Source organism: Onychomys torridus, chromosome 18, assembly GCF_903995425.1.
Source record: "Onychomys torridus chromosome 18, mOncTor1.1, whole genome shotgun sequence".
NCBI lineage: Eukaryota > Metazoa > Chordata > Mammalia > Rodentia > Cricetidae > Onychomys > Onychomys torridus.
In genome coordinates, this window is record NC_050460.1 from 61388945 (window position 1) to 61869770 (window position 480826).

General features: G+C 43.9%; 3 protein-coding genes and 1 non-coding gene across 5 annotated transcripts in view; 2 read left to right on the top strand and 2 right to left on the bottom strand.

Moving 5' to 3' along the window:
• The window catches only part of Dnah8 (dynein axonemal heavy chain 8), a 234034-nt gene extending 182643 nt beyond the window's left edge, over positions 1–51391 (bottom strand). The window contains exons 1-21 of one of the 2 annotated variants that reach the window (XM_036167928.1): positions 50933–51391; positions 50439–50573; positions 46015–46099; positions 44699–44850; positions 41278–41467; positions 40363–40526; positions 36956–37132; positions 33473–33586; positions 33181–33288; positions 30542–30643; positions 26628–26774; positions 23924–24121; positions 20185–20261; positions 17695–17794; positions 16568–16687; positions 15034–15169; positions 12007–12194; positions 5572–5652; positions 5002–5118; positions 4081–4200; positions 680–815 (exon numbers count right to left, since the gene is read on the bottom strand). In XM_036167928.1, the coding sequence (XP_036023821.1) occupies positions 680–815; positions 4081–4200; positions 5002–5118; positions 5572–5652; positions 12007–12194; positions 15034–15169; positions 16568–16687; positions 17695–17794; positions 20185–20261; positions 23924–24121; positions 26628–26774; positions 30542–30643; positions 33181–33288; positions 33473–33586; positions 36956–37132; positions 40363–40526; positions 41278–41467; positions 44699–44850; positions 46015–46099; positions 50439–50573; positions 50933–51391 (3106 nt within the window). Of the gene's footprint in view, positions 1–679; positions 816–4080; positions 4201–5001; positions 5119–5571; positions 5653–12006; positions 12195–15033; positions 15170–16567; positions 16688–17694; positions 17795–20184; positions 20262–23923; positions 24122–26627; positions 26775–30541; positions 30644–33180; positions 33289–33472; positions 33587–36955; positions 37133–40362; positions 40527–41277; positions 41468–44698; positions 44851–46014; positions 46100–50438; positions 50574–50932 lie in introns of those variants that run through there. The other variant, XM_036167929.1, reaches the window with a different exon arrangement.
• Positions 51392–73711: 22320 nt separating this feature from the next.
• Positions 73712–96265, top strand: Glo1 (glyoxalase I). The gene is made up of 6 exons (XM_036168505.1): positions 73712–73901; positions 84156–84238; positions 88635–88775; positions 90044–90111; positions 91995–92084; positions 94918–96265. The coding sequence occupies exons 1-6, from the start codon at positions 73818–73820 to the stop codon at positions 95004–95006; spliced, it is 555 nt and encodes a 184-aa protein (XP_036024398.1). The 5' UTR covers positions 73712–73817; the 3' UTR covers positions 95007–96265.
• Positions 96266–113880: 17615 nt separating this feature from the next.
• Positions 113881–476749, top strand: Btbd9 (BTB domain containing 9). Its single transcript, XM_036167576.1, has 11 exons — positions 113881–114010; positions 151423–151634; positions 153956–154319; positions 156950–157214; positions 163155–163374; positions 166852–166971; positions 351276–351385; positions 384083–384272; positions 408412–408519; positions 461520–461598; positions 471764–476749. Exons 2-11 carry the CDS (start codon positions 151450–151452, stop codon positions 471959–471961), a joined length of 1839 nt encoding a protein of 612 aa, XP_036023469.1. The 5' UTR covers positions 113881–114010; positions 151423–151449; the 3' UTR covers positions 471962–476749.
• LOC118570139 lies at positions 370443–370548 on the bottom strand. The gene has a single exon (XR_004943137.1). It is a non-coding gene; the product is annotated as a U6 spliceosomal RNA (small nuclear RNA).
• Positions 476750–480826: the final 4077 nt, after the last annotated feature.

Genomic DNA, 480826 nt, shown 5'->3' on the forward strand with positions numbered 1-480826 from the left:
GGCAGGATGCATACCATGGTGTGATCTTTGCTGCCACTGCTCTGAAATGAGATCATTCAGCTCTGCCCTGAACCCCGAGCCATTCCTAAGTGGGAGCTCGTAGCTAATTCTACAGAAAGGGCTGGAGTAGGTGGAGATATCGTAAGACGTGGTCTTGCCCAAATTAGAATTTTCAGAGCCATGGAAATTATAGATTTTGCTCTTGGGTGTTTAAAAAAAAAAAGGCAAAATGAGTCAAAAAACCGAAGTGACATTAGAAACACACAGACAGACAGACAGACAGAAAGACAGAGAGAGAGAGAGAGACACACACACAGAGAGAGAGACACACACAGAGACAGAGAGAGAGAGACAGAGAGACAGAGAGACAGAGAGAGAGAGAACAATGTAACAGGTCTGAGAGGGCTCTCTATAGCAAGGCTAGCTTGTAGAGTTGACTGATGGCTGACATCGGAAAACTAGGATTTCAAGGACCCCACTGTTCCCTAACAGCCACCAGAAGCTCATAGGGTCTAAGCTGTTTGTGCCTGCACCGTGGATGACCCTGGACACCTGCTTTCCCTTTGGGAAGCTGAAACCTTGCTATCTGTGAAGGAGGAGGTACCCACGGCGGTGCGGGGGAAGGGAGACGGGACGGGGACCTATCCACAGCTCTTGGGACTCACACACATCTCCTTACCTGGCACCTGTTTGGCTGGTTTCCCGGTGTCTTTAACTTCGTAGATCTGCTCGAATATGGATATGAGCTCCTTCACAGCCTCTTCCACATGCCTGCTCTTGTGGTTCAGAATGTCAGCCCATTCCTTTGTGTACATCTATTAAACAGGCAAATCACCATTCATTTCAGACACCTTAAACACACCATGGAATTATTACGACTTTACTTTCTACGGCCATGGTTAATTCCACATGAAAGTCACTAGAGGGGCTGGATATGCAGCTTAGTGGTGCAGCACTTGCCTAGCACGGTCCTAGGTTCTATGCCCAGTACTGCGAGAAGAGATTGACAGATAACATCTTATGGCTGTGATAAAACACTGACCAAAACCAACTTGGGGGCATGTATTTGGCTTACATTACCTATCACAGTCCACCACTGAGGGAAGTCAGCGCAGGAACTGAAGGCAGGAACCTGGAGGCAGGAACTGAAGCTAAGATCATGGAGGGTGCTGCTTGTTGGCTTGGTTCCCATGGCTTGTTCAGCCCGCTTTCTTAAAGAACCCAGGACCATCAGCTCCAGTGTGGCATCACCCACAGCGTGCCAGGCCCTTCCACATCAATCATTAATCAAGAAAATGCCCCTACAGACACGCACATAGGACAATCCGATGGAGGCAGTTCCTCAGTTCAGATTCCCCCCTTCCCAGATACAGCTAAACTTGTGTCAAGTTAACAAAAAAAAACAAAAAAAAACTAACTGGCATAATATACCCCTTGCCAACCTGACACACAAGCACATCATTACCAAAACATAACCTTTCCTTTCTTGTTTGTTCTCAAGATGTCATGTTATCACAATATAAAGCATAGTCCAACTTTCAGAAGTCCCACATTCTTTTTAAAATCCAACAACTTAAAAGTTCACCTTCACTTTAAAGATCCAAAGTCTCTTAACAATGGGCTCCTGTAAAAACCAAAATTAACTTACATCCTTTATACCGACATGTTAGGGCCAGGAAACAGTAAGAGTTGGATCAAAGCAAAACCAAACTCCTACAGCGTTGTCACAAGCTCAGCATCTAACATCTGGGGCCCATTCATGAAATTCAGTGGGATCTGGCCTAGAGGTGCAGGCCCATGTCATACCAGTCATCAAAGACCCAAAGTCTCATCATCCTGAATTTGGTTGAGTTTTGGATACGAAACCAAAAACAGCATCTAAGGCCAACGAGACTGTCTCTGTTCAGAGCATTTTCTCTGGTACTCTGAGCTTCTTTACTCTTTCTCTAGACAACCCCCAATCCCCCCCCCCCCCCCCGTGGCGTCTTGTCTGCTGTGTGGCTGTCTGAGCTCAACCCTGACGTCACCACCACGGCTTTGTTCTCCTTCCCTCTTACACTGGGAAACACCTGAATTTTTTAAATAAGTCTTTTGGGTTTTTTTTTTTTTTACTTTATTTTTATTTTACGTGCATTGGTGTTTTGCCTGCATGTATATCTGTGTGAGGGTGTCAGATCCCCTGAAACTGGAGTTAGAGACAGTTGTAAGCTGCCGTGTGGGTGCTGGGAATTGAACCTGGGTCCTCCGGAAGAGAAGCCAGTGCTCTTAACCACTGAACCAGCTCTCTCGCCACCCCCCACCCCACCCCAAGCAGCTGAAATTTACAGCATACCTGCTCTGGGCTTTTTTCTTTTAAACGCTAGTAAAATGGCCCTTGAGCTTCTCTTTGAGTCCTTTCTCAATTTTATTTTTTATTTACATGACTAAGAATCCCAGGAGAGGATCCCAATCTCCCCAGTATCATCCAGCAGCCAAGAAGGGACATGCCAAATTTTCCAGTAACGCTACCACATCTTATATATACCATATATACCATATATATATATATATATGATGATGACCCAACAATTTACTTTTGGATGTATACCTACCCAAATCAGTTCCAACATCCACAAAAAACACACATAAATGTTCAGTGTATAATTGAATGTTATAAGCTACCCAAATGTCCTCAACAGCCTGGGTAAATTGCAACAAACTTATACGATAGATAATACACTGTCAAGAGATGGAAAGAATAAGATGATTCACATCTACGTAAATACAGAGATCACGCTCTGCACTACACCATTGGTATGAAGTAGGGATCAAAAAACAAGTAAGTCCAATGATGGTTCCTGGGGAGAGGAAAGGAGACTGCCTGGAACGGAGCACAGGGGAGCCATTTGGCATAAAGAAAGGTCTACACCATAGAGGCAGTTACAAGGTGTGGCATGTGTAGACATTCACGGAATACTAGACTTAAGATCTGTGTTCTAGAGGGCTAGAGAGACGGCTCTGTGATTAAAAGCACTGACCTCTCTTGCAGAGGACCCAGGTTCGATTCCCAGCACCTACATGGCAACTCATAACCATCTATAACCCCAATCCCAGGTGAGCCAACACCCTCTTCTGGCTTCCTCGGGCACCAGGAATGCATGTGGTACACAGACATGCATGTAAGCAAAACACCTACACACATGAAAATTTTTAACTAAAGGAAAGATTTGTGCACCTTTTAGGTATGTGTCCATAAATACAAATCAATAAAATAGGAAAATAACACAGACTGAAATATCAATGGAGGAGGATGCTAAGTCTTATGCTGCAATGACTGGATGCCACTGTTATTGAAGGAAAGTTACATGGTCAGTTATGGTGGCAATATGCCTGCATACAATGGCCAAATACAGAAGCAGGGAAAGAGTCAGGCCATGGTATTAAGCTGAGCTTAAAGGCCTGACCTAAGAAACGGGTAGTGGGTACAGGAAAGACTAAATGGACTTTGGAAATGGAAGGTGGTATGGTGATGAGTCCCAGGTTTCTCAATGACTTAACAAGAACATGTGTAATTAAACCATAAGAAGAATGACAACTGAGTAATGATGTCCCAGGCCCTTAATCCCAGTCAGTCAAGAGGCAGAGGCAGATGAATCTCTGTGAGTTCAAAGCCAGCCTGGTCTAAATAGGGAGTTCCAGGCCAGCCAGGGATACATAGCAAAACCCAGTTGGAAGGAAGAGAAGGGGAGGGGAAGGTGGAGAGGGGAGGGCAGAGGAGGAAGAAGCAAAGGAAGGTAGATAGATGACTGAGAGAGAGGAGCCATGGAACACTAACAAGGTCCCAAGGAATCCCGCATTAGTTTAAGGGTATTAGTAAATCATATACCCAGGTGTGGCCCTGGATTGAGCCCCTGGAGCCACAGAAGTCTTTGATGCGTAGGCTAGTTCCCACAAAAGCTAGGAGGAAGGAGGAAGAAGAGGAAAAAGAGGAAGGAGGGAGAGGAGGAAAAGAAAAAAATGGCTTAGGTGTCCACGTCTAGACTGAGAGTTTACACGTCAGGCCAGTGACTCGAGGCTCCTGCTGTCATAATGAACCTGTACCTCGTTGAGGGTCAGCATGTCTTCTACTCGGGTAGCGCCACTGTCTGACAAGGAAATTAGCAACGTCTTGGCTATCTCCTTCAGAACTGTGTCGATATGCATTTCACACAGGTCATTGACCTACCGGCAAGAAAAGGACACGCAAAAAGTAAAAAGTGAGGAACAGTTCTCTTTCCCTTTCACACTACTAACATTTTGACCCAAAATGCACTGGAGTTATACATCCATTTACAGAACTGAATCTAGAAATGTTCAACCTGGGCCAAGCGTAAGTTGGTGAACAACAGTTCGGGAAAATGTGTACAAAGAAACCGTGACATGGGTCTAAAGCGGCATGGGCCAGAGCACCACCAATAGGCACGACTTTCTTTGATCCTCATCTTGCCCACATGAGCCTTTCATGTCCCTGCTTTACAGCTAAAGACCCGAGGCTCAGAAAAAGAAAGAAAAGGCAGGAAAGGGCACACAGCTAGGGAAAAGCAGAGGACCTTGGCCATGTGTGGCTGACTCCAAAGCCTCTGAGTTTGTGACACCATGACACCACACAGAGATGTTCATGTTTTATAAACAACAGACACATGAGAAATCAACAGGCCATCACCCATTTGACTACTGTGTCATTTGGCCAATGTCAGACACATGTTAACGTATGTGTTTCAGTAAGGGAAAGTGCATGCTAATGCAGGTGCCCACAGAGGTCAGAGGTGGCAGGTCTCTGTGGAGCTGGCAGTTACCAGCAGGCCTGAGCAGCCAGACATGTATCCCGGGAACCGAACGCAGGTCCTCTGCACAGGTGGTTCTGTTAGAGTCCTCCCTCTCCAGCCCAAACTATACCCTTTAAAGGGGCCTCTGGGTGTGAGTCAACTGCTGCCTGTACCTTGAGTGCTTGTGTGCGTGGCTCTGAAAGATTATTGTTTTTACCTTCTTTAGAAGCTGGTTGAACATATCCAGAACAGACTCAACCTCGTGGAAGAAGCTCTCCAGCATTAACGATGACCACGTCAGTATTGTGAGCCCTTGCCTCAGCACAGATTCCACCTGGGAAGAGCAAAAGGGTTTCCCATTGCTCACAGGAGTCCTCCACAAGAGCCTCTCTTGTTACTTGAAAATGCTGTGTGATGTATTTCCTTAATCCCGTTCCCCCACCATTACACCTAATAGAGATTCCTTTTGTTTTAAATCATCTTCGGGTGTCCTGAAAGGAGCCATACATTTTTACAAAGTGCTCACAACTCATGTTTACTTGTTTTACAAAGGTAACAAAACCTAGACAAGGAATCATTCCGTGGTAAGAGAGGGAGGGAGGGAGAGGGGAGGCAGAGAGAGGCAGAGAGGGTGGGAGGGGAGAGAGGGAGAGGGAGAGAGCTGTAAAGTTGAAATGAGAAAGACAGATGGTCTAGGCAAGGAGATGTGTTCTGAGATCCATAATCTATAGAGCAGGAATCTAATTTTAAATCGGAGAAATCAATATGAACCACCGGCGTCACCAACCTTTTTCATTTTAGGGGTCATGAGATTGACAAACACAGAAGGCACTTCCTGGCATAAATCGTCGTAATACTGCAGAAGGCCCTGTACAAAGTCAAAACGGCAGAGCTTACTTTAATTCACGGTGAAGCAATGACCACAGTTTGGCTCGGACCAGAAGGGCTTCATTGCCCCTGATTTTCCCACTTGAGTCTGCCAGGATGGGAACTGCTCATTCTAATTTATACTGACTGACCATACTCTTTCATGAGCCGTCAATCACCAGGACATTCCCTTTCAATTCAATCAAACGTGTTCGTGTCACTTCTTAATTTCTCATTTTTTCACATACGTTGCTTTTCTCTCTTCATTTTGTAAAACTGGATAATTATCATTTCATGGTATCTGTTATTACACGTTTTTATCTTTTGGGTCTTTTTTTTTTTTTTCATTAATTTGTTTGTTTAAGATAGGGAGGGTCCCAAGTAGCCTAGGCTGGCCTTGAACTCCTGATCTTCTGGCTTCCACCTCCCAGGTGCTGGATTACAGGCTGGGCTCCTAATCTTTTTACCCATTAAAACATACTCACCACTGGGCTGGAGAGATGGCTTGTAGTTAGAAGTGCTTGTTCCTCAAGCCAAGAGCCAGAGATCACATTCCAGTGGCCAAGTTGGCTGGCTTACAAACACCTGTAACTCCAGGTCCAAGGCCTCCAATGCCCTCTTCTGACCTCTTTGAGCACCCATGTTCACAAGTGGCATATACTACACACACACACACACACACACACACACACATCTTTAAAAAACACTCATCACTGAAGTCATAGTTGATTCTTAATTTTTTTCTTTTTTAAAGATTTAATTTGTATTTTATGTGTATTGTTGTTTTGCTTACATTGTGACTGCAAACCATGTGCATGCAGTACCCAGAGAGGCCAGAAGAGGGTGCCAGGTCCCAAGAACTAGATACAAATGGTTGCTGCTTCAAGAGCAAGCCCTCTTAACCAATTAGTCATAGCTCCAGGCCCGGCTTCTTAAATCTAAATAAATTCAACTACTCCACACAACCAGCATGGATGAGCCTTTATTTTTCTTCTAGAGATGATCCACGATGACCAGTTTGGGTTGCTTTGTTGTAACTTATTGCAGGGTGTGGTGGGAGATGTGGAATAAAGTTGCTTAACTGGTTTTTAAGTAACTTCAGTTTTAATTAACAGTTTCAGAGTTCTTGATTTCTTCAGCCGGGACACTCAGCAAGCAACTTTGACTTTCATGATGTCACCCAATATGAATGAGATCCCATGGGATAAAAATGGTGGCAGCCTCCGGGACTTGCCGTGCAGAAATCCAAAGCATTTGATACCAAGTGCACCTCTGGGGTGGAGGGTTCTGTAACAATCATACCCTGTGTTGCTAAGAGCAGAAACTCTTTGAAGAAGAGACATAACTGGCTGTGGCATTGGATTAGGCAAAGATTTCTCAAACAGTACAACAAAAACACAAGAAACAAAATAAAACATTAGATGTATTGAACTTCATCAAAATACAAAATGCTTTTATCTCAAAGTGCATCACTGGTCAGGCACAGTGACCCACACCTTCAATCCCAGCACTTGAGTGGCAAAGGCGGGCAGATATCTGTGAGTTCAAGACCAGCCTGGTCTACATAGAGAGTTTTAGGTAAACTAGAGCTATACAGTGAAACCTATCTTAAAAAAAAAAAAAAAAAAAAAAAAAAAATCATTAACAAAAGAAAACAACCCACAGAATGGGAGAAAATCAAATCAAATCTAATATCTGATAACATAGTAGTATCTACAAAGACCTATTATCATTCAAAAATTAAAAAGACAAACAACCCAATTTTAAAATAAGCAAAGGGTCTGATGAGGCAGCATAACTTTATGACAAAACTCTACACCTCCAAAAACCTACAAACAGCCAATAAGCTCATGAAAAGATGCATAGTATCACTAATCACCAGGGAAACGTGAATCCAAACCATATGCAAATACTGAACCAGAATACCACAAATGCAAAGGACAGGCACTAATGAGTAAAAGAAGGGTATAGCAAACCCAGACTCACACTCGCACACTGAAAGGGAAATACAGTGATGGTGTCACTTTGTCACTTCTGAGAACAGCCTAGCTCTTTAAAAGGTTTCATGTGGGATTAGCAAATCAATGAAACCTAGTGATTTCACTTGTGTAGACAAAAGTCCAAGAGAGTAAAGACATTCCTCCATCAAAAACTTGTGTGCCAACATTCACAGCCACATTTATTCATAAAAGCCACAAACCAGAAGCAGACCAAATGTTCATCTATTGAATGGCAATCTTCCGAGAATAAATCCTTTCATCTTGGAGGGAAGCCTGTTAAGACCAGGTGGTTAGAAAGGAGGTAAATCATTCCACCCTGCAGGGAAACTTGTTCAGCACAGGAAGTCAATGACTCAAAGGCTTCAGGAAGTCCCTGAAACTAGCCAGATTCACTAGGTCCCTCCCCCTCCAAGTATAACATAAACTATAAGGACTGCTGAGAGGCACTTTCAGACAAGACAAGTCACCTGAAAGAATCAGAGACAGGTCAAACTGCCCAGAAGCCTCTCAGACCAGGCCAACCCTGAACCCAGAAGTAGTTGAACTGCCTGAACACAGGCCAGACAAGCTGCCTGAAAGACACTGAGACCAACAGAGCTACTCAGAAAAGACACTCTCCAACCTGTTGATCTGCCTGCAGGGTGTGCAGTGCACTCCAGGTTTCCAGCTTTCAAGATCCAGGGGTGGGCTTTGTTGATGCATCTGTAACTGAGCCTTTCTTTTAAGTAACCCCTCAGCCATATTCCTGTACTATCCCCAGGAAAACTCACTGGTTCACCAAGTTAGAGTTTGGTGATATCCTTATTTCAGTCTGGGGTTGGTGGTGAGTAAGCATTTGTTCTCATCTCCCCAGGAATAGTGTCCCACAACACCAAGTGACAAGCAGATAAGCCAAGTGTGATAGAATCGTAGAATGCAATGAATGTGAAGCCCTGATGCACAAAACAATGTGAACTAGCTGTTTCGTGAAGGAAGCTACATAGAAAAGGCCACATGTTCTATGATTCCATTTGTAGGAAAAGCCCAGTGCAGGCAGGTCCCCAGAGACAAGGTCAATGGTAGTTTTCAGCTGCAGGGTAGGAGGAAGTCTGAAGGGAAAGTGGGGGATGAATGCTATTGGACGCAGGGGCTCTCTTTTGGGGACGACAAAAACATTCTAGAACTGATTGTAATAATAGTTGTACAGCTCTGTGGCAACACGAAAACCATCTGACTGTTTATCTGAAATGAATTTACTGTATGGTATAGGAATCATACTTCAATAATGTTGTTACTTGAAAACAAAACTGTTTGGCCAGGCACGGTGGGACAGGCCCTAACCTCATCGCTTGAAAAGAAGAAGCAGGGAGGGCAGGAGCTCAAGGTTATTCTCCACTACATAGCAAGTCTGAGGTCAGCGGAGCTGTGAGACTCTGTCTCAAAGCAAAACAACGAGATGAAAATAACGGTAACAAAATAAAAGTGTTTAGGAAAACTTTTCCCTGTGCCGTTTCTCTATGTGTTTTTCAGGTTATTTATTTTATATATGCCTGTGTGTGCCTTCCTATCTACATATGCACCAAAAGCATGTAGGTACCCGGGAGTCCGGAAGGGGGTGTTGAATCCCCGGGAACTGAAGTTCCAGGTGACAGGGAGCCCCCCCTGTGGGTGCTGGGGACTGAACCTGTCCTCTGCAAGAACAGCCAGTGCTTTTACCCTCTGAGTCGTCTCCAGGACTCTTCTGAAACATAACATGTTGATGGTTTTTTTTTGTTTGTTTTGTTTTGGTTTGGTTTGGTTTGGTTTTTTGTTTGTTTGTTTGGTTGGTTGGTTTGGTTTTTTGTTTGTTTGGTTTTTCAAGACAAGGTTTCTCTGTGTAGCTTTGTGCCTTTCCTGGAACTCACTCTGTAGACCAGGCTGGCCTCTAACTCACAGAGATCTGCCTGCCTCTGCCTCCCGAGTGCTGGGATTAAAGGCATGTGCCACCACTGCCTGGCCAACTAATTCTTTGAGAATTTCATAGATGCATACAGTGTATTTTGATCATATTTGCTGTTACTCTTAAAGCTACACATCATAACCAACATTTAATTTGTTATAATCTATAGTGGAATAAGAGTTTGAAATAGTCTCTGATACTCTTTTTATTTCCTTCCAAAAGAGCCAACCAACCAGCTTGCCCTTATGCCCAAACATGGACTTTAATTAAACCAAGGGATTTCAATGTAATGACATATTGAAAAGGGCAGATTCACTGTCATCTTCCCAACAAGATCCAGGAAGGGTCCTATATTGACTTATTGTGTTATTGATGAAAGGAAGTTAATCCTCTCTGTGCCCAAGCAAATAGAATCCTTTTTCTCACTGAATCATCAGCAGTTCCATTAATTTCTATGTATTCATCTTATAATCCATATTTAATCAGTTCTTTATTCTTGGATTTGTATTCTGGTCTTTTGCTATGACTATGCTGCTGGAAAGAATTATCTTTACATTTATATATCTTCCCGCCACCCCAAAATATATGCCCACAGACTTCCTAGCTTGCTGTTTTAACTGGCTTTTAAAGGAAATCTGATGTGACCTACTCTGTTTCACATGTCTTTGAAGCCATGCACTACTTTTTTAATACTGTTTTACTTACTTTTTAGTTATGTGTACTGATGTGTCTGTGTATGAGCATGTGTAAACAAGTGCAGGTGCTAGCAGCCACCAGCAGAGGGCATCTAATGACCTGGAGTTGGAGTTGCAGGCAGTTTTGAGCCACCCAATGTGGTCCTCTGCAAGAGTAGGGTACACTTTAACACATGGGCCACTTCCCCTGCCCAACGGTTCTCAACCTTCCTGATACTGTGACCCTTTGACCCTTTAATACAGCTCCTCATGTTGTGGTGACCCCCCCAACCATAAAATTATTTCATTGCTGCTTCATAACTGTAGTTTTATTACTGTTATAAATCGTAATGTAAATATCTGATATGTGGCCCACAAAAGGGTCATGACCCACAGGTTGAGAACCACTGCCAGCCTCCGGAATATACTTAATAAACCCTCTTTTATGCTGCTTTTGAATGTTACTTTGATTTTGTTTTTGTTTTTGTTGTTGTTGTTTTTGAGATAGTGTCTTACTATTTGCTCTGGCTGTCCTGAACTCATTATGTAGACCTGGCCTCAAACTCAGAGATCCTCCTGCCTCCACCTCCCAAATGCCGGGACTAAAGGCATGTGCCACCACACCTGGCTCATATTTTTAAATTTTACATTACTCATAAGTGAACTTAAATTAGAATGCTTCATTTTATCCTAAAACGTTGGAGAATCCTCTCCATCTGTGTTATTTTATAGCCACCCCTCTCTCATAATTTATATTTTATTAGTACCCAGTATTAAATATATTAAATTTAATGTTCTGGCTCCATAAAATTATAATTAAAGCGTTGTTAAACCTGACACTTTATCACTTAGGACCCAAAGGTCCAAGTGATCTCTGGAAATCTTTCTCCTTTCCATCTCCCATCTTTCTGTTGTCTGCAAGTTGGTATTTTAATCCTGTTGAGGTGGGGCTGCAGAGATGGCTCAGTGGTTAAGAGCATTCACTGCTCCTGCAGAGGACCCACATTCTGATTCATTATCCCTCAGAAGCAACTCACAAATGTAACTCCAGCTCCAAGGAATCTGACACCTCCTTCTGGCCTCTGTGGGTACTTTTGTGCACAAGTGCTGACTTGCACACGCACACGCACACGCACACACACACACACACACACACACACACTTAATTAATTTATTAATTAATATTTTTGGTTGTCTGGTTAGTTTTGGTTATTTTGAGACAGGGTCTCATACTATGTACCTCTGGCTGTTCTGGAACTCACTCTGTAGACCATACTGGCCTTGAATTCAACAAAGATCCACCTGCCTCTGCCTCCCAAGTGCTGGGATTAAAGGCATGCACCACTGCCACCTGGCTCAGTAAATCTTTTTGAAATGAAAATAACAGCCTGCTGGGATACATTTTTCTTGCACCAAAAAACTCCTTCAAAAGGAATCAGAAGTGGGCTGGACAGAACACATCTGCCACACAGGCATGAGTTTGGATCCCCAGCATGCACATTAAAAAAAAAAAAGCCGATGTGTCCATGTTCATCTGTAACCCCATGCTGGGGGACCAGGGACAGGTATATCCCCAGAGCTCACTGGCCAACCAGTCTAGCCAGTTAGTGAATGTTAAGTTCAAAGATAAAGTGAAAAGCAATAGAGAACAGTGTCAATCTCTGGCCTCTGCACCTGGACCCACACGCACATGTACACACACACACAAACATGCACATACAAAAAAGGAAAAAGAAATCATCAGAAGATGCTCTTTGTCTTACCTGCAGATACAGTTTGTCTGCCTTCAATTTGCTTTCCAGTTTCAGCAGCTTCTTGGCTTGTTCTGGGACATCCAGCTTCATCTTTATCATGCACTTGGTTTCCCGCACAACTTCCAAAATCTTAGGATCAAAATTAACCATCAACTTCCCCGTTTCCGGATGTCGCACAAACAGCGTGGCTTGCAAAGCTGCAAATGAACCCATACCGGTGTCGATGTGTCCTCATTCCCCTTCCGCTCCCCACTCAACAGCTTGCTATGTAAAGGCAGAGCAATAGTCCTGGATCCTACAGTGCCAAGGCACAGTCTCTCACACAGTCAGCCATCAAGACTCAGAGAAATGAAGACTCAGGATCTATAAAGCCATCAACTCAGATCCAGAGAGAGAAAACCTGATGGGTAAGTGACAGGCGTTATGCCATGAACTGCCACACGTCCTCAAGTGGGTTATAGACGTCTATCTGCGGCTTATTTTTATAGATTCTAACTTTATCCTTTTTCTGGCTCCCTTTCTGTTGCTGTGATAAAATACACTGACCAAAAAGAGCTTTAAGGAAGACAGGATGTATTTGCCTTTCAACTCCAGATCACAATCCATCATTGAGGGAACTCAAAGGCCTCAAGGCAGACCTATTTGCTTTTCCACAAAGCACTACCTGCTGCCCAGGAACTCACTTCATAGCCACAAAACACAGAAGGAACAAGGGAGGATGCTGCTTACTAGCTGACACTCAGGCCTGCTAATACTCAGCTAGGTTTGTTACACAGTCCAAGACCACCTGCCTAGGGATAGTACCGCCCACAATGGGCTAAGCCCTCTTACATCAGTTAGCAATCAAGACAACCCCCCCACACACACACACACACACAGACCTGTGACCAATCTGATTTAGTCAATCCCTCTGAGGCTGTCCACTTAGACACCTCTAGGCTGTGTCACGCTGACAGGTAAAGCTAACCAGGCAGTCCCTGAAAAAGGATCAGAATGACAGAGATGGCCAACTGCCTACATGTCAAACTCTTCCCATCCGATCCCAATCTGACTTCTTTGGGGAGGTTTGATTCCTGAGACCCACATGACAGAAGTGATCCAAATTTGTCCCTATTTCCACAGGCATGCTGTGCCAAGTGTGAACGCAGAAACACGCACACAAGTAAGCATAACGTTTTAAAAAGTAAACAATGTAAGTAGATGCTTTTATCATGAAGTGAAATGCACAACCTCAAAAGATTCTTGCTGGGGCCGGGTGATGGTGGCGCACGCCTTTAATCCCAGCACTCAGGAAGCAGAGGCAGGCGGATCTCTGTGAGTTTAAGCCTGGTCTACAGAGTGAGATCCAGGATAGGCACCAAAACTACACAGCGAAACCCTGTCTGAAAAAAAAAAAAAAAAAAAAAAATTCTTGTTGGGGCTTTTGGACTACTTATTTATTTTTATGTGTGTGAGTATTTTGCCCACATGTTATGTCTGTGCAACATATGTGTGCAGTGCTCAGGAATACTAGAAGAGGGTGTTGGATGTTGGAACTGAAGTTAGAGATGGTTGTGAGCTATGGGTGCCGGAACCTGAACTTGGGTCCTCTGTAAGAGCAGCCAGTGCTCTTAACCATTGTACCATCTCTCCTGCCCCTGAGGTTATCTGTTAATGTAACATGAATTACCTCTAGAGGCATAATAATAAAAAATAATTACTTCTACAGGCTTATATGTATTCACTCAAATTACATCTTATTTCAACAAACTTTATTAACACAAGAGTTTCATTATAATTGCAGACTCTGCCAAGTCTCATGTGACCTGATAGAATGTCACACCATCAAATTTCTAGGAAAATCAAGTGTTCCCTAAATCCCTTTGAAGTTGGCTTTTACTCACTAGGTAAAATTAGTGTTAGAGAGGTTCCCTTTAAAAGATGGTTTTAATTTATTTATTTTTAAATCTATTATTGGATGGATGTGCCACAGCATACCCAGAGGACAATGTGTGGAGTCAGTTTTCTCCTTCTACATTTGAGTGAGAGCCAGGGACTGTCTAAGGTCTCCAGGCTTGTGTAGCAAGCCCCTTTACACTAACTGAGCCATCTTGCCAGCCCTTGGCAAGGTTCTCAATGGGGTCAATTTTCCTGAGGCTCTCAGCAAAGAATATTATCCAACATATTTGTTTTGTTTTGTTTTGTTTTTCCGAGACAGGGTTTCTCTGTGTAGCTTTGTGCCTTTCCTGGATCTCACTCTGTAGACCAGGCTGGCCTCGAACTCACAGAGATCCACCTGCCTCTGCCTCCTGAGTGCTGGGATTAAAGGCATGCGCCACCACCGCCTGGCTATCCAACATATTTGGAATCCTCTCAGAACTGGGTTAGAAATCACATGGCCATTCAGATAAATCCCAGAATAATTCTAAATACCATATGAGAACTGGCGCCTCTCCACCTGAGAAGCTCTGTGCAGGTCCATCAAAAGGATGCCAAGTCACCCACCCCAAGCCCAGGCAAGTACAGCCAATCCATACAACAGGCAACCACCCAGAGCCATTCATTTCCCATAGCCTGGGCTAGCATGAAAAGCTCCCAAAATTCAAACTGCTGGCTTTGCTTGGGAGCACTTCTCCTGGATCATCTGATCCATTGCAATGAGTCTGTGGTATCTTCTAGTGTCAAATGGCGTCCTCGAGAGCAAAGAACATTCCAGAAAACTTGATATAAACTTCATCTATCAAGACTGCCTGATCTCTGCCTATTGAGCCAGGGTCTCTCAATACTACAGAGTGCACCCATTAGACTGTACTCCCTGCAGGGAGCCCCAGGGATCTGCCTGATCTCACCTCCCTAGTGCTGGTATTGCAAATGTATGCCGCCACCCCTGGCTCTTTCACTTGAGTTCTGAAGACTAAGCTTGGGCATCTGCCAACCGCACCATCTTCCCAGCCCCAAATCTAAACTTTAGCCTAACTGTTTGGAAAGGGAATGTCAAAGGTCACCAGAACCATGAATCCATCTGCAATAAAAGCTCCACTTGAGTCTTACACATACCATACTGCAGCTGTGAAATCTCTTTGACCCAGGCTGTGTGGTAGACCACCTCAAATTCTACCAGCACGTAGGAGATCTTGTTATACTGACGGATGACAGCTTTACCTTCCGAGCTTGACAAAATTTCTGAGTTTTTCTGGGTTTGGGGGGGGGGGGGGGGGGGAGAGAAAGTTATATTCTAAGAGATGGCAGACTTTGTTCCACAAACTACTTATATGGACATCAAATAGTCACAGTGGCCTTTTAGATTCTGCCTTCGAGTGAAACAGGGATGGGAAAGGCCATGGAAGCTGGGGACGGAAGTACGGGGATATTAACACTGGGAAGAAAAAGGACCCTGTTAGCCCACAGCCAGCTACAGGCAGCAGAGCTTGCCATCTCCAGGGTCTCCTCCCTCCTCCAATTCCCTGGACAAGGTACAACTGGCTGATTTTACTTGAACTATGATCAGGACAAATTCCTTAGCTGTGGGGGGGGAGGGGCAGCAGGGAAAAGGGGATCACTCAGGAAGTGTTCCCTTCTGTTAACCTTGAAAAAATTCCTAAATGTCCTACTGCACCCTGCTGCTACAGCAATTCAGCCTCTTGTCTAAAGCTGGAGTTTAAATGTCTTTTAAGATCTTTTTTCTTTTTTACTATTTATTATGTGTCTGTGTAAGGGCATGTGCACATGAGTGTAGGTACACACACAGACCAGAAGAGGGCGTCAGACCCCTTGGAGCTGGGATTATAGGTGATTATGAGCCACCAGACATGGGTGCTGGGAACTGAACTTGGGTCTTTTGCAAAAGCACTATGGACTCTTAGCTGCTGAGCCATCTCTCCGCTCCCAGTTCAAATATTTGCAAATATGCAGAATAATGAAGCAGGCAACAGCAGATACTTCATTCAGTAATGCCCCAGTAACAAAACTACTCAAAGGCTGTGGTCCCGGGGATATTTTGTTCTCTGTTCAGACATGAAATACAACATCAAACAAACCAGACTCCATTCTGGTACTCTGTCTCTTAAACAAATAAAAACAAAAACCAAGAAAAGAAAAAATGACATTCCCAGGATGCTGGCAGGATCGACAAGGACCCTGCTCTTCACAATCAAATAATCATATACTGCACATACTGCTATGGCCTGCCTGGGGCTCAGTTCTTCAAGAAGGAACGCACTCAGTATCCCATCTTGGCTTTCATTAAATATACATCAGTACCTATCCACCCACACATGCAAATCAGAGTCAGGACATAGCTTACACTCTGCGTTTTTAAAAACAATTATTCTTAAGAGCCTTTATAAAGTGTCTTCTGTTATTAAAAGACGTAAGATTTGCCAACTATAATTGAACTGGTTGGTCCACTGAACGTGAAAAGATTGACTTCGTCCCTCTCTGGCATGTTTATAAGCTAATTTTTTTTTTTCTCGGTAAAAGCATTGGTTCTGACTACTTCATTGGCATCAATATTTTAGGACAGGATGCATTTGTAATGTAATTTCATTTCCACACCACCATGATTCACATATAAACTGTACAACTGGCTTACATAGAAATAGGTGATGGGCTCATTTATCCGGCGGTAGAGCTGTCTCACCCAGAGAATTTTTCCTGCTATGGGGGGCATGTTGCGAGCAAGAGGGGGATCATCTTTCTGAGAATGATAGAGCTGTAATTAAAAAATATGATGTTAATGTAGAGAAGGCAAAGGAATTTACAGCTACATTTGAATAGGTGGTTTCACCATGGCTCACAGGTTGAGTGCACAAGAGTTAGTCGATACATATGTAAATGAGCTTCAGAGCCAATAATCTGAGGCTCAGATGTAATCATGTCTCACTGACTGGCCTAGGCTGGCTGCCAGCAAGCCCCAGGAGCCACCTGCCCCCTCCAACACAGCATGGAGATGACAGGCACATGCCACTTCGGCAGCCAATTTTTGGCGGGCTGGGGATCAGAATCCAGGTCTTCATGCTTGTACAGCAAGCTCTGTACTTACACAGGGATATCACCCCAGCCCCTAGTCTCTTGTTTTGAATGTCTGCCCACCCCATGAGGGTTGTGCTGTTTGGGAAAGTTGTGGAATCTTTAGGAGGTGGAAATCAATTGAAAGAGGGTGGACCTCTGGAAGTTATACCCACTGCTCCGGTCTGGCTGGCAGCCATGTGAATTGCTTCAGGTTTATACCCCTGTTGCCACACACTGAGCACTCCACTATGACAGGCTGAAACACAATCGGACATAAATCCCCCCACACCCCGAAATTTCTTCCCACCAGGTGTTTTAGTGGCAGGCATGCAGACGTAACTAACAAGCATGCATTCTCTTCTATCCTTACCTGGCATTTCAAGGAGGTGTTCCAAAGAGAATACAAGTAGCTACATTGTAGCTGGTACCCTCCAGCCCCTGCGTTTCTGGAGCAAAAATCCTAACCTAACTGGCTCGGCTATACAAACGCGAAGACTGGATAGAAGCACAATCCACAACAGCAAACAGGTGTGGAATCTGGGAGTCTGAGGACTAACCACAGGGACCCTCACACTCAGAGGGGAGCCTCCAAGAGCCTTCACTATGGGAGGAATGCTCTGTAGACCCAGGCCTCGAATAGCAATGGCGAAGACTTTCAGACCCTCCCTCTTCATACTGAGACATTATGTGCATATGCAGGATTGTTACCTTCTTGGTAGCTTCCAGTTCAGCCACATAGCACTGAAGAATCTGCTCAATTGTGTGACTGATTTCCATTTGAAGGCAGGGAATGTTCAGCTTCTGAAACCTAGAAGTAATTGAAACTGGGTAATTAAAAGGGAAATGAGAAATGGATTGCAGAATGGCTGGGGTGCTAAATATCCTTTCATGCATTTGATCAACGTTTATTCCAGGCCTCATGCATTGTCCTAGGTATGTAACAACACACAAGGCAGAAGCACTCTTAGCTTTCCTGGACCTGCAGTTACCACACTGAAAGGCAGGTATTGTAATAATGGCCTGTCAGCCAATCTCACATCAACTAAATGATGCCTAGGGGGTACCAGGACCACACTGTTCTGATAATAAAATGAACAGCTGACCAATAGCATATTACAGGCAGAGAGGGCAATGGGAGTCAAACAGGGCGGGGAGGTCCCCATTAAAAGGCTGCCTGCACTGTCATTTATCAAAATCATTTCCTGCCTGCTTTGAATCTCATGGTAGTCTCTTGGAGATGGCCACTATCACAGAGATGTGGAGCTACGGCAAAGTCACCAGAAAGCCAGATGCTCTGACTCATAGGGAAGAATTCCTAAACGGGCCTCTGACATGGTCTTGTGTGTGTGTGTGTTTGTGTGTGTGTGTCTGTCTGTCTGTTTCTATATATATATTTGCCTCTGTGTGTGTTTTGTGTGTGTATGCCTCTCTCTGTCTCTGTCTCCCATATACACATACACACAAGTGTGCACGCACACACAGCCTCTAGTCCAACTTCCCTCTAGTCTAAACTTCTGCCCTTTGTGGGGGTTACTACTAATAAGAATAGAGGAGAAAGGAGACTGGAGGAGAATACATTTTAAGTGCCCTTGCCATAACCTGCTTGTGAATGAGGATAACTATCTGCAATGAAGGACATTATTTTCTTGACCACGTTGACCATTTTTCTGTGTATACCAATAAGTCAAATATATTTGTTCTAGTTTGCTTCTCTTGCTGTGGTAAACGCCAAAAGAAACTTGGGGAGGAAGGGGTTTATTTCGGCTTACAGCCCCGGGTCACAATCCATCATGGAGGAAAGCAGGGGGAGGAACTCAAGGAGGGAACAAGGAGGCAGGAAGTGGAGGGAAATGTATGGAACGCTGCTCATTGGCTGGCTTCCAGCTCACAATCAACTGCCTTTCTTACACAGCCCAGACCCAGCTGCCTAGGAACGGTGCCACCCACAGCAGGCTAAGCCTGCCCACATCAATTAGCCATCAAGAAAAATGTCCACACACATGACCACAGGTCAGTCTTGCAGGTGCAGTTCCTCAGCTGAGGCTCCTTCTTCCCAGGGGACTCTGGGTTTGTTTGATGTTGACATCTAAAGTTAACTATGACGATATGTGATCATGTTCTTTGGAAATTCTTTCCTCAAGTAAAATTAAACATTCGTTATTCCCTCTCCAATAATAACTATGAAATTAAAATGAAGTATATTACATGGCTGGGGATAGGAAGCCTTGTGAGACTTTCTTATGAAAGACTTTCTGTTATTATTTTTTAATTCAGTGGAACATCTAGTACATACCTGTCATTCCAGCCTTTGGGAGATAGGGACAGAAAGAGCAGGACATTAAAGGTCTTCCTTGACCGCAGAACAAATTTGAGACCAGCCTAGAGGAGTTTGTCTCAAAAAAAAAAAAAAAAAGTCTAAAATGGTATATAAAAAATAATGTTCTGTATTTCAAAAATCTACTTAGTGGTAAATGAAAAGTTACTATTTATAACTTTTAAGGCTTATAAAGGAGAGGTTTCTAGAACATCTAATTTGAAATTGTGGGCAGAGGTTTCGTGTATTTATGTTCATATGTGTGCAGGTACATGTATGTGTGTGCAGGTACATGCATGTGTGTGTGTGGATGTATGTGTGCAGGGACATGTGTACAGAGGTGTGTGTGCACAGGGGACATGTGTGTGTGCAGGGGATGTGTGTGTACAGGGGCATGTGTACAGAGGTGTGTGTGTGCACAGGGGCATGTGTACAGAGGTGTGGGTGTAGGTGCATGTGTGTGTGCAGGGGCATGTGTGTGTGCAGGGGCATGCATACAGAGGCTTGTGTGTGCAGGGACATGTGTGTGTGCAGGGGCAAATGCATGTGTATATGTGTAGAGCCCAGAGTACAACCTCAGGGGTCAATTCCTCAGGTGCCAGCCACCCTTTTCTTTTCTTTGAGACAGGGCCACTTACTGGCTTTGAACTCACTGATTCAGCTGACCTGCATGGCCACTGAGACCCTCTCCAGGAACTACAAACATGGTGGGCTACCAACATGCCCCACCACACCCTCTTCTTTCTTCTCTTTCTCCTCTTTTCACGTGGGTTCTGGGGTTTGAACTCGGGTCCTCCCCGTTGCAAAGCAAGCACTTTGCCCTCTGAGCTGTCTGAAATTGTGCCTTCAGAGAAACCGCCCTCCTTCAGCCCCGTAATAAATACCTCTGAAGCAGCTGCAGAGCCTGCTGGGAAGACAAGATCTTTCCGAAGATGCTGTTCATAAAGCCCTGTATCTGTATCTAAAATAAAATGTTGACGTTCAAGTTACGTTTACAACATGAAGGTGATCAGTTTTGTTTGAAAATTAGTGACATTCCTAAAGACTCAAACACATCAGTAGATGTGATTGATGAGTGATACACGGATCCACTGTGGTGGCCACATGCCACATGGCTACTGAATGTCACCCCTTAGAAGTGAGATGTAAACCGGGTGGTGGTGGTGCACACCTTTAATCCCAGCACTCAGGAGGCAGAGGCAGGCGGATCTCTGTGAGTTCGAGGCCAGCCTGGTCTACAGAGCGAGGTCCAGGAAAGGCGCAAAGCTACACAGAGAAACCCTGTCTTGGAAAAAAAAAAAAAAAAAAGTGAGATGTAGGTAAATATAAAATACATACCACATTTTAAGACTTAGTACCCCCCTACACACACATACACACAAAGATTGTGCAAAATACTTCCTCATGAATTAGAAATCAATGGAATGTAAAACTATAATATTCTGAATAGATTGGACGAAACACATTATATTATTCAAGTTAAACTCACCTTCTTTTCAGTCTAGTCATGTGGCCCCTGGAAAGATGGAAGCCCCTTGTGTGGTTTGCATTTGCAGGTCATGGCTGGCTATTCTGGCTGAGGCGGATGTGTAATGGTATGAGGGCCCCATGCTAAGTACTTTTCTTTGAAAAGTCTGTCATTTGTAAGCACGGGTCAGAAGATGTAAAGCAGCTGCACTAGTGCCCTGAGAAACCCTGTTGCTGCGGCTCCGTAGGAACAAGAGACAGAAAACATCCATCCCTCCAAGACTCCCACCATCCCTAACTTCACGCTCTGGGCCCTGAAATATGGAACGAAAATGGCTCCCTGTAGATTCATTTTTCACATGGAATGTATTGGTATCAGTAGTCAAAGAAATTGTACCCACAAGTCAGTCAGACGCTGGCAAAGGAAAGTTAAAATACTGACACTACAATCAAATTATCGATTAATAACTACCAAAGGGCTTATGTGAGCTGGGTTTGATGGCACATACCTATAATCCCAGCACTCAGGAGAAGCAGGAAAACTGCACAATCTGAGGCCAGCCTGTGCTATGTACAGAGACCCCCATCTCAAATAAACTGAAGGGCTGGGATGTAGCTCAGTGGTACAGTGCCTATCTAGCTGGAACAAATCACCAGTCCTCAAAAAAAAAAAAAAATCATATAGGCACTAACTTTATTGAAAGCTAAAATTTACATCTTTCATAATATATAATCTTCATTAATAAATCATAAAATTCTCAGAGAACAAAATTTTTAATTCCCGTTGGCATGAATATTTAACTCACAATGTATTTTGTAAGTAAATTCCATGCAGCTCAACTAGCCAAGAATGAAAAATAATAACAGGAATATATCTTGATATCAGAATCTAATTTTCAAAAATAGAAAGGGAATAAAAAAATAAGTTAACTTTTCAGGCCTGATGATATGGGCCTATAATCTTAGCTACTCAGTAGGCTAATAGAGAAAGATCACAAGTTCAAGGCCAATCTTGACTATCGGGGAGTTCAAGGCCAGCCTAGGCAACTTAATGAAGATCCTACGTCAAAATGAAAGGTAACAAAAGGATTGGGGATAGTTCAGTGGTAAAAGTACTTGCCTAGCACACATGGGACCTAAGGTTCATCTCTAGTAACACACACACACACACACACACACACACACACACACACACAAACAACAACAACAACGATTAAAAAAAAAAAAGGATGAAACTTGAGAGATGATCCAAGAGTCAAGAACACTGGCTGCTCTTCCAGAGGACCTGGGTTCAATTGCCAGCACCTACATGGCAGCTCACAACCTTCTGTTAATTTCAGTTCCAGGGGATCCAGCGCCCTCTCTGGCCCCTGCTGGTACTGCAGGTATGAGCTGCACATACATATATGCAAGCAAACACATAAAACAAAAAAAAATTGAATGGAAACCTGTTCCAAAACTAGAAGGCATAATTGTAGGAGTGATAACAATTTAGAAACTGTCTTATTAATATTAAAAAAAAATGAGACAAAAATCTTATTTTTCTCTCACCTTTATGTCAAGAAACTGAGTTTCAAAAATTGGAGAAAGCTCACCAGGTAAAGACATTTACACCAATGCATAAAATACCCTTTGGATGTTTGATTATTCACATATGTCTTTTGCTGGGTATACTCATTTTTTCCATAAGGAAAAAAAGCCGAAAAGGCTGGAAAAATGATATGAGCAGTGAAGTACATGGGTTGCAAGCAGGAAGCCATAAATTCAGACTCTGTGGTGGTTTGCAGGAAAATGTCCCTTATCGACTCATAGGGAGTGGCACTATTGGAGGTGTGGCCTTTTTGGAGGACAGATGTCACTGGGTGGGCACTCAAGCCAGCCCATGTCACACTCTCTTCCTGCTGCCTATGAATCCAGATATAGAACTCCAGGCCTCTTCTCCAGCACCATGTCTGCCCGCACACATCATGCTTCCTGCCATGATGATAATGAACTAAACTTTTGAACCTGTAAGCTAGCCCTGGTTAAATATTTCCTTTATGAGACTAGTCATGGTCATGGTGTCTCTTCACAGCAATAGAAACCCTAAGTAAGACAGGTCCCCAGAGCCTGCATAAAAAGCAAGGAATGATAGTGTGTATACCTGTAATCCCACTAATAACACAAGATCACAGAGACAGATGGGCCAGCTAGACCCTGGCCGATGGCAGACCCTCTCTCAAATAAAAGGTCAAAGACACCTGGGGTTGTGCCCTGGCCTCCAAACCTTGTACATTAAATACATACATACACATGACTGCACAAACCCGTGTGCATGTGCGCTTACATACACATAAAAGTGAAAAATGTTTTATAGGTTGTTTTAAAACATTATTCACCCTGCACATTTTTAAAGCAACTTAGAACAGGAATCAAATAAATAGTAAGTGCATGTGGCTGGAGAGAGAGCTCAGTAGTTAAGAGCACTGGCTGCTCTATCGGGGGACTCCACTAGGTCCGGCAGCTCTCTGACCTTAGCACAATATGGAGGACTTCCTTTCTCAGGGGGGCTTCCTCTTCTCTGCCTAAACCTTCATTGGAGAGTGTCTCTAAGCTTGGATGACTGACCCTATGTGGAGGATGACCCTGCACAGAGCTCCCTGCAAATGCTGTATGACTCAGCACATACGTCTCACTCTTTCCTCTGTCCATATGATAATTAGGTACTACGTTACAACCAATCAGCCCTTCCCACTGATAACCCCAAGGAACAATAAAATGAGCTGTCTCTCTGAAGCTGATGTCCCAAAGTTCTTCCTGTCGTACTCACAGCCATCCAAAACCTGCTCGCCGCTTCTGCATCCTTTGCCCTCATGGACCAGTGGCCAAAACCCCCAAGGAAAAGGAGACCCTCCCATACACATGGCGGCTCACAATCAACTATAACTCTAGTTCCAGGGAATCTGATCCCTTCTTCTGGCCTCTGAGGGCACCAGGCACACTTGTGATACACAGACAAGCATGCAAACAAAACCACCATATCAATAAAATGAATTAAAAATTTTAAAGAGTAAATACATGAGCATTGCTCTAAATGGATATTTGCACTAGCAATACAAAGCAGTACTATCAACTATGTTTCCGTTTTTCCAAATATAAGTTTGTGTAACTATTTACCTCTAAAGTATTGATTTTTGACATAAAATCTGAGAAATCCGTGTCAAATTCTGTTCTTCGTGGATCCAGGATGTCATACTGGTTCTTCTTAATCCCCTGATAGATGTTTTTGAATTTTATAGCCATAATATCTATTCCTTCAATTGTAGAATTACTCAAGGCTGAGTATGTTTGCACAATGGTTATCATTTCTGTAATCTTCAAACAGAAATGGTAGATGGTTAGAAATGAGCTTTCAGGTCCCTTTCTCTGGAACAGGCTTTTTAATGAATCATGGATACAAACAAACAAAAAGGCCAGCTAGCACGTACCTAAATCCCAGCACAAGGCAAGAGGACGGGGATTTAGGCCCATCCTCAGCAAACAGTGAATCTGAGCAAGCCTGGGCTATGTAAGGCCCAGCCTCGATACTATGAAGCAGTGGGCTAGTGAGATGGCTTAGCAGGAAAAAATGATGGTCAAGTCCAGACAATCTGCATTCAATCCTCAGGATCCGTATGGTGGAAGGAGAGACCTGACTTCTGCAAGTGGTCCTCTGATCCCCCGACACACATGGGCTATGGCACACACACACACACACACACACACACACACACACACACACACACACACAAGCTTAGAGGGCTGGAAATCCACAGCACTCTAGTTCAGTTTGTAGAACCCACAAGGTGGTTCACAACCATTTATAATTCCAGTTCTTGGAGAATCCGACAGCCTCTTCTGACCTCTGAGGGCACCAGGCAAGCACATAGTACACACACATGGTATAAAAACATGTGTGCAGGCAAAATACTCATTCATAGAAATAAATCTAAGACAACAAAACCCTCATATCCACAAGTGATGCAGTTGTTTTGTTGTTGTTGTTGTTGTTGTTTTGAGACAGGGTTTCTCTGTGTAGCTTTGCGCCTTTCCTGGATCTCGCTCAGTAGACCAGGCTGGCCTCGAATTCACAAAGATCCGACTGCCTCTGCCTCCCGAGTGCTGGGATTAAAGGCATGCACCACCACCACCTGGTGAAATTTTCAACCACTTTTTTTTTTTTGAACCCAGGGCCTTGCACTTGCTAGGCAAGCATTCTACCACTGAGCTAAATCCCCAACCCCGTGATGCAGTTCTTAACCTTCAGGGATTTCCACTCTGAGTCCTGCTTTCAATAACACAGCTCAGAACTCTCCAGGGAGAGATTATCTTTGCCCAATAATGGGAAAGGAAATGTGCCTCTCCTCAGCACGTCCTCCAAATACCACATCCCAAGATAACAATATAACTGGTCCTTCGACATGACCATCAGAAGCCCCACACATCCTTGTGCAGTCTTGTCAGGGTGATTCCTATTCTAACTGTACAATATCCAGACATCTCCAGAAACCATTGTCTCGGAAATGCAAGCCATCTGAAATTTACAGTGTATTACATTACGAGTTGTATAAACACAAGAACTGACTAGACCATCTCCTAATACAGACATCCCACATATCTACTGTGTAAAGCAAAAGGCAAGACAGGAAGTCAACATGACTAGCCTGATGTTATTCTAACCTCTAAGATTCTGACTCTATCACCCAGCTATTATAGCCAAAAAGTAGGACATGATTTTATGTGCCCACATAAAATCCATGAACCATCATAAGAGAAAACATACTATATTTGTCTTCCTGTGGTTAGCTTAATTCATTTCATATGGTTATCTTCAGTTACATCTATTTCCCTATATAATCTTAAGATTTATTTTTTAATTATATATATGTGGGGGTGGATATGTACATGTGACTGCAGTTTCCCCCGGAGGCCATAAAGAGGGCATGAGATTCCCCCAGAGCTGGAGTTAAAAGTAGTTAGGGATGCTGGTAACCGAACTCAAGGCTTCTGCAAGAGCAGTATATATGTTCTTAACTGCTGAGCTATCCCTCCAGCCCCTCCAACTTACTTTCTGAGACGGGGTTTCTCATTGAACCACTGACAGGCTAGGCTGGCTGGCCAGAGAGTCCTAGGAATCCACCTCTCTCTGCCCCACCAGCACTGGAATTAATGCAAGCACCACCATGCCCAACATTTACAGGGCAGTTAGCTCTCCTCACTCAGGTCCTTACACTTGCTCAGTAAGCACTTTACCAAAACCATCTCTCCAGCCCCAGGATATCTTTGTAGATTCCCCCAAAGACTGACACCAAGGAGCCTTTAGTGTGGATTCCCTATAGCCTTCTGAGGAATACCATTCCTCCTCAGTCAGTCCTAATATCTGAAGTCAGAGGTGAGGAGTTTCTGGCAGCTGTCTGTCCAGCATAGGCTTCCCATACACACTGTTCAGAAATACATCTCACATATTGGTCCTGAAATACCGGCGTCTACACCTTCAGATACTGCTCATTTACGGGGCTCACCAGCTGCAGACATTTTCTCAAGCTTAATATTGTGGTCAAAAGCACAGGCCTTCAAGTTCAAGAGCTATCTGTGTAAGAAGAATTGAGGTCTTGGGAGAGGTGAAAGTTTACAACAGCCTTTGTGCAGGTACAAGTCACTAGCCCAGGATTGGGGAAAAAAAAAAAAAGATCAGTTCAAACAAATGCAGTGATATATGAGTAACCTAATTGGATGAATTGGATCAACCCAGGAAGAGACCTGAGACAATGATCTTCACTCACACCCAAAACATCAGCACTGTGTGGGTTAGGGTGGGGTCCCGTGACTGCAGAATGCTTACCTTCTCCAGTCTCTTACAGAAGGCTTCAAATTTTCCAAATATATACATTTCTGAAACCTCAAAAGACTTCTCCCCTGAGGATTCTAAAATCTGCTTCCTTGTTTTATGAAAGGATGCCTGATATTCCTTGAAGAGAAAAATGCAATCCTACAAGAGAATGGAAAGAAAAAAGCAGGAGGGTGATGGGTGACAGGTTCGTGATTGGCTGATCATACCAGCCCCATCAGCCCCTCAAACAAAGGCTAGCGCTGATAACAGATGATCTAGTTCTCTGCCTGTGTATTAAAGCCTATGAACAACCACACTGCATTTTAAATGCTTTTTTTTTAATTTTAAACTTTGTTATTAACTTAAAAACAAGACAAAACCCACACACCAAAATTATCCCGACTCGCAGACGACACAACTCAATGAACTTCTAACCAATTAAGAGTAGCCGCCATTCAAAAAAAAAAAAAAAATACAGCTTTTTGAATACACATTCTATCTTCATCTCTCCTTTCTCACTAATTCCCCCAACTCACCCCACACTAAAGTATGGCATTAGCTTTTGGTTTTATACTTCCACGGCTAAGTAAGAGCCGTTGTCATGCTGGGCAAGTCGCCTTCTACTTATTCGTGTTTCCACTCAGAGACACATGGGCCAGAGGAGCCTCTGTGCAGTGGGCAGCCGCCAGTGGAGAGCTGCAGAATGGTCAGATGCTGAGATAAGAGGCTGGGCGCTCAGCCCTAAAGGGGGCACCTGAATCAACACCCCCTCCCCCAGCCAAGGCTCAGGGAACATTGAGGAAGAGGAGGTAAAGGAACCCAAGAGCAGGAAGACAGGAGGGATGCTGTAAAGGGCTGTTTTCCGGACAAGGCGGGGCTACGGCATTCCTCGGCTATCGGCAGCTGTGGTTCCCTGCCCAAGATCAAGTCAGCTAGAATGCAGGCATCCATGGGGCAGGTGAGCTCCAGCCTCCACCCCTCAGAAGAGCTATTGCAGTGGGGGCGGAGATTCAGCGTTTTAGAAGGATGTGGTCACTGGTAGAGATCTCAGGCTGCTGGAGACTGGCCTCACACCCACGCACTTAGGGGCAGTACTATCCGGACATAGTGGGTCAGAAACAAACCAAAACAAAACCGAAACACCAGAAGCTGGGAGAAGACATGTTGGAGGGGAAGTGAGCGGGTGAGCAGATGCCATCCTATTTCATTGTATTCATGCATACAATTCTCAGGGAAAGAAAAAAAAATCATAAAATCTCCAAGAAGCCAGGAAACTGTCTATGAAGATCTCTGTACTCAGCTGGCATCTGTATTTGCCCCAGCATGCTATTTTGTTGTTGGTGGTGGTTGTTGTTGTTGTTTGTGACGATCTCTCACTCCATAGCCTGTCCTGGCTTCAAATCTGTGGTCTGCCTGACTCAGCCTCTTGGGTGGTGCAGGCATGCATCCCCATGTGGTCTGCACCGGCATTTGTTCTGTCCATGAATACACAACATAAAGATTTTGCATTGACAGTTTGTTTTGTTAAGACAGAGTCTCCAAAAAAAAGTTTTTTAAAAAAAGATACAAACAGATTGATAATTTTTTTTAAAAAGCGATTCATGGCTTATAAACAAACAAACAAAAAAAGACAGAGTCTCACTGCATAGCCCTGGTTGACCTATAACTTGCTATGTAGATCAGGCTGGCCTCCATCTGCCTCTGCCTCCTGGATGCACCACATCTGCCTATGAGCCACCATGCTCCCCACCATTCCAATAATAGACTAAACCTCTGCACCTATAAGCCAGCCCCAATTAAATGTTTTCTTTTACAGAGTTACCATGGTCATGGTGTCTCTTCACAGCAATAGAAACCCTAACTAGCTCTTCCTCTTTCTCTTCCTTCTCATCCCCAAGGACCGTTCTCTGCCTTCTTCTCTGCCCTCAATAAACCTCCCATGTGGGCCCTGTTGTACAGTGTGACTCCTTCCTGCCATTTTCAAACTACAATATTTGGTGCTGTGACTCAGATAGGCTCTCCCGGCAGTCTGAGAGGTGCCTGCCACAGCCCGACTTTCCCACCTAATGGAGCCTTGGGACTCTCCATCCAAAGCTGACAATTGCAATCACATGGCTCTCCTTCGTCTTGGCTGGTGACCTCATCATGATTTCTTGCGAGCTCCAGGGTGTCCACTGGGATCTGCCTCGGACAGCAACTTGCCAGGTCCAAGAAGTACCAGACAGTTGCACAGAGTCTGGACAGCAAAGTGAAACAGCCAGATACCCCAGGACGTGGCAAGCACCCTAGTTTTCTCAGGGCTCCCAAAGATGATTGATGCCCCCCAGGCCAGCAGGAAGCAGTCTCAAGAACATGGCACCTTCATCCTACCTCACCTGCTACCCCGCTCTAACTCCTCATCTTCTTATAATAAACAAAAGGGAGGAATGTTAGCATTCAGGCTTCTGTACTGGCCTGCCCTTAGGGCCTGACAGGATAGACCTCAGCTGCAGCCACTAAAAGCACCCCGTGTGTTTGGCTACGTTTCCTTGCCCACCTCCCATCCCTTCTCTTCCTTCGCTTTCATCCCCAGGGACCTGTCTCTGCCTCTTCACTCCCCTCCCCTTAATAAACCTCCCCCCCCAAAAAAAAAGAAAAGAAAGAAAGAAACCTAACTAAGACAGTCATTCAGCTATTTCTTGGCTGTCCTTGCCCTCAGCACTGGCTCTGGAGCATTTCCATTTTTCTGAGAATTGTTTTTCTTGCTCACTGACACTCCGTGTCTTAACTGGCTCGGCACATAACTTCTGATAAATGGTCTTGTCCTCGAAGGTGCGACTTTTATTTTTTATTTTTTTATTCTTCACCACCTTTTAAGCGTATTCTCTGAACACATTTCAAAGCTTCTTCCAAAAGCTTGTGTTCCGCTGTCAAAAGGTAAAAGCTGTGTGTGGACTTCCAAGTCGTCCTGAAGGCGTCTTCCTGTCACCTTAGGCCACGTTCTTTTGTAAGTTACTGTAAGTTGTTTTTCTTCTGGCTTTCTTCTGAAGGCTCAGTGTTTTGACGATTCCTGGTCAATTAGTGCTCTTGACACCAGGAAAAGAATCTCTGTCCATATGATTGGTAATAACTCCGTCCTGACCACATGCAGAGAGCAGAGATGCTTACAACCTCACCAGTAACTGCAGAAGAGTCCTCTGAACACGTCCCGCCTCTGGCCATCGATTTCTCCACCTTTTATTGATGTTGTTTGAGACAGGATCTCATGCAACCCAGGCTAGCCTCAAACTCCATGTGTAGCCAAGGTTGACCTGGAATTCCCGATCCTTCCATCTCTACCGTCCCAGTGCTGGGGGTACAGGTATGTGCCTCTGTGCTCCCTTTGATGTGGTGCCTGAGATGGGACCCAGAGATTCATTCACACATGCTTAGGTAGCTGCATCCTTAGCCCAATTTCTCCACACTTCTAAGCTACAAGGCTCAGTTTCCTGTTTCTCTTTTCAATTTGATCACAGACACTTGTCTTTATTTTGAGGGGGAATGGGAGAGGGGTCTGAGGTGGGGCATCCATCCCTGCCTCTGTAGGATAGCTGAGCGTTGGCAGTCCAGCGCTACAACCCTGAAGAAGCCTGTCTGTCTCCCCAGCTCTCCCTCAGCTTTAACCTTCACCTCTCGCTGCCACAGTGACATGCAAAAGACTTATTTTTATTTTTAATTGTGGGGAGGGGGTCCCCACAGGGGTGAAGCCTTCAGGCCCTCTGAAATGAGTTACAGCACTCGGCAGGGCCAAGCCGTCCAGCCCCATCAGAGTGATGTATCTCATATTCTCATACCACTCCGCTCATGACTGCTTCAAAGTGAACCACGTTTCATGAATGAACAAAGTAAATGCCACTGAACTGGCCGGCGAGGACTCTGCTTTCTGAAAAGGAAATGTGTTTGCGAACCTGGATCTTTTTTAGGACGGCTGGTGTTTCCTGGTCCCACACGTGGTTTGTTCCCCCGTCGGTAATATATGCTTTACACGCCGTCACCATTTGATTTGTTACCTAAGATAAAGGAAGGTGCAAAGTAGCTGGAGGTAAATGACTTTTAAAATATAATATACACATGAAAAGTAATGTGACAAGGATAATGATAAATAATAATATATATGATAAATAATGTGACAAGTATATGATAAATAATAAGCTTATAGAGTAAATAAATCACAAAATTTAAAAAAACAAAACAAAACAAAACCACAAATCCAAAAAAATAAAGAAAACCCAAAGTCACGTTTACCTACTGCAATTAGGTCTCTGTCACTGGGGCCATGAGTCCCAAAGCCAACCACATTTTCCATCTGTCTAATAAACATCTCTTTAGGTCCTGATCTAGTCCAAAGTAATGAAGGGTACCCTTCATAAAATGGTTAGGAGAAGGGATGTAGACCAATGGTAGAACACTTGCCTAGCATGCTCAAGGCCTTGGGTTCCATCCTGAGCATCACTCAAAACCTGTGATCCCAGCACTCAGGAGGCAAAGGCAGGGGAATCGGAGGTTAAAGGTCATCCATGTCCTCTACTACATAAGAGAATTTGAGGTCAGCTTGGGAAACCTGGGACCTTAGCAGAGAGACAGAGAGACAGAGAGAGAGAGAGAGAGAGAGAGAGAGAGAGAGAATGAGAAAGGCAGAGAAAGAGGAAAGGGGGGGGAGAGAGGAGGAAGAAATGGTGTCCAGTATACACAGTGAACTCAGGGGAATTTTCAAATGTGCAATGCATGCAAGATCACATACACCAGCATGCAGGAAGTGTCTAAAGGGAACCCAAACCCAGACTTGTAAAGGATGATTATTCTGGAAATTTTACAGATCGGTAACAATGTGAGTTCACAGCTTCAGTCGTGGCGCCACACAATGAACTCAGAGCAGCTTGAACTTGGCTCTGTGGCAAATGTCTTTACCTGCTGAACCATCTCTCCAGCCCCAAGGCTATTTTTTTTTTTTTGCAGCAAAGAAATAGTAAAGCCCCAAATGAGGCTACGTGCAAATCACAAACCATTAGTGATCAAAGAAACATGTAATATTTAATTGTTAGTCTGAATAGTCTCCTTGGCTAGCGTTTCTGCTGCTGTGAGAAAACACTATGGCCAAAAGCAACTTGGGGAGGAAAGGGTTTATTTCAGCTTACACGTCCGCATCACAGTCCATCAGTGAGGGGAGTCAGGGTACCAGCTTGCTCCTCATGGCTTGCTCAGCCTGCTTTCTTAGAGAACCACCAGTCCAGGGGTGGCCCCACCCCCCCCCCCCCCTGGGCTGTGCCCTCCCACATCAACCAATAATCAAGAAAATACTCTACAGTCTTGCCAGAGGCCAATCCTATAGAGATATTTCTCCATTAAGACTCCAGACAACCCTAGCTTGTGTCAAGTTGACATTACAAACCAGCCATAATGTTCCGGTTCACAATGTTGAAAATATGTTAATAATCCTGAACCAAGAATGATCTCAACCTCGAACATCATTAGCAAGAAGGAAGAAAAAGGGCAGAGATTCAAGGGATTCCCATGATCACCTGGGGTGCAGTGTGTAGCTAGATCCCTTTTTCCTTGTATAAAACTGACATGTGCTTTTACACATCTAATTCGATTCTCTTCTAATGTTTCCTGAATTCTTTTTTTTTTTCTGGAGCTGAGGACCGAACCCAGGGCCTTGTGCTTGCTAGGCAAGCGCTCTACCACTGAGCTAAATCCCCAAGCCCCTGGATTATTTATTTATTTATTTATTCATTCATTCATTTATATTTTAATTGATTGATTGATTGATTAATTAATTTTTTGTTTTTTGAGACAGGGTTTCTCTGTGTAGCTTTGTGCCTTTCCTGGATCTCTCTCTGTAGCCCAGGCTGGCCTCGAACTCACAGAGATCCGCCTGACTCTGCCTCCCAAGTGCTAGGATTAAAGGCATGTGCACAACCACTGCCCGGCGGATAATTTTTTTAAAAAGTCTTTAAAATAATTACCCACATGATGCAACATGAGCATTTAAAACAAACTGAAGCCTCATCTACTGGGTAGACTCGAAAGTACTTGGAACGACTACATTGAAGAGGACAGCTACCTTTAAGTAAAAAGCCTGGGGCTGACCCCTGACAGGAGAAAGGCACTCATTAATACTATTAAGTACAACTGACTCCAACTGACACCCCCACCCCACCCCACCCTACTCCCCACATGATTTCTGAGAGTACCCAAACCTCCCAACTCCCTCCTGTGGCTCAAAGGGAAGGAATTATGAACTGTTTCACAGGACCATGTGTGTGAGTTCCATTAGAAACTCACCTTGATGGGCTGGCGAGATGGCTCGGCAAGTCAAGGCCCTTGCCTCGTGAGCCAGGTAACCTGCGTTCTATCCAAGGGACACAGGGAAAGGTAGAAGTGGGGAGAACCAGACCCTACAAAGCTGTCCTCTGACCTCCACAAGGTGCCGTAGCACAGTGGCACCCTGCTATACACACATATCACACACACACACACACACACACACACACACACACACACACACACCCCAATCACAACAATCATAATCATAAAAGAAGCTCACCTTGATGAATAAAGAGGTCATCCTTTCTGATGTATTATAATACCTCGACACGCTGTGAATCATCCTGATGGCATTAATCAAGTTTTGTATTCCATGTGCCATGGAGACCTAAGATTGAGACACAGGAAGGCAATTCTAGTATATATGCTATTCTGCTTTGCTTCCTCTTGCAGTGGTAAAATGCCATGACCAAATGTTTTAAATATACAAGTTAATTTTAGAAAAGACACTTTTTTAGATTCCGAGCCATTCCCCCGGGCCCTAGAAACTGTGCCATCAGGGGCATACTCACCAGGTCGTAGTTATAGAGGGGCTGGCATACTTTTTCCAGGGTGTATAAATAGCGAACGTTATCTTTTGATTCATTTGCTGTGTCAGTGATTCTCGCATCCAAATCACGCCAATTCTAAGGAATCAAAATCGTGTGAGAACTCAAGTATCAATCCTAACATCTGGGTAGGCTTCATTTTAATCACGAAAGTCAAGCTGATTTCCCTGAGCAAACATACACTGAAAAAATACTGACATGTGATGGGTATATATTTTTTTTCTTTTTGTAGAGGATTTGCTTGGGCTGGAGAGATGGCTCAGTGGTTAAGAGCACTGGCTGCTCTTCCAGAGGTGCTGAATTCAGTTCCCAGCATCCACATGGTGGCTCACAACTGTCTATAACTGTAGTCCCACAGGATCCTAAACCCTCTTCTGATGTGCAAATGTACATGCAGACAATATGTCAATAAACATAAATAAATAATTCTTTAAAAAAAGAAAATGATTTACTTTTATTTTTATTTATTTATTTATTTTTTAGCTGAGGATTGAACCCAGGGCCTTGTGCTTGCTAGGCAAGCACTCTACCACTGAGCTAAATCCCCAACCCTACTTTTATTTTTAAATTATGTGTATATGGGGTGGTGCATGATTGCAGGTACCTGAGGAGCCCAGAAGAGAGTGGCAGGTTCCCTTGAGCTGGAGTTACAGGTACTTGTGAGCCACCTGATAGGGATGAGGGGAACCAAACTAGGGTCCTCTGGAAGAGCAGTTAAGTGCACTTAACCACTGAGCCATCTCTCCAGCCCCTGATAGCCTTTTCTTGTAGAACTTAAGGCTTGATGTCATGAACATGTTAAATGATTGCCTAAAGATAAAGCTATTCCTTTGTAATTAATGCCCTGTCTACACGATTGGATTGGACCTGCTTCTACCTAAAATGATATTTTCCAAGATGGGTACTTATGACATTATATAAATAGTTCAGGGTCTTCAACAGCGAGCCACGTTATTAGAACATGACTCAAAGAAAATATACTTATCAGGAAAATGGACTCAGTTGGAAATCAACATTTTCTTTCTGGTTGTTATACTTTGAATCTGAAATGTGGCCCAAAGGCTCATGTTTCCATGCTTGGCTCTCAGCTTGTAGCATTATTTTGAAGACTGTAGAGAGGCTTTGGGACAGTGGTTCTCAACCTTCCTAATACTGTGACCCTTTAACACAGTTCCTCATGTTGTGCTGACCCCAGCCACAAAATTATTTTCATTGCTACTTCATCACTGTAATTTTGCTGCTGTTACGAATTGTAATGCAGATATCTGTGATTTCCGATGGTCTTAGGCAACTCCTGTGAAAAGGTCATTCAATGCCCAGGGGTCACAACCCACAGGTTGAGAACCGCCGCTTTAGGCACTGTGGCCTCCCTGGCTGGTAGAGAAAGGTCTCCACAGATGCCAGCATATTTTCTCTATCTCTTGGTCTCCACCATATTAAAACCCTCTGTCACACCCTCCCGCTACTGTGAGCTCCACCAGGCCTGCCCTGCAATGATGGGCTAATACTCTGAAAACCATGAGCCAAGATAAAGCCTTCCTCCGTTGGTCATTCTAGAGTTTCTTCACAGTGATGAGAGGCAGAAGCTAGTGTCAGAGACATGAGGTCATGACTGCAGTGCCCCTGATCATGTGGTTCTGAGACCTGACACACTGGTGTGCAGAAAGTATGTGGGAGAGCATGGAGCTGTGGGCTAGAGAAACCTTCTGCTACTGTAAGCAGAGCTCAGCAGCAGGTCATCCTGGTGGGTATTTGGAAGACCAGCACACTGGGGTTATCTTTCATATTCAAGAATGGGAAGTAGAGCTAGGAAGAGGATTAAAAGACATTTGTTTTATACCTACTGTCTAAACATATTACCCCCCCAAAAAAGCATTATTGCATTTTCATACAGAGAAATATAAACTTTAAGAACACAAAGAATAAGGAAAGAACCTGGAAAGAAAGCATCAAGCTAAACTGTAAATCAGAATGACCTCTAGGGGAGAGGCTAGAGAGATGGTTCAGTGGTTAGAGCACTGGTTGCTGTAGTAAAAGACCTAGGTTCGATTCCCAGCACCCACATGACAGCTCACAACTGCTTCTAACTACAGTTCCAAGGAACCCAATGCCTTCTTCTGACTTCTGCAGACACCAGACATTCACATGGTACACGCACATACATGTAGGCCAAACATGCCTTTGCATAAATTAAAAATAAATAAATCTTTAAAAAAAATAATAAAATGATCCCTATTTGGAAAAGAAGTGGGAAGGAGGTGTGGGGAAATGCATGCTGAGCAGAACCTTTGCTTTTGTCTTTCTGTGTAGTTGTTATTATTATTATATTATTATTATTATTATTATTACTATCAGAAGGTTCATTCTTTTCTTATTTTACGTGTGGAGTGTTTGTCTGCAGGTATGTCTATGCAAGCACATGTGTGCTGCTCCCAAGGAGGCTAGAAGAGAATGTTAGAAACCCTGGAACTAGGATTAGAGATGGCTGGTAGGCCCCATGTGCAGCCGGGTCCTCTACAGGAGCCATGAGTGCTCTTAACTGCTGAGCCATCTCCCCAGTGCTGGTCTTTACCACAGCAAGTCTGCATTGATTTACAATTCCCAAAACCCCTTCAAAATAAAAGTGATCATTTCTCTGGATGGCACTCCATAGATGAACTGTCAAAGCTGAGAAATAAATCTTTGTTTCATCAGCTAGAAATTATGGTGGTGTACAAGAAAGCCCAATTCAGAGCTTGACATTTCTAAACACATGACTGCTGTGTACAGAGAAACCATCTAATGCCACAGAACACAATGGAATGGTGGTCGCTAAAGACTGGGAAGGGCCCCACAATAGAGCTAGACAGGAGGAATTTGTTCTGGTTTTTCTGTAGCACAGCAAGGATAATTACTGATTAAAACTACCTCTGGTATACTTCATAATGTCTAGGAAAAGTATGAAATGACAAACATGCAAAAATGATGCATTTCTGTGGGACTTGGGCAAGAGCTTAGTGTCTCTACAAAAGCAAGAAGACCTGAATTTGACACACACACACACACACACACACACACACACACACACACACACACCCCAGAATCCATGTCAAAAAAGCTGGGTATGGTGGATCAAGTGTCATCCCAGAGCTGGGGAGGCAGAGCCAGGCAAATATCTGGAGCCAGCTGGCCAGTCAGCCAGCTACCTTATTTAGTGAGTGAGGTGGGGGCTGGAGAGGTGGCTCAGCAGTGAACTGTGCTTGCTGCTCTGAGTTTGGTTGTGTGGCTCCCAACTGCCTGTCACTCCAGCTCCTGGGGACCCAATATTCTGGCCTCTACAGGGCATATATATATATGGTGTCTACTCAAAATATGTCTCAGAACTTTTTTAGGAGGCAGATTGATAAGGGTCATTTTCTGGTAAGCTGTTCTGAAGTACCCTGAGTCTTACGGCAAAAGGCCTCTCACCTTTAACAGCTTGGAGTGTGCAACGTTGAGCACATTTATGACGGCCTTACAGCTGGACCCCTTAATCTGCTCGATGATGTAGTTGAACTTGGCTGACATTCGTTTCCAATGCTCCAGCTCAGTGAGTGGACCCGAGTCATCAGCTTCTTTTCTCATCTGCTCACTCTCAATAAGGACCTGCAAATGAGTATCACACAACCATCTGTTCTAACACGAATCTTAAAAGGCCTTCTTAATAAAAACAAACCCGGAGCCAGGGACTGGGATGAACGCTGGAGTGATCAGAGAAACAGAACAGGCCACAGCTAACCTCACCTTGCCAATTCCTCAGCTGATCTCGTTTCCTCATCTGAATGGATCTCAGCTGAACTGCTGCTAAAAGCTAAAAACTTTTTAAAAGGCTCTAGTTCCTGATCCTCACACCTTATATAGCTTTCTGCTTCCTGCCATCACTTCCTGGGATTAAAGGCATGTGTCGCCATGCCTGGAGGTTTCCAGTGTGGCCTTGAACTCACAGAGATCCAGATGGATCTCTGCCTCCCAAGTGATAGGATTAAAGGCATGTGTACCACCATTTTCTGGCCTCTATGTGTATCTAGTGGCTGTTCTTTCCTCTGACCCCAGATAAGTTTATTAGGGCTCACAATATACTGGGGGACACAGTGTCACCACATTTCAGCACAAATAAAATATCACCACAATCTGTAGCCCCCCCCCCACACTTCTGGCTGCCATGGGTCCTGCAGACCTGTGGTGCACATACATACATGCAAGCAGGCAAAACACTCACACACACAAAATAAAACAAAATAAAAATCATTAAAATTTCAAACTTCAATATCATTAAACACACTCTGCCAAATAAAAAGACATGGGGGAGGGGAGACAACAAAGAATTAAGACCTGGGAAACATTAGGTAAGGTCCAGCAGTTCAATGAGATAACACCAAGCAATCCAAAAGAAAACTACGTTAACGATTTGAACAGACACAAAGAAGAAGCCTAAGCAAGCAACCATTAAATACGCTCAACTTCAGTGGTCAGGATAGTGCAAAGTCCATCAAGATAGCATTGCGCACTCGCTATGAGGGCAACCTGACAATCCCAGCTGTAACCAGTGGCTCGAGAACTTCCATGTGCTTCCGTGAAGTACATAAATCAGTTTAACCGTGGTGCCAGTCATCTTTGTCACTTAAGACTCAAGGAGGAATCGCCTAGATCAGGTTGGCCTATGGTCGAGTCTGTGGGTGATTGTCTGGATTCCTTAACGGATGTGGGAAGACCCACCCAGCCCACTGTGGTGGCACCATTCCCCAGGCAGGGGATCCTGGACTACATGAGGGTCGAGGGGGAACTGAGCACAAACAAGCTTGTATTTCTTCCTTTCTGCTCTTAACTATGGATGCAACATGACAAGATGTTTCAGATTCCCTACCTTGACTTCCCTACAATGGTGGGCAGTTGCCTGGAATTGTGAGCTACAGTGAACCCTTTCCTCCCTGATTTGCTTGTGCACGTGTGTGTGTGTGTGTGTGTGTGTGTGTGTGTGTGTGTGTGTGTGTATGTGTATGTGTTTTGCTGGGAATTAAACTTAGGGTTTGTTTTGTTTTGTTTTTTCGAGACAGGGTTTCTCTGTGTAGTTTTGGTGTCTGTCCTGGATCTCCCTCTGTAGACCATGCTGGCCTCAAACTCACAAAGATCTGCCTGGCTCTGCCTCCTGAGTGCTGGGATTAAAGGTGTGCGAGATCACCGCCCAGCTAAACTTAGGGTTTTATATCTGTTAGACAAGCACTCTACCATGAGATATATTCCCAGTCCTGCTTTTTTGGTCAGGGTGTTTTATTACGGTACTGGAAGCAAAACTACAATAATCAGTATTTGGAGGGCATAATAATATCCAATGAGAGACCTGTACTCAAACACTCTGAGGGACTCCACTGAGAGACTCCTGAGCACAAGGAAGCCTGAGCAAAGACAGCTATTACATATGCATTACTGTCCTTTGGAACAGCAGAAGTAGAAATTACTTACTGAGGGGATGGAGGAATAAACCTCTCTGCTTCCGTAAATAATGGAAGTCCGATATCATTTAAATATTGAAAAGTCTATCTAACAATACAATTTCTTTTCTAAATAGCTCCTTGTGCCATCCGAGGTCACTTCCTTTTTTAAAGATTAGTTTTATTTTATGTATGAGTGTTTGCTTGCGTGTATGTATGTGAATCATGTGCATGTAGTGCCCACGGAAGCCAAAGAAGGGTCTCAGATCCCCTGAAACTGGAGTTACAGATGACTGTGAGCCGCTATGTGGGTGCTAAGAACTAAACTCACGTCCTCGGCAAGAGCAGTGAGTGTCCCTAACTGCTGAGTCATTTTTTTCCAGTCCCAAAATATGATTTCTTTGTAGAGGATTACCAGACATCAGCTAAGAGAATGAATTGCATGTACGTGAGCCAACAGGAAATGGATGAAAGAAAATGTTAAATGATGGTGTGGGGCTTGAAAAATGATACCCATGGCATAGCAGTCGGCTGAATGCTGATGCTCCCCCCACCAAACTTATATGCTGAGACCTAATCCAGTGTGGTAGTAGTTGGAGGTAAGAACTGCGGAAAGTTATTAAATCATGAGGAGTATTATATTATTATAAAGAACTGCATCTCTATGAGTTTGTGGCTGTGTGTGCCCTTGTGCACACATATTGAGTGGAGGCTAGAAGTCAACCTCAGGTGTCATTCCACTGGCACCATATCCTTGGTTTGGAGACTGAGTCTCTCACTGGGTCCCAGGGATTACCAATTAGGCTAGACCATCTAGCCAGGAAGTGTCAGGGACCCACCCTTCTCTGTTCTCCCAGGTGCAAGGCAACAAACACATCTGCCTTTTTTGTTGTTGTTTGTTTTTGGAGACAGGATTTCTCTGTGTAGCCCTGACTGTCCTGGATCTCGCTCTGTAGACCAGGCTTGGCCTCAAACTCACAGAGATCTGCCTGCCTCTGCCTCCCGAGTGCTGGGATCAAAGGCCTGTGCCACCAGCTTTTTATGTGAGTGCTGGAGATTGAACTCAAGTACTCACATTTACATGGGAAGTGCTTTAACAAATAAGCTACCTCCACTGCCCCAACAACTTTGACATATACTATTGTTTTAACTGTTTTAACTGGACTTGGCATTGAAATGCTGATATGAAAAAGCCTAGGCCGAACCTATCTGACAGCAAAAACACTTCCACTGGTCACCCAGGATGTACTTCCGTAGGGCTTGTCTCTGTGGCTCTTCACTGGGTCATCCCCACTCCCACCCTCTGTCTTTCATGAGGAGTATTAACAAAACCGACGTTATCAGGGACAAAAAGTCGTACCTAGGACCTACAAGCCTACAACTCGAGGGGCAGTGGAGTGGCCTCACCTGCTCGATCTGCTTGTACCACATCATCAGCACCTCCTCCAGCTGATGCACCATCTCCGAATTGCTCGCTGCAGCTGTGACTTCTTCAAAGGTATGCAGTCTGGAGAAATCGATACTGTCTACCTTCTTTAACATCACTGTCCCTTCAACGCTTATTCTAGCACCTTAAAGGAAAAACAAACATCAAAAAAAAAGATACACTATCAAGAAGAGCCCATACATTACATATCAAGACGTGCTTTCGAGCGGCAATATTTACAGAAAAGAATAAGCTCTGGTGCTTTATAAAGACAGAATTCTACGAGTAGGGATGTAGCTTAGTTGGTGGAGTGCTCACCTAGCATGAACAAAACCCTCAGTTTGATCCCCAGCACCACATAAACCAGACACAGAGGTTTCCCCCTAGTATTTGTAAAGGTGGAGGCATGAAGATCAGGAGTTTAAGGCCATCCTGGGATACAAAGGGACTTCCAAAAAAGGCTACATGAGACCCTGTCTCAAAAAGAAAAGGAAAAAAAAAAAAAAGGTTGGGAGTTGACTTATGAATCTGGAACTGGTGGAACTGGAGTTACAGGAGGTTGTGAACCGCCATGTGGGTGCGGGAAACCAAGCTGGGTCTTGCACAAGAGCAGCAAATGCTTTTAGCTGCTGAGCCATCTCTCCAGTATAAGCACATATATTTTAGAGGCAAATCTTTGACTAAGAACAGGAAGGGATTCCCCTAACCCTTTTACCTGCAGAGCCCCTGGTAAGGAGGGGTTCTCATGTTTTCCCATCTTACCTCCAGGTCTCCTGGTGACTTTCATTACCATCTCCTTTTGGAGACCGCTGCTGTAAACCCTGTTTTCAGTAACGTACCTTGCAGCTAGCGGTCTCATTTTGAGTTGTTTACCAAATATTAAATTTTACACTTACCATCTAAAAATGAAAGATATCTGTTGATGGTTTCTGTGAAAATATGTCTCTCAGATTCACCCTGCTTGGACTGGTTTAAAGCGCCCCAGTTGTTCGTTGCAAGAATAGCTGGCAGAAATATGTATTGCAACATATTCTTGATCCCTTTTAAGAGTCCTTTTGATGCATCCAAGACGGTAAATAGCGCATCCTGAAAGGATGGTATTCAACTGTTATATGTTAAGTCCATTAAGGAACTTGGAAAAAATCATAAGCCATTTTTCACCTGCAGTGAACAGTTGATATATTTTGTAAACTACTGGGAATATGTTAAATGCTTATGAACATTAGAAGACTAAAACCAACAATCTTACATCTGGCCCTATTCTGCCCATTCCCACCAGGTCTCCCTGGACATGTTTTCCTCTGTACTTTAATCTCTGCCAAGGTAGGGGAGCTGGGCTCTGCAGCCTAGCTGAGGCCTGGAAAAGGCAACTGAGTCTGTCACCCAAAGACGCCCTCGAGCATAATAAGGTGACCTGTTCATGAAAACTATCTTGTGACGCATGATGGGTAATCTTTGTGGTCAACTTGAAAGGTGCCCACAGGTTAGGGAAGCATGCCTCTGAGTATGTATGTGATGTGTTTCTATAGAGGGTTATCTCATGAAGACTCTGAACTAATCCATAGACAAATTCCTTCATAATAAGATGGTTATATGGAGAAGTGGTACAGAGTAGGAGATTCAGGAAACGGGCCACTGAGGACCTATCTTTGGGCTGTATTCTATCCTGCCTCCTTCCTAGATGCCCATTTTATCTTCTTTCTGATTGCCATGACTTTGAAAATCACTGGTCCACTATATGCCTCTGCTGTGATTACATTTACATAGTGATGATATGAACCAATACTTATCTAAACAGTATGTGATCATGTTGGAAGAAAGGAGGGCTGAGGGAAAAGGGAAGGGCCATAGAGTTCTTAAATTCCAATTTGCCAGACATGGTGGCTCGTGCCTTAAATCCCAACATTCAGGAGGCAGAGGCAGGTGGACTGCTGTGAGTATGAGACTAGCCCGATCTACATAGTGCCAGAGTTACACATTGAGACCCTGCTTTCTGTCTTTTTTTTTTTTTTTTAAAACAACTAAATTCTCATCTATGGAGGAAAGTCCACATATAATGCCTAAAATGGTTAAAAAGAGACCTGTAGGGCTAGCTAAATTTAGTGATGTGGAGGTAAATTAAAGAATATTCCCAAAGAGATTTTTAAAATTTGTGTAATGTTTTTAAGTACATGCACTGTACATTAGGTTTGTGCACATGAGTGCATCGACTGTAAAGGCCAGAAAAGAAGGTGTTGGGTCCCCGGCACCTGGAGTTACAGGTAGTTCTGAGCCACCCAACGTGGGTGCTGAGAATTGAACTTGGGTCCTCTCTAAGAGCAGTATCTTCTGAGCCAACTCTCCAACCTCATCTAACAGGCTTAAGGGCTCCTTCTGGGGAGTGGGAGCAGGGTACAGGTCAGCCCTGCATCACAAGGCTCAAAGAACTTACTCTTCTTTAAACTACATGCACACATAACTCAACTTTAAAAAAAAAAAAAAGTATAAGTAGGCTATGGCTGCAGACATCTGCAGTCCCAGGTGCTCAAGAGGCTGAGGCAGGTTCACTTGAAGTCGGGTGTTCAAGGCCAGCCTGGGCAACATAGTGAGACCCTCTCTCCAAAAACAAAGGAGGCTAGAGATGTAACTGAATAGGAGAGCACTTGGCCAGAGGATGCAAAGTGCCAGATTTGATCCCCAGAAGGAAAAGAAAGGAAGAGAAGCAATGGGAGGAGAGGGCTGTGGGAAGAGGAAAGGCGGGGAAGAGGGAGGAGAGGATAGGAGGGGTGAGCGGGGAGGGGGAAGGAGCAGACAAGGGAATGGAAGGACAGACTGAACTGCAGATAAATGGAAGAGAGCGTGACTGAAATTGATGACAGATGGAACATTTGTCCACACACACACACACACACACACACACACACACACACACACACACACACACGGAGATGGCCTGGTAAGACGATCAGAGTTCAGAAGGAAAGAGAAAAGCAAGCAGAGGGGATAGGGCAGGTTCCTCACGAAGGGCACCAACTGGCAGTGGGGGTCTCACCCACAAAAGACACAGGGAAGCACCCACAAGGGCCCAGAGGAGATCGCTGCCCACCTCAACCACCTCTCTCCGGGCCGTCTATCGTCACAACCAGGAAAGAAGCCAAAGCACATTGGCTTTGTTACATGGCCCACTCCAGAAGGCAGTAAGACCCCGCTAAGGACAAGAAAGAGAATGGATGGAAGCCTTTTGAGAATCGACAGTAAATCAGGCAGCAGAGCAGCAGTTTGTCTTTCAGGGGTCTCACCATACTCAAGCCAAGTGGGTGTCCTTTAGTCCCCATTCAGGCACGCCCATGTCTCACAAAGGATTTGCCACTTGACCAAGGAACAGCCTGGAGGCAAATTCTGGTCTATGTGACTCTACTTGCTGTTTCTATCCTGCCGCCCAGCCCCTGACTAGGGTAGCAATGTCAAGATGTAAGTCAGCTCCCTCTTCTCCTAAAATGACTAAAAATGTCAAATACTAAGCAAGGAGTCGGTGTAGTAACTAGCACTTAAGACTGTAAGAGCAGAGTGGAATGCATCCCTAAAGAATGGGCATATGGTAATTCTGGGCACACCATACAGAAGACATTGAGTTTTCATAAACTTTAGGGCTGGAGACTTTTTATCAAGTCGACATAAGCCAGAGTCAACTGGGAAGAAGTGAGCTCAGCTGAGGAACTACCTCAGGTAGATTGGCCCGTGGGCATGTCTGAGAGTGGTTTTCCTGGTTAATTGATGTGGGAGGGCCCAATCCACTGTGCCACCCTGGGCAGATGGTCCTGCCTTATATAAGAAAGCAGGCTGAGCAAGCCAGCGGGGAGCAAGCCAATAAGCAGCACTCCTACATGGTCTCTGTTTCAGGTCCTGCTTCAACTCTCCTCGGTTGCTATGCGGTGATATGGAAGTGGAAGGGAAATAAACCCTTTCTTCCCCAAGTTGTTTTTGGCCAGTATTTTATGCAAATTAAAACAGTGAGGCATGCCTGCAATCCCAGCCCTTGAGAAGTGGAGGTGGGAGAGTTAGGGGTTCAAGAACATTGGAGATATATATATCAAAGCCAACCTGGGCTGTACGAGACCTTGTCTCAAACACATAAGCTTTTGAATCTTTCCAAAACGTAAACTTTTTAAAGGCTGTATCTACAGGATGACAATCACTCCACTCTATTCTAGCCAATACCTTAGTTTCTTTGGGTGTACGAATACATCATTATCTTGGAACTCAGTTCAGTCTTACACATAGAAAAGGAGATAAAGGGACCGGAGAAACATGACAAGTTACCAGTGTCTTACAGCATACCTCATAAATGGTTTTAGAATTAATGGCCACCTCATTACGACAGCGAACAAAGAAGATGCACAGCCCTTTCAGCTTTTCTGGAGCTGCGTTGTCTACATACAGTCTCATCATTTTTGCCCCTTTGGGTACTCCGGTGATAGTCCGACCACATTCTGAAAACAAACGCCAAGAGATGAGCACACAGTCACAGAACTGACCCAGCCTGGCACGTGACTGCTCAGTGGCTGCGCAGGTAGTCTATCCTACAGCGATAAGCTGTAGGCCAATGCCAGGACCTGTCTCAGAGCAGGCAGATGGCATTCCCGAGGATGCCACCAGAGGCTGTCCTCTGACCCCTATACCCCAGACACACACGCATGCAGGTGCACCTGAATACACAGCAACACACACGGACATACACACAGCGTTTTTTAAAAAGAGGTCTGGGAGTAAAAGAAGAACCAGAGTCATTGAAACCAAGGTATAGTAACCTGGTTGCATGTTAATTATCTTAGGAGTAATATAGGAAAGGCAGACGTCGCAGCTAACAGCTGCGGCAGCCACAGACATTGAGCCAGAACCACGAGGGGCAGACGCTGGGCTCCAAAGAGGCATCGTGACTGCTTCTAGCCATCTGAAAACATATGGACAAAATGGTCCACCTGTTCCAGGGAAGCGCAATTAAATTCTAATGGAGAAGCGCATTTCCCAGCAGAGGCCGGAATGTCTTTGCTATCTCTTCCTAAACCATGACAGCAATGTCTCAAATGGCTGGTTCTGAAAATGAAACTTTTTTTTATTACATTTCTTTTGTGTCTACCCACATCTGTGTCGAAGCACGCATGTGGGGGTCAGAAGACAACCTGTAGGAGTTGCTTCTCTCCTTCCACCATGTGAGTCCTACAGACTAAACTCCAGTCACCAGACTTAGTGGCTGGTGCCTTTACCTGATGAGCCATCCTGATGACCCTGGAGTGTTCTTAAGATCATGTTTTTAAAGATTTATTTTACTTCACATATGCAAGTGCCTTTGCCAGCATACATGCCGAAGAACCACCTGCAATGCCAGTGGAAGCCAGAAGAGGGAGTCAGGTCCCCTGGAACGGGAGGTACAGATGGTTGTGAGCCACCATATGGTGCTTGGAAATGAACCCGAGTTCATTTAATAGCTTTTAATAGCTGAGACACATCTCCAAGCTCTCAAACACGATTCTTTTCACACATGGGTTTCTGGTCAAGTTTTCGCTGTAAGAGTGGAAACCTTCTACAAGCAAGAGGAAACACTTCAACATTCATCAGCTCCCTTCGAGCCCAGGGCCCTCAGGAAACATCCTTACCAAGCCCTGGTGCTTCTCCTTCCTGATACAAGAACTTCAGCGTCTTACAACCGCCTTTCTCAAAAAAATTGCTGAATGGGTCCAGCTGTTAAAGAGAAAAATGGGGATCAATAAAATGATGCTGGCTTTCCTTCCGCTGAGGTGAAATAACGTCTGTACTCATGCTTCACCTCCCTTAGTTAATCACTGTCTCTTTCCAGAGAAAGAAAATAAGAGAGACCTTCCTGAAGGGCCTGGTGGCATAGGTCTGTGATCCCAGCTACTCAGAAAGCTGAGGCGGGAGGACCACAGGTCAAGGTCTGACTGGGATACTAAGTGAATCTGTGGCCAGCCCAGTCAACTGAGCGAGATCTTCTCTCAAATATAAAAACGTCTAAAGAGAGCTGGTGGGGGCAGGGTTGGAAATAGACCAAAAAGCAGGAACGTGGGAGAAAGGGGTAGACAGCTAAACTAACTTAACTCCAATACAGACAACAGGGAAGACAGGTGAAATTCATTTCTTGGTGTCCTAGGTGGCTTTCTGTTGCTGTGAGAAACACCATGACCAAGCTGGACAGTGGGAGTGTGCGCCTTTAATCCCAGCACTCGGGAGGCAGAGGCAGGCAGATCTCTGTGAGTTCGAGGCCAGCCTGGTCTACAGAGCGAGTTCCAGGACAGCCAGGGCTACACAGTGAAACCCTGTCTCAAGAAAGGCTGGAAGGCAGGCAGAAAGACAGACAGACAGACAGACCATGACTGAAAGCAATTTGGGGAGAAAGGTGTTATTTCACCTTACCGGTTACAGCCCATCACTGAGGGAAGCAAGGAACCGAGGCAGAGACCATAAGGAACTCTGCTTGCTGGCTTGCCTATTCTGTTTTGCTCAGCTACCTCTCTTGTTCCGTCTGCACCCACCTGCCCAGGGATGGCACTGCCCACAGTGGGCTGGGCGCTCCGACACTAGTTAGCCATCAAGAAAATTCCTATCCCCAGTGTGCTCACAGGCCAATCTGATGGAGGCTATTTCTCAACTGAGCTTTCTCTCCCCAGGTATGCCTCGGTTTGTATCAAGTGGACAAGAACCAAACAGCACACTCGGTTTGTTGGTTGATTGGTTGGTTGGCTGGGAGGCTGGTTTGGGGAAATGCATGTACATGCACATGGGAAGTTATGTGTGCATGCATGCCTCTGTGTGTATGTGTGTGTGTGTATGCATGTGTGCATGCAGGCAGACCAAAGGTAAACCTGGGATATCATTCCTCTGGGTCCACCTCATTTTTGGTTTTGTTTTTTCTTGAGACAGGCTGACTTGGATCTCACTACATAAGGCTCCAGTGGCTGCCCAGCTAGCCACAGGGATCTGCCTGTTTCCACTTCACTAGGCCTGGCTTTACATGAGTTCTGAAGAGTAAACTCAAGCATTTTTATTAGCACAGCAAGTGCTTTCCTGTACCAACTGAACTGTCTCCCCAGCCACCACCAGCCCTCTTTTTAAAGAGGTAATACCTCACAGTCCGGCATGATGGCACACACCTATCATCATCTATAATCATCCTCAGGAGGCTGAGGATAGAAATCAAGTTTTGAAGCTGGACTAGGCTATGGATGGAGTTCTTGGCCAGTCTGGAATATGTAGGAAAAGCTGTCAGGTGAGAGCCATGAGGAAGAGAGAGAGAAAGGAAAGAAAGAAGGAGGGCAAGGATGAACAGTCCCTCCATACTGCCCAGGCTGGGTGCTAACTCCAGGGCTTAAGTGATTCCCCCAAGATGGACTGCTCCTACGTGAATGATCTGCACATATCACTTTTCATATCCACTTCCTTGACCCAGCCTTAAAGAATGTCATAAGAGAGGTAAGGCCAAGTCTCCCCCATGTCCATTCCTGAGGATGGGATTTTTCTGTCTCCTGGACTGGGACTCCTCCCCTTCCTCAATTACTCAGATTATGGGTCTGAAAGTTCCCAATAAGTTCATAAATTTTAACTCCTATTTCTAGCTTATATCCATCTCAACAGGTTTCCACTTGGTGACAGACATATCCAAGCATCATTTGTTGATGACAACCAACTCCAAATGACTGCGAGCCCTGCATTTGCTGAAAGCTAATAGGGAACAATCCAGCCTATATAAATATAAATGCTGCCTCTTCAGATGCTTCTAAATTTTCTCTGTGCCTTTGACTAACATTGTGGCTTTTCCAGGACCCTGACAACAACATCCCAATGTCAGCAGGAAGTAATTACAGAAGTGAAAACGTCACTCTTGTTCCCCACTCCCCACCCCCAGAATGTTAGATCAAAGGGGAATTTCTTGTCATAGGGAACCTGAGAGAAAATAATAACTGGTCCCCATTCTTGTTTCCTCCAAGTTCCTTCAGGATAAGGAACTCTGTCAGCCATCACGGGGATTTTGGCCCTTCTGCTTCCGCTAATTGCTGTTGGCTCTTATGTCATTGATGTCTAAACTAAATGCTGATTCCTGTCTGGGTACCACTAAACTGAGGATGCCAGAATCCCAATATCGGCCACTGGACCAAACCCATGGCACACTTGCAGATGGCAACAACCGGGTAAGGGGAGGCTCACTTGGCCGTTGGTAACAGAAATGGTCTCTGTGTGGAACACCTCTGTAATCTCACTCAGAATCCAATGGGAGCCAGCTTCCTGATCCGACTGGAGGGTACCCGATGGACATATACTTCTGACTTGATTATGTTATGTTAATGTTCAACTTTTAGATCAAAACTCTTACATCCTGGTCCAAGTAGTCTTCAAAATAACCTACTACCCTGATGATAAAGTCTTTTACCAAAAAGAAACGTCTCCAAGATTGGAGATGATATACTATTCAAAGAGGGAATGAAAGGACCAAGCAGATGCCATAACAGGCTGTTCAGTCTTCTCTCAAGCGATTAGGCCTCAATTTCAGTTTCCTGAGCTGAGCAAGCAGTTTCTGGGAGGGCCAGGAACAAAAGACAATCACTGATTCCCCTGCCAGCAGGGACAGGGAGATAGCATGCACCAAGCCTGGGCCACTGAGCCAGCCCCCACAGTCAGTACGTGGTAGGCAGGCCAGCCAGCCTCCATGGTAGCTCAAGGACAAAGCCTGGGACTTGTCCAGGCTTGCCCAAAAAACAGGTAACTGTAACCCCCCCCAACTAAAACCCCCCTAGCCAATTAAAAGTTACTAACATGATTGCCACTTGAAGAAACCAATCCTGAGTCTATATGTTCCTTTGTAGTCTGTAGACCCCAAGCCCCCCACACACACTTTCCCCCATTAAAAACTCTGCCCCATTGCTACTGGGGTCTCTCCTGCTCTGCTGCTTAGTCAGATAGACGGAGAGGCCCGAGTTAACTCATAACAATAAAAAGACTCCTTGCTTTTGCATCCAATTTGGTCTCTTGATGGTCTTTGGGGGACTCTGGGTACAACAAAGGCAATGCACAGGCCCCAATGTCTGTGACTATACCTCCTGCAGAGGATTCCAGTTTGGATGAGCCAATGTGGCCTAGCAATTTTCAGGAGAAAAACAAGGTTGATCACCTATCTGGTTTCCTCCCTAAATAAGTTCAGGAATGGTGGCTGGGACATGAGACCTACAGAGCCATCCTATTTCTGAAACTAGCCCTCCCTTAGCTGATGGTCATTGCACAACTGACTTCTATACAGCGTGTAGGAAGACATGTTGCTCGGTTTACCACAGGAGCCCCAACAGTTATTAGGAAGGCAGGGCACTAAAACACAGCTTGCAAATGTCAGAGAGAATCCTCTTACTGTTAAGGTGATATTGCTGATAGTCCAGACAACCTGCACAATCTATGTGCACAGCTCAGGGAAACATGAAAAGGAAGAGACAGTAAGAACTTCAAGATGAAGGGTGGGGGCAATGGCTCAGTTATAAGGTAGCTGTCTAACGTGTGTATATATGGAGTCCTGGGTTAGATCCCTCCTACCACAAGAAGGAGGAGGGGGGAGCAAGAAGAGGAAGAAGGGGGAAAGAGGAAGCAGAAGAGGAGAGAGAGGAAGAACAAGAGGAGGAAGAAAAAAAGGAGAGGAGAGGAGAAAAAAAGGAGGAAGAAGATGGGGAAGAAGAGGAGGAAGAAAGGGGGATTATTTCAAGACCGTGTATTATATTAGATCATTAAATCCTGACCAGGAACCTGTGTGATTCCACAGCTCACAAGTCCACACATGAAACCAGCCTTGACCATAAGGTCCATTCTAGTTGGGAACTTTGGTGACCTAGAAAGTCACACCCTAGTTCCATCCAGTTGTTCTCCATGACACCTCCTGTTGGATACACACACATCTCCTGGGTAGAGAGTGACAGAGGAACACACCCGAGGTCCGTGTACATCCATGCTCCTACACACCCCCACACAGGTGCACACCCCATAAATAAAGGCATAAACAAAACAAACGTTGGTTAAGACTTCAGCTTACCGATGGGCAATCCAAAATTAGTTCTTCCACGGTGACTATGTCCAGCCCAAGCATTTCTGACAGAATTTCAAATATGTATTTGTATAAGGGGTCAATTCTCATTTTCCGTGTTTCCCTTGCTTCTCGGAATCTTGCCTGAAAAGAGGTGAAAACATGTTATAAAAACGTTAAGTATGAGACAGGTGGATCTCTGTGAGTATAAGGCCAGCCTGGTCCACAAGAGGGAGTTCCAGGACAGCCAGGACTGTTTCACGGAGAAACCCTGTCTTGAAAAATAAAATAATAGAATAAAATTGTTAAGTATGAAGAAAACGTGGCCCTCGGGAAGCAGAGGCAGGTGGATTTCTATGAGTTCGAAGCCAGCCTGCTCTACGAACAACCAGGGCTGTTACACTGAGAAACCCTGTCTTGAACAACCAGAGAGAGAAAAATGTGTTCTCAAAACAGCGGGAAGTCTCAGGACTTTCCCACAGCAAGCCCTGTCAGCTGCAAACCTGTCTCTCTTTGAGGGTCTCCTGCAGGTTTGGAATGCCACTCATACTTCGGCGGTACTTGGAGGCCCGCCGGGAAGACTGAGAAAGCCCATCGGACAGCACTGACTGCACAGGCCTTGGGGCTATCCTGGGTCGGACCCTGCTCTGGCCTGACTCCTCATCTTCCGGCAGCGATATCTCCTCATCTGAGGGAATCAGACTCCTGTAATCAGTCACAGAAGGACCAGTGGCCGGTGTAGTGGTGGGCGTGGCATCCGTGCCAGGGGTGGGCTCTCCTTCGGCAGGGGGCTGAGCGGCATCTTCTGCAGGGGGCGAGGCCCTGCCCTCCTCGGGGGGCGGGGCCTGCTCCTCGGGAGGGGGCGGGGCCGCGCCTTCCGGAGGGGGCGGGGCTTCCTCCATCGGAGGAGGAGCTTCTTCGCTCTGAGGAGGTGGTCCTGAGCTGTCTTCCTCAGACTCCATCTTTCAACGCCGTTTCCTCCTGTAGATCCTCAACGTCAAAACCTAGAATTACAAAGTACTTTCACTGAGATCTGGGCCGATAACTTGACCATTAGGTGCTTTTGTTTCTCCCAGGGAGGGCTAATCTTGGTTGTCAATTTGACACACTTTGGGTGGGAAGATGGAACCACAATTGAGGAATTGGAGGCAACGTCTGATTGGCCTGTGGGCATGTCTGTAGATGGTGAATTGATAGTGGAGGGCCTAACCTACTGTAGGTGCTACCATCCCGAGGCTGGTGGCCCTGGGCAATGTAAGAAAGGTAGTTCATCAGAGGGCTGGGAGCAAGCAAGAGAGCCCGTCGGTAAGCAGCTTTCCTTCACGGTCCATACTATGGTTTTGCTTGAACTCCTACCTTGACTTCCCTCAGCGGTGAACTGGGACCTGAAAACGTAAAATAAACCCTTTCTTCCCCAAGTTCCTTTTGATCATGGTGTTTATCAAACAGAGTAAACTAGGACATTTCCCTTAAAACGAGACAGATGGAAAATAAAATAAAATAAATAAAATCCACTCCTTTACCATGTTATCTGAACAAACTACGGTTACAGTTCTAGAGAGGAGATTTTGTTTTGGTTGTTTCTCTGTGTAGCTTTGGAGCCTTTTCTAGAACTCACTCTTTAGCCCAGGCCGGCCTTGAATTCACAGAGATCCGCCTGCTTCTGCCTCCCAAGTGCTAGGACTAAAGGTGTGTGCCACCACCGCTCAGCTTTCTTCTTTTTCTTTAAGGTGACAGCATTCACATACATATGTTGTTTTTTCAAGGCTAAGTAAGTGCTCACTTGATTTCGCTATGGGATTAGGAAACTGTGCCATCTTCGGCATAGTATTTAAAAAATGCCATTATGAATTCTGTTGCTTTGTATAGTGATTTTAAAAAATAACCAAGGGGCTGGAGAGATGGCCCAGAGATTAGGAGCATTGGCTGCTCTTCCAGAGGTCCTGAGTTCAATTCTCGGCACCCACATAGTGGCTCACAACCATCTGTAGTGAGAACTGATGCTCTCTTCTGGCATAATGGTGTGCATGCAGATAGAGCACTGGCATACATAAAATAAATCTTATTTTAAATATAACCAAATAAAATAAATAAATTATAAGCCAGTGGTGGTGGTACAAGGCTGTAATCCCATGACTTGAAGTAGAGGCAGGTGGATTAAGAGTTCAGGGTAACTCTTAGCTACATAATGAGTATGAGACCAGCATGAACTATATGAGACCCCATTTCAAATATAAATCAATAGGGGTTGGGGGTACAGCTCAATGGTTAAAGTGCTTTCTGTGAAAAACAGGAGAGCTAGAGTGTGGGTCCCCAGAGAGTTACTATTACTGGACTGGATCTCTGGCTCAGTGATTATCTGTGCATACAGCTCTTGCAGAGGACCTGAGTTCAGCTTCTATCATCCACATTGAGTGGCTTACAACTGCCTGTCATCCAGGGGATTCAATGCTCTCTTCTGGCCACCTTGAGCACCCACACTCACATGATTGTACACACAGTCACATAATTCAACACAAAATAATTTAAAATCAAATAACCAGGGGCTGGAGATATGGCTCAGTGTTTAAAAGCACTGGCTGCTCTCCCAGAGGATAAGGGTTCAATTCCTAGCACCCACATGGTGGCACACACTATCTGTAATTCCAGTCTCAAGGGATCTGACACCCTTTTCTAACCTCCACAGGCACCAAACATTCACATGGTATACAGACATACATACAGGCAAAATATTCACACACAAAAATAAAATAAAATCTTAAAATAAACCAAACAAAAGTTGCAATGACTGTTTAGGCATTTGGTCTAGGATGCTGGCACACACCTATAATCCTAGCATTCAACAGGTTAAGGCAGAAAGATCAAAAGTTCAAAGCCAAACCAGGCGGTGGTGGCACATGCCTTTAATCCCAGCACTCGAGAGGCAGAGCCGGCGGATCTTTGTGAGTTCGAGGCCAGCCTGGTCTCCAAAGCGAGTTCCAGGAAAGGCGCAAAGCTACACAGAGAAACCCTGTCTCAGGAAAAAAAAAAAAAAAAAGGTTCAAAGCCAGGCTGGGCTTCACAGAGAGACTCTTTTTCAGAATTCCCCGCAAGAAAAACAAAAAAGCACAAACAAGAACTCAGGGACCAGGAATGATGGCACACACCTGTAATCCCAGCACTCAGGAGGCAGATGCAGGTGGATCTCTGTGAGTTTGAGGCCAGCCTGGACTAAAGAGTGAGTTCCAGGATCACCAGGGCTGTACAGAGACCCTGTTCAAAAAAACAAACAAACAAACAAAACTCTCAGGCTGTGGATGTATCTTGATGGTAGGCCATTTGCCTAGCATTCATGAGGCCCTCGGATCAACCACCTATTCCACAAAAGAAGAATAGGGGACAAGAGGAAAACCGTTATTGTCCAGGCCAGGCACAGTGACTCACACTCATAATCCCAGTGCTCACAGGCTGAGACAAATGGGTTGCTGCAAGTTTGAGGCCAGCTTGCTCTACACAGTGTGTTCCAGGGCTATATAGCAAAATTTTATCAGAGAGAAAGAGGAAGTAGGAGAAAGAGGAGGAGGAGAAGGAGGAGAAGGAGGAGGAGGAAGAGGAGGAGGGAGGAGGAGGAGGGAGGAAAGGACTATTATTCTCAAATTGTCTGGTTTCTTTTAATTAGCTTCTATTATTTACACTATCAAAGAAAAGCTAAAATTGAATCATCAAATGTTAAGAAATCAATATGCAATAAATCTCAATGAGTTTTCCATCTCAAAATGGATAGATACTATTTTTTTAAAGTGGAAGCACACAATAAATTCTCAGAAAACATTATTACCCTACATAGTTTACTCCCTGGTGATTTTAGATAATTGAATTGAGATCTGTGTGCTTTCAGAACTGGGTGAGCAGAAACTTGCAAATACACTAGTTTCAACTGCCTGTTGAACATTCAGAGGTGTTATAGGTCTTTCTAATTAAGTAGACAGTAGTGATCTCTTGTTTTTAATTAACTAATTAATTAATTTTATTCTAGATTTATTTCTTTTCTGGCTTTTTCAAGACAGGGTTTCTCTGTGTTGCCTTGGCTGTCCTGGAACTCATTTTATAGACCAGGCTAACCTCAAACTCAAGAGTTGCAAAAGCCTCTGCCTCCCAAGTGCTGGGATTAAAGGCGTGAGTCACCACCACCCAGCTTTATTTTCTTATTTTTATGTGTATGAGTGTTGTGCTCTGCCTATATGCTGGTTCACCATGTGAGTCCCTGGTGCCCACAGACATCAGAAGAGAGCTTCAGAGCCCCAGGACTGGAGTTACAGGTGGTTGTGAGCAGCCACATGAGGGCCGGGAATCAAATCCCAGTCCTCTGCAAGAGGAGTCAGTGCCCCTAACCACTGAACCATCACTCCAAGCCATGTAGGGATCTTTCTAAACTTAGACCAATCATTCTACTTTCCCACTTCAAATTCTTTTCTGGAGGTGTTAGATACTGTGCTTAGAGAACTGAGGTTTGGCTCTCAGTACCCACAGGGTGGCTCATAGCCACTTATAACTGGAGTTCCAGGGGATCCAAAGCCTTCTTCTGGACCCCACAAGCACCTGGAGCATCACGCGCGCACGCGCACACACACACACACACACACACACACACACACACACACACGATAAATATTTTCTAAACTGTCCTGAAACTTTTAGTAGGTTGCATAATTGAAAAGGAAAAAACAAAAAACAACAATCTCAGCAAATAGAAACTAATTTTCTATCCATTTGCATTATAGGTATGTGTTAATGTATATATAATAGCAAAAACAAGGAAAAGAAAAACACCTTGGAAACAATTGCAATGCCCCTTAATAAAGGACTCATTCCATAATTATGTTCTCTTTCTTCACTCAATAAAATTTTAATACAGACATTAGTGACAAGGAGAATAAAACAGAGATATACACAAAGCTATGGAGAGGTCTTTAAGACACATTGTTATGGGCTGAAGAAATGGCTCAGAGGTCAAGAACGCTGTTGCTTGTACAGAGGACCCAAGTACAATTCCAAGGACCCATACCAGGTGGCTCACAACTGCCTGTAACTCCAGTTCCAAAGATATCTGATGCCTTTGGGCTCCATAGGCACCTATACTCAGGTGCACAAAGACACACACACACACACACACACACACACACACACACACACACACACACAGAGCTATCAGTATAGTAAACCTTAAAAGCAAAAGATATATGGTTACATTTTTAAAAAGAACAAGAATCTGGTGAATACCTGTAATCCCAGTAATTGGAAAGGAGGGTTGTGGATAGAAGCCTGGGCCACACAGGGAAATCCCATCCCAAGCAAACAAATAAATAGATATTAAATAAACACACATGAAAGTCAAGATATAGCACATTGCACAATGGTACCAACTGTACAAAAATCTGTATTTTTAACTGTATAATACCAACTATATAAAAAAGAAGTATGCACGTGTGGGTACAACATTTTATTGATTCTAAGATGCATACTTTAAGAAGGGTTAACTGACCCAGGCATGTTGTGTTTAACTAAATCTCAGTCATTCAATTTTACCAATAAAGACTCAGAAGCCAGATGCTGGGGTGAAAGCCTGCTAGCTCAGACAGGCAGAGACAGCACCAAGCTTACCTCCCTTCTCAGCTGACATCCCCAAAACCTTTTTACTCCTATACTGTTTCAAACACAACTTCCAACTGCATGTCACTTCCTTCTACTTCCTCTGTGTCTCTCTATCCGCCCTCCTGATTTCATCTTGCTCTCTATGGTTTTTTCTTGTTCCCTTTATACCAACTGGTTGCTTGAGCCACATCTTGACCTATGGTTGACTTTATTTAATCCAGTTTACAATATTCAAGCAGAAAGCTCTTGGATTAAGGTGTGTGTTAGGGCTGAGCCACACCACAACTAGAAACAGGTTTTTCCAGTAAATAACACAATCTCAGTATTCACAGTGTAATCAATTATCCTGCAACACAGGTGTAAGTAGCTTAAATTTGTAATCTCAGCATTCAGGAGGCCGAAGGATGAATATTGTCACAAGTTTGAGGCCAGCCATAGTGAACTCCAAGATATCCTGTGAGTGAGATCCTATCTCATAAATAAGTAAGTATATAAATAAATAAGTAAGAAATGCTTTATTAAGCAATAGGCAGTAGAAAGGGCCCACAAGTTGGAGGAGCTAACTGTACATTTGTGTGCTGCATGTATAGTCAATTGCATCCCAACATTTCTCTGGTACCCATTCCTATAGCCCCAACTACAAATGCATTAGTTCTTTCCTGATTTTTGTGAGTCCTCTGCATGTTTGGATGCTGCGGCTACTGTACAAAGTGAGGATGTGGCTGCTCCAAGGTATGGTTGAGAGGAAAGTTTTTATTGTAGATATGAAGAAGAGTACAGTCAGAGGCATCTAGAAGAGTCCAGAACAGGGAAAGAAAGCCGTAGACTGCACATGGCCAGTAGATTGAACTGGGCCAGGAGTGGAAGAGGAGGGGAGAGTGAGAGAGGAAGACTGGAAGACCGAGAGGAAGATGAGAGTGAAGGACCCAGACAGAGGGGGCCAAAGGATGCTAAGAGGACACAGAGCTAAAATGGCAAGGTTATATAGGGATGAGAAGCTGAGGGAAGGAAAGCCCATGAGCTGGAGACGTTTAGGGTAGAGGAGCTAGAATGCCAGCATGGACTCTGTAACAGGTATATTTCGAGAGAACCTGGAGCCAGCATGCACTTTAGTATGCTAATAGGTTCCACAGTTAGCCATTTGTTCCCAGTTTCTTTTGGACCTGGCAGCTACATCTAAAATCAAGAAGCTCCTCTAAAGGAAAATGCACAAATTGGCAAGACAGACCGCTAAATACAGCCAAGGTTGGTGAATGTTAATAGAAAGTGGTTTGCGGGGTGTGGGAGCCCACAACTGACTCAGTTTCCCAGTTTGAATCTGAAGTCTATTCTGAGTCAATAGAGTTCAAGCTTGCTTGTTCCAGGGCTGGGAGAAAGTCCTGATCAGCCCACAGGAAGGAACACAATTTCTAGCTAGACATGGGCTGCTGATGCCAGGCGGAAGTACATAGAGATAGAAAATGAAACTGCCCGCTCCTTAACGCAACGCAGGATAGATAGTGGCTGAATGCCTGTGCTGTGCCCTGTTCTCTGTCCTTCACGGCTGTATATAAGCTTGCTGTGAAATAAACTCAGGACTGTCCAGCACTGACTGGCAGTCTTCTTGACTCTGTTCTGTCTTCTTCATTGTCTCTACAATCCACACGTCGTCTCCACCCAGATACCCAGTTGACTGGTCGGCAGAGATGGCTCAGCAGTTAAGCACACTCCATCCTCTTCCAGAGGACGTGGATCAATTCCCAGCACCCACATGGTGGGCAACAACCATCTGTAACCATCAGGGGATCTGATGCCCTCTTCTAGCCTCTGTGGGTACCAGGCATGCATGGTAACCAGGCACAGACAAACATGTAAGACAAAACACGCACACTCATAAAATAAATTAACAACAACAACAACAACAAAAAGAATGAGAGAAAGGGGGGAGGGAGGGACGGAGGAAGGGAGGGAGAGAGGGAGGGAGGGAAGGAATCTGAGAGAGACTGGCAAGCAGAGAAACTTCTGGGTGAAAATATTTTCCAATGAAGATGAGATGTAGGGCTGCAGGTGGAGGGGGGGAGAGGGTTGAGGATGAAAGAGGGTGTGTTTTATACAGAAGGTGAATCCTATTGTGGACACATGCAGGGAAGCCAGAAAAGCCACAGTTAGTTCAGCAACCTTGGTGAATTCTGTGATGAGAAATTAGGGCTGCGGGAAAATGGTGATTAAGTTCAGAAATAGAAAACAAGCCTGGAAGGGGAGACCTTTTGTTGTTGTTGTTGTTGTTTTGCTCTTTTTTTTAAGATTTACTTTATATATATACATGTATGTATATATATATGTATGTATGTGTGTATGTGTGTATATATATATATATATACACACATACACACATACATACACACAGTGTAATGTCTGCATGTATCCCTGCAGGCCAGAAGAGGGCACCAAATCTTATTACAGATGGTTGTGAGCCACCATGTGGGTGCTGGGAATTGAACTCAGGACCTCTAGAAGAGCAGCCAGTGCTCTTAACCGCTGAGCCAGCCCATGTTGTCTTGCTTTTTAAGTGTGAATGCCTGTAGAAGCCAGAAGAGTGTCCTGAACCATCTCCATATGCTGGGAACAGAACTCAGGTCCTAAGCAAAAGCAACAAATACTCTTTTTTTTTTTTTTTTTTTTTTTTTTTCCTAAGACAAGGTTTCTCTGTGTAGTTTTGGTGCCTGTCCTGGATCTCGCCCTGTAGACCAGGCTGGCCTCGAACTCACAGAGATCCACCTGCCTCTGCCTCCTGAGTGCTGGCATTAAAGGTATGTACCATTACCGCTCGGCTTCAGGGAATCTTTAACTACTGAGCCATCATGCCAGCCTCTGGTTTTTGTCCTCCGAGTCCTTCCTTCCCTCCATCCCTCCCTCCGTCCCTCCCACCCTTCCTTCCTTCTGTCTGTCTTTTCCTGCTTCTCTTCTTTCTCCTTCCCAATCCCTCCTTGCTTCTTTGCTCCGTCTTCTCCGCCCAACCGTGCATACTAAGCCATTACTGCCAGGTGCTTCACTCCTAACCCCTAACTTCCATTTTCAAAAAGGAACAGGCCAGGATGTGGAGTCAGATGCCCATCGATGACAGGGATTGACAGGTAGCAGCGATTCTGCTGGGAGTAGGCTGGAGCCCCACCCCTCCCAGGTGGCAGCTGCTACACCCGCCCAAGCTTGGCGTCTACCACTCACTCGCCTTCCTGTCAACGGGTGGATGGCTGTCTCGAACCTTAGACCTCCAAAGCGGGTCCCCAACGTGGCTGCTCCTGGTAGAGCTGCCCTCAGCCTCCGCTGCCACCCAGGCTCAGCCGTTGAGAGTACAGGGGAGGTTAGGTGAAAGCCCCTCGCGCTGGCTCACGCAAGATGCGGCTCCCCGCGGGGTGCCTCGCTGTCAGGGTGCGGCAAGGCAAGGGCATGCCTATCAGATAACTCACCCATGCAGTCTGAGGAGGCTCTGAGCTTAGGGGGCTCTGAGCACAGAGGGGAATGTACCTGGAGACGGTAATGGGGGGTGGGAGTGGCGCGGGGAGCTGGGTCCTTTACACTCATGTAAAACACGGTGAGAATTCAAAGTCCGTGTGCCAGTAACTTGAGCGCATTCTAAGGAAACCTTTGAGGGGAGCAGCATAGAACCGTGTTCATTGCTAACAACGTTTTCTATGAATTATACATGTCCTAAAATTGCTTAGTGTTACATTTGAGGGACGTAGTGACTTAGCGGCGTCAGTTTGCTGTGAGCGATGGGCGACAGCCTGGGAAGACAGAAGAAAAGGGATGTAATAGTGGGTTGGAGCTTGAGACCTCTGGGATAAAGACCACAGACTCAATGCGATTTTAATTAAGATTTATTGTTTGTCGCTAGTAGGACAATGTCCTTAAAGTCCCGTCTCAGGTGTGTCGTGCAGGAATGGTAGGGGAAGGGTTTTTGTTTGTTTTGTTTTTCAAGACAGGAGGGTTTCTCTGTGTAGCCTTGGCCCATCCTGAAACTCATTCTGTAGACCCGGTTGACCTCGAACTCAGAGATCTGCCTGCCTCTGCTGGGATCAAAGGCATGCGCCTCCATGCTGGGCTGAGGGGAAGGGTTTTTAAAGGCGAAAACTGCAAGAGGACCTTCAATGTCTGTGCAAGCAAGCAAAAAAACTGGTCTGTTCTGCCAAGGAAAGTGGTCAAGGCAACCCAAAAGAATCTTTGGGTGTCTTCATAAGCAAGTTACAGAAACCCCCCCCAAAAAACTAAACAAACCCTAAAATTCAGCAGTTAGTCATATCCTTATCCTAACAAAGTAGATGATTATAACTGTACAATTTGATGCGAGGGTCCCTAGGTCAGGGTTGTTTTCTGAGAACTCATCTTCCAGGAACTTGAGTTTAGTGCAGTCATTAAGTACTAAGATGGAGGTCTAGCCCAAAAAGGAGTCAACTCGATGGGATTTACAATCACTTAACACACAAGCTTCCAGGCAGGTCTGTGAGGGACTGTCGAGACAAGTAGGTCAATTGAGGCGGGAGACTCACGCCACATCACTCACGTAGCAGACACCCATGGGCTGAGGTCCTAGAATGAGTACCACAAGACCTGAGCTGAGCGTGAGCATCCATCACTTTCTGCTTCCCAATCTGACTCATGTGACTGAAGTGAACCCTAGGATTGCTTGTGGGCCAAAATAAACCCTTCCTGCCTTAAGTTGCTTTTGTCAGACAATTTGCTCGGTAACTAGACAAGAATCTAAGACAGCCTCATCAGAATATCATTTACATCATGGTTCTGGCCCCTCCCCTTTGTAGGTTTTTCTAGAGCATCCTGGGAAGAATCATCTTGGAGAGATCCAGTCCGCTATCATTTGGGAAGGAAAAAGTCACCTAACCTGTGAATATGCCGTAGCCATCCACCTCATAAATATTGATGAAAAACTTCAATGTACAAAAGAGGACTCACTGTTCTGCCATCCTCCTTTGGGACAATTCATTTCAATCTGTTTGGGATGCTCGCTTTGCTCAATAAACTGCTTCCATGATGTCTCTTGACTGAATTCTTTCCTCTGAGATAACAAGAGCCAAGAGAACCCTCGTAGCAGATGCCATTTAAGTAAGCCAGAGTGAACAGGCAGGAAGAGCTGCCAGGCGGCATGGTAGAATATGAGGCTTAGGGTGAGGCTGTCTCTCTGTGAGACACAGAGTACATCCATCTGCAAGACCTGACTTTGGGAGCCTGAGCTGCTCCCTTAGCTACGTCAGCAACAAAAATAAGGTCCCAGCAAGCACCACATGATGAAAGCTGTGCTCACTTCCCAGGAGACAGAGATCAACTGTTTACTGTTCTTTATACGAGATGCCGAGCAGGTCATCTAGATTCCTAAGCTGCCCACAACCGCCACCTGCTTCTGGTTCACAGTGTCCACAGAGGCCATTGGTAGCAGAGATGCTGGTGAACTCAAGTGTTCATTCTGTCATTTGCGGGGCTCATAAGCACCTCTCTCTCCTGTTGGAGTTTCCTTATCCTCTTTTGGCACGGATTAGGCATCTGAGGTTTGGCTCCTTGCCATCTCTCAATGTCATGCCTACATCTATATGTTCTGACCTAGTTAAGAAACAAATTACTGAGTAGAATATCCTATAGAATTTTAAATATGTTCATATACCTTAACTAGTAGCTATTCCTTTGACAATACATCAGAAAGAATTAATATTAGGGGCTGGATGGGTAGCTCAGCTGTTAAGAGAGAAAGGGCAGAAGATTGGAGTTCAGATCCCATCCTCAGATTAGGAGTTTCTCAGTCACTTACAAACTCCAGCTTTAGGGAATCCATTGCCTTTTTCTGGCCTCTACAGGCATCTGCTCATACCCACATATAGACAGACAGACATATAATTAATAAAAATAAGGCTTTAAAAATATAATATTAGGGGTCGGGGATTTAGCTCAGTGGTAGAGCGTTTGCCTAGCAAGCGCAAGGCCCTGAGTTCGATCCTCAGCTCAAAAAAAAACAAAAAACAAAAAAAAAGATAAAAAAAATAATACTAAATAGAGGCAGAGCTTTTGTTTGAAAGATACATGTTGCTATATTGTGTTTGTGGGCACCAGGATTCATACAATGGCTTCATTAGGTTTGGCAGGAAACGAGGTTCATGGAACACTGCCAAAAGACAGCCCTCTTAAGACACAGGAAAACTATGAGTAAAACAGAGCTCTCCTGAGGCATAAGATAGTAAACACCATGCAGCATGTGACAGTATACCACCCCCTTCCCCCACCCTCCGCCCACTGAGGCAGGAAGACCCACTCAGCATGTATGAGACACCACTGATGTGGGCTGAGGTCCCGGACTGAATACAAAGGGGCAAGTGAGCTGAGCACCAACATTTCTCTCTCTTTCTCTCTCTCTCTCTCTCTCTCTCTCTCTCTCTCTCTCTACTTCATACACAATGTGACCAGCTGCCTCAAGCTTCCACCACTGTGACACATATTATATATATATAAAACGTTAAATGCCCTAGACCTTGAGAATTAAATGTCCTAGAAAGTGCAAGGGAAACGTTTAGCACAGTAGTACCCAGAAACAGCCTAACCAACGTTCGCTGTTATTAGGAGTAGTTTAGTAGAGTACACTAATGTAGTACAAAGTTACTGAACTGGTGATCAGAAAACCTGAAATTCAGCACTGGAATTGTCCTACTTGGCTGCAATTAATTAGTCGACTAACCCCAATTGTGAAATCACTCTACTCCTGTGTATCCTCATTTAAAAACAAAATATTCTAACTTTCTTTGAGTTTCAAAACTCTAGAACTTCAGGAGGAGTTTGGCTTTAGGCTTCATCAAGTAGGCTAAATATTACATTGCTGACAAAAAAAAAAGTCCCAACAAATTACTCAAAATGCTTAGATGTCACAGGGTAAATGCAATAAAATTGCACAGGTTATCAGTATCTGTTCTGCTGCCATTGTCCTAAGGTAATCACATAGACTTACTGTGGGAACTAATTTAAGTAACCAAACATTTTAGTAGAATATATGTAATTATTTTTTAAAGATTTATTTTTGCCAGGTGGTGGTGGCATGCAGTGGCTAGTGGCTGGCTGTTCTGCTTCTCTGATCTTTCAGCTTTCACCCTGATATCTGGCTCTGGGTTTTTTTTTATTAAAAGACCATCTAAGATTCGAACAACATCTGGCATCCAACTTGTGGTGCACAAATTCATGAATAAGCCACTTGCCTGTGGCCTTGCACACAGCCAGAATGGGCTGAAATCCCTAACCCACTGGCTAAGTTTTTTTGCAGCCTCTTTGCAGCAAACTCCATTAGTTTTGGGGCTCCAAAAACCATGAGAGTTAGCCACTTTCTCATGGTTTCTTATGCAGACAGCTGGTGGCTCTTTGGCTTCTTCTCTCCTGGTGGGTTGTAGGATCTCCTTGGATTCCCATCTCAGGCTGCTACCACAGTAGGTATCTACCTTGAGTAGCACAAATCTTAAAAGGTCTTATTAACAAAAACAAACCTGGAGCCAGGTATTGGGGTGAATGCTGAAAGATCAGAGAAACAGAACAAGCCACATCCAAACTCATCTCGCCAGTTCCTCAGCTGATCCTGTTTCCTCAAACTGGAAGCCTCTGTGTCCTTATCCAAATGGATCTCAGCTGAACTGCTGCTAAAAGCCTAAAAGCTTAACAGAAGTTAGTTCCTGGTCCTCATGCCTTATATACCTTTCTGCTTCCTGCCATCACTTTCTGAGATTAAAGGTACATGTCACCATGCCTGGTGGTTTCCAGTGTGGACTTGAACACACAGAGATCTCTGCCTCCCAAGTGATAGGATTAAAGGTGTGTGTGCCACCATTTTTCTGGCCTCTATGTCTGTCTAGTGGCTGTTCTGTTCTCTGACCCCAGATAAGTTTATTAGGGCACACAATATATTGGGGGACACAATATTACCACACTTGAAACCCACTTGGACTTCTACTGTTCTACAAAGAAGCAGTCAGCCTCACATCTGCATTGTCATTGTCGGCAGATTTGGTGAGACAATTGGTTTTTTGTTTTGTTTTGTTTTTTTCAGACAGGGTTTCTCTGTGTAGTTTTGGTGCCTGTCCTGGATCTCACTCTGTAGACCAGGCTGGGCTCTGCCTCCCAAGTGCTGGGATTAAAGGTGTGCACCACCACCTGGCCAATTGGGATTTCTTAAAGGGATTAGTTAAAAGATAATTTTTCCCCCACATTAAAAATGGGAAACATTTTTACAATGGAAGACATTTGGTCTCTGTTTGACTATACATTAAGTGGTCTCAAAATGGAACAATTAAATGAGAGGATAATTATTGTAGATGGGATTTATATAATGTCAATTATAAATAGTATTTGTTTGATAATTTTTGTTTTATCATTAAAAAGATTAATATGAGGGCTAAGATAAAAATTTCAGAAAAAAAATTGTTAAAACAGATCATAGAGAAATTCAGACCCAGACAGAGGAATTTAAAGGTGAATCAATCTCAGTATTGCATTATATGATTAGAGAGAAATGGCCTAAGGCTTTCAAACAGCCAACCTTAATCTATCTAGTAACCTACAGGAAATGCCAAATGCTTAAGGCTGTGTAAGAGCTAACTGGACTCCTGTGCAAATGTTAGACTTGAGGAGATTTAAAGCAGCTATAGTGTCATATGGTATGCATCCCCATTTGTGAAGCAGATGTTAAACTCGTGGTCAAGTTGTAATAGAATTATCCCTCAAAATTGGAGAGATTTGGTTATAGCTGTCTTAGAAGTTGGTCCCCAATTACAATGGAGGACCTGGTGGAAAAATGAGGCTAAGACCATTGAACAATAAAGTAGGTCTAGAGATATGGAAATCTCCCAAAATTAACTTCTTGGAGAAGGAGATTATGCTAATATAGAAAGGCAAACTCTATATGATGACCACACCCTGCCTTTATGCCAAATGGTAGCCTTGAAGGCTTGGGACAGAATTGAAGCTAATGCACAATGCAAAAGGATAATTAGGCCATTAAAGGCGAGATCAGCATCCTTGGAGGAGGAATGGATCCGAGATACAATGAATATTAAATTTCATGACCATGATGATGCTTAGATAGGAGAAGTGATTTCCAGAGAGTTGACGAAAAATAGTAATGTCAGATGTGTCAATTGTGGAAAACAAGGTCATATAAAAAGGGAGTCTAAACAGGCTATTCCTAGAAACAATGTTTTTTCAAGGAACAAAGGCAACAGAACTCCCCTCCCTTCTGGATTATGCAGAAGGTGTGGCAAAGGCAGATACTGGACTAATAAATGTAGATCAACAAGGGACAGACAAGGTAATCCTTTGCCTTTGCCATCAGGAAACTCCCTGGGGAGCCTCTCGCAGACCCCCACGGCCAATTTGGTTTAAATTTCCTTTCCTGTCACCATGGAAAAAACTCCTTCCCAGGGCAGTTAAAGAACCTAATGCCTATTGTAAAAACCATACTGCTTTGAGTGACAGAACAGCCATAGGAGAGAGAACAAAAAATTAAGGAGAAACCATAAACCAAAACTGATAAAGATTAGATTTGGACACTCCACAAAGTTAGGGTTGGGGAAGGGTTTTGTTTTTGCCTTTCAGGAAAATGAAGGCTACAGAATTTGAAGAACACTGGATAAATGAGACCTCTGAAGATAAAGGACAAATCATCCAGAAAAATAGGTTCCACAAAAAAGATTTTCTGCAGTGAACCATGACCATGCCTAATAGTGACCTTTGAAGTCTTTGAAAAGATGATGCCATCCCACAGTGGCAACTCCACATGGACTATGATAACACCACCAAGCCGACAAACAGCACACCATGATCAGTTTGGACTACAAACTGCTCAGGACAAGCTCAAGGTTGCTAGCTGATATGATCCAGCCTCTCAGACTACTCTATCCAGGACTTGGAACAAGCCCTATATTTTCCCATTACACAGAGACTGGACAATGAATGACACAGCTGCCTCTCCTACAACTTGACAATTAACACAACAATTTTCTTTTCAGGATCCCCTAAAGATGCCTTTGCCCCCAGAAAGCAGGAAGTAATTTTAAGAATGTGACATTCCCAAGAGGTAGGATGGGTGATTTTTTTTTTTTTTGTCATTCAGTGGATTATGGATAATTGTCATTGTTTAGGATGGTTGGTTACAAGTTGGTAATTGATAACAGTCATAGAAAATAAAAGCTAAACATGGAGATTACATTCAAGGTTCTTGTTTGAAAAAAAAGGAAAAGAAAAAATAGGATATAGTTAAGAGGTAGATTGTTGAATCTACTCTGAAAAAAAGAGATATATAAATGATGGATAAAGAGTAGATTATTGAATCTATTCTGAAAAGAAAAAAGGGAGATTTTGATATAAGATAAAAAGGTAGATTATTGAATCTACTTTTAGAAAACAACAACTAGTTTTAAATATTTTACATTGAATTGGATTTTTGTATATTGTGTACAAATTGTGTATATTTATACAAATTTGAGATTAATTTTGTTAGAAAATACTGTACATATATTTCTAATCTTATTCAAAGTATTGTGCCTATACAACTTATTTAACAATGTAATGCAAATTGCTAGTCTTTGAAAATTATTACCAACTAATTAAGATATAAAGAAATGCAAGTTAGTATTTAGTCACCTATTACAATTGAACACGTAGTCAGGTTAAGTATGTTTTTAAGGTCAAACAAAGATATATTTTAAATAAGCAGGTCATCTTCAAACACTTAAGATGTGTTTTAATAACATAGATTTTTAAAAAAGATTTATTTATTTACTATGTATACAATATTCTGTCTGCACATATCTCTGCAGGCCAGAAGAAGGCACCAGATCTCATTACAGATGGTTGTAGGGCACCATGTAGTTGCTGGGAATTGAACTCAGGACCTTTGGAAGAGCAAGCAGTGTTCTTAACCTCTGAGCCATCTCTCCAGCCCAGACTTTTTTTTAAATTACAATGATACAATGAGGCATGTTTGCTCCTGGTAGCACCAGTCTACTTCAGAGAAGATGATGGGCATCGGAAAAAACTCCAAATGGTGTAACTGACTGATCATGTCACTGGTGTGTGGGTTCACGCAGGTCCATGGAATGAAGACTTAGAGATATCTTAAGAACGGTGGTGGCTCATGCCTTTAATCCCAGCACTCAGGAGGCAGAGCCAGGTGGATCTCAGTGAGTTCAAGGCCAGCCTGGTCTACAGAGTGAGTTCCAGGAAAGGTGCAAAGCTACACAGAGAGACCCTGTCTCAAAAAAAACCAAAAAAAAAAACCAAAAAAAAAAAAAAAAAACCAAAAAAAAAAAAAAAAAAAAAAAAGGATGTATCTAGTCTTTCATGGCTGCAGGGGGTCCAGCCTCAAAGGACTTCGCCTAGGGCAGTTTTACTTCTCTCCATTACAGTTTAGCCAGTTAATTTCCATATGCTCCAAACAACCTGAAAGGGGCTCCCAACAATACAATGTCAAGTGCAAATTCCTTGATTGGTCAGGTACCATGGTTTTCCAGGTTTCCTGAATCTAGTTTTGCATAGGCCTTTGTACCCTTGGGAGACTCTGAGACAGGATTCACCTAGAGAGCAACAAGAGAAACAAAAGGTGTCTGTTAAACAAAAGGTGGATTAGGGCTAGGTGCTGCTCTCAGGACCCAGGCCAGGTGCAGCTCAGCAGGAATGCCGCCACAAAATGGAGTTTACTTTCCTTGTGGCAAGTTAGCCACTGGGCAAGAAAATACCCTTGCCTGGACTGCTGACAGTGTGCTGTCCAAAATGGACAAGCAGGACACAAAAGAAAGTACTGCTGAACCTTGCGAAGACAAGGTAGGAAGGCCCTTTAGAAAATACTCCTTCACAGATGAGTCTGTCAGATATGCTAGGCCTGTAAGCCAAAGATAGTAGGCCCAATGTTGCAGAGAAATCTTGGGTAACTGTCCAGGCAGCCAGCTGTTTCTGTCATTTCTCATATTTTTTGGAAGCCGCTTGTTTGCACTTCCTGTTTACTTAGGTAATATTATTTCCTTCTCGAGTCTCTTAGGGAGTTGAAGACTAGATAGTTATAGTTTTTCTTGTTAACAAATTCAGAAAATAAACTTATTACAGAGGTGTAAAGTGTATAAGTTTGAAAGACATCAAAAGATAGTTTTCGGTTAATAATACTGAAAGACCCCAGACCCCCGAGATACTTTCATCTGCAAGAGGGCTCCCCCAGAAACCAAGATTCCAAACCAGCAGATGCAACACGCAAGAGGAATGTATTCAGCACTGGCGCAAGTGGACTCTCTGTCCTGGTCAGTCAGAGAGCCCTGAGCAGCGGTTACAAGCATTTTTAAAGGCAGAAACTACAAAATTAGCATAAGATACCAGGTGCCCCGGGTTTGGCCCAATTTAAAAATCATCATATATTTCAGTAATCATTTTGTTACGCGGGAAATTTTGTAACATTAGTCGTAAACTGGTTGGCTCAGGGGAGGTCTAGAGGGAGCGGTTACTTTGGAGGGGACTCTGGAGGGGAGTTCAAATAGTTATAATCTTATGATTGGCTGACATTTGACCTAGTTTGCTGGACTCGCCAGATGGTCCTTATCTTGGGTCCCCTTTGAGGAATTTTTAAACAGGGACTTATTATTTTAATCCATAATTGCAGAACTTGTCCCAAGGCCGACGGCTGGGCTCTGAAACTTTTTACTTATTTCCAGGGAGAGGATGGGTCAGTGTCTAACGCAAGCAAGTTTACAGAAGCAAAGTCAGCAATTTGCAATTGTAAAATGTATCTCTAATTTTTTTTCCTCAATACAAGTTAGGATAGAAAGTGAATTAGGTACAACATTTTGGACTCACCAAAATAGGATAAATAATAGAGTATTTTCTCTGAATCTGTCTAATGTTAATGTACTGGACATTGTTAATGTAATTCTTGACTGTATATACTGTATGTACTTATTGTATATAGTTTTTCTTATATTAGTTATAACCTCTTATTATTTTAAACAAAAAAAAAGGGAAATACAGTGATATATTGTGTAGCCTTATAAACTTGCCTAAGGATCAGAGCCAGCCACTAGATTAGTCATAAAACTCAGGCAGTGGTGGCACACAGCTTTAATCCCAGCACTTGAAATATCATGCTTTTGCTTGGGAAGCACACATGCCTTTAATCCCAGGAAGTTATATGGCAGGGCAGAGAAAGGTACATAAGGTATGAGGAAAGAGGAACTCACTTTCTTTAGATTGAGGATTTCATAGAGGTAAGAACTAGTGGCTGGCCATTCTGCTTCTCTGATCTTTCAGCTTTCACCCTGGTATCTGGCTCTGGGTTTTTTAAAAAGACCATCTAAGATTCAAATGGCACACATCTTTAATCCTAGCACTTGGGAGTAGAGGCAGGTGGATATTTGTGAGTTCGAAGCCAGCCTGGTCTACAAAGTGAGAGCCAGGACAGCCAGGGCTGCAGACAGAAACCTTGTCTTGGGGAAAAAGAAAAGTAAAGTAATAGATACATGTCCCTGAGAATGAATTAAATTGTGTCCCCTGAAGAATGTGACATTATTTGGCAATAGAGTCTTGAAGGATGCGGTTAAGTATTGTGGGATAATATATATATTTTATACATTGTGAAGATGTGTCTTTGCCTGGGCACCTTCTGATTTGGTTTAATAAAGAGCAAGGGGATCAGGTGTCCAAAGTCTTCCTCAGCTATAACAAGTTCCAGACCAGCCTGTAATACATGACACCTTGTCTCAAAAACAAGGTGTTTGGGGAGCTCTTTGGAAGTTGTTGGAATTTGTAGTTTCTTAAATAAGGACAATTTCTAAATTGCTCTTGCCCTATAATCCCTCTATGTCCTTCTGCTTGAATATGTAGTACTTATATTTTTAGGCTTTTTTAAAGGTATTATAAATCATTTACACTATATATTGAGAAATAATGAATAATACAATAACTATTCATTTGCCTAATATGTACCTTAAACTGAAGCACAGTCAACTCTTAAATTCTCTGGAGATCTCCCACTCTTCTCTTTCTCTTCCTCCACTTAGGCTGAAGGGAGCAAGCAAAAGCACCTTGTCCTAAGTACTGCCATTTTAACCTCAGACTCCATTTTAATTGTAAGGTGAAACAAAGTTCAGGTTCCCAAGTCTTAGGGGATCTGGGAACTTACCAATAACTGACCAACCTCCTCCTTAAACAACAGAAGTAGTCTGTTCTGCTCCTTAGTTCTCTAGAACTTTATGGCTGTTCCTAACAACAGAAAGAACAAATGAATCTGATTGGTTGGACTGAAAGGCTTCCATTCTATGCTGGTTGACAATGATGGAACACTTAAAGAATGCCCCTAATCCTTGAATCCTGATTGGTTAAAAAAATGTAACTGTAACTTGGCAGAGTGTGTTTATGGTTTTGTGCTTATAAACCCTGATTTTGCACCTTCTTGTGGCTGTCAGGATCAGCAAGGCTCCCAAGTCCCTGTCCTGCAGCCCTGATCAATCAGCAACCCTGCTTATGTGGTGATTTATTAAGGACTTTAGAACCCATAAGTGTTGTCTCTCTCCTTTCTTGTGGCACACAATGGACATAGGTATGCCAAGTTAACTCTTTTTGTAGACCAGGCTGGCCCCAAACTCACAGAGATTTGCTTGCCTCTACCTCTGCTGCCTGAGAGCTGGGTTTAAAGATGTGTATCACTTAGAAATCTTGATCTTGAACTTGAACTTGCTTATTCCCAGGAGCTTCCAGATACCATGACTAGATTATATTTCATTATAAATAATACACTGTATTGTTTAGCATATTTTAAATCTTTTGAAAAATGATACTATATTATGTGTATTATTCTACCAATTACAGTAGTGTTGTGGAATATTATTTTAAGATGTGTTACATTTGTTTATGCTGTAGAACATTTATTTTAATGATGCAAAGGTGTGTTGCATTCTTTTATGTTGCATTTGTTTCACTCTGTGAAGCTGTGTTACTTTGCCTGTCTAAAACATCCAGTTGGTCTAATAAAGAGCTGAACAGCCAGTAGCTAAGCAGGAGAAAGGATAGGCAGGGCTGGTAGTCAGAGAGAATAAAAAGGAGGAGAAATCTGGGAAGAAAGATGGAGGCATGAGAAAAGAAGGGACCACCCACACAGCCCACACAGCCACACAGCCACACAGCCACATAGCCACACAGCCAGACACACAATAAGAAGGAAAGAAAAGATATACCGAAATAGAGAAAGTAAAAGCCCAGAGGCAAAGGTAGATGAGATATTTTAAGAAAAGCTGGCTAGAAATAGGCCAAGCTAAGGCTGGGCATTTATAAGTAATAATAAGCCTCCATGTGATTTATTTGGGAGCTGTGTGGCAGGGTCCCCTGAAAGAGCAAAGAGCAAAGAGACAAAAGAGTAAGACAACCAACAACACACTAATATTCCTTCTTGTGAGTGTGTGTGTGTGTGTGTGTGTGTGTGTGTGTGTGTGTGTGTGGTGTTTTGTATGTGTGTGGTGCTTGTGAATGTGTGTGGTGTTTTGTATGTGTGTGGTGCTTGTGAGTGTGTGTGGTGTTGTGTATGTGTGTGGTGCTTGTGAGTGTGTGTGGTGTTGTGTATGTGTGTGGTGCTTGTGAGTGTGTGTGGTGTTGTGTATGTGTGTGGTGCTTGTTACTGTGGGTGCCAGCACATTTGTCTACAAATGGAGAAGGGAAGTGATGGATGTCATGTGTCTCTCCTCGATACTCTCCACCTTTTCTATTGTTGAGAAGGAATCTCTCACTGGTTAGGCTGGCTAACCAACAACTCCAGGAATCTGCCTGTCTCTCTGGGATTAGAGGCACATACCTCGGGGAGCCCAGCTTTTTTGCATAGATTCTGGGGATCCCCAAACCTCATGTTTGTACAGTGGGCACTTTCCTCACTGAGACCACCTTGGCTCATTCATTTCATTTCTATTAATGGGGCTTATCCACTTTGGAATATGTATTTCTGGCTGTTTTTTCCACTTATGTATCATAATCCAGTCTATGAAAATGATAACCTATCTAGTTTCCTATTGTTGAACAAGTAACTCTTGCCTTTTCCCCCGATTCCAACCATGCTTCTTCTACTTATCACACAGAGTATAAGTATAATAATCTTGTCGAGGATTAACACTTAATAATAGTGAATTCTGGGATGTGCTACCTTCAGCTTCACTAAATGCTGTCAAATAGTCTTCTCACAAGTTTCTAATCATCTAGGTTTCTACCAGAAAATGCCTGTTAATTCCAGTGTTCTACCTTTCACAGTAACACAACACTGAGGGTTTTTAACTTTAAAAAGTTAGCCTGAGGGCATGGGAAGGTTTGGAGTCGATTTTCACACACTGTGTTCTCTATTTTACACTCTGTCTATATCTTCTCTTTGCGGCTTTTTATTGTTCTATATTTTCTCACTGTTTTGTAAGAATTTTTGCACATTCTGCATACAGAACGTCTGCTGGCTCACACCGTCTTCACCCCACCTCAGGGTGTCTTTGTCCCTTCAGTGGTGTTTCTTCTTTTACATTTTGTAATGTTAGAGATATCACTTTCTGTCACGTTTCTGTCCATAATATTGTTCATGTGGTGGTAGAGATGAAGGAGGGGGAGAGAGAACGAGAGAGAGAGAGAGAGAGAGAGAGAGAGAGAGAGAGAGAGAGAGACTAAGACAAGAACTTCACCAAGAACTAAAGCTGCGTTATTTATTTATTTATTTATTTATTTTTAAGTTTTGTTTTTTTTTTAAGGGTCTCATGAAGCCCAGGTTGGCCTTGAACTCACGATGTAGCCCTATTGGCCTTGAACTCATGATTCTTCTACCTCTACCTCCCAGTTACTAGGGTTACAGATGTGAGTCACCACACTTTGCCAATCACAGCATTTTAGAAGCTACTTTGAGATGTGACATCCCCTCAGGTCCGTATACACACATACTCTGTGTGCAGAAGTGAGTCATTAAAACTCAGGTGCTTTGTCTGTATTGTGTAGTCAACCTATGGCTTACCCCTCATTCGAGTCTCAACAAATTCCCAATTCTGTAAGGAGGCTCTGTGAAGATCAGTAACTATCCCAAGCTCCCGTGGCCAATATGTAGTGTAAGCAATACTTAAACTTAGTTTTTTGTTGTTGTTGTTGTTGCTTTTCTGGAGCTGAGGATCGAACCCAGGGCCTTACGCTTAGCTAGTCAAGCGCTCTACCACTGAGCTAAATCCCCAACCCCTTTTCTTCTTTAAACTGAACTCAAATTGTTTTCAATTAGCCTGGCCAATTCAAGTGAGAGACTAAACTTCCGGTTCTTACACAATTTAAATAAAAAGACTAACCCCCAGTTCAAACTTTCACTGTTCTAAAAAGAGTAAACTTCCACCATGCTGCAGTTTTCTACGAAGTTGCCGCCCTGAGGGATGGGTGGTTATTCAACGCAATTAAATATAAACAAAATCAGGTCACTGAGTAACACCAAAACTGCAGATTCAGCGCCACATTGGGTTTTTTTTTTTTTAAAGAGTTTCCGCCTTTGTGCGCAATGGCATCCTGGGAATTGTAGTTTCGCCATTGGCAACCTGGTTCACTGAGATCCAATCAACAGGAAGCCAACAACCATATGCACCACGATTGGCTGGGAGTCGCGGCCGCCCGCTCCTGGGCGGGTCACTCCGCCTAGTGCAAAGGCAGCGCACGGTCTTTGCGGAGCTTGTGGCCCGCTGGTTTGTTGGCAGAACTGGTCGGCGATCCTCCAGGGCGGCCATGGCAGAGCCACAGCCCGCGCCCAGCGGCCTCACGGATGAGGTCGCCCTCAGCTGCTGCTCCGACCCGGACCCCAGCACCAAGGTGGGCGACAGGGCCTGCCTCCCTGGCGGCCGGAGCGGACCTAGGACTCTGGCCCGGCAAGGCTGAGCCAAATCCTAACCTTATCTAGTTGCAGGTCCGCCGACTTAAGGCGTGGGAGAGACAGAGCAGGGCCGGGGTGGGGTGGGTTATCCCTTTCTTTAGAAAGTTATTTCAAAACATCTGACCCCATGTTCATTAATTTTTTTTTTCACGATGTCTTGAAGCCAGCCCAAATCTGGGTCAGAGTCCATGTATGTGGGTGTAGCTGCCCCTCGGTCAGACGCCGTGGCCCTTTAGGGGGGCAGTTTTAGAACTCCCATAGCTAAAGGACCCTGTCTATAACTGGTCCCTCCAGACGCACTCATTTTCTGTAGTTGCCTCGCCTCCAGCTTTCACTCCTTCAAACTGCCGCGGTTGCTCCAATTTAAAGCCTTTCTTGGCTTTTGCTGTTGCCCAAGACCACACTTCTGTCCATCCTGCCCACCGTGAGTCTGGGGGAGAAATTGCTGGTAATAGGACTTCGATCTGAAGAGACTCTCGGACCCTCTTCTTCTGGCCCTTTGGTTTTGCAGTTACAGCCTAGTAAGCGGCATATAGGCGATGGCATGGGGAAGCTGTCACGTGACATGACTGTACTTCCAGTCGCGAAAACTCATTCAGGTGTGGTGCCTCACTGTCTGTACACGGCCAAAAGTTCGACGTTGTGGCTGATGGAGAAATTTAGTCCTTTGAAGTCATCTGTGTCAGTAAACACCTTTGCATCTATTCATTTTGGTGTATCATTTGTAAATCCCTTGAAGACTGAATGTGAGCTTTATGCAGACCGCTAGGAGGGGCAGATAGATGGTGAAGGACTTTGGTCCCTGCTTGTTCTTTGCCTTAAGGGCAACGAGAGTCAGACATACTGTAATTGCCAAAGCCTTTGACTAGCACAAGGTGTGTACTTAAAAAAGATCTTAGTCACTAAAAAATTAAGGCAGGAAAGAATGAGTACACACACACATCTTCCCACACCTTTCACTTACACATACCTTAGTTTGCATTTATTTTTTAACACTTATTTTTTTGTGTGTGTGCATGCATATGTGTGGCATACGTGTGGAGGTCAGTGGACAGCTTTCCATCCACATATGTGTGGGTCCTGGGAATCAAATTCAGGTCTTTAGGCTTGGCAGCAAGTGACTTTACCGCTGAGCCATCTCATTCCCTAGTTATTTTATACATAAATATACATAAATTGGTTCATTCCATGTGAATTAGTTTTACACATTACTCAAAATTTTACCTACCTAGCCATTTAATTTTCTTCCTTTTCTTTCATTCTTCTTTGTTTGTTTAGACAGAGTCTCGATTTTCCTGGTCCAGAACTTGCTATGTAGACCAGGCTGGCCTCAAACTTATGGAGATCCAACTGTCTGTTTCCCAAGTGCTGGCATTTTAAAGGAGTGCACCATCCCAACCAGCTCTTGCTGGGCTATTTCTTACAAAGCAAAAGCAGATTCTAGGCACTGTTCTGTGTCAGCTGACTTCCTCGGTCACTGGGGGTTTTAGGTAGCAGGCTGTTTCAAACAATATGAGTCCAGGAACATGTTTGGCCTTGAATTCAATCCTTACTATCCAAAAAAAAAAAAAAAAGAAAGAACAAAATGAATGAATATATTAAAATTCCAGGAAGATCTTTAAAAATAATATGAAGTGTACTTTTTTGTATCTTGATGTACATTCCACATTCTCCAGATTTCTCTTGATTTGGAATTATCTTTTGAGATTAGGCATCTTTTGGTCATGGGCATACCATGTGCAGATGTAAAGTGAGTTACATAATGTCTGGTGTGTGTGGAGTGTGCTAGAAAAGTCATATTCTCACAACATGACTTTTACCTTTAATACTTCTAGTCAGCCAAAACCACATTAAAAAGGAAACAGAACTAAATAAGGACACTTCCATTTCAATGCTAGTGTCCCTATAGGTTTTACTAATCATAACATTCTCTGCAGCTGAATTAATTATATTTTATATTCTATATGAAGCTACCCTAGTTCCAACACTTATTATTATTACGCGATGAGGCAACCAAACAGAATGATTCATTCATAACCGCCCTGTGAGGAAGGGAGGATTGTCTCCATTTTACAAATAAGGAGACTTAGACACAGGTACGGAGTGACTTGCCTAGTGTCCCATCCTCTACCCTCTCTGCTTCTAAGATAACTCAAACTGTGGTTGGAGAACTTGCCATGGAGGGAAAGGCGAGGGGAAGCCTTCAATGCATGAAATTTAGCTTGATTGTATACTGACTGCAGAGAACATGGTAGGCACTTTTGAGTGGGCGTGGATTCTGGCATAAACAAGATGAGGACTTCACCTAACATACACCAACTCTGACAGACTTGGGATGGATGGGCTCTTGGCATCACAAAGCATCCCGAGTGTATTGGTTGCTTTTCTCACCGCAGTGACCACATTTTGAAGGTGCATTCCATGGTGGTGGGAAGACATGGGGCAAGAGAGGCTCTGGCCTGTGGCATCAGGAGTGTGAGGTTGCTGATCATGTTGTATTTGCAGTCTGGACGCAGAGTGAGATGATTCTGTGCGTGTAGCTGACTGGCTTCCTACTTCTTATTCAGTCTGAAAGCCTACTCCACGATGGTGCCACTCACATTCAGGGTGCATCTTCCCGAATTAGTGAAGCTGCTCTCAAACTTTGGGTGATTGTAAGTCCAGTTTCAAGTTCTCATTGGAGATGAACTATCCAGAGTTTTCAAAGGCACACCAGTGGTATATTGTAGGCACAGGGTGTTGGGGAGCTGGAGCCCTGCATTGGAATCCTCATGTCCTTAATTACTCCCATCTTGGCAGGGCTCCTGTGGCCCGTAAAAGGAACGTTAAGATGACTCAGCTTTTGTGGGGGTACGATAAGCTGAAATGGGTTATGTTAGCCTATGAAGATAGGGCTCAGGGTAGTGTTTCAGCTGTGAGGGTCAAGGAAAGCATTAAGCAGAGCGTAGAGAAGGCTAGCCTGGCAGATTGGAGACCCGTCATGAGGAGAGAAGCCTGAATGAATGTCATGTCTAAGAAGGTTAGGTTAGGATTGTGTATGTGTGTGTATAAAACCTACATTATATATATAGTAGGTAATTACATACAATGTATATACAATATATATATATACATATACTATATATTTGATGTAGGTAGAGGGGGAGGGGAGGGAACACAGCAATCATTGGGGTACTCAAAAAACTGAAAACTCTTGTAATATTTGTTTTTCTCATCATACAAAGATTTCTACTTGGCGAGTTTGGAATATGTGTGTATGTTGAATCCAGAACTTTGGACTTGCTAAGCACAGATGTGCTCTGATGCTGAGAGACACATCCTTAGGCTGGAGTTATACGAGTGTATTTTGCATGCATGTAATGGAAATACATATTTATTTGTTGGGAGAACGCTCTTTCCAGTGATAGGCGTTGGGCATAGAAAAGGATCGGCATAACCAGTGTAAGGGTGCAGTGATAAAGATGATGCTGAACAAGGGTACAGCAAACAAACTGGGCCTTGTGGACGTTGATCCCCAAAGCGTTGAGAAGCTTTTTTTTTCTTCTGTAACCTAGGATTTTGATTCTAGAACTATCCCTCCAAATTGCCTTTTTTTTTTTTTTTTTCTTTTCTTTCTGGAGCTGAGGACTGAACCCAGGGCCTTGCACTTGTTAGGCAAGTGCTCTACCACTGAGCTAAATTCCCGACTCCTCCAAATTGCTTTTGAGTAAGCCTATAAGAAGCGGAGAGCAGTCCGGGTGGAACTGGGGAGGACTTGAGCTATGCAGCGGTTATTAGGAAGGCTAGAAGGAGAATTCCCAGGGGGTTAAGCAGGCAAGGAAGTGGAAAGCTTAGCTTAGAATCTGTTGAATACACTTCAGGTTGTTAGGACTGAACTGGGGAGACTCTTCAGAGGAGAACCAAGGAAGACTTCCCACGGGTCTCCCTTGGGCTAAGGCAGAGTGGCTGGGGCATCCTCTCTTGTATCTGGGCTGCGGCGCTTTTGATATTCTGGCACAAGTAGATGTGGTGACTAGGCCGCAGGTGGGAGTCCAGAGTTGAGGTTAGAGGGTTGGGCTGGGGAATGGAGATTTGGTAACGAAAACCAATCGTGTAATGGAACCCCTGTGTTTGTTTTATAACAGCAGCAGCAAGACAAATAAAGTGGTTTGCCCTGGGCCAGGCATTCTGCTAAGTACTTTAATACGTTACTGAATTTATGCATCAGCTCAGCATATTATGACTTATGATGGTCATCTCAGAGGTGTGGAAACAGGCTTGAGGAAAGTAACGACTCTCAGTGTCACAAGTATAGAGCCATGTTAATGCAGAAAAAAGAAAAAATGTGAGGCATGGTGGTGTGTGTTTGTAAGCTCAGCAGTAAGGAGGCAGAGGTAGGTAGATCCCTGGAGCTCTCTGGCTAGCCAGCCAGGCCTGCTCTGGGAGCCCCAGGCCAAACAAGGGACTCTGCCTTCCAGAACAAGGTTGACGGATTCTAACAGCATCTGGAGTTGTCCCCTGGCCTCCGCATGCATGGACACACATGTGCCCCTGTATACACAAGGACACAAAGAAGTGTATGACCTCACAGCTGTGTAGAAGTCTGACAAGTGCTGCTGGTTTACAACCAGGGTCTGGGCAGGGCTTCCTTCCCTACTGGAGGGATCCAGAGAAGCCTTCCAGCTCCGGCTGTTGCCTGATCTCCTTTCCTTTCAGAGGTTGGCCAACCACTCCAGTTTCCTTGCTTGTTGTTAGTGGCCAAAATGGTGGTGGTGATCTGTTTCTCAGCCAGCCTCCACAGTGTACTCTTCCTGATGTCCCTTCAACCACACCTCTCCTCATCATGTCTGCCATGTGCTGACTCTCCTCTGTCTTCTGAGGCTTTTAAGGTCCCTTGTGATTGCACTGGCCCGCCTACTTAACCGAGGCCGGTCCCTACCCCTCTCTCCCCTTTAAGTATGTGTCGGTATGTTGGTGTGTGGGCAGGTGCATGTGAGTGTAGGTGCTTGTGGAGCCCAGAAGGGGTGTCAGATCCCTTGGAGCCGGAGTTATAGTTGTGAGCTACCCAATGTGGGGTGCTGGGAACTGAACGGTCCTCTGCAAGAGCAGTTCATGTTCTTAACTGCTGAGCTGTCTCTCCAACCCCAGTCTCTGTATTTTAAGGCCATTGGGTCAGTTAATTCCATCTTCAGAGTCTCTTATAATAGAACCTAAGTTAGTGTCTGATAAAATAATCTGGACCTTGTTCAGAGCTGATTCTGTGTCTGTAGCTCTTCCCTCCCCCCCAGGGCTATAGTGCAGGGGCAAATCACCAAGCCTAGTGTGAGAAACTCTCTGATGAGGCCTGCCAAGGGACAGCCTTTGAAATTACCTCTGCGTGGCCTGAAAGAGCATCTCAGTGGACTTGGCCATCATCAGCGTCTCAGTGGACTTGGGCTCCCCACGCAAGCGCAGTAATTGATAGGGAAGCAGCAGGCGCTCACATTCGCTGGGAGAGGGAGATGCTTGCTGTAGCTTTAGCATCTTGTTTTAATCTCTGCTTAGACCAGCATCTGACATGAGAGTGTGGTCTTGCTGCTTTGTAAAAAGTCTGAGACTGTTTTGTCTCATTTCACTGGGGTCCCAGAGTGACTTTGTAGGTGTTTCTATGGCCGTGTTCAGAAGACAGAACCAGGGAGGGGGTCAGTGCCTGGCCAGTGAGCTGCTCTATCTTTCTTACCTGACTGTCAAAGGGGAGGGCAGCTCTGGATGTGAAAAGGCAACATAGGTCCGGGAAAATGGAGCCTCGAGCCAGCTGCCTCGTACCTGGGTGCTCTGTGGTGTAATGAGAGGAACACACCAGGAGAGCCTCACTGAGGCTCAAAGTTCAGGGTACGGACTGCCCAGCTGTCCCCAGGAAAAGGGAGTGCAGTACCGCCAAAGGAGTTTGGGGTTTTATAGGGTGCTTTTAGTGGGGTGGGGGTGGGGGAGGAATTCTCACAGGCAAAAGGGGCTGCCGTAAGTAAAGTTTTATGGGGAGGGGGAGGGCCCTCTGGCTGTTAGAAGAGCAGGAGGCTGTGGGCAAGTCTTCTGCTCAGAGGAGGGGTCAGCAGAAGTGGAGAACGTTCAGTTTCCATTTCCCTTAAGAGACTCCGTTCCACAGGGGTCCTCCGTCTTGGTGTCTTGGGTGACACCAAAGATCTGGGCCAGCCCAGCAGTTGCTGTTATTTATTAAGTGGCACTGTTTACCATATGAGAGAAGCCACGAGGCACAACGAAACCCACTATAAGAGTTTATTACCAGGTGGCGGTGGCAGTGGCGCACGCCTTTAAGCCCAGCACTTGGGAGGAAGAGCCAGGCGGATCTCTGTGAGTTCGAGGCCAGCCTGGTCTACAGAGCAAGATCCAGGATAGACACCAACACTACACAGAGAAACCCTATCTTGAAAAAAAAAGTTTATTAAGGGAAGGGAATAGAAAGGGTATGCATAGGCCTATGGAATGACCGTGCAGGAAGAAAGGGAAGGAATAGGTAGAACCCACTTTTATAGCCACCGCCGCACTCCTCCCCCACCTCCCCACCCCCTCCCCTTGCATGCACGTATGGGCTAAGATAGCTATGCCACACATGTGCATAGATTATATGATCATGCTTTGCACAGATTATGTAGGACTTATATAGTATGTAAGGTGCTGGGATGACTAAGCATCTTGCCTGGCTACTGGACAGCACATGTTTGGTCATGTAGCTGGGGGAGTGGCTAGGAATTCTAACAGTTACCACTTCTGAACAGTGAATTTACGTGCTCTTTAAGATCACTTCGTTATGATAGACAATGAATAGTGTATTTGTATTTACATGGTTTAAGTTAGGGGGAGGAGGCTGTTTGGCCAAAGCGTTACTTGTAGGCACCATTTTCCTGTCCCACAGCTGCTCTCAAATAATCACTCAGAGGCTTAATATAAATTATAAATGCTCAGGAAATAGCTCAGGCTTGTTACTAGCTAGTTCTTACATTTTATGTTAACCCATATTCCTTATTTACCCTCTGCCACATGATGGTACCTTTTTAGTGTGGTATGTTCATCTCCTGCTTTCTCTGCATCTGGCTGGCAACTCCTGGCTCCTTCCTTCTTCCTCCCAGCATTCTCCTAGTCTGGCTCTTCTAGCTAACCTTCTGTTCAGCTATTGGCCAGTCAGCTTTTTTTTGGTTTGTTTTTGGAGACGGTTTCTCTGTAGCTTTGGAGCCTGTTCTGGACTAGCTTTGTAGACCAGGCTGGCCTTGAACTCACAGAGATCCACCTGCCTCTGCCTCCCGAGTGCTGGGATTACAGGCGTGCACCACCACCGCCTGGCTGGCTTTCTTTATTAAAGCAATCACAGCAACAAATCTTCACAGTGTATAAAGGGATTATTACACAGTCATTACTTTTCTCATTGCTGTGATAAAATACCCTGACCAAGGCAACTTGGGGGACAGGGCTTATTTCAGCTTGCAGTTCAAGTTACACTTCCTAAAGGTGGGGAGATCATGATGGCAGGAGCTGGAGGTGGCTGGTCACATGACAGCCACAGACAGGAATCAGAGAATGAGGGATGTTTGTGCTTAGGTAGCTTTCTTTTTTGTGCACTTCGGGACCCAAGCCCATGGAGTGGTCCCACCTATGTTTATGGTGTGAGGTCCCACTTTGATTAATCTACTCAAGATTTAGCTCCATGTAAGAGCACTTAAGGCCCTGAGTTTGATCTTCAGCTCTAGGGGAAAAAAAAACTGAACCAAAACAAGACCAAAAAAAGCTGGGCAAGTGGTGGGGCACTCTTTTAATCCTAGCATTTTGGAGGCAGGGGCAGGTAGATCTCCAAGTTCGAAGCTAGCCTGGTCTACAAGTTCCAGGACAGCCAACGAAACCCTGTCTCAAAAAAAACCAAGAAAAAAAAAAAAAAAAAAAGGAAAGAAAGAAAAAGAAAATCCCCAAATCCCTCCTACATGCCTGGAGGCTAACCTAATCTAAATAATCCCTTACAGATGTGCCCAGAGGCTTGCCTCGTGGTGATTCTGTGGTGATGCTGTTCTTGTTTTTCACAGCATTAACTATGAAAGCTGCAGAAAGTGATCAGAGTTTTCAGGCCTGTTGTGTTAAGTCCACAAGTGCAGCCGAGTAGCACTGATTAGGGTAAGAGGTGGCTGTGGTAAAAAGAAAACCTGAATTTACGAGAATTAGATAATTAATGTCATTGCTCAGTGTTGGCTTCTCATTTTTAAAATGGAGATTATGTTTGCACATATAAATACCTCATACTATTATTATCAGGCGGGGGGGGGGGGGGGGGGGAAGCGGGGGGGGGCGTAGCTCAAAGGAGGCCTGGGGTTTGACTCATAGAACTGGGCAAGGTGGTGGACACTTGTAATCCCAGCACTCGGGAGGTGGAGTCAGGAGCCTTAAAAGGCCTAGCCAGTCCCCCAGCTACGTGACCGCGCTGTTCAGTAGCCAGGCAAGATGCTTAGTCATCCTAGGGCCTTCTGCCTTTCGTGATCCGTGCACTGCGTGATCACAGTGTGGTCATGTAACCTAAGCATTTGCATGGCATTGCCACTTAATAAATAACAAGGGGTATCAGCAGATCAAGGTCAGTCACCCTTGGCTACATAGTGAATTCAAGGCCAGCCTGGACTACAGACAACCTTGACTCAAAATATAAGATAGTTACTGTGCCTAAAGAAATCAACTCCTAACTGAAGTGTTACTAGTAACTTTAACCCTATGAATTTATGCGTTGTCTACCCTTTTTTCAGTTAACCCTTTTGTTTTCCGTGGAAATCAAAGGGTTTCACAAAGGTGTTAAGACACTACCTTTTTCGCTTCTCGGTTCTCTAGGAGCCTTTGTAAGAGCTTGATGGTTAACATGGTTACAAAGAACCTCAGGGTGGCACAAAGGGTTAAAGTGAGAGGAGCGTCTCAAGGCAATTTCTTTCTGCGAGAAGTGTGTGCCAGAGCCCTAGGACCAGCAAGCACCCTGGGGCAGGACATGCACTTGGTTTTTATACAAAGTCAGTTGGTGACTGTCTTCCCCATCGCCTGGGGGCTGACCTCACAGTCTTTCCCCATTGACTAGTTTTAAAAGAGTTCTTGAAAAGCATAGTGGGGAGGGGCCAGCTGATTCAGGCCATCAAGTTCTGGGATGGGGTCTTTTCTTACTAAATAGTTCAGCCAGGGTATTTATACATTCATCAAAAAATATTATGGAGGCAGGTGGATCTCTGAGTTCAAGGCCAGCCTGGTCTACATACTGAGTTTCAGGACAACCAGGTCTACACAGAGAGACCCTGTCTTGAAGAAAACAAAAATGTGTGTGTGTGTGTGTGTGTGTGTCTGTGTGTGTCTGTGTGTCTGTGTGTCTGTGTGTGTCTAATTTTAGAGCCAGACATGGTAGCTCACACATTTAATCTTGGCACTTGGGGAGAAGAGTCAGGCTGATCTCTGTGAGTGTAAGGCTATCTCAGATTTGCTTAGTGAGTTCCAGGCTACATGAGACCTGGGGAGGGGAGGCGGGGGTAGATTATAGAGGATGGGTGCTTTGTTTTGCCAAATAAAATTGTAGTTTTGGTTGCACAAAATCAAGCTACAGAAGGGATGCACTTGTTAGTAGTTTGTTTGGAAGGTAGTCACCGGAAGTCCCATGGAGTGGCGAAGTGCCAGCAAAAAACATTGTTTTCTGCCCCTGGGGGTGAGGGGGCAGGTGGGAGCCAGTCACTTTATAATTGTCTCACTAAAGCGAGTGCTGGTGGCTCTCGTCCGTCACCTCAGGACTTGTGTGTGACAGCTGGAAGGCCAGTCTAGGGCCAGTTGGTGACGCAGCAAGTTTGAGGGCAGTGTGGGCCATATGAGCTACTGTCTCAGGAACCCAGAACCTGACCCAACAACCACAGAGGTCCCGACCAGCCTAGTGACTAAGAAAGCCAGGTTTTCAAGTCACTCTAGTCGAAGGGCATTCCTGGAACCGAAAATCACTGGTTCTCAGCTGCCCCACCCAGAAGCCTGCAACTGGACAACGCTGGGCAGAGAGCTTGGGAGTGGAGCCATAGGTGTGGGAACTGTCTGAGGAAGCTACTGTTGAGGCTGCAGATGGGGTTTCCTTTCTTGTTTTCTGTTTGCTGGGCTGTTACCGGAAGCATAGTGAAAGTTGCTGTGTTGAAAGGTAAAGATACTTAACACACACTGTTGTTTCTCCTTAGGACTTCCTGTTGCAGCAGACGATGCTGAGGATTAAGGATCCTAAGAAGTCCTTGGATTTTTATACTAGGGTTCTTGGAATGACGTAAGTATTTCTTCCTGCCTTAATGTTGAAAACCACAGCATTAGAGAAGATGGCTCAGTGGTCGGAGAGAACTGGCGCCCCCAAAGTGGTCCCTAACCTCCATACCAGTGCCAGGGCATATGTCCCTCCCTCTCAGGAATAAATACACGTTAAAAATTAGCAGAAGGTCTTCGGTTGTGGAGCCTGCGAGGAGGCCTGAGCAGACAGCACTCTGGTTAGGCTCTGTTTGTACCAGGCACAAGGCTTTCATTTTCTTCATAGTCCCTTCTGCCTAGAACTGGCCAGCTAAGCCAGCATGTGTTCAGGCCCTTGATGCTCAGACTGCTTTTACCCCGTTTGCTTCTGAAGTCTTGAATGTCAGGACACAGGATTTAGAAAATGAATGGATTTACTTAAAATCGGCCTCCATTCCTTTTTTTTTTTTTTTTTTCTGGAGCCGAGGACCGAACCCAGGGCCTTGCGCTTGCTAGGCAAGCGCTCTACCACTGAGCTAAATCCCCAACTCCCCATTTTTTTTTTTAAGATTTATTTATTTATTATGCATACAGTGTTCTGCTTGTATGTATGCCTGCAGACCAGAAGAGGGTGCCGGATTTCACTATGGATGGTTGTGAGCCACCATGTGGTTGCTGGGAATTGAACTCAGGACCTCTGGAAGAGCAGTCAGGGCTCTTAATTGCTGAGCTATCTCTCCAGCCCCCTATTCCATTTTTATAGGCTGCATTCTCTCTTGATAAAGGGGTAGTAGCCACGGGGGTTTGTAACCCTTTGAATATTTGGTGTGCTGACTTATCTTTTCCATCGGCTTTACTGGGGTATAACTGATGATTTGACTTTCCTTGGTTCGTTTCCTCATAGCATGAGGTTTTTGATGACATACATAATTAAATGAAGTGATCTTTAATTTAATGCCTTTCATTTACTTCCACAAATTTTGAGAGAACAGCCCAAGTAATAGCTCTCTATTATGTATGCTTAGAAAATGCGGCCAGTTCTGAAAAAAATATAGAACAAAGAGGAATAGCTCCTTCCCTGGGTCCCTCTCTCTAAACTGCTCTTAAATTGTTGTGATCCAAGGGGTTGGGGATTTAGCTCAGTGGTAGAGCACTTACCTAGCAAGCGTCAGGCCCTGGGTTTGGTCCTCAGCTCCAGAAAAAGAAAAAACAGGAAAAAAAAAAAATGTTGTGATCCTTTCCAGAAAAGGTGGCTTTCCATGTGTGTGTAGCATATTTTAGGACAGAGTAAAAGCAAATCCGCCGGACACATGCCATCGCCAGGCACCAACCTTGCTATCCTTGTGCCTTTCCACAGACCTTTCAGATAGCTTATGGCCTCCTTTTTTTTTTTTTTTTTTTTGGTGGAGCTGAGGATTGAACTCAGGGCCTTGTGCTTGCTAGGCAAGCACTCTACCACTGAGCTAAATCCCCAACCCCTTATGTCCTCCTTTTACACTTGAAGATAGAAGTTTCTGGGCTCAGACCTCACACTTGGCAGAGTTGAGTCCATATGCAGTTGACTCCACTGCTGACCTTTGTTTTCAAAGAGCTCTCAGACTGAGTGCAACTTGACCCTAACCTGATTCACTCATTCTGCAGAAAGCAAGTGGCTTCCTTTGCTTTGGTTTCCATCTGATTGGCCATTAAGGCCAGTACAGTCTGCAGTAGCTACTGCGGTTTTTTAATGAATTCTTGCCACGTTGGGCGCCAAATGTAGACGTAACCGTCTTGTTAAATAAGAAACACAGAGCCAATTACAGAGTTAAAAGCCAAGAGGTCAGAGCAATAGCTGAGAGCTGAAAACCTTACCCTTCACTGCTGCTCTGTCTTTCCCCTCCTCAAGCGAGCTACTTCCTGTGTCCTGTCTTTTATATAGACTTTCTGTTTTGCCTTCTCATTGGTTGTAAACCCAGCCACATGACCTCCTCATCACTGCCTGTCTGTACAGACCTCCAGGTCTTCTATGGTTGGTATTGAGATTAATGGCGTGTGTCGCCATGCTGGCTGTATCCTTGAACACACAGAGATCCTGCCTAGCTCTGCCAAGTGCTGGGATTAAAGGCGTGCACTGCCTCCACCCAGCTTCTGCTATGGCTTGCCCTGACATCAAGGCAACTTTATTAATATACAAATAAAATCACATATCAGTATAAATAAAATATCACTATAACAGTCATGTTAGTAGGGGCAGAGATAGTTTTCCAGATGGTTCTATTTGAGCTGTTTGATCCCTTTGTGCAGTAAATTTATTTGTGGTTAATCAGTGCCTAAATGTAGTGATCCAGACATATTGATAACAGGGATAAATAGGTAAAATATTGGAGCAGACTCTGGAAACTTGGCTTTGGGTGCAGGGGAATGGCTCAGCTGATAAAGCGCTTGCCATGACAGCATGGGGATTTCAATCTGCCAGAACCCATGTAAAGGTGCTGGGTGTGGTGATATGCACCTGTAGTCCTGTTGCTGGAGAGACAAAGATTCTAAGACTGTCCTTGCACTCAGGAGGCAGAGGCAGGTGAATCTCTGAGTTGAGGCTAGCTTAGCCTACTTAGCAATTCCAGACCAGCTAGGGTCACTTACTGATACTGTCTCTGGGGTCGAGGGTGAGTGAAAGACAGTGGAGAGCAGTTGAGGATACCCTGTGTCAACCTCTTAACCTCTACATGTACACGCACACTCCCTATACATGTACCCATGTACACACACACACACACACACACACACACACACACACACACACACAAAGACATTTTGCTAGGCTTCAAGCACTTGCTATTGATTATGAACAGGGTCATCTTTGAGCATAATCAATCCTCAGTGATCTGAAAAGGTGGTATTATGTGTATTGCTCTGCTTGCCTGTGATCTTCCGTTTGGTAAACTGTAACTTAACTTTCTTAGAACCTCGGGACTCCTTCGCCCTTCCTATCAAGTCTCTCCTTGTCCCTCGACTCTCCCTTCCACCTACAGTCATCAAACTTAATGAAGTCTCTGGAGACTGGCTCTTGCCCTCCGCTCCCTTGTTTGCCACGTGGAAGCTGCTCCTGCACGACCTTTCCATGTCCCGTGACCTTTCTGCAGTCCTAATCCTGGTTCCCCTTTCTGCAGTCTTTGAGACTTTAACCCTCCTGTTGTTGACATTCACATCTGTAATATTGATCTGCCCTCTCTCCTGACACCTATGCTCAATTTCCTTTCCTGGCACTTTCCGAAGAACTCAGTAGATGCGTTTAACTGACAGAATGATAGGGAAAAGGATTGTTCACTGAAAACAAAAGCCCGAAATATCTTTCCCTGTTTCTAAACAAGCACTGTCATCCTAGCTAAATCTCACTAAATTGGAATACTTGAGAGATGATTGTGCTAAGTCATCCTTGGAAGCTGAGCACTTGGGAAGCTGAAGCAGGGGGTGGACGAATTGGTGCTATCTAATGAGTTCAGGCTATCCTTGGCTACACAGTAAGAGCATATCTCACAAAACAATGAAAAGAGAGAGAGAAAGACTTGAGGAATTACAGAACCTTGCCCCTCACGGCTTGGCATTAGAACCCTGCCTGGGGTACTGAAGGAGTGAAGGGAAAACAGACATTAAAGAGACAGCTATGTGGGCGCAGGGAAGCGGGGATCAGATGGTCTGAGCACTCTGATGGAGTGGTACCAGCCACGGCAAGAACCTGGAACCGCAGTGTGCTTCTTCTGTCACTACAAGGGAGGGCTAGTCTAGTCTCGGTAGGAGGTGTCTGTAGGCAGCAGTCTCGGCCAGTAATCATCCCGAAGAGCAAGCTGCAGATGCCAGCTGTTGCACATACTTGGCCTACAGGAAGGCTTTGCCATCCTTCTGAGCCTAGGGGTGTGCTGGGGAGCTCTTCTCTTCCCATGGGTCTGAGCATTGGTCCTTAACATGGCCATGCTCATGTCAACAATACCCATTCATTCAAGACTTGATCCACGTGACACTTTAACTCAATGCCTCCTTGGCTCTCAGAACGGTGTGTGTGTGTGTGTGTGTGTGTGTGTGTGTACTCAAGGGGACATACCATGTATAAAGCCAGAGGTCAACTTTGGGTGCTGTTTCTCCAGAACTGACTAGTTTTTGGGACAGGGTACCTACTGAGCTTGCTGATCAGCAGGCCCCTGGGGTGTGCCTGTCTCTGATTTCCCAGGGCGGCTATTGCCAGCACACACCATCATGCCTGGCTTTTTACATAGGTGTGCTGGGGACCAGACGCAGGTCTTTATGCTCCTATGGCAAGCACTTTATAGATGGAACTATAAATGACATCTTTTTTCCCCACTTATTTTTGACAATTATATATAGTTCATATTCCAAGTGGACCATAAGAATTATGTTGTGTTTATTATCAACTTTTGCTATTGTAAATGATTATCTTTTAATTTCAGGCTACTCCAGAAGTTTGATTTTCCTTCCATGAAATTTTCCCTCTACTTCTTGGCTTACGAGGATAAGAATGATATCCCTAAAGATAAGGATGAAAGAACAGCATGGATGTTTTCCAGAAAAGCTACACTTGAGTTGACACAGTGAGTATGCTTTCTTGTCTCTTTATAGATCCTCATTTTTCATAAGGTAGTTAAAGAATCCTTTTTTGTGCTTATGAACCTAAATCAATTTTTTTTAAAATTTATTTATTTTTTCCAGAGTTGAGGACCGAACCCAGGGCCTTGTGCTTGCTAGGCAAGAGCTCTACCACTGAGCTAAATCCCCAAACCCATAAATCAATTTTTAATATTTTTTGAAGTGTGGCTATTTGGGTCTCGATGTTATTCTTATGAGCACAGAGGGAACATTTTTGTTTCAGAGAATATAAGATCCTGAAGTGGCAAGATATTTACCAAACTATAGATTATTAATTTTATTACTTAGATTCTTCTCAAATCTTCTAATATTCATATTTTTGTCCTTTTATTATTTTGATATTCTTTTGATCCAGACATTTTATAGCATATGCTCCTTTTAAAGATCTAGCACGTCATTTTGTAATAATTAACATTCAAATTTTAGCACATGTTTTATAGCCTCAGCATTTAAAAGTACAGAATTAAAGAATTCTCCATCCCTTTCTGTGTTAGCATGTATCCCTTGATTCAGAAAGACTTGCTTAAGTGGCCATCTCTGCTCTAAAATGGAAATGTTCGAATCTAGTCCACGGAGCTGTTTGGATGCTTGCTCGATAATGTGTCTAGTACTTAGTGCAGATAGTTGCTGCCATTTTTATTCTTGCTCTTATTGGGGTACCTGGGTTTGACTGTCTTCTTAACCTAGTTAGGATCTTCTTTGCCAGCTTGCCCTTTCTACAGGTGGAAATTCAATAGTTATAGTAAAGCCACATGCATACAGAGTAGGCCTTCAGAGAGATTCCCTTTCATAGGCTCCTCTAAGGTCAGAACTGTAAGTTATTATCTTAGGCAAGGCTCTTTCTCTAGAAGAACAGAACCAATAGAAGGTAGAGAGCAAAGGAGAGTTATTAGATTGGCTTACACGGTAGGGGTTGGGTAGTCCCAACAATGGCTGTCTGAACACCAGAGAAGCAGAGAGCCCACGGCTGCTCCATCCACAAAGCTGGAGGCCTCAGCAGTCCTAAGCTGCTGTGGAAGGCCTTGGAGGTCCCTAGGCGGCCAGCGAGCTGGAGACTGTCATCAGCAGAGATAGATGCAGGACAGATGGAAGGTGTTACCCATGTTGACAATGGGTCTTCTCTCTGGAAATTCACTCAAGGACACACCCTGAGATGTGTCTACTAGGTTGGTTCTAAGACCCACCATCACAGGGGTTTTCCTTTCTTCTGTAGCAACTGGGGCACCGAGGATGATGAGACCCAGAGTTATCACAACAGCAACTCAGATCCTCGGGGATTCGGTATGTTTGCCACACTGTATGATGTTTGTGGATGTGTGTGATTTTACATGCTATGCATATTTATGGTACAGTAAACCTAAGTCATGAATCACCTAATTTTCAAGTATAACTAATTTATTAGGGATATGGCTATTTTGATTTCCTGCAAATCTTATTTAGCGGCTATCTAATTTCAGTATTAGTCCAAACATTGTGTTTGCTTTTTCATAATATTATACTGTAAAGTCACGTAATATTGTAGAGCTAGGGATAGAGTCCACAGCCTTGCACACACAAGCATTCTACCACTAAGCTGTCCCTCCATCCCTCTAGGAGAGTGTTCAATTAAAAACAGTGATAACTGTGGTTAGTAATTGTGGTGATATTGTGTTCCCCAATATATCATGCACCCTAATAAATTTATCTGGGGTCAGAGGCCAGAACAGCCACTATATTAAACATAGAGGTTAGGCAGTGGTAGTACATGCCTTTAATCCTAGCATTCCAAAGGCAGAGATCTGTCTGGATCTCTGTGAGTTCAAAGCCACACTGGAAACAGCCAGGCATGGTGACATACACCTTTAATCCCAGGAAGTGATGGCAGAAAACCAGGAACTAGCCTGGTTAGGCTTTTAGGCTTTTGAATAGCAGTTCAGTTGAGACCCATTTGGATGAGGACACAGAGGCTTCCAGTTTGAGGAAACAGGATCAACTGAGGAATTGGTAAGGTGAGGTAGCTGTGGCCTGTTTGCTTTTCTGATCTTTCAGTGTTCACCCCAATACCTGGCTCTGGGTTTTATTTTATTAATAAGACCTTTTAAGATTTGTACTACAGCTAATAATAATCCCATTTTCTGGTAATGTCTTGTCAAGTGGCTGAAGAGATGGTACAGTGGTTAAGAACACATGTTTTGTGTTTTTTTTTTCATTTTTCTTTATTAAGAAATTTTTTACTCCACATGCTATCCACAGATCCTCCCTCCTCCTTCTTCCCATCCCCCATCCCTCCTTCCCAAGCCACCCTGCATCCCCACATCCCCCAAATCGAGGTCTCCATAGGGAGTCAGCAGAGCCCAGTACACTGAGCCTAGGCAGGTCCAAGCCCCTTCCCACTGCACCAAGGCTGTGCAAGGTGTCACACCACAGGCACCGGGTTCCAGAAGCCTGCCTATAGACCAGGGACAGATCCCGATCTCCCTGCTTGGGTGCCCCGCAAATGGTTCAAGCCAAATAGCCGTCTTCCATATCCAGAGGGCCTAGTCCAGTCCCATGGGGGCTCCACAGCCACCAGTCCACAGTTCATGGGCTTCCACTAGAAGAACACTTGTTCTTGTAGAGGACCTGGACTTGGTTCCCAGCACCCATATTGTGGTTTACAGCCGTCAGTAATTTCAGTTCCAGGAGATCTGATGCCTTCTTTTGACCTCACTGGGTATCAGATACACACATAGTGCATATACATACATGTAGGTAAACTACTTATTACTCATACAGTAAAATAAATAAATATAGAAATAATGTGTCTTGTCAGGATGGCAGAGTAAAAGCTTCAGTTGGGTAATGAGGTGAATGTCAGCAACCTGTTAAATGATAACCCTTGGGTTTAGATTATTCTAAACAGACTGAGCTATGCATTAGTCAGTATTGGTTTCTTTAAAACAACAATTCAGAGCAACTTTGACTATAACTATAGCAATTTGACTATAACTAGCTCGTCAGACAGCTCCTGGTCCTTTAATACATAGATTTTGAACCTATTTAACTGTCTTCATGGGCCTGTGTTTTGAAGTAAGTTTTGGAAGCCATTTGTGGCACTTGGGTGTACTCTTGTAATAATTTCTTCCTGTGCTTTGTTTTTGTTTTGTTTTTTGGTTGTTTTTTTTGGTGGGATGGTATCACCAAAGGTCACATTGGGATTGCCGTTCCTGATGTCTACAGTGCCTGCAAAAGATTTGAAGAACTGGGAGTCAAGTTTGTGAAGAAACCCGACGATGGTGAGTCAGCCTGATGTTCACCATGTGCCTAGCTGTGATTGGTTAATGTGTCTGAGTGGCTGTTGGGTCATGCTGATTGGATGCAAGTAACAGGAAGCTCCTTTCAGCAGCCCTAGCTGAGAGAATACCTGGCTCTCTTAAGAGACCTGGAAGAGTGGATAGATAGTGTGGCTTCACAGGGACTGGCACAGGCTCTGGGGAGCACGGAAAACTCGCCTCCCCTTTCCTAGCCCTGCCACTTGCTTCGTTGGCTTCCAGCTGTCAGGATTTCAGGCTGTGGGTAGTTGCTGCTAAGTGAATTCTCTGAAATGTATTTTGTTGTTAATATAACTTTGCCTGCTTACTTTAGTGAATAACTGATATTTTTCATTCTTTTATACAATTGTATATGCTTATGCTTGGGTATTTGTCTTGAGATAGCATATATCTGAATTCTGCTGGATTTATATGTATAATTTTTATTGCACTTAGATCTTTTCTTACCTCCTTAATTTTTTTAAAATTAAGTTTTAACTTTGGAAATAGGTTCTTGCCATGTAGCCCAGGCTGCTCATGAACTTGTGGTCCTCTTGCTTCAGCCTCCCTAGTACAGACATTACAGTGTGCCACCACAGTTAAGACATTTCATGAGCTTAAGCACTTAAGAGTTCATTGGTAGAGTCCTTGCCTAGCATGCACTGGGTCCTGGGTTCAATTCCTAGCACCAAAAACCAACCAACCAACCAAACAAACAAAAAATAAAACCAACCAAACAACACATAACAAAAACCCAGAGAAAAATAAATGAAACATTTCAATAAAATTGTTCCAAGTAAAACATTTACTACAGGCTCTCCTCAACAAGTAAACAGCTTTCCTCTCTGCTCACATCCGCCACTGCCGGCACCTGGACCGGGTTATGGATTTGTCGTTTCTTTTTCTTTGGCCTTCACATTGTTTCAAAGATACTATAGTCCAGTATTCTGAGCATCTTCACTCCATTTCTCTCTTGAAGCATCTTTTGGATTTTCCGTCTTAGCACCTCAACTAGGACTATGTCCTGAGGTTTTGTGAGGTTAGACCTCTGACGGCTACATGAGAACTAGGCACAAATGGATGAGTTCTGCTGAGAATCATTTTCATTTTCCTTCGCTCTTGAAAACACTACTTAATTGTCATTCTGCATACACTTGAAATACCTGCTCAGTGTCTTTGTACTTTATATTGCTGTTTTGTTTTGTTTTTTTCTGGGAGCTTTTTGGTTTACCGATTACTTTTCCCCTCACATGTATCTATTCTGATTTTTCCATTTCTTTTTTCTTTGTATTTTCTGTGTGTGGTGTGTATGCGTGTTTGTAGGCCTCAGTTGACAGTGGGCATCTTCCTTGAGTACTCTCCACTTTATTTAATAAGGCAGGGCCTCTTACTGAAGCCTGAGCTCCCTGGAGATCCCAGTCTCACCTCCCTCACACTGGGATAACAAGTAGCCACCAGGCTCGCCCACCTGCCACCTTCTTGGGAGGGTTCTGGGAATCCAGACTCCAGTCCTCATGCTTGCACAGCAAATGCTTTAGCTACTTCCTGTCAGCCCCGCCCTCTGTGGGAGTCTTTGTGCTTTCGTTCCTGGGCTCCCTAACATTTCCTGTCTTAATTCACATTGGCAATACTTCATAGTGTTCATCACTTTTACACGCTTTAATAGCCCTTTGTCCATTGTTCTAATATTTCATGTTGAATTCAAATCTATAATCCATAGAATTAAGTTCCTGGATTATGGTAGTTTGGCCTCTGAGCTATTTTTTCCAACAACCATAAGCTGTTGTAATCCACCAGGCCACATGACTGGCAGAAGAGAATCATCCCTAAGGATCCCTGTGATCTCAGGAAGACAGCTGGATGAGCCCTGGGCTGAGTTCAGCTCTGAGGCTTTCCCCCCTCAGGGCAAAGCAGTGTGAGTAGGAAGACACACCTGAGGTCGCTGTACTTGGGCCTGGACGTGGTAGGGGCAGTAAGGAAGGCCAGCTGGCTTATTCTTCCTAGCTCCCTCATTAAACAAGCTCTCTGTCGCCCTTCACTCTTGAGGACATCTGGGAATCAGTGGTGGAGCCCCTCCCAAGTGCAAGGGGGGCTGTTGTTTGCCACGGGGAGGCAGGAGAAACATCCTGTTAATTCTCCCACAGCCACACGTTCAGAACTTGTGTTCTGACTCCAAGCTACCTTTGTGTGGATCAGGTTCCAACAGTCACCTCCGTCCTCACCCATCCCTCCCAGCCACCACCCTGGAGACTGCTTAGCTGTGTTTCGCCTCCTCTTTCTCACCCTTATTTGTATTCCTTGACCTTGGGGTCAGGAAGCAGACACAAGAATCTGATATCAGAGTTCAGCATCTTAGTCCCCAAATAAATCAATCTCTCAGGCCACATTTCTACAGCTAAGTCAACCGCTCCATCCTGGTTACAATCCCAGGAGTCACAGCCTGACTGACAGGGCTTGGGTTGCCTAGTGTAGTGTTTAATAGGGTTTACATGACCCAAGCCTCTGGTGTCTTGGTTGTGTGAAGAGGCCACATCACCTGTTCCCTTGAGCATACCTCTATCTTCTTTTCCTTCTTAAATAATTTCTGTGATGGTGATAGGGTAACCTCAAAGAGAGGCAAGGACCTGAGGCTTAGCAGGGCTGTGATCGGCTCCTTCTGAAAGGTCATATTAGGATCACCATGCTACCATTGTAACACAAACTTTGTTAGAATGAAATCTGTCAACCATGTGCCTCATTCAAATGCAAATTAAAATTGTAATGGAAATGTGTTTGATTTTTAATGTTCCTTTCTAGTAATGAAGTTTTCATTATACAGGTAAAATGAAAGGTCTGGCATTCATTCAAGATCCTGACGGCTACTGGATTGAAATTCTGAATCCTAACAAAATAGCAAAGATTATTTAGTTCTGTGAGAATGCTCCTTTGAGGTGTCGGTGACGGTGGGGACAAGAAACAGCGTGATACAAGATGCTAAGGCACCAGAAGCATCGAGAGCCGATGGATCTTCGCTCCAGTTCAAGTCGTTCTGAAATCCTTTTCATTGTCCTGTTTCAGTGGCTTTTTAAAAACCCTCCCTCCTCTGTTTAGTCAACCTAATTTTCAAGTGCCAGTTTGTCTTATGACTTTGACAAAGTTATGTGACTTTGCTTTTTAGATAATAATTAGAACGATTCCCTTCAGAGACTACATTTGCTATCCTGTCTCTCTTAAGTATTACTCAAGTCTGGTTTTGATTCATCATTAAAATTTTTGTTTTAAATGTTTCTTTTTCTTACCTTCTGGGGTTTCAGTTCCTCAGAAATAACTTTTCATAATGGAAAGTAAAGAACACTGAACAGAAATGAAACTTCATATGTACTTCAAACAGCATAGTGTTTATTTTACAAAAGAGAAGGCACTCTTGAGAGCAATTCTGAATCACGCTGGCTAGGAAACTGACAGAAATACTAATTTTTATATATATATAGTACTTTGAAAGTTCAAGGACTAACTTTCCTCTGTGGGAGTGTGGAGAAGGAGGAGTAATATTACTAGGTACTTAGACAGTGGGCTAGGCTGCAGCACACTTTATGAGAATGAATACTACAACCACCATGTGAGAAAGCAAGCGGCTGGTCATAGAGACTAACCTGATTGGGTCATCCTTTTAGTATCTGCCTGATGCCTCGCTGGACCTCCTGTGTTAGTCTTCTGCTCTGAGGCCTGCGGTGAGCTTGGCTTTGTGCCCTTTGCTCTCAGGCCTGACTACCACAGTGAAAGAAGCATAGAAGTCTATAGCACAAGGCTGTTCCAGGGGACATTCTGGGTGAGGGAGGCTCCCATGAGTCTTCCCCACTCCAGGGGCCTATGAATTCACTTAGGATAAATTATTTCCAGTGGGAACTCAGATATCAGGAATTAGCTCAGTGGTCTACCCTGCTGAGTGACTGGTGGTGGATTTCTAAGGCAATTTTGAAAACTTTTGGTCTGGAGGATAAAACCCAATTTGAGGTCAAACTACATTGAAGTTTTCTGCAGACTGTAGTAGAAGCCGTCTGGATGGGTGATGTCAAGGGTTACATCTCTAGAAGCTTTGTTTCTTTTTGGGATGAAATGGATTAATGTGGACAGTTTCAACAAATCATAGACTGAAATAAAACTTTAACGCTGTTTAATATGTAAAATTCTGTGTAGCAAATTCTTTCTTATAAAAGGCTAGCTTTGAAGAGAAAGTCTCATAAATGCATGCTGAACCTGCATGCTGACCCAAGGATATGCATGATTCTGTGTAGACTGTAAGCCAGGTAGTTCCTATGGCTGATGAAGTGTAGGAAAGAAAATACAGAACTAGCCACAGAGTGGCTACTCACACCTTTAATCCCAGCACTCGAGAGGCAGAAGCAGATGAATCTCTGTGAGTTCTAGGCCAGCCTGGTCTACAGAGAGTTCTAGTACAGCCAGGGCTACACAAAGAAACTCTGTCTAAGACAAAACAGACAAACAAACAAACAGAACTAAAGGATTTGGGGCACTGTAAGTACATTCAGGAGAAAGACCAGATATCAAAAGGTTGAGTCACAGGAATTTAGGAGGACCAGCTTCTAATGTCCTGTACTACAGTAACCAAATAGGAGGCCTGAACAATTCATCTAACAATTTGAACCTTATTTCCAGGGAGAAAAAAGACTTTGGTACTTGCTAAGTGAATCTTTCCAAAAGATAATCCTTATCCCTTAAGTTCATTACTAATGCATTGAAAAATGGATGTGGCCAGGCCTTGGCAGGAATGCAGAAGTGGAGATGGGAAGAATGGGCTGTAGCTCAGGAAGCTTGCTGCTGCTCTGAGTTAGGACAGCGGGACTCCAGCACACAGTCATGGAGAGTGCTGGTCTTCTGCAGACCTGCACATGTGCTGGGGCTCTTGCGGCTCTTGCTGCAAGGGGCTTAAATGAAGAGCCAGTGGCTAAAGGCTCACCTGTGGCTTCCCCGTGGAGCATTTTGAGCAAACTGTGTAATTGCAGCTCATAATGGCCTGCTATATATAACAAAAATACCATAGACTAGGTAGTGTACACATTTTATACACTTCAGGAGGCTGAAACATCCAAGATAGAGGCAGGAGCAGATGCAGTGGCTGGCAAGGGTCCTGTTCCTGACTCATTGTGGACAGATACTATCTGTGTCTTCACATGGTAGAAGTTATTGCATGTCTGTCTTTACCAGACACTCAGCCCATTGTGGAGGGCTCCACCATAACTGAATTGCCATGCAAAGAACTCATCTGTGATAGTTTGAATAGGTATGGACCCCATAAACTTATATGTTTGAATGCTTGGCCATAGGAAATGGCACTATTAGGAGGTGTGGCCTTGTTGAGGAAGTGTGTCACTGTGGGGGTAGGCTTTGAGGTCTCATATGTTCAATATGCCTAGTGTCACACAGTTCAATTCCTGCTGCCTGCAGATCAAGATACAGAACTCTCAGCTCCTCTGGCATCACATCTGCCTACAAGCTGCCATGATGATAATGGGACTAAACCTCTGAAACCATAAGCTAGCCTCGATTAAATGTTTTCATTTATAAGAGTTGCCATGGTCATGGTGTCTCCTACAGTCATAGAAACCCTAACTAAGACATCTCCAAATATCATTTTGGGGAGTGGGCTTAGACATAGGAATTTAGAAGGGACCCAGAGTTGAACATGACTGGGGAGAGAGAGGGCTGTGTTCCAACTTTGCTGTTGGAAACATGGAAAGGCCCAGGTAGCAAGCAAGCAAGCACTGTGGAGAGTTGACAAAGGGTTGATGGAATCTGTATAGCAAGAACTCCAGATGTCTCCAGCTTTCTTATTCTGTCACTTATCTTTTTTCTCTTTGGGTCAATACTATTGATGATCAAAGATGCCTAACACCAGTCTGAGTGCTGGGTATCTATAGATCAACGTCTAAGGGAAGAAAGTATCCTGGGATAAGAACTGAAAATGTTTCCCAAGGCTCCTTAGCCAAACTCTCATCTCCTTAGGTTTGGCAAGACCAACAATGTTATGGAGTATTAGTTACTTTACAGACTGTTTCACAGTTGGAGTTTTCTGATTTGGGTAATGACGCTGATGAAGGTGGGGTTATGCATCTTTAAGTGGAAGGACCACAGGTGAAGTGCCCTCTCCTATTGCGGGCACGTGCATTCAGCATGCATCACTAACTTAACCTTGTGGCCTGCTGAGGTTATGTTTGTTAAATTTCTCTGATAGAAACTTCTCCTCTGCCCACCTCCTTTTCTGCACTGTATTCTTCAGAAGAAAAGGAGCTATATGAAGCCCCAAACGGGAGTTATGCTTTACTTCTTTGAGAGGGAAAACCAAAACAGGCTTTTGCCTATGTGAATGCTCTGGGGTTAAATATTGTGTAGACCATTTTGGGATGTCGAATGTCCTTGCACCTCATCCACTAAATACCACCAGTAAAACCAACTGAAAATGCCCCCGCCCTCCACGTCTCCAGAATAACCCCTAGGGGTCAGTACTGCCCTGCTGGAACCACTGGTCTCAAGATTCTGATTCTAGTTTCTTCAAAGTGAGTGTGACCTGGCAGTGTTTACAAAGGGATGAGTAGTCTACACTTCCATGCTTTCCTGCTTATGGACAAAGAGTATTTTTCACCTCTGATCAGCAGCTACTTGTCTGAGCTGTTTACCTTTGGGAACAGTGTTTTACATAGTATTTTGTTAAGATGCATGCTTAGAATTATGGGGCAAACTAATGGAACATGTTAGTAACAGGCAGGACGGCGCAATAACACCAAGGAAGTAATAACACCTGGATGACCCAGAAAATGGCCAGTGACAGTTAACTGAGCTTAACCAGACAGCACTCTTTGATGGAGGAAATAACTCGGCTCAATCTAATCACTAGTTGAGAGAAACTGTATAGCAAACACATAAATTTGGTATTAGCATATTAGCATAAAATTATGTTAGCATGTTATAAAGTATTTTTTAAATAATTTATTTAAATTTATTTTATGTGCATTGGTGTGAAGGGGCCAGATTCCCTGGAACTGGAGTTACAGACAATTGTGAGCTGCCGTGTGGGTGTTGGGAATTGAACCTGGGTCCTCTGGAAGAAGCAGCCAGTGCTCTTAACCATTGAGCCATCTGTCCAGCCCCCTATAAAGTATTTTTAAAATGCTAGTATCCAGGACTTTTAGAGCTGTAATTAAGTAGGTACTTCATAGATGTCATCAAACTACACATTAGGGCTGGAGACGCGGCTAAGAACAGTTGCTGCTCTTGCAGAGGGTCCGAGTTCAGTTTTTGGCACCCATGACACACATCCGCCTTTAACTCTAGCTCCAGGGCATCTGGCACCCTTTTCTGGCCTCTACATTCAAGAGTACACACACACACACACACACACACACACACACACACACACGCCCCATAACTTAAAATTAATATTTAAAAAAAAAACTACAGATGATACAATAGGCTTTGAGACTTCAAAGGCCTTAAAATGGTCAGCTCCTTCTATTTGGTTAATGCTGTGGTATTCTGTATCCTAGAAAATAATCAGGGATTTTAATTTTTAAACTAAATGCAACTTGTTTCTTGTATTACTTGTTTACAGTATCGAAAAAGCCCCCAAATGAGGAAATTGTTAATATATACCCATAATGATTGAGTGTTCTCTTTTCTAATGTCATTTAAGCATTCAAACATTATTTTAGACCTTAAAAAGAACAATGGGACAATGCCATGAGGTAGTAAGTGAAGAGACAGAATGCAATCCATGTATATCATGCTCTTGATGTTAGTAAGCAAAAATAAAACAAAACAGAAAGAAAAAGGGAAAATACCAAGCTATGATCATCACTGGCTGCATACTTAACTTCCTGCTATTTTTTGTGAATTTTCCAAATTATTTGAAGTGAGCAACTATAACTTTTTAAAAAATTATTTTTAGTTTATGTGCATTGGTGTTTTGCCTGCTTGTATGTCTGTGTGAGGGTGTCTGATTCCTGGGAACTGAAGTTATGGACAGCTATGAGCTGCCATGTGGGTGCTGGGAATTGAACCCTGGTCCTCTGGAAGAGCAGCCAGTGCTCTCAACCAGTGAGCTATCTCTCCAGCCCAGCAAGTATTATTTTCCAAATAATGAGAACTATTTCCTAATTTATTAACATTTAGGGTTTTTGTTTGTTTGTTTGTTTGTTTTTGCCCTTTGGGAAATTTTTGTCTAATCTAGGTCTAGTGGTGCATGCCTTTAATCCCAGCACTTGGGAGGCAGAGGCAGTGGTTCTCTGTGAGCCTCAAGTCCAGACAGCCAGTGCTATATAGTGAGACTCTGTTTTGAAATAAACAAACCTTTTGTATGATGCTCAAACTTCTTTCTCTTTTTTGGTTTTTTGAGACAGGGTTTCTCTGTATAACAGCTCTGGCTATCCTGGAACTTGCTCTGTAGACCAGGCTGGTCTCAAACTCACAGAGATCCACCTGCCTCTGCCTCCCAGAGTGCTGGGATTAAAGGCATGGACCACCATGCCCAGCCCAAATTTCTATTCAAGATGACAACATATTAAAGATTAGAAAATACACTTAAGTTGTTTGAAACTCTTTGCATAGTTAAAAATTGTATTTTAAATGCTCAAATTCGGGCCTGGAGAGGTGGCTCAGTGGTTAAGAGCACCGACTGCTCTTCCAGAGGTCCTGAGTTCAATTCCCAGCAACCACATGGTGGCTCAAAAAAACCACCTGTAATGAGATCTGGTGCCCTCTTCTGGCCTGCAGGGACACATGCAGACAGAGCACTGTATACATAATAAATAAATCTTAAATGATCAAATTCAATTAAGTGACCTTCAAATTTTCCTAGGTATACTTACTTTTTAAAAAGTTGAAATAGGTGAAAGAAAAAACCGCTCAGGAAAGAAGTCAGCACATTCTCACCCACTCTGCACACTCTCAGCTGATTCCGGGGAAGCCTTCTATTTTGCAGTGTTCACTTTGAATTTGAAAACTGTAGTCTCATAGGCACAGCCCTCACTGCCAATACTCCCCATAGCCAATACTCCTCACCGCCAATACTCCTCAAACATACTGCTGACGTCCAGAAGCTGTACTCAGAAACCAAAGACAGCTTTGCTGCCCTTACAGATACCCAGACAACCTACATCTCAGGATGGTGATTTCTCCTTTTTCCTAGTTACAGGAAGGTATGGTCACTACATAGGGACTCATTGATCTTCAGGGCTGTCCTTCCTGACTCCCCTCCCGGGAGAAAGCTTCAGAGTTCAGAACGTTCAAAGTCAAGAGTCCTTGTCCTGCATGGCCCTGCAGGAGCCTGTGGTCCAGCTGCTTGAATGGAGATGGGCCATGAGTTACCAAGACAGGCAGGGAGGTGAGTTAGTAATTTCAACATCGTGTCATGTAATGATATAAAGATTTAATGGAGTGTGCATAGCATGATTGGGGGCACAAAATCATATTAAATGTCCTTGTAGAACAAGGCTGAGGATACAAGATAGTTGCTGTATTGAGGAAAATTATGAGCTGTGGAGGCAAAATGGACAAACCAGAACAGCAGCAGGCAAAGTATCACCAGGAACAGACTAGGTTTGAAATCAATACTAACCCCCCTGTATGCATCCTTCAGTGGCAATTTCTAGCATCTGATGGCCATGTGTGGATCTCAAAATTGGACACATTAGCGGAATTGCTTGGGGTTTGTTTAAACACAGGTGTCAGGTGTCTGGGTCCCACTGATAGATAGATAGTTCTGCAGAGGGCTCTACAGTAAGCATTTATTTGCTGTGTGTGTGTTAGAGAGAAAGAGGGGGGCAGAGAGGGAAAAAGTAGAATATAGGAGTCCAGGAATTGACATCAAGATATCTTATTGCTACACCTTAGTTTTTAAAAAAACATGGACTATCACTGAACCTGGATTTCACCATTTAAGCAAGACTGCTGGTCACTGAGTGGGATTCACTTGTCTCCAGGCATGCTCAGTATTGGGATTAGAGGTAACATGGGTTACTCCACCAAGTTTTTTCATGTAGGTTCTGGGGATCCCAAGGTAGATTCCCATGCTTGTCCAACAGACACCTTGACCACTGAGCTGTCTCCACAGCCTTACTGTGAACATTTCTATCAAGTTCCCAGGTGATGCTAACAAGGCTAGTCAGTCATGGACCACACTTTGAAGATGGTAGGTACCCTAGTCATCGATGTTCTCCAGGAATCTGTGGGTGAGCAGCACCTAGAGCTGTTGTGACAAGAACTCAAACTACAGGGAGGAAACAGAGAGCACTGTATGGACCCCGGTAAACGAGCACTGTCCTTCTCGGGAACTGTGGGAAATCATCACTTCCTGTGATGTCACAGGCTCAGTCTTCCTGGCAACCACTCAGTGGATTCTGATTCTGAAAACAAGTTCAAGAGTAGAAATTGGTAAGCATTTTTTGTTTGTTTGTTTGTTTTTGTTTTTGATTTTTCCAGACAGGGTTTCTCTGTGTAGTCCTGTCTGTCCTGGAACTCACTCTGTAGATCAGGCTGGCCTCAAACTCACAGAGATCTGCCTGCCTCTGCCTCCTGAGTGCTGGGAGTAAAGGCATTCTCCATTACCACCCAGCTTGGGGAAGCATTTTCAAATTCTGGATGAGGGGCCTTGGTCTTTCCCTCACCCATCTTTGATTTCTTTGGAGAGTATAGAGTGAGCAAGACATTGGCTGGCTGCCCATTGGCTTTCCCTTTACAGCCCATGTTCTCATAACTCTCTCCGGGACCATTCATTAACTGCCCCTATGACTTTGCTAATCATCTATTACAGTGGGACCTTTCTTCCTATTGAATTAAGCCATTTAGTTAGGTCATGGTACTTGCTGCTTTCAGCTCTTCACCTGGTAGGTTTTCTGCCGAGACATAAGCTATCCCCCCACCTCCATCCCCCACCCCATGTTCACTTCTCAGAAGAACCAATATTACAAGTCAGGAGAAACAGTTACCTCTGGGGAGGAGGAGTGATAGATAACGGGGAGCACAGGCACTTGGGGGGTGCACACAATGTTCCGATGTTTTCTTCTTCTTCTTTTTACTATGGTGGGTACGCTGTGAAAGTCCAAGAAGCTGTATCTGTGTGCCTTGCTGTTCCTGTTAGACTTCAGTTAAAAACAATGCTCCTCCCGCAAAGGGAAGGACCTTAACTGGGAGATTGACAGGAGCACTCTGCAGGTTAGAACAAAGCAGTCCCCTGGATCAGTTGTGCTGATATCTCCTTACCATGGTGTACAGTTAGTCACTGGAGAACACACTCTGCTTATTGAAAGAGTGGTGTTTTTAGGGACTGGGGAGACAGCTAAGAGACTAAAAGCACTAGCCATGCAAGCTGGAAGCCACATTTTTTTAAAAAAATGGCGGCGGGGGGACTGGATGTGGTGGCATGCATCTGTAATCCCAACACTCCTGTGGTAAAATGGAGGGTGGAGACGACGGGGGAATGTCCCAGAAGCTGGCAGGCCAGATGGCCTGGAGTACACAATGCTCACAGTTGCCCTCGGAATGCCCCGTGTGCACCCTGGCACGTGCACCCTGGCACGTGCACACCCAGGCTTTCCTTGTATTCGCCCCCTCTGCCTCCGTGAATGAACCTGTGACCGTTAGTTTTCATCTGACTTTCCTGACTGGTCTGTCTCCAGTTTCTCTTTTAATACAGATGAGATTAAAAAAGAGCTGATTCCAGGCAGAGGACCTTGACTCCATCGCTAAACGTGGGTCTCCGGGGATTCTTCCTCACAGGGTGACTGACTGCCAGGTTCCAGACAGGAGTGGGGGATGGAGTGAATGTGAACTCTTCTGTCCCTGTGTCTGGAATGGAAACTAGTCCTTTAATAGTCCGTCCTCAGCACTGCCCTTTCTGTACAGTCTCTGCTGTCTCTGGTGATGCCTCCCACTTTCAGGGCCTTACCTATCATCTCTTTGATAAAATCATTTGAGGAGATAAAAAGATGAAGGCTGTATCACAGGCAGAGCAAACACTAAAATCTAATTAATGCACAGTACTATTTGGCCTCTGCGTCGGTCTTCCTCAACTCTGGGAACAAGACAGATAAGCTTATTTCCCCACATGGAGGAACGCCTTTCACTTTTGCCATTTCTGTGCCCCTTCTGGTCTCGTGCCTCTCTTCTATCTCCTGATCAGGGTATTCTTCTTTTTATGTCCTTGGTCTGTCACATTCTGACTGACTGATGCCTTTTTATTTCTACCCTAAAGCAGCCCCTTTCAGATGCTGGCATATCACAACCCTCAGAGAAAACGGTACACTGTATGAAAGAAGACAGCCACAAAGGACCACAGACTGGATGATTCGTTCCTATGAAATGTCTGGAGCTGCCAAATCTGCAGGGACAGGAAGCAGATTACTTGTTGCCTGGGGCTGGAATGAGGGGTGGGGAATAAGGAGTAACTGACAAAGAGGTTGACATTTCTTTTCTTTGCACTGAAAAGGTTTGAAGTTGGAACAGACATTTGCAAAGCTTTGTGGACATACTAAAATCCACTCAACTGTGCTCTTTAAACAGACTCATATTCTAGTAATGCTATTAGAAAAAAAAACTAACAAACAAAAAACCACAATGCAGCCGGGTGGTGGTGGCACATGCCTTTAATCCCAGTACTCCGGAGGCAGAGCCAGGCGATCTCTGTGAGTTGGAGGCCAGCCTGGGCTACCGAGTGAGTTCCAGGAAAGGTGCAAAGCTACACAGAGAAACCCTGTCTCGAAAAACAACAACAACAACAACAACAAACAAACAAACAAACAAAAAACCCACAATGCTGTAGTTACTGATCAGCTTTCTGTCACTAAAAAATACAATACCAAGAAGACATAATTAATGAAGAAAGATTAATTTTATTTAGTATATGTGTGTGTGTATGTGTGTGCGTGCGCATGTGTGTGTGTGCATGTGTGTGGGTACGTGTGGAGGCCAGAAGAGGTTGCTAGATTGTCTGGAGCTGCAGTTACAGGGGGTTTTGAGTTGCCCAATGTGGGTGCTGGGAGCTCAACTCTGGTCCTTTGCAAGAGCAGCAAGTAATCTAACTGCTGAGCCAAACTCTCCATCCCCAGAGATGGTTTCAGACTGTTGTCACTTGGCCTGGTCATTCTGGGCCTGTGGTGAGACAGGGATAGTGTGGTGACGAGAGCTTCTTGCTTTATGGTAGCTGAGAAGCAAAGACAGACTTTATAATAAAACCTAGTCTCCAAATCCAGTAAGCTATGAGTCTATAAGCAGACCCATCCATTAGTAGGTCAGAGGTCTTAGGATCTATTCCCAGGCCACAGGCTTCCCTCTTTATACGTCTGCAGTGGATCCAGCTTTCAATGTGTGGGGTTTTGTAGGGCAGTCTAGATCTAAACCGTGACATTTGGTTGAAAGACTTTGGGCCTTCACCCTAGCTAAGGCTGCTTTCTTCCCTCGGCTTCAGAGGGTCTGATTTAGTTGCAACATACATTTATGAAGAATTCCTATGTGCTGCTGCTCCTGAACCACACCCTGAGAGCCACTGCACTGCAGAAGCCCGTGCCCTGCATCAGCACTGAGTCAAGCATGGTGACATGCCTGTGACCCTAGCTGCTCTAGAGACCGAGGAGGGGGATCACCTTTCCCTTCCTTTACTAATGTGCAAGTTACGCCTTTACAGTTCAGTATACATATGTCTTTCTTTTTATTAACTGAAAAATGCTCCATAGTATATTTCAGAACTTGCCCAGCTTACTTCCCTACTGAAGAACACTCTAGGTAGGTGCTTCTATTTTCTTTATTTTTTAAAAAATGCAGCTAGTCGCCGGGCAGTGGTGGTGCACGCCTTTAATCTCAGCACCTGGAAGGCAGAGGCAAGAGGGTCTCTATGAGTTCGAGGCCAGCCTGGTCTACAAAGCGAGTTCCAGGACAGCCAGGGCTACACAGAGAAAGCCTGTCTTGAAAAACAAAACAAAACAAAAATCAGAGTAAATATCCTCAGTGTGTGTGTGTGTGTGTGTGTTGGGGGGGGGGGGGAGTTACATTGGCAGTTTTCAGGGAGAATGGGCTCCCTGAAAGATCTACATCAGGTAAATTTCATTTGTAGTAGATATTGACACATTTCCTTTCCAAGGAAGCTGTAGACATTCACAGTCTCCTTTGATCCAATATCCCTGAGGACAAGTGAAATGGAATGTTTTTTCATACTTTTTTGGCAAACTGCATTTTCTATTTTATGCAAAGCAGACTTGGTTCCTCTGCCCATTTTCTTCTTTTAGAACATTTGCCTTAGCGCTTTTATGTCAAACGTTTTAGAAACTTCCCTGTTTTTTTCATTTTACTATATTAAATGAGGACAAAACTGAGAATCTAAAATATCTTTCCCTTTACCCTACATTGATTTTCTTTCTTTCTTTCTCTCTCCCTCTCTCTCTCTCTCTCTCTCTCTCTCTCTCTCTCTCTCCCTCTCTCTCTCTCTTTTTTTTTTCTGGTTTTCCGTGACAGGGTTTCTCTGTGTAGCTTTTTGCGCCTTTCCTGGGACTCACTTGGTAGCCCAGGCTGGCCACGAACTCACAGAGATCCGCCTGGCTCTGCCTCCCGAGTGCTGGGATTAAAGGCGTGTGCCACCAACGCCCGGCTACATTGATTTTCTTTAAGGTAGCATTTGCATGTCCTGTATCAGCTAACTGTGGGTATTTGTCAAACAACAATAAAAGGAGACTTCCTGATAACTCTCCAAAGAGGGTGATAGGTATCAACAGATCCAAGCCATTCTTACATCACTCTACCTTATCTGCATGAGTCTCAGAGGATTTCTAGACCGGCACAATTCAACAGAACTTTCTATAATAACCCAAACATTCTATATGGGAACTCTCCAACACAGTAGCTACTGAGTTCTTGAATGTAACCAGAGACTGAGAAATGAATGCTTAAACTGAAGACGGCTTGCTGAGCCTGCAGCTCTTGACTGTTAGGTCCTTGAATCCTGATTCCCCCCCTTCATCTTTGCACACATTCTGTGTCTAGCTAACAGTAACCTGCAAATGAAAAATGGCAATAAGAAAGCCTAGGCAATCACTAATTTTTTAAGGTACTTGGTATATCAAGAAATGAAGAAATGCCAAAATATAAGTATAAAAATTGTGGTATGCTATAATATTTGCCTTGCACTTAAGTGCTGCGTTTGTATCCTACAATAAAGATAATTTCAGGATTAAAATACCCAACCGATGAGGTAACCCGTAGTGGATATTCAACCACTCTCTACCATAACTATTAAAGATCAATTAAGACAACAATGAGTCTTTTTTGATCTTTCATGTACTTTCTGTTAAAATTTGCATGTGGAAACATATGTACTACAGAACATGATCAGATTATTAATCTGTGAGGTAGAATGGAGTTGTAAGCAAAGACGATAGTATATAGAGAATTATTCTTTGAAATTCAAGCCTCCTGGAAGACAGCATTGAGAGAGGAGAGAAACTGAGTGGATTGGAGAACTCGGGACTTGCTCACTATGATTTCATTTCTCCACCTCCTCAGAAGGCAAAGTGAAAGGAAAGTCATCCTGCAGAGTTGCAATAGTGTCGAAACTTCTCTGGGGATAACTCATTCTTCCTGCTCCTACTAAACCGGGGAGACTCATTAGACACAGTTCCCAGCCTAAAGGTGAGGGCAGAAGGCTGCACTTCATGCATCAGACAGCTATCATAAGCACATTCATCATTCACTTTCCCCAAACAACTGAGGACAGCTACAACTACAATACACAGAGACTGCAAACATTTATACATGACTCCGAGCAAGCAAACCGAAGCATGCTTGGATCAGGGAACAAACTAGAAGGCAGACATGCAGACCATGACTTCATACCAGGACACTCAATCATGGTCACATTTTTTTTCCCTTATCTTTATTTTGTGGTTCTGGGGATTGAATCCAGGGCCTTGCATGTGTTAAAGCAAATCTGAGCTTCATTCTAGCCCAGAGCCACAAATCAGAGCTTCAGGGCAGCCAAGATGAAGAGGAACCAATTTCCTCATGCACAAAAAAATGATCCCAGTCACTTGAGGTAAAGTCACTTCATGATGCTTGGCTTAGAAAGAAAATGTCCTGTGGGAGAGTTCCTGTAGGGAATGCAAAGCCATCAACTGCACAGCAAGTCTTACAGGACAGACATTCATAGGTTCTGAGGGGCTGTTCCTTCTGGGGAGGCGTGATACTTGACAAGTTGGTATCACACTCATGGCAGGGGGCAGGGTTTTATGAGTGTGGGCTCAGGACAATATGGACAAGCATGCTTTCTGTAGGACCAGCTAGCATTGTGTGCTTGGCTAAAGACAGATACACACTGTTCAGAATTCAGTAATGTCATCAGCAGATGGGAAGGGGGTTGGCAACTTTTTGTGAAGAGTGAGCCACACCATGTGGTAATTGTCAACCTTATATGACTATTCCTGTGTCTATGGTAGTATCTGGGGGGCACAGCCAATCTAGGAATTTTCGTTAAACCATGTGTCCAAAAATAAGGAGGAAAAGTATTCAAGATCAAGTTCTATCATAAGGTCTGTAAACTCACGGGTTATTTTCTCTTTCTTTCTTTTTTAAAAGTTCATATTGGTCGCCAATATTTAGAAATGAATAGCTTTCAAGTCTGACAATGCTGGTTGCCTCTGTTACACCACATGGCAAAATCTGCTAAGGGGATATAGAACATGACCCATCTGCTTGAGCTATTTAAATACTGAAATGCTCTGCTGGAGAATGGTAGAAGATTTGGATTATTTTTTTTCAAGAAAGCATAAGTATAAGCATTAGTATATTAGTCTTAGTATACACATGTGTGTATCTCTGTGCAGGTATGTGCATGAGTACAGAAGTTTGGTGTGCAGGAGAGGGTGTTGAAGCCCCTGGAATGGGTGTTACAGGCAGTGAGCTGCTCCATATGAGTGCTGGGACTCAAACTCAGATCGTCTCTAAAAGCAGGACATACTCTTAACCACTGAGCCATCTCTCCAGCCTCATTGCTCATTCTTGACTGTAAGAAAATCTGAGTGGGCTCTTATGAAATCTATGGCTACCAACAAAGTCACTGGTTAATAAATGTACCTGGAAGGATAACATACAAAACATCCCCCTTGGTAAAGTGTGGGAGCCCATTTTTGGGTTCCTCGTGGCTTTACCCAGCAGGTCTGCATGGAGGATGATTAGGCCACGGGCCTGAGTGCAGGTGTCTGAGATGGTCTGCACTTGGCTGTGCTGGGGGGGAGGTCTTTTGTTCCACCACTTGGCGTCTCTATAAATACCCTGGGGCAGAGACAGCCAGGGCCTGTTGGAAAAGGTTCCAGGCCCTCTGGAGGCTATCGTGTATTTTCTATCTGTTTATCTTCACACTATAAATCCTTCTATCTAATATTCCCTGCTGCTCACATTGAAGAAAACTCTGGGGAGCTGTGGGGTTGGTGGGTAAATGCCCCACAGTAAAGAAATGAACCTTAGGTGTGGCATGGTGGCTCATTCCTTTAATCCCAGCACCAGAAGGCAGGCAGATCTCTGAGAGTTCAAGGACAGCCAGGGCTACATAGCAGGACCCTGTCTCACAAACAAAACTAAACAAAAAGAGACTAACCTAGTATTACTGGACTTAGGCCAATTAACTGAGGACTTTTTGGAACGACATTCATTCTCAATGACAAATGGTAACAAGGCCAACTACATACATTAAACTCCATAACAAAATATTATCAACATATACAAAACAGACTTTGTTTCTAAGGCATGGAGATTATGTGTCCAAAGAACCCACATCTCTAGACTTTATATCTATAAATAAAAACCCAAGAAAGGCCACAACTTGGCTAATTTATGCTACTTGAAATACTTTCTCGTCTAGACACTGATTCTTTCAATCTGGACTTTCAAAGTCATGAAACTAGTTCTTACCCAGAATTGCAATATAAGAAATTAAAACAAAAAAAGAAATTAAAGCTACAAACATTTAAAAAGTGTGTGTGTGTGTGTGTGTGTGTGTGTGTGTGTGTGTGTGTGTGGTGTCTGGCTACATGCATACCAGAGCTCATATGTGAAGGTCAAAGGGTAACTTTTTTTTTCTTTCTTTTTTTTTTTTTCCGAGACAGGGTTTCTGTGTAGCTTTGGCGTCTTTCCTGGAACTCACTTGGCAGCCCAGGCTGGCCTTGAACTAACAGAGATCCGCCTAGCTCTGCCTCCCAAGTGCTGGGATTGAAGGCATATGCCACCACTGCCCGGCTTCAAACCAACTTCTGTAGTTTGGATCTAGAATATTTTTTCGAAGGTCCCCAGGGAAGCACCATTAGGAGGGGATGGGGCCTTTAAGATGTGAGGCTTGTGGTGGGTCCTTAAATCACTACAAAGTGAGACCTTGAAAGGAATTGTGGGATCCTGGCCTGCTTGTTTGCTTTTTGCTTCCTGGTCATGAGGTGAGTGGTTTTGCTCTGACGAGCACTCTGTCACTCCACAGGCCTAAAACAATGGAGCCAGCAGATACCAGACTGCAACCACTAGAACTGTGAGCTGGAACATGGTTATCTCAGATAGTCTGTTAAGGTGATGATGGCACACTACCACACCAATGGAAAGAGATATGCACACCAATCCACTCAGTTACAAATGCCAAGTGAGCACATTTACTCAGGGCTTTGGGGCAGGGACATGAATGGGAAACATGGTTGCACAATTCAGTTATACAACTGGTATAGCCAATGAAGAGAGATGCATCAGCTATCCAGAGTGCCCAAGGATTTGTGACTTCCAACTCAGAAAGAAGAGTCTCTGGTGTTCATGGAAGGGACAGAGTAGGATCACACACAGCAGCCCTGCAACAAACACGGCTGAGTTGTGTAAGCCATGTTTGCTAGCACCCCTCCATGTGAACAGGGAGGAGGACTTGGTATGAATGGTTACAGCACATGGATTCTAGCATCAGGAATCCTGGCTTTATCACTTAATAATTTTGTGAACTTGAGTAATTACTGAAACTCTCTGTGATGTAGCTTTCTGATCTGTAAGTATTGTAATTAATACTATCACCTACTCAAGGGCTGTTACAAGACTTGTAATGTCTGTAACACTGAAACAGAAGGAGCGCAGGTGCAGGAATGTGTATCTGCCATGCCATGTAGTAAGCACATTATTATTATTATTATTATTATTATTATTATTATTATTATTTTGGTTTTCCGAGACAGGGTTTCTCTGTGTAGCTTTGCGCCTTTCCTGGAACTCGATTTGGAGACCAGGCTGGCCTTGAACTCACAGAGATCCGCCTGGCTCTGCCTCCCGAGTGCTGGGATTAAAGGCATGTACCACCACCACCCGGCTCGTAAGCACCATTATCACAGTAAATGCTACACTGCACGGGCAGTATATTAACAGTACGGAGGGAGAGCATTTTAACCAATTCAGGACTCCGACAGGCGGTTTCCTAGAAGAGGACTGCATGTCATGGGTCTAGACCTTGGCCTATTAGCTGTTTCCCCTCATAGTCTGCCTACACCTTAACAAAAACACCAAAACCAACCAAAGAGCAAACCCCCTTTATGGCAACCAGCTATCTCCCCGTGTGTTGACCGGGCCTCCAAGCGGCATAGCTGCATAACTGAGCGCTAGCCATAGCTGTGGGAGAGCAGCAGCACAGCTTACACTAACTCGGAAGTGTTCGGTGAAATGGCCTGGGTTGGGTTATAAGGATGCTGCTGTTATAAGCAACTGGGTCTAACATAAAAGTTGAGGTTGTATTTTTGCCTTGATTGATCTCATCCATGTCTGAGGGCTTAACTTCCTCCAAACCTCACCTTCTCTCATCAGCCACAGACCTGTGTAATTTGGCTGTTCGAGGTTTTCCTCTAAATGTGGAGGGCCCCTCCATGAGACCAGTCACAGTGAAGCAGCCTGATATATGTATTTTTCCTACATGAAGGAGAATGCACAAGGAAACTGTCGTCTTTGGTGTTGACTGCACTGGTTTCTTATGGCTGTTGTAACAAGTTAGTACAAACTGAGTGGCTTAACAACAATTCATGTTAGTGATCTAGAAGTCCAAAGTCTTAAATTCAAGAATCCAGTTGCTTGCCCTTCCCAGCTTCTATAGGCTGCCTGCACTCCTTTGGATCCATTTTTAAGGCCAACTGGGTGATCGCTTCAAATCTCTGTGACCTCTGCTTCTCTCATATGCCCTTTTCTGACTCTGATGCTCTTGTCCCCAGCCCAGCAGGCCAATTCAGGGTATGTTATGTCCTTTTTTAAAAAAAGATTTATTTATTTATTATGTATACAGTGTTGTCTGCACATATCCCTACACACCAGAAGAGGGCACCAGATCTCATTACAGGTGGTTGTGAGCCACCATGTGGTTGCTGGGGATTGAACTCAGGAACTTTGGAAGAGCAAGCAGTGCTCTTAACCTTTGAGCCATCTCTCCAGCCTCTAACTGACCCATATCTGCAAACTCCCTTCTGCGATGTTACAGAACACATTAGCAGATTATGGGGATGGGGGGGCGGTCTGTCAGTGTGGGGAACATTATTATGTAAAACACAATTAACAGAGTTGGAATTGGGTATTACCTGTGGGCAGTTTCCTAATGTTAAACTCTAGGATTTGCTTTGTACCCCTGTATTCCTAACCGTTTCTTCAAAAGCTTCCCATGTCCAGTTTGTTCTTTTAAGGAAAAGTAAACTGGGGACATATGTAGCAGAAGCTAGAAGTATTAAATTAATGGATATCATTCTACATGAAAGACTTGAGGCAGTGTGCTTCTCCAAACAACATCTTCATTCACATTCAAAGGCTGCTCTACCATAGTCATCTGCCAGGAATGCCATTACCATCTAGTAACCTGCGGACACAAAGGCATCTTCTTTCCATCTTCCCTGGCCCAGCCCTTGCTGTTTCTGTTCATTTCCACTTCCTATTTAAGATGTCTTTGCTTGGAATTGTCTTCCGTCTTCAAATCCTTGCACCCAGTTAAGTACCAAACTTTCAAGGGAGACGACTCTCTAGCTTCAGCCAGGCTCAGACTTGCAACCCGATTTCTACGGCTTGGAAGCCCACAGTCCCTGCTTTCCTTGCTCTACGGTTTCTTCTTATGGGAAAGGTGAAGTCCAGTGGGTTTTATATTTTACATTTGGTAGTCCTGGAAGGTGGAACGGTGAGTAGTTACAGTCGGGCTTCTGCCACGGTCTTGAAATTACAAGGTCGAAGAAGACCAGGTATCCCAGCAGCCTCGCACGCAGTAGTTCGTCTTAAATCCACAGCTGTCTAGTGCAGGCGGTCGGGTATTACTTTTCATACGGACCGACAGCTCGAGGAAACTGAGTCAAGGGATTCCAGGCCTGGCCTTCATCGCACCTTAATGTTGTTAATGACTCACTCGGCTCACTCTTCTCCGTGTAGAACTTCCTCGCACCTAGATGACTGTCCATCAGGTAGGCGCCCCAACAGGCGCTCCGGCTCTTCCCCATACGCAGTGACGCGACCGATGACGCTATTCAGTGACGTGTGTGATGACGCGACTTACCCTGAGCCAGGTGCCGGCAGGGCGGCCACACCCGGAGGGCTTCAGTTCCGGAGGGGCCGTGCCTCCGACGGGCGGAGACGCGCCACAGAACCCCGCCGGAAGCGACCTGGAGCCCTGAAATCCTGGGTCCTCCCGGCCCACGGTGGATCCGTTGCTAAGTGACGCCAGCGCGCAAAGCGCGTGCGCGGCCACGGCGGTGTGCGTGAGGGCGGGCGCGCGCCGCGACGGCGGCGGCGGGGAAGGCGGCGACGGCGGCGGCGGCGGCGGCGGTCGAGGGGGCGGTGGCCACGAGGCAGGGTCGTTGCGGGCGGAAGAGACGTGTGTGGCGGCGGTTAGGTCGCTGAGGAACATCGTCGGGGTGAGTCGCCGGGACCACTCGGGGGAGGTGGGGCCTGGCCGCACCTGCTGCGCGGGCCCGGGGCGCGGAGACGCGCGCTCCCCCCTCCGCCCCCCGTCCTCCCTCGCCGTGCCGGCGCGCGCCCGCTCCACGCCCCTCGGCCGCTGGTTCCGGGGGGCGGGGACGGGGGCTGACGAGGGTCAGTTCCCGGGCCTGGCGCTCTGGGGGGAGTGGGGACCAGTGACTGGATTCCCGCATGACGCTGCCAGTTTCCCTTCCACGGAGGAATTCGGAGCGGCAGAAGCCCGCGCGTTCCTCGGCAGCCTGGCGCCAGGACAAGAGAGGCGACTTTGCAAGCCTGACAAACGCGGAAACGGGGACCCTCGGGGTTTAGGGGTTCGCGAAGTTTTAGCTTAAACCCGGAAGGCTTCGTCGGTTCTAACCCTGGTGGGTCCCGGAGTAGGAGCGGATAGTTAGGGAGAGAGTTATGAGTGTCTGCGCTAGATTCGGGCACACCCACCACCTGGCGAAGGCAGGGACCTGTCAGTGTCGTCGCCGGGGCGGCCAACCAGTTGCCTGGACCTTCCAGCCTCACGTGTGTGCCCACGTGCTTCTGATTTTTTTTTTTAAATCCAGTTGGTACACATTTTGAAGTCTAGAGGACCATACCTATCCAGTAGTGTTACTTCCTCATAGACTCGAAACTGCTCTTGTATTTATTTCCAAGAACTTGCTGTGCGTTGGGCCACTGCCAGGGCCTCGAGGGTAGGGCAGCCCTGCCTCTTGTGTTTGTTTTCTCTACAAGCAGGCAGGTGGGTATTTGTCAAATGAAAATATAGATTGCATTCCACGTGTGGGCTAGGGTGGTGCAGCTGGAGTGAAAAGATGCAGCAGCTAGCCATCAGTCTCAGTGCTGGGCGCGGGACTCCAGCGGGTTGAACGTGTGGTGGTTGTCCTAACCATCCTCGGGGAAGGAGGAGTAATGGAGACAAACGGAAGAAGTCGTTTTCCCCCCCATTATCTGTTAAAGGTAGTGCCTAGAACCAATGACAAGGGAGCACTGACATTTAGTCATGGTTTATGCATAAGAATAGAGTGACATACCTTTAGTTTCCACCCAGTTCTACCATCCAGAGGTTCAGTTTTAGAGCCTAGGCTGTCAAGTATGGCGTCTGAAGTTCTCACATCTTGGAATCAGTAAAGCGCCGTGTAAAGCTGAATACTCAGGAGCTACTGTCCATTTATGAACTTTGGGGACCAGAGTCATCGTTTTCCTCTTCTGCCTGTATCTCCTTGAAAACTGCATGCTACAGAGTGGACACACAGTAGGTAGAGCATCACACTGCATAAATGGTTTTCGGAGAAGCATTTAGTCTCAGCCTTGACAGAGTTAATACAACTGTTCCTCTCTTTCCAGAGTTGTGCTAAATTAATGAGAGGATTGTGGGATCCTTTAACAAGGAACACTCCAGTCAGGAAAAGAAAGCGTGCATATTTAAAAGAATCATGGAACTAAATGAGGTAGTAGTATTAGATGGGACTATAGCATTAGAGAAATGTAGACAAGAGGAGGTCAGAGACGGGACTGTGGAAGGTAAGACTATGGCTGGCCTTTGAAGGAAGTGTAAAATTGGAATTAGGAAAGAATTGAGAAGTCCTATTGTGAAAAGTTAATGTGAATTTGTTCGTTGGATGGCGGAGGGATATTTTGAGGAGACTTGTGTTGACTGGAGCAGAGAAAGTTTTCTTACACAGAAATAGAAAAGTTAAGGGGAGGCAGAGTGTTAAGCTGGCCTTCTAATAGGGTGGAGCCCGTGCTGGTTAGTTTTTGTCAACTTGGCACAAACTAGAATCCCTGGGTAGAAGGAACTGCTATTGAGGAATTGCTTCCATCAGATTGGCCTGTGTACAGTCTGTGGGGGCATTTCCTTAAGTGATAATTGATGTAGGAGTACCTCCTTAATTACCCCTCCACTCCCCCCAGAGCCACCCCCCCAGAGCCACCCTGCAGATGGTCCTGGGTTGTCAGAGAAGGCAAGCCAGTAAACAGCACCTGGCTCCTGCCTCCAGGTTCTAGCCTTTGCTGTCCTGGATGATGGACAATTAGCCTGTAAACAAAATAAACCCTCCCCCAAGTTTCTGATTAATTTTTTATCACAGCAACAGAAAAACTAGAAGAGAGTCTGTTTGCATGGGGGATGAGGTGGTGTGTTGATCAGAATAAAGTCTCAGACAGGAATAAGTTACAAGTGTTATTCTTTTAAAACATCTATTTGTTTCTTGAAAGGGTCTTACCATATATCCCTGGCTGGCTTAGAACTTGTGTAGATCATGTTGGCCTCAGACTTAGTATGATCTTTCTGACTCTGCTTTCTGATTACTGGGAATACAGATATGAGCCACCATGCAATGCCAAAAAAAAAAAAGGTTATTTCTCCTAAAAGGATATCCAGTTGACCCAGGACCAGAGGACCAGAATTCTGTGTCCTTCAATTTCATTTAGTAATTGGAATAAATGCTTCATTCCTGTGCTTTTTTTCCCTAGATTGTCAGTACTACATGGCTCAGCCCCCCCAATCTACTTAATGGGTTTAGGCTGCTGTTCTGGACAATTACAGAAGTGATGTAACCAAAGTCGTCATCTAACCGTACTCAGTGACACAGTTTCCATTGGGATTATCTCTCACAGTGCCCTGCTAAGCAATTACTGCTGATCCTGTGACAAAAATACAAATAATGTTAGCTAGAAAGGAAGCCTGTCTGAAGGGAGATACGAAGAAACATTGACAAAAAGACCTGACAGTAATTACACACTGCTGGAGAATATGAAATTATCTATAACTTTGTTTGTTATTACAAAGTTCTTGAGCTGTTTGTAGTGACACATACTTGACATCTCAACACTTGGAAAGTGAAGGCAAGAGGCTCAGTGACTCAACAGTATCCCCTGCAACAGTGGTTTTGAGGTTAGCCAGGGCTACAAGAGTCTGTCTCACTGTCATCCCCCTCTACAAAGAAACAGAATTCTTTAGAAAGGTTCGGAACTGCTAAGTGGGATGTGTAAGGTTACTCTGCAGATGTTGCATTATTTAACAGCTCAGCAAACATTGATGAGGTGCTAGCTACAACTAGTTCTGTTGGGTGCTGAGAGAAGGGCATAGATGAATGAGATGCTGTAATACACTTGGCATACAAGTGTTCATCAGAGATGATAAACTACTGGCTGTTGTATGTTGTGAAGTTAATCACTGAGAATTAACAAAGTACTAGAGAAATTGACAGCATTTGGGAAAACACTGATGTTGAAAGATTAGGAGAGAAGAAGATAGACCTTAGCCTCAAACGTTAAGTAGGTTTTTGCTGTGTATGAGGAGGAAGGAGCTTTCTAGGTAGACGTCTAAGGAGTGTTGCTGACTGTTAAAATTGAATGGTACTTTTGGAAACATCTTGAGTTGTTTCTTACCAGATTAACGTGTAGCTGTAGAGATAGGATAGATATATTAAAGACAAGTTATGAAGGCATCTTCCATTCTATTTTTTCTTTTTCTTTTTTTTTTTTTTTTTTTTTTGTGAGACAGGGCCTCTATAGCCCTGGTTGTCCTAGAACTCATTATGTGTATTAGTCTGGCCTTGAATTCATAGAGATCCACCTGCCTGTGCCTCTCGAGTGCTGGGAGCAAAGGGGTGTGCCGCCACACCTGGCCCACTCTATTCTAAAGGTTCACTGCTCATTTACTTGGCAATGGAAAGCAAAGAAAGTAGATCAAGCACGTCCTCATGAGTAATCGGAGTCCCTCATAGGTTGCTTTAGAGTGGAGAGGCAGGGGTGTGCTGCTATCTCAGGAAAGGAAAGGGGTGGTTAGAGTTCAGAAACATTTGAGTTGTTAGAAGTTTAAAACTTTCAGAACACATAGATGGGGAGGGAGAAGAAGTTCAAGAGGACACGATCCTGTGACCAAGTAGGTGATTATGATGCCATTAACTTGGAGAATGACGGAGGGATGGTTCAAGTGCAGAGAAACAGTGGTACTGTGTTAATTTAAGGAGCTCAGGGGGGCTCCAGTAGACAGAGCCACTGTGTAGGTAGTTCAGAGTTCTCCTTCAGAGTTGGAGAGGACCAGGAGCAGTGTAGGGTACATGACAGCTGAGACCACAGGAATAGCAACTTTCTAAGGAGCATGTAGAATAGTCATTAACTTTGGGAACTTTGGCGGTAGGAAGATACCAGCCCAAATCCCTGTTGTGAGTGACCTTGCACAAAGTAATGTCTTTTATTCTCCGCTTTTTGTTGGAATTAAAGAATTATTGTTAAGACTGCATAATACAGTGTGTATTTGGTGATATCAGCACATGCCGTATGTAAAATGTTAAACAAAAGTTAGCTGTTGCTACAATAATAGTAATAGATGTAGAAGTAGACAGTTTGATTACAGAAAAACAAAAATAAAAAAACAGATAATGGGAATTATAAAGGACAAAAAATGGAACTTGGAAAACCAACAGGTGAATCAGCATTTAAACTCAGGTGATTTCTAGGCTAGACCAGCTCCAGTCTGTTTTCTGTTTCTGTGAGGAAATACTGAAGACTAAAGAGTTTATAAACAATTTGTTTCCTCAGCATTCTAGAAGTTGAGATGTCCAAAGTCACTTGGTAGATCCTGTGGAGAGGGGTGGTATCTGTCTGTCCCTTTCTCCTTTTTAGGAACTCCACCCCTGGAGAAACAACAGAAGCCTCCTGTCTTACCACCTCACAAATGCTCTGCCTCTACACAGTAGCACTGAGGATTAAGTTTCCAACCCATGAGCTCTGGAAAACCTTAAAACCATGAAGGTTCCCAAACTTGAGCATGCATCAGGAGTACATGGAGGCTTGATAAAACCAGAAATCCAGGCCCGTTCTCTGTAAGTTTCAGGTCGAGTGTGTTTAGACCAAACTTGAAAGCAACCGAAGTACCCTGTGAATGGAAGAGGGATGAGCATGGACATTAAGGAGATGGTGACATTTTTGGAGAAGCAGGGAGGAGTTCAGAGAAGAATCAGGAATGTAATAGTTTCGACTATAGGTTCATCACCTAGTAGTTCCAAAGAGCTCATTCCGTCTTCTCAAAATCTACCAAATGCCTGCTGTGTGACAGTGTTTGGGGGACTATGTCCTTCACAGGATTTCATTCCTGCTCTCCATACACTAAATGAGGACACTATTTCTAATTTTACACATATGAAATAGCTACAGATTTTTTTTTAAGTTTTTCAAAACAGTTTGTCTGTTTAACAGCCCTGGCTGTCCTAGAACTCACTCTGTAGACTAGGCTGGACTAGAAGATCCTCCTGCCTCTGCCTCCTGAGTGCTGGGATTAAAGGCGTGTGCCACCACTGCCCAGCCAGACACATTTTTAATAAGCTGATGTATAACTTGTGCATTTGGCTTTGTGTTAAATACTTTCTCTTCACCCCATTTTTCATTTTAGAAGAATGATAGTTCAGGTTGTAAAATGTGCATATGTGTGTGTGTGTGTGTGTGTGTGTGTGTGTGTGTGTGTGTGTGAATTTGGGAAGTATGGAGGACTTGTCTCCATCAGCCTGTGGGCATGTCCATGGGGCATTTTCTTGACCAGTACTTGATGTAGAGGGTCCAGTCCACGTGCTGGTTCCTACCCCTGGGCAGGTGGGCCTGGGTGCTATAAGAAACTTGCAGAAGCTGTGGAAAAGCCAGGAAGCAGTGTTCCTTCGGGGTTTCTGCTTCACTTCCTGCCTCCAGTTCCTGCTTGAGCTCCTGCCCTGAATTCCTCAGTGATGGACTGTAAACTGTAAACCGAAATAAACCCTTTCCTCCCCAAGCTGGTTTTAGTCAGTGTGTTATCACAGCATCAGAAAGCAAGCTAGATCACAAAGTCAGTGTGAATAATGTGTGCCAGGATCTGATGTGCATTCATCTTAGGGAAGCAAATGATAGACTCTTTGTTTCTAGAGCATTTACAGAAAATTTGATAAGATGTGCAGAGCTAAAGGAAGGAAACAGGAAGTCTAATCATGGAAACCCGGACGTACAGGACTCTGAGTCTTGGGACTGTTTGTGGAGGTACCTTAGGTCCTCTGTGCACATGTACTGAGGACTTCTAGCATGTAGCACAGATATTAGTATTATTTCTTTTTTTTCTAATAGGAAGTTGAAAAGGAGTTGTTTATTCTCTCTTATTTCTTTTCTCTGTCAAGTTATTAAGTAGTTACTGTTTTTCCAGATTTTGTGTGAGGTGTTAGGTAGGAAGAAATAAATGGTCATTGTTCTGGGCACCTGAGCTGACTGTATACACATGTATGTTGTCGGGATGGGGGAGGAGGCCTGATTTTTTAAAATGTTCAGATTATACTTATAAGCACAGTGTCTTGAGAACTTGAAGTTAAATTTATCAGCTTTTTGTATGCAAGGGGCCATGAAGAGTATAGACATGTTTAGCTTTTTTTCTTTGCAATCCAATTTGTAATTTGGTAGAAGAGAGAGTGCAATTAGAGAAAGAAAATAGACTGCTACAAGGAATATGTTAAGCTTTATAAATATTGATTGCAGGCTAGGGACTTGTGCTTGTTGAGTGGGTAAGTGTTCAGTTTTGATTTCAATTCATAAGCCATTGTAATCTTTCAGAATTATAACAAGTCTGGGACTGAGGATGTAGCTTACTTGATAGAGGCCTTTGGAAGACATTTAAGATCTAGTCCATGCTTGCCTAGCAAGCATGAAAACCTAAGTTTGATCTCTAATACTGAATAACTGGGCGTGATGGCACATAAGCTGCCCATACCTGTACTCCCAGCACTTGGGAGGTGGCAGCCAGAGGCTCAGAAGTTCATGGTCATCTTCAGCTACATAATGAATGAGAAGCAAGCTTGGGATATGTGAGACCCTACCAAAAAAAAAAAAAAGCCATAAATCTGGACATATTAATCCTCTTGGGCTACTTTTTGCATTTGAATATGAGACACAAAAATATTCCAATGGTCTGTGTCCTTGCAGTTCATGATTTGGGAGGTATACATAGTGTGTTAGCCAGCTTTCCTGTAGTATGATAAATACTTGATATAAACCAGCTTAATAAGAAAAAGGTTTATTTGGTCTTATAGTTTAGGAGTTTTATGTCCATAATTGGGCAAACTCATTACTTTTAGGCCTGTGGTGTGTATTTGTGTTGGGGAAGCACATCATGGCTAAAGAATCCAGGTTCCACAGACACCTTTGAGCGTAGGGTCCTAATGACAGAAAAGCTCCCACTAGGCTTCACCTCCTGAAGGAAGACTCCTGTCCTCTGCTAATCAGAGTGGACACCAAGCCTTAATGCATGAGCCTTTGGAGGCTATTCCAAATCCAAGACGTAGCATGCATGTAAGGAGAGCGCTTGTTTCAGTTGGTATTGCAAATGTTCCCCAGAGTCCTGTTAATGCTAATGGCATTTTTGGAAAATGGCAGAACTTTTAGGAAGTAGGGACTACTGGAAGGAATTTAGGTTATTGAGGCATGCCATTGTAGAAGATATTTGGGACCCCATCCCTGTCCTGTTTGTCGCTTTGCTTCCTCGCCCCTGTGAGGTTGTATATCATGTGCTTTCTGCCATAATGTAGTGCTTCAGCACAGGTCAGGAAGGCAGTGGACTAGCCACTCGTTAACTGAAGCCTCTGTGAGTGCAAACGACTCTCCTTTCAACTTCTCAGGCATGTGTCACAGTGATAGAAAGCTGACTAATCCAAGAGGCATTAACAGCTGGGAGCCATGTATTGAGTTTCAGTAGTATGTGAGGTGAGGCCCTCTCTATGTATTCTTTAATTCTAATAATGGTCTTGAAAACCCGACAACTATCCCCATTGTACTAATGAGCCAAGTGAGTTCCAGAATGGGGAGCAATTTGTCTGTAGTCTGTAGCCAGTGAGGGATGGCAGTGAGCTTCAGCCATAGGCTTAGACTCTTAATACCAATGCTTTTTCTAGTTAGTGTCAACTCCTGGTTTCAACATGTGGTCCTGGCGTGTGAATGTCCTGATGGACACACATACACAGACACACAGTCTGCAGATTATGCAAAAATTGCTAGAACAGGTCAGAATCTTAGTAAATTCTTAAATACTTGAAGATAATTTGATGACATATCTAAGGTTAGATAGGAGAGGAGCCTGACAGGTCACAATGTTGATTATCCTATGAACAAGTGCTATTTTTTTTTTTTTTTTTTTTTTTTTTTTTTGTTGAATGATACATTTTACATAAGCATTTGGTTTTCTTTATATACAAGTACAACAGGTTCTAGAGAACTATAATTTTTGTTTTGTTTTGTTTTTCAAGGCAGGGCTTCTCTGTGTAACTTTGTGCCTTTCCTGGAACTCACTTTGGATACCAGGCTGGCCTCAGACTCAGAGATCTGCCTGGCTCTGCCTCCCGAGTGCTGGGATTAAAGGTGTGCGCCACCACCGCCCAGCGAGAACTATAATTTTTCATGCTAATCAATAGCATTTAAAGTAAATTTAGAACTTAAAACAAATCCCTTTGTGGTGGTTTGAATGAGAATAGCCCGATAGGCTCTTATATTTAAATGCTTGGTCCTCAGTTGGTGGAACTGTTTGGGAATGACTAGGAGGTGTGGCCTTGTTGGAGGAAGCTTGTCACTGGGTCTGGGCTTGGGGCTTTACCATTATCAGTTAGTACTGCTGCCTCCTGCCTGTAGATTAGATGCAAGCTCTCAGCTACTGCTCAGTGCCATGCCTGCCTGTCTCCTGCCATGCTCCCTCTGTGATGGTTATGAACTCACCCTCTGAAACTGTAAGCCCCCAATAAACTGTTTGTTTTATATGTTGACCTAGTCATGGTGTCTCTTCACAGCAATAGAAAAGTAATCAAGACACCCTTGAGATCTTATCCCAAACAGTGTAATCCTTGAATTCAGTAGCTAGTCTCTCTTCTGTCTGCCTCACTTATTCCTTCCACTGAAGTGGAAGTCTTCACAAAGTCAATGCATTCTATTTGTGGTATAATGCAGTTATTTTGATTTGGTTCCTAGCATTTTGACTGAGTTACTCTTATTCATTCTATTTTCTACATTCCTAGAAATATATACTGTAATTATTTTTGTAAAAGTCAGTTTCATCTAACTTCACAGTAAATATTTGTACAGTAATTATAATTCTGCAAATGGATTAGCTACTAAATACCCTACTAGTCATCTATTGCAGTCTAAGAAGTCAACCCAAGATTTAGTTGTTTCAAACACCAACTTTTTTTTTCTACCACAATTACTGTGGGTCAGGAACTCAAGTAGCCTAGCTGGGTGGTTCTGGCTCATAGTGCCTGATGAGTTTCAGTGTGACTTTTGAAGTACTGTAGAGGCTCAGATAGGCTGGGAGAGTCTGCTTGCAAGATGGCGCACTCAGATGACTATTGGCCCTACACTTTCATGGGGGCTGCTTGAGGTTCCTCAGTTGTCACTGGGCCTTATCCAGAGCCAGTCAGGAAAGAGTGAGGAAGAACCCATACATTTGCATGCCGTTTTGAATATCAGTGTTACTTTCTGTTTTATTTCAACTGTTAGAGCACCTGTAATAGAGCTGAATCTGTAAGTCCAGCCCATGCTTAAGAGAGCAGGTAGGCTCCATCTGTTTTGGAAGGAGGAATCAAAGAATTTGTGAACATTTTTTGAAAGTGGACAAATTTTAAGCAATCGCAGGACCTTTTCCCAGAGAAAGCCATTCCATCAGCTGCAATTGTCTGTTAGACACATGCATCATTTTTCTGACTTGTATGTTCACAGTATAGGAAAAAGGATTATCAAAGCATTTTTAAATTAAAGCAAGTTCTCTAGCTGGCATATTTGTGGATTCTTTGAAGTTTTCTTATCTGTCACATTAGTGTTAACACAAATGGACCCAGAATGCTTTCATTTTATGCATTCTTTTTATGGGAGGAGGAAGAGGCAAGGGAGACAGGGTCTTACTGTATAGTCCAGGGAGGTCTTGAACTTACACATCTATACTTCTGTACTTTTATTCATCCTTAAAAGTTTTGATCTTTTAAGATGCAGCCACACAGTTTGTCCTGGTTAGTTTTGCTGTCAACTTGACACAGCTGGGAAGAGCAAACCTCAACTGAAGAGTTGGCTCAATTGGGTTGGCCTGTGGGTATGTCTGTTGGGCTAAGTAATGCGTGAGGACCCAGCGCACTGTGGTCAGTGCCATTCCTTCCTGTCATGGCTTCCTTAATGGGAGACTATTATGTGTAAGGTTGCTTTTGGTCAGTGTTTTATCACAGCAACAAAGAAGTAGACTAGAAAATTCTAGGTGATGTCATTGACCTTACAAGCTTGCAGAAGCAATGTTCTTCCTTAGCCTCTCAGAAGGCGGCATGCCTTACCTGTGTGTCTTCAGTTATCCCACTTGGCTTATCCATGGATGGATACTACTTAGAGAAACAAAATATACTCAGTTGATTTCCTTTGGACTGTTGGGCCACTTCCTCAGCCTTTGTCTTCACATTCCTTCTTGGCCCTGGGCAGGGTTGGTCAAGGTGAGCCACCTCTGCCAAGTTCACCAGGGATGGAAAGATGCAGGGTAGACTCTAAGGAAGGGAGTGGAAGTGGACTGGCTTGGGGAGAATGACTGTGGAGAACTAAGTGCTTTCTGTTCATGGTACTGTACCAAACATGGATCTGTGGAAGAGACAGTTGATGCTAGTGGATGGAATCTTCTCATGCTCTGTTAGATCTTACTTAGGTTTGGCTTGAGTAGCTCTTTCATTGTGGACTTTTTCTTTCATCACCCAGCACTTACTGGAAACATGACAGTGGACTTTGAAAGCCCCTCACCAAGGCTCTCTCCACAGTCCCACCAGGCATTAGGTGAAGGTGCCTCATTTAAGAGTGCACCTGAAGAAGCAAGCATGGGGAATTAGTTTCCAAAGGGCACAAAGCCCAAGTGTTGCTGTGGCATTCTTGGGAGATTTAGTTGGGGAAGGCACAAGTGATAGTCACCAAGGTGACTGGAAAAGTTTGCAATAGTCTGTGCCTGTAATGTTAGTGAGCACACGAAAGGTAAAAGCAGATGCTGAAGGAAGCCATAGGTGGTTAATGGGAACCCCAAGAGTGGGTTACCTCCCTGGGAATTGTTGGCCCCAGAGGCCCCTAAAACAATATGCCTATTGCCACCGTTGTTGGATGCATCCTGGAACGGAATGGTAGACTCTGTTCCTGAAGAGGTTGTGTGCTTTGGTTGCAGGGCTTGAAGAAGCTAAGGTAGGAGTGGGCCAGAAGTGTCTCTTCCCTGAGAGCTAGCTCCCTAGTGAATTAAGTCCCCAAGTCCCTCTCAGCTGTGGATCCTGCATGCTTGTGTTGGAAATGCTAGCAAGATGTGCCAGCCTGTGCACTGGTGGTGTGAGTGTCAGTGTTTTGTTGACTTAAGGCCTGGTCCACAGGAGGGAATTCACATATGATACTGGGACTTTAGAAAAGAACCTGTGACCAGAAAGTCATAGGCTCCAGTTGAGAAGCAGCTTCTATTACTTGGCAAACTGATATGCTTGTTAAGACGCTTCTCCACACTTGTGTTTACAATTATAGGTTATTACTGTAGGCTGCACCTGTTTTGGTATTCCCCCCCCCTTTTTTTCCCTTTTTCTCCCTTGGGTTTTGTAGTAGAAGACATACCCCCATAGTTTGCCAACATCCACTTTCTTGAGACAGGAATGACGAAAGGGCATGAAGGTTTGGAACCTTATTGGCGTCCATGTCACCTCTTACCAGTCTCAGAGACTCTTGTAGAAAATATAAGCCAGCGGAAGGGGTAGAGGGTGTTCTGCTGTGCCAGCTTAAAAGAACCATCCCAGCTGGGCTTGCTGACTGTGTACATCTCCTCGTGGAGGGGTGGGAGGATCAGGAGACCTTCACCTGAGCTGCTCCCTACCATCTGTTATGCAACTGTGTCTTAATTAACATGCGGCCTCCCGAGGGTTAGAGTGTATAGGCTGGGAAGACTAGGGCAGGCGTTTCCATCTCTGCAGCTATGGCCAAACTCTCTTCCTTGCTGTGCTAAGACACCGTGAGCATGAACTTACAGAAGAAAGGTTATTGGTATTGGGCTTACAGTTTCAGAGGCTGAGTCCATGATCATCATGGTGGGGAGCAGTAGCTGAGAAACCTTAAATCTGATCCACAAGCAAGAGAGAGGGAGAGATGAGGTGAAGGAGTAGGCACATGTAGGAAACCACAAAGCCTTGCTCCCAGTGGCATACCTCCTCCAACAAGGCCAATCCTAATCTCCCAAACAAGTTCACCGGCTCTGGACCAAGCATTCAAACCTATGAACCTGTGAGGGAGGCCATTCTTATTCAAACCGCCACACTGGGTAAAGGCTTTCTCAGAGCAGCCTTGTGGGGAAGGAGCACCCGCACTCTGAGGAACCCAGTACCCTCATGGTTTCCCAGAGTGAACTTTGGTGGGATCCTGCAGTGTGTCTTGGGACCTTGAGAGGAGAGTAGACATTGTTCTTCTCCCTCTGGGAAGGAATTTTAGTAACAAGAGGTAAGTGGGGCAACATATTATGACCCTTATGCAGTTAACAGGTGTTAAGTACGTCAAGGTGTGTACCAGGCACTGTTAAGTTTGATTTAGGCATTGTTATCCCGTGGGGTAATCACAGGAAAGTGGGTAAGTGCAGAGCTACTTATTTATTTATTCATTTATTTATCCATCCATCCATTTATTTATTTATTTATTGTTATTATTTAGGTTTTTCGAGACAGGGTTTCTCTGTAGCTTTGCGCCTGTCCTAGATCTCTCTTTGTAGACCAGGCTGGCCTCGAACTCACAGAGATCCACCTGGTTCTGCCTTCCTAGTGCTGGGATTACAGGCATGCGCCACCACTGCCCGGCTATGCAGAGCTTTTTGTCTGGAGACTTGTTAAAGAGGCGTCAAGCAGAGGAATAACCGACACTCTTCACTTGCTGTTGATTATCCCCAAAGTAGAAATGGGCTTGTGAGCAAAGCAGGCTGCAGAAGGCTGGTTGGGAAGCCCTTGAAACAGTCTAGACGAGAGCTGTCTGAAACCTGACTTAGAAAAGAGCTGTGCATTACTTGTGTTATTGCTGTGACTAGTACTGGACAAGAAGCCATTTAAGGAGAGATGTTTTCAGTTAGGCTCACAGTGTGAGAGAGGGGACTGTCATGGTTGGAAGGTGTGGTGGCAGAGAGGGAGCCTGTGCATTCTTTTCTGGTAGATGAGGAAGCAGAACCCCAGAGTTCAACTGTCTTGCTCCTTTTCTCATTTTCTGTTCATTCCCAGACACCTAAACCTAGTGCTTTCCCCTCCAAGCCATCCTGCCAGCTCAATTTCATTTCTTTTTATATCATGTTGGGAAGCATATCTTTGAAGGTGCATATTAGCATTATATTTTTATTATATTCTTTTTACAAAATGGACTTAAGGAGGTTGGAAACCTTACAACTTCCATTTTTTCAATGTTCTCCTCAATTATTAGGAAAGTACTTGCAGGACACATGACATTATTCCTTGAAATTAATTTTCACAATTACATAGACCTTTATAGCTGCTAATTCATTTCCCAGCTCGAATTCTTCAGATGGAGCTGAGAGTCACCATCATCTAGTGGCTCATTACACATGCTATAAAATATTTCAGCCCAGCTGTGAAGTTGACCATAGTAAATATGTTTTGTTGTCTTAATTGAGATTTATGATAATATAATAATGTGATTTTAGAGGCTACATGCCAAGGTACTTCCTAAATTAATAAAAATACTAAGCACTTAACCTGTAACATACTAACATCATCACAGTCCTGCAGGTGGCTCTCTGCCCATGTGCCCATGTCCAGTGACAACTGATGGAAGGCCTCTTATCAGATCTATTTACTTGATTTCTTTTACAGTAGCCTTCTAAAGCCGCATACATAATGGAAACTCACTCTGTGATGGGGAAATAAAGTATTTAGTCTGTGCAACCTGACAATGTTACTGTTAAGTTATTAATTCACTGACAAAGGAAAAAAATCCCTTATTAGCCTTTTTTTGTGCCCAAATAAGATAAATACTCACTGATATCTGGGAAAGAGACATGAGAGGAATAATCATAACTGTAGATGTAACCATCTTGTTAAATAAGAAACACAGAGCCAATGCAGAAATGAAAGAGGTCAGAGTACTAGCTAAGAGCTAAAAACCTTACCCTTCTCTGCTGCTCCTGTTCTTCCCTCACAAGAGACTTACTTCCTGTGTGTCTGTCCATTTTTATTGACTTTCTGTTCTGCTTTCCCATTGGTTGTAAACCCAACCACATGACCTCCTCGTCACTGCCTGTCTGTACAGACCTCCAGGACTTCTATGGTTGGTATTGAGATTAAAGGCGTGTGTCTCCATGTGTGTCTCAAGGCTGTATCCTTGAACGCACAGAGATCTGTCTGGCTCTGCCTTCCAAGTGCTGGGATTAAAGGTGTGCACCACCACCTCCCAGCTTCTGCTATGGCTTGCTATTAGTTCTGACCCCCAGGCAACTTTATTTATTAACAAATAAAATCACATTTCAGTACAAATAAAATATCACCATACATAACTAGGGTGTTAGGGAGATGGTTCAGTGGGAAAGTGTTTGATCCTGTCAATATACCCACATAGAAGCAGGCTTGGCAGTGCACACCTATAACCCCAGCACTGGGGTGTGGGGTAGAGAGACAGGTAGGTCCCTGGGGCTTATTAGCCAGCCAGTCTAGTATAAACAGTGAGCTCTAGATTCATTGACACACTGTCTAAAACAGTGGTTCTCAACCTGTTGGTCATGACCCCTTTGGGTCACATATTAGATATTTACATTGATTCATAACAGTAGCAAAATTATGAGATAATTTTATGGTTGGGGGGTCACCACAATTTGAGGAATTGTATTAAAGGGTCGCAGCATTATGGAGGTTGAAAACCACTGGTCTAAAAGAATAAGGCAAAAAGCAATAGACTAAGATATATGAAATCAACCTCTGGCCTCCACACTGACATACACAGACACATGTACCTACAAGTATGTGTATGTACATGCATACTCCACAAGCACACACACACCTACAGTTTTTTTTTTTTAATTTAGTTTTTTTATTTTTTGGTTTTTTGAGACAGGGTTCTGTGTGTAGCTTTGGAGCCTGTCCTGTAACTCACTCTGTAGCCCAGGCTGGCCTCAAACTCACAGAGATCCGCCTGCCTCTGCCTCCCAAGTGCTGGGATTAAAGGCGTGCGCCACCACTACCCGGCTACAGTTTTTTTTAAAAAACAGCTTTAAAAAAAATGGAGAGATTTGTCAAAGTCCACAGCTGCTCTGTGACTGACCCTGGAATAAGCAAAGGAGAAAATAAGTTCTAGAATCTCATTTCCTTGCCTGTCTGAATTTTTCTACCGCACTGACTCTAGAGCATGCCTTGTTTGTTTGGTTGGCTGGTTTGGTTTTTGGAGACAGGGTTTCTCTGTGTGTAGCCCTGGCTGGCTTGGAACTCTCTCTGTAGCCCAGGCTAGCCTCAAACTCACAGAAATCAGCCTGCCTCTGTGTTCCAAGTGCTGGGATTAAAGGCGTGAGCAGCTGCCGCCTACTTTAAATGCTCAATTTCCCTCGACTTGTGACACTCCCCTCTTGGTTCTTTTGCCCTTTGTCTTCTGTCACTAGCTCCTCTTCAAGAGTTCTCTTCTGCATAGTGGGCTGCCCTGCAGATTTCATTCCGTAACTTACAAATCTCTCTCTCTAGCCCAGAACTCTCTACCTCTCTTCCAAATCCCAGGTCCCTCTGTACAGACTGGTAAGCCTGCAGTATGGTCCCAACACATGTCCCTCCAGGTCCCCAAATCAACTACTGACCTCTGAACTAATCTCTTAATAATGGATATTTGCTCCAGTGATCTTCACCTTAACACACAGTGCAACCACAAAACAAGCCCTGCTACAGACCCTTTTAGGGACCCTTGACAACTCCTCCCTGGCCCCGCAATACCTAATTAATCCTCACTTAATTGCCTAGGAATGTGTGTCCTCCTCACTCCTGTGCCACTGTGATGGAGACTCACTCTAACTACATTCGATTCAGAAGTGCGGAGAAGGAGACAGTGGATGGCATCTTAGAAAACCCAGCAGTGCCCATGCTGGCTTCCACTGTTGGCTTGGACAAGTGAGAAGGCTGGAATAGGGCCAGCAAAATTGGTGCTGCAGTTTGATATTCTCAGCATGATGGCTAGCCGTTGCTTGGCATCCTGTTTGGAAGGAGCTGAGAGCATCCATAGGTAGAATGGGTTTCAGAAAACTTTAAGCCCAATTATTTGTAAGTGAGGTTACTGAAGACTGCAGGTTGCCCAGAGCCCAGGCAAAGGCCCATTATACTACTTTAGGACAGCACAGTTGGTTCCTCTGCCTCTGGTTATTCATAAATTTTGAGTTATGTGGAAAGAGAATGCCCTGGAATACTCAGTGCTGCCATTGAACACATCAGTGTCCAGAGAGCTCAGATTTAGTTCCTTATGTGTATGTTAAAGGGGATCTGCTCTCTAGTGTGTCTCCTTGGCATTAATCAGAGCATCAACTCTGAGTTGCCAGTATTGGTACCCACTGTCCATCTCTGCATCGTCATTTGTCCCTTTCTTCACCATGTACTAATGGTGGTGGTGGTGGTCATTACAGTAGTAAGTGTTTGAGGTTTTGTTGTATGCTGGGAAGGTAGTGTTTTTTCTATTACATTGTATAGAAAACAAAAGGGAGGTTTAGGCCAGGGAGATGGTTCAGCAGGTCAAGTGCTTGTCACCCAGGCTTGACACCCTTTGTTCAGTCCCTGGAGCCCAAGGCAAGGTGGAAGGAGAGCTGACTCCACAGAGTTGTAGTTTCACTTCTACCTGTGTGCCGTGGCACACGTGCCCCACCCCCTACACAGACAAAACAACTGTTTTTATAAAGAATATTTTAAAAGGGAGGTTTAGGAGGAGGTTAAGTATGTCCAAGGCTACCTTGTAGTAAATGGTGCTGCCAAGACTTGAACCCAGGCAGTGTGACTTTCGATACCATCTGATGCCGTGTTCTATCTCTGCTGCCTCCAGAGATGCAATGTGTGCCGCAAGTGCAAACCCTGTGTGTACTTCAAGATGCCCCAGGAGCCATGCTGAAGGAGAAAGTACAGTTGGCCGGGTGAAATGAATTTACGAAGCCTAATGAAGTTGAGTCTTCAAATCTAAAAGAGGGTTTTAACATCTGCTGAGTAAAAACTGCTTTGCTAAGTCTTGCCACTATGGTGTGTATTTAGCACTTAGTGTTTTACAGTGGACTAGCCACCTTCCAGGTGCTTAGTAGCTGCAGGCACTATGGGGCTACTGTCATTGCAGCTTGGGGGACAAGAGTCAGATATTACTCTTTGGAGGAGTCAACCAAAGTGGGGGACGCCTGTGGAGAAGCCAGCAGACTGAGCATGAAAGAGAAAAAGCGTAGAAACTCCTGAGTGTGACCTTCCAACTCCAGCTCCCCTTTCCGACTGGGATTTGGGGGAGAGTGGGGGCCAGTGGAGAAGTTTGTTCTCATAGCACCCTGAAGCTGCTGAGGTATCTTTTTTTTTTTTTCTTCTAAACAAGTCTTGCTCAGCATGCTTTGTTTCCACAGGACTGTGTTCCAGAAACACCTTAGGGATAGATGGGCATTTGTGGGCCACCCACTACTCCAGTGGTTTCTGTGGGAAAGACTTCTAGACTCTAAGAGCTACGAATATCTTATATTTGAAATGTCACCTTCTATTCCTAGTGGATGGAGTTTATTGGGAAAGAATGGCTAGTTATCTCTGCCTTATGAGCTCAGGGTAACCTATATGATGAAGCAAGGTGAACTCTTGGTATTTAGGGGTCACTGTCATATCCTCTTTCAGAGTCCCCTGGGCTTAGCTCACAGTGTAGTGAGCCATCACCAGGTATTGAGTGCTAGTTGAGAAGTAGATGTTTCTGGAATTGGGCTGTGTGAATGATTTCCTTAATTATTACGTAGTTTGTTCCCAGAGGCCCACTGGAAACAACCACATAGGCTCACCCCAAACTGAATGACACAGGTGTTAGGGAGAGAACCACTGGCTTCTGTCCTGTGAAAAGGCAAGAACAGGAGTTTTGGGTTTTTGTGGCTGGGAAGGTGGTAAGGTACTGTGCAGACTCTGAGAGGTTCACTGTGGTTAAGAGCTGCACATTTTACTGCAAGTGTCTGCAGACTGGGAACCCACCCCTGGGAAGCGCTGCACAGTAAAGTGCTGTTATATGATTAGCCCATTTGAAAAGCACTCATAGGAAGTGTCCTGGGGAGTGCAGTGTGTTGTGGAGTGGCTGCTAGGAACCGGGGCTGTCTGAGATGAGGGAGAAGGCAACTTTCTTTCCCTTTCCCTTTCAAAAATATCGATTTGTGTGTCTATGCCTTTGTGTATATATACTGTGGATGTGTGGGTGGCCATGGAGGTCAGAAGAGTGCTGGATTGCCGGGAGCTAGTTAGTTACATGTGGTTGTGAGCTGCCTGATGTGGGTGTTGGGTGTTAGTCCTCTGCAAGAGTAGTCAGTGCTTTTAACTTTGGAGCCATCTCTCCAGCCCCAAGGAAAACACCTTAGAGCATTTCGTTTAAATAGTTAAGATATTTAAATTATTTATATGTGTTTTATTCACATATATATAATAAGGGGTACATTATGACATTTGTATTTTGAACATACCCACCACCCCCACTTACCCTATCTAGTCAGATTCCTACTCTCCATGACTCCCTTTGTTTTCCCAAATTATTCCCTCCTACTCCCCACCCCCCTTTTTGTTTGTTTTGCAAACTAGTGAATTTAATTAGGGTTGCTTGTGGGAGTGTGGGTAACTTACCAGTGGCCATACCGTTGAAAGAACATTAGCTGCCTCTACATCTACGTGGAGGAGGGTAGAGCCTTGTGAACCCTTCCCCACTGAGCAACCTGCCTGCCTAGAAAGTCTTGGAGAAGGGTGGGCCTTAGGGTGAGTGTTGACAGATTCAATCTTGTGCAGCTGACTTCTAATTTTATAGCTGAGTCCTGGGACTCACAAGGTGTGGTACATTTCACACTTCATTGTATTTGCAAGAAGAGGAGGATCTTGCCTTCCAAGGGTTGCAGTTTGGAGACATTTAGCTAATTCTTCAAAGCCTGTCTTACCTAAGTACTGTCAGGGCCAGGGCTCCTCAACTCTCATTGCGTTCTTCTCTTCTTTATAAGTGATGTCTGTTGCTAGCATTCATACTGTGTGTGCGCGCACAGGAACGTGTGCCGTGTGGAGAGGTCAGAGGACAGCTTACGAGAGTTGGTTCTCTGCCATATAGTTCCAGGATCCAACTCGCTTGTTAGACTTGGAGACAAGTGCTTCTATCTTCTGAGCCATCTTGCTGCCCCCTTGTATTTCTTGTGGAAAAAAAAATCCAAATCCTTTTGATAAACTTATTACCTCTCTAGTTGCCATTTTGAAAAAAAATTAACTTTTGCTTCTATAAAAGCTCAGTGTATTATTTGAAAAAGAGACACTTCAGCAATATATTTGATTTCAACACCAAGTTTCTTATTATCCACTCTCCCCTTTCTCTGAGGCCCTGCTGTTAACAGTGTGTTGTATGTTCTTCAGGGCCTTTTTAAAATGTCTGATTATTTAATTAGCTAAGTCTACAGTTAGGTGTACATGCCAGGTATCAGAATAAATATTTATGGTGAGTGTCTTTAGATAAATATGTGTATATACATGTGTGTAAATAGGTACACATAAGTGCTCATGCTTACATAATGGGTCCTATTGTCCTAAGGCCTGCTCATGTCATTCCCTTTGGTCAGGTTGGAATGTGCAGAGCCCCAGCAGAGAATACCACAAAAAAAAAAAAAAAAAAAAAAAAAAAGACCAAAACAAGCAAACAAAGACATGTAGATTTTTTTATTCTTTTGGTTGCTTTTATTTTTTGAGGCAGAGTCTCATTAGGTAGCTCCAGAGCTAGCCTGGAACTTACTATGTAGACCAGGCTGGCCGTGAACTCAAAAATCCTCCTGCTTCTGCCTCTGGAGCACTGAAATTAAAGGTGTTGTGCCTCCATGCCTGGCTAGTTATTCCATTCTTATTAATGAATGCATCTCATTTGATTTTGTTCTTACTCTATTGCTGGGGACTTCGTTTCTCCCTAGCTTTTTTTTTTTTTTTTTTTTAATTTATTATGTATAGTGTTCTATCTGCATGTGTCCCTGCAGGCCAGAAGAGGGCATCAGATCTCATTTCAGATGGTTGTGAGCCACCATGTGGTTGCTGGGAATTGAACTCAGGACCTCGGGAAGAGCAGCCAGTGCTCTTAACCTCTGAGCCATCCCTCCAGCCCTCTCCCTAGCTTTTTTAAACTTAGAACTAGTCAATGGCCTTAAATTCCTAGAAACAGTTGTTGGGCCATAAAAATGTGTATATAAACTTTTGATAGTGTACAGAGCTCAGCTCTAGGAAACAGTTTGTACTCCCAGCACTGTGCTTCGCTGCATCATGATTTAATTACAGTTTCAGAACTTGAAGGACCACAGAATGTAGCCTGATATACCCTGGCCTCTTCTAAAGTAGAGATTGGAGACTTGAAAATATTGAGAGCAAGAGAGGAGCAGGCTGGAGGCATGGAGGAGGGAGGGAGTGCATGTGAGTGCAGGTGCCTGCAGAGACCAGAGACAGAAGATTCCCCAGGAGCAGAGTTGTCCTGGTGTGGTGCTGAGAAGCAGCGTGGGCTCCTCTGAAGGAACAGTCTGCTCTCCTAAACACTGGGCTGTCTCTCCAGACACATTTTGAATAGGATGCTCCACCAGGGTGCATCTGTTTCCAGTTCTCTTGTGTTGTCACTCAGACACCCTCTTAGTCTCAGGCTTTCCCTTCACCACCAGTTTCTTGACCTTGCCATGCTTCTTCTATAAAACATCTTTTACTTAGTAGCCATAAAAGCTACCCCGTCCATTCTTTAAACCCCATTACAGCTGTATGGATTACTTTAGGTTTACTGTGGGTACGGCAGAATATACTGTGTGACTCTCCATTTCTTCAGCAGCAGCTGATTCCTCCATTTGCCAAGAAAGGCATAAGTTTCTTCATGTATAAGCACCGAGAGGGAACCTGACATTTGTCTATCAGCAGCATTTCTGCTGCTGCACTGATTGTTTTATGTTTGTCAGATGCATAATGGTGAAATAATGAAATGAGGGCCAACTTAATACAATTTAAAAATTATTACCTTCCCCTCCTTAGAAATGACCTTCAAAAAATACTCTGCTTATACTGTGTACATCATTTCTCTTCTGTGACGATATGGTTCTCTGTTGTCTGAATTGTGGGACTTCTCTTAACAAAGGCATGGTCTTATTGTGTCCTCCTTTGGTGGACCCTGAGAATTTGTGTGGAGGCCATGGAGATATTTCAGTGGGCAAAGGCACCTGCTGCCCAGCCTGATGACCTGAGTTGGATTCCTGGAACCCATATGGTGGAAGGAGAGAGCCAGTTCCTGCAAGTTGTCCTCTGGCTTTGCACGCATGCCTTGGCAGGTGTGCACATACACCTCCCCTCTCACAAAGTAAGTGTAATAAAAGCTTCGTGTCAGTGACACTCTAGGTTGCTCCTGCTGCTGAGCTGGTCACATATGAAGATTATGACATTAGGTAAAAAGCAACTGGCGAAATTCTAAGAAACAGATCAGCCTTGATAGGGATTTTGACCCTGACAAAAGAGAAAGAATTCAAAATTAGATGTGAATTAAGTTTGGTCCATGAATGCTGTTCAGAACAGAAAATAGCAGTCTAATCATAAACCTATCAATTATTCAGTAGTGTCTTGGGGGTGTTAGTGTACAGAATACAAAAGATTCTGAACTTATTTGTTATTGTTCTGAAACGGCAAGAAAAATGCATTATTCTCATCTTTATAGTTTTTTTTTTAATTCTCTCAGTGTAAGTGGAAGTTGCATGTACACAGAAGAGGATCAGAAGACAGATTACACACTTGTTTATTCATGAGGGCTCGTGGAAATTTGGAGTATGACCAAGTTTAAAACTTGAAAAGGTGACAGTTTTATAGGGAAAAAAAAACTATTTTCCCAGTGGGCTCTAGGAAGTTGTGGACTTAAATGTTTTTTGCTTAAGGTTTTCTGTTTCTAGAATGAAAGTTGTTGCTTGAATTAGGCCTGTTTGTTCCCATATTCCGAGGTACACACCCTTGACTTGGATTTGGGAAGAGTTCTTGGCGAGTTCAGTGGCCCCTAGCTGAGTCGCCATTATTCGTGGTTTTCAGTAGCATTTTTAGACTACATCATGGATTCTTTTCATCACAGTGGAGAGTGCTAGGTTGGTGTTACAAATAAGGTTTACCAAGCTAACAAGATCATATGGGAAAGAAGAACAAACAGGCTAGTGAAAATTATGAACATTTCTTTTAAATTCTGTCCTAGATAGCATAAATGAACTTACAAATCAGGACTTTAGATTTGATTTAATTTCTCAGTTAATTTCTTTTTTATTTCATAATTTTATAGAAAATAGTCTTGATATTGGGGTATAGCAAACTACAGTCAAAACTGTGCACTGTAGAACATTTTTATAATATTCTGCAAATGAAAAGCCAATTTTCTTTACATAGACAATAATGCCGATGTTCACAGCAACTTTGCTACGAAGAAATTACGTTGCTGCAGTTGATGATTGTACTGCTTTAATGGGAGTTCATGCTGTAATAACCTTTATTAATTAGGAAAACCATATAATTCACATCTATGCAAGAAGATTATAGCCTCATAAGTTGCCACTGAAGAAATTAAATAGAAATGACTTGTTCTATGTTTTAAAATATTATTGCAAGTAATAACCTCTGTGTCATTCATGACTTTTCCCTCATTTTTTGGCTTTAGATGCATTTTTTTTTCTGCTATTAGCATTCAGTTCATACAGCGTTCAGTGGGCGTGGGACCAATGAGGCCAAAAGTCCAGGAAAAGATAATTACATAACTTCTGAGACATATAAATGTCTCTTCTTGGAGTTGGGATTTGTGACTTCTCTCATGAAAGTCACCCATCTGTGGGGATTGCCCCATGAGAAGTCACCAGAGGAGCGATCACAAGCCAAGGGACTGAGGATGTGAGGGTATTGGAAAACATTCCGAACTTAGGATAGGGAAGTCTGGTGCCTTATTCCTATTCCCACTCCTAAAGCAGCCGAAGAAGGTATTTTGTAGGGAATAAGGAGCCAGCACTGCAATTGTGAGGGCACTCCAAACGGTGGAATGCACCTTGTTTGCTCCTCTGGCACTCACGTTAAGAATGTCCTTCTTGAATGCTGTGCTGTGTGTTTTGCAGCAGCTGGATTGTTTTAATTAGCGGTTGGAGCCACAGACTGCAAAAGGCTTAACTGAATAGAAATAAAAATGATATTACAAATTATGAGTTGAGCTTTTTTTTTTTTTCCCTGAGAGTCTTAGATATCTGTGCTGGGATAATAAAGCAGCATCCTTGCTCAGCCACTACAGAATTAGTTATCACTGCCAGAATGAGCCTGGAGCATTTCCTAGTTTAAAAGAACATTTTTCAAAAGATGGGCCAAGACCCCTCATAAGCCCAGACAAAAAATATTGGCAACTAATGGGCATTGTTGTAGCCCTTCATTTTTTATATATATATATACACACACACACACACACACACACACACACACACACACACATATATATATATATATATATATATATATATATATATATATATATATATCCTTGGGCAGCTTAGTAACCAGTCAAATGAGGCATTAAGGGGCTGGAAATGTGGCATTCTTAAACCTACAATGGCATATTACTGCAGTGTGTAAAGGAGTCTAGTTAGCTCTGAGTCTGGCTACTACATAACGTTTAGTGCTGTTGCCCAGGTCCTGTCCTGCATCTGCATGTTTGTGAGTGCTTTACAGATGTGGACGGACATGCTCATCAGCGTATGCCGAGTTGAACTTCCTGTTCTAATTTTTATTATAATGTATTCTTGGCTTATTGTTTAAGTTTGTTAGAGGTTGTTTAGTTAGCCCTACAGTGTTGTATATCGACACATACTTGTGTTAACAGTAGACTTTACATTGCAGTTCAAATATGAATTATTTCCCCCATATTAGTAAGTCAAAGGTATGTGTTACCCACTTGAAGATGACATGAAAATGGATTTGTGGGCTGTTTGAGACAGGGTTTCTCTGTGTAGCCCTGGCTGTCCTGGAACTCGCTCTGTAGACCAGGCTCGCTGGAACTTAGAGATCCGCCTGCCTCTGCTGGGATTAAAGGTGTGTGCTACCATACCTGGCTGAAATGGCTTTTTTGATCTGACTGGAGAATGTTTCTGTCATCCGGCTAGCACTAGGCTATTATTATAAAGAGAGCTCAGGCAATCTTCTGTTCAATGAGCTACAGGTTCAGAAACTAGTTTATCTCTTGGCAAAGAAGTGGAGGATCAGTGTGATAATTAGTATATGGGGTTATGAGTATGCTTAATTAATCCCGTCAAAGATTTTTGTTAAGGCGAAAGTTTGTTAGAGCTGACCTATGTCTATGGCTGTTTATTTACCAATGTGAAATTGTAGGGTGCCATGGCTTTGAAGGTAGCCTGGATGTGAATTCAGTCTTTCCCTAGAAAAGACATCAGTAATCTTGCCTTGTGAGCCCCATGTTTCTGCTGCTCTTCACTGGCCCTTGTAGAATGAGGCTTTCAGAACATCAGGATGAAGGTTATACCTCTAGAGTGATCGTTGTCTTCAGACTTAGTGACAGGTGAGCATACGTCAAAAGGAGCCAAGTGTTCTTCTGGTGAGAAGGTAGCCGGGTCCTCTGTGAGAGTGTTTAAGATGCAGACAGGGCGTAGTTGACTCCCTGAGCACTATTAATTTAAAGTTTAAGGAATCCTACTTCAAATTACACACCACATGGGTACCAAGAGCAGAAAGAAATTGCTAAACCATATGCTTGTAAATGCCATCTCTTTCCCCTGGAGGAAGATCATTTATATTTTGCAATTAAAGAGCAGAAGGGCTTTTTCCCCATAAAGGCCTTTCAGTCAGGAAATGTGCAGGGTGGAGAGGGCTCCCAAGGGGGAGACACAAGGGCTCAAGGACTCACTGGCATCTCCACCTTATGGAACCACTTTGATTGTTTCTTCATGAAATACTGGGGCATACACTTAATTATAAAAATCAGAATAGCCCTTAAGTTAACTTGTAAACCACTGCTGGAAAGTGTGGTTTTAAGTAAGGAAATGGATATTTAGTCCAACTTCATTTTTTTTTTTCCTCTTTAGGAGGCATTTATAAAGGACACTGTTATGAGCTGCATATGGTGCTCTCATTTCACTGATGGACATTGTTTATTATTTTGGTGAGAGCAAAATGGGTGTGGGTTTCTGACTGCATAACAAACAGGCTATCACATCAGTATTTTAGCACTGCTGACTAGTCTTATTTTGATAATTGATGCTTTTGAAGTAATGAAAGTCAACTGAGAACAATAGTATCCATGTATTATCCTTAACTAATATAAAATTCACACAAGGGTCCAGTACCTTTACGTAATATTTAAATAAGGTACCATGGAAGGTACATTCCTGGTTGGGAATTGTTTTGTCCTCTTCTAAACCAAGCCCTTGTTGTCCTACCTTTCTGCTACCTTGGGGAAAAGGGAGAGGAATAAATTAACCCCACCTCATCTTGTGGAAATCAAGGTAGACTTCAGGACTGTAACCAGGAGTCAGATCACATACATCTGAGGAAGTCTGTCTTCAGACTGGAAAGAATCTATTGATCACTCTTGCATCATTATTACCTAGTTTTTATGTGAACTGACCTCAAACTCCCTTTTTAGATGAGGATGACCTTGAATTTCTGACCTTGCCTACACCTTCCAAGTGCTGGGATTAAGGCAGTGTGCCACCAAGCAGGGCTCAGTTTTTATTTGTAGAGATAGTCCTTGTGTTTAGCAGCTTGATAATGCCTATTTTCAGTGTGTGTGTGTGTGTGTGTGTGTGTGTGTGTGTGTGTGTGTGTGTGTGTGTTTTGTTTTTTGAGACAGGGTTTCTCTGTGTAGCTTTGGAGCCTGTCATGGAACTCGCACTGTAGACCAGGCTGGCCTCGAACTCACAGAGATCCGCCTACCTCTGCCTCCTGAGTGCTGGGATTAAAGGCGTGCGCCGCCGCCGCCGCCGCCGCCGCCGCCGCCGCCGCCGCCACCGCCCAGCTCAGTATTTGTTTTAGTTATTTAATTGAACAAACTTTTCGGTAGTACTGTTTTGTTTTGCTTTTTTCTTTTGTTTTCTTTTTCTTTTTTCCTTTTTTTTTTTTGTTTTTTGTTTTTTGTTTTTTTGAGGCAGGGTTTCTCTGTGAGCTATGCCTGTCTTGGAACTCACTCTGTAGTCCAGGCTGGCCTCAAACTCAGAGATCCATCTGCCTCTTCCTCCCAAGTGCTGTGATTAAAGGCGTGCACCGCCACCACCCAGCTGTAGTGCTGTTTTTTAACATGTATTTTGCAGTCAGTGATGCAGATTTTTTTCAGAACTGGTGTGTAGCTCAGTGGTAGAGTACCTGCCTGACATGTATAAGCCCCTGAGTTCAATACCAGCCATGCTAAAAGCAAATATTTTTTCATTTTTAGTAGTATTTAATTTGTTTTAATCATTTATAATATTGATATTAATAAATAACATTATTAATATTTGAGATGCTACTATTTGACTATAATTCCTCAGAAAATAGACATTTAGATATTTTTTTTGGCGTGGCCAAGTCAACTTTTTTTTTCCCCCAAGGACGGTCTGTTGAATTTCACCATCTGAAGTTTCTGTTATAATAGCATTTTTTTTGTTTATAGTATAAAATATCAAGCATACTTTTTCCTATGGTGGTTGGTTCAAGGTTGATTGATGTCTTTACAGTATTGGATGCTTCTTTGCTTTTCTTAAATCTTCTAGTGGAGATTTAAAGCTTTCTTCACATGCACTGTTTCCTTCTTCCTAGATATTTCTTGTATTTGTAAGTTACATATTTCAAGTGTTTTCCCTCATATTTTCTAGTCAGTTTTTTTTTTTTCCCTTCAGGGAAGGGGGGTAGTGCAGAAGAAAGCTATAGATTTTCATTATAATAAACTTTATGTCGAAACCTCAAGTGAACTTGCTTGATGTTTAAAAAATAGTTTTTGGTTGTGAGCCTAGCCTTTAATGGCTGAGCTATCCCTCTGGGCGGTGGTGGCACACCTTTATTCCCAGCACTCGGGAGGCAGAGCCAGGCGGATCTATGTGAGTTCAAGGTCAGCCTGGGCTACAGAGTGAGTTCCAGGAAAGGCGCTAAGCTACACAGAGAATGCTGTCTCTGAAAAAAAAAAGTTTTTGGTTGATTCTCATGAGTTTTTTTCATGTGGGCAGTCATCTGCAAGTGATGATTATTTTGCTTCTGTTCCTATCCCATTTCCATTTGTTTTTCTCAATTGCATAGTTCTGATCCTATAAAACGTTCATAGTGATATGAGTAGACGACATTGTCTTATTAACCAGATGTTTATACCTGTTAGGGTGTGAATATATGCTTGCAATCCTTTTACTTGTAACCAACTAACAACTTTTATTTATTTATTTATTTATTTATTTATTTATTTATTATTTATCTATTTATTTATTTATGGTTTTTTTTGAGACAGGGTTTCTCTGTGTAGCTTTGCGCCTTTCCTGGAACTCACTCTGTAGCACAGGCTAGCCTCGAACTCACAGAGATCTGCCTGCCTCTGCCTCCCGAGTGCTGGGATTAAAGGCGTGCGCAACCACCACCCGGCTTAACAACTTTTATGATCAAGTTTGTAATTATAGGGCTGTAGAAAGGGCTCAAACACTGAGCATTTATTGCACTCGCAGAAGACTTAAGTTCAGTTTCTAGCACCAACATTAGGCAGCTCACAACTTCTGTAACTCCAGCTCTAGGGAATCCAGCACCTTTTGATGGCACCTGTACTCAAGTGCACATGCCCCAACACATAAATAAAGATAAAATTTTAAAAAGGTATGTAGTGAATGTTGTAAAACTTACTTTAACATTTATCGAGTATGTGAATATTTTCTTTGTTGTTATAGTTCATTCACTTTGTTATGAATCTACTTCATTATTAGCATTATTTTTGTGAGTTTTTTTAATATTAATCTTGTTTGATTATGTAAATGGATGTTTCTCTCCTACCTGCCAGTTCCCAAATAACCACTCAGAGGCTTAATATTACTTAAAAGCCAATAACTCAGGCTTGTTACTAGCTAACTCTTACACTTAAATTAACCCATAATTCTTATCTATGTTTAGCCATGTGGTTTGGTACCTTTTCTCAGTCCAACAATCTCATCTTGCTTCTCTCCATTTGCTGGTGACTCTCTTACTCTGCCTTTCTCTTCCCAGAATTCTCCTTGTCTGGATGTCACACTCAGTCTCTTCCTGCCCAGCTATCAGCCAATCAGCTTTTTATTAGCAAATGAGAGTAATACATATTCATAGTGTAGTAAAAGATTGCTCCACAGCAGAGTATATAGATGTGGTAATGTCTTCATGTCAAGGTCATGTTGATTTCATATGATAAAATTAGAAAAGGACTCTTTCTTGTGATCCTCCAGCATATACCCTACAGTGTGTGCCACCACAACTGGCAGAAAACTCCTTTTCTCTCATGCAGGAGAGTAGAATAAATATCTTCAGAATGATCTGAATGTTGAAGTTGTGAAGAAACTTGTTCATAATGTTTAGCTCTGGTGTACTGGGAGGCTAGAGGTTGGGGATATGTTCAGATAGAGTTGGTGGTTATTATTTTTAGTGTCACTTTCTTTAATTCTAAGATTAAGTAAGTAAATTGGCTATCATATAGTTGTGGTGATATATTGTGTACCCTAATAAAATTTGCCTGAAGATCAGAGGCCAGCACAAGCCACTAGATTAAACCTAGAGGCTAGGCATTGATGGTGTAAACCTTTAATCCTAGCACTCGGGAGGCAGAGATCTGTCTGGATCTCTGTGAGTTCAAAGACACCCTGGACTACATGAGATTGACTCAGTCTAGGAGAGAAACAGAGCCAGGCAGTGGTTGCACACAGCTTTAATTCTGGTACTTGGGAATCATATGCCTTTAGTCCCAGCACTAGGAAAATTGAGACAAGAAATGGTATGGGTGGGCAGAGAAAGGTATGTAGGGCATGTGGAGACAGGAACTAGAGGCTTTTTCAGGCTGAGGAGTCCTAGAGGTAATATGTGGCAGTGGCTTCTCCTTTTGTCCTCTGATCTTTCAGCATTTACCCAAATATTTGGCTACAGGGTTTTTATTATAAGACAATTTAAGATTCGAGCAACAGATAGTGACTTTATTTTCAGTGCTTTTGCTGATGTTACTAAGTCCTCTTGTTATTTCTAAAGCTCTACAGAAAAGAATGAACAGAGCAGGACTGAACCAGTCTTTGGAAGAATCTGCCTGTTGGCCCTTGCATGGCATCTGGCAATTTAGATTGGAGTCAATTGTGAGTATGCTGAACAACTATGTCGGCTGCTCTCTTCTGAAACTCTGGAGTTTACATCCACTTCAGGCAGGGACTACTCATGTGGAAAGCTCCCACTAAGTGCTCTGGGCATTGAGTTTCTAATAAGCTTCCCTGGGTGGAAACTTTATCTGTGTTGTCACAGTCTGTTCCTGGGGATGTTCAGTATGGGCTGTATGACTCCATTGGGAGAGGATCCCAGGAATCTTGTACCTGCTTTTCTATAGGTTTTTCCATGAGATCTGTTCTCTTTGATGATTTTTCTTTCTTTGAAAAAAGATTTGTTTTATGTGCATGAGTGTTTTGCTGGCATGTATGTATGTGTACCATGTACATGCTTGATACTCATGGAGGCCAGAAGAGGGCATCAGATCCTTTGGAACTGGAATTACAGGTGGTTGTGAGTGGCCATGTAGTGTTACCTGGGGCCTCTGGAAGAACAAGTGTTCTTAATTAATGAGCCATCTCTCTAGCTCCTGCTTAATTTTCTTTGTGTACTTTTACCACAATAGATTATGGCAATTATGAATATTAACTGATCTAAACCATGGGAGTCCTCTTAATGAATCACTGAACCCAGGAGTGATTGTAGGGATCCCTGATATAGTACCTATGTAGTAGACTTTTTTAAAAAAAAACGTGTTTAACTCTAGACTATGTGTCTGTGTCTGTGTGAAGATATGTACATATGAGTGTAGGTAGGTGTCTGGAGGCCAGGAGAGGGCATTGGATCTCTACGAGCTAGAGTTAGGATGCGTTGTGAGCAGCTTATCTTGGGTTCTGGTCCTCTGCAAGAGCAGTTCAAGCTCTTAACCACTGAGCTATCTCTCCAGTCCCTGTTGTTTCCTTAATTTAGTTTTTCCAACTGGGGTAAGATGGAATCTCAATATAGGTTTAATTTGCATTTCCCTGATGGCTAAGGATATTGAACACATCCAAATATTTATTGGCCATTTGTATTTCTTGTGAGAGCTGTCTGTTCAGTTCATTAGTTTGTTTACTAATTGATTTGTGGGATTTTGTGTCTAAGTGTGGGAGTCGTTGGTAGTTTCTAGATCTATCCTCTGTTGACTATATACTATAAAGCTTTCCCATCGTTCTGTGGCTGTCTTTTTACTTTTCTGATCATTTTCTTTGCTGTGCAGAAACTACATGGCTCGTACCTGTCACTTACTGGGATTATTTTCTTTGCTGTGTGTCTTAGTTAGGGTTTCTATTGCTGTGAAGAAACACCATGACCACAGCAACTCTTATAAAGAAAACATTTAATTGTGGTGGTGGCTTACAGTTTCACAGGTTTAGTCCATTATCATCATGGCAGGTATGCAGCATGGTGATGTGTAGGCAGGCATGGTGCTGGAGAAGTAGCCGAGTGTTCTGCATCTTTCAGGCAACAGGAAGTGATCTGAGATGCTGGGTGTGGCTTGAGCATAAATGAGACCTCAAAGTCCATCTCCACAGTGACATGCTTTTTCTAACAAGGCCATGCCCGCTCCAACATAGTCACATCTCCTAATAATGCTACCACCTTTGGGGGCCATTTTCTTTCCAACCACCACATTGTACATCTTGAATTCTGCTTAGCTTTCTGTTTCTTTTTATTCATTTGGGACTCCAGTTCATAGAATGGAACCATTTGCATTTAGAATGGGCCTTCTGACTTCACATTTCATCTAGACAGTCTTTCACAGGCGTGCTGTAGAGGCTTGTTTCCTTGGGATTCTAGAACTTGTTGCTTTGACATGGTCCTCTCACTATGGTCCTCAGCAGAGGCTGAGACTACCATAAGCGAGATTTTCTTTTCTCAGTCTTTCTTGGCAATTTTATTATTGGCATATAGAAAACCTATTGATTTTTGTATGTTGAGTTTTGTATCCTGCCATTTTGCTTAGTGTTCATTAGAATCACTAATTCTCATATAATGCTATGTAGCAAAGTTCTCTAAAAGGTAATGGCTTATATAGATAGTCATTTTATATTGAATATAATTCTGTTGGATGAATTTCAACAGGGCCTAGCTTGTGTCTAGACTACATGGCACCTGCTAGGGTTGGAGTATCCTTAAAATATCCAGCCCTACAAGATGACTGAGCAGGTTAGAAGGACTTGGCTGAGAATGTATGTTTGGACCTTGGTTTTCATTTCACTGGCTTCATTACTCTTCTTTTAGTAATCTCAGGGCCTCTTAACTGGCCTGTCCATGTGGCCTGAGCAGTTCAGGGTTCCCCAAAGACATAAAAGTAGATGCTGTTAGATTCCCAAAGGTGTAGGCCTGGAACCTCATTTTTGTTTGTTAAAGTGACTCCAACTCCAGAGTTAAGGGAGGAGAAATGGATTATCAGGTTTGTATCTAGGGAAAAGAAAGGAGTGTAAGCCAGCCATATTTGGGACTATTTACCCCAATAATAATGCATATTTGTTCAAACTTTTGAAAACTTCTATCTTCTTAATCTTATGTTATAGTCTTAAATTTATTTCAATTTGTTCTTAATCAGCATACAAAGTAAGAGGCTTCATTATGGCATTTTTATACTGTGGTTGATCATAGACTTTTTCCTGTTCCCTGCACTGCATTTTCTCAATGGTTCTCTTTCTGTCTTGTCACATTACATGATCTAGTCTTGATTTATAGCTGAAGTGTTTCGATTTTATATAACAGGACAAAATAAGGCAGAGTGGCAGAATTATAAAATGTAATTTAAGAAAATAATCATCTGCTGGGTAGTGGCAGTGGCGGCGGTGGTGGCGCACGCCTTTAATAATCCCAGCACTCAGGAGGCAGAGCCAGGCGGATCTGTGAGTTTGAGGCCAGCCTGGGCTACCAAGTGAGTTCCAGGAAAGGCGCAAAGCTACACAGAGAAACCCTGTCTCGGGGAAAAAAAAAAAAAGAAAGAAAATAATCATCTACCGTATATCCACGTCATGAGTGTGGAAATGATCTTATTTGATTATCACGTTCTAAAATGTGACATGTGTGGCTTAATGCGGCTTAGTGTAGGAAGTAGAAGCATGCCATGTCAGTGCTCAGTTCCATGGACTTTAGTCCTCTTTTTCCCCAGGGTATTATTTATCAAGTGAAAACTGGTGACTTAAAAATAGTGAGGTGTAATTTTTAAAGTGGGCTTTTAAAAAGAAAATGCATATGGAATACACAGGAATTATCAGTTTGTAGATAAGTTACCTTATTGATAAAAATACTTAATTTTTTGCATGTATGAATATACAGTCTGATAATTTTATTAGCATTATTTGTCTCTTTGTTAATAATATCAAAGTAGAATTTGCCCTGGTTAGCTTTTTGCTAACCACTGAGGGTGGTGGTGCTGGTCCTAGGCTTGTGGTCCTGGGTGGTATAAATAGGTGGGCCTAGCAAGCCTTGGGGAGAAGCTAGTAAGCAGTGTTTCTCCATGGCCTCTGTTTCAGTTCCTGCTTCCAGGTTTCTGTCTGGAGTTCCTGCCCTGACTTCCTGCCCTGACTTCCCTTCTTGATGTACTGTACACTATAAGGTGAAATAAACCCATTTCTCCTTAGGTTGCTTTTGCTCATGGTGTTTTATCATAGCAATTTTAACCTAAGACAGAACCTATTTGTCTTTTGGACATATTTTGCTTTTGAACTTGTGTGCCTAGGGAATGTAAACTGTATTAGCTTTGTGTAAGTATATCTGAAGTAGGCTAATTTTTATAAAGAAAAGAGGTTCACTTAGCTTATTATTTAGGAAGTTCAAGGGCATAGTCCTGCCATTGGCCCAGGTCCTCATGTTGATAAGATGGTATTACAATGATGGGAATACATGTAGGAGGAAGAAAAGATATCTTGAAACAGGAAGCCAGAGAGCTTAGTGGGCCCAAGCTTGCTATGGCTGCAACTCTTGAGAAAATTGCCAAAGGGTCCCTTGAGGGCTGGCTTAATCCTTTTGTCCTCAGTGACCTCAGGACTTTGCAGTGGGCCCGCTCACCTCCTAAAGGTTGCTTGCCACCTCCTTAGTCTGTCACCTGTTGATTCTGGGATTCTATGATCAAACCATAACCTGAGCCCATAGCAGTCAGAACTGTGGTTCTTCTCCACACTGCTCATTCGGATCGCTTTAGTATGGTGCCTGTGGTGCCTGTGTCCCATTCCAAACTAATTAAATAAGACTCTCTGAAGGGTGGGACTCAAGCATTTTTTTTTTTTTTCATTTTTCTGAGCTTCCTGTGTGGTTCCAGTGTATGGCAAGCTTGTTGAGAACCACTGGTCTAATTAAAATTATTTCTATATGCCAATAAAAATTGTGTTTATTCCACACTAAGTAGCTGTTTTCTGTATCCAGCACTATTCACTTTATATTTCCACATGGAAAAACATAATTAAAATGTAAATTTAGCAATGTGAAATTGTATGTATTGAGAAGTGAAGATCTGGTGAACCCATTAAGGCAGATATTTACATATCCAGAATTAATGTTCATGATTTGTCCGTTGATGAATTGTAAATATCCCACTGAGCTAGTTAACTGAAAATCAGTCATTGTTCAGCCAGTCAGCTAGCAGTGGTTGAGTCTTGGCCATGACTCAGATAAATACGAAGAGATTTTACACCAGGGCATATTCATGAGGCACATGCAGTGCATGCTGTCAGTGCAAATGGTCTGTTTGGTTTGGAGTAGCAGAGTGTTGGGGGAGTGGGATTTAAGTCAGAATCTAGTAGCTCTCAGAGTTCGGTCAACATACGCTGAGAAGAGAACAAGTCTCCAGCCCTGTCTGATCTTTCGCCTGGAGTTCTTGATCATGTTAGTTAAGCACTTGGCAAACTGACCCATTGGCCAAGTAAATCCTCTGTGTCTGTGTGTGTGTGTGTGTGTGTGTGTGTGTGTGTGTGCGCGCGCGCGCGCGCGCGTGCTCATGCAAGTGTATATATTATATCTGTGTTTATGTCTGTAGAGGTCAGAGGACAATTTTGGGTCTTAATCCATCCTTAAACACTACTACCTTCTTTTCTTTTCTTTCTTTTCTTCCCTCCCTCCCTCTCACCCCCCTTCCTCTTTCGGCACCATCTCTCAATGGCCTGCAGCTCATTGAATAGACTAGACTGGCTGGCCAGTGAGCCTCAGGGGCCCAACTATCTCTGCTTCCAGTGCTGGGATTATAATCTATGTTCCATCATGTGCTGCTTTTCTAAAAAAATTATTTATTTTTATTTTGTATGTATTAGTGTGCCTGCATGAAGGTGTCAGAACATCTGGAACTGGAGTTATAGACAGTGGTGAGCTGCCATGTGGGTGCTGGGAATTGAACCTGGGTCCTCTGAAGAGCAGCCAATGCGTTTTACCTCTGAGTCATCTTTCCAGCCTCCATGTTTTGCTTTTTAATGTGGATGTTTCAGGAATCGAACCCAAGCCCTCATGCTTGTAATGAGCTAGCCCCCCAGACACCCATTCATTTTTTAATAGTTTTATTAGATCACAGCCATATTCATTCATTTACTTATTGCCTATGGCTGCTTTTAAGTTCTTAAGGCAGACATGAATATGTATGACAATGTTTTGTAGTGCACAAAGCCAAAAGTATTTATTATGGAACCTTTCTAGAAAGTACCCCAACTCCTTTGTTAAACTGTCATAGCACATATTTCCCGTTATTGCTAGCACTTCTAAGTTGGTCCTATTAAGCTGAATTTGATGTTTCACGTACAAATGACTGAAGATGGTTGAGTTTTGACTCTGAAGTGGAAGCTGCAATTGAGGAAAAGGGGTTTGTTTTGTGTACCAATTACTTTGTCATCGCTGTGTTACAACACGATGACCAAGGCAACCCATAAAGGAAAGCATGGGATTGGAGTATGATTTCCGAAGGTTAGAGTCTATGAAGGTGGAGGAAATGCTGAGCGCTGGCATTACAGACTGTAGTAGGGACAGGTACATTGGGCATGGAGGGTCTTTTGGAACTTCAAAGCCTCCCCCCAGTGACCTGCCTCCTCCAACAATGACATAGCCAATCCTTCCCAAACAGTGTGCGCCGTGGACCAGCTGTTGAAGCATATGAACCTCAGGGGCTGTTTTCATCCAAACCACCACCCTTTGGCAGCAGGGAAGGGTACTACCAGTCATCCACCATGTTCGTTCATCATAGCTCTTGCTGTCGGTGGTATCTCTTTTGGGCTGCTCTTGTGATAACAAGCAGCTGAAGAACGTTGTTTGTGAAGGCTTTCTTGCAGTCACTATATGAAACAGACTTCATACACCTTGCTATGAAAATGAATATCTGCATATGGAAGTTTGAAGATGAGAGATCTTCAGTCTTTTGGGGGGGGGAGTTTCGAGACAGGGTTTCTCTGTATAGCTTTGCGCCTTTCCTGGATCTCGCTTTGTAGCCCAGGCTGGCCTCGAACTCACAGAGATCCGCCTGCCTCTGCCTCCCGAGTGCTGGGATTAAAGGTGTGCACCACCACCGCCCAGTTGTTCTTCAGTCTTTAATGTTGATTAAAACACATTATTGAAGATGGTAGAGGTCTGGGGAAGAGTATATATTTGGCTTGGTTTCACTGGTCTCTGTGCAATATAGAGGCTACTTCTGAGCCACCAGGCACCTCTTATACCTGGGGTCTGAATGCTAGTGAAGACCCTCATACATTTGCTGAGTTATTACATCCAAAAAAGACATGCTTACAAATAAAAATTTGTAAGGAGTTCTAGCTTTCTAAGGTCTTAACTTCTCTTTTGAATATGTTACTCAAACTCCAGCCTCTTGATTTTCTTTTATTTTTATAGACAGACTGTACATAAAGGCAAGGAAGTGCCAGTAAATACAGTGCTATTCTGGTATTTGCCATCAACCTCATCATCATGAGAGCCACAGTATGAAATAGAAGACTTACTCTGTAGCTCAGGCTAGCCTTGAACCCATAATCTTGCCTTGGCCTCTCAAGTGTGCTGGTAATGGAAGTATGCAGCACTTCCCAAGCTGAGAAGTAGCAGTCTAGAGACTATGCCAGATGGATTCTCATTTTGGAAGAGGGTTGTGATGCTCCTGTAAATTTTTATTAGTAAAGTAAGTCACTTTTGTGACTACAGAAGATTGTTTTTTATCAATTATTTAAAGATGGTTTCAGACCAAAAACTCTTATATGAAATGATATTAAATTTACTCTGTAATTTATTCCTAGATCTGTACTTGAAAGACTTTGCTGGATGTAGCTGTATCCAGCCTTGCTAAATCAGTCTGTGCTCAATGCAGGCATACTCTGCTGATGGCCTTGCCTTTCTCTGAGGAAAGGAAAGAATCTAGAACCATAGATGCCAGTGTTTCCAGATTGTGATGGCTCCAAGCATTGCTAGTCTGTGACTATCCAGACATTTTTGCTTTCTAGTGTGATGAGGCAGTGAAGGTCGTGGAGTTAATTAAAACAACTTGAGTTGTTTCTTAGAATAAGCAGGTTAATAAAAAGGAAACCATCTGGGTGGCGGTGGTGCACATCTTTAATTCCAGCACTCAGGAGTCAGAGGCAGGCAGATCTCTGTGAGTTAAAGTCTAGCCTGGTCTACAGATCGAGTTCCGGGACAGCTAGGGCTACACAGAGAAACCCTGCCTCAAAAAAACAAAAACAAACAAAATAATAAAAATAAAATAAAAAAAAGAAAAGAAACCTTTGATATACCTTGGGCTGAGGTAGGAGGATGGTGGGCTCTAACATAGCCCGATCTATACTGACTTTAAGGTGGGCCTAGACTACATATTTGAAGACTGTTTCATAAAGAAAAATATTAATGATGAACTTTGGGGTCAAGTTTGGTTGGCTGATAGGACTCGCAGTTTTCTGTGTATGCTCCTTTTCCTCACTAACCCACGTTCCTCCTTTGTGTGACAGGTCAGTGACTACCATCTATTCCACACGATGAGTAACAGCCACCCTCTTCGGCCCTTTACTGCAGTGGGGGAAATTGATCATGTGCACATTTTGTCTGAGCATATTGGTGCCTTGTTGATTGGTGAAGACTATGGTGATGTCACGTTTGTTGTGGAAAAGAAGCGCTTTCCTGCCCACAGGGTAATTTTAGCAGCTAGGTGCCAATATTTTCGGTAAGTGTATAATGTATTTTTAAAAATTTTTATTTATTTATTTTTAGATTTAAGGCATCTGTGGGAAGCACTGGTGTCCTCTATGAAAAATATGTAACCTAAGTGTAACAGCAAGTGGGGTCCTTGAGTACAATGTCTAAAAGAACTTTATCTTTGTGTATTATTTGTTACTTTTTGAGAATTGCCTTTTCTTTAGGAGCCAATTGAGAATTAATGGGTTAAAGGCCATCTGGGCCAGACGTTCCAATGAACTCTTTTAGCTGTGTATGTGTTGCTTTTACTTACCCTCTGCTCAAGTAGATGAAGGATGGGTTTACCCTGAGTTACTGGCCGGTAGCTTCTTGTTGTATAAGGGAGTGGACTTTCTAGAACGCACATGCTGTGTGTGTTTCTTGGTAGTGGATTACTACAGCTAACACCCATGGGTAACCTAACAGCGCTCTCCAGATATGTGCTAATCTCACTAAAAAAACAAGTATTGACTGAAACTTTCAGAGTTAGAACTAAAAGTATATATCTTTTATATCTATACACACACATATATATGCATATACATATTTTATGAATGTAAAACCACTTATAGACAGCTATTTCTTAGATCCTTAATTTTTCAGGTTATAAAAATTACTAATCTATTAATTACATTTCACCTAATATTTGGCTAAAAGGAAATCACCAGTGACTTTATTGCCTATGTGATTGCTTATCTTGGACATTATTAAACCTTTATCTGTTTATAATGATAAGTTTATAAGCTTAGTACGTAGAGTCACAGTTTTATTGGAGAAGTTGAGACGCCTGTGGCTTAGAGAAAATTCATTTGTCCTCCAGTGAATGCTGCATCCGACCTTGAAATGAGGGCTAACGGGGAACAGCAGAACAGGCACCCTTGGAGTCACATTCACCATCATTGTGCTTCTTGGGAGTATGTGTTGTTTGGCTAAGAACTACCCTAGTTAACTTACAGGCATTTTCACGACTTCCCATCCTTTAAATAAAATACTAGATGTGAAACTAGAAGCTTAGAAATCAGCAGGAGACTGTCACCTTCCCAAGGGTCAATTTCCATCACATTGGGCCTTAGTTGGGCCATTGTTCATGGTTCCTGTCCTCAGCATGCCTTTCCTTTTCCTTTTCTTGCATTTAGTCCAGTGAGTCCTATGAAAGTGCTTTTTAAAGACTCTTTCTTAATACTAGAACTTTTTGGCTTTATGTTTACTATTTCTGAATCCTGTGTATTTTACTCTCCTTAAGAAGCAATTGGAAAAAAACTGTATGTGAATGTATGTCATGTGATCAGTATATTCTTTAAAAGAAATCCATACATTTTCAGAAACTTGAAGATGGTATTGAGCTAATGGAATACATTTCTCTTACTCATTGACCTTTTTGCTTCTGTGGATATTGAACCTTTGTAGAATTTTGTGACTCACTTGGACTTAAATCCACGCCACCACCAAAGCTTTCTTAGATTCTCATTGATAACACTATTGTTGTATAAAGCAAAGTTGACTGGCAGCAGTTGGGGGGAGTCCTGACTAAGTCTTGTCACCATAGCTTACCTGTTCCCTGGCAAGGGCATGCTAGCTGTACAAAAGGGACTTCTCACAGTAAGCATCAAACCCCCTTCACACCAAGGCAGTCCTCTCCTAGATAGTACCCATTGATCTCTATTGATCTTCCTAATGGTGTCATAGAGTATGTATGTTACAATGTTTCAACCATGTTCATCTTGACATTTTGATTTCCCCCAGCGTTTCAGTATTCATTCCTATATGTCGTTAATGAGTTATGTTTTTCTCTGCTTGGGTCTTAAATGAACAGTTACTGAGCCGAAGGGTATGTACATTTCAAGTTGAATAGGTATATTACTAAATTACTTTGCAAAAAAGAGGGGGCCATTTACATGTCCCTTAAAACACTGCAGGGCAGAGCCTGTTTTTTCATGGTTATCAGAGGCTCCCATTAGTGCTCAGCTCATCATTTTCCTGTGGGGCTTTCTTCTCAACTGCCTGTGGACCCCTGACATGTTTATGCTGAGTTCATTGTCCTCTCAAATGAGGACTTCCAATTTTCTATGCGATCTTGCGTTCTCAGGGTATCTCATTTAGCTCAGATGTTTATGATATTAATTCAAAATGGTTTTTTAAATTATTCCTCTTGTTTCTTTTAAAGAACCATTTACAATCACTTGTGTTCTCCACCTGGATCTTTGTGTCGGGTTAAGCAAATTTATGTCTGTATTGATAATCATTATCACAGGTATTTTGTAGCAAATCGTATTTTAGGTTTTCCAACTATGTTTCTTCTTTGGTGTGCAGAGCATTACTGTATGGTGGGATGCGAGAGTCTCAACCTGAAGCAGAAATCCCTCTCCAAGACACCACTGCAGAAGCATTCACAATGCTACTCAAATACATCTACACCGGGCGGGCGACACTGACAGATGAGAAGGAGGAGGTGCTGCTGGATTTTCTGAGCCTGGCTCATAAATATGGATTTCCAGAGCTAGAGGATTCTACCTCTGAATATCTCTGCACCATACTTAATATTCAGAACGTCTGTATGACTTTTGATGTTGCCAGTCTCTACTCACTTCCCAAGCTAACTTGTATGTGCTGCATGTTCATGGACAGAAATGCTCAGGAGGTGCTTGCCAGTGAAGGCTTCCTCTCCCTTTCCAAGGTGTGTTCTGGTCTGCCCTTGACTTCTCGGCATGCGTTATTTCATTTGTACTTACACAGTTACCACACCACAGTGGTCTAAGAATCAAAGATAAAGTCCCTTGCTCTCAAAGAAGTCATGTGGCCTAGCACTTGCCACTGGCTTCTAAGGCTCTGATCATTAAGGCTCTTGGTTCCATTTAGTTTTGTGTGCAAAAGAGACTGGTCTGGTGGGCAGTTGGTTTTAATGTGACCGTCCAGTAAGATTTTTTTTTTTTATTGTATTGCATACTGTTTTTTTGGTTTTGTATTTCTCTGATGTAGAATATAACTAAGAATTCTTTTTTTGCAAAAGGGAAAAGTCTTTAGGGCTGGGATGGAGTCAGTAGCACAGAGGGAAAATTCATAAAGGAGATCTGAAGTGCCAGTGGATGCCTCTTAAGTCACTGCTGGTGATCCTCCTCTTGCTGGTCTACAGTTTACCACTGTAAAACTGTCATTTAAACCTGCCATTGAACTTAGAGCGGTGGCTGTCTGTCTCTCTCAGTGTGTGTGTGTGTGTGTGTGTGTGTGTGTGTGTGTGTTCCTTTAGAGAGCTATGCATCTTGATTTGAATGAACGGATTTTTCTTTTAATTATTATCCTACTTAACTTCTGTAAGCAAGGGATTTCCAAGGCTGCATCAGTGTTTATGGAGGTCAGTCCAGAGAGCCAAAGACTGAAACCGTGATAGTGCAGCAATATTGTAAAAGTAAAGGTTTCGAATTTTTAATTCTAGGCTTATTTTATTGACTTACAAATGTACACCTTGTAGAAAAATACACACATGCATGCATGTGCACACACATATGCACACATATAGTTTGTCATCTTTGTTCTTGCTATTTCCTAAGAGAATGGCTACAAACTATACTACTCCTGCATATATACCCTAAGGACTTTAAGTCAACATGTTAGAGATACTTGCAGATACAGGTTTATTACAGCACTGTTTGCAGTAGCTAGCAAAGGAACCAGTCTAGAGGCCCCTCACAGCCAAATAGGTGATGTGGTTTATAGACACACGGAATCTTGTTCAGCGTGATGTGGTTTATAGATACACGGAATCTTGTTCAGCTGCAAAGAAAAGTGAAGCAGTGACAGTTGCAGCAATGGAAGAACTGAAAGTCATTGCATGCGTTGAAATAAGGCATACTCTGAAAGACAAGTTTCACCTGTTGCTCTCAATATAAACCCTACATTACATGTGCATGTGTGCAAATATGCGTTCTGTAAGGGTCAGGTGTCTTCATTTGAGTTCTAGTGCTTTAATAAAACACCATGACCAAAAGCAACTTGGGGAGGAGAAGGTTTATTTCCGCTTACAACTCTTAGGTCATACTTCATCATTGAGGAAGTCAGAGAAGGAACCTGGAGGCAGAAACCAAAGCAGAGGCCCTGGAGGAGTGGTGCCTGCTGGCTTGTTCCCCAAGGCTTGTTCAGCTTTCTTTCTTGTACAACCCAGAACCCATCTGCACAGGGGTGGCACTGCTTTCAGTGTGCTGGTCCTTCCACATCAGTCATTAATCAAGACAATGCCCCACAGACTCGTTCACAGGCCATTCTTTTTTTTTTTTTTTTCTTCTTCAGAGCTGAGGATCAAACCCAGGGCCTTGTGCTTGCTAGGCAAGTGCTTTACCACTGAGCTAAGTCCGCAACACTCGCAGGCCATTCTTACGGGGACGTGTTCTCAATTGGAGTCCCTCTTCCCAGATGGCTCTGGCTTGTGTCAAGTTGACACAAGTCAACCAGCACAGCATGTGTAGGCTGTGAAACTAGAAAGGGAACTGTGAAAAGGGAAGACGATCCCAAGAACGAAGAGAATGCGAGCTGGAGAGATGGCTCAGTGGTTAAGAGCACTGGCTGCTCTTCCAGAGGACCCAGGTTCAATTCCCAGAACCTATGTGGCAGCTCACCACTGTCTGTGACTCGTTTCAGTGGATCTGACACCCTCACACAGACATACATGCAAGCAAAACACCAATGCACATGAATGAAAAATAATAATAAAAAAAAAAGAGAATGGGTAGGAAAAAAGGTGTGTGTGGGGGGGGTGGGTAATGGAAGATATAGAACGTGAAAGCAGAAGCAGGGCTGTGGGGCAGAGACAAGGCACCAGCAAGAAGAGGGCAGTGGAGCAGAGGAGTGCTACAAATACAAGCAAAGTAACACATGGAAAATCACTCACTCTGTATTATAACTTGAACATTAATCAAGGAAATCTCTTTAAAACAGCAAAAGATGGGTAGAGGTGTGTGGGGAAAGCCTAATTACTTTATATGGTGGTACAAAAAGCCTGAATAGGAAAGATGCTACTCTTTAAAAAATGTGTGTGTGTGTGTGTGTGTGTGTGTGTGTGTGTGTAGCCCAGGCTGACCACAGTAATCCCTCTGCCTCAGCCTTCCAAATGCTGGGATTACAAGCATGAGCTGAAGCACCTGACTCACTACTGCTGCTTATTCACATAGCCAGAAGGAGAGAAGGGAATAGACAGGAAGGGCAAACAAAGGAAAGGAGACCACCTGTGGTCTGGGGAAGTTCTGCTGACTGGCTATGCATGTGGTTGTGTTCCGTTCCGTGCTGACTCTTAGGCTCCCTTTTTATCCTTTGCAGACAGCACTTCTGAACATCGTTTTAAGAGATTCGTTTGCTGCTCCTGAGAAAGATATTTTCTTAGCCTTGTTGAACTGGTGTAAGCACAATGCGAAGGAGAATCATGCTGAAATCATGCAGGCTGTGCGTTTACCTCTAATGAGCCTCACTGAGCTTCTGAATGTTGTGAGACCTTCAGGACTGTTGTCTCCAGATGCTATTCTAGATGCCATTAAGGTGCGGTCAGAGAGCCGAGATATGGACCTCAACTACAGAGGCATGCTCAGTAAGTGACTGTTTCCCCTTCTCACTTAGGAGTTTTGTTGGCATCTTATGCCAGTTCTAACTGCAGAACCCGAGCTATAGAACTGTGGTGCAGGTATGCATGGCATATGCCGGGGCCAAGAGGACACAGCTCTGCTTCCTGTGTGTGTCTTTCCCTGTCATTCTTCCTAACAGGATGAGCTGTTGTCAGCCCAGCACAGCTATTTCTTGTCAATCCTGAACACATTTCCCACCTGCTCCTCAGAATGTCAGTAGACATGTTCCGGAAAAGTTACTTGTCAAGCTAAGACTTTTCTTCCTTTCTGTAACAAACAAATCCTACATGTATGCTGTTGACCTAATTCTTTAGGTTCCACACGTAGAGATTCTAAGTAATGGTCACAATGGCTGATGTTAATAACAGTATTCTGATATTTCTTGCAAATGAAATAATAATAGTAGTTAACAATTATCAGATGTATTCTGTGTCAGGACTAGGCTCTACATAACCATTCAGTTCTCACATTCCATTGAGGAGATACAGACTTTTTTTTTTTCTCGAGACAGGATTTCTCTCTCTCTCTCTCTTTTTTTTTTCTCGTTTTTTGAGACAGGGTTTCTCTGTGTAGCTTTGCGCCTGTCCTGGAACTCACTTGGTAGCCCAGGCTGGCCTCGAACTCACAGAGATCCGCCTGCCTCTGCCTCCCGAGTGCTGGGATTAAAGGCATGTACCACCACCACCCGGCTGATACAGCCTATTTAAATGAAACACAGTTAGGTAACTTGCCCAAAGTCACACAGAAGGTGATGCACTGAGAATTTGATGTAGTTTGCCTATGTAGGGCGGTGCCTTTAACCATTAAAGTGTGCAGCATAAGTGCAGAGAACAGCCTCTGCTTTTGACTCTTCCAGTTTCATCGTGGAGGAGAGAAGGCCTGTGACATACTAAACACAACAGTGATGAAGTGGATAACGCTGTAACTTCAGGAAAAGGTGGCTCAGAATGATTGAGGAGTGGGCATGAATCTCATGTTTGGTTGGAGTGGCGTTAGGATTGGGTGAGTGCCAGTTTGGAAGATGGCTGAGATTAATAAGGCTGTGTATCTGAGAGGCCAGGACTAAAGAGCTAGATACAACAGAAGGCATAGTACGCTGCTGAGTGATCCAGTGGCTGCATGCCAGTTTAAACAGATCGTGGAAGTCTTTGAAAGCTGATTCACATCTCCTTTCTCTACAATGAGAAGCTTATTTGAGAGTGGCCTGTGCAACATGGTGGTGCTCTCCTGGATGGTTTGGGAGAGTTTTAACTGGATTCTGGAAGACAAGTGAGGAGGGAATTTGATCTGTTTAACTGACAGAGCGGGTGATGGCAGAGAGGTGCAAAGTAACAAGTACAGACAGGGTTCCAAGAAGAGCTTGGTGATGGGAGGGTTTAAAATTGAGGATTAAAGTGAAGGTAAGTTTATTTAGTTTTCTAAATCTAAGAAGCCAGAAATTTCGAGGCCTCATTAGCTTAGGGTAGTAAACAGTGCCAGTTAAACCTCAGCACATTTCATGTCCTCAGTTACACAGTGCTTCTGCCGAGAGATGCTGAGCTTGGTTTTGGGTTATTCTGCTTGAAGGCTTCTGGGTATGTGTCATTTCTGGCGAGGCTTGCCATTTCCTGGAGTGATACCTTTCAGGGGTGGGTCCTGAATAGATGTCCTTAGCCTGGACTTATTTCCTGAGTGATTAGATCTAGATTTCTTTTCAGTTGACATAGTAGTTCTTTGGCCTCACACATTTTGTGGATGCACATGCATATGTGTGCACAGCATATGGAGGCCAGTAGTGAGCCTCAGGCATTATTCCATAGAGTCATCCAGCTTGATACTGAGACAAGGTCTTTGGTTGGTACTGGGGTACACTGATTAGGCTGAATGGCTGGGTGGCAGACCCCAGGGATTCACCTGTCAATTTCCCCAGTGCTGTGATGTACAATTGTGTGCCCTTTTTTGAGACAGGGTTTCTCTGTAGCTTTTGGAGCCTGTCCTGGACTATCTCTGTAGCCCAGGCTAGCCTCGAACTCATAGCGATCCACCTGCCTTTACCTTCCGAGTGCTGGGATTACAGGCATGTGCCACCACCACCCGGCTCACTCAGCTTTTTATGTAGGCTATGGGAAATGATTTAGGTCCTCACTGTTGGCTTGGTAAGCACTATATAGACTGAGCTATCTCCTGAGTTCTTGGCCAGATAAATTTGATTTTAAGTCCTGAATTAGTCATTAGTTATATGATCTGGCAATAAATTGAGTTCTAGTTTTCTACCTCAGTATTGTTATGAGGATTAATTGGAGTAATTTGTGTAAATACAACATGTGAGCTCAGTCTAAGAAACTATTGCTGTCAGTATTGATATGGTTCCTCTCATCTCCATAGTCATTGTGGGAACTGTCACGTTCATCATGTTCTTGGAAACAGTTTCCTTTACTTACCTTTGGGTTTGGAAGACAGTGTTTTTTTTTTGGGGGGGGGTCTTATTTATTGATCTTTTATGTTGACTATTCAACACATTGATGAGCATATAGCAAGTGAATACTTGGTGGATGAATTCAGGAGCCAAAGCTAATAGGAAGTGGAAGCATGTTACTGATGTTCAGGGAGCAGTTACTGACAAAGAGAGTTGAAATCTGGGTAAAAGTATAGAGAACGGAGTCAAAAAGAATCCAAGTCTAAGACTTGGAGAAGACCTATAGGCCAGAGGCTTAAGGTGGAAAGCAAAGTAGAGAGGCAGGTAGACAGCAGAGACTAATCAGAGGGAGAGCTGCTCTGTGGAAGAAAACATGACCCTCTGGGGTGCATTTGTGGAAGTGTTTAGTGTCAGTGGAAGTTCTCTTGTCCTGTCAGATGCTGAACATCTGGGGCTGAATCTAGTATGGTGATTCACACATAGGCAGCTTTGAACACCTGTTTCTTTAAGTAGATTGGATGGTGGTCCCATTTAGCCGCCGTGTGTCTTCCTTGGTAATTTGCCTAGAGTTGCCAAGTGAAATGAATGGCCTAGGCTGGGATCAGACTGCAGGACTTGTGCCTCACGAAGCAGATGATCTTCCAGAATTTCTTCTGTCTGGTTTCTTTTTTGTTTGCAGTTTGTGTGTTGGAGTGCCAGACCAGAACTGCGAAGTGTGGAAACCAGGCCTGGAAATGGTGGCTAGTGGGGAGAGTCAAAGCAAGGCAGGAGCCTTTGGAAAGTCGTTTGTAATGACAGTTGTTAGGAAGGGTTGTGGGAGGCAGGGGACCATATATCCCAGGAAGTTAGTAAAGGGAGGTGGGAGATGACTTAGTGCCGGAACTGGGTAAAGAGATTCTAGTGGGCAGAGAGCTGTTTCGTGTCCAAATAATTCACTGATGTAAATGGCTGTCTCCAGTGCTATGCCCCAAATGATGATTAGGAACATAAAAGAAAAACACAGCGTAATTAGCCCAGTGCCTCAGCTTTTGCACTGTGTAGCTTGGTTTGAGTTGTGACTCAGTCTCTGATATGTTTATGCAGCCTCTCTCTGTCAGTCTTCAGAGTGTCGGTTTTATTGTCAGTACCTGGTGACACCTTCCTTACCTGTGAGTGTCATCTAGAGATGACTTCACAGTCTTAGACACTAATCTAATTGGAGAGAGGAGGGGCTTGAAAGAACTCCATCCTCCCCTCTTCCCCCTTTCTAAGAATTGGTTTGTTTTGACCCACCTATAGGGTGTGGAAGCTCAATTTTTTTTCTTAATGGCCTCAAAATACAAATCTAAAGACCATTTTGATTGTTATTTATGATCTTGCTCAATCCCTCCTGCTGCCTTCTGTTTTTTGAGAGTTTTATTCTTCATGGATAGAGAGATACAGGTACTAAGAATACTCATGGTTTGAATACTTCTGTAATTTAAATTTTTCCAGGATTACTTTTCCTTCTAAATTCATCATTTAGCTATAGATTTTGAAGAAAAAAAATAGCTTGGAGCTGTATTTTCATCTGGCAGTGTACTCATATTCTAGTTACCACGAGGGAATTTTGACTTGTATAAATGATCTTCATGTCGGAGTGAAAGATGCTCTCAGGGAATGAACTTGTTGAGAATGGCTAGAAAATGCTCAAGTACTCTTGAATGAACTTCAAGAGAAGATTTTGACTTGCGATAAACTTTCATTTCTATTTTAGATTTCAGCTGTAATCATTAGAAACTCTTGGACCTGGTATGTTATTCAGAGCTTGATAGATTTTAGTACTGAAGGAAGCTTGTCTTTAGTTTCTAAGCTTGGACTTGACACAAGTCCCTCTATGTCTCGGTGTTAACTTGTGCTGTCAGGGCTGGAGATGATAATCCCATCAGAGTTTTCTTCCGAAGGAGGATCAGAGCCTTAAACTAACAGTGACCCTGCCTGGGTCTGACACCAGCTCTGCTGCTGCTGGACACTAAGTCCATCGAGCTTTTGGTGTTTCCGTGTCTCATCTGTGATGGTGGCGGTGTTGTACTGTGCTCCTAGGAGTACTATAAGACTGAATCAAAGGATTAGTAAAGTGCTTGCGACAGTGTCTATGAAGAATAAGATACTGATCATAATTCTCTGCAGAAAGTCCTGAGCTGTTGCCGCAGTAGCTGTTGAGCATCGCTGTGCTTGCTCTGTTTGCCAGGCTGAGTTGCTTCAGTGCTGGCCTCTGCTTTTAGCTACATTTGTTGTCCTCGTCTGGAGCCACTGTTACCTGTCTTGGTTTGTAAACTTCCACAAAACCGATTTCCCACCGTATCTGCAATGCTGAGTTCTTTCTTCCTCTCTTTTCTTTGTGCACCCTTCACACCATCCCGCCAAGTTGTATGTGCACTCTCGGAAACCTGCATAGTTCTCTTATGTATGTGTAATATAGTAATGACTAGTTTCTAAAAAGCATAGTAGATGCTTTACAAACATCTTCTGAGTCTTTACAGAGAACATGTAGGGGACAGGCATTGTCCTCTTAAGAAATTGACATTTAGAAAGAGTAATTTCTTCTGAGTGACATATCCGGTTCAGAGTACAGCCTTGGTTTAAGTCATGACTGGGTCTCTGAGCATGTTTATGCAGCCTCGTGCCTTTCCATGGAGAGTGCCAGTTTTAGGTATCAGTACCTGGAGACACCTTCCTTACCTGTGAAGTGTGTTGTTGAAAGTCCTAGACACTAATCTCTCATTGGAGAGGGGAGGGGGCTTAAAATAACTACAATACTGATTCTGATGACAAGCTTCTGAATTTTCATTAAAACAAAACAACAAAACTCAGGCCGGGCGGTGGTGGCGTACACCTGTAATCCCAGCACTTGGGAGACAGAGGCAGGTGGATCTCTGTGAGTTCGAGGCCAGCCTGGTCTATAAAGTGAGTTATAGGACAACCCCCAAAAGCTATAGAGAAACCCTGTCTCAAAAAACCAAACCAAACCAAACCAAACTCAAGTGGTGTTTATTTTCTTTTAAGGTAGAATCTTATTTTCTCAGCTTGGGAGATAGATTCCTCTTGTCTGTCGGTGACTAATAGCAGCTCACACTGGAGCTTCTCCTTCTTTTATCTGAGCAGATGTCTGGCCTGTTTGCTGTACATCTGTCCTCAGCTCCGCATGGCGGGTGCAGGTCATCTGATGTGCTGTGTTGGGTCTGCAGACATTAAAGCTGCTAACAGAATGAACTCTGCAGCGAGGATATGTTTGTTCTACCATGTGTGTTTCCAGTATTAACTTTCTCTTACTGTTAAGTGTCTGGCTCACTATAGTGACATTCAGTTTGAATGCTGAATGCTATCTTAATCTTGGTGGACAGTCTATATTCCTCATTTCCATAGACTTGCCTATGCAACTGAAAACCAAATACAGATACTGGAACCTACTAAAATGCTTAGCAGTTCCTTTTCCCTCACTAATATAGAATAATTAAAAATAACCACTCCATTACTCTATTTCTGACTATAGTACCAGAAGAAAACATTGCAACTATGAAGTATGGCGCCCAGGTTGTGAAAGGAGAGCTGAAGTCAGCCTTGTTGGATGGTGACACTCAAAATTATGACTTGGATCATGGATTTTCCAGGCACCCCATCGATGATGACTGCCGCTCTGGCATTGAGATCAAGCTTGGCCAGCCGTCCATTATCAACCACATACGCCTCCTCCTGTGGGACCGTGACAGCCGGTGAGGCCTTCCTGTCTCTGAGATACTGATGGTGCATTTGCTGAAGAGGTCCTAACTTTTTGGTCATCTACTTTGTTCCTCTCCCTGACTACTTCTTCATTCACTGGAAAAAGGAGGCAGTTATTGAGAAAGAGAGTGCCCCTGTTCTAGGGTTACTACTGCTATGATGAAACACCACAGCCAAAGCAACTTGGAGAGGAAAGGGCTTATTTGGCTTACACTTCCACATCACAGTTTAGAATCAAAGGAAATCAAGGCAGGAACTGAAGCAGGGCAGGAACCTGGAAGCAGGAGCTAATGCAGAGTTAATGGAGGAGTGCTGCTTACTGGCTTGCTCCATATGGCTTGCTCCGCCTGTTTTTTAAATAGGACCCAGGACTACCAGCTTAGGGATGGCACCACCCACAATGGGCTGGGCCCTCCCCATCAATCACTAATTGAGAAAATGCCTTACAGCTGGATCTTATGGAGGCGTTTTTTCAATTGAGGCTCCCTCCTTTCAGATAACTCTGGCTTGTGTCAAGTTGACATAAGACCATCCAGCACAGCCCTCTAACAAGGAAGTGGCCCAGAGGAACTGGGAAAGGTTGTTAGATGCTCAGTGACCATCTGCTTTGGTTTTATAGGTTTAAATGGCCTATTTCTTTGTGGTCACTCTGTTATTTCTCTCAGTTACTCCTAGGGAAAGAGTTAAAAGTTAGACTTTTTTTTTAAATGTAAAGTTTTCAGTATTTTGTTTTTTGTGTTATGAGTGTTTTGCTTGCTTGTATGTATTGCACCATGTGTGTGCAGTGCTCTCAGAGGCCAGAATAAGTTGATGAATCCCCTGGGACTGGGGATAGTTGTGAGTCACCATATCTGTGCTGGGAATTGAACTTGGGTTCTCTAGAAGAGCAGCCTGTGCTCTTAACCACTGAACCATCTCTCCAGCCCCTCTTTGTCCTCCTTATATACAAGCACTGAATAAGTGGTTATTTTGGAAAATACAGAAATGCATAAAGAAGAAAATAAAAATTTCTGGTAATCTCACCACCACTTACATTAAAATTTGTATGAATCTAACTGTGTTTCTTTGTTATCTATCTGTCTGTCTCATACACATATATACATATTACAAAGTCTTCACATAGCTTCACAAAATATAGAGTAGATATATGGAAAACTTTCCTCTACTTTTAATTTTTCTTCCTTAGGAGGCAGAGTTTCAATAATTTGCCTAGCCTGATCTCAAACTTGGATTCCTTCTGCTGCCGTTTCCCGAATTCTGGTGTTACAGATGTGTGTGCCCCACTGCACCTGGCTTTAATTTCATGTTTCAGTTCCTACATTTAAAACTCTGTATTAGCTTTGAAATGTTATCTGGCATCCTTCCATATAAGTGAACATTATTTATTGCATTTGTTACTATTGGATATTATGAATACCTTTAAAATACATAGCATCCCATGGCTGAAGAAATTGTCCATTAGTGCATAGCTAAGTATCCTTGGAATAAAATCACATTGTGAAAGAAATGGGGTGGGCTTCAGGCCACGGCCTGTACCCAGTTTTTTAGCAGCTTTAAGAGTACTTTCCATTTAGCAACTCTGTCATACTTTGGTCCACTGTGGCTTGTGATCCATTGTGGTGGCAGCGATGAGCAGAGCTCAGTGGTCTCTAGTATTACTTATCTTTAGCCTAAGACCTACCCAGCCTCTGTGCCTTTTTGGGTCTTGGCCTGTTGGTTCTGTGGTGATAGTGATAAGGCTCCCATGGAAGAGAGTGTGTCCTGGTAGCACACTGGTGACCACCTTGGATTTTTTGGTCATTTGAGCCGTGTTTGAGGGACTCTTTTTAGGTGAGAGTTAGCATTTGTATGTGCAGTATGTTGTGATCCCTAGGAGATAACTCTGTTTAGTTCTTATTAAGAGTATGTTTCATGGGGCTGCAGATAGGGCTCAGTAGTTCAGTACTGCTCTTGTGAAGAGGGCTACAGTTTGATTAGCAGCACCCACATTGGTTGGCTCACAACCACATGTAACTCTAGGTTGGTTGGCCTCTGCAGGCATCTATGCACGCACGCACACATGCTCTAAAATAAATCCTTAAAAAAAGACTATTTCCTCACATGTATCCATAATTGACAAAGTGGTTGGAGTTAGTTCATATTTCTCATTTCCAAGAATCCCTAGTTAATAATAACAATGTAATAATAATTTTATTGCACTTTCATTACTTGTATATGGTAGGCATTCTAAAGGCTTTACATATTTCATCCATCTAATTAATAATGAAATTGGTATAAAAATGATAAAGGAAAAGGTTAGTGTGCTTGAACCTGAAAGCACTGCTTATTGTTTCCACGATGTTAAATATTTATAGGCCACTTTGTTTTAGTATCTATATTACATTCACAGAGGACTTAGCTTTACTGTGTTCTTTTCTTACAACATTGCTAACATTTGAAGTAAAGGTGAAAAATTCAAAATCTTAAGCCAAAAAGCTTCTGATGTGTTGTAAAATTATATCTCACATTCCTGATAACCCAGAGAGGTTCAATAAAAGGTTATAACCAGTTTGAGACTGAGCGATAAAATGAATGGGAGTCGAGGGGACAGCAGAAAATGAGGGGGTGACACAAAATAAGCTGACCTTTTCTGGCCGCGACTATGGTTGCAGGCTGACATTTATGGTCACCTAAATCTTCCAAGATTGTTCCTGTTGATATTACAGTACAAGTAATAACTGCATCTCAGATTTAAATTTGGCTCATGACAAGGAAATACAGATTTTTTCAGTATGGGACTAGCATGTAATGTCCTAGGCAGCTGACTAGGGGTGGATGATGGGCTGTTTTCATTACAGCCAGGATATTAGCTGGCAAGTTTCAAGTTGCATCTAGAAGAAACGAGCATTATCTATCCCCCATGTTGTTTATTTTCCAGCAGGCTGCTCTGGAGTGTGGTGTGGTAGGAGACTTGAGAGGTGGCTGGAGATAACTGGCTTCTGTGGAGGACCATTCCACTCTGCTGCACTTAACTTTCCTGCCGAGAAGGGAGGGGGGAGCACCTATGCCAGGGGCTGTGGAAGGAGGAAAGGGCACTCGCCTGCTTCTCTGTTCTTGTTCCTTCTCTGTTCTACCCGCCCCAGCTCTGCTCCTGTTTGCCTGTCTTTCTTTCCCTCCCTCTTGGCTTTATCAATCTGCTAATGTGGCATGGTCAAGGCATTCTGATGATGTAAAGAAAAACAATCTTCCATTCCATTCTCAACTAGTTCATCATTTGGTTAAGGCAGAAAGACAAGCTGAGAAGAAATGTCAATCCAGTGTGCAAATGCTATAGTAGAGTGTTTTATACAGCTTTCATTGCTACCGAATTTGAAAAATGTGATTTTGAAACAGGAAATATAATTAGTGAATGCTATATTTGGGTACCTTTTAATATTTTACTTTGGTTTTGTATTGTCACTGTACTATATTTTTTCTTTTTAACTTCATAGGTCTTATTCCTACTTTATTGAAGTGTCCATGGACGAACTAGATTGGATCAGAGTGATAGATCATTCACATTACCTATGTCGGTCTTGGCAAAAGTTGTATTTCCCAGCTCGCGTATGTAGGTAAGTACTCATGGTTATCTTAAAGGACATTTGGAGTTTGGGGAGATTGCTCTCAAAAAAACCAAAACAAAAATAAAAAACAAACAAACAAACAAAAAAAAAGCCTGTAAGGAAAGTTATATCCTTAGTGTGTGGATGTACTGTGGACCTGTCCAGCATGTTTGGTGCTGTGTTTTCCTGTGGAAATGTGGAGACTGTGAAGAAACAGGTAACCCCTGAGAGCTGGACATGCCCTTTGCACTCATTGCTGTCTAACAGAGAAGGCAGCTGTGGTTAGGCAGTGTTGTTCCTTCACATCTAGGGAAGATCTTTCTGAAGGCTTCTGGCAGTGCTCAGAGCCAGGAGGAGAGTTTTGGATGCCTTTGTCCACACCAGGGGATGTCATGTGTGGTCTGACAGAGCACGTATTTTAAGGGGGTTGGGCAAAGGTTCAAGGCCAGCTTAGCTGGAAGGGTTCTCCCGACACCACCCTTTTCTGTCAGTACCAATGGATTCTGTACCAGCCCCAGGTGAGATTGTTTTACAGAGTATTGAAAAGTTACTGTTCCAATAGTTTACATTCTTCTTTAGATTAGAACCCTTATCTGAACTTTTTGTAGTTCTGCAAAACATCTAAGTTAATGAAATTGGGAGTTGGAAAAGGTGGTTGAAGTTCCCTGAAAATTATATAGATTTGTTCATTTTTTTTCTGGACAGAGCCCTCCGATGATAATCTTTCAGGCAAGAGGTTAAAGGGAGAAAATGGTGGGAAGAGAAATGGTTGGGAAGTAGGGAGAATGTGGAGGTGGCCCCTCTTACCATCACCTCACCTTCTTCCCACATCAGATGCCATCTCCTCTACCTTGTAGTTGTGACTGACATGAAGCGGGTGAGAATGTCTGGTTGAGTCTCCTGGTCAGGAGTTACCTCTGTGAACTCAGGCTTAACTCAGCACAAGGACTCCACAAAACCTTTCCACCACTAGTCCATGTTCAGTATGGGTGTGGCTGGACAAAGCATCGCTACACAGGGGTCCTCTGTGTGAAAATGAAGAAAATCAATTTCATTTCCCCAAAGAGGGACGAAAATATTTCAGTTCTTTTCCCTAGAGGAGTTTTGAATAGATTAAAGTAAGAGGGACCAGAAATTAAGATTCCATATCTCAGAGCTGCCACCATATACTTGAAGAGAGGGAGCTGTGGAGGGGGAGGAGGAAGAAGAGATCAAGTCTACATTGACTCTGGTTGGAATGGTTGAAGCAGATTAAAGAATAAACAGCATGTCAGTCTAAGTATTTGACATGGTTGGAAGGATAGTGCATGTGTATGTAATTTGAAACAATAGGAACATGACTCTTAGAACAAGTTATCATGATTCCAGCTGTGACAGCCACTGTGCTTCCTCCCTTCACAGCTCCAGCAGGAAAAAGGGAGACCTGCCTTCAGTCAGGCTCTCTAGCTTTTAGAAATTATACTTCTCCTTGAGTATTGATACTTTTCTTTTTCCTGCCTGCCCTTTACAGTTTCAGAGGGTGAGTCCATGATTCTTGTGGTGAGAGCTTGCAGCAGGCAGTCGGGCATGATGCTAGAGCAGTAGCAGAGAGTTTACATCTTTCTCTAGAGTGTGCATGTACACACACACACCACCCACCCTCACCTTCCCACACACAACACCCCCAACTACTTGTACTCACCCCTGTACCCCCTGCATGGATGGCATGAGCTTTTGAAAGCCCAGCCCATACAAGCTTCCTCCAATAAAGGCACACCTCCTAATCTTCCCAAACAGCAGTTGTATTAACTGAGGACCAAACGTTCAAATAGATGAGCCTGTGGGGCCGTTCTCATCCATACCACCACAGTCCGTCAGCTCCAGACTACAGGTCTGAGCAGAGACAGTGATAACAAGAAAGGGGGCATCTCAGGGTCCACATTAGTAGGAACTTATAACCATTCTAGCACATCAATTACATTTCTTCCTAAGTCTGTTTCTTGGTTTAGGTTTTTGTTCTAACAGTATTTTAAAATGAATCTAAGAATTAGACTTTACTGATAATCCAAGGATTCTTTCGTTTTCCTTCATAATCACTTATTGACTGCTTAAACAATGTTCTAAATGAACTACTCAGGTACTTCACTCTGCAGTTAAATACTTTCTTAGCATGGAAGTGTTTGGTTTTTATCGTTAGCTAATTTGTGTATTTGTATGCCCCCTTGTTCTTTAGTATCCTTTGTGCTGGTTTGGTTTCTGCCTCTGAGAGTGAAATTACAAGCTCTTAGAGGCACGGGGTCTGGATTCTACATCATTGTACTTTCAATCACCGCTTAGAGTGTGCCGTGGGTGCACCAGCTGCTCTGTACACAGTGTGGCTTCCTGGTGTAAGGCACTGGCTGTAATGGTGAGAGAGTAACTCAGCACTGATGTGGCATTCATGATTTCATCTTAACAGTGCATTCGTTAAGATGGTATGAGCGGTGCAAACTCCCTGAGGAGAATATAGCTCTACATTTTCAGTTTGTTTTCTTAGGAAACTGGATGTAGAGGATCTTATTGAAGGTTGTGAGTGCTTTGAATGGATGGCAGCTTTGGTCTGTTACACTGAAACTACTTTATAAACTGAGGAGTTGCCGATACCTACAACTTTCTCTGAGACCAGGCACAAGTGAGTGAGCATTGTGGTCTCAAACTGAGCTGTGGTGTAGCTGGAGCTCACTGCAATCCTAGCTTCACACACTCACCAGGTGGTAAATCTGTGCCTCCCTCAGCCTGGCACCCACACCCATCAAGAATGAGAACAGCACTCTCGTGAACTTTGCTTTGATAGTTAAATGAGAAGTACTGAGCTTGATGTCTGATTGAAAGTAGAGACTCGTAAATAGGAGATTTATTTTTGTCAACTTTTTGAGAATATGAACTGTTGTTTGATCATCAGAAAAGGTCCTGTCTTTGGCACGGTGGCTTCTATTAAGACCACTATGCCTTTTCTTGGCAGCCAAGCCTTCAGAGTACTTCCCTGTACTGTCAGGCCACACATGGCAATCCCAGACCTCCCGCAAACGGTATGTCAATAACTAATAATTTGCCCATTTTTGAATGTTTCTAGCAGTTTTGTTTATTTGATTCTGGGGTGTGTGTGTAATCATTAAGTCTGACTTCCCAATACCTTGTCCAGTGTAATCCAGGCAGCATTCATCTTGCACAGGAGTAGATTGTGTCTACTGGCAATAAGATAGCACCAGGCTTCAAACCACAGTGATCTTTTCAACCGCAATGAATGGAGAGAAATGACCGACTCGTTCTTTCTGGACCCTTGCCAGGAATGTTTGTGTGTGAAGTGGGGGCTGTTGTATGTGGCCAGAAGCTTAGACTAATAGTGTCTCCCATCCTTAACCCTTCACTGGAGGTGAAGAAAAGTGACTTGTAGTTTATGTGCGATCTTCATCCTCAGAGCAAACCACACTATGTCATTTGTAAGAACTTTGCATTGATACAGACGTGTGTGTGTGTGTGTGTGTGTGTGTGTGTGTGTGTGTGTGTGTGATTGTTTTCTGTGTTTTGTGATTTGGTATTAGGTTTTAGTGTTATAGTGATGCTTTTTTGCCAGATAGAATTTTACATTTTTAAAAAAGGTAATCAAATCAGTGTTTTGAAATTATTTCTAGTTTTATATCTTATTTAGAAAGGTGTTCCTCAATCCAATGCTAAAGAATGCTGCATTTTTTTTAAATTTTTTTTTTTTACTCCTTTAAAAACTCCTTATAATCAAATAGTCAATTCAGGCAGACAGAGGAGAGAGGTGGTTTAGATTGGGACAGTTAACTTAGGAGTGTTCATTTAACAGTGATTGCTTACCATCCTGATGAGACAGGCCTTGTTTCTATGTGCTGAATTCTAGTGTATACTTGACTCTTCACTCTTCAGTGATTTCCTTTGATTCCTGTTGACTGTTTGAATTACTGTTGTTTCCCTTCCTATTTTCTTAGAGTGAGAAATTATAACATGCCAAATATGTCACAGAAGAAGGAAAGGGTGTTGCAGAACATCTGCCAGTCTGCCTTTCTAGTCTCAGGGGTTACATTAGAGGCCTTCAGTGATGATAAACATCTCACTAGAGGGGCTCTGTTTTCACCCAGAACAGGGATTTAGGTATGCCTCACCAGCTCAGGAAAAAAACTCTCTTCATTTGTTCATCCACCACTTATTCATTCAGCAAATAAGCACCTACTTTGTACTATGCATTGCACTTGATCCTGAGATTGTAACTCTGATGGATGGCAGGGTTTCGGCGTTTGTCAATCGGGGGAGGTGCAAGCACAAATTTATAAGTACATGTTGTCAAGATAGCACTCTGATAACAAGGATCAGTGGGAGCAGGTATGTATTTTTAAGTAAGGTGGCCAGGGTGGTGGTGTTGTATGCCGAGCTATGGGAAATGACATTTTCTGGTCTATGCTTCGGACATGCAGGCTTTCTTGGGTGTATGGTGAATGCTGCTCATGTAGTTGGGCTTCTGTAGAAGCAGCCTCATGAGGTGTGCACTAAAACTGTACCATTTGTCGGCACGAGGCACTGGAGTCTCTTCAATTGCTACCGTACATTCTGTCCACCCTCACCCTGCTGTCATTAGCTGCAGCATCCCCACTCGTCCTCATTAGATGACAGTTCCTACACAGGGCTGTAGACCTAGGAGAGAGAAGAGGCATCTCTATTTATGGAGACATTCTCTGCTGCCATGCTAATGGTGCGTGGATGCATGCATGCCTTTGTTCACCCCTCCCCACCCCCTAACTGGGCACAGATAACATTTATTTACTTATAAAGGCAAACACTGGCATATTTGAGCAGTTCACCCGGAGGCTTTAAATTCCTAGTCCCTTATGCTGAGCCTTTATTCTTCTCATGGGATCAGAAAACTCAACCATTTGAGAAATGCTCTATTTAAGATGTAAAAGAAATGGGAAGGGTTCCACTTTAAAGAAATAGCTGTTTTAGGAAACACTGAGTTTGAATTGTTCCTTTACCTATAACTTTGATATCATAATTGAAGTAACATAGAACAGCCTACAGAGAGGAGCATTCTTTTTTCTAAGAATGCAAAGCAAAACGTAGCCACATGGTGTCACTAAATTATAACAGTTTTACTTAGAGCAGAAGAGACTTTGAAATGATTTTTAAAATAAAACCATATTTAAATCTATCATTCTGAAGTCTGTGATTTGTGAAGTAACATGTGAACTATTTGTAGTGTCTGAGTCTTCTACTGATGGGAAGCATTAATTATGCCAGAATCTGTGGATGTCCACTTTGTGCCAACAAGCTCAGGAGTCGTCATCTGCAAAGTGGAGAGGCCATGTGAGCTTCTCTAGTACAGTTGTTCCAGCTTCTTACAAATAAGGTTTTCAGGCCTTCTTTTGGAATTTTGAAATCAATAAAAGAGTAAGAGATCCACTGACTGTATATGAGGAGTCAAGAATAGAAGGGACGAGGATACAGGGAGGGAGGTAGAGGGTTGGGGAGGCTGGAAAGGGAGCAGCCTGATGTATGTGGAGCACTTGTGGACCAGCTGCACTGTATTCCTTGTCTGATTCTCACAGCAGCTCGTGGGAGGAAAACCGACTCTATTGCTGTGCAGATGCAGAACTAGAACATTGGAAATCTGAGCTTTTAACCAAAGAGTCTGACTTTGTGTCATATGCTGCCATTACTGGGGAGTGGGGAGGTGCAGAAGCAGCTCTCACTGCATCTGCAGCATGGTGAGAGCACGTTAACAAGCACAAGTCCTTGGGTTCATCCTCCAGAATAAACAACAGACCAGATCAAACCTAGCAAAACAAAAGGAACAGCCCTCCTCTAGAGTTACAGGACACAGGAGCCAGAAGCCTTTGCTGCCCTTTTGGGGCAAATTCTCCCACTGAGTGACATCTCTTTCCTACCCCTGTGAGAAGAGCAGTTTCCAGGAGTACTGCAGGAGTCTCACTGTTACCAAAGGCTGCTCTGTTCCAGCTGGTCACAGCCACGAGTATACAAGCTCACGTTTGCTAATGGTGATGATCAATTGAAGAAATTTTTTTTTTTTTAAATGCTCCAAAGAGCGTTTGGCAATGCTTGTTGTAGGTGTGCTTTGTCCGTTTGTCAATAGAGCTTTAAGTTTTTTGGTCCCTTGGTTCTTCCTCAGATCATTTCAGGCTTTGTGATCGTAGAGTGAACCTGGTGTCTGTCTTCCTGGTTTGTTTTGCTTCATCTGTATTTAGAAACAAGCAACGTGTATTATGAAATCTTCACAAGATCTCTTCACATCCTGAGTTGCCTTTTTTAAGCTGAGCAATTACTTATTATTTTCACCTAGAGTCCTCTTATTAGGGTAAAAAAAGCCCACACATAGCAAAACCAAACAACAACAACAACAAAAAAACCCAAACACTGTGCTTTATTTCCAGTAAGACCTTTGAGAATGGCTATTTATGTGTATTATTCAGCTGAATCCTGGCCTTTTGTTTCATGTTGTTGGTTTAAAGGATGACGTTTGAGTTCCTTTGTATATAATGGGCGTTGGAACATGAGAAAATAGATCAGGGTTGTCCTTTTCATTTGCATTTTGTTTTGTACTTGCATGAAGAGGATTCCAATGGCATTAATAACCTGTTATTACCACAAATACCAGTTGCTGGTTTTCATTATGGAAGGGCAAGAGCTAGATTATGTTCTGTTTACAGTGTCTTCCCAAGCAGTTAGGTTGGTACCTCCCTGATCAGTCCCTTACATGCTTTTTCATGATTTACCCCTACCAATATGTATTTACTTCATTGCTAAAGGATTTATCTAGTCAGACATTCACTTGACACCATTTGTGGGAGGTGCCTACATCAGATGGCAAGATACACTTGTTTAAAGAGACTCATGATGTAATGGAGATGACAGTCTACTAAAAATGAGTGAAGTTGTGCTGAAGAGATGCCTCAATGGATAAGGGTACTTGCTGCCAAGCCTGATGACCTGACTTTGATCCCCAGGTCCCACATGGTAGAAGGAGAGAACCAACTCCTGCAAGTGTTCCTCTGACCTCTACACATGCACCACAACATGCATTTAGGACCCCAATAAATTAATAAATATGAAAACTTAAAGAATATGAAGATACAAGGCCATACTGATAGAGGATCCTCTTGTGGGGAGGATTTGAACTCAGTCCTAGAAGACCAAGGGCTCTGTGTACTCAGGCCGCTGAAAGGCAGGCTCTGCATTGCACGACGCAGTTCTCCATTGTGTCTTCTGTTTCTCTAGTTTCATCCCAGTGCCCACCCATACCACCCACCTTCATTTTCAAGATCAGAGGACATGTGGGAGTGGCACTCTTTCGTGTAACCTTGTTTAACTGTAGATACCTAGAATTTACATGGTTTTATCTAAAGTTATGTTTTTGAATTCTTCTCAGATAACTCAAGTTTTCTCTATAAAGAACTCTAAACCATGGGGCTGGAGAGATGGCTCAGAGGTTAAGAGCACTGACTGCTCTTCCAGAGGTCCTGAGTTCAATTCCCAGCAACCACATGGTGGCTCACAACCATCTGTAATGAGATCTGGTTCCCTCTTCTGGCCTGCAGTCATACATGCTGTATATATATAGTAAATATATAAATTCTTTTAAAAAAAAAGGGAAACTGTGATCAGGATATAAAATAAATAAATTTAAAATAAAATAAAAAAAAGAACTCTAAACTGGATTAATTTTCAGAGAATAGTAAAAATTTCTGAGAACTGAAGAACGTCTCTGTTTTGGAGCCAATATTCGACCTGGTGTGTGTGTGTGTGTGTGTGTGTGTGTGTGTTTTAGAAAAAAAAATTACTGTTCATAAGCACATCACTGTGGTGTATGCTCTGTGTGGTAATGTGAAATACATGATCATACATGAGACTTCCTTCTCCCAGAACTTACTAATGACACTCAGGAAATCGAACCAGCAAGGAAATAGCAAAATATTCGGCATGGACAGTGTTGCTGTTGAGTAGAGGGCAGGAGAGGAGTGAAGGCAAGTGGCCCAGGGGACTTTGCTCCTGAGTGGTTAGCCAGGGACTTCTAACATGGGAAACAGAGACAGTAGAGATGGAGGAACTGGGAGCCAGAACACAGCAAAATGCAGCTTGTAGGGAGGGAGGAGTTTCCAGGGCTGATAACTCAGCATGTGAGTGGATAAGAAAATGCTGTCAGTGGTGAAAGCCCTGCTGATGTAAGGCTTGAGGGGCAAGGAGGCTGGAGGGACAGCCAGGACAAAAACTTAGCTACAGCTCTGCTGTGCACGACAGTCACCTCCTGTCCTGTTTGCTTTGGCTATAGTAATCCAGAGGGGATGTTGGAGGTTGGCAATTCTCTCAGTGGAGAGCTAGGTCTGTGTACATTCAGATGTCACCCACACTGCCTAGCTGTGATTGCTCTGACCTTTAATATTTATAGCTTGAGTGGCCCAGTGTACCCATCAATTACATAACATACCCAGTGCACTCATCTAATTATTTTATGGTTCCTGGGCCTTGCTTTACATTCCTTTAGGGGAGTACTCATCAGGTATTTGATACTTCTTAACCCTCTTAACATCCTTGAATACAGTTGCCTGAACAATAATAAATTTTTCTGGAAAATACTCTTAACATTTCTGTCCCCCTCCTCATTGTTAGAAAGAGATACTAGGAAACAAGATTTTTAATATTCCATCTCACAGAATTCTGTTTAAAGAGAAATATGTATACAAGTCCCATGGTTAATAAAATGATCAGCACTTTCTTGGTGATGATTATAAATGGCACAAGTTCCCTGGATCAGGGTACTCTCTGTGGATACAAGGGTTAGCTCAGGGGACAGCAGACCAACGGCAAAACCAGATTGCTTGTCGGCTGCCAGAAATTCTGGGCAGAGTGCCAGGCTTGGTTCACCTTCTAGAAATTCATCTCCCAGTATGAAAATGGAGGGCTGGATCCCTGCAAGGAATGGTAGCAGCAGGCGCACTTAGATGCCTTCAGCCCGAGTGCTGCAGAGGACAGTGGGAGCAGAGCAGTGGACTTGGTGTCTGACCTCAGTCATGAGCGGCAGGATGCTCCTTAGCAGCTTTCCTTCATTATTATAATTTCATAAGTTAATAATTGTTCTTTCAAATAATGTGGGTCATATGTACACATGATATGTTCTGCCTGATGGGAAGCTATAGGTTTAATTTTGGATAGTCATAGAAATTCTTTGCACATTATAAAGCTATTAGGACGTAACAGCTGTTTTAGTTCATTTCACCCTGCAAAAGAAATGTGATGCAGACTAAAATGATCAGTAATTATATATTTTGAAAGCTAAACCTCCAGTTATAGAAAGAGCTCATTTACACATTAGATGCTGATAAAAAAAATACAGTATGCTGTGAGTTTCCAAGTTAGGGTTATCTCCTGCCTAAGCCTATGAAAGCAAATCTGTTCCAAGAAACATTTTTCCTTCTTTGAAATCCTCCTTTGCATTGCCCATTGTAACCGTGGAGTTGCAAATCAATAGTAAGGAAAAGCTGTTTGATACTTTTCTAAAGGAAGGAAATGAGAGAGGTTGTTTGAGGGAGTAGGACTTAGGGGGTTTATTTTGTGTCTGTTGATCAGTGCCTACCATCTGCCTTGCAGTTAATGTTGGAGAAGCATGTGTTCAGCTCCTGGTTCTGAACAGATGATGTGCATGGTTTGTTGAGATAGATGTGCATTCTGTGTGTGTGTGTGTGTGTGTGTGTGTGTGTGTGTGTGTGTACCTACAGTGCTTAAAATCACACTTGAAGTGTAAAACAGATAATGAGGCTCCATTTGGAGCTAATTTGCATATTCAGCTCTTATACCTCAAACAAAAGACTACAACGACACTGATTTTCTTTTCTACTTTAGATCAGCACTACCCAGCTGCCAACAAATATTTTGATTAAACACTTTTCTTTATTGGAGAACTTTGGGCCATGTTCTTTGTGTAAACACATTGTTTTCTGCAATTTCAAGGGACAAATTTTCAGTGTGATTCATGGATGTATCACACCATAACCTGTCAAACAAAAAGTATTTTTCTGTAAGCTTCCATTTTGCCATTGATTTCCCTAGGGTAAGAGCAGTATTTCAACTCATGATATTTGGTTGCAATAAAGGTGGTAGATATATAAGCCTACTTTAAAGAAACTAAAAAACTTAAGGAATGATTCATAAACTTGACTATTCCATGAGATTTTAAAAGAAGAGTTACTACTGGGCAATGGTGGCACATGCCTTTAATCCTAGCAACCAGGAAACAGAGGCAGGTGGATCTCTGTGAGTTCAGGCCAGCCTGGGCTACAAAGTGAGTTCCAGGGCAGCCAAAACTATACAGAGTAAACCTGTTTGAAAAAAGCCAAAAAACCAAGCAACAAAAAAAGTTATTAGTTTTTGTAATAAATGACTGTAGAAATTTTACTTATTTTTGACACATATTCATTACAATATCTAGTATATATTGTCCTTTTTTCTAAGTATAGTCATACAGAAATGTGTTATTTATAAAAATGGTATTTAGTGGGCAAAGAATCTTCAGAAAACCATTTAAACATCCTCAGCCATCAGGGAATTAAAGCTGTTGTGCAATTCCATCTCATTTCAGTCAGAATTGCTTCAGCAAGACAATGAATGAGGATGTAGGGCATGAGTAATCCTCATACACTGCTAGTGGGAGTGGAAACATGGTAGTCAGTGGAGAGGTTCCTTTAGGAACCAGAGCAGACTGTCCTGTGCACCAGCTAAAATGCTCCTGGATAGGCACCCAAAAGACTCAAAGTCAGTGTAGCACAGAGATACTCGCACATTCATGTCTTTGTTACATTGTGATACAGCAGCTAAGAAGTGGAACCAGCCTAGATACCAGTCCAACCAACAGATAAATGAGTAAGGAAATGGGGGATATAATGCAGTGGAATTTTATTTGCTCGTAAAGAATGAAGTCAAGACATTTGTAGAAAAATGTATGTAACTGGAAGTCCTGTTGAACAAAATAAACTGGAGTCAGAGAGAAAAATATTGTGTTTATTCTCTCATACATAAACTTAGTGTATGTGGGTAGGACATTAACGTAGAAAGGACCATGAAGAAGGCATCTTGAGAAGGAGGAGGAAGAGAAAGAGAAGGGTCCCAGAGGGCGTGTAACAAATGAAAGCACAAAGGAAGAAGGGGGACCAGCAAGAGGGCCAAATGGGACAGAGAGGAGCAGAGAGAAGGGGAGAGGAATAATCACGAGGCAGAAGGGCACACATGATGTGGTTGTGGGAAGAAGAGCCCATGATGAAACCTGCTAGTCTGTAAGATAACTTTGGAAGTACTTTTTAAAAGAAAAACGGCATTAGCTAGTATACACTATTTGAAACCTTGCCACTGTCGTGTCATTGTGGCTGTCCTGGTACTACATAAAAACCTGATTTATCTCTCTTAACAGTAGCAGAATATATTAACTGTACTACCATTAACAATTTATCTGTTGAAAGACCTTTAAGGTGTTTCTAGGTTTGCAGTGATAGGTCAGTAAACCTTCTGAATTACTTGATTATCTGTAAAGAAGGGTTATGCTCATGTTAAAGGTCCCACCCACAAGCACTGTGGTGGAGTGTCTTCCTAGCAACACATAGTAGCATGTCTTTTTCCATATCCTTTTCAGTAGGAGGTGTGACTATTTTATCAAAACGATAAGCAAGTCATGGTCTACTGTTGGGCATGGTGGCCAGTGCCTGTAGCACCAGCACTCAGGAGGCTGAAGCTGGAGGATGGTTCCTAGGCTATGGAGTCAGTTCCAGATCAGTCTGGGCTACAGAGTGGGGTCCTGTTACCCATTTGTTTTATTGCACAGGCTATTTATAAATTTAAACTGCCATTAATCTGTTTGTTGATTGACGTTATGATTAGGTTGTGGTGACCTAGTGTTTTAAAGGTTTTGTCCCCAATGCAGCAAATATTCAGAGTTGGAGCTCCTGGAAGATGATTACATCATGAGGTCTTTCATAATGTGTGATGAGTTTATTGGGAAGTGCTAGAAACAGAAAGAATTGGGGCCAGTTGGAGGAAGTAGGGACCTGGGTCAAGCCCTGGAAAAGTCTGTCTTGTTTGTGGTAGCTCACTTCTCTCTGTGCTTCTTGCCAACGTGCAGTAGAGTAGTCTTTGCCCTGCCTCTGCTGGTTGATTTGTAGCAGTTCTGCTCTGACATATTGCCCCTCCCCCAACAGGCCCAGAAACAGTAGATTTAGTCAATTGTGGACTGAAATGACTGAAACGATGAGTCAGAGAAAACCTTGCTGCTTCCTGTCAACTGTCTTGACTGTCTGTCTACAGTGGGTATAGCATGAGCACCTTGTCTCTGATTACAACATTTTCATAGAAAAGAAATCTGAGTTGGCCTGGAAGGATAAGTCGAGTTTTGTGCAAATGATTTTAAGGGTTTTTTTTTCCATGAGGACCCCTTCTAGGACAGTAGTTCTCAACTTGGGCACTTTTGCCTCTCTGTGTGCAATTGGCAGGGTCTGGGGATCCTTCTGAAGGAGAAGGTATTGCTAGATTGTGGTGATTAGAAGCAAGACTGAAAGACTTACATTAGACAGCTCCACAACAGCCCAAGGCCAAGAAACTCACTTAGGGGAAGTCGTACTAATTGGTGTTGAGTTAGCATCTGTGTTTAAAATGGGGAGAAAGAGGAACTCTGAAAGCTATTTCAAAGTAAAAGTCAGTGTCACGTGATGACTGACTTAATACAGAGAAGAAATAAATTGAATCAAAGAAAGGTGTGGTTCCAAGGAGGGCCAGTTTGTCGATGGCTAGTGTTGCTGAGAAATCACATAGGAAAGAAGCTGAGTCACAGGTGCTGCCAGCAGCGCATTGTTCACCAGGACAGCAGAACACTGGTGGCAGGTGCCAGATAGAGTGGGTTAGAAAAGAAAATGTGCACCATTATACCATGACATATGAATATGTCCATTTAGCCAGCAGTCATTGGCTGGTAAAGTGTGTTCAAAGAAAACCTATGTGAGGATGCTTCCTGCGGTAGTGTTTATAACGCCAGTAACACAATGACTGCAATACCCATCAGTAAGAAAGGCATTAAGATAATTGTGTGGTATACAGCCAGGTGCATGAGGTCCCAGATCGTAGGAGGCAGAGGCAAGATTTTGAGGCTATCCCGAGCTATAGGGCAAGACCCAGCCTGAAAAATGAGTAATACTGCCTGGTGATGGTGGCACATGCCTTTAATCCCAGCACTTGGGAGGCAGAGGCAGGCAGACCTCTGTGAGTTTGAGGCCAGCCTGGACTACAGAGTGAGTTCCAGGAAAGGCTCAAAGCTACACAGAGAAACCCTGTCTCAAAAAACCAAAAACAAACAAAAAATGAATAATACTTGTATCCCTATAAATTCCTACAGAGATTATCATAAAAATGGTTATACAGGTGTTGGGGATATAGCTCAGTGGTAGAGCGCTTGCCTAGCAAGCACAAGGCCCTGGGTTCTATCCTCAGCTCCACATACAAAAACATTCATCTTGCTGGGCGGTGGTGGCACACGCCTGTAATCCCAGCACTCGGGAGGCAGAGCCAGGTGGATCTCTGTGAGTTCGAGGCCAGCCTGGGCTACCAAGTAAGTTCCAGGAGAGGTGCAAAGCTACACAGAGAAACCCTGTCTCAAAAAACAAAAAAAAAAAAAAAAAAAGGTTATACAGAATACATATTATAGATAGTATTAGTTATACTTCTTTTGTCAGTAACTTTGTATATATAAAAGTGTTTATATGGAATTATGTGAACAAAGTGATGTGGATACATACCAAACTTAGATACTGATAACTTTAGGAACATGACAACAAGCTAAGAAAGGGGGAGCATAGTAGCAGGACTTTACCTGTCTTTTGTTATACTTGCTATATTATTTGTGTGTGTGTGTAGTTGCACCTGCATATGCATGCTGTCTTAATCAGTGTTCTACTGCTGTGAAGAGACATCATGATCACACAACTCTTATAAAGGAAAATATTTAATTGGGCCTGGCCTACAGTTCAGAGGTTTAGTCCGTTATCATCATGGCAGGAAGCATGGCAGCATGCAGGAAGACATGGTGCTGGAGAAGGAACTGAGAGTTCTACATCTGATTCCGCAGGCAGCAGGAAGAGAAGAGAGACTGGGGCTGGCTTGAGCATTTGAAACCTCAAGGTCCACCTCCAGTGACATACTTCCTCTAACAAGGCCATACCTCCTAATCTCCCATCAAGTAGCACCACATCATAATGACCAAGCTTTCAAATCTGCGATCCATTGGGGGCCGTTCCTATTCACACTACCTCGGAGATTGAAGCCAGGGTCTTCTGCGTGCTTGTCAAGCACTTTACCACTGAGCTGCATTTTCAGCATTATTTGAGGGCGTTGAGTTTTAAAATGTTCTGAGAGGTGAGGTTATGGGAAAAGAAAAGTCAGTAACTTTTTGAGAAACTGTTTTGGGAAGGTGAATGCAAGAATACAGCCTGGAAGCTGGACATGCATGCACATGGTATTGATGATCACGGGGCCAGGGAAAGGATCCAGGAAGCTGAGACTGAGGTAGGGAGAAAGATAGTCAGTAGAATAAGAACTGCTAACATTTTGTGTAATGGGCACAGAGAAGAGGGTAAATACAGTTCTACATGGTGCAGGCCAAGTAGCTGGTTTCTGATTTCCTCCATACTCGGGGCAGCCATCACCCGAGAGTGCCAGAATGTGGGGCTCTACCAGATAAGGAAAGGTAGGAACAAGTGGCAGTAGGCTGAGGGAGAGTTTCCAGGAACTGTCGACTGTCAGGCAGGGTTGGCTGTCCATCAGAGGCTGGTAAGTGTGAGTTTGTAGCAGTCATTTTCTCTTGTGGAACCCAGCCACTCAGGCTCAGGAGCCAGTGTGTGGTACTTCACAGGGTGGAGTGTGGCTGGTCCAGCGCATAGAAGGTGGCACTGGCGACAGTGGAGAGCATCTGCAAAGGCTTGGAGAGCAAATCTAGAGTTACTGTGGGCATGCTAACAGTCTGTCCACAGCCAGGCTCCGTGGTTTCCTGGTTTGTATGTAGCTCTTGGGAACGGAGATCCTGGGATTCAAGTAGAAACAGAGGGAATCCTTTGCATATACTTAGCATCTGCAAAGGAAGGGAACTAAGAAAAGTAGGTCTAACTGCTTTTTGAGAGGATAGCCAAAAGCCTACTGTGCTATGATCCTCAGCCCACCACTAAGATTGGTAGGTTTGCAGGTTCCCAAATGCTTGATCAGTTGAAAGATTATTGGCAACCTTGGCATGGACTACAACTTACTATTAGACTTGCTTACACTGCCCTTACTAGTTTATGGTGTCATCTTAGAGAAGAATACACAGCCACACATACACATCCGTGGAACAGACCTTAGGACCGTAGTTTATTACTGTCATACAATTTTAAATACACCTTCCCTGCAGAATCTGGGTCTGAAGGAGTCTGATTTGCACATTGATCTTTGGAGGTTTGGGGCTCATTCTTTTATTTTTCTGTTTTCTAAGACAGGGTCTCACTATGTAATCCAGGCTGGCTTTGAAACTCTTGATCCTAATGCTTCAGCCTTATCTGCATCATCATGCTTGGTGTTCTTAAGCTGGTCTTTTTGTTTGTTTTTAAATGTGAAGCACTGTCCTTTCCATCTTTATCATGACACTATCTCCATGCATGTGTATCTTCAGTGCTAATACAGTTTTATTCTGGACTTTTATATTATGAAGTAATAACTCTTATGCAGGATGATCAAATTCCCTCCCTGCCTTTGGCCATCCTGCCCACTTTATAATTGAAGGGTAGTATCTATCTACTGTTTAAATTTTTAAAAGCGTATTATATCATCAGTAGGTTGCATTCAGGCAGTTGCCAAATCTACATTTAGATGCTTAAATTAATAAGTTGGGATTTAAATTTTGCTGCTGTAGTTAGAATGGTGCCTATAAAAGTCATTTATGCTATCAGAGAGCAAGACCCTTACAGGCATTGTTTTCTTCAGTTTGTTAGTACCACCATGGCAGGCCGTGGAGACAGGATGAAAAGGTAGCACGCTAGGGTGTGCTTCTAGCCTCAGAAACAGCTCTGGCTCAAGAAAACAGGAACGTTTCTGTGCTCTTAGTGGCTTTCATGTGTGGGTGCATTACCTCACACTGCACAGTCTCAGAGATTTCATAGGAGGTGGCAGTCATCTTAGTATAAAAATGTTCACGAATGAACTGTCCATATGTAAAATTAATTCTCACTCAAATACTGATCCCTGAGGAGGAATACCATTGTGCTTCACTGGTGGTTGGGAAGATGTAAACTCAGTGCTCAATTATAAGATTAGATGGCAGCTTTTTAGAAAGTTCAGGAAATGAAGACTCTGAAGTTAAGGAAATTGAAGTTCCAATACTGCCAGGCTCACATGCAGAGCCATTGATAGAACAAACCCTGGCAGTGCTAGACCAGCAAACAGAGAAAAGAGACAGAGAGAGCTACCAAACCAATGGAATGTAGGTGTTTCAAGAGAGGGAGCAGATGATTAAAAATGTAGAGAATATTGATGCTACCCAGTATTTTGAAAGAGTATTCCTCACTAAATTGTGCCAGGAAATCGTGTAAAGACTGTCTCAGGGTGTTTATCAGCCACTTACTGCTACCATTTGGGTTGACACACAGATGCATTAATTACTTTTTTCCTGTCAAATAGAAGATAAACTATACTTGAATCTCAGTTTTTAACTTCCCAAAGTCCTTTTCCACATTCACAATTAAATTTGACCTTGATTTTAAGAGAGTTGACTTTTAGTGTTGGTTTTCAGGTAACTATTCTAGAATAACAGGAACTGCGTTCTAATGGTTATATGCTTGTCTTCTGAGTCTCTATGTCCTCTTTGTCCAGTTTTGCTGGTAATAAACAGCAGCAGCAAACACTGATGTGGCCAGTTTAGAAGGAGAATTGACTCATCCTGAGTCAAACTGTCTTGTAACCACTAAGCCAAAGAAACAGACTGTGTTAAGTAATAGTCTCTTCCAGAAAAATGGCCAACCCATAGATTCTACTTTTATCTTGGAGAAAGGACTTACAATCACTTGTTAAATGAAAAGACATTGTATAAATACATATTCCAGTTGAGGGGTGGAAACAGCAGTATTGTTTCTGAAGCGTTTGTTTCTTTGTCCAGAGATGGGATTTTGCTCAGATTTCAAGATGAATATATTGGATCTTCCTAATCCATTTGAAAAGGAAAATATGTCTGTCTGCAGCTTTCCCAGCCTTCATTTGGTCACTGGTAGACTGGTAGATTCAGCCTGTCTGTCAAGAGTGAAGTCTAATGCACCCAGCTGCTTGCTGTTTTCAATCCAGCCAGGGCTCTGGAAGCCTGGGGATGACATTTCTCTTTGGATTTTTTTTTCAAGTCTTAGAGTCTGGGGAAATACCCAAGGTTATGGTGTTGTCAGAGAATTTATTATTTTGGGAGTTTTGAAATATGTATAAAAGAATATATATTGGTTGAAACTATAATACACAGTGGATTATCTGGTTGCTTCCAACAATATACAAGTGTGTTCTAACAAAATCAGATTTTTTTAAGATGTAAAAAGTTAATGTGTACCTTAAAGCCATTCTCTAAATAGCACTCATTCATTATGGTGCACATTTACATTCATGCTTCCCTTGAACTTAGGCTAGAATATTTATCTGTGCAATTGAAGTGGCAATACGTTAGTTAAGTGCATAATTTAAAGTTGCTGGCATTTCCATTATTTTTCTTTTATTGGAAAAGTTTATCCCCCTGAGGAAGGTTGAATTAGTCATTGGGTGGTTTGGATAAGTTCCTTGTGCTGAGGACAAGACAATAGCAGGATCTGTGGAGCTTTCTCTGGCACCTGTGTAATGGGCACAAAATCCCTCTCTTTATAGCTGTGTGCTCGCTTACAGTGGGAAGTATGATGTGTGACTGACACTCCGTTTTATGGCAAGTTACGAAGCTTGTCCAGCAAGCTAACCATAGGTTGTAGTGTAAATAAAGTTCTGATTGGCCAGTGGCCAGGCAGGAAGTATAGGCGGGACAAGAGAGAACAAAATTCTGGGAAGGAGAAGGCTGGGGAGAGACACCGCCAGCCGCCGCCATGAAAAGCAACATGTAAAGACACAGGAAGCCATGAGCCATGTGACAAAGTATAGATTAACAAAAATGGGTTAATTTAAGATAAAAAAAAAGTAGATAACAAAAAGCCTGCTGCGGCCATACAGTTTGTAAACAATGTAAGTTTCTATATGCTTTCTTGGTTGGGTCTGAGCGGCTGTGGGACTGGCGGGTGAGAGATTTGTCCTGACTGAGCCAGGCATGAAAACTCTAACTACAATAGGTTGTTGTTGTTCTTTTTTTTTTTTTTTTTTGGTTGTTGTTTGTTTGTTTGTTTTTGAAATAGGGTTTTTCCTGTGTAGCCAGCCCTAGCTGTCCTGGAACTTGCTCTGTAGACCAAGCTGGTTTTGAGCTCATAGATCTGCCTGCCTCTGCCTCCCAAGTGCTGGGATTAAAGGCATGTGCCACCATAGGTTTTAATTTCTATTGCTCCAAGAATTTTAAATTCACCTGCTTAGAAACAGAAAAAATTCAGTACTATATAGTTTGTATGGTTAAGAATGTATTTTCATCAAAATAGACCATTTGTTTCTTGTTTTTCTTTTTTTTCTTATAAGAGATCAATACATTAATATAGTTACTGTACTTTCCCCTTTTAACTTCTATCTAATTACCTTAAATACATAAAGTTTTTAGACCAGATTATTTAAAAAACTTAAAATTTATATAATCAAGCAAGAACCTCTTGAAACTTAGGTATGTCACATATGCAGTAAAATTTTAGAAAATATTGAAGTTATCTGTAACTCTGGTGTTTTATGTGAGATTATAAAACTGCAGAACTATGCTCTCAGGTTGGAATTACATTTAACTAATGTTATGAAAAGAGTCAGAGTTTTGAGAACATTTTTTGGAAAGTTTTGACCTTACTCTCAATGAAGGTGAAAGGAGATGAAGATTAAAATAAGTTATGTGGTTAAGGAGGAGAGGGAGGGCAATGGGCGCAGGAGGGAGCAGCAGAGACATTTCTGCTCTCTCCACTTGACTACACTGCCGTCTTATTGCCTCGTGCACACATCTGACTCTCAGTACCTGGTAAACTGGTTCCCAGTACTGCCAGTGTTTACCCCTGGAGTGGCTAGATCTCTTTTAGGCAAAGCAGCCCCGTTATCTCCAGTCTAAACTCACACAAACATGGTTTTATTAAAATCTCCATGTTGCTGTCAGAATTTTACCCTAGATGAAGGAGACTTTTGCAAAGTACACATTGGCAGTATTCATCCCTCCTTCTCTCCATCTGTTCATCCAAGTGTATCTACCTGTTAGGACCTATTCTCTGAAGCTTGCCTTTGATGGGCTAGATGTAACCCATAAGGACTTTGGAGTCCATTGACTTTTTCATGCCTAGACCTCAAAAGATTTCGGCATAATAAAGAACACAAACAGCTTTAGAAGACAGTTTGCTTATGGGACTAAAAATCTTCTGTGACATATGAAGCAGTTACTTACATATATATTGTAGATGTATCAGAATGAAATGTGCCCAAGAGTTTTGTGATTCAACCTAAACAGATAATTACTGTTTTGTTTTGTCCTGCCCTTAAACCCTCGTAGTTATAGCTGTTTCCGTCCTCTGTGCATTGAGTACTGGGCAAATACTTGTAGTTATAATTATTTCAGAGTGGGCTAGCTTGCTGCTTGATGGTGGTGGTGGTCCTTCATCTGAATCCTAAAGGAAATCATTACTGGGGATGGTTTTTTTCATATGAGGACTTTAATTCTTTGCTTACCCCAAGTTTGTTAGTAAATTGATTCAGAGTCTGTCACATTTCTTTGTTACTACACATTTTTAAATTTATTATTTATATTTAATTAATTTATTTTTATTTTATGTACATTGGTGTTTTGCCATGGGTGTCTGATCCCCTGGAACTGGAGTCACAGACAGTTGTGAGCTGCCATGTGGAATTGAACCCAGGTCCTCTTAGCCACTGAACCAATTCTCCAGCCCCCGTTAACCACACATTTTTAAGACACGTAGTCTGTATTAAAATCATTAGCTCTCTGTGACCAGAAAATACACTTTTGGTTGTAAGAGATGGATTGGAGAAAGATTGTAGCTGGAGACTTCACTAAGCCAGTAAACAGCCTGTCTTGTGGGCTGTCTTCTCTGTGCCCTGTGTTAAAAGCTACAGAATTCTACTGGACCTAGAATCTTCTCCCAATGGTTTATTCTCTAGTCTTAGGTGTTTTAAAATATATTGGTTAGCTAGATTACTAATGTGAAGTCCTGCCATTCTTTCTGATTATTTCTGATAGCTTTTATAGCAGACCACATGTCTTACATTATCTAGAATCTATGAAAGAGACTGAAATTCCAGCCTTAGCTTTTTATAGAGGCTGTATGTTTTGACCCTCAACTGACATTGGGGATGATTATGTAAGATCTGCTAGATATTTTAGTTTAGTTTTTTTTTTTTTTTTTTTTTTTTTTTTTTTTTTTTCCCCAGAGCTGAGGACCGAACCCAGGGCCTTGTGCTTGCTAGGCAAGCACTCTACCACTGAGCTAAATCCCCAACCCTAGATTTTAGTTTTGATACTCAAATGTTAGGCCTAAAAATGCTGGGAGTAAAGGAAGGCTGGCCAAAGTTGCATCTGTTTCAGTGACCAGACTGTCTCTCCTTCAAATCCAATCAGCATCAACTATAGAGCCTTTACCACTATGTAGGGCAAGCATTGGCTGTCAGTTTCAACCACCATGGTGTGATCCTGCTTTTTTCCCCCTCCTTCATGTGCCTCATTCTTAATATGTGGTGCTTTTCCTAATACATTAAGAACAGATAATCACACTGCTTTATTCAGCAGTGAGTCAAATAGAATTCCTGCATTTTCTTATCTTGACTGCCCCTCTCCCCAGCTTGTTCTCCTTCCCCTTGAAGGTTTTCTGACTCCATGAGGTGGCTCTTCATTTCACTCCCATCTGGAGAACGTGAATGGTTCTTTAATACTCGGTGTAGTGACTTCAGCCAGAGCACTCATGCAGCCCCGCCGTTCATCCCCTTCTGTTGATGCATCTGCACTGTTCATCCCCTTTTGTTGATGCATCTGTACTCTTCATCCCCTTCTGTTGATGCATCTGCACTGTTCATCCCCTTCTGTTGATGCATCTGCACTGTTCATCCCCTTCTGTTGATGCATCTGTACTGTTCATCTCCTTCTATTGATGCATCTGTACTGTTCATCCCCTTCTGTTGATGTAGCCTGGCTTTTCATCCCCTTCTGTTGATGCAGCTGCACTGTTCATCCCCTTCTGTTGATGCAGCTGCACTGTTCATCCCCTTCTGTTGATGCAGCTGCACTGTTCATCTCCTTCTGTTGATGCAGCTGCACTGTTCATCCCTTTCTGTTGATGCATCCTGGCCGTTCATCCCCTCCTGTTGATGCATCTGCACTGTTCATCCCCTCCTGTTGATGCAGCCTGTCCGTTCATCCCCTCCTGTTGATGCAGCTGGCTGTTCATCCTCTCCTGTTGATGCAGCCTGGCCGTTCATCCATTCTGTTGTGTTTGTTCTCTTTACACCTGAGCCCAAGTTCACTGGATACTGCTTCAGCTCCTGTGTGGTTGGCTGCAAAGTGAACTATGTTAAGGAGAGGTAGAGGCCCTTAATTGTATCTTCATCCTAAGCCAAATGCTCTGCTCCTGTCCAGCAGACCCCTGCCTTGTCTGTAGCCTGACCCAGTTCATAATATAATGTTACTTTGACTTGAATTCAGCTTTTGATATTTTAAGTTCCTTTTTTATGTAAATATATGGAGAATGATAAAAGGCAGGGCACACCATTTTTTTAAAAAAAGAAATCCTAATTTTGACTTTCTGAGTTTTTTTCCCCCTCAAATCTATCCCCACTTCTTCTTCCTCTTACTTTCAGTATATCCAGCTTGGACCTTACTGGTGGCTGTCCCTGTCTATTCTCACACTGTGTCTTAAGTGACAACTCCTATTATCTCCCACAGGAAAACTTGTTAGAGGCCCTTCCTTATCTATACATGAGCTTCAAGCCCGTAGCATACAACTAGAGTGTGGTGACTCTACTCTATAGGGTCCAGTTCATTCTGAGTCATTGTTCTGCCCTCAGTTTGCACACCTTTGGAATGAGGAAAACAGTGGTGACTTCTTTGAAGGAGAATTAGAACAAATCCTGGCACATAATGATTGCCTCGCAAGCCTCAGATCCCTGTTGCTTTGTTGGGCTTACTGTCTGTTGAAACCTTAAAATTCAACCAAAGTAGACTGTTTAGAGATTCCAAGACCATACTTTGTGAGTTCAGTAATCTATGTCTTTAAACACTCTTTGCTCAGAGTGAACTTTACCTTCCTGATGGCTGAGCATGGCCTTTCTGTGAAGATTCTTCAGACGCTCTGTCTGGGCAGCCTGAGTTTCATGTACATAGAGGATCAGCCAAGTGCAGACAGCACAAAATGCCCATCTTCATAGAAGTTGTGTCCTAATGGGGAGAGAGAGACAGTAAAGGTAAAGTGCACTAGGGCAGAGGGGTAGGCCACTTATGGGAGTGGAGGTGCGGTTTCTGATAGGCATGGCCTCATTTAAAGGTGACCATCTGAAGAAGACCTGAAGCTTATTAGGAAATAAGCTAGTGTGGCAGTGTTCCAGGGTAAGGGAACAGTGACTAGCCATGATGAGACATGTCAGGTGTGCTCTTGGAGTAATACAGAGGCCACTAGGGATGAGAAGATGGGGCAGAGGGGGATAGTCCCAGTTTTCATAGGCTAGGGTGAGTGGAGGGTACTGAATTTAGCCTGTGATTGCTCTTACTGGAGCACAGGCTATAATGGGCTGGAAGCGGGCACACAGACATGTTCCCACAGCTTAGTTCTACAGAAACATGCTGATTTCCACAGAGGGCTTTCCCTTCTCCAGAAAGCTTTTTCAGTTCCTTCCTTCCTCTTTAACCGGCAGAGCCCTGAACTCTTACTGTGTTTCCTGACTTTTCAAGTAGGACAGGAACCCCCTCCCAGTTGATGTTGGGGACTAAGATAGTGCCCCCCAGAGAGGCTCTAGGATGTCAGTGTGCAGATGTGACACTTCCTGAAACTTGGAGTGTCATGTATACCAGGCAGTTAAGACTTGTCAAGAGTGCCTTTGTGCCAGCCCATAGCTGGCTGCTTCATGTCCATTATCCATTTCACCTGAGAGCTACTTGGGGACAGAACTGTGTAAAGACATTAGAGGTTGGAACCCGGGGATTGTGACAACTCTCCTAGCACCTGCTTTATCTCAGCAGCTTTGATAGTTCATTGGAATGCTCAGACATGTTTTATGACTGTCTCTGTAGTGCCAGGCATATTTATGGAGCGGGGCATTAAAGAGTCACATTGTGGCTTACTTTTTAAAGCACATTATGAACTCTAGTTAAGAAGATAGACTTGACTTTTTTGGGGGGAAAATTCCAATTCAATGACAACCCTCTTGAGGATTTGAATCCTTAGGATTTAGAGGTCCTTTGCCCATACGTTCTGTTGTCCTCTTTGTGGTTATTGATTTTCCTCATCCATTTCCATAATTTCTGTCTGGCTGTAGCCACTTCCTTAGGGATTTATTGCTCATCTTTTGCCCTGCTCTCTTTAGAGGAATCCTGTGTCAAACTTTTATCCTTTCTATCAAGTTACAGCAGTTTAAAGGCAGATTGTGATCTTGGCCTAAACATGTTGACAGTGATCCTTAGCAGTGAACGATAGCATGGTTTTCAGGGAAATGTCTTGGCACTGTTTCCTTCTGTGTATGGACCTCACTTCTTTACATATCTCCAGGGAGAGAGAAATGCCTGAATTGGGCAAAAGAGAAAGTCTGCTGGGAAATTGCTCTATCCATTTTTTTAAGGTGACATCTAGAAATGCACTATTTTAAAAATTTGAACTTTGTAGGCACATTTCCATTTTAAAAGAAGAGGAAAAATGACTTTTAAAAATACATTGGGTAAAACCTGAAAAGAACGCTCTTAAAAAAAAAATGAAAAAGAAAAGAAAGAAAAAGGACTCTAGCCTGACAAGAGAATAGGAAGAAATGATTACTGATCATTTCAATTTCCAGTAAATTACAAAGCATACATAATGGGCTTCGAAGAGAGATGATTCCTATGGCACACCTCATGCTGCCTTCACAGATAAGTGTGTAAATGAGAGGGAAATGAATCGTTTCAGCTGGGAAAATCTATACTATTTTGGTGAGTGAAATTGAAATAATTCTATCACTCCTTACTGAAAATAAAACATAAATGTTTTTGATGTGTTTCTAGAGGATAGTATTCTTACAGATTTGCTGCAAAGAAACATTGTTGAATCATGGATAGCTAAATGAATATCAAAACTAGAAGTCTAGCCTGAAGAGATGGTTCAGAGGCTAAGAGCATGGGCTGCTCTTGCTCAAGACCCAAGTTTGGTTCCCAGCACTCACATGATGGCTGTCTTCGTCAGGTTTTTATTGCTGTGAAGAGACATCATGACCATGGCACCTCTCATAAAGGAAACATTTAACTGAGGTGGTGGCTTACATTTGCAGAGGGTCAGTCCATTATCATCACGGCCTGTAGGCAGATATGGTGCTGGAGCTGAGAGTCCCGAATCTTGACTCAGAGGCAACAGGAAGTGAGACTGATTCTCACACTGAGTGATAGTTTGAAAGAAAGACCTCAGAGTCCACCCACAGTGATGCACTCCTTCAACAAGGCCACACTTCCTAGTAATGCCACTGTCTTTGGGGGGCATTTTCTTTTAAACCGTCACAGTGGCTCATAGCCATGTATCTATAACTCTAGTTCCAGGAATCCACTGCCTCTTCTGGCTTCCTTGTTCACCAGGCATGTGTGTGGTGCACAGAAATACATGGAAGCAAGCACTTGTGGAAAATAAACAAAATCTATTAGTATTTTATATAGTTTATACTGCAAATTTTAAAATATAATTTTGTGGCTAGAAATTTAAAAACAGAATGTCAAACAAAATAACCCTTAGAATTTAGCAGCTTTTTCACAAAGGTGTGTGTGGGGAGAGAGGGAGTCCTTGATTCATATATTCATTTAACGTGGATTTCTTAAAAGCTGAAACATTCTAGGCAATATGATAGCAAAACCAGTTTCCATCACAGTCACAGAGATAGTTCTTCGACTTGCCATGTGATGATAGGTGCTGTATGAGAGACATTTGGGATTTGTTGTGAGATCCTGGAAGATCTTTTCAAAAGAGTACTAGTGTCGTCATTGAGGCTGAAGAAGACAGGGGGAGGCTTATGTGGAGACCTCAGCAAGAGAAGGAGCTTGGTGGGTTCCCAGGACCGAGAGAAGCAGAGAAGTGTGCAGTGTGTGTGGAACAAGCCAGCCAGAGGGGAGGTGTGAGAGGAGGTTGAAGCAGTGAACTGAGGGCTGATCTGAGGATGGTGATGTTATTGAGTCTGAATTTTATTTCTGAGAACAGGGGACCTATTGGAGAATATTTACTAGGTGACATTCTTCAAAGATAATAGCAAAACCTTGAGTAGAATCTCTCCAGAAGGAGCTGTATAAATAGCTTACAAATATATGTCAGGTGACCAACATCATTAGGCATTGAAAAATGCAACTACAAACTCCAGTGAAAAACTAGTCACTAGGATGACTGTGACCAAAGCAAGGAAAAGAAAACGAGACAAACAAAACCCAGAAACCAGAAAGTAAGTGTTGGCAGCGTGTAGACAAACAGAACCCTTGTGCATCACCAGTAGGAGCACAACATGGTTACAGCTGCTACTGTGGACAGTTGTGCAGTTCAAGGTGTGCATGGAATCACATAGGACCCAGCAATTCCACTTCCTGGTGTATCCCACAAAGAGCTGAAAGCAGAGACCCAGACAGATGCTTGCATGTCAGTGTTCACATGGCCAAAGGGGGAAATGTCCATCAACAGGTGTGTGCACAAACAGGTGTGGGCTGTGTAAACAGTGAGGTATTATTATTGTGCCTTTAAAAGAAATGAAATCCAGATACATGCTGTGTAAGTGAACTCTGAAACATACTTAATGGACTCAGTCACATGAAAGGACAGATAGTTTTACAGTTACATTTACATGCTATACTTAGATTTCTACAAGTTGAAAGTGCAGTAGAGGTTTGGCAGAGATGGGAGGAGGTGGGCATTGGTATTTGTTGTTCATGGGTACAGATGTTTTAGAAATGGAGAGTGGTAGTGATGAGTTAACTAACGTCACTGAATTATACACTTGAAATGGTTAAATGACTAAAACAATTACCATGTATGTAATTAGGAATGAGTTTCGGTACAAATCACAGGGAGTTTTGGGTAAGACATTTGGGATGCTTGTTGCTCTCAGGTTGGCGTCGTGGACTGAGCAGTGCTTTTAGGAGCCAGCGGTTCCTCTTTTCACTCTTATATCCGCGCTTTGTTGCTTTGTCCTCAGGCTTCTCTCTGGAGACCAAATTCTTCGCCACTTCCAGCCCCCTGTCAGTGTTCTGACAGGAAGAAGGAGGACAGTGCCAGAGAGCAACATCTGTATTAGGAACATCAGAACCACAGTTCATGCCATCTTACTTTTTTTCCTCCTGTACCACAAGATTTGCTCATGGCAAACCTTGTTGGCCCTGCCTTCAACATGTTGGAACAACTTCCCCATACCACTGCCACCTCTCAGATCCAGGGCATCCTCTCTCAGATTATTGCAATGGTCTCATACCTGTCTGTCTACCTGCTTCTAATCTTGTACTCCTTTGGTCTCCTCTTGATTTCTGAGACCTTTTGTGGGTTTTAAAAAATTGTTAATGTTATTATTAAAATGTAACACACATTAAATGATAGCATTTAATCTTTTTTCTTTCTCTGCAATTCAGTGGCTTTAAGTATTTTTAAAGGTTATGTAACCACTGCCACCACCATTACCACCACCATTCACCACCACCACTCATCACTAACTATCAGCATCACCATCCCCATCATAGCCAGAAAGTGGGAACTGCATAAAACCATCCAATCATGCTCTATCTAATTCAAGACAGAAGCCAGATTTCTTGATTATAATGTGACCCCCTTCCTTCTCAGGCTTTGCCACTTACAACTCTCTCCCCTCACCCCACTTGAGCCCCACTGGCTCCTGCTGTCCTAGCCTAGATCAGCTGCTTTCTCAAAGCTCTGTACGTTTGCTGTTTGCCTCCCATTTCGTTCTTCTCAGGTCCTTTTCCTACAGATTCTGTAGTTAGGTGCGCCTTTACAGAAGTTACCATTTCAGCTGACACCTGGGTGCCTGGGCGGAGCCAGCCTTTTGGATCATGCCTTAGCTGTTGCTGTGATAGAGTAATCCTGACAAGCACAGCCTTGGGAGAGGACTTCTTCCAGCTGTTTCAGTACAGTGTATCATGGCAGGGAGTCAAGCAGGCAGGGGCATGAAGCATCTGGGCTTGTTACAGTCTCAAGTTGGACGGACAGAAGGCTGGCCGTGTTAAGATGGGTCTCTCCACATGAATGAACACAATCGAGATAATCACCCCTAGGCTTTCCAGAGACCCTTTTGCCTGATTCTAGATTCTGTTAAGTTGATATCACTGACCGTTACAGATGGAAAAGCTTTCCATCCAAGCTTGGGAACAAGACTGAGAAAGAAGGCCAGTCTAGATGGAGCACAGGGAGTTACAGAGTGGCAGGGCTTTCTTTGATGCCATGGGTAAGAGTTTAGATTTCTAGGGCCTGGATGGCTGGCTCAGCAGTTGAGAGTGCTTGCTATGAAATCAGGAAGGCTGGAGTTTGGATCTCCCCACCCACATACCAAGCCAAGTGTTCCCAAATGTCCATAACCTCAGCTCTGAGAGATCGAATATCTCTCTCCATGTTCATGCACACATGCTTGCCCTCCCTCCTTCCCTCCCTTCCTCCTTCCCTCCCCTCCTCCCTCTCTCCCTTCCCCCCCCCCCTCTCTCTCTCTCTCTCTCTCTCTCTCACACACACTCTCTCTCTCTCTCTCTCTCTCTCTCTCTCTCTCTCTCTCTCTCTCTCCCGCCTACCCGCCTCCTTCCTTATATATCCACTCTTCCTCCATGGGCCGACTTCTCATGGGCTTGAACATAGCATGGCACATCAACTTGAGGCAGGACCAAGCTCCTTCCTCTGTATGAAGGCTGAGCAAGGTAATCCAGCATGGGGAACAGGTTCCCCAAAGCTAGCTAAGTGCCAGGGACAAGTCCTGATCTCACTGCTAGGAGCCTTACATACAGACCAAGCTACAAATTCTTTACAAAGAGTTCAGACTGTGAAGTCATTAGTCATTAGTGGGTTTAACCAGGGACATGATATGATCTGATTAAGATTTTACATAGGGCTGGGCGGTGGTGGCACAAGCATTTAATCCCAGCACTCAGGAGACAGAAGCAGGTGGATCTCTGTGAATCTGAGGCCAGCCTGGTCTACAGAGTGAGTTCCAGGACAGGTAGGGCTGTTAGAAAGAGAAGCCCTGTCTCAAACCCCCTCCCCTCCCAAGAAAAAAGATTTTATGTAGGAACTTGTTCAGAAGGGGACTCCAAAACACATGTGCTTTCAGTGGCCAGCTAGCATAAAATTATGGGTCAGGCTTACTTAAATCAAATACTGTTGGGACTATGTTAGTAAATGCCCCGAAGGTTGAAGGAACAACTGAGCAGTGACAAACAAAGAGCAGAGCCTGTAGAAGCCTCCTGAGTCCATCCAGGTAGGCCAAGTGGAATCTTGTGCTTTTATACACGAGTGCCCAGAGGTGTCTTAAGATGGCCATGTTTTTGTAAGTCTTCAATAAAAAATAAATGCCCATACTACCAGCTCTGGTAACGTTCCAAGAGACGCCAGGAATCCAGGTTTTGTTGCATGCTTCAGTTTAAGTAGAAGCAAGCAATGGAAGCAGCGTTGTGAAGTGCTGTGGGCTAAGAGGACAGTGGTGATGGTGTGTTCGGGTCCTAGAGAGGACACTGGGCAGTGCCTGGCCGATGAAGACAGCGGTAGAAAAGCAGAGGGGATTAAGATACACTTCAGAAAAGGGAACATAAACAGGAATGTCAGAGACAGGATGGGAGGAACGTGCACGCCTTACCTTGATGCTGGTTTCCTGACAGAAACCTAGTAATGCAGAGACACAGCAGTTAGGAGAAAGAAGATACTGTGCATGTTGAAGACCACACATGTAGTGTTGGAGCTGAACAAATTTAAGATGCTTAAAAATATGCACATGGGGATTTCCAGAGAGATGAAGACACTCGAAAGGATTTGGTTGGGATATAAATTGGGGATCAGGGACATATAATGGTTGAAGTTGTGGGGTAGATGAGATTCACTATTGAGAGAGAAGGCCATGTGTCCAGCCTTAGTGCCATGCCTTAACTCTAGGTGAACATTTCTCCTCTTTTCCCTTCTACCCTTTCTATATAAACTTACACTTAAACATTTAGTTAAGTTGATAAGTTTTCTACAAGAGAAAATAAATATCTTATTTGTTTTCTAGTAAGCATGGTAATTCTGGAAACCCAGGGTTTCTACTCATACACACCCAGAGGAAGCAGTTGATTTTATGTCAGCCTGCACAGGACTTTGACTAGTACCTGATGGATATTTTGAGGTGTGGTCAGTCCCAGGATGAAAGTTTTATTGTTGACTTCTTTGTCGTACTCCAGTTTCAAAATTCCCTCCTGTTGTAATTCCCTGCTTTCTGCTCTTATTTCTGTTTCTTCCCTCATCCACTCAAATATTTGCTTATACTTACTGTGTGTAAGTTGTTGCATAAAAATAGGTGATGTAATTGTAAACCCAAACTAAACAGAAAAGCTGTGGTCTGTTTTCAGTAGTAGTATGTACTTACATACTACTTTCTGATACTCATGGTTAAAAGTTTCCATACTTTTTCTTGGAGGGTGAGGGACTTAGACATAAAATTAGAATAAATATGAATGATGTGCATTTCACTGTCTGAATCCTTTCATGATTTAATAATGCCAGAAACATTGTCGTTAATTTCTATTTGCCTTTACACTTCTGTCTGGCTTTGTGATACTTTTGTGTTTTCTTGACTTGCTGTCCTTCTGCTCTAGCTGTGAATGTATATGAAAGAGAAGGCCTCACTCAGTGTCGTTCCCAGGAAGGTGATGCTGTGTTAGTGGCTGGCAGCATAGAGCTCTACAGGAGCCATCATAGCTCTGCTCTGCTTTTGAGTTAAATTCAGAGTAGGGACTTTCTTCTTTCGTTTATACTTAAGCCTTAGGTATCTTTAACACTTGCCTCCAGGGAGGCACCGCCGACACTGTCTCGCTAGTTGGCTTAAGTCTTTGGTGTCCATAGACAGCAGTGTTTTCTTGAGCTGGACTTTTCATTTTCTGAGTCTTTATAAAGTCAGCTTTTTGGGTTGACCTTCAGGTGTAAGGCACACTGCTTTTGTTTAGTGCTTTACAAAGGACAAAAGAAAATCTGGACAGAATCGGTCTTTCCTCCTTGCTAGGATTTTGTATGTGCTTTTATAGACGAGTGCCCAGAGGTGTCTTAAGATGGCCATGTTTTTATAAGTCTTAAATAAAAAATAAATGCTTTATAGGTTTGGGATTTGTGAGTGCATAACACACTGTACATCAATGAATCTGTTGTAACAATAAAGTTTATTGTAACATAAACCTATTTATAAAGAATATGGCTCATGGATTACTAGCCTAATCCATAAAATGGGCCCTGCTGTGGGACATTTTATAGTACCTTATTGAGCCTCCAACATGGGTATTACCACCTCACCCAACTAAAACACCAGCAGTTTATTGGGTACTGGAAAAAAACTAAAGATGAGACTTGGCTGGAGGCAGCTTGACACGTTGGCACAAGAATGGTCTTGCTTTGTTCTTTTTGTTGCCTGTGCTTCTAAGCACATGTTGACTCCTGTTTCATTTCACTTTACAGTTTGGACTGTATATGCAAATGTTCTGAACTCACATGTCCTCTTCATTATTGGTACTAATGGAAAACCTTCACTTTTTGTTTTGCTTTTCTGAGACAAGGACTTAATATGTTAGCCTTGTCTGACCTCAGACTCGCTGCACTTCCTGCTTCAGCCTGCTAGGTGCTGAGATTGCAGGCGTGCACACCATGCCTGGCTGCAAACCCCTAACATTTAGCTAGAAAGCACCATCATGTCAGCATCACTGTCCTTCATCTTATGAGAAACCTTTAAGGCTGGCATTGCAACCTCTTAGGGCTTTCTGGACGTACACAGTTCCCTGAGCTTGTGAACACTACGAGAATACAGTTTCTCTCTGGTGACCTGAGTGATCCAGGTAGAGCCTAACATGGATTTTTTTATACTTTGTTGTTAGTACTTAGTGCCAAATGTCACAGATTGTTGGTCAGTGTCCCATTTTGTTTGTGGTTGGTATTAAGACCCAACATGAATTGATTCCACTGTTTGCCTTGATCCCAGGAGTGCACATCATTTTTCCTGTTTCTCTGAGAAATCTCTATGAATATCTTAAAAAGCAAAGCATTTACAAGCCCAATTAGAAGTGATCTGTGAATTGTTTTTGGTCATGTGGGATTGGCTAGCATACATAATCAATGGTTGGACAAGGCAATTTAATTCCTGAACAGAATCGGTCATCTGGTTTTAAATACAAACTGCACTAGAGAATTCAGACAGCAGAGATTCAAGTTTCTTATGTTCAATCTCCCCGTCTTGGTTATTAGTGTTAGCTCTGAGTTTGTGTGGTTGGAGGGATCAGTATATGTAAGTCTGAGGATGATTGCATTGGGTTGAACTAAGTTATAAGCATGAGTAAATGTTAACTAATAGTTGGCAGTTAAATGTAGAACAAGTAATTAAAAATTACTTGTAAGCAAAGGGCTGTTGACTTAGTAAATTTACATTAAAAACTGCTCTAGATAAGAATTTGAGGTCTCTCTAGTTGATATAATAAGAAATGTTATAAGGATGTTATGTAGCTAATACCTGTCACTCCTAGATTATACTTGGATTTAGAGTTAAGATCTTTTAGAGTTAAAATGAATAATTTTATCATTTCTCCCACTTCCACTTGCCTTTTATTATTAATGTTGACAATGTACATGTTCCTCAGAAACCACTTAATTTCCCTAAAGTAATTTGCAGTTTTGTCTCTTGGGTTTAATACTTTGGTTCAACCATTACTTTTATTGTAGGAAGCTAATGACTTCCTAGAAAATCAAGTGTGCAGGAGTAGATTTGCACTAGATTGGAGGATTTTGTTTTTCTTCTGTCAAATAGTTACTTCAGTATTGTACTTCTGATGAGTACTTTTAGGTTTCATCTCTATATGTATGAATATGGCCATGGACTAAGCAGTTACCCCAGATGATACAGTGACTGTTTTTTCTTCCCAGTCTGAGGCTGCTGGGGCATGCTTCCCTTTATGACCCTATGACTGCAAGGTGGCCATGGCTCTGTTTCCCCTAGATATGACTCCCAAGACCAACGCTTGGAAGTGTGGTCCATCACTACCACTTACATTCCATTGGTGGGAAATTAGCTTTCTACTATACCAGGGATGCTGGGAAATGTCTCAAGTTTGGTAGTCCCATATCAGTTAAAATTTGCTAAAGGGGGGAAATGAAAACATGGAGGTCTGTTCCTCTGTCATATCTAATGTTCATGTATGACAAAATTCAGTATCATGTTGCCAGTGTGTGAAGTACTTTCCCTAACTCTACCCAATCCCTACTTCTCAAACCTAGGTAGAAATTAGAGAGGGATGCTGGCCCTTGTAGAAGGAAGGGTAAACTTGGTATATTAGATCTGCAGGATCAGCAGAAGTAGATAGACTGGTCCCTGCCCTACGGATATTTACATATCACAGAGATGCTTCCTTCCAGGGTCTTTTGGCCATTGTGGAGGAGAAGAGGATCCCTGAATGAAGTGAGGGAGAGCACAGGAGGCTCTTTACAGAGGCTTGCTAGTTTGCACTGTTGGTAGCATTGTTTCTTGGGGTCACATGACTCTCTTGATTCCCATATAGTGCTCTACGCACAGAAAAAAATATACAGCAACCACAAATTTGTAAATATTCTGATTTCTGTGAAAATTACTTCCTTTTGTTGTTGTTGTTGTTGTTTTTTGTTTTTGTTTTTTGAGACAGGGTTTCTCTGTGTAGCTTTGGAGCCTGTCCTGGACTAGTTCTGTAGACCAGGCTGGCCTTGAACTCACAGAGATCCACGTGCCTCTGCTTCCCGAGTGCTGGGATTATAGGCGTGCGCCACCACCGCCTGGCGAAAGTTATTTCTTAACAATGAAAAATAAGTGATTAGGGATTATAATAATTCCCTAGGCAAATAATTTCTGATTCTGGGTTCATTTTGTATTGAAGTAGTTTGACTATTAAGGATACATTGTGCTGATGATGTTAGACTGTGTGCTTTTTTACCTTGTGACAAAATATGACTGTAAATTAATAAATCCTTTTAGTGCATCTGTCAGTATTAAATGAGGATCACCAAAGTGTTGGGTCACTTCTGAGGGTTGATCCATCCACACTCTGTCCAGATAAAACCAGGTAACTTTCCTTAAACACTGCCAGTCTGCTTCAGAGATGGACAGAGAAGGAGGAGAGAGAAGGAGGAAGGAGAAAGGAAGAAGGGATAAATGAGCCCTTTTGATCTCAGCGGAGTCCCTTCCTCAACATGGGTTTTGAAATGCTTAACTAGAGAGAAGAACCCACCCAGTAAGGCTCTTAACAGTGATCGATTGGTTCTGTCGGTAGGAAATGATAGTAATCTTGGTAGGCAGAATGTCAGTAAGATATGGAAAGCTGGATTGTTGTCTTTGGTGTCTGAAGAGTAGATGTGAGTAGACTTGTCTAGGGGTAGATGAGTGGAAGAATAAATACCAGATGGCTGTTTTAGATCCAGATGAAGGTTTAGAAAAGTAGGTGTGTATTCAGGAAGGGAGAGGGAAGGAAAGAGAAGGAGGCAGGGGAAGGGGGATGAAGAGGAAGAGAGAGGAGGAATGGGAAGAATGTGAGAATTGGAGGGAAAGTGGAATGAATTGGCTGGAGCAGATGGGAAGGGTATTTGGAGCCCACAGGCTTGCCTTCAGAGGAAGGGGAGCCTATTCTTGAGCAGTAAGTGGAGCCTTCACCTGGCAGCTATTTGGGAACGTCTGGAAAATTGAGGCTGAGAGGAGTGGGGCAGACAGGCGTGCGTACCATCTAATGTAGAAGCAGAGGGCGGTTGGGCAGGGTGGTAATGACAGTGCTGTGTAGGAAGAAGCACTGTGCTGCCGTGTTTGCGATAGATCGAATTTGTCTTTCAGACTTGGAGGTATTATTTCTACAGATGGTAAATGAAGACATCAAGACATAAAAGATATACCGATTTGCTCCGTAATAAATAATACATATTTATTAAAGGGCAAAGCAGGTATTTGTGGTTACAAGGCATGATCTTAACCTTTGAGCTTCTGCTTCTTTTGGAAATTAATGGAAGAGTCAAGGCATATATAAGCATTTTGATCATATGGGATGGGAAGTCAGCAAAACAACTAATTTTCTTTTGTTTTTGTTTTTGTATGGAGCCTGAGACCTTAACATACACCAGGCCACACATCAGCACTAGTATATATGTTTAAACCTTTGGTAGCAGCACATATTTTAAAAAGCACTTTATTTTTTTAAAGTTGTATGTGTTATATATTGGAAAAAATTTAGTATAAATTTGAACAAAATTATAAGCCAGGTAGGGCAGTGCTTGCCTTTAATCTCAGGACTTTCAAGACAGAAGTGGGTGGATCTTTGGGAATGCTAGGCCAGTCAGAGATACATAGAGAGACCCTGTCTCAAACAGCAACAACAAAACAATAAAATTGTCTTCAGCTGAGAGATAGCCAAGGCTGAAAAATGTGTGTGTGTTTCATACAATTTGTTCTTGGAGACAGGATCTCATGAGCACTGTAGTGTGGTGGTATTGAGTTCCCCAAAATATTGTGCACTCTAATAAACTTATCTAGGGTCAGAGACAGAACAGCCACAATATTAAACATAGAGGATAGGCAGTTGTAGCACATGCCTTTAATCCTAGAATTCCAGAGGCAGAAATCCATCTGTTCAAGGATACAGCTAAGCATGGTGACTCACGCCTTTAATCCCAGGGAGTGATGGTAGAAAGCATAAAGGTATATAAGGCGTGAGGACCAGAAACTAGAAGCATTTGGCTGGTTAAACTTTTAGGCTTTGGAGCAACACAGTTCAGCTGAGAGGCATCCAGTCTGAGGAAACAGAATCACCTGAGGAATTGGCGAGGTGAGGTAGCTGTGGCCTGTTCTGCTTCTCTGATCACTCAGCATTCACCCCAATACCTGGCTTCAGGTTTGATTCTGTTAATAAGACTCTTTAAGATTCATGCTACATTGCAGTTTGTCCTTAAGCTTAGTGTGCCTGAGGGGTGCCTTGAATCTGGAACCTCCTGCCTCCACTGGCCTGGTGCTGAAGCTGTAGGCATGTGCCACCACCCCTGATTTTATGTGGTGCTTAGCTTTGAACCCAGCATGAATCCATGACTCAGCATGGTAAATAAGCAGCCTTCTAACTGAGTCATATCCCCAGCATCTTGTGTAATTTATTGTTTTTTTAAATTTGGATCAACAATGAATATGATATATGTGTATGTGTCTATGCATAATATGCATATACATTGGGGGGTTGGGTGATTGCTATTTAAGATTTTACCTAGAGTATTTGCTGTTGTAAGTTAGTTACACTGCAACAATTTCACTGGTTTCTTCTCTTTTTAATTTTTAAAAAAATTTATTTAACTTTATTTTATGAGAATTGGTGTAAAGGTGTCAGATCTCCTGGAACTGGAGTTACAGACAGTTGTGAGCTGCCATGTGGGTGCTGGGAATTGAACCCTGGTCCTCTGAAAGAGCAGCCAGTGCTCTTAACCGCTGAGTCATCTTTCCAGCCCCTTTCACTGGTTTCTTATTGACTAGTCTGCATGTTGGTTTTTTAAGCAACACTCCAGTGACCATCTTTCTTTGTCCACAGTTTTTGTTATTACCTTGTATACTAGTGTGCAGCCTGGTCTAAGCAATAGGAACGAACCTTGACCTCACTTAGGTGAAAAAGCAGGTTGTGGCTTACATAGTTGGTGAAATGGCAGGGATGCAGTATGTATTTACTGATTTTTCATGAATTCTCATATTGTATAGCTAGACTTGGAAGACTCATTTTTTATGATCTTATGTTAAATTTTTGTTTTTGAAGGAATTGCTTTATCTAGTCTACCTTTAGTCTGGGACCCATTAAGAGTAAAGGAAACCTCCTTTTTGCATGCTGACGTGCTGAACTGGACAGACAGAACTGTGTTGCTTTAGAGTGCTTCTTTTTCAGTTGAAATAACTGCATCTAGTGCTCTTCAAAAAGCACATCTATCAGTGTCCGTCTCCTCTGCAGTGTGGCCTCAGACGTTGTCCGCACTGATTGTGTTACCCTTCTTTGCAATTGAGGTATCCTTTTTCTCAGTTTGACTTATAAGTTTTAAAAACTAGAATGTAAGTTCTTACGGGTAAAGACCAGTTATTTTCAAATCTAATCTTACTTCTTGCATAATGACACATGATTATAGGTGTTCAAACGTTCTCTAACCAGTTAGGTGCTTTATGTAGTTATTGAAGATGCCTTTAGATGTAAGTAAGAGAAAATTGTGACTCAAAGGCTAAAAATAATAAGGAAGTAGACAGAGTTAGGTAGAAACCCAGAGATTGGCCTGCTTGCTGACTGGTTAATTTGGTGGCTTAATGATGTTGTAAAGGATGTAAGATTTTTCCATGCTTAGATTCAGTCATAATTATGATCTGAGGTTTGTCCTAACTGAATCTTTTTGTGGTCACAAGGTAACTGATACATGAGCCCAGAAATCGTGAGAGGATCTTTTTATTTTTCTGAAGTGCTAAGGAGCCTTTCCCAGAAGCCCCTTGGAGATTGCTATAGATCATTGGCTAGAACTAGTTAGTCTCTATAGCTAGTCCCCAGTGAAGAATCGTAGTGGTGACTGTTAAAGATTTTCACCTAGTCAGGGGATTAACCCCCCCCCCCCCCTTATTGTGAGGGCAGTAGTACTATCAAGGTTTGTTAGAAAGAAAGAATGAAAACTCCATAGGCAACAGATGCCATCTTTTGCATTGTATTTAATTGTTTGTATGTTTGGGGTATTTGGGATCAAACCTAGGGCCACGTGCATGCTAAACAGACATTCTACCTGTGGACTTTGGTTCCAGCTCAGCATTATTCCTTAATGAGAATACCTGATATTGTTCTCTGAAGTTGGTGCTAGTGGCTTGTCTTAGACTCTGTGTAATTCTCAGTGTCTTTGTGACATTTGATGTGTCAGTCCTGGTCTGTTTAGGTTTCTGATGCTTAGTCTTCTTACTTTTTCTAAGGATTTATTATTTTGACCCTTATAGTTTGGAAGTGTACATTTTAATGATTTCTTGTTCATTTCTTCAGGGATGAATTCCTCTAAACTAAGGCTCAAATTCCAGGTTCTCTGGAAAGCAGCCTGAGGCAAAGATTAAGATGTTGATGCTTTCTTTGAGAAGTCCAAGTCCAAGTTTGTAAGTGTAGGGACAAAAGGAAGTGAAGCCAGGAAGGGTTTGAAGATGTGAGTGTATTACTGAGCTAGTGTTGGCTTCATACCCATCTGTAAGGAGACATAGCATGTCACTAAGCAGGCATGGCTTTTGGCCTTGCCAGCTGGTTTGCTTGGGAAGGATTGAGAAGAGAGGAAATTAACAGAGCTGTCTTTGGGCAAGAGAAGATGAGGGATTTATCTACCCGATTTCCTTCTCCCTCCTCTCCTGTTCCTAGTTGATGGAGAGTTGCAGGGAGCAAACTCCCTTTGTGCTTCCAACCAGAGCCTTTTAGCTCTCTCTTCTGGCTACTCAAGGTGTTAGATCCTATGCTCTTCCATATGGTAAGTCATCCAAATCCAAAATAACTAATAGATACCAACTAAGACAAAAGGAGAAGCAAGGAAGTAAGCAAGAAGGGCAGGAAAACGGGGCAGATCCTCGAGAGGATTTGGGTTTTGGCTTTTTCAAATTATTTTGGTATTTAATTAGCAAGGAAATACTATATTCACAGAGCAGGCTAGCTACTGCTTTGTTATCCAAAGCTCTACGTGGTGGGAGTACTCTTCACCCTATCTGCCATGCAGGTGTACTTTGCTTTGGTCTGGGAATCTCCTGTCAGAAGAATTGGCGGTATTCCAGAGCTCACAAATCATACTGCTTGTGGATCTGGGTCAACATCGACTCCTTGAAGTCATTCTGAAATATGACTGAGGTGGAGTAAAGTGGCTCTGGGCACGCTTAGGTTGTCTGTTCTCTCCAGGTTTATCAGGATTGATGGACTCTTTGGCATGCTAGACACTTGGAAGTCCCTTGAGTGTTGGCTTTGAATTCTGAAAGTTCTTACAAGGCCAACTTCGTTTCAAAGAGAGCGGTTTTTGCTTTTTATTCGGAGTCAGTGAAAGAAATTGTGCTGAATTGATGGTAGAAGCACAGTCCGATGGAATGAAGGGAGAATGTTCTGGGCTTGTCTGCTCTCTGATACTTCATACATGACTTCTATTTTCTTTGCTTGAATATCTCTTTGTTTTTCCCATTAATGTTCTTTATCAGATCACTATGACTGTTGGAATAGATGTTACAGAGCAATGGCAGCTGTTTCTGGGTGGGAGATTAAAGGATGAGCTCGCTAGAGATGAATGGTAATTGGCTGCATCTAGCCGGCCTGAGAAGACTTCCAGCTTCTGTGTCATAATAGCAACTGAGACAGAGGTTTGGACATTCCCAGCATGTTGCCAGCTGAATGCTTTTGACTGGCTCTGAATTGCCCACACTAGATGGCACTGGTGTGGGGGCTAGGTGGCTCTTTGAGCTTCTTAGGAGGTGTGGGAGTTCTTTTCTAGGCCCTGGTTTGAGCTACTCAGATTTTTTACATATTCTGAAAGGGCCTGTGTTCCTTCACATGACTTTGGTGACTCTATTTAATCTAGAGACAGTCACCTTAAGTCTGTTGGCCTGGGTTGTTGAATCTATCTATCTTTTTTTTTTTTTTTTAATTTATGGGATGGATGAGTGTTGTTTATTTTACTAAAGTAACTGTACCACATGGAAACAAAGGTCCCCTGCTCTGGCTTCTGTTTTCTAGTCTGCTTATGAATGCCTTCCCCTTTCACTTGCCTTGGACATTTTAAGATTACTTGAGTGGCTGATTCAAGGTAAGGCTTTTTCCCCTGCTTTTTGAGGCTCTGCTTATGAGCTAGAATCATAAAAATTCACAAATTGTGCCAAATTTCCTTTTGTTGATGACTGTGATTTAGCCTGTTATGTAACTGTAATGTATAATTTACACATCCTGAAGATCGTCCGTCTCTGTACAGAGCAACTATATTTAACCCTCACTTCTTTGGAGAAAGAGAACATTACCAATTATCTTTGAAACTGTATTGTGAGACAGTGCACACTGATCCACCCTCTGCTTCCATTTTTAATTTCTGGTACATGAAGTCGTACTTTCTGATGCATTGTGTGCTTTTCATGTATCTGAAGCCTGGAGGAGAGGGGTACTCGGTGTCTGATACCTGTACCTCAAGCCTTTATTGCGCGTCCTATCTAAACCAGAACAAGAGTCATGATGTCTGCTGTCTCTGTTAAATGCAGGACTCTCTTCCCATGCTCATCTTTTCCTTTGTGAAGGCAAGTGGAGAGAGGAGGTATTGAAGTAAGTTTTTTTGTTTTTGTTTTTTTTTAAAGATTTATTTATTTATTATGTATACAGTGAGTGTTCAGCTTGCAGTCCAGAAGAGGGCACCAGATCTCTCATTGTAGATAGTTGTGAGCCACCGTGTGGTTGCTGGGAATTGAACTCAGGTCCTCTGGAAGAACAGCCAGTGCTCTTAACCTCTGAGCCATCTCTCCAGCCCTTGAAGTATGTTTTTAATGATGCACAGTTCTGTGCTTAGTAGGAAGATAATAACACTACCATGTAGCAGATTTTCTTGGACCACCAGCCCTCAAATCATGACACAGAGACTTCTTATTAGTTATGAATGTTTGGCCTTAGCTGAAGCTTGCCCCACTACCTCTTAGAACTTACATTAACCTGTTTCTCTTCATCTACGTTTTGCCTGGGGACTTTTTACCTTTTTTTCATTCTGTATGTCCTACTTTTCTGCTTCCTCTGTGTCTGTCTGTCTGTCTGGCCCTGGGCATCTCTCTCTTTTTCTCCATCATTCTCTTCCAAACCTAGATTCCTCCTCCTACTTATTCTCTCTGTCCACCAGCCCTGCTTGTCCCTCTCCTGCCTAGCTATTGGCCATTCAGTTTTTTATTAGCTGAATCAGGTGCCTTAGGCGGGCAAGGTATGCAACGCCTCTTGACATAGTTGAACAAATGTAGCATAAATAAATATAATACATCTTTGCCTAGTTCAACAAATGCAGCATAGACAAATATAACACATCTTTACATAGTTCAACAAGTATTCTATTCCATAGCACTACCATTGTCTACACCTTGACATCACTAGTTCTCTGGTTTGTAGACATTTTGAGAAAGAAAATTGTTAATGCTAGTGTCCACATATTTTGAACTTTAAAGTCTGGTCTAGGAATAAATTTAAACGCCACCATGGTGCCCTGGAAGCCAGTTTGCTGACTTCCCACTCAGTACCCTGCTTCTTCCCCTGCTGCAGATTCCGTGGGACACTGTTGTGGTGTTAACAGTCTGACTGTGTCCCCAGACAGGAAAGCTTTGTATACGAATGCATCCATTAAGTCAGCTCCATAGAGCAGGTGGGAGGATTGCTAGCTCTAATGGATGAAATGGTTCCCAGACAAAGGCTGAGGAATAGGAGCAGTGTTCTGCAGCTGAGTAACTGTAGATTAATCCATCTTCAGACAGTTCTGGAAGCATCTGTAAAATGGAGAAATTACTTTTCTCCCCCCTTTTTTCAGGAGCAACTGGACTAAATGTATTTCCCAAATACTTTAAAATTAAATTACATCCACATATGTAGGCCTACTAAAATTAAGAAAACTTGAAATAAACGATGAAGTGTAAAGGTGTTCTTGGCTACATTTCCCATGGTGCTCATCAGTTTGGGAGGGATGCATTGTTGAAGGGCACCCTGAGGTCACTATGGGAGTTCTCTTTGTTAGAGGGGCCTGCCAGCTGTGGGTGGGCCACTTCAGCTTTCAACTGGAGGAAGTAAGCCTTTTAAGGTGGGTGGTGAAGTCAGCCGTTGCAGCTTCTCACCAGGCCTTCCCTGTGACCCTTTCAAAGCCCCTTTTAAGTTCAGCCCACTGAAAGCACATCACCAGGCCCTCCTCCTTTGTCAGGAAAGGCCAGCGATTCCCTTTCCTCTTCCTGCTCTAACCTTTAATAAGTGCTTGCTTCTGTGAAGACAGAGGGACTCCCAGGACATGTAAGCATTTTAATGGGCTTGAGTGACATTCTACAGATGTGTTTGTAAGACATGAAAGGGTGTGGGCTTTGTCCATGTTTTATTCTCCTCTAAATTACATATTCCATTCATGTGCTGTGCCTATAAGATATTTAATTTGGGCAACATATTCTGTTTGTAGATTCTTGAGGAAATAAAAGTAAACAATACCAATTTACAATTCTGTGTATTGAGAAGGAATGAATGCAGGTAGAATCAATGCATTTGATAAAAATACAACTAAAAGAAGAATAGAAATATTTTCGGGATACCCTCAGTACCAAGTGTATCTATAGAACATGGCGGTTTACAAAGCACTTTGCTCACATCCCGTTGGCATTCAGTGCAGCCCTCTCTGGTGAGAGGTGGCTTGGCTGGACTCCTGGCTCCTTAGCTTTAAGACCTCTGGGTCTGAATCTCCACACCAGCTCTTTTAATTGGCACTCTTGCTGCACTGTGTTATTAGACAGGTTGAATAGTCAGAGCGTTTGCCTTTGGTGGCAGCTGTTCTTCATGTTTAATCTTCCCCTCCTCTGCTTCTCTCCTTGCTGTCACTTTCCAGTTGAAAACTGGAGCATATGTACCCATCTTTGTTTACTTTTGTTCTGTGCTAGCATTTGCCTTCCACTAAATGAGGTTGTCCTTTAGGAGACAGCTGGCAATTTGTTTCTACAGTCAAGACTCATCTATTGCGTTTGGAACCTGGGCTATGTTAGGGAGGCTACAAAATAAAAATAACCATTGGCATGAGCACTGTGCCGAAGCTGCAGACAGCCGTGCCCACCAAAGAGCCGCCACTTATGTTTCTAGTCAGTGGCCCTGATACTTTTGCCTCTAGTCTCCAGAGTTTCACAGCCAACAGTAAACAGTGAGAGTATCTGTGAGTGGTGTGTGCATGCTTGTGTTCTGATACTCATCTTGCTCTCTCACCAAGAGGGAAGTCGGTCCTTAGATTCACTGTTAGGAATAGCACCCCTAATTTGATTTTATTGTCAGCTCAGGGAAGTTTTCTTCTCTTCCTTTTGCATTGGGGTTATTGAAAGCATTGTGTGATTTTTAACCAAGATGTGCTTTTATTAAATGCCTTACTAAAAAAAAAAATTTATATGCCAAGTCTGCCTAAGGGTTCCTTGGGTTCTTATGTCAAGCACTGGGTTAAGAGTTTTTAATGAATTAATTTTTCAATTGAAATTTTTTTCACACAAGGTATTCTGATCATGCTTTCCCCTTCCCCAACTCTTGCACTCTTCCCAGATCCTCCCCACCCACCCAACTCTATGCACTTTTTCTCTCTTTAAAGCATAAAACACAGCTTCCCTCCTTCACACAAAAATAGAGACCAAAATATACAAGCACAAGACCAGTAAACCAAAAGATGCCTAAGCAAAGCAATAAGGGACAAAAAGTTTACAAAAGTACCGTTGAGATTGTTGTGTTGGCCAACTTTTTTTTTGGCATGGGGCCTGTCCCTAAGTGTGGTTAACATACCCAGTGAGACTTGAGATTTTGGGACCTGTCCCTAAGTGTGGTTAACATATTCAGTGAAACTCCATTGGAGAAAACTAAATTTTTTTTTTGCAAGCGGGTATCAGTTGCAGATAGCTTCCTGGTTAGTGGGTGGGAGCCCTTGTCTACTTCCTGCTCTCAGCACTGGGACCCCATCTGGCTTGACGCTGTGTAGGGCCTATGCCTGCTGCCACAGTCTCTGTAGTTCTAATGAGCACCAGCCTCTTGTATCTGAAGGACACTGTTTCCTTGGAGTCATCCATCATGTGGGGGTCTTACAATCTTTCTGCCCCCTCTTCTGCAAACCGTTGGTTCTTTCTTGGAAAACTTAGTTCTGGTCCTTGATTGCCCTTCTGACCATGCTCAGAGTCCCTGCTCTGAATTTTGATGAGGGCCCCCAATTCTTTCCTTCCTCTTCCCATGTGTACACGTCTGAAGTAGTCCTTCTCAGAATGTCACCTTATGTTTGAAATGCTTTTCCTGCCCTCTGTCCAGTTAGATCTTTTTGGTGATTTTCCATGTGATGCTCTCATTCCTGAGACTAAACCCCAAATCTCTGCTTTCCTCTTACACTTTGAATCATTTCTAATGAGTATGCAGTTAATCATGATAATTGAAAGAAGATTCAAGCAACACTCAAGATATTTGAAAAATACTATGGAGCCTAACACGGAGGAAATGATTAATTGGTTTGGGGGAACTCAGAAAATGTTTTGTAAAGAAGTTAGCATTGATCTGAGGTCTTGAGGGATAGGTAGGAGCTTTCCAGCTGGACAGGTGGTTTTGGCAGAGGTGGCCATGTGTGATGGACGATAGGATGGCAGCAGCATTAGTAGCACAGGCATATGAAATAAGTGCTGCTGGGAAGTAACAGTGGAGGATGATGTCATGAACAAAGTATGGTGAAGGAAACATGCTGGACTGTGAGATGTCCATGTTGATTTGGTAGTGCTGGGACCACCAGCAGGATTCAGAGTCTCTCTGAAATGCAGAAATCTAGCTCCTGCAGCTCTCCTAATACTTGACATACCAACTAGCATGTCATGAGGTAAGTTTATGCATGTGACAAATGTTTTTGTGAGGAAACATGAAGCTCAGGGTAGCTGGCTCTTTGATCAGAGCAAGAAAATGCAGCTGCTTTAATAACCATATTTATTCATCAGTTATCAGGTGTTCATTCAACAAATATATGATGAAGTCGGTGCATTCATGGCAACAAGGGAAGTATAAAGATGTTTCTGTCTGTTTGTGCAGTGCCTGTCCCCCACATTCAGTGTTTTATTAGCTTTTCCTTTTAAGTGTTAATCCTGTGTCGTTTTATTATATTTTATGCAAACTTAGTGCTAAAGCATTGTGAATCACTGCTCTCTCTGGAAGGCCTGAGCCACTCTAGCCCACTGCACTGCTTTTTTTCAGGTGCCAGAATGACTGGCATCTCCCTATGTATCATTCCTTTCTGGCCAGTATTTACAAGGTGAAGGTAGCATGAAGGGTTACAGATGATTTGTGCTGAATCTTTCACGCCTACCATTTTTTAGTAGCACCCTTACTGCTGATGCATAGAGGGCTTAGTTTAGCTGTAGCAAAGAAAGGCTGAATGTCATTGAAAGGAAAACAGTTTCTTTATTATTCTTAGAGATTGCAGTTCTGCTAATACTTCATTTTGCCCACATGTGGAAAACATTCCAGCCTCCTAGCTTCTTGAGTGTTGTTTAAATTTATTATCCACAAAACAGTGGAGAAAGGGTTATAAGTTGAAGTAGGGCAAAAATAGAAACAGGTCAAGTTACTGGTTGGATTAGGCTAGTGGCTGTAGAGGTAAAGAGGGTGACTAGTGTAATATACTGTACAGAATGGACATGGTTTGCCTGATGGCTGAAGAAGGAGCCGAAGGCCAATGAGGAGGAGGAGGCACTGGGGGTCTGAACATACAGTGATATTATTTCCTGAGAGATGCCCACATTTCTAGTGCTGACTGGGCCTGGGAGATGTGCAGAGTCAAGATGGCTTATTTTATACAAACCCGAGGATGTAGCTCAGGAGTAGAACACGTTTCTAGAATGCACAAGGTCCTGGGTTTGATATGCAGTTCTTTGGAGAATAAAGGGAGATTTCTTATATAAGCCAAAATTCAGTTTCATGGAGAGAATTTTTTAACCAATTTAATATAGCTAGATAGAGGTTAAAGAAGTATGTGTTTATATGTCTAGTTATATCCCAAGCTCAAGTAGTGATTTGGAAGCTTTGTCATAGTAAAGTGCTTAGAACTCTGAAAATGGAGGAGACCACCTGAGAAGGGGATGGAGGACTTGGGTTCAAGCAAGGAGAGAGAGCCTGCAGACACTGCGAAAGCAGCTGGTGAAGTTGGAGGGAGCTGAGAAGAAAGGTGGGGGTCCTGGAAGTGGAAGACGGTAGACAAAACACAGGGAGTGAACGGCTCTGCTGAATGGTTCTGCTGAGGCCAGAAAAGTGTGTGCATTTGGTGTCCTCTGCATTAGTGGTTACAAGTACAAAAGCCACATTCAGAGTGTCGTGGTGGGCACAGAAGATGTGAACAGTGCTGGGGCAGTGGGGCTGTACATGAGTCCCACTGGTGTGGCTTGGGTTGGCCCTCTAAGGGCTGTATGGATGGCAGTTTGCAGGTGGATCTCCCATAATTCACTTAGACTTGCACTTTTCAAAAAGAACATTTCCTTTTATCTTAGGTGTGTGAGTCTTGACTTGCATGTATGGATGTCACCATACGCATGCCTGGGGTTATGGCATTATTTTCAGTACCAAAGGGGAGTGCACACAAATGCTCCTCAAAAGTGAAGACTGTTGTCACCTTTGTTCTTTTAAAGTAAAGTAATGATTTTATTTCTTGCTCACTGGGGCTGTCACATAGATCCTGCTGCCTCTGCTTCTGCCTCTGCCTCACAAGTGCTGGGATGAAAAGCAAGCACCACCAGAGTCCAGGATAAGATATCAGATTCTTCTGGAACTGCAGTTACAAATGGCTGTGAGCTGCCCATGTGGGTGCTGAGAATGGAACCCAAGTCCTCTGCTAGAGCAGCCAGTGCTCTTAACTGCTCAGCTATCTCTTCATCCACAGCCTTTCACTCTTGAGCGTTTATTCTTGTTCTACTTCATTACTAAAAATAATGCTTTAATAAGCATTCTCATCTCATCTGGGCCTGGGCCACCAACATGAATTAGCCTTTATGGAGAGACTGACTTTGACAGAGAAAGGACAGAAGGAGACGTTTAGGTACCCACAATATTGTAGTGTTGTTAGTGGCAACATGAAGACGTTCCATAGCCTCAGTAGCTTAGATAGGAAGACATTAGTTTAAAAGGAGCAGGGGGCTGCAAAAGCTCATTGGTAGTGCATGTGCCTAGTACATGCAGTCTCTGGGTTAATTCCCAGGGAAAGAAGATGAGCAGGAACTGGAAGGGTGGGATTTAGTAAAGCCAAGAAGGAAGCATCAGGGTTAGAATACTCAGTAGACAATAGTTCCTCAATAAGTATCTGAAAGAATATAATGGGATTCCTGGGCAGTGTTGACTTTGCAGTGAAGTCTATAGTTACTTGTTTTTCTCCAGGTGTGCGTGTGCGAGTGTGCGCGTGTGCATACACACTAAGAGGTGTTCTGGTTTGATTTCAAACACTGGAGTTCATCTAGGGCTGCAGTTTGCCAGACAGGCAGAACGGAGGAGGTGTGTCAGGGGAGATAGGGAAGTGAGGCTACTCTACAAGTGAACTATGAGACATGGACATCAGATCTAAGTTGAACAGATGAGCAAGTGAGGACAGAAAGGGGCTGAGAGCGGTAGTGTCAGTGGGGTTCACTTAGGGGAGGAAGTTCCACAGAGGGAGCACTAATGCAAATGAATGGGAAAGAGGACTGGAGCATGGGGTAGTTGAATTTAGAATAGTGGCAGGTCTGTGATTTCTCTAGGTCAAATCAAGGACCTTATCCATGATTTAGGTCACTAAACTATAATAGAAAAAAAGTGTGGTCCCTGGAAATGAAGGTGTCGAGGACTTGAGTGAGGGGTAAGATTTTATTTGCACATGGCACAGAATAATTGGTGTGATGGCAGGGGTGAGAGTATAGATGTGAGCCAGGGGTGTGGTTCAATTCACAGCGTGAGTGCAGATTTGGGTGATAACGGTGCCCTGAACAGGTGGGGCTTGACCTTTGAAAGGACATGGAGAGTTTCAGGCACAAGGAGGAGAAAAAGGTTTTAAGAGTAGCCATGGGGACAAAGATAATCTTCCTCCAACTACCAGCCCCAGGGTTTATGGGGCATTGAGAGAATACATTATCATCTCTTGAGGGCTGATGGGAAAGCTTGTTTAAATACTGGGAATGAGAAATCCAAGACAGGGAGAAGCTGGGGGCAAAGAGGCCAGAGAGCAGAGGTGCATGGGAAGGGCAAGTAGGTAGGTTGAGGTAGTGAGAACCTCTGCTTAGAGTAGGACTCCAGGGAACTGGGTAAGAGAAGACAGGGACTGAAGTCACAACTGCAGCCATGGAGAATGGAAGATTGAGTGCTACACTTAGGCCGTTGGCAGGTGGTGAGAGTTGAATCAAAGTGACGTTACACTACACCTCTCCATGCATTATTTGTTTTCCTAGTCCCTTTAGACCCAAGTACTGTTCCCTGGGTTTCCATACTGAGCACCTCTTTGACATCACTCTCACGTTGAGCTGCAGCCCCCAGCCGGCATGAGCTTTGTAGCAGTTAGTCCCTGTTCATGATCGCCTAGACTAATGGCTGGAACCTATAGGCACTCAGTTAATGCTCACTGAGTTGAATCACATTACAAGTATGCTCATTTAATTTTTCTAATAGCTCTGATGGGCTGATGCCGTGTATTCCAAACAACTTTCCCCATGTGTGGGCACAGTGTGCTCACTGAGCCATCCTGTCCCTGCCATGCATGTGCCCCTTCATCTCTGTAAGGTTGTGTCAGTGCATTTGCTTTGGGCTTTCTTTAGTGGGATGTTTGCCATGTGTTCACCTTGCCTGCTAGCCCTAAGGACATGCTCTGAAAATGTGGTGAGCAGCCGTTGGCCTCCAAGCCCTCTTCCCCTGCCTTCTCTTCTGTCCTAGTAAATGATACTCGGCAGTTTGAAAACTACAGAAGCCTAGACATGAAAAAAAAATGGCTTTCTTTAGAGTAGCATTAAAAAACAGTTGAGTTAAAAACTTGCCTTGCTTCCAAATTGTTGGAAATAGTGTACTGACACAAAGACCATATAACCATGGAAAAATATTAATTTGCTCATTAATGTGCTCGTATTGTTTTGTGGATAGTAAAATGAAGGTACATTATTATTCATAGTCCATGTCAGGAGCCGTGGCCCTAGGAGGAAGCATGCTTTTATGTTCTGTTGAAGACAAAATTACAGAAGCCCTTTTTAGAAGGAAGCAGAGAGAGCAGTTGGTCCAGTTACCCAGTCCCATGCTTGAATCCTCTCTTCAGCATCCTCACCATCAGGGCATCCAGTGTGATGTGCACACCAGAGGCTTACCAGAGTTCTAAGAGACAGCAGTCCATTGTAGGTCACAGTCTGTAACAGGACTTCTCAAACCTTTTCTGCTTTACACTCTTAAGAACTACTTAGCACACCAAAGAATGTATGTGGGATATATCTATCAAGATTTACTTATCTGTTAACTTCAAATACAGTCATGAACCCGTTAAATGCTGGTATAAGTAACATTTAACGAAAAGTAGTTGTTTTCTGAAATAAATTTTGTTAGGAGAGTGGACTTGTAGTTCTTCCAGCTGTCCAGTAAGAAGACATCTGGATTCTCGTGTATGTTTCTCACCCAGCCTGCCACAGCCTTGCAGCCCATGGAAAGCTCAATCATACGTCACTTCCTTACAGTTAAGAACTCTTGACTGCATGGACACCTGTAAGTGTTCTCTGAGACCCATAGGAATTCCTACTATGAGAACCTTTGCTCTCTCTACATCAAGAGGTGGCTGGAATTGTAAGATGGTAGACACTGCCATGAAAGCAGGAATAGATGCAGTGAGGCCAATACAAACATCTTGACCTTGTGATATACCAGTAGCGAATGCCTCTCTGTGCCCCTGCAAGACATTGAAATTCTAGCGTTATATCATTTGCTTTCTCAACATGAAGACTCATTTTGACGCCCAAAAATACTTCAGTAATGTAAATTAGCTCCTTTACTTATATCGTTCATTAATCAAGAAAATGACAAAAGCCACTGTGCATTAGTTTTTGTTTTTAGTATATTTGTTTTATTAATCATAGCAGTCCCTATGGATATTAACAAAACAACACTTTGCTGTTTAGTGAGGATGCATTTGGTCTGCAGGAAGGCTTGGTGCCCATGGGGATTTGCAGAATCAAGTCCTAAGAATCACAGTGCCTGCTTGATTCCTGTTTGGCTTTTTTTTTTTGGGGGGGGGGTCACATATAGGACCTACAGGTTGGGAACTGAAGTTGTTCATAAGTTCTTGGTGTCAGCACTAAAGGTGCTGAGTGATGGATTTATTTGGTGGTTACATCTTTTACTGCTTTTTATCAACGTGTCCTGTTGCCATTAAGAAACTAAAACAAAACCCAGGGATGGATGCATGAGCTCCAAGGGTCTCTGAGGCTCTTGTCCGGCCCTGGTCTTCTGGTATTGGAGGGTGGCACTTGCCGGTCCAGCACCTCGCCAGCCTAGGAGATTGAGAGTTCAGGGAGGAGGGTTGTGTGGAGGGAGTTAATACTGAGCTAGAGAAAAGTGGAAGTGTGGGGATGGTGCAGGAGGAGGAGTGAGAAATTAAATGCTATCTCTTTAGAAGTCTGCCTCATTGCAGTCTCCATGGCTCCTTTGGGGTTTTTCTACTGAGTACAAGAAAATCAGCAAGCACTTTGTGAAAAACCCAGATGAAATTACTGCCATAAATTTTTTTCATGGTATAAAACCCTTAATTTAGATGGGGAGGGTTTATTACCAGTGTTTTCTTGGCATGGCTAAGTTCAATTAATTTCTGATGACAAGCTATACCCCCCTCTCCCACCCCAATATGTGGAAAGTGCCATTTGTTACTGGTTTGTCTTTGACTCTGGAGACCTCATTAAGGGCAGGAAGAAGGGATTCTATCTGGCTGTCTTTGACACCTTTCTCTTTTCTGGTGGATTCAGACCATTTGCATTGTCATTTGGAAAGGATGTATGGTTATATGTGTGAGGAGATTTGCAGACAAAAGTGGTCTTGTTTATACCTTTTAAATATTGATTTCAAATGACTTTTGCAAGTTAAAAAATTGTCAGCACAGTCTTCAGCTAAGATGTTTGGCACACTAGAGATGAGGTCTCTGAAGAGTGTGGCTGCATTTCAACAGGGAACTTCCATGGCTGCTCTGACACTTGATTCGGCACCTACCTGGGTGTTTGAAAGCAAGAACAAGATGTCAACAGAGTGGCGTATTTCCTCACACACTAAGACATAGCAGGCCGAACCTTCAAGGTACTGTTCTTATCTAAACCCTGTGAGCATATGTTGCAAACAAGGAAAATAATCTATGTCGTTTTGTTTTGTTTTTCCTTCATGGTAATATAGAATCTATTGTAGTGTGAATAAAAGGAGTCACGAGAGATTCATTACTGTGTGTGAAGTGCACTGTCTGTGTCTTTTGTGCATGTGATGGTTTATTTTACTTACAAAGCAGATATAAAAATTAGAATTGAGGTGATAGAGAAGATATATTGCATAAATAAGCTATTCAAACAAAAGTTTTGCCATAATAACAAATAAATACCCTGCTTCAGAGGTTGGAGATTAGAATTCTGTTACATTAAATGCTTGACAATTAATTAGCTATTGTCTGTAAGGTTCCCAAGATGACAAGTTCCTTAAACACTATTATTAGGAATAGCTGGATTAGTAATAATAATGCTCAAGTGCCATTGGCAACAATGAGGAGATTTTAAAAATAAAGATAAATGCATATGATCACAGTCAGAGTGATTTGTGTGCTGAATGCAGAACAGGCGGTCCCTGGACACTGTGCTTCTGAGGCTGCAAGACTGGGGACGAGTGTGTGGTGCTTGGCACACTGTTCTGAAGAGTGTGAGGCAAAAGTACATAATTTGTTAATAGTTTTTTTCTCTGTTCTTATGTCTGTTGCTAAATAGTGTTTGCTTAGTAAAATTAAAGAGAAGATAAGTTCGGAAAAAGGGCAATTGTAAAAAAATACCACCAGCAGCTGCTGCTGTTCACACCCCAGATACACTGTGTCATTTGTTACCATGTGTGTTTTTAAACCATGTGTGCCATATGATTGTATGGTTAAAAACATGTGAGGATTGCACTTCAGCACACAGGATTTTGTTTAGTGAAACTTATACCCATGGGCCCTATTTGTTTTGGCTGTAATTTTGCAAGAAAATCAACGTGGAACCTAGAATTGGCCTAGTATCAGTAATAGAGACCAAAGTGATGCGTGGACACTTACTGTGCCAAGTGAAGTTTATCAGGAGTGCTTTGGACTTCTTGGTTTTAAAGGAATTAATTTTAAATTGGAAAGGTGTGCAGGGATAGTAGTTCACAAGCAAGTATCCGTGTGCTGACCTTCTCAGTATCTGGTCTCCATTACTGTTGACTTTAGGCTGGGAGTGGAGGAAGGGTAGAAGGTACTTTTGGAAAAAGCGTTTAAAATGCAATGTCTTCTCCACTGCTTTATGGGCTGTTTCTTGCTGTGTACTTTTGTTGTTGATTAGTACTACAGAACAGATCAAGAGAGAACCATACAACTTTGAGAAGTATCTTTGCCTCTAAATAATGAAGCAATTTATTTATGTTCCATATAGCTCCTTGTTACAGTCTGCTGTTTGGAAGTATTTATAGTGCTTCTCCGCCTATGAATATGGAGTGTGGATGACAGACTAGTTCTCACATTGTGGCTTGTCCTTGAAAACCTTGTGTGAGTCCTGGAGAAGACTCATTATGGGAAAACCAAGCTGGGTCTGGATGTGGGTACCACAGGCAGGTGCAGCAGCAGCCAGACTCATGTAGGAAGCCATTGTTATAACTGACCAGATTTCTGGCTCTGGTCATTTGTTGGGAATCACCTGAATGTTGTTTGTTAATGACAAAGTGATGTGCTAGTGTTCCTAGTGAGCCAACTAGATTCCAACAGAAGTGCTGAGACTAAGCACCCACTTAGCCTTAGGCCCACCCATCTGTCCTCACATGCCTAATGCATGCTCTTACCCAACTCCTCTGCAGAGCTGGCTGTTGCTGCCTCTGCTGGTTGCATGCAGTTTGACTCTAGCCAAGCTTGCTTAATTAGGACATGAAATAATACTTCAGTGTTGCCTGGAACTGGAGAGAAGAACTGGGCGGCAGCTGTTACTCAGTAGTTGAAGTATCTGGAATCCTCTGACGATTGGTGGCTTGACGCAGTGATGAGGATAGACCATCTGTGTGGACAGAAGTCGGTCTTTTCCTCTGAGTATCCTTTGCAGTTTTCTTCTCATTTGCCCTCTCTCTCCTTTCCTAATCTACTTCCATCCCTTCTCCTAGTTTTCTCTTTTCATATATGGAACTGTCAATTTGAAGTAAAGCCTCTCCCCCACACTGCTGCCACAGTGTCCCCTGAATAGGATCCAGGATGCCTGATCATTTTGAGGAAGGATCTAACTAGTTCCAACACCATATACCTAAGAAACATCTACTGAAAGGCTGGAGAGATGGCTCATTGGTTAAGGGCATCTGCTACTCTTCCCGAGACCCTCAGCACCAGTCCCCAGCATCAGTGATCATGGTTAGAGCTGGCTCCCAACTGCCAGTAACTTCTGGCCTCCTTGGCAGCTGCACTCATGTGCACCCCCCAACATACATAAGTACACATAATTCATTAAAGTAAATAAACTAAATTAAGAAAGAAACATCCACAGAATGTATATCATCTTCTGTGATGAGTGAAATGTTTCAAGAGAGAATACAGTTTGGGAGAAAGCAAAAAAAAAAAAAAAATTCTTGAGGCCTGCTTTAGCAAATATAAATCACAAATCAATATGACTTTCAGACAATCCTTTATTCAGCAGCGGTGTGTGACAGCATTTGGAGGTGGGAACATTCCCTCCCTGTGTACACTTGGAGAAATACAGTGTTTTTATTTGGTACAGTTACATATTCATTCCTAACAGACTGCATTCGGAAAGAATTGGACTTTTATAGATTCTATGAATATTCAGAGAGTCACCAGAACCGATTCTGTCCTTTACCTTATGTATCTAGACCCATCTGTCATTTCTTACTAGATGGTTCTACTTCTGTTTTTGCGGCATTTGCCTTTTGGGTACAGCATTTCCGTTGTTGACAATGGGGAGGGGGGGGGGAGGGGGGGGGGGACGTGCTGGCGGCTTTGGCTCTCTGCTTGAAGCAGCCAGTCCTCAGAATGGGTCTGTGGAGAGACAGACAGATACACCTGACTGTCTGTCTGTACGCCATCTAGGCGGTCCTACCTGCACTTGGTTGAGGTGGTCACCCTCTGGAGCATTTGGGACATTCTTTAGGGTAGATGGCTGTTGTCAGCAAGTCATCAGGGAACTTGGCAAGCAGCAGAAGCTGGAAGCCTTGTCTGTTTGCATTTTAACTGACGTGACCATTAGCCTAAAGCCTGAATTTTAGAAGTTATCTCTTGAGGCCCTTCTCCAGGGACCCTCTCATTTCCCTCAAACTGACTTGCATCTTTAAAAACATGTTCTCAACATTTTCAAACTCAGACTCCTTTTGATACACTTGGAAATTTTACATCACTTTTACTGTTATTTAAGATATCAATTAAAAAGTTAGGATTGTAGAAGAAAGAGTCAAAGCAGTGACAATCTTAGAAGGATGTGCTTCGTCCTGTAGTCACATGAGATCACTGTGAGGTTGCTTGCTTGCCATGAGCACATTTCCTGTCTTGGCTAGTGACAGAGCACAGTGTAGGTCACTTTCACATTACGCTGCTCTACTACTTTGTTTTCATTGTCACACAGGGCAGAAAGACTGCTTTCCAATGTCCTCTATATACTGTATTCTAATTCAAGAAATGGCCTTTGTACTACACTTCTGCCCATCTTTCCCCCACCTCGAAGATTTGGACTCCCCTATTGTCTTCTATCACCATGCTTTAAACCCTTAAGTATGAAGAAGCAGATAGTCATTGAGATGGGTTAAGTAAGACATTTTTATTCCTGAGCACATCCTGCTCTCTGCCACCATCCCTTGGGGCTACCTTATGGTTCTTCCGGTTCAGTGCTCTCACTATTCCAGATCCACCTGTAAGGTCAGCGAGGCCCTGTCCTCCCTCAGACAAGAGTATTCCCATCCTCATAGCCCTTCTGCTTGTGGGGGGAAGTAGTAAGACAAGGCTCACCACTTGTGGGGTAGTAAAGGATTGGGCTTTTACAGAAAACAATTCTAAGTGAGTCATTGATTCACTCATAGGCTTCCCCATCTGTTAACTCCAGCTCAAGTGCCCCTTGCAGTGAGAATACATCTTTTGGTTTTTCACTGGTAAGAGAACTGGCATCTTTGAAGATGTTCTATGTGTGTTTGAGGCAGCAGGGTCAGATTTGGAACATTGAACCCTCACAATATTGCCATGTGATGGGAGCCCATTGTTACTTCTATATAGATAAACAAACCACGCTAGCCATAGAGAGATCCGCATTCAAATTCAAGCTGTTGTTGTTCATTAGAGAGTTGCATCAATGGTTCCAGTGAAGGAATGACCCTTTCCAACATGTTCAGATTTTTCTATTCTTTGGCTAAGCAAAAGAGGAAAAATCGTTAGATAATTTTTATTCTTTTGAAAATAAACTACCTCATTCCACTCAGTAACTGTTTGATTTATGATATGAGGAGGTAGTTTCATGCCTTATGGTTTTTTATTGAGTAGAAACCCAGGAATATTATAATGAACTTACTCATTTCAGTTCTTGTTATGAATGGAAGTATGATCCTTTGAATATGAGAGATCAATTTTTTTTTTGAGACTAGAAGCATTATAGATTAGCCTAAGGAAGCTGCTTCCTGCCATCTCAGGAAAACTATTTGGATCTTGAAAACTGTTCATACATAGAAAAGGAATAGAAGATACTTTATAATTTTAACTTGCTTTTATAATGCTCATCGTTGTATAACAAGCAGATTAGAATTCCATGGTTTTTTAAATCTTGCTTTTGAGTTTAAATTTGAGCATTTAGGTATTAGTTATTGCCCTTTGGTGTAGGCTAGCCAGCCACTATCCTGGGATTGTAGGGAATCTACATCATGAAGCATTGAATTCACTGAGGTTGTCCTACGCCCCACCCTAGCACCCCTGCCTCCAGAGTTTGTCTTAAAAGGAACAAATCAGATTTGAATAAAAATTTTAAATTTGGTGAGAAACAGTAACAGTGGGAAGATGGTGTGGCACTGATAATATGTGATGAGATAAGCAGTTGTGTTACAAAAAGGAGTTAATGTCAGTCATTGTTCAGTAGGGAAAAGGTCAGCAGTGGCCTTTGAAACTTGCATTTTGAACACTTGACCACTCGAGGGCGCTGTGCGACTGCAAACCACCTTTTCAAGGGAGCCGTCATCAAATCTCACTGAAAAGATAAAGGATTTATATTCTTATAATACCAAATCAGTTCACACTTAACATTCAGCCTTTAGCTGTGGAAACTTGTTTGAATGACAGTAATGGCTTCATTTCAAGTTATTTAAATGTTTAATGCTGTGTAATTTACGCAAATGTGTATAATCCTTTATTTAACTAGATGAAAATAATATACTGTTAACATTGTTTTTTTAGCATTAATTAATGTGACTAATTATAGCTGAAAACACTAAACCAGTCTCCATGTTTCGTTGCATGATCAGACTGCAGAGAGGCTTCCCAGTGGCCCAGGCTGGCACAAGTCAGAGCTGTCCTCTTAGTCCTGCCCCTCCCCCACGGTTCTGGGTTTGCATTTGCTTTCAGTATAGCAACTGCTACACTAGCTTAGCTGGAGATCGTTTCTGCTACAACTCATTCTTGCAATGAAGGGACTTCAGAGCACTGTCCTTCCTAAATGAGATTACTATCAGCACTTTAAAAGGAGAGAAGGAGGAACTCTCCATGTTGACACCCCTTATTCTGGCACCTGAGAGATGAGTGAGAACTCATTTTCAGCAGGCAAAAGTAGAACCTGTGTCAAGCCCAGCCACTGCTGCCATTGATTGGCAATAATGAGCGAGAGCCAAAACTCCGCTGTTTTCCAAGTGAGCCATATCTGCTCTTGGAAATCAGGTGAGTGGCAGTCAAAACCAGGTAACAGGTTTCTGGCAGCTGGCTTGCACTGCTCTGATGTGTTACATCAAAACTACCCATCCCAACCCTCTTTTTGAAGGCATAAGTAATTTTCGTTAAACACTGCTCCTTTAGGTGCAGGAGAAAGACTCTTGTACCCACTGTAAGTGTTGATAAATATCCTTTATTCAAAATGATGGTTAGGTTGCAATAACTTTCTTACTATTCTAAACTCTGGAATGTTGTTCAAAATTTGAAGAATTTTTAAGGGTTAAAGTACAGAAGAAATATCTCATCATTTTTAGATCAAATTCTGGACTAGAATTGTTGTTGAGGTTTTGTTTTTTAAAAAAAAAAACCTATAAACAGAATTCATCTACTCTTGATCATAGATTTTTATATCATAGTATGATTTTTATATATATGGTAGTATTTTGTGAATAAAATCTTAAATAATCTTAAATGGAAAGCTTGAGGGTGATTCTGTGAGCAGAATGCAGTCATTCAGCACATTGACTGAGGTTTCACAAGGTTTAAATAAATTCATGTTCGTGGTACTTTAAAATTTTCCTCACCATACTTTAAATATTAGGTGTGTATGCGCGCGCGCAGGCGTGTGTGTGTGTGTGTGTGTGTGTGTGTGTGTGTGTGTGTGTGTGTGTGTGTGTGTGTGTGTGTGCGCGCGTGTACACACACACACAAGCACACTCTTGCTCATTCACTTTCTCAAACATCACACAATATAGTTGTCAGGTGAGACAGGTAATTAGAATAAAGTATGCTAATTTTCGAAGACAGCTGTGGAGCACTTTTGAGAAGAGGGTATTAAATTCACGGGTAAGAGAGTGATGTAGTTTAAAAGTCATTATCTTCTCTACCTCGTTTGCCCGGGAGCCCTGCCTTGCACTTGGTCCTTGTCCACATCATACTCTCTTAGTGGTCCAAGTGTCCCCCTCTGTTTCCTCCACAGAAGTGCGCTGAGCTCCAGTCCAGTCCTGCACTTCCCTTCCACCAGCTCCATCTTCTGAACACTCAGCCTGCCCCTCCCCCAGCCCTGCCCCCGGAGCCCTGTCCCGCCCAGGAGCCCAACTGAGGGCTCCAATGGGAACTCTGCCCATTGTTTCTCTGCCTTACACACTGTTCTGGGTGCAGGTTTTCTTGTCTGAGTGGGATCTTGTTATTCTCCCATGTTATCCAAGCAGAATAAACAGCGAAGGAATTTTACTTTATCTGGAACGTTGAGCCTGATGAAACAAGTGTCTGTTGCAGTTTTTACCCTCTTTGTGTTTTGGAAGGGGAAAGTGGCTCTTTTTCTTCCTCTCCTCTCCCCCTCCCTCTCTTCCTCCATATCTATCTATCTCTCTCTCTCTCTCTCTCTCTCTCTCTCTCTCTCTCTCTCAGAAAGACAGTAAACAGGATTGAAAAAGGAAATAGGGGAAGAGAACAGATGGATGAGAGAGGTCTGCCATCATGGAGACCCGAGGAAGTATTGATTTGAGTGGTCCAGGTAGAGGACTGAGGAGGACATGGACTTGGTTCTCTTTTTCATTCTTTGTACTTTGTGGTTTCTTCTCACTTGAGAATGAGTTGTGGTTTTTTTTTGTTGTTGTTGTTTCGTTTTGTTTTTTTGTGTTTTTTTGAGACAGGGTTTCTCTGTGTAGTTTTGCATCTTTCCTGGAACTCAACTCTGTCATCCAGACTGGCCTCGAGCTCACAGAGATCCGCCTGCCTCTGCCTCTTGAGTGCTGGGATTAAAAGCATGTGCCACCACCGCCCAGCTGAGAATGAGATTTTGTTTTTAAATGTTTCTTAGTGTGTAAGAACAGACAAGCTGATTTCCTTAAAGAGATACACTGTTTCGGGCCAGGTGGTGGTGGCACAGGCCTTTAATCCCAGCAATGGAGAGGCAGAGGCAGGCGGATCTCTGTGAGTTTGAGGTCAGCCTGCTATACAGAGCAAGATCCAGGATAGGTACCAAAACTACACAGAGAAACCCTGTCTTGAAAAAAACCAAAACCAAGGGGGGGGGAGGGAGGGAGGGAGGTAGAAAGATAGATAAGTACTAATGTAGCAATGAAAGGAAGACATGGACAGGCGTTATTACTTGTTATGTAAGGAAAATGATTCCTTGTTCAATACATGGACACAGACACTCATTAGTCAGCAATGACAAGGTAATGGCTTTGGCTGGTAAGGTGGTTTCTGAGTCCTGAGTAGCCAGGCTTAGGACAGGGTTGGCACAGCTGCCATACAGTGCCATCAGTCAGCCAACGCTTCACACTCTAGAACATGCCACCCCACTGTGTTTGCCAGAGCTCCCTACAGAGAGAGGGTGCAGCTTGTCTCTGCTGTCCTTGAGAGCCTGTCTTTTCTTGCCCCCATTGTCTTAGACTAGCATCAGGGGTTTCCCCAGTGACCCAGAGGAAACCACGTGATTAGTTAGAAAAAGTGACCACACTTTTTGCCAGTGTTGGTTCTCTGACCCACTCAGTGGTTCTCAACCTTCCTGATGATGACCTTCCTGTGACCCTTTAATACAGTTCCTCATGTTGTAACCCCTAACCATAAAGTTATTCTTGTTGCTACTTCATAACTGTAATTTTGCTACTGTTAAGAATTATAATGTGAATGTCTTTTTTCCTATGGTCTCATCTTTGAGGGTTTGTGACCCACAGGGTGAGAACTACTGCCCCAGATCATCATATCATCTTACTTGAAGTAAATTCTATAACCTACATATTGAAAGAACAGGAGGTGCTCTTCCCTGTTAGACATTCATCTTTCACCTCCTTCACTCTTCCATGACAGGTCACTTGGATTGTAGACTGACTATTCTGAATGCCTAGTCCCAAGTCTCCTTTTGTATGTCACATTTGAATGAGCCTTAGAATGCACATGTCTTTGAGACTGTGGTGGCCATACCTTTCATTTGGTTGGAAAGGTGTTTGTTACAGAGGGCCTAGCAATGTGCAGGGAGCAAGCTTGGAGGCCTCTGTCTCTGTCTGTGTGGCAGCATTTCCATTACACTTCCTTTCCAAATGGCCACTTATGGGGATCCTCAGCAGACTGCAGGGATTTTGGAATCTACATGGGCTAGTTTGACTGGTTAGTAGAGTTGCCAGATCTAGTAGGTCATCACTGGCTGTTGTTGATCTGAGTTACAGAGGACAAAGGGATTTCAGAAGATTTGAGCCCATTGAAATGTTCCATTTCTAAAGTTAAAAGCAACAACAACAAAAAGACTATGGCAACATGGGAAATACAACATTTGCAGTAGAAAACAATGGAAATCTTTGCTATGTGGCTTTTATGATTAAAAAAAAAAAAGGAAGAAGACATATCCGATTAAGTGGGAAGAGGACTTGTAACGTTGGAGCCAGGCCTTTCACAATGAAGTCTGTGAGGTTCAGTGGGGTTCTGCAACCATGGATTCACATGACCACAGAAAAGAAGCACGTACATATGCATGAGCTGGAGAGGTGGCTCAGTGATGAGTGCTTGCTTTGCAAGGAGAGGACCTACATAAAAAGGTGAATAGCTGGGCTTGCTGGCTGCCACCCTAGCCCTGGTTTGGTGGGATTACCCTGTCTTATTGGAGTAAGGCAGAGAGAGGAAACTCACGTGGTGCATATACTACATTCATCCATAAACTCATACCAAAACAATTTAAATGTGTATTGGACATGCATGTATTTTTTTCTTGTCATTATTCTCTAAATAGTGCAGCTATTCACACAATGTTTGTATTGCTCTGGGTATTACAAGTTAACTAGAGAGGCTTTGCAGTGTACAGAAAGATGTGCCACCAGATGTATGCAAATACTGTACAAATTTATGGAAGGGGCTGATGCATCCTCAGTCTTGTTAGACAGGGCCTGTGGACCCAGCGGCCCTGCAGAAATGGGGAGATTGCAAATAGCTGTGTAAAGAAAGAATCAAGCTCATTGTGAAGCAAAGAGAAACTATTTTGTGCTCATCAAATAGAAAAATATTTTGAATAATACAGTATTGTTTGCCAGGGAAAGGCAAAACTGTCTTTCTGTATACTGGTCCTTAAAGGATTACTTAGTTAGAGAATTTATAATACAAATATATCATAGGATTGTATTATCATTAAACATGCTAGAAAATTTATGTGACATAAAAATGCTGAGGTATGAGTTGAAAAGGTAGAATATACAGTATTCTAGTTTTTAAAGTAACATGTTTTTTAAAAGCTGTAAGGAAACAGAAACTGTTAAATTATTTTATCATTAAGTGCAGAAACTATGATTATTTTTAAAATATTTTTATTTTCTAAATTTTCTATGATTAGTGCATGCTACTGGTGAAATATAAAACGTTGTTAGAAAAAGAGACCGGAATCTTTTCCCTGGGAGGTGCTGGCTCCTCCCTCAGCACACGTTCTCTGCAGTGCTGCAGCTTTGTCTGACCCTTTAAAGGCTATCTAACAGTTCTCTGTCTGTCTGGCAGCCCTCTGTCTGTTCAGTGGCTCTCTGTATGCAGAGCGTTTCCACACAGCACAGTAGACTTGGCCTGGGTGTCTGCAGACTTGACCTGAGGCCACTGCCCTTGCCTGAGGTGTTTCTTTATGTGTAGGGAGAGGACCTGAGTCCTTTCTTTCTCTAAGATCGTATGTGTGGCTCCTGATTTGGGTAGTTCTGCCCCTTCTCCAAGCCTTTACCTCTCTTTCTCTAGAGTCTGTTCCCTGCTGTCATCTGACTTGGCCAGGGAGGCCTGATGGGTTTTAAAACCTCAATCTGGGAAATGTGGTCTGTGTGTCTTGTCTCCCTTGGACACCTTTGAAACCCTTCAGAGATTTACTTTTTTTAAACAGGGATTTTATTCACTATTTCTTTTCCCTCTCCTCTCCCTTCCCCTCCCCTTCTTTCTTTATTTTTTTTTTTGAAACAGGGTTCCTCTTTGTAGGCCTGGAATTCACTCTGTAGACCAGGAGTGGCCTCAAACTCAGATCCACCTGTCTCTGCCTCTGTCTCCTGAGTGCTGGGGTTAAAGGCATGCATCACCACACCTGACTTGCATTTAATTTCAGATCTAAACCAGGGCTCACCAAACTTAGTAATGGACCAGGCCATAGTGTTTCCAGTTTTGTGGGCCTGCTCTTCTTTCTGTTCTTTTTTTTCTTTTTTCTTTTTTTTTGAGACAGGGTTTCTCTGTAGCTTTAGAGCCTGTCCTGGACTTAGTCTGTAGACCAGGTTGGCCTCGAACTCACAGAGATCCACCTGCCTCTGCCTCCTGAGTGCTGGGCTTACAGTCGTGCACCACACTGCCCAGCCTTCTTTCTGTTCTTTACATGGTCCACTTACACATGGAGAAACTGCTTTTGGCTCGAAGCAGGTCACAGCTTGCTGACCTCTGTTCAGAACTTTGAGGACAAGCGTGTTGTATGAGACCTGGGAAGACTTGCTGTTTCTGTACATGTCCATGATAGTCTTTAGACTCTAAAGAGGTCCTCCTGAGGGAGGACAGATGAGGTAAGGATACATGAAAGCATGTTGCTCCATCCAATTTCTCAAACACCTTCATAGCAAAAGCTCAAAGACAGCGGTCCTTAGTTAAGACCATTTGAAGTTGGTGTGTGGTCACACATGCTAACTTAGGTTTGGGTGAAGACTCGGCATCTTCACTAACACTTTTAGCAAGACAGGGTCTAGGCCTAACACTGGCTTCTAAACACAGAGCAGAAGAGCGGAGACTTTCAGACTGGTCTCAGTCCTAACCTGGTCACTCATCAGTGGTGTGGCCTTGGTGTGTGAGCCTCTGTGTCTCTGCAGTGAGGACAGAAACTCTGTCTTGTGGAGCTGCTGTAGGTGTCACAAGGGATGATGCTAGCCCTGGGAGACCCTCACAGCTGGCAGGATACTTACATTCTTTTTAAAATGGTATCCTGTGTTCTTCCTCAGGAAACAGTCACAATTACAAGTACTACTCACCCCCAGAAGGTGTTTTCCTATTTAGCCCACATGTTACCAGCTCTAGAATGACACTGTTCTGCTGAACCTGCAGCCCATTTGTTTATTTGGTCCATGCCAGACCCACTCAGGTAGGAAGTGATGTTCTGACTCAAGAGTGAAGCACTTTCTCTGTGCTCTTGGTTCTGGTGACCTAGGATGGGTCCCCTCCCTGTACACTGTTTATTTTGAGTTCTCCCTTAATCTTCTGTGTGTACAGTAAAGGGAGACACAGACGAATTCTAAACGGTCATATTAAATAAACACACAGAGCAGATAGCAGGGTTGAGACCTGAGAGATGAGAGGGGCAGGACAAGCCACAGCCAGCCTCTCTTCACCAACTCCACAGCTTCCAAAGAGCCCTGCTTCCTGCATACCCACGCCTGTATGCCTTTCTGTTCTGCTCCCTCATTTGCTCTCAGCCCAGCTACATCACTTCCTCTTCCTGCCCAGCTCTGTCACTTCCGGTCTGTCTGTACCTCTGTGGTTAGTGCTGGGATTAAAGTCATGTATCACTATGCCTGGCTCTGTTCACAGTGTGGCTTTGAACTCACAGAGATCCAGACAGATCCCTGCTTCCCAAATGATAGGATTAAAGGCATGCGCTACCATGATTTCTATGTTTAATGTAGTGGCTGGCTCTTTCCTCTGATCCTCAGATCGACTTTATTGGGTTGCAACTTTATTGGGTTACACAAATAAAATATCACCACAGTACTCCATCATCATCATCCCAGTTCTCCACTGAGTATCTACAGAACATCCACAATGGTCTAACACTGCCTGGAGCCAGTCAGACAGTGACACCAGGCCCCTCCCTCTACAGCTTGTATTTTAGTAGCCGAGAGAGATAAATGAGAGGTGAGAACTAAATGCCATACTTGGAACGTTTCAAAGAAACTGGGGTGGCCTTACGAATCGAATCGGCAGGTGGCTGAGTTTTAGCAGGGCAGGCAGGGAAGGCCTCTCTAAGGAAGTCAGTTGAGCCAGGATGTGAATTATAATTTTGATGTTGGCTCAGTAGCAAGCTAATGAAGAACATTCCAGCCATTTGAACAACAGAGGAAGGACTGGGCAGTACGCAAGAAGGCTCTGTGTGAAACCTGATGGGAAGACTGTAGATGGGGAAATGTCTGGCTAGAAAAGAGGGCAGTAGATAGACAGGGGCCTAGGTTTTTCAGTTCCTTCAAAGATGTGAAAGGCATTGACGGGTACAAGCTGAAGTGCTTAGGTCAGAAGCAGATAGCTTGGTTCTTGTTTTTGAAAGATCAATGTTGATCTGAATAGAATAGAGAAAAGTCAGCCATGGAAGAAAAGTGAGCAGAGCCTGGGTGGTAGCCACCAGCAGGCGGAAGAAAAGGATAGAATTTCCAGGGACTTGGGAAGAAGTCTTTCCATGGGGCAGAGAGGAGACAGCAGGATGAGGATGTGGCTGACAACTTGGAGCTTATTGGTGACCTTGTTCAAAGCCATTTTAAAGTGGGGGAGGGGGAATGGAGTCTGAGGAGACAGGAAGCAGTATGCTAGGAGACAGAGGAGTATCACTGGAAAGGGAAGCACAGGAGTGACTATGAGGCAGAAGGCAGTTCCTGGTCAAGGAGGCTGGCAGGTAGTTTTGTGTGCAGGTTGTATGTAGTGTTGTCTCAGGGAAGAGGATTTGCTGATGCAAGGGAGTGGATCGTGGTCCCTTGATTTGAGGTAGATCTGAATCTTTAGCTCAGGAGGATCAGCTTTTGGTAGTCACGAGGTTACAGACTTCTCATGTACCAGAAGGCAAGGCTGAAATGTGTCTTGGGGATATGCATAGGTAGATTGCGGAGGAAATGGAAGCATCACTCCCATGCTTATTGGCCTTGTGCTCTTGGGTTTGGTAGCACTTACTGGTCCTAGCCCTCGCCTTCTTGCCTCGCTGAGTTATTTGTGCACCATAGTTTGTTTTCTCTATCCAGGCCTATGTCTCAGTACTGATCTGTTTACATAGCTGTCTTTCCCACTAAACTGGTATGTCTTCAGCTAGAGCAGTTATCTTTGCATCTCAGATGCAGCTCAGTGTTGGCAAGAGCTGAGTTGCAGGAATGACAGCTACATTGGTACAAAGGCCTGTGAACAGCTCCACACACATGCACTATAAGAGGAAGTGGGTTGAGAGCATGAATACATTCAAGTGTTTGCATGACTTAGAAAAGTTAATATGCGTTCTCTTAAGCTGAATAGACTGTCACTGATCTACAGAGTTGAGGAGTAGCTAAAGGTAAAAACTGAATCCTGATGTGACCACGTGGGAAGAGGTGGGGTTTTTGCAACCCTATTCAGAAGGGAGGCATAAGCACCTAGCATGCTGTTAACCGTGGGAACACATCTTGTGTTCAGGAGCAAGTGGGCCAAGTTGTGTATGGAAAAGGAGACCTCTGTTTGCTTTGGGAGCCTGAGAGTAGCAGGGGCAGTAGAGTTTTCATGCAAGGTATACGTCAGTGAGAGGTGACTTGAGCAGGCTGGAGTCTGTGAGTGAGAGCAGGTTTACAGAAAGTTCCTGTTGAGCGTGTGCAGTGCTTTCCCAAATACTTGCCACTCAGCTTGGGGAAACCCACTACGAAACAAGAGTGCTTTCGTCTTCAATATAATACGGCACGTCCTAAATGATATGTGACTATTGAGTTGCAAGATGCCCCTGGCAAAGAAGCTGGTGTAAGAGCATAATCTTAACCCATGATCTGAAATTAATGTTCTGTGGGTGCTGCAGGTTTCTGTGACGCCCCGTGAGTTGTATCCAGCTTACGTCATGAGAGGAGTAAAGCAGCTTTCTACCCTCAACCCTCCTGCATGACCTCAGCTCATCACTGTGGCGTGGGGAGCCTTCTCTCCCACTTTTCACCTTCTTGCCTTTAATGGGTGTCTCTCTTGGCTGCCAGGTGCTGGCAGATGGTGCCTCCACCCCCATCGGCAGGTGGAGGCAGGCATGGCCTCTCCATCACGTACCGCTCCTTCCCAGAGGTCTGTGGATTATCAGCTGAAGAAGGTTGGGAGCAGAGCGCCCACTCCAGAGTTCATTTTCTCCACACTCAGTACAGTGCTGCCTTCATTTGCCTGGGCTTTTACTTTTCAAAACACTTTATGACATGTGGCCTCATTTTATTTTACATTAAGCTGACAACCTAACATCTCACCAGGTATCCGCTGGGAATATATTTCCTCACTCATTGTGCTATGCCATCTTGCCAAGTACCGTCTCTTACATAGCTCTCATTCCGAAAGGAATTAATTTGAATTACATGATGCTGGGATTGTCTCCTGAAGAGCGCTGGGTTCTTGTATGCCTTGGGAAAGTGTCTGGATGCACTCGAGTCTTCCGTTTGTGTGCCCTTCTCCTTTCCCCTGCTTCCCCTGTCACGTCATTGTGGTGCCCTCGGGGCGGCGGCAAGTCTTTCTGTCTTTCTCTCCTTAGGATTTTCAGGGGCCTATTGCTTCTGTCTTCAGTCTTACCTGTGAGATACTGCTACAACTGGAAAGGCTTTGGTGTCTAAATAGTCTTCTATGTTTAGGACACATTTGTACAAAAAGATTCATTGTTGAGATCCAGTTGCTAGTGCATTTCCCCAGAACACACATGCATGCCTTTGCCTGGTACTGCCAAGCCCAGCTAGTGGGTGGCCACTTTGTACCTGTCAACATAATGAGCTATTCAAGAAGGGCGGGTCTTGGGTGGGCTTTGGTTCTAAAGCTGTCACTGGACAGGCATTTGTTTGGATGCTCTCAGTAGGATGAGGATCTGATGGGGTTAATGACCTGCACTGTCCTGTTCTTTTTTGCACAGAGAGGGTCCCAGTTCTATACTAATCTTTTGGAAAGAGGTTGATGGTTCTGCTAATGCACAATTTAAGTGAGAGATTGGAGTAGAGCATGTAAGTTGCCAGTGCCCGAGTGCCAGGCTCTACCCACTTTCCCTGTGCAGGCTAGGCAAGTGCTCTCCCTCTGAGCTGTGTCCCTGGCTTTCAACAGGACTTTGCCAGCTTCTCCCACACTTTTGAGAAAGCTCCTAAGCAGAGTGTTGTGGGAATGGCTGAGGGTTTTACAGAAAACTACAGGGATGGCAGAGGTAAACTCCTGCTTACTAAGCAGTGACAAAGGGCATTGGATGCCCACTGTCCCTCCCTGCTCACCCTTCCTCTGAAGGAAAGTGGTTCTCCTTTGTTTGTAGATAGGAGGTGGCGTGTCAGCAGGCTTGTCCAGAGCCAAACAGCTGGTGAGGGACAAAGCAGTTATTCCTGACAGCCCTTATCTGCTTCCTAGGGTAAGGACATACTCTTAGTTCTAAATGGGGCCTTCAGGTAAGTCTGCAGTGTCACGTTTCTCTCCTTTTTCTCTTTGCAGTCTCCAGAGGAGAACATTTATTTAAAGGTTTCCATGCCCTTATCCGAGGCTTGGATTCTGAAATAAAAATGCTCATTCTGGGGTAAAATTGGACAGTAATGGCAACATCTATCAATGTGGCTTAGTGGCTCTGTCATGCACTTGTAATCCAGAAAGAGTGTTAACCTAGACCTGGGCCTTTAAAATGTTGGAAAACACTGAATTTCTCTTCACATGGGGGAAAAAAAGAAAGTCCCTACCTCGCATTGGTTGTCTAGCAAACATATTCTTAGGAAGGGCAGTGCTCTGCTAGCCAGGTTCTTGTCACTGGCTCTGAGTGGAAAGCCGCTGTAGAACTGGAGGGTCATGTGTCAGAGCTCTTGTTACTGCTGTGCTGTGTATGGGACCCTGTTGGCTTTCATTGACCATTCATTGTGTGTCTGGGAACTGACTCCCAGCTAGAGAAAGCCAGGGAAAGCTCCAGTCTTAGGGTGTGGCTGTATTTGTATCTTTTCCATTTGATAGCAGAGTGGCTTACAGAGGAGGTTGAGAGCTCCTGAGAACTCCCAAGACTCTTGTTTTGTCCTCAGCTGCAGCTGAGATGATTGAAGATTCACCAGTGTTGCTTCAGACAGAATGGGGTCTTGAGATAGACCAAAGGGGACAACAGCAGGGTGCTCCTCCTGGGGCTGTGACTCTGTTTGTTATGAGAGCAGCGAGGTAGAATTGTAGCTTGACGAGCAACTGAGGCAACTGGGTACTAATGTGGTCTTCCTTCGTTTTCAGTCCAGTGATCTTTTTTTTAAAGTCCTCTATTCAAGGAGAACAGACTTCTCTGGCCTTTCCTATAGTTGCTGAAATAAATTCACAGCAAGTTTAAAAGAAAGTAAAATAGCCCAGAGTCCACCCAGAAGCTAAGAGCCCACCTTGCTCCCTTCCCGGCCTAGCCTTCTCAGGACAGCATGAGGACGCGGCTGTGGTGGCACTCTGATGCACCAAGGGGAGGGTAGCTGTAGACCATGGGGAGCACCCATGAAGTGCTCTAAAAAGTGGGAGGCAGCATGGAAATGGTTAGTCACACTAAAAGACTGTTTCTAGCTCAGAAACACCTGCAGGCCAATGATGGACATGACACATGAGATAGATGGAAAGCTTGTATTAGTTACTTTTCTCCTTTTTGTGAACAAATGCAATTCTGGCTCATGGTTTGAACATACTGGCCATGGCAAGGAAAAGCATAGCCGTGGGTGTGTCTCTCACCTGTGGCAACCGGAACAATAGGAACATGAAATCTGTATGCTCAGCTCGGGGTGGATTAGAACACAGAGACAGGGAAGGAAATGGGGCTAGCCTGTAAACCTCAAGACCTATCCTCAGAAATCCATTTCTTCTAACTAGGTACCACCTTCTGAAAGTTCCACAACCTCCCCAAACAGTTGACTATGCCAGGAGACCATGGGTTTGAACAAGGAGTCTGTAGGGAAATATTATAACCCAGACAATAATCTTCTGCCCATTAACTCCAGTCACATAGCCATCTCATAATATAAAATGGAACCATTGCAACCTCAAAAGTGCCCCCCCCATCTTACATTTCCAACCCTGTTCAAAAGTCCAAACTTCAAATTTTCTATAAAATTTAAGTCATTCTGTTAACGAGCACAATCTATAAAATAGAAAGTAAATTACAGTTTCCCAACATAAAATGGGACAGATGAATCATTCCTACTCCAAAGGGGGAAGAAACCAAGACTTCAGCCCAGTAGGGCCAACACTAAACCCTGCATGCAGGTCCATGTCTGCCGGACGAGATTTGGATTGCATCGTCTGGCTCCAGAAGGCTTGAGGCTGCTCTTCCAGATCTGCTGCTGGCTTCAGTTGTGGCTTCTCTCACAAATGGGCTTCATTGATGGCTGCAGATTTCTTAGTGAATACCCTGTATTTCTGGCATCTCCAGTATCCTGAGGGTCTCCCTCCCAACTTAGCTCCCACCTTTGTAGCTCTGTGTGGGCTCACTCAGTAGCCAATGAAGACAGCCCTTCCCTGCTACATATTGCCTGACCTTAGTGTCTGTTTGGAATTCAGTGTAAACTTCCATGACCCTGAAGCCTTTGATTTTTGCATGCCTAAAAAACCAGTTCCATGTGGATAACACCCAGTTCTGCTGCCAAGATACAGCTTGGCCACATTTATAGCAGCCTTTGGGGCTAACCTTGGAAAAAACATATCGCTGTTTTCTAGCGAGGTGTCCCAAAGGCCCTGTCTCCTTATTTTGCTCTGTTGAACGCTGGTGCTTCCCCTGGATGGATTGTTGCCCACAAGGCCTATTTCTTTTTGTTCCAGTTGAAAGCTTTAGGATTCTCTTTAATGGCACTAATCTCTTTAACAGTTACCTTTGCTTTCTTTTCACATGATCTTACTGCAAATTCACACTCACTCGCCACCTTCTCCTCACCAAATTGCACACTACTCTCTCTTTTCCGCTTGTCCCCACTGTAAACTGACTAAGCCATGAACAGTAACGATGCCTTGGCCTTGAGTTAGTCCTTTATTCCTGTATTCAGCCTCGCCTGTTTCCCAGACACAGGAGGAATGCAGCCAGAGTCTAGGCCAGAGTGGCCTTCCCTCCAGCACCTCGTGAGCCACCCTTTACTGTCTTCATTTCTGACAGCGCTCTGGACTTCCAGACTCTAGCCAGAATGGCTTGGTAAACTTCACTGGCAGCATTCTATGGTTTCTCCAGCCTGTGGTCCCGACTCCACATTTTCTCCCACAAACCATCCTGAAAGGCCCAAGCACCTTTCAGGTTAATGGAAACGATGGTGTCATTGTGCAGTACTGGCTTTCAGGTTATCTTTCTGATGATTGTGATCAAATACTTGTTACAGGCAACTTAAAGAAAGAGGGTTTTCCTTTGCTGACTGTTGGAGAAGATGTGGTTGTCCTGGTGAAAAGGCATGGGAGACAGCTCCAGGGTGGTGGAGTGTGCGGCAGCTGCTGCCTCACACCTCGGTGACCCAGAAAGCAGAACAGTCCAGGCTCTGTACCTCAAGGCCTGTCCCCATCTCCTTCAGCTAAGTGCCATCTCTCAAAGGTCTGTAAACTTGTAAAGTGTTCAAACACAGGAGCCTGTGACAGGCCTGTCACATCCCAACCGTGACCACAATCACACATTATCTAAGTCAATAATGGTAAAAAACCAAAGTATTTTAAAGGTGGCAAAACTCATGAGAGCACTGTTGAAAATATGCAACCTCTTTGCACCCCCCCCCCCAATATACCTGTTCAACCAGGTGTTGGTAGCAGAGCTTTTCAAGCCTTCCCTGTGGTAGGTAGCTTGCATAGTAGGAATAGCCCGAACCGATCATGTGCTAACTTCCTCTTGGAAGTTCCCGCTGCAACGTGGGTATTCTCCTTTGTACAGATGAAGAAGCTGGAAATGAGAGAGAGGTTGAATAGTCTGCACAGACAGTTACGGGACTAGATTTCAAAGCATGGGTTTGGTTGGGTGCAGTGGTGTTCACCTGTCGTCACAGCTGCTAGGAAGACTGAGGCAGGAGGAGGTCCAGTCCAAACTGGACCAGGCCTCATCTCCTGGAAAATAAGTCCATACAAAGCAAGTTCACTTTGCCCTGGAGTCTTGATTCAGAATTGCTTTCCACCAACCTAAGCTGCTTCACTCAGGAGCTGCTGTTGATTTCTCTTGACGGTCCTACCCTGTTGCTTGGTTTGAGTCAGGTCAGCAGTCTTAGAATTGCCTGACCAAGAAGACCTTGCGAGGGGTTGGGGAGGAAGCCAGTCCCCAGTTAGGGTTGCTCTCACCTCCCTCTCTTTCCTGTAATCGGCATTGATTCTCCTTGTTCTCCAATAGCATTAAGTCATGATAACGTTAGGGTGACAGGAAGTGAAATCAGCAGACGCAGATACAGTTGGGAGATGGTAAGATGTGAGCATTGCAGCAGTTAGTGTGGGTCTTATCTTAAAAGTACGGGAATAAATGGAAAGCAGAGGCTTCAGAGCATGCAGATAAAGATAGTTTAGTTTGCTAAACAAGCTTTTTTCAATATTAAATAGAGCTCAGTGTTGCCTCCGAACATCTTATTGCAAACATCTCACAGACGAGAATTTGCTCTTATAAAATGAGCAGGTGCATTTATTTACTTTGAAATTATATTTAGCACAAAGTAGGTGCTAGGCAAAGGTTGTTTGAAGTGACCACTCCACACATCTGATACCCTCACACACACACATGGTTGAGAGTCTCATGTAGTCCAGCCAGGCCTTGATTTCACTGTGTACTAGAGGATGACTGAACTTCTGAGTTCCTGGTCCTCCTGCCTCCACCTAGGATTTCAGGTATGTGTCACCACCCTCAGGTTTCTGACACTGAGGATGAAACTCACGACTTCATGCATGTTAGGTACTCCGTCAGCTAAGCTCCTTCCTCAGCCCGTGTCATCTAAATATAGTAGTTTGTGTTCTGCTTTTTCATTTATGATCTAAACATGTTAAATGGAAATTTCCAGAAGTAATTCCCAAAATCGAGTAACTTTCATTATTGTTTTCATATATTGTTAGAAATGTTTTATTTTAATATATTGGGTTTTGATTTAAAAATTTTTAAATTTAATTTTATTTTTAAATAAGCTCTAAGGAGCCATGGCTGTTTTGGCTGGTCTGGAGCTTGCCATCAGCCTGGACTAGAATTTGTGGGGATCCTCCAGCCTCTGCCTCCTGAATGCTGGAATTGCAGTCATGATACCCAGCTTTCTACCACGTTATTTGGTATGCCTGATTTATATGCTAAGCTTCCCATGAGGAAAAGCCTGTATTCAGTCCAATTCCAGGTCCACTGTACTCAGTGCTTTTTCTGGTCCTCTGTTTGCTTTTATCCTCTCTTGCTTCGACTGATTATAGGAAGTAAGCACAGATTATGGTACCCTTCTACCATCCCTTAGCCTCTGTCTCAATGGAATTCTTGGCATTTCAGAAGGTCTTCCATTTTAGGAAAGACATCAGTTGTCCGCAGCTTCAGTCCTTAGGTCTTGTTAATAATTTTGAAGACCCTGCCTATCCCAGGTGTCTGCCCCATGTAAGCTTGGGCATCAGCACCAGGGCCCTTCCTAGGTTCTTACTGCCCTTGTTCCTGGGCACATGTCAATCAGTGAACAGAGCTGTCAATTTAGAAGCTCCATGGGAACATTAGGTGGAGTAATAACATTTTCATGTGATTATTTGCCATATTGGCATTGAGGCAGAGAAATCTGTTAGAAAAACTGTTTGCTCTTTTCCCATGTGTCCGTAATAAGTGTGTGAGCTGGCTCTGTTGTTTCTGTTCCAAAGCTGTCATGTGTTATAATAACTGCTTTGACACTTATTATCTTTTTAATACAAAGAGGAAATTGTTGGAGTTCACAACAGTAAAATAGATCCTTTGTTATTTGTGTTATTTTCATTTGAAAGACTTTCTTGCCCTTCTTGTCTTGATAAGACTGAAGTTTGTGTGGTAAAAGACTGTGGTGTGATGGAAACTACAGGGATTTGGATGGTACCAGAGCAGAGCAGCATTCAAATGAATCACTAATTGTTGCTTTTTAGACCAGTGTTTCTAAGCAAAGCTGTCAGCTCAATCACAGCCTACCCTCATAGGATCCCAGTGCTTTATCAGAATAATTATTTGTCAGTGACTTTAATATGTCTTCCTGGAGTTGTTAAAAGCATCCTCTCCACCAGTTTGTAAGCATGTACCACATACCCTGGCTTAACTCAGGCCTGCCTCTTCCAGAGGTGCTGGGAGGGAGGAGGTGGCCTCTCAAGCGCCCTGAATTATGCTTTTAATTTTATATCCCTCAGAGGGATTTGAACGAGATTATTCTGCCTTCATGCTGTGCTGGCTGGAGAACAGTTTGAAAATGCCTAATGATTGAACTTAAAAACTCTGTCCATCAGGCCTCTGACTTTGATATTCAGCAGTTGGATTATTCACAATGAAAAACACACTGCAAACCCCAAATAAATTTCCTCTAGCCTGCCAAATGGACATTCAGGGAATCAAATGGACCTTTCCAAAATGACTTGCCAGCTCCTGTTCTCTGAAGAGTTGGGGAGAGGTCTCTCGGAGTCAGCTGTGTGGAACAAGCTGAGAAAGAAGACATGTAGAGTCAGGCATGTCTAGACTTGGCTCTGCCAAGGACCTCAGAGAGGTGCCTGGCTTGAATCACACCCAGGCCTCTTCTTTGCTGTGACCATCCATGACTTGAAACAGGGTATAATGGCAGCTTTTGGCCACCCAGCAGCCTCAGCACAGAAAATCCCAGTAGAGCTGTTCTGGGGCCTGCATAGTAGACTCTATATTGGAACGACTTCCTCATTCTGAACCATCCATCAACAAATACCACAGGCCACAGAGAAGGTGCTGTATTTAGTTATGTGGGGCAGGACAAATGAATAAAATGGAACAACTAATGAATTTGACAGAAGATGGACAAGTAGAGTATAGTATGTTCTCTCTGGGAAGTGCTCTGCTGAAGCTGAGGTGAGCTGTTGGGAATGGCAGTTCCAGCCTGCTGGGTGGGCTGTACACAGCCAGAGTTGCTAGCAGGTCTGTGGGACACAGCCAAGGCTCTGCGTAAAAGATGACTGAGTCATAGAAGAAAGCTGAAGGTCTTGTTTTGTTTTTGTTCTTAATGTAACAATTACTGGGAAATAGTAAAAGCATTAATATGGGGCTGAAGAGATGGCTCAATAGTTAAGACACTGCTGTTCTAGAGAACACAGGTTTGAGTCCAGCATACAGCTATCTGTAACTCTACCTCTAGGGGACCCAACACCCTTTCTGGACTTAATGGGCACTGGATGCATGTGGTAAACAGACATACAGTATGCAGGCAAAAGGACTCATACACATAAAAGAAAAATAAAGGTAAAAAGTTTTTTTTTGAAGTATTAGTATAGAAATTTAGAAGATAGGAAAACATATTGAAAAAGTAAAACCACCAATAACCTCATGGTCTGTAGATCACTAATCTGATATTTCTGTTTTGCTTTGGTCATGTGTGTGTCTGTCTATATTACTTTTTTAAATTGAACTTCAAGTTATTTTATATATATAATATATAGTAATTTCCTCCATATTACTAAGTATTTCCTGAAAATATTTTTGTGGACTGTTTTCTATTTCATTATATAGAGTACAGTTATAATTTGACTTCTGTATTGAAGCATGTATAGATTGTTTTGCTTTTGTAAATACTGTTGTGATGAATATTCTTACAAGTTCTTTCTTTTTGTTTAAAAATTATACTCGCGCCGGGCGGCGGTGGCGCACGCCTGTAATACCAGTACTCGGGAGGCAGAGGCAGGTGGATCTCTGTGAGTTCGAGGCCAGCCCGGTCTACAAAGTGAGTTCTAGGACAGCCTCCAAAGCTACAGAGAGACCTGTCTCGAAAAATAAAAAAATAATAAAATAAAATAAATAAATAAATAAATAAAAATTATACTCGCATTTTCATATAGCACTTAAATACTTCCATTTTCATCTCGCACTTAAAGGAGCAGTTGAAGAAGTTGAACTTTAAGTTGTAAGCATTAGATAGCATGTAATTTTCTTTTGTCATAGTGCTGGCTAAGAACTTGACTCTAGAAGATCAGTGTCATTGTTTTTAATGAGGAGACTGGACCATGTCTTTTTCCTGGAAAGGGGGGGAATATCATAAAGAAAGAGCTATTGAATAGACTGTGGTATTTATTCATTCATGGAGCTAGAACCTGGGAATTAAGATGTCTTCTGTTTCTTAGGTCACTTCCAGGTCTTTTTAGAACTCTTAGAGCAACATCAGAAATAGTTTTACAGTTTGTCTATTTTCCTCTTACTATCCTTTACTTATTTATACATTTAGTATGTGTTTGTGTTTGTATATGCGTACTACCCACATTAAACATGTGGAGATCGGAGTATAACTTGTAGGAATCTGTTCTGTATACCTTGTGGGTTCCAGAGATTCAACCAATCCAGAGACTGGTGGCAAGAGCTTTTACCTGCTGAGCCCTTTTGCTGGCCTGCTTGATGGATAGATTGGTTGATTGATTGAGATAGAGTCTCCCTCTGTCTTCCTGCCAGCTTCATTCCTCATCATCCTCCAACTCCTGATGTTACAGGAGTGTGTCACCATGCCCAGGTTCTTCACTCCATTTTCTGCCTATGACTAGAATATTCGTTACAGGATGTAAATCAAATCATGTTTCTTACTCTGAGTTTCCCTGGAATTGGGAGACGAAACCCTAGCCCTGCTACCTTGCTTGTGTGTCTCGAACTGTCCAGAGCCTTTCCTATCCTTGACCTTCTTATTTGTTACCCTCTCTCACCTGCAACTTCGTGCCTACCCTTTGGCCTCAGTGCAGCTTCTACACCTGAAAGAAGCCTCCCTGACCACCCGCTCCTGCTGTCTTCATTAATTCTCACTGAACTTCCTTCCTTAGAAGAAAGCATGTCCCCCTGACTTCCTCAGTGGTTTGCTTTGTGGAGGACTTGGAAAGAGTTTCAGCTCAAAAGAAGCACCATTATTGCCTTAATAACCATTGCTTCACTTACCACGGTTTGTCATTATGCTTTTATTGACTGTGTATTTCCCTGAACTCCCTACGACAACAGGATCAGAGCTAGTTGCAAGAGTCATGAAAAGTGAGCAGGACAGACATGAGCCCAGCCTTTGTGTTAGAGTATCCATATTGCTTAGGGCAGGAGAAGAGAAGAGATCAGAAATAATGATGAATGCGGGCATTCGACAGTTGGTGGATAAAGACATTATTGACAGAATTAGCCTAAGATAAGTTGGGTAAGGAAAGAAATGATGAATGTAGTCTCAAGATATGTGACATTTAAGGGTTGAAAGTTGAATGACCCACCAGGAAAAAAAAAATCCAGAATGCAGTACCATTCTTGTCTTAATAAAACAAGGCCCTATTGTTCATCTTATTTGGGGACTTTATTAACGAATCTGAGAATTTTTAAATTTTAAGGCCCAAAAACCCATTAAAAAGGAATATTGCATTTATCCTTCTGAATTTCAAATAAATAAATAAAAAGGATATAGCCGTCATTTTCTTTTTGCTTGAAGCTGTGACATTCTGCCATCTTCCTTCCTGAAGTCCTGATGTATGTCTTCTTGTTCTATTTGGAGAAGAAACACAGGTGGACTATTTCTTCCTCAGCCCTCTCAGCTACTCCCCACTCCCCACATTGTCACACACTGGGCTTAGAACACCCTAGCATCGAGCTTGCCACATTAAGTTTGGGTACAGGCTTGAAGTCTACTTCACAGACTTGGAGAAATAAATGAATTGGAAGAAATAATAACACAGTCCTCTTCTCTTTGAAATGTAAGTTGTGCAAGAATGGGTTCAGTTATGCCTGCGCCAGACTGTGATCTGGGAAAGCCAGGATGGTACAGCCCAGCAGAGCTTAGAGAAATGACAGAGCTGAGGGACGGCCTCATCTCAGGTGGGTGGCTCTTAGCCTCATGTTAGTAGTAGTGAGACACTGGTCTGTGGACTGGTAGTGGCTCATGTTTCCTCATGGAGGCTACCTTTGACACAGTAAGTTGCAGTCTGTAGGTCGTTTGTAGTTTTCCAGGTGTTCTGTAAAAGCCACAGGATTACATCGTGCTGGTTGGGTGTCTTTCTGACAGCATCCACATCTCCTTTTCAGTAACCAACCAACAAGCCCAATACAGTTATACTTGCTGCTTAACACTCTGTAAAATGTTATTTAAATATTTCTAACTTATTGTTTCATGCTGGGGTTTATGGTACATAAATTTCTATTTAGGCCACTAATTTACAGTAGAAGTTTGTTGCTAATATCACTGCAGGCTCCATCCATCTAAAAATATTGCTCATAACCTATGCTAAAAATATGTTATATATTTGCACTGTATGTAAACAGCATTGTGTTTTATTGGTGTGCGGTACTTTGTCTATGGAAATGTTGGTATTGCAGCATATATTTAGGGGGGTTAAGGAACACAAGTATGGTGGAAAGACTGTAGAGAAATGAAATCCCTGCAGGATGGGATTTATGGAATTTTCAGGGCACTTTGCAGAAAATCTACATAGAATATATTTTCCACAAAGATGAAGTGGAGTCATACAGAATGTTCAGGGAAGCGCTGTTACTCCCCGACTTCTAATTGCTTTGTAGACGTTTGAAACTGCAAATATGTTCAGCTCAAAAGAAGTATCATTATTGCTTTAGTAACCGTTGCTTCAAAACTAGCTATTTAAATAGGCCAGAAATAACAAAAGTTGGATCTTCTTTTGGTAATGAGGAAACATTATTTGAAGATGTGGCATTTTGATTTTTTCCTCTGGCGTCCATTGCTGAGGAGATCGTTTAGAGAATGGGAGATCTGGTGCTGGGAGAACAACGTGGTGGCTTGTTTTGACCAGCTTACAGGTTTGCATTCACTGGTTGTCTGTGCTCAGGTCCAAGCTGCATCATCTCTCACTGGAAGTGAGGGAAAGTAGACTGCCCAGCTGCTCCTTGTTTGCACAGGACAGGACCTGATTTCCTCAGGGAAGCTGACTCTGCAGACCTTAGCTCTGGGACAGAAGTACCACTGGCTATGTGTTGGATGTAGCATGAATCTTAAAAGTACTTTTTAATAAAATCAAACCTGAGGCCAGCTATTGGGGTGAATGCTGGAAAATCAGAGACACAGAACAAGCCACAGCTTCCTCACCTCACCAGTTCCTCAGCTGGTCTTGTTTCCTCAGACTGCAAGCTTCTGAACGCTCATCCAGAAAGAATCTCAGCTGAACTGTGCCAAAAAGCCTAAAAGCTTAATCTGCCAAAAGCTAAACCAGCCAAATGCTGCTAGTTTCTGGTCTTCACGCCTTATATATCTTTCTACTTTCTGTGGTCACACCCTGGGATTAAAGGCTGGATTTCTGGGATTAAAGGCATGTGTCACTGTGCCTGGATGTTTCTAATGTGGCCTTGAACCCAGAGATCCAGAGATATTTCTGTCTCTGGAATGCTAGGATTAAAGGCGTGTGCTACCACTGCCTATTCTCATGTTTAATATTGTGGCCGTCCTGTTCTCTAACCCCAGATAAGTTTATTAGCCTGCATAATATTTGTAGGAACACAATACCACAGTGTTGACCATTTGAAAAGATGATTGTACATCAGAAACAGATTGAAGTGGCCAGTTAAGCTGCCCACGCTGGGCTTTTATCCCTTAAAGGGTGTATTGAGGTATGTGACCCTGTTTTTAGATCTTACAGCTTGTTTAAGTCACTGAGCTGCTGGCTGTGGTGTGTAATCCAAGTACCAGGAAGAGTGAAGTAGGAGGAGTGTCCTTAGTGAGTTAGACATTGTCTGAATAATAAATGAAATATTATTTAAAGAAAATTAAGGCTATCAGTTTTGCCTCTAAATTAGTGAAGTGATGGTAGGTATGTTTATGTCCTGCTGTATTTCCATGCTTCTCTAGTGCTGGAAAAGCCATCATTGGTGAAGACTCAAAACCAACGAACAAGAAAAACTTCTGAAGAATGTTAGTGTAGCAATGAGTCCTGGAGACTCTTCTTGCTGATTTCTCACTTCCTTCAGAGCGTGCTGAAGAGGAAACAGTGAGCCATTAATTAACTACCACAGGCCAGACTCCACAGTGGCACTCTCCACTTGATAACTCACTGGCAGTTAGCTTGGCTTGTTGGACAGAGGTAGGAGGCTCCCAGCACTCTGAGGTCGCAGGCGTGATGTGCAGCACAGCTCCTCCTGCTTGTCCTCTAGTCTCTTGGTGACTGTTTAATTTGGGAACATCACCATGTTCACAATAAAAGGGTAGTGTTCCAAAAGCTGACCAGCATTGACTGGGACAGAGAAGTGGAATCTGAACAGTCAGTCAGATTCTCCATGTGGGTCTTTCCTGTGTTCACACCCAAACAAGCAGACCCTGTTGCACACTTGACACCCACAGGCCTGCACAGCAGTGTGCTCAGCTCCTAGAGCTGTCACTCACACGGGTCAGCCCAGCCTTTTATTTTCTCAGGCTGCCTTCTGGCCTCCATCATGGCTGCTGGCCACTAAGCCTGCTCCGGTGTTGCACCACCGTGCTGGGCCGTGATGGGTTTGAAAATGGAGCTGCATTTCATGCCTGGGCTGTGTATTTCCTCTTCTCTTTGGTTATTTTTCCTTGTTCTTACACAAAAGAGAACAAAGCCCATTTCACAACTATAAAGCTTACTGCTTGCAGATACCCTAAAGATTACTAGCAACAACATGTATTTATGTCTTTAATAAGGATTGAAATTGACTGTTCACTAAATATGTTTCCCTCTCTTTTCTTTCTGTGTTCTTTCTCTTTGGACATTTTGGTATTGTGTAAAACCAGGCTACAGGATATTATCTGCGATTAGCACACTTTTGAGGTAATTATTAATTTTTTACACACATGGACAGTTTTGTGTAAATATTAGAGTATTTTGTGTAGTTTCCAAATATCAAGATGGAAAGAACTTCCTGAAGGAAGTTTTGCTCGAAGAGAGAGTCAGAGATCCTTTGAGTAGTAGAGAAACTATATTTTTACTTGTAAATACTCTTACTCTAAGTTTTGTGTGTGTGGGTTGTGCTTATTTCACTGATTAAATGTTGTAGTGTCTGAGCCTTCAATGGCACAGTATAGAACAGGGACTCTAATCTCTTGAATGGGATAGTAAAACACTAGTCTAAGAAACTCGGAGGTACACAGGAGAGTAGGACATGATTCCTGCCTGCAGGTGGCTTCTACTATTAATAGATGCAAAATCATCCAAGCAAAATCTGTGTTTTTGAGGGCACAGAAGTACTGGCTAGTCCGGGAAGCTCGTATTGCAATGATGGTAAGAAGAGGCTTCCAGAAATGCCTTTACAACACTCAGCCTTGGAAGATGCTCTGCATACATTTAGACAGAAGAGGCGGATAAACATGTCTTTGGCAAATGGTGGAAGGACCATAGTCAGGAAATGGGTGCTTCTGACAGTAATAAGAGTTATGGATGTGGATAGTAGGAAATAAGGTTGGTATCCAGTGGACATTAAACTCCAGAGCTTTGAATGTGCCATGCGGGTAGGGGAGTATAGTTTATATGACAGCTCATCCTGGAGCTTGAAAACTAGGAGTGACCCAGTTGCAACTGTGCTTTACAAAGCTGTGCTGAAAGGCCATGAGTAATGTAGCTTGGAGTGAAGGGTAGAGGGGATAGAAGAGTAGAATTCAGAAAGTCTGCTTTGAATTATGAATAGCAAACTGAAGTCTATTTGAAGTACGTGTGGTTTGGCAAATGCCATGTGAAGGTGCAAACAACAACAACAACAAAAACCACCTAAGGGAAGCTGAGTGTCTGAACTTGGGAAATGTAAAGGAAGGATCAGATTGGAAAGACATCCTGGAAAGAACTCTACAGACTGGGCAGTTGTGATGACTAGATGAGGGAGGAAGAGGTAAAGAAAGTGAAAGAGGAAGGCATCCATGGGTAGTTTAGGAAAATCCCAGAGCCAGAATCAGTCAAGATGAGCAAACACTTTTTTCTTTTGATGAACTGATAAAGATTTTGGACTGAAATGCCAGCACAATTTCTGGGTTGCTTTGTTGTGGTAGAGGTGACCTTGTGGAGTGGTCTCGTGTCAGTAGGGTAGGCTTTTGGCTGACCCCACACAAGGTGGTGCTGTGGATGCAGATGGAAATTGCAGAGACATTTCTGTGCTCTGTGGGTGGAGTTAAACTGTCCATAGTAGTTCTCATTAATACCTAAACGAGTATTGTCGTCCCATGTGGATAAAGGTCGTTTCTGTGATTTTTACACTGAATTTATTAATGAGATTTGTATGCAGAGTTGCTGACCCAGCATATGTTCAGAAATAGACAAATAATTGTGTATTTGTTCATATGGAAGTGTTAGGTATCCTCTTCCCAGAATGTGTGCGAGGAAACAGGAAAAGAAGGGCTGGCAGTTTGAAGAAAACAAAGTTAAAGGAGTAAAATCCTTTCTTATAGCTGTCATTGTCATCTTCATAATCAAAGTCAAGCCCCCTTCTGCCCTCCCCCCTCCACCCCCCGGAAACTCCCAATAACTTCTACTCCCGCAATTCCAGGTTTCTGATTCGGGATCGTGGCTGGGAAAAGCTGTCACAGGCATTTGGTTGAAGCACACTGAGCATGTTCTGCGGTGCTGCAGTTTAGTGGCTTCTGAGAGATTCCTGGGACTTGTTTCTATGCTTGATAGTACTCTTGAATTCGGATGTTGTTAATTTACTAGCAATATATTCTGGGTATGAGAGCTGTGCCATCTGCAAATTGAGTGGCCCATGTTTGCTCCAGATCTGTTTGCTCAGATGCCTCTCCTTTGGGTATTAGTACTGGTCTAGCCTCCCTCTCTACTTCTGCACTTTGTGAAGTAGTAAGTGGTTAGCCGGGCATAGTGGTGTGCCTGCACCTTCAATTCTACACTATGGAGGCAGAGGCAGGCAATCTCTGAGTTCAAGGTCAGCCTGGTCCTCACATAGGAAGTTCCAGGGCAGTAGAGAGACCTTGTATTCCCCCGTCCCCCAAAACGTAAGCCATTAACAGAGTACATTCTCAAGATAGTTGTCTATTTTTCTGTGAATATTTTGTACCTATAGCAATATATTCTGAAGTTCTAGTTGAAGGCTACAAGTGAACAATACAAACTTTTTTTTTTTAATCCTTCCTTAAGGAAAAGAAATAGAGAACTTGGGCTTTCAGTCAGCTTTAGAGAGATGGATATAAAGAAGTGTACATATACATAAAGAAGAATAAAGAATATTAAAAACAGCTTTATGCTGGTCAACAAGAATAGGCGACTTGGATGTAATTTATTTCAAGTTTATTGAAATACAAAAAGTATATAAGTCACTTAGAGATGAATGACTATTGGTTGATGAAACTGAATATAAAACTAAACTTGTTCCCACACAGAAATGCCCTGATGACATCACTTGTGAGTTCTACTAATATTTAAGGAAGAAATAATGCTAACTCTATCTCCATATATGCTCTTCAAGGGGGAAAAAATCAGTGTGGAGTAGTATTTCCCTACTCAGTTTCTAAAGCCAGCATTATCCCAATACCAAAAGCAGAAAAAGGTACTATGTAAAAAGAAATGTCAGGCTAGTATCCTTCATAGGACAAAAAAAATGAACAAAATATTAGCAAATTAAATCTGGTAAGTCATAAAGAGAATTTATCAAAGTCAAATGGATTTTCCCCTCCAGAATACAAGGGTGATTTCACATTCAAAATTTTATAAACTCTAGCATCCATTCCAATAAGCAATACCAATTAACAAGAAGTAGAAAAAACAAAAAAATTCCAACAATCTTCTTAAAGTGATAAAAGGACATTAAAAAACAAACAAACAAGGGCTTGGGGACTTAGCTCAGTGGTAGAGTGCTTGCCTAGCAAGCGCAAGGCCCTGGGTTCAGTCCTCAGCTCTGGCAAAAAAACAAAAAACAAAAAACAAACAAACCAAAAAAAAAAAAAAATCCCAAAGACAAACAATATTCAATATGAAAGATTGAATGCCTTCCTCTGTATGTCAGAAGTAGCTCAGAATAGACATTTTTGCATCTAGCATTATTTTGGAAATTTTAGCTGGTACAAGAAAGATAAATTTAAAAAAGCACCCAAATTGGAAAGGTAGAAAAACTTCTTCTCGTTGTTATACACATTACCTTTGTGATAGTTTAAATGAGACTGCCCCCCTTAGGCTCAGATGTTTGAACACTTGGACCCAGTTGGTGCAGTTGTTTGGTTAAATGTAGAAGGTGTGGTGTAGCTAGAGGAAGTATGTCACTTGTGTTGGGCTTTGAATGTTCAAAACCACAGGCTGTTTCCAGTTCCTTCCATGCTTCCTGTTTGTGGTTTCATGTGTGTGCTGCTGTGCTCCCAGCCATGGCAGACACTTATCCTTCTGGAACTGTAAGCCCAGATAAACTGATATTCTGTAAATTGCCTCTGGTCATGGCATTTTATCACTGCAATAAAGAAGAACAGAAACAACCATGTATAGAACAGCCAATGGAGTCTGCAGAACAGTTACTCAAACCAGTGAGCAAATTTAACAAGACCGCAGAATATAAACCAGTAATTGAACCTTAAAAATCACCATTTAAGCATCATCCCAATCAGAGCTAAAATTCCAAGAAAAAAAAAAGTGACAAAAGATATGTAAGAAACTGAACATTACAAAACAAACAAGAATCGTGAAATCAAGTGAGATCTAGACTGTGTTTATGGGTCATGAGACTCGGGGTTAGAATGCCTTCTCTCTGTAGATGTATCTGTAGATTCAGCAGGTTTCTAAGTAAAATCCCCAGAGATGTTTTGAAGAAAAGGACAAACTGGTTTTAAGACATATGTAAACACAGAGAACTAAATTAGTTAAAACTACTTTGAAAAAAGAACAGAAATGGTACTTTAACATTGCCGGACTTGGATTACTGTAGGGTGACTTTACAAAGCCAGTTGTGGTGCTGCTGTAACAGCTAGCAGGACAGATCGGGGGTCTAGAAGTAGACCCCGTCCCAAGGACAGCTGCTTCCACAGGGGTGAGAGGCATTGCAGTAGGAAAAGGGAAGAGTCTTCACCAAATCCAGAGCTTTTTCCAGACAGAAATGATCTCAAATCGGACCATTTCTCTCTAAATAATGACTCTAAAATTCTAAAACTTCTATCAGAAAGAATAAAACCTAAGAGAAAGGCTTGTGACTTTGGCTTGGGCCTAGTTTATAACTACAGCACTCAAGGCATAGTTCATACAACAGAAAGATTGCTAAATTGGACTTCATCAGATGTCAAAATTGTAGTTCCTATAAAAATATTTTTAAAGACTTTAAAGGCAAGTTACAGGCTGAGAAAATATTTACAAGTTATGTGTGTCTGATTTAAAAATCTCATATTTAGATATGAAGAGTTCAAGTTCAGTAAAGAATCTCTGTCAAGAAAAGCTTGGAACAGAAACCTTTCCTCAAAGGTATGGAAGATGTTCAATGCCACTAGTCAGTAGGGAAACACAAATCAGAAAAAACATGTGATTAATCTATTGGGCTCATTCAAATGAGAAAGACCATACCTTTTGATATCAAGTACATGAAGACCCCTGGCTCTCAGTGCTGTGCAGGTGAGAGGTGTAAATACCTCTCACACTGGAAAAGAGATGGTAGTTTTCTTTAAAAACTAAGCATGCATATTTTTAAAGACTCGGCTGAACTACTACTTGGGGTTTATTCAGGAAACTGAGCATGTGCTGTTCTAAAGATTTGCTCCCGTGTTCACAGCAGCCGAGTGTCAGTATCCCAACTGGAAATGGCATAAGCACCTATCCCAGTAGAATGGGGGAACAAACCACGATACATGTCATGGCTGGAAGAGCACCTCTCAGTTGACAACGCCAGACCTGACATCCAGAACATTTTCAATGCCAACATTACATCTGAGAAGCTTGTGTTTCGTATCTTTTTAAAATTGTGGATGTTTAACCGATATATTCTGTGCAGATACTCAAGAATCCAAGAACCTTTTACATCTGAAACGTTTCAGGCCACAGAGACTCAACCTGTCCTATTTGCCAATAGGCAGAGTGCACTATAGACACCTAATAACATGGTCAAGCCTCAGATGAATTCTATTGGTTAAAATAGCCCAACCACAGTGTACATGCTTTGTGGTTCCTTTATCTGAAGTTTCAGAGACTGTAGAAAGGCAGTGTCTAGAAAGCACCATAGATTGTAAGCAAAAGTGGCGAATGAGAAGGGTGGTCAGGGAGTGTCACCAGGTGACCAGGGAGACATGTAGTGTCAGTAGGTAGATCGCTATCTGGAGTTAGTGATGGCTCATCATTTCTGAACATCCGCACTTGTGCCAGAAAAGTTAACACAGCTATTGAAACCCCCGAGGACTTGGCTTTCCTTAAGGGAATGGAATTATGTTGTTCAGAGTTTAATCAACCTAGAGGAGATTTTTGTAGGACTTGAGCCTTTCACCCTGGAGCCATAGAGGCCTGTGCCCGTCCAGCTTCCCCAGTTATTCCCCTCACCTGTAGGGGGCATGGAGCGTGAGACTGAGGGTCCCAGGCAGCACAAGGAAGATGATTTCTGGAAGCAAGAAACTTGAATTACTTCATTGTTAGGTGACAAAAATTAAAGACGTCATCAGTTACTAAGTCAGCTAGACTTTTAAAAAATTGCCTGAGATGATTAGCTACAAGTTCTGTAGGTTGGCCGAATGTCTGCATAGTATATGAAGAACATTTCCTTTTAGTTACTGTGCATTCGCTAGCTGTTTGTTTAGAGTGTCCTGTTGTTCTTATATTACACTAGTAAATTGTGTTTCCTTTCCCCTTGGAAAGGGGAAATAAATATACAACTACAACATGCATAATGATGTTCAGACTAATGTTACCAACCAAAAAACAAATAGCAGTGTGCTGCCAGTTCCCTGAGCACAAGTGACAGAAGGGCACACTGGTTTTGTCATCTCTTGGAGCCAGCTGTTTGATGACTGCTGGGATGCTGAAAGGGAAAGACACCACAAAACTTACATGCATGTAGAAAGTCGGGAGGGAAACAGGATTAGCTGTGTCTGCTCACTGCAGAGGGGTTAGATGCTCATCCGTAGCAGGTTTGTGTTGGATGGAGCACTGCTAACTTGTGAGCTCATGTACAGACGGATGTATTAACTCCTTGACAAGGTATTAGCATTGATTCCTCGTTTGGTTAGGCTGTTTGGGTGTGTCTTAAGCTTGCTTGAAGCATCCCCTAAAGAGGACGACGGGGAAACAGACGCATGACACAATGACTCTGTGCAGTGCTGCCAGCCATGATCATCCATTTAGGAACTGACACTCAGGTACCACACCTGTGACTGCCGCACAAGAAATTAGTCTCTGCAAATAGTTATACTTTTAAACTAAACATGCTTTGTGCTGTGTGAGATGGATTTTTGGAGACAAATTGGTCTTTGAGCACATCTCCTTCAGGTTACTCAGTCTGTGGACATCATTTTAGATGATAAAGGCTTATTTAGAGGGATAGGCTAAGCTATGTTTCATAACAATAAGGAAAAATATCTTAGTACAATGCCATAATAAAAGTTTACTTGACGTTAAACATCTGAAATAGGTCATGTACTCAGTGGTCTCTAAGGACCTAGACTGATGGAGTCTCCACAACCTTACAGCTAGCTGTGCATGCAGAACATGGAGAAACTGGAGTTGAGGACTCATTTTAAAGTCGTCAGCATAAAAGTGACATGGTTGTTCATTTGCAGACTATTGCAGAACATGGCTCCACCTAGTGCAGGTCAGCTGCAGGATTGTTGGGGAGTACCTGTGTATGCAGTGATAGATAATGTCTTTGCTGTAAAAGGAGAGCAGATTTTTAAATCTAATGACTCTACTGACATTTTGAAATAATACTTTTAATAGAAAAGTTAATGCTATATCCTTAAAATACTAGGCTCATAAAGATACTTATATAAAATTGCCAATTTTTTTGTATATTCTCATTTGTTAATGAAGGAGAAAGGGAATTAATGTATTTTTCAATTTACCATTATGTATGTAATGGTAAGTTGCCAGTTTCCATTTTCCAGATAATCAAAGTGATCTTGTTGTGACCTCTAAGTGATACTTCATGTGTTTATATAGAAATACATTGTGTAGTGAAACTCGAACATGGTTGGGAAATTATCTGCAATTGGAATAGGAACCTATCACTTCTAGGTGTTGCTTGGTTACATTTCATTTTCCTTTCAATAAAGCTCAACAGTTGAGGAAGAGAATCTAGTATCCTGGTTAGATTATCTTGGGCTTGTGGTTAGGCTATTTCTAAGACTTTTAGTAGTTCCAAAAGGAATTCAGAGTAGCATTGGTAGAGACTGTTGGATCCCTGGCATTCCCAGGGACACCAATGGGTTATTTGTTCTTGGATATGAAATCCAAAGACATTAAGTCTCAATTTAGCTCAGTCTCTGACCCTTTTAACTTGTGAAAGTTCATAAAATAGGAGAACTCATTTTGAAGATAGGAAATGAAAATTAGTAGTAGCAATGTGAATCCTCTGGGTGGTTCTAAAGTGACAAGTGGCTTCTTTGAAGCTGTAAACAGATCTTTTAATCTAGAGCTGCAAAGGCTCCTTTTGCTTGACATTCTCACTGCCTATTATGGGAACTGGAAACCTGGTATCTAAAGCTTTGTCTCTTGCATTGCAGTCCCTTGGAGTGTCCAGGCTCTAATTCACATGTGTTGTCATGCTTGTGTGAACCCAGGATTGGTGGACATCAGGCACCAAGAATTATTAGACACAGTTAGGAAAATGGTATGGTTCATGTGCTGGTAGAATGTACAGGCCAGGTGGGCAGAGAGCCATGGAAAATGACTGTTGAGGTAGAACGGGCAGCGTTGTTGGTGTGCCAGTGCGAGCAAGGCCCTTTCTTCAACACACATGTGCTTCTAGCTCTCACATGTGTGTCTCTCTCCCAGGCTGTCTTTTGTGTTCCAACTATCATCTAGAAATCTCTGTTGGGATGCCTGTTAGGCATTTCAAGTCTAATGTGTCCCAACTGGAAAGCTTGACTTTTCGATCCTCTAACCAGTCCTTTTCCGTCATAGTCAAGGCCATGATCGCTCATTCTAGTGCTTACCCTCGAATTCCTTCCCCTCTCTCTCAATGCTTCCTCCTTGTTTTCCACTCTCCACACACACAATGGGCAGCCCATTGTGAGTCTTCCTAGCGTTAACAGTAAGATCCAGTGTGACTCCTTGTGCACTGTCCTGCTCCATTTGCCAGCAGCATCATTTCTTGCCAGAGTGTAGCTCTCCTAACTGATTGTCTTCATGTTTGCTTCTGGTGAATTCTTTTCCAGCAGCCAGATGCATTCCTTTGCATCCATGATGAGGTTTTTAATTTTTCCCCTCTTTTCCTTTTTCTTTCTTCTCTTAGATTTTGTTTTATTGGTGGGGGGGTGCATGGGTAGACAGCTGATGCAGAGGGATAGGGAAATGAATAGGATTGGGATGGATGATTTGGGAATATATAGAATAAGTGGAAAGAGAGAGAGAGAGGAAAAAAAGAGTTACTATCTATGTGCTTCTCACCTTCAGACTGCTCCAGGCAAAGCTTAAATGGTTCAGGCTCTGCCTTTGCTGTGTATTTTACACACACACACACACACACACACACACACACACACACACACACACACACACACACCCCTTCTCTTCCTTGGTCTTGGTGAACTTCTCCAACTTGGGGCTTTTGCGTACTTCCTCCTCTCTCCCTGATCCTTTTCTCTCTAGATGCCTCTGGTTTGAGTCTTGACTTGAATCCTCACCTTGGCAATCTTTCCTGAAAACTTCCTCTTATCATGATGCCATGCTTTTTGTCTTTTAGGGTGCTTATTATAATTCTGTGCCATATGATTTAATAAAAGGCTGTGCTAAAGGAGTTGAGCCAGGAATTGGACTTTTAAGAAGCTGATAGTTGGGGCTGAGGAGATGGCTCAATAATTAAGAGCACTGGCTGTTCTTACAGAGGACCCAGGTTCAATTCTCAGCACCCATATGGTAGCTCATAGCTGTCTGTAACTCCAGTTCCAGAAGGTCTGACACCCTCACACAGATAAACACATAGGCAAAACACCAATAAACATAAAAAACATTAAATTTTTTAAAAAAGCTGATAGTTGAGAAGATCCATTAAAAGGAACAGTATAGGGAGAGAAAATATCTGCAAATCAAATATATACACAGAAATTGTAGCCAGAATATACAAAGAGCTTTCCAAACTCAACTGAATAATCCGACAACTCAGTTTTGGAGGTGTGTTTGCTTGTGCTGGGCCTCACACATGTTAGGGAAGTGCTTGCCCACTGAACCACACTCCCATTCTTACCAGTTTTACTTTTTAAGATTTGAGCAGGTCTTTCACCAGAGGCAATATTCAGGTAGTAACTAAGCACATTGCATGATATCCAACTCCATTGGTTATCACCCAAACTTCCCTAAGACATCACTATAACACATAATAATTCTTTAAAAATAACCCATAACACCACATCTGGGAAGGATGGGGGAGGGAACAGCTGGCGTTCTCATATACTGTTGGTAGGAATAAAAAAATATACGGCCACTTTCAAAAACAGTTTGCCAGTTTCTTATAAAATAAACATACATTTGTTTGACCCTATTATTTTGTGTTATAGACAGATGTAAACTTTGTTCACCCAGAAAACCTAAGGAAGATGCTTATGGTAACATTATTAAAAGCGGACAAAAATGGGATATAACCCCTTTACTGCCTTGCATTTGGCAGCTAAACTGTTGTCCATGAAGTATTGCTCATTGTTACAGAGAAAGGAGCTTCTGATAGGATACAGAATATGGATAGCTCCTCAGAGGTGTCGTGCTAGGTGAAGGAAGTAAACTTCAAAAGGCAACACAGAGTGGTTTCATGGATATGCGTTTGGTGAAAAAGCAGCTCTACCAATGGAAGACAGGCCGTTGTTTGCCAAAAGAGAATTCTGGGCTATGTTTGTGGTGTTGGAACTATGCTGTGGTTGCTGTGGGTGGCCACCACAGCACATAATAAACGGCACATACTAAGTCTATGCTTCTTTCGTCTCAGAATAGCACACCAAAGGGTTAATTCTCTTGTCTGTAAGGGTTAACACACACTTAAATGTTGTGGGCAGCATTCTGGGAGTAGTGGCCAGCATTTACTTTGTCATCGTTAACTGTTTGCATTCATGACGGTTGTTTTACTGCAAGGCTGTAAACAATTTCAGTTTTATCTCTTTCTGGAAAAGAGAGGTTTGGCTGTAGCAGTGCAGGTCTCTGTGGCAGCTCAGATGGCAATGGTGCTCTCTAAACTAATAATACTCTGTTGAGTCTTCTTGTCTTCCAAATGAGCTCTTGTCCAATGATGAAGCCTTCATTTTGTCAGGAATATGCAGTATTTTTCCAGTATTCAATTTCATAATAATGATGCTTTTTAAAAACCACTATGGAAACTTTTTAGATTTTTCCTAAGAAAGAGGTGATTTTTAGTGCTTTGTGTCCAACATTCTGTACATGAACTTTAAGCTCTTTAGTTTAAAAAAAAAAAAAAAAAAGTCTAGCATAGCATATTTCCCCAATTTTTAATGCTTTGTTCATTTCTAGTGGAACGGCTCTGGCAGTGTAGGACATGGCCATTGAGCTAGCTTTCATCAGCGGACACTGTTCTTGAACTTCATTGCTGTTTGCTCTGGTGCATTGTGCAAGTGATAGCTTAGTTCCTTAAAACCAAAGTCTACTCACTTCAAGTTGTCATTTTGCAGTACATTAGAGTTATTGTTGGCAGCACCTTCAAAGTGCCTTTCAAAAGTTCCCCAACTCTTACTTCTCTGTTACTTGTTCAAAAAGGGAGCCACTCTTGGTGCTACTGAAGCATGACCTGGTGTGTACAGCACTGTCCTATGAGCATTCAGGATACAGGATTAGTTCCTCAACATTCTATCCCACTTGAAACTTAGCCATGTTCTAAATGTCTTTTTTATGAAAAAGCAGCCTTGTTGGTTTGTGTATCAGTCACTGAGTTGAATCAGTAAACCCCTGTCCTGTTTTCTACACTTGAGTTGAAATTCAGGAGGACATTTGCTGTTGCAAAGAATGGGGAGGAGCCAAGTTAGGGAACCTTCTTCACCCAAGTCTTAGCCTGCTGTTGGGCTGCCCTCCAGCATAGGGCCAGGACCTGAGCTGCCCTGCACTGGGTCCTCATCCATGTCATAGCTCTTCTTTTAGAATGTGCCATGTAAAATTGTAAGACCGAATGTTTAAAAGCATTCTTTGTGTTTACTTTGCTGAGCCTTACTGATTTTTAAGGAATGCTGTAGAGGGGCCCTCTATTAATCATATCCTAACCCTATAAAATATGTAACAAGCTGCTGAAGAGGACGATGGCAGCAGATAGAGGACTAAGTTTCATTTGAATTCATGCAAATGTGGAGGTTTCCCAGAAAGCCATTTTAAAAGTATGAGCCACATTTTGAAAATAAAACAAAGAATAATGCCTTGGAGTAGAAATCTGTAATGAAACCCATAATAGCTGAAAGAGTACAATAAATTCTGCAGGGAGAGCTTTCCATTTTTTGTTCCTTTTCAAATTCTAATACTAAACTCTATTAGTAGTCTGTATAAAATGATGAGACATGAAGCCCTGCTGGTGTAAAACTATTACTAATCTGTTACTTTGCATAAATTTTCACTCAGACAATTGTCTGTGGTCTTCTCATGAAGGACCTGCTCCATGCTTTCCAACTAAACAGATGAGACCTATTAAACATCATCTCCTTCAGATTCAATGGGGCTGGAATTTGCAGGCACAGCATTTTTTAAGTTGAGGGGAGAAAGAGGTTGTATGCAAGAGATGGCAGGATGTTCACTGTGATCACAGGGCTTTTCTTGAGTGAACCAACACCCCTTTTGTAGGTATGATTGTCACCCATGGGAGTAGCACAGGCCTATTTTTACTCTTGTTTTGAAAACAGGTGAACTCTGAAGTAGATACCTTTCTTTATCCGACTCACACTGTTGTTTTATTCCAACAATTGTGACAAATTTATCATTTCTTCCCATAAACTTTGCCTTCTGTATTTCAGCTCAGGGCACCCCTTTTGCTTCAGGGTTACACAGATAAACAGTTTAAATCAGCTTTGATTCCCCTTTCCTTCCTTCAAGTGTTTCAACCACTGCCAGGTTATTTCAATTTATCTTTCATCATTTCTGTTGTCTTTTCTATTCCCATTGCCAGCATCTGGTGCAGACCAATGTGGCCTCGTGCCTAAATTATTACACCCTTAATTGCTTTCCCAACCTCAAACTAATTACCTTCCAATTCATCCAGAGCACTACTAGTAGATTTATTATGCTAAAACTATGGCATTGGTAAACTTTTCAGTTGGAAAGTTCAGAAACATCAGAGTATAGTGGTATGTAGGCATTAAAACCAAATAAAATGGGTTGTTTCTCCACATGCATCTTTGTGTAGTGTTTGATTTTAGGAAATGAATTACTTGACCTTTTGGGCTTCAGGGTACATTTGACCATAGGGAAAATAAAACCATAATCAAATGGCAGCATGTAAAGTACATAGGTTGGTGGGCCTAGTTAATGACCACTATTAGAAATGTTGTGGAGAGAGGAGGCGGCGGTGGCATGGGGCTGCCTCCAGTTAGGAAGCCTGGGCAGGAGCCTTTCCAGAGCCATGAGTGCTTCTGAAAGAGGGGAGATTGCAAATCTTTCTAACCATGTTTATGATTTAAAGCACAGCTAGGTCTTTTCAAATAGACTGTGTAGTATTTAAAGATACATATAAGCTGAAACTTCTTTCCAGTGTAACACTCAAAGACCACGGATTTGATTATTAGAAACACAGTGCTGACCAACCAGATCACAGCTTCCCGCAGAGCAGTTAGTGTAGGTGGAAGAAATGGTCAAGTAGGAATTAAGAGGGCTTGGTGACACATGCCACAAGTAAAGTTGATTGTGGTTAAAAATGTAGAAGCAGAAACTTGACTGTTTTATCCAGTGAGCTTGGGAGTACAGACACATACAATAGCATGGTAGTTATATAGGGGGACCCAGGGTAAGAGGGGGCGCACTTCTAACATCAGGCTAGAGGGGAAGCAAAGTGGAAAAGAGAGGAAGGAGTTCTGAGTCTTGAGCACATGAGAACTACCAGGAAAGCTTGGTAAGGGTTATTTCTCCCTTGGTTATTTTTACAAAGTTCTGTTTGATATTTTTCTGATTGTGTGCACACGTGCGTATGCGTGTGTTCGTGTTCATTTGATTTTCAAGATAGGACTTCTCTGTGTAGCCCTGGCTATCCTGGAACTCACAGTTATTTACCTGTCTCTGACTTCTGAGTGCTGGGATGCATCACCATGCCTGGGCTGACGATGTATTTTTAACAGATGTCCTGGTGGTTCTAATTCATTTTGTACCTTGACCTCATCCCAACGTGGCTGTCTACTGTTGGACAGAAACTGGCACTGCTTCTGGGATAGCCTATTCTGTGTTACAGACCTGGTGGTTGGAAAGTCTTTTATTGAGCTGAAATTTCTGTCTTATGTGCCCATTGATTTTCTCTTTCCTCCCTGGAGGCCCCAGCACACAACAACAGGTCTTTCCCATGTGAGCACTCTTGAGGTCCGAGAAGGCAGCCGAACAGATCTGGGCCCTCACTTGTTTTGGTTTTGAGTTCCTCCCTGTCCTAGAGTCATGCTTCTGAATGAACTCAGCTTTTCTGTGACCTTTCAAAGCTGTAGCACCCAGAACTAAACACTGTGACTGCATGGTCTCTGTGTGTGAGTGACTAGTATCCAGATGGGTCATGTGGTTCTATTAATCATTTCCTCATATGGTCTTCATAAATATTGTAATGGAAACTTGGGAACAAAGAATTGATTAGAACGCCCTTTATTAAGAGATGGTGTGCCAGCACAGAGAGAAGGGATGAGAGCTGGTTTGTGTGCTTGGGAACTGTCAGTCACTGATCCAGATGAATGAGCTGGAATGCTCGTAATCCTTGCCCCTTTGAATAAGAAAAGTCCTCTCCCACCCTGTCTTCCTTTGCTTGACTTATTCTCACCTTTCCCCCTTCTCTTTCTATTCCTCCCTGTGGTATGGTAGAGATTTCACATGTCGGGTTAGAAATGTCATTTGTACTTCTTCCATTCAAAAGACTGCAGTACATACATATATACTTCTTGGTAAGAAGGTAGGGAAAAATTCAGGGTGATTTTTATTTGTTTTCTGCCTTTTTCTGAGTGAGTCAGCTCTGTCATGTTTCTTGCTTTGAAATCTTAATTGTTGAGAAAAGATCTACAATGATTACTCCTTTTGTGTCAGAGTTCACCATGATTGGACAGTCTATACTGCAATGACCTTGACTTTCCACCTTGTTGTCCTTTGTCAACATTAAGCTTGTTGATGACTGCCAGAGCTCTTGTTTTTTCCTCTGGTGTTTTTCTTCTAGAACAGAGAGCTTTTATGAGCTCAACTGTGATTTTTTTGCTCTGTCTCTTGCCTGTTGTTCAGTGTACCCACTGATTGAGCCGTCCTTGAACCTCTGCTTGTCTTTCTGACCCCTAGATTGACAGCTTGTTTGTAATTATTGTGACCTAACACAAAGCCTGTGTTTCTAATTGATATGTTTTGCAAAGGTCCATAAAAGTTGACCAAAAATAAGATTTTCTTGCTCTCCATGATACTTCGTTTTAATACTAGTCACTTTTTAAAGAAGTTGATACATTTCTATTTTCTTAGAGAAGCAAGCTTTAGTGAGGTACTGATGGCAAAAATTCAAGCAATGCCATCTTTTATTGAGTCAAAGTTCCCATCAATACCAAAGAAAAAGATGAACAACACAGGGAAGAATTATTGCTATTGATTTTTTTTTTAACCAAAGAGTTTATAAGGATCATTTAGCTTTTGAATTAGCTAGGTGTACAGGAATTTTGCCCACCACGGCTTAATTTGTCTAGATTTATATGCAGGATTGACTTTAGGACTTTGCAGTGTATGCTGGAGCAATTGATTTCCCTGCTTAGTCACAGTGTGGTGTGAGCATGGGCGCTGGTGCCTGGCGGGCCTGAGTTCAGTTGTCTTCTCCTTGGTGAGATTCTTATTCTTATTCTTACACCTCAATTCTTTAACCTGAAAGGTAGAGCCAGTGCTAGACCTGGTTGTCATAGTACAGCTCTTGGCAGGGCTAAAGGAAATGAATTATAAATGTAAAGGTGTGTGATACCTGGTATGGCATTGGCAGATGCCATTGGTAGACAAGACTGTTGGATGACTTTGGAGTATATCTGTTTGTCTGGCCCCTGATAGACACTAAGCAAATCCTTGTGAACACAGCTGTTTAATTAGGACTGCCTTTGCTGCACAGCACAGGCACACGTGAAAGAGCTGCATTTCTGAGGTTACCTTTGTGATGGTTTATACTAAGGGAACCCTGTCTTCAGTTAGTACTCCTTTGTGGGAAAGGAGGTAGACCAGTTGTCTGAACCAGTGAGCAGAGCCCCCCACCGAGGTCTTTTGCTTTCTGTTTTGCTCTGTTGTTTTATCTTTGGATCTGTCCTAGTTACAATTTCCATTGCTATGATAAAACACCATGGGCAAAAGAAACTTGGGGAAGAAAGGGTTTATTTTAGCTTACAGCTTGGAGTCCATCATCCAGGAAGCTCAATGTAGGAACCTGAAGGCAGAAGCTGATGAAGAGGCCATGAAGGAGTGCTGCTATACTTGCTTGCTCCTCGTTACCTACTCAGTTTTCTTTCTCATAGCACTGAGGACTACATACATGTTCACAGAGGTAGCAACTGCCTACAATGAGCTGGGCTTTCCCACATCAGCTATCAATCAAGAAAATGCACTATGCCAGGTGGTGGTGGCGGATGCCTTTAATCCCAGCACTCTAGAGGCAGAGGCAGGTGGATCTCTGTGAGGCCAGCCTGGACTACAGAGCAAGATCCAGGAAGGCACCCAAACTACACAGGGAAACCCTGTCTCAAAAAAACAAAAACAAACAAACAAACAAAATGCCCCATAGGCTTGCCTACAGGATAGTCTGATGGGGGCATTTTCTCAACTGAGGTTTCCTCCTCCCAAATGGCTTTGGCTTATGATACTAGCTATCACTGTTTCAGCAGAAACTTTGTTTAGAAGGATCAGCAAGGTCTGTGTCTTGGGGGACAGGAATCACAACTATAAACATTTGATGTACATAAACATCTGCACTGTTACTTGTAACAGTGTTCTTACCTCTCACCATTGCTCGGCACAGTGCTCTGTGTTTAGGCTTCTGACAACTTACGTTAACCAAGAGACTGAGCATGAGATTTTTGCCCTCCCACTCATTTTGTCAGACTGTATAGTGACACATCAATCTCCTCTGGAATTACAGCATCTATGCATTCAGTTCAAGATGTACTTGATGATACATTTTTAATGTAGACTCATTTGAACATTTTTCTTTTTCTATCTATCTGTCTGTGCATGATGAAAAAAGTATGATGAAATAGATAGCCTTAAATTTCTATTTTAAGTTTTTTTTTTTTTTTTCTCAACTAGATAGACTCTCTGGTGTTCTTTGAATGTATAACATGTCAGAATACTGAAACTGTAATACTAGAAAGAGTGGCTTGGAACAAGTCCTGATGGACATTTCCATTCTTGGTCTATACACTTAGATTAAGTTTACACCTGCTGGTTGGTTGATATCTTTCCTGATACACTTTGATCTCCCCTCGTCTCTTATTAGACTCTGCAACCTGGCGCTGGTCAAATTGGATGGTTGTCAGCAGTTAGTACAAGAATCCCACCAGGGTTTTGTCTCCTGTGCTCCATAGAAGAGGCAATAGGATGAGCTAGGGTAATGCCCATCAGTAGAGTAGATGGGGTTGCACTGTACTCATTCACAACCCGAGGATTTCATCTTCTCACATGACAGATTCAATGAAAATTATCAGTAGCCTTTACTCATTGTTGTTGCTTAGGACTTCTGGATGCCAGAGACTTCCATTTCAATATGTGCTTCCATGACCACCAATACTGAGCAGAAAGTTCTAGATGCTTTCACTCTAGCAATAAAATACTGTCGCTCAGACATGACTCCGGCCACATCTGGTCACTGTGCACAAGGGTCACATGAGTTGAAAAGTCAGCCTCTTTTGTGCCTTAAGTGGGGAGGAGACCTGACTGTAGATAGCAGTGAGTGAAAAGAATGGCTATAATTATGAATGGCCTTTTTTAAAAAGAGAGATGCCTTAGGACTTGGATGTCTGTGTTGGGGCAGGAGGGAGAGATTTCCTGCTCTCTTTTCCTTTGTGGAGAATGCGTGTGAAGTGTTTTGGAGGAGATGAAGCGCACTGAATGCTCTCTAAAGCGGAAAGCAGTTGTGGAGGACCGCCAGGATTTGTGGGGAGTGTGTGGTGAGGACAGGTGCATGCTTGAAACGAGCTTGCACACACCTAAAGTAATGGAAGTGAGCAGGGAAGGTGGTGACAGCTCTCAGGATTGAGGTGCAGGGTGTTGGGCCAGGGAGCAGTGCATTCCTGCCCCTCTCCCAGAGGCAGGATCGAACTAAACTAATCTAAAATGTGTTACGTATTTGCTTTTCTGTCCATAGAGGACATTTGTCTGTAATGTCAGGGCTACAGTCCGTGTTGATGTCCCTAGCAGCAGTCTAAATCTTCCCTTCTTTGATTATGTTAGTATCTTGGATGGGAAATTGTTGCTGTGTCCCTTTATGTCACAAGGGCGAACTACCACAGTCCATTTACTTGCTAAGTAAATATTTGCTTGACAAGCAAACAGAAATCAAAATGTCCAACTTGAGGTCCTTATAGTTCTTAGAAATGAAACCTTGATTTTATTATATTTCACCTCACAAAGTAGGTGAAATGGCACATAGCTTTCTCTAACTCTGTCTTCATAGGACAAAGCATCCTTTACTGAGTGGAGCAGTTAGGTACAGCTTTTGATGGCATCATAGTAGATTTTTTTGTTGTTGTTCTGCCTCCCTGGGATGTCAGTACTTTGTTTTTACTTGAAATGTAAATATATCTAGAGCCTCTGATAATACAAGCTCTGATGTGTTGTTAATTTCCCACTGCCATCATGGTGGAAGCTAACATCATCAAGGTGCTACAATACTGTTTCATGTATTTCTGTGCATCCTCCTACTATGGAGCTCTTCTCCTAGCTGTGTTTCTCCAGTTCTTAAAACAGGAACTTCTGTCCTCTGAGGAATTTCAGAGAAACAAGGCTTCATGCTTGGAAGAGTGCACTCATTCTTGTATGCTGTCCTCCACCTCCCGAGCTTGAAATAATTACATGTAACTGTGTGGCTATCTATCTTCTAGGTGATTTGGGGAATACTGAGGTAGTTTATGGAAAGCACTTAGAATAATACATAGTAAATAGTACATAGTAAAAGCTCAGCCACTGTTAGCTGTAGTTGCTTCTCTGTATCTCTCAGGGTGAGGTGGTAAGATTTCCTCTTTGTAACTCTCTGAATTGTATCATCTAACATATATGACATAGGGATGGTTAGAAACCTCCTGCAACTGCACCCTCATTCTTGGTGTTGGCCAATTGTCAGATAAACAGAGAAGGTAAACGGGCCTGTCACGGGAGCTGCTACCTATGAGAATTGGAACCCCACCTCTGTACCTGCCCTTCTGGGCTATGCTGTGTCCTGGCTGGCAGCCCCATAGCACATTGAACCTGGGCTTAGGGCATGTAGAGGTCCTGTGCTTATCAGGAAGTGTCCTTTCACCTCAAGTTACCTCTTGAGTTAGGAAGAAGAGCAGTATTTACCTCCAGGCCAGGGCTGACTTTATTGCCTTCATAGGTAGATTCTTAGCATCCTCAGTTTCTGGGAAGCACATGGCAAAATGGATTATAGAAGTATAAATTACTTTGTTAAGTTAGAAATGCAAGGAGAATATTCTAAATTTGGCCAGCACTAAATTAGAGCACCCAGACCTCCTGGCCTCTTGACCAGTGCCAGACCCAGTGCTCATTATTTCTTCTTTATCAGTTGAATAAAATGTACATAAAATTTTAATTAGTGTATGTTAGATAGATGATCTTAATAAAGTAGACAGTCGACACATTAAAATGTTTCTGTTAAGTCATAATTTGATATCCCTAAACGCAATACGGCAGCTATAATATAATATATTACATATACACTGAGCATATATTAGTGCTCATGTTGATGTGTTATTACACTTTGAAAGAGACTTCATGGAAGACTGTGGAAAGCTATTTGGGACTGCTTGACATTTCTCAGCAATTCTCTTCCTTCTGAAGCCTGTTCCAGCAGGTCTTCACTTAGACACTTTCATACTACCCTTGTCAGGGTGACCAGCTCTTGCCAGGGTGCTGGGTCCAGTGGTCTGTGCTGAGTGCCTGCCTGATGAAACTGCTGCTGCGTTTGGTCTGTTTGAGCCCTGCTTCTTGGAACACATCAGTCACCTCAGCGTTCACACTCCAGCCTTTACTTGCATCCCAGATAGCTGCTACTGTTTGCTTCCCATCTCTCCTCCTCTCTACTCCTAAACCAGAAATGCTCATATCCAGTCGAGGCGCTCTCCTCCATTTGTATATAAGCTCTATGGCTTAAGCCATCTCTGTGCTGAAGACTCTTCACTCAGTATGTCTAGCCTAGACCTCTTTCTTGAACTCCAAAGTGAAATGAAGGCTACTTGCCTCTTGAATGTCTAACAGGCATTCGAGCATTCCAGAAGGCAGGCTATGCTCCAGAATTGGTATCACAGACCTTCTTTAGTAGTTGAGCAAAGAACAGCTCTGTTCTTCCAGGCAGGGCATCTTTCTGACAGTCTAGCAAGTCCTGCTGGTTCTGCCTCCAAAATATTCCCAGAAGAGGATCTTGCTCATCCTTTCAATGGCCCAATCCTAGCCAACCCTTGTGTTATCTCCTGCTTGGACCTGAACTATCATAGCACTTATTCTGGTGATCCAGAATAAACTGTCCTTGTCCCCTGGAGTCTTTTCAACCCAGCAACAAAACTGATTTTTTAAAAATGTCAGACCTTGCTGGGTGGTGGCAGCACATGCCTTTAATCCCAGCACTCAGTAGGTAGAGCCAGGTGGATCTCTGTGAGTTCAAGGCCAGCCTGGTCTACAGAGTGAGATCCAGGACAGGCACCAAAACTACACAGAGAAACCTGGTCTCGAGAAACAAAAAAAAAAAGTTGGACTTTGTCACCATGCCTAGCATCTTCTGCAGTGAGCTCCCATCCTATGCAAATGAAGATATGCTCCTTTAAGTAGTCCACAGCCACTCCATGCCCCCCTACCCCCACCTACCCCACCCACACCAGTGCTTCCTGGACTTGATTTCTAAGTCTGTATTGTTTTCTTTACTCCAGCACTCGCTTGAATGGCCTTAAACACACAGGGTGTATTCTTTGGGACCTTTGAACTTGGTCTTCCCTTTTTTGAAGTTTCAAGGTCTTCACTTTTCTGTCATTTTCCCTAATCAGTCCAGTTTTTACCTAGTCTTGATTGTCACACATCAGATATATTTGGCTGATTTATCTTGTCTTGATCTGTTTTTTCCTCTTTACCCACTAACATGAAGATCCCCAGCATCTAGAACTATTAGTTCGTAGTTGGTGCTCAGTAAGTGTACATACATGATCCAAACCAAGGGTCACTCTGCCCCTGTAGCTGTCACAGGAAACTGTGCTGATCTAGTTAGGATTCTCGGGCACCATCTTGCCGGCGGGGTGCTGCTTTGACGGTGCTTTCCTTCTGCTCAGTCCTCAGGCTTCCCTTCACTCTCATCTCACTTGTCTCCTGTGCTCTGAAGACTGTAGTCTGTCACCCACATCTCTCCGTTTGTCCACCTCAGGTACTTTTTTTGTGGGGCTGCAGCTCACATAGAGGATGCAAAGTATGTGAACCTGGCTTTTCTATGTGCTGTGTTTCCACAAACTATTGGAAAGGAGGAGCAGTCTTTGCACTAGCCAAACTTGAGATTCAGTGCTGTCAGTCTGGGGGAAATGCCCTCCTTTTGCTGTCCCCAGATCACACTGAGCGTTGGAGCCACATGGGCTCTTAAATGAGAAGCTTCCCCCCTGCCCCGCCTTGTCCAGCTGTGGGACTTGAAGGTCACCCGCAGTGTGAGCTGAGTCTGACTGGCCACACTCAGCAGAAGCTGTGTTCCTTTGCCTTTCTCTTCCCTCCTTTCCTTTTCCCACACCCCTCCAGAGAAGGGGCATGACCATGGCATTCTCTAAACTGTCCCACAGAAGCCATATTTGAACACTATCCCTACTTAAAAATTGTCTTCTGAGTTAGTCACAAACACTTCAGTGCTATTTCTCTGTCTCAACTGCTGTTAGTGAGACAGTCTTGGTATGAACTCTGCATTGAGTAGACGCCTAGAATCCTCACAAGCCTTGGCATGCCTGAAATGTCTTGGCTGTGAGTTGGGAGGAGCTCACATTAACACATAGGGAAAGGGCATTGCAGTTTTCACAGTCTCTCTCAGGTGGCTTTCTTTTTCTAAATGATAATGAAACAGTAAATGCAGAAGACAACAGGTAACATTTCACACTTCAGTGACTACAAGTGAAAATGAAGAATAAGGTGAAAAGAACACAAGTCCAGGTGAACTATTTGCGTCTTCCTGTAACTTACTTTTATCTCTCAAAACATTGTGGGATGACAAATCCTGCAGCTGACATAGTGTGTAGAATGCCTGTTCCCAACATGACTGTCTCAGGTTGTGAGATATTTCCAGGGGAACTTTGTTGTCAGTGTCCTCGGCCTTCCTGTCTTTGTGTCTTCTTGACTTCATCTTCAACACACACATAGAGTCACGGTTGGCTCTGTGTGTGTGTGTGTGTGTGTGTGTGTGTGTGTGTGTGTGTGTGTGTGTGTGTGTGTGCGCGCGCGCACAGTCAGGCCCTTCTCTTTAGGCTGTGGAGTCACTGGGATTTGTAGTAATTAGACGTGTAATATATATTGTTACCAATGCCTCTGCTTTCGGTTCTCCATCCTGAGGAGGATCAGGAAAGCCCAGTGGGAAGAGCTGAGTGCTCTGCTGGGGTGCGGGTACACACATTCTTCTGACTGTAGCACTTGCGTGCACTTGCCATTACAGCATCCTGAGGAGACACACTCTGTGCCTTGATGACAAAAGCCAAGCACATTAGTTGGCCTGCTCTGAAGGTAGGATCTGGGACGGGCGCTAGTGCTTAGTTAGTTCCTTCCACATTCCGGAGCTGGTCGCAGACTAGATAATACGTAGTTAAGAGGCAGTAGATGGAGAAGTGGGTCCATGAGAGGAGTTAGAGCACCTCTTTGCTACTTCTTCGTCCTGCTCGTTACCCGTGGACAGTAATCTCTTCACCTCATTCTTATATCCAAGAAAATGGCCCTTCCTGTAGGCAAAGATTTTGTATAATTTTCAGTGTCTGGATACTTAAGTCATTGGTGAATTTAATGACCATGTTCCAGATTGTTGATGGTCAACATGATGGTCACAGTGTTACTGCTGGAAATTCCCACAGGCCTGTGTTAGACTGGACTTCTTTTATTCTCAGTGTTGGGTTAGAAAGAGCTTTGTGGGCTCTTCTTCTTTAAAGGTTGGGTTTTTTTAGGGTATGTTCAGTGCAAGTTCAGTCCTGCTTTCTTTAGGTTAAATGATAGTCCTGTGTGTCTCATGCCTCGAACACATCTCAGAAGGAGAACATCAGGTGTATGAGCCTGTTGCTCCAGGCTGATGGTGAGCCAGAGGAGCACAGCCCTTTGGCTGTGACAAAAAAAACAAAACCTCAAACTGACATTCACTGTGTTTTTAAATAAAATAAAAGCATATTTCTGTTCTCTAAAAGTTTCTAGGTAGAGCGAATAGATCCAGAAGAATAACTGGGCTTTCTGTCCACATGAAACAGCTAAGGGTAATGCTGTGTGCAGTCACATACGTTCTGAAGAGCTACCAACTCCACTACTGGGAGAATGTGGAAGAGAATTGGGAATTTGAAATCATCTTTCCAAATGCTGGCTAAGTGCCCCTCACTGCCCCAGCCAGTCCTTCTTGTCATGGGGCATTGATTGTATGGTGGAGGGAGGAAGGACAATAAGCAGCTACATTCGCATGGCCATTTTAGCTATTATGAGTGCTAGAAGAAAATAAAGTATGTTCGTCAGATGAGATCCTTTGTATGGATGTTAGAGAAGATAACATTTGAATGTTGTATGTCAGGGAGGAATCAGGGAAGTAGGAATCTCAGGGAAGCGTCACAGGCAGCAGGGATGCTCTACAGAAGCACCAAGTTTAGAATGAGCTTTGCTGGGTGTATATTCAGGGACCAGAAAGAAGATGGGCTAGGGTGAGGGTGAGGATGTGGCGAGGGACTTGATCAAAGAGAAAAGGACAGTAAGCTCTATAAACTACGTCAAGGAGTTTTAATTTTATTTAAATAAGGTGACTAGAAACCACTAGAAAATCTTAAGGAATTTGAATACATGTGTGTTTTTTCATCTTTACAGCACAGGACACAGGGGAGGGGAGGAAGAGAAGAGAAAGGGGTTGATGAGAGCAAGAAGCAAAGAGGGACCACAAGGAGTTCCGTTGTTGTTCTGTCATTTCTAATGAGAAGGGAGAGACTGGGCCTTGGGTCTAGTAGAAGAGCTACAGGCAGACTCAAGATGTACTTGGAATTTAGCAGTGGAATAGAGACAGCAAGGAGAGAATGGTAGGCTTGAGCACATAGGTGGAGAAGAGCAGCTCTGAAGGATGGGAATCAAGATTTTTTTTTTTTTTTTTTGGTCAAGGCTGGACATGTTCAGTGGCAGATGGCTTGGTCTTTGGGGGGGAGGGGCAGGATTAGTTTTGAATTTTATGATTCTGTTATTTATTGCCTGTAGACCACTACACAGATGTTTCCAATGACTTCATCAACAAAATGGGGATGGTAATTGTATATAAGCTTTTTGTTTGATGTGAGAAGTGAATGAATTAATACTCCTGAAGCTCTTCAAGCATGATTAACCACCTGTAATTTCTCAGTAAAGGTTAGTTTTAGCTGCTGACGTTGTTGTTATTGTTGTGTTTAGAGTTGCAGCTGCATATAGATCCAAATGAAATGTTAAATGAGCACATGAATCTGGAGCTTAGCAGAGAAGCCAGGCTAGAGATGAACCTTGATAGTTACTGGCATAGCGATGGGCATTTAAAAGCATAGTACTATCTATATAAGATGGCCCATGGAGAAAGGGGAGAGTTGAGGGCTGAGGGATAAGGCCCTCCACATAAGAGAAAGGCAAACAGAAGGAAGTGGCATTGAGGAAGTGAAGGATAGGACGCATCCAAAGATGGAACTTGACTGCATCCAGTGCTGCTGAGTAAGAAAGTGGACAGACCTGACCCCTTGTTTTGGCAAGAGGTAAACTGATGTGTCATTCCACAGAATGGTGGAAATGAATGCGGTCTTGGAGTGGCAGGAAGAGATGGAACAGTGGCCGGAGAGAGTTTGGGCTTTAGGATGTCTTGGGAAGCTTATTTTAATGTGGCTCTGTTAAAATATGTTTGTATGATTAAGTAGAGAGGGAGAATTTTGTGATATGGGAAAGGAAATAAGAACAAAGTCTTTGAGTAGGCAAAAATATATGACCCAAGAGAGACTTTGAGGGGGTCAAAGGTTGTTCTTCCATTGTGGAATAAGGTAGAGCACAGACCCAGCTGCAGGTGAGCTTGGGAGTGGGTGCTAGCAGGGTGTCCTTGTTACTTCTCTGTTGTTTATCATCTCTCCCCAGAGTGTCCAGAGTGTCCATGCAGAGGGGTGAGTGAACCTCTCCGCTTGAGGTTTGTCCTCATCATAGGGATTGTACCTTAGCTCCAGGAGCTCAGAGAACTGTCATGTCTTTTGAGAAGGAAGGCTAATACTACCTGATTTTTGTTTTGTTTGTTTATTATTGTTGATTTTTTTTCCCTGCCCAAGGGAAAAATTCTTACACAAAGAAAAATAAGATTGGCTTTTATCCCTGACAGAAATCTAGAACCAGTAACCTGAGGGTTTATGAGCATTTAAGAGAAGGTACATAGCACTAATAACCAATTTGACTTGTCTAAAAATAAGCTATTCTCCCCAGTAAGTAGATTATTCTCCTTTTTGCTTTGTTTTTGGAAAATTGGAGTATCCCCATAGGCACAGTTTACTTTCCATTTGGTTCAGTGTTCAGTGGAGTTTCTCATGCCATTCTGTATATAAGAAGGGTGCATCTAAAGTCCTTCCCATGTTAGGTACTTGATGAGATTATGAATTCCAGCTATAATGCTGCACTTAAATTGTGCTATCTACTCACTAGCCAGTAGGGTATCCCAGACATTTGGATTTGGCTCTGTCTTCCCAAGAAACTCAGATAAAAACATAATGAATGGGCAAGTGGAAAGAATGAATACAGGAGATGAGAGGGAGGGAGGAGAACCCTAAACCAGGAGTCGCTTGCTCTGGAGTAGACGTGAGAAGTCACTCAGGAGGGCAGGAGCCAACATCCCCTAATCCCCTCTTCTGTATCCCATCCCCAGTGCCTCACATTTCAGCAGAGCTGTAGAGGGGTGGTCCACCATCACAATCCTCCCTGAAGCACCTGTGATGATCAACTGTCAGACATCTATCTTATTAATCTCTGCATCCTACTCTGTCCTCACCTCACCCTGCCAACCTCACACGCAGCCTTCAGGAGACCTCCGTCCTCCAGAGTAGCAGCTATTTGTGACTCAGTTCTTTTGATGGGGCCTACTTGCCTCTATGCAAATACACAAAGGTACCTTCATCTATATAAATATTGGACATTAACACTTCCATGGTGTCCAGGAAAAATGTTCCCTTACGCTGTTCATGAGCAACAAACTATGAAGGTAAAGTGGCAGGATGGCTTCATCCTGTCAAGTAAGACTCAACTAGTTAAGGCAACACACACACAAACACACACACACGCACACGCACATGCACATGCACGCACACACATACGCACACACAAACGACCTCACCTTCTTGTGTTGTACTGTAATTAGTCAGCTAGAGAGTGCTGACCTGAAAGGGTGCAATTAGTGTTTCGTTTACGAGGTGAAAACAGGTCTTTGTGGGTTTTCTCTCCTTGTTGTTAGTTCTCCATTATCTGAAATTATCATTACTGTTAACAGTTTTTCGTGAGACCATTATAATTTAATCTTTCCATTATACTCATAAACACACAAATTCTTTGACACACAGGCAAGGAACTCCACTCTTGAGTCTGCTGAGATCCTCTTGCTGTTGTTGGAGAGATGGCTTTTCTGTGCTTGGTTAGCTAATGAGTTTGTGGCTGTTTTGCCTCCTGTGTGTGGACTTTACTCCACTCCAGCTGCATGCTTGGAACCATTTGAAGTGATTTTACGAAATCCAGTTCTTAGAACCTGCCTCAAGAGTCTGACTCATTTGTGGTAGGCCTGCTTGCCCCCAAGAGTTATGTGCATGTTTAAGCTTCTCTAATTGGTAGTTAAAACTGAGCAGCATCGTCTGGCAGGTGTAGAGGTACAGGGGTTCTTGGTGATTTGTTAATAGAAAACCCCTGTGAGCATCATGGATGGATGGGACAGGGTAGAGAGATCCTGCTGGCTAATGTGTAGACTGCAGATTGCAGCTGGGAGGTGGAGCTTCATGCAAGGATTTCTGGGGCATTGTAGGCTAGGTGGACTCCTAATCCAGACAACTCATCAAACACCTTTATTATTTCCTCAACCTCAACCCTGCCATAGACTTAAAGCAACTCTTGATGGCAGCCCCCTGCCTCCTGGAGGTCCATTATGATTTCTCTTTTTATAAAGACATGGTGAACTTAAGCTTCTGGGGTAATTTAACATAGTGCATAATGGCAAGGGTGAACTAGAATTCTCTCTTTCTCCCTCTCTTTAGATGTACCTTGCATGGAAATCTCAGAATTGGAATAATTCCTGAAGTGTTGACATATTAAAACCTACAGACGTTAAATGTGCTGCTTAATGTTGTACAAGTGGGGTTGTAGTTTTGTGCAGTGCTCGGGATTGAGCCAGGACCCTGATAATTCCAGCAGACACTTTCCCAGCTCGCAGTAGTGTTTTAAGTATTAGAAGTAAGAGGAGTGCCTACTTTGTTTGGTTGTAAGGTCATTTCTTTTTCTGTCATATAATGCTGTCTTCTAGTAGAGTCTCCTGAATATTTGAAATAGAATACAATTTTTCATGTTTTGAAGAGAGACTTAATTTTGGAAGCTTCTGTAACTCATTCAAATTCAAGCCTAGTAGGATGAGAAAGCCATCTAATATTTGTGGTCTGTAATTGACTGAGAATTCACAGTGATCTGGACATTGTCATCAAGCCAGTTGTTGGAGTGTCACACTTTTTCATTGTCACAGAATTTCTCAAATGCTTCCCTATTTCTTAAAAACCGAATGAACAGTATGACCTTGTGAGATGAACTTTGAATGGACTATACCATCTGCTTGCTGAGGCTTGAAATTCTTCTAAGGGAAATAAAGATTTCCATTCTACAATTAGGTGAGAAAAGCTTTAAGATGCAAATGACTTGGAGAAATAGCTCACTGGAACTTATTCACAAGCTGCAGTAGCTACGTGAGTATAAAAATAATAGAGTAACCCTCTACCTAGTTAGTGCTTCTTAGGCCCCAGGTGATGAGGCCTTGAATGCTTACGATGTCTGTGAGTTAGGGCCTGGGTATGTATAGATCAGTAGGTGCAAGGTTTGCCTAACAGAAGAGACTCAAATGTCAGCACCAGAAAAAAAAAAAAAAAAATAGAAATAAGAAATAAAACAGTAAAGCCACAAAAGATGGTGTGTACCTGTAGTCCTAGCTACTGTGCTAGCTGAAGCTGGAGGATCACTTGAGATTAGGAATTTGAGGTCATTCTGGGCAACACAGGGACTCACGCATCTCCCCAAACAAAATAAAAGCCATGCACACACATATATAATACATATCCTACATATATAATTATATACTTGTATGAATGTATGTTTACACATGTGTACATGCACGCTTGCGCGAGCACACACACACACACACACACCAGATAGATAGCCAATATTATTTACACTTTGCAGATAAGGAAATCAAGCTTCTGAAATGTCAAATGACTTGTTCAAGGGTGTGTAGCCAGTAAGTGAAAGAGCTTTGCCTCACATAGACCTTGTCATGCACTATTTAATAAAAATATAATAATTTATTCATCTAAGACCAGTGAGCTTGAATTAAAATTTTAAGATTACAATGAGTCTTTTAATCCATTTTGTAAATGTTACCATTTTTATTGTATTATTTAACAGAATCTTAATAACTTTTTTATCCTTTGACCTAGTACGTTTCAAGTTTAACTATTTGGACTTTCATTTCCAAACCAGCATTAGGAGTTTCCTTACTGTGATCTCGTTGGCTCGCATATGCTTGTCCTCTGGTGGCTGTAAAATCATGAAACATTCATTGGAAACCACATATCACTACCTGGGTGGCCATGTCATGGTGTCTGAGAAAGGTTTCTAGCTGAGGTGCTCTCGGTCATCATCTTGAGGGAGTTTAGCTTTTCATAGCAGCTCTGGGGCTTAGAACGTTAGGTCCATGGTCCTTGGCTGTATAGTCCACATTTATTTTGCTGGGAACAATGGTTCTTATTTTTACCAGGCAAACATGACTTTTTTTGAGAGAAATATGCAGTACCCCTTATAGAAATATGACCTTTTCCTAAATCAACCCTTTTGTTTTGTTTTGTTTTTTTAATGGAATCTTACAGGCTAATTCTAAAATTTATAAAGAAACACACAGGATCAAAATTAGCCAGGTCCCTTAAGGAAGAGAACAAGCTAGGAAAGCTTGTAAATAAACATTGTCTGTTGACTTAGCAAGAAGGGCCACACGAGAGCTTCTGGAGTGTTGGTGAGAGTTCACGTCCTAGCAGTTTGCTAAGTGCTACGAGGTAACCGACCGTGGCGCGGGCTGCTTACACCACAGTGAAAAGGGAGGTGGAGTAAAGCAACCTTGTGCTGTAGCTGTGCTAGGAGGAGAAAGGAAACAAGCGAGCTAGACTGGAAGGCCGAAATGGTGCTGCAGAGCGCACTGTGCCCCTCGGGTGACAGCCACCTCCATGGGATCCTCTGCTTTAGGAAACTGCTCACCAGACACTTGTAGCCTCTTTTTTGATGCCTTGGTTTTTGCTTAATTGTTTGAGGAGTTACTTTTTTAAATGATATTTAAAATTTGTGATTTACATGTAGTAGTAATACATGTTTATGGGTGTGGTGACATTTCAGCATAGTAGATAGTATTCAATGATCAGATGAAGGTAAGTGGGGTCTTTGGCCTCAGCTATACATCATGTCTTTGTGTGAGAACATTCACCTACCTTATTGTGCCGTCAAACGTGAGCAGTGTTTCTCCAGGCTACCTGCCTTTGTATACTGTGCTTCCTCGTGCCCTTCTCCGGCTCAGAGAAGCAATATTCTAGTCTGTCTCTTTGAGGTCAACATTGATCTCTATGAGTAAGTGAGACTATGTGATATTTGTGTGTCTATGCCTGATTTATTTCTCTTGGTGTCTTTCAGTTCCATCTGTACTGCTGCAGAGGAAAGCATTCCATCTCTTTTGGGGGCTAAATAACACTATATTGTGTTTATATACCACAAGAACTATTTCTTAATTAGTCATTCTGAATCCCCCATGCTGCATCCTGAGCTCATTAGTACTGATCCATAGTGTAAATGGAGACTGGCTGATCATTATTTTCAGCAGCAGACATTCATATTTTTGGCTAAGCTCTTGGCATTTTACATTTGTGGGTGCCCTTTCTTTTGCATTATTGATGTACCCTGTGTTTGTCATTAATGAGCTTAATTACTTACTTCATTGACAATTTAACTTTGGTTTGAATTTCCACCCTCTAGCTAATGCCTTACTGTTGTATGTCATCACAAAATTTAGCCAGATCATTTTTCATCTGTTTGTTGGTTATAAGTAAACATGTTAGATATTAGCATGTTCATGGCTAATATCCTAGTGCTCAGTGATCACAAGGGCAGTGTAAAGTATAGCATGAATTCTAATTGGTCTTAATAATAAAAACCCAGAATCAGATATAAGGGTGAAAGCTGAAAGATCAGAGAAACAAAGCAGCCAGCCAGCCACTAGAAAGACTTCTTACCTCTAGGAATCCTCAGATTGAAAGAGCGAGTTCCTGTCTCCTCCCACTTTATATGACTCTCTCTGTCCAGCCATATCACTTCCTGTCTCCACCTCCCAAGTGCTGGGATCAAAGTCATGAAATCCCAAGTGCTAGGATCGAAGGTGTATGCCACCACTGCCTGGCCTCTCTGATTAACTAGTGGCTAGCTCTGCACTCTGATCTCCAGGCAAGCTTTATTTGTTAGAGCACAAACAAAATACCACCACAATACAGCTGTCTTGAAAGTGGACAGCCTTGGATGTGTTGTACAAAGGAGGACTGAAGTCAGGTTTTAAGACCATTAATATATGTAGCTGGAGTTTTTCTGGTCCTGCCTGGCTCACAGTCAGGACAAATCTCTCTCACTAGCCAGTCCCACAGCCGCTCAGACCCAACCAAGTAAACACAGAGAGACTTATATTGCTTGCAAACTGTATGGCCATGGCAGGCTTCTTGTTATCTACTTCTTTTATCTTAAATTAACCCATTTCTATTAGTCTATAAGTTGCTATGTGGCTCATGGCTTACGGGTACCTTTTATCTTCCTTGTCATGGCGGCGGCTGGCAGTATCTCTCTGCCTCAGCCTTTCACTTCCCAGAATGCTCTTCTCTGCTTGTCCTGCCTGTACTTCCTGCCTGGCTACTGGCCAATCAATGTTTTATTTATTAACCAATCAGAGCAACACATTTGACATACAGAGCATCCCAGTGGAAACATATTCATGAATACATATAAAAATTTTTTTGAATAAGAATAAAATTTAAAACCAAACAACTCAACTTAGAATGTAGGTCAGGGCCTAGCAGGTGCAAGGCCCTGAGTTCCTTCCCCAGCAGGGCAAAAGCACAAATTCAGAAGCAACCGCCCTAGGATTTTCATTAGATGTACATTAAGACATCATTGACAGTCTTAAACACTTTAGCCATTCTTAGCCTTGTGACTTTTGGGATGTGGGGCAATGTACCAGGTTTTTGTTGGTGGTAGTGTTTTTTTAAGATTTATTTTTTGGGGTTGGGGATTTAGCTCAGTGGTAGAGTGCTTGCCTAGCAAGCACAAGGCCCTGGGTTCGGTCCTCAGCTCTGGCAAAAAAAAAAAAAAAAGATTTATTTTTATTTTGTGTATGACGGATTTGCTTGTATGTATGTATTTGCACCATGTGGATGCCTGGTACCCATGAAGCCAGAACAGACTATCATATCTCCTAGAATTGGAGTTACATACAGTTGTGAGCTGCCATGTCAGTGCTGGGAAATGAACCATTGTCCTCTTGAAGAGCAGTCAGTGCTCTTAACCTCTGAGCCATCTCTCCAGCTCCAGTGTGCCAGTTTTAAAGCTGAGTGGTAGTCCCTCTTTTTGATGAAATGGGAAGTGTGAAGAGTTCACAGAGGATCACAGCACAGGTACAGCCTTGAGTCACTGCTCAGGCCTCAGGTACCCAATAGGAACCAGAGTGAGGAAGAGCTGTTAACTTACTGTTGAAGGGTATGGTTGAGCATGGTGGGGGAGTATGACAAGAGGAGCAGGTGGTGGCTTATCGTGGGAATTTGCAATCAGGAAGCAGACAGTGGACACTAAGTAGGCTAGGACTATAACACCCCAAGTATCCCTAGTGACCCGCTACATCCAGTGAGGTTCCACAGGTTTCGCAGACAGCTGCACCTCTGGAATCATGTCAGGTCATGAGTCTGTAGGGCTGTTTCACACTCAGACCACATCTGCTGATGAGTTTCCTAACCTGTGAGTGGTGCTGTTCCTGCCCAACATGGATGATTGCATCTACTTCATTTTTCGTTGGTTCTTGTATGGATGCTGCTGCTTATAAAGCATTAAAAAGAAAATACCCCCCCATAGACCGTGTGAGTTCTAGATGTTGGTCACATAGTCACGGCACAGAATTGTGTTCATTTTAGTGGAAATCTTGCTTTCTTGGTCGTATAAATTAAGTCTTCTACTTAAAAAAAAAAAATTAAAAGCTTAAAAAATATTTTTGTCTTTTAGGGAAATGAGATGTTGAGGGTTTTCCAGAATTTATAGATGTCTGAGTAGCTAGGGATGAATCTGCTGTAAATATTTGAGGTCTAGTCTAATTAATTTATATTCCCTTGTTTGGCATTTAGCTTGTTGAAAAGAAGATTGCTCTGAGCACCATGGAAAATGTTAAAATATTTTTTCTTAATATTTTAAGCCATTGTTTTTAAGTCTTTCAAAATCAGTATGTTTATCTTCCTTCTTGACCTAGGTAGTGCTCTGATTCTGTGTCAAGTCCTGGTGTGGGGCCAGGACTTTGAGCATGCCATGCAGGTGCTCTGCTATTGAGCCATATCCCAGGTCTAAAGGAAGTTAAAGAGACTGACAATATCTCATCAAATGTATAAGCATTTCTAAGATTTTTGTAACAGCTTCTTTGTGATATAATTCACATACCATATACTCCACCTTTTTAAACTATACAGAACAGTGATTTTTTTTGACCTTTTGCTTGACTTGCGTGTGTGTGTGTGTGTGTGTGTGTGTGTGTGTGTGTGTGTGTGTTCACCCTAGTTCACATACATATTCTAGGGATAGAATCCATGATTAAGCAAGTACTCTATTCTTGTGTTTTGGCTTTACACTAGTTTTTGTTGTTGTTGTTATTGTAAAGAAATTACAGAAGCTTCATACTTTATTATTAAGTTTATTTGGAGCACAGTTTTGAAGGCTGAAAGTCCAAACAGCACGAACATGATTTTGACGAATGTCCTGGCTGAGTCACCTTATAGTGGGTGACATCCTGGAGGAATGCATTAGAGAAGGAGAGGTCACGTGGCCAGACAATAAGGCAGGATGGATAGGCTTGTTGTTTTTTTTGGTTTTGTTTTGTTTTGTTTTATAACAACTCATGAAACTTAATTCAGAATCTCACAAGAATTGCCTCAGTTTCTTCTAAGGGTAGAGTGGACACGAAGACTGAAGCCCTACCTCATAAAGATCTCACTGTCTACTAATATCATTGCTCTTGGGATCAAGCTTTCCAAACAAAAGCCTTTGGAAGACCAGCTACACTTAGACTCTATAACTCTTCTTTCAGTTAATGTTTTCGCGGTCCATCCATATTACAGCATGTACAGTATTTCATCCCTTTTATAAGTAACATTCCATTTTATCAATCTATCACATTTTGTTTATGATTCATCAATTGAATAGAGATTACTCAGAGCCTGACGTCTCTTGTCAGTGGTTATTTGGTGTAGTAGGAATGGCTATGAGAATTAGTTCCTATAACCAGCTCCTTAAAATAATTAGCAGATAGAAAAGGTGTCTTTGCCCACTTTGTATAACCCTTCCTATGATCAGAGATCACAGGCAAAACTGTGTTCCAACCAAATCAGGATGTCACTGAGCCACCAGGATGATGGGAGGGCAAGCAGAGGATATGGGCCTGGTGGCACTGAATCTAAGGTGTCATTCCTTAGTAAGCTGTAGTACCGAGACAGGGTCTATACCTAAGGAGCTGATATGCCACCACATTAAGGGGCAGGTTGCCAGTATGCCTAAATACATACACAGATATTTCATGAAGATAGGTCTAGTGGTCTGTAGCCTTTCTGGCATAATAGTGTTTATTGCATTCCCACCTTCTGGACCATGCATCCTTATGCAGGGTGGTATTGAGAAAGGCGATGATTTTGTTCCTAGGTTTGAAAGAACTTACCCACCCCCCTCTTCAGTACTAGGGTAAACTCTAGGGCCTTTCCCATGCTAAGCAAACAGGGAGTCACACTCTCTTATCAAGCTATTTTCCCCAGCCCCAGCCTAGAAGTTACTGTTTCTAATATACGAAGTACAGAAATACATAAAGTGGTATATGGAAAAATATCTTGAAAAGCTTCTTTATGCTAGTTGTAGTGGCTGAGGTAATCCTAGGAGCAGTAATGAAGAGATTAGGAAGTCCTGAAAGGCAAGAATCTTTACTTTGAGGGACCTAGGAAATTTCCCCATTGGAGCTCTTGGTAAGATCCCTCTGTAGCAGGCAGGAAGCTCACCTGCTTTCCCACTCACTCGTGCGCTCATTCCCTGCCTCTCACTACTCCTTTTCTAACCCCTTCTTTCGCTTGGAGTGGGAGAGCCAGGCCAACGTGGTAGAAGAGAGGGGAAGTGGACCAGAATACAGTCGAGCAGATGATTCCAGACTGTCTGATTCGTAAATGGATAGCCTCATATACAATTAGGCCCATTCCTACATCTCAGCCTCAACACATTTACATGGTAGTTGTGCACCCCTCCACATATTTCTCCCTATACTTAGAGTCAGGAAGAGTGATTTTATGTAATTTATTTCCTTTGGAAGGCTCATCTCATACCAACACTTTTGTTTCATCAAGATCCTTTATATTTTCCCCTTAAATTTCCAATGCAGTTAAATCTGACTCTTTATGGGCCATAAGCAAAGACATAAATGATAATAGAAAAAAACATTCTTCAATTATAGGAGGCAAGAGTTCCTGGTGCAGTGCTCAGCTGCTTGCCTTTTCCATGGTGAAAGCTGGTAACAGATGACTTAAAGGTTCATGTTCTTAGTCTCTGGCTGTCTCTTTCTTTCCATGCACGCATGTGTGCGTGCGTGCGTGCGTGCATGCGTGCGTGCGTGCGTGCGTGTGTGTGTGTGTGTGTGTGTGTGTGTACTGTTTGTGCACATGTGTGTGGAGAGCAGAACAACCTAGAGTGTTAAGGTATCTTTTGTTTGAAACTGTCTTGTGGGCCTAAGGCTCACAAGTCACCTAGACTGCCTGGCAAGTGAGCTCCAGGGGTCTTGTTGCCAAACTTCATAGCATACACCACCATGCCTAGCATGTTTGCCTGTAATCTGGGGGCTGAACTTAAGCTCTTGTGCTTGTGACACAAGCACTTTGCCAACTGAGCCAGCTCCCAGCTCCCTGATTATTTTGTTTTAACCTTTATCTTAGGGGCAAGCAAGCTGGGATGATCAGTTACTCAAAACAAATGCGGGTTCATGTTGTAAAAATCAAGAAGTCAACAAAACACCATCTTCATATGCTTGATTTACTCAGCCAGTAATCAGTTGTTTGGCAGTGTTTGTGTGCTGGAGCCCAGAGGTGAGGAACACAAAGCCTGACCCTCTGGGATTACATTCGAGGCAGAGGATATAGATTAGCACAAACAGCAAGGAAGCTTTCAGTCAGATAGGTATAAGCAGGATGACCAGCCAAGTCTGTGAAGTATAGATAGATACTCCTCAGTAATACCTGAATTTAAGAAACAGACCAAAGGAGGAGAACTGTGTATCTCCCCCCCCCCCCCGACCCCCTCAGAAAGAGGCAGGAAGAAGAAAGAAGAAAATGCCCTTCTGAAAGAATGGAGCATAAGTCACAGCAGTCAGCAGGCCTGAGCACCATGGAGCAGATCAGTGGGATGGGGGTGGGTAAACCACTGGCTGCAGAATACATGGGAAGAAGGAAAGTAGTGGGACTGATGTGAAGGAAAGAAAAGAGAAAGGGCAATTGCCAGGAGAGGACATAGGGTTTTCTTTGTCTTTTCTTTTCTTTCTCTCTTTTAAATAACAAATGCTTAGTGAAACATGATGGATTCACATCAGCAGGGCCCTATGACTTACAGCTTCCATTATTCAGAGAATTAGTAAAATTTATTGGTAGAGTCTGTGTTAGCTATTATTTTTGAGATGTGTTCAACAAAAAAGAGCTGTAAAAAATATAGAATAGCTGCTGGGTGACCCCTGTAATTACGGATGTCTTCCTGTTCCACACAGCAAGGGAGGGTGTTTCAGCTTGCCGTCAAACAGTCCATGTTAAATAAGCACCTTGACAAGCACAAAGCACTGAGCAGCATTGGCCGTGTTCTTGCAAACTGAATTTTGTGAGTTACCTTTCTCAGTGATAGACAGCCCATACCTATAGAGCAGTAATCAACAGAACATCCAAATTTCATGTAACTTTTGTGAGTGCAGATGCTAATCAAGCTTATAGCATAACAGCAGTAGTAGCAGTGGTCAAGTCCTCTGGTAAATGCTGTACACAGTCCAGATGGCTCAGTCTACAGAACAGGCGCAGCTAGCATACATGCTGTGCTTTCTAGTTCACAGACGGGAACATTGCCGAAGGTTAGATATGAGAGGTCAGTGGGACAGAAAGGCTTACAGAACCCAACATCAAAAGAAGGTTTCTGATCAAGCTTTGTTTATGTGACTGCACAGTCACATAACTGTGTACACTCCTTAAGGATGGCATGAGGTGGGTAGGCACAGGGTGACTGGGAGAATGGAAGGGAACCAGCCGGAGGGCAGTGGCACAGGCAATAAACTAGAATGATGTACAACCATGCATATGTTTGAAAATGCCATGATAAAACCCATTACTCTGGAACTTAAAAATAAATTGAAAATATTTAAAAGCAGTGGGATAAAAATGTAGAGTAAGATTAATTAAGTGATAAAAGAAGAAAAGAGAACGCAGTCTGAGAATGCTTACACTCAAAAATGACACATAAAACTAAAATATCAGATTATCAGTCACAGCACATTTTCAGAAAGTGACTTCCTTTTCATCTCTGGATTTGAACATTGGTCTCAAGACAGTAGCCCATATGATTTATCCATTAACAAAATAGTGCCCTGAGAAGAGACTTCAAGCAAGCCTTACAAAGTAGAGATCTGAACAGTGGCATTTTTGTTTGGCCTATCCAGTGTAAGAAATCTGAATTGGACGCCAGTTCTTAAAAATCTGGGAGATTTCCTTCAAAAGTGTCTCAGTCACCAGGTGCTCTTGAAAAATAGGAAACTTCCCCTTCATTGCATCACCATGACCTTCCACCGGCTCCCATGAGCACTTGCTGTGCAGTGTCCCTCCTTACCCATGCCACCTATGTGACCATGCCTTACTACATGGTCAAGGTTGGGAATACCTGTTTAGGGGATGCTCAAGGGTTCCTTTCTCTGTGGTGAAAGCGTGTGTCTGTGTGTATGTGTCTCTGTGCACATGTGTGCAGATGCATGTGGAGACCAATAGACAGCCTCTGGTGTTAAACTCAGGTGCCACTCACCTTTGACTGTTTTAAAAGATGAGCTCCCTGCAGCTCCTGGGTCAATCCTCACCTCTCCAGGACTAGGCTTACAAGTACCCACCATCATGTCTGGTGCTTGCAAGGCAAACTGTGTGCCGTGGAGCAGCTCCCGGCCCTCCGCCCTGTCTGTCCTCAATCTTCCACCCAGGCTGCAGTCCTTTCCATTCAGGAGCTCTTTCTAGACTAGGAATACCAGTGTCCTGGTTTGTTAAAACTGAGAATGTGGTTGGAGATGTGGTTCAGTGGTAGAGCACGTGCTCAGCACCCATAGTAAGTCCCAATTACTGCCAAAAAACTTCTTAATGCATTCAAAGGAGAAGCATGCAGCTGAGGCTGAGTGTATACCTCTATCTCAGCACTCAGGTAGAAGGGTTCTGAGTTCAGGGCCAGCCTGGTCTACATAGTGAAGTCAAGGTAGCCTAGGCTATGTAACAAGATTCTACCTCAAACAAGACAAAATCAAAATGGCAGGGGTAGGGGTCCAAAGAAATTATAGATGTGCTTTCCTGTTTGTTATTTGTACCTTTTCCTTATTTAGTTTGGGAGTGTTTGTTTCTTTACACTATATAGAATTTTCTTTTATTTAGACAGGATCAGACTATGTAGCCAGACTGACCTGGTACTCCTGTATAGATCAGGCTAGCCTCTAGCTCACAGAGAACCACCTGCCCAGACTTGCTGTGTGCTAAGATTAAAGGCTTTTATACCACCATGCCCAGCTTTGTTTTTATCTAGTTAAATTGGCTAGATTTGTTGTTTGGTTTTGTCCTGGGCTTCAGGACTTTGAGCCAATTTTAGACTATTTTTCTATCTTCCAAGTATAGTAGAATTACTCTATATGTTAATTCAAACGATTCTTATGTTGGGATCTCAAATGCATTTAGAATTTACCCTCATGTAATTTGAAGGGCAGGTCTGTTCTGTGGTTGCCTAGTTACCCAAACAGTACATCCTAAGAGGTCCATTCTTGATCTGAGATGACCGGCAGACAGTGCGCATCTCTTTTTCTGTGCAGTTTGTTTCTGTATTTATTTTCTCCAGGGTCCGTCAGTCATCTATTAATATGCTGATGCTAGGCTATTTTATTTATAGCTTCCTAGTATGTTTTCATGTTGCTTTCCTTACTCCATATTCTTGACTTGGGGCTTGATTGTTCAAAATTAGCCTCATCAGTGTGTCTGATTCTTAGTGCTGAGGAGTGTGGCTTTTTCCACTTTACTGAGCTTTTCTTTTAGAATGAGGGACTAGTTACATCCTTTAATTTTGTAAGGACATAAGTCATTCTGTTTGTTTAAGTCTACTCCATGCCTTAGGCATGTCTCCTCTCAGTTTGGGCCAGCTTGAATTTGCTGAGGAGCTTAGAGAATCCAAGTAGAGCAGCACTTCTCAATCTGTGGGTCATGACCCTTCGGAGGTTGAAGGACCCTTTCACAAGGGTCACCTAACACCCCAGAAAACACGGATATTTATGGTTCATAAGTACAGTTATGAAGTAGCAATGAACATGATTTTATGGTTGGGGTCAGCACAACACAAGGAACTATATTAAAGAGTCATAGCATTAGGTAGGTTGAGACCCACTGACATAGTAAAACTTGGTAGCCGGCATCCATATGTGAGACCGGAGCTCATGAGAACAAGGTTGGGTTAGAGAGAGACTCTGGAACCACTTTTATTAGTAAGAGGAGACTGCGAGGTTGAGTGTTCCTATCATGTGTAAAGGTAGTAATTCAGTAGCATTCTCCCAGAAAACCTCACTAAAGGCATCTCATTTATAGGAGACTTGTGGCCAGGCAATATTTTCCTATTTTTACCAATAATATTTTAGAGTTGTTTAAAGAATGTTATATGCCATAATTGCTGTCTCATAAATGAAAATGTTCATTGTTTGAGATTTTCTCTGACTGCATTTTTGTTTCAAGTTATAAAAATAGATGTTTAGACTCATATCAACTATATGACATTTTCAAGGTAAATTTTAAGTCATTAGTGTTATCATATATGCATGCGGGACCCCAAGGGTGTCCTGCGTGTGCAGGGAAACATGCTGCATGCTGGGCAGATGCAGCAACAGGCAGTAGGCGAGGCACACCATGAGGGCATGGCAGAGGTGGTGGTGGTGCACATTCATTCACAACCCAGATACTGCATCCGCGTGGAAAGAGTTTATTACAGTAGAGAGATTCAGAGACAGAAAGACAAAGGAGAGAGAGAGGAAGAGAAGAGAAGAAAGGAAAAGCAGAGGTGTGCGCACCTCATGGCAGAGAAGAAAGAGCAGAAGAAAGAGGGAGAGAGGGAGGGAGGAGTTTTTCCTTAAAATGAGGACGCAGGGCGGCGCCAAGGGGCAGGTCAGAAGATTAACACTAAGTTTCTTAGAGTGACTAATACACTGGTGTGCTGTGGCCCAGAAAACATAATGGCTTAGCTTTAAAACATGCTCACAGGAGCAGAATTGCTGTGGGGGATGACTAGATGACTTCATTTGAGTTAGACCTTGCTTTTAGTTTTCTACTTAGAAATATGCAGCTACCTGTAAGGGTGTGTGTTCTAGGCCCGTGGTTCTTAACCCACCTAATGCTTCGACCCTTTAATACAGTTCCTCATGTTGTGACCCCAACCATAAAATTATCTCATTGCTACTTCATAACTGTAATTTTGCTATAGTTATGAATTGTAATGTAATAGGATATGATGTCGGAATCATAATCTGATATGCAGGATATCTGATATGCAAAGGGGTCAGAACTGACAGGTTGAGAACCACTGTTCTAGAGGTAGCCTGTGAACTCAATTCTCAACTAGAAATATAATTGAGTATATAAACAGGCTTCTGTCTGTATTTTGGAAATACCTTATACATCAGAAATAAGAATTTAAAAACAGTGCTGTCTGCTACTCTGTCTTTGGCATTATCTTCCATATCAGAACTAGCTGACATTTATTAAAGCCTTATAGACTGTCTCAGGAATGATGCTGTGGTGGTGCAGACAAAGGATGATGCTAACGAATGTTTTAACTCAAACAGCAATGTCACCATTGAATGGTTGCTTAGTTTCCTGTTTCACCATAGGTCTGACATTGGCCATAGGACCTGAAACAAGGTGGCTTCGTGCAACTTCCCTTAACACTTGTGCAGGGTCTGCGTGCGTTACACTTGTGCAGGGTCTGCGTGTATTACAGAGAGTTGACTGGTCATAACACTGGGAGTGCTCCCTTCAGCCTTAGGTTTTAGAAGCCTGTTTAACTGCAAGACTCAGGGAATGATAACATTTGTTGTCGATTCTTAGTAAACATTGCCCCTTTCTCTGTCTTTGCCACATAGCAACTGTTTTTTCTGGAATATTTATAGCTTGTGTTTTGGATTTATTAGCATTTTATGAGGTCAATATGCAAACATAATTGGCCCTTAAAATTGTATCTCTTAAGCAGGGCCAAGGTGTCAATGTAGGGTGGAAATATTGTAGGTGAGAGGAAAACCAATTTTAGTGTGTCCATTTCCTGTCTGTGCCGCAGTGCTTTGGATTCTTCAGTTCCCATTGTCTTAAATTTGGGGCATTAGAGTAAGTGAGTAAAGGAAATAGCAATGTAAAAACATATTTAAAGAGGAAAACATAGGCCATTGCACTGCCACTCAGACTACACTGTCAACTCAGCGTGCTAGAGCAGACTACCTTGATAAAGGAGAGTCCCAAGGAACAGTGTGAGCAGCTGGATGTTAGTGTCTCGTGGGGCTGGGGCCACCACACTCACTGCACCTAAATACAGTGCCTTGTTTTTAGGTTATATATTCACAGCTTTTTTTTTTCCTTCCCCAGAGGAAAGACAAACTCAGATATCTCTAGAGAACAGCTTTCCTTTGATCAAACATCTGATTCACCATCGTTTGGGTCCCGGAATAGAGATTCTTAAATCAATCAGGGTAGGTGGGCAAGCATCATAGATTTTGCTAGTCTTCTAACTGAGTCCAGGTTTATTATTTGCATAATTCTTTCACGATTTCCTATTGATTTTTGTGGTGGACTCCAGCATAGGAAAGCATTGTGAAAATGAAACACTTTTGCTTTTTGTTGAAAATGGTCCCTTGACCTCTTTGTCCTGCATGTTTCTTTGCATTTAACTTCTGCCTACCCAACCTACCTCCTTTTTCCCCCTTGGTTCTAAATGAAGCAAGCCTAGCATGCTGGGAAAATCACTTCAGACACATGACCGGAATTCTTTAAAACCCTAGCCAGACTCTCTAAGGGGCCTCTGCATGCAGGTTGCACCTTGGAGGAGCTGGCTGGTGTGCTCCGTGCCCTGCCCCAGGCTTGTGTACATCCATACCTGAACATAATATAAAATGTCAGTGAAACCAGAATTCAAAATTAATATGCAACAGAAGATCCTCTTCTATTGCTCCAAAATGGTCCTTCTGGGGTCATTCTGAAAGCTGCATTTAAATTGGACTGGGAACAAATGTTGGAGTTTACACGAAATGACTCATTGTTTAATCTCTGGCAATTTTTCTTTATTGTGTGATCAGCAGATGTGTTGCAAGTTGATTCAAAAGCAAAATAAAAGTTCAAACAGTTAAAAGTATGATTATCAGATAGCTTTCCAGATCTGAACGAAAATCAAATTGAAGTCCATATGAGAAATGCTCAGCTGCAGACTCCCTTTTGAATGGATGATTTCTTGAGATCGAACCTTGAGCGCAATTGCTAGTGTAAATGTGGACTCTGCGACTGAGCTTCACCCACTGTCGTGCAACACATGTATTAAAAGTGTGTGTGTGATGTATACACATGACTGTGTGGGTGTGCATGCCTGTGCACACATGGGTGTCAGAGGCGGGCATTAGCTGTCTTCCTCTGTCATGCTCTGTCTTATCGTCTTGAGGCAGGATCTCCCAGTGAAATGGAAACTTGTAATTTCGGCAAGGCTGGCAAGCTTCCCAGGAAGTTCCTGAGATCTGCCTGTCTCCATCCTTCCCTAGCTAGGGTTTCAGATCATCATTCTTGGCCTGCAAGTGTTTCTTATCCATGGAGGCAGAACCCCAGCCCCAACACATCTTTCTTTAGCTTCCTCCCACTTCTTCCTGTCTATGTCCCCTGACTGTGTTTATTAACAGAAGTGGTCAGAATACAAATGTGCTCTCTCTGAAAGCTTCCATTCTGGACCCAGCTCTGTTGCTTATTAGTGGTGTGACTCCTTTGGAGACAGGTCACTGAGCAAGGTGATCAACTGCCAGTCCTGTCAAGTGTTGATAGAGCATTGGGGCAAACACACACTCCAGATGTTGTGATGCACACAGATACCTGTCCATCCTAGTGCTCATCCTTGGGCAGCCCTCAGTCTCCTAACCTCTGTGCTGGGGTGTCAAAGGGATTTTCTCAGTCCTCTCACTGCAGTGGATGCTCGCTGCAGTAGGGGATGCCAGTTCCCCACTGTGATGAAAATGCACTTGACTGAATGCAGAACTCTGAGTATTGGTTCTGACAAGAAACAGAAGGGAATGGTCATGTGTTTATGTCTGTGCAGTATGGTGGAAGACTTGCTTTCAACTTGACACTGGAATTTGGAGGTTGGTTTTGTTTTGTTTGTTTTGTTTGTTTTTTAACTAAACTCTCAGCAGCACTTAAAACTTGTCTGCTGCTCCTCACGGTTACTATAGAATATCAGAGCATGTAGGCTGGCCCTTTGAGAGAAGGTGCTAGGTGCTCCTCCTACAGAGCTGTAGGGGTTTCTCCCTCATCACCCCTGCCCTTCACAAGAGCCTGTAGACCTGCTTGCTGGGCTGAGGTTTGGGTTTAGAGCCCCCACTTGTGGGAGGCGGGTAGCTTCTTAGCTCATACCTCTTCAGATCGTCTAATAGTGGCAGCCTGCCAGCTTCTGTTGTTTCTGAACCGGTTTCACCCCCACCCCACCTTCTTAAAGCTCACACTCTCCAAATGTGTAAAGTTCTGGCTCTTTGGGAGTGGAGAGCTGTCCTAGGTGCTGAATCATCATTTTCTTTCCTGGCCTCTGTTTCCAGAGTCTTGGGATTAGAGATGTGTGCCACCATGCCCAATTTGTTTAGCGCCTTAGTGACTTGTGGGCTTTGACTACTTCCTTACTGTATTGACTTGGGTTTATTTGCAAATAGATGTGGCTTTTCATCATTATAGAATAAACTTGGACACACTAACTTGAAGGTCTTTGCAGTTGCCCTGGGTCTCTATAGCTGGTTTGCACTGCAGAGCCAATATGATGATTAATGCATCTTTGCAAGTAACTCCACATTGATTTGTTTATTTATACACTTGTTTATTTGTTACAGTGCTGGGAGTTGAACTTCAGGCCTCACATACACTAGGCAAGCACACTACTCCTGAGCTCTGTTCCCAGCCCGGAACTCCATTGTGGAAGAATCTGATTTCCAGACCTCCAGCTCTCTACAAGTTCTTATATGCTGATGCAGGGTTACCATTTTTAGGTCATCACAATTTGGATTTTCTAGAAGCTATTCTTTTTCTGAATGACTGGCAGGAATCATTACTCTCTGTGGCAAGAAACCAAAAGTTAGCAGGAGCCTTATAATAATTGTCCAATTGGATTTATTTTTTAAACCCTTGTGCCAATTTCCAAATTATCTGCAGTTACAGAGCTTCTGTTTTCTTGAAATGTTCAAAGTGAGTGATGCACATGCAGCCCCAGTCCTGCCCAGGTCAATGCAAAGGTGCCAGAGGCCTTTCCTCAGCACACCTTGGATTGAGCACTCTGAACAGAAGCCAATGTCCACAGTATGTCCTGGAACTGCTCAAGCCCTCTGAGTCAGGAGCAGAAGGCAGTTTCTGTGACCTGACTCCTTCAGTTTGTTTGAAGGTGTGGGAGAGCCAAGGATCTCTTTGTATCCCTGGACCAGAAGCACTAAGGGTCTGAACAATCACAGCCATGTTTCCGGTTTCTTCCTTATTCTTTCAGTATTAATTGACAAACACCAAAAAGGCTAGACCTCTTATCTCTAAAGTAATTTCTGAATGTCGCTGAAATAGAAGTGTGAACAGAACACCATCATTTCACCTATAGCCCGAGACTCTTCTTTTTATCCCCTGCTTGGCCAACTTTATAATAACAAGCCCAGAACAAAACACAGCTGTTTATTTTCTCTTGTCTTCATTAACAACTAGAAATGGTTTTGCTTATTTGAGTTTCCTTTTCTCTAGAATCCTGATATTTATTTTGAATTTGCTTTTTGACGGAATGAGATCTCATGCATGCCAGGCAGACTCAGGGTTGTGTCTTTAGTGGCTTGAGATAGTTTTCTTCACTTGCTCTAGACTGAAGCTTTCAGCCTTCAGTCTGACTTTTATTGTCTTGGCTGTGCTGTCCATAATGAATGCATCCTTATTTTGGATGGTGCTGGATAAGATCACCTTTCTGTCCTGCTCCCTTCCCTGCCGAGGTGACACACCTTGGTACACTGTTGTTCTAAGACGTTAAAGACAGGACTGGGTGAGCTAGGAGGAAAGGGGCTAGGGCTCTCAACAAATGACTTGATGTTACCACTTCTTCAGATTTAAAGAAAAAATTGGGGGCTGGGGGGTGGGGATTTAGCTCAGTGGTAGAGTGCTTACCTAGCAAGCACAAGGCCCTGGTTTCGATCCTCAGCTCCAAAAAAAAAAAAAGAAAGAAAGCAAATTAAAAAAAAAAAAAATTGGGACCGGGCGGTGGTGGCACACACATAATCCCAGCACTCGGGAGGCAGAGGCAAATGGATCTCTGTGAGTTCAAGGACAGGCTCCAAAGCTACAGAGAAACTCTGTCTCGAAAAACCAAAAAAACAAAACAAACAAACAAAAAATTGGGATGTTCATTACACAACATGAAAGTCTCTGTCTTATTTTGCTTTTTGAAACGTTCCCAAGGTTCAATTGTGTTGTGGCAGGTGCCAGCACTTCATTCTTGTTCATGACTTAATAGTGTTCCACAGTATGAGCACAGAGCAGTTGTAAAGAAGGGAATTTGTTAGTAGATACTTTATGAATAGCTCCTGGAACACCCCTGTCCTGTGTCTCTGTAGATGTGTGTAGGTCTTCCTCAGTTATTGCTGTGGCTGTAGGTATGGCAGCTCACTACTGAACTTTCTGAGAAACTTCTAGAATAGTTTCCATAGGAGAGTCTTAGCAGCCCTGTGTTTGGTTCTGACTTGATGTACCCACTATCACATACTGTTATTGTCATCATCCTCATGGGCACCTCAGTGTGGTTTTGATTGGCTCCTGAAGAATAATGCTGTGGAGCATCTTTTCATGCTGATTTGGAAATTGTATATCATCTCTGAGAAAACGTGTTACTCAGCTTCTTTGTCCATTTTAAAATTAAGTTGTTTTTATTTGCCCAGAATTTGTTAATGGTGTTTTCTTTTTTTCTGTTTTAGTTTTAATGTCCTTTTAGTCATTGGGTTTTAAAGTTCTTTATATATTATGTGTTCTAGATCCTTATCTAGCTGTAATTTAGGAAGACTCTTCTCCCATCATGGGGAGTGTCTCTTTTAGGCCTTCAGTGCACTTGCTTTGGTGTCAGGGGCGAGGACTTGTGTGTGCTAAGTGTCTGCTTTACTGCCAAGCTGTATGCCTGGACTTACTTTCTTGGTAATATTCATTGAAGCACAAAAGTTTCTCAATTTAATGAAGCCTTATTATCCTTTTTTCATATCTAAGAAATTCTTGCCTAACCCAAGGTTGTAGAGATAACTACCTCAGTTTTCTTGTGAGCTTTTATGGTTTTAAATCTTAGCCTAATCTGTTCTCTCTTTTGAGTTAATGTTTGCATATAATTGAATCAGGAGTCTGAATTCATCCATTCTTTTCATGACCAGAGTCAGTTGTCCCAATACCTATAGCTTTCTATGTCTTAGATTTTTGTGAATTTATTCCTGAATATTTGACTTTTTTTTTGTTTGTTTGTTGTTTTTGTTGTTGTTGTTGTTGTATTGGTGATAGAACTCAGAGCCTCATTTACCACTAACTTACAGCCTCAGACTACTACTCTGTATGCTGTTGTAGTGGAACTACCTTCCTTAATTCATTTGTCATATTGCTTATTATTCATAGAAATTCAGCTGTTTTGTTTATTGAGTAACCACTAGAAGGACCATTGTCTTAATCCTACCACTCAGAGTAGAGGAATGAAGAGTAGAAGTTCAGGGTCATCCTTGACTAAATAGCAATTTCAAGACCAGCCTGAGTTACATGAGACCCTGGCTCAAAACAACCACAACCATGACAAAACACACGCATACACCACCAACAGCAACAACAAAGATTCTCATTACAGTTTCAAATATATTAGAACCAATTACAAAGCTGATCTTCCTTGGGATTCTCTTTTAAAGAGACTATCTAGAGTTAGCTTGTGTCACCACTTACTGTGTGACATACACTAAGCTACTTATAAGTCACTTTTTTTTTCATCATGAGACCCTGGAGCAATGTTGGAGCTACAGCTGAGCCATGGGACTTCATGATCTGTCCACTTTGTGCTTGGTTTCTGTTGCTCATGCCTCATACTCTGTGCTCTGGCAGTAGCAAATCCGGCCCCTTCTGTGGATTTGTCCATACTGTTCACACTCAACATTTGCAGTTGGAACTTCTTCTGTTTGTCTAGGATGTTTCTCTGATCCCATCCTAGTTACCCCTGTACTTAAACAGCCCTAAAGCCTATCTTAACTACTTGAGGATGCTACTTCTGGGGAATAATTTCTAGTTACTTGAACGTGGAACCCAGGCAATAGATGAGGTAATGTGGAATTTTCCTCCAAATTTCTAGCTCTTCTATCTTCTTAGGATTGATCCCTTTGCATCTGTATGATGATGATACTCTTCTCCCTCTTAGAAATGCTAATTGCACAGAGATAGTCTCAGCATGTGTAACACATTGGAGAGCCATGGGGCGTGGGGGTGGGGGGTGTCTTTCAGTAGGTAGGAGATGAATAAGGAACAGTAGAAATGATGACATGGGGCAGAGCTTTCTAAGCAGTTTTAAAGCAGAATCTAGAAATCAGCTCTAGACTGGGCATGGTGGCCCATGCTGTGATCCCAGGCCTTGGAAGATGGAAGCAGTTAGATGAGATGTTCAAAGTCATCCTTGATTATATATGGGGAGTTTGAGGCCAACCTGGGTTACATGAGATGCTGTTTCAAAAAACAAACAAACAACCCCAAACAAGCAAGCCAATAAAAATTTATGGGGAATGAAAAAGAAATAACAGGTACTGAGGTTTCTAGCTGTAACCCCAACTAAATGATGGTGGCGTTGGCTGAAATGCAGATGAGATGGTGGGTCATTGGCCAATAGTAGAGTGATGTTGGTGCTGTTGGGGTAAAATATAATAGTAGGAAGACAACTTCCTTTCTATTTCTTTCCAAATTACTTCATTTCTATATTCAGTAAAGGGTTTCCTGACATATAATGGTCACCCAAATGGATGTGATCCCTATCTCCATGGATGTCCACTGAAGGAGGCAAATGTAGAAAGGTCAAAGTACATACAATATCTGCATCATGGAAGGAGGGAAGTGAGGAGATACTGTGACAGAAGAATCTGACAACAGTCTGATCTGGAAAGGGACAAGGGGGTACAGTGATTGGAGCTGTGACCACACTGATGTCTGGTGGTCCAATATCATGTGGAGAGGGGCATCCTAGGTCAAAGGAATTGATATCTAGTTCATGATATCTAGAGATGACTAAGAGGTTAAGAGAACTGCTTGCTCTTCCAAAGGTCCTGAGTTCAATTCCCAGCAACCACATGGTGGCTCACAACCATCTGTAATGAGATCTGGTGCCCTCTTCTGGCCTGCAGAGATACATGCAGACAGAACACTGTATATATAATTTAAAAAATAAATAAATAAATAAAAATTTTAAAAAAGATTATGGGGAGGCTTAAGGAAACAATGCACATGAGATGCTAGCCTAACCCTGGCACAGAGAATGTGTCTTAAAGAATAATTTTAAAGATAGTTGTAATTAGATTAGCATGAGCAGTCACAAATCTAAAATATACCTTTCTGTTTATAGTGGAACTGAACTAGCCCCTAGTGTGTTTGCTCATCACAAGAATGGATGTGGGATGGTATCTTAGAGAATGGCCACTGGGCAAATGAAGGAAGAACAGGTCACAAAAGACTTGCTGTGGAGTGGGCAGCCAGGCAGTGTGAGAGTGTGACAGTATAGCTCACTGGCAGAACCCCTGTCTAACATATATGAAGCCATGTAGTGGGTCTCCAGTACCTCAGAAAGACAAAGAAATGACAGAGAAAGGATTACTTTTGAGGAAAAATGGTGGTTAATGAACGTAGATGCCTCTCAGGCCATGAATAAAGATTGAAGAGGGGCCATGAGGCCTTCATGGACATAGTAATTTTTCAGCTCAGTTTCAGTAGAGTGTAGGAGAAAGGACCTCCTGAGAAACTGTGCCTCTTAGGAGGAAATAGAAGATTGGGTCTCTGAAGCTTGATAAAGGGAAGGAAAGGGTGTGGCTGCTGAGAATAGATGCTGATTGAGGGTCTGGGCTGAGGGCGTGGCTTCCAAAGAGAGTCATTGCAGATAGTGCAGGGAACCTTGCGCTTGTAGCTCATTGGCAGAGTATTGACCTCGCACGGACAAAGCCCTAAGCTAAACCCTGTCACTGCAAGAATAACTGAAAGAATAGATTGCAAGGGACAAGCAACAAAACGGGGAAATGGTAAACAACTAGGGAGTTTGGGAAATGTGGTTTTTATTCCAGGCCAGCTATGTGGTCAGGATAGGCAACTTAGAGTCTCTGCCATAGATAATCTAACCCTGCTAGATTAGATGGTAGGTGTATATAGGGAATCAAATCCAATACTGCTCCCTAGCAGCCTTATCTTCCCAACAGATACACTGATTTACAAGTGGGGGTAAGTAAATGGCCACAGTCCATATGGTAGGTAGGTAGCCCAGCAGAGACATGAGTCATCATACCCCCAAATCGAGCATTTCTTCTGTTGCACTGAGGCATTTTATGTGATAGCTCTAGTATTTGTAGTTCAACCAGCAGACAGTTTGAAATGTTGGCGTTTTACCTCCACATGGCCTTAGTATTCTAAATATAGGTAGTATTAGATGCATTATATTAAGGTTCAGAAAGATTAAGATGTTAGTAGGATTTATGTTTGGCCCTTTGTTTGGTTTGGTTTGGTTTTTCCAGACAGGGTTTCTCTGTGTAGCTTTGTGCCTTTCCTGGAACTCACTTTGGAGACCAGGCTGGCCTCGAACTCACAGAGATCCACCTGCCTCTGCCTCCCGAGTGCTGGGATTAAAGGCGTGCGCCACCACCGCCTGGCTGTTATGTCCCATTGTAAAAAGTTTTACAATGGATTTAATTAATTTTTTTGAAGATTTATTTATTCATTATGTGTACAGCATGTATGACCAGAAGAGGGCACCAGATCTCATTACAGATGGTTGTGAGCCACCATGTGGTTGCTGGGAATTGAACTCAGGACCTTTGGAAGAGCAGTCAGTGCTCTTAACCTCTGAGCCATCTCTCCAGCCCTTAATTTATTTTTTGTTCAGTAACTATTTTGGCTTTTGAGACAGAGTCATTTCTGAGTGTTTTGCAAGTCGGTTTCGTATTCTTCCCCCCATAGAACCTGGTAGGGAACATTGGTGAAAGAGGTTTCTGAACACACCATTCATTTAAAAGAAAACCTTTTCCTGGAATGAGCAAGCATTTCTCCATCCTCATATGGAGAACAACATTCTCTTAGAAGATGGTGAAGGTGCAGTGGCAGAGTCTCTGAGCCGGTGGGCAGAGAGTGTGACCCCCGCAAGTTAAGTACTCCCAGCCCCCGATAAAACAGTTGTTTTAAAAATAGACATGAGAATAAATGTTAAGGGAATTGTGTTAGCTTAAGAAGGTCAAAATAAGCAGAGGATATTGAACTCTATTTCATTATTAGCTTTTTCTTCTTCATTATTTTATTTGATGGTTTAAGAGTTTATGTTCCAGACCTGTGTGCCCAAAAGAGGCAGTGGAGTCACTGAGAACTACAGAGCAAGTGGATGGAGAGTGTGGAAAGGCTTGGAGGCCATTGCTGAATAATCAGGCTGTGGCTTCTACTGTCTCTTTTCAGTGTATATAGCCCAGTGGAAGCCCTCCAAAGGAGTATTTGCTTTTTTCTTCATATGTATTTTGCCTCAGTGTGTGGTATGCAAAGTGAAGCAACTGGCTTTAAGGCTGGAGGAATAAATGAATCCATGTGTTTTGAGTTGTGTTCTCTGGAACGCAGTGACATGTCAGGTCCAAGTGGGTGGGTACACTTGGGCCTAGGGTGGGTCACATGCTGTGAAGAGAGTTGTAAAGACCAGTGATAACATGTCATTTCTCCACCTACAGTCTCTAGGGCTCCTCACAGTCCAAGATCTGTAGCTCAGGATACAAGGCCCACTCTTTGTTCTTCTGTTCCAACAGTTTCCTTCCCCTTCTGTGAGCTAGTCGGCGCTTTACAACTCAGCACTTGGCATTTGATGTGTCTGCAGTACAGAATGGATCTTCCTCTCTTTGCCCATCTGACTTCAGTAGCCACCTGCCTTTCTCAGGCCGCCCACCCCATGCTTTGTGGTCCTGCTTTATTTTGTCTGGTGTTCATCCCACTTCAGAACCAGTTTTTATGGATTTTGTGCTCTGGTGCTCTTTGTATACTCTTCCCATGCTGTTTCATGGGCTCTGTGGGATCAGTTAATAACAGACACTCATGTCCTACATAGTCCCTTCCGTCACAGAACACTGAAGTGTGGCCTTTCAGAACTTCACTGAAGTGACACACAGGACCATCACTTACGCAGAGTGACCCATATTCCTCTTCCAAGGCTCTCATTACAGAGGTTGCAGCTTCCAGAGAATGGGCATCATTGGGTGTCACCTTTAATTCTTTCGTCATCTTCCTGTCTGGCAGCTCTTTGTCCTGAAACCTCTTCGTATTGCAGCAACTAGTTGTTCTTCCCTCCTAGAGTTATGTACTTCCTCACTCCAGGTCTTCTAAATGTGTTGCCTGATAGAAATGTATGTGATTTTCAATTTTCTAATAGTCATATTTAAAAAAATAAATATTTAAAAATTTGGCTTTTTTTTTTTTTTCATTTAAACCAGTATTCTTCAGTTCTACTGACTTGGAACTTCAGAATGTAGAGCCCAAGAAGGATGGAGTGTGGATAGTTTCTTTGATGGGTTCCAGACAAGGAGGAGGGCAGGGGATAAAGGAAATGTGTGCAGCATCTCCTGACTTGTGACCACCTCACAACCTCTGAGACACATGGCTCCAGGCCAGCATCTCCTTCTTGATGACTTCCTGCAGCTCCATGATGGCTCTTCAAATGCTATATGACATTTGGTCCAAGCCCATGAGTGGAAGAAAGGGCTAGTGAGTATGGGCTATAGGGAGGCAGAGAGAGGGAGTCCTAGAGATGCTTAGGTTTGCACCCAGTAAACCAGTGGCAAGATGGTCAGATCTTACCTTCCCACTGTCCATTCTGTAGCCAGATGTCTTTGCTAAATATATACCTGACTCTCATTTCCTACTTCAAAACATCTAAAAGTGCCTTTTATTTTCCAGATAAACTCCAACACCCCTCTGTTTGTGTGTGTGTGTGTGTGTGTGTGTGTGTGTGTGTGTGTGTACACACATGCGTGCGTGTGCTCTCTACTGTTGTTCTTCTGGCCTAGTTTACCTTTCTAGCTTGTTTCAGTTCTGTGTTTAGTAGTTATCTGTGGTGGTTTGAATGAAAAGGGCCCCATAGTCTCATAGGGATTAGCACTATTGGGAGGTGTGGCATTGTTGGAGGAAGTGTGTCACTGGGGATGAGCTTGGGAGGTTTTAGAAGCTCAAGCAAGGCTTAGTGGCTCAGATTGTCTTCTTGCTGCCTGTGAATCCAGATGTAGAACTTGCATCTTCTCTAGCACCATGTTACCTGCATGCCACCATGTCCCACCATGATGATAATGGACTAAACCTTTGAACTATAAGCCAGCCTCAATGAAATGTTTTCTTTTCTAAGAGTTGCTGTGGTCATGATGTCTCTTCACAGCCATAGAAACCCTAAGATGACTGAGACAGTATCTATTGCTGTGTGGTAGAATACCCTAAATGTAATGACAGTAGCAAGCACTTGGTACCTTACAGTTTTGTCAGTTTGAAATTCAAAAACAGGAGACTAGCTGAATGGCTCTTGCTTGAGATGTCTCTGTCGACTCAAGCTGCTAGAACAGCTATCAGAGAAGCAACAACCGCCTCTCACCGGTTTGGAAGCTGAGAAGACCAAGGTCATGACCTCGGGCTGATCCATAGGTGGCACAGGCCTCAAATGATGATTGTGGCAAAGAGGCTCTTCCAGGCTTCTTTTAAAGGTATTAATCTCATTTGTGAGGGCTCTACCTCATGACCTTTGTCTTCCCCCAAAGTCTCCATGTCCTAAAATCATCAACATGTGAATTGGGAGGTAGGGATTAATTTTTAATTCATAGCAGTATGTTGGCGAATTATAGTCAAGATATCAGCCAGGGTTGTAGTCACATCTTGTGTCTTTCTGTATTGTCTTTTAGGTTTTTGTTGTTGTTTTCTGAGATAGGGTCTTGCTGGGTATATTAGGCTGGCTTTGAACTCCATATCTTCCTGCTTTAACGGTCTGTGTTTATGGGTATGTGGCAACTTTGTAAGGTCTCTATAGACAAACAAAACTGAGAGAAGGTGGCGGGGAGGGGTTTATTAGAATTACTTAAAACCAACAGGAGTTGTGTAGTCTAACAGGGGTGGCTTGCATGCTATTCAATCCATGAAACTGGGTCCTTTAGCAATTCTGTTCTGGAAGTAAGGTCTGGAAGATTCCTGGAATGTCACCAGTCTTCAGTCACATTAGAAAGACAAGTATGGGGTTGGGGATTTAGCTCAGTGGTAGAGCAAGCGCCCTGGGTTCGATCCTCAGCTAAAAAAAAAAGAGAAGAAAAGAAAAGAAAGACATGTATGTTCTAGTGCCAGTAAAAGATGGCAGAAGTGGCAGCAGCATCAGGATAAACAGGCTCATGGGCAGGTACCAATGCTCTCTCAGATCTGTGTATCTATGCTGCTTGCTAGAAGGTATCACTTCTCTAGATGATGGGGAGGTTATCTCCCCTCACTTAATCCTTCCTGGAAGTGCCCCACTGTCTCTTAGTTGACTCCTGATCTAGTTGAGATTAACCTTCACAGTACCCAGCTCCATGGTGTCTTCTCTAAGATGCTAAGAGCATGTCCATACAGTATTGTGACCTTCCCCCAATAAAACAGGATCCAAGAGAATAGGACAGGACCCATATGCTCTTTAGTTTCTTTTTACATAACCTCAGATTCACACAGTGTCTGTCATCCATAGGACCAAACTGATAGGGAATCCACACAAAGCCATGAGTGACAGAGACAAGCACTGGGGCCACATTGGAGGCTGTCAATCAGTATAAGATGCACTTGTGGAATTTCTGTAAGCTCTAACTTGTGACACTCTTGTCTTTTGACGTCCCTGTATGTAAGTTTTTGTTCTGTTTCTCTTCTTGTTTTCCCTTCTGTTTGTCATTGAGATTTAACTCAGGCACCTCCTGACAGAAGCCTTCTTGCCAGCACGATCTCTTTCTCACCACCACCATCCCTTACAACACTTAGAACATTTTGTTGAAGTTGCCTGTTTCTTTCTATCCCACTCCAGGTTCATGAGGGCAGGGACCACCCTTCTGGTTCGCTGCCCAACGTAACACTTGGGAACACATCACAGGGTCTCAGTAAATAGTTGCTGGAAAGATGAAGGAAAGGGTGGATGAATAGGTGGATCATGGGTGAACAGTTGGCCAGCTATCTTGTCTTTTCTGTAGTGAACAATGCCGTGTTCTTTTCATTTCTGTATCCCCAGAGTATTACCTAGTGCCCTGCAGGTAATAGGCTTCTGAAAATCACCCCTTTCTTCCCTGTACTTTTTAAAAAATTCTATTTGTGTTTTAATTTTACATATCAGCCATGGGTTCCCCTGTCCTCCCCCCCCCCCCCGCCCATTTCCCTGTACTTTTAATGCCATAAACATTTTGAGAAATCCAACATTATGGATTTAGTGATAAATTTAATGGTAAAAATCCATGTCAACAATTTGTTGTCAAATGTTGTTGAATTTTCTCCAAGTCAACATTGTGGTAAGATCTTAGATAATTTTATGAATGAATGATGAATAAATTTAGCCTATTGGTAAATGCTTTTTACTGAATATGTTGATTTCAGGTTACATATGAAGAGAATAAATTTTTTGAATTTTTGTTTTTATTAAGACATGGAATTACTGATATTTAGTAATTTGTCTGTTTCTGGATTTGAAATTTAGGCAAAACTGGACTTACTGTTGTGGCAAGATTAATTTCTGACCAGTTTTCTGTAGAGGTGAGTGCAGGTGCAGTGGAAAGGAGCCTTGACAGCAGTGGCGGTCTAGCTTCTTCCATCCAGTTGTGCAGTTGCCAAGACAGTTGCTAAGAAACCTCTGCCATGAAACTGTGGCCCTTAATTATGGTTACATATTCCTCCCAATAGATCCTTTGGAAATTATTACTTTAAATTTTTATTATTCCAGATTGGTTGATTCTGTTTTTGTTTTATTTTCAGATTCCCTTCTCGGGTTTCATTAAAAGGGCATAGGCTCGGGATGAAGCAGAACTGCCTTCACATTTTAACAGCATGTCTTCCTGGTCCTTGTTGATGGGAAAAATGAGGAAAGGGGTAGGTTGGGTGGTTGGATGAATGGCTGACCAGACATGCATTGGGATGTGTTGGACACATTGTATCTATGAACTTGACATTTTAGTATGTAAATGAGGATAAAACCAGTCCTTTTTGTTTGTTTGTTTGTTTTTTTGTTTTTGTTTTGGAGCTGAGGATCCAACCCACAGCCTTGCGCTTGCTAGGCAACCGCTCTACCACTGAGCTAAATCCCCAACCCTAAAATCAGTCCTTTTATGAGATTTGCTTAAGGCAGTATCAATAAGCTATGCCAGCCAAGTGCCTGATGTGGTCCATGGTGTTTCTAGATGCTCAGTCAACAGCATCTTCCCTGGCTCTGTAGCCTGGCTCCAGCAGGAATTTGCTGTACCTGTGGTGATGTTGCCTTGTGCAGAAATGTGTGGTCCATCCACCCAGTTGTTCCCCAGAACAAACTCCTTAGCTGTGCTTCTGTGCTCTGCTCTCCAGTGCCAAAGCACTAGGATCCAGTCTGTGCTGCTCTGGTGGTGTTTGGTCTTTCTAGTCCTTATGGACTCAACTTTCCTAACTCCCTCTCCTTTTCACTGATGCTGAGATTTTTTTTTTAAATTTTTTGTTGAAAAAATGTTATACAATATATTTTGATCTTGTTTTCCCTTCCTCAAGTCCTCAGCTCCTCACTACCTGCCTACCTACCCAACTTTTATGTTTTCTCTCTTTAAAAAACAAAACAAAACAAAAAAACACCAAATATACAGACACCTAAACCCCACAAGAGCTCAAAAACAGAAACCAAGGTCTGTAAGCAAAAGCCAAAATAAAATAAAAATTTTAAAAAAAAGCCCAAACAAAACAATAGGAGCCAAAAAGTCTACAAAAATGCCACTGAGATTGTTTTTATGTTAGACTATTACTCTTGGGCACCAGGCCTGCCCTCATGTACCCAGTGAGACTCCATTGGAGAAAACTAATTTTCCCTTTGCCAGCTGATAGCACTTGCAGAGAGCTTCTTGGTTAGGGGTGGGAGCCCATGTCCACTTCCTCCTCTCAGTGCTCGGACCCCATCTGGCTTGACCCTGTGCAGGCCCTGTACCTGCTGCCAGTCTCTGTAGTTCATCTGTTCATCAGTCCTGTTGTGTCTAGAAGACACTGTTTGCTTGCAGTCATCTATCATGTCTGGCTCCCTTCTTCTGTAGAGTTCCCTAAGCCTTGAGGGGGAAGCATTTGATGAAGACATCCCATTCAGGACTGTGTGCTACTCTGCACACTGTCTGGTTGTCCAGGTCTCTGATGTTATTCCCAGCTACTGCAAGAAGAAGCTTCTCCAACAATGGCCGAGTGAAACACTGATCTCTTAGATGGCTGCTTGCTTCCTCAAGCTGCCATCACCAGGGCTAGTTCCCCACCCTCACCATGCTTTTGCCTTGTCAGGGTCTTGATGCTGAGGGAAATAGCTTGCTTCTAGGAAGCTTTTGTTCTGAGAGCTCCTTTTAGAATTTGTCATGTTGGGTTTTGCTTGAAGCCCTGCCAGGAAGTGGTAGTGTACATGATATGTCCTCATTTCTTGTCATATGATCTTCAGAATGATATGTCTGGGAAGAATGTGATTCCCCCCACAAATAGACTGTCTTGGGTATCCAAACCTTGAGTTGAGTGGCCTGTTAAACAGGCTTGTGTCAAAAGTGATGAATAGTTTTTGTGGATTTTGAGTGAGTTGCCAATCGATCGACTCCTATTTAATGAGAGAGGCCCTGTAAGAGGAGCAGAAGCCCAGCTGCCTGTGTGGGAGCCACCTGCCTTTTCTCTTTACTTCATTTTCTTGCTAATGAAGGAACCAATTGGTTTAGAGCGATCAATGCTGACCTATTAGGATCAGACATTGTTTTGGTGTTGCCAAGGCAATTAAATTCAGCAGGGTAAGGATTAGTGAGAGAAAGGCTTGGGGGGGAGGGATGCAGAAGAAACAAGTACTTTCTATTCAGAAAACAACCTTTCTTGGTGTTAGAAGTATAAAAGGATTAGTTGAAAAAAAGAACTAATCATTAGAACATTTTCCTTCTTGGTAAAATAATCAGAAGATTTGTTCTTAGACTTGGGAAATAGAAGCTCTGCCCTGTGACCCAATTCAAGGAACCTACTTTTATTATTGCCCCCTCCCCTGTTCAAGGCTCTGGCTTACCCACCAGACCTTTTCTCAGATTCTGTATACATAGTGCTATATAAGTACTATGACCCATATGTGCTAGATTATCCGAAGCAGCTCTGATTAGCATAGCATAGCCCTGGGTCAGCCCATCAGCAGATGCCGGGATCTAGAAGCTGTTAACTATTCTTTACTAAAGACTTGATGGAGAGCAGAATCCAGGAGCTAATCAGTTTTGCACACATTCTTCCCCTAATCTCAAGCCCCGCCCCACAGGGGTGCCTTCCACTGAGGTATGTATTGACTTTTGCGTAAACAAACGGTCAGTCACTGGGCACATCTAGTGACTAGAGGTTAGGTCTTCAAAACTCACTAAGATTTTAAGATTTGGTTTTCTAGGGTTCAGGAAGGAATAGGAGCAAACAAAGCAGAGACAGCAAAGTAAATTCAAGAGACCTTTCTCAAGTAGAAGACATACTTAAGACAGACACTCTTGGATTTCATAGACCATGTCATTTTCAGAAGTAATTTTGTTATGTAAAGATAGTGATATCGCACTGCTGTTCCATAACCAAAATGTGGAATAGATACAGTCTTGGCAAAGGGGTGACAATTCTTTAAATAACTTTTTATTTTGCAATATTTAAAATCTGTACAGTTCTTTGTGCTATGTTTGCAGGGACACAGGTCCTGGCCCCTATGCCCAATGTCTTATTCCATGTAGGATGTTCCCACAGACTCTGTCTGTACAGATACCTTTCATGGACTGCTGCTGACTTGCCATGGAAGTGACATAGGAATTACTGCTGTTCTCCTCATAACGAGAGCAGAGCTGTGAGTCTGTTTAAGCAGCAGCATCAGTGTATGTGATCCTGTGTGTGAATCAGAATTGATGGACATCTTCAACTTGGAAGATCATGCCTTGACATGTATGTCGGCTTGAGTTTTGTTCGTTTTTATATCAGTTTCCTGCACTTTATTTCTTGATTTTTATGTCACTGATGGCTGTTGCTTTTGCGTTCTTCATGAACATTTAAGTATCTTTAACAGGAGCTGTGGTAGTTTCTTCAGAATACTCCCTGGGGCTTTCTTCACAGGTAATTTATACTAGTGAGCTTAACAACTTTGTACATGAAATGATAATCAACCTCATCAGAGAAGGATAGATAAAAGCTACAATGAGATAACTACTTCATGCTGACTAGGATGGATATAATCAAAAATTCTTACCAAAGGTGTTCAAGAGACCCACAAAACAACACAAGCTGTTGACATTGCTCTTTGTTTTCTGCCAGAACTTGAGGGTAAGACACCCTGTTGCTGAAAACACCATATACTGGAATCATGGGACTTGGAGAAATCAAGTTGGAAACCTCCTCCATGATAGATAGCTTTCATAGTGTCAAAAGGTGTGCAGGTTGCCAGGAGTGCAAAGTTATTGGCAGTCTTACCTAGCTGTGGATCCTACAAACTATGATAGCATTCAGCCTAGGAAGATATGCCCAGTAGTGGTATAGTAGTGGTACAAATGTCTTGGGGGTAACCAACAGCTGTCTGATTGGCTGTGAGGCTCATGCAGTAGGAGGAAACTCATGACTGGTACCATCATCTTGCCTAAAAACCTATAGCTGGAGAGGACATAGACCCCAAGGGACCACCTACTACTACCATTTTAAATTTATGCCGATTTCAACTACGTTCTGAATACCTATCCTTATGCCTTTGGATGAGTGCAGCTAGTACCCCTCATCAGAGAATCTTTTTTTTTTTTTTTTGCATTGAACAGAGGTTATTACAGAAACCACAATGCAGAGAATAAGTGGCTATGGAATGTCCTTCCCCAAATAGGACATCAACAACCAACAACACATCCTGATTCCTGGAACATCAACAACACAGCCCTTCCCCCAGAGCTCAGGGAATATTGAAGAAGGGTCAGAAAGATTTTAAGAACCTGAGGATTGGAGGAACTGTTCCAGAATAGTATCTTCTGGATGTGATGGGAATTTGTACCCATGTACACTCTCAGCAGATGTGATTTACCTATGCAAGCTTGTACCAGTGAAGGTAGGGCAAGGGCTCATTCACAAGACTCTTCTCCTACCTTAGGAGCTACAGGCAGTCAACAGCAGCTACTCAGGGAGGGAAAATTCCATTTTCTTGAGGAATGTGACTACCTGCATGTTGCTCTACTCCAGGAGCCAGCCCTGTGCCCATGTGCATATGGGCAGCACTGGCTGGACTCAGAAAGAGAGGGAAGGGGCATGATTTTGAGAACTGAGGGATACCCACCCAGCAAGAGTTGAAAAGAGGTGTAGGGGTGGATTTGACCCAAATGCATTGTACATTTCCTACCATAGTTTCCCTTTCTATAGGAAAGGGACACATGTCATTCAAGATTTTCTAGTGGCCATATTTTTTAAAGCAAGAAGCACACTTAATATTAAAGTTTATTCGTGGGATGGAAAGATGGCTCAGAGGTTAAGAGCACTGGCTATTCTTCCAGAGGTCCCGAGTTCAATTCCCAGCAACTACATGGTGGCTCACAACCATCTGTAATGAGATCTGGTGTCCTTGTCTGGCATGCAGGCATATATGCAGACAGAATATGGTATACATAATAAATGTCTTTTTTAAAAGTTTATTTGTGTATGTGTTTGTACATGCATATGCCTGTGTACACACATGCATGCAGCTTCCTGCAGAGATTAGAAGAGTGTGTTGAGTCTCCTGGAGCTGGAGTTATAGATGATTATTAGCCACTATGTGAGTGCTGGGAATCAAATTCAGGTCTTGTGAATAGTTAGTGCTCGTAAACTGCTGACTGCTGAGCCATCTCTCCAGCCCCAGGCTGTTTTTTTTTTGTTTTGTTTTGTTTTTTTTTTAAGGTTGTTGTCATTATTGTTTTTGAGAAAGATATTGTTTTAATTTTTACCTGCTTTTTAATGGTGCTTTCCGGTGTGTTTCATTTATATATGTGTCTGTACATATCATATATGCTATTTTTAAAAATCTGCATGTTCCCATTTTTAAAAAAACAAGTTTTGGCAAGGATACTGAGAAATTGAAACCTTCATAAACTCCTGGTATGAATGAAAAAAAGGTATAGCTGTTTTGGAAGTCACCTAACTGTTCCTCAAAACTTGAAAAACATATTTACTCTTTGACCCAGAAGTTCCATGTCTTGTGATTATTAGAAATGACAAGTGGATAAACAATACAGTCTCTCCAGGCAATGAGATATTGTTTAGTCATTAGAAGGAAGGAATCGCTAATGCTGCTTCAACCTGCACTGAAGTCATTGTTTAAAGTGAAAGAAAGCAGGTATAAATGACCATACAGCATTTGTCCATGGGAAACTGCAGGATAGGTAAATCCGGAGAAGGGACAGTAGACTAGGGTTGATTAGCACTGGTGGAATGGGAAGGTGATTGTTTAGAGGTACAGGTTACTTTTTGAGGTGATGGAAATGTTAGAAGTGCAGTAAGGTTTGTGTGCCCATGAATACACCACACACCCTGTGTTCTTCAAGTGGGATACAGGCACTTCACTTTGGAAATCAGTTCCTGGCTGTATTATAGAGAAGAACGTGTGTGAGTCAAGCCTGCATAGGAAACGTAGGTTTGCCTCATCCAGAGAGTCTTGTGTGATGGTCCTGTGCAGATTTGTGGAGCTGTTTGCATCTCAGGAAGAAAACCCTCTGTGAGCTTATAGCTTACCCTTGCTGCCTAGGTGATGGCACCAGCAGAAGGCTGTTTCCAATTACTCCATTGTACCATCATAGAGAAGTTTGAGTGGCATATGATGACAATCACGGATGGCCCTCTAACCTCATATTTCATAATTACTACTAGAATCTATTCAGTATGTATGCAGCACTCTCCAGAGAAAGGAAAAAAAAAATCCTATTCCCAGCTGCATGACAGAAAGCTATATTTTTATTAAGAGCTTTGACTGACAATATAAATCATAAATCACCAACATGATGCTTGAGGCACCAGAATCCAGAGCAGAAATATAACCGGCAAAATGTGCCATCACGGTATAGTTTAATATTCATGGTGCCCAAGATTTTAAAGCCATTATGTACCAAATCAGGGGATCCTTTTTTTTTTTTTTTTTTAGGGAGTATCTTTTTCTTATGAGTCTTCACGATCTTGTGTCATATCTTTATCATGTCAACTGATGGAAACCAGTTTGGTATTTATGCATCTGAGTGGTTAGCTCTTGTTAAAGATAGTGCATAATTACAGCACATTTTTCATAAGATATTCATGTCACATAGAGCATGCCCATGTCATGCAAAGCCACTGTCTGTGTAATGCAGATATTCAGATGTGTTCCTGATGTGATTGGTACTGATGTTATTGAGGAAAGAGAGTATTCTGAAGTTTCTGGCTCTATTTGAAATGCACGAAGAATATGGTATTGCATTTGCTTGCTTTTGAGGATAGCAATGTGTCATTAACAATTTATTGTGGCATACCAAGCCATGAAACAGACCCACATCCTGAGCATATTTCTCCAGCAGACAAAGGTGCTGATTTTATGTATTGAGTTAAAGGAAATGAAACTTTCCAAGCAAGGATAAGTAGAAAGAAATTTGGCTGTGGAGATAATATATGTCTATAAAATGTGATGAAAATAAGTTTAAAAGGTTCTTTATTAAATCTCACTCCTATTAATTAATTTCTATACTATAAATTATTAGAGATGTCCTGCTAGTGAAAGACAGCTTAAAGATCAAGTGGAGAGCTTGGAACATTACATAGCCCTAAAAGGAAAGGAAATTATTTTTATTCTACTGACATTTCCCCTTTGTTTGAAGAGCTCTTTGGTAGTATGAAATCCATGCTCTAACACACCTCAGATTTCTTTCTTGAGAAAAGATAATACATTACGAGACACATTTTTAACCCTTTTAGGAATGTGGCTTTCATGATGAGATTTCCATATTTCAGAAGTCATGAAGTTTTAACTTGAAGTTAGTTTAAATGACCTGTGGCTTTGGGCTGTTGGTATTTATTAGGAACAGTCATTTTAAGGTAAAAGCTTAGGTGGAGACTAGCTGCTTTATATATCCCCACTGAGAGCTGCAGGATTGATGGACACGCTCCTTTCAGAGCACTTTGAAAGGGACTGCGTTGAATCTCTAAACACACTAAATTTCATTTGATGTTTTCGTTCAGTCAGTATGAACTCTGGCAGTTGAGGGAGAGATAGGAAAAGCTATTACCCCGTGTGCTAAACATACACAAATAGCCCGGTAGCCAGGGCAAGGTGTAAAGCACAAAACGAAAATCATAATGCAAGTTTTAAGTAGTCTACTCCCAAATTGTTCCATCTTCCTTTTCATAGGCTTTTTTCAAAAGACAAAGCAGAAGAGCCTCTAACGTTGGAGAGTCACTGCCCCCCCATGACAGAAGTAAAAAAGGGGAGAGGCCTGCAAGGTCAGGCTGCAGTCTGTTATGCCAATCACTTCAAAGCAAGTTCACCAAAGCAGACTTTCTGTCACGGATGATTTTACTGAAGTGTTCTCTTGGCACAAAGTGTACATCTGAACATTTAAATCCAGATATGCTAACAGATGTCTCTTGAGCAACAGCATCATAAAACCAGATTTCACTTGGGTGAGGAAAATACTTTTTCCATCATTTTTATTTTTCACTTGGAGATTACATTTCACTTTAGACGACAGCCCCATGGACTGTGATTAGAAAAGCATGTGAGAAGGTGGAAGTGGCGCGTCCTGTCACTGAGAGGTGAGCACATGCATTTCAAATGAGCACTGCCATCCAGTTCTGAGACCACAGAATGCTAATGAAACAGGCCATTCTTCTCCTGTCCTGGTTTCCAGGCCTCTTTTCCCACAAATGTCTGACACACTGTGAATTTCCTGTTTTCTGTTCTGATTCTTTGTGCATGTGTTTGGCATCTGGGCAAGTCCTATTCTCAAGAATTTGGGGGACTAGTTTATCTGTTGGCTGATTTCTCTTTTGGGTGCAGATGGAACAAAATGAATGATCCAGTTTTAGAAGGTTTCTTTCAGATCCATATGTTGTATCTTGTAGCTATTACTCTGTCTTCCTGACCAGATCTCAACTGCTGGATGATGAGTATTAGGTACATGAGCCTGTCTTATGCCTTTGGTCTTATTTCTAGATTTAATAGTCTCCCCTATATAAACACATTGTAAAGATTCTCATGAAAGAAACATGATAGTAATCGAAAAAGAAACAAGATGTGGTTCTTTAAAGTTCCAAGGAAGGTGAATGTCCAGGAATAAGTTCTTGAATGTTTCCCTGTTCATTGCATCTGCAAGAACCTGCTTTCCACCACAGAAGGTCACTCCAGAAGTACCTCACACACCCTTGTCTTGGCATCTTTGAGGGACTGGTTCCAGGAGCTCCATGTATACCCAAACCATACACCAGTCTCCTGTTCTCTGATGTCTAATGACATAGTGTTGGCATGGAATCCACATACGTTCTCCTGTATACTGCCAGTCACCTGTAGATAACTTTTAGTACTTAAATACAGATGCCATGTATAAGTTGTCATCCTTTATGGTTAGCGTGGGTTTTTTTTGTTTTGTTTTGTTTGTTTTTGTTTTTTAAAGAAAGGTATATACATTTTCAGAATAGATACAGCTGTTTTCTTCCAATTTCATTCTGAGATTGATTGAATTCATGTGGAACGGCACAGGTGGCTCACTGAGCATATATTGACTATGTGAGAACTAAGACCAGAAATGGCCAGGATGGATACCTGAGGATACAGGTACCACAGAAAAATCTATCTGAAGTCCAAGTGTATTATTATATCAGTTAGAATTTGAAAATTTAACTTTCTAATGTGTCATCTGGTACCCTTATCCTTTAGAACAGTGATTCTCAACCTGGGTCACTACCCCTTTGGGGGTCAAATGACCCTTTCACAGGGGTCACCTAAGACCATCTGGAAGCACAAATATTTACATTATGACTCATAACAGTATCAAAATTACAGTTACAAAGTAGCAACAAAATAATCTTATAGTTGGGGGTCAGCACAGCATGAGGTACGATATTAAAGGGTCCCAGCGTTAGGAAGGCTGAGAACAACTGATTTAGAGAATCATATGGCACACTTGAAACAGCAACTTTTCACTTGCAGCTAATATCTGAGGAGGAGCACTGCACTCCATTACAACTTAAATGAGCAAAGTGTCCCTGTGTAAGCCCAAGGTTCCAAACAGCCAGCTCATGCACTAAGGACAGGTCCGGGTCCCACTGCCTGGGTGCCTCCCAAACAGTTCAAGCTATTCAATTGTCTCACTTATCCAGAGGGCCTGCTCCAGCTGGGGGTTCTACAGCCTTTGGTTCATAATTCATGTGCTTCCATCCATTTGGCTATTTGTCCCTGTGCTTTTCCAATCTTGGTCTCAACAATTCATACTCTTACAGTCCCTCCTCTTTCTCGACAATTAGACTCCTGGAGCTCCACCTGGGGCCTGGCTGAGGATCTCTGCATCCACTTCCATCAGTTATTGGATGAGAGTTCCAGCATGACTGTTAGGGTGTTTGGCCATCTGGTCACCAGACTAGGTCAGATCAGGCTTTCTCTCAACCATTGCCAGCAGTCTACAGAGGATGTATCATTGTGGATTTCTGGGGACCTCTCCAGCACTCTGCCTATTCCTGTTCTCATGTGGTCATCATGTATCATGGTCTGTTATTCCTTGTTCTCCCTTTCTGTTCTTGATCCAGCTGGGATCTCCTGCTTCCCTAAGCTTTCTTTCCCTCCAACCTTGCCCTTCATTACTCCCACTGTCATCCAGATTGTTCATGTAGATCTCATCCATTTCTCTGTCATTGGGTGATCCCTGTGTCTTTCCTAGGGTCCCGTTTTCTAGGTAGCCTCCCTGGAGTTGTATAGCAGTCTAGTCATCTTTTACATCTAGTATCCTCCTATGAGTGAGTACATACCATGTTTGTCCTTCTGAGTCTGGGTTACCTCACTCAGGATGATTTTTTTCTAGAACCATCCATTTGTCTACAAACCTCATGATGTCAATGTTTTTTTTTTCTGCTGAGTAGTACTCCATTGTGTATATGTTCCATATTTTCTTTATCCATTCTTCAGTTGAAGGGCATCTAGGTTGTTTCCAGGTTCTGGCTATTACAAATAGTGCTGATATGAAAATAGCTGAGCAAATGCCCTTGTGGTATGATTGAACATTCCTTGGGTATATGCCCAAGAGTGCTACAGCTGGGTCTTGGGGGAGATGGATTCCCAATTTTCTAAGGAAGGGCCATATTGATTTCCAAAGTGGCTGTACAAGCTTGCATTCCCACCAGCAGTGGAGGAGAGTTCCCCTTGCTCCACATCCTCTCCAGCATAAGCTGTCTTCTGTGTTTTTTATCTTAGCCATTCTGACAGGTATAAGGTGGTATCTCAGATTCATTTTGATGAAAGGTAATTTGTTAGGGATATTGAGGGTTTTTTGTTCGTTTGTTTACATTTGTTTTTCAAGCAATCTAAGCAAGCAACCTGTCTCCATTTATTCAAGTACCACAGTTTTTAATGATTCATTTCCCATGTGAAACTGCAGGTTTTTCTGCAGGTATCATTACAACAGTTTACTCTTGCAGTAATATTCAGCTTCAGTTTACTGTTAAGATTTCCAATGCAAAGAATGCAGGATGGGTCTGACAGTGTGAGATCTATCCCTAACACCCGCATAGGGGAGGGAGAGAACTGACTCTTACAGGTTGTCCTCTGATGTCCACAAGTCCACCATGGTATGCGTGCAAGCACACACACACACACACACACACACACACACACACACACACACACACTGTAATAAAGAATGTAAAAAAAAAAAGTACATGAAATTATCATACCCAGTTCCACCTAGATTGCTCACCTCTGCTTGAATAATAAGATATAACACTAAATACAAGTGTGTGTCCTGTTGGGATGACAAAGCTTTTGTGACCATGTCACTGCTGATCATGCATTCAGGGGTCCTGAAATTGACCTGAAGTAGACTTTAAGCCTCAGCACCCATCCGAAGACTGAGGCTAAAGCCAAATTACAGGTAGCTGAGATGCAAGCCATCTTGACTTTAGTTCTGTAATGACACTGAACATGAGTTCCCAGCTGGGCCTGGTGGCACAAACCTGTAATCCCAGCCCTTGGGAGCCCAAGGCAGGAGGATTCAAGGCTAATGTGGTCTACATAGTTAGGCCTGTCTCAAAAAGAAAAAGAGAACTTTATTTTGCTATTGTATTGATGTTTAAGAATCTTGCATATTTAGCTCTGATATGGAGCAGGATATTTTCTCAATAGATCATGCAAGATGAAACAAATTCCCCTGTAGCTTCTGACTCCTTTATTCTGAGAATGTTTTCTTTTGAACTGACCACCTCATTCAAGTATTGTCATGAAATTCTAGATCATACCCGAATTACCATATATTAATCTAATCAGACTATTTTCTAGTCTTCTATAACCTGAATATACTGATTTTTCTTCTCACTTTGTGACTGTTTATGAAGACCTTCTACTGTGTATCTTACAGAGATGGATTATTCTAGTTTTAAATGCTAACTCATGTAGCTTCTGTATGAGCTAAGCAGGCTTTTGTTGTCAGGGTACATCTCACATATTAAAAAAAGAACCATTTGTGGAGGCTTGGGCTCAGAGGAAAGATAAAAAGGGATTTATATCTGACAGCAATCTTTGTCTCTTTTAATACCATTTTATTGAATTCTTCATAAGGTGAAAACTACTCAGTGAGTATAAAGATACACAAATTAGGCCTACAGAACCAAGCACATTTGAAGTCACAGCAGAGATGCAGTAAAACTTTATATAATGCAGTGTGTTTTATTTTTATATAGTCTAATTCACAGTATCACAGGCATTTTATAGAAAGAATCAATTGCAAGCTTAAAAGAATAAGGAAAACTTTTAAGGTGAGATTTAAGGACAGAATATGCTCTAATTGCACACTTATCTTGCAACTGAGTCAGAACCACCATGCTTTGCATGCCGCCATTGCTAAAGGATGACTAGGGTCCCCTGTATTGCCGGCCTGCTGCAGAAGGCAGGGTGCTGTTTCTGTGCACACCCCACCTCTCTGGAGGAGCAGCCACAAGGTGCCAGCATGGAATCAGAGTATCTGAGCTTACGGGGCTGACAGGCCAAAGCAGAGGCTCTGTTTAAGCACAGCCACTCACTCATCCATGGACAAGACCCCCAACATTCCTGCCTCTTTAGTTCTCTTCCCAGGCCTGCAGCAAGACACCAGGATCTGTCTGTGCCTTTGGATTTTCTCCTCTTCATTCTCTAACACTGAATCTGTGTGTGTGTGTGTGTGTCTGCCTATCTGCCTCTCTTTCTTCCCTCCTTTCCTTTTTTTTTTTCTCTTTTCTTTTGCTAAACATTTGATAGACTTATGAGGTTCTGTCTTCATTCATTTTTTGCTGCTCTAGCAGGAAACCACAGACTTGGGAAGTTATAAACAATAGGAATTTGTTCCTCCCAGTTTTAGAGGCTGGGAGGTCCACGATCATGGTGCTAGCATATTTGGTTTTCTAGTGAGGGTGGGCTCTCCATCCAGGAGGGCACTATGTTGCTGTCTACACTAGAGAGGTGGGATGCTATCTTCTCACAAGGTGGAAGGCTCAAGGGCAAGCCAGTTGGAAAACTTTATAAAGCCTGCTATATCAGGACCTCAGTTCCATACAAAATGAGAGGAAGCCTCCTTACCTAATCACCTCTTAAGGGATCTAGCTCTTAATACCACCCATTGACCATTTGGTTTGAAGCTCTGAATTTTGAAATGGACACATTTAAACCATAGCAGGGCAAACTAATTTGTTTTTTACATTTATATATTTTACGTGTATGTGTGTATACAGAGGTACGTGTGGAGGTCAGAGAACAGCTTACAGAAGTTGGCTCTCTCCTTCCACCATGTAGGTTCCAGGGTTCAGACTCAGTTTGTTAGGCTGAGAAGGAAGCACTGTACTCATTGGACCATTTACTAATTCAAAAATTCAAACAGCTCTCTTCTAAGAATATCCCTTTATAGTTTTCTTCAAAACAGTGTTACCTATAAAGAGGCTCTATCTTGCTTGTATATAGTTAAAAAAATGAGCATGTTCATCTGTCCAGGCTGTGTAAACAGTGTTGTAAATGGGTTTATAAACAAGAGCAGGCTAGAGCTGAGATACCCAAGATGCAGGCACCAGCAGGTTTGACACATGGGGGCCTGCTGTCTAGTTCTTCTCAGTGTGTCTCTGGAGGAAAGATGGAATCCCTTACTGGAGTCTCTGAAAGGTACTAATCCCACTCCTGAGGGCTCCTTCTTTATGATCCAGTCACCTTCCACTGTCCCAGCTTCTAATATTGTTGCTTTGGGGATTAGGGTTTCAATATACAGATTTTAGGAAGACTCGAGCATTCAGAGGATTCCATGAGACATAGTAAAGTGAATGTCTGTTGCCACTCAGTTTAAATGGTCAACATAGCAATTTTTGGGGGATGGAGGGAGTGGCAGTCATCTTTACCACACTGTATCCTCCTACCCATTAACTTGATGCGCCTTTCCATTTATTGGCTCTTCTCTACTGTAAATCTTTTCTTTCCACCCTGTTTTGTTAGATGTATTCCTAGGTAAGTATTTTATTTTGTCATTAACATGCATGTCTTTAGTTCAGTGTATTCTGCCTGGTTACTTGAGAATGTGTGCAAAGGCCATGGACTAGCAGGGGCAGTGGTCAACCTTCTGTACGGTTCTGAGTGAGTGCTTCTTGCATTTTACCCTGGAGAGCATTTGCTGAAAGTTTTGATAAATGCCACTCTACAGATGAAAGAAATTACTGTAGATTCCTAGTTTGATAAGTGTTTCTTAATTTTTGAAAAGTAGAAGGATTTAATCACATTTCTTCTCTAGGAATATTGAAAAAAATCACATGTATATTGTTTCCCCCCTCAAAGTTCATGTACTAAATTACATTAATGTAGGAGATCCCTGGCATTTGTGGGATTAACCTAATTTGGTCAATTAATTATTTGTACATCATTGAATTTATTTTGTGAAACTTTCATTTCCAATTTTGCAGTTGTGTTCATAAGTGAGTTCAACTAGAATTTTTATGTGTACATCCTTGTCTGATTTTCAAGTTGTATTAGCTTTGTAGAATGTGTTTTTCCTTTCCCAGTGAAAGAATTTATATGTTAACATTACCTGCTGCTTGAGTATTTGATATATTGTGTCTCTAAAGTTTTCTGAGGTATGTTAGAATATGATCAGCTATTAGTTCAACAGTACTGTTTGGGGGATGGAGAGATGACATGCTCTTGTCAGTGACCCAGGCTCCAGTTCCTAGCACTCATATGACATCTCACAGCCATCTGCACCCCATTCCAGGGGACCTGACAACCTCTTCTGGCCATTTCAGGTACCTACATACATGTAGATACACTTAGATAGACTCAGGTACATGTGCATGCACATAAAATAAAAATTATAAAAGATATTTAATGTTTATAGTATTATTTTGATTTCTTGTTGAATTATAGTATCTCTGTTTCTTGTTAGATCAGTTTTGGAAGGTGATATTTCCTAGAATTTATCCATTTCAACTTTGCAGATTAGAAATACTTGTGATTAAATGCATGACCTGGACAATTAATGTTTTAAGTGGATACAGTTATAAAGTCTTGACTTAAAAGGTTCCATGGTGAATACCATCTATCCCTTCTTCCCTAAGTGAGAGGATGGTTTCATCCTGTCATTGTGATTTTTGATGGGAACACTGGTCCTAGTCCCAGCATGCTTTTTTCTGAGAAAATGCTTTCAAGCAGCTGTGTCCAGTTGCTGCTGGCATGCAGCTTTTCCAGAGCAGCAAGTCAGCTTTCTGCACAGCATTTACCTTTCATCTGGCCACATGTCAAAATTGACTGGCAACAAGTTCAGCCAAAACATTTGTACTTCTTGAGCAGAATAGGTAGGTTTAGGGAAGTGAGCTTGATGACATCCTGGAGACTCCATCCATCACCTTGAGAAACTGGTTGTGATAAGCATAATAAGCATAACTTTGCTCTAGGAACTCAGTATCCAAGGGGAAGGAGGTGTGTGTGTGTGTCACTGAGTAAGGTAATGCACTTAAAGGAGATGACGACACACACTATATTCAGATAGCTGTCATTGTAACTCTAATTATCTAGTTCATTTGAGGTACTAGATAGCTTTTATGATTATAACCACTCCACGGAGGACAAAATACAGGATAATAAGCACCCAAGCCGTCGAGTACTCAGAGTGCACGGACTCGGCAAAATGGATGATACCAGAATTTCACATCAGCTTGTCTCCATTTTCTTTATACACAATTGCAATAAAATTTGATGTGCATTGCAGAGTGTTAGGATGTTTGTCAGTGGCTAATGATTATGTAATGATTTCCCTTTTATCATAGTGTCAACACAGCTTGTTTCTGGATTTTGAGTAATTTTGGTACAGCTTTCATTTTGTTTAAATTCACACACACACACACACACATGCACACACATACACATACATATGCCTTCATCATTTGTGATGTGTGTTTTTATTTGTGAACCTCTAGATACAGTATTTCTGATACTCAGATTGTGAGAAAGTTCTGCCATTTAAGATATGTTTTCTTCTCTTCATTTCTTTCTTTGATTCCCTGTTTTCCAGCACACTAATAAATATTTAAAAAACAAACACTACCAAAACCTATTTCTCCATCCTTGGAATACCCTTAAATATTATGTGTAGCTTCATGTTTAGAGGTCCTTAGCCAAATGGTATATAGTTTCTTTCCTTTTTGCAGTCTTTGTTCTTAAACCTTGTTCACTTGGTATAATGCCCATATTGGAGGAGGAGGCGTCCCATATGGGAAGTTTTCTTACATGGCTTCCAGTGCTCATTAAACAGCAATAGATAATTTGGAGTGTGTCCTTTGTTCTCTAGTCTGAGTATGCTTTCTCAGTGTATAGAATGAGACATCTACAGCTGCAGATACAGCCACGTTTCCGGTCACAGTTACCCTGCCTGGCTTGTTTATTTGCTTGCTTGCTTGCTTGTGTTGGCTCAAGGTTGATTGCTTTGGGAAAGTTTCAGCAAATCAGTTCCATAGTAAATGGTGTCCATTTGAGACCTGGAGCTGCAGAGACTGCCCTGTTTGTCTCCCCCCTCCCTTATCAGCCAACCATGATGGGTATGTTTTTCAGCATGCCCTTTCCCACAGACCTTGTCTTCCTTGACGAAGTCTGTTCAATAATTCAGATAGTTAAGTTTCTCTGAGCATGAACAGGTCTGATGTTGGTACCAGAGTTCAAATATCTGGCAACCTCTCCTGCTGTGGTTACTGGTGAGGGACATGGATGCAGAAGATGTTTTCCCAGCTGCAGCCGCCTGGCTGTGCTGCTGTTGACTTCCATCCCTGCAATGTCTGCAGTACTTACTGGTGGTGTTTCCACCCAGCCTGCCTGGAAGATCACAAGCACTTGAGGGCACACACAGACCCTCTTCATGCCAACGTCCTTAGCAACATGTGCCTCTTGTGATTGTTCAGGAAATAAATACCTTCTAATAAAAAGCAGGAAATACAATTTTGTTGTTTAATGAGCAATTTCAGTTTTCACTGAATATGATTTTGGCCAAATTTATGTTTCATTACAGCATTGGCAACCATGCTTTACATAGGAAAGAGCCCCTGCAGACCAATCTACAGTATTTCCCATCAACTGTCCTGGCACCCGTGTACCTGGCATAGCTTGCTTCTCCTTAAATGCTGGTTTTGTCGGAGGACTAAACATTCTATATAGATGGGAGAAGTATTGAGTGGTTGAATCTGAACTCTTGCCTTAAAGTCAAGAATGTGAGGAAGACAGTCATCTGACTCTTTACCCTCAACCTTCTAGAGGGATGGCTATCACAGGGCAGCTGCAGTGAGAAGCTGCCTTGTGATTTTGGACATTGTGTTCCAAAGATCACTAAAATGTCGCTGCCAACTCTGAGTCCTTTTCCTTGTCACTACAGGCCGAGTAGACGGGCTAGTGACACTTTTCTAAGACACAGTCGGTGTGTCCCTAGGACCATCAGTGCTTTCAGGGCCACATAAGAGGTCTTGATTTCATGCTGTTCTCTATGAAGGGTTTCTTCTTCTCTCTCAGGGCTCCATTGTGTGTGCGCATGGTGGGGGAGGATGGTGTCTTGCTAAAGACTGGCAGGACTTTCTTTTTCAAACAATTTGTTTTAAATTGAAAGCATTTTCATTAATTAGTTTCTTCATTCTGTTGATTATGCCAAAATGAGACATTTCAGGGAGATATCCATAGTTCTCTTCTTAGGATAACTTGAATGCTGTTTGATTTTAAATGGCATGATTATCCAGAAGTTCCTGAGTATTAATAAATCTGGCTTTGAAGTTATAGAATGTGACTTTCCTGTACTGTCTTCTTTTACCTTTATGCTGTTTGGATTTTGACGTTTAATAGGTTTATTTTTTTAAGACACGAAGCCAGGGGTAGATTGGGGATAGGAAAAATGGGTGTGGATCTGAGAATGAGGGGTGAATATGATCAAAATGCATTATATGAAATTCTCAAAGAATTTATGAAAATGTCTGAAAACAGAAAAATTACAGCTAAAGCTGGGGTAGAGTAGGTTGAGAACACAAGTGGGTGCAAGTGTCCTGTAGGGAAGCATGTGACACACCAGAAAGAAGATACACCTTGAGAGTGCTTTACCCTTGACTTTGGCATGTCTGCCCTTCCAAGTTTTTAAAATGGTGTCCATTATTAAGTAAACAATACATGAAATCTTACATGTACCAGATAAAAGCAATGTGTGAAAAAGGAGAATAAAACTAACAAGCTTATTTTTCAGATAGATGCTAGGCATGGAAGCAGTGTTAAATGTTACTTACCTTGGTATCTTTATAACATCTTTTTCATCTTTAATTTCTAATGAAATTAGCTTCAACCCTGAATTTTACTCTAGTATTAAGTTTTATACCTGTCTTCTGCCACTAAAAAGAGCAAGAATGCTCCCTGAAGCATATATTTTATGGTTTCGTTAAAAAGGAAAGTGACACAATACACCGTGTGTGTGTGTGTGTGTGTGTGTGTGTGTGTGTGTGTGTGTGTGTGTGTGTGTTGTGTATTTAAGTAATGTGAAAAATACAGGGATGACTTAGTCATAATTTCTGTGTTCAGTAAGCTTAAAATCTTATTAACAATGGTTTGATTCAGAGAAATAAATCAGTACACAAATTAGTATGTCCCAAAAGCCATACTCTGTCATGGGTAATGTTTCATTAATTATATAAGGTATAATCTATTCACTAATCACTTTAGTGAGGAATTTTTCTGAATCCTAGATCACTTTAGAAGTGTCCAGGGAATCAATGGAAAGAACGAATCAATGCATTTTACTTTTTGAGGTCTTGAGTCTGTGTAGCCTCCTGAAGTAGCTTCTTGCAGTGAAGGACACTGTCCTCAGCAAGTGCTGCTCACTGTGTCCTGGTGCTGCTCAGCACATAAGTAGGCAGCAGTCCTTATTTATGTGTTGCAGAAGAGCTAATAGTCTCTCCCTTCCCCGTATAGAGAAAGGAATGCATGCAAGCTGTGCAGAGAAGCCCACGGGAATGGATCAAACCGAGGGCTTTGTGCATGCTAAATCCCCAAGCCTGATGTAGCATTTTCATAGACTCTGACAGCCTTTGCTACATGTGATTAATGGCAAGTATAAGAGTCTTATGGCTGGAGAGGAGAGCTTCGAATGTATCAGTAATAGAGAGTAATACAACCATGTTAGGTTTGGGAAGGCTCTTGGGAGAAAGCCCAGAAAGTTGCTTTCGTGGTCCAGGTTGAGATACTAAGGGAAGAGCCAGGAGGTCTCAGGAGTCCTTCTAGGACCTTTTAGCATCAATTGTGTGATCTCTATGGTGTCAGTGCTGAAGAAGCCAAGAACACTTTTTCAAATACACTCTTTCAAAGAGGGAAACTAAACACACACACACACACACACACACACACACACACACACACACACACACGTTGTTCTTGAAAATATGAATGGACAGGGTTTTATACTTTCCTACTTAAAGTGTGTGTGTGTGTGTGTGTGTGTGTGTGTGTGTGTGTGTGTTCTTTCTTTCTTTCTTTTTTGGGTCTGTAGATTGATGGAGCAAGGTTTTCTTCAAGCTGTTATACCAGTATGTTTGACTTTTAGAGAATGGGCTTTGTCAGTTCCCACCAAGCCAGCAAAACCCCAACTCACAGCTGCAGAAACAGCCTCGGGAAGTGACAAATTAGTGTTCCTCATCAGGCTGTGATTAGGCTCAGTGTCTTTTAATAAAGAGTGTGACTCTGCATGGGAAGAGGATAAACTGGCAGTTTTTACAAAGATAGAGTCTCCCCGGAATTTTGGTGGTATTTAAATTTTAATTACTTTAGATTTGGGGTTATGAGAAAGCTGATGGTATAGCTAAAAATTCTGTCACTCAAGGCTCTAGAGATGGTTGTTTCATTGAGGACACATGTGACTGATGATCCAGGAGATAGAGTTTGTGTACACTGTGATTCCAGTGGGATTTGCAAGATGGGGAGCATCTGGTTGAAAGAACTTATTTTATTTTAAGCTATTGTGATTTTTTTAAGTGTTTTTAGTCTATGGATAAAATAATCCCTTTTAGTTTTATTTATGGGTCAAAAACTTATATAAATCTTCCCTTCATTTTTATGAAAATTAGAAGTAGAATTTGAGGTAATAAAGGGTAGAAGGATCTTCAGATATTCATTATCACAGTTAGATACTGGGAAGAGCAGTTTAGATGCCTTGAATAGTCATGGCATGCTGACTGAATTTACTTTGGTGCGTGACTTATTTTTTGAGCTAACCTTGTTTACATTATTTTCAGTGTGCTGATATGCAGATTACAGACAGATTAGGAAGCTGTGAGATTTATTATTTACAAAAAGTGGACAGTAGAGTCTATGGCTTCAGGAAAACATGCAGCTCAGAGCAGTAGCCTGCCCTCTGTTAATGAATCATGGCTATGGCAGTGACCTTGAGAAGTCATCTAACTCATTCACTCCATGTTCCCACACACGGCTGTGCTTCATAGACACTCCTGGGTAGAACAGGCCTGTCCATCTTGTGCTCGATGAGAGCCTAGGAAGGAGGGCCACGGTCTCCAGGAGTCCCCTCAGCCAGGGGTCATCTGGAAATTCTAAGTATTCTCTGTGCCCACCACACTAGGCCGACTTTATACATTACTGCTTCATATTGAGTATTTTCAGAGCTTGAATTTCGGTCTTTTAGGAAGAGAGCCAAAGTTAAACTCTTGCAAAATAGAGGGTATCATCTGTGCACAGTATACAGAATGGTAAATTGTCCTGGGCTGTCCAGATCCTCTTTCAGTAAACTAATACTTCTGGGATCCATTAGAGCCACAGGGGGCTGCCAAGTACTCACAGCCCAGACTCATCAACTTGGTTTTTGCTGACCACACAGTCAGCAAGAGCAATGTGATAAGTCTTGGATGATAAACATGGTTCTGTTACAGAGACGAAATGGATCACAGCCGAGAAGAGAAAATGTTTTAGATGAGGAAAATAAATGCCAAGGGCAAGGTCTTTCTGGATGAGAGCAAGGCCTTCCAGATCTAAGAGTTCATTCCCCACGTGGAAATGGAAAAGGAAGAGGAAAATATCAGACAATAACCAAAATATCCTTAGGTTCCACATCAACCCTCAGCCTCAAGCACCTGCAAGTTGGCAAATAGCACCAGGGAAACCCTCGACTCCAGAGCATGTTAAGGGCAGATTTCAGTGCTTGCTTAATAGAGTAGAGACATTTGTTGCAATGAAATGCAGGTCTGCTGCTAGTGGGGATTTATTGTGCTGCTGTAGCGTCTTTATTATTTCCTATAAAATACAATCTGATGTAAAAGTAACTGGTCCAGTGACACTTACAAGGTTGAATCTGATGGGATGTCCATTGTAGATGAATAGCCTTGTGAATAATTTATGTGTTTTGTCCCTTCTGTGTAGATTCTCTTAGACCTACAGTAATTAGCAATAAGTTGTAAGGTAAACTAGAGAGTAGAAGGACCAGAAAGTCATGTAGGTTAGTGAGCTCTATTGATCCTTTAAAATAACTCTGTAGTAGCAACCATGGGAAAAGAGCCAGTGTTTTTCCAAGTCTGATTAATAGATGATTTAATTCATAAGCCTTAAAGCCCAAAGCAAAGATTCATTTGTTTTCAATTCTGTTTTATGATTTTTGGAGCATTGGAGCTTGGGTAGTTTATTTAAATGAGGTACATTTATGACTTTTAATATAATTGCCCTCCCATTTACATAGAAAGTAATATATTATATTCAAGGAGGCAGGTCGAGTGAGTAATAGTGGTCATGAAATAAAAGAAGGTGATATGGATTCCATACTGGATGTCACTTTTACCATCACAGACACAGTCAAGTCTTTTATATTGCAAGGAGCTTAAAGTTGCCCAGACTAAAGCAAAGTCGAATTTATAATCAGAGAACAGGGAGGGCTGATGGAGCTCAGGAAGGAAATGGGCCCCAGCTGTGGTCAGAGAGCAAGGCAGCCAGCACCAAAGGGACACCAGAGTGGAGCTCCAGTTTTGCCCAGGGTATTTCTTGTTCCTTCCTTTTCTCCTGTATCTCTCCTGTGTGGGTGCAATCATTTAGTTGCTTTATAGAGCACAGAAGAAGAAAGGAGTCTGTCAGTGCACAGAGGGAGCGGCAATCTGATGTGGAAATATCCTCCCATGGAGCCAAGGCAGCATAGAAATGAGCCTTATGGGCAGGTGTGGGTTCTAGGTCTCTGTCTGCAAGGCTGTTTTGTATTGTTGGGTCTGTGGTTTTCCCAGGGAGTTGGTCACGGAACTGCTTTAAGCAGAAACTGGCAGGTTTTGTATTGTCAGACACGTGAGACCACAGGTGAGTTGGAAGAGAACATGAGCAGAGCAGATGCCCCAGTGGACTGTCTTAGTTGGGGGAACAGAAGGTTCTGAAATAAGAGAAAATTGCTATGAAAAGGGGGGCACAAATCCAAGAGCTGTTATGTCAGGACTGGGATAAGAATTCAGTCTAAACCTTTACTTGGCATGCTGGGGAGGTAACAGCGGGAGGAGCTAAGTTAGAAGCCAGAGCAGAAGATGAATCCAGAAGGGGGCAGCTGAGTTGAGGCACATGTCACACATCACACATTTCGCCTGAGCGTCTACACCAGGAATGGATATCCATGCTTGTGTTAGAGTTTTGACTCAGGAGATAAAAGTGGCAGTGAGCTGAGGATGGACAGAGTCAACCCGCAGGTTTCAGAGCAGGACATGCTTGGCCTCCAGCCCAAGAGTAGGCTCCATAGGATTGGTGAAGACTGTGTGTCTAAAATTGTGTATGTATGGGTTTTCTTGAAAAGATTGTCACAAGACTGTTACTTCTTGAATGAAATGCATGAGTCAAGAGCATAAAGAGAGCCGGGCGGTGGTGCACACCTTTAATCCCAGCACTTGGGAGGCAGAGCCAGGCAGATCTCTGTGAGTTCTAGGCCAGCCTGGTCTCCAAAGCAAGTTCCGGGAAAGCTACACAGAGAAACCCTGTCTGGGGTGGGGGGTGGGGGGGGCGGGGGGGGGGGGGGGGATTTATGTATTAATTACATACACAGTGTTCTGCCTGCACATATGCCTATAGGCCAGAAGAGGGCACCAGATCTCATTATAGATGGTTGTGAGCCACCATTGGTGGCTGCTGGGAATTGAACTCAGGACCTCTGGAAGAACAGCCAGTGCTCTTAACATCTGAGCCAGCTCTCCAGCCCTAGTGTGCATTTTCTAAGGGGGGGATATATTTTACACAAAGGGGATAAAGTGAAAGTGGGGTACAAAAATCTTACTTTTGAGCGGGGAATCTCACTGTATCACTCAAGCTGGTCTGAAACATGGTATATACCCCAGGCTGACCTCAAAATCACAATCCTGCCTGAAGTGCCCAAGTGCTTGGATATAGGCAGGAATCACACCTGGCTTTGTTATCATTCATGTATTAGATACACAGCACCTAAGCAGACACATGATGCTTCTGTGGCATTAGAACTTCAAGATGGGCCTTGTCAGCTGAACAAAGTCAAAATTTTGTTTATAGAGCTTTGTTTTGCTTTGGGAGTGGGGATTCAATTCAAGGTCAGAGCTGTCAAAGCTATGCTGGTGACCTATATCCTGTGTTAAGCATACTGTCTCTAAGATGCACATGGTCACAGAAGTTGCGGCTGGTACTCTGGATATAGAATAGGAAGGCCATGTGATCCGTATCTGTGGTGAGGACAGCAAAGGCTTCCATATGAAGCAAGGTAGCTTGACCCATGACCATGTCTGCTTGCTACTGAGTAAGGGCCCAGGAAAGCTGAAGAGAGACAGTGTAGGTCTGTTGAGAATTGATTGTGGATGTCAACCTTAGCATCCTCAACTTGACTTTGTTTAGAAAAATCAGTATAAATCAGGGCTGTACACTATTTGTGGATGGATACTCTGTAGTACAGTGCCTTGTCACCTGGGAACTGGGGCACCAAAGAACTAGTGGAATCTAGAAGCTTTTCTGTCTTTGGAGAAGATGGCATCTGCTTCAGGGACACTTTTAAACGAAGAAGGAAGCAGCCAGGGACCAGAGCTCCCTGGATTCAGCATTCTGTCACTGCAGGCGGCCTGAAGCCTAGACCCTGGCCTTTATGGCTGAAGAAACAACAGACTGGGAGCTTCAAATCTCCAACTACTCCTCTGGACTACTTCTCCCTCATCTTCTAAGATTTTCTACACTGAGTGTTCACTGAGCCCTCATGTGTAGGACACCAGATCTAAACGTAGATGATCTGGCCCTGTCCTTGAGGAGCAGTTCACACCAGTAGTAGAGAGCTGCCATTGCAGAGGTAAGCCCCTGCTGCAGAGTATCTATCAGAGGACATGACAAGGTGGTCTCCGCAGGGAAGACTCAAGGAGGCTACTGCTTCAGCACTTGGTATGTTACATGTGTTCCTAATCTTCACTCTCTTATGAGTCACTTACAAGAAATGATGGACACATTAACCAAATTTTACTAATCTTTGCATTATTTTATTGTAATGTAAGTTATTGGCCATCCTTGGGCCAGAGCTGAGAGCAGCAAATTTTGGAGGGAAGCAAGATCAGCAGGTTTCTGGCCACCGTGCTTCATTAAATCAGAAACCATTTATCTGCATTAACTCTTGTTCTGAAGTGTTCATATTTTTAACATGTGGGTGAGCCTTTTCACAGCGTGTAAGAGTCTACTTTGTGCACTTCTAAGGAAAACTAGTTGGCCCTTTGAACCTATATTCATCTTGAAGCCTTGTTACCTTTTTAAATGGGGGCTATTATCAGGCTGCCATAGTCAAGACTCTGAGAGCATGCTTTGTGTGCTTGCCTTAACTACTAAAGACCAAAGGCAGCAAAATTGCCATAGCAAAAATGCAGAAGTGCTAGAGAAAACAGCATATATCATTTGAAGGAAAGATCATTCTTCTACTCCTTGTGAATGGCCATAAAGCTGAAAATCACCTTTTTCGGTCGTGTAAGGGGGCCCATAAGACAGATCACCATTACATTCACTATTCTTTTCCACTTTCCTTCATAGGCTCAATCACAGTTACATGCTTAACTTAGGAACATTTCATCGGGATAGGAATTCCTGGAATATTTAACTGTAAGCATGCCTTTAGGTCTTCCTTCATAAACCAGCAGTTTTCTCCTGTTAATGGTGGACCAAAATGGTTTGTTCTTCATGAGCTTTTTGACTCAGTACTGGAATGAAATGAAAAGCACATGTGTATATTTTGTATAATGTATTTGACAGCAGTTTTATGTTTTAAACCTGCTTCTAGTGTCAGCAAACTTGCATGGCGGTGCTGGGAAGTATAGTGATCCTTGTGACTGAGTTAGTAGTCCGAATTCATCTGCACACAGAAATAGGCCTTCAACAAAAGTAACTGATGGCCACTACAGAGAATGCCTGTGTGTCATTGTAAGGAGATGTTGGGACCAAGATGGACACAAGGAAGGAGGTGATTATTTTGCAAATCGTGATCTTCTCCATACAAGTGAAAGTCAAATTCAGTAGGTTAAAAAATAGTTAACTTATAAGTCCATTACATTTTGATAAATAAAGACTATCTACATAGGAATTAGGTTATACTTTCCTTTTTTAAAAAAGATTTTTTTTAAATTTATTTATTATGTATACAGAAAAGGACACCAGATCTCATTACAGATGGTTGTGAGCCACTATGTAGTTGCTGGGAATTGAACTCAGGACCTTTAGAAGAGCAGCCAGTGCTCTTAACCTCTGAGCCATCTCTCCAGCCCTTATACTTTCCTTTTAATTGTGAAAAATGAAGCAGATATTTTCTCATCTCAAAGCTGTAGGGACCCCAGTAACTTACGAGAAGCAAAGATGAGTGTGTGGGTTGAGTGTATGCTCTTCCTGTTGAGTGAAATGTGCCTGTGTCAAGTGTGAATGAGGATCTGGTTTCTGCTGGGGTTTTTCCCCCCTAACCTTTGTTTCTGAAGATCAGCCATAATCTAATTTGTGCATAGTCTTTCCTTCCATGTGGTTGATTGATTAAGATGCTGGGAATTAAACCCAAGACTTGGGCTAGAGATGGCTCATGAGTTAGGAGCATTAGTTGCTCTTTCAGAGGACCTGGTTTTGTTCCCAGCACCCACATGGTGACTCACTATCAGTCCAGGTGATTCAATACTCTCTTCTGGTCTCTATGAGTACTACATGCATGTGGTACATAGACATACATGTAGGCAAAAAACAAAAAAACAAAAAAACCTCATACACATAAAATTTAAATGAAGAACATAACCCCTCAACTTTGTGCCTGCTAGGTAAGTGGTATGCTTCTGAACTATACCTAGACCCCTCCATCTGTTTTTTTTTTTAATACAGAAATAATCACCTATCTTAAGATTTTTATAGTGGACCATACAGCAGTGTGCTTGCTAGTGGATATGGACGGCATAGTTGCATGTCAGATTTCCACTTCATTTCTCATAACTATACATATTAATCACAAGGTCTATGGTCAGCAATTTATAGTCAGATTTAAGTTTAAGTTTAAAAACAGGGCAGACGTGGGGAGCTGTGCTTTTTAGTCTCAGCTGTTCTACAGACTGTTGGGAAATTACTTGAGCTCATGCATTTCAAGAGTACCTTGCTACCATAGTAAAACCCCGCTTCAAGAAGAAAAAAAAAAAAAACAACTCCCTGGCACTTGCTGTCTTGTGTGGGGCAAAGCTGCTACACTGTTAGGAGAAGTAGCCTATCTATTAGGCTGAACATATAATATAGCTGTCCATTCTTGAGCCTGTGAACTTAGAAAAGTAAGACCCCCATGGTTATGCCCCAGTTTGCCCATCTATAAAACAGAGATAGTAATAGTAACTGCCTGTGAGTTGGGAGGGTTTAATGATGTTAACATAGTACTGGTATAGACTAATATTCAATAAATTTTTAAATACTTGCTGTGATTATCAGATTGTTATGAGCCATTCTATATTAGCTTTGGTGTTGAACTTGGTACAGTTTAGCCAAGTCCTGGATACACCTTGGTCACTGGTAATTAATAGTTTTCCCCATATTGCTTTGAAATTGCCTCTGTTGTAACATTCCCATGTTCTAGGCTGCAATTCATTTATATAAACCAGTACTTGGCTGATAATATTTTAGCAGGATATAGATATATTCATCTATCTATTTGCTTTAGATTTTCTTTAGCCCATGATATGTCAGTATTTTCCATGTTATCCTATTGGGCAAGCTAAAAATTAATAGGGTTAATAAAAGTATTTCCTGTACCATGACCCCTATTCCAGGGAAATGAAGCCTCTAGGTAGGTACCAGCTCGACTTTTTCATGTTAAGTGAATTGTGTATGTGTTGTCTTAACAATAGGACCTGCTGTCAGTTTGTAGAAAGCCACCAATAGCCTTAGAAATTGCCTGGGTTATTTGGGGGTTCCCATGGGACCCATTTGGCCAAGAACTTAATTAAATGTAACCTATTGCCAGTACTAGAAACTTCTTTTTGTGATGAGAGATGTCCATTTGGGGTTCTGTCTCTTCCCATTCTTTGGGAATTTTGTTTAGATTGCCTTTATATATTTATATATTTTAGGAGGCTTCTACTGTATTAGGTTTTCATATGACTCCTCAAAGGCCCATAATTTTAGCTGTCCCTCCCTGTAATCCATCCCGTAACTCCCTCTTCCTTCCCCCTCTTTAATCCTCCCATTCCAATCCTCCTCTACCCCCATTCATTCATAACAATCTATTTCTCTTTCCTAGGGAGACCCACCCCACAGTCCCTTACTCTCTACCTAACCTCTGGTTATATGGATTGTAGCTTGCTTATCAGTGACTTAACAGCTAACATCCACATCTAATTGAATGCATACAATATTTTCTTTCAGGTCTTAGTTGCCTCACTCAGGATTATTTTTTTCTAGTTCTATTTATTTACCTGCAAATTTCATGAATACATTTTTTAATAGCTGAGTTATATTCCATTGTGCAAATGTACCATGTTTTCTTTGTTCATTCATCCATTGATGGATGTCAAGTTTATTTCCAATTTCTGGCTATTGGGCTGGAGAGATGGCTCAGAGGTTAAGAGCACTGGCTGTTCTTCCAGAGGTCCTGAGTTCAATTCCCAGCAACCACATGGTGGCTCACAACCACCCATAATGAAATCTGGTGCCCTCTTCTGACTTGCAGGCATACCTGCAGGCAGAATACTGTATACTTAATAAATAAATCTTAAACAAAAAAAAAGCATCCAATTTCTGGCTTTTATAAATAGAGTAGTAATGACAATGGTTGAGCAAGAGTCTTTGTAGTAGGATGTATATGCCCAAGAGTAGTACTGCTAGATCTTGAGATAGATTGATTCTCATCTTTATGAGGAACTGCCACACTGATTTCTCTACAAGTTTGCACTCCCACCAGCAGTGGGTGAGTGTTCCCCTTACTCCACATCCTTGCCAACATGAGCTGCTGTTGCTAGGTCCTAACAGCTCCCTCAGGTAAGCAGGTGAGAAGGCGTGGTGTCAACCACATAGATACTGGGAGTCACATGAAAGGCAAACAGCAGACTCATTTATTCAGTAACGGGGAAGATCTTATATACCCTTCTTCCAGCAGCTAGGTCGTGTCCCCATCTGATGACATTGTGTGGTCGCCCCTCATTAGCTAGGCATGATCAGGACCTCTGACAGTGCCTGTTGCTAGGCCCTCAGGCAGAATCCAGGTTGGCTCATAAGGAAGAGTGTTATGTACATGCCTTGGTAACTGGTTTTAGCCAATTTCCTCAACCCCATGGGCCTGTTCTACAAGCTGTTACTTGTGTTATTGATCTTAGCCATTGTGACTACTGTAAGATTAAAACTCAAAGTAGTTTTGATCTGCATTCCCTAATGCCTAAAGATGTTGAATGTTTACATGCTTCTCAGCCATTTGAGTTTCCTCTTTTTAGAATTCTCTGTTTAGATCTGTACTCCAATTTTAGTTGGACTGTTTCCTTGATATTCACTTTTTTTGAGTTTATATATTTTGGATATTAGCCCTCTATTGGATCTACTACCAAAGGAGAAAGGTAAACCCAACCACAAACCCTTTGATCTACAATGGTGACCTGCCTATAAGATGCACTGGTACAATAGTGGTACAAAGTTTGTGGAGTAAACAACCTATAGCTTTTTTTTTTTTTCCCCCGAGACAGGGTTTCTCTGTGTAGCTTTGGAGGCTGTCCTGGAACTTGCTTTGTAGACCAGGCTGGCCTCGAACTCACAGAGATCTACCTGCCTCTGCCTCCCGAGTGCTGGGATTACAGGCGTGCGCCACCACCGCCCGGCTCCCTAAAGCTGATTTAAGGCCACCCTGTGAGATGGAACCCATACCCAACACTGCTTGGGTGGTCAAGAATCTGAGACTAGATAGACCAAGGACTTAGGGGAAAACCAAATACTACAGTTCTGCTGAAAGAATATAGCAATAAAATGATTCCTAATGACATTCTGCTGTACTTGTTGATCTGTGCTTTGCTCAGCCATCATCAGGGAAGCCTCCTCCTGTAGTAGATGAGAACAAATAGAGACCCACAGCCAGACAATCTTCAGAGAGTGAGAGTCCTTGAAATGCTAAACCCTAAAATGGATGTGGCCATCAAATTCCTCCCCTCAGGGCTCCAAGAACTGCAAAAGAGGGCGCAGAAAAAATGTAAGAGCCAGAGAGGATGGAGGACACCAAAGAATCAAGGCCTTCTAGGCACAACAGGGCTAGTGTAGGACATATGAACTCACAGAGACTGTGGCATCATGCTAGGGCTTGCACAGATCTGCACCAGATGGAGTCTTAGAACTGAAAGGAGAAATAGGCACATGCCCCCACTCCTAACATAGATGCTGTCTCCAGTTGATAGTCACTTGCAAATGAAAATGTAGTTTTCTTCAAGGGAATCTCACTGGGGAAACAAATAATCTTAAGGCCAGGCTCCAAGCCAAGCGGAAGGTAGCCAACACAAAGTGAACTCAACAGCATCTTTGGAGGATCTTTGTCTCATAATGTTAAGTCAGCTCGCTCGCGCTCTCTCTCTCTCTTAGCCTTTCAGGTCCTTTGCTTATATATTTCGGCTTCTCAGTTTGTATTTTTGTGGAATTCCTGTGTATAGAATGCATTTGTCTCTGCATCTATGCGTGTTTAGTCTGTTTTTGCTTTGGTTCTTCTTCTTCTTTGCTTGTTTTGACCTATTCTGGTTTGTTTTTGTTTTGCCTTGCTGAATTTTATGATTCCTCCTTGATCCCTATGTGTTTTCTAAGGAGAGGCAAGAAAGGGTGAGAGGATGGAGTGGGGAGATGATGAACAACTGGGAGGCGTGGGGAGGGGAAATCATAATCAATATAGTGTAAGAACAAAAGATCTTCAATAAAAGAAAACAAGTGAGAAAAGAAGGTATTTCCCCAGGATTACCTCAGTTTGACAGCAGAACTAGGCAGAAACCCATTGACCATTATTTGGGGGTGTGATTTATTGCCTCCTAGGTAACATGTGCCATTGCACATTAGTTGCCAATGTCAGCCAGGGAGGATGGCCTTTTTTTTTTTTTTTTTTAGCTTGTGGATTGAATTGCCTAAGTGTTAATTCTAAATACTTTTATCATAAATATTTAAAGCAAATAACCAATTTCCACTTAATCGTAAACCATAACTCTCATTAGTCTGAAAGCACTTGCATGGAAAATTACATATCACTTTAATGTATTTTCTGCCTGTTTTTATGTCCATATAAAATGACAGCCCACAGATGCATGATGACATCATCATCACTGAGCCAAAGGAAGCGAAGGAAATCATTTGTGAGCTGATCATTTAAGCAGCCCCTGTCGGCTTGGTGCTTCTCTCTACATTTCTAGGAGGGGATGTCTGTGTGTATAGTCAGCCCCAAGATCAAGGACAGTTGACACTCAGTTCCTTTGAAACAAACCACAAATTTAAAAACAATGTCCTCCAAATGTCCCTTGGCACCAACGAATGTGATTTTTTTTTAATGCTACATTAGTTTCTCTAGTTCATCCCACTCAGCTCCATTGCCTTTTCCCTAATGTTGTGTCCAATTTTAAATGACTTGAATGATGGGCCTTCCATCTTTTACCTGGCCCATGTAACCCCTGAGTGCCCAGAACTCCTAGGCGTCATTTTCTGTGACAGCTGTACTGTGGCAGCCCTAAGGAAGGGGTGGCAGAGCACATGAGACTTTAATTGCTGCCTAATAGGCTATAGAAACCTGAACATTTTATTAAGAGGGCATTTAAAATTAGCATTATTATTCCAGAAGATGCTTTCACACCGCAGTAAAAATCATGCTGAGAGTGTCTGATATGTAACCTAATTTCACTTTCTTAATTTCTTTCTATTATTCCTAGTAATATACCTCTCAAGCCATTTTGTATTTTCTTTGTACCTGTCTGTTTGCATATATAATTCTATTTTTTGTTTGTTTGTTTTTGTTTTGTTTTGTTTTTACCAGGGTATTGTGGTAACTACACACACTTTATATATATATTGTATATAAAGCACAGGTTTTTTTTGTTCTTTTGTTTGTTTTGTTTTGTTTTTGAGTTAGACTTCGTTTTGGTATTGAGGTGTGTGTATATGCAAACACGCACAGTCAAATTTGTGCATCTGTGGGTGAGGGTATGCTTATTTGTATAGAGGTCAAACTTTGACTCTGGTTACCTTCTTTTATTGTTCCCCCACTCCCCCCACCCCCTTCCTTTACACAGTATCTCTCACTAAACCTTGAGCTTGCTACCTACGCTAAACTGGCTAGCCAGTAAGATCACAGTAATTCACCTACCACAGCACCCTGCACTGGGTTTATAGGTATGACAACATGTCTGATTTTTATATATGTTCTAGGGATATAAACCTACACCCTCATGCTGGCATAGCAAACACTTTACCCATGCAATCATCTTCCCAGCTCCCGAAATACAGTGTATTCTTAAAGAGTATATATTGATGGACCCTATGGAAATAGACCATGTATTCCTTCTTATCATAATAGTCAAGACAGTGGTGATTTCAGTGTCTTTTTCCTTCAAAATCTGAGTGTGTAGGCCAGTGTTAAAGTGTTTGCCTAGCATGTATAACACCCTAGGCCCAATCTGTAGCACCATAAAGTTCAACAAGAAATCCCTTCATTTTCCTTTTGGTCTGTCATTTCTGGGACACTCTTTCTGAGACTATCATGAAAGCCAGATTCCAATCATATCCTTTGAGAAGGGGACTTTTTCTCTTTGGTGCTGATATTTGAGGAGCCCTTCCATCATTCTACGGATATTTGATTCTATTGTATTTTAAGTAATCTCCAACCTGCTGACGGTTGTCACTTAGAAACCTCGCTAGTGGTTTTTCTTTCTTCTGCTATATCATCAGATTCTTCAGCTTCGCTCCTGCGCCTTTGGATCATGCTATTATCCCACCAGCATGTGGCTGCCTTACAAAAAGGATTTAGCTTTTGTTATTGTTTTGAGAAAGGTCTCACTGTGTAGCTTTGGCTGGCCTGGAACTCAACTACATGTAGACCAGACTAGCCTTGGACTCATAGAGTTTCACTTGCCTTAGCTGAGATCAAAGGCATTCACTACCACACTCAGCCTACAAAAAGGATTTTTGACAAAGAAAACACTGCCTAATTGAGATTGATTTGAGTTAAACCTTAAACAGAAAGTTTAAAACTCTATACCAATTGGATAGTTTTTGTCCCTAGTTCCTTAGACATAATCTATATTATTTTAAGAATAGTAGTTTCATGTAAATATCTTTGTTGCCCAGTGATCTTAGGCAAAGGGGTTGCAACCCACAGGTTGAGAACCTCTGATTTAGACTAATGGTTCCCAAGCTGATCCACACAGTAGACACGTTGCTTCATGTCACTTAAATCACTCTGTAAGAATAGTGTGTGTTTCCAAAGTTCCCCAAATAAGTCTGACTTGGAATCTGATTCAAGAGCCGATTCTCACACCATTTGCACCTACATAGGTTCTGGAGCACTGGAGAAGACCTTAACTAAGAGAGGGTTACCATGAAGACAGACCCCATTTCCCCATATGTAAACAGGAAGCAGCAGTCTCCACCTCTCTGCTCCCACTTACCTTGCAGCCTTTGAAATCATTCAAGTCACTTCTGCCTACTAGTAACTTTTGCTCTCTGACAGCCCCTCTAGCCTTCAGCCTCCCTTCCACTTGTTCTTACGGCCGGACTGTGTTTCCACCATGGCTGTTCCCATTCAGTTCAGCCTCAGCTCTGCTGCTCTGTCCGGTCTTTCTCGCCCCCAGACTCTGCACATGCTACTCTTCTGCCTTGATTTTCCTTTCTGACTTCCTTTAACCTCTTCCTTCTCATCTCTTGGTCCTCAGCAACCACATCTAGAAAGCATTTCTTGGTTGTCCCTGTCTGAGTAAGGTGCCATTGCTGTATGCCACCATGCTGCTAGTGTAGTGTTTGCAGGATATTTATTAATTGGTATTGAAGTTCCTGTCTATATGAAAACAGTGGGCCTTTTAGGAATTGACTTGTTCACATTTGTTTCCTCATCTAATGTCTAAAAGGGCTCAGTATATGGTAGTTGCCCAATAGAAATGCCTAGTAAACTGTGGGAAATGCACTCATTTCATGTTTTTGAGCACTTAAGAGTATCCTTCCCTCACCCCCACCTCCCAACCTGCCCCTTACTGAACACACTGTGTGCCTGGTTCCTGTAAATTCTCTTATATTAGATACGATTACTTTCCTCTCTACAGATGAGGAAACAAGCTTCCAGAAGGCAAATGAATAAGCCAAATCTGAGTTGCTCATTCAAGTGTCTTTATAAAATTGATACTTCACATTCTGAATTAATGGACTTCCTTGATGTAAGCTATAAGAAAGTTAAAGAATAATATATAAACATTCACATTTATTCTTTTGTTAATTGCTAGTGTTACCGTTGTCTCTGTGACTGTTGAAATAATACTTTAAAAGCTGGGATCTTGTATAGTTTCATCATCAGTTCTCTGACACTTATAATTTTCCTAGTCCTGTAGTGCAAGCACAGGCTCAGCTGTTTATTCCATTGAGAATTAGAAGGGGTAAGTGATTAAAATAAGCCTCCTTGCCCCATCATCTCTTCCAATGTGTAGTCTTGTGAGCCCGCACCTTGAGCATCCTTCCTGAGGAAGCTGCTTTAAAATGAAGAAGTTGTTTTTTTCCCACTGCCTTGATAAACTCAGCAGTGAAGTGGCCTGATGCTGGCCAGAGCAGGGGAGGGCTAAGCCAACCAGAGTGATCTGCACGTAATTATCCATCCCTAGGTAATTGAGTTTTCTCTGGCTTCTTTCTTCCAAGATTTAGCATTGAAATTATTGAGGGAGGGCTGTTTCCCTGGGCACCAAGACAAGCTGCATTTTCATTGTCTGCCATGGTCATTTTGATTCAGATTTGTGGGCAGATGCCTTGTACTTGTGACAGGGACTCTAGAAAAGAAACTGGGTATGCCCAAATGACATAGTCTTGCTTTCTGCTTCAAGTCAGGCACAAGCTGGCCTTTTAATGCCCTGTGTGTTAGACTGTGTGGGGTACAGCTGTGGGGCAGGGATGGGCCTGAAAGGTGAAGGTGCTGAGTGGTTTTCAGGGTGGAAATGACTGCTGGTGGCCTGGGTGAACTGGGTTTCCTGAGACTGAGCAGTGTCCTGAGATGTGAGACTTGATGTGTTAAAACCAGACCAGTCCTGGACAGACAAGGATAGGCTGCCATTGTGTTTAACTGGACTCTACTGGCTAGACCGAGTGACAAGAACGAAACATTTTCTCTTTCTTTACTCCTATCTAAGTCAGTAACTGGTCCAGGAAGACAGTCAGCCAACCTGAAGGGTCCCTGGGGCTTCCAGAGACAAGCAGTAAAAGCAAATGGGCCCTGCTGACACTCCCCACCCCTCTGGCTCTTCCAGTGTCCCACTTAGAGCCCTTGGCAGTCCGGAAGGTCCAGATGTTTTTGCTGCCTCCCCAGCCTTCTGTCCCTCCTGCGGCAGCTACAAATCAAAGAGGGTACCTTGGTGCACTTCCTCCACCTTGGCCACTTCCTTCGCATGGCTCTACTCAGGTGCAGCTGGCCGAGCTGGGCTGTTCAGGAGCATCCAGAGGACCCACAGCTGACTCTGTCAGGTCCCTGCAGCAGCTGTTGTCTGAAGCAGCAGCAGCAGCAGCAGCAGCAGCAGCAGCAGCAGCAGCAGCAAAAGAAGGGTGTATGGCGGACGTGCAGGAAGAACCCCAGACGGGTCTGCACTCCAGAGGGTGGAAATCAGCCCATCTGCATGTGGAGCTGGTGATTGTTCTGGAAAGCGGGAAGGGGAGGAGATGGTGTTTTCCACAGTTATCAAGATAAACAGAGCGGCCAGGGTGGTGTGTGCAGCTGTTTCAGTGTGACGATGAGCTGAATTACTTTATCTTTACTCGGTGGGAATGAACACGTCCCCCTTTCTACTGGAGGGAGAGAAACTGAAGCTAACAAAACTAGTCAGACATTTGAATCTTTCTGCAGAATGGTGATAATTTGTAAGACTGTCTGGACATAGCCTTGTTTGGACATTTAATTGGTGAAAATAGCAGCCTAGGAGGTGGGATAGCTGATTTGGCTGAGACAAGCGTTTGAGGACCTGGTAGGAGGAATGGGTCAAGAGGGACGGGGGAGCAGCTGCTGCGGGTAATGCTGTTATTGTGAGGTGAGGAATAGAATTGCAGCCCTAAGGCTGAGTCGGGATGGAAATGGGGCAAAATGGTTATTACGGGCCTACCTACCAGTTTTCGAGTGGCCACACAGCATGAAGGCCAGCAGAAGCCCTTGCTTGGACCTTAGTCTTCACCAGAATATCTAAAGAGCTGGGCATTCCCTTATGAACTTCAGGTGGTGGTAACAAAGTGAACACACATTGGTTCTCACACCCTTCAGAATAAAACTTCCAACAAAACAAGAGCAGAGGGATTTTGTTTAGGAATAAACCCTTAATTCTAAGGAAAATGAGAGGAGGAAGTGTGAAGCCGATGAACAGGTGCTTAATGACTGAAGAGGCTCAAGAAAATAGAGCCCAAAGCCGTTGAGTCCTCAGAGAAGGGTACCAGGCCCCCGCACAGGGCTGACCGGAAACCAGGCAGGAGATGACTAGAGAAGGAGGAGGATTGCCTGAGGAGACCTTGTAGTCACCGAGTGGACTTGACTGGCTCTCCCCAGCCAGAGTGGAACTGGGGGTTTAACTGATGAGGGTAAGATGGGCTAGTAAGTCAAGTGGGGGACACAGCTTAGTTGAGGTTATAATTCTCTCTCTCTCTCTCTCTCTCTCTCTCTCTCTCTCTCTCTCTCTCTCTCTCTCTGTGTGTGTGTGTGTGTTTCTGGTCTTGTTTTATTACTTGCTTCTAGAACACTAGAAGCCAGGTCCTTATCTTCCTTCTACAAGGGAGTTAGAAATGTCTCCCTAGCTAATCTGGCCAGCCCAAGAGGCATGAGCTGAGGAGTCTGAAAGTGTGCTTTCTTTGACGGCCGGCCTCTAAGGGAACCTCGTGAAGCCAAAGCTCCCTCGCTGCATCTCCAGGTTTCCTAGTGTGTGCCTAATTCCCTTTTCACAATGTGGTTGACAGTGAGACATCAGGAAACTTAAAACAGACAGGAAAACCGTACAGAGGGAAATTAAAACTTCACAAGCCATTGCCATCTTTAAAGAGAGTAAAGTACACATGGCAGTTTTATTCCAAGGACAGGATGCCATTAGAAGGGACAGTTAGAGAATAGGAAGTGTAATTAGAGCTTTAATGTTTTAAAGCAGACGTGGAAAGTCAGTGTGCGGCCTAGGCAGTGAAGTTGAACTCTCCCAGATAGAAAACCAAAATGAAGAAAAGATGACTGAAAAGAAGGCATAAAAATAGAGGTCAAGGTTCAGAGGTTTCTACAATGGAACTTCAAATGTCATTGAGAAAAAGTTCAGGGGAAGAAGTTAGTACTAACGCTTCAAGACATTTCACTCAGACTGAATTATATGGGTTCTCAGATGGCAAAACCCACCCCAAGACATATCTTCACCTAATTCCTGAAAACGCACATCTATAGATGACCCACATGCTTCTAGAGCAGGTCTTGGTTTTAAAGAAGAAAAAGAAAAAGAGAATCCAGTTCAGATAGTATAATGGCTGTTTGGTAGCAAACCAGTTGACTGACAGTACTCTACTGAAAGCTCTCAAGGAAAACAATTGGTAGTTTAAAGTTCCACACCCAGATAAAATGCCAGTTGAGTAGGAAGATTGTACTAAAGGTTTGCTCAAAGTCTGTAACATTTCACCTCCCAGGAACCATTGCTCAGGAAGCTTTCAGTAAGCACACTCCACCAAAGTTGACACCAAAGGGCAGACAGGAGGGGAGAAAGAAAAGCAGTCCTGGAGTGGATGAGGTTAGAGAGAGTGAGGGCAGTTGGGCTTGGCTGAAGCTGCTCAGGAGGCCTCAGAAGACAACTGGAAAAGAGAAATGACCAGAGATGCATGCTGTGTCCAAATGCTTTGAGAGCAGCGTGTCAGTTGAGGGACAGTTACTGGAAGGAAGGGTTTAGTAAGGAATTCCTAAAAGTAAGCAAAACAAAAGTCTCTTGAGCCCTGGTCTCATGGTAGCAGATGTCTGTAACCCTAGTGTTTGATAAACTCCAATAGACAGGTTTCCTTTGAGTTTGAGGCCAGCCTGAGCTACAGAGTTAGGCTCTATCTCAAACAAAAGAAAACAAAACAACCCAATGCCATTTCTAACTGGGAAAACCCCGAGTAGGAGTTGGGTGTGAATAACATTTACACAGTCCTAATGTAAACAGTAAGTATCGATCCAGCCCATAGTTACAGTCCACATTGGGGGTGGGAGTGGCACAGTTGAAAGGGGAAACTAAGTCCTTGTCTGGTAGCAGTAGCGTTGGTCGGTAAAGCCTACACCAGAAGATGCATGTTGATTATAGATGCAAGAGAGATCCTAAAATAATGAATTAAAACAGATAACAGTGGTTCCTCTGGGGAGGGGAGGAAATGGGGCATGGAAGATTGTCATAGCAAGCCTTACAGGCAATTTGACTTTTAACTATGTGCACAGCTAATATTATTTTTAAAATTAAAGAGGAGCAAATAGTAAAGGCAGCGTTGGTTTGCTTGAAGAGGCCAAGGACCAGAGGGGTAGCAGTAGCTTCTAGAAATAGGACAGAATCTTCTTGTTAATGAAAAAACAAAACAAAAAAATCTTTTACAAGAGCACGTTACTCTGTGTGCATTATATCCCCAAATGTTTCTTTCCTTGAGTCTGTGAAACAAGTGTAAGCTTGGGGTTCTCTCTGACCACCGACTTAGCACTGAGGCTGTGCCTGGAAAGCCCAGGGCATGCATGGCTGAACTCTGAAGACATTTTGGGAAGGGAGAAAATCCTTGCTTAACTATTCCACTTCCCAAGCTGCTTTCTAATCCACAGGAGATGCAGATGCGGGACAGACTTCAGATTGAATGTCAGCATAGGATTCACAGCACCATGGGTGTGTGTGCACCAGCAAAGACAGGCTTTGTTAAGTTGACCAGAAAGACAGGCCCACTTGAATCTCAGTCAGCTTAGCTCCTGCTGCAGGCAGCCCTTGTAGACCGGATAGTGCCAGGTGGAGCATCCTCCTGTTCCTGCTTTGCTTGAGTTCACGTTCTTGACTAAGTCTCTCCTAGCTGTAGCATTGAAATTAGGGCCGTAATCTGCCTTGTTGTTTGGAAATTGGAATATAGGCTTCTGGGGCAAAATTGGTCACACAGCAGCCCTGTAGCAGCCCTGAGGGGTGCACTGTATGCATTCATGCTCACTGTGGCTTGTCCTTGTGTGTCTCCTGCGAGGGTTTGCATTTCCTGTGTGTAGATGGTGACTATCCTCATTTTCTCTAGTATTGTTTTTATTTACTTTCCTATTCTGCCTCTTGTTGAGAGCTGTACATAATTAGACGGCTACTTGAATTGCATGCTAGTTGAATTGCTGGCTAGCTTTTCCCCATTGCTCCTCCCCTTTCCCTTTCCATTCTGAGTAGAGGTACCAGATTTCCCCAAGGCAAAAGGAAGGTCCCTGAAGTTTTCTGTGAACAGTGATGACTACTCTAGGGATATTAGATAGAATATGTGGGGCTTTGGGAGTTCAGCTTGTCTCCCTCTCCCCCAGTACATTTAGTGTTCTGAGGGTCTGTTGCCTGGAACACAGGTTCCTTTAGGTAGGTGTAAAGGACACAAGGCTGGGGGTTACAGGCTGCCAAGCTTCAACATCTCCAGTCTGAAGAGAAGACTGTTGCTATGGTATTTAGTACTGTCTACATTATGGGATAACACGTCTGAACATGTGTTAGGATTGGCTGCGTATCTGCATGGACTGTGAGAGGCTGCACGTGAGGTGTGTTCAGAGCGTCAGCTGAGACCTGAGTTCTTGTGCCACCTCTCAGCAGAGTGGAGCAGAGGCCGACGTCTTCCGTCCCTGCACTCTGGCGCTCTCAGTTTCTGACACTTTGAGACTGCCATGGCCAGGCACCATTGCATTTCTTGGGGTAGCCAGTGTTCACCTTCTTAGGAATCTTAAGTGTTTCTTTGGAGAGCCAAACTGCTTTCTTGTTTAAACCTTTCACAACTAGCATATATAACTGCACAAACTAATAGCCTTGTGAAATTTAGTTTGTTGTTTTTGAGACTTGGTGTCTCTCAGCAGCCCAAGCTGGCATTAAACTTGTAGCAGTCATGGTCCCTCAGGCTCCTGGGTGCTGGGATGACAGCCATGAGCCACTCTGCCTAACCGTGGTTATGCATACATGCACAGAACACACTGTGATCACACCCATGACCCCAAAGTCTTCTCTTCCTTTTTACCCCTCTTCCTTTCTGTTCATTCACCTGTTCTAAAAGAAGAAGGGAAAAAAAATTTATTCTGTCCTTAAAGTTTTGTTGCAGTGAATGGTTTGTGCCCACCCTAGTTAAGGGAGAAAGGAATGTTTTCCCACTGTGATCCGGGACTCCGCCCAGCAGGTTTGTTTTCGAGGTCATAGTCACGAAGTGAGTTTTCGCAGACTCTCTTGTGCACACTTGCATTCGGCTTATTTGTCTGTGCTGGTGGAAGTTCACGCCTGTTGGGTGAACTGGGGAAGACAGTGCAGCTGTTGCCAAGATGAAGCTAGGAAGTTCTCTCCCCCATCCCGAGCGTGTTGGACTAGGGAAAGTTACTGTAAGATGCAGAGGTTGAACTCTGGTGGACGTGAGCAGCACCCAGAGCGCAGGGATTGGCTCACTCCAGGGTATCTCCCCCATCCCTGTCCCCTCCTTTCTTTCCTGCTTGTTTCTCAGGGTTCATTTTACTTTATCTATACCATCCCCACTTCCTCCTTTTAATCTTTTGAATATTACAATCTGAAGAAATGAAAACTAAACCATGAAATACATGGGTTTTTTTGGGCTTTTTTCCCAGTGAAATTCAAATTGGTTCCTCTAAGTTGTAAGAAGCCTCTATGGTGGTTTTTTTCTGTTGTCCCACTGAGTATCTGGGATGGTGTACTGGCCCTGTCCTCAGACTCCTTTATGTGGGACAGAGCTGCTATGTCCTCCCACTGGAATCAGCTGCCATTCCCAGCCAGTGGGTTAGCACTGCTTGTCTGTCTGAGGGTCTGTGAGGAGTAGTTTATCTTGTAAACAATGGATCATAGGTTTATTTTAAACATGTTATCCCTCTTTTGACTCTAAATGTAAGTTCATGAGGAGGGATTTTACCTGTACTACCTAGACTAGGGGTAGCAAGCAGGTACATAGCAGGTTCTCAGAATATCATTTGCTGTAGTTAAGAGTTTTCCTGCCTGGCCCACAGTCAGGACAAATCTCTCTTACCCGCCAGTCCCACAGTCGCTCAGACCCAAACAAGAAAGCACATGGAAACTTACATTGTTTACAAACTGTATGGCTGTGGCAGGCTGCTTGTTATCTACTTCTTTTATCTTAAATTAACCTATTTCTGTTAATCTGTACTTTGCCACATGGCGTGTGGCTTACCAGTGTCTTTACATGTTGCTTCTCCTGGCGGCGGCTGGCGGTGTCTCCCTCCAGCCTTTTACTTCCCAGAATTCTCTTCTCTTGTCCCGCCTATACTTCCTGCCTGGCCACTGGCCAATCAGAACTTTATTTACACAGAGTGATATCCACAGCACTTGCCCTTTTCTTTTTTTTAAGGAAGGTTTTAACTTTTACATAGTACAATTACATATAACAAAACAATTATCAAGCAAGAATTATAGTTACAATATTAAAGAAGATATCCTATCTATCTTATATTTGTGAATCTAAAGTTTTATATCTAACTTATCTTGTATCATAACTGAGGAAATTATAACTATCTAGTCTTCAACCACATCAAAGACCTCAGAAGGATATAATATTACCTGAGAACCGGGAGAAGGATGTAAGCATTTTTCAGGAGCCTTGCAAGAGTAGACAGAGACAGCTGGCAGCCTAGACAGTCACCTAATGTTCCTAGAGTTGGGGCACTTGTCTTCAGCCCACAGGGCTAGAGTCTCTCGGTCACTTCTCTCAGTGTCCTGTAGAATGTCTGGCCGTTTCCTCTGTGAAGCAGGAACCTGAAGGACCATTTTGAAAGCAAAGTTCAGTGGTCACCTTTCTATGGGTCCTGCATGTCCAGGTGATCGAACAGTCCAGGCAAGAACAGTTTCTTGCCCAAATGGCTATTTTTGCCAAGGTGAAGATAAACTCCATATGAAGTGTCTTCAATGCCCATCCTCCTCTCTGAAGTAAATCGGTGCAGCCAGGCGCAGACATGTCTCACTGTCCAGAAAGTCTAAATTTTAAAAATATTTTATATGCCATATTCTGAAGGTCTTTGAAGTATTTGAAGATTACCTATCTATCTGAAATATCTCTATGTATACCCAGAATACTTAACTAACATGGCTATGAGTATGATTATCACAGATGATTAATTATTAATCTATTTTTAATTATCCATTACAATTTTAAATGAGCTATACAAACACAATACCTTAAACAGGGGTAGAAATATATATATATATATATATAGTATAACAAAATTAACTTTAAGTTTGTATCAATAGACTAAAATCTATACCAATGTAAAACATTTTAAACAAGTTGTTGCTCTTTAGAAGTAAGTTCCTTAATCTACCCTTTTATCCTATTATATCTGTATCATATCCCCTTTTTTTCTTTAGAAAGAGATCTCATTTATAATTAAACTGTTTTAAAGAAAAATATTGGTTTTTCTCTGTCCCACACCAGAGGGCTCTTTTGATTTGGGACACAAGAATCTCTTAACCTTTTTTTTTAGCAATATGTCTGGGTTTAGAGAAGGAGTGAGCCAATTCCATCTCCAAAGCCGGCTTGATAATTTTGGGAATGTGGGCGTGATAGGATATCTTCTTTAATATTGTAACTATAATTCTTGCTTGATAATTGTTTTGTTATATGTAATTGTACTATGTAAAAGTTAAAACCTTCCTTAAAAAAAAGAAAAGGGGAAGTGCTGTGGATATCGCTCTGTGTAAATAAAGTTCTGATTGGCCAGTGGCCAGTCAGAACTTTATTTACACAGAGCGATATCCACAGCAATTTGCATAGGCTGTTGATCACTGGGGGTGGGACAGCGGGAATCCGTTCTCCTTTGCCATGTCTGTTTGGTTTGGGTCTTTGAAATAAGTGTAGTGAGCTTTACCAGTAGGACTTTGAAAGCCCACACTCTGAGAGCCCATGTTTGCAGATGACGCTGTGTATGTGAGTGAGTAGGTACTGAGTGCTCAGTCCTTCTCTCCACAGCTGCCCACAGTGTGGAGCCCAAGATAAATGAAGAACCTTTTTTTTTTTTTTTTTCCCCAAGACAGGGTCTCTCTGTCTAGCCCTGGCTGTCCTGCAACTCACTCTGTAGCGCAGGCTGGCCTCAAACTCACAGAGATCCTCCTGCCTCTGCCTCCCGAGTGCTGGGATTAAAAGATTGCACTCCCCCTGGGTGGGGGGTGGATAAATGAAGAAGTTAACCCAGGTTTTCACTGGGTCTGTCTGCTCAGAGTTACACAGTGTTTCTGTTCTTGCCTGAGGCTTAGTGTAAATGTCCCGAGATCAAGGCTTTTGTCCTGTCTTTCAGCTCATTCCTCACAGGGCTTAGTACAATTTTTTTTACTAATCAAGGTGGATCTTGATTAATGACAGATTTACTCAGGGTACCTTTAAGAGCTTAAATACAGAAGCAGAACATTTAAATGAACTAAATAACTTCACGCCTTATATAATTTTACATGATTTATATAAACACTACAATTAGTTAGGGGGATGATAATTCCAAGTACAGTTTTATAAGTTGAAGGCAAATGGCAGTGTTTGGCTCTGAATATTTGAGGGACAGGGAAACTTATTGCTCAAAATTCACTTGTGCTTTTTATGAGAAACAGCAGATACTTCTATCTGTGTTGGTGGCTTTCTGTTTGGGGAACGATGGGTTATTATTTCACCCATCAACTCCCTCCTTCTACTGGCTTCTAAACAAGATGTCCTCTTGTTTTGTTTGCCCTTCAGGTTGAGTGTCTTAGACGCAGGTGCATGACTCCTTCCTCCACAGGGCCTGAGGCCAGGGGCCTGGCTGCTCTCTGAGCTGGTAGCCTCTGCTTTGGCTCACTGTGCAAAGTGTTTAACCTTTCCCTTTCTCCCTCTCGAAGTGCACAGTGCTGCAGGGACAGTCTACAGCTCCACAGGCCAGCCAGAGGGAAGGCTTTCTAGGAGTTACAAATCTTTTCTGTTGCAACATGCTTTTTCCAGAAGCTTTTTGTCATTCTGGCAGCAAACTGTTTTTCACTAGCTGCCTTAGCAACAAGCCCCAGACACTCCCCCTCCAGCTCATGTTCTGTTGTTAAGAGCACTGACGTTATACTCAGAATTGGAGGAAAAAGCCACAGGTGAATCTATGCTGTAGATAGAATCTAGCTGCTCTGGAACTTGGAGGACCATGTGAGGAAGAAGGGGAAAAAAACCTAGGAATGACCAGACCCCAGGTCACCCCAGGCCTCTAGTAAGAGTTGTAGCTTGTTCTTGTTAGGGAACTGTCCCTGACCACAGCAAAGAGCAGGATTTCTCCTCAGAGTTCTCAAGGCCACTTGGAGAACAAAAAGTATTAAGGAACCCCTCTTAAAAGTGTACACTGCTTTAACCCTACCTCTAGCTTTCAGTAGTACCTGCTTATGCCAGTAATGTAAAGTCCAATTTGAAAATAAACTCTTTCCTAAAAATGAAAATTCTTTTGAAGTGTAGACTCACTTGCTCCCTTGAGAGCTTACTTAAATATTCTTAACAAATCAAACTTATTTGATACTAGAATATGCTTAGTACAGAACAGTATGTAACTGAGGTTAAGGTTAAGGATTTGTTCTAACCACAGAGTTAGCTTGGAGTCTGCCAGGACTAGAGACTAGGGAGTAAAGGTGGGAATGCACAGTTCACTGATTTTTTTTTTTTCTTTAGTCTATTAATGCTTGACATTGCTGGGCAGTGATGGAGCACACCTTTAATCCCAGCACTTGGTAGGCATAGGTAGGCGGATCTCTGTGAGTTCGAGGCCAGCCTGATCTACAGAGTAAATTCTAGGACAGCCAGGACTATTACAAAGAGAAACTATGTCTCGAAAAATAACACCAAAACAAAACAAAACAAAACAAAACAAAACAAAACAAAGATGCTTGACATCTTCAGTGTTAGCTGTGAGATGTTAGCTCTGGAAGCATTCTGACAGAAATGATGGACAGACGAAGGGTGGGAATTTGTACCTTTTCACATCAGGGAGATAATGCCATGAAATCACCAAAGCAAAATATTAGTCCTCTTTTAGGAAATGTCGTGTTCCTTAATAAATTAAAACTCTTAGCTTCCAAGATACGCACAAGAATATGAACCTTTCATTTGGATTGAACAATGTACCACACCGCCTGAATGAGTGTGCCTGGATTTCTTTCTCCTTGTCTACTGAAGCAGGAAGCTTGGGGCGGAAAGTAGAGGCTTTCAGCTCATGCAGGGTGTTAATTCCTCTCTTGCTTTCATGAGCTTTGAGACAGGGTTTTTAGACCAGATGATCAAAGTAGAAAATACCATAGAGTCAGAAAACCCGTGCTTTCTAATAGAACCTGATGCCCTATGCTGTGGTGCCTCAGAGGGTGATCATGACCTATCTGCATGGGCATATCTACCCTGTGGCCTGTCTCACTTCACCATCTAGCATCAGGAGTTATAGTGGAGTTTTCCTGTCCTGGAAGCCACTTCCGAATTACCACATAGAGGCTTACATTAATTGTGAATGCTCGGCCAATAGCTCAGACTTATTACTAACTAGCTTTCACATTTTAAGTTAACCCATATTCCTTATTTACCCTCTGCTACATGGTGGTACCTTTATTAGCATTGCATGCTCATCTCCTGCTCCATCTGTGTCCGGCTGGTGACTTCTGACTCTGCCCTCTTCTTTCCCATCATTCTCAGTTTGGCTTTCCCATCTAACTGCCTGCCTAGCTACCAGCCTGTCAGCTTTTTATTAGCCAATGAGAGTAATACATAAACACAGTGTAGAAAAGGATTGTTCCATAGCAAGGAGTACTCTCCTAGGTGTCCTAGAGTTCAAAGTCTAAACCACAAAATAATGTACTCACCAGTCTATTTTAAGGGTACCCTACTCTGCTAAGCTCTGCCTTTGGTAACTTTAAAATATTTAACTCACTTAAATACTCTATTGAGTTTCTATCATTGACTTTTTGTGGATAATTTTTGTTACTTTTAAAAATCAACAGTATCATACCTTGTGTACAGTGTAACTGAGATTTACACCCCTCCTCTCTTAACCTCTTCCCTCCACTGGCTCTCTTCTCCCCACCTAGTTCCCTCCCATCCTCATTTCCTCCTTATGGTGGGGGTGGGGAGATAGAGGCAGTCCCAGCTTCTGTGTTTCCATGATTGCAGCAGCCATGTGATAGATACAAGTCAGTGCCCACTACACTCCTCCCTACCCTGTGGTTCCCATGTTCTTTTGCCATCTTCTCCGTGACGTTCCTTGGGACTGAAGTGTGTGACGTAGATGTCACATTTGGGACCAAGCACTGTGCAGTCACTTATTCACTCATTGCCAAAATAGGCTCCTCTGGTTAAGGCTGAGTGCTGCCTTGGTATATTATAAACATTTGGAAGGCAGTTCACCTACATGTCCATTTGGCAAACATAAGTAATGGATTCCCCTGTAGATCCTGTGAGCAACCTTCCTAACTCAGGCTTTTGAGCAGTTTACAGTGCTAGGCATATATTCCCTCCGCTGGGATGTGCTTCAGATCTGATCAGGAAGAGTTGTTAACCCAGAACGTTCATGCCACCATTGTACTAGTAGGCGTATCTTGCCAGGCAGTTCACTATTGTAGCATGAATGGTCTATAGCTGGATGTGATTGTTGAAGGTTTTCTTCCCCAGTGGCCTGAGTAGCCCCTTCCAGCTCATTGAATGCTAGCTAGTAGAGAAAGAGAGAACTGCCAGCTCAATTCCAGCCTTGTTTCTCTGTGCTTTGTATCCAGAACATGTGTGTCTTCAGCAATAGGGTTTTACTGACATGTTATGATGGGCAGTCGGAGCAATGGTAATAACCCCTATTGCTTTGGTAGCTACCTGACCAACTCATAGGGACTTGGCTTTGAAAACCTATGACTTGGGGGTGTATTGTTGACCTTTCTTAATAGAGGAGGAATCCAAGGTTCAAAAATGTTTAAACGTTTTTCTCTCATGCGACTCATCGTTGCATGGTGGGCTGTACTGCATTGAAGCCCAAAGTATTCTAAAACTCTGCAGTACCTTCCAATTTTTGTAGGCTGTCCTGAATGTGTTAACTTTATCCTATTAAGGAAGACAGAATCCCTTTCACCCATAGTCTCTTAACTCTGAAGAGCTTCGTTACTGAAACATCTTGTTCTGAACTGTGTTCAAGGTCTGGGCTTTGTCAGCCACTTGAAGATGGTGAACACAAGGAAGGCAGGAGAGTATCAGAAATAGACTGTTCTCTGGAACTCGTGTGGATGTTGTTCATCTTCCCCGGCACCGGCCAGTCTGCTGCCTCTCTGCCTTCTGCAGCTCCATTTAAGTTTTAATTATTTTCAAACCGAGCTGCTGTGTTGAGGACCTCTGAGAGAACCCACGGTAGCGCTCCAGTTTCTAGCTCTGCTCTTCACTGCACACTGATGCAGCCCTTGCTGCCCCATCCCTGTGACCAGGTGACATCAGTGACTGCGTGCTGCAGAGTCAGTGCTGAAGGGAAAAGAACAAGTCACAAGCTTCATCTTCTCTCCAGGATTTCTTGTGGCAGAAGAGTGATGTCTACTTCTCTTGCTTAAATGTTAGGATCATTTCATTTGCCTTTCAAAGAACATTAAAAGACAAAACAAAACAAAGATAGACTCCATTTCACCCCTTTCTCTTGGGTTTTTAGTTGCAACTTTTCATCCACCTTGGGGTCTTCCATTCTGAGCTCTAGTGAGGAAGAGTCTGTAATCAGGGTAGGTACTTGTGAGCCTCCTCAGCCATTGCTTTGGGTCTCCAAGGAAGTCAGGCCTCTGCTTTCTTAGTGTAGGACCCCAGGCTGCCAGCAGTCATGGACTCCTGGCCATTTGTTGGCACTGCGTGCTGTTTCTAGTAATTCTCTTCAATGCAGGAGAGGAGGGGCCTGGCTTCTGTCTTTTGGTGTTCCATTTCTTAAAGTGTGGGCTTGGGTGAGGACATCAAATCATTGCTGTGAGTTATGCTGTAATTGTACAAGCTTAAACAGCATGTGAGCCAAGGTGACAGGGCTTGTTATGGGCATGCTGTGTAGCCAGCAAGAACCGTGATGTACAGTCATGAATGGCTCATTTGACCTCAGGATTATGGGCAGAGATAACACTGTCTTCATTTATGTGGGGCTTTGACCTGGAGACATTTCTCAGTGTTCTTCTTATCCATTATTTTGTTGATTGTCACAAACACTGTCATTAAACTTGTAAAGTGTATTCCACTACAACTGTTTGTCTTCAAGTGCTTAGAACTGTGGCAAGGGGAGGAAAGGCTGAATAATTTTGTCTATTCCTGCTATTTACATCAGCGTAAAACTGGGAAATGACTATTATCTAAACTTGAATGCTTGCTTCCGTGTTTCAAAAAGGAAGGCAGGACAGTTGAGCATCTGCTTTAGGCACTGCCAAGGGGAAGGCCCTGTTAGTCATCTCCTGGCTCTTGTACCATGCACAGTAGGAGAGCTCATTCTTCTTGGATAGCTTAACCTTGAGACTAGGATATGATCAGATTCCATCCAACTGCCTGCTCTAAGATTGCAGACAGCAGCACTCAGGCTGCCTTGGCCATGTGTGGTTGAAAGTGCTATGCTAGTTGAGTTCCTGTGGTTACAGGAAATGACCAAAATTAGATTCCAGCCAAGGTGCCAGGTTTAGTGCCCCCCTCCCTTCCAGAGAGCACCAGTGAGACCGTCGCTGCCAAGAGTAACCGACAGCACAGTCTGTACTGCTCAGACCCTTAAGAATTTAGTTCAAATGAACTCTCCACCAACAACAACAGAAAACCCAACCAGCTCAGCCCTCTTTGTCTGCACTGAGGCTGAGGAAATGAAAGAAAGCTTCCTTGTGGCTGCAGGGTTCTGGTAGGAGCAGTTGCTGGGTCTCAGCAAGGGAAGGATGGTTCTCCCTGCAGTAAGTCCAGACATTCTGAAGAGCGAGACCAGGAGATCCCATTAATATGGGTTATGAAGATGAGTGATCGGCTTGTGTCACGGAGCAGATGGCTAAATGAGGTGCACAGGGAATGCCATGAGGCTTAGACTGGAAGAAATGGAAGAAGATAGCCCATAATGCAAAACCCCTAAATATAGTCTCCTTAACGTGAATGTTTCAATAGTCTTTTACATTATACAGTTAATTCGGAGTGATGAGAAATGTTAGGAAATTATGGAATTAGTGAACAGCGATTAACTTAGAAGTCAAATTCTATCATCTAAATCGAAGGTTGTTCTACGTGCAGAGGGAGGGCATTACTAAAACATTGCCCAGCCTGTCATTTCCTAATTGAAATCTGTTCTCTCATATGCCCCGTCTCTCCACGCATCGTTTATAATTTGGAAGAGCGTTCTTGGTTAATGTAGTTGTTTTTCATGGTTCTTCCTTTGAATTCTAGTCAGACAGCAGGGAGCACATTCCCTGTGGTATGTGTGACACTCAGAAGACTGAGTTGTGTCTTCATTAACCTGTGAGCTGTTGGTCCTTTTAGAGCTAAGAGAGCAAGTTGCTCCAGGGTGTGATGCTTGTTTGTCAAAGATGAAGCCTCTAGGGAAATAAATGGGGTGAACAGGCCAAGACACTCCAGATCTGCCCAGTGAAACTCCACACCATGTGCAGATGGCAGAGCCTGGGCCCAGAGAGAAGCTGCAGAGCAAGCTGGGTCCTCTCTACAGTGAAGGCTCTCCAGCAGTCAGGTGGGGGACTGGCGTAAGTATATAAGCTTGACTTCCCAGTCAGGACTTGGGAGCAGTACTAAAAGAAAAGACATCCATAGTGGTTTTCAGTAGTTTATGTGCATGTTTGCTCTTGGACAGGGAAACAGTATTGATTTCATGCATTTGTCTGCAATGGGTGGAAGGAAGCTCTTGGAGCTGAAAGCATTTGATTTTGCCTGTAGTTTTTCACATGTACCCAGATAGACTCCTAGCTATGAGGCAAGGTAGAAGCTGGTTGTTACTCTCTAGAGTAAATGTCTCATATATTTACGTTTGTTCTGACATACAAGGGTTGAACTAAATAGTACTGGTATGATTTCAAGGTAAGTCAGAGCCAAGGTTTGTTTAAATCCCTGTGAAATGTTCTGGCCACGAGCCGGCCATGGACATTGACTTTAGAATTTTCAGTGTCCTCTCTACTCTGTGTGTGGTGTGGTGGTGTGCCTTACCTGCTTATGCCTGGCTTGGATGTGGCAGAGCTCATTCCAACACATGTGCTTTCTTTCCACCCCCAGGTATATCCGAATAGTGGGGACTCACAACACAGTGAACAAGATTTTCCACATTGTGGCTTTTGAATGTATGTTTACAAACAAAACCTTCACTCTGGAGAAGGGCCTAATAGGTAAGTATTACAATGGTATTTTTGCATATATACTTAGATACTTTGCCTTCAGAATTTTCTTATTCTAATAGTTCCTCTTAACCCTAACCTCTGATTAAGGACTTCAGTTGATTTTTGAATGCTTATGGCTGAGTGACAGAGACTAGCCTTTGTAGAAGAATTCAAAATAATAAATTCAGTAAACTTAAAGGAAAAACAAATACGACTATAATACTACAGCAAGCAATTGATAGCATTTGGGGACTTTTCCAGATTTGCAGAGTAGAAAATGCTCTTCATATCCAGGCAAAGGCTTTCACACCAAAGGCTTTTCTATATTTAATGGTAGATGAGGCTGGGAAGGATGTCTAGTATTGATCTGCTGTTCAGTTTCCACTGCTATGAAGGCATGTTGACTTTGATTTGATATGAATGGTATATGTAGCTATGGGAATGTTTCCTTAGACATGTCAGTTCCAGATTCACTCTGCTTAGCCAAATTACCCTTGAGAAAGTTCTAGTCTGTAATTTGAGTAAGGCAGGAATGCTGGACTACCAGTGAGGAAGTCAAGGTACTGGGTGGGAGCTGCCTGGCTGATTTTTCCCGTGTGTGTGTGTGTGTGTGTGTGTGTGTGTGTGTGTGTGTGTCTGTCTGTCTGTCTGTCTGTCTGTCTGTCTGTGTCTGGCTGACTTGGGCTTTGGCTTTGTTTTAGGCATTGCTTAGCCATTGCCCACCATCCATCCCTGGTCTTGACCTTGGTGATTTCAAAAGTGACTTCCTTTCCAGACAACTTCCTCTCATGCTCTTGAGTTTTCCTCCGCTCCTGCATCGATTGGCTCATGAGATCCTTGAATTTGCATTTTTATTGTAGCTTTCTTTGAAATCCTCACTGTATGTTGGGGGCAGGGTATACTTTAGCCTAGCCTTACCAAACATAGAATTCTGTACCTTTAAAAGAGAATTCAGTTCTCCTGTCCATGTTGGGACACATGTCCACACTGACGGACGTCTTTAAGCATGGCAGTGACTCTAACAGGAATACAAACTCACAGTAAATGATGTTTGAATGGTTGGAGCCTAAAATTCCCCACATCTGCTATGTTTCCCTCATAACATACAGAAATGTCAAAGACTGGAAATTTTTCCATTGAGAAGATCAATTTTAGAACTCAACCAAAATAATTCTTTTTCACTTTACTGTTGATGTAATTAAAAAATGAATATTAGTGCTATTTTTGTGACTTTCAAGTAATTTGAAAATTAACAAATTTGAAGCACAATGTAGTGGCATTGTCTTCTAATTCTGTAGGGTATATAGATTTGTGGCTACAGGCTTTCTAGGTCCCCAGGAGACTTCAGGCCTCATTGTGTACAGTCAGGAGAAACCTTGCTTAGGAAGATCTGAAGAACCAAGAAAGAGCCTGCAGATTCACAACCTGTGTGACCTCATTTCAGCCCCAAGGACTACATTCTTGTACATGTTGTACCCATGTAAATCAGTGCCCTTCATCCTGGAGGAAGAGCAAGTTTGTTGATACTGTAATTACCCAAGAAACAGGCCCGTCTGGTAAAGAGGCCACTAAAAGAACAAACTCGGTATCCATTGTGGTGATGCATGCAGTCTTGCTCTGCATGTTCAGCTGGCGCTCTCCGAGGCTATAATAGTCTCGGGCATGTCATGTGATGGGAGAAGATTGCAAAGGCAAGAAGTTGTTCTGGTGTCTGGTAGGACACTTCTTCCAGCCCTTTCTATGAGCATCCAAGTGTGGCTGCAAAGGCACTTCAGTCCCACACCTGTCACTGTCCCTCTGCCACATAGGAGCAGTGGCTGGGCCACTAGACGGCTGTGCATGTGAGCTCACCAGTGGATGACCCCAGTGGGGCCCACTCGGGATCTCCTGGGCTCATCTTTACAGTTCAGAGCTGCCCAGACTAGGCAGAGAGGGAGGTGGTGGGGGTGGGAGGGGCACAGGGGCTCGCATACCGAGTCTGACCCTGCAGCTCTGCTTAGCTTACAGAGGTGTGTAAAGCAGCAATGGGCAGATGTCTTTGTTGGTTATGTCAGGTGCCTTGTAGCAGCACCTAGCCCTTAGCTAGCTCTCCTGCTGGTACCTCCCCAGAAAGGAGTAGACACTGCAGGGCACAGGCAGGCCAGATGTACCAAGAGGTGAACTGTTTTAGATGAAACCTCCTTGAGAGCCCAAGATTGTCATGGCTGAAAAGAAATAGGAAAATAACAGAAATACTGTGGGTATCTAAGAGTGTCATGGCCTCCTGTGATTTCTAGATTCGTAGACTGTTAGTTCTCAGTTTCCTCCAGTAGTTCAGAGTCTTCTAATTACTCTTCTCTAGACCTTGAAAGTCAGATTTCAGTGTTACAACATGTGATGATGTAGGAAGTGGCACAGCCAAGGTGGTGGTGTTTCTTTCCTTTGTGTGGGTGGGTATGGGAGGGGCTGTTTGTTCCTGTTTGGTTTGGGTTTGTAGACCCTCAAACTCATAATCCGCTGTGTCTGTCTCTCAAATGCCAGAACTGGAGGTGTGTGGTACCATGGCCTGCGCCTCTTCCTCCTCATGCCGCTTCACATGCACAGCTTAGCAGAAAGCCTGCTGCAGCTTGATCAGGGTCCTCTGTCCCTGGGAGTGGTAGACCAGCACCTTGCTGCTGCCACTGCCACAGCCCCATCTCACTTGATGGCTGCTTGTGGATCTTGCTGCGATGCATCCTCTCCTGGCAGAGCGGGCCTGTGGTGATTGTGGTCTCCGTGTTAGGAAGAATTGCAGGAGACCCCAACGTGGCACTAGTGAGGTCTAATTAGAGCAGAAGCAACTGCTATTTCACACTTTCCCGACCTCTCAAACGTGGCGTTTGTTCAGTGTTCTACTTTGTGATCTTCGTATATGTTTGCTCAGGGCTGAGTTTTCACAGCCCTGAGAGAGTCTGCATTCATGTTCACTTCTTTGAGCATCATACTAGTCACTCACTTGAAGACTATAGTCCCTACCTACTGTTTTTGAGAACAACTCACAGCCAGTTTAGTTTTAGCTATCTATAACTTCCTCCCCACCAGATTACTGTTATTTTTATGTGTATACATATTTTGTCTGCATGTATGTCTGTGTACCACATGTGTTCCTGGTACCCAAAGAGGCCAGTAGAGTGTTACAGTTAGTTGTGGGCACCAGTGGGGTTGCTAAGTCCTCTGGAAGAGCAGCCAGTCTTCTCAAATACTGAGCCATCTCCAGCCCCACTACTAGATTATTTTGAAGTCAGTCATAAGTATCCTATTATTCAGTGTTATAATGCCATTATAATTCCTCATATTTGAATAGTAATTTCTTAAGATATTAAGTGGTAGCCAGTATTGAAATGTCTCCTAATAGTTTCAAAGTCTGCAGCGAGAACATTGGTATTTTGTAAGTTATTCAAATCAGAAAATAAGGGGAGGAAACAGGGCTAGGAGTTTGACTCCAAAGCACAGTGTTTGCTTAGCATGCATATAGCCCTGGGTTCCATTCCCAGCACCCCTCCCAAAATACTTCTGATAAGGCTCCTTGCCCTCCCCTGCTCAGGACTTACTCCATCTCTAATAAAAGTTTATTAGTTGAAGAAAACAGATTTTTGTCTACAGTGTAACTGATGGCTTGGATTTTGGTTACTGAGCCCCAAGGCATGCTCACCCATTGCATTTCCTGTGACAAAGAAGTTAGAAGCCAAGTCAGATTTTCTTATTAATTTTAGTTACCTCTGCTCCATAGTTAATGTGTGTGCTACAGCATCATGAAACACGTAGATGTTCAGATTCTCTCTCCTTCGGGTATTTCCATCTATTGATAACTGTTTCTCAAATCTGCTGCTTCATAATTTGGGACTACAGAATGATGTTCTAAGTCTGTCCTTTTTTGATAGCTAGAAAGAGAACATTTCTCTAAGGTTTCATTTGATAAGCCTGAGATGTAACTTCCCCAGGAGAAATAGGGTGAACATTACAGTGTTTTTCCTTTCTGTGCCAGTTTTCACACTGAAGAAGTAACTCCCTAGCATCCTCCAAGTGTGACCAAAGAAGTAGATTTGTGTACTGTTTCTGTTGCTGTTTCTGCGTGATATGTGCATGATTGTGTATGTATGTGTGTGCTTGTGGTATGTAGGTTAGAGGTCAATTGCTGTATGTCTTCCTCTATCTTGCTCTTAGTTTTTGAGAGAGGTCTCTCACTGGAGCTTGCTGCTATCTTTGTTTCTGTTTCTTGGCCTTTCTGTGTGCAGAAGTAGAAAATGAATGTTCATAGCCTTATTTATATATCATATAGTTAACAGATAAAATGTGTTATTACCACACCCTGAAACTTCAATTCAAATTCAGTTTGGCCTTTCTGTCTTACTTTTCAACCTTAGTTACCAGTGATACAGCACAATAATTCATTGACTCTGTCCCTATTCATACAAATAGCCTTAGAATAACAGGACCAATGCTGCCACGGACCATGTCATTACTGAAAGTAGTGTAAGTGTTTCTACAATCAGTTTTTATGTCCTAGGATAGATCTCACTCAAAATGTGTAAGAAATTCTGTCTTAACGTTCATTGACACTTTCAGTGTGGCTCACCCTCTCAGTATACAGTTAGGTCCATCTGTTACTATAGATGCTGCTGTCAATATGTAGGCCACGGCCAGTAAGGTCGTGATTGGAAGTTGACAGTTTGCAGCCCTTCTGCCTGTCTTCTGGCTCTTAGATTCTCTCTTCTCCCTCTTCTGTAATGTTCCTGGACCCAGAGGGGAGTGGTATAAATATCATGTTTAGGACTGAGCCCTCAGTCCTCCTTTATTCTCAGTATCTTGTGGAGCCATGGGTTTCTGCATTCACTTCCTCTCACTACAAGGGGCTGAGCATCACCTTTGTCTCCAGAGATAGTACAAACACAGATATTTAGAAGACAGTTTGATGTTACATCAGTTTAGCCAAATCGCAGTTTTAGGTCCCTCCTTAACACAAGATTACCTTGGTCTTGGGTTCTTGACTGGGTTTACAGTTCTGTGGATGGATTCCCTTTCATTGAGTGGGCCTCAAATCTAATCAGTGAGAGTAAATGGCTGTTGCCCATAGCAGTCATATTACTGTTGTACCAGTGGGTAAATATTTCCATGCCACATTGGCATTATAGATTCACAGAGTTCACATCTGGGGAAGACTGTTGATGCCTTTATTCTCTCAGCAGCCTACATAACAGCATTGGGCACTGGAAGAGCTACCCAGCAGGGAGGCTGCTTCCAGCTCTCTGAAAATTCCCAGAAGAAACAGGTCACTAAACACAACCCCCAATGCCAAGTATGACATGCCCTGAGGGGTCCCGAAGCCCCCAAAACAATGCAGACTCTTGTCATTCCTCTATGTCGTCCATCAGAACTAGGAAATAAGACTGCATTGCTGAAGATATACTAACATATTTGTATCAGTGGCAACAAAGCAGTCCAGTTGGTTTGTACCCAATTAATATATTTACTTTTGGCTCTAGGAGATAGATTGGATTTAAAACAGGTACCTCAAAAATGGAGTTATATTGGAAGATTTAAAATCAGTCTCTGCAATCTAAAGAGTCCACCCCACCCCCCCCCCCCCCATATTACACTAATACTGAGGAGTTCTTCTGTGGAGATAGTGAAAAGTTTGAATTTTTTAGTATGAAGTTATGGTTCATGTAAAATAGGAAGTCTTAGGGCTAAGCAGACAGTCATAACAAAAACATGATTAATGTGAGATCATAATATCAGCACTGTTTTTCTATAGTTTAGGAAACCATACCAGAAAAAATTCCAAATAGCTCGTGTAATTTTTTAAATATACCTAAACATAAAAGAATTTAAGGAATACAATGCAAAAGAGACAAGGTTAGTAAAAATACTGTCAAAGGAGTTTTTAAGATTTATTTATTTGTTTGTTTATGTCTGTGTGAGTGTGTGCATGTGTAGGTGTTACAGAAGAGGTTGTTAGAGCCCTCACAGTGGGAGTTACATGAATGTAAAGATGCCTGCCGTGTCATGCAAGTGCTGAGATCTGCAATAGTCAGTCTCCACAGGTGTGCTCTTGTCTGCTAAGTCATCTGCAGCCCTCCAGAGGCTTTCCTTCAGTTGGTGGAACACTTGGCTGTAGATGTCATGGAGAGCAAGGGTCACACAATGCTTTAAAAGTCCCTGTGGGCTGGGCGGTGGTGGCACAGGCCTTTAATCCCAGCACTCGGGAGGCAGAGGCAGGCAGATCTCTGAGTTTGAGGCCAGCCTGATCTACAGAGCAAGATCCAGGAAAGGCACAAAGCTACACAGAGAAACCCTGTCTCGAAACCCCCCCCCCAAAAAAAGTCCCTGTGGAAGGGCTCTCAGAAGGTGACCTTTACGTAAGAAGTAAAGTTCGTGATCTCTTCAAATTTTGAATGAGAATGGACCAATAGGCTCATATATTTGGATGCTTGGCCCCCAATGATTGGAGCTGTTTGGAAAGGATTAAGATATATGGCCTTGCTGGAGGAGGTGTGCCAATGGAGATGGGCTTTGAAAATCCAAACCCCCATACTGTTCCCAGGTGGGCTAAGACTCTCTGAGGCACTATGTCAGCACCATGCCTGCCTGCCACCGTGCCGTCTTCCTAAACGTATCTTCTAACCCTTTGGACCAAGAGCCCCAAGAGACTCTTTTGTTTTTGTGTTTTGTTTGTTTGTTTTGAGACAGGGTTTCTCTGTGTGTCTTTGCGCCTTTCCTGGAACTCACTTGGTAGCCCAGGCTGGCCTCTAATTCACAGAGATCAGCCTGGCTCTGCCTCTCGAGTGCTGGGATTAAAAGCGTGTGCCACCACCGCCCACCACCGCCAGGTGAGACTCTTTCTTTTACAGGATACCTTGATCCAAGGGATCTTATCACAGCAATAAAAAGGTAGACAAACGCCCAGGAGTAAGTTCTTTCCATTGAGAGTGAAAGGGAAGGTGGAGTACTGGATGTGATACTTTTTCTAACTGGGGAAATCACTTGGTTTTAACTCTCAGTAATTAAGCTATTCATCTCTTGGGAGCTCGCTATAGAAACACCATATTTTTACATTTTTACTTTGTGTTTTTGTACATTTTATCTTTTTTTTTTAATTTTTATTTATTTATTATGTATACAGCATGTATGACTGCAGGCCAGAAGAGGGCACCAGTTCTCATTACAGATGGTTGTGAGCCACCATGTGGTTGCTGGGAATTGAACTCAGGACCTCTGGAAGAGCAGTCAGTGCTCTTAACCTCTGAGCCATCTCTCCAGCCCTATTTTTATTTTTTGTTTGAGACACTGTCTCAAGTATCTGAATCTGGCTTGGACCTCACTTTGTGGCTAAGAATGACCTTGAACTCCTGACCCGCCTTCCTCCATCTCTCAAGGGCTTGAACTACCTGTGTGCACTGCCATACTTGCTTAGTTATCAATTTTTAAAGTCCTTTCTAGGGGTGTGTAATGTCTCCCTTTAGCAGCGACAGATTATGTGGTATCTCACCCACTTTTGTAGGATGCCTAGTAATTATTTTATTACGAGATAATTGGGTTCTCCAAAAGAGATAGATCTTAGATTTAGTGGAGTTAATGGGAGGGTATTTAGCTAAGAGAGTCAAAAGCTTTAGTCAGTTTTGATAATCACTTGTTAAGCTAAAGGTCTGAAGATCATAGGTGCTATGAAAACTCTGTATAATAGACCAGAATTTACAACTATACTTTAGTATTTGTCCATTAAAATAAGTAGCACGATTATTGCATGGCTTAGCAGGAATGCCCCATGTAGAAATAATTTCGTCGAACAGAGTTTTCCTACACTAAGGTATTTCTGATAAGAGGAAACTTGAACCCAGTGGAAAGCACACAGACCTAGTGTTGACTTAGTCCTGCCCTGGCAGGACAGGCGAGGGGGCAAAGCACAGACCCCCGTTCCCCCAGGCTGCATTACTGCTTTGCTGCTGCAAGTGTACAGCTATGAGCAGAAAGCAGATCTTACTCTTCGATCTTTGCATCTGATTTGGACCCAAAGAATTTTTAATAACTTCTATCTAGTGAACTTAATCGTTTACACATTCTCACTAGGTTTCTCTCTCACAGATCTTAGACCATATGCTAACCTTCTCATTTTGGTTGGCTTCACCTTTTCTGTTTTTGGAAAACCTTTGACTTTAGGACAAAAGTCTTGTGTCAGAAGATAAAATCCTTTCTTAAAAGCATTACCTTTCTCTTTAACCTCCTTTGTTAAAAATAAATAAATAAATAAATAAAGCCCATGACTATAATTTTTGTGTCTTATTCGCATAAAATTTTTAAACATTTTTCTTAATAAAACTACTCTTTATGTTATAAATGAAGACCCAGGAAGCTGCATCTGAAACTCAGCCAGAAAATGTTGAGAGTCGTAGGGAATTTTTTTTTGCTTTTACCAGCAAACTTGATAAAGATTAACAGGCATTCAGAAATACCCCTTGCTCAAGAGCATTGCTTTCTCTTTGGTGCCCGTAAGGCAAGAGACAGACGGCAGGGTCGAACTCAGACACCTCTGCCTCTGTCTGTGTCTGTCTCCTGCAGTCCGGTTCCTACCTGACTGTGTGTAACCATGTCAGTCACTCAAGAAGTACCCATCCATCTAACCCATTTCACACCCTCTTCAAAGCTGCAGGCTCCGATAGGTAGTGTGTGTGCTAAGTCTTGAGTCACTATGGATTCTAGGAACGAAAAGGCCACCCCAAAACAAATAATCCTCCATTTGAAGTCAGCAGCAGTCATCTCCTGGCAACAGCTTGTCCTCTCAAACAATAGAGGACTTGAGTCCTCAGGAGGCGGAGGTAGGTGGATCTCTGAGTTATAGGCCAGCCAGAACTACATAGGGAGACCTTGTCCCCCATCCCAAATGAATACTACGTCTGTGAGACAGCAAGATGGCTCAGCCAGTAAAGCCTGGTGGTCCAATCCATGCCCGGGACCACCTGACAGAGGGTAGCACTGACCGCCACAAGTTGTCCTCTGTGGTTCACGTGCACACGCTCACACATAGGTAAATAAGACCTCCACAAGTTCTTGTTAGAGTTGTAAGTCTTAAGTAAAACCCTCTAAATTCTGGTTTCCAGCAAGAATATCTAGTAATAAACACAGCTTAACAGGCTAGCAGACAAAAAAACATTATGTAAACTCAAGAGCTGTCACAAGGGCAAGGTAGACAAACAGCGCTCATCATACAGCTGTGTTAAATCAGGACCAGAGTACACTCTGCCTCAAAACAAGGAAGCAGTTTCATCTCTCTGCCTCTGAAGTGTGAGAGACCCCGTGAAAGGTGAAAAGGCCAAAGAATGAAGCCTGTTGTACAGACTTAGCCTAGTATTTTTCCCATTTAAAGAGCTAATTGGGCCGGGCGGGGTGGCGCAGGCCTATAATCCCAGCACTCGGGAGGCAGAGGCAGGTGGATCTCTGTGACTTCGAGGCCAGCCTGGTCTACAGAGCTAGTCCAGGACAGGCTCCAAAGCTACACAAAGAAATCTTGTCTCCAAAAACAAACAAACAAACAAACAAACAGAAAAGAGCTAATTGGTAGAGCAAGCTATGCCCTTCCAAATGGACATTTTTAGTAAAAGTCAGAAACCTTGCTTTGTAGATCAGTGAGGTTCTGGAAACTTGTTAACAAATCCTGGAGGCCCTGAGCTGACTTTGGCACACTGTGTGCAGTTTTCAGGCAAGTTCTGCCCAAACGTCTAGAGTGCTGGGAGTCCTTTTTCTCTAGGCTCCATCGTAAAACAGTCCTCGAGAGCCTTTCCTTTGACCCAGAGTTGTTTTGCTTGGGGATTTCTAGAGAAGGAGTAGCAGGAGGGTCCTAGACAGGAGGAGGAGGCAAGTTCGGCAGCAGTAGCTGAGCAGAGGTGAGAAAAATCATATTCTTGAAAATCCATCAGTTTTGATACAGCTTCTAAAACTTTCTTAACTTCCTGTTTTTATACATCTCATTTTTTATTGTGGTAGTTTCTAAAGTTCTCTTTCATATTTTTATAAACTAGCATCATCATTTCTCACGTTTTTTAAATTCCTTAGTACGCCCATTTATAATCTTTAGTTCTATTGCTTAGGACTTTTATTTAGTTAAATGTACATTATTTTCATAGTTCACCATTTAAAAAAAAAAACAAAAAACCCTGTAGGTTAGATTTCCAGAGTTGTGGAACATAAGACTAGCTTGACTACCAAACACTTTCTCCTTCCTTGAGTTTCAATTTCCCTTTTTTTTTTTTTTTCTTTCTCAAAAATTGCAACATTCTATGTTTTGGATCAAATATATGCTGCATTGATGAGAATAGCCTCACCCCAAGGCTCGTCCTTCTCACTGTGTCTCATGTTTATCCTGTATATTCACAGGAATGTGGGGGCTGACACACTGGTGGATACCCTGTGTGTACATATGCTAGCCTGTGACAACACACCACACTTGGGGGTTGGAAGCAATGAGGTAGATTGTCACGGGCTTTCAGGGAAGCCGTTGCATGCCCTGAGAAGTTTCCCCTGACTCCTCTGCCCTTTTGGGATCTTTATGTTCAGGAAGTCATAGAACTTCTAAGCTAACTGAAGCAAGGTTGACAAGAGCCACAGAACTAGACCTGGGAGAAGACAGCAGAAAAGGACTGAATGCTTTGACCACATCCTCTGAAAATAGTATGAGGGTAGCTAACAGCCAGCTCGGAATCAACCAGCAGACCATGGCCTGAAGAAAAGGGGCCTCAGCACCAGGAAGAACTCACAGTCCCATTGAGGAGCCAGCGCAAACAGGTGGGCACAAAGGGTACAGTGACATTGCAAGTGAGAGTGGGTCATCCTGGGGCCCGTATTTGACTTCAGAACGCAACACAACACAGCTCTGGACTCAGTAAGACAGTTCATTCTGAGCCAGATATGAGGGACTGTACCCTAGAAAAGTGTGCCAACCTAAACTTGGTCACAAGAACTTGTTACAGCTGGAACAAAAGTCATCAAGGGTTTGCCAGATACATTGAGGGCAGTGGCGCTGGGTCTCAGCAAAGCAGGTGGAACTGCTGTAGATTTCAGAGGCTGTCTGATGGTGTTCTTAGCTTTGGTGTCAGTGAGAGCTAGTGGTCTGCTAATACATTCCACAGGTTTCCCCTGAGAGTTGACAGGGTTAGACACAGGGACAGGCGATGCATGACTATAAAGGGAACAGAGGTTGCCCAAGATAATTTTTGCTCTGGATCTACATTTCAGCTCTCCATAGTCAGGAAGTTCTGGTCAGCCACTCAGCTTTGTAAAATCTTGAACATAGGTGTAGATTTTTTTGCTGGGAACTTCATTTCATAGTACTTAATGTTTATGCTAGAGCTAAGATGAAGAAACATGCTGTTCATTTATTTTTATAGCTCCATAGTACTCTGTATAGATGAACCGAGTTTGTTTAGTGAGTTCTCTGTCGAGTAACCCTTTGTACTAATTTTCGGTCTTGCTACTATAAATAGTTTTGATTGCCTTGTACGTTCATCTTTTCCCGTTTTTGCTCATATACTTTTGAGACAGATTCCTACAAGAGGGCTTTCATAATCCGAGAGGGAATACACATGGAGTTAGAGAAGATGCTGTGTGCAGACTTTGACTGGCATTGTATGGTGGACTGCTCTCTCAGAGCTGTGCCAGTGGAGCATGTCCATATTTTCGGGTTTCCCTAGTTTAGGCAAGAGATAGATCTCCTTGCAGTTTAGCTGTCGCTCTCTTGGGAGAGAAATTGAGCTGCTTTTCATATGTTAAAGGACCATTTGCATTGCTTTTTTAGTTCTTAAACAGCTTCCTCTTGCGAGTCTTCTAGATGAATAGATTCAGCTCTTAGAAGACCTGGGGGAGCAGTAAACAGAGCTGGTGTTGGAGCAGTGTTGAGCCTTCTCGAGGTCTTCTGGAGCTTCAGAAGACCTGTGCTGTCCTAAGCCCCTGTCCTTCCTCGCCCTTGGCACTCCTGCTCTTCATACCCCCCGAGAGACACCAACTGGAGCATGGAGCCAGGCTCTAGGACCAGGCTTCTTTAAACTGTTTAAATCACCACGGAACAGAGATCTCTCATTGGCTTTAGACACGTGTTTGCCTCTGTCTGCTGGCACAGGGCCAGGCAGTCCAGTGGCTTTCTGTTGTGGTTCTTAGGTAACAGGTGCCCCACCCAGCACAGGTCCGCTGCTGAAGCTGTTGGACACACATGCCCCCCTGCTGCCGCCCCTGGCCTGTGATCTGTAAACAGGGCACCGACATTGTGTTCATCTGCCGCTCTCAGAATTGCTGCTGAGAGAACCAGGTCTCTTCCCACCTGGGCGTGTGCTAAGGGCCATTTGCATTTATTTTTTATTCTTTAAATAGCTTTCGCTTATGAGTCTATCCAGTTTCTTCTTGGCAGAACCAGAAGCCAAGCTGGTAAAGGGAGTTTGAGAGCTGCGGTTGGAAGGTTCAGACACGGGCTAGGCAAGGAGCTGAGAACAGATGAGTGGTACAGAGGCCAAACAGCAGTCTCCTCCAAGCAGCCTACCATCTGACTCAGGGGTTATGGGAGGCACCTTGACAAGGGTAGACATTTGCAGGTTGGGGAACAACAGACAGACTGTGAAAGGGTAGGTGTTTAGTTGACATCTGAAGGGCCCTCAACACATCCTCCCCCCCCCCCCCCCCCCCCCCCCCCCGCCCTGGTAAGATAATGGCTTTGTGAAGAATGGTGTTTTGAAGTTAGATCTTGAACTGAATACATTTTGTTGAGCGTAACGTGCTAATTTATCTAGCAACAAAAGTAGGTAACATGTATTTCCCTCCAAGGAGTTGAATGCAGGGAGTAGGTGGACTGTGATTGTGACTCATTTAAAGGTACTCAGATTGTTACAGTATGTTTGAAGTGCTGTAAATTTTCAGGAAAAGCAAACAGTTGGAAATCAGGCCACAAATGGTCTTTGCATCCATTAAACTAGGGATGTATCATAACTCATGTGCTTTATAACTTTGTTTAGAAAAATGTGTCCTCTGCCACAGAATCACAGATTTGGCCTTGGGGAAGTTCATTAGCATATGAAATGAGAGTGTGACTAGGAGCTGCCATCAGGTTTCACAGGGTGCCCTGGGGCCTTAATGAAGGCACCACTAGGATTGTGCCAATAAGTTTCCACAGTGGTGTACCTGGGGGCTGTTCCTTCCCAGGCCATTCCTCAAACCAGATAAGAAGGCTATTTCTGTCAGTGAAACTTAACTGTTGAGCTATGTAAACCACTTGACATTAAGTAGACACTTATTAAGAGTCTGCCAAGTGTATTTTAGGCACTCTGGAGAGGAGACACGGGTGTAGTTTCTGCCTGGGAGGTTCATGTGTGCTGACAGAGAACGACTTAGAAGAGGGCAAGCAACAGCATGGTGAAGGAGGTTGTGTAGTGGGAGGTCTCGGCAGGTGCAATAGGGACGCTGAACTGAGCAGGAGCTCTAGCCTGGACTTGAGGGGACGGGGTTAGGAGAGCCCCTGGTGCAGGACAGTTGACTTTTGACCTCTGCCAAGTGTATGTAGTAGGGAAAGGAGTGCTCTTGCTTGCTTGACTGCTACAGGCTCCCTCTGCTAGCTTTGTCCACCTTTGTTTCCATGCTATAGAGGACTTGGGTGCCCCATTGCTTTCTTCCCTTTATTTCTGTGTCATTATTTTTAGTGTGGTGTTTGGGTGATGAAGGGGAACAACATGGGTAAGGAAGGTTTGATAACAGCACCATGGTCAGCAGCACTCTTTGGATGCCCTCTCTTTGTACATTGAGGCAAGTTTTGGTTTATTGACCACCATGCTAAGAATATGGAATGTGAACAGAAGAGTCTCTTCAGCAAACAAGGTTGGGAAAACTGAATATCCACATGTGTAAGAACTCAAGTTTAAATGAATTAAAGACTTAAGCATAAGACCAGAGACTATAAAAAAAAAGCACTAAAGAAAATACCTGGGGGTTGCCGAGCATTAAGAAGACAAACTATGCATTGGTTTAGTTGTTTTTTCCTTAACCCCGAAAGGGAATACAAGAAAAGCAACAGGGTGTAGAGAAGAGGGCCCCTCTCCCTGTTTTCTGTAGGAATGTGACTAAACACTAGTAAAAACTATGGGAGTTTATCAAATCTAAGTTACTATCTAATACACTCTCACTTCTGAGGTTTTGCTCAAAAGATTAAGGCAGTTTAAGAGATGCCTGTGTAGGCAGATGTTTCTGTCCTGCCTGCCAGCTCCCAAATAACCACATGGAGACTTATTATTAATTATGAAAGCTCACCAGTAGCTTATGCTTGTTTTTAGCTAGCTCTCATAACTTAACCCACTTCTGTTAATCTATGGGCTGCCCTGAGGCTCATACCTCATCTATGCACTGCATATTCTACTTGCTCCACGTATTATGGCATCTCGTCACTTCTTCCTAGCATCCTCTGTGCCTGGAAATCCTGCCTAGCTATTGGCCATTCAGCTTTTTATTAAACCAATCAGAGTAACACATCTTCACAGTATACAAAAAGATTGTTCCACACCATCCCTGCAGCTCCTGTGAAGATGGAATACAGGCATGTGATAGGTTACAGTATGGTTTTTTTCCCCCCAAAGATTGATTGATTGATTATGCAGAAGAGGGTGCCGGATCTTGTTACAGATGGTTGTGAACCACCATGTGGTTGCTGGGAATTGAACTCAGGACCTTTGGAAGAGCAGTCAGTGCTCTTAATCTCTGATCCATCTTTCCAGCCCCTACAGTATGGTTTTAAGAGAAGGGAATCCTGTCATGTGACAGTGTGTGGAACTGGAGATCATGTTCAGCGGAGCAAAGCAAACACAGAAAAGGCAAATACTGTGTCACTCACCTGGGGGATACAACAAGATGAGCTCACAGACTTGGGAGTACAAGAGTGGCTACAGAGGCTGGGGTGAGAGAGTGAGGAGGTGATTGCCAACGGGTGTAAATTCCTGGCAGAAAGAGTGTGCTGAATATAGTTAATTATTATAAACTTCAGATTGCAAAGAGGAAATTTCAAACTTGTTCATTACAAAAAGTTAAATATTTGAAGTAAAGGAAATAATAACTGATTTAATTTAATTATTTCATATTGTATTAATCAACTATGGCACTACTTGCTACCACTTAAATTAATATAATTACAAATTGCTAATTACAGCTTAAAAAGTACAAACAATATAGGAGTGCATGTAGTAAAACAGAATATTCCTGTTTAACTTTGATTCATTCTGGTTAGCAATAAAATTAAATATCTTTGTGTGCTTCTTGCCCCTTGTAAGAAAATTTAGGTTTTAATTTTTAATAATTGCATATAAATGTTTGGGTGTGGGTGTGAGTTTCTATATGTGAATGTGCATTGCCCATGGATATTGGAAGAGGGCATCAGATCCCCTGGAACTGGAATTACAGGTAGTAGTGAGCTGCCAGATGTGGGTACTGTAAATCAAATCCACATCCTCTGCAAGAAGAGCAAGTACCCTTAACCACTGAGCCATCTCTCTAGCCCCCATTACTCTTTTTAAAGAATTTCCTCTTGACATGTTCTTTGCCTACTTTTCCTTTTGACTACTTAGCTGTTTTAGTAATTTGTACATTATGGACATCCACTCTGTGCCTTTTAAAATATATTGCAAATATATTTTAGACTGAGTTAGCTCTTAACTTTACGTTGTCTTTGTTGTATAGAATTTTGTATATTGTATCTCTCAGTCATTTGTTTTCTTGCTTCTAGATTTTGTGATTCACTTAAGAACACGCAGCCCTCTTCCATCCAGCCATAGTATAAAAACACAGCCATGCCACCGAAGTGGTTGGAGGCCATTTGTAGTGTTGCCATTCAGTGTGCTTAGCATTTTTAAAGTTTCATTTGTGTTTGGGGTAGAGATTTAACCTTTAATTCTAAAATATGGGACTAGTTATCTTGAAATTCTTCATAAAATTATTTAGTCTTTTTTTCCATTGCTTTCAAATAGCACATGTCATGGCTTTGCATATCCATTATAGCTTCTCTATTTTGTGAGCTATTTATTTATTTATTTTTTGTCATATTGAACATCTATACTCATGGTTACTCAACTCTCTAAAAATTTTAGGCCGTTCTTCAAATTTTCTTTTTCAATGCTCTTGAAAATCAGCTTGTCAAGTTTGACTCTACAGAAATGTTTTCAATGAAACAGTGCGGATGCTGAGAAAGGACCAGTGCTGTGCTACTGAAATGTGTGTCGGAAGCTCAGATCATAGTGTCAGCAAACTCACTTTCTTTGAACAACTCTCTTCTTGGCATGGAGGTGGCCATCTTTCCCTGTGTCCTTTCTTGGCCTTTCACCTGTCTGGCCACTTCTATAGTGCCCATCATTTTATCAGAGTTTTATCTAAAGGCCCATCATTTTATCAGAGTTCTATCTGAAGGCCCATCATTTTATCAGAGTTCTATCTAAAGGCCCATCATTTTATCAGAGTTTTATCTAAAGGCCCATCATTTTATCAGAGTTCTCTTCTTGAAGGACCTGTGTGTGAGCTTCAGCATCTGAATTCTGGGGCATCTGAATTCTGGAGTGCAAGTTTAAGCTATGGTAGTATATAATGAAGACCAAACTGAAGAGTTGGAAATGTGGAGACATTTCCTAGATGGTAGATTCAAAGTAATTTTTCTTCATTTACATGTTTTCTGCGAATATGTGAAGCCTTTTAATAGAAATGGGGGGGGGTTGATGTTTGTGTGTGTGTATGTTTGTGCATGGGTTTGTATTGGGGTGATGCAATGCAGCTGCATATGTATACATGTAGAGGCCTTATGTCAATGTGCATATCTGTGATTGCTTTCGTTATCTTATTTTTTGAGATAGGATCTCTCACTGAACCTTGAGCTCATCAATTTGGCCTGCTTGGCTACCCAGTGAGCTCCAGGATCCACCTCTTTCTACCCTAGAAGGTCACAACACCTTGCTTTTTCATGGATGTGGAGATTGTGCTGAGCTCCTTGTGTTTGTGTCTGAAGTGTTTTACCAACTGAATCATCTCCAAGTCCCAAACGGAACTATTTCCATGTTGCCCTCTTTAAAAGAGAGACATGGCTGAGTGGCAGGCGGGGCCAGTGGCTCAGAACTCTTAACTATATGGTCTGTTCAGATGAGAATTGTCCTTTTTGTGGGTGAGGGAAAATGCTGGCCTGCAGTGTGGCGACTCACCTGATACTCCTGCAGAATGAACCGAGTACTGAAGAACCTGGCTGGAATCTGTGAAATACCACAGAGCAGCTACTGTGTGATTGAGTCTGCAGCCGAGTCTCAACAGTGTGAGGCTGGGTGAGGAAAGACAGCGGATGGGGCCAGCGTGGAGTTTTACTAGCTTGATTGTGCTGATCTCACAGGCTGCTGCATATTTCAAAGCCCATTAAACGGTGCGTGTTCAACCTGTGCAGTTCAGTGTATGCCTGTGCTGTCCGCATGTTAGGGAACATGTTGTAAATAGGAGGGAGGGTTGGGAAGAAAAGATTCCCGGAGCCTTTGGGAACCAAGGTGTCACACAGTTACTAACATGAGGCAGGCTATGCTTTGGTGAGCCACAGGAAACTTTAGGATTTGGAGGCTGTGGAAGCAATTGCTTGCTGCAGTAAATGTTATGGGAGGGGTCCTACACCACTGGGCCCTTACTGCTTCATAATCCTGTGCCAGGGTGAGAGTGGGTCACTGATTTGTGGGAAATGAAGCAGTGGTATGAAAATGGGAACCTGTTAGGTGAGCCAGGCAGGGACACAGCAATCTTTTTGAATTTATTGGCTCATTAATATTGTGAAGATGGGTATGTTTCTTTTATAGCTGCATTAGATACTTACCTTTCTAAGGACAGGAATCGGTACAGTGCTGCAAGAGAGAATGTACTTAAAAATCACAACATTACCTGTGGTAAAATTATCATAAAAACTACCTAGTGCTCAAGCGGGCCATGACTACAGTTCTGCCCCCATAATGACAGGAAATGGTCGTCAGCGAAGTTGTTTTCCATGAAGCTGTGATGAAATCAACTAAAATGGTAATAAAGCAGAGCGTAGAAGTGAGGGACTCAAGTGAGGTGTAAAAATGCAGAAGGTGTTAGAATGTTCACATCTTCCAGAAATGAATCTGTAAAATAGTGAAGATGAATTGATTGAGATTTTCATTCAGAAGTGTTATCCCTGTGGTGGGTCCCAGAGTGCAGAGAGTCCAAATGCCTGTCCCCTAACCACAGCCCTGACAGGAGGGGTGCTGCTTGGCTGTGGTGATGGGTTTTGGTGGCAAGTGATAGTTAGAAAAGCTTGAAACCCCATTTCCTTCCTTCTGATTGAATCAGTCACCCTGGGCGCATCTTCATATTCCCGGTGTTGCTCTAATGAATTCATGTTCAGTAGCTGCCTGTTACAGAAAAGAGGAGGTGCCTGTCAATGACACCCCAGTGAACCATAGAAACAATAAAATACACATGATCAGAGATGTTTTATACTATAGGAGCAATATTCATATTGATACTGTATTCAAAATAACAAGTCTGCCCCTTGTCACTATTGCTGCCATCAAAAGGCACGATGCCAACTCCTCTCTGCCATGGTGTCAACTGTCTGGCCTTCCCATGTCCCCTCTAGTCCCATTTCAGAGTTAGCCTCTCAGAAGGCACTTTGACTCAAATCATGGCTTTCTGTTGCTCGTGGGTGAAGTTTAGAGTCTCACTACTGGTGCCAGCATATTGGCCCCATCTGGTACAGGTCCTTGCCTGGCTTTCTATGCTCAGGCTTGGCAGGACTTCTTCTCATCCAGAGACCACAAGGCCTTACCCTTGCCGCTCTTCCAGGGGTACTTCTTTATGCTCCTTTCTTCATACCCTCATCTCACTGCCTTGCCCTTCACTCTTATTAACTTGAATTTTCTAGCTATTGTCCCTTCTCTAGAAAAGTCTTCCCTACCTCTCTTTCTCCTAGTCTATATTAAGTTTCTTTGGTTTCTTTTTTTATAATCTTTTATTTACATGTAATAATTAGTTAAAAAATTAAAACCAAATGTTACTTGTATAGAAAAATATGGAATGCTTCATGAATTTGCTTTCATCCATGTGCAGCGCCATGCTAATTAATCTGTGTATTGTTCCAATTTTAGCACATGTACTGCTAGAGCAAGCACTGTATCAAGCAAGTTTCTTTGTTTGACATTCAGAGATCCAGAATGTTCCTCTTAGACTGCCTATTTTCGTTTGTAACTATAATTTCTTCACATGGTTTTCAATAGGAGGAACTGGTTTAGAAATGGGGAGGTGTGACCTGCTCTGATAGTGCCTGGATTCTTTTTTATAGATTTTTATTTATTTATTATGTATACAGCATGTATGACTGCAGGCCAGAAGAGGGCACCAGTTCTCATTACAGATGGTTGTGAGCTACCATGTGGTTGCTGGGAATTGAACTCAGGACCTCTGGAAGAGCAGTCAGTGCTCTTAACCTCTGAGCCATCTCTCCAGCCCCAGTGCCTGGATTCTTGACAAATAGAAAGGAAGGAAGGAGGGGAAGGAGGATGGATGGACGAATGGACAGACAAAATGACATATTTTATTCTGAGGATTAGCTTGACCAAATCCTGTTCCCACTCTGCCTTTGAATTTTTCTGTAATAAGGAAGACAGACTATGTTGAGTTTGGTGAATCTGTGACTAATGAGAACTGACTACATCAGCGAAGTCATTAAAAGATGCTCTCTTCTAAGCCTTTCTGATCCAGAACAAAGAGGGACTTCTCCTGGAGCTTGGGGAGACTTGTTTGGTTTTTAAATAAATCCAAAGTACAGCGTTGTGTTAATTGCAGACCTCAGATGATAATGTGTGCTCCTGGGCCGTGCAAGGCCTTCTCTTTGACAGTTCTCTTTGAGCCCTACTCTTGGCCCCTTCTCTGTATAACAGCTCTAGTGTGTTTAATTATTTCCTTAACATGTGCACTTTTTTTTTTTTTTTAACAGAATAAGGCTAATGGTTGGGGGGATATTTTTATTTTAAGAGCTGTTCTCTGCTGTGAGTCATCTAGTTTTTGCTTCTGTCATAGCCTATGCTAAGGCCTGTACATCACTGTGTCTCAGGGTTCCTGTGGCTGTGATCATCCCGTATGCTAAGGTCTGTACATCACTGTGTCTGAGGGTTCTCATGGCTGTGATCATCCCATATACTAAGGTCTATACGCCACTGTGTCTTGGGGTTCTCATGGCTGTGATCATCCCATATGCTAAGGTCTATACGCCACTGTGTCTTGGGGTTCTCATGGCTGTGATCATCCCGTATGCTAAGGTCTGTATGTCACTGTGTCAGCATTCTCATGGCTGTGGTCTTGTGTTAGTGAATGTCTATATCCCCGGGTGCTGGACAGCTGCCCTTTAGCATCTTGACATCTCCTGAGAGTCCTGTAGGTCAGTGCAGTTGTCCCCTCTTGATGCACTCTCCAGAGGGTCCCTTGTGTCCCCAGCCTCCCTCCTCTGGGGGACCGTGTAAGAGAGGGAGGTCCTTACATAGAAAGCACCACAGGCTCATCTTGCCCCATGCTTCCTGGTTACCTTGCTGTGGCATCGTTTGGGTTGAAATTGACACCTTATTTCTAGTCAGTTTCTCATTCCTCTATTGCCCCCACCCTAGTGCCAGCCACTGCTGTTCTCCTCCTCATCCCTGTGGTCTGTCCACTCAGCAGTGGCCTCTGACCCCTCTAGGCCATCTCACTGTTCTGTCTGCAGCCAAGGTCATCTGTCTGGACCATTCCTTTGCTCAGAATCATTAAAAAAATCACAGACTTTCTTACTTCACCTGCTGACGGAGAGGCATCCTGATGATGCTTACACTTGTGTTTCTTGGACACATGTTGCCTCAACATTATTGACTCACCTGGCTAATATTTATTTTAGAATTTTTATATCTATTTGCTTAAGTAAAATTGACTTACTCTTGACCATCTCTAGGCTGATTGGAAAGCAAAGCTATATTAAAATGCCTTGAAGCCGGACGTTGGCGGCGCATGCCTTTAATCCCAGCACTTGGGAGGCAGAGGCAGGCAGATCTTTGTGAGTTCGAGGCCAGCCTGGTCTACAGAGCGAGTTCCAGGAAAGGTACAAAGCTACAGAGAAACCCTGTCTCGAAAAACAAAAAAAAACAAAACAAAAAACAACAACAACAAAAATGCCTTGAATAGCCAGGCAGTGGTGGCACCTTTAATCCCAGCACTTGGGAGACAGAGACAGGCAGATCTCTGTGAGCTACCATGGTCCACCATGGTCTACAGAGTGAGATCCAGGACAGCAGGCCAACACAGAGAAACCCTGTCTCAGCGAAACAAAACAAGCAAAAAAGCCTCAAATTGCTTCCTCCTCTTTGCTTTGTCTGGACAATAAAATGCGCATTTTCCAACTCTTAACCTGGATGTCTTCAGCACTCTAGCTATGAACTTGATTGCTGAGCTGCCTTCCTTCAGGTTTCTTCCTAGCACTTGGCTGGGTAGGAGTTAACAGAGACCCCGATGGTCCTGGGGGGAGTTAGTGACTGTGGGCACAGAATGGTGTGATGGTGTGTGCTCCTGTGCCACTGGCAGCTGTCAGCAGCTGCATAGTGAGTTGGTATCTGTTGTCATCCAGTCTTCTTAGCCACAAAAATTGTGATATATACATGTGTCTAATAGGTCAGGGAGGAACCGGCCAGTTTCCTGGCCACTCCTCCATAGAAACATGCTTCTGGGCTTTACTCTTACATCCTTTCTGGATTCTTCCCTACTCCTGTATTTCTGATTTTTTAATCACCCCTGAGGGAAACTGAGTAATTTGAGCCTAAAAATAACAAGATTATCAGAGGGTGACTTTGGCAAGATTGGAATAATGGGCAGCCCAGGAAAAGGGTTTGGGCTCTGTACATTTGCCAGACACTGAGACTTAACTCCTGAAGGCAGGTGACTTCACCAGCACTCAGCTCACGACATTAGTCTCCTCACAGAGCAGCGGGGAGAGCTGGGCAGTATATGCCCAGTCTGGTTCACTGAAGCTACTTCAATCAGCATTGCATCATTGGTCTCTGGACTCAGTCTCAGCTAGAGCACGATCAGGATTCATGACATTGCTCTTCTGACGCCCCCAGTCTTCTGAGGACGTACTGCTTTAAACCATAACAGTAATTTTCATATCATGTTATTTTTCTTTTTCAACTGGCTAAAGACACAGTGAATGCAGAGAATATTCTTCTTCAGACAGAAACTGTCTGGCATGCACAGCCTGCAGAATGGCAATTAAACTCAGCTCCAGACTGACAAGCAAGCTGTAAAGCAGAAAGGCAGGGTTTCTGTGGAAGATCAGTTACAATAATTTTATATCTGAATGTTTTACATTTGTGACATTTTGTATAATAAACAATTAACGGCCTGCTTTTGACATTTCAGAGCTAATGTGAGGGAAGTTATACAACAGGCACTGTGAGCGTCACCTCCCAAGTGAAGTGGCAAATGCCTATCAGCCTCCAGGTCTGTGAGGCCCTGTTATTCCCCACTGCACATTCTGAACCTCTCTGCCACCAGCCGGCAGTTCATTGTCTTTGATAAACAAGATAATTGATATAAATGGAGGTGTTCTTCTCTAAAATGGTTTCCCAATTGCAGGTTTTTCAGGCTGAAGGTATAATTTTCCTTGTGTCCCATTACTGTTAATCTCTAAATGGATAGATTAGTTAATCTGCCTGCCTTCCACAAGAAGACATTGGGTGAGTCACCCTCAACAAAGTCGACAAAACATTGGGGAAACTAGAGCATAGGAAAAATGATGAACATTGATGATCAAGAACATGGGGATTTTCAGCAAGAGGTTTAGAGCTGGGAAGGCAAGAACTATAGCTTAGAGATGAAGAAGAGGTGCATCCTCTTCAAGAGAAGGACAGAAGCCCCTGGTCAGCCAGTTGTACCATGTGGTCACTGGGCCCATGTGAGAAGACTGAGCAGAGCTATCACTGCTTGCTTGCTGTGTTGATGGAATAGGCTAGGCTTTGCGGAGCTCACTTTATACCATCAATTAGTAGTCGGCCTGCTTGGCCCTCTACTGTGTGGCTTTCTTTGTGGAGTGTCAAGGATCTAGCCTGCAGAAGAGCCATGCATATTTGCACCCAGATCTCAAGTCTGCTCGGAAAAACCTGCTCCTTCAGTGTATGTGCGTGTGCATGTGCAACAAGGAGGAATGCTTGGGAAATCAAGTAGGTAAGTGCTTGGGAGAGAGTTACATAGAGACTATCCGCTACTTCCCAGGGGAGTGTTGGGCAACTTATCACTTAGACTCTTGATGGTTTGAAACCATAATAAGAAACCTTTGGAGTACCTTTGTAGCATGAATTGTCTTATTAATAAAAACAAACCCGGAGCCAAATATTGGGGTGAATGCTGAATCAGCCACAGCTAACCTCACCTTGCCAATTTCTCAGCTGACCTCATTTCCTCAAACTGGAAGCCTCTGTGTCCTCATCCAAATGGATCTCAGCTGAACTGCTGCTCAAAAGCCTAAAAGCTTAACCAGACTAAAAAGCCTCTAGTTCCTGGTCTTGACGCCTTATACACCTTTCTGCTTCCTGCCATCACTTTCTGGATTAAAGGCGTGTGTCACTATGCCTGGCTGTTTCCAGTGTGGCTTTGAACTCAGAGATCTGGATGGATATCTGCCTCCAGAATGCTAGAATTAAAGGTGCGTCACTATTTTCTGGCCTCTAGTGGTTGTTCTGTTTTCTGACCCCAGATAAGTTTATTAAGGTGCACAATATATTGGGGAACACAATATCACCACATACCTTGATCATTCTAATATTTAGTTTAAAAACCAGTTTGCACCCTGAGCAAGGAAAGCCCTAGTAAGATGAGCTGTCCCCCAGGCAGTCCTCTGTGGTGGGTTATCACACCGCCTTTCAGATCCAGCACGCCAAGGGTGCTTTACTGTCCAGTTTAATGTCATTCCTCGGCTGAGCAGTGGGCTTCCTCCCGCCTCCTTCCACTTTTGAAAGGTTAGCCTTTCTTCAGAACAGTACAGGTTTCCTGCAACATCTGTCAGCTTGGCAACGAGCACACCCCAAGGAAATGATGAACATTTGAAGACCATCTAAATACTGCAGGGGACCTTTCCTTTTCTCTCCTCTCCCTCTGCTCCTGTCTTCTCCTAAGGAGAGTGGGACAGCCACCTGGCATTTTTCACTCGTGGTCGTGCTGATAAATTATAAGCCCACTTACAGCTGTGACTTTTTTTTTAATGAGTTTTGATTTTCTCCTTGCACTTTGATAGCACTTGCAACCTTCAGGTGGAACTGGCCTGGAAGGCAGCTGTGGGCAGAAGCTTTTGTTTAACCAAGGAGACTGCTTGGCCCTGGACCGTTAGCACAAAGGTTTCTTTGCTCTAATGACTCAGATGATCTTGATCTGATTCAGTAGGTCAGAAATTGCTGTCCCCAGCAAATATCGACCAGAAGGAACTGCTTTCTCGGTTATTCTGAAACTGCCAGCTGCATATTACACTAGCAGGTGCTAATAGTTTTTTGCAGGTCAGTAGAATTGTTATTGGCTCCTCCTTCCTTTACCCCCATCCTTGTACATTCACAAGGTGGCTCATGAGCACACAGATCTCCTTGTGTGACTCTCAGACCTGAAATGGCAGGCCCACTTACCATTCCATGGGGGAGACCTGGCTCTTGGTGCCTGGGGAAGGACCACATCCACGGCTCCTTTGTCTGAAGCTCAGATGCTATGTAAAACTGCCCTGACTGAGCGGCTCGTGTCACAGGAGATGGGGAAAAGAAGGGATGCTCTCTTCAGCACACAGCAGAAAACTGAGTCGGAAGTGGTAAATGACTTCCTTAAGATTGCTTAGAAAACTGGTCTCACTGCCAGGGTTAGTTTTGGAGTCCCTGCTTTCCAGCCTTTGCCTTTTGTACTGACTCTAGAGCAGAAGATGGAGAGTGGGGGCATTTCTCCCTCAGGCCAGAAGTATGGAGATAGGAGAGCAGCAGGGCTAGAATGCAGCACATGAACTTCCTAACGGATGGGAAAGTAATAAGGATGTTGTTCTAGAATGCTGTGTCTGTTGTATGCTCCAGAGCACCAACTGCAGATCACTGAGGTAACTAGGAAGAGCAGTGAAAGGCTTTCTTTTATTTTCCTTTAGACGAGTCTTTTAAAATTTAAAAATCATCCTCTGTAAATCTATGAAGAGCCACAGCATCGTTTATTTCCTCTCTGTAGATTAACCTTGGCCCCCAGAAGGTCATAAGAACTGTGCTTTCCTGGTGGCATTTTCTGGTAACTGTAACACTTCTGCAGTGTTAGTTAGTGCAGTTGTCCCAGCACACCCCAGGCTCCAGCCAGCCTTGAAACTGGGTGGCCACATTCCGAAGAGTCCCTGTGAGCTTCCTGCCCAGGGCATCATCACCTCAGCGTGCCATGGCCCTGATGGTGCCTGAGCTGAAAACGAAGAGGTTTGAGAGATGAGCTGGCTGTTCCCTTGGCTGTTCCCTGGGCTTGGTGAAAGAGCCCAGCTTTCAGGTGAGGGGTCAGAGGCCTCCCTCCCACATTAACCATGCATTTGCTCCTCAGGCCAGTTGTGCTGTGCTGAGATCCCTCTCCTCTAGTCAGCCTGGGGCCAACTGGAAGCCATGGCCTGTGAGAACCCACTGTTAGTGTCAACCTTTCTTTATGTCCTGGGGGGTGTGGAGTTTGAGCAGCATCCTTGCACAGATCCAGTAGAGACTTCTCTGGAACATCTGGAACCTGTGTGATGTTTGAAAAGTTCACCAGTGCTACCACTTTTAGTGGAAACTTAAATTTTATAGTTATTGATGCTCTTTAAAGAAACATTCAAGTTTAAGACTTTAGGGCTATTTGTGATCATAGAACCAATCTGACTTTAGCTTGTGGAATTTAGAACCAGATGCAGCCTCGAGCTTAAACAGAGAAAAGCTACCAGTTTATTAAAGGGTTAGCTAAAAATAACAGTGGCTTCCTGACTAAAGGATTAAGCATCCACACTTGTGGGACCTCTCACAGCTTTTTGCACAGTCTTCTTCTCTGGACAGGGTGAAAAGCTACTTCCCATCCTTGAAAGGGCATCTCTGCTCTGAGGTCACGAAATTGTTGTGATCTGACCAGTGGATTAATACAGTAGCATGGAACAAGGACATTCATTGGTTTTAGCATCTTTCAAGACATAAGGAAACATAATCCCTATAAAAATCTTCCAGTACACTCATAGCAAGATGCCCTTCCTGTGCAGCTTCTCATGTTCCTTTAAAAAGGTTTCCAGAACTTGCAAAAGCAGTTTCAGTGACTGCTGCGTGCTGGGGGTTTTCCAGGGTAGCGGTATGAATGACTTCTCAGTGCAGAGTCTCTTTCTCTGGCAGATTGTGTCACTGCACTGAGACGTTGCCTACATTCAGACACAGGCTGGATGCCTGGTTGTCTCTTCTTGCAGCTGGAAATGCCTTGGTCTAAGGTTTCAAGGCTCACCTCCAGAGTGACTCCCGCTTTGACACACTGTAGTGGTCACTGCTGCTGAATATCGCATGCTTGATTCTTAAAGGTTTTTGGGAGATTTGTCAGCTGAAACCTCCAGCATTTAAACTTGGGATTTCCAAACCACAGAAGAGAGTCGACAGTATTGCTAGATAGCAATGTGTTTGCCTCCAAATGCCCTGGTGTAAGGAGAGAGTGAATTCACTAATCCCTGTCACCGTACATATTTAAGGTTCACTGTCGTTAGCCCATCCCTCTTCCGTTTCCAAGGGTATCCTTGTCTGAGTTCTCTACTTTCAGAAAGTGACCCACTTAACCAACTAGAACTTCATAGAGCTGGCAGGTTTGAGGGATGGGGCTGGAAGCACATTTGAAGGTTGGAAAGCTTGCTCCTCTCATTGCTGGCCAAGATGGAGTCCAGCTTGATTGTGAAAGTACAGTGTGGAGAGTGTGGTGTGGACAGATGTGTTGATGTAAAGTACAGTTCTGGGGCGTGTGGCAGTGTGACAGTGGGAACTGGAACAGGGGTGATCAGAATGTGTGGATTGACACTCACCTACAAGAAGAAAGCAGAACACAGAGCTGTAGGCCAGGCAGGGCTGTGGTCTCCTTTCTTCCTGTGGTCCTCTGCAGGAACTGGGGAGTCATTGGTACTGCTTGGGCCTTTCTGGGTTGTGGGGAGGGGGTTTGGGGAGTTCTTCTCCTGGAGGAACTTGAGAGAAGCCTTGGCAAATGATCACATGCTACTTGTAATTAATGACTTTTTTCCTCAGATGTGATGTAACACGAAGTTGATGGTGATTTCTCTTCCGATATATAAAACTGGGTGTGGGGGCGCGGACAGGAATCAGTGTAACTTGGTGCTTGCTTTGAGAAATACATTTGTGCAGTGTTTTGATAGTTTTCAAGAAAGATGGCCTTGTTCGCTAATTAGCTATTGTTCGTTTACAGCTGTTCCTACAAAACAGCTGTGGATACTTTTTCCTTTAGAAGAATGCGGCAGAAGGTTGGGTTCCAGTTGGCTTAGAATCTTGTCTAATCAGCAACAAGTTATGTACAGGCCTGGGGATGAGCCCTGGGGTTATCAGCCTCCTTAAATCCCAACAGCAATGAAACTGGGGAGATGTATAGGTAAGGTCCTAAGCTAAAAATAGCCTCCCTTATCTTTTTAATCAGGAAATACTTTGTGTCTAAATCTTGGCACTCTACTTAGAAAATCTTCTAAGAAAAAATATATTGTGAGTCTATTAAGCACTTGTTTGGGGAGTAAGGGGGTGGGGGGCGTTAGAAATCAACTTTGTATCTGACAGCCAGGAATACAGAAGATAAAGCCTGCCACAAGCACAGAGTCTGAAGAGAACAGTCTGCTGTAGGAGCCAAGTGTTGTTTCATATGAAAAAAAAAAAAAAGTCTGCTTCAAGAAGACTTTCCTCAGGGCTGGAGAGATGTCTCATTGATTAAGGGCACTGGCTGCTCTTCCAGAGGTCCTTAGTTCAATTCTCAGCACCCACATGGAGGCTCACAACTGTCTGTAATGGGATCTGATGGCCTCTTCTGGTGTGCAGATATATATGCAAAGTACTCATATACATGAAACACGTTTTTAAAAAACCTTTTTTTTAAATTAAAGTTTTTCCCATGTCTGTGGCTGCTCTCTAGAGACAGTCAAATAACAGGTTGTCGTTCTTACCTTTAAATATAGCTGGTACAGGTGTCCCTCCAGTCACATCCTAGTGAACTAACACTGCCATTTAAAAATTTATTACTCCTGAATTAAGTTTGCTGGCAGGCTATTGGTCACCACTGGCACTACATAAGAGTGGGGAGCTATGAAATGTCTTCAGATGGCTTTTCCTGTCGTCGTCCCCCCCCCCCCCCCCCCCCCCCGCCCAGGCACTCCATTCTTCATACACTTGCAGAATGTATACACTTTGTTAACATGCAACTTTTGCATTCAGAAGCAACAAATTAAATTTGTCTGAGCAGAATTGCTGTGTGCATGGAAGGGAAAAGTAATTTCTCCCCAAGCAGTTCCCCTGTTTCCTGCTCCTAGCACAGGCTGTGGTAACAGGAGTGGAGCTGGGGATGGCAGCAGAAACCCAGGAAGAGATTGGTGCAGGCTGTTGGGTTCTGGCAGCATGAGTTTGTAAACAAAGTGACACAAATTGGGGCGCGAATTCCAGTGGGACCGGGCAGGAGACTGGAAGACTGAACTACAGCACAAGCTGAGTCCCGTCCAGATGGTGTTTTTAATAAATGTATCAGGCTCATATGAAAGACAGTGGTGAACGTTCTATAGGGAGTGGCCCGTTCCTCTAGGGAGAGCAGCTGCACACTGTCCATGTGCTGCAGCCAGGTAGGGACGCTAATTCTTCTCAGCACAAAGACCACTGAAGGTATTTTGACTCCTATGTATTAGGCAGGCCAGGTAGGCAAGCTAAGACTTGCATTTCTAGAAGAATTAATAATCCACGTATTTTCTGCTATAAGGAAGGAAATAGCCTCTAGTTGGTATAGTTAGTAGTGATATTTGGGACAAACATCTCCTGTCACAGCTCCTATAATATGATTAACTTGGGAGAGGAGAAAGAATACGGCCAATATTGTGTGTGTATATGTGTGTGTGTGTGTGTGTGTGTGTGTGTGTGTGTGTGTGTGTGTACACACATATATATGGTATGAAAAAATTTAAAACAATAAAAATAATTACCTGGGGGGGACAGATGAAAGATCTTTTATGTCTTTTAAAGCTGCCTTCCTTTTTCCACTCCAGAATGGTTTCCTGTCCAAAGTATTTTACTCTACCGTGGGTGGTTAGACTTTGTGTTCATAGATCAGATTTTGATGAGAGACGTTTTGAGGACACAGGGCCGTGTGCTTACGCAGCAGCTCTGCTGCCAAGGCCACTGGTCCTTCTCTGTCTAGGTCAGGAACCAGAGATTGATCGTGCCTTACTTTCCTAAGGAAAATCCCCCCAAGACAGTGTGGTGTTTGTCCACTTTCATCTGTAACCTCAGATTTTTGTGCCTTTGGAGGAAGAGCTGTGTTAACAAGGTGTGTTGCCACAGCCTCAAAGAGCAGTGGAAAAGGAAACAAGAGCCCCTGCCCTTAGGAAACTCACCTGCTACACCTCAGGTCGGACCGGCCAGATTTACCTACTGCCTTGGATATTAAAGACTGGGGCAGGGCTGAAGTGATTATCATCGGATGACAGTGCTGTACAGGAGGCCATCACCCATGGCTTCTGGACCCACGTCCTGTCCTCCCCAGACTACTTGCTGGCTTCAGTTGCTTTTTGCATTGATCCAAACCGAGAAGAAGGAATGGGAGTGAAGAGGGAGGTGTTTCCAAGTAGCTATTAGAGTTCCCAGAATGGCTCTCCTGAAAAGAAGTGTGAGCATGATTAGATGACGTTGGTATGGTGGTCTGTGATTACCTTGGTGTGGGCACATGTGTTCTGTGCTTGGCTTCTTCTATAAAGCCTAACTGTCAGTGTCTGGCCTGGCCTGGCTTCCCAGTGAACACAAGGCCAGGTGAGCTGTAGCCTGTGACAGTCCCTGGTCTCCATGGCTGATCGAGTCACATCATCTAGGGACAAAGGGCTAAGGCAGTCACTCACAGTGTAGGTGGGAATTATTGCCCTCTGGAGTCTGCAAAGACAACTAGGAAAACTGAGTTGTCTCCCAAGCATGTCAGCATTTGAAATAATGATTGGCTGGGGGTGAGAGGGCAGAGATTCACCATCTTTGATTTTGGGTTTTTTTTGTTTGTTTGTTTTTTGGAGCTGAGGGCTGAACCCAGGGCCTTGCACTTGCTAGGCAAGCACTCTCCCACGGAGCTAAATCTCCAACCCCACCATCTTTGGTTTTTATAAATGGTATTAAAAATATGTGAAAAAATTCAAATATTCCTGTGTAGGAAAGTCCCATGAGTACTGTACATGGAAGGCTTGGAGAGTGGAAGGATGGTGATACAGTCATCAGGAATTAGAGCATTACCAGACTTTGGAATCCATCCTCTAAAACCCGCTTAGCGGAACAGAAGGGAGGAGATAGTGGAGAGAAGAGCTCAGTGGAGCCGTTCTCTGAAAACCCTACTAAAGTGGGCAGATGTGTATAGCAGCAGATGAACACAGAAATAAATATGTATAGGAAAAGAAGAAAAAAGATAAAAATGGGCAATCACTGAAGAAAGATTGAGGGTGATTTTATCGGGAAAAGGAAAAATAAAGTTCAGTTTGACAAGGTGAGAGACAAAACCCATACTGATACACCAATCACCCCCAGCTGGTTTGGTTGACTTCCCAGAGTGGCTAAGGAAATGGAGCAGTGAGTGGAGAATGTAAACTTTACAAGTAATTTGGTGACTAATTTGGTAAGATCTATGGAAGCTGAAGGCCATACATCCATAGCACCATATCCCGCCATACCCATGAGTGTATTTCTGTCTCTGATGTCTATACATGCATACGTACATATATTTACATATTTTTTTAAAAAGGAAGGAAGGAAGGAAGGAAGGAAGGAAGGAAGGAAGGAAGGAAGGAAGGAAGAAACTCTTATCAGAAACTTAGAAGACACTTCTCTTTGTAATGTTACAAATGTTAACAATCTAAATGTCCCCAGGGAGATTACATTTTTGTAATGTCCATAGGACATTACACATAGGACAAGGTGTCTTTCTGCCCTCCTTTAATCCCAAGTTAAGTAAGGTCATGTGACTTGCAGTGGACAGTGAAATGTGAGTAAAGGCATATGCCCCTTTAGGAAAAACATTTTAAGAGCTGCTGTTGTTATACTGGGCCCTCTGAAAGGTTTAGTCAGCAGAGCTACCTGGCTGATGGACAGCAGCACTTGAGTGGATGATGATGTGTCTGAGGGCCAGCTGGGGCTGTGTATTTCTGCCAGCTACTTCCCAATGCTCTTGGTCTTCTGCTTCCTTAAACCCTGCCTTTCAAAGCCCAGAAGGCTCCTTTTCCCAGGAGACAGAGGCAGCAGGGTTTACCCTCCAAGGATAGCAATCACCTCTGTTTTAAGAGTCATAGGGAGCTTCTTTCCAAGCCCTCTTTCTGCCAGGAAACCTTTCCTCACCGGGACTTGCAAGGTGCTTTTACTCTTGCTTTGGAGTAAGGGACTCATCACCAGAAACGCCCACCCCCTCCTCCCTTCGGTCCTTGTCTGTGGGTGGTCGTCCTTATCTAAAGAGCAAAACAATTAGTTGTCAGAGATTTCAATGCAGGTTTGTCCTACTTTGAAAATAAACTCATTGGTATAAGACAACATGAAGTTGTTTATTCTGCACCACTAGAAGCTGGAGTGTTTGAGAATGGTGAGTAGTGGTGGTGTTACTCACTGTCTGTCTTTTCTGAGTGGCCAACAGTAGATTTAGGTTAGACGACTTCAATGTTTCAAGAGGATTCTAGGTTTTGATTACATACATGAATCCTCAGCCCCAGGGCTTCTCATGCCCTTGTCTTTTACCATCCCATCTTAGTGTTTCCAGAGTCTCTACATACTGAGTAGCTGTAGTTTGGTGGGAGCCCTTGACTTTTATAGATGAGCAGGTTGATATGGACTTTTGAAGTATAGAGAGACTCAGAATCAAAACATAGCTGTTTGTTCAAGACCCAGCAGCGCCTGAGCAAAGGCAGGCCCCTTTGTGGCCATGCACTGCAAACACAGTGGAGTGGGTCGGGTGAAACCAACTGTGTGTTCTGGAGAGGGACTGATAGCATGTCTTGGGCCCCTTTCCTGCTCTACAGATTATGAATTGCTGGATGCATACGTTTTCCACTCAACATGTATGTAGCTGTAGCTCATTAGACCGTTACTGGCTTGATTTAACTCCCAGAAACACTTTTAAAAATCCATCTGAACTGATGAAAAGTTTCTCACTGAGTTATGTTTTACAGTATATTTCCACATTCTGTTATCATGATCTTTATAATGAAATACTTAAGAATTAATTGCTACATATGGTTTGGATATTCCAGCCTCAAGTTCAGTTTTTGTTTGTTTAATTACTTGGCATGGAAACTCCTATCTGAAGATAATGGAGATGTTCTAGTTTCCCTTTTATTTTGATCTGAGATGCTAATTAATTAGTTTTGTTCTGAGTGTGCTGTAGGGATGTCATGGCTTCTCTTATCCTGATGCTGGATCTCCTGCTTTGGATCCACAGTTCCCATGGAGAACGTTGCAACGATTGCTGATTGTGCCAGTGTGATTGAAGGAGTCAGTCGGAGCCGAAATGCCTTGCTGAACGGGGACACTAAGAATTATGACTGGGATTCTGGCTACACGTGTCACCAGCTGGGAAGTGGAGCAATTGTGGTTCAGCTGGCACAACCATACATGATTGGGTCAATACGGTAAGATTTCTTTGCATTTGTTAGTTCAAAGAGTACAGATACACATAATCACCAATAGCTTCAGAGAAGAAATTCTGCTATTTATTGTAAAGATTAGAGGCAGGGCAGGGAGATGCCAGCTGTCCGTTTGGAGTGTTCTGAAATGAGACCTGGAGTCAGCAGAGAGGTGAGGACTGGCTGCGAAGCCTCTCTCTGAGGATCTTACTCCTTCTGCAGCCTTGCCATGTGTGGGCTGGAGACTTACAGAGTGATGCTGAGGGCCGGTGTAGGTAAAAAGCTGTTTCCAGCTTCCATAAACACCTTGGCATGTGAACTGGAGACCTGAATAAGAAGCCTGGTTCCAGACAGTCTTTTTAGTGGCCTTGTGCTTGAGTTTCTTGACCCATTTTGTTCTAAGAATGAAACTTTCACTTTGCTTGGCTTACAGGATTTTATTAGGTTTTAAGTTTGAGACTGGTGATGTCCCCAGAAAGTTAGTTCTCAAGGGTAGATACTGTTGGTTTACATCTGTCCACTTTCCCCTCCGCCCATCTTCTCCCCTTCTTTCTTCTCCCCTAGCATCCTTTCCCTCCTGTCTTCTCTCCCTTGGTTCTGAGGAAGCCTTTGAAGGGTTCATATAGGAAAAACTAAGTATCTGTCTACCTCAGTCTGCCGAGGATGGAGGTGTTGGCAGGTTGTGACTGCCCCCCACACTTGGCTCACTCCTCCCCGCTCTGTCTTCATGTGTAGGAAGAGCCAGCAGAGGAAAGGAGGCCGAGGCAGGAGTGGAGAGAGGCCACCGTCCTGTTTGTGCTGGGGACGACGGCCACAGCTCACTGCTGCTCTGTGCTTCTTCCCACATGTGCTGAGGAGTCAGTGCTGGATGTCTTGAATTGAGACTGTTAGACTTCTTCATTTCAGTTAACCCCATTTCATCAAGAGCCGCATCAGAGGCCACGTATCTATCATAGCAGATAAGCATGGGGCTAAGCACAGGGCTCGAGGAACTCACACGCCATACTCTTTTCTAAGCTGTGCATACTCACTACCGTGTTCTCATTGTCTGCCTAGCAAGCATTCCTAGGACTTTGGTCATGGGCCATGTAAACTGTGTCTGTAGTTCTCTTTGCAGTCTGTCCCACCTCACAGATGCGCTCTAACAGTTGTCTTTCCTTTGTCTTCTGGCACCGTCTCCCTACAATTTCTGGAAGATTACCAATTGTGTCTCTGAGATTACATCTGCAATTTCTTGCAGCAGGCCTGGGGTGTAACTCATCTGAGCCAGAAGACTTGAAATTATTTAAATTGACTAGACACTCTCTCTCACTTCACCTGTTTGGGACTTCAATTTTCCCTTTATTATGTTTGTTCTGCCATTTCTAATTTGAGGACCAGTCTTCTTACCAATGAAGATTGAAGCAAACAGGCAACTTGGTACCTCTGTCCAGTCTCCTTAATGGCTTCTGAATCCTATTCGCTTGTCTGGGTACCCTTCTCTCCACCACACCATCTAACTGTTCATGTGTGTCTCAAAGCAAGCCAGCTAAAGTGGAAGTCTGTGGTCCTTCCCCTTCCCGTCCCAATCACCTTACGAATCTCAGGATTCGCCCTTGGTTTGGTGGCGCCAAGCCAGAACCACAAGCCTTCCTAAATTTGTTCCCCTCTTGGACCTCCCCCTTGCTGCCCAGACGTCCTGAGGGTCTGTGCTGCTGCCTCCTAAACAGCTCCCAGAATCCCCTCTTCACTGTCCCCCGTGGAACCCAGTGAAACCCTTGTGGTGCCGCTTCTCTACGTGCTACACCATTCACCCTCTCTTCCCCACCACACCAACCCTGACTCCCTTTGCCAGAAGCAGGTGTGGTGAGTCCAGAGGAAACGTGTTAGTGACCTCTGTTACAGCCTGGTCTCTTATGCCTTCAGCACCCAAGCTGCTCTGTCCATCTGTCTGTACGTTCTGTACTCCTTTACGCCATGCTTCTGAGTCTTGGCTCATACTCAGCCCGTTCACTTCTCTCTTCCTCCCTTTGGTATTCCTGAGCCCACTGGCCATCCTCCCATCATCCTCCGAGCTGCCTGAGACACCCTTAGTTAGGGTTCTATTGGTGTGATAAAATGCCGGGCCTGAAAGCAACTTGTGGACTGAAGGGTTTATTTCAGCTTTAAACTCCTGGGCCACACCCTGTCACTGAGGGAAGTCAAGGCAGGAACCTGGAGGCAGAACTGGAAAAGAGGCCATGGAGGAGTGCTGCTTACTAGCTTACTCCTCCTGCTTTCTTACAGAACTCAGGATCACCTGCCCAAGGGTGGTACTGCCTCTCTGGGCTCTCCCACATCCATCAGTAATTAAGAAAACATCCAAAGACATGTCCACAGGCCAGTCTTTTGAAGGCATTTTCTCAATAAAGATTTCCTCTACCCAGGTATGTCTGGGTTTGCATTAACTTGACAGAAACCAACCAGCACAGCTTCATCAGGTCCCCACACTGGGTGTAGAACTCCTGTTATTTGTACCAGTTGCTGACTTGTCCACCCCTCCCAGCCTCGCTTGCTGCATGGGGTCTGAGGTAGCTCAAAATCAGTTTCTGGTGCTGGGTTGCATGTGCCCCGAGGTAGTCTTTGTGGACAGACTGAGAATTACAACCAGGTTTAAGAGGACATTTACAATTTTAGATCCAGCAGAGCCCCTGGGAGATGGTTGCCAGGGTGACAGCTCAAGCAAACAAGGGCTTGTCCTGGGGCAGGGCCACCTTGGCCTCTAGCTCTACCAAAGACGTGAATTCTCAACTCTGTCTCAAGAAGAGTGTGTGTGACTGGGGCTCCAGGCAGAGAGAATGGGCCCACCTGGTTTTATCTAAGTGTGGAATGAAAATGGTTCCTCCAAACAGTTTCTGTTTTCCTGACTCAGAGGAGGGATGATGAGCAGGCACACAACCTGAGGCAGAATTGTATATCTCATCACAGTGTGGCACCGCTAACTTCCTGAAGCTCACTATTGTTTCTGCAGTAAGAAAATCCATTCAGCCGAAGCGCTGTATAACTAGCCAGGCATTCAAAGAGGCACGTCTTGGTGAAGCTAACATTATGTTGTCAGGAACTGCATTTGCCTCTTCTGTGACATTATTAAGAGGAAAGGGAGGGAGGTTTCCTGACCACCGATGCCCGTGGACAGCACTGGGTATCTTGGCAAGTTGCAGCTACAGCAGGTGATGTGCCCAGGTAGACATTTATTGATGGGAAACTAGGTCAGTGGCACCTTCTCCTGAAGATGACAATTGACCAGCAATGGGCTGATTAGTCAGTAGCATTTGACCCACAGCTTCTATTGCTCATGATGACTAGCTTGCTTTCTTTGTCACTGTATCTGTAGCCACCCAGTGATTCGGAATCCACACCTACAGGGCAAGTGTTAGAGAGCTGAGATTCATTCTCCCCAGCACAATGGTTGCAGAGCTGGAAACCTGGAAACTCACCTCCCCTGTCACATAAGCTTTGAAAATACCGATTTCTTTACAGCTGGTGACTTCTCAGGCAAAGGTCTCAATGGTTGATGTTCTTTATTCCTCCTGTGGTACACAGTGTGCTGTGGATAAGACCTTTCCTTCTTTGAGAGCTTGTCATGTGGCTAGGCAGGCAAGCAGAGCTAGCTTTCCTGGCAGAGAGAGTGCTTGGGCTCCACGGTCAGCAGAGCCCAGTTCTGCTAGGGTGTCTGGGTAAGAAATTGCCCTGTGGTATCCTGGGAAGGGTGGCTGGAAACATGATCTCCCATCATCCCCCTGTCCCATCGTTTTCTTTCATTCGTTCAGCAGACACTTGGCTCTTTTCTGTGTGTCAAATACTGTGGTAGATGCTTAGGGTACAGCATGAGCACCGACATGCACTTGGAGCTGACATTCAGGGCAGAGATGTAAGAAAGAAACAAGCATGTTTATAGTATCTCAATTCTTGGAAGAGCTAGGAGGAAGTCAGGAGGAGGGGAGGAAGAGGAGGAAACAAAAGGAGGAGACAGTTCAGTCTCAGACTGAAGAACAGTCAAAGCAAGCACCCCTGGAGATGGATCCAGGGGAAGTACCACACAAGAGCTGCCAGGGCCTGGTGGACGGAAAACAAGAGGCAAGGCCTGCCAGATTTGGGGCTTTTGTTACTGTCTCCATACTCAGCACCAACTCCCCAAACCAGCTTTCCCTGGTATTCCCATCACAGGCTTTATGAATACCATTATGGGAGAAAAGGAAGAGATGGCAGCCTGACCACAAGAGCCAGCTTCCAGCATTTGCCTTGGGCAGGACATGCCTCCAAGGCGGTGGAACTGGAAACAAAGCAGCTGGTTGTTGTTGCTAGGTTTACAGGCACCGCAGACATTACTTACTTTTAGGAAGAAAGAGGAATTTCCAGGAATGTGCCTTAAAAGTAGGTAATTGTGTAGTAATTATACCATTTCCATGGCATTTTAAAAACATTAAAATTTAAATAACAGGAAATCTTCAGAGGCCTGACCACATAAAAAGACCAGGCTAGAGACATAATAACTAACCAGATCTGTTATGTCTTAGTTTATAGCCCCCTGTCACCTTAGTTTAGGACTGATTCTCTTTCTGCTTGCTGATGGAGAGATCTTGTTAAGTGCCCTTACGTCTGGGAGGGAAACCAAGCGTATTATGTAATGAGCTCACTGAACACCACCAGCCCTTCCCAACTGATAGATGACAGACCTTACCTAAACCCTAACTGTAAGATAATCAATTACATTAGCAATTTTTACATTAGCTTGGAAAGAGAGGTTTTGTAACTGCAAATACATGCAATAGTGTAAGTAAAATACCCATAATGCTTTAAATAACAGACCAAATTGTAAGTAAATAGGCTGCCCAAGGAAGGTCCAGTGTCAATAGATAGAGCTAAATAAACGCAGACCAAGTCATTAATAACACAAGAACACTTTGAGTCCTCAGTTGGAATATACGCATGGATATATATGCAGTAAGGTTACTGAGTGGGTCTAGCCCAAAGGATAGTCTTGATGGGTATTCATAATCTCTTTAGTCTGAGGTAATGAGGCTCCCTCCTATTTTTCAATAGGGAGAAACCACCCACCGGTGTGCCTCCTAGATAAGATACTCTGGGCAAAGAATGGCCTAGAGTTACACCACACAGGTAATGGAGGTAGCAGAAGTAGGAGTGAGTGTAGGCAGAAAGGACTCACACGTGCTGCGGGCCTTTTCTTTGATCCTGTTTGTCTTTTTCTGGGTACATTTAGGGCCACACTGGGTCAGCTGCCCCTTCATTACTGAACAGCTCTGCCGGCTGTAGGTTACCTGTTCAGGTTGTGAGCTCCAAGGCCCTCTTTGACTGCAACCTTTCCTTCTTTGGGCTGTTTAGCACCTTGCCAGAGTGCTGCTCGTCCACTCCTGTCCTGAGGGACAGGCACAGGAAGAAAGGAATTGGAGACCATTCCACTTTGTCTCCTACTTAATAACTATTAAGGTTTATTCAAAAGGGCAAGGAGAGGAATTGAAGTTCATGGTTCAAATAATAGTTTATAATTATTCAAATCTTCTCTAGTTGTGTAAACCCATCATTTCCTGGAGGATCACAGAAAATCTCAAATTGAAGATAGCGATTTTGTAAATATTGTGATGTGGTCTCTACATGTAGCACATTCCAAGTGCCTGGTGTGGTGCTGTGTGCAGTGAGTTCACAGTAAACACTCATTGACCGTACTGACAAGGCTGTTAGTGCAGCTAAAGGGAATTCTATCTATCAACTAAATTGGACATCATATTTGCTCAGTGTGGCTGATCTAAGCGTATGTGAGCAAACTGCTAAAGATCTGGGCCTGCGGAGAACTGCCAAGGGCTCGGGAGGCAGGCGCCAGCATCAGCACAGGGAAGGAAGGACGCCTGCCGCCTCAGCCCGCCCGGCTTCCATCGCAGCCTGTCTGCATGCGCTGGGGCAGCAGCACATCCATTTACATGAAGACAGCTTCTTTGCAACCCAGAGAGCTAGAAATTTCCTTTTTATAGTCTAAAGAATACAGCAAGCATCTAAATGTATGACTCCTCTGCTTTGGATTAAGATTGCCTATAATTCTAGTTGAAATTGGAAAGATATTTTACCAAATTTGCTTCCTATCAGTCATGCTGAGCACCGTCTGTCACAGGCCTGAACTGAGGACTCTTCCTTGTCTTGCTGGTCTAGGATTTATTTACTAAGTGCTGTCTCTCCCTGAGCCCATCTGCATCACGCTGACGTCTCCTCCTCACCCACAGACCTCAGTACACTGGTTTCCAGAAAAATCACAAAGTAAAGAATTGTGTCTGTGGTTCCCAACACATACTGGGGTCTGAACTGTTTGAGCATGCAAAGACCAGGAATCCTGGAGCCTGGCAGCAGAGAGGGATGGGGGAAAGTGGGGCATGGTAAATAGACCCTAGCTATTTTCCACGGTAGAGAATTTCAAGATGAGGCTGAATCACTATGGCAACTAAGTTGCATGTGAAAAATACAAGAGGGGTGATAGATTCAGATGTTCTTTGGAAATGCAAGAAATGTTAAATGCTCCCCAAAAGTTTGTGTGTGTGTGTGTGTGTGTGTGTGTGTGTGTGTGTGAGAGAGAGAGAGAGAGAGAGAGAGAGAGAGAGAGAGAGAGAGAGAGAGAGAGAGAGAGAGATTGAGATTTTTTTACCTCACATGTCAGCCATTTATCTCCCTTGATTCTCTGGGAAGCTTGACAGCTAGTCATCACATACACAGCTAGATAATGTGAAAAGTCTTTCAGTTGTCAAAGACTAGCCCACCAGGAAGACATTTTTACACAAGAGTTAAACCCATTTGACCTAATATTTCATGCACAAACACATGCTTTGTTAATTAGCCAGATTGTTGGTTAAAATTGCTCTAAAGCACCCAGTTCACAGTCATTCATTTGCTTTAGAAGACGAAATAAGTACAGTGCATTGGGTCTGGGAACCCAACTGTGCCCTGCTCTGGCTGATGGCCTCGACTACCTCAAAGTAGGACACACAGTGTCACAGAAATGTGGCTGCTGTTGGGAGGGCTGATGGAAGAACTTTCAGGAAATGGATGGAAACTTCTATAGACGTAGTAGTCTGGATTGCTTCAGTGGCTCTTTTGAGTGTTTAGTGCAAAAAGCTATTCGGGAAGTCATGCAGTGCTAGTCCTTAAAGCAGTCCAGAACAGTTAGTCTACCTTTAGAAGTCTTCACATTTCCCGGGTGCCTTTAAATAAAACCTTTTATCCCCTCTGGGTGCTCAACTTTTCCATCTTTGTATGTTTTTTTGTCTCTTAGTAACTCAGTGTCAAGGCCTGTACTCAGAAGCCTCCACTCCTTACTGTTTTGTTTATATGTTTGAAGTTAACCCCCTGTAAAAGCATAGCCACAGTGGCCTTGCCAGAAGCATTCTCAGAATAGGTAAGAAATGAGCTATGGAGACCAAGAAAGTCCTGAGTCCTGCACCTGCTCCTCTTGCCTGGCCCCTCTGTCTACCTGCCTCCCACATCCTTCTGGTGAATAGCAGTGACTAGGAAGGCTGCCTGGTGCCCCCAGCACCCTCTTCATCTGCCCGCCAGGACATGTGGTCTTCACTCCTGCTAAAGAGTCTCTTTTTTCTGCTGTGCTGCCTCTTTCAGAGATGTATCAGAGTCGATACAAGAGGGCTCAGTTACTAGATAAATGCGCACCCTGCTCTTTCTTCTCCCAGGATCTGCTTTCCTTGCTGCCCTTGAGTCCTAATGGGGAGGATTGTCTTTCTCCCTTCTGGAGTCACGTCCCTCCATGATGACATTGCCGGTCTCCTCGTGTCGTGATTCTTTTTCTGTAACCCAGCACCACTCAGGATGGCTCCGGTCTCCTGGGTTTACTGTTGAGGACTGGCTGATACTTCTCTTGCTTACTATGCCGACCAGTAGTTCTTTTTATTTTATTTAGTGTGTGTATTTCGCTTGTGTGCATGTCTGTGTACAGTGCGTGTGCCTGGTGCCCACAGAGCCCAGAAGAGGGTGTTGAGTCTCCTGAAACTTGGTGTCTCATAGCTGCTGGGAGACACCATGTGGGTGCTGGGAATCGAACCCAGGTCCTCTGGAAGCACAGCTGATGCTCTTTACTGCTGAGTCATCTTCCTCTTCTCCCCCAGTAGTTGTGCGTGCGAGCTGTGCTCACTGTCATTTGGCAGAGGAAGACACCAAGGTGCTGCTTGGACTTCCTGTTCTTGCCACCATAACGGGGTGAGGTGGCTGGTACCGATACATACTCTGAAGACTCTGTTTTGTTGTAGGGCCTCACACAGCTAAAAAGCAAAAGAGAAGAGACATCTTTCCTTGGGGTCAGCCTGCTTTTGTTCCCTAAGGCTGTAAGTTACTGAAATTCAGTTATGTGTCACAACTAAGACTTAGTTTTTTTACATTTACATTCATTGCTAATATTCATTTACTTCAAAGGAGCTTTATATTTGAGTTTTGTTTGGTTGCAATTAACAGAGAAAGATCTTGGGGGTTGGGGATTTAGCTCAGTGGTAGAGCGCTTGCAAGGCCCTGGGTTCAGTCCTCAGCTCCAGCAAAAGAAAAAAAAGAAAAAGAAAAAAAAAAAAAAAAAAAAAAAAAAAAAAAAAAAAAAAAAAAAAAAAAAAAACAGAGAAAGATCTAAATTCATTTTCAATTTATTTTATTTATTTTATTTTTTTATTTATTTTTTGGAGCTGAGGATTGAACCCAGGGTCTTGCGCTTGCTAAGCAAGCACTCTACCACTGAGCTAAATCCCCAACCCTTCAATTTATTTTTATTTTGTTTTGATTCTATTGATATCTTTTTTTTAATCTATAGGGGTGAGGACCTACAATTTAATGAACAATACATTTTTTTTTCTTTTCCACTTGTGTTTATGCCTCAAAGAAACAAGACGGTTGTTTGAGCTTTAATTACGAGTCTGTGTTTAGACAGGAATAAGGAAAAGGGCAAAGAGAGAAAACAATCGGAGCCTCCCCGGTAAGCCTGCCCCTTCTCATAAGGAAGAGTCTCTTAGCCTTGCCGAGAGTCCCTATATCCCTGTCCTGGGATGGAGCCCATGTGTGCTTACGATTATCATGGCACAGTCATCATGTTAACCCTAGCAGTGCCCCTAGAAAATTGAGGGCAGAGTCATGAGCTGGCTCACCTAAGCACAGCACTGCCACAGAACCTGCCTTGTGCCAGATTCCTGGTGCTCTGAGATTTTTACAAATCCCCACATTCCATGTGCTCTGTTGCTTTATGTGTAAAAATAGCCTATTGAGATGTAGTTGCCCATCTAACACACAGAAAACAGTGAGAGGCTCCACTTTTGGTGCTGAGGATTAAGCCCGAGACCTTGAACATGCTAAGCAAGCACTCTGCCCCTGAGCTATACTCCCAGCCTGCCGTTTGTTTTTATTTATTCATTTCTCACTGTATATCCTAGGCTGGCCTCAAACTCTCTATCTTCTTTCCTTTGCCGCCAAAGTGCTGGGTTATAGGCAGAGGACACCATGCCCAGCTACATTTCTTTTTAAAAGCTGTCCTTTGAGGCCACAGCTTCTGGGTGTGACTAAAACAGTGCTATAATAATAGTGCTTTATATCAGTCTCAGCTTCAAAAATGTTCTGTAAATTAAAAAAGCTGTCTGCTTACTGTACAGTTCTCATCCAGAATGAGCGGCATTGCTGATTATGTATGTTTGATTTCTTATTCATGAAATTTACTTCTTAAGAAAAACTATGTTTCTGTTACAAATATTTAATCAGGTTTTCTGTAACTGGTCCCTGTGTTTTGCCAGCATAGTGATAAATCATGCACATAATAAAGATTGGGAGGCAGGCAAGATCCTAGCTGACTTCCAATTAAAAGAGAACAAGGGCTAGAGATGTGGCTCAGTGATAGAGTGCTTGTCCATCATGCACAACTCTCCAGGTTCAAACCCAGAACCACACACAGAAAAAAGTAGTTAAGAAATACGATTTTCAGAGTTTAAAAAACCATGTCCACCAGGGCATGGTAGTGCACATCTGCAATCCCGGTTTACAGGATTACACTAAGGAAGCAGAGGCAGGAGGATTGCTGCAAGGTTGAAGCCTGAGTTACATAGTGAATTCCAAGCTAGTCAAGGTTACATAGCAACACCTTGCCTGAAAAGTACGTTATGTCCACTTACCCTGGAATAAAACAGTAAATAAGAGACTTTACTTTCTAAGAAGGTGTGGACACTGACTGTCACACTACCTCTATCTAGTCTTTCTCTGACTTCTGTGTTCATTTCTATGAGGGGGTAAAAAAGACAAATGCAATAAAATACTGTTTATTGGAAAATTCACTGTAACCTTGTTAAGAAATAGATAAGCCATTATCTATAGCTAATTAGTGGTAGCCAGGTGAATAATATCTTACTGGTAATAACCTTCCTAGAAAGATAGGAGAGCAGCTTTGTCATGATTAAGTTACTATAGTAACCTTTTAGCTATCCATGTTAGACTCAGAGCAGGTAGAGAATTTGTGGAGATGAGTTGGTTCTATTCAGGAAGAACATGCTCAAGACCCATCCCCATTGAAATTTGGCTCCATTACAGATGCCAAATTGAGGAGTTCAGTTAAAAGATGAAGTACTAGGGTCTTGTTGCTCTTTGGACCTGAACTCCTCTGGCCAGCTAGCTTGCAGATTACTTTTGCTAATCCCAGGAGGCAGCAGTAGAGACGGCAAGGGACAGGCGTCTGCAGTTGCTCTCTTTCCTCTCTGCTTAGCTGGTGGCTTCTGGTCTTTGGGTCCTCTTCCTCTCCCCTGCTGTCACATTCACAGCTCTGTCAATTGCTGCACAGCTCTTTTGGCACGTTATTTGTGGACTCGGAGTTTCTCTATAACTTGTTTATCTGCCCGACCCCTCCAATCTCACAGGGATTTGGAGGGTGGAGGCCACTGACCATCCTTTTTGTGTGTCTTCACCCTGAGACCGTTCATCTTAGGCATTTATAATCCGTTTGGGGCCTAAGGAGGACTTGGGAATGATTCCTTTTAATTAAATACCTCCCCCGCTCTCTGTCTCTCCTTCCCTCACTCCCTCCCTCCCCTTCTCTCCCTCCCGTCTTTCCCTCCCTCTCCCTTCCTTCCTCCTTCCATCCTTCTTCTCCTTCCCCTCTCCCCCTCCTTCCCTCCTTTCCTCCCTTCTTCCCTCTCTCTCTTCATCCCTGCCTTTCTAACTGTGTAGCTGTTGGGAAAAGTACTAGAAATTTGATGTGAAAGGCAAGCCAAGAATTGTCAGTGTGGTTGTCACAGTAACAAAGATGGAATTGTGACTAAAGCAGACTCTTAACTCCATGTGGAATTTGCCTCATTAAAAACATATTTGAAACATCCAGTGAAAGAGGTTTTGGATGTTTTTAGGTTAGGCTCAACCTCATTTTAAACCACGCCTTTATACCCGGCTCTGTACTATTCACTAAGACTGGCCTCAGTCCTTGGGCGTGGCCAGATTTCCTGTAAGAGACAAGAGCATATATATCATCATACTTCCTCTCTTAGGGCACTGCTGTGCTTCAGCAGACTCTCTCTACGAGGCAAGTGTAGATAACCCTTGCATAATCTAGCCAGACACTTTCCTCATTGGCATCCCTGGCCTACACAGGAAAAGCAAAGAGTTAGGGGATTCATATGCCTTCTACAGTTTCAGTACATGAAAATAAGGATACTTGTAAACCTACTATTAAAAGTACTATGGAAATCAGCATCTTGTTTGGGAACAAAACACATGCCATGACCCAGTGGTTCTTCTGCAGTATCTTCTGAGGAACAAGCCTTTGTCTGCTACACAGAGAGGAGTCAGTGTAAGCAGTGACCTAGGAAGCTTGAGTCTGTGTGCGGTGGAGTCCAGGGCTTTGTGCATGCCAGGCAGACCGCCTCTGGCCCCAAGCTCTGCTGTATACTCTTGTAGACACAGAGGATCTTTGAAGACAATGTTTGTGAGAGAGGTTCCACTTCTCAAAAATACTTGTTTTCAGTTTTGTTTTTTAATAATTTATTTTTATTTTATATACATTTATAAAACTAAAATATTATTTTTCTCCCCCCTAACTAATTATCTATCTTGTGGATATTTTAGAAGAATACCAAAGGATGTATCATCTCTTGTTTTTTTGTTTGTTTGTTTTGTTTTGTTTGAGACAGGGTTTCTCTGCATGGCCCTGACTGTCCTGGAACTTATTCTGGCCGGCCTTGAACTCAGGGATCTTTCTGCCTCTGCCTCCCAAGTGCTGAGATCAAAGGTGTGCGCCACCATACCTGGCTTTAATCAATTGTTTTGTATTGAAGGGGAAAGGGGGAAAAAAAGATTAGAAAAATACAACCATAAACCATTCTAAATGGAAATCCATCTACCTTCTTCTGCCTCCTCACACTCTCCATCCACTTAACAGGTGAAATGAGGCTGTGGCTGCAGAGAAAGATAGACAGCTGGGGCTCTTGCCTCCCATCTGGTAAGGCCACACACCAGTCATCACATTGAGCAGTGTGGTAGAGCCCTTGGTGGTCCACTCGTGCTTCTTCCCTTGGGTGACAGCTCACATCTCCTGAATGTCCCCAGACCATCAGAGCTGCCACTGGCTTTTGGAAGTTAACTCAGGTTGCTCTTTGAAGTAGTCTTGTGTGTGACTCACTCAGGGTACTTTAGCCAGAGCCTCTTCTGCCCCTCATAAATGTCACAGTGGCCCTTGGGGGCTCAGCGCTGGAGAGGGAGGATCCCAGAAAAGGTGAGATTTCACTTCTGGACCCAGATCGTTCTTAGCACCAAGCCCTTTCTTCTGTGCTTTCTGCAAGTGTCGAGTGCAGGGCATGTACCTGGTAGCAGGGCGTGTGCTCTCAGCAAGTCCCTGTGGGTCCTGTTAGCCCAAATAGGAAAGGCAAAGGGCTATAGCAAGAGGATGGTGGGGCAGAGGGGAGATAAATGTTTGCTGGTCTTAATAAGGAAGGGTGAGGCAGCTGAATGAAAGGAGACAGCATTTAATTCCCAGAGTTCAGTATTGTAGTGACGCCTCCTGCAGCGCCAGTCAGTGTGGCATGTGAGGTGGGGTGGGGTGGTCTTGCTGCCACAGAGACTCCAGAGTGATTTATTCATCTGCCTCCTTCACTGTGATTTCCTTCTTTCAGACTTCCAATATCCATCACAGAAAACCATGCTTTTTATATGGGAGTTTACCCTAGTGGCTTGCCTGGAATACATTTTGAAGGATTAGTGTACATGGCATGGAGACTGGCCCCTATGCCCAGCACACGCTGGTGAATATTCATGCTGACACCTGGAAGGGTTATTTCTAAAAAGGCAGCTCAGGCAGAATACATTCCAGAAAGGGAGTGTTCTCTTCTTGTCTTAGGATCCCTCCTCCAAGCAAGTGTGGGAGGAGTGAGGGGCAGGAGTTGGAAGCTGTGTCCCCATCTTCTGCAGCAGAGAGCAGGACCAGAGCCCTGCCCTTCCCTGCCAGCCTTTGCCTGGGCTCCAGCTCTGGACAGATGAGTGCAGGCGGCGACTCTGGAGGGGAAGGCAACTAACTGTTCACTTAGCCTTTGCTCTATAACCCACACCAGTCAGCTTTCATTATGGCTGTTGGGAAGTTCGGAAAGTTAGTTGTGAATGCTCATCTGAAAATGTTTGAATTAAAAGTTGTAATCCTAGCTTTGAAGGTCTGGATCAAGAAAACTGTACCAAGTGGCCAGTGATCAAAAGAATCCTATTGAAAAACTTAATTAGCCATTTTTCCTCTAGCTGTTACAAAAAAGAAAATCACATAAAATGTTGCTTATTTTCTGGCATCTTGCCATTCTTCAAAAGATTAATCTCACAGCAACATATTAAATTGATTAATTATCTTTTGTTTATAAGAACTTAGAGTTATTTCGGATTTTCACCTTTGTGTGCTGTGGAGAAGATGTTGCTATTATTGTTCTCATTAATGTCTTTATTTTAGTGGTAAGTCATGTACCACATGGGGAGTCATGATTTATCACAGCTCAGTCTTGGAACAGAATAAACTACCTGTGTCTAAGCCGTACATTGTATAGCGCTTGCGACTTGCTGCTTTGGTCTTGTGTTTCAGAGGGTGGCTTTCATGTGGACTTCACAAAAGAAGTTCAGAAAATGGATGGGGGGGTTAAGACAAGTAGATGTGACAGCCAGGCAGCTAGCCGACTTTGATTATACAGAATTGGTACTGGTTACAGGAGGTCGGGCAGGAAGACCCAGCCAGCACAGGTCATAGTGAAAGATCCAGACCTGAACTGTTTTCAAGTCACTCAGCAAGTGCCCAGGACTTTGTAGATTATTTCTGCAGGGAACACTGGATGATTCAGAGCTGGGGCAGAGGTGGGGACCTAGATCTGACTCCGGTGAAGAGGTCAGGCTGGTAAGAGAGAGGAAGAGATGTGGAAAAATGGTACTGGCTGTGTTGAGAGAGACCAGAAAAGGGGTTTGCTAAAGAGCAACGATAGAGAAAGGACATGAGTGAAGAGGAAGGGTTTAGCCTTATGCTTCGTCTCAGTTGGAATGTTCTCTTGCCTGTAATATTGAGTCAAGCCTTCCTACCTTGTTTTGCCCTTCCATTCTCTTCCTCTCGCCAGGTTGCAAGAATACAAGGCTGTGCTGATAGCTAAATTTGAGTTCTCCCCCAGACACAAATTCCTGTGAACCCTTGACCCAAGGGAGTAGAAAGGAGCTGTGGAGCTTATTTAATTTCTTTTTGACTCTGTTTCTTAGTTCTTTGTGTAGGTTGTATGCATGTGAGCACACATTAGCATGTAGTCAGAGGAGGAGAGGAATAAAGTAAGAAGTGAAATAGCAGTGAGTGGGCTGGGCCGCAGCTCCGTTGCTAAAGCACTTGCCTAGCATGCATGAGGCCTCCCTGGGTTCAGACCCCAGCATTGTCAAGGAAGAAGGGAGTGAAGAGGGGGAGGGAGGCAGAGGGAAGCAGTGAGGTCCTGTGAAAAGTGCAGTTTATCTGGAATCCATGCTCTTTCCCCATCCTCAGTAATCCTGCTCTATACATCTCCTAAAGTGTGAGCCAGTTGAGAAAGTAGTATGCCGGGGACAGATGGCCCTCCTTAGGGAGCATCCTTTGGGTGTTGTTATATAAGAAATGTAGAGCCAGTTGTGTCTGTTCTCATCCCCCTCCACAGCCCACCTGTTGGATGGACACCCATGGTGGGACTGTTTTACCCTATAGGAGTCATATGTATCAAAGACTGAAGAAGTCAAATCCCTAACACTTAGATTATAAAGTGAGTCCCAAGCTCTTTGTCAGGTCTGTCTGTCTTACTCTCCCTATAATTTCATAGAATTTGAGGGAAAAGATCACACAAATGCATATTGCCTTTAGCTCTTAGACATACTGACTCTGGCCTGTTAATGCCACAGTCGCACCCAGTGCTCTTCCCAACAAATGAAGCTGTAGGTGAGCTGGCTAAATGTCTAGGAAGCCACGCCCTGTGCTCAGCCTCCTGCTGGGAGCCCCTCTCACTGTGGGTCCACACCATGATGAGGAAGCTGTTAGCATCAGGGCAGATGGCCTTGCTGCAGACAGGGAACCTGATAATGCCAAATTCAAACACCAGGAAAGATCTGTAAAAGCTGCCTGCTTGCTTAACATGTCCATGCCCAAAAGGTCTGCAGCAGCATGAGGCTTCACCTTGACAGACGCCACAAGGCCAGCTGGTGACCATTTGATGCCACTGCTTGCTTAAGGAAGGGGCTATATTGCAAAAGAGTCACCTTCAAAATACAAGAAAGTGCTTTTCTCCTGAGGCCGTTGGCCTAGACACAGTTCTCTCATAGTCACAGGGAAAGCATAAAATGAAAGACTATGTAGTGTGAAATCCAGATCATAAGACTGGGCCAAAACTTACTTGTCAAAAAAATAAAGGTTTGCCACGTGACTGAATAATCTAAAGGTAACTGAGGCAGTGTTTAGCCAGAAAATTAACCCGTGACTTAGACAAAGAGCTTTGCATTGAGAAGTAGGAAGTGCGGGGATTATAAATTGTTATTTTTTCCTAAGTATGATAATGTGTGCACAAACAGTGGATGTTGTCTGTGCAAATGTGAACTGAAGCAATGCTTAGTCACTTCTCATCCCACACTCTTGGACTGAAGGTTGAGCCCCTGGTACTTACAGAGTCAGCTCCTGTGTTCTCGCCAGACCTTGAATTGAAAGCTTACTGTCCCCAAGGAAAAGAACCAGGTCCCAGCAGCTGCTGAAGATGGCTAGTTCGGTCTTGTCTCAGAGCTGGGAAAGTCTTTCCTTGTCCAGTTGTTCCGAGTTGCACCCCATAGGCAGGCTCCCAACTTAGAGTTCCCTGGATTGTGGTGTACCAGGCGAAAGTCGGGACTCGAGATGCAGCCCCGCTTTCATCGCCGTGTGTCCTAATGAGATGACACCCACAGGCAGCCCAAGTGTCTGTTTGCCACCTCCCTTTATTTCATCTTGGGGCATCAGTGCCTAAACATCAACTACAGACACCAGACCACCAAGAGCCTGAGCGAGACTTAGCCCTGAGCAGGGCCGCTGTTTCTAACTTCTCTGGAGAACTCATCTCCTGTCTGCTGCAGTCTGGATGGGAAGGCTTGGTGTCCAGCCATGGTGCTTTCCAGAGATGGAGGAGCCTTTTAGAAGTGAGGCCTCGTGGAAGGGAGGTCTGCAGGTCATCTGCAGAATGCCTTTAGAAAGAATGCTAGAGCCCTGGCCCTTTCCAGCTCTCCCTGTTGGCTGCCTGGCTACAAGCATTTTCCTTCACTGCACGCTGTCTCACCACAGACCCAGAAGTAATGTGCTGACAGCCAGGCACTGAAACATCAAAAACTGCCGCATAGCCAGGGGTGGGTAATCCTAACACTTGGGATGCAGAAGCAGCCAGATCTCTGTGAGTCAGAGGCCAGCCTGATCTACATGGTTCCAGGTGAGACCCTATCTTAAAATAAAACAAAACAACAAAACCTATGTGCCAAAATAAATCTTGCCCATTTTAAAGTTTAGTATCTGAAGTATTTTGTCACAGTGACAGAAAACTGACAGCATCCTAGCTTTGAGAGATTAAGCAGAAGCCTATAGTAGATCGAGGCTCTGGTGTGTTCTGCTAACGTACTTGCCAAGAAAGCTTTCCTTCTGGTAATAAGCCTGCAGTTAGAAGACTGGTGTCCCCTCTGCTCTGAAGGCATGGGGCATGGCCCTCTGTGGTCATATCTCCTTCACTAGTCTCATGTCTGGGATCTTCAGGGCAGCCATTTGGTCCCTTCAGGTCTTCGGCTGGCTAAAGCGTTCTAACAAGTCTCTAGCTTCCTGCTGAGACTCTCATTTTGGCCTTGCCCCCAACTGAGAAGTACACCATCCAGTGCTGTGGCAGCCCACCAGAAGGATCCCTTTCTTTTCTCACTGGTGGATTTATTCCCTGGAGCCCTGTTAACCCCTCAGGCAGCTGTTGCAGGCTGCCTGCCCCTTGTGGACCACAGGGATTTAAAAAGTTCCTCAAATTGTGTCTTTCTGCTTTGCATTGGAACAGTGAGAAGCAGATTCTTCAATGAGGTGAAAGCCCTGTAGTCACTTAGTCAAGCTCCCCAGCTCCCCTGCTGGGTGGTTTTTAAGTGCTTGGTGATTAGCCGGGCGGTCCCTCCAGAGGCCCCCTCACTGAGCCTGCCCCGCCCTTCACCTTGTCACACCTCAGTCCTGCTACTCTCTCCCTCTACAGACCCTGCCTGTCCTGCAGCAGGAAGACCTTCATCCAAAGGGAGCTTTCCTGTTGTCTCTAGAATCCTGCTGCCACCAAGGCAGCATTCCCTCACTCATTGCATCTACTCACTGTCACATACCTTTGCTCCCAGCGTGATCTACTGATAACTTAGCTCATGCCCCTTTGGTTCCAAGTGACAGAAGCCAAGTAAAGATGCCCTAAGCCATGAAGGTGGCTTCATGGTGGCATGTCATGGAACTGAAACTAGACACAGGAATCTGTCAGGAGCAGCCCCACTTGGTCTCACTGTGTCCCAGCTCTGCTTCTCACACACGTGGCTGCATCCTACCCAGTGCCTATGATGAAAGAGGGCCACCCAGGAATGTCTGCCTCCTCGTTACCTCATTTAAGTGAGCAGGGCCAATTAAGCTAGACGCTCACTACATCCTCCGGTTTTGAGAAATGAAATGTGATTAGCCCAGCATGGATCTGCTTCCTACGATGCAGCTAGGTCTATAGGACAAACAGCCCAAGAACTCCCACACCTACTTTGAAATGGGGCTACAAGCAGTTCTCAAAGAGAATGCCATGTACAGTCAGACCAAACCCTCCAGTGCATATGCAGGGGATTAAAAACTGTTAGACCCACAAGCACCTAGGAAAACTATCAAAGGCAGAAACTGAAGTTCATAAAGGGTGAACTTGAAGATAAGTAGGTTCAAAGATTTACCTAGTGGTGCTTAGTGCTTGGTAAATAAGTTTTTAATTGTTAAATGAAAGATAACTATTTCTGAAGAACTTATGAACTCTTTAAGGAAATTATATATACATTTTGAGGTTATGAATGTCTTTGACAGAAAATTTATAAATGAGTTCTATAAGTTATTGCGTTGCTAATAGCCAGGTAGTTGATCTTACTTTGGTTGGTTGTTTTCCCCAAATGAGGAAGCCTTTAGCAACAGCAGCAGTGTGTTGTGTTGCAGTGTCTTCCAGCAAGGCTGCACAAACTATGGGCAATTAAGTAGAAGCAAACAGGCCCTTGCTCCTGGTCTAAAGGCACCAATTCAGTGGAGACACCGTTGATCTCTTGTGTTAGGTTTCAGCCACTGTTCACAGTCTGGCATGGAATTAATCCCTTAAGAACGGGATAAAAAAAAAAAAAATGCCATTCAGCACAACAGTTTGTCATCGAATGCATAATGCAGGCTTTCCAATTAGAATGCTACAGTTTGGAAACTTTCTTCACAGACTGATGAGAGAGCAATTATTTTAAGAAGGGAAAACTCAGTCCACTGGGTTTGCCTCCAGTCACTTCTGACTCAGGCCACAAAGACAAGAGTTTTGAAATCATATTCACTATCGAATTTTGTATCAAAACACCAGCAAGGAGAGCAATTAGTTGCTGTAAACTGAGCCTCGGGTAATCAATGGTATGCAACCAGCCAGAGCATTTATGGAAGATGTAAGCAGAATCACATCTGCTAATCAATTGTGTTTAAACCCGCACTTCACCACTTTTAGGGAGACTCCACTGTAAGAGTAAGGGGAGATGGAGAAGACAGCATGTGATGTCACCAGGCATTTCATGGGGTGCTCATTAGATGGTGAGGTTTGTGGCAACCATTCACAGGCCTCATCTGTACTGGTGAATCTCTGTTGGGATAAAGTCAGCCTCTTTGAAAATGGCTTCTGATAATGGGGTGGAGGAAGGAGGGGTGTGTGTAAAGAGCTCATCTCCTTTAAGGTCACAAGGAGTGCCTGTGCTGGGTGATCACACTCTGCAAACATTCCAGCCAGATTACAAGCCAGAAGTGTCTCTATGCTGTCAGTGCAAATACTAAGAACAGACTTTGCAGGCAGACAAAAGCCAGGGAGGGGAAGGAGGTGGGCTTTACCCTGTGCCTAAGGAGAGCCAAATCCTAACCCATAGAAAGCAAGGAGACTGAGCCAGTTTTTCTTCTTAAAGGGTTTTAAACTGTACTTGCTTTTTCAGTTGAATCAACAAAAGGATTTTATTCCTGACGAAGCCTAAGTTCCAAGCAAATAGGCATCCTGGTACATGAATTTGAATCCCTCTAAAACTCCTCATGTAGAAGACGGTAGAAGACGGAGCCCTGCACTTGATAACCTGCCATCTATCAGTGTCCCTTTCCACTCAAGAGTCACCGTGACCCTGCATTCCCCAGAGACTCTTAATAGAAGAATAGAAAGGAGATGTCTCAACCACTCTGTGCTCTTGGCTGCTATTCAGGAAAGAAAAAATTTAGGCTAGGAGAAATTATTGAGGTAAAGATCGATGGACTAGGCTAATAAAAATTAATATCTTTAGCATGCCAACTATGATAGGCAGTGAATTAATATCCTTTAGATGTAGAGGACATTTTGTAAGTCATTAGCAATAGGATAAATATAGAAAATACACAAAATGTTCAAGTTCAATGATAAGTTTTAAAAAACACCTGCAAATTAATGAAATGTGTTTCATCCATAACAGCAGCAGTGTTTCTAAGTAGGATTATCAGTAAGATGTACAGAACTAGGCACTGGGTAGCAGCTGCTGGCAGTACGCCTTAGAGATTTTTGTTTGGGGTGTGGGAAAAGAGAGGTCTATAGTTATTTTATAATACAGACCACAGCCTCAAAGTGAGCCTTTTTTTTTTGGACAAACTTTCATGGGAAGTAGTGGATTTAGCCAAGAATGTTTACTAAAGAACTTTCCTAACAGTGAAATACTACTAACTACCTAAATGTTGAGTACTATGAAACTGATTAAATTGTGGGACATCTGTAGAATAAAATGCTATGAAGTCAGTACCTTTGATATAGATGGCATGAGGCATGGCTTTACAGGTGCTTCTCCCTCCCCCTAGGATTTCTCTGGGTATCCCTGGCTGTCCTGGAACTACATTTGTAGAACAGGCTGACCTTGGACTTGAGGTCCACCTGCTTCTGCCTCCCAAGTACTGGGATCAAAGGTGTGTGCCACCACCAATCATTTTACAGGTTTTTCTAGTACCACCATCCTCCAGGAGTTTCTCAGGACATTTAACATACCCAAAATTGCTCATCCTTATCTTCTCTATGTCTTGTACCCTCAAGGTTGTCTCTTTCCGTGAAACATTTTGAGATCTGGTTAGATTCTGTCCCACAAGGACTGAGTGTTTTCATTTGGGTACTCTTTTAGACACTTACTCATAGTTACCCGGAAGGATAGGTGGTTATAATGCTTTGGTTCTCCATTAATAATCCTGAATCCTAGTGAGAGAGCTGGGCATGGTGGCACAGGCCCTTAGTCCCAGCATTCAGGAGGCAGGTCTGAGTTCAAGGGCAGCCTGGTCTACAAAGTGAGTTCCAGGACAGCCAGGGATACACAGAGGAACCCTATCTCAAAAAGAAAGAAAGAAAAGAAAGACCCCAATAGTCCTTGTGAGGGTTGTCTTAAGAGACACCTCTTACTGGAGCTATGAGGTGAAAAGGGGTTGATCAAGATCTCCCCTTCTCTGTAAGAGCACGTGACTGTTCCTTGATAGCAAGCAGAGGTGGGACTGAAGCAGAGAACTGAAGGGAAAGGAACTGGGCCTTGGGCCTGTCATCCCACCTGTTCAGAGGCCTGAAAGACAGGGCTTCAAAGAACTCAAGGCCAGGCTGGAGAGATGGCTCAGTGGTTAAGAGCACTGGCTGCCCTTCCAGGAGACCCAGATTCAATTCCCAGCACCCACATGGCGGCTCACAACTGTCTGTAACTCCAGTTCCAGAGGATCCAACACCCTCATACAGACATACATGCAGGCAAAAACACCAATGCACATGGAATAAAATAAAAATTTAAGGCCTACCTAGGACTACCGAGTGAGAGTTCAAGGCCAGCTTTGGCAATTTAGACACCACCTCAAAAGGCAAAGTAAGAGGGCTTTGAACATAGCTTAAGTGGTAGAACACTTGGCTAGCCCTAGGTTAAATATCCAGAAAGAATTACAGCAGCAGTAATTCTCCATAGTAGCCTCATGCATGACACAAAACTTGTGCAAGTGTGGTGGTATTGTGTTCACCAAAATATTGTGCACTCTAATAAACTTATCTGGGGTCAAAGAATAGAACAGCCACAATATTAAACATAGAGGTTAGGCAGTGGTAACACATGTCTTTAATCCTAGCATTCCAGAGACAGAAATCCCTCTGGATCTCTGTGAGTTCAAGGCCACATTGGAAACAGCCAAGCATGGAGACTCACACCTTTAATCCCAGAAAGTGAGCCTTTAATCCCAGGGAGTGATGGCAGAAAGCAGAAAGGTATATAAGGCGTGAAGACCAGAAACTAGCAGCATTTGGCTGGTTAAGCTTTCAGGCTTTTAGCAGCAGTTCAGCTGAGATCCATTTGGATGAGGACACAGAAGCTTCCAGTCTGAGGAAACAGGATCAGCTGAGGAATTGGCGAGGTGAGGAAGCTGTGGCTTGTTCTGCTTCTCTGATCTTCCAGCATTCACCCCAATAACTGGCTCCAGGTTTGATTTTATTAATAAGAACTTTTAAGATTCCTGCTACATGCAAGGATTTTCCTTGACTGTAATTGCAAGATTAAAGAAGACACTAGGAATGGCAGTTACGGAGTAATGGGTTAAGAGTAGAAATGTGATCCAGATACATAAAGTGGGAATAACAGGAGTACTTGGCAGGTGATTACAGAACTGGTTTTTGATCAGGATATCAGATTGGAATCCTGCATCACTCACATACTAACAATAAGCTTAGATAAGGTACTTACGGTTGCAAGACTCACTTCTACCATCCATATAATGTGAGGATCGTAATCATGCTTGCTGAGAGGATATTCAGGTGGATTTAATAGATCAGACTGTGCAGAGCACTTGACATAGAGCCTAATCCACACAAGCATTAATAAAATGTTGACCATCATGAACATCATTGTTACTGCTCTGTTTGCCCAGCTGACATCCACTGAGCACTGGCTCCAAGTGAGGTGCTGTTCGAGGCCTTGGAAAAACGACTTAGACACGGCACTCACTGCCTTCAGGGCGCTCACTGTTGTGGTTGACTGGAAGCACATGCATATCACTTCCTGTTAAGTGTGACATTGCATATACTTTGTTTAGGCAAAGCCAGCTAACAGTGGAAATCAGAAGCCAAATACAGATCCCATATTGAACGGCTCAGATCCTATTTTTAATTGGAGTAGAGAGTGTGATTCACACATCTTTTGTGCATAGCATGATGAATATTTACATGCTCCTGCAGCCATGTAACTACCACTGAGATCAAACTAGCACATCTCTAGCCTTCTAGAAGTTGCCCTCATCCCATTTTTCCAGTCAATACCTTCCTTAGAAGGAACAGCTATTGTGAAACTGGTAGGTAAGTGTATTCTGCTTTGAAGTTCACATAAGTGGACTCATAGTCCACTGAAGTTCTCAGCTGAGCAGAAAGTGGGCTCAGAGCAGAACCGAGATAGTAAGTTCCTAGACAATGTTTTCTGGTGCATTTGGCCCTCACTTGGGGTCTACAGAGTTGGACATTGATTTAAATTTTTTTGTTTGCATAAAAGGGCACAGATTTTTTTTCTTATCAATTCCTTTAAAAATTAAAAAAAAAAAACCCTATTTACTTCACATTTGCTTTATATTGGGTATTATAAGTAACTCGGGGATAATTTGAATTGTGTAGGAGGCCAGGTAGACTGTTAAGGGCCCTGTAATCACAGCAGTCAAAAAGCTGAAGCAGGATTATGTGCTCATTGGCCCAGCCTACAGCATAAGACCTTGTCTGTGGAGAATGCGTATGCACACACAGACACACATCTTTATACATTGTCTGTCTGTCTATCTACATTTATAGATTTGTATTCACATATGTCAGAGGTATGTAAATATATATGACTGCCTAGACTTTGTGTATATAAAATACATATGATGTCATGTTACTGAAGGACTAGAGTAACCACAGACTTTGGGGTGCTAGGACTAGTCTCTTCTAGAAGTTAATGGATAGCTGTGTTTCCACATCAGGTAATCTTACCAGAGTCATGTGGAAACATGGTAAAAATGAGAGGAGTCAGAAGATGGTCAGTGCTTGTTAGCACCAGTGAGAAAACACTGATTCCCCGAGCAGTGTTTCTGGGGTGTTATCCTCACCTAGCTCAGATGCAACAGAGGAAAGCTGGAGAACCTCAGAAGATGCCCCAGGGATGTCCTCCTCCTCCTCAGTGAGTCTGAACTTTGCAGCTAAGGGGACAGAGGTTCCCTGGAGTTGGGTGGCCAGTGAAGTGGACTCCCAAAGAGCTGACCACAGTCTGACTGAGCCCTTCTCTTCATATTTTCACTGGGGTTCCCTCCTCTACAGCCTGGGTGCAGGGTGGGGCACAGGGAACACAAGGCCCCCATGACAGTTAGGATGCAAAGACAATGTAGTGTTTTCTTTTTGCTCAGGTTGCTACTCTGGGACTGTGACGATCGAAGCTACAGTTACTACGTTGAGGTTTCCACCAATCAGCAGCAGTGGACCATGGTGGCTGACAGAACGAAAGTCTCCTGCAAGTAAGTAGCATCCTCTCACTGCAAGGGCAGCCCTCTGTGAGCGCAGAGGCCCCAAGAAGATTGATGCACCAGGGTGCTGAAGTGCATTCCCATGATCCTTTGCTTCAGTTTTGACTATTAAGAATTTAAATGAGCATTTACTTGCCATGCCCAAATAAGCTTTACCTGTGATCTGGACATGTTCAAACAGGGAAAGTAAGCGACTCCTGTGCAGTCCTGCTTCCGACCCCCAAGCCCCACATGGCCCTCTTAGGACTTTTGACTTCGTTCCGAGAATCTGACTTCAGTGGTCACTGTGGGGCTCTGTCTTCATGCTCACCTCGTACCATTCCTCATACCAAACCTTACCTCATTAAGTACCTAAACTAAGGAAAGCCATGAGCCTTAGGCTCTTCACAGGCCTTCGGCGTTGGGTCTCTATTTGAGCTTACCTGCCTGTGGGAACACCTAGAAAGAAGGATTCTAGGGGTTGTTCCTGCCAGTCTTAACCATGACACATGATAAGGGCTTGGTGCCTATGGGGAGATAAAACACAGCAAAGCTGAAACTTCCTCTTTAAAGATCACATTACAAGTTGGGCGGTGGTGGCGCACGCCTGTAATCCCAGTACTCAGGAGGCAGAGGCAGGTGGATCTCTGTGAGTTCGAGGACAACCCGCTCTACAGAGTGAGATCCAGGATAGGCACGAAAACTACAAAGAGAAATCCTGTCTCAAAAATCCAAAAAAGAAAAAAAAAAAAACAAATTACAATCCTATGTTAGTCAGATTTCCATCCCTATGACACAGCACTGAGAAACAACTTCTATAGAAGAATAGCTGCTTTGGGCTCATGTTCCAGAGGTTCCTGCCCATGGTCATGTGACCTCTGGGGAGCTGGAGGAAAGGAGGCGCTGGAACCCCAGTATCACCTGCCAGGTCATGCTTCTAGGTACCTCACTTTCTTTCTCTAGGTCCTGCCACCAGCTCCCAGTACCTCCACAGGCTAGTGACCAAGCAAGCCTTTACACATGGGCCTTTGAGGGTATTTTACGTCCAAACTACAATACCTTCATGTACTCTAAGTTCACCTTTCCAAGTGTGTAACTGGGTGGTTTTTAGTACATTCACAGAATTGTGCAACCATCACTATCTGATGGCCCACGACAGTTTTATTACTCCCTCCCCAATAAACCTATCCCCTCCAGCTGCTCCAGCATCTAGTGATTTACTTTCTGTCTCTGGATTCGCAAACTGTGGGAAGTCATGTCAATGGAGTCATGTGCTGTGTAACCTTTGTCCTAGGTTCTGCTCCTCGGCATGTGCTCCAGTTCATCCTGGACATGAGTTCTGTCATAGACGAAGATTTCCTTTTTATCCGGTGAATAATATTCTAGTGTGTGACCTTATTTTCTTTAGTTGTTCATCCTGACAAATGTTTGAATTGTGTTTTCCTCTTTAGCTTTAGTGAATAAGGCTGCTTCGAATACTCCTGTGCAGGAGGGTGTGTGGACATTCTGTTTAAGTGTTCTTCAGGGTATCTAGGAGTGAAGTTGCTGCATAATACTTCTTAATGGCATTGATGACAGTGTGTTTGACTCTGTTTAACACCATCAGCACTACTATTAGAGTAACTGTATTTAACTGTCTGAAGAACCGCCAAGCCACTTTGCATGGCCTTCAGCACCTGTGAGGGACCAGTTTCTCAGTCTTGCTGGCCTTGTCATCTATGAGCCAGTTAGTCCTGGGGCAATGAAGTGGGCACCCTTGAGGCTTTGATTTGTATTTCCCAAGGCTGATGCCACTGAGCATCTTTTTGTACGCTTATTTGGCTATAATTTCTTTTCTAATGTCCGTCTCTTTGGTTGATTGGTTGTTTGGTTGCCAGAATGCCTCTAGGCATTTGCTCTCACTGAACTATGTCCCTGGTCCATGATTTCTTAATGCCATTGATGACAGTGTGTTAGACTCAGTGTTTAACACCATCAGCACTACTATTAGTTACTATACATTGTGTTTTATGGTGACATTCACATTCAGGGATATAACAGATAAACTTCAATGTTTAACCAGCTTCCAGCCCAGAGAGCTTACCCACAGCTTACCCACCAGCTTTGGCGTCACTGAAAACCCTCTGTCATGTGTACTTTTCTTTAAAAGCATCCCTCCAGGAGCTCCACAGGCCTTCAACAAGAGTGTACTTGTTCTACACAGATGCCTGTCCTAATGGGTTGTAGTGAACTCACTGGGGTTTTGTGAGTGAGAAAATCCTCTGTGTATAGGTTCACTCAGTGCCTTTGCATGGCCATCAGCATCTTATTGTTTATTTCCCTTAATTGATTGAATTTAAATAATTGACAAGATTTCCACTTTGATTGTAGCACTCAGGTTCTCCAGTAGCGTTTTACATATTAATAAGCTGTGGATGATTCATCAGAACAAGAGAGAAGAAAAAGGAAGAGAAGATTCTGTCGACTCCATTAGAATCAGTGGAACCAGTAGTTATGATTTTACCATTATAGATGTAATCTCAATTTACTCTCCTCCAACCTTAATGTAGTCCTTCAAAAGATGTGCAAACAGCGCTCTTCACTGATGTACTGCAGAGCAAATGTCAGGAGAAGCTTCCTTTAGCTTCTAGAGCTGTACCTGTTCTAACTGAGAGATAGCATGGGTAGGGGTAGTCAGGTACACAGAGGCCTTAGCCCTGGATGCTTGGCCCTGCTCTGGCTTGCTTTTAAGGTGAAGGATTCTTCCTGTTGTGTATAATCACGCTTTGGTATTGACAGTTTTAAAAAATGATTGTGCGCCTCTTGTTCTAACCTTTAGACCTTACATTCTCTTCCTTTGCTCTCCTCTAAATAGTAGAACTCTAATCTTTTCTAACAAATGCAAACAGCATGTAGAACATTAAACAATACAAGGGGATGTAAGCAGAGAGCAAACCTTGACCTTTGTACCTTCCGTCCACTCCTCAGAGGAAGTGCCTTTGACTTGCTGGTAGATTCTTGCTTTTGTATCCTGCTGACTTCCAACAGCATCTTATTCCTTATTCATTTACCAGCTTTATTAACCTCCTTCTCACTTCCTGGGTGTGTGTCGCTCTTGGCCATGCCGATGGAGGAGAGTGCTGGTTGGCAGAAAAATCACGAGCCATGGTTACCTTTCTAGAGCTTTATTGGCAGAGAGAGGGGGAGAGGGAAAGGGAGAGGGAGGGAGAGGGAGGGAGGGAGGGAGGGAGAGAGAGAGAGAGAGAGAGAGAGAGAGAGAGAGAGAACCGCACGGAGGGGGAGTACAGAAGGAAAGAGAGTGCAGGAAAAAAAACTGTTTTTTAGGCTGATGACATAATTAAGGACAGAATCCTTACAGTTTCTTTTTAGTTCTATATAATGCAACATTTAAAAATAAACAGTATACCTGCCTTCTACGTTCTGGTCCATCCGTTAAGGACAGAACCTCTTGACTTCCCACAATGTTGATGGAGAAATGGATACCTGTGATTTTCTCTCTCTCCTACATCTGACTTTTGTCTTTCTTTTCTTTTCTCTTTTTCTGTCAGCTGTTTGCCCGCATTAATATTGTAAAGGTTTGTGATGTTTATTTTTTGCTATAACTTAGAGTTAAACTTTCTGTATGGCCATTGAGACCCTGAAAAGGAACCGACTAAGAAGTCATTGTGATGTTGTGGGTATATAAACACTGTCCACACAATATCTAGTAATTGTTCATTGAGGGAAACACTATATTGCACCTCTAAACACATGCCCCTCCCCCCCCAAGAGCTGTGTGCTGGATTCCAGCGGAGGGATGGGGTTTCTGTGAGTGCTCACAATGATCCTACTGCTAAGAAGCTGCCTAACCAGCTTTTTGTTGCCCAAGGTTCCTAATTGCTTACTTTTCCTGATACTAAAGCTCCTGGAGCTTCCTGTTTACTCATTGGTTAATTCTGAGCAAATTGCTTCCTAACCTACTCCCCAGCTGTGACCTAAGATTTCTTTTCTTCCCTATCTAGGCTGGCTTTTAGGGTTTGGTTTTGGTTTGGTTTGGTTTTTGGGTTTTGGGTTTTTTTGTTTTTGTTTGTTTGTTTGTTTGTTTGTTTTTAGAATGTTGAAGGGTTAACAAAATCCTTTCTCCGTGAATGAGATATTGACCTCGGACCCAATTCCCTTTCTTGATCCATTGTCCCCGAAACCTCACAGAAGTAGAATATTAGCTATGCTGTTAAGCAGCATTGCTTCTGATAAAAATCATCTCTGACCTGGGAGGCTGTAGGTCTGTGGTCTGAAGCTCCAGCTGGGCATGCCCTGTTATTCTGGGACAGAGCTCAGGCTATGGCAAGGGAGGATGCTTTGTATTTGGAGTGTGAAGTTTATCTCTGAGGGTCTCCACCTGCCTATTACTGAGTCACACCGTGCAGGACACACAGTTGTGTAAACTGCTTTAAGGAAGAAACAGGTGCTGTCCTGTGGTCGGTCGCTTTTCCATTCTCTCTCACAGTCGCCCTGAAGCCTGGTACACTTGTTTGGTCTTTGGAGTCTGAATATTTAGTTGAGACCATTGATAGACACTGTATGCAGTAAATCTGTAGATTGTTTTTTTTTTCAGAAAAGGTATGCCAAAAGCAGATATAAGAGTGCTAGTATGACAGATGTGAGCCACCATGCCTGGTTTCCCTTTGTCATTCTTTCAGCCGCAGTAGAAAAGTAAAAGTGTGTGTAGTGTGTGCATCTGGCATCTAAAGTTCCCCAAGTGTGCAGCTCCCTTACAGTCAGCCATTGGTAGAGCAATGCCTTGCATTGCTTTCTTTTTCTCTGCCTAACCTGTCCTGCAGCTGTCTTACCTCCTGTTGGGGCATATTTCTCAAGTGCTGACCTCATTGTGTTCACACTGTAACCATTTCCTTGTCTGTCAAAGTAGTAGTGACCTTAGCCTTCTTCTGTCTCCCAGACCAGTGCCTTGGCAAGCATTTTGGCAAATGGAAAGATTAGGTCTGATGAATTGAGTGGTGATGGAAATAGTATCTTGTCATTGAGAGTTCTCTGGTTATAATCTGGGACCTCTGGCCTAACTCGTGGGCCCCAGTGTCCTCACAGAGTAATGTCTGCCTTCCAGATTGGCTGCCCAGCTCCCTTCTTAAAGGCTTCAGGGTTTTCCAGTGTAAGAATTCATTAAAAAGGATGTTGCAAAGAGAAACACATGTACACTGAAGGTGATAAAGCAGAGTGCAGGAGTATAAGAGTGTAATCAAAAGAAGGGGGAGATGGTAGACAACCCAAAGGAACTGTGTATGCCACCATGTTAATAGTAATTGCCCTTGTGCAGTTGGGTTATGGAAATCATTTCTGATTTCCTATATTTTTGACAAATACACACATATTTCTTGGAAAATATTTTTAGAGAAAGCTACATTTGAGGAAACTTTTTTTCTTCTTTTTTGTGTGTTTTTCCCCTCCCTCCTATCCTCCCTCCTCCCATCCCCATCCACTCCTCCTCCCTTTCTGTTCAGAAACAGGCAGGACTCCCATGGAGATCAACAAAACCTGGCATATCAGGTTGCCATAGGACTAGGCATCTTCCCTTGTATTAAGGCTGGACAAGACAACCCAGTCTGAGGTATAGGGTCCCAAAAGCCAGCCAAAGGACTAGGGACAGCCCTGATCCCACTGTTAGGAATCCCGTAAGTGGGCCAAACTGCACAACTGTACATATATGCAGAGGGCCTAGGTTGGTCCCATGTAGGCTCCCTGGTTGTTGGTTTAGACCCTGTGAGAACCTATGAGCCCAGGTTAGTTGATTCTGTGGGTTTTCTTATGTGTTCTTGACTCCTCTGGCTTCTACAATCCTTTCTCTCTTCAGCAGGTTCCCCGAATGTGGCCTGATGTTGGCTGTGGGTCTCTGCATCTTTTTCCATCAGTTGCTGAATGAAGCCTCTATGATGACAATTGGACTAGGCACCAGTGTATGAGTAGAGCAGAATATCACTAGGCATCATTAGACTGACATTTTCCCCATCTAGTCGTGTTCAGTTCTAGCCCAGGTCTCTGGGCTATTCAGCCTCTGGGCCCTAGCTCTCCAGGCAGTGTCAGGGGTGGGCTCACTCTGGTGGCATGGGCCTCAGACTGGACCAGTCATTTGTTGGCCACACCCCTTAGTCTCTGTACTACTCTTACCCCAGCACATCCCATAGGCAGGTCAGACTGTAGGTCAAGGGTTATGTTGGTGTCCTGACCCTCCACTGGAAGTCTTACATGATCACAGGAAGTGGCCAGTTCAGGCTGTGTGTCCACTGTTGCTAGGAGACTTAACTGGGCTCATCCTTGTAGAGTCCTGGGAGTTTGCCTTGCACCATGTTTCTATCTCACCCTTTCCAGTCTTCCTTTCTGTACTCTCCCCGACTTGCCCACCGATCTCTCATGTTCTCATTCCCACCCACCCCCACAGTCTCTTCTATTTCCCCTTCCCAGGTAGATCTGAGTGTCCCTCCTTAAGCCCTCCTTGTTACCTAGCCTCTCTAGGTCTGCAGATTGTATGTAGTAGCATGGTTATTTCAATTTTCTGTATCTTTTTACCAATTTACACATATTTCATGGAAAAGTATTTGTAGAGAAAGCTTCATTTGAGGAAACTTTTCTTGCTGCAGACCTAAGTGCTCTGTGGCCGTGTGCCCTTGCCTGCATTCGCATGGCTGGGCTGGCAGAGCAACCTGTTTTCTCCTTTCAGTACTAAATCAAGGAAGTGAGCGTTGGGTGGAGCTCTAGCCCAGAGGCCCCTAGGGTGCTTGATACCAAGGGCCAAGCAGCACCCTCTTCCCAGCCCTCCTGGAGGGCCTGCCAGCCTCCCGCCTGAGCCAGGCTTGAGCCTACATAGTTTCTACAGCATTCTGACATGAAATCTTCTCCCTGACTTCTCCAGTATATGCCTCACAGTCCCTGCGTCCTGAGAAGACCTGCGCCACTCCCCCCTACCCCCATCCCATCTGCTCCCTGCTCTCCACATGATGGCATCCACATCTGAGGAGCACTGTGCCCCTGGCTGCATGTGCAGACACTCAGACCCCAGGAAACACATGTCTGTCTGGGCTGTTTCTGTAACTTCTTTATCCATTGGGAATCTGAGAAAGAAGAGGAATTATGTTTCTTCTGCCAAGCGCTTCCCTGGCTGAGGACAGCAGGACACTTGAGGTTGGAGAGTTAGAGCCTCTTTGGGAGTGTTGTGAGAATGAAAACCAGCATATTTAAACCTAGTGATTGACCTTGGCTTTCTGCACTCTTTCCTATTGTTGGCGACAGTTTAGAAAGCATTTCCCCACCTGTTTTATCTCTTAGCCAGAATTCAGCATACCAAAAGCCTTGAGTTAGTTCTAAGAAGTCATGGCTAGCCATGCAGTTTGGAAAGTGATCATTGTCCAAACATGCCAGAAGGCAAGTGTTTTGTTTTTATGTGTTTGAATGTTTGCCTGCATGTATTGTGTATACCATGTATGTGTCCAGCTCCCTCAGAGATCAGAAAGGGGCATCAGATCCCCGAAACTGGTTGTGAGCCACCGTGTGGGTGCTAGGAACCGAACCCAGGTTTTCTGCAAGAGCCAAACATGCCCTCTAGCCCTGAGCCATCTTGTCAGCTGCAGCAGGTGGGTTTTGGAGAGAATAATGTCTGCACCATTGCTGCTACTGGTGAGAAATTCTCAGTGTCAGGTTCCGTTTCAGGGAAGGGCTGTTGCTGAGACTGCGGGAAGTGCAGGCTCCTCCCTCTTCTCCCTGCTGGCTTTGAGCTTGTTTACTCCTTCCTGCGGGAAGTGCAGGGCAATTAATGGGTGCTGCTTGTGTAAGTGTCGCTTTCAAACAGCTGGGGGGAGGGTTATTTTTCTCTCTTCATATTTAATTCCACTTTTTTTCACACTTTGACAATAATGAAAAAGCCAGTCATGTTCTTCCCTTTATTTTTTAAAGGGCAAACTCCGATGTTAATTTTTGTCAAGACTTTAAGAACCTGAAGGATAAAGAGACACATCCTTGTAAGAGGAACCTCCATGCCCCCACCCCCGCCTCCAGCAGACTTCAGATAAAACACACAGATGTAGTTTGAGAAGGGGCAGATTCCTGACTAGCAGAGCTTGTCTGTGGAGGGGCCTGGGTGCCACTCCAGAATCAGAGACACCTTTGAGACAGCCAGCCGCACTGTTGCTTTTGAGCGAAGAAAGGCCTTAAGTAGATGAATGTTTTAAAGACCAGAACATCAACAGGCAATTAGTTGGCCATATCTGTGCTTTTAAAGAGGACTTTTTACATAAAGTTTTTATGTAAAACTTTATCCATATAGCGGAGGACATATAGGAAACAGATTGGGGGCTGAGCATGTGAATTGCCTTAGTACTAACTTTGGAGCTGTCTGCAGGTTGAGGGTGAGAATCCTCCCTACCCAGAATGTTTGACAGCTGAAGGAAATGGTCGTCTTGGGTAGTAACTGAGAATCTTCCAGCTCTCATTCCTATCTTCCTTGTTTAGCCACAGAGCTGCATTATTCTGTGAGGATAATAACTTTCTGCATTATTTTAAAAAATGAAGCATATCTTAATGAAACTTTATCATGACCTATGTGAACATCGGAGAGAATCTTTCGTCATGGGATAACTTTCATATTACTATTGTGTTTCAAGTGACAGAAATAAATAAAGGTCACACTAGTTCAACTACCGTCATTTCTCCAGTTGACTAGCTGGTCTCCCCACTTTTCTTCTACACTCTCCACGGACTGACTGCACATACTAGAGCCAGAGTGGTCTTTCCAAGCACAGCTTTATCATCTTCCCTGCTCAGGAGCCCTTGTTCTCAGAATCAGAACCAAAATCCCTCACATAGCTGGGGTCCAGATATTGGCTCTCCCCTGCCTCTTCAGCCACCTTACTTCCTTCTCTCAGTTCCCATCTCTAGCTTCCCTTCCATCCCCATCACACACAGCTCTGTCCTAGTTCAGACCTCTTGTACTTGTGGTGGTGGTCTAGTCTGGGGCCCACACTGCTGCCTTTTGACTAGTTCATCACAGTTACATAGTCAAGACTCTCCGTTTCAAGCAAAAACTGGCTTACCACCCATCGGGTGACTGAAATGTCTCATGGCGTTCATTTGCATGTAGTTAAATTGCTGTTGCTCTTCTCCACTGGACACGAGAAGAGACGAGAGGCCCAGTTCCTTTCCTCACTTGTTTGTCCATTGGAGCCTAGCAGTGGCCCAGCACTCGTAAGGGCCCACATTTATTGGTCTGAGTGAATAGATGTGTAAGTACCATCACTGTCTCTGAGTGTGCACGCACATTGGCTTCATTTGCAGAGCTGTCTAGACACTTTTATCTGTCATCTCTGAGTTTCATCAGGAAGCCCATGTGCCCAAGTTCAGATGCTAACACATGGAGCAAGATGAGCTTGTGGGAGGAGAAAAGAGTGGTCCTGGTAGTCGCTTGTGTAGATTTGGATATAGCCTCCCAACTTCTCTTCCGTTCTTCATCGCCATCTTTGATTCAGTGACAGACCATTCCCCAGACTTTATTTCATGGCTGCCAGAGGTTCAGTATTCTCTGCTCCCCACATCTATTCATTGTCGCTCAGGTTATGACTTGGATCCCCAGTAACAGTGTGTCACTTGAGGTGGTTATGGGCTGGGAGTCCCATTACTTCTCTCTAGCCACTGTTGGGAAAGTTCTTTATAGAAGGCCAAGTGCTTTTAGTTAGAACTTGTGCCAGCTGTGCCCCATTCACGTCAGAAATGGATTTGACTTAAAATCCCAGCTTTGTCAGGTTAATAGGTCTCAATGGTTTCTCTGAATTTTCAGAGTATTAAGTTTAAAAAATTTATTTTTTTAAGAACACTGACCTTGAACTCTGGAAAGGGACTCAAAACTACTCACAAGACATTTGTGTGCCTCCTGCTACAGGGAAAATCTGACTACCAGAGTGGTCCTGGCTCTGAGGCCCTGAAGCCCAGCCACCTCTCCTGGCCTTGGGTGGCACCAGAGCATCACGCCCCAGCACTGGCTGGGTATGCTCCATTGCCTTGGCCTTCTGCTGTAGACACTAGGTGTAGGACCTGCCTCTCAACCCTAGAGCAGCCTGAGCACCACAGTAGCAGTCGTCATAGATGGACAGTCTGGAAAGCCATGGTCAGGATAGCATCTCTGAAACATGGAAGGAGAGACCCATGGGTTGTCCTTGAGCACAGGCACAGGAAGGGAGAGCACACCTTTTAGAGTGACCTGCCTCAGTTTCCAGATGATAACCTGTAAGTCTGAGCCGTCCTCTTAAGTCCTAATGAGGTTTTCTTGGTGATCACATATCGATTAATACTGGCTCAGTCCTTTCCCAGAGTGTAAAGAGACTTGTGTTTTCTTCCTGGGTTTAAGAAAAAGAGGGTGGAGGGGGGCTTCAGGAGTCAACTCTTGTGGCTGAGGGCACTCTTCCTTAACTGTCTTAGTCTCTTGGCTTCCCCTTTTCCTTGCATCATTCCCATTGGTCCCTTTCTAAAGAGTCACACTGCTCGCACTCACCATCTTCTCGCCCTGTCCTGCAGCTCCTTCCACTGGGCCCCTCCTCACCTCACTGTCTTTCCCCTCACTTGCTCTCCACATCTGGCCTGTGATTCCTTCTAGTTTCTACCCTCCCTTGAACACCCTTGGCTCCATGCTTTCTCTTCCCATGGCTTCTGTCCCACAGATGTCCATGCCTCTTTCTTGCTGTGTCTTTAGTAGCCCTGATAGATCCCTCTATCCCATTTGTTCCTGACTGTTCTAGAGTCTATAGCCCTGGCTGTGGGTCATTACTGCTCGTAACTTCTTTGTCTCTGTAGAGCAGCTTCAGCTGTCTGCTGGAGACAGTCCCAGACTGCACCTAGTGTGTCCTTTGTCTCTGCGTGACCAGCTCTTGTCTTGTTTTCCAGTGTCCTGTTCACTACTGCAGCGTGTGGTTAGACCTGACACACGTAATTTCTGTAGTGCTCTGATCCAGCCAATCTCCTAAGCCTTCCCGCTGTAGTGATCTCCTCACAGCTGAGTTCCTACTTGCCTTTTAGTCCAGACTAATTACCAAGTCCATGCTTTAGCTCAGGCATCTTTAGTTCTTCCAGCTCACCTTCAAGTTTCTGCCTCCCCAGTTCTTCCTAAGACCCCAACCAGTGATCACTTCTTCCTGACCCTATCCTTGGATACTTTTTCATACAATTTGATAATAATTTTATGTATTCTTAGGTCTGTATCCCAGAAGGGACAAAAGGGGAAAGATAGATTGGGAGGAAATGATGCTATAAAATTCCACCATTTTTCATTATAAACTGTCATTGTCCTCCTGAAGTATAGGGCCAGCGTATTCTACAGAAGCTGCATTGCTCTGTAATCATATCCACAGCCCAACCAGCTTTCATTTAGTTTCATGTTAGCTGAAGACTTTGCACAGGAGGCCCATGCTGCAATACCAGAAGTCCTCACGAGGCCAGAAGACATTTTAGTGTCATATCCATGTTATCCCTTTGTCTGTACAACAGCAGCAACAAGAACAATCCAGAGTACTAGCACCAGAAACTACTTTAAGAGCCCTTGAAAGTCTTAGTCCAGGCTTCTTCCGTGCAAATGGGAAGTTGAGGTGGAGAACACAGTGCTTTCCCAACTTCACATCTAATGGTGGGGTATGGATCCGGACCCAGGTGTCCTGGCTCTAAGTCCCTGCCCTCAGAAGTTTATATAACTTGTAATGCCATGGTTGTTGGTTTGTTTGGGGTAGGGTTTGGTTTTTGTTTTGAGAGTTGTTTTTTGTTTTGTTTTTCAGACAAGGTTTCTCTGTGTAGCCCTGGCTGTCCTGGATCTCACTCTATAGACCAGGCTGGCCTCAAATTCAAAGACCCACCTCCCTCTGCCTCCCAAGTGCTAGGATTAAAGGTGTGCGCCACTGCTGCCCAACCAACACCATGGCTTTTTTACAAGAAAGATTACAGTAGTGCTGTGAGAATATAGATATGTTCAGAGCATAGCATAAGTTAGGGATGTTTTTTGGCCCCTGAGCCCTGCCCTTGATCCACATTACAACAGGGAAACTGAGTGGTCCTCTGAACTCAGATTTTAAAACATATGGCAACAAAAGTCAGAAATAGACTGATTTCCAGAGTTGTAACAGAGGCCCCAGACTACAGAGAAACCCACTTTGTATTCACATGATTTCCTATCTATAATCACTGTTACTTCTTCCACAGAATGTTAATTTGTACAGCCTAATAGCTATATCATAATTCATAGTTTGAAATTACGTTTTTGGTTTTTGTTTTGTTTTGTTTTGTTTTGTTTTGTTTTGTTTTGCCAGAGCTGAGGACCGAACCCAGGGCCTTGCGCTTGCTAGGCAAACGCTCTACCACTGAGCTAAATCCCCCACCCTTGAAATTACATTTTTAAAGTACAGTCCCTACACCAGTATTCAAATCTAGATCACCCAGGGTTCATTATCCAGGCTCGACAGCATATTAGCCTCTGCTTTTCTTACTTTTTCTTCCTGTTACCTACTTTAAAAAATCATTCCAATGTTCATTAGGCCATTTATTAAACTGTTTCCTTCCACCGAGTGGGACTTGCATGTGTGGTTTTCCTTTTGTTTTAAGCCAGGACCCATAAAGCATATTTCCCCCACAGTTGACATTTTCTTTTCATGATCCCTTGAAATGGAGTGTAAGTGAATTTGAGCACAGTGTTGTAAATTATGCACTGAGTATAAGTAATAAACATTCCTTACAAAGTTTTAGAGTGTAGTTTCAGGGTGATGATCATCTGGAATTGCACACATTTGCCAGCTGCTGTGGGGGAAGGGAGGGGAGGCTTTCTTCACAGACCTTGTTTTTTTTTTTCTCCTTTATCCAAACGTATCCAACAATACAGAGCCGTATTACAGTCATAAACAAACAAGAATGTTTGTGCCCTAGTGACTTGGCTTGGCAACCTGGACCCGCTGAATGGCCATCTTGTCTTTCCTTCTCCCTCCAGGCAGTATTAAAGTTGTCCCAGAGAGCCCGTGTTCCCCGCTACAGAAGCCATCTTAGTAATTGTTGCTTGCCATCTCTGGTGCTCAAAGCCTTGGAGTAAATTTCTGCTTCAGCAGAGGGCCTCATGCAGGCTGGGAGCAGCAACTGTGTGGCAGTGCCAGGCTAGAGTAGCTGGTTGTGTTTTCCAGGGAGCTGCTGAGTCTTCCAACTGTATGGTCTCTCCTCTATGGTACTTGGGGAGTGTGGGAAGGAAGGACCCTGGAAGCCTACTTATTTGTCTCATACTTCTCAATCTTCTGAACACATTTTTTCTAACTGAAGATCCAGTCTTATGCCACCCTATTGTTGAAGTTAAACAAACAGGACTCAAGTTCATGCCTGCACAGCACCATTCGCCCCTGTTCCCAAAGCCTCTGCCTGTTGTCAACAGGTGCTGCTAGCAGGCTAACTGAGCCCCACTGCACAAAGATGACCAGAGAACCCCATAACATCAAGCAGTAGTCAGGGGATTTGGGTAAGAAAAAGCAGCCACAGTTACAGAGGCATTTGTGGACTTGTACTCTGATTTCAGATTTATAACTTCATGTCACAGTGGTATGATATTCCAGCATTAATATTAATTAACTATAAATGTCTGAGGAGATGAGAAGGGCCTAGAAGACACAACCCTCTTAAGCCTTTTACATTTGGGAAGAGAACTGGTGCAGTCTTCTCCTATTACCACTTCCTAATTAACATTATAATTCAGCTGGCACTGAATCACTTCCCGGCTAGGAACCCCAGTCTGTAAGGCATGGGGCCCAGGTTAGCTCAAAAACCTGACACTGGGGGGTTGGGGATTTAGCTCAGTGGTAGAAGCATAAGGCTCTGGGTTCGATCCTCAGCTCCAAAAAAACCAAAAACAACATCAAAAAAAACCTTGACATTGATTCACTAACTTGGCAGGCATATTCTGAGCCAGACACTGAGCTGGCAACCTGCCTTGTGGGCTCACTGCTTAAGCACACTCCAGGGGCTCAGGACCCTGCCAAGTGTAAGATGCTGTGATCCAGGTGCAATTGGAGGATTGTGAATTTGGACACACTGAGGTAGGCCACGTCTTCTCCAGTTGGGTCTTGAGGAGTAAAGCATGTGCTTAACCAGGAATTGTGCTGCTCAGGCAGGTGGGGTTGGCCTGGGTGGATAAATACAAATCACTGTGTCTCTTGCAGCCTGCTCGAGGGAAGTTCAAGTATGCCTTTGAGTGCCCATTGTTCCAGAGATGGCAGGATTGTAGCCTGTACTCTGCCATTTGGCCCTTTGTTGTGTTTTGTGCTGAAGCTGTTGCTCAGCCATGGGGCGGCTCAGTAATGGATGGTGTTTGGTTCTACTCCTGTCTACCATCCTAGCTGCCCTCTCTGGTGATAAGTACGATAGTCCGCTTGTAATGAGCACTTGTACTCTGTATAAACTGTAACCCTGTACCAAGTAAAATGTCATTGTCCACTTTGCTGGGAAAAAAGAGCATTCTGCTTGGCTTTAGTTATAGCCAAAAGCAGGTGTTTTCCTTTCACACCAACATGATATAGTTTCAGAGGCATATTTTTCCCACAAAATAGATTGACAAGTTAGCTTTCCAAGTTTGTCCAAAATGTGTAATGGTTACTCTTGTCCTGAACTGTCAAAGGCAAATAAAACGGTTCTAAAATAGCCATCTATAATTAAATGATGCTGTACATTCTTGAGCTGGCTTCCACTATCTCCTGCTTTTTCTCAAGGAATTAGTGTATGTTGAAGCTAGTTCAATAGCTTGGATTATAAATCTGCCAAGTGTCAAGTTATTGTTTTAAATTTCCTATAAGAGAGTCTATCTTTAGTATAAAAGGAATTCTTCCCAGTGAGTCAGTGCCCTTACTGAGAGAGGAAGCATCTCTCTTGCCATGTGCTTTTCTTATCCAAGTCACATAGTTTCAAGATTGGATGGTGCTTGCACTGATTTTTAACTTTCTTAATCACAAGAAAATACACTTAAAATATAAATAGACAAAAGCTTTACACTGTAACCTTCCTCACCTCTGTGTCAACATAACTTTGTATTCCTTGGATGGTCTTATACCATAAGACTACACATTTTTCTTAATAACCTAAGCTTGCTTTCTCACAATGCTGCCTGCCTCTCCCCTTTCTGGGGTAGAGCTTACATCATTTAATTGTGCATTTCCTTTTGTAGGACTCGATGGTTCTACCCTGAACAGGCCCAGCAGGTGATGGTTTGTGATGTCAGAGAGGCCTTGTGGATCCTTGTGATGGAGCCCTGGTGTTGTTTCTGTGGTCACTGGGTACCAGTGTCTGACAGAACCTTCCTGCAGATATCTGTCCTGTGCTTACCTTTCTTTGTGACTTGCTAAAACCAGAGAACAGTTGCAATAAGATGCAGAAGTTGTAAGCTGACAGCTAATTTGAAAGGTGACCTTGTGCCATCTTATACAGACGGTCATATTTGTTTTTTAGAACAAGTTGATAACCTCTGTGTACTGGAGGAGTTATGAAGAAAAGAGAAGAGAGACCACTGCCTGATATGCTGGTTACTTTTCTGTTAGAGTGATAATGTACATCAACAACCTAGAGAAGAAGGGGTTCATGGTTTATGGTCCAGAGGGACAGAATCCTTCATGGCCAGGACACATGGCATGGCAGCAGGAACAGCAAGCCAGCTAGCAACATTTCACCTGGGTACAGGGAGCTGAGAGAGAGCAGAGTGAAGCTATGGACTCTGCCCCTGTGACAGTCAGGCTGGACCTCCTAAAGGTCCCATAGCCTCCCCCAAACAGCCACGCCAGCTGGGACCAAGTGTTCAAATATGTGAGCCCGTGGGGAACCACCACACGCGTAGACAACATCACATCACAGAATACTCCTATCCACTGCCCTCCTCTCAAGTATCACTTCAGAGAAAGCTGGAGTCAAAGTGATTGCTTCTAGTGTCCAGTGAAATTACAAGGCGGAGGGAGGCAGGCAGTGGTTATGTGAGGGTGGGGACCAGGAGAGACTATGAAGGGAGAAGACAGGTTCCTGTTTCCTCTCATCCATGGACTCCAGATTTGAGCATACATGGAGAGCTGGAATACATGAAAGCAGAAGAGAGAGCCGAGGGGAAGAGAAAGAGGACCAGCATTATTAGGGAGAGGAGGGAAAAAGGAGGTGAGCAGAGGGTGACTATAAGAAAAGCACAACAATACATATGAATAAAAATGTCACAATGAAACCCCGTTATTTTGTATGCTAACTAGAAATAATAATGAATTAAAAATAAAAAATAACCCATTAGAAAGAAAAAATTCAAATCACAGGATATATGAGTAGACTTACGAAGACAGTTATTAGAGCTAAAATGGTAAGCAGATTTTGCCTCTGCAGGGTTCAGCTGCTAAGCAGTGAGGGGGACAGTGCCCATGGCCCCATGATTGCACCCAGCATTTGCAGGCTGCCAGGGCCAGGCTTGTCATCCAGCTGGCCATCTGTCTCTGAAGCCCTTTGTTTCTCAGCTCCAGTCTGGATACACATCTCGAGACTGGGGACTTGAGGAGCTGCTGCTGCATGCTTCCTCCGGCCATGTCTTCTATTGAAACCCCCCTCTGAATGTGAGGGTGAATCTGTTTTGTGCCCGAATGTACTGACCCAGGTGGAAAGCACAGTTTTAATCAAATGTCCATAGAAGGACTCATTTGCTACCCAAATCCCGAGAGTCCTAGTGTTATTGGTAACCACATTTTCACTTGTATTCTGAATTTTGACTTCTAGCCCAACCTATTGTCTTGGGGGTTTGTATAGCTCATTTGAATAACATTTGGGATTTCCAGTTCCCTTTTTCTTTTCTTTCTGTTTCTTTTTTGTGTTTGTGTGTATGTGAGGGGGGTCTTTTTGTTTTTTTTTGTTTTTTGAGGCAGGGTTTCACTATGTAGCCCTGGCTATCCTGTAACCTGTTTTGCAGACCAGGCTGGCCTTAAACTCACAGACATCCACCTGCCTCTGCCTCCCAAGTGCTGGGATTGAAGAAGTGTGCCATCATGTCTAGCTCCAGTTCTTTTCTTAAAAATTATTTTTGTTTTTTACTTTATATGTACGGGTTTTTTACCTGCGTGTATATCTGTGTACCATTTGAGCTTAGTGCCCATGGAGGCTAGAAGAGAGCATCAGATCCCCTGAAACTGGAGTTAGACATTTGTTAACTGTGGTGTGGGTGCTGGGAATTGAATGTGGGTCCTCTGGAAGAGCAGCCAGTACCCTTAATTGCTGAGCCATCTCTCCAGCCCCAGTTCTTTTAAACATTTATTTTCTGTTTGGGGTGTGTGTGTGTGTGTGTGTGTGTGTGTGTGTGTGTGTGTGTGTGTCTAGCTGTACACACTTGGAGGCTAAAGAGGGCGTCAGATCCCTTGGAATTGGAGTTACAGATGTTTGGGGCATGCCTGGCTTGTTATGTGGATGCTGGGATCTAAACTTGGGTCCTCATGACTGCAACAAGCTTTCTTGGCTATTGCTGATCATCTGCCTTGCCCCAGGATCTCCATGGAGAGACCCATAACTCTGTGTTTAGCAACCAGTTTAAGCGAGGGTCTTTTCTTCAAAGCAGGTGAGTGGCATGTAGCCTGTTAGGATGTGGATTTCAGGCTTGGGGTTGGTTTTCCAAGTTGTTCAAAACTGTGCCAGCACTCTTTTGAAACAGCTAAGTCGTGTGGTTTGCTAATAGCACTGCAGAGGGAAAGGAAGGGGTACTCTGGGAACTTGTAACTCTAGAGAGGACCAAAGGAACTGAGGAGAGCACACCCCACCCCACCCCAGCAGCTGGGGAAGTGCCGGGTGGCCTGATGTCACTTCTTCCTGAGTGAAGGCCTTCTTCCCTGCGTGAGAACATCTGGCTCCACGGACTTGGGCTCCTAGCTGGTATCCTGTCACATGCAACAGTGTTACCCAAATGGTGGGCCTGTCCTTCATGCACGTCAGAGCTCCTGCACCCCTGCCTCAGAGGTCTATGGACATACGTAGTTCAGTATCATTGGTTTTTCCTGTGTGGTTGTCTCTGTGCATTTGGAAAGTGTGTGCAGACCTTTTCAGACATCCAAAGAGATCCACAGCACTAGGGAGACCTGCAGGCCAACTGACGCTCACCCATGAAAGCCTGGGATAAAGCAGTAAGCGTTGGCTCTGGGTATCTATGTGACTATCCTTTCTTTGCCTGATTTCTCCTGTGACATTTTCCTATGTGTGGGTATCTGAGGTCTGGGGCTATCTGCTACAGAGATGAGCATGTCAGTCTTATTTCTGCCCCTGGCCTTCTGTGTTGGACTTAAATGTGGTGCTCTCAGCAGTTACTTTAGCAGTGTGCTGAGAGCCATGTTGTAGTAGGAATCTTAAGAGTCTTATTAATAAAACCAAACCCGAGGCCAGGTATTGGGGTGATTGCTGGAAGATCAGAGAAGCAGAACAAGCCACAGTTTTCTCACCTTACCAGTTCTTCAGCTGGTCTTGTTTCCTCAGAGTGCAAGCTTCTGAATGCTCATCCCAATGGCTCTCAGCTGAACTGTGCTGGAAAGCCTGAATGCTTAACCAGCCGAATGCTTTACTCACTACATGCTTTTTTTTTTTCTTTAGTTCCTGGTCCTCACGCCTTATATACCTTTTTCTTTCTGCCCCCACTCCCTGGGATTAAAGGCGTGGGTCACCATGCTTAGCTGTTTCTAAAGTGGCCTTGAACTCAGAGGTCTGGCTAGCTCTGCCTCCCAAGTGCTGGGATTAAAGGTGTGTACCACCACCGCCCAACTTCTGCTATGGCTTACTCTTCCCATTTTCTAGCCACCATTTCTGGCTCTGTTCTAGTGGCTGTCTATTCTCTGACCCCAGATATGTTTATTTCGGGAACACACAATATTTCAGGGAATACAATACCCACCACACCATGTGGTCTTCGCAGAGAGACAGCCTTCCCACACCTCTGGCTTCAGTCATTTCTCTCCAGCTCTGTTGGAAGCTAATCCTCCAAAGCCCAAGGCTACAGTTACAGTAAGCCCACACTTGCTTTCAGCTGCACTCTGACCCTCTAGGCTACTGACCTTCTTTTAGGGTACCTTTTTTGCCCAAAGGTGAATCCAACTGATACAGACCTCTAACTGTCCACCCAGTCCACTTCACAGAATACCTACTGTGAGGTCAGCTGTGTGCCACACAAGTCCTGACCACCAAATTAAAGAGCCTGTGGAAGACAGCTGAGCTTTGCAGCTACCTATGAACAATAGTAAAGTCCAGACTGCCTTTAGGAGCAGAGCTGTGTGAGCCCCATGTGGCTATAGCGTTTAATGTACATCTCTCATGTGCTGGATACCTTAAAAGGCTTAGAGTCTGCCCAGGGGCTGTACAGGCCACTTGGTAAAGCACAGCACATGAGTGAGCACATCACTGTCAAACTTAGGCTTAGTGTAGAGACTGCGGCCTTGGCCTTGATGCTGGTGACTCTGCTTTTGTATGGTAGTTCCTGCTCTCCTACCACAGAAACCATGGACAAAGGAGGAAACCAGCCTTCCTCTGCCATGGACTGGCTGAGTGTCTCCAGGAAGGTCATCCACTATCCCTGAGCCTCTGTCTCCACATCTGTAAAAGCCCATTCCTAAAATATGGCTTGATGCCAAGTTCTGAGGGCTGTCTTTATTTTAAAAAGAGTGTATTTTATTGTTATGCTCACAATAAAGGTGTATAATAGTTACATAAAGCAGAAGGCAGGGTGGATTTACCTCTGAAGTTTCTTTTAATGTTTGAATGCATGGCTCCAAGCCCTGGCATAATACCATAGCTGCACAGATGTACAGATCCCAATAGACATGTATGCTCTCTCTGTGTGTGTCTGTGTGAGCATTATATACTTCTGTGTGAGGGAGAACACACTCCCCTTTCTTCCTTATCCTCATGTGTGTACCTGAGCCCAAACAGCATCAGGACCACAGCTCCATCTCCAGAGCAAAGCTGCAACCCCAAAACAAAAGGACAAACTAAACTATATTAAACACCACCTCCTGGAAATGATGGCTGAAATTGAGAGTCAATGAGAATAACAGGTACCACTGCAAAGCACAAGGTCAGAAGAGCTTGCTGTATGGAGGTCAGGAAGGTCACCTTGTCCTTCTGAAATCACAAGTGCAGCCTTATGACTGGCTGCTGTCTCCTAATGAAATATTAACACGCAGTAGGTGTTGGGTGTGCGTTAAAAACGTCCTAGCATGTATATTTTTAGCCAGGACACAGTGGTATCAGTTAAAATAATTAGCCTCAGCCTGTAATCTCAAAGCCTTATCTCTCTACTCTTGCTTTTTTAGAAGGCAGATGTTTTAAAACTGATTTGAAAATCAAATTTGCCCTTCAGTGATTTCATTTGGAAGAAACAGAGAAGTAAACATTATAGAGAAGGCTTCTGGGCACATTATGCATGCAAATGTGGCAGCCAGTCCTTCTCCGGGAGAGGTGGTGACTGCTCTGGATGGGAAGGGTGAGTTGTTTAAGTGAATACAAAGGTCACCAACCCTCAGATTATGTTCTTCTGTCACTGGGTAGCAGCTCTGCCTCATGTCAAACTCTACCTGCCAAAAGGAAGCAGATAAAGGCTCCAGCAGGCCGAAGTGATGCTGTGTGGCCACTTAAAGTTCAGCCTTTCCTGAGCCCTGTCTTTGCCCAGGCCTGTGTGGAGTGCAGCAGGAGGGGTGAGGAGACCCACCCTCCTGTCACCTCACGGCTCATGCCAGATATTAAATCTGTGCTGTGAAGAGTCTCCTTGACAGACTTCAAGGTTTGTCTGGTCTCTCTTCGAGGGTCAGTCAGGGACTGTCTGTTGAGCCTAGACCCACAGGACCCCTCGCCCCCGCCCCCAAGCTGGAGTATATTAGGAGCTGAAAAATAATGTCATCAAAGTAAATGAGGAATGAGTGAGTGAGTAATTAGACCACGGCTACTGTTTTGTCTTTTTCGTGGACTTGCAACCCAGATTTTGTCACACTAATAGTAAATTAGATAAAGGTTATTGCTGTGGAAGAGCAGAAATGAGATTTACCCTAACCCAAACTAAATTCTTGCTCATCATCCCAAAGAGTGGAAATCGGAGTCATCCTTCAGGTCCGGATAGAAGAGCTCTATCCCTAAGGACACTGACTGCCCTGCCTGAAACTGGGATTACCATTGAGTGGGCCACCTCCTGGTTGGGCAGCTTCCACAAGATGATGGAGCTTCCAAGGCTGCTACAGCAGCCTCAGGGCAGGCTTGGTGGAAAGGGCCAGGCAGTCTGGACTTCGAGAGAAGGCCTGACCTCTTCATGTGGTATTAACCTATATTCTAGGGAGACATGTGGCCTTGAACCTCCAGGGAAGAGCTCCATGCAGTGGTATAGTTCTTGTGCATGTTTTCCTGGTTTCTGTGTGGAGATCTTCATCCCAAGCTCCTTGAGGCACATGATAGGAACGTCTGTGGGCTGTTCTGTGTTATCCCTTCCATCCCAACCTGGATACAGTGATCTGGGTAGAGCATGTATCCCAGCTGCATATATGAGACAGCTCACCTCTGGTTAGAGCCCCTGCTGCTGGCTCCAGAGCATCTCTGGCTATGTCTAGGTAAAAATGTGTGTGCCTCTGATCGTTGTCATTGATTAGAAAAGGGCCCTCCTTAAGCGAGTGTTTGAGCACCTGCTAAAAGTGAGGCAGTCAGACACCTCATTCATGCTTGGGCTGTGTTCAGGCTCAGGTTGAGAATTCACTGAACTCAACTCTTGAAAGCTGGAAAGTGGATTTTCTGTGCCATCAGCACATGGTCTAGGAAGTCTGGGGAAGCAACAGTCTGAGCAGCCATTCATGGGGAAAAATAATTTAACCAAGATTGTAAGTGATCTCTGGCTTTTTAAAAATATATTTTATTTTATTTTTATGTGCATTTGTGTTTTTGCCATGGGTGTTGGGGTCCCCTGAAACTGGAGTTTCAGACAAGTGTGACCTGCCATGTGGGTGCTGGAAATTGAACCCAGGTCCTCTGGAAGAGCAGCCAGCACTCTTAACCCCTGAGCCATCTTTCCAGCCCAATCTCTGGCTTTCCCAAGAGTACTGCTATTTAGCATCATGGAAGAAGTGTTGGAAAGGATACAAGGAACTGGAGGGTGGGAAGGAGGCCTGTGAAGCACTGTCTCCTGGACGTGGCTTGGCTATCCCAGGAGCCCACAGCAGCAGTGCTTCCCCTGCGTACAGCTAGCACAAGACTGGGTGCAGCAGCACTCCTACCATGGCGAGTGGGCGGGGTCAGGCAAGTAGTGGCTGCTGTAGTCATGGTCTTCAGTGGTGTAGCCCTGAGTAAGTTACCTTTGCTTATGGAAAGAGCAGCCACCCTCACACAGGCAACTTCAACTGAATTGGTTTGGGCAAAAAGAAAAAAAGACATGAAACTCAGAGGGGGTCTTATTAGTAAGACGGGACTCGGGCGGGAGGGCAGTGAGAGAGGATAATTAATGGCAGGGAATATGAGCAGATGTGGCCTTGTGAATGACTAGCTAGACGATTTTTAAAAAGAACACAGCTATTCAGGACAGAAAGAAGCAGAGCGGTTTGAGGTTCACCTGCCCCCAACTCCTGTGTAAAGACAGGAAGAAAGCACATTAGCCTCACTACGCATGCTCACACAGCCTTAGTTATGATGGTCCCAGAATGGTAACAATTCAGATGTCCCTGGATAAGAAGGGTAAGCAAAGCATGATATGCGTATTAAATTTTACCTGGCAATAAAATGGAATAAAGTACCAATGTATGCTTCAACATGGATGACCTTGAAAGTGTTTTGCTGAAAGTTTTTCCACAGTTGGAAAAGACCACCGACTGACTACATGGCTATCTGAACATGGAGCATCCAGAGTAAGCAAGTAGAAGAGAGGAGAGCAGAACTTCCTGTGAGGGGTTAGGAAGGCGTGCCTGTGACTGACTCCTCAGAGTACAGATTGTTTTCTACCACAGTGTAAAGGTTCAGCTTCTGGAATTGATTGTGGGGATAGCAACAACTAAGCTAAGAAGAGAAAAGACGCAGTACATTTTTAAAGAGTGGGTTTCATCGTATGTGAATCACACTGCAGTGAAGTTCTTAGAATGGAGCATGCTCCAGGGCTGACAGCGCCCTACAGAGGCCGCCTGTGCAGTGGGAAGGGTGGCGTTTCTTCATTTTGTGGGAGTGTGCTGAATTAGAGCAGAGATCTGGTTTACGAAACACTCTTCCCTTCCTGCCTGCCCACCCTGCCCCTTAGTTCTCAGGATTTTCCTTAGTAGACAGGGTTCCTTCTTAACACATTCATTCCATATTCAAATCCAGAGCTCTCACTGTGCTGCATCTGGGTGAGAGGAAGGGCAAATCATAGGCCCCTGTGCCCTCCTGTCACGTTTGGCCATTGCAGCCCCCTGGGGGAGGCTGCTCAGTGACACTTGGCACATGCACTGCCTGGCTCCTCATGGCCTTTAGAGCCTCTTTTTACAGCCCACTTTATGTGTTGGCCAGTAGGTTAGTGGTATGAGCACCTACTGTAAAGAGAATCTTGGGGTGACATTGTAATGGTATTCTAAGTCAATAAAGCTCAGATGTTCAAATCAGAGCAAGCTGCCCTTGATGGTACATTGGGCATGAATGTATATAAATGCAGGAGTTGGAGGCATTTGCATGAACTTGGCCTGAGCAGCAGCTCTCTTAAGTGGTTCTTTTGATATGAAAACAGTTTAATCCTTCAGCCACAAAGCTGCACCAGCCAAGTAGAGGTCTCTCCAAGTGTGGTTATAAATAGCATGTCTGTGTTAGCCCACATAATGCAGTTTTACTACCAATTATTGTCTGACCTAACTCAGTGCAGGTAATTCAATTTGATTCCTTGATGGCATCATAAAATATTGATAAAAAGTGGATAATAATGGTATAATAGTTGAAACCAAGACCATTTTTATTAATGCCATTGAAGTCAAGCAGACAGATTTGAATTTTACCATTTCTCTAATTCTCCATGCATTCGTTCTCCAAATAATCATTGAGCATCTACTAAGTGTTAGTCACCAGACAGGACAGATAGTATTGTCACTTTCCTAGTTTACTCACTCTGTAGCCCAGGCCGGCCTCGAACTCACAGAGATCCACCTGCCTCTGCCTTCCCAGTGCTGGGATTAAAGGCATGTGCCGCCACTGCCCGGCCCTAGTTTATATCCTAATGGCAGAAATACCACATACTTATAAAGTTATGGCTATTGCTAAATTCTATGAAGCAAGTAAAACAGCAGCTAGTGAGTGACCAGGCAGGAATGGGCAAGAACTGCCTTAGTCCATAAAGGTGTCACTGAGACATTGGAGCCAGGATCAGTGTCTTAGTTAGGGTTTCTGTTGCTGTGATGAAACACCATGACCAAAAGCAACTTGAGGAAAAGGTTATTTCACTCAAGCTTCCATATAACAGCTCATCATCAAAAGAAGTCAGGACAGGAACTCAAGCAGGGCAGGAACCTGGAGGCAGGAGCTGATGCAGAGGCCATGGAGGGGTGCTGCTTACTCCTGATGGCTTGCTCAGCCTGCTTTCTGTTAGAACCCAGGACCACCAGCCCAGGGATGGCACCACTCACAATGGACTGGGCCATCCCCAATCAACCGCTAATTAAAACAATGCCCCTACGGGCTTGCCTACAGCCTGATCTTATAGAGGTATTTTCTTAATTGCAATTCCCTCTATAAGGGAATGATGACTCTAGCTTGTGTCAAGTTGACATAAAACTAGCAGACAGCCAGTGACAGACCCCAGCCTTGCAGGACTCAGGAAAGAGCTTTGGGTGTGTTGAAGTCCTGAAGCAGGAATCAGCATATCAGGACAGTGTGGATGCGGCTGAGGGTAGACAAGGAAGGAAACAGGAGCAGTCAGATCCAAAGTAGCATTTTAAGTATGGTGGTGACTGAGTCTTATTCTAAGAGCAATGGAGAGTTTCTGGCAGTGGGGCAAGTAATGCAAGAAAGTGCTTATTTGTTTGTTTTGAAACATGGCTCCCTTTGTAGCCCAGGCTGGTCTCAGATTCTCAAGCCTCTTCCTCAGCCTCCTGAATATTGGGTTTATGGGCATATATTGCAATGCCCAGTTTATTTCTGCTTTCATATCATTGGTGCTAGGTACAGAATCCAGGACCCCAGTGCATCTTAACTTATGTGTTCTTCCCCTGAGCTACACACTCAGCCTGTTTCTTCTCTTTAAAGTTTGCTGTGGTTGCTGTGTAGCGAATGATTGGATGCGGCTAAGTGTAGAACTGAGAGCCCATGAAGGAAGCTTTTGATAACTTGGATAACGCAGGATGGGGGCGGGGGTTGGGCAAAGGCAGTGATGGTGTAGATGGTGGCAAATGTTTGTCTGTGAAGCACACAGTGCTAGTAGGTTGGCAGTCCAGGCCGAGGTCCAGCAAGGAGAGAAAGGTCTCCATGGCTTTCTACCCTGTCTTTGGTCCTGAACATTTTGTTGTTATCCATGCTCAGAAAGCATGCCTCTTAAGTTTCTGTATAAGACAAGTTAGGATTGGGGGGGAATGGGAGGAGTGAATAATGTGGTAGATGACAGATAGGATTTTCAGAATGATCTCTGCAAGCCCTGAAGTGGGACCAAAACAACAAGATGGGACTTAATGGGGATAATGTGATGCCTTCCATTTAGGTTCAGAAGATCAATTCTAAGTACAGGATGAAGCAGTCACGCTGGAGAGAGCTTTGTAGAAGAGCTGTAGTTTCTAGCCAGCCACAAATTCAATATGAACTCATAGTTGGCACGGGCTGCCACAAACCCTGAGTAACACGGTGTCCATGTATCCCTATGGCTTTCCTGTTGGACCCATGTGTAAGTTAGGACATGCCTGGGCACCTGTGTCTACTCTTTTTTTTTTTTCCCCCTAAAGATTTATCTATTTATTATACAATGAGTGTTCAGCTTGCAGGCCAAAGGGGGCACCAGATCACATTACAGATGGTCATGAGCCACCATGTGTGTAAATGTGTGTAAAACTACCTAATTCCATGTAATAATCTCAGAGGTCGGCACCAAGATTTGTTAGTCACACCTCAGCACACTTAGGGAGTGGCTCTCGCTTCTTTGCTGGTTATTGCTTTGTTTCTGTGTCAGACAAAGTGAGCTGAACATACAATAGGAACACCTCCTGTAACCCACTCTCAGAAGGCAGAGGCAAGAGGATCTCAACTTCCAAGTTGGCCTCAGGTGCACAGTGTGTCCAAGCCAGCCTGGACTGCAGACTGAGAATCCTGTCTTTTTAAAGAAGCAAAACAAGCTGGGCGGTGGTGGCGCACACCTTTAATCCCAGCACTCAGGAGGCAGAGCCAGGCGGATCTCTGTGAGTTCAAGGCCAGCCTGGTGTACAGAGCCAGATCCAGGAAAGGCACCAAAACTACACAGAGAAACCCTGTCTTGAAAAACAAAAACAAAAAACAAACAAACAAAGGAATCAAAGCAAAACCTAGTATGTTAGTGCTTTCTTTAGAGACTGCATTGAGAACAGTTTCAGGCTTACGGCAAAACCAAAGATCCAGAGATGTCCTGTAGATTGCCCTGAAACAAAAGCTGCGTTCAGAGCCAAGTCCCACAGTGCGTTCTGTGAGTGCCCACTGAGAGCCAGCGCACTGTTGTGTTGTCTGGCTGCTGATGGGGGGGGGGGGGGGGGGGGTGTGGGGCAGCTCTCAGTGTGGAAAGACTGCGTGCCGCACTGCCTTCTCTACTCACCCTCACAGGAGTTGCCAGCGGGAAGAAAGTGATCCCTCCTTTGTTCCTAGGCCCGGGAGCTGCGACCTTCAGCAGGCATCGCACACTGCCTTTCTGGACATTCCTGAAGCTTTTCCTCGGTGGGATAACTCAGCCTGCCCCTGGGCCAGCTGGCTGTTGGATCACTTTCCTTCCCTGCCATGTCAGGACAGAGGGAACAAGGACAGGAGCTGGATTGTTTGCCGGATGGTGACATTCAGTCAGACTGCTCTGTGTAGCTCCATAGCTCCAGGTGGCTTTAAAAGGCTCGCTGTTTAAGGCCTTTAGAAATTTTTAAAGGAACCTGAGGATTTTAAAACCAAGATGCAGCAAAGTAAGAATGTCATCTGTGAGTCACCTGATAAGCACATGTCCCTGAACAACACCAAGTGGCAGCACTAATGACTGCTGCTAGAACTTCAAAGTGCAAAGCCCCAAAGTGGGCGCATTTGGAGAGAAATCCAAATCCCAGATTTCTCAGTAAACTTGAAAGGAAATGTCTCTGCCTCTCGAAAGGATGCTCTGCATCTCCTTGTAGCAAAGCCTATATTTCCCTGTTAAGTGGCTTTGCACCAGGGAGATATAGGTGCAGGTTGGATGAGAGGCACTCTGGGGCACTCTTGTTAAGTGGTAACCCTCACCTTGCCCCAACCCCTGTCTGAGCTGTAAAATCCTGGGTCAAACCACGGTTACTGAGTCGATTGCTTCCAAAGCAGCCTGCTGTCTTCGGGCCCTTGTTTTAGTTGGGGCTGCTCTGTCAGCTGCACGCTCGCCTTTGATGGCCACAGCAGTGGGTTTCATGTCTGACTAGTATTTTAATGTTTGTGAAGAACTGTGGTTAATTGGATCCCCATAGCACCCCAAGCGGCTTTAGAAGCCTCTTGTGCCAAGGGAGAGGATGCTGTTCTGTGCATGCCTGTGTGCGTGCATGTGTGTGTGTGTGTGTGTGTGTGTGTGTGTGTGTGTGTGTGTGTGTACACATGCAAGCCCTCTACCTGAGCAAGCAGTACAAAGTTTAAGTGTTCTTGGTTATAAAGACTTAGTTATGAGGGAATGTTTTTTCTTTCTAAAGGGGGAGGCTCATTTTTGGCTCACTGTTTGGCTCAGTTTTTAGTTAGCAAGTCCATGGCTTTGGGGCCCAAGGTAAGTAAGAAAGAACATCATGGCAGAGAGCCTGTAGTAGAGCCAAGCTGCTCACTTCCTGGTGACCAGGAAGCAAAGAGTGAGTTGGTTTTAATGGTTATGAAATAAGTGGGTATAGTGTGGTATTTCTACATATTTACATGTTATATAGTGATCAAATTTGGGTGTTTAGCATGCTTATATCTCATGTATTTATCATTTCATGTTGAGAGTATTAAAAAATCCTCTCCCCTAATTATTTGAAATGGTCAGCCTCTTCCGGTCCTACAGAAGTGACATCATACAGCATCTGTGTTTCTGTTCATGACCCGTTTCTGCTTTCATGATGTCCCATAGGTTCACACATATTGCCATGGTTTTGTCCTTTTTGTGACTAACTCTAGAATATTATGGTCTACATATAACCCTAATACTTGTTTTTACAAGTCAAAATCTTGACCTGTCTGTGCTGCACTCTGGTGAATGGACCTGCCCAGCCGTACTCCCTGCTCTTTCCCTGCCCCACACGGCACAGCTGTCAGGGTCCTCTACTGTCCCCATGACTGTGGTCTGGTGACCCCTCCTGCAGGGCTGCAGCACGCACGTCGTCTGTGACTAGGAAGGCTTATCACACGCTCACTCCCCTGCTCCATCTTAAAAATGGTGCCATAATTACTATTATACCCATGCCATGCTTTAATATTCATACTTCTGCCCCTTCTTTGAAACCAATGACAACCTGTTCCTGGTAACTTGAAGGAGTCTATGGTTGGAGCAGAAACTCAGAAAAGACAAAGTCAGACAGGTATTTTTTGAGGGACTAGTAATGTGGTAAGAACTAAGCATTGAATCATAACACACTGAGGGGCCTTAGGCTCAGGACCCCTGTGAAAGAGGCATTAATGTGCCTGTGGCTTCTGAGTCCATCCCAAGTGGTAGACATGTGTCAGTCACAGCTATCAGGGAGTGGTAGGCATAGCTGTGTCTGATACATCTTCAGTTCTCTGCAGCTCTGGAAGTCCAGATTTCCTCCAGATTCTCAAAGGAAATCCCTGATGTTCCTGTGAGTAACTCTTCCAAATCGAGTTGGTCTCTGTTATCCTTGGCCTTCTCTGCAGCTGTCTGTATTGGCAATTTTAGGTTATTAATAACTAACATATTTCTTTCCACCGAAAATGGAGGCCACTCTTGTTTATGTTTACCTTCTCAGCACCTTTATAATGTCTAGTAGATATGAAATCATCTTAGTTACTAATGAACAGCTCCTGAGGAGGACCTCAGTAAGCCTAAGGCCAGAGCATGCCCTGTTCCTGTGGATTTTACCAGGCACTCAAGTCTTCACCCTTAGGTTCTGTGTGGCTAGCTTTCTCACTGTTTCCTGTGGGTAATGTGGCTCAAGGGAACCTCAGCATCTTAGCGCACACCATCAGGCAGGAGGTGCACCACCTGCTGATATCTACCCTCCCCACTTACTCATGGTGTGGTGGAAGAAGGGACAGGTGGTCTTGGGACCCAGAGGCGGAGAGATGGGCGTGTGACATGACTGAGTACCTCTGCCCTTCAAAGTGCTGGTATAAAGACAGTGGTGTCCCGGGACGGCCAGAGGATCTGTTCTTTGTGCACTCTTATCTGGTAAGGCATGTCCTTGTCCCACAAGAGAGCCCGTTAAGGCATCGTCCACCACAGGCAGCAGAAATTACACTGTAAAGTGCTTCCTTGGTACATCATTGGCCTTTCTCATCTATATTTGTGGATTTGCCTAATTAGATGGGAGGACTGCAGTTGTGTTCTGAGGATCAGGCCCTGTACCCAGTGTAGGCACCACTCACATGGAAATGAGCTCCATGTAAGCTGAAGCCTGTGGTAGGTGGTATTTGGAGAAGTGATTAAATGCGTAAGAATGAAAATCCAAAGTGGGAGTGATGGGTCTGCCTGGAACATCTGTCTGTTGCTCTTGGTGCATTATGGAACTAGCCTGTCTCTTGAAGTTCTTGGTCTTAAGCTTTTCCCTTTACACTTTACCTTTCAAGTTCTTCATGCCCTTATCCTGACACTGACTTGGCAGTAGGTAGAGCATCTCCATTGCTCTTGTTTACGAATGGAGTGTGTATGGCTGGTAATCTCTAGAAAGCCTTTTTGTGAGGCCTTAGAGCATCTTCATTCAATGTTGGTTTTGCCCTAAGGATACTCTTCTATCAGACAGTGGTGTGATATTCAGAGGGTCCTGCTCTCTCTTCACAGTGAAATGGCCTCATCCAGAAGTGTACATGTGTCCCAACTGAGATTAGCACAGTGCTCATGAGCCAGGGGCTTACTGTGAGCAAGCAGACAGCAAATCCAAGAAATGCTGACATCACAGAGAAGGAGCTTGCACGGGCCACGAGACTTCAGGCTCACCGTGGACGTAACCAGACCATGTGCCTATAACAAAGCTCCAGTTACTTTGATACTGTGCAAAGCAGTAAACCTGGTCAGTATTTCTAAAGGCAGATGAGAGCAGGGTGAGGCTTGGGGAAGTTGTTGGGGCTGAATGTGATCAAGTTCCTATTTAAAGAGGAAGCGGGGAAAACAGAATCCAAGGAAAGATCTGGCAGAAGTGTTGAAACTGATGACCTGACCTCTGCCCAATTCCAGCTTCCATGGGGGACTTGAGTTTGCTTGTTTGAGAAGGGACGTCTGCATCCCTGACTGGCCTCAAACTCATGGTCCTCTTTTCCCAGCCTTCAGGGTGCTAGGATTACAGACACGTACTCTAATCTCAGCCTGCCTAGTGTTTAAAGGGAGGCCATTGGTACTCTAGTGGGACTGACCTGAAGGTGATGTTCAGTTGCTTGTTATGGTGATCACTTACAGATCTTTAAGTCAGGGCTAGAAGTTCATTTCTGCAGGCATGCCCGAGGTGATTATTTTTCAAGTAGTGAGAGAGAGGCTGTGGTCTTCTGCCAGAGAGAACCCCTGTGGCCACACCCACCGTGTGTTGTGAGTTCAGCCATCTCTGCCCATTGTCCATGTCTGTCTGGTGACCTTCGCATGTGACCTGAGGATGTTTCCATTTATGAGAGATAGCTGGAACTTTCACATCTGTGAGTCACTACCAAGTAGTGTCTGTTCAGTGAACAAAAGAGCGAGTTATCAGGGCTAAGCCAGTCTTTGCTAAGGCTTCATCTTCGTGATTCGGAAGCATTAAGAGCATTTTATTTGTCTAAAGCAAACCGCTCATTTCAATGTCAGATGTATCTGCCTCTTGGTAGGTGCTCAAGGCAGTCTCTTCCTTTCCTGGCTTCATTTCTTCTAACTACCCTCCCCTCTCTGAAGGGCTGTTTGGAAGGCAGATGAGGCTGTAGCTCTGGCAGGATGGCTGGCTTCAGAAAAGTCATTGTTATTGTTCTCTTCCAACGGCAGTCCACATAATGACTGTGGCACCTACAGTCTGGCCAGGCTTATCCTGGCAAAATGATTCTGTGCCCTGCTGTGCTCAGGGCTCACTGTGATTTGGGGCATGGGGCAAGGTGGTGGTGATGGCTTCCTGTGGGGGAAGCTTTTGGATGGAAGTGGCTGAGTAATCACAGGAAGACAGGTGCTGATTTACCTGTTTGCTAGTTTATTTTCTTTTGGGAGTCAGTGTTCCAATTTACTGCATTCCTTGGAGGTTTGACATATCAATTAGATATTATCGACAGTAATAGAGGGGCAGTTGCTGTAAATGTGAAGTTTTTACTGGTAGGCCATGAAATGACACCCCAAGGGACTGTAACAGAGAGGTATGATAAATATTATGTTACCTAAATGCCGGCAGAAGGCCTGATTAATAGGGGAGAGTGACTCTGTCTCCAACACTAAAGTGGTATTTATTCATTTGCTGTCAATCAAACCTTCTGTTCTAATTGGCTGAAAGGCTAAATCAACAAGATCTGCTCATAAACCAGGTTAAGGTAGGAAGAAAAGCAGAGGTAAATCATAATCAGTAGCTTGTTTATGTACTGCAGGAGTACATCTGGATGACCTTGATATGCTCTTACCCTCCAGACACAGCAGCAGTGCTGACACAGCCTGATGTAGGGATGGGAAAGTGCAAAGAGAAATGGGGCCACGCCCAGGGCCCAGCAAGCTGGAGATTCTGGCCTCAGCTTGGGTGTCAGAGCTGCAGCATAGTCAGACCACTGTGTCTCTCTCGGCTGCGTTTTTAATGTCTGGCTCTTGTTTTGCATGACACTTGCAAAAGGAAGAATTACTTTCGAAAAGACAAATATATTTCCACACTAACAGTTTTATAAAGATGTCAGCGAATAAGTATGAGCATCATTAAATCACATTTTAAAGGTAGACACCTCGTGATAAATCTGCATTATCAAGTATCATTTCTGAAATGAATCATACACTGTAAAACTTTATGAGGGTTGAGGAAAAGATCACTTGTTGGCCAGAACAGTGTATATTGTTAACCATATAGGGAGGATAGCTTCAAAGCCCACTGAAAACATGAGAGAGGGACACCCTTCCTTAGTAGCAGTGTGTCAAGAGCAAGCTAATTCATAGAATTCCAGCAGTAAATTCCAACACAAGAGTTTTCCATCCTGCCCGCAATGGAGCTGGCAAAGATCAGACTCTGGGAACTAGAGTGGGAAGGAGGTGAGGTAGGTCCTGAACCACACGCTGACACATGAGAACAGCTGCCTACCTCGTGCCAGCTACCAAATAACCATCTTCATGCTCTCCAGCTCACCGGCAGAGCCACATCCCAAATTGTAAAGCACTTGAGCTGGGACATGCACTCCTCTGTTATTACCCTGATAGTCAACAAGCTCATAGCCATGGTGGTTTGACTATTTTAAGCACAGACAGCACAGACTCATGCATCTGATGCACCATATTACCATATTAAGCAACATAGGAAACTTTCATGATATGTCACATTAAAAATACATTAGCCAAAGAAATGTAGTTGTTAGCCCCTGGAGAGAATCTCAGAAGAGAAGGGCAGGAGATAGTGGGGAGATCCACCCTTCTCAGTGTGTGAAATCTTGGGTCATTGAGGTGTAGAAAGGCAAAATAAATGTTCACTAGTGGTTTTGGTGGCAAAGCCAAGCTGATTTTGTCCTTTGTATAAATGTGTACCTCACTGCAGAAACCAAGCTCCCTTACTCCATCTGCCTTTATTTATTCCTGATGAGTTCCAGAGGGTGCTGTTGTGTTGTGCGGTAAGATGGCAGATGAGGTGCCAGGTCACCAGAATCCTGGACAGGATGATGGAAGACTCAGAGATCAGAGGCTGGAAGTCCACATGGGGACTTGGGTGGCTAATTTGGGAGAGAGAAGAATGATTAGCTTAAGAAAAGTAAGAGCCAAAGCAGTGATAAAGTACTGACTCCCCTCACGCTGCCTCTGAGGCGGTCTCACTGTTCTTGGCATCTTAGATGCTGTACAAAGGGCTGCTCAGCCCGGAGAGCTAATGCCGACACAGTGCAGGAACAGTCTATCTGAAGTCATGCTCAGTGGGTGGATGGCTTTCCCACACCAGATAAAACCCCATTTACCACTAGAAATGATCACTTAGTCCTTGTACTAAGAAACACAACGTATTGATCAATTGCGATTTCCAATTATGGATTGGTAGGTGAAGCCAACCAACACCCTGTTTCTGAAATTGCCCTATAGTATGTTCAGTTTTGCCAAAGTCTGACCCTGCCACACACTCTTAAGCTAAAGGTCCTTGGTAGTCAACTCCAGACCAGGAGAGTTGGGACATAATGGTTGGGCCTCTCTGCTGGGACAGTCTAGTCTCTGTATCACATAGGGCAAAAGCAAAATAAATTGTCCTGGGTAGAGAAGCCTGCCAGGGTCAGGGGGCTGTTGTAGAAATAGCACAGCCTAGAGGCTGACACTTATGGAGAATTCTGGCCAGTTGTGTTAGGAACACGAGCTTGAGACAAAAATTCAGAAACAGACTACGTGGCTCATTCCTATAATCCCAGCACTCTATCATCTGAGACAGGAGCATCACGAATCTCAGATCAGTTTGTATTTTAAACAGCAAGACCCTGTCTGAAACACACATGCCAAAGAGAAACCCATTTACAGCCCAGGAGAGGCTGGAAGAGTCACTTGTGGTGAGTGTCTTAGTTCAGGTTTCTATTGCTCTGAAGAGACACCATGACTCCAGCAACTCATAAAGAAAACATTTAATTGGGGCTCACTTACAGTTTCAGAGGGTCAGTCCATTATCATCATGGCTGGGAGCGTGGCAGCATGCAGACAGACATGGTGCTGGAGCTGACAGTCCTTACACCTTGATTCAGAGGCACCAGGAAGTCAACTGACTGTCACACTGAGGGAAGCTTGAGAAAAAGACCTCAAAGCCCGCCCCCACAGTGACATACTTCCTCCAATAAGACCACACCTACTCCAACAAGGCCACACCTCTTAGTAGTGCCACCCCTTTGGGGGCCATTTTCTTTCAAACCACCACATTGAGGTTCAGGGGTGGGTAGAGCCAGGGCCAGAGTCATCACTGTTTCTTTTGTATAGTTCCTGAGCTAGGACGATTTTTATATTCTTACAGGATTGTTTTCAAAAATTAAATAGTATGTGACACTGACCTTTGTGTCCTTTAGAACTTTAAATGCTGGCCCTTTGGGAAATAGTTTGCTGACCTAGGGGTAGACTTAGTTGTAAGGCAGACAGCCAGTAGCACCTCACCTCTGTCACTCATCAGGAAGCTGGGGATCACATGACTCAGCCTATGCAGCTGTTGAAGGGGCAGATCCTGGGCCAAAACCCAAGAATCAGATTGCTCCCCTTTTCCACTACTCCTTGTGAGCCTGGGTAGGCTGACCTCCACCCTCCACCAGTTCTGCCTCCATGCCTGCCACCCAGCACTGCACTAAATGACCTCTGATTCCCTGATGTGAAAGTCTCCATGGCTTCCCTAACCTGCTGCCTTCCTTCTTATGGGCATGTTGTGAACTAGAGTAGAGCTTCTCAAAGTACGCCCTCTAGGCCCTTGTCACCAGCTGGGAACATGTTGGAAATGGGCCACCTTTGCCCCTCTCCAGCCTCTAGTGACCACAGTCCTCCCCACTACAAAACCGACTTTTTTACTTTACATGTGAGAACAGCAGGGACTTGGATAATGGGAACCAAAATAGAGCTAGGCAGGAGGAAGTTTAAAGACCGCCAAAGTGTATGATCCCAGCCTGCAGTCCACACCAGTGTCTGAGGGTAGAGCTGTCCATCTGTGTCCAGCACACCCTCCACATTGAACCCCCAAGCTTGAGCCCTGAGGCAACTTCACAACATACATGGCATTGGTGTGCAAATGGTCCATCCCAGGCAGTGGGGGTCCCAGGCTGCAGCAGCATGGGCTCTCTCTGGAAGGTGGTTGCTGTTCTAGGCATTCACTGAGAAGTGATGGCTTCCACACAGCTTACTGCACAGTGGACCATTTCAGCACAGGTAGGGATTTGACCACAGCAGGAAAGTGCTTTCAGAGGAACTGAGCGCTGTGGACTAAGGGGAAGTGCTAGCTATCGCTCGGGAGTCTGGAGTATAAACCTGCCACAAGCATGAGGTAAACTTTCCCAAAGGACCCATGTATTTGTTCCTTTCATAGGATACAATTATTAGCATCAGGAAGTTTTTGTTTGGGGGCTTCCCCCATTTTTTAATGTTTTACATTATAGTGATGGTGTAAAGCCTCCTTGGTATAGAATCTCACATCTGGACAGCTGCTGACTTGGGGAAAGCTAAGCTGCAGAACTGCTGAAACCCACCCATCTGTGTATCTCACACCCACAGGCCTGCAGGAGCACCCGGCACACCCCCACTGATCCTGATGGCGCATAGCCATCACAGAGGGAGAACCAGCAGAGTCATCTGGCGATGTTAGGAGAGTCTACTTTGTGCTTTCTCACACTTGGTTGAACTTTTCAAAAATATTGACTAAACAACTTGCCAGCTGTGATTACCAACAGCTCTATTTGACAATCTTTGACAGAAAGCCAATGGGCGCATTCGACGTCATCCCACACTAACAGGGCCTTCATTAGCAGCTTTTGAGGAGATGTGTGCTCTCCTGGCCCTGCAAGAGTGATTACTGTCCCCCGGTGCTATTCACTCGAGCATTGGCAAACTGTTTGCTTAGCAAGCCTAGAGGCAGACATGCAGCCTGCCTATATGTCTCCATCACTCCGAGAGTTTATGTTCTGATCTCCAGGAACACAAATAATATTCTTTCTAAGCTGCTTCCAAATACAAGTGATAGAAAATATCATGGAAAAGGTGAATTGCCAGACAGTAAGCCCTCATGACCGAGCGCTTATTCATAAACCGTTGACAAATTTATTGCACACATTCACTGCCGGCTTTCTGAGATTAATAGCTGATCTATCTGATTTTAGGGCCTGACAATGGAATCAGGAAGAGTTAGTGGTCAGTCTTCTCATCCACCCCTTCACCCAGCAGCCTTTCTCTCCAAGAATAATACTGAAAAATAAGCTGATTTAGCTCCAGCAACAGTCTTGCAGTGTTTTATTGCAGGAGATTTCCATGTGCCAAGGCTAACTTTTAACCTTGCTGAATGCAGCTTGACTTTTTGGCATCTGCCTTCAACTCTGTACACCCTTAGAGCAGGAGACTGGCACAGTGCAGAACAGGGGTAGACTAAAACAAACCTAGAAGAGAAACCATATTTATGTACATCTTGTGGCCATTTGTTTACTGGGAAGTAGCAAAGAACTCATTTTTGATGTCTTAGCCTTGAGGGCATCAACAGATTCAAAGCAGGTGTTGAGAAATACATTGCATCATATCTTGGCACACATGTACACATGCGTGAAGCCTCAGTTTGCAGAAAAATGGGGCAGGGGGGTGTCTCTGAGGTTGCCAGCCCAAGGGACAGGATTTCTTACAAAGAACAAGGCATTCCATGCAGCCTCCCTGAGGTGGAGAGGAGCTGGCAACCCTCTTACCTATACGGACGGTCACTATGAGAAATCTCCAAGTACCTTGCTAAACCCCTCCCCATCTTGGTATCTGCTTTTGTGTCATGAGTTATTTGAATCACTAACTTCTCTGTTAGTATGCCATGCTGTCACCTGCCTCAGTGTCCAGATGTGTTGTGAACTCACAAGGAGCCAGCAGGCTGTGCTGGTCCTCCTGCAAGCTGGCACCGAGAACAGCAGGCAAGAGCAGTTTCTGGGAAGCCAGCTCTCACCTGTGTCTAGGCCAGTGCCAGCAGGAGCCTGGGAAGAACAGGAGATTGGTTGTGAGCCAGGTGCTAGCAAACAGGGCAAGGTCCTTGAGGGGACAAACCTTCCACAGGTCTGAGAGCAATCTGGCCAGCAAAGGGGAGACCCAGAAACTTGGCCACACCAAGTTGGGGAGTAGGCACGTGGTTTTCATTTGCTTGTTTTCAATCAAGTGTTTGAAAGGAAGGAGAAATTGAGCTGGGGCTGTAGCTTGGTTGAGAATGGGTAGAGCTTAGCGATAGAGCACTTGATAGCATACCTTGGACTGCCTCCCACTCTAACACCATAAAGGAGGGAGGAGCCCTCTCTCAGAGGTAGGCCCACCCTGCCTCCCCTAGGTTGTAGACCAGCCTCTGTATTCAGCGTTCGCACTCGCTGCCCTGCCTTACCTGCTGAATGTGGCACTTAAAACAGTTCTGGAGGGCCATTACAGGACTGCCTGGGAGACCTGTCACCTTTTTATTACAGGCTAGTATTAAATGGCTCCAGGCTGATCTTGGGAAGCTTCATGCTAAGAAGCATAGTTTCTTCATCATAAAGAAATATCCTTGGACTCTAGGGATTTTCTTTCTTTCTTCCTTTTTAGTTCTCCTCCGTGTCCCCAATTGCTTACTGGCTCAGCTGCACACACCTAGGCCCTTAGTAGCAGGGGGTGCTATTTTGAAGTTTGTACTGACTGCCCCCCATGTTTGGTACTGAGTGTGTCATCAGGTCTAGAGTACTCACGGGCCTTGTGTAATTTTAGTTTTAAAATTGATCAGGTTTGATTGTGAAGAGGCCTGGCAGTCCTTTCAGAAGGTCTCTTCCTGGCTTAGCGGAGTGTGCTGTAGGAGGGGGGCTCCTGAGCTCTGGCAGGGTTTTGTTTGGCATGGGCTCTGCGCTGTGCATTCCCATAAAAGCAACCCTGTATTTTAAAACCCAAAACTTGGGGCATTTGGTCCTCTGTATGCTCTAAAACCCTTCAGTATTTAAAACACTGGAAATGAAATAGTCACATTCGTAACATTTAAAAACTGGCTTCTGCCCAGGTTCTTACATCACCAGCCTGGGAGAGGGTATGCTCCGAGAAAACCAGGGATAGTGCAGGAGCCAGGGTAGGCCTGGGGAGTGGGGACCAAGGAAGAGGGGAGGGAGGAAGAGGGGAGGAGGGCACTCTGCAGAGACAGTGGCCTCTTAAGAGATAGCAAGCAGAAGCCGGGCATAGGTGGTGCACTTAGGAGGCAGAACCAGACAGATCTCTGTGAGTTCAAGGCCAGCCTGGTCTATAGAGTGAGATCCAGGATAGGCACTAAAACTGCACAGAGAAACCCTGTCTCAAAAAACCAAAAAAAAAAAAAAAAAGAGTTAGCAAGCAGAAAGGAGGTATTGTCATTGCTGTGCAGAAAGACATCCCACAGCCTCCCACTAGGTCCTGCTCCTCTTACCTAGCTATCATGGCGAAGGAAGGGAAGTGATTGATTACCTACAGCCTGTGTCATAGGGGAGAGCCCTTGGTCTGAGGGTTATTTCTGGATCTTCTTTGCTTTGCTTGAAGGGCCATAACAGAAACTAGACTCCATGACCTCTCCTAGTCACTACCCTGAGTGGTTTCTAAGTTTTCCAGGGCAGAGGCACGGCTCATACCACACATCACTGGTTTCTCTTCTGCCTATCCATCACTTTTAGGACAGCCATGTGAGAACAATCAGACCTGGTGGTACACACCTGTCATCCCAGACAGGAAGATTGTAGATCTGAGCCCAGGCCCCAAGGGTAGACAGCAACACGCTGTCTCCATAAGCCAAGACTTGTGATAGAGCACTTGCCTGCATGCTTGAGAGCGCCCTGGGTTGACTCTACCAGCACACAACAAAAGAATGCACACAGGCTGGCATTGTTGGTGGACCATGTGGCTCCGACCTGACTGATTCCTGGAGTCTACTCTTGAGTATTTATTTCCAGGAACAAGTAGAATTTGGAGCCCAAATGTCCCCTTAGTTTTTAATGACACATACTGCTATTCTAACTCTTCCTAAGTGTCCCCACAGCACAGGATCTACTTGGTAGTAGTATTCTTCAGAGGAGAAAAAAGATGGAGTTTTAGCCTCTTTGTTCTGTGAACATAGAAGATGACTGAGCACCAGCAAATGGATAACCCTTCGACATCAGGCAAGGTTGAGCCGAAGAGAATTTTTTGTTTTGTTTTGTTTTGTTTTGTTTTTTGAGACAGAGTTTCTTTGTGTGTCTCTGGCTGTCCTAGAACAAGCTGTGTAGACCAGGCTGGCCTTGAACTCAGAGCTCCACCTGCCTCTGCGAGGCCAAAGAGAATTTTTTAAATGCAAAGTCCACATTTACTGGAGTCTTCTAGCACTCCAAAGACATGGACAAACCCAGAGAATACAGGTAGGCTAGGGTAGAGTTAAGGTTAGACATCGGGGTTAGGGTTAGGGTTAGGTTAGATGGTGATAACTCTCTCTTCCATTGCTGTGTCTTGTAAATTGTTTCTTGAGGTCTGTTTCAGACCCTGTCTAGATCCTAAACTGAGCAAGACTAGTTTAGATGGAGCCATTTCTTGTATGGATGTGTGTGTATGAGGAGCACACGTGTGGGTGCATGTAGAAGTTAGGCACCTCCGCTGTTGGTCCTGATACGCCGTCTACCTTCATTGGCCTGGAATTTTGCCAAATTAGACCAGACTAGCTGGCCAGTGAACTCAAGGACTTTGCCTGTCACCACCACACTAGTGCTGGGATTACTAGTGCAGACCATACCTAGTGTTTCATGCAGGCTCTGGGAATCCAAACTCGGGGTCTTATACTAGTAAGGCAGTGTTTACCACCTGAGCTGGCCCCTTAGTTGCTATTCTGAACTGCTTTTCCCTTATTTGCTCAGAACCTTCTTAGTTGTCTCAACTTTACAACATGAAAATCTGAGAGAGAGCTTGGCTATAATGGAGTTTTACTAGAAACACTGAGGCCCTGGGCCCTGAGGTCTTCCTCCTTGACTGCATGGTGGCCGCATGGTGAAAGGATGGCCAGTCCTCAGGTGGGAACTCAGGTGGCCTAGGATGTTTTGGAGGCACTGGGACTTCTCTGTGCAGTGGTGTATGTGTGTTCAAGACACACGGTCCATGGTGGAATCTCTGGTCCCTGCTCCTTCCCTGATGGCGAAACCCTTTCTGCACGAGTGTCTCCAGACACGGAGGAGTATGTCAACAGAACTTAGTTGACCCTTCCAAGAAAGAAACACCAGATCAAGAGGGTTCTCTGCAGGCACTAATTTGATTGACCATGCCTCCTCTGTGTCTGTGTCACATAAAAGCTTCTGCCCAGGCATGTGCACACATACACACCCACAGTCCCGCCTCCAGTTCTGCACAGATACAAACGTGCAGGCAGAAACAGGACTCTGCTTCCCCCCTGCACGACACATCAGCTCGTTGCACACTCACACAGCTGTGGCTGCAGGAGAGGAAGGCACTCAGCCCCAGAGTCTGTTTATGTGTTTGAGCCAAGAAAGTGATTTTTGTAGCAGAGAGCTCTAAGTGAGACAGACAGAGTCAGAGAATAAGAGAGTGAGATAATTATCTAAATTATGTTCGTGCTATTATCGAAGACGAATATAGTTAAAATGTAATTAAATATGACGGGCTAGCAGGATGTAAGCCAAGCTTTGGAATGCTAATCATCAATTACCACATCCCCTTAGGGGAATCAAGGAGTGCTCTATGCTGGAGTGGGAGCAGGGAACTGGGGGTGGGCAGCTGAGTGAGATGTAGAGTATGAAAACAGACACCCCCCATGCTCATTCAAACACTCCACGAATGTCCCTGGACACTCCCTTTCTGTAACTGCCACAGGCGTTAGAAGCTTTCATCGCGGGTTCGTAGGATGAGCTGGCAGGAGGGTCCTGACCTTTTCTTTGAGAGGAAACTCCTCAAAAAGGGAAAATTAGAATCTGAGCCGAGAAGGTAGAACCCAAGGCCTGCTTATATTAGGGCAGCAAATGCATTTGCATCTGCCAGGCAGAAGGCATCATAGCCCACTCAAGTCTAGGAATCCTGAAGGGACGTTATGAGAGAGGACTAGATTAGCTCCAAAGATGTGACCTCTTCCCCGGGCAAGGGTCCAGCCTGGAGCCTTTCACCCTTCCGCACATTGAAATTCCCTAAGGAAGTAAAAAGGACATCCCACTCCCACCACCAAACTCATACCCCCTGGGACTCCGAGCTTTAGTTGGCCTGGTTTTGGTGCAGAATTGGCTCTTGATATGTGAGCAGGGTAGTCTGGCTGAACTCAGCTTCAAAGCAGGCCTCAAGACCGAAGACTAGGTCAGTTGCATACTTTTACAAATCTCACTACATGTGCCTTGAGGCCAAGAAAAAAAACAAAAGTATGGGGTGATGGGGGGAACATGGACACATATGAACACACATGCACACACACACACGGACACACACGGACACACACGGACACGGACACTCTACTATTAGAAAAGTCTGCTGAGAGATGGTACCTTGTGGCACTAGATGTCAGATGTTTTACATTTGAACCTGCTGGGGTGAGTGAGTGCCTGGCCACTTACTTAAACTAGGATGAAGAGTAAAGCAGCCAGGCTCCAAGGTGGAGGCTCCAGAAGCCAGGGCTCAGGTCCATGCCCCGTTCTCAGCTGCCCTACTGCTGGAGCTTCTGATTTTCAAGAAAAACGAAAAACTGTAATTTAACAAAACATCTCCCAATTTCTAAATAGATGCTAACTCAACTATAAAAATGCCTAGGAAATGAGAGAAATAGGTCCGTGTGCCTTCTCCAACAGGCACTTGGGGCTGGCGAGAATGGGAGAACTTCTGGGACAGTTCCCTGCCTCCTTTGCTCTGTAGTGGAGTCAGGCAGATTCATCCCAGTTTTCTTCAGCCTGGCAGGTACAAGGCTCTTAACAAATAGTTGTTGAAGAGACAGACTGGGAGAATGCCTAGGAAGCCTGGGAGTTAAAATAGCTATTACATCCAGTTAAGTGTCGAAATAGAAGCACTTGAGAATTAGACCCAGGTCTGCTCATGAGGCCTAGTGTTAGATGGCGTCAGACATCCAGACCTTGGAGTTCTCTAGAATGAGAGCTGTGGGCTTGGTGTCTGTGAGGGGGACATACTCTCCAGCATTACCTCTGGAGAGCCAGTAAGCAAAGGCATGCAGACCAGTTACGGCTGTTGGAGCAGGCAGATCCTGCTTCACCCAAAGTGGAAGGGTTCTCTTCTTCCCATCCCAGGTCCGTAGATCATCTCTAGATATGATTAAAGAGAGGAATGTGGTCCTTGGCCCATCACATAGCCAGACAGTAAAAGCCATGTGTATAGAGGGCTGGCAGGCCTCTTGTGGGGTCAGCACAAGAGGCGTACTCATAAAGAACTGTCACAGACACCTCCCCATGAGTCTCCATGCTCACTCTCAGCCTTAATACCTGTCACATCTCAGTGCCATCGGACTGGAGAGGGCACTGCTGTCACCGCCCGAAGCTCACTTGACAGTGGACAGCCTTTATTATTTCCTCCCCTTTGGAGAATCTCCCAGGGTTCATGTTTGCCTTGGAGCCCTGCTCTTCAAGGCTGTAAATAAACGTCCGGGCCAGCCCTTCCTGGTCCTCGTCACCACTGCCTGGCTTCCTCTCTTGGCTCTGCTTGGTTTGGTTTTGTTTTTAAATTTTTCAATTAAATTTATACTTGTCTACAATTTTGTCATTCAGTTAGAACCCCAGAACGTAGCAAGCAGAAGCAGCAGGCAGGCCCTTGCTCACCCTCCTAACCCCAGGTTCTCCACAGAGACAACTGCTTCTCTTTCCTATTTTAGAAGACCTGTACTATTTTGAAAAGGTGATGTATTTTAAAAGGGTACATTTTAAAATGGCTTCCTCTGACCCATCTTCTTCCAGAGACTAAGAAATAAATGTATACCCCCGTTTCCCTGTCCCCTTCCAGCTGCCTGGTCCTTGTGGGGAGCAGGGGTGTGCTGTCATGGATGTGGCCAGGTTGTTTCTATCCATCCTGAGGGAGCCCTGCAGTGCAGCCTGAGTTCCCACTGCCGTCAGAGTCTGCCGTCACTGAAGGGTAGGCCACTGTTGTGGGGACCAGGAACGTAACTAGCTGGCCTGGCTATGTCCCCATTTTGACTTCCTCTAGTAGCACCTCAGAATGCTTCTGACCCCACTTTGTCTGGTGTCAACTGTGGTCTGGGACCTGTGGGTGAACATGTGCATTCCTTCTTCTGGTCCACACTTCGACACTTCTAAACTGTCAATACAGAATGCAGCACTGGCCCCTCATGCAGAGGACCTGGATTCTGTTAACAGCATCCACATGGTGGCTAAGAACCATCTGTACCTGCATTCTCAGCAGATCTGATGCCCTTTTTGGCTACTGCAGATACTAGGTACACGTGGTACACAGACATACATGTAGGCAAAGATCCCATACATAGACAGTGAACTATTTTTTTAAACCACTGATGTGCTGTGTCTTCCTTGTGAAAATGAAGGTACCATTGTCTCTGCTGCCCTTCCTCCCTCCACACCCAGCTTTGTGAGACCGACTGCAGCTTCACTTGTCCACAGTCAGCGTTGGCACTAAAGGGCCTGTAATGACTCTGAACCAAGCATCGAGCTCACTGTGGTCACCTTTTCTCCTGCCCTTGTCCTGAGCCCCTGTCACCCGCTTATTTTCAAGGTACTTTCCCCTGATTCACCCGCCTACCTTCTGTATGAACAACACTGATTGCTCTTCCTCAGAGGTCTGGGGAACCTTCCCAGGGTAACCCTGCTGCACAGCACTCTTGGGGACCTCCGCCCATCACCCACCAACCCATTCCTCTGTGCTGTCATATGCTCTGTGTTCTGGATCCCATGACTTTTGCACTGTTGGAGCTGAGTTCTTTGGCTGAGCACCTGTTTCTAGTGCCTTCTTATTACCACCTTGGAAGTACCCTGTGTAAGATGTACACTTCGTTCTTTCTCACACTTGCCTGGCAGTTTGGCTGAGAACTGGCTTTTAGTCAGTGTGAGGAGGAAGTTCCTCTATCCTCTGACGCAGTGAGTCTGATTCTATCTCCAGTTGACCTGCTCTTACCCCATCTGGAAACACTGGCTCTCAAGCTTCTGAAGAGTCTAGGATTGTAGCATGCTTTGGTATGAAGGCTCCTCATTTATCACGTGCTATGGGGGACTCTGACCTCTGCACCTTGGGAAGACCCTGCATATCTTCTGCTTTCCTAGTGGCTGTTTTCTGCTCTTTCCACAGGCGCATTGGACTGAATAGTGACTCTCCTCTTCTCTGCCTCTTCATCCTGGGAAATTGCCTCCACTTAAGACTTCTAACCTTTTTATTTCAGCGGGTGGTTTTAATTTTACAGAAGTGATTTTTTGTTTCATTTTGTTTTTAAAAGGCCCTCTCTTCGTATAATTTTATTGTTTCAGAGGAGCAGTGCTTTATTTTTCTCTTTCTGAGGATAGCAGGGGCTTTTCCCCTCAAGTTTTGTTCTACGTATTAAATTGTAGCTGTATCCTCAGAGTCATTTTCTTTGTTTGCGCTCACCCTGTGTTCAGTGCCAGAGTCTATTCTGTGTTGATGTTTGATGGAGTAGTCACCTTTAAAAACCTTACACTGAGAAAGCAAAGTCTTCTGTCTGTAGATGGGTTTATTGACACCATTATCAGGCAGGGCTACTGTGTCACCAGGAGACCCCTGCCCCCGAGTCAGGATAGCACATCACCACCTCCTGGTGGCTTCTCACTGAAATGTTCTTTGACCTGGGCATGACCCTCTCCATTAAATATGCAGAGTGGTAGCTCAGCTCCCACTACAGGGAGACCCTACTGAGCTGTGTCATCTGAACAGCACCCCTAAACTGGGATCAACTCAGATATGTCCCTCCATAAGAATACAGACTCCTGGAGGATGGTACCCACGAGGGAAGAAGAATTAGGGAAGTGACTAGGTCTTTTTTCCTCCAGTCTCAGGCCGATGTCTAAGCCCAAATTGTGGGGAACTGACAGCAGAGGACATGAAGAGGACCAGAGTGTCACCACTGGGGTGTTCACTCCCAGCCTCTGGCCACCAAGGATCCAGCCTGTGCTGTGTCTGCAGTTCCCCTGAGGCTAGACTGCCTCTGTTCAAGGTGAACTATGTTTTCTGTGATGTCGGAAGGAGGACAAGGAGTTTGGAGAATGCTACTATTCCTTTCCCACGTTGTCAGCCGATCTCTGTTGTCCCAGCCCTCTGCATTCAGCTCTCCCAGGTGGCCAGTGGCGTAGGACCTGGGCCTGCCCAGAGTTCTGACGTGTAATGCCTCCTGTTTCTCTAAGATGCTGATGCAGAAGGATGGTCTCATCAGCTCAGCCTTCGTGTGTGTGTGTGTGTGTGTGTGTGTGTGTGTGTGTGTGTGTGTGTATGTAATAGGAGACATATGACCAGTTTTTTACTGACCTTTTAGTGGAAGGAGTAAAGATTAAGCTATTAGTTCTCTATGCTGTGTTTAACTGCCAGTCTGACCATAGCAAACACTTCTGAACTGTGTCCACAGGGCCCCACAGGTCTGCTGTAGAAATCATTGCCTTTGATTCCATCCAGTTAGACCACAAGGGACGCCAGGGTGGAAATCATTTCAATGTCCTGTCCAGGAGCAGCATCAACCCTCAGTAGAGCCCCCCACACCCCTAGAATCTTACATTTGCAGCTGAGTTAATTCCACCTTCCAGCAGGTTCTTTCTTGCATAAACACAGACACTATTTTTGAGACCTTTCTCTGTTTTAAGATACATAAAGAATAAAAAGTGATATGACATTGGCTTCCATTCTCATTGCCCAGGAGTGACCGTTGTTAATATTTCTTACACACACTTTCAAGTACTTTCTAGTTTTCATCAAAGACATGAAATGTCTCAGTTAACATTAACTCTGCCTCTGTTCCTGTCAGCAGTCCCCTTCTTTGCCCTCTCCTGAGAAGTCACTGGCTCAAATTTAGCACATGTATTTCTAGAATATTTAAAACATGAACATTTTTCATGGATCGTGTATCAGCATTGCCGTTCGGATGGAAAGGTATCCTGGCAGTCAGGAACCAAGGAATTCCACAGTCACCGTAAGCCTTACAGTGTGCAGCTCTACTCCAGGAGAGGTTTCCCCAGTGCAAGTGTAACAACTCTGCTCACACAGGGGAAGACTTCCCAGCAAAGTTGGTACAGCTCTGCTAGGCTAGGCTCAGAAGTGTTACAGCTTGCTCAGGTCCCCCAGAGTACAACAGCTCTGCTCCACTAGGGGAAGGTTTCTCCAGCAAAAGCATTACAGTTCTGCTCTGCTCTGCTCCCGCAAAAGTTGTTACAGCTGGGCTCCACTCCAGCAAAAATGTCACACTGCACGACAAATGTTACTCAAGATTTATTGGGAAGGAAGAATCCAGAATGGTGGTTGTCTCTAGGGTGAGAAGCAGCAGCCAACTCAACAGGGTACAGAGCTTATATAGGGTTTCTTGGGGGAAGGGGGCAGAGCTTTCCAGGGAGTCTTGCAATTGATGGATTTTTGTGGTCTGATCCTTAGGCAAGCTCAGGGACTGGTGGGATTCTGCAGCCTGACTCTGGGGCAAGCTCATGGATTGGTGGGATTTCAAGCCCTGGTCCTGGGGTCAAGTCAGGGTCCAGATGTTTTCCTTGGTCCTTTTCACCCTGCTTCATGTGTAGCTTTCTTGCCAGTGGTGAGGGCTGAGGAGGTCTCAGAGTTGTTTAGTCACCGTTTCCTAGTTCTTGTCACCAACATAGAAAGAGTTCAGTGACAGACAAGAAGGTGAGAGGAAGTTTTACTACATGGTAAAGTTCAGAGTCATAGTCTCAAGAGAGCTGCTGGAATTTGGGTAGCTCTACACGTGGCCAACTTTAATAGAGAGAAGATTCTTGAGTTAAGTGAATATGAGTTGGTATTCAAGGTTTTTTCTCAGAATAGGCTTCACTTCTTCCTTCCCTTCCATGGGGTCTTAGAATGAGTGATGGCAGCTTCTGCCTGATGGAGCAGCCAGTTCCACAGGCTTATGATGTAGAGGTGCGTTAGAATGAAGCAGAGAACAATTGGTGTGTGAGTCCCTGCTGGTCTGGGGTGTACTGTTTCCTGTCACATGATGTTCTATAGCAATGCTGTTGTGCGAGTACAGAAGCCACTAGGCACTGTGTAGTCTGTGTCTATCCTGTGTCTATCCACCCTGTCTGTGTTTGTGTGTGATGTCATAAAACATGCTGCTTGCCTGGGCCCGGCTTTTTAGGGTGCCTTCTGGCCTTAGATCTGGCTCCTTGGAGGGAGCCTCTTTACTGTGGGTGGGAAGAGACCGTGAGTAGGGCTGGGCACAGCTCAGTGGGGAGCTGTTGCCTGATAGCCAGCTTCACTCCTCTCACTGCACTGTCTAAACAAAGAGGCCATGCTAATACTAGCCGTCAGCCACTGCGCTTTGATCCCCTAGCACACTCTGGGATTTTCTGGTTGCACACACACAAACGTAACGGTAAGAACTGTACTGCAGTCACCAATTCCATGTAGTAAATGAGACTTACGGGGAAAATCGCCACCTTGTGGTCCACTGTGTGTGTGTATGGGTGCACACATGTACATGCACATGCACCATGGCTCAGACCACTGTGATCTCCAGCTCTAGGGTAGGAATGCACACCTAAGTAAAGTTCGGTAGTTTGAGAGCCAGGGGTAAGAGCGAGGCAGTAGCTGGTGCTCCAACCACAAAGGTACTTGAAAGTTTCTGTTGTGCCCTCTGGTGAGAAAAGACAAGCTAATTGTCATTAGGTCCTGTTCTCTTGTTGACCCTACCTCATGGGCAGCCAGCCAGGCTCTATCACAGGTCTGGACTGGGTGCACAGCACTGCCTGTCTCCCGGGGCTTATGTCAGGAGCCCGATGAGGCAGAGTGACGGGGACCCACACTTTTCACTCACGTTGCTGGACACTCACTGTGCTCCAGCCCAGAGCCCTGACTTGACATGTGTGATGGTTCGTAATGCTCACTCCTCAACGGGGGTTTTACGAAGATTGTTCTAATCCCTTGTTTCTCTGGCTTGTTTAGTCACCACTGTGACAACATCGTTCCCCTTTCTAAAGCTTCGTATATGTAGTTTTTTAGCCTCATTTTGAGTTTTGTGGATGAGCTTGGGAACCTCATCAAAATTTATAGCTCTGTTTCATTGAAAAATTACTTGCAGGTGTCACACAAGTTATGAGAGGACTTTTGGAACACCAGTCTGTGTGCTGGGACCACCGTGCTGTTGGTACTGTTCTCTAATCAGTGTATGGAAGGATGGTTAATCTCTCCAGTGAGGTTATAAATGCCATAAGGGCTGCCTGTCTGTGCATGGATCCCTGGACACCTAGCAGGTGCAGGCTCAAGAATGCATTCATAAATACAGTTAGTTCCTCCAAACCTGGCTGCTTATCTGCTGATAGCAGTAGCCTTGGGTACCTTGGTACCCAAACTTGATGGCTGACAAGCACAGGGAAGCCGTCTGTCTTGCCCATGTTCATCCTTCTTTAGCACTTAGTAAAAGCTAACACTGGCTGGGCAGTGGTGGCGCACGCCTTTAATCCCAGCACTTGGGAGGCAGAGCCAGAAGGATCTCTGTGAATTCGAGGCCAGCCTGGGCTATTGAGTGAGTTCCAGGAAAGGCACCAAAACTATACAGAGAACCCCTGTCTTGAAAAACCAAAATAAAATAATAAATAAATAAATAAAATAATAAATAAATAAATAAAGCTAACACTGTCCTGGGTGCTGTGCTTAAGCCATCACAGACATTGATGATGTCATTATTCCCATTCTGTAGATGAGAAGACTGAGGGCCTAGACAGGCTGAGCAACTTACCTAAGGACTTGACACTATTAAAAGTTCAAACTGAGGTCTGGGTGTGGTATCACACTTCTTTAATCCCAGCCCTCTGAGAGGCAGAGGCAGGTGGATCTCTGTAAGTTTGAGGCCAGTCTGGTCTAAATAACAAGTTCCAGGACATCTCATATAGCTAGGACTAAATAGAGACCTTGCCTCAATCAGTCAATCGATAATAAATAGATGGATGAATGAATGATTGAATGAATGAATGAATGAACAAAAAGGTTCAAACTGAGATCCAAACCTAGGTGCCTTCGCTCCAAGGCCCTAATTGAGTCTCTCCTGTCTGACCCTCAGGAAACCAGGAGTGAACCTAGTGTCTCTAGCAAGCCCTGTGCTGGGGACACCGCCTACGATGACACAGTGGCATGCTCTCGCTCTTCCATCTCCCTGCCTGGCAACCTCTGTTAGCTCCTCACAGCAGGCGAGGTAGATGCCTGTTTTAATGGGTGTGTATGCACACTACCAACTGTACATAGTGTGTTGCTCACATTAGTCTATATGCACAGTGTGCGTGTGGAGGTCAGAGGGTAACTTGTAGGAATCGTTTCTCCCCTTGGTAAGCTGCAGGCGTAGCAGCAAGCACGGTGAGGTAAGTTACTGTCATCTCACTGCCCCAGTAGAGGATCTTGATCAACAGCATGGCAGTCATCCCATACTTTCCCTGAACACATAGGAAGTCCATGTAACCCCAGTGGACATCACTGACACCTCATTCTAGCTGTGTCCTCAAGGAGGAAAGTGTGACATGCCTCTATGGAGCCAGAGTACATGTTGGAGCTGCAGGTATAGGTGGGTTTTGTGATGTGTTGTAAATCTCAAAATGAAGACCGCATCAGTTTTTGGCCTGTTGCTCCTGTTCAGTCTTTCATCCAAGCCTATATAATGTGGTACTATTCCTAGGGAGACATGAGCAAACATCTCACCCTAGATAGTGACAGACCAAAGTTAAGACACCACCAAAGTCCAACCAGATGAACCAGTGAGTTTTATTGGTGTTACTTATGGGAGCAGAAATGACTCCGAGACAGCTGCATCACTAAAGCCCACCCTAGAGTGAGTGACAGCTCACAAAAGGGAACCTGTAACACAACAGACAGCCCCAGGCAGACTAACAAGCTGAAGAGTGCTCTTTCCAGACAGTGAGCTAGTCGAAGCCTCTTCCAGGCAGCTGAGTCTTCTAGTCTGAGAATGTCTCTGAGCAGTCCTTACTAATTTTATAACTTGGGGAGGGGCCTTTTGAATCTGGTCAGTTTCAGGGACTTCCTGAAGACTTTGAGTTGTTCACTTCCTAAGCTTTCCTGAGAATGGACTATCTCATCTCCCGTAGAACTTAGAGCTTTCCTCCAAGGTGAAGGTTTAATCTTGGAAGGAATTGCTGCCCATCAGCCTGGCCCTGGTTAGGTGGACTGCCACCCCAGAGCCATCCTTAACCCTTCCTGAGATGTGCTGTTCAGTACTCAGGAAGAAAGAGTGCTTGGCAAGGTGACCATTAAGTAGCCATTTCTAAAGTTCACAAGAATGGCCACAGCCTTGGCTGATATGGCATCATGGTGCTGGTTTTCTTGGTTCTGTGAAAGTTTATTCCAAGCATTCTTCTCTGAGGTCACACAGCAGTTATAAACAGGACTCAGATAACATTCCAAAGCCCTCCATTTCCTCACGGAGGGTCATCATTTGAAGTTGTTTTGACAAAATCTAGGGAACACACTCTGGAAAGTGGGGAGGGGTGGGGGGAGGGGTGCTCATCCCTGAGTCCAGGCAGCTTCCTTCCACTTTGCTCTTTGGATTGGTATCTAGTTCTGCTGGAAATGAGATCATATATTCAACTCTCGGGCTGTGTTAGTGAAAATGAACTCTAATGTGATTAGATACTAATGCAATGTAATGGAGGATTGGTATTAAATTGAGACCTTCTGATCTTATTACTCCACAAACTCAGGCTCCCTGCTCAGCTGCTGCTCTGCCTGAGCCCCAGGCCAGGCAAAAGTAGAAGAGAAAGGCCACGGGAACCTGTGTGCCACGAACACTTCCCAGGCAGACCCACTTAGGAACTGTGACAGAGGCAAGCCTCAGGCCCAATACTGGCCTGCTCACAAGCTTGGATTGGAGCCTTGTGCTCCGGGAGGCCTGAGAGGTCTCACATGTAGTCTTACCTTAAATCCATGGTCTCTGGAACAGTGACAGGTGCAGGCTAAAGCCCTCTGCTCTCCATCCCTCCATCCCTCCATCCCTCCCATCCTTATGGTTACAGGCTCTTGTGTGTCCCCATTCCTGGCCAGCTGGAGCATGTATCCAAACCTCCTTTAGGGATGAAGGCGGGTTCTGATGCCTTGCACAGCCCTGCTTCTCCAACCAGCTGTGGAACCCCCACAGCCTTGCAGACCTCCCCTGCCCACAGACTGTCTCCAATCTGGCAGGCACCCCAAGAACCGAGGGTCTAGGAAAGCAGGAGTCCCCCACTGGGAAGCAAGGCAGAGAGGCATGCATGGGGGATGGGCAGGTGAGTTGTCATTAGGCATGAGTAATAGTGTTTTTACAGAGAGTGATTTTTCTTACTCTGTTTTCAAAAACCTGCTTCCAGAGGCAAGCCTTTGCGCACAGGATGGTAATGACTTTTTAATGACCTTAAGAGGACTGGGGTCCAGGCAGTGGTGAGTCAGTCTCAGTGGGAGGTGCAGAGGGAGAAGGAAGATGGAACACCTGAGACCAAATGGGAAAAACAAACTGCAGATACATATATTTCCTTTGCTAGCATTACTTGGTAATTAGACAATTACAGGAAACAGCTTCCCAGCAGCTGTTTTCTACAGTGCGGGAGGAGGAATGGCGGCCACTGCTCGCATGCATTATAGAAGATGTGCATGCTCGTGAGCTGAGGCGTGCCAGGCCAAGAGCAGCTCCTCTTGCATGCATGTTGGCCTCGAGGTGAGCTAGCTCAGCCCAGACAGAGGAGGAAGAATTGTCTTCAAAATGTCAGGGTTGCAGCTGAGGCAGTGTCTCAGTGGGAGGTGTGCTTGCTCTGGAAGCTGGAGCTGAGTTTGGGTCCCAGCACCCACTTAAAGGCCAGACATGGCAGCCATGCTTCCAACTGCAGCGCTGTTGCGGGAGGTGCGGGGAGGCTCGTGGATTTCCAGAGCTTGCCAGCTAGCCAGTCGAGCTGAAAGAAGGCAAGCTCCAGGTCAGTGAGAGGTCTTGTCTCTGGGTTCAGTGAGAGGACTTGTCTCAAACAATAAGGTAGAAAGCAGTAGAGGGAGACTCCTGGCCTCTCCATGTACACTCATGAATGTGTGCACACCATACATACGTGGAAGGGGGAAGGGAAGGAGGGAGGGAGGGAAAAAGTAAAATACTGACATTGATTCAGAGGCCACTAGGCATGGGCCAGTCCTGTGGGGCCATTTGGAAGCAGGACTCCTGCAGCTCCGAGCTCAAGTATAGAACCTGCCTCACCCTGTTCCAGCCAGCCACCCCCTACCCTGTTTTAAAATTCTCCCAGCAGCTTCTAGTACAGTCCCCACCCCTGACTCAGGTTTGGCTTATGTGTTGAATTCCCTGCTAATTCTGTCAGCAGCCCAATGAGGCAGGCCTGCCCAGGTCACGCTGTAGATGAGGACACCTGCTTTATAGACTCCCACCACCTCGATTATGTTCATATTTGGCCATACTCTTGTCAACAGGCAAGCACGGCCCATGGTCTTGCTTTGTTTCTTGATGGCTTTCTAAGAACCTTAAGTCACAGTTCCAGACGGGTGGTGGCTGCTTTGGTGAGATAGCAGACTCCCAGATGGGACAATTACTCCCTGCCTCCTTCAGTGACATCATGAGGGAAGTCCTGTCCCTCCTCCAACCCCATCTTCCTGAAGACTGGATCTCCTGGCACAGGAGCTGACGTGACCCATGGCCAAGCTGTCAGCCAGGCCAGCTGCACCAGCTAACCTGGAGAACTGTTGTGTTTCCTCTCAGGTCCTGGCAGTCAGTCACTTTTGAAAGACAGCCTGCCTCCTTCATCCGAATCGTTGGAACACACAACACAGCAAATGAGGTAAGGACTCCTTCCTGAGTAGTGTACTGGTATTTCGAGATAACCAGATACCCACCACATCCCAGTTCAGTGGAGCTGGCTGCCCTACCTGGTAATAGCCTGTTGTCACTGCAGGTCAGTATAAAGGAAGTCCCCACCCTTATCCAGAGGGGATGCCATTGTCAGGGCTCTGTTCACTGGCAAGAGAAAGCCAACAGCTGCGGCTCGGATTCTTCTCCCAGCCTGGGTGGAAATAGCATAAGAGACCCTGAGAAGTCAGGCGCCCTTCTCTCTTGGGATAGCAGTGCACAGAGGTGTGGCATCTGGTAGATGGCTGTGCTGTTGGCTCTCTGCACTGTCACCACCTCACTGGACACAGGGCCACACTAGACACAGGGACAGTGAGATGGAAATTCAGAAACCTGAAAGTAGAGGCTGCAGTTGGACAGCCGTGGTCTCTTTTGCTTCTTCCCAGGATTGGTTCATGGGTGTGCCACCGGAGCAGCCATGGGGGCCTCTGTGCTTGGGGTGCAGCTAGTGTGCTCTAGGCTCCTTCTGGAAGGCTTTGGTGTTTTCACGTTGGGGGATATATATATGAAGGAGGCCTGTTGGCATTGGCACCCACACCAGCAGATCTTACATGCTGGCCTCCTGCCCTCTCTTCTCAAGAGGTCTCGTGTGAGTCTAGAGCAAGTTCTAGGATAGCATCCTAGAGAATGCCAGGGCTGCACTAGGCCCAGGGTCCCACACCACAGGGTGTGGAGGAGAGACACATGAGACAGCAAACTGAAGAACAGAAGCAGAGACATGTTGAGGAGGGGCGTTCCTCCGCTTCTCAAACACAGAGCTCTGCATTGTCGCTTTGCACCTGACCCACACACTGTAGAGCTGGCCCAGATGTGCCAGTTGTTTTCGTGGTAACCTTTCTCCCAGAAAATATCCTGGTATGTCTAGTGCTTCAAGAACAGTTTTAAAAGTGGAAATAGTGTTGTAATTTAGATCCATTTTGCCTTTTTATTTATTTAGGATAATAATGACCCACACCCACATGTGTTTCCTACAGAGAACAGCTTGTAAATAGAACATGCTTTCTCCTACTTCTTCAAAACTTACTTGAAGATTTCAAAATAGTAAATCAACTGATACTTTTACAGATGTCTAAACTCTGGGTTGTAAGCAGGTGTGAAGCCAGGCATGCAGGAGGGCAGGACCGGAGGGCGGCCCTGACTCGAGGCTAGGCTGGGGACACAGCACCAGGAAGCCAGGCTCGTAACAGCAGGGCTACCCTTAGCCCCAGAATAAATAGATAAGTGGACAGCAGTCATAGGCCACTTCACTTTTGTGTTATTTCAAAAGCAAATTTGAATTTGCATTTAATGTTTTGCTTTCAAATGAAGAGTTTTAAAATTTGACCAAAAAGTTCCAATTGTTCTTTTTAAAATTTACCTTATTTTTAATTAAGTGTATGAGTGTGCATGTGGGTACCTTGGGCTTCAGGTCCTCTTTAACTGGATTTACAAGCAGTTGTGAGCTGCCTGATGTGGGTGCTGAGAACTGTTCCTGGTTCCTGTGGAAGAGCAGGACATGCTTAACCACTGATCTTAACCACTAATCTTAACTACTGATCCATCTATGCAGGCCTGAGTTCTAATTTTTTTTTTTCATTTTACATACCAACCACTGTTCCCCCTCCCTCCCCTTCTCCTGTTCCTCCTACCTCCCCCCATCCTATCCCCCATTCATTCCTCATAGTGGGTAAGGCCACCCTTGGGTAGTTAACACTGGCTAGCAAACCAAGTTGGGGCGGGACTAAGCCCTTCCCCCTGCATCACGGCTGAGTAAGGTACCCCACCATAGGGAATTCATGGCTGAGTAAGGTACCCCACCATAGGGAATTCACAGCTGAGTAAGGTACCCCACCATAGGGAATTCACGGCTGAGTAAGGTACCCCACCATAGGGAATTCATGGCTGAGTAAGGTACCCCACCATAGGGAATTCACGGCTGAGTAAGGTACCCCACCATAGGGAATGGGCTCTAAAAAGCCAGTTCATGTACCCAGGATAGGCCCATGTCCCATTGCCAGGGAATTCTAATATTTCTTACCATTTATACTTTATATGTGTATTACTCCTAAATTTAAAACACCAAAACAACATAACTTTCTCTATACAAATAACAAAACTAAGCTATTTACTATTCGAAGTGTTTCTAGTGCAGTGAGCCCCTGGCCCCACAGGAAGTCTAGTCTGCTAAAATGCCTAGATGGGACTCCATAATGATGCATGATAATGAAGGGGTTCTCAGGTCAGGAGGATGGAGGCTGATCGGAGCTCTCCAGGCCCACACTCTGCACCATCACCACTCTGACCAAAGCAAGCGACAAAGAACCTTGGACATCAGTTCTTCCTGAAGCATCACTTCCTGTCACAACGCTGTGAAATAGGGTGCAGGGTCTCTCTTAAGGGTGTTTCCTCCAGGTCTCTGCAGGCACCTGGTGGGGGCCTGGACAGAGTGTTGTTGTGCCTAGCTGGAGGGCAGCCTGACATGGTCATCTGTCTCATTTGACTGATGAGTAACTTCTCTAGCTGCCTTCCAGACTCAGTTATTGATTGGGAAAATAAAGCTTCAACATAGTGTTATCAATTGGAAAACACCTTAAATCATAAAATACATGGTGAACAGGACTTCAGGATAGAATCCATAAACTGTCATTCTCAGAGTGCACTGAAGGAACAAGCAGGCTGCATCTCCTTGGGTGGGGAGGAGGGGGCAGACCTTGCTGTCCCCATTGGGTTTTGTATATCTGCTGGAAAAAGGATGTGCCTGTCGCCTGTCAGGACAGAGAGGAGGGTGACTCGGGGCTGGGGACAGCTCTAAGGGAACTGATGTGGCCCAGGCAGGAGTGTAGAGCTGACACAGCTGGGGATGAACGTCCAGGAGCGCTCTTCTCTGTCGGCCCAGGGGAGCCAGTAGCATGCTGTCTGTCATAAATAGTGGGGAGGGAAGCAGGGTTTCCTCAGCCTGCCCCTGCTCAGCTGCCAGGTGACTCCAGTGGCGAGCTTAGCCAGCATTGCCGGGGCAGAGCCCTGTCTACGGTATGGCTAACAGGATCACTGTTTCTCACGGCTCAGGAGGGTGGCCTTCCAGGCCAGGGTGCACAGTCTGGCTGGAGGAGCAGCTCACCCTTCTACCTCTGCATGGCCTTTCTTGGAAAACATACCTGGAAAGAGAGTGAGTGAGTGAGGTCTGCTTCCCTCTGCCTCCTCTGAGGACTCTAATCACAGGCTCCTGGCCCATGATCCCATCTAAGCCTAGTGGTCTTCAAGGCCCTGCCTTCTGCTGCTTTCTGTGGGCATGGGGCCAGAGTCTTCCCATATGGATCTGGGGGATCTGAGCCTCGCAGTTCTTACCGTGGCCTTCATTTTAGAACAGCTCTTGGTTCCCTTCAGCAGAGTGTTGCTGTTGTCAAGTTGCTTAGAGAACCTGGCTTCTAATTTTTGTTTGTTTTATTTGTTTATTGGTCATAAAATATACAATTGTGTACATAAAGAAGAACATAAGCACTCTGCTGCCTTGCCGGGGAGGTCTTGAGAGACGGCATGCAGAGCAGGGATGTGGGAAGCCCCTGCAGGGCCTCCTGAGAGTGGAAGACCATTCGGGGACAAGGTGTCCTAGTCGGTATGCACGTGGCTGGAGATGCTGCTGCTTGTTTAGAGGCCTTCCGTAGTCTCTACAGCCTGGAGCCTGGCGACAGCTTTGCAGCTCTGAGGTGGATTAGGCCTTGACCTCCAGCTGGCTTAGAATAACAGGGGGCAGAGACCAGCAGGGCTGTAAGAGGCTCCCAGGCCCAGAATTCTGTGTCTATCTGCTCAGCATGTGTCCTGAGCCTCCATGTTCCCTCAGATCTAGGTAGCTCCTGACAATGGCAGCCTCCCAGTCTGTGGAGGTTCAGCTCTTAGTAGACTGTTGGAGCAAACTTCTGATTTCCCAAAGTCTTCCCTGTCCTCCCGGAAGTGCTCCCCCCCCCTCCTCCCGTTGTACCCCATGCTCACTGCCCACAGAGAATCAGCAGACAACACAGCAAATCCCATCCATGCTAGGTGTGCATCCGGGTGTGCTGAAGGAAGCAGGACTCAGGTAGTACATGTAGGACCCTTTAGACATGTGCCTCAGACCGAGAGAGACTCCCCAAGTGCTCCAACTGCTAAGAAAGGGGACAACTGCTGTGGCAGCCGACCGGAGTTCCTGGGCAAGAAGGCCTGAGTCAGGCAAGAGGAGAGCCCTGCGCTTGCCCAGGCTGTCCTCAGCTAACTCTTCATAAGAGACTAAACTTGGAGGGTCAGAGTGTTGCATCTGCTCAGGTTGGCTCTTGACATGGGACCACTGTGTCTCCCAGAAGACTGTGACAAAGAGTGAGGTGCCAAGGCGGACTCCACTCCACCCTGGCCCACACCTCAGGTACCCACATCCCACTCTGACAGGCTGGCTTTAAGCCCCACATATGCTAGGTCTAGGGGAGAAACTGAGGTAGAACACTTAGAACAGGGCTGCAGCCTCTCTGCCTGGCAGTGCACCCTTTGAAGAACCTGGACTTGAGGTGACATTTGTATCTCTAAGTCATGTGGATATGGTGGACAGAGGTACAGGGGCAGCTGAGGTGGGTCCAGATGTGGGTGGGTGCAGAGAAGATTGAAGGGCAGGGTTTCCTCTAGAAAGCAGGGTGTAGACGTAACCGTCTTGTTAAATAAGAAACACAGAGCCAATTGCAGAGTTAAAAGCCAAGAGGTCAGAGCAATAGCTGAGAGCTGAAAACCTTACCCTTCACTGCTGCTCTGTCTTTCCTCTCCGCCAGAGAGCTACTTCCTGTGTTTTTCTCTTTTTTATAGACTTTCTGTTCTGCCTTCTCATTGGTTGTAAACCCAGCCACATGACCTCATCACTTCCTGTCTGTACAGACCTCCAGGTCTTCTATGGTTGTATTGAGATTAAAGGCGTGTATCTCCATGCTGGCTGTGTCCTTGAACACACAGAGATTCGCCTAGCTCTGCCTTCCCAAGTGCTGCGATTAAAGGTGTGCACCACCACCGCCCAGCTTCTGCTATGGCTTGCTCTGATCCCAAGGCAACCTTATTAACATACAAATAAAATTACATTTCAATACAAATAAAATATCACCACATTGGGGTGTCTGGGAGCACGTGGAGGAGGGGCTTACAGATCCTTCCTACCCCGCCATGTGTCGGGAACTGTAAGAAGCTATGAGCTTGCTGCAAGAGGGCCTCACAGGCCGCAGCAACACATCAGGGTCTGCATGTGGCCACTTGAGCTGCCTTCCATGCTGAGGTGGGCTTTACTCACAGGCTCCCTCAGGCCAGGGAGCGGTTCTGGGATCCGAGGGCCACCTCGTTCCCATAGCAACATGTGGCTTTAGTGGGAAAATAAAACCAGAAAAACAGATTCTAGAAAAACTAAATAAATGTTCCTTGCTGGCCTGGGATAATTATTTCCTAGCCCCCTCTGGAGTGTGCCCTGACCCCTGAAGGACTCTCCTTCCATGTTCTCCCCAGAGACATCATGTAGGCCCAGAAGGTGCCTCAGAGCAGCCTTTTGCTCAGAATTCTATCTCAACCCTCCTCTCCCCGAGATGTCATGTCTCCATATTAAAAGTGGTCCCTTATTTGAAGATAGCATTTGGTGATTTGAGTAAGAGTGACCCCCGTAGGCTTACATGTTTGACTATGCTAAGTCACTAGAAGTGATACTACTAAAGATTAGAAAGACTAGGAAGTGTGGCCTTGTTGGAGGAAGTGTGTCACTGAATTTCAGGTTTCCAAAGCCCATGGCAGGCTGAGTCTGACTCCCCTGCCTGTGGATCGGGACAGAGCTTCAACTCCCGCTCCAGCACCAAGTCTCCATGATGATAAGCCAAATGTTTCCCTTGGTACGAGTTGCCTTGGTCGTGGTGGCAACAGGAATAGGACTCAGAGAGCATGTTGGTTATTTGGGTAAAACCACAGGCATGAGAGAGCTTCATGGGAACCTCTTCCTACTATTCTTGTTTGTTTTGGACTACTGTTTGGTTGGCCGATTTGGTTTTTTGAGACAGATTTTTACAACGTAGCATAAACTAGCCTCTAGATCACAATCCCTCCACCACAGCTTCCTCAGTGCTGGGATGACAGATTTGTGTCACCATACCCAACTGGCCTTCTGTTTAAGAGGAACAAAAAGAAAAGCTGTTTGTGGTCTGCATTTGGACTGCTCACATCAGCTCTGAGGTGAGCAGGAGAGCTGACTGGCTGCCATAACTGGGCTGCTCACATCTGGGGTGGTGATGGGTGTAATACTGGGATGGAGCGGAACAGTCCTCAGGCCTTCATCTTACTTATGGGCAGCCAGTGAGAGGAAGCTAACTATCTTGGAAAGATACATCACCTTGGAAATGCAAGTCAGAAGGATGGTCAGAAATCCTGTTTGTACTGCCTGACAGGAAAGTGGTCTGTGCCAATTACCCAGAAGCCGCAGAAACAAGGCGGAGTCATTGATCAGTATTTATTCTTCTCCCAGTGTCTACTATAGTTCATAGTGGACTCTTGGGCTGATAGGCCCTCTCCTCTGTTCCTCCCCCATTTCCTGTTCTCTTCCCTTCCCCTTCTGTAAAAACCTTGGAAAAGTCAGCATGAGGTGCTTGGGGAATCATAGCTCTGAAGGAGGGAGGAGTCAGCATACTCCCCAAGGGGGGGTCAGGATGGCACTCACACGCTACACAGTCTCACGGAAAGGAGCATGCCAGACCACTTCAGACACGTCCAGGATTACAGCTCCCACAGAGGCCTGGCAAAGTGATAATAAACAGCCACCACAAGAAAGGACACCCGGGTGTGAGGAAGGCTGGGTCTGCTGCATACACATGACTACATTGCAAATTGGCCGCTCCTCTCGGGGGAGAGATGGTAGGCTGCTGAAGATGGTTCAGCGAAGGTGCCCCTTCACGAACAGCAGCAATCAAACAGGCTAATGGGATACACGATTGCCGAAAAGTTGAAGGGAAAATGATGCGGAGACCATGGTAATGGCTTTGCATAAATCAGAAGTGTGCCTCTGCCCGGTATGCCTCATTCACTTTTGGTCACATCCTTTCTGAGGACTATTGCAGTCTGGGGAAGGTTCAGAGGAAAGAAATTGAATCACACCAGCCCCTAAGCAAAGGGAAAGCCAGCATTTGGCCATTTCGTCTCATGTGAGGCCCGTAAGTGCGTGGTGGGAAGTGGGGGGAGGAAGCAGGTGCAGGAGCATGGTGGGGTTAGCCAGGGCACATTTCCCAGGCCCTCTGTGAGCCACACTTGCTCTAGCCATTAACTTCCTCCACCAGCTTCCGCACAGAAATTGCAGAACCAGGCCACCTTCCCTTAGGTCTCTGTGAGGCCTGACTACAGGCGGCCTCAGGCCCAGGGTGACTGCCCTGAAGTGTAGGGTTTCACCTACATTTGAGAAGAAAGACCTTCAACTACACACCCTTCCAGATGTGCATGTACAGATTGGAAGAAGGTGCTCTGCCCTGTGTGTAGTGAGCTGCAGGTACCGTGGCATCTACATGGTGTTAGAAGCATGTTGGGTAGTGCAGGAACAGTGCTTATGACTTGCTCTGGGCTGGGAACATGGCTGAGATGATGGAGCCAGGCATAGTGTTCCCAGAGAGGTGAGAAGGGCGGGTGGGAGGCCACTCCACGGTGAGGGTCTAGGGCCACACTGGACCGAGATGTCCTCCAGAGTCTCCTCTGCCTGCCTCCCAGTCTTCTCTGTACTATAGGGGAGATTTTTCCAGAGTGCTCCCTAAGGTCCAGTCCAGGTATCATGTGCTCCTGACACATGTGGATGCCAACACCTGTGGTCCGAACCCTGGATGTGGGAGGGCATCCCAGAAGCGAGGCAGCTTCCCCTCCTCTCCATGCTGAGTGAACGCCCCAGCACTGTGCGCTGCCCTTAGGCAGGACCACACTGGTCAGAGTTGGTGGCTCAGGAGTTGTTGTAGTTGAAAGAACCCATGAGCATCTATGGGGATCTGTGGGGAGGGACAGGGGAGGGCTGTCTCGAGTCTCTCAAGTCCCACAGCCTGTCCGAGAGTGCAGGACCCTTGCTCTCCTCTACCAAGTCATTGTGGCATACTGCAGGCTCCTTTTCTGTCCTCCTCAGCTTTCTTTAAAATGATCCCTTCCTACTGACTGTAAATGCTGCTTTACAAACTCAGGGACTTGAAGTCTGTCGTCAGCTGTTTGGCATTTGAATTTGTCATGGCACACTCGTGCTCTTCTCTGATCTCTCTGGAAGTTTGGTTTGCAGGCGTCAGCTGTGTCTAGAAGTCTCTGGCTGCAGCTCCAGGTCAGGCACTGCTGACCGACCGTTCTTGTCAGGCAGTTCCTGTGTCTCAGCCCCGGAGCCCCTCCACAGACACCCTTCTTCCCTTCATTCCCAGAGCTAAGCAACAGCACGCCCTCCCCAGCCCTGTCCTGCAAGGCCACCCTGTCCTTCCTGCCTTGCGCCTCAGGTCCTTCTGCAGTAGCTGACCTCCTGGGCTGCTGGGCCTTGTGTGCCCAGGGCTCCTTGCTTGTCGCAGCATGCCCTGGCACCTCTGAGAGAACCTGACCTAGAGGTGACACCATCACCCTTCGCTCTGTCACACTATTCTCTTCCCCCACCATCTCTGTCACTCACTCTTAGCCTGCTTGCCTACACCAGCTTCATTGCCCACCCCCAGCATCCGAGGGGTTTCTGTCCGGAGGCTGTGTCTTAGTAAATGAATGGAATCCTGTGTGTCACCCTGACCAAGGAAGCTTTCACCTGTGTGGCTTAGGGTTTGCGGGGATCAGCTGGGAGTCAGGCCTCTCAGAAGCCCGAGTTCTTCATGTCTGGTGGTTATGTTACCTTGCAATTCCAGGGCCACCGGGACTCAGGTAGGAAGGTTCAGTCTGCATCTTTAAGGTCTCCCCAGCCTGGCTCTTTAACTCAAGGAGACTCACTGGCTTGTGGGCCTGGGAGAGAACTAGGTACGGGCCACTGTGGATGAGTAGTCCCAGGAGACAGCACCATTTGCATGTGACCTGACTGCACAGTGGGACACAGGGGCATGCAAGGGAGAGATTGCAGGGAGTGGTGGTGTCACAGTGGACGGGGTCAGCGAGGAGTGGGGAGCCAGGCGCCCGGTGTGCGCATCCTCCCACAGAGAGCATCTTCCAGGCACAGCAGAGCCACGCACTGATCCTCACAACTTGACTTCTCAGTTTGGGGTTTTATTGACCTAGTTATTCCTGTCAGGGCAGGAGGGCGGAGCACATGGGGCTGTGGAGCCTGGGGCTGTGAGTACAACAGACGTGTAGGTCCTGAGGGGGAGGGGTCCCGAGGTCACCTAGGTCTTCCTGGCCTGGGGGGAGCTGGCAGAGCAGGAGATGGCAGGAGGAGGGGCAGGGAGGAGGAGGAGGAGGAACAGTGTCAGTCAGGTCAGGTTAAAGTTCTTGTTCTGCTAAAAGGAAGCAAAGACCGAGATCCTCCTGCCTCAGCCTCCTGAAAGGCTATGACTATAGTTTAGGCCAGAACACCTGGCTAAGAAAAGAGAATTTAAGTGACTTATGAACGAAGCAGCCAGAACCTGAAAGCGGTTATGGAAAGGTTTTAGCCAGGAAACTTGAACACGTTTTCATAATTCTAGAAAAATTCTCGTTATATTTAAAAGAATTCACTGTGCTCCTCTCTCTCCTTTCCCTCCCTCCCTCCCTCCCTCCCTTCCTCTCTGTCTCCCTCCCTCTCTCCCTCCCTCCCTCTCTGTCTCCCTCTCTTTCTCTCTCGCTCTGTCCCCTCCCTTTTCCCCCCAAAACATTGTCTTTTAAATGAGTGATCCAAAAGGGAGAGACAGAGGGGAAAAGCCAGTGCTGAGTGGTCCAGCCTGGGCACTGCTGAGGCGTCCATGCTGGACTTTCTTAACTTTGGCACCAGCCATCTTTTTGCGTTTGTTATGACTGCCCACATGCATCTAAAACCTTCTTGTTGCTTTCAGGTACCTGAGACAGGCAGGAGCGAGGTGGGTGTTGGGAGATTTCCCACACTGAGCCAGCATGGCAGGCTGAGGTCATCCTGGCTCAGCTTCAGCCTCAGGCTGAACCACCTCACCGTCTCTTCTTTGTCATTCCAGGTGTTCCACTGTGTCCACTTTGAGTGTCCGGAGCAGCAGAGCAGCCAAAAGGAAGAGAGTAGTGAGGAACCGGGGACCGGGGGCCCCAGCACCCCCAGTCAGCAGCTCGACCCCCATGCACGGCGAGCACCCAGCGCCAGCTCACTACCCCCGAGTCCGGGCCCCAACTCGCGTTCACCCAACCAACACCACCAATAAAGGAGGCAGAGGACGCGGTGTGACTTGGGTGGGCCTGGGTGGAGCAGGAGTATGCCTTCCCCCACTCCTGGGAGGAGCAGACTGACCTGGTGTTTCCCCAGGGGACCGAAGGGCACCCATGTTCTCCCCACTCTTCAGGCAGTCTCCAGGGGAGGAAGTGGGTCTTGATTCTTCAAGTCCACCATCAGTCCTACCTCTAATGTTACCAAGGTACCAGGGCAGTAGGAGTCTACAGACAGAGGGAACCGTAGGCCTTGACAACCAAAAAAGGGCCCAGCCCAGAGGGCCCCCTCGGCGGCACCCGTTGCCCTGGCTACTGGGTGGTTTGTTGTGTGGTTTTTCTCCCTCTGCTGAGACATGGTGTTGCAAGCTTGTGGAACTTCTCTGGCCCTCTGCAGGGACAAGGGTCTTCCTCAGTCTCCAGTGCTTGCACGTGGGCAGAGCAGAGACTGTCCCTCCTAAATGAGACCAGATGCAGCTCATCAGGGCACTTAGCCTGACCAGGAAAATCCTTGAAGTTCAACCCAACACACAATGTGCAAATCAATCTGTGGACACTAGAGTTAATAACTGATCAAATTGCCACTTTATTACCCGTCATTCCTGATGTGTACAAGCCTTCCAGTCTGGGAGGCCAGCGTGCCAGCTGCTAGAGGACCGCTCAGAAGCCTGTGTAGACAGGCACTGGGCAATCCTAGGCTGGCCCTGCTGGGCCTCGTGGCTCAGCTGCCCTTGGCCCTGGTTCAGCCAACAGATGGGGTGTCGGGACTCCACAGTGAGCCTCTCCAGCATCACCCACCTGGGGATGGAGCAGAGCAGTTTGTCTTAGCTGCAGTGCCACCCGCACCCTCTGTCACCTCCATGCACAGCTCCTGCCTCTGCACCTGCCTGTTGCATCCTGAGGCCCCATGAAGTCACCTCAACACTTCCTGTGAGCATGCTCAGAGGAGGGTGGGGCTTCAGGTCCCGTCCTGTTCCAGAAGTGCTCAGCTTTCTCTGAGCTTGACTTAATTGGAATGGGTTGTCCACACTGAAGAGGTGGCAGTGGGGCCTCGGGCTGCAATGGAGCTCATCCTCCTGTGAGTTCAGGCCTGGGGTGGCAGAGCCGGTCCTGGGGGAGATGAGTTCACAGTCTGAACCTCTGGCTTCATTCCTGTGCGGTGTGGCTGCCTCTGGTAAGGAGGATGCCGTGGATGGATGGCAGGGTGCAGCCACTGTGTATGTGGCGCTGCTCTTGGCAGCATCCAGCCCCCAGTTGCCAGTTAGCCTGGAGAATGGCCTGCTCAGCATCTCTAGCAGGCAGGACCCTGCCAGTGCACAGGGATACCCCGTTCTGTGGAGTTTGTGTCTTTTGGAAGATAACGTGTGAGGGCTTGTTTTGTTCTTGTTCAGTTCTTTGCTTAAGATAGATCCTCCCTCTGTAGTCTAGGCTGGCCACACTCATGGCAATCCTCCTGCTTCAGCACCCTGAGTTCTGGGCTTGTAGTTATGAGGTAGCACATGCTGCCATACACCTTCTTTGTAAACATGGAAGGCAAGATGCAGGCCTGGAGCCCAGCAGCCTCCCAGGAGCAGTGGGGCTGAGTTGTCAAGAAGCCATGTTGTCCACCCCAGATGTCACCCCCTACACCTGTCATACTAGGCACTGGGTACTCAGCACTCTTGGCAGCCCATTCCCCACCATCTCAGACCCACACCTGTGGCTTCCTTTCTCCCTTCAGACAGTACTGCGTATTCAGGTTGTAAGACTAGAGACTCTGGTCCCTTCGGCACTGGCATGGTGCCCTCCCTCACATAAGCAGGAGGGGATGGGACCTCAAAGTCACAGGTGCCAGTGGGGAGTTCTGAGAACCATAGCAAGTCCGCAGTCATCTGAGATGATCCTGTGGCCACCCTTGGGGAGCCTTTCTTGAATTGACACCTACTTAGGGTACAGGAGGTTGGATACTGGTTGGCTTACTTCCCACCAGACCCTTGGCTGGTGAGCATATGCCTAGAGGCCATGGCTACATCTAAGATAAGGTCCACATTTCCAGAGGACGGAGACAGAGCCTGGCTTATCCCCTCTTGTCCCCTGCAGGATTCTCCCCTGGGGCCAACAGACTGGAAATGAGACTTGAGTGTTGAGCTGAACTTAAGCGCTAAGGGCAAGTCAGGCTGCTGGAACTCGGAGGACCCTTGCACCAAGCAGCCCCAGCACCATACTGGTGGATTCGGACTCTGAGGACCCTTTGGGTGCCAAGGGGCCACAGTCAAGCCATAGGGAACAGAGGCAGTGTAAGCCATTGTTCCCTCAGGCCTGCACTTTCCTGTAAGGTCAACAGTGTGTGAACACAGCCAAGTGGGCTCAGCTTGGAGAGTGGCTACCATGTGATGCCTCTGGTGCCAGCTGAGATGGCAGCTGCTTCCAGGTCCCCTGGGTTCTGCAGAGCCCTCTGTACCTTCTTTTGATCATGTACTTTAGGATGGCAGGTGTCCTTGTTGTGGCTTTTGGAAGAAGTGTTCAGTGTCAATGACAGGGGCTCCTGGGGGACCATTTGGGGTGCTGGGCAGGGCAGTTTGGGCTCTGGGGTAGGTTTGAGGGTAGATGCTGTCTATGCAGCAGCTTCTGGCAGCCACAGAAGCGGTCTCACACTCAGCCTCAGAGTCTCCTAAGGCCTCGGTACTTTTCCGGTTGTGATTTTAGAGGGATTCCAAGCCCACTGTAGACATGGGCTCTCCTCAATGGCTCTCTCAGCTGTCACTTTCCCACTCTTATTAAATCAAGTGTCAATTCCTGACAAATACATTACAAGTGTTTTATTCCAGGAAGACCTAGGAAAAGAAATTCTTTTCAGCGCGAGAGGGATGTGTTCGTTGCACTGATTCCCTGCACCCTCCTCAGGAGTTTTGAATTGTGCAAAAAAATTGCTCAGTAGTTAAGCCGTGTCCACAATTGCAGACCTCTGTGTGCACAGCTAAGCCCTTCTCCCGTCCTTTCTAACTTAGAAGATAACAGAACTGTAACCACAGCCTCTTGGGGGCCACAGGAAGAGGGTGAAATCCAAGGCCAGAGTGGAGCTCGGCACTGAAGCGCCTCAGGCCAGCCCAGGATGCAGATGTCCCTCTGGATGGGCACAAGGGTGCCAGGGAGAAGAAAATCCTCCCCGTTAACCTCTGCTCTGCCCTGTCCCTCCTGCTGTGGTGAACAGAGCCTCAGAGCAGTGCTAAGCTGGCCTGGCACCAGGCACTGGCCATGCTCTGGTGATTGTGTAACATGACCATTGATTCTGAGTGTTTACCCTGACAACACCTCTGGCATTAGTGTTCCTGGGCACTACAGTGCCCTGTGCTACCAAGTGGAGTCCCCCAAGCTCAGGGTTCTGGGGTGGACAGAGGGAGGGGCGTGGCTGAAGCAGCTGTGGGCTGCTGGAATGCATCCAACTCTCCTCTGGACAGGGCCTTGGACAGCTCTTGTACTGGGTGAATGAGAGGCGTGAACCCGTGTGAGCTGCGCTTCACGTCCCCAGGGCAGGGAAGAGCCCTTCCCCACCGTCTGCTCCTTCCTGTCCTGTTTCTCATCCCTCACTTTGGAAAACCGCACAGGAATGAATGCTTGTTCCAGAATACACTTTCAGCCTAGCAGAAGGCAGGGCCTCTGGCTGAGCCACTCCTGACCCGGGTCTGTGGCATCACATTCCTCTACTGCCCCTCCCCACACCCTGCTTTCCAGCCTCTGCTGCTAGAGGTCAGACTGAGGGGGGCTTCTGGACAGATAGTTCCCACCCCCAGCCAAGGACACAGTCACCCCCTGTAATTTAGGATTAATGGCCTCTCAGTACTTGCCCTTTGCAGCTGGAGTATTTAGAGCCCTGGGCTGACCCAGGTGGAGTGGTGGCCCAGAGCCACACACCTGTCCCTGCCGCTGTCTCCAGCCTCAGCCTTCCCAAGGGCTAAGATTGTCACCTTTGAACGCCAGTGGCAGTGGCTCTTTCTACTTTAGAGGTGGCAAGACAGGCTCCTCAGCCTATTGAGGGAGACCAGCAGTGTAGAGGTCTGAAAGTGGGGTACTACTGTGAGTCCCAGGGGGACAGCCAGGGACAAGATGTGGTCAAAGCGGTGCTGGAGATGTAGCTGAGGTTCCTTCCCGACAGCCCCTGGTGGCTGCTTCAGGCTCGTGTTCCACCCTCTTCCATTGTAGCTTGGCATGGGGACAAGCCCAGCTGTCTGTCACAGGGATAGCCCCTCTAAAATAGGCTTCAGGCCATACTCCTGCAAGGATAGAGGGAACCTCAGCCAGGCCTGCTGGGGTCTTGGGAACCTAGGGCTAGGGAAGATCTGCATCTCAGAAAGTGGCCTTTTAGGACACCATGCCAGCCAGAGAGCCAGGAAGCTCCTGATGTCCCCAAGGCCACTTTATACCTCTCCCCAGTGCCTGGGAAAGCAAGGTGACTGGCTTGAGTTGTGCCCTTGGAGGGTAGGTGGGTGACAGCCCCATGGGTGGCCATAGACATGAGCCACTGTGACCAAACTTGTGTAGACTGGATTTTCCAGAGATGAGGAGCCACCATGCTACCATTCCTGAGCCTGTGAAGATGGCGAGTGCGTCCCCATACTCCTCCTGGGGCCTCCTGGAAGTTGGGTAGTGGTGGCCATGCTAGTCCTGGGCATGGCTCTCCGAGGACGTTCCCAGGAATGTGTTCCTGGGGTGCTGTGGCATCCTCACTTGGTAAGCTGTGTTGTAACCTACAGTTCATTGTGTGCGCGATGCCGCTGTGGGCTCACCACAGGAATAAAGCAACGACTTCATCCCTTGTCTGTGCCTTACTTCCTCCATGCCTAGCCCCTGCACACACACACACGCGCGCGCACACACACACACACACACACACACACACACACATCTGCTCAGAACTCATTTCCTGTGTTGTGAGGTCAGGGTGGTTCTAATCCCACTCAACCCACCCCAGCAGCACCTTTTAGGGTGCAGTGGCCCTTCCAGCTCTGTACCTTCTCTTGCCACCCTGTGGCCTGGCAGGTGCCATTTTAACTGTCACCGTGAACACAAGTTCACTTTCTCCCTTTGAGTGGCCTCACTCCCAACTGTGCATCTTTGTGACAAGCTAGGATCTGGTGACAGATGTGCCCTGCCTCAGCTCTCCACACCTGTCACCACTCATGGGCCCTCATCTCTAGTACCAAGGGACGTCCAGAACCCTTGCTGAGTTGAGGGTGGACATGGTCACAGCAGACTTCAGTGGGAGTCAGATGGATGTGTACCACGTGGTGCGTCCCTAGGGATGCTGTGCTCAGGTATCACAGTTCCTGTTCACTTTGCTCAGGTTGGCCTGGCAGTGTGAGTTAGGTACACCCAAGCCCAGGTAGACTCCCACAAGTGATTGATCACTTCAAGCTGATTGAAGTCTAGAGGCGTGAGGAGGCCCTGCCCGGCTGCTCCCCAAAGTGACTAGCCCCTCTGTACCAGATTGCCTGTAGATCATGCCTACAGAGGTCACTGCAGGGGACAGGAAGGGACCAGTAGGAGGCTGTGAGTTCCATGGGATGCACCTGCATCAGCTCAGAGGGAAAGCAGACCAGGAGCCCCTTGGAAGAGCCAGACTTGAGGGGTACCAGCAGGTACTTAAGGAAAACCACAGCAATGCCGAATATGGTCCAGTTCACACGGAAGGGAAAGAAAACTCACTTCCTGGGTGACTCATGTCCAGATGAGGATGCTGCCAGCCTCCATGCCATAGCAGATGGAGAGTTGTGGTTTGCAGGTGATTACCACCATGCCTCGTCAAGTTTCCGGTTGTTTCTCTGTAAGCGACAGCTGCAGCCAGGCAAGGCTGACATCACCCTTACAGCTCATCCACCAGCAGAGGTGAACTGCAGGTGTCCTATGTCCCCACTGATTACCTCAGCAGAACTGAGGAGAGCCCACCCCAGGCAGAGGATGCACAGAAGGGATGAGCAGGCAAGAGAGGGACCCCAGTTGAGCCCTGCACCACAGCAGCTGGAGCCAGGGTATTATCCAGTCCCTTAGACATCACTTGCTATGGGAACATTCAAATGCAGGGTTTGAAGTGGTGCCCTCGGTTGATTACTGCGTACCATGTACTGGGACACAGAACTCACCTGTGGTAGTTTGAGAATGCCCCCCCCCCCCCCCAACAGGCTCCCACATTTGAATGACTGCCAGTTGTGGGAGTTTAAGGTTTAGGAAGTGTGGCCATGCCAGAGGTGAGCCACTGGGGATGCACTTTGAGGTTTCAAAGGCCCCTGCCAGGTCAGTTTTACCCTTTCCGCCTCCTACTGATCAGGATGTGAGCTCTCAGCTACTGCTTCAGCACCATGCCTGCCTGCAGCCATACTTTCCACCATGAGGGACATGGGACCTCTGAAACTGTAAGCAAGCCCCAAATTAAATGCCGCCTTCTAAGTTGCCTTAGTCATGATATCTTTTCACAGTACAGAACAGTGACTGAGAGAAGCCGGTACAAGGCCTTAGGGTGCCCTGAGCATGCTACTTGTTTGGAGTAAACTGTGGATTAGAGAAGCAGTTGAATACTGTTAAGTGGGGCTTAATGGGCCATCCTAGGAGGAGTGTGGACAGTGATGCCGAGAGCAATGTGCAAGGGGAATGAATCAGCAACCAGGCTAGAGACCATTCTTGCGATGTTTTGGCAGAATGTGGGCGCTTTACACCCTCGTCCTAAAAATCTGCTTGAAGCTACTACATTCAAGAATTTTGGGCTAATGACAATGGCAGGAGACAGAAGACAGCTTAGTTTTGACTGTCACATGGTTATGAGAAGTTACTCTCGGCAGATCTATAATGAAAAAGAGCAAGCAGCACAGAAGACATAAAAATGTACAGTTTGAGAATGTGCCTGACTTAGCATCTACCAGCCGGCCTCTCTGCTCTCCGTGACACCCCACTCCCAGGTCCAAAGAGGAAGCTCTTCCATAGCTTCATGGGGTCCTGCAGTGTTTGTCTCTGGGTCTGCCTATTTCACTTAACATGACAGTTAGGTTCATCCATGTCACCACAGGAACAGGATTTCAACCTCTTCTATGGATGTAACCATAAGCTCTTTGGGCACTTATCTGCAGATGGACACTGGCTGGTGTTTGAACTGTTGTGAACAATGCATAGACATGCAGGCATCTCTTAGACACCAGCTTCATTTCTGGGGGACTGCTTGTCACATGTCTATCTGCAGTGTTGTTTCATGATGGCTGTACCAGCTGACACTCCAAGTGGTTAAGGCTTCAATCTCCTGATAAAATAGCCATCTAACAGGTGAGCTGGTGCATCATGTGGTTTTGGTATTTCTAACAGTTTCTCACCTGTTGATCCTGCAGCTTCTCAGAACCATCTAGCGAGGTAGGTTGCTCCTTAAAAATATTTTTTTTGCAATTGTTTTCAACTAAATTTAACTAACACAAAAACCCATCAAGTGGTCCGTATCTAGGGGTGCGTGTGCATCAAGTGGTCTGTACGGGGCACATGTGCTGTGGATTTGAATGGGGTACGTAGTGGCACATGGCTCTATCCCTGTGAGCTGAGCTTGTCTGGCACATGTCAACATTTGGTCCTTTACTGCACATGCCCCACGTCTCAGCATCTGCTTTTGGTACCCCTGGTTCTTCACTTGTGACAGGTGTACGTCTTGGTCTTGTACGTGTGGGCTGCGGCTCTTCTTTCCACTGGAGACCATCCTTCCAGTGGTGGCAGCTTTGTTGAAAATCTCAGCTGTGGCCTGTCGTGGTCAGGACTGAGCAGGACAGCTGTCTCAGGTGGTGCTGGGTTGGTTAACCGGAGATGGGACAGAGCTTGCCCCCCACTTGTCTGGTGCATGCCCTGAGTGACCTCTGTCTGAGCACATGGTCTCTCCAGCATGCTGGCCTAGAGTGGCAAGACTTGAGACATCTCAGAACATGAATTTCAACATTAAAAGGGACAATCCAGAAGGGCCAGGCTGTGGCTCAGCATAAAAGCCCTTCCCCAGCTCCAGTCCCAGTTCCACATGCTCACACAACCCGCTCTTCCTATCGACACCAGGGTTGATGCCGTCTTCTTTTGTTTTGTTTTGTTTTTTAAAGATTTATTTATTTATTATGCATACAGTGTTCTGCCTGCATGTGTGCCCACATGCCAGAAGAGGGCATCAGATCTCATTACAGATGGTTGTGAGCCACCATGTGGTTGCTGGGAATTGAACTCAGAACCTCTGGAAGAGCAGCCATCTGAGCCATCTCTCCAGCCCCAGGCTGATGCCTTCTTATGGCTGACAGCAGCAGCACATCCTGCTTTGAGTTGTCTGGAGCTGCTGGGCCACATGGGAAACACTATTTCTGCATAGATACATTTTACATCCCCACGGAGTTCTAGTTGTACACAGGGTTCTAGTTAGCCCACAGCCCTGCAACATATTTCCCCTTTAAAAAGTAATTGTTACCACGATCCTGGAATGTTGAAGTGGCCAACTTCATGCCTAGGTAGACAAGGGCAGTGGGGGAGCAGCCTGGATCTTTTCTGTCTCTCCATCTTCTTCCCTCACCTTCTCCTCTTTCTGTTCTGTTGCCCAAGCAAGCCTCCTGCCTCAGCGCCCTCCCCCAGCAGCTGGTGCATGCTCCTGCCCCAGGCAGGCTGCCTCCAATCCATAGCACAGGGCTCAATTCCTCGGATGCGACACAGGAAAGGCTGCGGAGAAGGGGTGTGTTCTAAAAGCGGGACAGCTTCATGACGTCCCCAGCCACCCCCAACAGTGCTAGTCAGTGGGCCGGCTTGAGTCATCCCACCACTTCCTGCGTGGGTAAATTGTTAGCTAAGGAGGTCGCCTTCCACTCACAGCTACCATGCTACCCCACACCCCTGCC

What these genes read in the sequence shown, in the direction of transcription:
- Glo1 (XM_036168505.1), top strand. Translation starts at nt 73,818, where the DNA reads ATGGCAGAGCCACAGCCCGCGCCCAGCGGCCTCACGGATGAGGTCGCC. An exon ending in GCTACACTTGAGTTGACACA is followed by an intron (nt 88,776 to 90,043) that starts GTGAGTATGCTT and finishes TTTCTTCTGTAG; the next exon opens with CAACTGGGGCACCGAGGATG. An exon ending in TGTGAAGAAACCCGACGATG is followed by an intron (nt 92,085 to 94,917) that starts GTGAGTCAGCCT and finishes TTCATTATACAG; the next exon opens with GTAAAATGAAAGGTCTGGCA.
- Btbd9 (XM_036167576.1), top strand. Translation starts at nt 151,450, where the DNA reads ATGAGTAACAGCCACCCTCTTCGGCCCTTTACTGCAGTGGGGGAAATT. An exon ending in GCTAGGTGCCAATATTTTCG is followed by an intron (nt 151,635 to 153,955) that starts GTAAGTGTATAA and finishes TTTGGTGTGCAG; the next exon opens with AGCATTACTGTATGGTGGGA. An exon ending in CACACAACACAGCAAATGAG is followed by an intron (nt 461,599 to 471,763) that starts GTAAGGACTCCT and finishes TTGTCATTCCAG; the next exon opens with GTGTTCCACTGTGTCCACTT.